Source organism: Lepidochelys olivacea, assembly GCF_965140295.1.
Source record: "Lepidochelys olivacea isolate rLepOli2 genome assembly, chromosome: 8".
Classification (NCBI taxonomy): Eukaryota; Metazoa; Chordata; order Testudines; family Cheloniidae; genus Lepidochelys; species Lepidochelys olivacea.
This window is the reverse complement of record NC_140418.1, coordinates 66,799,831-67,376,546: the sequence shown is the minus strand read 5'-3', so window position 1 is coordinate 67,376,546 and position 576,716 is coordinate 66,799,831. Positions and strand designations below refer to the sequence as shown.

Here is a 576,716-nt window from a genome sequence, read left to right as displayed (position 1 = left end):
ACCAATATAAACTCAGTGAGCTAAATTCAGAGGGAATATGTAAGAAGGCAGTGTCAGTTACAGGATACATTGATAAGTGACTGTGAGTCTAAGTAAATGGGGCCTAAAGGGAACCTTAAATTGATGTAACACACACATTGGGGTAGGCGAGGGCAAAAAATGGTATAAACTATACCAGCTTAGATTTCCTCAACATATTGTCTTCACTTACCTCTGAATTTGGTTCATTGTTTGCAACTGGGAATGGATTCCTTTGTTTATTTCTTTCCAGCAGACATCACTGTTTGGTTAACTGTGCAAATTACCTTAACGCAAGTGCAAAGTGAATGTAAAAACACTACCAAATCAGAATGGCAGCAGTTTACATCCGCTGTGCATTGGTATAAATGACTAAGGTTCAGGGCAGTGGAGAATCAGGAGCATTTTCATCAGAATTTGTATATGTGTTTGTGGAGGATTAGGGGAATAGTTGATGGAGACTTCCAGTCAAACTATTAGAAGGTGACCTTTGTTTGAAGCAGCTCTGTAAATCAAATACAGAAAGAACTATTTTAAAAGATAGCATTTGCCGGCAGTTACCATCATTCTTTTTTGAGAAAAGAGTAGGATGCTGTAAATATACCACTGCAATTATACTAGTTCATAGCCTACCGAATCAAGAAAAGTTAAGTCAGCTCCTCAGGTTCATGGTTTCACCCTTCATATCCCTTGATCTAGCTCCACCTGCTATGCACTTCTGAGAACAGCTTGTCACTCTCAGTAATGTCTCTGTCTGAATTGTCTTATGGATTCTTAAACTTGTCCTACTATTTATAAGGTGATTTACAACCAATATTTCATTGGCCTCAATTCAGGAAAGTACTTAAGCATGTGCTGAACGAGACCCTTGTTCAGGAAAACAATTCAACATGTGCTATTGATTTCAATGGGACATAAGCATGTGCTTAAGTGTCTTCCTGAATAGGGATGCTTTCATGAGTTAGGGCCTGAGTGAAGGTTCATAACATATGTCTCTGCCAATCGTATGTCTCTAATGTGCTCATACTTCTCTATAGCTGAGGACAAACCTGACATTCATGCAGGGTACAGACCACTCAACTTGTGATCTCAAAGCAATTTTATTGAATTGAAAACACTTTCAACATCAAGCCCTCCTCCTAAGGTCACTGGGAAATGAGAAGGCACTCAAGGGATGGAGCAGTGCAGACCCTGTTATTTAAGGGCAGAGATTTTGTATTTTCACCATCTGTTTCCATGTTTCACTTTAACGTCAGTCAATAACACCCCTTTGAAATGACAAAAATCTTTACTTTGCTCTCTACTGCACTCTTCCTGATGGATAATAATTCTAAGAAATTAAAGTTATAAAAAAAATCTTTTCATCCATTTCAATAGCCTTTCCAAACTCCTATTGACTTTGATGGTGGTTCACTGCATGGAGAAAATGCAGAATCCAGCCCTAAACAGGTAGCCAGAATCATCTTAAAATTACAATTATTTTTCTCTGGGTTGTATAAAAATAAGACATAAGATAAGCTGTATCCATAGCCCTTATTGGAAAACAAAATCAATGCCTATCTAAAAATGTACAACATTATAGAAATTGCTAGAAGTGAACCAAAATCCAAATCCTAAACTACCTCTCCTTAATATACACTGTTCTGTAGATTCCCTGCCTGTCAAGTTGGGAAACATTTCAGATACGGATGCAGCCAGTGCATATGTTGGCTTTCTAAAGAAAGCCTGTCAGTCCCACATTTAAGGGTCTGTTTTCCAAGTCTACCTTCACAGACTAACCACTCTTTGCTCTCTGCAGTACAGTTAGCAACTGAGGTCCCAATATTCACCTGTAGCTGAAGAGTACACAGTGCAACTCAGGAGCGGGACACTGAAGGTAGTTTTAAGCCACTTTTGCACTATGCTGATCCTGAGCTGCCTAATACTGGGCAGTCCCTTGCTGTAAATTAGTTACCATGGGTGAAATCCTGACCTCATTGAAGTCAATGGAATATTTGCCACTGATTTTAGTAGGGCCAGGATTTTACCCCATAAATCTAGATACCCAAAACTGAATTTCATAATTGCCAATCTGAAAAGCCCAATTTAGATTCAGGGGCACTATCTAATGTATCAACATTCCGGTCTTGTGTAAATGACCTTATCATAGAAGTCTAAAGTTGCACCTCCACACGTGTTACCATATGTGGGCTAGGGCTACCTCCAGTGATGTTACAGGGCTCATATCCACATGCTTGGAGATAGAGAGAGAGATGGGGTGTATGTTCCTTGAATGACTAACATTAGGAGCTGAGGTGTAATCCTGGCTCCATTGAAGTGAATGGGTATTTTGCTGTTGACTTCAGTGAAGCCAGAATTTCACCCCACATCTTCAACTGGAGTAAAGCAGTATAGCTCCACTGACATTACTGGAAAGCTGCTGATTTATACCAGCTGATTTACACCAGCTCAGGATCTGGCCTAACCTTTCATCTTTGCCCTCATTTTTCTGGAGATGTGGGCATTACAAAAATATCTGTACTAATTACACTCTACTTTTGTCTTTATCATGCACTGTTGAGTTGTTGGTAACTCATGTGAGCTGATTACTGACACTGCCAACCCTTGGGTCCTGTAAAGGATCACACTTTTTTTTAATGAACATCTGTAGTCCTTTTTCTTGCAAAGATAGTCCTGGAAATGTAATCTGATTGCTAATAATAAAAGGAATAGGCAGCTGGGCTCCACGCTGCAGCAGAATACTTTATAAGTGTGTACACACAAATTATTTTGGATGAGTCTGTTAAGGGAGTTGCAGCGGGAGAAATGATCTCTCAGGTAACTAGAGGCATACGCATAGATGACTTAGAATATGAAAACAGAAATCTTGAATTGGAATTTGTCCAATGGGGAGCCAGTGCGGTGAGCAGAGCACAAGTGTGATGTGGTTGATGACAGTCTGTGTTACTAAGCAGGTAGGTGGTTGTATTTTGTAGCAGTTGGATCACTTTTAGGATGTTTTGGCTTGATTTCTAGATATGAATTGTAATAATCAAAGCTGGAAGTCTTGATTGTATGGATCACCATGGCTAGATCAGTTTTAAAAAAATGGGGCACAATCATCTGGTCAGTTGCAAATAAAAATGGCTGTGTTTTAAAAATAACAGGTGACAGGATATAGGTGTTGGATTATCCCCATCACACAAGATATGTGTCCTGATATATGGGAATAAGGCCCATACTCATCTGCAGGGGAACCAAAGAGTTAAATTACAATAGTCTCCTCTTAAATGAAATACTTTGTTAAAGGAATAAACCAGGAAAGAATCAATTTTTATTGCTTGATCATGCTTCTAAACTGATTGCTACTGTAATAAAATTAGGGATTCCATTTCATTTAAAGCAAGGATAGTAATTTTATTTACTTTTTTCAGTCACATCCCCACACAAGCGCGCACAGAGCAATCAGCTGCTGCACTTGTTAGTTTGCTGATTAAATACTTTGTCACTTAACTCTGAACTAATTAAAGAGAATTGAAGCTGCTGTGTGTCAGCCAACATGGTATTAACTTTAACCGTGATTCCCATGTGTTACTCTTCCACTGCCTGCAGATTTTTCTTTACTTTTTTTCAACTAAATATGTTTACTAACAAACACAGCCTAAGTTGGCTGGGTTGTGGTTTCTCTGGTTAGTAGTTTTGTTGGCTTTATTAAATAAGCAGGTTTCAGAGTAACGGCCGTGTAATTCCAGGTATGATCTAACACCTAGCTATGGTATTTCTAAGACATGCATCTCCTTTTGAGCTGGGTACCAAAGAGTCTAATGTACTAATATAATTACTGATTGCAAGGACTGATCCAACCAATGCCTGTGTTGTTTTAGAACTGGTCTCCCATCTCTTTTTGGATGAGTTTCCTCCTGGATATCTGGCACTTTGGATCCATTGATATAATAATTTATTATTTGTATTGCAATACCCTGCTAAAAGTTCCAATCAGGATCAGTGCCCCTTTGTGCTGTGGACTGCGCACACACAGAGCAAAAACAATGGGGCTTTGTTCCAAGTAGCTTACAAATTCTTTGTTTTAGGGGCTCTCCTTTCCTATGTATCACAGGCATGTGAAGAAATGAATATATTCTACATGCTGAATACACTGAATTGTTTCTGAAATTATTTCTCCTGTAGGCCTCAGTCCACACCAAATGTCATAGACAGTCAAGCATAAATTTGCTGCAAGAGTCTTATGAATGTATTCTGCTGGATCAGATAATTACACTTGGTTCATCTTCAGGTGATCTCCAAGGGTCTAAAGATTCATTCGTGCATCTGTTTTTATAGAATGTATGGTCCCAAGTAATTTTTAAAAACATCCTTCAGGTGATGTTCACATTATGAACAGCTAAAACTTCAGGAGACAATCCTTGCAGGGTGTGAACTTTTTCCCAAAATCTCAGTAATAGGCGTAATTACTAGTAAATAACAAAACACATTAAAAAAACAAGATAACCCTCATTATGAAATGATACTCAGTGTATCAAAGCCATAAAATACTGGTGGTGTATTAAAAAGCAGAGTATATTCCAGGCATTCATACTTATTTAATAAAAAGTTTTAGGGGAAGTGGGTGACTCTGGATATTGGTAATTGGATAGCCTCTAGCCATCCATTCAGATCTAGCCAAAGGCTTGTTTCCATTAAAGTCGATGCCAAAACTTTCATTGACTTCAGTGGCCTAAAAACACCCCCCAGGTTGATAGTGAAGGTCATTATCCTTTAATGGTCATGGTGAGAGAAATAAGTATGATGACAAATGAGTTGCCCAACACAACTCAGATTTGAATAGATCAGTGTCCCCATCATTAACATGCTAGCACAAATGGTAACAATTGACATCTTTGTAGGCAGTCTGAGCAGAGAGCTTGATGAGGAAGTTTTAAACACCCTCTCCTCCTAGAGCTGGACCCTAGGTAAGAGTGGAGGCAAATTTTAAATTCAGATATAATTAAATAGGTTTCAGTCCAGTCTGTAGTTTGACACCCACAACTAATCATATCCACAATTTTGTGCCCACAAAATGTATAGTGTTGTCAACTCACAACTTTATTGCAAGTCTTAGTTACATTTGGTGTTTCTGTTAAAGTCCCAGCTTCTGGAATCATGTGAATAAGTGAAAATCTTTTTTTTTTCTTACTAAGTTTCTTGTCTTGACTGTAAAGAAATGCTCAGAAATGTGAATCCCAAAAGCTCAAAAACTAGAAGGCAAGTAAAAAGAACTCAAAATCTATTACATTTAAAATATCCGGATTTTTAAGACAGACCCATGAATTTGGTGGCTTGAATTATGAACTTTGAATGTTTAGAGTTAGCAGTACTATTGCAAATGGAAAATTGTTGGCTGTTTGCTTTGTTTTTTTTAAAGTGGCCCAATAATACCAAATTTATGCTAAAAATATAGAGTTTTCCTTTGCCCAAACCAAATCAAATACAGTATATGCATAAAGGCAAAGTAGATTGTTTAGCGAAATAGGTATGTATCTGTGCAATTTAGGAGACTGATGTAGTGTGCTTACAGAGATGCTAATTTAGATTGATGTAATGAGTAGTATTCTCTGTACAAGTTTCACTGTCACATTTTTCAGAATGTGATCAAAAAGGTGATGCAGAACATTAGAACTCCTTTGCCATGTATTACTGAAAGAGTTAATGTGCTTTTTGTCATGTCACCTCTTGCAACACTATAATTAAGGCTCTGTCAGCCTTTCTACTATAAACTGTAATTTGCAGGCGTTTATGACTTGACCATAAAAATTCACTCTAGGCTGAAAATTGGCATATGAAGTCTGAGCACAAGAGCTCGATTTTTGTAGAAGAAAATAATTTCAGCTGTTTTTCAAGTTATCAAACTTGCTATTTTTAAGTTTTTCCTTTTGTGCGCATAACTCAAATCCAACCTGTTTTAGACAAGTAAATGTTGTTTTGTTCTTTACGTAGATTAATTACTTTGCATATTTTAATGCCAATCTTTTATTTTAAAGTTATGCCTGCAAGGCAATTTTTGATGACTGTACTTTTTGCATGTATTATAAGATTAAACAAGCCTACAAAAACTGGGAAGCTCAAAATTAAGGCTACCACTCATGCCATAGAGTTTATTCTGTAGCAAAACCTAGGAAACTCTCAAATAAGATACCCCAAAATTGATGCTCCCACAATCACTAGTCATTTTCAAAACTCTTGGTCCCTGTTTCTTAGAAAAATAATGAGAAGGGTGTAAATAGATTTTTTTTTTGAGACTTAGAATATAAGAAAAAACTACCTAAGACCAGTGTTAACACAGATGGGGTTAGGGTGGCACTACCTGGCCCCAATAGACAAGGAGTTAACTCCTGTTTCCCTTTCCTCTCTCCTTATGAAAGGTGTACAAGGGAGGGAGAATAAAAAGAGCTGCTGGATAGTCTTGGGGGAGAAAGTGGGATTCTTTAGCTGACTTGTAGGACTGAGTGGATCCCCAGACTGCAAAGTTTGTTGTTTCTTACTCTTTTTGCCAGTGTACCTTGTTTAGAATGTATAGGTTCTCTCTCCTGCTGAACAGACCTTGCTGCCTGTTTTTCATTTCTGCTCAGTCATCCCTCCAGCTTACAGAGCCATCTCTTGTTTTAGTTGGAGCCCTGTGCAAAATAATCAGTGCAGAGCCACATGTCACCCCCAATTTCCATGGCCTGTGCGCACTCACCTGTGTGCATGGCCTTCACCTCTTTTTGAAGCTCTGCAGGTTGGAAAGTGGATGAGAGGAGACAGACAGAACACAAAGAAATTTAATATTTCACAGAAGTTTTCTCTATCATTTTGTTCTTTGTTGTCTCTCCGGTTTCCATTCCCCTCATGATCTTTTATCATTTCTCCTTATGTTCTTTGTCTGAGACTGCAAGCTCCTTGGACTTGTCTGTAAAGTGCCATGGACATGTATATGAATAATGCACCATGCATGCTATATAAATGCAGTTTGGCAGAAAGGTATGCACACTGCATAAACTATGCAGGCTGTGTAATAATGCTGGGTGAGGTATATGTAAAATGACATTCCTAAGCTACTTCAGAGCATCAGTGCAGGACATTACACAGACCAGGACAGCCAATGCCAATACTATGCCATTGGGGCAGGGCAATATAACAAAATATTTTTAGGGAGAAAAATACAAGAGACACTCTCAACTACAGGAGGTACAAGAAAAGCTAAATTCATCATCTAATTTGAACTGAATTAACTGATGTGGGTAGCACAGGACCTGTGACTGGGTCCATCAGGACACAACTCAGCAAGGTGCTGTGGGCTGTAGCTGAATCGCTCTACTCTGTCTGGCTGAGACATTGACCATCTGCTTGTCCCTACCAGTAGCCATTTCACACACACACCTATCAGTAATACATGTTACACAAAAGCTTGTTGGGTGCACAAGCCAACTGGCTGGCAGGCAAAGATGGAAAAAAAGATGAGGGAGATGAAGGAGAAGGTGGCTTTGAGCTATCTTTCTGCCTCCCTCAATCCTAGGGTCCCAAGGGCCACATCACTAAATTAGGTAGCAGTGCACTAGCTCTGAATTGGCAGAGCTACAGGCTCTCCAGTCCATCCCCTCCTGTCCCCAGTGATGCTCCAAATGTGGAGTGTGAGGAGTAAATGGCATAGAGCTGGATGCACTGCCCTTACACTGTCTGCTGATCAGGTGCATAAATTGATCCTCAGTGACCCTTTTTAGGCCAGTGCTTTCAGTGTTCGACACTGGATAAAGGGCTGAGAATTGAGCCAACCATGTTTAACTAGGATGAAAGTTACTAAAACCAAATTCATGTGCAGAAGACTAGAGAATATGTCTGACATCTGTTGCAAAGCAGGATTAATTAGATATTACTTCAAATGATTATTCCTGGCCCATTCCCATGTGAGCAGTTGGTAAATGCACTGTTCTAATCAGGTTTTTTGGATCAAGATATGCAGTCTATTAAGACTTTTATTGGTTTAAGACTTTTATTAGTTACTTCAGACTATATTTGTTTCAGTTACAGACTGTATCACAACCTCCTAAATAGCACTTATATTCCATGCAGAAGAATGACATTTTAAAAAAATATTAAGACTGAAAAGTGAAGCATTTTAAAATTACAAAAAGACAGAATTAGTGCTGCCCTAATTTGGCCCCTTTGTGTGTATATGATGTTATGATGCAGTCTTAAATTACATAATCTCATGCTAATTTTTCCCCACTGGACCCCTGCCTCATTCAGTGCACAGTATGGCTGGTGCTCAGGGAATGGGACAGATGTTCAATATTTCTCTCTATCCTCATCAGTCAGTGTGTGGTCCCATACCTTATTAGTTGCACACATCCAAAACATGCACAGAATAAGGGATTTTTAATTCTTCTTGGGCTTTTCTATGGAGCTCTTTACTGAAGGACCCGAGTCCTTCTAACAGTAATGAACAAAGCTGCAGAGTACCTTTGAGATAGAAAGGTGTTATCATCCTCATTTCTCAGAAGGGTACTGAGACACAGGAAAACTAGAGACCAGCTTTGCAAAAGCATTCCCCTGACTTTTGGTGCTACAATAATTGGGTAGTGAATTGAAACACCTAATTTTTCAGAGGTGCTGAGCATCCATAGCTCGTATGGACTTCATTTGGAGTTGAGTGCTCAGTACTTCTGAAACTCAAACCCTCAGTGTCTCAAGCTGGGCATCCAGAAAATAAGACACATACAAGCAGAAGTTACAAACTTTAGCTGAAATGACTATGTGATGTTGGGCAACAAAGCCAGGAGAAGATCCTAGATCACATTTATCCTAGTCCTGAGCTGTATCCCTTTCTCTTTGTGTAGCTCCCACCTTATTCACCACACACCCATGCCTTATTCACCATTCATCCTCTGCACTGAGTAGCACAGGGGGTTCTCTGGAATAATATGTGAAAATGTAATTAAAGACTGTATTATAACACATGCACACACACAAGTAGACAGAATCAGAATCATTCCCCTGCCTTAATTTGGCATTTCCTAATTTCTGTAACCTTTATAATAATCTTTTTGTGTAATATTTTCGTATGGAAGTTTCAAGGATATATTTTTAAGAGAAAATGGAGAAAAGAGCCCAGTTACATCATATGACCATATATGCTAGGCATTGTCTTTTTGAGGCCACAACCATTCCTAACCACCGGCATCTCCTGTGGGGAAGAGATTTCCCCCTTTGCTTCTCCAAAAGTCAGTGGCAATGTTGAATTTTTAGGGTTCAGCTATAGACCCCTGTGCAGAGCCAGGAGCTATCTCACAGCCACACTGTCGCTGGCTGAGTCCCATTCTGGCTTCTCAGAAGGGACCCAGAGAGAGTAATACAGTTCTTCTAACTAGGATTTTGTGAATGGGCAAGTGCGGATCAGAGGACAGTGTGACAGAGAGCATTATCCATCTTGTTTCACGCTCCTCCGACTCCCAAACCATGCCCAAATCACTTGGAGTGGCAGCCATGTTAACCCCAATTGGAGAGGCTTCTGTATGAAGTGGGCACAATACTGCTGAAGTAGCACTCCCCTATTCTGCACAGAACAAAGAGATCCTCACATATAGGACTCTTTTGCATCATGGGTCTACCTGGGTTGCTCTCAGGCCAACATTAACAATTTAAGTCCATAGTCATTAAAAAGCAAATATATCCAGCTTCTGTGCTGTGTGAGCCCGTGCTACAGAAAATAGGACTTGAGGGCTGTGCTGTGGGCAATTCTGGTATTTTTTTCTCAATAAATGCAACCTATTTCCATGACATTATGGATAGCCAATGACTTGTACTGCTAAACTTTGGGCAAAATTCTGTCCTGATCTCCACATGAGTCCATGGGATCAGTGATGTAACTGATATCCAAGTGGTTGCCTGGGCATAACTGAAGGAAGAAATTGGCTCAGTGATTCTTAAATTATAACAAACTATGGGTAAAGTATTATTCTAGTTCTCAATAGTTCCTTACTTATCATATCATAGATCTGTACTCCAAATTACAGGATCAAGTCTTTTAGAGTTAATTGTTCTAAGTTGTTTCAGTCCTGCTCCAATAAAATCAGGGAAATTGTCATTTACACCAATGGCGGGTAAGATTTAGGCTTATATGTACTGCACTGTATAGTTACAGTTAAGGTAAACAGTATTTAGACTATGAGCTCTTTGGGGCAAAGAGAGTCTTTTTGTCCTGGATTTGTACAGTGCCTACTGCAGTGGGGCCCTGGTTCCTGACTGGGATTCTTAGACACTATTTCAGCACAAATAAATAATGAGGATGATGATACAATGATGCTCAAATATTTTCTATACCAAAAACATCATAGCTGATCAAAATGTATGTCCCTTTGGGCATCAGATATCAAACAAAGTGCCTTGAACATCAGTGATTTTTCTCTGCTAACTTCCTATAGTTATTTAATCCCTCTAAATCTTCCTGCCCTGGTATCTTTGGTATCGTCACTGCCACTGTGAAGATTTACTCTGACTACGTATTGCATGTCTCTTAGAAGAAATGATACCCTGAGCTACCCATTTTTTCAGGTGCTTAATATGCATGTCATCTAGCATTTTTTAAGACAGTTACTTTGACCATTTCAGTTTATTGTGTAAAATATGGGAAGTATCACTTATTTTAAAAGATTATATTTAACACAGAGAAATTGCATTCATATACAGTTAAGGTTGTGACAAGCCATGAAATGTGTAAAATTACAAATAGTGCAAAACTGACTTATTAGTCAATGGGGTAAATGTTTCAAAGTTCATGATACCTTTACTTCTCTCCCAGGTGACTTATCAGCTCTGAAATCAAAGTAGTCTAAACAGTTGGTATTTTGCCTTGCCATAGGTAAAAGATTTATTTCTTTTTACTCTTTATGGAAAATTATCTTCAACTGTATTGTAATGCTGTGCGAGTATCAAGTTTATTCTTAGCAGCAAGTCTCTCAAGTCATGTTGTGAAAGTAATTGTAACTAAGGGAGTATAAAATGTATTATTAGTAATAATAACGTCTTACATTTATACAGAGCCTTTCATCCAGAAGGATTCCAAACCTTTTTTGCAAACCATTGGCAACATTTTGCTCTTATATCCTTAAGGTAGCTCTCAGCTCCAGTATTCTGCTGTTACTGTATGTGCAGAGCTTGTGTTGAGAATAATGGGAGTTAAGTACATGCAGAGAAAGCAGAAAATTGAAAGTAAGATTCTTTGTGTGAATTGGAGATAAGATTTTTGACTACCTCTTCTCCACAGGAACTGCTTTACCCGGCATTATACAAATCTCCTGCAGGCTTTGGGGAGAATTTCTCAAGCCCTTAGAGCTGTGTCCAAAATCTTGTGACTGTTGGTGTTTCTGTGACTAGCATGTTGTGGATAGCATACAGTCTTGCTGTGGGTGGCTGTTGCAATCCTGAAGATGACATTAAAGTAGACTAGAGGAAAAAGAGAGCTGAGTCCTGTCCAGACAAGCCTAAAGAGGATAATTCCTACCATTGACTAGATTCCCTTAAAGGGGATATATTGTGTGGAGGGGGGTTAATTTTGAAAATAACCTGCTTTTGAGTCCATTATTTTTCCTGTGGCAGATAGAAATCTGGGCATAATAATGCAGGCAGCAATCCTGGTGGTAGGATCACTCAGAAGCAATATATCAGGCTTTCCAGTTTTCCATTGTACACAGGTATATCCAAACACAGGTATATCCAAGGTGGAATGTGGTGACTATATCTTGGCACAAAGCAATAGTACACGACCATTTAAGACAAAATATGAAAGTACTATATCCTATTAAAATTCCCCCAGTAGTTTCAGGCAGGGTTTTGTAATTATCTAAGTGGATTTTTCTGACGAAGCACCCCTACGTTAAAAAAGTGCTATGAAATCTTTATTAAACTATAATGGTCTATGACCTCAGTTTTATTTCTCTTCCAAAACATGGTACCTCCAGCAGCAGCACCAGATTGGGACATTGATTCAACATTGATTTAAAAGAGAGAGTGACACCTGCTGAATCAACAGTACCACTTTCTGCAGTACCTTCTGTTTTCCATAGGTCTTTCCCATCCGAGTCCTGACTAGGACTGACCCTACATAGCTTGGATAACATCTGATCAGATCACAGCCTGAGATGGTATGGCAGCAAGTAATGTCTTCAACATGAATTTTAGTTAAGAAAATGTTTTGTGTATTTCCAGTTGTGGTTTTTTATCAAATTCATTCAGCTCTTCAATGGACAGGTCTTATAAGTGTCATCCCTAAATAGGATTTCAGGTTTCAGTCCACTCCCCCGCACACAGCCAGGTGCTCCCTTAAGTCTGTGAAAGATTTTGAAAAAACATTTATAATAGCAGAGAACTGGGACATAAAAGTGTTAAATCTCTGGATGAAAGGGGACAGAAGAGGCCATCAGATCTAACTCAGTCAAATAAGTGTTCTGAGTAGGCTAAGAGGAGTCCCCTGGAGCAGAATAAAAAGGACAGAGAAAAAACACACTATTTGGTGGAGTGGGGGAGTGGAAGGGGAGAGAAATAAGATAATTTGGAACTGACAAATGACAATGAACAGCAAGGGAAATGTGCATGTGCGTTGTGACATTTCATCAGCAATACAGCTGACATTATCTTGAGGAAGTGGCTAGGCTTTTGTACTAGAAGATGCATATTTTCCGTACCTGTGGTTTTCACTCATTCATTCAGGTTTCTAGCTGAAAACAAATGATTTGACCACAATAGGTTTTCAAGAGAAAAAGTAACCTTCATTGTGAGGATGCAAATTTGTATGGACAACATCAAAGCAAGAGTTCCAGTAAAGACCATTTTGCTCAAAACCATTTGGTATATTTTCATTTATTTTTCTAGTTTAAAACATCACTAGTAAATTCATATAAAATCAGTACGTTGACTTTGGATCCAAAGTGAATGGCTTCATTTTAACCTAAGCCTTGCACCCCTGCTAAACACAACCTTATTAATACCTATTTTGACTAGAGATGAGACTTAACTACAAAACTAAAATTAATCTGCAGATTTAGAGGAACATTCAGATCTGGGACTTAAATCTCCTCTGCCTTACACCATTTTTAACACCAGTGTAACTTGAATTAAGTTATTTCTGATTTACCCTGGCACAACTAGTAGGAGAGTCAGGCTCTTGGCATTTGACTCAGATCCATTTATAAAACTTGGCCCAGACCACTAAGCTGGAGATCCCGCTCCCAATTCCCTGGTGTTTTGGCCCCACCATCTCCTTTTGTAATTTTGACTGAAGGAATGTCTACCAACAAATTAAATTAAATGTGCACATACTGTACTTACATTTATTGTACCACAACAGAGTATAGTATGCTGTGACAAAGCAAATATGTGTATTACTGGGGGTAACTAAAATGTAAGATGGTTTTCAGAGTCAGTAAGTTCTGAAGAAACATCTCCCATCTCATCCTATATTTATTCAGCAATGTTTCTTCCTAATATACAACACATCAATAAAACAATACAAAATATGTATATTCCTTAAAATCTGCACAAACTCTAACTGGGTGCAGTGCAAACAAAGTACAGTTTGGTGGTACAAAGTATTTCTTATGGGATCTGACTATATATACAATAACTTATTTTCTATAATTCGCTTTCCTTTTGAACAATTTATAGTGTATAAGGAGAAAAGTATACTCATTCCACATAAGGCTATAATTCCTTGTAGAGATTCTAGTAAGAGCACAAACAATGATAGTGAAGCTCAAGAGATTTGTTCATATCACCAGAATTTCAAGATGAAATTACACCCATAATATATGTGCATTTTGGGAGAAGATAAATTGTGGGTACATAGTTTAAAAACTATTCCTGTCCTTCACTAATTGGTCTCTTGTCCTCCTCTTCTCCCTATTTTGTAAACCCTAAACAATAAACTGTCACAATGAATCTATCTTTTTGCTAAATTAAAATTCTTTGGAATTTATAGCTTAGTGATCCCACATAGGGATTTGCCCTCACTTTGTCCCTTTATGCTCTGAGTGAGATTGTATCTCAAGGGAGTCTTACCACTTGCTAAAAAGCAATTCAGATTGTTTGCTAAAACTAACCTAGTCAAAGTGGAAAGCCAAAGTTTACCAGTAGTGGTAAATGCACAGTGTTCCTTTACTACTCCTCTTGCATTATTTTTTTTTCTTGCAACATTTTATTGGTAGGCTAGTAAAAATAAAAAAATATTTTTATAGAATTGCAGAAAAAAGTTGTGCAGATGGTTAAAGGTAGTTGATATGGGAAGGTCTAGGTTGCTCTTCACCAGCTTTTGAGGGATCTCCAAATCTGTGAGGGAAACCTAATCTTTAACTTGACCTGATTAACACATGCGGTGTCTTGGACAAACCGTACTCTTAGAACAGGCTTCGGAACACAATCTAAGGCTTTTTCAAGGCTAGGATTTAAAGGCATGTCCTAATATGTTCTAACAACACATATTTAAATCCTAGCCTAGTAAAGCCTTAGACAGTGTACTGAAAACATGAAGAATAAGGTGTGATGGGTTCCCCCCGGGGTGCTGCCTGGAACTGAGGTGCCTCTGAGCCACCAGCCTGGGCTCCCTCTCTCACTGTGCTGCAGTGACAATCTGCAGAGTTGCTCCTGATCCTACACTTCCACCAGCGTTCACACAGATAGGGACACATCCAGCTGCAGTTACATGCAGGCTCTCTGATCAGCCACTCTATGGACCAACAGTAGAAAGGCTAAATCAAAGGTAAGTCTCAGCTCCCCATGGGTGCACCCCTTCTAGAGCAAAATCCCAAAATTATTCCATCTTGCACTGCACAGGGAACTGTACAGTGTAAGCTTGTAGAGTTTGTCCCGCCCCCAATGTGGAGAAGAATATGCAACAGCCTTTGTCCTTTGAGCTACAATTTCCCATGCACTTCATTCCAACTCACTGGTTTAGATTCAAACATAAAATAAGTTTATTAATTACAAAAAGATAGATTTTAAGTGATTATAAGTGATAGCAAACAGATCAAAGTAGATTACCATAAGAAATAAAACAAATGCAAACTGAGCCTATGATACTAGATAGGACCTGAATTAGTAATCTTTCACCCTGACTGATGAAACAAGCAGGCTGGCAGATTCTTAAGGTGCTAACTGCACTTGCTTTACAGCTTGGAATCCCCAGGTTTTTCATTCACAGGCTAGAAATCCCTTTTGCCTGGGTCTAGCACTTCCCCCAGTTCAGTCTTTTGTTCCTTAGGTGTTTCCAGGAGTTTTCTTGTGTGGGGCATGAAGAACAACAGATTATGTCACTCCCTGCCTTATATAGCTTTAGCATATGGTGGGAACCCTTTGTCCCAAACTCAGATTGTGGAAAAATACTGGCATCCCAAGATGGAGTCCAGAGTCATGTGGCCTGATCACATGCCCTTGCACACCTTGCTGAGTCATAGTAGCCATTACTTACAGGCTGTCTGGAAAATTCACAGGAAAGTTAAGTTCTTCCAGGATCCATTGTCTTTGCTGATGGGCCATCAGCACTGACTGGCTTCTTCATTGTTGTACCAGAAAGGCTAGTTGTGGGTGTCACCCAGAGTAAGCACTATTTGAAATACAGATACATAGTCAATATTCCTAACTTTAGATACAAAAATGATACATGCATACAAATATGATAATCATATTCAGCAAATCATAACTTTTCCAGTGACACCTCACATGACCCGTCTTGTACAAAATACATCATATTTATGCCATAATGATATCATAATATCACTGTGAAGCATATGGGGTGCAGTGTCACAGAAGGATGTACACTTATTGTGAAAAAGCAGTGAGAAAGAGAACAATAAAGTATAGCCCTCGGTGTTTGTCTTCCACTTACTTACTTCCCACTTACAGTTAAAGGTGGACAAAAAATTTTGACTGAAAAATTTTCCTGTTGCAAATGTGTTTTTTGTCAAAATTTGACATTTTCTGCCGGAAAACCTCTTTTAAAATAAAAAAAAATAAAAAATTTCCAGTCGGGAGAATCAGAACAAAAAGCCTCATTTCAGATTGGTTTGTCTTGGAATGTCAGTCTTTTTTATTTTGAAATGTTAATTTGAACTGAAAATTTTGTTTTGATGTCAATTCAAAATGAAGATTTTATTTTATTTTGCTAAATTGTTTCATTGTGATTGAAAATATCAAAAATTTGTTTTTACATTTTGATTCAAAACTTTTTGGAATTTTTTATTTTCCAATAATGGTTGATATTTTGACTTTTCATTTTGTTTCAGAATGGAAGGGAATTTCAAAATGTCATAATTTCCCATGAAAGAAAAATTCCATTTTTCCAACAGCTCAAACTAATTTTTCTGTAAATTGCAGATGTCAGTGCACGCTCGCACTCTTGATCAGTTCTTCATTCCTTGCATTTTCCTGCTTATATATTCACCTGTGTTTTACCTGGAGGGCCTTAAATGTGAGCACATGGACTTTTTTTTTTTAAAAAAATTATCCATAGAATTCCTTATGCTGCTTTAGGCTTACACAATTATTTTTATTCATTGCACTTAAAAGCACAGGTTTACACAGTATATCTAATTTTGTACAGATATGGGAGGTAAATAAGGTGAGGGAGCTAATGGCATTCTAAAATCCCTGTGAGGGAAGGGGAACTATGCCCAGTTGCATCTGGCTACCTACCCTGTCAGATTCAATGCACATTTGAAAAAGAGGTATAGCAAGCTTTGCCAGCAATTCAAAACCTGGCAAGCAATTCCCTTAGCACTCCCCTGCTCACTGTGGTTCACAGACTCACAAGGCAGACGGGGGAGAGCATAAACATCTCCTGAAAACTGTGCCACTGAGCAACCAGGAAATTCAGCTTGTTCCAAGAACGGGAGCTGAAACCATAAGGTAACCTTGGAATGAGGCCACAGCATTACTATTTCATTGTGTATATATCTAGAGCATCACGAAGGCTGGGAAGGGGTAGGAACTTGGCAACAGAGGATCACTGTAAAGGTTTTCCCCTTTGAGGCTCAGAAAGGCAGAGAAGGAAGGAGGGGAGTGTGGATTAACCCTTCAAGGGGCTGCTTTTAAGTATATTTTCACCCCATGGAGAGTTCATGTTTAATTTTTATAAGAAATCAGACATGAGAAAATTCACCCACAGGTGTAAAGATTGCAGGAGCCCTCAAGCTGAGCAGTAACTGCTGCACGGGCAACTGTGGAGTGGGCATATAGGTGGACTCTGTGCATCCTAGATGCAAGGGAGCTGGGCTTTGAGTTTGGAGTCAAAGCCAGGTATAGTCTCTGGGTCAGCAGTTACACTGTGGGCTCTGGGCTCCAATTGTAATGAGTGACAGACCTCCCTGCTGGCTGGTTCACCAAGGGGTTTGAACCAGGAATCTTTAGTGCTCGGAGTATTAGTCTGTAGTCAGTGGCTGTTGTAGATTCTTACCTTCCTAAATGGCCTGACCATTACAGAGAGGCAATGATGAACACTGTGCTAATGTGTGTTAAATGATCTTATCTGATCTTTTGTGCTCAAGGTTTGGTTGGTGGTGATGTCAAATATCACAAGTAAAACTGTGTCAGGCTGGGCCAGTCCTGAGGTGGGAGACAGCCCCCAACCCTCAAGGAAAAAAGCAAAGATGCACTAGCAAGTAATGCTCCTTTAGAAGCAATACTAAATAGAAGACCCTGCCTGGTGCTGAGGGATACTGTGTTGCTAGAAGTGCCTCTTTAATAATAATAATAATAATTAATAATAATAAAGAGAAAAAAGAGGATAAAGAAACAAAGGTCCTGGATGTAGTGGTCATTAAAGAGCCCATGGCATTTTCTGCATGTGTGTGGGTGGGGTATTAAACACAATAGTATCTGGGAAATAATCAATTTGGATAAATTAAATTCTTTCTGAATCTTCAGTCAGATGCAGTATTATTTTTTGCTCACTATCCTAAATTGCTGTGCACTCTTATTGTGTGCTGCTAAAGGAGCTATCCTGTTTCATTCCAGAAGTAAGTGGTTATTCCTGCCTTTAGAATGAAAGGTGTTCTATTTATATAATGACTAGATATCATACCATGAACACTAATATTGTGAGTATATTTTATTCTTGTTTGTGCAAGTAGTCCAGGTAAATGTGTGTTGTGGTTGGTGAATACTTCTAACTAAGTCTCTCTGTAAGCTTAACATGGTATGTTAATAGAGCAATTTAGCTTTACCTATATTTTCTAGGACTTCCAGGCAGCAATTAAACTGAGTGTATGTATTCTGTCTTGTGGTGTACAATGTCCCTTGCCTATTCAGGTGATCAAATATAATTCAAATGGGAATCCTAAAAAGAGTGAGGTAATGGCAACTCCCATTACAATGGATTCCTTCCCCATAAGCGTAACACCAGCTTCTCAGTAGCATTAATGTTAAAATGTTCAGCTCTCTGGTGAATTATCCCGCAAAACTTTTCCTAGAGAACAAAATAAGTAGCATTGAGTTACTCCTACCTAAGAACATAAAATGAGGAGAGACACTGAGATAAGTACTACAAATAATACTTTTATTGAAATATGAATACTTTTTTTCAAAGGCAATTTATTTAATTATTTAAATATTAGTAAGTTATGATAAGGAGACTAAAAAGGTAAAATATATAATATGGTCTTTTCCCTCGATCTTACAGTTCAGATATAAAGAGGGAGCTGAATTTGGAACCATTTATTATAATCCAGTTTTGCTAAATTTTCCAGTGAAAAATATTTTTCTATAAATCAGAAATAGCTAATTCTTTAAAAAAAAATATAGCAGGCCATTATTATTAATCAGTCTTCATTAACCATATAATAATAATGTATAAACGATGGGTTGTGTATGTGAGAAAATTGCATTGATTTAACTTGGTTTTTAATTGAATATAGTAAATTTATGCAATAGGCTGCACAATTACCTGTATTTCAGTTTATCTTAAACCTATTCCTAATTGATTTGAGCTAAACAAAATGTGCCACTTTTAAACCAAAGTAAGTGTGTTCGCACAGCCTTTGGCACTGGTTTAACTGCATCTGTTTAAATTCACACCTTCAGTTAACCAAGGCAACTTTTTTGTGCAGGCAAATCTGTAGTTTCCAATTATTGTGATGTCACCATCCTAGTTCTCCAGACATTGTCAGAGTCCTTCTGGAAGGACCTGAATTTCAGGACCAAAAATTATTGGTGTTTATAATGTAAATAACAAGCAAGAAAAAAAAGATAAGAAAAGCTGACCTGTCTGTAATATATCCTCAAAGAACATCCCCTTCTTTTCCTTTTCAGACCACTGTTTACTTATTTATTTAGTGGTTTTTGTTATTTATCATGTTGGATATTGAATAAATGGATACTCCTGTGCTGAGGAACAGGGGGCTGTGTTAAAAACAGTTGCCTGAATTTGAGTTTCTGACTCTTTGTGATTTAAATCAACTGCGACAAGAGGAAATAATGTGCAGTGGCGAGAGCAAGAGACTGAGAGTTAGGGCTTCTGGGCTCTATTTCCAGATCTGCTATCATTTCTCAAGATGATCATGTGCAAGTCGCACAAGCTCTTTGTGCCTCAGTTTACCCATTTGTAAAATAGAATAATATAGGGGTTTGTGAGGCAAAATAAATGTTTGTAAGACGCTCAGGTGAAAGGTCCTATAAAAAAGCAAAATAAAATATCTAAATATTATTCTATGCAGGAATGCTAAATCTAAAAATACTTTACCCTGTATCATGAAATGCAAGGCAAAATGTGACTGGTTGAGTTGAACATCTATTACTGGCTTCTCTACCATTGGTTCCTTCCTCCATCTAGAAGACAATTAAGCTTTTTAATCTTAATCATCATACTACCTGCCAGTTTTGTGCTTCCTGAATTATGGTGTTCTCTTTGGAAAGAAGTAAAGTGTGTGTGTGTGTGTGTGTGTGTGTGTGTGTGTGTGTACATGTGTGTATATAAAAACATGGTGGGGGCAAAAGAGAAGTGTCTGGTGGGCAAGGAGGTTTTAGAGTCAGTGGTTGTGCCACATTTGTTTGTTAAAGCATCAAGAATCCACTATCACCTCAGGCATTATATACAAGACTTAATTAAAATGGTGTAGGGGCTAAAATAACCTAGATCATGTTGACTTACAGGGAAAGCGGGTCATGAAAGTGGGACTAAGTGTGAAGAGAATGAACGGGAATGTGAGCAAGAGTGTTGGTTGTAATAGTAACCACTGGAGACTGTGGATACTGACCTTTCTCATGAGGGGTTATTAATCTTTTGCAGCCTTGATACATCAGGTACAAAGTGCCAAGTAACAGCACTCTTAACCACACTCCCTTGTGACACACCTTTATTAGGCACAATTGGAGTTGCAGCTAGCGAGGGATGTGAAGGGTAAAAAGAAGGGTTTCTACAGGTATGTTAGCAACAAGAACAAGGTCAGGGTAAGTGGGGGACCCTTACTGAATGGGGGAGGCAACATAGTGACAGATGATGTGGAAAAAGCTGAAGTACTCTATGCTTTTTTTTTTCTGCCTCGGTCTTCACGGACAAGGGTAGCTCCCAGACTGCTGCACTGGGCAACACAGCATGAGGAGTAGGTGAGCAGACCTTAGTGGTGAAAGACCAGGTTAAGGACTATTTAGAAAAGCTGGACATGCACAAGTCCATGGGTCCAGATCTAATGCATCCAAGGGTGCTGAGGGAGTTGGCTGATGGGATTGCAGAGCCATTGGCCATTATCTTTGAAAATTTGTGGCAATCGGGGGAGGTCCCGGACGATTGGAAAAAGGCAAATAGAGTGCCCATATTTAAAAAAGGGAAAAAAGAGAACGCAGGGAACTCCTGACCAGTCAGCCTCACTTCAGTGCCCGGCAAAATCATGGGGCAGGTCCTCAAGGAATCCATTTTGAAGCACTTGGAGGAGAGGAAGGTGATCAGGAACAGTCAACATGGATTCACCAAGGGCAAGTCATGCCTGACCAACCTGATTGCCTTCTATGATGAGATCACTGGCTCTGTGGATATGGGGAAAGCAGTGGATGTGATATATCTTGACTTCAGCAAAGCTTTTGATATGGTCTCTCACAGTATTCTTGCCAGCAAGTAAAAAAGTATGGATTGGATGAATGGACTATAAGGTGGATAGAAAGCTGGCTAGATTGTCGGGCTCAATGGGTAGTGATCAACAGCTCGATGTGTAGTTGGCAGCTGGTATCAAGGAGAGTGCCCCAGGGCTTGGTTCTGGGGCTGGTTTTGTTCAACATCTTTATTAATGATCTGGATGATGGATTAATTGCACCCTCAGCAAGTTCGCAGATGACACTAAACTGGGGGGAGAGGTAGATACAATGGAGGGTAGGGATAGGGTTCAGCATGACTTAGACAAATTGGAGGATTGGGCCAAAAGAAATCTGATGAGATTCAACAAGGACAAGTGCAGAGTTCTGCATTTAGGAAAGAAGAATCCCATGTGCCACTACAGGCTGGGGACCGACTGGCTAAGCGGCAGTTCTGCAGAGAAGGACCTGGGGATTACAGTGGATGAAAAGCTGGATATGAGTCAGCAGTGTGCCCTTGTTGCCAAGAAGGCCAATGGCATATTGGACTGTATTAGTAGAAGCATTGCGGCAGATTGATGGAAGTGATTATTCCCCTCTATTTGGACCTGGTGAGGCCACACCTGGAGTATTGCATCCAGTTTTGGCCCCCACACTACAGAAGAGAAGTGGACAAATTGGAGAGAGTCCAGTGGAGGGCAACAAAAATTATTAGGGGGCTGGGGCACATGACTTACAAGGAGAGGCTGAGGGAACTGGGGTTATTTAGTCTGCAGAAGAGAAAAGTGAGGGGGGATTTGATAGCAGCTTTATATTACCTGAGGGGGGTTCCAAAGTGGATGGAGCTAGGCTGTTCTCAGTAGTGGCAGATGACAGAACAAAAAGCAATGTTTTCAAGTTGCAGTGAGGTTGAATATTAGGAAACACTATTTCACTAGAATGGTGGTGAAGCACTGGAATGGTTTACCTAGGGAGGTGGTGGAATCTCCATCCTTAGAGGTTTTTAAGGCCTGGCTTGACAAAGCCTTGGCTGGGATGATTTAGTTGGTGTTGGTCCTGCTCTGAGCAGGGGATTGGACTAGATGACCTCCTGAGGTCTCTTCCAACCCTAATATTCTATGATTCTATTACAGTGGCACAGACAGCTCTGGTTCCTGTCATTTCTGTCCCGGGTAATTGACTTTAATGTCCCTTGTTGACATGGAAGGTGAAGCAGGTCCAAGTCTTGTATCAGCATCAGAAAGCTGTCCAAGTAGCTAAGCCAAAAGCCATGGCTATTTTTAAAATCACTCAAAATTAGTTTACTTGCATCCACAGTCGGGTGACCAGATAGCAAGTGTGAAAAATCAGGACTGGGAGTGGGGTTAATAGGTGCCTATGTAAGACAAAGCCCTGAATAATGGGATTGTTCCTATAAAATTGGGATATCTGGTCATCCTAATCCATGGAAGATTATGTTCTTGCAGACATATGAGAGGGCACCTCTCCTCTGTTGAAAGCAGATATGCTGCTGCTTGAAGGGAAGAGCAGCAGAGAAATGAGGGCTTTGGAAATGGAATTGCTACTGCTCCCACAAGCAAAATCCAGTTGTTACGAAAAATGAATAGCAGTATGTCAATCTAAGGGAAAACCTGGGAAGAGGAAGCAACTGCAATTGATCATTGTCCTCTTCATAACAGCCTGTAATGTCATGCATTTGAAGACTGTTATCAGGTCCCCCTCTCAGTCATCTTTGTTCAAGACTAAATTTGCCCAGTTTATTAATCTTTCCTCATAGGTCATGTTTTCTAAACCTGTTGTTGCTCTCCTCCAGACTCTCTCTAATTTGTACGTCTTTCTTGAAGAGTGGATCCCAGAAACATCTGAAACTCATCAGTACTGAGTAGAGCAAGATAATTACCTCCATGTCTTACATACAACACTCCTATTAATACACCCCAGAATATTAGCCTTTTTCGCAGCTGCATCACATTGTTGGTTCATATTCAATTTGTGGTCCAATATGACACACACACACCCCGATCCTTTTCAGCAGTACTACGGCCTGCCAGTTGTTCCCCATTTCATATTTGTGCATTTTATTTTTCCTTTTTAAGTGTATACTTTGCACTTTTCTTCATTGAATTTCATCTTACTGACTTCAGACAAATTCTCCAATTCATCAGGGCCCTTTTGAGTTCTAATTGTGTCCTCCAAAATGCTTGCAACCCCTCCCAGGTTGGTGTCATCACTAATTTTATGAGCATACACTCCACTATCCAAGTCACTGCTGAAAATATTGAATAGTACTGGATCCAGGACAGACCCCTAGGTATATCCTCTCAGTTTGACAGCAACCTATGAATAGCTACTCTTTAAGTACTGTTTTTAAACTAGTTGTACACCAACCTTATAGTAATTTCATCTAGACCACATTTCCTTAGTTTGCTTATGAGAAGGTCATGTGGGGCTGTATCAGGAGCTTTACTAAAATCAAGATATAGCACGTCTACTGTTTTCCCCCCATCCGTTAGGCCAGTAACCCTGTCAAAGAAGGAAATGAAATTGGTTTGACATGAAAAATTGTTCTTGATGAATCCATGTTGGCTATCACTTATCACTCTATTATCCTCTAGGTGCTTATGAACTGATTATTAAATGATATGTTTCAGTATCATTCCATGTAGGGATATCTTTCCAAAATGGGAGGGGTTGATTGGAAAATTAGATGAAAATGGGCATGGGGCAATAGTTTTAGTTGAAATCTTCCATGGAATCTTCAGTGAAAAATTGAAAACCAAAGAATTTCAACTTGGAAAAGCCACAGTGGTGTCTCATAAAAGTTGTTGTTCTGGTGCCTCCATTCTCTCCTTTGGGTTGGGTTCTTTGGCCAGACTATGTCTCCCATGATGCCCCACAGTCTCTTCTCTTGCTGAGCCACAGTGATGCATCTTTGGAGTCTCTAGCCATGGTGCCTCATAGACATGTAATTTGGCTGGGGAAGCCTGGTCCACAGTGGAGAATGGGGGCACGAGGCATCAGAACTACAACTCCCATGAAGCACCGTGACGGCATTTCTAACTTAAATTTTTTTGTTTTGCAGTGTTTTTTTGACGAAAAGCTGAAATTTTCCATCCGTTCTACTCAATATTTTGTTGATGGTCACTTGCATTAACTGTCTCATCCACTAAAAAAACATCACTCTCTTGCACTGCTCTGGGCAGAACATGCTGTTCTTCTACTGGCCTTATAAGAGGGTGTTTATCTGCCAGTAGCTTAGCTACAAAGAGGCTGCATTTTTTGAGTTTGCAACTAGCAAGGACCCATGTGTATGGTTTGGGAACAATGAGAGGCCTTATTTAGAGGCTGGGAAAGAATCCCTTCATTCCTTGAATTCTTTCACAAGGCCTGTGAGTTACTGCAACCTGTGGAGGGGCTGGTAGAGACTCACTCTTCCTTCCCTAGCCCCCTGATTAGGATCAAGGAACAATGGAAGAGAGCCTGTCTGTTGGCATGTAGACAGGTGGCCTCCTCTTTAATTTCCAGATATCTGCATTGTCCCGAGGAAGCAATAAGATCCTTGAGGGGCAGATGAGCCCTTATTCTGAATGAACCCCAATATGAAGGGCTGAGGAGCTAAAACCTGGGGGACAGTCTTTCTTCCCTCCTGAATCCCCTGAAGAAGGCCAGGGAGCAAAGGGAGACTGGTAGGGGTGCAGCTCGGGGCAGACCCTTCTTTACTCCCTAGATTAGTGTATGGGGCCAGGGAACAATGGCAGTTAGGGAAATATGGCTACTTCCTTGCTCCCCAATACCCTCCAGTAAGTCCCTTGCAGGAGTTCTGATGATGGTATTTTCAGGCCCACTCTCTTTCCCCTGCCAAAAAGACCCTTATATAGAGCAATAGGGAAGCATTCATTTTAAATGGATGTTTTGTTTTTAATTTTGGGATGTACCACTTAAATGGTGTGCTATGCTAAACTCTATTTAAAAATATAGACAGTTTTTCAGTGTCCCTTGAGGAAATGGCCCCCCTTAAAACATTTGGTCAGCTGAGTTGACTTTCTGAAACAAAGTAAATAAATCATGTGGAAGATTACTTTCTACATATCCCAAAACACACGATAAAACTTAGTATCAGAATTGAAATGTGTTTGTCATAGAGGCATTGAGTGGATTTACTCATAGGTTGCCAGTTTTTGCGAAGAGAAACACCCTTTCCTTTTTTCCTCTTATTATAAAAAAACCTAGAGATAATGAGTGCAAATGATTTAAACTAAGTTGCAGTCTGTATTAAAGAAGTGAGGAGCAAGACCAGTAAAATCCCTAGGATGGTGTTTGGCATGAAATGTGATGGGGACAGTGGCCTAAGTGGGAACAAATGACTTCCTAAACAAATCAATTGCAGAATTTCAGCAGCTGAAGGTAATGCAAGTATAGTATGCTGCATAAGAGTGTAAGTTCTAGCTCCTGATACCACCAGGATCCAGTAGTTTTTAGAAGGACAAAGAACATGCTCAACCTTGTACCAGTCAGGTACCTTCTGCCAGATGGGAATTAGTAGCAATGTTACACTAGGGAGTTAAGCCCATGTTGCTGACTCAGTATTTGTTAGTGCCGTAGGTCATTCCGGCACAGAAGCCAGCAATGACCATGCTTTGCAGAATTGGAAGCAAGACAGAGGAAGAATGAGGGTCATTAAAACACTTGCAGCTGAAAAAATAATATTTTTCAGACTGGCAAGCGTTGAAACTACTGTAGTCAGTAGAAATTCATAAAATAAATCTTACCATAAAATGTATCTTCCAAGAGTTTCCTTTTTATAGCAGGCTTTATTTTTTTTAAAATTGATATTCAATTTTGGAAGATATTTACAGCTCTTAGGAGCACAGTGATTCCTGCCTTTCTTACTGTTTTGATGTTATAGCTTGAACACCGTTTGACATGCTGATCTTTATTATCAACCCAAGGTGGATTATAAAATCAAAGGAAAAAGACATTGGCTTGCCTGGTTCTTAGGGCCACTCATTATAAAATGTGCATAAGTGCTGAGCACCCAAATCTACAGATGCAGTAAATATGAAGCTGTGGGTGCTCAGCATCTCTGAAAATCAGGCTCCTAATATTTTGTATTAATTAATCACACCTGAGACATTGCTAGGGGTCTGTTCACAGAAATTTAACTCTGTACCCATGAAGCCTAGTCACAATTCAAGATATAACTAGCCACTATTTGTTGCATGCACTGCTCAAACCTTCCACAATAGGCATTGCCCTTATGAATCCTTTAAATCCTTCCCTCCAGAGCTAAAAATGGATGTTGGCTACATGAAGAGATGTTCTCCTGAGTAACTGACAGCGACTCTCATTGTGACCAAACAGCTTTGCTTATGGATGCTACAGAAATACCATAAATAGATCATTCTCAAATAGTCTGAAGTTTATCAAGGAAATTAGTTCTATAGTGACCTATCAGATTAGGGGAAATATTTTTCCATTTCCCCTTTCTCTTATCATGGCAGGAACCCAAAATTTACAAAATAAGATTGTTCCATTCTACTAATAACACTATTAAACCCAGGTATCTAGTGCAAGACGTTCTATGGAATTTAAGTTGCAAAGTGGAAATCTAAAAAGATAAGCCTGGGTTTTGGAGGAAAATATCTTAGTGTAACAGTACCGTTGGGGTATTAAATGAAATGCAAACTGGGACCATAACTATAGAAAGATTTAGACTAAGAAGACTTGCATGACTGATACCTAACAAATGAAAACTTATTTCTGTCTACCACAGGGAAGAAATTTCAATCAAAACAGATTGTATATAAAACATATTAAAATAAATGAAGTTTTTCTTAATAACAAAAAGAAGATTGGTGAAGGGACTATGGGAACCTAGCAAGCATGTATTATCATTCATTATATAATGTAGCACATCAGGAAAAATAAATCAAAGAATTGGGGTGAAGGCCAGAAACATTATTAGCACCCAAAACAACAGCTAATAAGGGTGAGCCATAGTACTCTGGGAAGGATGAAATCCAGGTGTTCAGCTTCTTAATTTTCATTATCTCACAACATGACCACATATTGATGTAAAAGAAGGGTCCACTTGCCGAGGCTGAGGAGACAGACTACAGATGGAAACATAACTGTGGAAGAAAATTAGAAAGGCAGATATAGTAGCAGCATCCTGCAGAGGCCAAAGACCACTGTTGCATCGGATTTCAACAGTTTTTCTGACCTGTAACAAAATTGCCACATGGAGAGGTTGGGGAAACAGAGTTGAAAAGTTATGCCCTTCCCAGTCACTGACAAATGTGAAATTTATCCAGTGATAGCTGAACTAATTCTCACCTGTCACTCTTATTAATGCAAGTGAAATGTAGTCAGGAACACAAGAAAAGAGACATGAATTTTGCTTATTCTGAATTAAGTGTAGTGGCACTCAGCCTGTCTTCCTTCCCTACCAAAGATTATCACGCTGTTACAGTCAGTGCCACTGACCATGTGTGTGAAATTCACAAGGCCATGAAATATAACAAGCTGAATGGATATTTTCTCCCTCTGCCCCCCAACTTTGTGATGCGAATCAGGGTCTCCCGGTTAAAAAACCCTTTTTAAGGTTTTATTTCTGCATCTGAGTGCAGTTGGTGCTGGTTTGAGAGCCTTGAAGACTGAAACTTTTTATATCCACAGAATGAAATTGTAGGGGCAGCAGCAATGCAAGCTTTCCTGCTTGACTCTGTCAGTGTACTTCAACCCAGACCTGAGGATGCAATGAGAGGATATTTCCTTTTGATTGCTTATTGTCCTTGTTTGTTTCCCTCAAGCTGTCAGCAAAGGGAGATAAAGGCTGCCAACTGTGCTTTGATGATGAATCATGCCCATTTAGGAAATTAACTGAAATCACATACTTACTACACATGTCACTGGACAGGGCGGGGGAGAGGGGGAACCCATTTGGTTTTGCTCATTGGCAATGCAGTAAAGTTGTTCCCAGGGGGCAGGAGGGGATTGATTTTTGTGTGTGTCTCTATGTCTTGTCATAAACTTGTCAAAAAGCAAATGTCACCAGCTATCTGGTGTACATGAACGTTCTGTTAGTGCCTATTCACTAGGGATAGAAAGCCTCGGCACTTCCCAAAACATATTTAACACGATGAGAGTTAAGCCATCTTGAAACCTTTTAAAAACATCACATGAAACTGACTCAAAGCTCCAAACCCAGAGCCTTGCTGAGGATAATGGGGAAGTTAAATCAACTTTACTCTGGGATTACCTTGCCCTTCCAGGTGTCCCCTTGGTCAGGAGTAATTTATTAGAAGATTACTTCTATTAAAAAGAACTCTCTATCCTCCTTGGAAGCATTTTCTTCCGAAGACTAAAGAGCTTATGTTAGTCTTTAAAAAGCTGGTTAATCAAAAGGACGTCTAAGTTAATTTCCCTTCCATTCTTTGAAAAGAGCTGGCATTGTAGGTGCGTGTCCAGCTAACCACTCCATCCATTCACCTCCATTTCTTTCCTAAACAAATATACAAATTCAGTCTGTTCAGAAGCTTTTTGCATGTTGTATTACATTTGTATAATTTCAGTCAAATTTGAGCGATGGGTCAGCTAACACCAGCCAATTTCAATTTGCATATTAAAGTTATTAATTGACAGTGCATTGGCTGAATTTCTCTTTTGCATGGCTGCATAGTAAATAATACAACACAGAAAGGTTTTAAGATATTCCCAAAGTATCCTAGCAGACAGGGACAATGGCATATTTATTAACTTAAAAAATAGATCAATCTATCCTTTTAGGAGCAGAATAAAAGGTGATTCTGTCAGTAAGAAAGTATTAAATCTCCACCTGTTAACTCAGAATACAGAGTAAGCAGAGGGAGTTTAAATATCAAATCACGTAAGCATTGATTTGTTGTTCACATCTGTTCCTCTGAAGTCTATATAACTATGTTCCTTAAATGGGTGAAGATACTTATATCTGTTTCTTAAGTAAGGACAATAAAATATTAAAATAATGTGAAGATCCTGGTTTGAGGGGAGAAAAAGCAACAAAAGGAAGAAAAAAATCTCACTTTCTTTATATATTAATAATAGTATTTAGCACTTATATAGAGCTTTTCATTAGTAAAACTCAAAGAACTTTGCAAAGCTTGGTAAGCATTATTGTCCTCACTGTGCAGAAGGGGAAACAGACACACTGAGATGTTCATGTGATTGACGCAGTCACAAAGTGGTCGAGTCGAGGAATGCATCCTAGGCATTCAAACTGAGGTCAAAAAGCTGTCAGGGTGTCAGTGGGAGTTTCAGATGCACAAGGAATCCTTGCACTATAACGTGCTCAAGTTATTGTTTTGCAAGTTTGGGTTCATAGTTTACTGCTTCACTTCCCAGGCTATAAGGGGCAACACAACCTGGTAAATACACAGAATTCAGGAAGAGTGGTCCACTGGATAGAGTATCACTTACCTAATACTCCCTGACAGCTTTTTGACTTCAGCAAGAATTTGAAGTGCATTAAGAACTCAGGATCAGTCCCTATAAAAATAAAGGATGACGGAGTAAAACAGTTAACTCAGTGTGTTTCTGGGCCTTTTCAGATGCATGATGTACCCTAAAAAATGTTTGGTAATTTAAAAAAAAAAAAAAGCATTTTTGTTCAAAAAGCGCTCCCTGCCACCAAGATATGCCTTCTACTTGCAGCTTGCAAATGCCAACTACATCTTATGGGGCCTATATATGCAATCCTCTTGCACAAAGAACTGTAGTTAATATCCAGAGGAGTTACTGGCTCACAGGGAGTCATTAATAATACTTGCATATGCTGAATATTCATATCCTTTTAGATTATGACAGCAACCCCAGTTTTGAGCCCTGTCATCACATCAAAAGGGTCTAAGTTTAAAATTATGCATTAGCGGTTTCTTAAAAGTTGCATGAAAAAGTACTAAACCATGTTACGTAGGCAGATATAAATATTGAAAGTATTAACTGTTATAATTTATCATTTTTATGTCCTTTGCATGAATGTCACAACCGATTTCTTTATGTATAGCATACTTTAAAGCAGGGCTGGGCAAACTTTTTGGCCCAAAGGCCACATCTGGATGTGGAAATTGTATGGCGGGACATGAATGGTCATGAAATTGGGAGTTGGGGTGTTGGAGGGGGTGAGAGCTCTGGGGTGTGGCCAGAAATTAGGAGTTCATGGTGTGGGAGGGGGCTCCGGACTGGGGCTGGGGGGGTGGGGTGCGGCGGAGGGGTGTGGGCTCTGGGGTGGGGCTGAGGATAAGGGGTTGGGGTGCAGGAGGGTGTTCTGGGCTGGGACCAAGGAGCTGAGAGGGCAGGAGGTGGATCAGGGCTAGGGCAGGGGGTTGGGGTGCAGGAGGGTGTCAGAGATGCACGCTCCAAGCGGCGCTTATCTGAAGCAGCTCCCAGAAGCAGGTTTCTGGCCAATGAGAACTGCGGGAGCAGCGCTGGGGTGGGGGCAGTGTGCGGAGCCCCCTGGCTGCCTCTACGTGCAGGAGCCAGAGAGGGGACATGCTGCTGCTTCCAGGAGCTGCACAGAGCCACGGAATGGAGCCAGGCAAGGCCCAGCCCACAGAATACAAAGTGTACAGTGCTCATTTTGTATTATTTTTTATTACAACTATTTGCACTGTAAAAATGATAAACAAAAGAAAGTGTTTTTCAATTCACCTCATACAAGTACCGCAATGCAATCTCTTTGTGAAAGTGCAATTTACAAATGTAGATTTTTTTTTGTTATATAACTTCACTCAAAAACAAAACAGTGTAAAACTTTAGAGCCCACAAGTCCACTCAGTCCTACTTCTTGTTCAATCAATCGCTAAGAGAAATAAGTTTGTTTACATTTACGGAAGATAATGCTGCCCACTTCTTAATTATAATGTCACCTGAAAGTGAGAACAGGAATTCGCATGGCACTGTTGTAGCTGGTGTTGCAAGATATTTACATGCCAGATGCTCAAAAGATTCATATGCCTCTTCATGCTTCAGCCATCCTTCCAGAGGACATGCTTCCATGATGAGGATACTTGTTAAAAATAATGCGTTAATTAAATTTATGACTGAACTTCTTGGGGGAGAATTGTCTGTCTCCTGCTGTTTTACCCACATTCTGCCATATATTTCATGTTATAGCAGTCTTGGATGATGACCCAGCACATGTTCTTTTTAAGAATACTTCCACTGCAAATCTGACAAAATGCAAAGATACCAATGTGAAATTTCTAAAGATAGCTATAGCACTCGACCCAAAATTTAAGAATCTGAAGTGTCTTCCAAAATCTGAGAGGGATGAGGTATGGAGCATACTTTTCAGAAGTCTTAAAAGAACAACACTCTGATGCAGAAACTACAGAACCTAAACCACCAGAAAAAGAAAATCAAGCTTCTGCTGGTGGCATCTGACTCAAATGATGAAAATGAACATGCGTTGGTCTGCACTGCTTTGGATCATTATCGAGCAGAACCCGTCATCAGCATGGACGCATGTCCTCTGGAATGGTGGTGGAAGCCTCAAGAGACACATGAATCTTCAGCGCATCTGGCATGTAAATATCTTGCAACACCAGCTACAACAGTGCCATGCACACTCCTGTTCTCACTTTCAAGTGACATTGTCAAGGTTCTTCCCCCACTCTGAACTCTAGGGTACAGATGTGGGGACCTGCATGAAAACCTCCTAAGCTTACTTTTACCAGCTTAGATTAAAACTTCCCCAAGGTACAAATTAATTTTATCCTTTGTCCTTGGAATAACCACTGCCACCACCAAACTCTAACTGGGTTTACTGGGAAACGTAGTTTGGACACGTCTTTCCCCCCAAAATCCTCCCAACCCTTGCACCCCACTTCCTGGGAAAGGTTCGGTAAAAATCCTCACCAATTTGCATAGGTGACCACAGACCCAAACCCTTGGATCTGAGAACAATGAAAAAGCATTCAGTTTTCTTACAAGAAGACTTTTAATAGAAATAGAAGTAAATAGGAGTAAAGGAATCACTCCTGTAAAATCAGGATGGTAGGTACCTTACAGGGTAATTAGATTCAAAACATAGAGAATCCCTCTAGGCAAAACCTTAAGTTACAAAAAAGACACACAGACAGAAATAGTCTATTCAGCACAATTCTTTTCTCAGCCATTTAAAGAAATCATAACCTAACGCATACCTAGCTAGATTACTTACTAAAAGTTCTAAGACTCCATTCCTGTTCTATCCCCGGCAAAGCAACATACCAACAGACACAGACCCTTTTGTTTCTCCCCCTCCTCCCAGCTTTTGAAAGTATCTTGTCTCCTCATTGGTCATTTTGGTCAGGTGCCAGCGAGGTTACCTTTAGCTTCTTAACCCTTTACAGGTGAGAGGATTTTTCCTCTGGCCAGGAGGGATTTTAAAGGGGTTTACCCTTCCCTTTACATTTATGACAGACATTGTAAACAAGAAAGCATTATCTTCTGCAACTGTAACCAAACTTCTTTGTCTGAGCAATTGGCTGAAGAAGAAGTAGGACTGATTGGACTTGTAGGCTCTAAAGTTTTACATTGTTTTATTTTTGAATGAAGGGATTTTTTGTACATAATTCTACATTTGTAAGTTCAACTTTCATGATAAAGAGATTGCACTACAGTACTTGTATTAGGTGAATTGAAAAATACTATTTCTTTTGTTTTCTACAGTGCAAATATTTGTAATAGAAATAATATAAAGTAAGCACTGTACACTTTGTATTCTGTGTTGTAATTGAAATCAATATATTTTAAAATGTAAAAAACATCCAAAAATATTTAAATAAATGGTATTCTATTATTTAACAGCGAGATTAATCGCGATTAATTTTTTTAATCTCTTGTCATCCCTAACAATAAGTATCATTATGTTATCATTAGGTTTTATCATTCACAGCTCTCAAAGTGAATTGCAAAGGAGGTTAGTATCATTATCCTTGTTTTACAGATGGGGAAACTGAGAAACAGAGAAGTGAAGTGACTTGCTAAAGGTCACCCTGCAGATCAGTAGCAGACTGGGAATAGAATACAGATCTCCTGATTCCTAGTCCAGTGCTCTAACCACTAGTCACAGTGCTCTAGTTCTGTCTCAGTTTAATCCCACCATACACACATCATTTAAAAAAGAAAATATGAAACTTATCTATACATATTTTATACTGTGCCTCACACTCTGTACACTTCAGTGCTCTTGCTAGTCATGTAAAATTGCCATTATAATAATGAACAATTTACTGTATATTTTAAGATACAGTGGACACTGTACAGCTATCACCTGTACAGAAACACTGGTTTTTTTCTCCTTTTTTGGGTAGAGAGAGCTTTTCAGTACGTTCAGTAGTATAATTGTAAACACCTTCCCTGGGTGTTTGTTCTCCTGTACTTTAAGCAACCTGATTTCTCTCCTTTTCGGGGGGGGAGGGGCGGTGAGAGGGAAGATGATGCAGCTCCTTTTCCAATCTTCTGGCAGTTGAACAGTTTCCCAAACTTTTAAGACAACTCTATGAAGCCAGTGAACTAACTCCAGATCTCCACTCTTTAGAAGTTCTGATGAAATACTGTCAAGACCAGGTGCTTTAATATTTCATAACTGTGTGTGACTGCAAGCATCACTTCCTCTAATGTCACCAGCTCGTTTTTCATGGGGTTCATTTTTTATTTCAGTTGTATTTTGCTTATATTTTGGTGGGAATCAATTTGTTCATTCACAAAAATGCTCATGCCAACACATAAATTGTGTATCAATATCCTGCAAGTATTTTCCATTTTAGTCCTCAACTGGTGAAAGCCATGAGAATGGATATCCAGTTAGTATCTTCAAAGTCTCACATATACATTTCTGGTCATGTCGTTCAGAGGCTTCCTCAATGCACTATGCCATACTCTTCCACCGTTGATTATGATCATTGTGACAGGCCCTCCTGACTGCTCGTTCAAGACATTTCTTTTGTTCTATAGCCCATTTCCTTCCCTCTTCACTCTCAACTCTGACCTTCCAGTGCATCCATTCTGCACAGTCATTTTTTCTCTCCCACAATTTGATGGTAGTATCTGTAATCCAGTGTTGCTTTTTCATTCTCCTCACCCCCATTTATTCTTCAGCAATGTCTGTGATAGAGCAAACAATAATAAAATCTGCTCTTCCTCTAACATGGCATAAAAAGCATCCTTTTCAGCATCCAGACTTGGATCATGTGGAGCATATGCACTGATAACTACTATGCATCCTACCTTCAAATTGAAAATGGTCGCTATCAGGCATGGAGAATAAGCCTGCCAAGTCTCTAGTGCAGATTTCCACCCCCCCCCCCGCCCCAGAGACAGAACCAGAATAACCCCAGTGTGCCCATCAGATTATAGCAGGCATGGAACACTTGAAAGATCTCCACAGAAGCCTTCAATTAAGGGGGCATACTAGAGAGAGGCAAAGATGGAGCAAGAGACCTGGCAGGAATGGGCCAAACCCCAGGGGTGAGATTCATAGATTCCAAGGCCAGAGGGACCATTGTGATCTAGTCTGACCTCTTGCATAATCCAAGCCATAAATTGTTCCTAGAGCAGATCTTTTAGAAAAACATCCGATCGTGATTTTAAAATTGCCAGTATTGAAGAATCCATCCTGACCCTTGCTAAGTTGTTCCCCTTGTTAGTTACTCTCACTGTGAAGAATTTACACCTTATTTCCAGTCTCTCTTTAGCTTCCAGTCATCAGATTGTATTATACATTTCTCTGCTAGATCGACTAGCCCATTATCACATATTTGTTCTTGTGACAGAGGGCTGGGCAATAGCAGCTAAGCCGACACTCTGATCATTGGAACTCCAATTAGTTGCCCTGGAGCATACCTGACTATGGGAATTCTGCCCACTTGATAGATTGGGATGGGCTGGAGAGAGTTAAAAAAAAAATTAACTCATTAGCCCAGAGGGTACAAAAGGCATAGAAAGGAAGTGAAAAAGGGGAAGATCAGAGTTGTGATGAGAGAGAGGAATGGGAGGGCGCAGGATGGCTGGTTTATTTGTAGCATCAGAGCCATGAGATCTCTCTCCCTTCCTTGCCTCAGGAGCTGAGAGCACCATGTTACTCTTGGTATGAGGCAGCATAGTCTGTACAGGTGGTGGAAAAGAACACTGTAAATAAACCACACAAGCTGTTTTACCCAAAGGTCTAAGGGGTTAGAAAGTAGGTAGGAGCAAGTCTGCCCTCCCACCGTTCCCATTTAGGTACTCACAGAATGTAATCAAGTCGCCCCTTAACATTCTCCAATTAAGCTAACTGGATTGAGTTTCTTGAGTCTAATGCTGTAAGGCAGGGTTTCTAATTCTTGAATCATTCTCCTGGCTCTTCTCTGAACCCTCTCCAATTTATCAGCGTGGCCAGGGCTGATCTGAGCCCCTCTGATTCTGTGCCCCTATAGCAGCCCCCATTGGTGAATCTATCACAGTGTCAGGTTAAAAATCATGTCAGCAGGAGAGAGAACAAATTTCTTTAACTGTGTTACAAACAACAACTTAGTTTCCTAACACTGAAAGAACATTTTACAAATCTATTTTACTCATTACCCATTAGCACTTTTGTTTGCTGCTTATGTCTTCTTGGAGAGCCCTTTGCTCACTTTAAAGCAATGGAAGATGCTGAGTACCCATGAGTAGGGACAGAAGGCTGCAATCTGATCTAAGTAGGTGGACCCCTGCACCTGCCTGAAGTCCCATTGACTTTAGTGTGATTCTTCACAGATGTAAGGACATGGCTCTGCTCATTAGCTTGTAGGAGAGGCCTTCAGCTTGGACAATGAAAATAGACAACTTGGTTTTATTTTTATTTATAGTCCATTTCAGATCCTGGTTTTTATGTACTAGTGCTGTGCTGCAATATTTGGGCTCCAAATATGGCAGAGGAATTGAATATTTAAAAAAATATTGTTTAAAAATTCATGAAACCCCTCTGTCTGAATATTAAGTTTTGTAAAAATTCTTTCCCTGAATAACTATATTTTGAGCTTGGACTGGTGGTACCCTTTTAAATCTCCTCATTTAATAGATCCCTGTAAGCTTATGATTCAAAATATACAGTATGTCAGGGTTTGTTTTGGTCAGCCATTCATCTAAGATTAGTATAAATGTATATTTTCCCCTTCATTATCAGTTTACTTTGTGCATTTGACAGCACTTTGTATATAATTGGTTCCATTATGATCAGTATCTCTTGTTGGAGGGCATACGAGCTTCCTTTCATATAACTTTGTTGAAAGAAAAACATTTAAAAATGTGAAAATGTGGTTGGAACACCGCCAGAAATTCTGAGGGGGACTTAAGAGGATGAATAGTATTTGAAAGTGTTTTAAGTTATTTTTTTAAAATGACTCCATTTTAAGTACAGAGTTCCCCTTTAAAAATATTTTGTTGAGATGCTCCAATGACTAAATTTGTCAAAAGTTTAAATTATTGTAAATAAATTGTCCTATCTAGATTTTAACACAAAATAATATGAAATAATTTGTTCTTAATGTGTTAGAGATGATCTCCATGATGCAAAATATAAATACAGAATTTACTTTATCTCCATAACCTTTACCACCCATTTTTATTCCTCTTTCCTGTACACACATCCAAATCAAAGTGACATTGCAGGGCTATGCAGAAGTTAGGAAATCTAGAAATCAAAGCCCCAGCAACTCGGGATCAGGCTTCAGAACTGCAGTGTAGTACCTCCTATGGTACTTGATCACTACAGCCTGTGCACTATACCAGTGGCCACTGCACTCAGTTTGGTGGCTCCCGACCACTGAATCCACATATGCATGGATCCAGCATCCCTTCCCAGTGCCCATCCTCAATACTCCCTTCCTGCCAGTCTGTTCACAGGTAGGTGAGGACATAAGAATATAGACAGAATAGAATGGAATGGGACCCACCTCTGCATCAATAACTTGAGTCTTATGCATGGCCTCTGCCAGGGGGTGAATTTCACCTTAAGTTAACAAAGTAGCAGTTCTAGTATTTATTAAGTGCCCTATTTAACACTTCATACACAGGCCAAACTCCTACCAGAAAGGAGTGTTGCTGAAAGCATTTTCCCTGTGTGAAAACTCCAACTTTGGATTTCTGTTCCCAAGGCCAGAAAATCTGTACATCCACTGGAAAACTAGAATTGGAAATTAGAGCTGGTGTAGAATTGGCTGCTCTCCCTCCTGTGCTGTGGGTAGCTATATAATAACATTTAATGAGGATTTTAGTCTACTATTTACTGTAGATTTCAATAAAAGCAATTGCTCTGGAGACCGTTGTGCTGGTTGATAAGTGTGTTACCAATACAATATGTACTGTAGCGCTTCTTTAAAAAAAAAAAAGGCCACACCAGACAGTGATGTGATGAAATATTGGATCAACAACTATTTTCGTACAATTATACATTTTATTTAGCAAGAGAAAACCTAGTGGATCAAATTCTGCTCACAGTTACAATGGTGCAATCCTACAGACCTCCTTGGGATTGTGTAGATGTAAATCAGAACAGGATTTGGCACAGTATCCTGTGGGGGAAAAAATCTCAACATGTATTGAAGAAGAAAGGAAATGATCCATGTTGTCATTCCATCACTAACCCATCAAGCAAAACAGATTCTTCAGATACTAGCGATGACAACATCTTTCATAGTTAGTCCCCAGGGTTAGGAAGCACTCCAGACACTTGCTTCCTTCCCACCTTTGTTCTGATGCCTCAAACACAGTAGTCTCTCTTCTCAGTTTTTAGGAGTCCTGATAATTCTGAGGAAGAAAATTACACACCACAAACATCTCAGTGTTTGGTAATTATCTTAAGAGCCAGGCTGGGAACATGGGGAATCACTATGAAACATTAGATCAGCACTGGGAATGTAATCCAGATGAGAAATGAAACTGCATGTGGTATATGTAAAATTATATACCTCAGGCAGAAAAGCAAACAATGCAAGAGCTAAGTGGAAAATGGCTGATCTTGAAAGCAGCAAATCTGATAGCAAATATGAGCACTTAGTGTTACATTGTTGCTAAATAAGTCGAAACCATTGCTAATTCTCAGATGTGTATGTTGTATGATGAGGAAAATCACACATATAAAATTAGGGAGGTTCTAGGACTACTCACATAGCATATTTTATTGCATCCCTTAGGCTTGGTTATCAAGACTTCCCTGGCATTATTCTAGGTTCAAATTCTAACAGGTTTGGTTCTGCCCTTCATCTTCCAAGGTAAATAATTCAAGTACCACGTAGTTTACCATGTGGGAGGCAGTTTGGGAATGATTTCTCAAAAATCAAAGTGCTGTCTGCTCTACATGGACATTAGCGGTTTCCTAGCATTTCCTAGCATTTCTCTTAAGAATATGGATTTACCATGGTGTCCTTGGCCAAAATTCTTTCTTCTCTAGTGTCACAAAATGTGGTGTTCACTGTTACTACTGCCACCTCCAGAGTGGAAGTATTGTGTGGAAATAGTTTGTGAAGCACTTGGGTTGAAACACACCATATCAGTACAGAGTATTAATATTACAGGAAAAGAATCTTGCTCATCCTGACAGGTTCGTCACAAAATGTAGTATTCTGATACCATCAGGTCTTGAACTATAGTAAAATTAATGCGCTGCAGTTATAACATTTCCAGATGCCTCTGTAATCAACATAGCAATGTGATTAGAATGGTAGAAATGAAAATCCTCTTAATGTTTACTGAAATATTGTTTTCATTTTTCCAAATATTTAGAAAATTGTTTTATACTGTAAATTATTATTCTTTGTGCTGTCATTTTTCTGAATTGTATACGGTCAGGGGAAGTCTGCATTTGTATAAGGCTTGGTCCCCTCTGTTCTCATTAGGGATATACAGTACAACTGCATTTATCCAAAATATTTTGGGGACAACAAACCTATTTGGATAACAGGATATATGATTGAGATGTAATATTACTTGGCACTTTACCGTTTCAAGGTGCTGTACAAACATTTAACTAATATATACATTTTCTAACTGGGGGTATAACCTAGATTTGCATAGGAGAAAGTTTTGAATTAAAGGGGTTTTGCTTAAACAGGCTTATTTTGTGCATATTATGCTTTCTTAAAAAAGCTTCCCTACAGAACAGAAAGGTGAACCTCTTATCAAGATTGTCCATTTCCAGAATTGGTGCATATGGTGTTTCTGAGTTTTAGTATAAGCATTTCCTTCTTAGTATGAGCTGTCTGCTAGTTTAGTCCTAATGTGAACTGATTGGAACCATAGCTATTTTAAACCAACATTATCACAACATATTTACAGGAACTACAAATGCTAAAAACAACTGGCAGTAAGATACATTGACAAATAGTTATTGACAGGCCTTATCCAGGCATGAATTTCTAAAAATGGCCAGTCCACTTTTAGAACAGGCATTCTATGTGGGGTGGGAGAGGAGAGAAAAAAAATGTGTAAATTATGGTGCATATACAGTCAAAGAAAAGTATGGATACTAAATTTGTAAAGTCTGTAGCAATTTTCACAGATAACCTCTGGAAAATGAGAGCTACATTTTAACAAAAAACTAGAGAAAGAGAGAGAATGAAACAATTCAAGCAAATGTACTGCACTGCTGGCTATAGTAGCTTTACAGCATTTTAAACAATTGCCCTTCTCATCTCTCACCCCATTTCCCAAATGCACACGGAGAGCAGGGACCACCTGCAGATCTGTGTTCAGTAGCATGAAAAGGGTGGAGTCTCCTGAACAGCCTCTCTGAATGTTGCACCCATGTTTCAGTGGAACTGCGTTGGTTCCATTGCATTTAGGTCTGTTCGCTCAATTGGGGATGAAAAAGGGTAGGATTTGTCCTTAGAAGTTTTAGATTCTGAAGAAGTTGCGTTGAAGCTGAAAGGAATCGGTCGCATAAAAAATAAAAAGCTTTTTGTAATGTTTGGATTTATATGGCAATCTGTAGGGGGAAAATGCAATGCTATAATCTCATATGGTGTCTATTTAAGTCAAGTGAAAGACTCAGTGGAAAGATTGCTGTTGACTGCAATGGGCATTGGATTGGGCCCTTACTTGCTGTATTGCAGAATCACTGACTATAAAATTAAAATACATGAAAAATTACAGTCATGCTCTACACATGAAAAGGCTAAATGCTGCCTCAAATGCTTGCAGTCAAAATCTCTATTACCTACATAAGTTCTGGTTTTTTTTAAGCTGAAGCCACACCAAAAAGAGGATTCAGACCATTGGTGCTTTTCATCAACCTAGGGACAACATTTGAGAACAAAATGTGGTGTCATTAGTGTTTACAAAGTACTCCCATGTGTTTGCCTTTTGAATATAAAAGGATCAGATCCTCAGCTGTTGTAAATTGATGGAGCTATGCTGACTTGGTCCAAACTTTTTGTTTAAGTTATATTCTCCTCTCAATACATAAGCATAGGCGTAAATTTGACTTCTGCATTTTGAGGGGGCAACTCTGGCCATACGGGGGTGGAGGGATGGAGAAGATGGGAGGCAAATTCCATTCCTGCCCAAGGCTTGCAATGTTATGGCCATTGTTCAAGAAAGTAATCACAGTAGAATGGTAACTGGAACAGGCATTTAAAATATAAAAAAAAATAATGAAGTTGCAGCCATTCAGAGAGGGGCTGGTTCAAAGCTCATTGAAGTTGATGAAGAGATTCTCGTCAATTTGAATGAGCTTTGGAGAAGGACTTTAAACTGTGACCAGGTGTGGAGTTTTTATTCACTGATGGCAACACCAATGAGCTTGTACATCTGAGTGGTGGGATTTTAAAAACACGCAGCATTGGCCCAATTCTGCTCCCATTGACGTCAATAGTAAAACTTTCATTGATTTCAAGGAGGGCAAGCTTCGGCCAGGGGATGAGCACTTTTGAAAATACCCCCCTCTGTCTTTTGTGTCATTCCGTTATGTCTCCCTTCACTCTATAACACAGTGAGCTAACAATGAAGCAGTAGTCTCCTCAATATCACTGGCTTCTTTTGGTGTTTGTTAATCACATTCAATGGGAGTTGGGCACCTAACATTCCTTTTTGCCTTTGAAAATCTCCCCAATTAGAAATGTTTAATCATATTCGACCAAATCCATCCATGGTGTCACCCTATTGCCTCCAAAGTGCTCAGATATGATGGTGATGGGCACAATATAAGAACCTGGATTGAGAACTAAGATAAAAGGGATGCATTTTGGCCCTGTCTTGTTTTTGTATTTAGTAAATGTATTTTGCCCAGACTCTTAAGTGGCTCTGAGTAGAAAAAAGTAAATCCTGAAATCATCTGTCCTTTATGAGTTTATATTCTGACTATGTAAAAAAGAGTGTGAAACTTTCATCTGAAAAAGGAGTATCTCTACATCTTATTCTTCTCTCATTGGTATATAGTAATTGAGCCTTTATAACAACAATACAATTGGGAAATAAAGATAATTAAGAAACATAAAATATGTCACTCTTCTTGAACCCAGTTGGAATCTAAGTTGTGTGTGTATGTCTGCAATTGAAAACATGAGCTTTAGTTTTGTCTGTATTCTCATAATTTTACATAATTGACCATTTGCAATCCTCCATAATCTAAAATTTCTAATAACTATGCTCAGAAAGTGAGCCCTTTCCATAATATTTATAAATATTTCATATGAGCTGGAGCTAATACAATTTATTTATCATGCATGGGAGCCTGCAATGGGTTTATAAAAAATAATGGGTGCTAACATGCAGTAGTGATTTAATAATCAGAGTGATTTCAGAAAATTAATTAATAAATAATGGTGATTAGATGGCTCAGGTTAGGGGATAATAGGATGTACAGGTTCGGCTCTGGAGAGATGTCTGAGGTTTACTTGGCACAGCAATGGCTTAGAGTCACAAATGCACACCCCCAACATCCTGAAGCCATCTGAGTGTTAGCTCAGTACTCAGTGAAAATTAAAGTAACTGCCACAAAAGCCATTCTGCTGGCCAGGGATCACTAGGATACACGGTCACCCATGTATGCTGCCCTTTTCCTGACCATATCCCCTCTTCCAGAATATTGGAGGTGAGGATGATGGCATTGGGATTGCTATCGTGGTGCTTTACCACCTGAGGGTTCCCTGTGTGCTGGGCCAAGTCCCTTCTGTCATGGAAATACTAAAGAGCTATCCTGCTACATGTGGTTTTGTACCTCTGTTGACTAATTCACAAATATGAGGGAAAGTTCTTTCCGATCCACTGTGAGGATCTTTCTCGCGCTCCCCACTGCAGGTGGGAGAGGAGAATCTGGCCTGCAAAATCCTACCGATGGGGATATCAGATGGATTATGATTTAAGATTTGGGATCCATAAATCAATAAATGGATTCCAGTACTGCATAAATTATGACTATTTGTATTGTTATAGCACAATGAGGGCCCAGTTGCTAGGCACTGTATAAACACACAACACAGACAGTCCTTGCCCCAAAGATCTTACTTATTATTTTCATCAGTTAGAGGTATCTGGATCTCCCTATAATATTAAGTTCAAGACCTTGTGTGCATGAGAATGCACAATAGAAATGGCTTATACTGTGCAGGTATTCATTCCGGCACCATTGTTTTGGATATTAACTGTCATAATTACCATATGAGATCACACTTTCTGGTCATATATATGCTTAGATCATACAGTTTCAGCTACAGATTGTTTATTATTCATTACCAGACTCTAATCACAATTTCAAAGATGGTCCAGTGATGAAATGACACTTACTTGCATTTTCTCACAATTTCTGCACTGCTCAGCACAAATAAGCTGTGAAATGTATTGGGAAACAACGTTTTTAATGACTTTATTTTAAAACACATTTCAGGTTATTCATGCTGAGAAATGCTTATCTTTTGAACTCTCAGACTGCTGGGCTGAGCAAAATGGGGCCAGTTTTCTTTTAACTATTTCAGATCCCAAAGCTTCAATGGAAATTTCTTATACAAAATGGGAGAGGGATAGGCAGCCATTTCAGAGTATGTGGGTCAAGTTTCTCAAAAGTAAAAGGAACCTTAGATGTTGATTTGTGATATGACTAGACTCGAAAAGCTGCAATTCCTATTGCCAAAGGTCTGATGTTAAGTATCTTGTACGTTCAATTCCATTTAAATATGATTATAAAAACCACTAACATTAATTTACTGTAATAAGTTACCCACAAGCATAAGTGCTTTCAGGATCATGGCTACAATATATACTATGCCACCCAAACAATCCCTTAAGCTTATTCTGGGTAGTCTCTTCTCCTGCCCTCTATTTTCTCCTTCCCCCCTTCACTCCCACCACAATTACCTGTTATTTCCCATAGTGTCTTGTCTTGATGTGATCCCCTTTAGATTCTAAACAGGTCAGGAACTGTGTATCTACTGGATATGTAAAGCACCATTCGCATCCATGGTGCTAAATAGATACAAATGTTTAATAAAAAAGTATATTTATGGTGCTGTATACATAATGCATAGAATAATGTTATATATATAAGTCAACCACATGGTATTACTGTTCTGGATGCAATTTGTGGTTTGAATAATAAGATACAGACTATGAAAAATGGGGAACAATATTTTAGTTAATGTTCCCACATATGTTGGCTAAGCTCTTTGGACTCTGCAGTTTCAGCTAGCAACTGTTTGTTCCTCACATAATTTAATCACTATTGTTATTTTTGAGGGGGGGGGTTGACTAAGACGGTCATTATGGACTGGACAACCAGAAAGATACACATGATCAACACTAAAAAATTACTGCGAACACTCATGTGTTGAATCTGGTATGAATTGACCATTTTTGTAACAAAGGAGATATGGAAACTAAAGGCCATATTCTCACTTGGTGTAAATGGTATTAATGTAAATACCATTGTCCAGTTTACACTAGGTGAAGATCTGGCCCCAGATCTGAAAACAAAGCTTCAAATATTAAATAAAATGTGACAGGAGATCCACTGAAATGTGGAAGTTGGGTCTCAAAAGAGACAAATACGGGGTCTGCATGTATTGAAATTATTGGTAGTTTTGGCATTGACTTCAATGAATGCTGGATGTAGCCCTGCCCTTGGCATTTAGTTCTTTGTCTTATTTCCCAAAAATCCTGTTTCAAAACCTTTCTCTTTAAATGTTTATGTATAATGCACGATTCTAAGGAAAATTAAATTCTGATTAGTCATTTCTCTTCTACAGGTCCTTTCACTTTTCTCTTTTATTAATTACGGCTAACCCATAAACCTCTACAGTTAATGATGCCTTTGTTATAACCTGGCCCAATACCCCCCTGTACAATCAGTGGTCTGCTACAAGTGGACCCAGTCACTGGCCCCATATGCTTCCATACCAATTATGCCTAGATGGAATTGAGTCACATTTCTAGTTCTGGGTTTACATGGCACACTCTAGGGCTCAGGCTTCCTGTCTGACATTCCTCTTTGGAAGGTGGGGTGCTGCCACCAAGCCATCCTAGGCCCTGAAATTGGTGTCTGAGGCCTCCCAAGCCCCCTGGTTGCTTACACACACTTCCTCAGAGCTGTGGGCAATCTGAGCTTCAAGTTTAACCCTTGTGGTGACATTGTGGCAGGAAAGCAAAGAACTCAGGCTTGGCAAAGTAATTCCTCAACCACAGAAACTACTCTTGAAAGCACTTGAGAGTTGCATATCTTAGAAACAACAAAGAGTCCTGAGAGCTCCGTTTTCTAGTCTGTCACAGTCCTGGCAAAGAAGATAGCAATTTTAAATTCTAGTCTCTTGGGACCCAATCCATCACTCATGGACAGTGGAAGTGAAACCAAGCCCTTAGAAAGCAGAAAGTTCCCTAGGAGATTTGAACAATTTGGGTAATGGGAGTTCAGATTGCCTTTTCAGCTATGTATTCAGGTAGTGTACCACACTGTTAATGTAATGGAAATAAATAATAATGATATAACATAACAATAATAGATCTCTGCATATTACTGATCAAACTTCAGGCTAATATCTTTCCTGTGAGAGTATAAATATGAAACTTAAATACCAGTCTGGACCTTCAGTTCAGTTCCATTTATTGTCTCTGTTGGTTTACTCGTTCTAGAATTTTTGACATGTTCTCTCTGGCTTGGGAATCTGAAAATTTGTGGGAATCTGAAAATCCGTCAGTGGGTCAGAAAATGTTACCATTTTAATTTAATATCAGAAGTCTTGGGGAAATTCTATAGGAACTTCTTTTAAACCTTCCAAAGAACTACTACCCCTTTACATCCTCCAAGGATGAGTTTCATGATCTAATATGTGTTAAGAACTGAACTGTAGTTTAGAATGTAAATGAAGTTTGAACACATGATTAAATTCAAATAATTTGTTGCAAGAAGAACGTTTACCATGGTTCACATTTGAAACTGAGCACTTTGCTCTCTTTGTAACTGACTGTGGCACTAGCATGGAATTGACACGGTCACTGAAGGCCCTTCACACCATTAAAACTATGTAGTACTCTCGCATTAGGTGAGAGGGACTGGCAAAGAAGCAACATGCAGGTCCTTCCAAGCCATCTGTACCCTCTTATGGGGGTGATCACTCTTGCACTAAGACAGTGATCAGGGATTCCTGTGGAGGGATTATGTTGGGGAAACTCCTAGGCTGGAACAGAACCCAACATGAGGCTGGAGTGAAATCCCATAGTTTATCCATGCTTTTTGGGAGTTGATGCTTCCCCATTTTAATCCTCACTATATTTCCCTTTTTAATATGGCTTTATATGGAGAGGGATACATTTCACCCTTTAAAGCAAACTTCTCCTCTCCTCCATACTGCATGGCAGATTTCTGTTGTAGGTTTTGCTGGTATTCTGTATAGAGAAGATGCCTGCAGACTTGAGAGAAAAGTTTCACGTGAGCCACTTAGGAAAGATTTTTTTTTATACAGTGATCTGAAAATTTCTAGTATCATTCAAATGAGTGAATACTGTAATGAGGCAGTCTGCTGGTTGCACTTCCTTGCCATTTCTGCCTGAGAAAAATCTAACCTCTGTTAGTGTCATTCCAGGTGTCCATTCATCGCTCCACTATTGACAGATTATACACAACTCATTAAATATTTTTATTACAACATCATTTTAGCTTCTTTTTTAATAACTTTTATTCCCAGCGGTTTGTTATATTGAATTTACAAACTAAAGCAAGCTAGAAATCCTGATGTTTTTGGCTAGTAAATGCACAGCCCTGTGTGTATTTTTTTTTTTTAAAAACGGGGGGGAGGAAAGAAAATAATAAAGGGCCAGATCAACCATTCTCATGGGAAAACCCAAATCAGCACCATTCCTCTCAGCTTGTCCCATAATCTTCTTCTGGGGTGGGGGATTGGCTTTCCATATAAATTAAGGTGAGGAGGGGCCTGCCTACAGACCTTGTGGATCTTCCCTCCCCCGACCCCCCATGGTGTAGAGTTCATGTGCCTGAGCCACTTTTTGGGACTCTGCTCATACTCCAAGACTGAGGAATGCAACTCCATTAGACCCATACTGCCAGGCATACTCCACTGGCAGCTGCCCCTACAGCCTCATGTTAAGGCTATATAACTTTAATATGGATTTTCCAGGGACTCGGCTGGGTTAATGCATTTCCCTCTGACCTGTGCTCCCTGGATCCACAGTTTCTTCCTGGAAATCCAGGTGCCCTTTACCTACCTGGCCAGTGGCAGATCTGTTTGTGGAGGGTCACCTTAGCTGCAGATTCAGGGGCTATAATCTGATTTTAGGTCTTCCTAGAAGGAAATGCCAATAAAGAATCAGAAAAAAACTACTACAGAAATACCACTGAAAATACTAAATTGGGCAAATCAGTTGAGAAATATTGCTGCAAAAAGTTGTAAGTACAAATTTACTGCATGATGTGAACTCGCTTTTAATTTAAATGTTTTAGACATAAAAGGTAAGAAAAAATAAGCTTTTATTCACCAAGTATCAAAAGTTCCTACTGACTTCAGTGGGAGAGTGGGTATGCAGTGAATGCTGTAATTCTTGTGTTCACAACAGACATAATAATAATAATTACTCATAAGTCTGTTATATGCCAGAACTTCTGAGGTTAAAGTAGAACGTTTTGGATTAATAGGCAATGGCTTGACTTGTGGTTGGGCTTTACACTAATCTTTATCATGTGTCTAAAATGCTAATCTGTGGCGTGTCATCCAAAGGTTTAGTAGAAATTATTTGAGTCAGAACTGGCTGTGGGGTTCTGAGGTGCTGTATCTTTTACTCTCCATATTTGGAGACAATGCTGACTCTGTGGTTCTACCTCAGAATGGTTGGGTTTCCTAAAGCTACAAAGGACAACATGAAAAGAGAAAGTAAGAATGAAAGCATGTGAGTGTTTAGTATACATGAACAGAACCACAATAACTTTTTGTTCTTCAGCTCTAATAACATTTTTTTCCAGTGATAGAATAAAATATTGTTGGTTGTAAAAAAAACTGTGCTACAATGTAATATTACTGAAAGCAGTTTGAAAGTAGATAGCAGCCATAGACTTGATCACTTCTTCTTAGCTTTTTTTCCTGCCAAGTGTAATACACTATCAATCTAATATCTGATGTGTCTTTTATATGGGGACTATCCCATATATGCACTTAAGGCTCTAATAGGACTTCTATATCTCAACATTTTACACTCATGACAAATCTTTCAATTGGTACGTTTTTGATTTTTAGAATGGTACATATTTATTATTTTTACAATTAAATAGGTACAGCTAATTATGAAGAACCTAAAATTACAAACAAAACAAAACAACCCTCCTTGTGTTAGAACCAAGGGCCTCTTTTCTTATATGCCTGTGTTAAAAGAATTTATTAAATTTACATGGAAGAAGAGCCACTTTTTGTCTTCCAAAAGATATTTCTTATCACAATTCTGTATATTTAATTCATTATTCCCTCTCGGAGACCGGGGTAAAGAAAACAGCATTTTAAAAAAGTTCATGCCAATTCATTACATCATTTACAAACATGAATAAAATATGGAAGGACTAATGAAAATTCCTTACAATGTAATTCATGTTCGAGAGTGCACATGTGTATTCTACAGTATATGCAATGTCTAGTTCGTACAAGTCATGTTATTTCTAAAAAAAAAAAAAGCTATTTGAAGTTAGACTCAAAGACAATTACACTAATCTAATTTACCAGTTTATTTGCAAATAAAGATTACCAGCAACATTTCAAACACATTTAGTCTTCAGATGTTTCAGATTATGAGTTACTGTCCTATCTAATGACGGGTTTCAGAGTAGCAGCCGTGTTAGCTGTAGCTCACGAAAGCTTATGCTCAAATAAATTTGTTAGTCTCTAAGGTACCACAAGTACTCCTTTTCTTTTTGTCCTATCTAAACCATTGTACAGTTTTACTATGTAGATTTTCTGGCATAATCTAATAAAGCAATTAAAGTGACCGCTCTGTCTTAATAAGAGAGCTTCAACTCCTCACTAACTGAAATGCCCTTAACAAAAGTTAATTATAACTAAACTGCTCATTTGTAGCCTTAGTTTTTCTGTTTAAAGATTATGGAAGACTCTTAAAATCGATATTCAGCACTAAGATGGCAAGACACTAAATTAATTGTAAATCCAGTCAAACTATAGATGTATACATTGTTTAAAACTTGAAAACAATCATTTTTTTTTTTTTTTAGTGACTTAAAACAGTTGGTTAGTGCTGCCCTTTACTGGTTTGTAATGGTATATCACAAATAAAAAATAATGGTTAATTGACAAAATATTATGCAGACCTACAAAAGCTAAATGAGTATTATGTATTTCTGTCTAATACAATTCCATAACCCCTCTCAGAAATTAACAAAACCTCTCTTCTTAATCCAGCCTCTCCACTACTAAATTTTATTTATTTATTGAGTAAAACTGTTTCAAATAGTGGCTTCCACTGATTCTTCTGATGTTCTTATCCTACCCTACCACGGTGTTATAACCCACTGGTGACACTGAGTTTTTTTTAATGAAAGAAAAACAATTTATCACAAATAGAACAACAAAAAACGTTTTTTTAAATTTTATGTTAAAAGTATGATCTGATTCAAATAAAGATCTGTTACTATCAAGTTATGTCCATGTCCTGTGCATGTGTAAATACCTAACACTACTAGGTCCACTTCTGCTTTTAATTCTTTCCATACATAACATAAATGTTTTTAAAGAATTCTTAAAAAGAAATGAGAAATGCAAACCTTATTATATTCTAATATTACTGAGTTTGACTTGGCAGTTAAATTCTTGGTTTTTAGCTAGCTATCAGTATGATAAAGTAAGTTTAGGACATTTTAACTGAAAAGTGCTAATTAGAATAAGGAAAGATGCTGTGGATGCCATTTACACTCAAAAGACACCAGGTGACAGAGGGACCTGTTCAATTACTATTACTTATTATGTATATTACAGTAGCACTTAGATGCTCCAATTTAGATCAGAATCTCATTGTACTAGGCAGTGTACAAACACATAATAAGAGACAATCCGCACCCTAACAAACTTGCAGTTAGAGCTGGTTGAAAAACAATTTCACAAAATATTTCAAAAGATTGAAACTTTCTTTTGCAGGGTTCAAAACTGATCCATTTTCTGGTTTTTGGGAAAAAAATCACAATACTTTTAGTCAAAATATTTATCAATATGTTGTTGAATTTTTATCAAAATCATTATTGAAAACTTGATTAGAAAAACACATTTTTTCTGAAAATTGTTTTTTCAGTAAATGAAAAATTTAAATAATGTTAAAAAAAGATTTTGGTTATGTTGATAAAATGTTGAATAGGAAAGTCTATGGAAAATGTCACAAAAACAGAATTTCACTAAAGATGACAATTATTCACAAAAAATTTGTTTTTTAAAAAGGCCATTTTAAAAAACAACAACAACAACTTTTTGTGTGAAAAATGTGGATAATCTCTATGACAATGTGAGGTCCCAAATCTGTACTGCACTGCTCTTGGAGCCCCATTAACTTCAGTGAGGTGCCACACAGGTACAGAGGTCTGATAGCGTGAAGCTCAGTGCAAAATTAGTGGCTAAATAGACAAGACACACAAGATTAGAGAACAGAAATATTGTCCCCTCTATTTTGCAACTGGTGAATTGGGGCACAAGGAGACTAATAAGGAGATTTTCAAAAGAGGCACTTAAGGTCTTTCACAATCTTCCCTCATGTGACTTGGCCAAGGTCAGACAGCATGCCTGTGACTGTAAGCAATGGGTGAATCAAGATCTCTTGATGATCAGTCCAGTGCCTTAACCACAAGACCATCCTTGCTGTCAAACCATGTTTTCTCTCAATTAACAGGTTTTCGTCCACGTGCATCGCTTAAATATAGCATGGAAAATTGGGCCAGTGCGCTTTTAGAATGCATAAAGAAGGCTAGGAAAGGTTTTGTTTTTAGTGGGGTTTTACCTTAGGAATGTCAAGCCTTTCCTAGTTTTGTTGGGGAACTGTATGGGGTTCTCAGAGCATTTCTTAGCACTTATATCTTAATTGAAAGGGATAAGGAAGTGGAATCTTTAACAAAGACATCCTTTATCCAAAACATTCATTTCTGTTAAATAGATAGTAATTAAAACTGGTTTTTGCTTGATTTTTTTTTAACAGTTAAAAATCCCTTTCTCTTTCAGTAGTTCAGGTTTCATGTCTCTTGTAATGTCACTATTTCACTAGTTTTTCAGTAGTCATAGGCTTGGTCTACACTAGAAAGATGATCCACTGGCAACAACAGATTTCAGTGATTTGTGCAGCTGAACTGGGGCTGAGCATAGTTTAGCTGCAGATGTAGGCAGAAAAAAACTGCAGTCCGCTCTGTTTCAGAAACTGAGGTTAAACAATGGTCCAGCCACGGCTGGTAAGGAAAAGGTACATCCCAGATGCTAGGGCAAACACCCGGCCAAATGTCAAAGGATGCTCCAAAGCATGGAAGTGCTAGTTTCTTGACCGTACAGTTGTAAGAATTTTTTAACATGGGAAAACAATGTATTTTCCCCTAACCTTGTTCTAAGAAATGGCTGAACCATTTTTGCTAAAAGTAAAAAAAAATTAGGCCAAGATGAGTGCTTCTATCAGTATCGCCAGTGTAGTTTGGGGAAGTGGTGCTACTGCGCCAATAGAAAAATGCCTTCTGTCAGCATAAGCTGCATCTACATTGGTGGGCTTTGCTGGTATAGGTATTCCCAAAGAACTAGACCAGTAAAATATTTTTAGTGTAGACGAGGCCATAGAGTGTTTCTGTCCCATCATGCACAAGCATGTTGAAATGGAGTTAAATCATTGGATATCTTTAGCAGGGTTATTTTCCTTTATTCTTGTGTTGCCTTTCATATTAGGGTTAAAAATAATGTGTGTACGTGTATATAATTATATAAATAATTACTAAAATAGAGCAATAAATAGTATTAGAAATGTAGACTCAGAAGAAAGCCACCTGGGTGAAAGATCGAAGTTTCATCAACTAAGAACTTTTTTCACTTTCAAAATAATAAGGTAGACTGTGGTTTGGCACAAGCTCCGTATATGAGGCAGCACAGAATTGCATTTACCTAGCAGCAGACTGGGAAGCAGATTGTCTGTCTGCTTCCTGATTGCCCCTAATTCCAGAGAAGGGAAGGATAAGCCCTGCATATAGCATAATACCATTCATCCCTGGTACAGTTGGGCCTGCGCATGGGAAGGATGGAGCCACTACTTGTCCACTTCCCACCAACCTGTCCAGGAGATGAGGTGAGGCTCTGTGAAGGCTGTTTCTTCCCCACCTAGCAGATACGTGGCCCAGTAGACAAAGGATTGTCTTATATCTCTTTACTCCTCTATGCAGGTGCACAGTATGGGCTACAATCCCTCAATTTATATCCTGTTTTTAGTTACAAAGATTGTGTTCCAAGCATGATCTGTATTTTTTTTTTTTTAAAAAAAGATGGTTGACTGTTTTTGGGTTTTTTTTTTTAAAGATGAATTGAAGAGTGAATTCTCTCTTTTAAAAGAAAAACAGTCAGATTAATGGAATATTTGTTGAGACACCTTCTTCTTAGTATATGCGCAACTTGCGTCAGGTGGCACCAGGATTCATCACAGAATCTGGTCTGCTGGTTGGATCATTAGCTTCCCCGGCTTTGGTCGGGTACTGATGGGGAGTGTGATGTGAACACTGATCCATCCTCCCCATTGAATGTGGCATTCCTATACTACACATGAGTTAAACAAAGTGGTCGCATGTATTCTGTTTTCTATCTGTGGTGAGATGAGACACCAAACCACCCCAGATAGAAAATAGAATACACACTACCACTTTGCTTAGGTCAAGTATAGTACAGGAATGCCACTTTAGAAGACACATGTATGTATATTTGGGATTTGATTTTGCAATTATAGGCATGTGGCATTTTATTAATTGTTGCAATACATACAGAAAATGTTAACATTCACTGGAAAACAAACTGCTAAAGCAAAATCTGAAAAATTGTCAAGTCTTTGTACATAGTGTCATGTGTTTGTAACTGGACACTGCAGGGTTCCAGTGTTTATTATTAGAATAAGACACTTTTTCATTGATATTCTGGGAGTAGAAACCAAATCTTTGTGTGTCTTTTTGGATCAAAAATTTGATACTTAATATTAACCCTTTGTACACTGAGCTTGATTTCTCCATTTCTCTAAAAGTTTAATTTATGGAATTCCTTGGACCTTATTCTCCAGTGAACTGCATAAGAATAAAAATCATTCCTTCCAATAGGTCTGAAATAGTTCATTTTCTATCCAAACCCTAGAAATCAATAATAATGTTCCATGCTGTCCCAATGAGAAACAATGGGACTGGAATGAAAAATAAGGTTTATTAGACAGCCTTTCTTGGGGTTTGTACGTACCCAGTGTAGAGATCTCACCCCAAGATGTCCTGCACACAGAAACTCTCATCCCTGAAACAAGATTGGGAAAGATCTCCTTCCCCTCTAAGGGGAAATAGTCATTATCAAACTGCATGAAAATACAGGAAGGAGTAAAATGTCAGATTCGCATACTTCTTTATGTATTGTGCATCAGTGCAATACCATACTCCCAGCTGGTCAGATAGATTAAGCTACACATTGGCTAGAAGGCTTTCAATATCACTCTGTGCCTTTTCCACTAAAATTTCCCAGCATTGTTAACATTGGTCAGCTCTGGCAATGGTAGCAAAGATGGGAGCACTATTCCATAGAAGGCACCTCCAGCATTTGTCATTCTGTCATCTATCCTTTCTCAGAGCAAACTTTTTATAAAGCATACCCATATGATGGAGGTTTCCACAGGCAGAGGTGAAGTATCTCTTTCCGTCTCCTGCCCCTGTGGTGGCAGTGGGGTGGTAAATGTCTTTTTGAGTGTTGTCTGTTCTGCTGTTTCACTGAACAGTTTTAGGGGTTTGTGCCTTTCCTACTGAATGCAGTAACCTCTTGATTTTGCTCACGTATCTCCAGTGCAATTTTTCAAACATTCCTCTTCCACTGGGAGTTAAAAATGAAGCAGCTGGAGGTAGTAAAGGTGCAAGTCCAGATCAACATTCAAATCATCACTGATCGATTGACTGTATTGGAGGTTAAACTACTGTGGGCAAAGCAATGAGAAAGCAGACGGGCCAGCTCTGCCCTTGGGGAAATCTGCTCCTGTTTGGAGATTTGCACCCTTTGCCTCAACTATAGCTGGGTGGTTGTGGGGGGGGAGGGTTAGCAACCATCCTCCTGCTCTCTCGCACGCAGTCTGTCTGCTACTTCATTCAAAAAAGTCTATTTCAGCTGCCAGTCGGAGAGTTAGCAGCGTGTGCTCAATGCAGTGGAATAGCGTGTGCAAAGCAGGGTGTGGAGTAGAAAGTTGCACTGCACAAAGGACCCTAGGACCTGAGCCATTCTTCCAACAAAGGGCTTGCCCCTCTAAGCTGCTCACACCTCCTATAAAGTGCTGAGTGCTCTCAATTCTCATTGATTTCTGTGGATGTTGAGGTTGCACAGTGTGGGGGAGGGGCGGATCAAGCCCAAAATGTATGCAACAGTTGCCATCATGCAGTGGGCCAGTTGGGCATCATCCCTCCTCCAGTGTGAAGGAGGACAGGCACACTGGCACACCAGGTCTAATTCTTTCATGGAGCTTTGGGCTTCAAATACTGATAGACTAAAATGCTATTTTTCAGACAACAAAATTCCCAGTGTCCCTAAATACTTTCAGGCACAGTAACTCTCTTGGCTCCACTGGGAGAGTTGTAGGTAACTGGACACGGGGAATACCACAAATACAATGCCTTTACAGTTTCCTTCGTGACAAAGACACAGGATAGCTCAGTTAATGGGAGATTCATAATGGATGACATTTAGAGATGTGTGCAATGGCCACAACACAGCCTGAAATCATGCAAAACTTGATTAGGGTTTTGTTACAAATTCCAAACTCGGCCTAGTTTCCCTGAAAGGTTTGCAAACTGGGATAGTGCTTCTATAATCAAGGTTTGTGTTGTTGCAGTTAGGTCATTGCCGTGGATAAATACCCTACTAAAAGGTCTACCATACTAGACTACCTACCATACTAGGTCAGGCCAGTGGTCTAATTAGTTCAGTACAGTAAAACCTAAGAGTTATGAACACCTCGGGAATGGAGGTTGTAGCTTTGGAATGTTCGTAACTCTGAACAGAACATTATGGTTGTTCTTTCAAAAGTTTACAACTGAACATTGGTTTAATATAGCTTTGAAACTTGACTCTGCAGAAGGAAAATTCTGCTTTCCCTTTATTTTTAGTAGTTTATGTTAACAGTAGTGTATTTGCTTTTTTGTTGTTGTTGTCTCTGCTGCAGTCTGATTGTGTACTTCCAGTTCCAAACGTGGTGTGTAATTGACTGGTCAGTTTGTAACTCTGGTGTTTATAACTCTGAGGTTCTACTGTATCCTGTCTGACAGTAGCCAGTACCAAAGGCTTCAGACCAAGGTGTAAGAAACCCTACTGTGGGCAATTATGAGATAACCTATCTGCAGGGAAGTTTCATCCTATCCCCCCATAATTAGAAGTTGGTTTAAGCCCTAAAGTTTGCACATTTCTATACACCCAAAGCTTTTAGGGGGGTTAGGTTTTCCCCCCATATTTTTTGTTAGAACTCTGGGTATTTTCTTGCTATCCATATATAAACGTCTCATCTTCTTTTGAATCCTGCTAAACTCTGGTGTTGATGTCTTGTGGCAATGAGTTCCACAGTCTCAGTAGATATGGTCATTGTGTTAGGCACTATTCACAATGGAGCTGTGTGAAACTCAGCAGTTTTGTTTCACTGTTGTTTATGTAAACATTTTCTTTTTGATTGTGGGTCTTCAGTCACATTTAGTTTGAGCTTCTAGTTCTAACAAATATAAAAACTCAAAGGGAAAATGAGTCCAAACTTCTGGATTTCACCTGCTGTCCTATCGCAATCACAACTTGCATGCGATTTTGACAAAGAACTATACTTTAAAAGAAAAAGAGTACTTGTGGCACCTTAGAGACTAACCAATTTATTTGAGCGTGAGCTGTAGCTCACGAAAGCTTATGCTCAAATAAATTGGTTAGTCTCTAAGGTGCCACAAGTACTCCTTTTCTTTTTGCGAATACAGACTAACACGGCTGTTACTCTGAAACTATACTTTATGCAGCCTCAGGTTTGTCTTCAGCCGATGCTTTAAATAAGGAAAAATGCAATCATTCTAGCTGCAGTAGGGCTCTTCCTGACTCCTTCACAAAAAGTCTTGAAGCCCTGCTGGGTCCTTGCCCAAACAGAGAATGTTTAGCTGCTCCTGTTATGTCAGAAAAAGTCCAATTCTTGAGAGTTCCATATGCAACAGACCTCCAATCTGGCTCTTGGATTCAGCCAGATTCATTGCCAGATGTAGGGATGGGTGTGGGTTGGGAGCTGGATTATTTTGATAGATTAGGAGAAGCTGCAAATGACCTAAATGTAGGTGGTAAAACTGGAGAGTATGCAGACCCAGTAAAAGGTGATGGGTGCCAAATTATAGTTTTTCTGTCTGTCTTGTACCAGGATGTTTTGTGGTCCTTCAATGTCTTGTTTTATGACCAAATTTTGCCAGGATCCAGATGCTGAACCTGAGTTTTGTGGTACTGTTGTACTGGTGAGCTTCAGGGTCTGTGTTTTTAAGGTGCACTAATAACAGCTAAACATGTTTTTTGTTCAGGCATGAAACTTAGGTAGATGGGGTTAAAAACTGCCAGGATCCAGCAGGACCCACCTGATGGATCCAGAGTTTGGCAATGCAACTGAGGTGGGATGTCTCAGGGTCTGGGGTATTTGTTGCAATTGGAACAGCTAGGCTTGTTCTCCATTTAAGGGGTGGAATTTGGAAGGCTGGGCCAAAAATTGGCAAGATCCAACTTGTACCCTGACCCTTCAGTCCATTTCTAATTGAAGGCTGAGGCTCTGGTGTCATTTAAGCCCAAGACCTTAAAGGCTTTTTCAAAGGAACAAAAAGGGAGGTGCAAGGGGGGAATGCAGCAGGAGAGATAATCGGTGTCATGAGTTAATAAGGGACTTGTGCAAGTGGCAAGTGTGGAGATGCGAGAGAGAGATGGAGATCTAAACGGCTTTAGGACCGCTCGGCGCGCTCAGGTCTGGAGGTGGTATAAGGTTTGCAATCCCTCTACTTGCTGGCAGTTGCAGGAGAAGATTGCTTTTAAGTGAAACGTCCCTGCCACCTCTCTGAGGTTTCATTCCCCTTAATAGTGTCCTGCCCTTAAGTTTGAGAGCTCCTTTTGCAATGCAGGGTCAGCACGAGCGCTGAGGGGGGGGGGGGCACGGGAGATTTCCAATCCAGAAGAATCGCTGGCATGTATATTTCATCGGATGGACTTTCCATGTGTCTCATCTCCCTGCCATCAACGCTGTATGCAGTGATACTTCTGACTTGAGCAGAGGAATGCGCGGAGGAAGCTTCGGCGAAACTGGTAGGAGAGGATCTTCTCGGCGCCAGTGCTAATTGTCGTGATTTATGTCCCCTCCAAGTACCTTCCACGGCTTCATCTAAAATAAAACGAAAGCTGGGGCCAGCCAGGAGCGCAGCCTTCGCAGCGCGTCTTGTCGCGGAGAACCAGGGAACGTCCTGCAGCTTCCCGGAGCCCCAGTAAAAGTTTAAGGCAAAGAAGTGGCTCGGGCAGACGGGAGATCCGGCGGTGCAGCGGGGCTGGCAGGCAACCCTGAGCGGCTGCTGCTGACTTGTTCCAGGGGGAGCGTCGGTCTTGGCTCCCCTTCTCTGATCTGCCGGTCGCCGAGCTTTGCAGTGGAGCCGGAGGAGTTCCTCCCCCTTCGCCCCGGAGCGAGCTCCGCGGGGCAGCTCCAGGGCAGTCTACAGGTCCCGGGGCAGGGGCTGAGAAGGGGGCTCCGACCTGCGGCTGGCGGGGGCTGCTCTTCTCCAGCCCTTGAACTCTTCGGCGTCACCAGGAACTTTTGTTGGGCGTGCGGCACACGCCTGCCAGGCTCCCCACGGCCGGGGGACGGGGCACAGCGGGCGGAGCAGCCTCCCACCCGTGCGCCCCTGGCTCCCATGCTCCCGCTGCCGGAGAGGGATGAGGCTGGGAAGGTCCCAGGCAGCGCGGTGTCCGCTCTCCTCCCCACTCTAATGAGAGGGATTGCTCCACATGGTGAGTACAGCTCCTTCTTCCCTGCCTCGCTAGCGAACCGCTGCTGCCTGCCAGCCCGGTGAAACCGGCGGGCAGGAGCCATGGCTGCGGGCGGGAGAGGAACTCTGCCCAGCCCCTCGGGAGCGTTTGGCGTGGCTGGCTAGGGGGAAGAGTTGGGGCTGGGCAAGCTGGACTTGGCTTTGAAAAACTTGGCTGCTGGCACGGTGGCTGCACACGCTGGGTCTTGGAAGCTGGGCTGTGGGAATCCCCGCGCGGTGCGCTGGGCAGAGGGCTGGTACTGGCCGGGGGATGGTGGAGTGGTATGTGTCCCTGGGTTTGCTCCTAGCGGATGGGAGATGGATGGGTATGTAGGGAGAATTGCATGTAGTGGTAATTCTGCCTCTCTGGGGGTTTAGTTTGAATACCGCTATGGGTCTCCCCGTCGGTACAGATCTACATGGATCAGGTGGAGCTATTGCCTTTTATTGGACCCCACGTAGCCAATTAAGAGATTTAGCAGGAGGGTGGGGGGTGGAATTTCTATACAAATAGAAACTGCGCCCTCTGCTGTTGCTGTGAGCTCCTCGCTGGGGAGCAAATTTCTGTGTCGGGTTTCCAAGCACCTTTCCCTTGTGCTTTGCACAGGGAGGAAAATTACTAGCGCGTATTTCAAAGGCATTTTCGTTAAAAGAGCAGGCGATTGCTCTGTTTGTTTTTGCATCCTGAATGGGCACCTATAGACACAGGTATTGGTCCCGCCCCTTCCCCCAACCTACAAGTCGATTAATCTATTTCTGATACATAGTCACGCCATTGAAACTCCTCTGTGGATTGTTTTCCAAATGGGCTACCCTCCTACCTCAAACATCGAATTACATTTTGGTTCACAAACCTGCAATCTGTTCTCATGAGTTTCCCGGCATGGAAATCAGCTGTGCACTTAAAAAAAAAGATAAAGGGCATTAACTTCCAACAGGGAAGCAAAAAAAACCCAAAACCCTGAATCACATCAGGATTTTACAGAACTGTGGAAATGATTGGTTATAACTTCCTATTTTTTAAAATGAAAAGAGTATTAAATAAGAGCCAACAAACTGGCAATGAAGGGAATGAAAGAGTTTTTGAAGTGAATTCAGAAGGATTCTGCCAAAAGGGGGTCATTTGCTTCAAACAGTTTGCAGTCTATGAATAAAGATTTTTCTGCAGAAAAATATTATCAGAAATCCAATAAAAAAGGGTGGAATTGATGGTTTGTAGAATAACCCCAATCCCCATGGAACTGACAGTTCACTTATTCAACTAGGAATAATCCCCTGCTTCGTATCAGAAATTACAAGCAGTTTACATAATCATTCAAAAAATAAATGAAGAATTATTCAGACAAAAACCAAATGATTTACTACCTGCTGAATAGCTGAGACCAATAAAATGAATGGTCCTGTATTCTCTCCTAAAGTTTGTATGTTTGTTGGCTTTAATGAGCACATTTATATTGCTGTGCATTAGGCTTTTCAATATTTTGTGCACTAAGATTCAGCCTAATTTTTGCAAAGATGTGAAAAGAGGAAGTGAATTAAATAATTGGTACAGATGCTTTTAAAGAGGGAGCAATTTACAGTTTTGCCTCAAGCATAATGCAGCCCAACCTTTAGACACTGTGGCCTAGGTAAGACTTCACATTTTTTTAGTCTACATGGAAAAAAATCAAAGATGACTGTTGGTGCTTTAAAGGATGTTTCCCTGACATTTTTCACCAATTAATGGCAGTAGCCTGATCTTTCCTGTTCCTTGTCATCTGCCATGCACCACGGTGGCATTGCTAAGGAGTGGAACCAACTTTCTGATTAGAGGTACAGAATTTGGCAACAGCACAAAACAAAATCCGGGTCCTTTTAGTTTTATTTTGTTTTTTCCAATGTTAAGTCCTTAATATAATTTTAGCAGCTTCAGAAAATTATATTGAGTTCACGCCACAATCTGAAGACTTTACTATCACTACACAATAGATGATCTGTGAGTAGTTTTTGACAAGAGCCTGTTACTTTTTCTGTTAGGAATCTTATTTCTTTAAACCATTTTGATCATCTTAAGTGCATAAAAATTGCAAAACAATGCAATTTGTGCTTCAAAGTTGACTTAACCAATAAGAGACGGTTAAAAAATTACAAAGGTTTTATATTAAAAACTTACAGCAGTTAAAAATGAAGCCTTTTAAATGAAAGTTTCTGAAGTATTTTCATTCCATGCTGAATGTTGGTGATACAGTGTAAGTGGTAATGTTCATGTGCTATTTTACAGGACAAAGAAAGATTTTGGGCAACCTAAAATTTTGTAGGGTATTTCAGAATCCCTAGTTTTATTTGTAGAACTTCATATTCTGTTGTCTTCTGTTAATAGATCTCAGAAGTCTTATTACTCCTTTCTCCTAAAAGAGAGAAGAAAATCTTTCCATTTTCATCAAATTTATTTAACTATTTAATAGAAAAAGAATGTGAAGTTCTTCTAGTATTAGTACTGATTTTGAAATATCCTAAGAATTTTTCAGAAGGTACTACATTTAATCAAAGATAGGATGTAATATAATTAAACACATGAACATATTTAATTTGCATGGATGAATAACTGCATTTATGAAATGCTCAGATTTAATATATCACAGTATGTCAGTATATCACTGTATGCCAAGTTTCATAAGTGGTAACAGTGAAAATATATATCAGTTACCAGTTGTATCTTGTGGTATACACCATATTTTATTCATCTTGAAAAAAGTAATTTAGAAATTATAACCAAAGCAGCCAAAAATCACCTTTACTTGTATTTTTTAGGAAATATTAATGTACTCTGATTGTAGATGCAAAATTACAATAGATTTCACTTTAAAATATTTATATATTCCTACTATTATACACATCTGCCATTGACTAAGGTTTTTTTTATACATCTAAATGTTATTTCTTACACCAGCAGATACTGGAATATGTTATCAGATAACTGATTATTCACCTTTCTTTCTAATTCATGTGCTGCAAAAATGTGTATGTTTATCAAATTCATGGTCTGTACAAGAAATGATCACTAGTTGCCATTTTATGAAATCCACTGCATAACTGAGTTTTTGGAAAAAATCTATAATGTAAGTACAGCAAGTTCTCACCAAGAGACTTCTGTAACACTGTGAATGCTAAGCTGCTAGTGACAATTTTTATAATGAGAAAATTATCATAGTGTGTGTGGGAGGAGGGAAATATTCACAGTGACCAAAACAGTTACAAGGAGCTGTGTTTACTACCATATCCTAATAAGAATTGACAGCTTCTTTTACCGTAATTAATTATTGCTGGAATATACTTTTTGGCTGGAGTTGGGGTGGGGAGCGGGGTGGGGAGGGTAACTGAGCAGACTACATAATTAAAATGCTGTGTGAGGCTGAACTGATTCAAGTGTAGCCACCTGGAAACAAATTCATGTGTGTAAGGCCACTTTTACAGACAATTTTAGTCTTGGTCAACTAATGCTCTTCATGTAGAATTGCTGATACAGAGGTATACATGTATTTATTATATGTGGTATATATCCACTTCTTTACATACAGAGGAATGGTTTGGAAGAAAGCAGAGACATTAGGGACTTAAGCATTGTTGTTCCACAGTTGCCCAGGGAATGCCTGCTGTTTTTCAGATGGCAGGAGTTAAGGCACATGTGAAAATTCAAGGGCCTAAATATTCTACAATTAATACAGTTATTGCCAAGAAAGATTAGCTCCAGTATACCATGTGCCACCATTTTACTGAATACAGCTAGCATAATCAATTTTTCCAGTAGTTTGTAGTCGCCTTTCCTTCAGTCAGTGAAGATGTCAGTCTCTGTATGTCAGACCTTATGGATTGTTTCAGTTTAACACAGCAGAATGCGTGGTCAGTTGCTGAAGAGAGAACTACAGAGTACAGAGGCTTTGGGCACAAGAAATGCGTCAGTTATTGTGTTTGGTGCATTTTACTCCATAGGGCCAAGTGTAAGTGTATTCACGAAAACAAATTTGGTTTATATTACCCACAGTTTGCCGTGTGGTTTAGAGCTACAACTGGTATTGTTTTAAAGTTCGGAAATGTAATTTTAAAATAATTTTTGCAAGATAATTTTTTTAAAAATTAGATATGTTTGGGAATAGACAACCAGGAACTAGAATGCACATAATGAATGACTCTGCAGGCATAAATATAATAAAGACAAACCGTGTAGCTCTATTATAAAAGCCTCAGTGACCCATAGCATATGATATTTAATGTGCTTTGGTCAATATCTTTCTCTATGTCAATGGGAGCTCATTAAAAGAAGATACTGCAGAGTAAGTGAACCATGCCATATTAGTTCTTGCCAAAGCCTGACATTTTTAATACATTAATAATATATCTGTAATATAATGGAAGACTATTAATCACAACTGGTTATGTGCCAGAAATTTAAGCTGTAATTGGCCGCTTCTTGTCAGGAATGTCCGTCACTCAGTCCTATATCTTCCCAATTCTAACATATGTTGCACTCCTCTGCACTTTTTCCTTGTCAGTGCGCTAAATTTGATCAATGTTATAGTCTATAATTCTGTGTAATGACCATCATTATGAGGCTGACTTTCTTTAATGAGAATTGGTTATATGGTGAGCATTGTAGCACAGTGGGTGTTGAGATAATGGCTATCTTCACCTTCATTCTCAATAGCTATATTCTCAATTCCAGTTAATACATCTGTTTACAGCCCTATCTAGTCCCACTTATTTGTAGATTGACAGTGATAGCAGGTTATAGAGGAAAAGAAAAACTACCAAAGAAAGCATTAAAAAAAGAGTATATTTCTGACTAAATGAAAAAGGCTAAATTGTAAGGCTATTTAAACATAGTAAATTGTTATTTCTATACAGTAACATAACATTCACTCACTAGTTATACCAGCTTTGCCCAAGCTCAAAATAGTTTTTCTCATCCTTCAGTGCTGAATATGCACTGATTTGTCATGATCATTTAAGACACTTTGTAAGTTTTTATTTAGAAACAGAGAACGTTTTTTTCAGGTCAATTCCTTACTTATAGATGTTGACCTTTGTATTTGAGCTGTGGTTTTCTTCTGTAATTAATTCCAAAATAACAAGTTAAGTATTGCCAATGAAAACAGGAATAATGGACGGTTGTTAAAAAAGCCGTGGTAATGGTTAATGATCTGAGTTAAAATGTATTTAATTTTTGTAAAGTATCTGAAGTTTCTGGTTTTGTAGCAAATTCAGACTTGAAGTTTACATGTATTTAGTCAAATAGCTAATTATTGTTACATAAAAATTCAGATATTCAACACACTTTCCAATAGAATACATCACAAATCACTGCTCTATGATAACATTTTATGAAATGAATATAATGAAAAATTGCACTTGCGTGCATAAGGCAATTATTGTAAATTACTTTGCTATGGAAACACACTTCAGCCATCTGTTGGCATTTCATAGTGTGTGTGGCTTATTTCAGTTTAAGATGGTGAAGTATTTAAATATAGTGAACCCGTTTGTGAAATTGCTTTGAAGACAACTTTTGCTCTTTCTTGAAAATGTGTATTCTAAAACAAGGTGTATGTGATGGAACCTTTCATATTTTTATGGCATAGGAAGATTCATCATACTAACTAGAATATTAGACTACAGACATTAATTAAGTTAAGCAACATTATGATTTATAGTTGTCTGTAAACATGAAATTTAAGAGGTTGTTTAGATTGTAAGAGTCAGCTAAAGAGTTGAAAAGTACAGTAGTAGTTAAATGCATCCTTCTTTTCACAAAGGGGCTAATCCTATTCCCATTGCAGTCAGTGGCCAAACTTCCAATATCTTCAATTGAAACTGGATTGACTGCAAAGTTAGAGAAAACTACATTGACCTATATAAATGACTTTTGAATTTGTATCATGTTGTTTTTAGGGTTTATGACCTTATGTCCTGGTATTTTACATCTTACAACAACATACAGAACTGTTTGGAGGGTATTTCTGTTACAGAAATAAACAAGAGGTAGATATGTTAAAATAATTAAGAAAACATGGGACCAATGTTGAAAAGGGAAATTGTTAATATAATAAGCTACAGGTGAGCCAGTTGTTATCTTTATCATTAACTGCAATTTTAAAAAAAGGAGCAAAGCTTTTCCAGTACTAATGAGAAAATCCAAACAGACAGATGTGTGCTCCTAATAACTCTCTTATTAAGCTAACAAAAGCATAGAAGCATATGGGGCATTTTGAGCTCTCTGAGGTCCTCGTTCCAAGAGATAAAAAGCACACAACGGTAGTTGTCATCTTTGTCACTGTAATAAAAGATCCGCTTTGCTGATCTCCTTGGTGGTTTAGGTTTCCCCCACCTCATTGGTTATAAAATATGAGAAATGTTTAAGTTCTGTTGTTTGCCTTTCAGGTTTTGCCAAGATGGAAATGTCATTTTTAAAGCAAAAACCTGTAGCTCACCTGAAATGTTATAAATCTGTCTTTGTTAAAGAAGAGTTAAATCCTTCAAGTTGAAATACTTTTCACTGTGAATGATTTTGGTAGTTTGTTCATTCTAGCAAAGCACACACTGTAAAGGTTATCTATATTACATCAATTTGCTTTATATTGCATCAGACCTCCAAAATGTCAACATATCATATATTTTATAATGCATTGATTCTTGGACAATAACTCTTACTCTTATTGTTTCTAAAAGGGTGTTGGTGCCAGAAGAAAAGAATGATTGATGGGAAACAGACACCAGGCTGTAGACACTCATCCTTTTGCTTCAGATGCTGATTTATCAGTGCGTCTGGGTATCTCTTGTGAGCTTTGAACACGGAGGATCACTCGGGGTTATCGACAGTACAAGTGAAGACCTACAACTTTGCTAAATTATTATCTGCTCTCAGACATCTTTTACAAAAAGCCCTGATAGACGCATTATAAGACCAAGGACAAGCTTCAGATTTCGGTGAAAAGCTGCTGTTTTGAATATGTTAGGCTTCTACCAAAGTCTTCAACTTAGTAAAGCAAGTACCATATTCTAACGTTTCACGTTCAGTTGTGCAACCTTTATAAGATACATACATAAATATACATGTACATATATTTATAATCTATAGACTGTCCTTAAATCAATACTGGTTATAATTATCAAGGCAATTTCAAAGGATTTAGAGATGTATTTGTCAAGATTCCTGTCACTTCATGCCCTTTGGGTTACTGTATCTTCAGTGATGCAGCATTATCCTTCAGTGTGGGGACATTATGACGTGTGTAAGACTCAGATTTACACTGAAGAAGGCAAAATTTGGGATTACATGGCCTGTCAGCCAGAATCCAGAGACATGATCAAATATGTGAAAGTGACCCTGGATCCCCCTGATATAACATGTGGAGATCCTCCCGAGACCTTCTGTGCAATGGTAAGGCAAACTTTTCAATGCTCCTTTACTATATAGTTTCAGGATGTGTTTCTGTAATAGTCAGATGCAAAGTGGAAATCCCCAGTTCAGTGAAGATCCAGGCAAAGCCACATAATATTATGAAAAAAGAAAAGGAGTACTTGTGGCACCTTAGAGACTAACCAATTTATTTGAGCATGAGCTTTCGTGAGCTACAGCTCACTTCATGCTCAAATAAATTGGTTAGTCTCTAAGGTGCCACAAGTACTCCTTTTCTTTTTGCGAATACATACTAACACGGCTGTTACTCTGAAACCTGTCATAATATTATGAGTTCGTAAATGTGAAAGGCTTCTGAGAAACAAAGCAAGAAGAAATAGGCAATCTTCATTAAAACACATTAAGCTGTAGGATAAGTGGTTCATTTAGTTAGAACCCAATGCTGTTTCACTTGAAATCAATGGCAATGCTTACAGTGGACTTAAATGAAAGCAGTATCAAGCTTCTAGTGCACTAACTTTTCAACTGGGTGTGTTTGCATGGGTTATTTGTGAAAAAGAGTTTGGTGGCTTGATTTTAGTGTGTTCACATCATGAAACCATCATAATGTGGTGTAATTAGGCATCCTTGCCCAGTAGAAGTCTACAATTAGAATACTTAAACAATTGCAGGTTTAAGGTGGGGGAAGGTGCATTGACAGTGTTTTCAGGGAAGTATGCACAGCTCTAAGCATTGCTACTTAATGCTTCGTTATCATGAGCCATAAATGTTCACAGCTGTATTTATGGGCAACATTAAAAGAAACACCATTAGCTAGGGTCTGATTTTTCAGAGGTGTTGAGAATCTGCATTTTCCTGTGACTTTAATTAGATTTGCGGGTGCCCAGCACTTCTAAAAATCATGCCCAAGGGTCTTAAGTCAGGCTTTCTGCATCTGGTCTTCCTAAAATTAGAGGCCAATTGTGAAAATGTTGCACTTAGTAAATAGTTGTGCCAGCTGTGAAGAACTAGGCACTATGTATGTGTCAAAACATTACACCTGAGTAAAGCTGTATGCATAAAGGTTTGCCAGATCAGATCCTAGGAGATTCTTAATGTTGGAAGAAATTTTCAGCTTGTAGAGGACTTTTTTCTTACATTTATATATAAAATAAATTTTCTTTCAGTAGAATGTTAATTTCTGTTGAAAACTATTATTCCTTGATAGGAAAATGTAGTTTTGAAGTATAAATCATATATATGGTGTTATTCATGGTTCATTTTATTATGATGATATCAGTAAAGCAATAGAAATTTGTATAATTCTAGCTAATAATTTAGCTCTGGGAAATTAAGGAGTTCTTAGAAATAAGTTTACTGTAAATTGATATAACCTACTAAATATATTTGTTTGCCTGTATATTATCTGTATGGAGATCACTATTACTCTGTGCCAAACAGGTCTATTCTGGGAAAATTAACTTTTGAATGGCTTATGGCATCCGTTTCAACCCCCAGTACTCTTGAAAGTGTTCAGGTGCAAGCACACGCAGAGTTGGGATGTTGTATGCATAGACACAAGCACTCACCACATACGCTGCGCTGATATCATACATGAAGCAATTACATTGGTTTTGTACCTTTTGATTGCACCACTTGCACTCTGCTCACTAATCTATCCTCACTAACACTGCTTCAAACAGACCCCATTTTAATTTTAATAAACATAATTTGCCAGTGTAATATTTCCTTCTCTCTTCCTACTCAGCTATCAGCTTGAGCAGCACAGCTACATACCACCCTTTCCTGAGAGGTGATTGATGTGCTCGAATCTAACCCTTATTAATATAACTTTTAATTCCATTACTAATCCCTGGTTCGAAAAGAAACCCCTCTCAGATACTTACCTAGGAAACCCCTAGTGGCTGCTGCTGTAGTTTGCATACAGAGCTGAGATTGTTATGAACATGCGTATAAAGCTGAAGTGACAACATAAAAATATGATTTGCTCTTTGTGTCTAGACAAATTTGGCTGTCACACCCCAATGCAACACCCCAGTGGCTTAAAAATGGTAAAATTATCTGCAATTATCTGCAGCCTGCAGCTAATTTTCTGGATAGGTTAAACAGAAGCTTTGAAAAGAAGCCTACAGACGGAAGAAGTCATCTGCGTTTGTACAATTTATGGAGCAGAAGTGCTGATGACAGTAGAAATTCGAGCCCTAGAGTACTCCTCTGGATTTCATAGTCAATCAAAACTAAATTAAGAAACAAAGATTATTAAAAAGTCTTCTGTGCATGTAATTCTGGCATAATATTATGAGGTGGACATTAAATGTTCCCCTCTGAGACTTTCAGCACCATTAATGCAGCATGCCTTTAATTACAAGTAGGCTCATATTACTAAAAAATTGGGAAAATAAAGTACTTTGTGGTGTAGTTAGCAATGCCATTATTATGTTTACTGAAATAATTAAAAGAAGGGATATCATTCTTCTAAGTAACTTATAAGTCAAAATATGCAATGAAAATGGATTTTCTTTGGGAAACACTCTTATGTATGCAGCATAACTAGTATAACAATTTAATGCAGTGGTATAGAAGCATTATTAAGTATAATTCTGCCTAGCAGAATTCCTAGCAGATGTGTTGTTGTGAAAAGGCTTTTTTCTTTTTTCTTTTTCCTGATTGTAAATATTAAGGTACAAATTCTACTCTGTTACATCTGTGCTATTATGTTAATAAGCATGAGATTGTATGGGTTTATTTGGCTAAAGTTGAGGCTGTAGTGGATTGCTTAATGTGAATCTTCATACATGTACATTTGAAGAGACTATATAAATGTGAAAGATATTGCAGTCTTTACCTACATTACCTGAATTAATCCATCTATTTTTCATACCTTTTTAATGCTTAGGTTTAATTTACAGTAATTAAAGTTAGCAGTGTTTGTAAGGGTACTTTAAGTTCAGATAACAAAGTTTTTTGCCTTGGAATTTCCTATTATTTTAAGAAATATTTTATTATATAGTATAATAAGATCAGGAAATACACTATGTGCACCATGCAATTGTAGGGAGCCTTTGCCAACCCCTGTCCCATCTTTCACCTCCATGTGGAGACCAATCACAATATCTCTTCTTGCATTCACTTGAGCATGAGGACTGTGTCCGAGTAGAGTGGCTAGCCACTTTGGATTGGGTGAGAAGAACGTGACCTTACACTTGTCCAACAGCCACGTCTTGAGTTGGCCAGCCAGTACAGGGACTACACATTGTAGCCTCATCAGGGATGACACAACAATGGCACTCCTACACATGCAAAGGAACTCCAGGTGGTAGTGTGCCTCTCTCTCAGCTCCCAATATGGGAGTGCCACTTTAGTCTTATAAAAGAAAAAAAAGTAAATGTATGTAATGACAGTAGAAACAAAAGATGGCTTGGTGGAACCTGCAGGATGCTTGTTTCCTGTGCAATCTAAAGGCAGCAGAAAAAAATACCGTCATAAATCAAAATCTAAGACTCGGGTTATGGGGAAATCAGATTTATTTATTTCATTTATTAACCCATTTCAAGGCTCACTTGTGGATTATTGACAGGAACCTGTCGAATTGAATTTAGTTCCAAATTTACATTTTGTAAAAACAAGTTTTTAGAAACAAGTTTTTACAAAACCTAAGCTAAGCAGAAATGTGCCAATGGAATTTTCAATTTGTTAAACTCTCTTTCAGTGGAAACAGAGTTTTCTGAATCAAACCTACCCTTGCAGTGTTTGCACTCTCCTGCAATGTTTGCAATGCAGCCGCTGCAACAATGTGCCAAGTGCATAAACATGTACTGGACAGCGTGTTTTAATGTTGTTTGTTTATGCCTATTTTTTTTTGTTTTTCTTCAGTATGTCAAATTAACTTTGAATATTAGAATGTAGCTAACAACTCCCTTCAGTGTCAGTAGATGGTTACCACAATAACTGTAGATCTGAGCAAGACAAGGAATTGTAGTGTCCCCATGTAGACATTCAGAAGTAATAAGAAAAAATTAGCAGAAAATTAAGTTTGTGCTCTTACCACCTGGAAACAACTGTGTAATGTAACAAGTTTACTAGAGAGAGAACGGTAGACATGTAGATTTTCTTTGGTAGACTTAATTGGATGAGCAACATAATTCTTACTCAGATTGTCTTAAATACCTATAGGGAGCTAGTTTCTATAACTAGAGTTTGGCTCTGTCCATAAACAAGCTTTCAATCATCTTTGTAACTGCTTATGAGCATGGTTGGTTCCAAACATAGGGTATGTCTACACTGCAGTCAGATGTTTGAGTGTAGCCCCTGTAGACATAGCTGAGCTAGCTTTAATCGAGTTAGCATGAGTACCAATAGCCGGGAAACCGTGGCAGCACAGGCTTCAGCATGGGTTAGGGTGACCAGATAGCAAGTGTGAAAAATCAGGGCAGGGGGTGGGAGGTAATAGGTGCCTATGTAAGAAAAAGCCACCAAAATCGGGACTGTCCCTAGAAAATCGGGACCTCTAGTCTCCCTACCATGGGCTACCTGCCCAAATAAGTACCTAGGGTCCTGGATGGGCTTGTACAACACATGCTGCCACAGCTTCACTGTGGTTGGTACTCACACTAGCTACATTAAATCTGTCTTGCATATCTCTACACATGCTGCAGTCACACCTCCAAATGCAGTGTAGACATACCCATAGTTTGCATCCACACACAATGTGTTTAGAACTCAGTTATTAGGTGTGGCTGCTAACAGCATTTCAACCTTGTCATGTGGCACAGAGTTGTCTTCCTGTAACCAGCATACTATTATTCTCTTTGCTGTGTGGACAGGACCCCACCCCCCACCCCTCGATCCCCCCCCACACACACACCCAATATGTTGGCTGGTTTTCATTCTTCCCAGTTTTCTGCACACAGGACATCCCAGTACGCATGGTCCCACATGTTGCTGGTGCAGCTCTGAATGCACTCTCTTACCTTCTGGGGCATTATGTATCATGGTGAGTATGGATGTGCAAACACAACATCAGTTTTAAAATAAATAACATGTATTCCCAGTAAAATAGTAATTTTAAAAAAATTCTTAACAGATTCAGTGGCATTCACAGTTGAATTATAGTAGCTCACTGTCAATATAACTGTGTCAGGAATGTACCCTGAAATCTTAATGTCACTTACTAAAAAAAATTTATATAAATAAACCTATTACTAGTAATGTACTGCAACCTGCACAGCTACTGCTAAGGTACAGTTGATCACAAGGCAATGGCTCGTGGATTCCAAGCTTTAGGGAGCCCCTCAGAACAGGATTTGCTGTAATAGAGTAGTATAATCTATATAGTAGTGTCCCAACAAACACTCACTGTCTGAGGCTATGTTATTATGGCGTAACATCACTATATGACGACATTGTGTCCTGATGATGTATCATTAGGAACCTCTACTGTTTGCAGGTGCCCTAGAACACAGCAAACTGTAGACTTTATTTTTGCAAGGAGTGGGTGAACCCAAACTGCATCCCAATACAATACTTGCTTTCTGACATTATTCCACTGCCAGCCTAGAAGAGCTTGTGCTATAAAAGCCCATTCCTGGATTACAATACCTACTGAACTCATCCGGCATCTGTGAGTTCTTCAAGTCCTGTACAAAGTCAAAAGAACTGTTACTGTTACACTGAACCATAGGAGGATATTCATATGGGTTCACTTTTAAGATGACATAAGACAGTTTCCAAATATTAACATTTATTAACACTTTGTTTTTATTTTTTTTTCTTTTTAATCATAAAGTGACCAGTCCAATGCATAGACCAAGGTTCCATGCATTCACTCCTGAAAACACGTAACCATGTACATATCTTGGTTATGTACATACATGTACAGCGTTAAATGGGGCTGTTCATGTGAGAAGTTATACGTGTGCATAAGTATTTCTAGGATCAGAGCCTAAGAGCCATCTCATTCCCTTTGCTTCATGGAACAGAGCAGAGAGGATGAAATGCATGGAAGCACTAGCATCCCCTGCTGGCAGTTTAAAGGTTGTGTTTGAAACCATTTAAGTGAGTTATCCCTTACTCCATATGGAGAAAAAAATCCATTATATGGTCTTGCTTAAGGGGACTAGGAAATAGTGAGACTGTAGGTGCTGTTAAATTTTCCTCCGAGTTAGTGCCACTACACCTTTATTGTTTCTATTGTGATTCAAGGTAGAAACTGTTTTATGGAGACTGAAATGTCCTGTATGTGGAAATAAATGTGTGTATTTCCAGATGTCTTACAAGTAGCCAAAAGTAGTCTCCACATATTGAAATTATTAATCCAGACATTTCCTCTATCAGTGCAGAGGCCATAATATTCTACCCTGAAAAACTGATAATAGCCCTCGATGCTGCTATGTTCTTCGACTGATGAGGCAAAGGGGCCTCTGTACTTAAAAATTTAGTCTCAATAGACTGAGAAGTGCAACACAATCCTCTGAGCTAATTTACCTGAAGAGGCAATGTCCACAGATCTATATTTATGCACAGTTTGATTTTGTATAAATTTTTCCTCTGCAGTTTAATATATCCACAACAGTCGCATGCAGTGACACCATTTGGATATGTAAGTGTGAGTGTGGTTATGGATAGTAGACTATGAGTGTATTTTAATAATATTTTTGACCTGTGAAGCCAATGATTTCATGATTTTTGTTTTATTTTTATATTGCTCCTCTCCCTCGTCCAGTCCAGTTTCTTCACAGTGAACACTCTATTGCATGGATATTGGAAAGGCCTTGCATTTTCACCATGCAAATTCTTATGCAAGTAGTTCCACTGAGTTCAGCAGGTCTACCCATGTGTAAGTGTTTGGAAGATCAGTGCTGTGGTGTTTTCCATGTTCTATTTTCCATAGAATGTTTCTGTTTCTCATAATTTAATTCTTTAGACAGTTTTTTCTACATGGAATTTATAAATAAAAAGAGAAATTAGCTGAAGTGAATTTTAATTGCTTACTCCAAGTAAAAAACAGTTCCCTAGTTGAGACATTTTGTCAAGTTCCAGACCAGAGAGAATTTTTACTGCCAAGTAGTTGTAAGGCCTTTAAAAGGGGACAGTGTTATGATAAGAAGAGCATTTTCTTATGTGTAAATACAGTGTCTTTCCAGTGCTTTACATTTTTATCTGTAAAACTGTCAAGAGTCATCACTGTAACTCATCAATTTGATTTTTGCCATCTATACCTGCTCATAAGGCAATCTCCTCCAGTGAAAACTAAAAACAGAGCCGATTATGGATGACATTTGCAAATGACTGCAAAAAAACCCAACTAAATAGCAAACAACTTTTTTTTAAGACCTCTTTTAAAAAGCACCCTGTGTATAATCAAAAAGTACAGAATGTGATTCTTGTAACTACTAAACAGTTCTTACTATATGTTCCATTTTCTACCTCTATTTTTATCTGAGCCCTCCACAGTCTGGTAGATCCCTCGGCTTTGTTGCCCAGATGGATCTAGCAAGGAGAAACAATACTGTAGGGATAGCCTGAAGAAATATCCTGGAGAAACTCTAACAAGGTGCCTCATATGCAGGAATATGTTCAAATTTCCAGTGCCATTAAACAAAATTTAAACAGTACACTCCACTTTCCCTGTCTAAAAATCTGAGAAGCTCATTATTCACTAGAAAGGCCAATTTTTTCCTCATTTAGATGATGATGAAATAAAAGTAGCTCTTGAAAATAATAGGGGCTATGTACAAGCTTTGTGCCCACACCCGTTCATTCTTCAGTTTGGACATCTCACATTTTATATTTTCAAGAAACCAGGATGAAAATGTTGTGCTTTTGTTGATATCCATATTCACTACGATCAGCAAGAATAAGGTCTGGAAGTACATAGGAATACTTGTCATTTGAAGCTGGGACAAAAGCTTGGGTTTTGGGGAAGATGATTTAGAAGCTTAGAACTTTATTGGTGACGCATTGATTTTGATTTTTGTAAAAATGGTCGGTCTCATTTTTTCCAATGGGAAAAGATGTTTAAGAGTAAAGCATGATCTATACTTTACCTTTAAAAGTAAGTGGTTGGGATTTTGTATGTGGTCTGTAGAGGACTCTGGCACACACTAGCTTAGTCTCGTGAGGCTGTAATACTCTAGTTTAATTCATGTTACCTGAGTCAATGCAGGGGTAATTGGGTGTTTAGTGGACTGTGATGAGCAGATCAGACTGGAAAATGGAGGTTCCCTCTGTCTTTAAACTCTATGACTGCATAATTCTAGAGGGAGATTTTCAAAGCCACAAATAGCTGTTAGCATTGAAAATCTCCTCCTTGGAAACATATCCTTCATTAAAATTAATTTGCATCATTTAAGGACCTGAACCAACATTGACTGAAGTAAATGGAAAGACTCCCATTGATGGCCTGATCCAAAAATCTACTGGCATATGTCAGTTGTGTAATGAAGATATGTGTCTAAATCCCCTAGATCGCTTTGGAAATCTCAATCAATGACTTCTAATCTATTTTAGGTAAAAGCACGATTAGGAATAAGCTTTCTGTGTATTTACATTCTGTGTCATGGTACTTTCATTAAAAAGCATTTTTTCCAGTATATTAAACCTGTTTGTTTGTTGTATAAATGTTTGTTTTCGGATTTCCTCACCTGCAGAACCCTTGAAAGCAAGGGTCAAAGTCTCCAGTGGCTGGACAAGATTTTATTACTGGGATACATTTTGTTCTTTGATACATTTACTGCACTTCTAGGGCAAGTAAGAATGCTCAGATAGCATATTTTAACAATTTTTAACTGGAAAGTGCCATGTCACACAGCTGAGAAAGACAAGGTGGGTTAGGCCCAGACCTGAAGAAGAGCTCTCTGAAGTTCAAAAGCTGGTCTCTTCCACCATTGGTCCAGTAAAATATATAACCTCACCCACCGTGTCTCTCTCTTATCCCGGGATCAACACCGCTACAACAACACTGTAAACAAATGTGTCACACATATCACAGTCTGGATATTAAAATATATTGCTTTACTTTTATGAGTTCCACAGCTTGTTTATAACTAACTAACAAGAACAGAAAAACCTATTAATGAATACTCTCCCAATTTTTCTCTCTAATTATGCCATCATTAATTGTGGCACTGTTTAATAGTTAAGTGTCTCTGAGCTCATCCTTTATCAGCCCCAATTTTCGTGGGTTTAGAAATAGGTCTCTAAACAGGAGTAAATCAGACTACTTTTTTAAAATTAAAAAACAGTTGCATTTTCAGCATAATTTTGTTGACTATTAATAATGTAAACAGTGTCCTTTTTAACATTAGAATAATGGCCAAGTTACTGATGTGTGAAAATGCTCAGTATTTTTCATATCCAAATTTTTTAACCATCCACACATTTCCTTTTCTCTCTTGCACTGTTTCAGGGAACTGAACAAAGTCCCCCTTTGGCAAAAGGCAGAGCATGAAAACTTGTAAGTTTGGAGTGAGATCATTCCCATATGCTTTGGTTTTGGTGCCAGCAAAGGACTCAGACCTTTGCTGTCTGAACTGGTACCAGTTTTGCTGAGCTGCACCATAGGAACATAGCCAGCTAGCTCTCGCAAATATGCTACCGTTTGGTTGGTTCTCTGTGTAGTGTTCTCAGACACTGTGGGCCAGATTCTCAGCTGGTGTAAATTGGCATAGCTCCATTGACTTGAATGGAGCTGTGCTAACTTACATCAGCAAAGTGTCTGTCCCTGTACATCTGCTGCTTCTGTTGAGATTCAAGCCCGATACAATCTGTCTCTGCATTCTTCCCTGGGTACCAGCCCTTCACGAGTTCTTCCTTTGGCCTCACTAAAATAGTATGCTCTTCAAAGTGATGAAGATTGAAGAAAACTGTCCTTTCAGAGAACACAAAAGACAGAAAGCTGGAGATGCTTCAAAGAATGCAGTGATATTACCTGTGACCTCCTGACTGTACATTGTGGATTCTAGATCTGTGATTTTTTCTGTTACACTTTAGTTTGAGAAGAAGCCACAACCAAAGGATTTCTCCCTACTTATCCTTTCCCCTCTCTCTATTGGACAACATAATTGTCCACCAGATGGAAAGGCTTCCATCTACTCCCTCAGAAGTCTATGTCCCTGCAGACCCAGGTTGTCGACCAGTGGCAGGTACTTAAATCTTAAGGTCAAACACTTTAGTGGCAATATGATAGAAGTGTGCACTGAAATGTGACTTGTATTATGAGATCTCTCTCAGAATGCCATCTGTGAAGCAGCCACCTTCCCTGTACACATACTCAGAGGAAGTAAACATGCTGTGCACTAAAAGTACATGGAAAGGCCCACAAAGTTTAGGGTTTTAAATCGGCAATATTTGACTCTTCTAATCAACACTAATCTGACGAAGAATTTGGAGCAAATATCATACTCGTGGTTTTATCTTGGCAAGTGCCAAGTAGTGCTAAAAGGTGAATTTGGGATGATAAAATTAATGCATAATATCAGACATACATCAGTGAACAGTAAGGCAACACTGAGTCCAACAGAAAACTCTGACATTTTTGTTCCTTTTTCTCAATCCCACTTTCAGAGTAATACAACGTAGGTAGAGTATGCTAATACAATTTTTCAGAATCTTGTTCTTCCCCTAGGGCACTTCCTTCTGAAACCTCATTTAAAGCAGAGATTCTCACCCTTTTTCTTTCTGAGGTCCCCCCAACGTGCTATAAAAACTCCACGGCCCATCTGTGCCACAATAACTGGTTTTCTGCATATAAAAGCCAGAGTCAGTGTTAGTGGGTAGCAAGTAGGGCAATTGCCTGGGGACTCATGCCACAGGGCTCCCATGAAGCTACATTGTTCAGGCTTCAGCTCCAGGTGGCAGGGCTCAGGACCTGGACTTCAGCCCCATGTGGTGGGGCTTCAGCTTTCTGGTCTGGGCCCCAACGAGTCTAATGCTGTCCCTACTTGGAGACTCCCTATGGGGCCTCAGACCCCTGGTTGAGAACTACTGATTTAAAGGAACTCATCAAGTAGATTACTAGTTTGGGTTCTGCCCAAAAGAGTAGTAACAAAAATTTCGTAGCCTACTTGAAATCAGGTTTGATGTTTTTAGACCAGGTCCTAGTGACCATATCATATAAACCACCATCACAGTTGTCACTAATTGGTGCCCTTGCTGGCCATCTTAGCAGAAGCCCCAAAGACTGAATACATGTGAGGGAGTCTTCACCCCATATGGGTTTCCCCCACAGGTTAGAATTGAAATACTGCATGGGCAGGGTTGGGAAAACTTTTGGTATTGCTAATTTTACTTTGGATCAACTTTGGGCTTAGGTTATTAATGCCATACGTATGAAACCTTTCATAAGCACTAAAACGTATTTTTAGAAAAAGATAAAACAACAACCTAGATGTTTAGCAGCATCTTATAAATCTGCAGACTACTTTGCTGTGAAGATGTTCAGGTCTACAGTAAATTGCTGAGAAAGTTTAGTTGCCAGTTTTTTGCTTTGGGAGTTGAGTACTAGATAGCTCTCTTCCTAGGCAGATAGCCTTAGAGGATTTTGGTCTCCATCTCCTGTCAGGAGTGGTAAAGCACCGATACAGGGGAGCTTGGTGATAAGTTAGCCTGTATGCCCAAACCTCATGATAGCAGTGCACAGATTAATGTTGATCCTTCTGCCATAGCCTGTTCCCCGCATTCTATTCCTACTGCAGGGATACAGGGCGCAAGTACAGGTAGGGGATCCAATGGGAACACAGCTCCTAAGCAAGCTGTACTGCTGGAGGGTGGGTGCCATCAGTGTGTATGTTATAGCCTTCAGAACAGTGGGATTGAGAGCTACACTTTTCACTACAGATCTCAAAGAGTTTGTAGGCATGCTCTCTCATCTCCATGGGAAGTCAAATCCCCCCACTTGTCTTATGTGCAGGATACCTCATAAATTCTGCCAGTTCTGTCTCATGGAAACTCAGCTGGAGGACACAATCCAGCTCATAAATACTTAATAGCAAAGAAATTCATAGTTAAGCCTGAAATACCTTCTTGACTTATAGTATTCACCAATGCCTAAATACTGTATTTCAGAGGTCTCCAAACGGTGGTCTTATACTGTTGTTGCTATTATTTATTCCTTTATAGAGTCTTCTTCCCCTTGGTTCAGAATGCTTTTCACAGAAAAAGTAGTGCTGTAAATAAAGACACATAACACAACCCAGAATATCAGAAACCACTTTACAAATAATGTGCAGGGACTGTAGGTGAACAAAAAATTAGAGTCCTTTCCTACAGTGTCTCCTGGCTCTGGAATTCCCATGGGCAGCTGCCGCCATAGAACAGAGCCCTTTGTCAGAATAGCGTTTTTTAAAATTATTTTTAAGAAATCATTTTAAAATTTACTCTTCTCGGTTTGAGTCAGGCTGCAGTATATTTGTAAATTTTGTGTATCTGTAAGCGTGTTTGTGTATGTATGAATGTGATATAACATGACAACTGAAATTGTAAGGAAATCTAATTTTAACTTGCAGTTGATTTATGAAATGATGCTGAATTCTTTGAGTTTGTGAAAATAACATATGATACTAATAATCCTTTAGAACTGATTTAGCACCAAATCTTGTTGGAGTGCCAGTAGGAAGCCAAGGACTTGTAACAAATCAATCACTTGTAGTGACATTTTTATTACTCTTTCAGAAATGCCATGCTTTAATTGTCTCCCCACTTCAAATCAACTGCTTAGTCTGGTTTAGCAAAAGCTTTCTTCCCATATAGCCTGTTAGTTGTGACTGTCCTAGCTTTTGGAAACCTAAGCTCTGTATACATTCCTGGCATGATTACTGCTGGCAGGAGCAGAACCTGTGAGGCAAGTCTGAGTGTGCACATAATTTAGGAGAGTGACAATGCCATATTGATTATTAGTCACATTTTCACTAATGTTTTTAAGTTACTGGGCCAAATTATCTGACTTCATGCATCCCCTTCTGACTTCAATGGGATTGAAACGGGTGTAAATCAGCTCAGAATTTGACCTTTTTATTTTAAACTATGTGAAATTTTCAGCAGTGGTGTACAATAAAAATGGCTTTGTTTTTATAACAAAAGGAACACTAAAAGAAAATAATTTTAAAAATCATAATAATTTAGTAATACTTCAAATGTTTTTGCATCCTTTCTAGCACAAATCCAAAAGATGAACTGAAGTGCAACTATAAATAGAAAATAAGCTTTAAGACACTGTTTCAGCAATGATGTCTTTGCCAGCTTGTAATAAAGGGGTTTCTTTTTCTCAGACCCATAAAGGACTCACGTTAAAATATTTCTAATCTCATTTTTTTTTGTTCCTTATATAGATTAACCTTATTATGGTTTACTGAAGCCAAAATACTGATTTGTCTCCAATTAGTTTGCAAACTTGTAAGCAGAACAAAAGTAAAATGCACCAAGGTCATGTCATGTAAGTGATAAACCTCATCAACTCTGGCACTCCAGAGGTCAGTGGTTTAGTTAACTCTGTGTTCTTGGCCTTGTGATTCTGGACTTAGTGGTATTATTATCTTTTCAAATGAGCAGATGGATTTGTTTTCTGTGTGTTTTTGCAGCCATTGAAATGCTGGCAATCAGCAATACTGAAAGAAAAGCATTTCCTGTGTCTTCTGCCTGTGATATTATTGAAAGTCCACACAACATCAGCCCAGTGATGGTAGGTCAGACACATTCACAGTTTGACACCAAAAAACACATTGGCAATTTGCCAAGAGCTGCATGTTAAATAAAATGGGACAAATTGCAACCAACCTTATATTTAATATATCAGTGCAGACACAAAGAGTCCGTGCATGCAATATTCCATCTCTACACAAGCAGAAAGCTATTCAAATTAATATGGACTATGGCATGCAGGACCCTGTAGACTCTGCATATCCCATTCCTCTCTTTAAGATGAGGACAGGGAACAGCTGCACTGTAGAACTCCAAGGCATTGTGGCTCCCTCCGCCCCAGAGAGGCCCTCCATCCACCAGAGTGGGCGGAGTCAGGAAGCTCTGAGCCGGTCAGGAGGCAACCCAGAAGTGGAAAGGCACAACCTGGAAGTATAAAGGCTGGCCCTCAGAGCTCACTAGCGGACCAGCCGTCGGGGAGGCCAGACATAGCCAGCCTAGCCTGCGACTGGGAAAACCCCACGGCCCCAGGTCCACACCAAGTCTGGCCGGACCTGCCCTGCGCCAGCTATCCAGGGGAGTTGCCAGACCTGCCCTGCGCCAGCTATCCAGGGGAGTTACCAAGCCGGCTGCTGCCCACTGCCCCGAGGAACCCATGGTGCTGGACCCCCCGGAGAACACTGCCTGGACCCAGGTACCAGAAGGAGGGGAATTAGGAAGTAGCCCAGGGACAGTTGACCCTAGTCTGGCTGTAACTCTACCAGAACCCATGTCAGTGTGTTGCGGTCAGGATCCCCACTGACGGAGCAGCGGGTCATTTGTCACTGCTAGGGCCCTGGGACGCAGTGGAGTGGGAGGGCCTGCGTCCCCCCTGCCACCCAACTCATGGGTGGCAGTCTCCCCCTCTTCCAGGTCCTTGGAGACCTGGGCTAATTCACTCATGTTGTGTTGCTCAGCCCCTGAGCTACTGACTGTTTGTTCCCCCGCCCTGACCCAGGGCCTGAGCCTGTTAACACTGGACTGTTTGCTCAGCCCCTGCCTGAGGGCCTGAGCTACTGACTCTTGGGTGCCATGCCTTGACCCAGGGCCTGGCTTGCTAACATCGGGCAATTTGCTCAGCCCCTGCCTGAGGGTCTGAGCTACTGACTACTTGGTGCCCCATCCTGACTCAGGGCCTGGACCTACGGTGCTCAGTCCAGTTACCGCAAGGGCTGCCGAGGGAGAGACTGGTGGCCGGACAAATTCCCCAAAGTTAGCTGTGTGTAGCGAGCCAGTGTGGTTCCCTGCCGCCCCGGAGAGGGTCGAGCCCCGGCTTAGCCCCTTTACACATACATTCCACGTTTGGGCTGCACTTTTTCCACCCTGTCCTAGATGGCTGGGTAATTATTCTGGAAGTGAATGACTCCATTATGTCAAATCTACCTTTATTGTACTTTGGTAGGACCTTCAGTTTGTGCCATCTTAGAGGACGCTCTCTGACTAAAGTAAGATTTGCAGATTCCCAGTCTTGGCATCTGATTCAAGGACAAAAAGCTGGCGAGCAAAATAATGTGTACCATGAAAGATGTGATTACTCCATGTAAGAAATTGTCTGTGCAGGTCCAGGACTGCTTTCTGATGAGAGTAATGAAGTTTGTGCTGAATACTTCATTCAGGGAAAATAACTTATGATTGTATAAAGAGTGAGTTTTTTAAGGACTGTATGCCTGTAGGGTTGTTGACACGAGTTTATTTTTGGAAGTTAATGTTTGATGCTAAAACAAAGTTATGGCAAAATTTGTGACAAATGGATACATGAAATGTGCTGTATGGTGCTGCTGAAAAAATGCTGATGCAGTTGACTTGAATCAGAGAGGTAAAATAGCACTAGTGGGTTGTTTGAGGGGGTGGGAGGGGGAGAAAAGGTTTTATAAAGTTTTTGAGTTCCCATCTTGGACGTGTTGTGGAGGATGCTTCTAAGTAATAGCTGCACAAATAATCGCAGATTACAATGTCATACAACTCCATTAACTAGGTGAAGAAAATATAGCAACATTTTCATTTTAATGAGATGTCAGGTCTCTCCCTCGCTGTACCATGCATCTTAATGTACCTTGCTGTCTGTACTGACTTGAGGCTCCAAGGCTTTGTCATTACTTGGCAATTCCTTTCTCTAATTTCTTGTGACACATGGTGCTTAAATCCACAAGAAATGTGAGGTAAGGCAGGATTCCTGCAGACTGACTCACCTTAAAAAGAGCCTTTGTTTGCATTATTCATTAGATAAAGGCACTGATTTGCATCTCATTTTGGTTGTTTCAATTTCCAGGCAGAGGATGTAGGAGAATTCTCAAGATTGCTAATTTTTTATTATATTAACAGCATTCATATGGGAATAAAAGTCTCCATTGTTTGCTGCTCTATATTTTGTCTTACACTTACCTTAAATGCCTCCAAAAATGATGTGCCATTGGTCCTTCAATAGTAAAATATAGATCTCTGCTCTTCAATGAAAGGTATTAAATTGCTTATTGCAATTTTAAAAGTTTATTTATTTGAAGCATAATTACATATGTAGTCAATACTTGTAATTAGAGTGCAATTATTATCTGGTTTCTATTTATATAAGGTTATAAAGTTCAGATGCAGAGACCTGTACAGCTGTAATGGTTGTGTATAATTTGATAGTCTCTGCAGGTTTTTTCGCCATTCAGTAATCTGAAGCAGTAGCATGTTAAGAATGTTATTCATTCTATTAAATAACACAGCTGTTAAGAAACACAGTAGCCCAGATAACTTTCATAGTGCTTTCTTCTCTCCTTCTAAATCTTGCTAACTAATTTGCCTTATACTTAGCTTTCTCTCTCAATGTTCCATTCAGAAAGCTGGTTTTCAAAAAGGAGGAGCTAACAGGTTTCACTGTTCTGTCTGCAGTATGTTGTGCGTTTTCATTAATGGCAGCATTATATGAGCTCTGTCATCCTAAGGTATTAAACACAGAAAATGATCTTTTGTGAGTCATATGTCTCTAGTGAACCGAAGCAGGTTTAGTTATTTGGTATATGTTCTTTAAGAAAGTACACAAAATACAATTAACCAGGAAAGGCTATTAATATCCCATGCCATTCCTTTTTACACCTCCATCAGGAGCTAATGACTGAGTCATGTGTAGGCCTACCCAAGCTAGCTTTAATCAAACTAGTGTGCCAAAAATAGCAGTGAAGCTGCTACAGCCACACAGGCAGTGGCACAGACTAGCCATCCGAGTATGTTCCCAAGGTCCCATGTGGGGCTGTACTCAGGTGGCTACCCTGTGCTGCCACCCAGGCTGCTGGAATGATGTCACTGCTATTTTAACGAGCTAGCTAAACCAAAGCTAGCCCAGGTATGCCTACACACGCTGCAATCACACCTCCTGATTATAGTGTAGACCAGGAGTTCTTAAACTTCACTGCACCATGATCCCCTTCTGACAACAAAAATTACTACAGGACCCCAGGAGCCTGCCAGGGCCAGGGAGGGGAGCAAAGTCCAAGGACTTCAGCCCTGGGTGGCAGGACTCAGGTTATAGCCCCCCACTGCCTGGGGCTGAAGTCCTTGGCTTGGGTTTCGGCCCCAGGTAGTGGGATCAGGCTTCAGCCCCAGACCCTAACAAGTCTAACTCCAGCCCTGGTGACCCCATTAAAATGATGTTGTGACCCACTTTGGGGTCCCAACCCACAGTTTAAGAACCGCTGGTGTAGACATACCTTTAATAACCTACTTTCACCTCCTCAGATAGTGGCTCACGTGGCTAAAATAAATGATTTATTAGTCGTAGTAGTTTCAGTATTGCCACTGAAGACCTCGGTTGGGTTTGGGACTCCATTGCGTTAGGCTCTGTACAAAAACACAGGAAGACACTATCCTTGCCTCTCAGAGCTTACAGTCTAATTTGAAACAAGCTGCAGCACGAATGTAACAAGCAAAAGGAGGGAAGGAGCAGCAGGATGAGAGCAAGACTCATAAGATCTTGCAGTTACATAGACTATTTATGTGCACAGTATGATAGTTCCACATTATTTACAAGATTTTAAAAGTAAATAATATGTATTCATGACTGTCACTCAACCTCTCGGTCATCAGATGGTTGATTTCTTGGAGGTGTCATTTCAGAAGTGAATCTGGAGGAAGAATTTGAAAGAGGAGAGGGTAGTACCTTTGTACATTAGTTCAAGGAGGGAATTTCAAGCATAAGGGACAGTGTGGTAGAAAGCACAGTGCAAATACATTTCAGTGATACAATCCCAAAATGAGACAGGTTTACTTTAAAGTCTTGTCTACATTGTATCTTTTAATTGAATTTGCCTCTAGTTACTAACTTGGCTGAATCTAAATATAGTTTATATCCACGCACAGTATAGTTAATACATGGTTAGTAACCGCATCAGTTCTTGTAAATGACCAAAGCTGGCACATGACTCTCTTTCTGTAACTAGGGCAAAACTCTGTTGTTTTGCTGTGTAAAAGGAACTCCTAACTGTGCCTATCTATCCAGGCTGGCCAGTCTGTCTTTCTCCCAATTCTCTTCGCTATAGGAAATCCCTCTGTGTACTAGTGTGTCCTTAATTCCATGTTCATGTCCTCTGGGTGTGCCAAGTATACTGGGGCACTATGGGATAGCTCTCCAGATTGGTCCAGAATGTACAGATACAAACAGGGTTAGGCCTTGTGGTAGGTGTGGACATGCAACTGTTTGCCAACTGTATTTGTATTATATAGACCTAATTGAACAATGTTTTTGTTGCGAGTAGGTAGGATTGCCAGGTGTCTGGTTTTCGACTGGAATGCCCGGTCGAAAAGGGACCCTGGCAGCTCTGGTCGGCACCACTGACTAGAATGTTAAAAGTCCGGTCAGTGGCGCAGCAAAGGCCCAGGGTGAAGGCAGGTTCCCTGCATGTCCCAGAAGCGGTGGCCAGGTCCCTGCGGCCCCTAGGTGCATGGGTGGCCAGGAAGGCTCTGTGCGCTGTCCCTATCCCCAGTGCCGACTCCGCAGTTCCCATTGGTCAGGAACTGTGACCAATGGGAGCTGTGGGGTAGCGCCTCTGGGCATGAGGGAAATGTGCAGAGCCTCCCTGGCCGCCCATGCACCTAGGGGCCTCAGGGACCTGGCAGCCACATCCTGGGAGCCACAGTAAGCGCTGCCAGGACCCTGCACCTCAAACCCCCTCCCACACTCCAACCCTCTCCCCCCGCCATGAGCCCCCTCCTTTACCCCAAACCCCTTGAGCCCCCACCCCCAGCTGGAGGCCTCACCTCCCTGCACCTCAACTCCCTGCCCCAGCCCAGAGCCCCCTCCTGCACCCCAAACTGCTCATTCCAGACCCTGCACCCCCAGCTGGAGCCAGAGCCCTCAACTCCCCTCCTCCCCCACACACACCCCAACCTCCTGCCCCAGCCTGGTGAAAGTGAGTGAGGGTGGGAAAGAGTGAGCAATGGGGGTGTGGAGGGATGGAATGAGTGGGGGTGGGCCTCAGGAAGGGGGCAGGGGTGTTCAGTTTTGTGCGATTAGAAAGTTGGCAACTGTATGAGTGGGTCTTCTGATGAAGTCACGGTTGTATTGGGCCTGAGAAAGAAAAAGGATGGTATAGCAAGACTTCTGAATTCTAGGCTAGGGCAGTATGCTATGAGGCAGCAAATAGGCTTGATTCTGTGCCCAGTTAAGACAATGGCAAAGTTCTCATTGTTGCAAGATCAGGTCCATAGAGCACATGGCTGAGCTTGCTGAAGCCAACCAGGGGAAAGGGTGAGGGAATACCATTAATTGCAATGAGAGTGTGTTGTGAAATCTCCTAGTTTGTTTGAAAATCTCAATACCTGTGTACGGGCTTTTTTATACTGCCTCTGGTAACACAGAATACCAGCTTTGGCCAAGAAGTGATCTAAACCATTTATTATTCACTTGTGTTAACATTCTCAGAATGTTCTTCCCTAACTGCTGTTTGTACTGTCTGGATTCTGTGATTAATACTGTAATGCAAAGTAGATACTTCTCTTCTTTATAGCAGAGTCTGGCACCAGTGCTATATTTAAGGGTCTTCTGACATTTCCATTATAAACTCTGTGTTTGAGGCTGTCCTAGTTTGTATCAGGCTGAAGGTTGGCAAACAAATCGTGGAGGAGATTGGATTGTATTTTTTGTAAATAATAGCAGCTTAAGCCAGGTCATCGAAAATACAGGGTTTTATCAGTTCAAGATTCTTATTTTTGTCATGGTTTTTTTCTTTAGAAAAGTCTAAGTTTTAAATAATTAAACCTGTCAGGTTCTTAGGGCTAGATGCTGACCTTCACAAGGAAAAAAGTGCTTAAACTGAAGTTCTGATGACCTACGTGCTATACAAGCAATAACATTTCTTCCACAATTAGAATATACCGTTTCTCGAATACGGATCCCCCTGATCAGGCTGCCAGATAGTGCTTGCAGAGCTACACTTGTGAAGCACATAGTCAGTATTCAGCCAATAGCTAGCTCCATATCCATAGCTAACAATTTATTGAGGTTCCTAGTTCGGGTTTCAAAATGTAGAATGGGGTTCCAAGCAGTTTTTTTAACTGATGGGACTCTGTAAAGACTATTTCTAACTAAGAATAATTTTCTGAAGCATATTTTGAAGTCAACATATTCTCCAAAGGCTTTTCCACAATGAATTATTCCAAACAATATTTATCAAAAACAAAATGTCCTATCACCATTTGGCCAGTGCAGAGTGAACAAAGCAGCTGTTCAATATTTATTTTTATCTTTGTTTTTCAATTAACGTTGGATCTCTGCCTCATCGAAAGCCCATTTCTTGACCTTTACTTCATTTACTGAATAGCCCTGCATCATTCTCTACAAACCTGTCCACTATGGTTTATCTGTGCTCTCAGCTACACCTGTGTAAACTGGGAGTAAGTCCGTTGAAGTCACTGGGTTCAGTCCATAGTCCCTAATCTAGCTGCTCTGTGCTGTCTTAGCAGCATGAAGTAGCTGGAAAGCAGCCTTAAAAAGGCAGCAAAGATTTCTTCCTGTCACAGGGGGATTCCTCAGGTGGCATAGAGCTAGCAAAGCCACTTCTCTGCCATCTGTTCGCCTGGTTTCTCTCCACCTAGGAAGCATGCCAGAGTGGGAAGATGTGGGGCAGAGCACATGGCTTCCTGCCAGATTGTACCCAATGTGAGAATCCCACAGGGTTGCTTCAAGTTACGCCAGGGGCAGTTTCACACCCTTGCCAGTCTTATCCAACCTGTACGCTGAATGAGGCAGAGAGAGTTGTATGTGATCATGCAGTTAATGACTGTATTGTAAAGGATACTGTGATGGGGTGTATACCCCCGCCGGATTAGCAGAGGAGTTAACATGAGTCAGAGAGCTCAGTTAGCCCATCTGGTTGCACCTGGATGGTGAGCCATGCATAATTAATGATGAAACCCAGCTGGGGAGGGGCTGGGTGGTGGTGTTAACAGAGGAAGCTTGGAGCAGAAGGGATCTCCAAGGAGAGAGGGAGGAACTCTGCAGTCACTCTCCCTATAGTAGGGCAAAGGGACCTGTTAGGATTAGGAAGGCTCCAGCAGGGCAAGGAGAAAGCCCGGAGAAAATCTTGGCAGGAAGAAGTTCAGGAACGTGGCAGCAAGGAATCAAATGACGTGCACCTTGACTGCCTGTCCTAGAGTCCTTGGACTGGAACCCAGTGTAGGGGGTGGGCCTGGGTTCCTCTACCAGCCACTGGTAAGGTGGTATGAAGCCCCTCAGAAGGGGATGTGGACTGTAGGAAGCCCTGAGGAAAAGGTACAACCTCTGAGACCAGAATTGTAGGTGGAAGTGCACATGAAGTGGTTGGACATTCCATGAGTGGGGTTTGGGTTTGGGTTTTGGGTCAAACTAAACTACTTGTGATGACAAAACCCCTGTATATGTGGAAGACATGATCATTTGGATATGCACACCTTTTTGGGCCAGTCGATATTGGTGTAACTGATAAATGCATAAATAAAGCCAAAGGACAAAGGCAGGGAATTTGGATCTAAAAGTAGCAGCTGATCACACTATAAGTCCTTGCCATGAGCCAAAGCCTCTCATGTTTTTAAAAAAGCATAAAGCTGCTACTTTTGAAGAGCAGCTACAGTGTTCACACAATTTCTATGTTTCCTAATGACTTTTATTACCCTTATAATTCATGTAATGGATTGTGTGTGTGATATAAAACTCCATCACTTTCATGGTACTTTTTGTAATGTGATTTACATTGTCATAATTCCATTCACATCATATTTGTCTGATGTAAATAGACATATCTTGCAAATTCACAGTATTCTCAGTATGCAGCATATTGTGACTGAAAGGCCAATTCCTACATCCTCTCTCATGCAAACTACTATTGAAATCACTGGCATCTTTGCTTTATTAAAGAGTTCAGAAGCAGGCCTACAATATGCAAAACCCTAATGAATGCTGTGATTAGGGTCTCCATGAAGGAAAATTAATATAAAAGTAAGATGGCAGACTGTAGTTCAGCTCCCCTACTGACTCATTGTTCACTTCCAATTCCTTTACAAAACTAAATATATGTTAAAAAAAATTAAGGAATATTCTCTAAATTCTGAAGCAACTGTTGCACAGAAGCTCCTGACTCATTATGTGATGCTTCTAGCTCACAACCCCTTCAGCAATTCTCAAAGAGTACCTTTATTTAATTACCATGTAAGGAATCAAAGTTAAAAGAATATTAAGATTTTTAAGTCAACCCAAAATCAGGCAATGCTAAAGTTAAAAGGATTGATTTACAAGCTATTATGGCGGTCCTCATGGCTTGCTTCTTTCTCCTTTCTGAAGGAGATACAGAATATGGTCGAAGATCTCCCTTTCAATGGAGACAAGCTCTTCGTTGCTACAACCAATGAGGTCCTTCACTCTATGAAGGACTCCCGTGTCACTCTCTGATCCTTAGGCATCCAAACACCTGCCTCAAAGAAGAGACAATATAGATATCAGCCATACCAACGACCGCATTACCATGCCTTTGTACAACATCCACCTTTCAAGCAATATGATACACAACAACGACACAGGCCCAGAAACTAACGATGTCGCCCTCCGCATACAATGGTGACGCACCCTCCTAACCCAAGTAAACAAATTTTGAAGTCTTGGTCGATGGGTATAGAAAGCATCGCACCCTCTCTAGTGCCAACTCCAACCAACCATTTTTTGGACACCCTTTGCTTCTGTTCCTGGCCAATTGGCCATCCATCACTACACACAGAGGGGTACCCCTCTCATGAACAATTGCTCTGTCAGGAGGTACAACATCTCATACATCTTGGAGCAGTAGAGGAGGTACCCCCTCAACACAAAGGGAAAGGGTTTTACTCCCACTGCTACTTGACAGAAAAGAAAAGTGGCCGTTGGCGCACTATCATCGATCTTCGACGTTTGAACAAGTTTGTCAAGAAACAGAAATTCCGGGTGGTTATTCTCCCAATGATAATTCCGACACTGGAGCAAGGAGATTGGTTTTCAACTCTTGACCTCCAAGATGTATATTTCCATGTCTCTATCCACTCTGCACATCGAAGTTTCCTCAGGTGTGCTGTGGGAGTTCAACACTACCAGTACAGGGTCCTCCCTTTTGGTATTTCCACTGCATCACGTGTCTTCTCCAAGGTGCTAGCAGTTGTAATAGCACATCTCAGAAAAAAGGAATCCTCATATTTCCTTACCTGGATGATTGTCTCCTCAAGTCTCCCATGCAGTTAGACACGAACCATGCAACTCTTGCAATGCTTCACTGCTTCCCCACCTTGGGCCTGCAAATAAACAAAAACAAATCTACCTTACAACATACCCAACAAATCGACTTCATCATCACCCACCTCGATTCCACCACCAGTCTTGCATCTCTCCCCCAGGACAGATTCCACACAATGGGCATCCTTATTACCCAGATACGTGCCAGCCCACAGACTACAGTCTGAGACTCCCTACAGCTCTTAGGACATATGGTCGCTTCCACATTTGTGGTCGCAAATGCTCGCCTGCACATGCAATGCCTCCAGGGCTGGCTAGCCACGGTATACAAACCAAACAAGCACAAGCTAAATAAGTTACTAACTATGCCCCAGAAAGTCAAGGACTCACTCCTCTGGTGGACCTCTCCCATCAACCTCTGCACTGGGATTCCCTTCCGACACGATCCCCCTTCAATTACCATCACCACAGATGCATCCCTCGCCACTCAGGGTCTCTGGACAACTTCAGAAACCAGGCTTCACGTAAATTTGATAGAGCTCCAGGCCGTACGCAATGCTTGCCTCCATTTCCTTCCCATCATCCAAAACCGCCAAATTCGAATCATGACCGACAATATCGCGTGCATGTTTTATGTCAACAGACGGGGGAGCCCGATCACACTCCCTTTGCACAGAGGTGGTAAAAGTTTGGAACTGGTGCCTTCAACACAATATCCATATCTCCGCCTCATACCTGCCAGGTTCTCAGAGTACCACCACAGATGAGCTCAGCCAGTCGCTCCCCTTACAGCACGAGTGGGAACTCAACGACACCATCCTTTCCAACATTTTCCAGACCTGAGGTTATTCCCAACTGGATCTATTCACCACAGCAACAAACAAAAAATACCCGACATTCAGCTCCAGAGCAGGCCTGGGGAAACGCACACCTGGGGGATGCCTTTATGCTCCCTTGGACCGGGACTCTCACGTACACGTTCCCACCACTGCCTCTATTGCACAGAGTAATTCAGAAGATACGAACAGACAGAGCCAACATCATTCTCATAGCCCCAGCATGGGCCAGACAACCGTGGTACCCCTTTCTCATGCGCATGTTGGTCAAGCCACCCACTCCCCTTCCACCACTCAGCAACCTGCTATCACAATGCTGGGGACAACTATTTCACCCTGACATACAACATCTCCACCTGAGGGCCTGGCTGATCAATAGCTCTCTAATGTGGAGTTAACATGTTCGGACCAAGTACGTACTGTCTTGCTATACAGCAGAACATACAACACGCGCACTACCTACCTGCATAAACGGAAACGGTTCACATCTTGGTGCGCTGCCAAACAGACCTCTCCAGTTTCTGCTTCACTCCCACTGATACTGGATTACCTATTACACCTTAAAACATCTGGCCTCTCTACGAGCTCACTCAAAGTCCACCTCATGGCAATCACCCCCTTCCACCATAAGGTTGACAACATAACGGTTTTTGCCCATCCAATCACCAAAAGGTTCTTGAAGGGCTTCCAGATGTTATACCCAGATGTGAAACTGCCTGCTGCACCCTGGGATTTACACTTAGTCCTCAAAGCCCTGATGGATACACCCTTTGAACTGATGGCTACCCGCTCCCTTCTCCACCTATCCATGAAGACTGCCTTCCTCAGAGAAATCACGTCTGCCAGACAAGTGGGAGAAACGGGGGCACTTATGGCAGACCCTCTGTATACCATGTTCTTCCGCGATAAGGTCACACTACTCACGCATCCAAGGTTCTTCCCTAAGGTACATTCTTCCCTAAGGTACACTCTTCCTTTCACCTCAATGAACCTATACACCTTCCAACATTTTTCCCAAAACCTCATGCTAACGCCTTTGAAACGATAATGCACGCACTTGATGTTCGCAGAGCATTATCCTGTTACCTGGATAGAACAAAACAGTTTAGGAAAACCCCCAGACTTTTTCTCTCTACTACTTAGCGCTCACAAGGAAATATTATCTCTACACAGAGACTTTCCAAATGGATTGCTGACTGCATACATCTTTGTTACCAACTCAGGCAAATACAATCTCCTGTGTCAATTAGAACACTCTACCAGAGCTGTCTCCTCCTCTATGGCCTTTCTCTGCAGTGTCCCACTGTCTGATATATGCAAGGCTGCTACCTGGGCATTGAACCTTACCTTCACCAATCACTATGCTCTCATCCACACTGCAGCGTCTGATACCAGATTGGATAGAGCTGTCTTGTCAACAGCCTTCTTGTCTAATCCAAAGTCCCAACCATCCTAAGGGATACTGCTTTTCAGTCACCTGAAGTGGAGCGCCCACAGAGACATCTCTCTCGAAGAGGAGGTTACTCACTCTGTGCAGTAACTGACATTCTTCAAGATGAGTGTCCCTGTGGGTGCTCCACTACCCGCCCTCCTCCCCTCTACTTCGGAATTTGTAGCACACTCCGTTGTAGAGAAGGAACTGAGGAGCCCGGGCTGTGTGCGGACTATTAGAATACTGACTGTTTGAGAGGCAGGCACAGGGCGTGCACAGCCCGTAGGGGTACCGCTGTAGAAATCTCCAATCGAAGGCGCTGGGATTCACCTTGACCTGAAGTGGCGCACCCACAGGGACACTCAACTTGAACGTCAGTTACTGCACAGGGTGAGTAACCTCCTAATCTAAACTCTGAATACTCTCAGTTTTGTGTCTGTTCTGTAATATAATAGTCACTTCACCAGGCACTACTGAAATGCAGCCAGTGCTGGGGTAAAATAGGACAGCTGTTTAAAAGTGTACAGCAACATTGCACAGTAGTTTAGGACAGGAAGTGCATAAATTGTAGAAAGGTCAAATGCAATGTTCTGTAAGTAAATGGTCCCCTGATATTACAGTAGCATGTTAGATTGCTGTGTGGAAGATTCAGATTTACCAGGATTAACTATCGAGGTCTTCATTTTTACTTGCTTTGGGCCAGAGTGTGCCTGACTCCTGCATGGGTCCACATAGAAATGGGAGTGGAGGATGCATGGAACCTTTTTCCTCTTTCCACATGATCACAGAAACTAGGCACAAGTTCAGGCCCTGCACTTAGGCAGTGCAGAATCTACTCTCTGATGACACTCCCTTGGACACAAGTTACCCTAGAAGAAGCCAGGATGAAAGAGGACTATGGTCTCTCCCTCCTCCTTCAATGCCCAGCAGAGCTGGCCTGAGGTGATATGGGGAGCATGCTGCACAATTGTAATGGACAGTGCAGCATGCCTACCCATCCAGGTGCTCCAGGAATTACTCTTTAAGGCACATTTCTTCCAGGAGCTTCTCTGGGATGGGACGGCTCTGTATCACCCTTTACTTTGGGCAGTGTCTTAATAGCACAGTTGAGAGACCTGTTTTTGCAATCAAATTTTAGGCAGGTTTATTTTCAATGTGATAATGTGAAGGAGCTGAGTCTTCAATTCTAGATGAGTCCTGGGACTAAAAGGTCAAGATATTAGTTTATGCTGTTAGTTTTGGAAAATACAAGAAAGTGATTTTTACTACAAATCTACTTGGTGTGCCTGGGAAACAAAACTGTTTTGTTATCTTTTTAAATTGAAAACTAACACTATGAAAAGGCAGTGTTGTAAGACTTGAGATTAGGGAGTTTGCATCATGGTTTGAGTTACAGACCTATAATTGTAATTATATTTTTCCAAATATACCCTTTTTCTCTAATTAAACTCATGGAAATGCTTCATTTTCTGGTTATTGCCAAAATGAATATGAGTCCTATAGAAGTGCTTGATTGTACTTTCATTAGGATTTTGTTTCTTCAGGCCATACAGGTGCAATGAAAGAAATAAAATTAATTAAAACTGTCGACATGTTTATCCCCTCCAGGTGTCATAAATGTACTAGCTGAGACATTTTTCAAGTAATTAAGTAGACAGTTCTGTGTTTTCTAATGAGGTATTGCCCTTCCTTCTTCAATCTGTGTAACAGATTTAATCATCTAGCTATTGTCAGATGATGGAATAATGCCTATTATTCTTTAGATCAGCCTTCCACTTTCACCACAGTGTGTTAATCGAAATCAGAGCATTGCTGCAAAGAGGTAGTGACATGCAGGCGGCACATTTCCAAACCCAAGCTTCATATGCCAAGATCTCTCCATAATGCAGGCTAAAAAGTGGATAACACCATTTCAGTTTAATCATATGTGGTTTAAATAGATTGAGCTTTTATTCAAGGCACCGTAGAGCTTCTGCATATGCAGTTCCCTCCCCTGCAATGAAAGCAGTGGATCAGCAGAATTTTACATATTGCTCTGTTTACAGGTTTTTCTATATTGTTTTTATATTAGTATTTATGATTTCCTATTTAGTCAGAATAATCTCTCATTTACCAGGGGACATTTTGGATCAGATTGTCACACATTTGCATCATGGGGGAGAGTTCAAGTTATATGTACAACCTTAATAGTGATATTTTCTGGCTGTTGAATGTTGTGAGGGTCGGCTTGTGGCACATTCTGTTTGTCCACCCTGGGGTTTGTCCCTAAACTTCCTGGTGCCTGCTCTCCATACCATAGGAGGCTGTACAGAGTGGCGGAGAGCATAGCTTCCATGAGAAGGTTATTCCCACATCCCCAACCTGGCAGGAGCATGGGCTCAGTTTTCCCCACATACATACCTGCAGACCACGAGATGTATACTGTACCAGGTATGCAGCTAACACAGGTTAAGTCTGTATTGGGGGGGAGGGGGAGAATGGGGCAGGAGGGGATGGTAAGGCAGCTTTGTGACTCTTGAGTAACAGCCTGCTTCCTATTCTGTTCCTGGGGCAGAGCAATGACACACTGCCCCTAACACAGGACTTGTGGTGAACCCACATTAAGCCCTTAATCTTCTCTTATGGTAAATCCTGATTTTCAGAGGTGCTGAACACCCTCAACTCTGAAGTTATTGGGACATGAGGTTGTTTAGGACTTCTAAAGATCAGGCCATTTTTAGTTAGGTGCCTACACATTGCTTTAGGTAGGGTGACCAGACAGCAAGTGTGAAAAATCAGGACGCTTTTTGGGGATGGTGGGGGTATAGTTGCCTACATAAGACAAAGCCCTTAATAGCGGGACGTCTAATCACCCTAGCTTTAGGTGCCCCAATTTAGGCACCTCTTTTGTATGGAATTTATTTTCCCTTTTTGCAGTTTATCTTAAAAATAATGGGCTGGATTCTCAACTGCATTTCACCTTATATAGTAATTTACACCTATGCAAAGTGGGTGTCAATGGTGCTGTTCTGATCTGGGAGAGTTTATACTCCTTTTGCACTCAGGTTGCATAAACAACTCATGGTGCGAGGCAATGGAGAATCAGATCCAATATATTTGTATAGTTAGAAGTAATTAATCAAGTTTAATTTTCTTTCTCCCCTGGATACTTTGATTTTGTAATCACTATTGATTGCATGCTTCCTGGTCTAAATCAATATGAGTAAATGTAAAATTTCTGTCTTATATTTTATTCACTATACAAAATGCCGCACTCTAATGGTATTCAGCTACATAGACATCATCTGATCGTGCAAAAAATAAATTTAGAAAGTTCATGTCTGAAACAAAATTGTTAAGTGCGTAGTTCCATTTAGAATTAGTATTATTCTATCCCATCTCTCTGGCATCCTAACATTGTGTTTGCCCTTTTGACCTCTGCTGCACATTAAGCAAAGGTTTTCATTGTATCTGATATTGCTCTACGTGGGGGTTTTATTAATGTCTGTGCACTTGAGTTTACCCTGGAAAGTATTCCCAAAACAGTTTAATAGTATCTAAAGTTTTGGGAGTTTAAGTAAGAGTATTTGGTAATACATAATAAATAGTGTGGACACTTTCAAAGTCCATCAAGGAAGGAGTTTTTCTGAGAAAACCAGTTTTAACAATTGATATATATTAATCCCTTATTGGAAGAGAAATATGCTTGTTGCATCCTGGAAAACATCCAGTGTGGTAGTCAAGTTCTTTTAGACACTCACTGACAAGTACAATCTCTTACTGTTTTTTAAACTCACACATAGAACCCCTTTCTGTAGGCAAGCTTCAAGTACAAGGGGCACCCTTGTTAGGGATCAAGTTTACTAAGGAATAAGGGCTTGTCTACATGAGGAAATTGCCTGAAATAAAAATTGAAGAGTAAAGTATTCCGCTGTTCTGGAATAGCTTCCCACGTGGATATTCTATTCCAGCATAAAAGTCACGCTGTTCCGGTAGAATTAGTGTTTCTCCAAGCAGGCTAATTATTCTAGAAGAAAATCATTTTTATTCTAGAAGAAAATGTGTACATGGTGAGCTATTCCAAAGTAGCTATTGTAGAATAGCCTATCCGTTTTGCTGTATAAACTAAGAACTTGCAAGATAATTAGTAATTAGAGATGGTAGGGAATAAAAATTTCCTGGGAAAATTGCAACTTTTTGGTGAAAAATCAAAAACTGAAATATTTTGACTGTAAACAAAAATATTTTGCTTTGGAAATGCAACTGCAGTGCCTTATGTAGTTTAGGTTCCTCATGTTCCCATTCTTCTCTACAGCCCATGCTTCCTGTTCAGAACACAGTTCTCATTGTGCACTATCATCTTCCCTCTTGATGAGGGGAGGCAGTGCATCATGGGAGTCCCTAGCTCTGGTGTATCATGGGAGTTGTAGTCTGTCCACAGAGCCCTATCCATAAGGAGAATGTGGGCATGAGGCAACCAAAGTACAATTCCTGTGATGTACCCTGACAGCATACCAGAATGGAATTTTTCAGGTTTGGGGTGCTTGTTTTTTCAATAAATAATCAATATTGCCTTCAGAAAGTGGACATTTTTTCTCAAATTTTAGTTTTGTCAAAAACCCAATTTTCAATTAAATCTGCTTTGATAGAAAATTTTTGACCAGCCCTATTAATATAATAGGAAATGTAATTTTTCTTCAATCTTTATGTGCATAAGTAAGCCTGCACATTCTGTTGCAGTTCATGAGACCATTTGCACTGTGGGATATACCCACCTCCGTACTGCCCCTTTTCATTATGTGATGTTAGCACTACCGTTTCAGGGACAGTATCATGGTACTGTGCATCACAGGAGGCATTCTGGGAATCCCCTTGCTGCACGCTTCTGGAACTGTACATTCCCTTCACACATTTGGCAATGGCAGCTCCCACTCCCTTCTCCCAAAATGTGTGGACGATGCGGAACAAGTCCAAGAAGCTGTGGTTCTGCTGCTCGTGGGACAAACATTCATGCAGTGCATTCCCAGATACAAGAGGGAACTGGTCCAGAAATATTTGAGATGCTGACGACAGCTGGCCAAGAGAGTGAATGAAAATCCAGTGGGATTTCATGGAACAGATGTCTTCAATGCCAGGATTGCAATGATATACCTGTGGATGGACTGATGCTTCTGGTTCTGGAAAAGCAGCATGGTGTGGTGGGACCACATCATCTTGGAAACCTAGGATGATAACCAATGGCTGCAGAACTTCAGACTGAGGAAGCACACCTTCATGTAGTTTTGTGAGCAGCTTGCACCAAACTTTCCAGTGCCTCACCACTCATTTTTGGAAACCCATACCAGTGCAGACACTGGTGGCTATTGTCCTTTGGAAGCTGGCAAAACCTGACAGCTGCCAGTCAGTTGCAAACCAGTATAGGATTGGGAAGTCCCAGTCAAGATTGTACCACGGGGGGAAGAAGGGACTTGATTCTCCAAAAACAACATGATTCTGTATATGTTTCTGTCCCCACAGTTATTTTGTGGGACCCCACATAGCCATTCTTAACTAGCTCACGAAGTCTTATCCTGACATTACCAACTCAAGAAAAATGGAGTTCTCCAGGCTAAGTAGTTGCAGAATGATGGTTGAGTGAGCTTTTGGGCAGCTGAAAGTACATTGCCGATGTCTGTGGACCCATCTCGATGCCAACACAGTTTGCATAATCGTGGCTTGTTGTGCCTTGCACAACATATGTAAAATAAAAGTGAACCTGAAAGTTGTATTTTAAGGAGAAAGACAAAAAAGACTTGATACGGTAATACACTGGCCTAGGCATATGATTATCTTCCTATTGCCTGGCTCCGTGCTACTGTCTCTCAGCTAATGGAATTACTTATTTACCTTAAGTGGCAGGGGCTTGTGCTTCTGGTGCTGAAAATCCTGGGTGCGATCCCCATGATGATCTTAGGATGCATATGTGCATGTAAGTACAGTTCACTATGCTAATCTTAAATTGTGCATTTTTCAAATTGGATTGTGCAACACAAACACTTTCTTTCCTCATCTCACTAGTTTTATCCACAATGGCATTTTGCAGTAAAGTTTTTCTGCCGTACAGCATTGTTGATAAAGCTATTTTATCATTTCCTTTTCACATATTTCAGAAATTATGATTTTCATTTGGGAGCATTTGTTGAAGTTTGATAGTCACTGGGCTGGGAGCCTGACCTCAGAGTTTTATATTTTCAAGTTTTCTAAAGGCATCAGCATTTCGGCAACCAAGGATTACTGTGAATGACAGTTCAAAAATACAATGATCTGTTGTGTCTAGCCTATGTCATTCTGGGAATATTTAAATCAATAATAATGCTATCGGAACTGGAAATCAAATGCAAAATAATTCCCCTGGCTTCCTGTGTATAATGACATTTGCTCTTTTGATGAATTGCTAATGTGTTTTTGGACAGAAGAACTGGCAGAACAGCAAAGTCTAGGATATAAATGGTAGGGCTGGGATAGTGGTGCTGTTGTTGCATTTACCACTATTTACTCCTAGCAAATAATAGGGCATTCTACACATGCCATGTCTCTATTATGAAAAATTCCATTTCTAAAAAGTCTAAATAAAATGTAAAGCTACTCCTTTAATCTTACAGAAATTGTTTTGTTAAAGTAAACGTTAGCCTTTTTTTGGTTTAAATCAACTTGAAATTAAAATTAAAAATTAGTTTGTTACACTTGTTGATGTTCTGACAGTTTTTGTGAGTTTCCAATCACATTTCCCTATTTTATTACATTTGTTTCTTTTCCCTGTCGACGTGTGAGGGACCCACACTAACAACAAGGGAAAACTGCCTGACTGTAGTTTGGAAACAATGAGACCTACTATATCCAAAGTATTATCAAATGCACTACATAACAAACTTGGGGGGGGGGGGAAATCTCTAATCTCTTTCATTTATACTGATAGTAATTTTTGCTGTTGCTTCTAACAGTGGTAGGTATAAAAACAAACTCTGACAGAAATGTGATCCTGTATTTTTTTATGTTAACACTGTCCCTTTAAGAGATAATAAAATTCTGCAAAATGTGCATAGTTTTTGGTAAATTGTATCATTCTAGTAATTCTGTTGTAAAACATAAATCATAGGTGTTAGCTATACTACAAAACCACAATAAGTGATGTCAGCATTTGAAACACTAGTTCTGAGATTTTTCTAAAAGGAATGTTGTAGTGTGATTTCTTTCTAAACTGGAAACAATTTTAAAAAGCATAAATGATTTGTGGCTCCCCAGTGAGTCCAGGTCTGCTAAACATGTTAGAAGGTTGTAGTGAGGGTTCTCCTGCCCTCCCCCCCGCCGCAGTGTGGCATTCTAATAAATATTTGGCAGAGTGCATTCTTTGATCTTGCGGTAGGAAAGGCTTGTCACGCTGAGTTCATTCTTCACCTAATTGATTGTGTAGTTCCTTAATTAAACTAGATTTGTTAGGACTATAATATAGTCACATCTAATAGGTTTGGTTTAGAAGGACTGAAAACCCCCTAAACCTTTTTCCAGAGCAAATTTTACTTGATTGAAATGTTTTCTACTGTGTATATAAAGTATACTGAAGTTTTCAGTAGTGGGAAATAAATTACACTTTCCTCTTTACACACATTTACTCCTTCATTTTCCTTGACTTTCAGTTTAGACACTAAGTTTATACATTAAGTTTTTGCTATGTATTAGAGTGATGTTCACGCTGCAACGTCTCAGATAGAAAATTTAAAATAGATGCATTTCAAAATTAAAATAGCAGATCAGCAATATTTTGTTTTGTTTTAGTGCATTTTCAAATGCATATGTGAGAGGGGACACTTTTTCACGCAGAAGGGTTAAATGCATCTGGGATATAAAATGAGTAGAAACATTATGTGAGGGGAAATAACCCCTTACAGTGAGAGGTTATTATACATCAATGCATTATATACAGGCATAGCAAGATTTTGATTACCTAGAGGGCTGCCAGAGGGCTTCTGATTTGAATTTCTAAAGCTTGATCACAGCATCATGGGGATTGTTGGAAATTCCGTTTTCCCCTTACTCCTGCTATCTTGTGATCTCTAGTTCTGGTGCTTTAGAAAAATTACACAGTATTTTCCCCCTTTCCACTTATCCATGCATGTAGATGGATTTCTCACTGTTGCTTTACAGCTGTTTTTGCAATGCCGGCCCTTTTTAGAATATCATTTTGACTGAGTGGAGTTGTACAGTGGGGCCCCACTCTCAGTTGGGGCAGCTATACCAATAATTAATAATAATAGTTACATGACTGGAAGCCTCATCCATTTGGTAAAAAGAATTTATGATGAAATTCTGGCTCCAATGAAGTTGATAGCAAAACTCCCATTAACTTCAGTGAGCTCAGGATTTCCCCCTTAGTGTGATGCTGAAAATTTGAAAATTCCCAGTTACATTCAGTCCCCAGTACCCAAGGCATAGCACAAAAGGCTCCCTGTAACTCCACCCCACCATTTGGAGGATGGCTTCCAGCTCAAGGAGCTAGAGATAGTGGCATGACAGGTATAGTAGCAGGGACTCCTTCTCCCACCCCAGGAGGGGAGGGGTTGGCACTTATATTGCTTTATCAGATGTGTGGGCTGGCCCCTGGGCACTTTTCTACTTTGCTGGAATGGTGTTGGTGTGAGGAGGGTGCAGAGCAATGAGTTTTGGAACTAACGCCGCACTGAGATGCATGGGACAGATTTGTTGTTTCATGCACTCTGCAGAGTTAGGCAGATACTCTGTCTCTGTGTTGGTTTCACTTGTCTGTCTTCACTAGCAACAATAAAGCACTGCCGCTTTTTTCACACCTCTGAATGAGAAAGTTGCAGCGCTGTAAAGTGGCTGTGTGGACACGGCCTATTCTCAAGCATTTCTTTGCATCCATCAGGGCTAACAGCTTAATTTTTTGTAAAGGAAAGCTGAGATGCTGATGTAATCACAAGACTTCAGCAGCTGAGGCCCTAAACACTGCAGTGCCTATGCCATAATCCAGTGCTTATTACAGCCATTTAACTGTAGGAGTTTCCATTAACACCTTCTTAATTCCCTAAACTTGTGCTAAAAAACCACCAACTCTTATGTACAGGACCAAAACCAGCTCCAACCTGCAAACTGAGAGTCAGAACATACCAGAGAAACAAGGTTGTTTTTTTAATGACTGTCAGAATTGCTAACTTGACACACAAATGTGAAAGCAATATAGTAGTGACTCTAATATCAGGGATCAGAGTAGCCACTGTGTTAGTCTGTATCCACAAAAAGAAAAGGAGGACTTGTGGCACCTTAGAGACTAACAAATTTGTTTGAGCATAAGTTGATGCATCCGATGAAGTGAGCTGTAGCTCACGAAAGCTTATGCTCAAATAGATTTGTTAGTCTCTAAGGTGCCACAAATACTCCTTTTCATATCAAGGATGAATTCCATCCTGTGTGCAATAATGGTCTGATCCTGAGAGGTAGTGTCCTATGAATCCCAGTACCTCAGAATCAATCCCCAAATTCTCACATTAGACAGCTTAGAAAACTCCATTTTTAATTCAAAGGGAACCATCTTGGAGGGAGCTGTTACATATTATATTTCACTGCACTAAAGATCTACTGGATATACCAATCCACTTGAGGAAGCATATACGTTCCTGAACTGAGTATAGTTTGCATATTTAGAGACAGAGACTTCAGTAGATGAGCAGACAGGCAAAGAGTGAACTTGCATTCTGTACCTCTGTGTTGTTAAAGTGCTAACACTGAGCAATTAGTAAACAAGAAAAATGTTTTAAACGTGGTGCATTCATTTTACCCCCATTAATTTGTAATATAGTAGTTCCATCATTTTCTCTTTCATTTGGCAAAACAAGGGAGTGGTGACTGCTTGATTTATTTCTTTGCTTACATTTTTTCAATGGTCTTGAATTTCTTCATGTAAAGGACCAGATCCTCAGCTGGTATAAGTTGGCATAGCTCAAATGTCTTGAATCTTTTATCCACATCAGAGACTACAATACAAACTTGATGTTGCTTTCTTACCACAGAAAGACACCCCCTTAGTCTCTAGTACAAGTGCAGACTTTACCAGTGTGATTATGTAAGAGGATTTTCACTTAAAAATTCTGTTTCAGTTTTCTCCTCCAATTCATTGTTTTGAAGGATCCTTTCTCTCTCTCTCTAATTTTCTGTGCCATCCCGCAAAAGGTTCTATTGTTTTTTTGGAACGTTTTGAGGAAGAAATCTGTGGCTCCCCCTGCCCCCCCCCCCCCCCCGAATCAAAAAAATATTTCCACAGCTGTTGCAGGAAAGGTTAAGCCTGTACCAGCATCTAAAACAGTTAGTACAGGGTACTTTGTTTGATGGTTCCTAAAGAGCTAGTATGCAGTACTGAGATTTTAAAGTTTTCATTTTGGATTCTGGCAAAAATTATGTATACTGTGCCAAAGAAAAAGTACTTGGTATCAAAGCAGTTTTGCTAGTAAAGTCCTACCTTCTTTTTCCCGCCACTCCTCCGATATTGATAAAGCTTTATCAACACAAATAGTAAATAAAAGATTTATTGCGTATTGACTACATTAACTGCCATTACATATACAAGGAAATACCCACCACCTCCTGGTATTTTTAATAATCAACTATTGGCCACAAGGAATTTCTTTAATTTACAAGCTTTGTAAATCTTCATTTCAGATACTGCACATTTTGTGAACAATTTATTAGATTTAAATAGATTGCTGCACATTTGAGGGTTTTAATTATCAGCTGCGCCTGTAATATGCACCTGCATCTAATGCATCAAGAACCAACCTGAAGCAAACCGTATGCAATACTTTGTCTAGATTGAGTATACATAATTTACCATTTCAATTCACACAAAAAGCATATTTTCTTCATTCAAGCAAATATACAGCCCATCTTTGTTGGGGAAAAATAAGTGATTTTTTTACTTTAAAATTAAAGGGATACTGTCAATGTCATATTAATATATTTTTAAAATTCTTTACATGTGTCATCACAGATTAATGAAAAAAATTTTAATCTAATTTACTTTTCACTATGATTTATGTTTCTGTTTTCCTTTTCATTCAATGTGGGTAATAAAAATAGACTGCTTAATTTGAAATAATTTCAAGTTAGTTTCATTTTCTAATTCTAAAGCAGTAGTAAAATGTTGATATCCTAGTAAAACAAATCAATGCAACAATGTTGGATTTACAGAATTACTCAGAAATCTTGAAATTAAAAAATTATTTTAATTGAAAAAGATTTTTCTTCAATTTATTAAAATATATTTACTCATACTGTAACAGATTTTCAAAAGTTGAAATCTGGCAAAAATAGGCTGGCTGGCCTCTTGGAGGAGCTGCACCATCCTAATAATGGTGCCTCGAAGTGCTTACGTTCCTATGGGACTTTGGTCTGGTCTACATTACAGAGTTTGGAAAGAGAAAATAGTTAAGGACATAGAGGTGAATGGTAATAGGCATAAAATACAAGATGGTTTTACAAAGGTAGATTGTGCCAGACCAATCTGATCATCTTTGAGAAGATAACTGATTTTTAGACAAAGGAAATGCAGTAGATCTAATCTGCCCAGATTTGAGTAAGACGTTTGATACAGTTCCACATGGGAAATTATTAGTTACATTGGAGAAGGTTGGGATTAATATGAGAATTAAAAAGTGGATAAGGAACTGGTTAAAGGGTCAACTACAGAGGGTTATACTGTCAGGCCGAAAGGAGGTTACTAGTGGAGTTCGTCAGGGATCGGTTTTGGAACCAATCTTATTTAACATTTTTATTATTGACCTTGGCACAAAAAGTGAGTGTGCGCTAATAACATTTGCAAATGACACAAAGTGGGGGTGGGAGGGGTATAGCCAATGTGGAGGAGGACCAGAATATCATACAAGAAGATCTGGATACCTTGTACACTGGAGTAATAGAAATGGAATGAAAAGTTCAAGGTCACGCATTTAGCAACTAACAACAAGATTTTTTTGCATTAAACTGGGGAATTATCAGTTGTAAGCAACAGAGGAAGAGAAAGGCCTGGGTCACAACATGACTATGAGCCGTCAGTGTGATGCAGCCGTGAAAAAGGCTAAAGCAGTCCTAGGATGCATCAGGCAAGGTATTCTACAAGGCACAGGTGAGACCTCATCTGGAATACTGTGTGCAATTCTGGTCTCCCATGTTTAAGAAAGATGAATTCAAACTGGAACGGGTGCAGAGAAAGGCAACAAGAATGAGTCTGTTCTCATAAGCTAGGTTTTCTATTCCTCTAATCAAAGAGCTTAGCTTGTTTAGCCTAACCAAAAGAAGGCTGAGGGGAGATATGATTGCTCTCTATGAATACATCAGAGGGATAAATACCCTGGAGGGAAAGGAGTTATTTAAGTTAAGCAGCAGTGTGTACACAAGAACAGATGACTATAAACTGGCCATCAATAAGCTTAGGCTCGAAATTAGACAGAGGTTTCTAACCAGCAGAGGAGTGAAGTTCTGGAACAGCCTTCCAAGGAGTACAGTGGGATCAAAAAACTTATCAAACTCAATCTTGAAGTCAGTAAAGTTTACAGAGGGGATGGTATAATATGACTGCCTACAATGGCATGTGGCCTATCAGCAACTGCCAGTAGCAGAAATCCCCAGCTGCTGGAGACAGGACATTAGATGAGGAGGGCTCAGAGTTACTACAAAGAATTATTTCCCAGGTATCTGCCTGGTGGGTCTTGCCCACATACTCAGGGTCTAACTGATCCTCATATTTGGTGACAGGAAGGAATTTACCCTGGGTCAGGTTGGCCGAGACTCTGGGATTTTTTCCTCCTTCCTTTCCAGCATGGGCCTAGGTCACTTGAAGGTTTAAACTAGTACAAATGGTGAATTCTCTGTAGTTGAAGTCTTTAAACCATGATATGAGGACTTCAGTAACTCAGCCAGAGGTTAAGGGTCTATTACAGGAGTGAGTGGGTGAGGTTCTGTGGCCTGCGATGTGAAGGAGGTCAGACTAGATAATCATGATGGTCTCTCCTGACCTTAAAGTCTATGAGGTCTGCCAGTACTTCCCTCATCTCAGGAGCCATGGCCCTGCCCAAATACAACTCCAGTGGGGCCACTGAAACAAGTGGCACAGTCCCAGCTCATCCAGTGCTACCCTGGACTCTCAGCCTGTCATAAAAAAAAAAAGGAAGGGTAACCACCTTTCTGTATACAGTGCTATAAAATCCCTCCTGGCCAGAGGCAAAACCCTTTCACCTGTAAAGGGTTAAGATAACCTCGCTGGCACCTGACCCAAAATGACCAGTGAGGGGACAAGATACTTTCAAATCTGGAGGCAGGGGGTAACAAAGGGTTTGTTTGTCCGTGTGATGCTTTTGCCAGGAACAGATCAGGAATGCAGACTTACAACTCCTGTTAAGTTAGTAAGTAATCTAGCTAGAAATGCATTAGATTTCCTTTTGTTTAATGGCTGGTAAAATAAGCTGTGCTGGATGGAATGTATATTCCTGTTTTTGTGTCTTTTTGTAACTTAAGGCTCTGCCAAGAGGGATTCTCTGTGTTTTGAATCTGATTACCCTATAAGGTATTTACCATCCTGATTTTACAGAGGTGATTCTTTTACCTTTTCTTTAATTAAAATTCTTCTTTTAAGAACCTGATTGATTTTTCATTGTTCTTAAGATCCAAGGGTTTGGGTCTGTGTTCACCTGTACAAATTGGTTGGAATTCTTATCAAGCCTTCCCCAGGAAAGAGGGTATAGGGCTTGGGTGGGGGGGGGATATTTTGGGGGAAGACGTCTCCAAGTGGGCTCTTCCCCGTTCTTTGTTTAAAACGCTTGGTGGTGGCAGCATACTGTTCAAGGACAAGGCAAAGTTTGTACCTTGGGGAAGTTTTTAACCTAAGCTGGTAAGAATAAGCTTAGGGGGTCTTTCATGCAGGTCCCCATATCTGTACCCTAGAGTTTAGAGCGGGGAAGGAACCTTGACATGGTGGTAGAGGGTGGGATCATTTTGAACCAGAAGCACAGCAGGGTTTTAAAAGGTTTTGTAAAAGGTGATTGCAGCTGCAGATTCTGTCTCTCTGCCTGGGGGACAGAGCAGCAGGCATAACAAAAGGATTTTTCTGTAGGCTGAGAACAGCTATCAGAGAAAATAGGTATCCGGTTACAGCACAGCAAAATTTTACAAGCCAGGGTTTTTTTTTTTTTTTCCCTTTCTAACTCTCGGGTATAGCTAGGTTAAAAACAGAGAGGTTAGAATGACAGAAAGCAATACCCAACAGAAACTGGAATTAGCCATATTTGAGGCTGAGGAAAGACAAAAGGAACAGGAAAGACTGGTAGAACTCCAACAGATGGAGACTGAGGCACAAGTGGCCAAAGAAAAAGAAATGGAGGAGAGGGAAAAAGAGAGGATGCGTGAACTGGAGATGGAGAAGGCCAGGGCTGAGCAGAATCTACTGGATAATCCTAACAATCCTTCCCCAACAATCCACAAATGGGAGCGACTGTGTCCACAGTTTGATGAATCCAGTGATATTGCTGAATATTTTCTCACCTTTGAGAGACTGTGCACTCTCCAAAAAATTCCTGAAGCTCACAAGATGACCGCATTGGTCGCAAAATTGACTGGAAGAGCTCTGGACATATTCAATAAGATGCCTATTGATGAGGCTTCTGACTATAATAAATTCAAGGATTTGGTTTTAAAGCAATTTCAAGTTACACCTGAAATTTACAAAGTACAATTTCGAACCCTTAAGAGAGGGCCTGGACCTAGTCATGTGGTTTATGTAAACCAGATGACAGATCTGTTTGATAAATGGCTCAACGGACAGGCTGTAACTAACTTTGGAGGAATGCGGGATATGATGATACAGGAGCAATTCCTGAATATGTCCAAGGATGATATAAAACAGTGTTTATGGGATAAGAAAATGGACTCAGCAGGAAATCTTACTTCTTATGCTGATCAATACGAGCAGTTCCAGACCGCCAGAGAGGCGGGGCAAACTGGAACAAAACGGGTGGAGGGAGGAGAGAGAAACAACCCTGGTCGCAGTTGGAGCGGATACCAGAAGGGGCACCCTCAGACCCCACCCTACTACCGAAGGCCCCGATTACACCCCAAGGAGCACTCCAGACACCTTATCGTCCCACCTCACCATTCTCCAGCAACCCACCTCGCCCCAGTGACCCGTCAGCTGGGCAATGTTTTAAATGTAATGAGCTGGGGCATGTAAAGGTCAACTGCCTCAAGAACCCCAACAGACTACAGATCATTGCACCAGAATCACACCAGAGGTCCTCAGGCCCAGATGCCTTCCAGAAACACTCAGAGCAGGGGGAAACTGTGAGTGTGGGTGGGAAGAAGGTCACTGCGTGGAGGGACACCGGAGCACAAGTGTCAGCTATCCATGCTTCCTTAGTGGACCCCAATTTAATCGACCCAGAGGTCCAAGTTACGATTCAACCCTTCAAATCAAACTCTTTTGACTTGCCTACAGCCAAGTTGCCAGTCCAGTACAATGCTGGTCAGGAACGTGGACTTTTGCAGTCTATGATGATTATCCCATCCCCATGCTGTTGGGGGAAGACTTGGCCAATCGTGTGAAGCTAGCCAAGGGGGTGGGAATGGTCACCCGCAGCCAGGCTAAGCAAGCTGTCACACCTAGCTCTGTTCTGGAAACTTCTACCAGGACCCGGTCAGAGGTGATGGAACCAGACCCCATGCCAACATCTGCAACAGCAATAGTGGATCCAGTCACAGAGACCCAGACAGAGCCAGTCCCAGATCCATTGCCAGCACTGAATCCAGTGCTTGCAACCCCAACATCAAAGGGCCCCACCAAACCTGCACTGGCAGCAGCAGATAACCCTACACAAGAGGCTCAGCCGGAGCCTGAACCCCAACATAGTGCACCAGCGGAGTCCACAGAAACAGCCCCATCACCTGCATTGCTTCCAGAGGGACCAAGCCCAGGTCCACAATCCAATGAGGAATTGATGTCTCCAGCATCAAGGGAACAGTTCCAGACTGAACAGGAAGCAGATGAAAACCTCCAGAGAGCATGGATGGTGGCACGGAGCAACCCACTGCCTTTCAGCTCTTCTAATCGATCCAGGTTTGTTGTAGAAAGAGGACTTTTATACAAGGAAACTCTTTCTGGTGGACACCAGGAAGACTGGCATCCTTGGAGACAGTTGGTAGTTCCAACTAAATACCGGGTAAAACTCTTAAGCTTAGCCCACGATCACCCTAGTGGCCATGCTGGGGTGAACAGAACCAAAGACTATTTGGGAAAGTTGCTTCACTGGGAGGGAATGGGCAAGGATGTTTCTACCTATGTCTGGTCCTGTGAGGTGTGCCAAAGAGTGGGAAAACCCCAAGACCAGGTCAAAGTCGCTCTCCAGCCACACCCCGTCATTGAGGTTCCATTTCAGTGAGTAGCTGTGGATATTCTGGGGCCTTTTCTGAAAAAGACACCCAGAGGAAAACAGTACATACATTCATGGATTTTGCCATCCGATGGCCAGAAGCAATAGCTCTAAGCAACACTAGGGCTAAAAGTGTGTGCCAGGCACTAACAGACATTTTTGCCAGGGTAGGTTGGACCTCCGACATCCTTACAGATGCAGGAACAAATTTCCTGGCAGGAACTATGGAAAGGCTTTGGGAAGCTCATGGGGTGAATCACTTGGTTGCCACCCCTTACCATCATCAAACAAATGGCCTGGTGGAGAAATTTAATGGAACTTTGGGGGCCATGATATGTAAATTTGTAAATGAGCACTCCAATGATTGGGACCTAGTGTTGCAGCAGTTGCTCTTTGCCTACAGAGCTGTACCCCATCCCAGTTTAGGGTTTTCACCATTTGAACTTGTATATGGCTGTGAGGTTATGGGGCCATTACAGTTGGTGAAGCAGCAATGGGAGGGGTTTACACCTTCTCCGGGAACTAACATTCTGGACTTCGAAACCAACCTACAGAAAACCATCCAAACCTCCTTAGCCCTTGCTAAAGAAAACCTAAAGGATGCTCAAAAAGAGCAAAAAGCCTGGTATGATAAACATGACAGAGAGTGTTCCTTCAAAGTAGGGGACCAGGTCACGGTCTTAAAGGCACTCCAGGCTCATAAAATGGAAGCGTCGTGGGAAGGGCCATTCACGGTCCAAGAGCGCCTGGGAGCTGTTAATTATCTCATAGTATTCCCCACCTCAAACTGAAAGCCTAAGGTGTACCATATTAATTCTCTAAAGCCCTATTATTCCAGAGAATTAAAGGTTTGTCAGTTTACAACCCAGGGAGGAGATGACGCTGAGTGGCCTGAAGGTGTCTACTACGAAGGGAAAAGTGCTGGTGGTGTGGAAGAGGTGACCCTCTCCATAACCCTTGGGCGTATGCAGTGACAGCAGATTAAGGAGCTGTGCACTAGCTACGCACCGATGTTCTCAGCCACCCCAGAACTGACTGAACAGGCATACCACTCTATTGACACAGGTAATGCTCACCCAATTAGAGCCCAACCTTACCGGGTGTCTCCTCAAGCTAAAACTGCTACAGAATGGGAGATCCAGGATATGCTACAGATGGGTGTAATCCGCCCCTCTGGCAGTGCATGGGCATCTCCAGTGGTTCGAGTTCCCAAACCAGATGGGGAGATACGTTTTTGCGTAGACTACCGTAAGCTAAATGCTGTAACTCGCCCAGACAACTATCCAATGCCACGTACAGATGAACTATTGGAGAAACTGGAATAGGCCCAGTTCATCTCTACCTTGGACTTAACCAAGGGGTACTGGCAGGTACCGCTAGATGAATCCGCCAAGGAAAGGTCAGCCTTCATCACACATGTCGGGCTGCATGAATTTAACCTGCTCCCTTTCGGGCTGCGGAATGCACCTGCCACCTTCCAAAAACTTGTAGATGGTCTCCTAACAGGATTAGGAGAATATGCAGTTGCCTACCTTGATGATGTGGCCATATTTTTGGATTCCTGGGCAGAACACCTGGAACATCTACAAAAAGTCTTTGAGCACATAAGGGAGGCAGGACTAACTGTTAAGGCTAAGAAGTGTCAAATAGGCCTAAACAGAGTGACTTACCTTGGACACCAGGTGGGTCAAGGAACTATCAACCCCCTACAGGCCAAAGTGGATGCTATCCAAAAGTGGCCTGTCCCAAAGTCAAAGAAACAGGTCCAATCCTTCTTAGGCTTGGCCGGTTATTACAGGCGATTTGTACCGCAATACAGCCAAATCACCAACCTACTGACAGACCTAACCAAAAAGAAACAGCCAAATGCAGTTCAGTGGATTGAAGAGTGTCAGAAGGCCTTTAACCAGCTTAAAGCGACACTCATGTCTGACCCTCTGCTAAGGGCCCCAGACTTTGACAAACCGTTCCTAGTAACCACAGATGCGTCCGAGCGTGGTGTGGGAGCAGTCTTAATGCAGGAAGGACCGAATCAAGAGTTCCATCCTGTCGTATTTCTGAGCAAGAAGCTGTCTGAGAGGGAAAGCCACTGGTCAATCAGTGAAAAGGAATGTTACGCCATTGTCTACTCTCTGGAAAAGCTATGCCCTTACCTTTGGGGATGGCTTTTCCACCTGCAAACCAACCATGCTGCGCTACAGTGGCTTCATAACACCATGGGAAATAACAAAAAACTTCTTCGGTGGAGTTTAGCTCTCCAAGATTTTGATTTTGACATACAACACATTTCAGGAGCTTCTAACAAAGTGGCTGATGCACTCTCCCATGAAAGTTTCCTGGAATCAACTGGTTAAAATTATCCTTGAGATGTGGAAAATATTGCTAGTCTTTATACAGTTAGTAGTATATTTAGAGGTGCATGTGTCTTATTAACTCTGTTTTCTCCTAGAGCTCCAGGAAGAAATCACAGCCAGCGTTTCACCCTATCTGTGATTTGGGGGGCGTGTCATAAAAATAAAGGGAAGGGTAACCACCTTTCTGTGCTATAAAATCCCTCCTGGCCAGAGGCAAAACCCTTTCACCTGTAAAGGGTTAAGAAGTTAAGATAACCTTGCTGGCACCTGACCCAAAATGACCAATGAGGGGACAAGATACTTTCACATCTGGGGGGGGGGGGCAAAGGGTTTGTCTGTCTATGTGATGCTTTTGCTGCGAACAGATCAGGAATGCAGACTTACAACTCCTGTTAAGTTAGTAAATAATCTAGCTAGAAATGCATTAGATTTCCTTTTGTTTAATGGCTGGTAAAATAAGCTGTGCTGGATGGAATGTATATTCCTGTTTTTGTGTCTTTTTGTAACTTAAGGCTCTGCCAAGAGGGATTCTCTGTGTTTTGAATCTGATTACCCTGTAAGGTATTTACCATCCTGATTTTACAGAGGTGATTCTTTTACCTTTTTCTTTAATTAAAATTCTTCTTTTAAGAACCTGATTGATTTTTCATTGTTCTTAAGATCCAAGGGTTTGGGTCTGTGTTCACCTGTACAAATTGGTGAGGATTCTCTCAAGCCTTCCCCAGGAAAGGGGGTGTAGGGCTGGGGGGGGGGGATATTTTGGGGGAAGACGTCTTCAAGTGGGCTCTTCCCCTGTTCTTTGTTTAAAAAGCTTGGTGGTGGCAGCACACTGTTTCAGGGCAAGGCAAAGTTTGTACCTTGGAGAAGTTTTTAACCTAAGCTGGTAAGAATAAGCTTAGGGGGTCTTTCATGCAGGTCCCCATATCTGTACCCTAGAGTTCAGAGTGGGGAAGGAACTTTGACACAGCCAAATTATGGGTCATTGGCATATATGCAGGTCCCCATATCTGTACCCTAGAGTTCAGAGTGGGGAAGGAACTTTGACACAGCCAAATTATGGGTCATTGGCATATAAACTCCCTGTGCCTCCTGCTCTCCATCCCCATTAGGTTATCTTTAATTTGGCCCATAAAGCATAAGCAAATGATGCAGTCACTCCTGAATAGCTCATGCACAGCTCTACCCTCTAGATCCTGTTTCGATGAGGGGGAGGGATGTTGGGCAGGATACAAGGGTTGTTGCATACTCTTCCATATTGTCATAGGAGTTTTTTTTTTCCTGAGCTGTCACTAGAGTTGGACATGAAACCTCCCTTTCACATCTCAGCAGAAGGAAAGTACCTCATTTCAGCACCTCCTCCCTGACCTGTAGTGCCATTCTCCATAACAGTGTTTTTACTGCGTGCAAACCTAACATCTTCTGGGCCAGAAATGAAGGAGCTTCCACCTATTCCATTTCCAGAGCTGTAGACATCAGGCAGGTTTATGCAGCCTCTCCAGATACTTCTATAAGCATGTGCTTATAAAATCTAAACAATCCTATTATAACGTAAATTATAATTTCAGCTTTTGTTCATACATGTTGTTAATTGATACCTGAAATCTTTACAACACATACTTCATTAATTCCTCACAATTGTAACTATGTTTGAAATATAGATGTTCCTTGGAACAGGAGAAATGAATTAAGGAACTGTTATAATTATTAATTTTATCCTTTATGACATGAAACTACCTTTTGGATCAGTAACTATTACTTTCTAGTGATTCAGGTTCACATTCTGTTCTCATTTCCTCTCATAATATAAATCTAGAACTCCACTGACTAAGTAAAGTTACTCCAGATTTACACTTGTTACCATTATTATTATTAATTAATACTTTATTATTGCAGTAATAATAAAAGTAAAAAACACTAAGGGCCCCAGTTGAGGATCCAGGTCCCACTGTGCTAAGTGTGTGTGTAAACACATTATTACAATGATAGTCCTTGCCCCAAAGAGTTTACGATCTTGGTCGCAACATAATTTAACAGGTGGATGAGACTAACACAAAGGGAGCGTGGGAGGGACTCTTGCTATAGCTGAGAAGTAGGAGGGAGGGAAATTAGTCTGTCATGCCATGTGGAGAAGAGGAAAACCGAAATTTTTTTGAGGCTGAATGAAAGAGAAGGAAGGGGGAGCGCTCTGAAACTGTGGAGAAGAGTGGAGTGGGATTTGAGAGTGAGGAAAGAGAAGCTTTGAGTGTAGAAAGAACAGAGAGAGGCTCTGAGATAGAAGAAAAAATAATTGTCGTAATGAAAAATACCTAAGGTGATGTGTGGGCTTTATTATTTTGTATGTGCTGGAGGGCTGTTACAGAGATTTTTTGAGCTACAAATGTCCTTCTCTGTTCCTCTTCCAGTCTCCAGATGTTCTCTCCTCTAGTCACCATACAATTTCTGCTTTTTTCTTTTCTTTGTAAGTGATTGGGGTTGTTGTTAATAATTGATTTTTCCCTTGAAATGTGACTCCTCAAGGTGTACCCATCAGATTTCTTGGCCCTTAGGGCAGGCCTGGCCCATCATGTACAGTATCAAACTGGTATAATATGCTCCAGGTGAACTTGGATTTAAACCATGGTTTTAATGGACCACATGACATGAATTTTCATTGTAAGTTGAGAAGACTATCATGAAGAACATTTATCCAGATTCTCCTCGGTAGTGTCTGCCCACTGCCAACTATTACCAGCTTTCGGGAAGGAAAAGGCAAGGGGTTCTTTTTTTATTTTTACCTTCAAATATAGAGGCAAGTTAAAGAAACAAGCACAGTGAAGTAAATCCCATTCTAGAATGCATCCAACATTGGAAGGCAGTGAGAGTTGCCTAAACTCATGGAAGGAGGAACTTTGCTCTGGCAACATATTGTTTTGTTTTGTTTTGTTTTGTTTTTAAAGGTTGCTGTCGGGTTGATTTCATGCCAGTATTTAGATTTTCTGAAAACAAAGGTTTTACAAAAGTTAAGATCAATAGAAACAACATGTTTCCATGGGTTGTTGTTCCTATTTTTAATACTCATGGAGACTGCATTTTTGTTCGTATTTAAGGAATCCTCTACGTTTCAGGAAAACATACAAACACTACTGTGCCCTGCTAATGCAGGAGAACAAAAAAATGAAACTGCTTTTATTGTTCAATCGTAATGAAAAGTAAGCTAGACTTTTGAAATTGCTCACTTTTAAAAATCCAAGGTATTACTAAATCATTCAAAACAGGACATTTGCAGTCTCTTTTTCAAAAACTATGCAGCTGATCCTCAGCTGGTATAACTCCATTGAAATGAACAGAGCTAGGCTGATTTGTCAGCTGAAGAGCTGATCTAGGATTCTTAAAATGACAGGGTCCCTTTAATTAAAAAGGGGAAAAAATGTGCATCTGCTGCTGTTGAGACTATGGCTAAGCAAAAGCTTTCCCCACCAGTAATCTCCCATTTTGTGTTCACAGACCACAATGGTTTGTCTGATGTTTTGTGGTTAGAACTCTAGTTTCAGAGTACTTGTCCTTTTTGTTCTGCTTTGACATTGACGTTGTGTTTTGCTTTAGTCTGAACACAAAGAAACAAATAACCTGCTCTGCATAAACATTTGTGTCACCTTTTCCTCCTAAAATTAGTATTCTTTAGAACGGGCCAGCATATTTATGCTGCATATGACATCCTAACTATGACAATTCAGAAACAAAGTAATGTACAGTAAGCATGCCAGTTGAAGCTGATTATATTAATTGCTATTCAGGTCAGCGCTTAGATTAATTATTTTGTTTATGTAGTATGTTCGTTAAGTGGTTGCCTGATTGCTGTTCAGTAGATTGATTACTTGTTACATTTACCTTGTGGTTTCTGCGGGGAAAACATCATTTAGATTTCATCATTTCCAAACATACTGGGGGCAGGGAGGGAAAAGGAAGATGCGGGTGTTCATTTCTTAACATACAACTGCATTAATATCAAACTGGAAAATGGGCCTCATGAAGCACACATTTTTAACCGTGCCCAAGCTTAGAGGTAATAATGTACCCTTTAGACTCTGCAGCACCTAGAGCAATTATTGGGAAAGAAGAGAAATTAAAAACCATGCCACTAAAATACAAACAGTGAATGGGCAAGGTCAACATTGTGTCAACTGAGGATGGGCAAAGTGGTTTGGTTCATGTAAGAACCACTGCCATGTCCTTTGCACAGACCAAAACCCAAACCTCTGACCCTTTAGTCTCACCTTTTGATGGTTGCTATTGAGGGCAAACTCAGAGAAATTTAACTCTGTTTTCCTGGAATTCTTCTATGAGGATTGAACCCCCTATAGAATAAGCAAGGGGTTCCCATGTAACAAAGCTTTTGCAGGCAGCAAGAGACATTCAGAAGTTGTGATAACTTCAAGGGGATTCCAGTAAACCCAGAGTAGGGAAAGCCCCAGGATATGGTGAACCTGGGTAGCAAGCGATCTGCATGGATGCCCTTTATCACCTGTGGAGACTGAAATCTGTGGCTTAAGGGGATAGAACCCATAGCAACCCCATCTCCTTGACATTTTTTTGTTTTTTGTTTTTTCATATAACAGATATTTGATCATGAAAGCACTTACCACAGTGGAAATAAGAAGAGCTCAATGGAAGGCAGGAAGGAGAAAAGGAAACAATAAATAAATAAATACAGAAAAGGAGCCCCCTACATGATCTAAATGTCCTTGGGAACAAGCTTTTTTCAAGGACTGTCTATTGTCATTTCAGGAGATAAGACTAACTTGTAAGAAACCAGGGATAACTGTGAACTTTCATTTTGTATTTATGTATGTTTGTTTATTCCCTTTCCTACTTTTCATTCACCTTTCTTTGTTTCCAATGTAACTGGAGTTTGATCAAATCTCTTGTATTTGAAAGAATAAAATAAAAAGTTATTTTTAAAAATTTATCCAATTGAAAGCTCTTAGCAAGCATTCAGCACACCAGAGACCCTGTCTTAGGCCTTGGTCATACAGACCCGTACCAGTGGAGTGAGTAGAAGTTCCAGTCACAAAGGGTTTACAGAATCAGGCCCTAATATATATACACACCCCCTGACAGGCACTCACCGGCAACGGCAGGAAGCAGAGCAACACAGTCCCATCCCACTCCACTTCGCCAGCGCCCAGCTGCGGTGCTCCGCTTCCCACCGCCAGTGAGTGCGGGGAGGTTGGGGAAAGGATGCCCCCCGTACTCACCTGCAGCGGGAAGCGGAGAGCTGCGGCTGGGAGCTGGCAGATTGGAGCAGGCTGGGGCTGGGCTGCTCCACTTCCACCGCTGCCAGTGAGTGTGGGGGGATCCCTTCCCCCCACTGTTCTTATTAACAGCTTGATGAGCTGGATTGTTACATTTTAGTCCTTCATAAATTAAATATAGCAGCCTTATTTGACAGATGTCACCAGAATGGAGATGTCCAGATGCTGTGGTGATGGGCATGCTATAGCTGTCTAAAATAGATAGATAACATTGACTTGTTTTGACCATAGATATTAAATCCCTTCATACTGCAAATCAATGTCATGGAGTGACAGCCCCGCTGTTCTGGAAGTTGTAGATGCCTAGTGTTTCCTCACTGACACTTGTCCATCTGAATGAATTGGGATTAACTGTTGATGCCTTTTTCTATGCTGAAAATTTTATATAACAGGAGCTCAGTTTTGCCGGTTTGTCAGACTCCTTAAGAACACCCCTGCTGTACGCTGGAGTTGTCTCAGACTGGAAAAACATTGTGTCAGTGACTGTAACTGCCAGGCCACTGGTTCTTGTTTCAGTGGAAACACATAAATCTTCTTAACCATGTTTACTGTATCTCTCGCTCTTCTTTCTCCATGCTATTAGTTTTGGGCTTACTGTGGGGATCTTAATCTACAATGCAAGACTTCAGAAAATAATGTGTGCTCAGGGTCCCTTAGGATCCTTTCCCATAGATGCTTCAGACATACACACTATATAAAGGCGTATCTAGTCTTTTGAGGGTGGGGGTATGAGTGGAAGAAAGAGCCTTTGGATAAGGGCTGTGCTCCTGGCAACTGTGTGAGAAATCCTCTTCTTTAGTGTGTGCTACATCCACTTAGCATAATGTCTTACAGGATGAGGAAAAGAGAAAATATCGGTGAAGGGGAAATGGGGGAAATAACTTAATGGTAATTCTCTCGTGAAGTCTTCTTTTCCCATCCTAGTTCATCCAACCACTCTAAGGTGTTTTTTTTAGGTTGTGAGCCCTTTATTTTCTTAATCCTTTTTTTTTAAAACTAGAAATTTCTTGTTTGAAGTAGAAGTGGGAAGGCTGGTGTTTTTTTCTGGACTTGACTGGCAGCACTTTTGCATCATAGTGTTATGGTGGAGGTTGGGTAAAACCTCACTGAAGCTGGTGGGCCTAACAGCTGCCCCTCATTCAGGATGAAATGTAACAAATAGTTAAACTTCTTTTTGGAGTAAGATAGCTAAAACATTAGGAACCACCATCCAAAAGACAAGTCACATGCTAAACAGGTCAGAAACTGAGCTATGCAGAAGGAAGAGGTTTTTTGGATATTGTTTGATGGACATGTTTGTGTCTGAGAGCAGAAACAGCCAGACAACAAGCAGAGAGAAAAAGCCAATCAGACAGCTAGTGGAAATGTGACCTTGAGATAAGTGAAGAGAGAGCTTTTTGAGCAGAGTACTAGCTGGAAAGAGGCTTTGAACTGTGAGCAAAGAAACTGCCTGCTGTTGTTTGTTTAATGCTGTGTTCTGGGGAACAGACTTTGCACACGTTCTTTGTAAGTAAACCAGATTGCAACAAAGAAATACCTGACTCCATCATCAATTTCTCCTCCTCATGGAAACATCAGACAGAACATAGAATACTTGGTTCAGGTCAAAAGGGATAACAATAGCTTAGCAGTAGATAAAACTATAATATTGAGACCATTGGCTTGTAAGTTTATAGGATGAAGGAAAAAAACAAAGACAAGAAGAATTGCCATTGTCATTTTCCCTTTTTTGAAAAACTTCTGTCCTTTTTTGCCCTTTTCTCAGCCCCTCAATTCTTCACATCTTCCCTTTTCAGCTTCATACCATTATCACCTCTCTATTTTAGTCTTAGCCAAAGGTTACAATTATCACTATTCTGTTTCAGAACCTCATTCTGCTCTTTCCCAATAACTTTCTTTCAGGCTAAACCTTCAAAAAAGGGCACAAGGAGTGCAACTGTAAATCCATGAGCACAGTCTGTGCTGGCTAAAACCAGCAATGCAATGAGCAAATGTGAATACTAAGCTCAGACAACTGAGCGCGTACTGGATTTGTGAATAGTGTCACCACCTGTTCACACTGGTTGCTCACAGGAGTAGCTCCATTGATTTCAACGAGGCTACTCCTGTGAGTAAATGCTCACCATTGTGAACATGGGATTCACAATTTGAGCGATAGTTTTTTGGAGACACGAGAGTTGCTGCAGCATTTTTCAACAGGAACCTCCTATTTATTGTCATTGAAAATGTCTCCTTTTGAGTTCTGATCCACTGTCCGTGAAGTTTTACACTTTTAGGAACCTATTCTATAGTCTTTCCACAAACAGAAATCCAAATGATGTTAGTAATAATGTTGATAGTTCACTGGTATCAGTAGAAGTTCTGAGTGCAAACGGACAGTGTAAACTGTATACCAAATTGTGTTCTTGTTTGCACCTGGGTCAGTGTGAAGTAGAGATTGTTGAAATTTTCTGAATTTTTGACTAATTTTTTCATTGGAAATCTTATTTTCCAAGGAAACGCTCCCTCCCAAAATCTTCAATTATGAACATTCCTGGGAATTTTTAACTATTTTACCAGCTCTACGGAACTCGTTCATTGAAGTAAAAAAATTGTCAGATTTACACCAATGTATCCAATAGTATTTAACTAAAAATGAATGCAGGAAAAACAATCCAGATTTCCTCAACACTTGGGGATGTTCAGATCCAGAGGTTTCATTCAGCTATTATAGAGACAGGAGCCAGCTGTAAACTTTCAGTCCAGATTTGGATTCAGATCTGAACTTCCCCACAGTTTGGAGACGGTAATATCTGGTGTTTTGGTTCATACCCATTTCTACATATAATTTCTACTATATTCTGTCACGTGACAATGGTAAAGTGTCACTTTCATTTAAAACTTAACAAGGAACTTTATCAGTATAAGGAAAACAGTATTATCTCTAAAGCTATTCGGCCTTGCTGCTTCATTGCAGAGCTGCTGTCTGTAATCTTCCCCAGCCCCCTTCCTTGTCTGGCCTTCTGCTACAGTTTTAAAAAAACAGTGCGCATTCCTCTCCCCCTTTTACATTTTCTCCTGTACTGGGTCCACACTACTATTTTAAAAAGTGCTAAGCTCCCAAACAGATATAAGGAAGCATTTGAAGCTATTATTAGCTTATTATAAATTTTTTACAAGGACACTTTTTTTATGTTGGATGATTATTTTTCACTATTTCACAAGGTCAAAAAGTTTCATATCCAAAATATGCTAATGATGAATCTGAGCCATCTATTTTACTAACATTTGCATCCAGCAGACTGACAGAATACTAGTTATATTTGCAGAACATTTTGTCTGTTCATATTTTAATTAAACACATTTTGCTGAATTATTTTAAATTTCATCCATCATTTGTGGATTTTAAAAAAATGCAAATAGAATAATGACTACTTAATTTTATGTAAAGTCAAGTACATTCTAATCAATAAAAGGCAGTGGCATAGATGTCTTCATTTACAATGAATTAAGGGACACATCACCTTTTATCAGTATATCATTCTTTTAACCTTTAGGGTTATGTACCACTAAAGGATTGATATTCAGTAGAAATATCAATATCTCTGGTCTCCTCCCCACTCCTACTTAACACAAGCACTGTATTCTCCCTCCTAGCACTAGTTGCCTCCGTTATCCAAAAGATTTCCCACCTACCAAGAATCCTACCATTATGTATGCACCTTGCAGCACTGGGGCCCAATTCAACTCCCATTTAAGTCAATGGAAAGCCTCCCACTGACTTCAGTAGAAGTTGGGTAAGACCTTAGAATAAGGTATCTGACTGTCCAGTAGTAGAGAAACCATACCAAATGTGTACAGGCTCAGACTCCCTCCTACTCCTCTCTGTGCATATGCTTTCTTGTTGCTTCTGCCTCTTGAATTTTAATTTCACTTCCAACTCTGTTGCTGGGTCACTGCTAAACACCCTTTTGCAGGGCCTGGGAAAGTGCATGCTCATGGACTCTTCAAAGAGAGGCACATGAGAGTGATGTCATCATGGTAGTATATGAGACAGGAAGACTGCTTTCTGTATAGACAGTGAAACTCTGTCTGCCTGAGTTGACAGGATAACACAGGCATTGGCAGGATAATACAGGTGAACATTCAGTATGATAATCCACTTAATATTTGACCTACAGTTTGACCTAGGCTTCAATTTCTAGGGCTTTTCCTAGATAATTTTTAATGAACTAAAAAAATCACAATAACAGAGATTAAATAGTCTGAAAATAATTTTATTTTTTGTTTCTTTTGTAAACTAAAGAAAAAAAGGGGTGGAATAACTTGGGGCTGAGTGTACTGTGGAAGGGAGTGTGGGGAAGAAGGTGTTTAGCATATTTCCCCAGCTAAAGATTATGGTAATCCCAAACTTCCTGTGAGTAGTCCTGTGAGACCATTGATATCAATGGATTTTTGCTTGAGTAAGCAATTAATTAAATCTCAATATGGACTTCGGGATAAAATAACAAGAACATAAAGCCATAATAAAAGTATTTTCTAGCATGCTACCATTTAACAATATGATAGATATTCAAATATTTATCATATTGTTAAATGGTAGCAGTCTTGCTGGGATTTCTAGTGGATAGGGAGAAGATGGGAATTAATACAAGAGCAGAGATGAAGCTTCTTTGCAGAACCTTTATTCTGAATTTCCTGGCTTTCAAATGTTTGTCTCCAAAATACCCTGACTGATTAATCTCAATATCTGAGGTGAGAGGGGTGTGGTCTCTAGAGAACCTGCATGAGAAAGTTCATGTAGAAAGTTGAGAGTGGAAGAATTGGTTTAATGATAGAAAGCTAGTTACAATGTTAACCTCAACATCTATATCTCTACAGTATATAGATAAATATAAATAAGAATAGATATATGTTGATGGAGACACAAAAGTTTTTTTGAGGAGGTAAGACTGAAATAACAGATTTTTTTTAAATAGTTTCTATAACAGACAAGTTTTTTTTCAGCTTTGATTGTAAAGTTACATCGCTGTGTTATTTAAAATCACCTTAATAAATTGATATCAGTTATAGCAGTTGCAGATAATTAAAGACTTTTTATCTTTTGTTGTAAATTTTTAATGGTTTATCAAGCCTTTACAGTTCACAATGTTCCCATAGAATAAGTATTTATTACTTATTATTATTTATTGAAATATCATATTTTCAGATGACATGGAATAAAATTCACAGAAGGAATTTTAAATCTGTTTGAGATGACTTGGGGTTTTGTGCTGATTTCAGCCATCAACTAGATTTAACGTTATATTTTTACATTGATTTCTGTGAGGCACATATAGTAGATGCCCTATCAAAAATGAGCAGCAATTAAGACCATAAATCTTTTGAAGTTTGCTGCCTTAACAGATCACAGATGGCCACATTCAATAGGATTATTTTGTATGCTATGTAAAGATTCTGCATTGTTATAAACATAAAGTAAATTTACACATCTTCTTACCTTTAAAACAGCTTTATTAGGGTTGCAATGTATTAGTTCTTAGAGGTTAAATACAAGTATCTCTGTATAAAGAAAACTGATAAACCTTTAATGCGGCATATCTTCCAAGAAAGACACACAAGGTTTTGGTTTACAGTATAGTATAGGCCTAATTTATGGGTCCGAAGACAGGCTTGCTTATCTTTCCCTACTGCTTTTATTTTTGCACCCTTATAAATAAAACAACCCCTTTTCCAGACAGCCAACTTTCAATCTAATAAATACAGTGCAATACAAATGTATTTGGTGTAGCGCCTTTCATACTCAAACTAAAACACTTAACAGAGATAAATGTTATATAACAGTATATTGGTTTAAATTACTGAGTAGTGGTAGAAAGACATTGACCTAGAACTTCCAGTGTGTTACAGCAATTTTTGTACCATTCTGGTATCAGAAAGCTGCCTTATCCAGCCAGAAGGGGACATTGTCCCATCGACATAGCTTCCGCCTGTTGGGGAGGTGGAGTACAGATGTTGACGGGAGAACCCTCTGCCATCGACGTAGTGTGTCTTCACCAGACCTGCCAAATTGACACTGCTGCATCGATCACAGTGGTGCCTATTTAACCAGTAATGTAGACATGGCCTATGAGATGGTGACTAAGGGGCATAACCATCATTGGAGACAGCATGGAACTGACCGCATGTAGTGCCCTGTTTTTCTGGTCACATTCACACCTCCTCCTGCTACTCCTACCTTATCCCTCCAGAGTGGCTAGTGCCCTAGAGTACAAGTAGGGACTTAGAAACACCTGGACTGCAAATATGCCTGGTTTCTGAATGGAAGCATAAGAAGGGAGGTTCTTTCTCATTCTGTTTCCCAGGTAGCAGCTGAGCACCATCAGGCCCATGGGAATTTTCACGATTGCATGTGTTTTAAATGTTAGTCAATTATTCATAGGCTTGATATTGATAATATAAACAAAAAAAACCCCAGGAATATAAAATTTATACCAATATTCCAAAATACAACCATATCACTAGTGCAAGCTGTTTTGTTTTAGGTCCTTACTATATAATATTATAGTAATTTTTCAAGGGTGTGCAATTATTATTTTTATTACATTTCTATGTGAATGTACACGTAATTATATGCGCCTCAAAGGCTCTTGGAAAGTTACTAGTGTGTTCCTGGGTGCCACAAAGTTTGGTCATCCAAGGATATTGAATTGCTTTTCTTTCACTAAAATTAGTCACATTTCTGCAGTAATCTAATGTGGATTTGATGAGTGCCTTTGTTCCTTTTGAAAACTGTGTATTCTATAATCCAAACATATAGAGATGGCAAACTATTCTTTGTGCATGCTAATAAGAGATCATTTGTCTGTGTGATGGGATACAATTTTTACAAAAAAAATTATGGAAATCCCAGATTTTATAGGTGTTCATTGTGATTCATTAAAACAATATTTATTTTATCCTCAAGACAAACACAAATGAAGGCAAAATAATCTACCTCACCTTTTAAGAGAAGTGAAAAGGAAATTGGATTTCATTTACAGTTGTCACTTTTATTTATGTTACCTTTTCTTCTCCCTTTAAATGGTTCATATACACACAAGAATCCTCTGAGTATGGAAATTTTGCAACAAAAATGATCTAATACAACAGAAACAAGTGCTGAATTCTGTGGCAATAAGACGACAGAGTTTTTTATATTAAAAAACTGTGTTTCTGCATAACATCAGCAATTCTAATGGTGGGGCTTACATTCAGTGCTTAATCCACTGGCTCTAAAGTTTATTAAAAATGACACATTGGTAGCATAGGAGCAGGTCAGAAATTGTCAAGAACAATACTAACATTAAGAATCTGAGATAAAATAATGGCTGCTGTAGAAATATGATTTTACATTTAATCCACAGACACAGAATCAATAATATACCAGAATAGAATGAATAGTGCCTACAGATGCAGACAGCTCCAGCAGCACAGCTGAGAGATCCCCAACAAGAAAAGAACTTCTTTGGTCTTTTTAGCATCTTTCATTTCTTGGCTGGCTCTGCAGTTTCTTTTCCCTGTGGAATCAGCAATAGAATTAACAACAAAGAATAAATACCAGTTTTTGCTCCTAAAAGAAACAGCCCTTGGAATCGGAGTCTGGAGATCTGGATTCCATTCATGGCTCAGCCACTGATTATCTCTGTGCAAACTACATCACCATTCCATGCCTCAGTTTCCCTATCCCTACATCTAGGGCAATGATATTTACCTCCTTGTAAAACATTTTGAGAGCTACAGATTAAAAGTTATATAAGTGAATGTTTTAATATTCTCTCTAAAATAAATGGACTGGAAAGGGTTTCCAGTGATTTATAATGACCCAACATTGCCACTCTTATTCACCCATACTACACAAGCAGGAGTCCTCTTGAAATCAATAGGACTATGTGTGTAATAAGGTACTATTCAGTGTGAGGAAGGGTGGCCCAATTTGACCCAGTATATGTTTGTGAGTAATCCACTTTCAGTAATCCCAAAGGAACTTTATGATTTGGGGAACTGTTTATTTTTTATCTTGAGTATTCAGGAATGTCTTTGTGCAGTTTAGTAAAATATTCGTTCATTATTAATTCAGTAGTGCTCTTATGAACTGAATGTCCTCTATTGAGTACAGTCTGCTGAGGGTATTAGATTGGGTCATTTATTTTGAGGTGACACTTTTCTTTTAATATAAATAATTAAAGTAAGATTAGAGGGCCACTTCTAAGATTTTTTAAGTCTCTCTGTCAGTTTTGCATCAGATTTGACAAATAAGTCATCTCACTGTTGCCACCACTCATGAGTCCTCCCCAGCAGTCTTAAAAACCTCCCACTGAGAAAGCAGGAACCATCCCAAGAAAAATTAGTAAATTAAGGCTGACACTGGCTTGTCACAAGCAGCCATTAATGAATACCATGGAGGATTGCATGCCTTTCTGTTCATTGTCTTTCTGTAATTTATATCCAATATCCCACGGATTATGCAGAGTAGATGTATGAATACTTGTAGCCACACATTTAAGCAAGCAAATAGGATTTTATGAATTGGTGGAAGTAAAAAGTGAAAAATAAATTGCAATGTCTGCTTCCTGAGGGTGAATATTTAAACAAAGTATGTGTCTTCGAAAAGGCTGGAGGTTTTATCAATGTTGGTATTGTTTGGTTTCATTGCATGCAAAGGGGGGTTCAAGATAAACATTTAGTGCAGTTTAGGTTGGTATGATGATTGTGACACATCATAATTTTTGTCATGATAATTCACAGATATTTCACTGAGCAAAATGTAAAACCCAGAATTACATTTATGTAAAATAACATAATGTAACTGCCAGCAAAAGAGATGTACTTTCAAGCTGCAGTGTATTCTGCATCTCCAAATTTCTTTCATTTTAAGAGAGAAAAATTTTCATAGGTAGCAAAAAGAAAAAAGTTGAACACACAATACAGAGGGAGAAAATTAGAATATACAGAGAAGAAAATTAGGATTCTTTACAGCTGAATTCAGTTTGCATGGATATTACTGGGTTTCTTCCCCTAGCAGTGCATATATAAATTCTGCTGGTGCTTGTAGGAGTTATGTTTGCATATGTAAGGAAGAATAGATCCCAATGTTGTCGGGTCAAATCCTACAGTCCTCAGTAAGGTCAAAATCCCAGTGACGCATCCAAGGGACGTTTGCAGTGAAAATGATTGTTTTGGGAGCACAGATCCATGGTTTATGGTCACAATTATTATTTCTATCTTTGAAAATACAAAGGTTTTCTAACCTAGGAACTCAAATCCTGCAGATCTCACTCGGTCCTTACAAAAACACTCTTCCCACTGATGTCTGTGAGTCCATTATATAATGCATTTGTGCCCCCTAGAACAGTCTTTTACACAATAAATGGCACTTTAGCACACAGTTAACCATTTTTATGTACAGATGTTCATATTGCAGGAAAAAAGGTTAGATGTGTTTTGTATGTGTAGCCACTTTCAATATGTGCTTTCAAAATCTATTTGCAATATACATACAATTAATCTTAATTTAATATGAGTGTGGTAAACTCTGTATTACTGTTCTGTATAAATATATTTAGGCTTCATTAAATGTGTAAAATAATTACATTATAAAAATACTAATTGCACAGAGTATTAGCTGCTGCACTGTCACATACCTGATCTGTGAGCCAAAAACAATGCAAATCCAGTGCTGACACCTGTGCCAGGTACTGTAAATTAGTTTTTAAATGGTGATATTTAGTGGGACATTAGCACTTCAGAGGAACATTACCACGTTCCAAAGCGGCACAGAAGCCAGCGGCATAAAGGTTAAATGGGTATCTTTTGAAAAAACATTTTTTTCTACTTCATATTATTTCAGTCTGTTAACACAGGCTTGTCTTTAGTGCGAGTGTTTGTTTGTGTCATTCCAACTCGCCCCCACCAGCAGCGATTCGGTCTCTTGCCAGTCTCATATTCTGCCTCCTGAAACCTAGAGGTCCCTCATTCCTGTGGTCTTGCTCTGCTTGTCCTGTAGCACCCTGTAACTTCTGAACTGCTGCTGAAACAGCGTTTGTTGTAACAGCACACACAACATCAATTAATTCTTGTCCTACCTCCCCAATCTTTAATGCTCATTGTGCTGCACAGGGAGTGTTTGTCCCCTGACAACCTCTGCTACTCACATATGGAAAGTCTTATGGTCTCTTGTCTCCAGATGGGTTCATCTCCCGTTCATTCCCCGTGCTGCCCACAGGGGCCCCCCAGTCAACCCCACATGCTTGTGGGGGGATGACTTCTTCCCCTTCTCGCTCAGGTCTCGTGCTGGGAGAGGGAGCCGCTCTCTCCTGTTTCTCGATCAGGCTCCACCTGCTGGGAGAGGGGGGTTGCTTTTCCCCCTTTCTGGTCTCACCACTCGGTTACAAAAAGCAAGCCTCTGGCATTGCCGGCAGGCTGCTTATACATGTAGATGCTGCTAATGCTGGAAGCCTGCAATCCATGCTACTGCTTCTACTTCATGGCTGCATGGGCTATAAATACCTCCCCCATACACACTCTTCCAATCAGCAGGAAGGGCAATGCAGTGACCTTGCCCTGACCTGTTCCAATTGCTTCCCCTCGATCCCGGTAAACTTTCTCCCTTTGTTCCCAACTACTGTGAGGGAGCCCTTTAAGGGGCGATGACTCTTTTCTTCCAGCTAGCAGCACAATCACCTACTCAAATAAAGGTTGTGGTGGGCACATTATACCTTTCAAATGGAAACAAATGTTTAAAGTGCCCTCACTTTACTGTAATCATCCTTCAGATCAGAGGTAAAATATAGGCCCTGGCCACTTCATAAGAGTTTGGCTGTTAACCATCGCATGCCATCCTAGTTGCTACATATATATATATATATATATATATATATATATGTCTCTACTTTGTATCTCTTCAGCAATACAGGTTACTCTGACCACATCAATCCTGTCCTCTGCTCACTGCACAGGCTTCCCATAGAATACTGAGTGAACTTCAAGATCTCGGTCCTTATTTTCAAGGTGTTCAATGGCCTGGACCTAGGGTGACCAGACAACAAGTGTGAAAAATCGGGATGGGGTGGGGGTAATGGGAACCTATATAAAAAATAGACCCAAAAATCAGGACTGTCCCTATAAAATCGGGACATCTGGTCATTCTACCTGGACCCAGGACATCTAAATGATCGTGTAAACCTCTGACAGGCATGATCAACTCTGCTCCTATGGCACAATGGAACTTTGTATCATAAGAGTAGATCTCGTCTATTTGGAAGACAGCTTTCTCAGGAGCTGGTCCAAGATTGTGGAATGAACTCTTCCAGGAACTAAGGACCATCACAAACCTCAGCATGCTCTGCTCAGAAAACAAGGGGCATTTATTCAACCCGTCTCCTCTTTCTACAATAACATATAGCAGCACATACATTAAAATAATAATAAAGAACTCTACCAAGCCAAAACACTCCATTCCCCATACATTTTTTTCCCTGAGGAGAGGATAAGCAACAGAATGAACCATATGACAGATATTAGTCAAATTACTAAATGTACCACTTTGAGTTGTTCAGTCATTGGTAAGAATCTATACAAAATAGAATAGAACAGAACTGGATAATCTACACTAAGGCCATCCCTTTATCTAGAATGATTGCTGGCAAACTGTCTCATTCATTCTCCACTCTCTATTTATGTTCTCTTCCTACTTTTTTTCTTCATTGACTATGCTATGAGGTACATTACTATTCTGAACCCCTCTGCTGTTTCCTAAATCTAGTTATTAACACTTCCATTTCTGTTACTTTCATCTCCTATTCATTCCCCATTCCCCAAAAGATTCCCCTTGCTTTTTTCTCATCCTCAGACCTCTATTGTTTATCAAGTAATCTGAATCAAATACACAGAGAATTTCAAGAATTCACCAAGACCTCCCTCATCTCCTCCTTGCCAGAATTCCCACAGAATGGCTGAGAGAGCTATTCAGACATACATTTTAAAGAAAAGTGCATAACAGTAGAGATCAATATCCACTGCTGTTTGGTTTAATAAACGCACCAGTAGAAGGATTGGCTTCCCCATCATATATGCTAATGTACAGACGAACAATAATGTGTCTCATATGAGCAAAAACAGGGATAATCTGCTCAACATCTTAGATGTCTATACACAAATGCAAGGAGTATGTGGAATAAACAGGAAGAACTGAAAGTATTAGTACATAAGATAAATTGTGACTTAATTGGCATCACAGAGAGCTGGTGGGATAAGTCTCATGACTAGAATATTGGTATAGAGGGCTATAACTTGTTCAGGAAGGGTAGGCAGGGTAAAAAGTGAGGTGTTACATTATACATCAAGAATATATGCATATGTTCTGAAGTTCAGATGGAGGTGGGAGGCAAATTAGTTGACAGTCTCTGGGTAAAGATAAAAGGGGTAAAAATAGGGGTGATGTGTTGGGAGGGATCTACTATAGACTACCAAATCAGGAAGAGGAGGTGGATGAGGCATTTCTAAAATAAATAGAAATATTCCAAAAACAAGATCTGGTAATAGTGGGGTACTTTAACTATCCAGATATCTGTTGGAAAAATAATACGGCAAAACACAAAATTTCCAGTAGGTTCTTAGAATGTATTGGGAACAATATTTTGATCCAAAAAGTGGAAGAAGTAATTGGGGTGATAGCCATTTTAGATTTGATTCTGCCCCATGGGGAAAAATTGGCAGCAAATCTGAAGGTGGAAGGCAATTTGGGTGAAAGTGAACATGAAAAGATAGATTTCATGATTCTAAGGAAAGGAAGGAGAGAGAGCAACAAAATAGCACAATGGACTTTAAAAAAGCAGACTTTAAACAAACTCAGAGAACTGATAGGTACAGTCCCATGGGAAAAAAATCTAAGGGAAAAAGAAGTTCAGGAGAGCTGGCAGTTTCTCAAGGAGACAGTATTAAAGGAACTGCAAACTATCCCGATGTAAAGGGAAGATAAGAAGAATAGTAAGATGCCAATAGGCTCCATCTTTAATGACCTGAAAATCAAAATGAAATCCTACAAAAATTGGAAGCATGGACAAATTGCTAAGTAGGAGTACAAAAGCAGAAAGGCTAAGGCACGAAATGAGTTACACCGAGCAAGGGACATAAAAGGCAATAAGAAGAGGTTCTTTTAATACATTAAGAGCAAGAGAAAGATGAAGGAAAGTGTAGGTCCTCTACTTAGAGTGGACTCGGAGTGAGAGCTAATAACAGGTGACATGAAGAAAGCTGAGGTGTTTAATGCATATTTTACTTCAGCCTTTACTAGGATGGTCAACACAATATCTACAACAAGGGAGAAGGAATGCAACCCAAAATAAGGAAGGAACAGGTTAGAGAATATTTAGATGTATTTAAATCAGCAGGGCCTGATGAAATCCTTTCTAGGGTAGTTAAGAAACTAGCTGAAGCAATCTTGGAACTATTAGCAATTATCTTTGAGAACTGCTGGAGGACAGGTGAGATCCCAGAAGAATGGAGAAGGGCAAACATAATACCTATCTTTAAAAAGGGGAACAGAGGATCCGGGAAATTATAGACCAGTCAGCCTAACTTAGATACCTGGAAAGATACTGGAATAAATTATTAAACAATTTGTAAGCCCCAGGGGGATAATTGGACTACAAGGAATAGCCAGCATGGATTTGTCAAGAAGAAAATCTGCCAGACCAAGATAATTTTCCTTCTTTGACAGGGTTACTGACCTAGTGGATAGGGAGGAAGCAGTAGGTATGAGATATCTTGATTTTAGTAAAGATTTTGACAGTCGCACATTACATCTCAAAAGCCAAGATGAAATTACTATAAGGTGTGTGTACAACTGGTTGAAAGACTGTACTCAAAGAGTAGTTATCAGTTATCAGTCAGGCTCAGGTCCCACAGGAGTCAGTCCTGGGACCGGTACTATTCAAGGTTTTCATTAATGATTTAGATAATGGTGTGGAGAATATGTTTATAAAATTTGCCAATGACATCAGGCTGGGAAGCGTTGCAAGCTCTTGGGAGGACAGGATTAGCATTCAAAACAACCTTGACAAATGGGAGAATTCATCTGTCTTCAACCAGATGAAATTTAATAAAGACAAATGCAAGGTACTTCACTCAGGAAGGAAAAGTCAAATACACAGATATAAAATGGGGAATATCTGGCTAGGTAGTCCCACTGAAGAGAATCTGGGGGTTGGGTATAGTGGATCACAGATTGAATATGAATCAACAATCTGATGCAGTGAAGAAAAAGCTAATATCATTGATGTATTATACTGTAACAGCCTTGTCTTATGTGAGACATGGGAGGTAATTGTCCTGCTATGATTGGCACTGGTGAGGCTTTAGCTGGAGTAGTGTCCATTTTGGGGCACTACACTTTAGGAAAGATGAGAATAAATTGGAGAGAGTCCAGAGGAGAGCAACAAAAATGAGGAAAGGTTAAAAAAACTGGCATATTTAGTCTTGAAAAAAAGAAGATTGAGAGGGTACCTGATAACAGTCTTCAAATATGTTAAGGGATGCTATAAAGAGGACTGTGATCAATTGTTCTCTGTGTCCACTGAAGGTAGGCCAAGAAGATATGGGCTTAATCTGCATCAAGGGAGATTTAGGCTACATATTAGGAAAAGCTTTCTGGCTATAAAGGTAATTAAGTCCAGAATAGGCTGCCAAAGGAGCTGATAGAATCCCCACCATTGGAGGTTTTTAAAAACAGCTTGGACAAACGCTTGTCAGGAATGGTCTAGGTTTACTTGGTCCTGACATAGTGCAGGAGTCTGGACTTTATGATTGCTCATGTTCCCCTTTAGCCCTACATTTCTATGATTCTATTACTTTGGTTACTCAAACTTAAACAAACACTAGACAGAGGAACCAGAGAAATCATAGACGATTTCCTTGATATAGTTCAGACAGCACCTACCAATAGGATCCCAGTCTTACTGGCCTCTAGGCATTACCCCAATATAAAAGTTGTTAATAATTGTCTCAGATACCTGCTGATACAAAAGGAAAATGCAAGTATTTCATTCTTCAAGGAACAGAAAAGGGCACAGCAGAATCTATATTAGTGCCAGTAGATTTGTTAAAAGGCACCCGTAAGTCCAAAATCCCCAAGTGGCAAATCATGGCTGCAATGGCATCAGCAAGGTTGCCAAGTAAAAGTTAGCACTGCCACACATAGTACAATCCACTCGGAATGAGTAGGCTGTGTCTGAGAAAGCAGCTAGAGACTTGGGCGTGAAGTAGTCTCTTTGTCTAAGCAAGTGACTTGAAAAGTGAGTCAAAATCTATTATCCATGGGTTTTTTTAAAGATAGAAGTGCAATTAAAGTAGCAAAAAAGAGAGAATGTACAGACAGGCATCAAGTGGCTATGCTAGTGTGATGATGTATATTAATGACACCTTGTATTAGTGACACTGCTAATCTGTATTAAATCTCTGAGTATGCCTGGTGTGAACTAGAAGTTTTCAGAAGCTTAAACAGACTCAGAGTGAGCAAGATACTCACTCAATTAATATTAACATAGGCACAATGAGAGGGAAATATATTTAATCTTCTTAAATGGAAACGCAAACGTTAAAGGTTGCTGCTATATTTGTGACCCATAATATTCAAGAGAGGCATGGTCTAGTAGCCAGTGGAGCCAGGAATGCTTCAAACTGAATGGTATTGGCAAATCATTAGGATCTAATCTGGAAAGATGCAGATGTGAACCTGCAAGGTGATGCGCACTCCTTAGTTTCCATTGACTTTAATCTCTTTACTTCTTTCTTCTTCCTATGTAAATTTGGCATAAGACATATTTGCCTGTGTCACACAATAACATTTACCTCACAGAGGTCAGGGGTGTTCTGGGCATTAATTAATTAAGTATTGCAGGATGTAGGGCCCAAGGACCAGATCTTTAGGCACCTAAATATGTTTAATATCTGGCCTGCCGGGTCTACCCACATGGATTCTACTGTAAGATTAGAGCCTTAGTTTGTAATACAGTTTGAAGATAAAAAGTGCATGGAGGTGATAAGTATTACTATTAATATTTAGCAAACCAGTCTTCCCTAGTTTAATCTTTTAAAATCTCCGTAGAAGCTATTGATGTAGAAACTTTCTTTTCCCCTGGTTTTGAAGAATTCATGTGGCTCAGCTTGTGGCTCAAAGTTCAAAGTGCTTGTCTGACCCTCCAAATACTTCTCACTTGGGAGCTCTGTGAAACAGCATCAATCCTCCATTGAGATTCTAATACTTAAATCACTTTAACTTAAAATGCTCGCAGCCAGTGCAGTGTTTAAAATGTTATTGATGCTGAAGTGTTCTTATCTATAATCATCCCTGTTCTCATAATATCAACAAAAAGAAAACGAGTACTTGTGGCACCTTAGAGACTAACCAATTTATTTGAGCATGAGCTTTCGTGAGCTACAGCTCACTTCATCGGATGCATACCATGGAAACTGCAGCAGACTTTATATACACACAGAGAATATGAAACAATACCTCCACCCACCCCACTGTCCTGCTGGTAATAGCTTATCTAAAGTGATCATCAAGTTGGGCCATTTCCAGCACAAATCCAGGTTTTCTCACCCTCCACCCCCCCACACACAAATTCACTCTCCTGCTGGTAATAGCCCATCCAAAGTGACAACTCTCTACACAATGTGCATGATAATCAAGTTGGGCCATTTCCTGCACAAATCCAGGTTCTCTCACCCCCTCACCCCCCTCCAAAACACACACACACAAACTCACTCTATGCACTATAAGGTGGGTAGAAAGCTGGCTAGATTGTCGGGCTCAACGGGTAGTGATCAATGGCTCTATGTCTAGTTGGCAGCCGGTATCAAGTGGAGTGCCCCAAGGGTCGGTCCTGGGCCCGGTTTTGTTCAATATCTTCATAAATGATCTGGAGGATGGTGTGGATTGCACTCTCAGCAAATTTGCGGATGATACTAAACTGGGAGGAGTGGTAGATATGCTGGAGGGGAGGGATAGGATACAGAAGGACCTAGACAAATTGGAGGATTGGGCCAAAAGAAATCTGATGAGGTTCAATAAGGATAAGTGCAGGGTCCTGCACTTAGGATGGAAGAATCCAATGCACCGCTACAGACTAGGGACCGAATGGCTAGGCAGCAGTTCTGCGGAAAAGGACCTAGGGGTGACAGTGGACGAGAAGCTGGATATGAGTCAGCAGTGTGCCCTTGTTGCCAAGAAGGCCAATGGCATTTTGGGATGTATAAGTAGGGGCATAGCGAGCAGATCGAGGGACGTGATCGTTCCCCTCTATTCGACATTGGTGAGGCCTCATCTGGAGTACTGTGTCCAGTTTTGGGCCCCACACTACAAGAAGGATGTGGATAAATTGGAGAGAGTCCAGCGAAGGGCAACAAAAATGATTAGGGGTCTGGAACACATGACTTATGAGGAGAGGCTGAGGGAGCTGGGATTGTTTAGCCTGCAGAAGAGAAGAATGAGGGGGGATTTGATAGCTGCTTTCAACTACCTGAAAGGGGGTTCCAAAGAGGATGGCTCTAGACTGTTCTCAATGGTAGCAGATGACAGAACAAGGAGTAATGGTCTCAAGTTGCAGTGGGGGAGGTTTAGATTGGATATTAGGAAAAACTTTTTCACTAAGAGGGTGGTGAAACACTGGAATGCGTTACCTAGGGAGGTGGTAGAATCTCCTTCCTTAGAGGTTTTTAAGGTCAGGCTTGACAAAGCCCTGGCTGGGATGATTTAACTGGGAATTGGTCCTGCTTTGAGCAGGGGGTTGGACTAGATGACCTTCAGGGGTCCCTTCCAACCCTGATATTCTATGATTCTATGATTCACTATCCTGCTGGTAATAGCTCATCCAAAGTGTCGAGAGTGGTCACTTTGGATGAGCTATTACCAGCAGGATAGTGAGTTTGTGTGTGTGTTTTCTGGAGGGGGGTGAGGGGGTGAGAGAACCTGGATTTGTGCAAGAAATGGCCCAACTTGATTATCATGCACATTGTGTAGAGAGTTGTCACTTTGGATGGGCTATTACCAGCAGGAGAGTGAATTTGTGTGTGGGGGGGTGGAGGGTGAGAAAACCTGGATTTGTGCTGGAAATGGCCCAACTTGATGATCACTTTAGATAAGCTATTACCAGCAGGACAGTGGGGTGGGAGGAGGTATTGTTTCATATTCTCTGTGTGTATATAAAGTCTGCTGCAGTTTCCACGGTATGCATCCGATGAAGTGAGCTGTAGCTCACGAAAGCTCATGCTCAAATAAATTGGTTAGTCTCTAAGGTGCCACAAGTACTCCTTTTCTTTTTGCGAATACAGACTAACACGGCTGTTACTCTGAAACCTGTCATAATATCAACAATAATTCTTAGCACTTAAATAGCACTTTTCCTCGTGAAAGCTCATGATACACATTCACTAGTGTACTATCAACTAGCTAATGTTTGCAAGGTGCTTTGAAAATGTATACCATGATGTCACAGATTCTGATCCCCTTACTCACATTGAGTACTACCTCATTCTGTTAACAGTCCCACTGATTTCAATTGGACTGTTCATGGAGTAATATACTATGCAGCCTGAGTGAGGGTATCATATTCTAGCTCTATAAAACTAAAAACATTATCTATGTTTATAGTCACTTTGAAGATGTAAAGTGCTGCATAAGTGCAATTGTTGCTAATAATTAAGTAATTAATCATCCACAAGGTACAGCATGGTACTTAATGTCTTTCTCTTGTGATGACCTTTTGGGAAAGTAATAAATAATGACTGTCCTATTATTTTCCTATTATTTATTTTAATGCAATATTTTACTACAGGACCTGACTTTAAGTCTTGCTTGATTCAGTCTATATTTATTCCTTGTCTAGTATATCTGAGCTAACTACTTGGAGACAGCAGTATAAAAATCGGCTTCTGTGACTGGCTTCTTGAGAATTTATTTTGCTCTTTCCTAAAATGTCGGCCTGCTTGACCTCTGCGGCCTTCACCAGTTTGAAAATCCAAGCCATAATCCTCTGTAGGGATTTAGCCAGGTGTCTATTACAGCATGTAATCTGTGATACAGCTTCCAATATTCACGCAGCAGAAAGGTTAAGCTCCCCATCTTTGTTCCCGAGTAAAAAAGTCCACAAGGTGTTAGTGTGTACAGGGAGCAGATTGAAACAAGCAACAGCTTCAATCAAGTCCTAAGCCTGTGTATATGCCACAGAAGAATCTTTGTGATGAGAGGAGGGAGGCCCCTCAGCTGAGAAGGAGCAATCGGATTTTAACCCTTGAGAAGCAACTGCAAAACCCCTTTTCACGAGTACCTCCATTATAGCTCAACTACTGAATTGCTGTAGATCTTTGCCTTTAACATGAATATTTATCCTATTATCCCATTTGTTGCCACGTTCTCTAGTGTTACCAATGGCAAGCCGTGGAAGTTTTCTAACAAGGAGAAGAATAAAATGTCAGCTGTAGTTCAGCTCTCAATGCTCCTTTCTGTGAACGACAGTCTGTGCAGCCAAGCAGAGCAACCTGAGGGTTTTTTTTTTTCAGCCTTGTCTACTTCACAAAATGTTATTGTGTTCAAACACCATTGTGAAGATTCAAGTTCTCTGACACAATACAGACCAAAACTAACCCATCAGTGTAGACCAGAACAAACTGTACTCAGCTAATCATGATGAAACCCTGCTGGGACCAGTAAGACCTGGACAGCATTGTGTCAGCTAACCCAGCTCTTCTCAGGCATGTCTGAACATGATCATATTTTGTAAGAGAGACAAGCCCCATAGAATGCTGCTGCTGCAGTATAGAACAAGTCCAGTGCTCTTTTAAAACTTTTCCAGTGTGTCAGAATGTTTCACTAACATCCTGATGTCCCAAAGTGTCAGGAGGCAAAATAGTAACAGCATAGTGCGACTGGCTTTCAGGTGCTAATTAATAACAACCTCAGAGAGGTACTGTAAAATAAGACACTTCCTTTAGAAGGTGATAATGTAGGGAAAACCTTCATCATCCTTCTATTTTTATTGTCAGGAAGTATTTAGAGGCATTAGCTGTTCAATTATTTAGAAAATTCTAATGGTTTAAATATTGTTTTAAAAAGTTGTGAGTATTTTCCACCTTGTCCAGCTGAAGAGCTGTTGCATGGAGCACTTACACTAAAATTTACTTAATGCTGCCTGTTGGTCACAAAATAATTACTCAATGCTGTAGTCTGTTAGATGTTGGTAACAAAGAATTTTCTTAGTTTTGACAAATAAGAGAAAGTTCCTCTTTGATGTATCCGTTTTCTTGTTAGTGCTGTTAAGGAGGATTATCACCTAGATGAAGCTATTAAACTTTGACAGGTTTCAGAGTAACAGCTGTGTTAGTCTGTATTCGCAAAAAAAAAAAAGGAGTACTTGTGGCACCTTAGAGACTAACCAATTTATTTGAGCATGAGCTTTCGTGAGCTACAGCTCAGTTTCCACGGTATGCATCCGATGAAGTGAGCTGTAGCTCACGAAAGCTTATGCTCAAATCAATTGGTTAGTCTCTAAGGTGCCACAAGTACTCCTTTTCTATTAAACTTTGTAATTCATCTTTTTAATGGTGATTGTTTTCATACTAACTTATTCTAAGGACCTGATTCTCATTTACGCTAGGACCCCTTTATTCCATTCTGGCAGTGTAAAGGGGACTTAAAGTGAGGGAGTAGAATGGTCCCACCCCCAGTCTGACAGCCTCTGTGCTGTTGAGGAGGATGAAAATCTCAGGGAAGGAGAACATCAAACTGGAGCAGAGGGAAACAATCCCATACTTGGGACTCTCCTTCCAGATGATGTTGTGGTATCCTCTCGCACTGAGGATACCTCACCGGGGGAGGGAACTCCAGATATTAGGAAGACACAGGTAATAGTTATGGGGGATTCGATCATTAGAAACATAGATAGCAGGGTTTGTGATGACCAGGATAACTGCATGGTGACCTGCCTGCCTGGTGCGAAGGTTGAAGATCTCTTGAGACATCTAGATAGACTTATGTGTAGTGTAGGGGAGGAGCCGGTGGTCGTGGTACATGTAGGTACCAATGACATAGGGAAGGATAGGAGAGAGGTCCTGGAGGCCAAATTTAGGCTGCTAGATAAGAGATTGAAGTCCAGGATCTCCATGAGTAGCATTCTCTGAAATGCTTCCAGTTCCATGCACAGGGCCAGTTAGACAGGCAGAACTGCAAGGTCTCAATGTGCGGGTGAGACGATGGTGTAGGGAGGAGGGGTTTAGATTAATTAGGAACTGGAGAAACTTTTGGGAAAGGGGGAGCCTATATAGAGAGGATGGGCTCCTCCTAAACCAAAATGGAACCAGATTGCTGGCATTTAAAATTAAAAAGGTCATAAAGCAGTTTTTAAACTAAGGGCAGAGGAAAGCCAACAGGTGCAGAGAAGTACATGGTTCAGACAGAGATATCCCTTAGGGGAGGATCTATTAAAGGAGACTCTGTATGTTCTAGTAAGGAGGAGGGGATGGAAGATGATAAAATACAGGTAGGATCTGATGAGAAACAGTCAGATGAAAGAGAGTCCCATTCAATTACATCATGTAATGGCAGACATCTAAAAAGTGACAAGTTTTTAAAGTGCTTATACACAAATGCTAAAAGTCTAAATAATAAAATGGGTGAACTAGAGAGCCTTGTTCAATATTAAATGAGGATATTGATACAATAGGCATCACAGAAACTTGGTGGAATGAGGATAGTCAATGGGACACAGTAATATTAGGGTACAAAATATATCAGAAGGACAGAACAGGTTGTGCTGGTGGGGGAGTGACACTATGTGTGAAAAAAAGCGTAACCAAACTGTTCCATAGAATCTCTATGGATAGTAATTCCACGCTCTAGTAATAAGAATATAGCAGTAGGGATGACCAGGATGGTGATAGTGACTGTGAAATGCTCAGGGAGATTAGTGAGGCTATAAAAATTTAAAAAAACAATAATAATGGGGGATTTCAACTATCCCCATATTGACTGGGTACATGCCATCTCAGGACAGGATCCAGAGATGAAGTTTCTTGACACCTTAAATGATTGCTTCTTGGAGCAGCTAGTCCCAGAACCCACAAGAGGAGAGCCAGTTCTTGATTTAGTCCTAAGTGGAGCACACGATCTGGTCCAAGAGGTGAATTGGACCACTTGGTAATAGTCACCATACGATAATTAAATTTAACATCCTGGTGGTGAGGAAAACACCACAGCAGCCCAATACTGTAGCCAGGGCCGTCCCTAGATATTTTGGTGCCCTATGCAGCCCCCTCCCCTGCAGGGGGGGTGGCGGCCCCAGGCCTCTGCGAGGGGAGAGGTTGGGGGCAGGGGAAACGACCCCCCAGCATGAGCCGGCAGAGTGGAGCGGGTTGGGGCCAGGTCACTCCACTTCCTGCCACCTGGTGAGTGCAGGGCAGGCCAACCCTGTACTCACGGGGCAGCAGGAAGTGGAGTGACCAGGCCCCAGCCCACTCCATCCTCTCCCCTGGCTCCCAGACTTGGGGGGTAGGGGGAACTGCCTCCCAGCACTCACCGGCGGCACGGCTGGGAGCCAGCGGAGCAGAGCAGGCTGGGGCCAGGTAGCTCCACTTCCTGCCACCCAGTGAGTGCAGGGTACACCCGACCCCTGCTGCAGTCCCCCAGGACATTGCTCAGGGGAAGGGGTGGAGTGGGGGCAGGACTGGGGTGGAGCAGGGGCGGGGACCATGGGGAAGAGGTGGGGTGGGGGCATCTTTCTTGGCCAGGTCAGCCAGCCAGGGGATTGGGCTGGCTGCTGGAGCAGCACGCAGCTGCGTAGGGCACCAGAAAATTTGGGGCAATTTGGTGCCCCACATTTCCTGGTGCCCTACGCAGCTGTGTAGTTGCCATATGCGTAAGGACAGCCCTGACTGTAGCGTTTAATTTCAGAAAGGGGAACTACACAAAAATGAGGAAGTTAATTAAACAGAAATTAAAAGGTACAGTGACAAAAGTGAAATCCCTGCAAACTGCATGGAAACTTTATAAAGACACCATAATAGATGCTCAACTTAAATGTATACCCCAAATTAAAAAACATAGTAAGAGAACCAAAAAAGTGCCACCATGGCTAAACAACAAAGTAAAAGAAGCAGTGAGAGACAAAAATGCATTTAGAAAGTGGAAGTTAAATCTTAGTGAGGAAAATAGAAAGGAGCATAAACTCTGGCAAATGAAGTGTAAAAATATAATTAGGAAGGCCAAAAAAGAATTTGAAGAACAGCTAGCCAAAGACTCAAAAAGTAATAGCAAAACCCTTTTAAAATTACATCATAAGTAGGAAGCCTACTAAACAATCAGTGGGGCCGCTGGACAATCAAGATGATAAAGGAGCACACAAGGACAATAAGGCCATTGCGGAGAAACTAAATGAATTCTTTGCATTGGTCTTCACAGCTGAGGATGTGAGGGAGATTCCCAAACCTGAGCCATTCTTTTTAGGTGACAAATCTGAGGAATCTGTCCCAGATTGAGGTGTCATTAGAAGAGGTTTTGGAACAAATTGATAAACTAAACAGTAATAAGTCACCAGGACCAGATGGTAGTCACCCAAGAGTTCTGAAGGAATTCAAATGTGAAATTGCAGGACTACTAACTGCAGTCTGTAACCTATCATTTAAATCAGCTTCTGTACCAAATGACTGGAGGATAGCTAATGTGATGCCAATTTTTAAAAAGGACTCCAGGGGTTATCCCAGCAATTACAGCCGGTAAACCTGATTTCAGTACTGGGCAAACTGGTTGAAACTATAGTAAAGAACAAAATTATCCCAGACATAGATGAATATAATTTGTTGGGGAAGAGTCAACATGTTTTTTGTAAAGGGAAATCATTACCTCACTAATCTACTAGAATTCTTTCAGGGGGTCAACAAGCATGTGAAAGAGGGGGATCCAATGGATATAGTGTACTTAGATTTTCAGAAAGTCTTTGACAGGGTCCCTCACCAAAGGCTCTTAAGCAAAGTAAGCTATCATGAGATAAGAGGGAAGGTCCTTTCATGGTTTGGTAACTGGCTAAAAGATAGGAAACAAAGGGTAGGAATAAACAGTCAGTTTTCAGAATGGAGAGAGGTAAATAGTGCTGTCCCCTAGGGGTCTGTACTGGGACCAGTCCTATTTAACATATTCATAAATGATCTGGAGAAAGGGGTAAACAGTAAGGTGGCAAAATTTGTAGATGATACAAAACTACTCAAGATAGTTAAGTCCCAGGCAGACTGTGAAGAGCTACAAAAGGATCTCACAAAACTGGGCGACTGGGATACAAAATGGCAGATGAAATTCAGTGTTGATAAATGCAAAGTAATGCACATTGGAAAACATAATTCCAACTATACATATAAAATGATGGGGTCTAAATTAGCTGTTACCACTCAAGAAAGAGATCTTGGAGTCATTGTGGATAGTTCTCTAAAAACATCCACTCAATGTGCAGCAGCAGTCAAAAAAGTTAACAGAATGTTGTGAATCATTAAGAAAGGGATAGATAATAGGACAGAAAATATCATGTTGCCTCTATATAGATCCATGGTATACCCACATTTTGAATACTGTGTGCAGATGTGGTCGCTGCAACGCAAAAAAGATATATTGGAATTGGAAAAGGTTCAGAAAAGGGCAACAAAAATTATTAGGGATATGGAATGGCTACAATCTGAGGAGAGATTAATAAAACTGGGACTTTTCAGCTTGGAAAAGAAACAACTAAGGAAGGATATTATACAGGTCTATAAAAACATGATTGGCGTGGAGAAAGTAAATAAGGAAGTGTTATTTACTCCTCATAACACAAGAACTAGGAGTCACCAAATGAAATTAATAGGCAGCAGGTTTAAAACAAACAAAAAGAAGTATTTCTTCACACAACGCATAGTCAACCTGTGGAATTCCTTGCCAGAGGATGTTGTGAAGGCCAAGATTATAACAGCACTGAGAATAAATTAGAAAAAGATCTATTTCATTGTAATCTAATCAGACACCATGAATTTTAACATTATCTTAAAAACATAGGGACAGGAAGACAAATCACAAACAGAGGCAATTTCCCCAATGTCTGTACAGAAGTGAGGAAAAATGGATATTCATATTTCATGAAACTGTAGCTAACCAGACTTAGTCTGATTCTCATTTACACTAGTGCCCCTTTAAACCACTGCTCTGGCTGTGTAAAGGGGCCTTAAAATGGATATTAATATAACTAGGGCCCTACCAAATTCAGGGTCCATTTTGGTCAATTTCACAGTCCTAGGATTTTAAAATTGTAAATTTCATGATTGCAGCTATGTAAGATCATAAGAGCAGCCATACTGGATCAGAGCAAAGGTCCATCTAGCCCTAGTATAGTCAATAGCTATTTGCCAGGATGGGCAGTGATGGTGTCCCTATCCTCTGTTTACCAGAAGCTGGGAATGGGTGACAGGGGATGGATCACTTGATGATTACCTGTTCTGTTCATTCCCTCTTGGGCACCTGGCATTGGTCACTGTCAGAAGACAGGATACTGGACTAGATGGACCTTTGGTCTGACCCAGTGTGGTCATTCTTATGTTCTTAAATAGCTGCAATTATGTAGTAATTTTTGTTGTCAGAAGGGGATCGCGGTGCAATGAAGTTTGAGAATTGCTGATTTAGATATTTCATTGTTGCTAGCTTCATGATTTTATTCCAAGTCCTATGGTATTTAGTGTTTCCTCCAAGTCCCAACTCCTGGAGTCTTGTGAAAATATGAGGCTCTCAGCCTTCATTTAAAAAAGAATAAACTCCTATCCCTGATAGTTGTTGAGAAAAACTTGAAAATATGAGCCAAGTGCACCCTAAAGACTCAAAAACCAAAAGGCAAATAAAAAGAATCCAAAGGATGGATGGATGGATGGATATTTTAAGTCAATCTTATGTTTTCTTCAGGCCATGATTTTTGAACACTTGGAGTTGGCAGTACTGACAGTGATAACGATTACTCTTTGTTTTCAGTGAAAAAATTCAGAGAGGGTAAAATCTACCCCGTCCATTGGACCAGGCTTGCCTGAAAATAGGTTTTAATGAATATGAAGTGGTCCATAGGATTTGTGCTGACCCTCAGCTCAGGATGAATTTCATCCCCAATGAATTGAGTTCTCATTTGCACTCTTCACAGAATCAATATCTGTTTGGTATAAACCGAAAAGATTCAATATTTAATATCTAGTGGATTTTTATAAGGTCAGTAATAACTTGAATTTATACATCTTCCATCCCAAAGCACAATATAAACAGATAGGAATTAAAATGCAGCCATCTCTCTTGTGAAGAATAGCAGCACTGGTGACATAGAGAGTTCCATTAATTATGGAATATTTAATTTGCATTGTGCATGGAAGCCTGGAGAGAGCAATAATACAACAATCAGAGATCTCACAAACAGGATTAGGGTGGCTTGGCAGCAGTCAGACTATGTCTACCTAGCAGCACTTTACTTGTATGGGAATATCAATATACTGTACCGGCAAAGTGTTCCTAGTACGGATGCAGCAATACCAGCAGCTGCGCTTTGTACCAGTATAGTAAGGTACAGTTTTGCTGATATTACTGCATCTATACTATGGGCTTCTGCCAACACAGCTGTGTTCATTAGGGAACCACACCTCTTCACAGATATCGCTGTGCCAGCAGAAGTCTGTAGCATAGACCTGGCCTCAGCAGCACATTACCGTATTTGCCAACAAACGAGATCAGCCTTTAATCTTTTGGGGGATTAGACTATGCTGACCTCTAAAATGTAGAGATGGGAGAGTTTGTTCCAGTAAAGTTTGTCTGACTACCTTGAAGTTACCTGTTTTGATTGTCCCTAAGGCAAGCCCTGTCCCTGGAAGGAGGGTGCATTCACTGATTACATCTGCTACATACATCATTAGCAATCATAGTTTTGTGAAGCCTCTTCACCTGCCCAAAGATCAATCTGAAAACAACAAGCAAAGTTCAATCTTTTCCCACCCAATCATCTAATTAATTTCATTGTACAGTTACTGTCTGCTCCGGTTACTGTAAGGTAAATAGCCTTCCTTTATCCGTTCTGGTTCATGAAACATTGTCTCTGCTGATATCCTGGGACCAGTGGATAGTTTTTAACATAAAAATGACAACAGACCCACATGTGTGCTTGCCGACTGTGCTGTAGAAGACCAAAGCCATTTTTCTGTTCTGCTTAATATAAATGTCTGTGCCTTGCTATCCAGTAGCTTTGATTTTCTCTGTTTGATATTCCTGAACTCTAGATGAAGTAGCTTTTGCCAGAAAGGAGATTGTAGCGTGCATGTTCATGGCTCTACTGATAGCTTAATGTGGACAGACTCTGAAGTGACCATATTGTTCAAGTAAATTTCCAGTGATAATGCTGACCTCTTTCTGTAAAATATAACTCCTAACAGATTCCACAGTATTTATAGGCTCCCTGAAAAAAGCCCAAGCAAGGTTGCAGATCTTTGCATTTGTGTCCCTGGGTATGTTTTTAAACTGAGTTTAATTAATAAAAAACTTAGTGGTTTATCCATCCTGCTTAGAAAGTATTGTTATTTTTCCCTCTTTGCTTTATTTGGTCCCTTCTAACCTATGATTCTATGATGCATAGAAATAGTGATCCTGAGCTTGAAAGCAGGAAAACTGTAACAAGGATCTTCTCAAATTACAGCTGCGTGTTTAGAGTCTGTCAATCTAATAAGCAGCGTTCTGTTTTTCAAATAACCCATTTTCTTCTTTTGCATTATATTTGAGTCTCTATGAATTATTGTCGGTTATGATATTCAGCTACATTAATGGGAAAGAGTGAGAGTATTTCTCTGAGTAGGTAGGAGAAAGTTGCCTCTAGGGAGGTCAGAGCAAGTGCTTAAGACCCTTTTCTTGCCTTCAACTTGAGTATGTCAGGGACTGTGGCAGTGACCAAGGTGGAAACTCATTATTTGAGACCCAGCTCATTCAGTGGGTGTGATTGCAAAGCTTCAGATCCCTAAGGTCTTGAGATGGAAAGAAACATAATTGCAACGATAAGGGAAAAAAGGAAAATTAATTACATAAGGGTCTATTCTCCCATCAATATGTGAGTCGAACTCCTGTTAATGTGAGGAAGAGGAACCTTTATGCATAGATGGGACCATATAGACCTCCAGCTGCTGCAATTTAACTCTAAAAAATACAGAGCAGTAATTGTTTTCTGAAACAAATAAGAAATTATTAAGTAGCCAAATATTAATGTACTGATGAAAGCTTCTAGATTAGGTAGACATGATACAGTACAGCTTAAAGTAGCCAATAGCTTGCAATGGTTTATCAAGTTATCCCCAGCCTCCAGATGAAGTAGCTTTTGTGAGGAGGAAGACGATTGTAGTGTGCAAGTTAATGCATCAAAAGGCCCAGAGCAGAATAATTCACTTTCACCTTGTTATAGAGGACAAGTAGTAGTAAAAGTTACACATTATTGGTAAGTTTATGTGGTGTTGTTTTTTTTTAAACTCAACACACAGTTCAAACCTCCAGCCACCTAAGCAGCCTTCCAGCTGGACCTGCTGACTCTCCTACCTAATCAAGTGGTGGATTATTTTATCCTGATAAATTGGAGCCCATGTCTGGTAAAAAGTCTTTCCTGAAGTACTTCACTAGCCTATAGCTAATAGGGTGGTAGGTGTCTGGACCAAAACCCAGAGTGCACTGTGTTTCTAATGATTTGTAGTGAACAGTGTAAACATTTTAAGGGAAGACATTACTAAACAGGAACACAGTTAAGTATGACAAATTTGAGGCCAGGGGAAAAGGAAGCATGAAAGCTGTAGTGGGTATGGTTTCATATTGCACACATAGAGAACGTATTGCTGATTCTAAAGCACTTCTCCTAAAAGTGGCTTTTTTATGAACTGTGCCCTTGAGGAATGTACTTGTGTTAAAAAGAAATTCTCCTTGCTTCGCTGCTACATCTTTGAAGAATCAGAGTTATTGAGCCTTTAGACATTTGCTCATTGTTCTTGTGCTTTTGTGACTAGATTACTGGCCCAACACATGCGTAATTTAATAAATAAAGCAATGAGGAGAAATCTAGTTAAGATAAACAAAGATATTTTTACAAACATTTATTTTCTTTCTTAGACAATAGAAACAATAGAAAGGCAATTCTAATTTGTCAAGCAAAGAATGTCTTTATGTACTGTATGCATTCATATAATACTGCTTGTAAAACTGTTTTGTTCTTCTTTCATAGGGGAATCCCTACATGTGCAATAATGAATGTGATGCAAGTACCAATGAACTGGCACATCCACCTGAACTGATGTTTGATCTTGAAGGAAGACATCCCTCCACATTTTGGCAGTCTACAACGTGGAAAGATTATCCAAAACCTCTCCAGGTTAACATTACCCTCTCCTGGAACAAAACCATTGAACTAACAGATAACATAGTTATCACCTTTGAATCTGGCCGTCCAGACCAAATGATCCTGGAGAAATCACTTGACTATGGGCGAACATGGCAGCCATACCAGTATTATGCCACAGACTGCTTAGACGCTTTCCATATGGATCCAAAATCAGTGAAGGATTTATCACAGCACACAGTCCTAGAAATCATTTGCACAGAAGAATACTCCACTGGGTACATGACAAATAGTAAAATCATCCACTTCGAGATCAAAGATCGATTTGCATTTTTTGCTGGACCTCGGCTTCATAATATGGCTTCCCTGTATGGCCAGCTTGACACAACCAAGAAGCTGAGAGATTTCTTTACCATCACAGACCTGAGGATAAGATTGCTCAGACCAGCAACTGGGGAAATATATGTAGATGAGCAGCACTTGGCACGCTACTTTTATGCAATCTCAGACATAAGGGTATATGGAAGGTAAGAGAATATGAGTCTTTAAGAATGAGTAAATATGTCTGTCCTTAAAGGATGCCCACAAAATGTCCCCCCTCAAAATGTCAGCAATTTCTACTGAAATGTTTTCCCAGAAATGTAGCTCAATAAAAAAACAGTTTCTTAAAGTATTAGATGCTTTTTTGAGTCAGCAGTACTAAGTCATCAAAGTCCTACTGTCACTAAACTTGACAACTCTCTGTACATCTTAAGAGTGGAATACTTTTAACAGCTTCTTACACTAGGTCTGGGATGTCCAAGCTTTTATGTCTGAGGGTGAAATTCATCCCAGCTGAAGGGACACTCCACAGGGCTCTCCAGGCCAGGCTACCTTTACGCCTTTATGGCCTAAAGCCATTGAATTCACTGGGCTTTAATACAAGCCCTTACTGTAAGGTGTAATTGGTCTGAAGGGCCTTGGATGAGACCTCTGCAGTGGGGTGAATTTCACCCTTTCTGCAGGGTATAGTTCTGTTTAAGTGTAAAAAATAAACCAATGGTTTGAATAACACTAGGCTAATTTGGATAGGAACATAGACATTGCTTTAGACCAGGGGGTCATTTTAATGGAGTCGCCAAGGCTCGTGTTAGACTTGCTGGGGTCCAGGGCCCAAGCCCAAGCCCCACTGCCTGGGGCTGAAGCCAAAGCCTGAATCCCACAGCCCAGGGCTAAGGTTATATTCTCCCTGCCCAGGGCAGAAACTCTTGGGCTTCAGCTTTGGCTCCTCCCCAACCTACCTGGGGTAGCAGAGCTTGGGCTTTGGTCATCTTCTCCCCCCCTTCTCCATTCCCCCCCGGGGTCATATAGTAATTTTTGTTGTCAGAAGGGGGTCACGGTGCAATGAAGTTTGAGAACTGCTGCTTTAGACAGGTGGCCATCCTGTGTCTAGCAATGGCTAGTACCAGGTATAAATGTCTCATAATAGACATTTGTGCAAAACATGCCTACGCAGAAAGTGTCTTCCTAATACCAGGAAGCTAGTGATTAGTTTATTACCTGAAGCATGAGGACTGATATCCTCTGAAAACGTTAATCATTGCTACAGGACAGTAGTTGTTGGAGATACCTTTTTTCCCCCATGACTGTCTAAACTTTTTTCTGAATCCCACTAAGTTCTTGACCTTATTATATTTTGTGGTAGCGAGTTTCACAGATTTATTTCCCGTTGTGTAAAAAGAGTATTTCCTTTTAGCAATTTTGTGTGTGTTTAAATATGTTAAATATTTTAAATATGTTAAATATGTTTAAATATGTTAGCTGTCCCTTTGTACTTGTATTATCAGATGAGGTAAATGGGACCTCTTCCATATATTTTATTATTTTACTTACCTCTTTCATGCACCTTGTACCTCTTATCCATATCCTCTTTAAACTAAAGAGTCCCAAACATCTTTTTTAAACAACTTTATTTTCAAATTTTATTGAGGACTGATGCAATATCAATAATATTTGATTGCATACAAACAAAAATCCACTTAACTTACTGGAAGGATAAAGAATAGCATGTACATTCTGTAGTAAGCAAAAGATAATTGACATTAATGCAGTAGACAAGGAGATTATATAGCATGTTATTGATTGTGTGCTTGTTACTGCTGTTTAGTGGATTACTTAAGTGGGTATTTTTAGTCTCTTTTATATGGAAGACATTGCATGTCTCTAAGCATTTTCATACATGCAAGGAAATCAATGTTATATGTTGCAAAAAATTCCTGGCAGAATTAAATGAATACAAATTAGTATTAATTTTTGCTTATATTTTTAATAGTCAGTTAAATATATAAGGCAGAAAATCAGTGCTGTTTACATGGCTCTGGATTTATCAGTGCATTTTCTCAATGAAAATATATTTTTAATGAGCACGAACAATGCAAATCTAAATGAGTTTCATTGCACAGTTCATTTGCTACAGTTACAATTATTTGTGCCCCATGCAAAATACACATACAGGATGATTAATTAAAAATACAAAAACATTGGATCATTGCTTTTGCATTAAGAATTTTAATGTAATACATATATGTAATATTGCTTATAGACTAATATTGTTCATGTAATAAGCTTAGTGGAACATGGGAAGCTTATAATAGTGGTTTGGATAACCACTGTAGTAATCAATTTATCAGAATTACAGCATATAGTTCAGTTCTCCTGTATCCTTTCTTCTGTCATTTCCTCACGCTCAAGTAGACTAGATGTAGAGATGGACCAGAACAAAACCCAGGGTTCAAAAAACACCATACTTCGAGAAGGTGCAGGTCCACATTGGAAAACCCCTGAACTTTGGCAAGCAGTCTGTCTCTAATTAGACTATCAGTGTCACATCGCATAAACAATCTGAAGGAGAAAGAGAGTGTTTTAAGGGAATCACAGACACCTTCCAAAACTGAGCTAAAGGAAACAGTAATCCCATAGCAAATTGTCTATAAAAATTAAGTGTGACTGTACAGAGAACTTATCTGATGGTGATGCTTGTTGGCTAAACTACAATAATCAGACACAGGGGTTATCTGCTATGTAATCCTATCCTAGTAGATTAAATTCATTTGAGTGCCTTTATCATTCTGCTGATGATGAAAAAAACACCTCTTGCTGCGCTATTTTTTCCCCAAAGTATGTTCATAAATAAATTAATAAATAAAAAAATTAGGGCTTGATCCATCCCCATGCACATGTCAGGGTGCTCTCAGTACCCTGTGAACCTTTGGCCACTCCAAGGAAGAACAGACTGTAGTGTAGGGTTGCCAACTTTGCTTGGATGTATTCCTGGAGGTTTCATCATGACATAATCTTTAATTAAAGATTAATCTTTAATTCCTGGAGACTCCAGGACAGTGGTGGGCAACCTGCAGGCCTCATGCACCCCGCAAGACAGTTTGTTTACATTGACCATCCGCAGGCATGGCTGCCCGCAGCTCCCAGTGGCCATGGTTCGCTGTTCCCAGCCAATGGGAGCTGCGGGAAGCAGCGCAGGCTGCAGAGACGTACTGGCTGCTGTTCCCACAGCTCCCATTGGCCGAGAACAGCGAACCACAGCCACAGGAAGCTGCAGTCAGGTGGCCGTGCCTGCAGATGGTCAATGTAAACAAACGGTCTAATGGCCCACCAGCAGATTACCCTGACAGGCCCCAGGTTGCCCACGACTGCTCTAGAAGTATTTTGGAGGGTTGGCAACCCTACTGTAGTATCACTGCCATCCTCCATCAGGGAAAGACAGCTTTAAACATCACCGGTGCTCTGCAGGAGACCACTGACAGAGGCTGCCCTGAAGATTCTGTGACTCAGCAGTACTCCCAGTTGCCTTGTCTCTTACCTGACCACTGGCCTTACTGGGCAACTCGGGACCCCAAGCGTTACTCCACTATGTATCCAATCCAGGTGGATTGTCCACCAATAGTAGCTGAACCCAAGAAGTCAATTGACCTTAAAGTTTAGCCATGATGTTTGATATTCTGGGCTTAGAATTTTTTCTGGATATTGAAGAGCTCGTCTGGACTATTCCATGAAGATAACATGCAAAGAGAGGTTACTGAGTAACTTGACATGCTGTGGATGAGTGATGCTAATAGACTCTTTTTAATGCTGTAGCTTATGCTGTAACATTCATCTCTAGGTTGAGGATGGTTAAAATAACCAGTCATCTTAACAGCATATTTTTAAAGGAAGCTGATTTTCTATGTAAGTTGTTTCCTGTTGAATTTTACGGATCAATGTCTGTGAAAAGTATTTGTCTGAAAGCTGCTGTATTAAATATGCAGCTTTTTAATACCTCACAATATATTCAAGCTAGGAAATGTGCCCATTTAATATATAATTTGTTTTCTCATTCCGTTGCATTTTGTTGTGAAATGAGCTTGATGTTTATTGTATTAGAGATGATAAACCCTTTAGTTTTTCTATTACCACTTGTTTATTCAGCTTTCATTGTGTGTTTGTTAAGATAATGAAAAAAGAGGAAACATGGCTGTTAGCAATTTCAGCAACCCCATTGCATGCACATTATTCAAGAAACCTAATAATCCTCATGAACTAATTCTGACTTATGGATGGTCTGCTTCACTAAATCAGGGTGATTTTCTCTGGTGAATAATGGACGAGTGTAGTGTGCCAGTACCTTAATTAAAGAAAGCCTCTCATAGTCTTGATCTCATTTTAATTTACAGGGTAATACTACAATAATATCACTAATGGAAGGTACATTAAAGGGCATCAAGTAGCATTAACTGTATTAAATTATGGCACTTGTGTTAATTAACTGCTGAAGCAGGATGGTCCTAATGGCTAGAAAGGTCGACTAATGAATAAATAAAGCCTGTCAGGATGGGAAAGTAAGTGATGGTAGACATTTGCTCTGTTCATCTCTTTTTGAGCAGAAAGAATCAAAGGCTGGTCCATGAGACTAAACTCTAATTTTTTTCTTATTACGCTGCTTGAAGAGGAGGATTTTATAGCTCTGAATATCTTTGATTAATTGAAAAGTTATGTCCTGGCTGTCACTTGTGAGTAACAGTAACTTGTGCTTTCTGTAGGAAATGTTCATTAAGAGTCTAATACAAAGTCTTTGAAGCCCAGGGAAAGGCTCCTATTGACTGAAAGGGGCTTTGGATCAGGATCCAGAAGGTTAACCATGTTAATTCTTAAATAGGGTAAAAATAAATAACTGTTCAGTTTTACCGTTATACTCTCAATGGTTTGTATGTTATATGCTGTATGTTGACTGTAGTTCAGGTTAATAATAGTGGAAAATTATTGACCCCATGGTTTGAAAAATGATTGGCAGGTTAAGGTGAAGGACACTGTTGCTCATTGGTGGTTAGTTTTTCAATCTAAGAGCCAATACTTTCCTCTAAAAGCTAAAATATCCAGACTCTATACAATATGTATTTTGCCCTTTGGAATCTATTTTTAAATTCTTCCTCTGCTTGAGGCTTCTGTATTTGAAGCTTGAGGTTATCTGACCCTGTCTCAGCTCCAGTTTCAGCAGTAATAGCAACCTCTACCTTACATGACATAAGTGAAAATTTTCCTCAGTTTTAACAATTTCTCTCCCCTACATTGTCTGTGCTAAATGTAATCCACACAAGATTCTGAATAAATTACACTTGGGGAAAGCATAGTTCATGTTCTATATCGTTTCTTCAGTCAGTATGCCCCAAAATCTGCTATGGTTCTAAAGTGTCCATTTTTTATAAGACCTCATTTTGGAAGTGGATGACAGGGCCTAAACAGCCACTTGAAAAGAGCAGAATCTACTATCCATGGTCTGGGACCTGATGTACAATTTGCAGTGGATGTTCACAAAGAAATGGCTGAGGTTATAATGCTTGTATTTTCTGGTTTATGCATATGTGCCCTATGCTTCAGAATTTGTCCCCAAGTGGATTAAATCCTGCTCTCAGTTAGGTTATTGTAAATCTGGATAACACTGTTTACTTTAATGGCATTACTCTGTATTTTACCCAAAAGCAGACTTTGGGCCCCACAGAACTTTTAAATTTTAGATGTGCTTTAATTAACAGGAAATTTTCTCATTAAGCTTCAATTCAAGCCTCAAACCCTCAAAATAAAGATATGCTAACAACAAGCTTTTAAGTGGACAATTGAATGCCATTCTTTTTTGGAGTACTGTATATATTTACTGTACTTGAGGATTTCTTGATTTACAAAGAGAATACTTGTATGGGCAACTTGTTTTCCTTTGAGGTTTTCACCAGTGATTGGAGTGCATATATCAAATAATTCCTGCAATTAAATTATGAACTTCATTAGAGGACAGGAAAAAACAGCTTATATACTTATGTACTTGTCGGTTTATCCTTAACTCCCAAGTGCCAATAGACAATGATTTTTGTATATCTACTGTAAAATGTATTAGAGAAAAGTAACCTTCCTTTTCTGTAAACACTTAGAGGTTTTTTAAGCAAAACATCATGAATTGAAGTAATGAAATGATTTCAATATTTATTCACCCAGATAAACAATCTTTCCAAAGGTACATCAATATATTGTGTACTACCCTCATGTTCTCAAATAGTTTTTGTTCTCAACTTCCATGCTGGTATTTAAGTACTATTAATCAGACAGGACCCAATGTTCCAATGACTACAAAGGGAATCTATGAAACGGAGGGTACAATTGGGACCTTAACTCCTAGTGCATGATTTAAGTGCAGGTGTATTTAAAACTTCAATCTCCATTAACCACCTTTGATCATCTTCTTTGGCCCGATTTGTGAGAAGTCAAGAGTTTCCATAAAAACTACTGACCTCCCTCAGCTCCCTCTTGAGGGCTCTCAGTGTCCTATAAGATCGATGTTTTTGTGAGGAGTGGAACCAGTCACTTTTGTCGTATAATTCATTTTGTCATTCAACATTAAAGAGACATAGGGGAAAATCCTAATTAAATGAAATAGAAGTATCCCTACTGTGTTACTTTGGAGTCGAATTCATGGTCCAAAACATTCAAAGAGCCTTTGTGAATAACTTCAGGGATTCCAACACAAATCATTTCAGGCAGGAACTTTCTTTTCTTCAAGCTTTTTATTTCAAAGACTTTAGGCAAACATAAACACTTAAATAACCTTACAAATCTATTCGCCCATGTATCTGAAAGGTTCAAGGCACTTAAGTGTTCTTCAAAGTTGAGGTTATAGCTACAGCAGAATAGTTCATTCCTGTGTTAAAAGTTTAAAATCTCTGAACTATTTTACAGGTAGCAACAGCAATGATACCTTCTGTGCTGAAGCAAAGCTTAGTGTTTTTCATACTCAAACTACTGTCTTTTTTCAGCACTTTAAATGTCATGGTAACCAATTCTAAACTTAACACACTGATCCAGAAATAAAGAGACTGATTCTCTGTTCCACTAAGACTCCTTTAGACCATGCTAGTGGCACAGCAGGATCTTAAATGAGACAGGAATGGTCCCTGGAAACACGCCCTGCACTGGTGTAAAGCTGCCAGAACAGCCCTATAACTGCTCTGAGTATGTGTGTTGTCATTATACCATCACCCCTGGAGGGAGGGGCTGTCTGATAATTAGCACTCTAGTTCTCTTCCCAGCTGCTAATCTGTGATCCCAGTCACCACTGATAGTGTACATGCAGTTATTTTTGTGTACTTCATTAGGGAAAGAATTACACATGTGCAGGGGTCGATTTTTCCTGATACTGATCAGTGCAAGAAGTGCATCAGTGGTTGAGCCCAGAATGTTCACTTGTTTTTCATGACACAGATGATTATTATCTCTCTTTGTTTGTTAGTTGTAACAAATGAGGTATCATTCTGCCACTGTGATTCGTGGAAATATTGAAGGGACTTTAAAAAAATCAATCTAATGAAAAAAGTCTAATTTATCTGAGTTCATCTTTAAGTGTACCTACATTATTCAAATAGTTAAAAGAAAAAGTTACTCCAGTTGTTAATATTCTGGAAAAATTAACTTTTCTTCATTTCCTGATGCCACTTTTGTACATCTGTTACTGTGCTGTGGTAAAAGTTGTGCATCATTTCCTACAAATTATATGAAATTAAGGATTGAAATAAGAGAGAATGATCTCAGTTAATCTCCATGTAAATCAGAGTTACTGACTGAAGTTGATGCACTGCCACAAAACGGATCAGAATTACGCAGGAATATTTTTAGTCAAAATGTTATAAATAAATCCAGATGGAACAATCTAATGCTGTTTCTATTTCAAATAAACAAAAACAAAGCTTCTAACCTTCCTATACTTTATGATCCCCAGATAATAGCCCAGATCCTAAGATACTGTAAATTGGCAAGGAGTCCGGTGGCACCTTAAAGACTAACAGATTTATTTGAGCATAAGCTTTCGTGGTAAAAACCTCACTTCTTCATATGCATGGAGTGAAAGTTACAGATGCAGACATAAATATACTGACACATGAAGAGAAGGGAGTTACCTCACAAGTGGAGAACCAGTGTTGACAGGGCCAGTTTGATCAGGGTGGATGTAGTCCACTCCCAACAATAGATGAGGAGGTGTCAATTCCAGGAGAGGCAAAGCTGCTTCTGTAATGAGTGAGGTTTTTACCCACGAAAGCTTATGCTCAAATAAATCTGTTAGTCTTTAAGGTGCTTCCGGACTCCTTGTTGTTTTTGTGGATACAGACTAACATGGCTACCCCCTGATACTTGTAAATTGGCTTCATTCCATTGACTTAAGTGGAGCTGTGCTGACTTACACTAGCTGAGGGTATAATCATATAGGAGCAAATTAGAGTCATGCACTTCAGAAGGCAGTAAAGTTAATCAAAAATGGCCAAATTCTATTTGCCTCACTCACCAAAGTCATCACATCTGTGGCCCATGGTAGCTCTTCCTAGCCTTCACTCCTTCTGACTGCAATCCAGGGATTTATGAGCCCTCTGTTGGACATCTCTCAGTGCTATGAATTTGGGTTAGAGTCTGTTTTTTGCAAGTAGAGACATGCTAGGAGAAAGGGAGAAGAGGGGCTACCCTTCAGCCAGATTTCTTCCCCTGGTATTTTAGCAAGCAAGATTGGTATATTGTAGAAAAATAAAACTCCCAGTGGCATTATTTGGATCTAAAAATATTGGCACACAGAAAATCACATAGGAATTGCATTACAGATGTATTTCATTGACTTATTGCAGACATTTTTGTGACAGTCCTTACCATTGCAACATAAACCTAAAACCAAGAACATTCAAACATGAGGCTGATAATCAAGAGTAGCTGTAGTGGGGCCTACTGTAGATAATGCAACACATATGGTATATAGTTACGATATGTTTGAAATAATAATGGGCAATCTTACAAAGTTTGCTTCTGTATATGACTCTATCCTGACTGATGCTGATTCAGTTGCCCACAGCTGACTGTTCCTTCCCTGCAAACTTCTAGTAAGACCTTGGTTCCCCTCTCAAAGTGTCCACCTCCTCCCGTCCACATCCCTAGACTCATTTCAAACTTCCAAGAGGTATCCTGGGCCATAGTCCCTCTCTGCTACCAAGTAATATTCCCAGCCCCACTCTACTCTCAAGCAGCCTCCCAGCTCATAAACTTGAGCTAGGCTCTGAGATATCAGAGTACTTACAAAGTACAAAGTACTTTGAGATCCTCTGAAGAAAGGTCCTATATAAAAGTGCAAAGAATTGTTATAACCTTCTCTCCCCACCCATCCCCCAAAATACAGGCTTTTAATGGGAACGCTGGTGCAGATGTAATTATAGTAGCACTATCATAGTGACAGAGGGATGTCATGGTTCAGGTTTAATTGCTGTCAGTATTTCTGTTACACTGCACATTAAACCTGTAAACTATCAAAAAATTAAAATTTGGTTACAACAAGGATATGTACATTGAGATATGTGTCTTCACACTCAACTAATTAGTTGCCACTGACTGTTTTTTCTTTGCTCAGTGACATGTGGTACATAAATCATTACAATATGTTAAATGCAAATGGTTGGTAATAGGGTAACCATCTGCTCACTGCTGGAAAGTTTGCAGAATAATATAGTAAGCCTTAATTCTAATAATGATGCAAAACTCATGTCCCCAAAATATCAAATATCTAAAAGCGGTTGCCTGTAGTAATGCCAACATTACTAATACATCTCTAACCCTTTTCATTTTCACAAGCAAACTATGTATTGTAAAAGATAATTTTGTACTTCAGCTTGAACTTGACTTCAAGGCCAGATCCTTTGTTACAGCCATCTGAGCCACCATCTCTCAGAGCCTAATTTTTCCCTCAAGTTGCACTGAGCGCTTCTGAACAGCCACTACATAATACACTCTCCTCAGGACATTGTTTCTTCCACAAATATAATTGAACCCCCTTGCTCCCCTACACCTTCTGCTTGGCCCTTTTCCATGGATTACATTATTTTGTAAGTGACAGATCATCAGTATATTGCTGACTGATAATGTATTGCACTAGACACCATCTAAGTGCACCTTCCATCTAATAATCTACCATACAGTATTAGTATTAAACAGCACCACTGCAAGAGGGGCTTGATTATTTTAAGATAGACATATATTATTGGAGGCTGTCACTTGCCTTCCTAATGAACACCTCTGGGGATACAAGTGACAAAGTAATGCATGGGGAAATTAGTAGTGGGACAAAAGTGAGGGACTCTACCTGCCTAGGCTAATGTTGCACCTTCAAGCTAAAGGAACAGCTCCTTTATTCTTGCCTTTCCAATCATTTCCTGGTCAGGGTCACTATCATGATGCTTAAGTGCATGCTGCCACATTAGTGATCCATTGCATTAATACCTTATCGGAGGAATGGGTCTGTTCAAATGATTAATACTGAACTCAAAATGTGGCCTTGACCATAAAAGAAGCTCAGAAATTAATTCAATTCACATTGACAGAATAAAATCAGAAGGCACATGATTTCACTGAACTCAGATACTAGCGCGACTGTGCCTTTCTTGATCCTGGTTGTTGTTGGTTTCTGTTTGGAAGGCTGTGTGTGTGTTACAGTATTTGAGTTAAGACTGTGCTTCTAGGGAATCACCTGCAGAAGAAGAGGCTGCAGGAGAGCTCATTAGCCCAGCAGATTCTCTGTCCCTGGATGAATTACACAATACAAAGCTTGCTCCTCAGGATCCCTGGGAACCTGGAGCTTTGTGTAGGTGTGAAGTCCTGCAAAGCAATACAAGCTTTTTTAAAATAACTATATTTGTTAATAGGAGAGATTTTTGTACTAAACACATTTTCCTTTGTTGGCTCACGTGAAAAGAAAAGCTGTCTGAAGGCTGCTCACATCTAGCAACTCCATTTTGACTCAAAATGAACACTTGTCGGTTTCAAAATGGGGTGGCTGCACTTTAAAGTTACACAGAAACATTCAGAGACAGAGTTCCTGCAATAAGTAGCACTTCAATACCTTAAAGGCATAATGCCACAGTCAGGAATTTGATAAGCTGGGGTATTGAATTGGATTCCAACAATGGTCATGAGTCTTAGGAAGTTCTCATTTTAAACTGCAAGCAAGGGAAAAAACAGGCTTTCTACCCTTTTAATTGCATTAGTTTTACTGAACTGTGGCACTGCTTCAGTTTCCAGAACACTGTATATATATTTTAATGCAAGTTACCAGGGATAGATCAGCAACAGGAATATTTATTATTTCTGACTCATTTTTGATAATGCTGATTTTATTTATTTCCCCTTCTAACTATCTTGTGCATTAGGAATCTGTGGGCTTTCAGGAGCGTGTTTACTGAAGTTAATACAGGCATATTAATTTGAACCTCCTTGATCTGGTGTGACTGCGTTAGTGCTTTTGCTTAGGCCAATCCAGAGAAGGCAGAGAGAACTGGAAACCAAACAAACAGGAATTGCAGAGAGTTGCAATCCATCAACATGTGTTGAGTCTTTTGTACAGCAGAGTACATTAAAGTCCTTGCCTCTGAAAAGGATTCTTTAGGGAGTCTGCTGGTGCTCACTGTGGTACATGCACCCTGGTAGTGTGGGCAACCAGATGCTTTCCAACTGTTGTTTTTGGGGGTTACGTTTTTAACTTCTATCTGCCGTGGCTTTGTTTCTATAGCGTTGTCGTGCTGTTATGAGCTCTAGATTCTCTCACTGTGTTTATGAAACTGTGGGCCAGTCCATCTCTCTAACTTAGCATCTGTGATGCCTAAACGCCCCCTCCAGACCGTAGCATGACCCAGAAACACCCCTTCTAATTGGAGGAGACTGGAGCTAGACAGCATAAAGCTGGCTATGAGAACTTTAAAACGTCTTGGGATGCCCCTATGCAACTGGAATGGCCAGTTTCCCTGTGAGGACAACTCTTTCCCCTTTGTATCACAGGAAGAGAGCTGCTGGTCTGAGCTGGGACCAGGGCTCTCTTCCTGGAACTATTTGTTAAAATGAATAGGTAGACACGGGACAGTATAAGAAAGTCACTTCCAACATTCTACGAGTGAAAAGTCTTGTCCTGCATATGAACCCACCCCACACTGTGATTGTCAAAGCTGTGTTATTTTTCTCCCCTGTTTTGTATTTGCCTGTTTGCTGTAGTGGTGAATGGTGACTAGAGCAGGGGTTCTCAAACTGGGGGGCGGGATCCCTCAGGGGGTTGCAAGGTTATTATATGGGAGGTCACGAGCTGTCAGTCTCCACCCCAAACCCTGTTTTGCCTCCAGCATTTATAATGGTGTTAAATATATTTAAAAGTGTTTTTAATTTTAAGGGGGGTCACACTCAGAGTCTTGCTATGTGAAAGGGGTCACCAGTAAAAAAGTTTGAGAACCGCTGGACTAGAGGACTATAGTAAAAGAGAAACAGCTGCATGGGATGGAGAAAGGCAAAAAAAAATTACTTTCTATTCTAAAAGTGTTTTGTCTGCATGGAGGCACCTAAGGCTATTTAATAACCCTGTGAGGGGACATGGAGCCATAAAGTGAAAAAATCCTCATCTAACCAATTGGAAGATGTTTGTTATGGCAGTGTACTCCCCTTCCCTGAAAGAGAACACTGCAGATTTTGAAGGTTTGTTTGCACAGGGTTAACTTCACCTCAGTTAGTAAATGAACTGCCTACAGCATTTATACTCAAGTAGGAAAGTCTTTCTCAGAGATTCGTTTTTCAATTAATCCCCCTATGTAAACCACATTGGATGTCCTAGTTCTCTAAATTTATAAACATTTCACGCTCCAGATTTGGTCTCCTAAAACATTTGCCTGGGTGTTTCAGTTCTCCTGCTGTTCTTTCAATTTTTACAGACCTGGGATCCAGTAGTTTTGGAGATGGAATGGGTATTATCCATTGACTTCAGCGGTTACTATTAGAGAATACCTTATACTTAAGCCGCTGTGGACTACATTGTTGTTTTGCTTTATTTTTTGTTTTGTTTTGTTGTTTTTTTGTTGTTGTTATTGCTGCATAAAAATCTCTAGGATTTGTATAGTAGAGATGGTTTTTCTAACTACCCTGAATTACCACTAAAGTGTCCATAGGTTTTCCATTAACTTCTTGACCCCAAAAAGTAGATCAGGTGTTCCAGGCCCTAAACCTAGTTTGGTACCTGGTGCAGTGTGTTTGCTTTCCCCATGTTTGGACTTGGCTGGGAGCTGGCTGAAGCATAATCTGGGTAAAACTGAGGTGCTGCTAGGGGGCTGGGAGAAGATCTGGAACAGCATCTGGAGCCTTGCTGTGGTTACAGATTGTATATTGGTCATGAAGTACTTAGAGATGTTTTTGTTTGTTGTATGCTTGTCTATGCTTGTGCTTTGTTATGGCAATGTTTTGGGGACATCCCTTCCAGATTCCTGACTAGGTCCTTAGAACATCCAAAGAAGAGACTGTTCCCCATCAGTCCATTCCAGGGTGTACACTGACACCAATTCATTATTTTTTCAGTGCTGTGTGAATGAATATGCATGTAGTGTAAACATGATCGCTAGTTAAATCCCAGTGCTTTGCATTAAGGAGCTTTCCAGTAGCCTGGGGCATAACACGTAAAAATATGTATTTTCTTTATATATTTAAAAGAAAATGGATTTCAGAGATACAACAGATATACTTCTAACACATCAAGAGGCCCTAAGAGAAATAGGTGAGGCTTGAAGCTCAGAGACTTGGAGACAGCAGCCAAGGGCACTTGTCGGCCCAAGAAGCCACTTGAGCAGGTGACAGTGTGAAAGTGAGAGGCATGATGACTGTTTTGTCAAGAGTGTTATCACAGTTCTCTACCCAGAGTACATTTGTTTCCACGGGAATCTGTGCATCTGCTTCTTTAAAAGAATACTTCTTTTAAAGCAAACTCTTTATCTTTAGAGACACAGTAGAACCTCAGAGTTACAAACACCAGAATTATGAACTGACCAGTCAACCCCACACCTCATTTGGAACCAGAAGTATGCAATAAGACAGCAGCAGAGACCAAAAAAAAAAAAAAAAGCAAATAGAGTACAGTGTTAAATGTAAACTACTAAAAAACCAAGGGGAAAGCAGCATTTTTCTTCTCCATAGTAAAGTTTCAATTTTTGTAATGTATTAAATCAATTTTCAGTTGCAGACTTTTGAAAGAACAACCATAATGTTTTGTTCAGAGTTACGAACATTTCAGAGTTACAGACAACCTCCATTCCCGAGGTATTCGTAACTCTGAGGTTCTACTGTAGTTGGGCAGGTGAAGACACAGAGACAACCATGTAATAAGGGGTAAAATTGACCTGAGGCTTTGAGGTTATATGGCAAAGATAGAATAAAAGCCATGAGTATGCAGAGAAAGATGAAGAGACACAGTAAGAGTCTTCTGCTAACTGGTTGGCCAAACCATAGCAGCTTGTTCCCCATGTGTGAAGTGATTATGTGGCCACACAAATCATCCCAAACTTTCTTTTGGTCAATTTGCTTCATATAATGATAAATCTTCGTAATCATGAAATCCACTAAAAGCTGTCATTTTCTGCTCTTGAGGTGCTCTACCCCCTTAAGAGGTGTAGAAAGAGCCTTGGGGTTGGGGTTTAGGAAGTCCAGAAAGCATATACCTCACCTATGGAGCTTTCCAGTAGGGAACACTCTGGCTTGCTATAGGTGTGGGTAAATCGGGCCAGTCTGCTATAGATGAAGTCTGTAGTCCTTGGAGAACATGGCTGCCACATGGAGCTCGTAAATCCTGTCAGAGATGCTTGCCTGCTGACTATGGAAAATTTGCTGGAGGCCTCCCCAATCACCCCCCATTTGCTCTCCATTATGAGGCAGATCTGTGACAGTCTTCAGGTCAACACATCCTCTTTTCTTTTCTCTGGCTGCAAAGCTCAGCCAGAGAGTGCCTGCTTTGGGCTGCAGTCTCCTTAAATTTCATCCCTGGCTGAAAGAATTCCATGACATAGGGACACAAGGTGGGTGAGGTAATATCTTTTATTGGACTAACTTCTGTGGGTGAGAGAGACAAGCTTTTGAGCCACACAGAGCTCTTCTTCTTGTCTCTGTGACCAAAAAAACTTGGTCTAATAGAAGTGATTACCGCGCCCACTTTGTCCTTCTAATATCCTCGAACCGACAACTACAACTATGCTACATATGGCATAGGGAAGCATGTATTTCCTCTCTAAATGTGCATGGCCTCAGGGCAGTGAGTTCAGTAACAGTGGGGGTAAAACAGTTACAGGGTTCATTTTACGTTTATACTATGTATAATATTTTGAATGGTTGGAGTTTTCAGCTTTTTTCCCCTTCAGGTTACCTCAAATGTTCTTTGAGAACAGACACGGCCTTTACATTTTTTATTGGAGAGTATGATTGAGGGAAGCCTGAATGACATTTAAAAAGGGAGAAGAGGCTAAAGGATTTTAAAAGCTAAGTTAGACAAGATGGAGATAGAAAGGTTTATTCCTTAAAATAAACATACATACATTGTTTTGTCAGCAGTATTTTACAATTTGTTTTCCCCTATGACTGGAATAAATTATTCATAACAGGCAATCTATTCCTAAAATTTTCAGTTAGCCATAGTTATGCTGCTAGGGCAACATAAAATGAAGGGAGATATTGATTTGAAACTTTTTAAATATAAATGAAGTTGTTTGATTCTTCTAGTAGTGGAATATTAAAGCAACTGGATCAGATTCAACCTCCCAGCATGTCTGTTTTCAGAGACAAGAACATGCTTATAACACCTTAGTGGGCAGTGCAGTTCAGCTCTAGTTGTGACTGCTTCAAAACATTCTTTGATTTTCTCATGACTTATTAAAAATGAAACATGAACATCACTGTAACGAAATAATAAATACCAAATCTGTTTCTGGATATTAAGACCAAAAGGGATCATTATGATCCTCCTGTCTCCCATCAGAACAGAACCCTGAACCTTCAGCTCCAAATTATAGGCCTCTATCACTTGAGCTAAAGGAGTAATAGCAAGAGAATATTATCATCCCCATTTTGCAGAGAGGGCGCTGAGGCACAGAGATACTCGTATGATATTGCACAGGAAGTCTGTGGCAGAAGCAGGAATTCTGTAGCCACAAGACCATCCTTCCTCAAATACAAAGACTACAGACCATCTCTTAGCTATCATGTACAAAGCCAGATTTATCCATAGAGTAATGCCATTAAATTTGATCCATAATAATTTAGGCACCAATCCTGCTAACACTCAATATTTGTAACTTTACTCCACTGACTTCAACAGGATTACTCTGATGAGAAAGATTGCATTTGGGCTTAAGTGTTTGTAGGTTCAAGGCTTCCATACCTTACTGTAGGGAGCAATAAATTATGTCTAAAATTAAGCAATAATACATGTATTTTTGGAAAAAGAAACAAAATGGGCTTTCAGCTATGGGGACAAAACTGGTCATGGAAAAAGAGTGAATGAAAGAAGGATTGGTTCCCCAAATTACAAAAAAGACATAGTGGAACCCTCCCTTCCTATATGCTTTAAAAGTAGACCAAACAAATTACTTGAATGTGCTGTATTTCTGCAGTAGCGGGGCTAGGAAACAAAACAACCTGATAAGTCTTTTCTGTATCTAACGTCTATGATTCTATGATGCTAGGTTTATTTTACTGTACTGTGCATAGTAAAGCCATTTTGGTTTTGTCTAATTCTTAATTTTTCAGTAGCAAATAATTCTTATCACAGTTATTTCAGAAGGAATTATACTGTAAAAAGAAGCTTAAGCGCTTTGGAGTTTACAAATTAAAAACTGAAGGTGGCTAGTTTAGCAGGATAGGCAGTCAGAAATGTTATTTAAATTTCTTTTTATGTTTTTGTTTGTTTATTTGTATATTTGTTTTGATTTAAAAATAAAGAAGGTAAGGCTCAAATATTCAAAAGTGCCTGGATTATCAGAGGAAAGAGCACCGAGAGCTCCCATTAATTTTAAATAGAGTTAAAGGTTCTCAGCATTTCTGAAACCAGGCCCAAGGTAACTCAAGATAGGCACTACAAATGAGAACCCACTTTTGAAATTTATCTAAGTTCTCATGCTGGCAACACCTATATAGGGCTCTGTTGTGCCCTTTTGTTCTTGAGCATCTTCCCATTGACTATTTGAATTGATGCTAATTTGAAGGGTATTTCATCAGTCATCTAAATTGTGTAACATTGATGAGAGGACTGTCCCTTACTGTGTATGTGTACCATGTTTAGCAGAATTTTTATTTATGTATTTACCGTATTTATTTTAAGATTAAAAATGATATCAAGGATGCCAGTCCAAGACTGTGGGCACCTTTTGACACCATTAATAGTAAAATCCCAGCAGCACTAAAGTAATAATTTCAACAGGAACTCAGGTGCCTACAATGACACTCTTCCATCCTTGCAGTATTATGGGAAGCAAATCCTCAGCCCTGTCTGACAACCTAGTCAAACAGGTGTATTTTGTAACTTGCCCAGAAAGTCACCAAATTTGGGCTATTTCAGACTGGGGCCCAGGAGGTGGAGCAAGTCTTGGAGCCCTCAGAGAATGCCCTGTCAGCCACCCCCTCATTTTTGTAATGAGGGGGATCCAGCTCGGATGCCCGTGCTAACTGCAACTGTGGCATTATGGCATGGGGAGAGAAGCAAAGATGTCCCTGATCTCAGGGCCTTTTGGTGCTACTGTAATACAAATAGTGATTACTGGGATAGCAAAACATTGTGGGGAGCAGGAACAGGACATTTACTATTATTATTAATAATTATTACTTGTATTGCAGTAGCAAATGGGAACCCTAGTCATAAACCAGGACCGCATTATGATATGTGCTGTACAAACACAGATGAAACAAATGGTCTCTACCCAAAGAGGCTTACAGTCAAAATACCTTCAGCCTCTCCCTTCATTATGATTGTACCATCATTTCTTGCGTACTGATAGTAGTACAAACATATAACCAGCAGGACTGGAAGAGGGGACTGTGACATTATAAGATAGCTGTTACAGTTAGAACTAATAAGGAGATTATACATTTATTTGAGTACAATTCATATAAAACTAGTTAAATACACAAACGAAAAAAAATCAACAGTCCAAGTCACTTAGGAGGCACGCGTGTCATTAGCTGTCTTGTCTGAATTAAAACGCTCAAAGCCTCCACCACGCCACACTCTGCCCGAGTATTTTGTCAGCATCTAGACCTTTCACGCTGGTATTCATTGAAAATTAGACTGTGATTTTACCATTTGAATTTTCCCAAAAGAAATAAAAAAGTCCATTTTCTTTCTGGGAGAGTTCCAATCCTAGGCTTTTCAGGAACATTGCCTGGATACAGATCATATATGACTATATTTACTGCAGAGTATTAATTGGTGCCAGGACTCAGCCTTGGTACTTGAGTGGTATTTTGTTGCTGGCTGTGTGTATTGTTGGTACACCTGGAGAAGAAGCTGGAAAGCATATGTAGGATGAGGAGAAAAATCAGATATATTCCGTTTTTCTTTTCTCTTTTTTCTGGCTACCTTCCAGGAAAGGAAGGCAGGGACGTTTCTGACCAACTGCTTGCAGCTTTCGTGCTGTCCCCCAACACCAGCTCTGCCTGCATTTTCCTGGCATTTCCCATATTTTTATCCACCTGTTAAGATATGAGGCCTGCTCAGTTTGGCCTGCCAGATATTTTCCTAAGATCCACTGTGAATAAACTGCTCAGCATTTGAATTTTTCTTTCTCTGACAGGATTAGTCAACTTGAGTAAATAGTTCTGTTTTGCATTTTCTTTTCTCAGACCCATGACTCATTATCTCTTTAGAAACAAGTCACTTCCTAGCTGCTGTGTATTTGGTTAAATGGAAGGTAGAAGTCTCCTTGTTAGGGTATAAAGTAAAAATAAGGGTGAAAAGGGAAGAACACAAATGGTAGCATTAGTGCTAGACACCCCAGGGGGGCAGTGACGTGAAGGTGGGACATTCTGTGCCACTCCCGGAAGGGTTTCTTCAGAGCACCAAAGGTGTTGTTTCTCCTTTGGAGGCTGATCGTCAGTCATTGTAGCTAGCAAAGTGCCTCTCTACACACCCTTACTGCAGCAGTTGCTATTAAGGCGCAACCTAATCTTTAATATCAGTCCTTAGGGGGGCTCTTACACAGAAATGCTTTAAAATCTATTGAAAACAGCAACAGACGTACTGCTTCACTAAGCTAGTTTCCCTAGTGTGGGAACACACCACTGATATTCTCCAACACAGCTTTTTCCTTTTGTATCCTTCAGGAAATTATATAAACCAGTATGAAATTAACCTTGCTTGTTTCTGTGGTAGCAGGAATACAGTTCACATGACAATGATTTTCATTTCTGTTCACAAATGTACTGTATTCCCTATTGTGACACAGTAGTTGCTACTGCATGGCTCTTCTCTAAGCAGAAGACAGATAAAGCTATTGCCACTTCAGTCAGATCTGTCCAATAATTATGGTTGACACAGATATATAACAACTCACTTGGGTCTCTCTGCCAGAAAATTAAAATCTAATGTTCACTTTTGGTCCTTCCTTTCCAAAGCAAAAACAGTGACACTTAAGGATTTTATAAAGCTGTGATTTAAGGGTCACAGTTTAATAAATCTCTAATACAACTTAATACAACACCTTTCATAAGAGGATCTCAAGTCACATTTGCAAACAGTTTGGCCAGATTGCAATACATACTTCATTGGTACTGTAGTCCATAACCGTTAGAACACAATGGTATCTGAGATACTACAGTTATGCCTTATGCTTAAAATAGGACCTAAATACATGATAACTATTGGCAAACACTAACTTTTTAATGGTGACCTCCATATTATCCCTATTCTATACATGGGCAAACTGAGGCACAGACAGATTAGGCGATTTGCCTAGATTGCTTTAGTCAGCTATGACAATTGCCACCACCTTTTGCAATCAGAAGTTTCACTGGATTATGGCAAAACAACAACAAACAACCCTAGTATCACAAATGGAGAACCTCATGATAATGGATAGAGAGTAAATCTCAATTCCCATGCAACTTTGACCTTTCTGTAGCATCAAACAGTTGATTTCAGGCTTCTACCGACCTGTTTACATGATATAGCTGTGTAGACAGCACAACATTACGGTTCCAATAGTCATTCCTCTCAAACAGGACCCACAGAACGGTAATGGGTACTCTCCAAGAGTCCTTACTTGTAAAGTTTAACAAGGTTCTTTTCTGTCCCCTTCCTCTTTGATACCTATATGAAACCTCCGAGAACAGTTAGACACCAGAAGCTGTGCTGTTAGCAATATGTTGATGACATCAGCCTTTATATTTCCTTTGCAATAGATGCAGCCATTGCTGTGGATGAGGACCAGTAAATTATACTGAGTTGGATAGGATCAAAGTGGTTCTAGTGAGAAGGAGAAATGTTCTGAGGAACTACAGTAACTCCTCACTTAAAGTTGTCCCGTTAACGTTGTTTCATTGTTACATTGCTGATCAATTAGAGAACATGCTTGTTTAAAGTTGTGCAATGCTCCCCTATAATGTTGCTTGGCAGTTGTCTGCTTTGTCCACTGCTTGCAGAAAGAGCAGTCTGTTGGAGCTAGCTGGTGGGGGATTGGAACCAGGGTGGACCGGCAGCCTCCCCTCAGCTCCCCACTCCCCTAAGTTCCCTGTGCAGCAGCTGCCCAGCAGGCTATCAATTGCAGGGCAGTTCAGCGGTCCCTCCCCCGCACTGCTATGTGCTGCTCCTGCCCTCTGCCTTGGAGCTGCTCCCGGAAGCCTCCTGCTTGCTGTTCGGGCAGGAGCGGGGGAAGAGGGGTGCTAATGTCAGGGTGTAGGGTGTCCCCTCCCCCCGCTCCTGTACCTCATGTCCACAGAGCAGGTGGAGGACACCACAGGTCTCAGGACAGAGGGAGCTTGCCGGCAGCAGCTGCTGTCTCAACTTTCTGATCTACTTAAAAAGGCAGTGTACTTAGAGTGGTGTCAGCGTACTTAAAGGGGCAATGCACATCCCTCTTTCTCGCACAGGGTGTGTGTCTCTGTCCCTCTCTGCCATGCTGTCTCCCCTCCCTTCATTCCTGCTGCCTTGTAGAGTGTGAGGCTATATTAACAACAATGTGTTAACCCTTGAGGACTCAGCCCAGTGCTAGTTCATCATTTAGCAGTAAGGCATTAATGGGAAATATCCCACCCTCTTCCACCCTCTGACTTCACCACCTCAACCAAGCTTCACAATCGTCATTGTTGTGTACGGTATTAAACTGTCTCTTTAAAACTTATACTGTGTATATATATATATGATGTCTTTTGTCTGGCGAAAAAAATTTCCCTGGAATCTAAACCCCGCTATTTACATCAGTTCTTATTGGGAAATTGGATTCGTTTAACATCATTTCGCTTAAAGTAGCATTTTTCAGGACCATAACTACAACGTTAAGTGAGGAGTTACTGTAGCTGAGAAACTGACCTACTGAAGGCATATATATCTATCTACTGCCCTTATACTGAGGGCATATATCCTATGTTTGGTAAATGATATAAAGTCTGATTTGCCCAGTTGATCATTAACCTTGAATGACTAGTTAGCTACAGTGGCAAGAAATGTTTTTATCCATTCGCAGTTTATTAAGAGATTTGCCTCTTCTCAGAAGGAAATATGACCACACAGGTCCACAAATATGGCACCTCCAGACTAGGTTATTGTAATTCCCTGGGATTAAAGTTTGGAGCAACAAGGAGGCTCTAAATACTGCAGAACACAGTAGCCCACCTTCTCCCAGAAGCACATCACTCTTGGATTTCACACTCTTCACTGGCTCCCAGTTCACATCCGAGGTCAGTTCAAGATCTTGGTCCTGACCTTCAGAGCCATCAAAGAATAATCGGAGATCATCTTTCCGTCCATGGCCCACTAAGAAAAATGTTCTCCACTGGGACAATGCAACCACCAAAGCCCAGGATGAAAATGCATGGAGTCTGGAGATACATTCATTACACTCTCTCCTTTGAATTAATTCCATTGAGCCACACTGATTTAGACCAGCTGAGAATCTGGCCCAAAGTGTTCTCAGTTAGTTGTTTGTGGAAAAAGCTGCCAGCAAAGACAGACTGATTTTTAGAGTGTGCTGCTTTTCCATCAGAACTGAAATCTTTAAGGAAAAACAAAAAATAATACCCAGTAGAGCTTCGTAGATCCTTGGAAAGCCAAAGAGCAGAATTCTCTACAAGATCCACAATGGATACTTCCATGCTGATCTATTTTACCAGCTGAGCACTTAGATACTGTAATGCAGTGGTTTTCAAACTTTCTTTCTGGTGACCCAGTTGAAGAAAATTTTTGATGACCACGACCTAGTGGAGCTGGGGATGAGGGGTTTGGGGTATGGGGGGGCTCAGTGCTGGGGCAGAGGGCTGGGGTGAGGGCTGTGGGGTGGGGCAGGGAATGAGGGGTTCAGGGTGTGGGAGCGGGCTCCGGGGTGGGGCAGGGGGTTGGGGTGCAGGAGGGGGGAAGGGCTCTGGGCTGGGAGTGCAGGCTCTGGGATGGAGCCGGGGATGAGGGGTTTATGGTGCAGGAGGGGGCTCTGTGTTGGGGTGGGGCTCAGGGCTGGGGCAGGGGATTGGGGCATGGGGTTGGGGTGTGGGTTTACCTGGGGTGGCTCCTGATCAGTGGCGCAGCAGGGGTGCTAAGGCGGGCTTCCTGCCTGTCCTGGCACTGCGGAGTGCACTGGGCCCCAGAAGCAGCCAGCAGCAGGTCCGCACATAGGTGGGGGGACCACAGGACTCTGCGCACTTCCCCCACCCCGACCTGCTGGCCACTTCTGGGGGGCAGCGCGGTGTCAGAACAGGTAGACACTAGCCTGACTTAGCCGGGCAGCACTGCTGACAGGACTTTTAATGGCCCGGTCGATGGTGCTGACGAGAGACACCATGACCAAGTGCCTTCCATTCCGCGACCCAGCTCGAAAACCACTGCTGTGGTTTATAAAAAACCATTATAAAAAAACTGGCATTATAAAAAAACACAGAGAGGAGTCACTAACAGAAATTGGAATAGAACCCAGGAACCATGATTCCTGTCCATTAGAGACACTCCTTCGCTTGCCCAAATCAGGAAAGTACTTAAGCGCTGCAATGGGCCTACAGCAGCACTTTTTCAAACTGTGGATCACGACCCAGTCCTGGGTTGCGGAATGTAAGGCGCTGGGCCGCGGCGGCTCTGATCAGTACCACCAACCGGGCCGTTAAAAGTCCCATCAGCGGTGCTGCCCGGCTAAGGCAGGCTAGTGTCTACCTGTTCTGACACTGCGCTGCCCCCCAGAAGTGGCCAGCAGCAGGTCCGGCTCCTAGGCAGGGGGGCCACAGGGCTCTGCGTGCTGCCCCGCCCCAAGCACTAGCTCTTCACCAGAAGGCCTGCCTTAGCACCCCTGTTGCACCGCTGACCGGGAACTGCCCAAGGTAAGCCCGTGCCCCAACCCAGTGCCCCAACCCTGAGCCCCCCTAAACCTGGAGCCCCCTTCTGCACCCCAACCCCCTCATCCCCAGTCCAAAGCCCTGACCCCTGCTCCATCCCAACGCCCCCTCCCACACCCTGAACCCCTCATTCCTGGCCCCACCCCGCAGCCCTCACTCCCTCACCCCAACCCTCTGCCCCAGCCCTGAGCCTCTCCCACAGCCCAAACCCCTCATCCCCAGCTCCAGGCATCAACATTTTTCTTCAACTGAGTCACCAGAAAAAAAGTTTGAAAACCACTGGCCTACAGTCTAAATGGGAATTATGAATGTACTTAACTTAAGCACACATTTATGTTCTTTAATAAATAGGCTTGGGGAACTAATAGGAAAGAGAAACTAAAAGGAAAAGTTGAAAAGTCATTGGGTCCAATCCGCTCTGTTAAATAAGTCAGTATTTAATGTGAAAATACATATTTTCTACATAGTAGACCTGAAATGGCTCTGAACTAGCTTGTCTGGTCTAGTGCGTACATGGACAGGTTTTTTTTTTAAAATGCGCTTTACCTACCTAAGAGACTGGGTTTGCTCTGAAGCTGTTCTTTTTGATTGGTAAAATGCGTATTTCTAATTTTTTAAAATGCTTTTTATCTAGTCAATAAATCAGAGTACCTTCAAATGCTTAAGTATGTAGACACTTGGAAGATTACCTAACATGCTACTGTGACGTGCAGTAGTTCTACACATGCTGGCTCTAAACACTTCCACTATCAAACATTTTCAATTGTTCCTTTTAAAAAAAAAAGATGTCTCACTTGAATGTCACATTTTGAAACAGGAAAGCTAAAAATTCATATGAGGATTAGTAACTCTATATGTACTGTAGCATTCTTCTAAGTATGGGCCACATCATGTCACTCATATGTAAGTAGAAATCCCTATTGATCTCTGGGGAGGGGTCCTTAACAATTGATGGCACAATATGAAACAAAATGTGTGCCATTTATTTATTTATTTATTCATTCATTCATTCCTTTTGTTTCACTTCTGAATAGCATGAGCTAATGCTCTGCTGTTTTGTGCCTTGTGTAATCTTTTACGTCTGTGCACCGTGTACGTACAACGCTACTGCATTAGAATTCTCTGGTCCCTAATACCAGCAGGAGCTTTTTACATCCACTTTGCAGAAGTGTAAATGTCTATTCAAGGTGAAATGCAGGGGAGAATTAGGCCTGATGTCGCAGTCCTTATACAGCCAAATATGCCATTAATTTTAAAGGGAGTGTTACCTGCATAGAGACTAAGGAATTGGCTCCCCTAAGATCCTATTATGTATTGCTTACTTGCCAAATAGCTTTTTTGGAAGAAAGCTAACATTTGAGTTGTCCAAGTGCTGAAAATCATCTTAAACAGCAGATTTCATGGTTTTTTTACACTTGTGCATGGTAACTCAGATTCTTCCAAACTGAGTTCTCTTGAAATGTTATAAGAAAAAAAAATCTATTTCAGCCCAACACCATGTACACTGAATTTTATGCTAGGTATAAACCTGTAGAAGCAGGGAAATAAAAGGAAATGCTGGCGCTCAACCTATTTCTATAATGACAAAAACTTCCAGCAAATAAAACAGATTTCTTAGGCACCCTTTTCACTCAGATCCCTCTCTCTCTCACACACACTGCTATTTAAAATCAGTTAGTTTACCCATGTCTTAAGTATAACACTAATTGTATAGCGAACTGGGAAATCCTCATTTTCATTCCTGGTATATATTATTCAGTGACACATCAATTTGGCTTTTACTATATGTTCTTCAGTCCTATAAGTGAGCTAATAGACCTTTACTTTTGTAACTTGTGACTTAAAAGGTACCATTGTGCAACACATCTGCTATTTAAAGTACCATTGAAGTGGCAATTCTAATTTTGTGTTGTTCCAAGATCACTTTGGAGACTAAAAATCAATAGTAAGCTTCAAGGATTATAGCACAAGCATTTACACACATGGCTCTAATAAGAATACTTCGTTTTTTCATCCATAGACCTCAAAGCATTTTACAAACTAAGGTATGTATCTTTATCCCTATTTTACAGATGACGAAACTGAGGCTAGGAGAAGTGAAATGATTTGCCCAAGTCAATGGCATATAAAGAACAGAACCCTGGTCTCTTGGTGGCCTGTCCTGTGCTCTCTCCAAAGATTATGGCAGCATGAGGCAGAGCAACTCCGCTGTAGCTTGACTGCTGGGATGGAGAGAGGGATTGCACCACACCCAGTCACTTGGACTTGCGTGTGGGGAGGAGGTTAGAGGAGTTGGCCTTTCCTTCTAGAGGCTGAAGTTGTGGAGTTTCAGGACTTTGTGCTACAGCCTTAGCTGGAAAAGTCAATGGAACTATGCCAATTTACAGCACAGGATCTGGCTGATTTCAGGGTGACTACCAGATGTCATCATTTTGTTTAGTGAATTGTGTACTTCAAAGGCTGGACGTGTAAGTTCAGGATGCCTACTTAGCCAAAGCTTATCTGAACCTCTTGGGTCTGCTGTAACAAGTTTTCTTTCAAGTTCTAGGTAGTTCCCATTTTCAGTTGAGCCAGTAATATTATGAGAATGGCCTTTGGCATTTTGGCACTTTCAATTCTGGTCCTAGCTAAAACCCAAAAGTGCAAAAAAGTTCACAACAGGGGAGAATAATGGGCATAACATACATGGGTCTTTAAGGGGAATGAGCGGGCATCAGCTGATTCAGCTGGGAACTGTAGAAATGGATTGTGCTATTCCTTATGGTCCTTTTTGTCTGTTTGGTCAGGCCAGCTGCCATGCCCACAGAATTCTCGGTTGTATTAGGTGGAGTAGGATCTGTTCTGGCAGCCCCCTATAAAGAGACTATGAAAGGAAGCAGCCTGCAGAAGCTGAGGGAGGGTGGTTTGGAGACTGGTGGGCCCACATTCCAGAAACCACTGCCAGATGTAGTGAAGGGGTGAGGAGCAGCACCCTAACTTCTGCTTTTGAACCCCAAAAGCAGAGATTTCTTCTTTAAGGTTTTGCATCTGGTTGGATGATTCAGGGTTCTAGTGCTACCCATCTCTATAGTTACTTGAGGTGCAAACTAGAAATATCCTAGTTTGACTTTAAGTCAGACTCTAAGTTTACAGGGTTGGCTGATAGAAGAAGCTTTTATTTTACTTGTTCACTGAGCTAATTTGATTTGGGACCACTGAGAAAGAACAGTGGTGAACCCACCATGCCCTTTTTACAGAATAACTTTTCAGGGCAGAACAACAGTTCAGAATCTATTGGTTCTTTTTTCCCCTCTCTCTCTCTCTCTCTCCTGTATGTTCCAGTAAACACTTTTATTGCTTGATCTGAGATAAATTGACTCTCACTGTTACAGTATATAGAAGAGGAATCATTGGCTGGCATTTTAAAACAGAATATTATTTCTATCCACTTGAAGGAAGACAGGAAAGGAGGCACTCTCTCTACTAGTCAGTTGCATGAAGAATACTGCAATCTGTAATATGGAGCAGTGTCAAAGAAGGATTAGTAGGTATCATTTGATCTCAGAAGGGTAAAATAGCCTGCACACACCAGTCATCGCTATACACATGCAGATATAGGGGGCACAATTGTTCAGCCCGTGACAGATATGACACTATCCTGCAATATCCTGGGCAAACCTTATGGAATTAAATTAAACCTTATTGCATTACTTTTAATACCTTTTGGGTCCATTGTATTGAAAATGCAAGTGTTTGTGTACTGTTGTAGGATTGTATGGAACTTCTTTACTGGGGACAAGGATTAATACACTCTCTGGGAGACAATCTGAACTGCAAAAGACTAAGTTGAATAACACAGCAGATACGATTAATCTTTTGGGACAATATGTGTAAAGTGGAATTTGTAGGATGTTTAGGGGAGGAGGGAATGGCAAACCCCCACCTAGGAACTCAGCCTTGGAAGCTTTGCACTGACGGGGGACCTTTTATCTATTGAGCACCTGTTATATGAGAACAGTTTAAAGATCCAATCTGGATTCACCAGGGACCACAGACAAAGAAAGGACTTTTGAATAAATGGCCTGATCTTAAACTGACTCAGAACCTTCGTTCTAATCCCGCAAACAGACAAGACCTCCGGTCCTAAAGTGCTCCAGTCATTAGGGAAAGGTTGGGCGGACTGACACTCGCCAGAGATCATGTAGAATGGGTTGGGGGTGATCCTGAGAATGCATTTAGGTTCTTTTATTGTTTTTAATATGTTTTCTTTGTAGTGCTTTTATCATAGGGTTAAAATAGGCTTTCTTAAAAAGAACTGTGTGGTGACTTATAACTGTAGCAATTACACTGTGTACTGTCTCTGAGGAAAGAGGTGAAGCAGGTTTGCTTAGGCAGACTGTCTTGTGCTGGAAATAACACAGTGAAGGCAGGGAACTGTTCAGCCTGGAAATATCCCACTCAGGAGGGAGAGAGAGGCACAAGTCTCCATCAAAGAAAGGTGACAGCTAGAGAGCTGGAGGCCTGAGGGTGGATGCCTTTGCTGAACTGCAAAGGGGAAACAGGTGCAGTTGCCCTGAGCTGTGACTGAGCCCTTATTCACATTGGTAAGCACTGAACTCAGGAAAGTAACTCTGTTTCTATAAGCAGAACTCTTGTAAGTGTTCACAATGTGGCCAGCACCACAGAGAGATATTATTTGTATTTAAATTCAGCATTGTACAGCCATGTTATTGTGCTGGTTGGATCTGAATCAGGTGCAGCAACTCAGTTTCCATTAAGTTTTATTTCAGAATCACCTTTTTAGCTATAGGAGGCCCAGGAGTAGTTTTACTCATGAAGTAAAGTGGATCGTGCTTGCCCTTTGGGATTTTATTTGTAAAATTTCGAGCTCTCCAAACTAGTTAAAAGTAGGCCACCAAGAAAGGGAAGTACGCTCCCTTTGCCTGGGAAGTACGTTCCCTGCTAGATATATTAAACTCCACCGAGGGGAAATCAGGAAAAAGCTATTTTCCCCAATTTTCCATACTGCCTGTGGAAATTTAATTCAATTTTCACCCAAATTTAGCAGTGAAAACTAAGCAGTAAAGAATAAGATTGAAGAGGCTTCTGTAAATCACTGGATACTAAGGTGCAGTAGGATTATTGAGCACAGGTTAAACTTCTTTTTCAGCCACAAAGCTACTTACAGATTTAAGAAGCTTAAAAAGCTGATCCAACATTAGTCCTTGCTTTGCAAATGAAAGAATAATATATCTCTATATATAAAGTTATATTTATTATTAGTGAAACAATTTTTTCTTTAGTTGTGGATGCAGACCCTTTCTACCAAGAACTTCACTTTTAAGGGGAGAGATTCTAATACTTTAAGTGCATTCAGGCAAGGGGACATGGAAGAGCTTATATATATATAAAGACCCACTTTTCCAAATCTATTTATAAAAATAGCCTGCATTTATTACAGATCTTTAAATATGGCTATTTTTAAACAATGGGTTATATGACCACAAAGGTCAAGTTCAGAACTGCTGAACTTGTTGGAACTTAAGTTCCATTGACTTAATAGAAGTTGCACCTCTTACACCAGGTCTGAATTTGCCCCTGAGACATTCCTTTGGTTCTGAAAATAGTGAATAGCCCAAATTGGCTTTTTAACTCAAATGATTTGGAGTACAGTAGTTCACAAGACTTGTCCTTACAGCAGACGACCACCAGGGTCATTTGCTGATTGCCAATTGTCCGTAGTTGTTTTGAGCCTTTGAGCTCAGAACGTCCTCAGATTGACTGGTCCTGAAGTGAGCAGCGGCAGTGTAGATTGCAGGAATTATCTTGTTGCCTCTTTTATCTCTGTGTTCCCATTGTCTTACCCAGTTTCTCTCCAAAAGTTATGTGTAAATTGGTCAAAGATGATTTTATTTCTTCACAGTTGTTACACAGTGCTGCGGGCGAGCACTTGAGCCGGCACTCTGGTCACTATTAGTACTAATTAGGTTCCTCTGGAAAAGGCCTAAGTGGACAGAGGTGTACCAGGACAGATTGAGGCTAGTGAGTCAATGAGCCAATTAGCCCATTAACAGGGAAGCTTTATAAAAGGGCACAGGAAGGTGGGCTTGGGGGGAAGAGAAGGAGAGAAATAGAGAGACAAAAGGCTAGGAGAGCCTGACAAAGAGAGTCCTCTGAGTAGAGGTACCTTACTTCCCCTCCCCTTTTGGAGAAGGGGTTAGAACATTGAGATACCGTGTAAAAGTGTGGAGGCACTGCTATATATTAGTAGAGGGATTAAAACACTGTAAATAAACTACACAATGGTGTTTACAAGCAAGAATGTCTCAGAGCAGCCAGTAGTCATGGAAAATATGAGCCTGCGACATGCTGCCCCCATCACAACAGTAATATGCTCTATACTTTCATCCCTACAAAATCTACTTTTAATAGCAAAGCGATGTAGACAGTGAGTAAACTTTGGAAATTAGGATGAGCTGTTTTTTACATGACATGGGAAATCTTATGGTTTAACGTATAATATTATTCAGTAGGCTTGTGGAGTTTCTGTGTATACATGAACCACTGTCTGAAAATGTTTTACTTGCTGGGAAGGAATAAGTGGAAGAATAATTTTCTGTGGTTGTTTGGGTTGTGTATCTTGTGCACTGGACAGTGTTTATATATAGCCAGTTTTACTATTTCCCTCTATAGTCAATTTTTTAAAGTGATGTCCCTATGTATATTCCATTCTAGGTGTGCAGGCTCTCCATGCATCTGACACCAAAAGATTCTCACTAGCAGCATCCTTTCATCCATGTCTGTGCACCGAATAGAGGGCATAAGGAGCAATGCAGACCAACCACCTTTTCAGTTCCTTTCTACTGCCTGTGGTCTGAGACCAAACCTCTTCAGTGACCGCAGCATTTGCTAGCTGCTTCTGCATCTATCTGTAAATAGTTGTAAATAACTTTTAGGTAATTTTAGATAGTTATTAGATAATTAGGTACGTGAGGTTTTAGTAATTAGGGCCTTGGGTGGGTCTGCCACTCTCTAAACCCCTCCAACCTGTACGGGGTGACTAGCATGCCCAAGATCCCGGGATTCAAGAACTACGTTTTCTGCCCCCAGGCTTTCCCGATCAGTGATGACCACCTCAAGTGCCTCTACTACTTTGGAGTAGCTCATGTCCCCTCGAAGTGCACTATTTGCCAATCCTTCCCAAGCTGATCCTGTCAAGCCCATCAGTCTAAACTTCAGAGACACTTGATAAATCAACCAATGAGGCCCCAGTCTGACCATGCCCCATGAGCACCCCAACTCTCCCATACAACAGGCAGAGGTGTTTTTGAGCACAGTAATCTCCAGTTCTGGGGCTGATAAGAGCAGAGCTAAGGAGCTCTCCAAACAGGGACATGAGGAAAATAGGAGACACTCTCACAAGAAGCAAGAGAAATCCCCTTCCATGTCCTCCTCCAAGAAGAGGATCTCTTCTGCGATAACTTCCAAGTTGAGTGAGACTCCACACTCAAGTTATGGGAGTATCAGGAGCTCAGAAGAACATGGTGCTGATTTCCCAGGTCTAACAAGTAAAAGCACCCTGAAACCGTCATTAACCACAGGAGCAGGACCATCCCAGTACTAGTGAGAAAGAAATGGAAACACACGCCTCCTTCATTGACGATACCTTCACATCATGTTAAGGAGTTGTGAGACCATCTTTACCACTTGATGACTATAGGCAATTTCAGGACCTGCTAAGGAGGATCACAGATCCTCCAAATCTCTCTGGAGGAAGTGCAGGACACTCCTCAAACTCCTGTACATTCTCTAAAGTGCCAGATCCAGCAAAGTGGCATTTTCTATTAATCAGGCCATCTTAGAACTGGCCAAGAAGGTCTGGCACAGCCATGTGCCCCCCTACTCTGAAAAGAATGGATAAATACTTTGTACCAGCGAAAGGAGTAAAATTTTTATTTACACACACTGCTCCAGATTCATTAGTAATTCAGTCATTGAAAGAGGCAGACAATATCAGCCTATATCCACCCTCGTACAATAAGGAAGCTAAATGCTTAGATCTTTTCTGGATAAAGATTTTTATTTCAACCAGCTTACAGTTCTGCATAGCAAACTATCAGGCAGTAATGTCGAAGAATGCTTTTATTAATTATAGTAAATTGGCAGAACTCACAGGAGGATAGCCTGCATTTCAAAGTACTCATTGAGGAGGGTAAATTGCTTGCTAGATCGTCCATCCAGGCCTCAGTACATGCAGTAGATACAGCCTCCTGCTTGATGGTGACATCTATAGTCATGCATCAGGTATCATGGTTTCAATCCTCCGGAGTTCCCAAAGAAGTCCAATCCATGGTAAAGGATCTGCCCTTTGAGGGAAACAGGCTGTTCAGTGAAAAGTCAGATGAGTCATTATATTTGCTAAAGAACTCAAGGGCAACCCTTTGCTCAATGGATATTTACACTCCAGTGCCACTGAGGAAATACCACAGATCTCAACCCAACAAGCGGCAACCAGCCCTTCAAACTTTTTATCATCAAAAGGGTTATGAGCCACCCAGGAAACTACAGAGGGTGCAACATGACAAGCAGGATGTCTCCCTTCGCCCTCCTTCCAATCCCAGATTTCCATTAGAAAACACTGTTAATGGGACCTTCAGGAGCTGCAAATATATCCCCCTACCACATCCCTCTGTTCAGAAATCCAGTACCTAATTTGGTGGCTGCCTAGCTCATTTATCCCAAACTTGGCATCTCATATCAACCATGAGGTTGTGGAGATCACTTATACTAGCTGCACCACAGAATTTCTCTCTTTCCCCTCCCAACCCGTCTTTCTCTTGAAAGACCTCTCTGATGAGAGGAGGTTCCATCAAGAAGTAGTCTCCCTGTTCCATATGGGAGTGATAGAACCGATATTCCTCAACACAGGGAGAAAGAATTTTACTTGAAATACTTTCTCATCCCCCAAAAGAATGGAGGATGAAGACCTATTTTACATCTCAGGCCACTGAATGTTTTATCTGATGATTAAAATTCAAGAGGTCACCCTGACCTCAATAATTCCCTCATTGAACAAGAGTGATTGGTTCACAGTTATCAATCTGAAGAATGCCTATTCCACATGGGCATCCATCGTGCACACAGAATATTCCTGAGATTCACTGACAGTCAGGACCACTATGGATACAGCAGCACCAAGGTTTTTCATAAAGGTGTTACCAACTATGGCAGCCCACTTCCACCGCCAGGACACATCAGTTTTCCCCTTCCATCATGACTGGTTACTGACTGGAAAATCTCATCAGGAGGTGTAGACATCAACTCTATCACTGCTCAATCTTCTATGCTCATTGGGACTCTGCCTGTACAGTGTATCGGGGAACCCTGGACACTACCAAGGCCAAGGCATACCTTCCTTAGGACAGGTTCCAATCCATGAAGGAGCTCGCTACTCAGAGCTGGGTAAGCCCACAGATCTCGGTCCACTCATGTCTGATCTTTTTGGGTCACATGGCTTCCTGTACCTATGTGACACTCTTTGCAATACTTTGCCTTCATTGTCTATAGGCTTAGCTATGGAGAGTATATATGCCTAGCAGACAGAGTGCAGATATACTAGTCTTGCTCCCTCACAGAATGCAAGGTTTCCTCTTATGGTGGGAGAACAGGGAAAAGAGGTGCAAGTTGGGGGTCCCCTTTGTTCCTTCACTACCCAAGAAGAGACTGATAACTGACACTTCCTTGCTAAGGTGGAGCACCCATCAAGATGAGCATGTAGCAAAGCAGACATGGACTTCTCAAGATTCTTGGATCTACCTAAAATTCCTGGAACTGCAAGCAGTCCATAAGGCCAGCTAATGATTCCCACCATTCATTCAAATCCTGCAGGTCCAAGTCAAGTCAGACAATGGTGTTCTACATCAAAAAACAAAGGGGAGCAAGATCCACCCCTTTTTGTATAGAAGCGGTCAATCTTTGGATACATCCATCCAAGCATCTGTATGCAACTCTTCTTGGACCTACTGACCCAGGACAAAGGAAAAATCAGGCATCCCAATCTGGCATCCCTCTACCTAACAGCCTGGTATTTGAAAGGGTGATGAATCTATGAAGGACATGCTCAGGAGCAGTTCAATTAATCCTTAATAACAGTAAGAAAGCATCCACAAGAAAGTACTGCAGTAAAGTGGAAAAAATTTTCTATCTGATGTCAACATTGTTGGATAATACCAGAGGATTCCAACATTCCTGTCATCTTGAAATATCTCCTCTCCTTAAAGATTTCAGGTTTATCTTAGTTCTATATGGGTGCATTTAATAGCTATCGGTGCCAGTCACCCTGTTGACAACCATTCTATCTTCACCCATCCTGTGACAGTCCATTTTCTAAAGAGTATCATTAGAACTCTTTCCCCAGTACTGAAACTTACCCTGACTTTGGACCACAGTCTAGTCCTATCAGCGTTAATGAAGACTCTGCTTGCACCTTAGCCATACATTCTTTAGCCAACCTATTGATGATAATTCCCTTTCTGGTGACCAGCACGTTAGCCGGAAGAGTAGGTGGGCTGGGAGTTCTTATAGCTGGTCCACCTTACATAGTCTTCCATAGAGACAAAGTCTCCCTGAGATTACACCCAAAATTCACCCCGCAGTGTGATCTTGGGACTCCATGTAAATCAGACTATTCACTTGTCTGTCATCTTCCCAAAACTACAGGTCTATACTGAGAATAAGAAGCTTCATTCTCCAGATGTCCTTCAAGAATTGGCATTCCACCTACAGAGACTACATCTTTTAGGAAATCACCTAGATTATATGTATCCTTCGCAGAGCAGGGATGAAGCAATCTCATCCCAAAGACTGTTTAAATGGATTTCAGGTTGCATCCTGCTCTATTACGAGTTAACAGCAACCCCTCCCCCAGAAGGGCTGAGGGCCCATTCATCTAGATCCCACTCTGCATCAGTAGCCTCCCTTTAAGAAATCCCTTTCCTGGAAACTCTTTAACACAGGGCTCTGTTCACACTTTCATGAGACATTATGCCCTGGTGCGAGCTTTTACACCTGCTGCAGCCTTTGGCAGAGCAGTCCTCCATTCAGTGGTACAGCAGGGGTCTTTGCACCCTCTTCCTCAATAAATACTGCTTGTGAGTCACCCACAGTGAGACTCATAAGGGCCATCACTCAAAGAAGAAATCAGGGTTACTAACCTTACAGTAATTAGAGTTCTTCAGGACATGTGGTGCCTATCTGTATTCTGCTACCCGCCCTCTAACTCCTCTGCTGCAGTTTCATTCTAGGTTAATTCGCAGTAGAATGACACTGGAGAGGTGATTGATCCATGTTGTCCCTTATGACCTAGCTAGTAGGAGAGAGGCGCAGGCACAGATCAACAAATGCTGCTAGCAAGAATCTTACAGTCTCAGGTGCATGGAACATATGCATACCTACAATGGAATGCAGATAGGGACCACACGTCTCAAAGAACTCCAATTACTGTAAAGTAAGTAACCATTCCTTTCCATTGTTGTTAGCCTGAGTTTTCCACACAACACAACAGAGGAGAAGAAAATATAAAACAAAATTTTTAAAAAACTGTAATTGTAAAATAGCAGAGAGTTCAGGTGCAGGTGTTTATCTGAAACTACTTGGAGCTTTTTTTAAAAAAATATATTGACAGTGTTCCTCTAAAATGATAGCCCATCTACACTCCATCTTCATCCATGACAGGGGGAAACTTGTTACATCATTACAACATGAATTTCCAGTCCCATCTACGTTAGAGATTGTTGTACAGAAACAAAAAGCCCAGTGTTGCTAACACTGTTGAAATTGCCCCATTGTTTGCAACCTTGGCAGCATTCTTATAAATGGCTCTCAGACTCTGGCAGCCATCTTCAGCATGGTGTCGGTTCACCCTTTTCAGAGCAAGTGTAACCAACAAGGTGCTGTAAATGACTGCTGGAGCTGGAGAGTTGCCTACATGACGACTTACACTGCTGCTAACCAGTCATTTTGGTAAAAAATCCCTAATGTAGACAATGCTTTCAAAGCTTTAGCATTGTAGGATACTGTTTATATCCTGTCTATACTACATAAAGGAATTGTGTGGAAACTGGGTAAAGGAGTGTCTCTGTCATGGTTGGAGTTGTAGCATTAGAAGGGCTCTATACAGAATCCTGTTCAAGTTCAAGGTTGGGTGACAGAATACATGGGGTGAAGAACTGGCTGATGCAGATCCATTTTATGCATGCTTCATTTTGCATAGCAAGTTGTTTTTAAGTTGATTTGTTAAACTTTGGCAATGACATAGAAGGATCCAAAAATGTGTTTAAGTGAGGAACATATGGCTTGTCATTAAAAATGTATCAAAGAGCCTCTCTCTCTTTTGTTGACATGAATGATCCCCTCATGTGACCTCCAGTCTGCTGGTTGGCACTTACATGCAAGTGAATCAGCATGCTGTTAGCAATTACCTCAGTGATATTTACAGCATTTTAATGTCAGTTGTCTATATGTAAATAGAATTTGTGAGAAATTCAGGATGCCAAGGCTTCGTTCTCCCACTAAAGCAGTGCTATTCCTTGAACGCACCAGAATGCTTCCTACACCTTATATAACTGCCAAAAATATCATTTGTTTGAAATTGCTTTATGACAAAATAATGAGTCTGTCAAAGATGAGTGGTCAGAAAAACGAATTTGTTCTCCTACACAATTAGAGTGGAGTTTATAGTGTTGGACAGTGATATCAATCTCTGGCTATTCAGAATTAAATCTGCACATTGAAAAGAATTGTATTCTTGTGTATGCCCTAAAACGACATTTAGGCAGTAAACATTCTCACAGGTTGGTCTGGAAAGATGAAAATCAGCTGAGCTGTAGAAACATCAGGATGTAAGTTTCCAAATATAGACAAACGTTGTGGAGAGTTGGTATTCACTTTCACAGGCTCAGCTCTGACAAGGTGGCTGCCATAATGACCGATAAAGAGAGAGCATGGAAAACTGCTTTGTCATCAGATGTAACAGACAGATGAAACCACTCCCTTTGGGCAGACAGCCAGCGTGGGGCTTCTCTCTCCCCCTTTTTCTTCCAATTGCTGGTGGAGCGGTGAATAGCTTATTGAAGGGTTATGAAGATGTGGGAAAGCATTAAACCGTGCCATAACCTCTTATTTTAAATATATGCAGTATGAGATTTATGTTTTGCCTTTAACATCTGCTTTATTCTTACATGGTGTACAGTGTACTGACAAGGTTACTGGATATATCCTCTTCCATTTGCAGCATTTTACCTACATTCTGATAGCTCCTCTGTTTGTTCGCTCTGCCCCTCTCCCCAACACACCCAAACACATTATTGCATGGTGTGCCAGAGGTAGATGGATTTTTGTATATAAAAAGTTATGTGAATATACAAAAGTTTGTGAAGCACTTTGGATTTCTTTGGACTTAAAAAAACTCTAGATGTAAAATTTTATTATAATCATCTAACACTTGCTTTGTAAACAGGATGGGAAAAGACTTTCCAGTTTCTATTACATGTCTTCACACATTCTGTCAACTGTATCTGTACAAATAATCATGAAGAATGTAGGCCTGAGAAACACTTTCACCCTCCCTTCTCTCCTTCCAGCACTCTAGTCTTTCCTATTGCTCTTCTGTGAATTCCCGGCAGTTTATCAATGCATGCATTATGAAATGCCCAGAACTAACTGCAAGATTCCAAGTGCAGTCTCACTAGAGCAATATAGAAAGAGAATATACAGCACTTCTCCAGAATGTGATGTTTCTCTGTGTACAGCACACAACTTTACTGGCTTTTTTTTTTTTTTTTTTTTTTGGTAAGCATAATATATTGAAAACTCATGTCTAATGTGCTGCCCACTATTACATTTTGGTCTCTTTTAGTATTATTGCTATCTAGGTTTCACCGTCTCACTGAGTAGGGGCTTGTTTCTCACATTAGTTGTTAACCAGGAGTAACTCCACTGAAATCAATGGAGTGACACTGGCATAAATCAGAATTTATGTTTTTCAGATTATCTGAATCACAATTTATTATTTTTCTTCCAGTGTTTCTACTCTCTGGGCCAGGTTGTATGATTTCATTGATATTCACTACTCCCAAATTAGTATCCTCTTCAGATTTCATTAGCACACAGTTTTGTCCCATTTCTAGATCATTAACAATGGTGTTTCAGAAGATCAGACTCAACACTGACATTATCCCTGCAATAGTACTTCATTAAAGATCCTTCCGCAGAGCAATACAATGCCATTAGTCTTTGGGTTTGTCTACGTGGCCCAACAGCATGGACTACAGGGCTGTGACCTGCAGTGCAGCACAAAAACGTTGTGTTGTAAAGTCCTGTGTAGATCCTGTTAGCACAAACTCAAAGATACCTAATTTGTGATAACATAGTCCAGTTTCAAACAGGACTACATTAATGCAAACAACATACCCTGTAGTTCTTGCTAGCAGAGTCTACACAGGGCAGTTATAGCGCAAAAGTTTAGTGCAGCCGCAGTTCACACCCCAGTAGTTCACAATGTGGGGCTGGGTCGACAAGCCCTTTATCTTTTGTTTCTGGTACAGTTTTTCAGCTAGTTTTCCAATCACGTGAAAGTGTACCAGAAAGTATTTTCTACAATCCAAATATGCTATGCTTGCTGCATCCCCTTCATATTTATGGTATCTTTTTGTCAGGAAAAGCAGTCAGTTTTTTCTGACAAGATTTATCCTTTATAAACATATTGCTGCTTATTGCAGTCATGATTCCTTTATTCTCTAGATGAGGTGGTGATCTTTTTCATGTGATAGTTGTTCCTGTATTTCACTTGGGCTATCCTCTGAGCACTAACTCATCTCTCTCTTTTTTTTTTTAATTCTTTTTTTTTTTTTGCAGCCTTTCTCCTTTTCCTGCAAGCCTTAACTGTTTCTAAGTATTCATCTTTTTGACTCTTGCTTTTATAATACCAGTTGTTGTTGTTTTTATCTCTGATCTTTAAGTAATCCTTCATGAAGTCACATTAGCCACTTCTTGTTCCTTACAGTCTTCTTCAAGGGAACTGTAGACAGTTATGTCTGAATAACTGTGGTTTTCAGGATTCCTCAGCATTGCCTACGCTTTATGTTTAATTATCAATGTTATCTGAATCACAGGTCTTTATGTCTGTCTCAGCTCTGCCCCCATATATTCACTCAGCCCCCTCAGCACTCTTGAGACAGTTTTCATTTCCAGTCATTCAACATTCAAATTTGTTGCTGCTTCTGTAATCCAGTTAGAATTACTGATCCTAGAATTTTACTCTCTCTCTTCCTATTTTCTATTCTTCTCTCTTCCTTTTCCTCTAATCATTTGGTGCTTGTCTGAGATTTTCTTTCATATGTAGGTGCTACATTATTATATTGTTATTTTGTGGGTGATTATACCACCAGGGTTTCAAACACATGCATTGGACAGATTCTCAGCTGGTGTAAATCTGCATAGTTCCATTGACAATTTGTATCTGGCACCTATATATGGCAGAGATTGTAATATCACGTAGAGTTAAGGTTGTCCAACACTGTGCATGAGGGAGTTGGTAAGAGCTGGAGGCTTGTCAGAAAAAGAGGTGGTGGGCTGGAGTTGTAAGATGTGCAATGAAAGAGGTAGGGCAGTGTTTCTCAAACTTGGGACGCCGCTTGTTCAGGGAAAGCCCCTGGCGGGCTGAGCCAGTTTGTTTACCTGCCGCTTCCGCAGGTTCAGCCGATCGCGGCTCCCACTGCAGATGCAGCAGGTAAACAAACCAGCCCGGCCCGGTAGGGGCTTGCCCGAACAAGCTGCGTCCCAAGTTTGGGAAACACTGCGGTAGGGAATTGCAGGAAGAGAAAAGATGGTCTTATGGTTAGGGCAGTTGAATGCCGCACTATCCTTGCCTTTGCCAGAGTTCCTGTGTGTGCTGGGCTAGTCACTTAAATTAAAATATTCAAAGTTGCCCCATACTTGTGTGTTCCTTATTGCCTGGGAACCCAGTGTGAGATACCTAAGGCCAGATTTGCAGAAGTGCTGAGCACTCACAACTGTAACTAAAGTCAGTTGGAGCTGTGCCATGAACATGTAAGTGCTATAAAAATGCTAAGTACTCTAAAAAATCAGTTCATAGGTAGGCTCAGATTGGCCACCCAACAATTAGTGGACACTTTTGACAATTTTGGCCTTAATATTTCTGTACTTCAGTTCCCCATCTGTGAAATGGGGATGATAATAATACTTCTTTATTTCAGAGGAATGTCATGAAGGTAAATTCATTAGTGTCTGTGAAGCACTCAGTTACTATGGAAAGAGCACCACAGAATTGTCCATGAGGAAATGCATAATTTTGTATTCACTACAGGGGCTGGATGGTGTGCATTAAATAAGCCCTGGGGCCATACACTGAATGAGATGAATAAAAAATATTTAATAACTGCTCATTCACTGAAAGAGGCAGGAATTTTGTGGAGTAACAGTATGTCATTAAAGACTCTATCGTAATGCTTATACGCAAAGGGCCAAATTAAGGCTACACAGCATTTCCTATCTCTTGAATGCTTGACTTTGTAACCTAAACATTCCTTTAACATAGCAATTTTGGATGTAGTACATATATAGAGCACACCATCAAAGAAAGGTGCTAATGGTGTATGAAAAATGGTCCTTTAAGCAAATTAGCACTACAAGTAATTCACTGCAGTATGTATATGCAGGACACAGCTCATACCTAATTAAATACTGTTTGCTTAACAGAGTTTCTCTTTTTTTTTTCAGTCGTTTAAAAAAAGATTTTTTTGCAAATTTTAATTTAAAAGGTGTTGATTATATTTCCAGCTAGAGTGAGCATTGTTTAAATAACAAGCAATTCATGTCTCCTTTCTAATAGTGAGTAGAATGCATACAGCATCTTCTGTATTGCAAATTCTAGTGGCTTTTCTCCAGCTGCCACTTAAGGCAACTGCAAGTTTGTTTTACCCTGGGGATATGTGTGTGTATGGCCACTTGCTTCAGGTCATATTCCTTTTAAATGGAAGTTAGCTTGGCAGCTGTTCATTTGCACTTGCTAAAAATCTTGGCTATTCCATGTGCTGCTTTGCTCTAATTACTGGGCACTGTATGGAACAGGTAACAAATGCCCACATGAGAACCTTTTAAATCACTGGATTTATAATCATTAGGAAAACAAAGAACCAGAGTTGCTAAATACTAGTTTCCTTTCCAGGACCAATAACAAGGATATTTTACCCATTTCTGACAACTACTGGAAAGAAATAACGATGCCTTAGTGTCTCTGAACCTAGCTTTTTCCATTCCTGAAAATACTCCAACTATTTTAAAAACAATGTACATTCAAATTCTGATTCATGTAATGGTTTTGATAAGAATTGCGGTTATTTTATTTCCCATTTTGAAAAAAAAATACTTTTACCAAATTATTTTTTCTTCCCTTCAGGTGCTATAATTTTGTCAAATTAAGGTGTCAGATTAATTGTCCTTTCTGAGCAATAGGGCAGTGCTTGGTACAATACAAAGTAATAACCTGCCTCTTCAGCAAATAAGTTGGCTTCTGCAATTTTACATTCAAATATGATGTGGGTAACATATTTTTGTGGATATTGCATATCTGTTGGTACCTACTATATATCTCTATCTTATCCACAGCCAAAAAAGCAGGACCTTAGCAAAAGTTTTCCAAATGTATGTAATGCAGTACTTCTTGTTTTGTGTAAACATTTTCTTTCAGAGTAATTGGGCTTATTTCCTGGAGACCTTCTAATTACTAATTTATCATCCTCTGAATCTGTGTTTCAGAACCTAGGCAAGGAATTCACCCTAGCTTTCTGAGAACAGTTTTTCTGGCATCTCTGGTACCTTTAAAGCACTATTTTATTGGTTGTATGTATAATAAAATACACCTAAAAAGTGTGTGCATTTACTGTATAACTGTTCCTTGTTAAGAAAGAGTGGGGTGTCGTCGAGTACATTTAACGGGAAACCTGAGCTTGGGATGTGACGTTGATCTCACTTTGGGCCAGACCCTGCCAAGATGGAAGCACATGACTAATTTTATCCCTGTGACTAGTCCCACTGAACTCTTTGCAGGGTGACAGATCAGTGAAAATTAGAAGTAACTCCATTGATTTCAGTGGAACTACACCAGTGTAAAACTGGTGTAAATAAGAGGAGATCAGCTCCTTGGAGTTCAGGTGAAGCTGTCAAAATGCTGCCGAACAGCAGGATACCACAATGTGGCATTTATGCATGAAACCAATTTAAGCTGGATAGATTTCTTTGGAGACATGTTAAAACAATAACACCGCAAAGTTAGAGAGAAATATATTGGTTGCCATAAGCCAACCTGTGGCTCCGGAGGCACATGCGGCTTTTCAGAAGTGAATATGCGGCTCCTTGTCTAGGCACCGACTCCGGGACTGGAGCTACAGGAGCCAGCTTTCCAATGTGCCGGGGGTGCTCACTGCTCAACCCCTAGCTCTGCCACAGGCCCTGCCCCCACTCCACCCCTTCTAGCCCCCTCCCCTCAGCCTGCCGTGCCCTCGCTCCTCCTCGCTCCCCCACAGAGCCTCCTGCATGTCACGAAACAGTTGATCGGGAGGTGCGGGGAGGGAGGGGGGAGGTGCTGATCTGTGGGGCTGCTGACGTATTACTGTGGCTCTTTGGCAATGTACATTGATAAATACTGGCTCCTTCTCAGGCTCAGGTTGGCCACCCCTGCCATAAGGAGTATTTTAGTAGGATCTCAGTAGTCTGACATAACACCCTACCTTTTCTCTGATAGGTGCAAGTGTAACCTTCATGCCATTGGCTGTAAAGAAGAAAACAAAAAATTGTTTTGTGAATGTGAGCACAATACTACAGGCCCAGACTGCGGGAAATGCAAGAAGAATTATCAGGGTCGACCTTGGAGTCCTGGCTCATATCTGCCTATTCCTAAGGGCACAGCAAATATCTGTGAGTAGTTTTGTACAACAAGGCTCTATACATCATCATAATTATAATTCTGGTCCATATATTTGAGGGGGAAAAAATAGTGCTAGCCAAAGTTTGTCATTCATTTGGGACCCAAATGTGAAACAAATCTATGTCTATAATTTGATGGAAAGATAAAAACATTTAATCGCAAGTATGGGTTAAACTCTGCCCTTATATGCACATAAATGACTCAGCATGAGAATGGTGTGTTTACATTCCAGGGCAGAACTTGGCCCCCTACAATAAAATTAAGTGCTATCAAGTGTGGCGGAAGCACCCTAAAAATGGGGGGGAACTGGCGCCCAAACTGTGGCCCCATCTTTGTTGTATGTTCTCCACTCTATTTCCATGCATGGGATTTCCATTAGAGATCATGTGAAGGGTAGGAGATCCACAGTGCAAACTGGAAAGAATTTTTCCCCAAATATGTAGAAAATAATTGAAATGACAGGGTTGGGGATTTTGGATTGTTGTTGTGTTGTGAATAGGGCAGATGTTTTCATAAAGCAATTTCTTCAAGAATTTTGATGTAGACACGGATACAATAAGAGAAGTATGCCATAGTATCATACAATTTGAAGATCACAACTTTATTGAAAACCCTTAACCAATGAGGAATCACTCCCCAAACTACCCAGCAGGACTGTATCAGTGCAGATTTCAGCTGGAAACCAATGTCCCCAGTACTACAAACCTGGAAGGCATGAGGGCAATAACGCTTTACATGAATCCCTGCCCAGGGATTCGGGCTGGAAGCCGAAGCCGCAAACTGTTCTCCTCCTTCACGTAGGAGGTAGGAGAGATGAGATAAGGGGAACTATACATCATGTGAGACATGATGGAAGCGTACCCACTCATGGTGCATCATTGTGCTCTTGGCCTATGGCAGCCAGTTTGGGTTATAGAGACCTCACATTGGACCCACTTCCTGCACCCAGCAGTGAGGTGGGGGGAGGGCTGGGTGTTCTCATTGCCTACAGATCCATACAAATACACCCTGGCTAGTGAGGTCAGCCTTTTTTTAAGGTTAAACTTCAGACCAAGTCTTTGTGAACTTGGTGGGTGTAATAATAGGTTTTAAGCACTGTGTAGGAAAATTTCAGATTTTGAGCTATGTTCTCTGCTTGAAATCCAGATTCCTTGATACTCATGCAACCACTTTGATTTGTGTGGGATTGCCAGGATATAGGCAGTGAAGGCAGAACATGAGCAGTTGTGTCTGTATATTTCTAGCTAACTCCTAGCTCAACACTGGCATAATTGCCCATGTAAGATGCTTAACCACCATTACAATACAACTTTATAGGCCATCTACTCCTATTTGCTTGATGTTACTGAGAGCCACGTGCACAGATTGTAGACAGGATATGGCCCCAAGGGTGCAATCCTGAGAAAAGGGCATGAAAACAAAAATACAGGTATCTATTCTGTTTATGCATGCTGGAAATAGACAGTAATTCAGATTCCTCTAATTCAAGTTATGCACCTAAATCCCTATGAGGAAAAGAAATAAACTGAAACAAAATCATCCAACCTTTTGGACCGCACTTACTAGCTGCTTTAGAAAAAAGGCTGGCATTTCGCCCTGATTAAAAGCAAAAAGCTGGTTTTTTAATATAACCATTCACTGAAAAATTATTTAGAAGAAACAGGGGTATGTACTGCAGTTGAATGAAAAGTTTAAAAACCAGCAGCAATGTGCAATGCTTCGAATGTTATCTAACACTTCAAAGCAGCAGTAGGGAGGAATAAAAACTCAAAAATGGGTATCACAGGAAGCAGGACCGTATCAAGTCCTGAGAGTAATAGACCATGAAGTTTGGGGGCATGAAATTATGAAAAAATTCTTACCAGGTAGAAAAAATGAACCTTCAAAAAGAAAAGGGGAGGGGTACTTTGTAAGAGTATTCTCTTTTTTTCCATGTTGTAGAAAAAGTGACGGTCTAACTATGTCCGGCAAAAATTCTGAGACCACAGTTTCTGATCACAGACTCTCTACTGGCTTCATTCAGCATCCCAACTCCATACAAAACTTGCTGTGCTTGAGGTCTAGGGGTAAAATACATCAGAGTGTGAAATCAATGTTCCCTCTACCTCCATATTTCCTGTACCATTTATGTAATCGTACATCAAGTGCCTGCAAAACAATGGCATTGGCACTTGGTATCGACTGCTGACTAGCACTGGTTGGAGAAACTTTGATGGAATCATATTCCATCAGAATGGGTGGTTACATCAAAATGTTTCTTGAAATTGGGTCAATTTCACCAGAATTGTATTTGGAAAAAAAAGTCCCAAAAATTCCAACAGAAAAGTTCCAACGGTATCAAAAAATCTTGTGCTGATATTTTCAGACCAAAACATTTGCATCTTTTGTTTTGATTTTTTTAAATTTTGAATTATTAGTATATAATACAAAATTTAAAAGTTAAAATTGAAATGAAATGTTTTGAAGGGCTAGAAATGAAAAAAATGGAATTTTCCTTTGAAGAGAATTTAATTTTTTTAAAATGTTTGCTCCAATTTGGAACAAATGCAAAGTTGAAAATCCCTAAACCCATCATGAAACAAAACTGCTGTCTTTCTCTTACTTAGCTCTACTGCTGAAACCATCACAGCCAGCTTTTGTTCATGAAACTTAATTGATCAGTCTACACCAGCCATAGTCAGAACTTTGGGATAATCCTGTTTCCTATGTTCTTATTATCATCAATTGGGTTTTTTTCATGATTGAGCAAAATATTTCCCCTCTTTGCTTTTGTTCCTTGTGAAAGGGCATTGGATAGTCCAGGGGTCCAAACTCAAATGACCACAAGGGCCCCATGAGGACTAGTACATTGGCTCGAGGGCCGTATCACTGACCCCCCCTCCCCTGCCCCCACTTCACCCCTTCCATGAGGCCCTGCCCCTGCCCCACCTCTTCCCTGTCCCCATTCCAACCCCTTCCCTGATATCCCCACCCCAACTCTGCCCCCTCCCTGTCCCCAGGGGGTGCAGGAGGGGTGCAGGGTGCGGCAGGGGGCTCAGGGCAGGGGGTCCGAGTGCAGGTGGAGTGCGGCAGGGGGTCGGGGTGCAGCAGGGGGCTCAGGGCAGGGGGTCAGGGTGCAGTAGGGGTGTGGGGTGCGGCAGGGGGTTGGGGTACAGAAGGAGTTCGGGGGGCAGGCTACAGCCTGGTGCGCACTGGGGGACCTGGAGGAGCGGCCAGGGCTACACACAGTCCCCTGTGCCCCCCCCACCAAGTCCCAGCCGCTTCCCGGAGCAGCACGGGGGCAGTGCAGGCAGGCGGGCAGGGAGCCTGCCCTTGCCCCCGGTGCGCACCGGGCTGGCCGGAGCTGCTCTAGGTAAATGCTGGGGGTGGGGGGGCACAGGGAGCTGGCGGGCTGCAGGAAATAACTCATGGGCCACGTGTTTGAGACCCCTGGGATAGTCCATCACTTACTGGAATGACGGATAACTCTGTATTTGACTGCTGCTTAACATTTCAAGTTCCATCTTGTTGACTCTTTTGTGATTAAATGTGTCTCCTGATGCTGTCACATGCCATAGGCAGTTTTGTTATGTAACAGGTTTTGACACTCCAAGTGATCTTACTGGATTTCCCACATGCCTGCTATAGAATAGCTTTTCTAGTCATCAGCCACAAATGTCTGACAGCCATTGGTCTTTTCTTTCTCCAGTTGTTTAGGTTTTCTTTCACATTCAGGTGTTACCACTATTCAACTGAGCAAAGTAGGTATCTAAGACTATTTTGGGCTCCCATTCACCAAAATTTATCCCATCAGCGAATAAACTGCACCAAACAGTCCAGACACATCTCCCAACTTCTGCCAGTCCTTCTCCCAGGTCATACCATGACATGAAATGAGGGATTGATCAGGACAACATGGACCTAGGTTCCTTCCCAGGCAACAGCCATCCAGCCAGCCATAAGCAGCTTGCTAAATTATATCTGCATTGGGACTCTCTCTGACAATAGGACCTGGATCTCAGCAATACTTCCTTAATCCTACTCTGCCTCATAACTCTTTTTACTTGTAATGTGGCACAGCTGTCACACAGAGGGGTTTTGGCAGGAGATATGACACTTGAGATATTATGCTGATTTGCCATCCAGACTCATCTGTTTGGCACCCATTCTTATTAAAATATGATGACATAGTGCCATTTTAAAGGAGTGATATGAGTGAAGGGGGCCAAGAGTTTGTATATTAGCCGGATTCCTAGTCATGTCCCTAAATAGCTACCCATCTTGCTCATGCATGCCCGCAATTAGAGAGAGATCCTATCCCTATTCCTTGTCAAAGCTAAATTAGCTTCACTGAAGTTAGTATGTGAGGTTGGCTCAAGTGACTGGAAGTAGCTTTCTAAAGAGATGCTACTTCCATCTGTAGGTTGGAAGAAGCCTCTGTGGTATGATACTGATATGAAGTATGGGACCACTCCTGCTTGAAGGGCAGTGTTGTACAATGATGATAGATCCATGATAGGCAGGAAAGATGAGGTAAGTGGGGTAAAATGTTACAAAATAGCAGTGCTTCCTGTTGTTCTCACTATGTACAACTTACTGAACTTGGCTAGCTCATGAGGACTTAGAGCAGGTAGTAAGCCACAGACTGACGCTGGGAGACCTGATGAAGGGAAAAGAAAATAAATGGCAGTGTATTTGAGCTCAGGCATTCAGGGAAAGAGAAATGTCAGGATAACCTGCAGCTGATTAACTGCCTTCCCTCATATTAGACATCAACTTTAGTGGTTAATAAAAGGTTCCAGATTCACACTTGAAAAACGATACACTGTAAGTAACATTTGCTATATTTTTAAGAAGTGTGACTTGCAAAATTATTCTAATGCACTATTCCCTGTCCACTAACCCTTTGCAGTTGTTTTTGATAGTTATAGTGACACCTACTGTTGGGAGATGGAATACTTCAGTTTCACTGACTGACTTGAAACAAATCTGTTTAAAATAAACTGCAGCAACGAAACTACTTTGGCACAGTCACTAAATTCTAGCATAAGAAAGCAAGGTGACTGTTGCACAAATTATTAAGAGTCCTAGGATGGGTTGTGTTTTCTTTGTGGCTCCCAAAAGTTCTTAATGCATTGTGCTTTCTTAGAAATAAAGTATGCCCAGGCATGCCTCTACACACCCAAAACTCCCATTAACCTCAGTAGGAGCTTCCTACATATAGAGACTGAAAGACTGGGCCTGAGAGACTGAACTACCAAGGGAAAAGGGCCTATGTTTTAAAACATTGATCAACTATTTTCTCATGCCTGTTCAAATGAAAGAGAGCCACATTTCTAGTGATATTGCTTGGAGGAGCATAGACACAGAATAAGTGATAATCCTCACATACACCATTCCCTTGCAGTGAATTAAAAAATTGTGACTTTCTAAAGCAAACAAATGCAATTTTTACAGAAGCAGGAGTTCTAGGGCTGTTACAGGGAAATGGATAAGCCAGGTTTCCTGAGAAATTTGCTGTGTGTAGTCCTCTGGGTCAACAGACATTTGAAAACACATGATCATAACTAATCAGTCCCCTTGGAGGATTAGAAGAGGCTAGTTTCTTACAGCATCTCAGGATTTTCAATCACTAGGAAATTTGTAGTTTCTAAAATTGATGCTGAAGTTATGATGCTGTAATCATACCTCAGCAGGGCACTTGAAAAAGGAAAAAAGACTCACTGCCAGGTCATGCTGCAGTACAGATATTCTAGCAAAGCATCAGATGTGGAATTTAACATCTCTGAACTGACTCCTTGGTCCAGGATCCAAATTTAGTTCACCTCCAGGTGTTAAAACATACAGTGTGGAATGCTCCAATTAAAGGAAAGCATCCTTTTCAAGAAAGATTCTGATATAGTTAATAATCAGCAATTACTATCAATCCATCTTTGAAGTCAATTGTTTATTGGCTGTTATATACTTTATATAAACCTGCAAAAGAATTCTAAAACTCATTTTCTCTGTGAGGATCTGATTTTATTAAATAATGTCATTTTCTTTACTGTGTAGTTAAGAAAGGTTAAGTATAATTTTTCTTCAATAGGTAATAGAGAAAAATTTGAGATTATTTCATAAAAATCAGATGAGTGATAATTGGAGAAATCCAAGTTATAAGCCTTTAAAAAGACAACTCCAGATATTTTCTATCAAATATTGTGGCTATATGTATATATATTTACAGTGAATTTGCTTATAACACAAGTCAAATCTAAAAATATAGCTATTACTAGAGAGCTATCTGTGGAAGTACATGGTTCTGAGCTTTACTTATGGAGGTTGCTAATTTCCCTGTGATCAGATTAACTGACAGAGAGAATCTCTCTCTCATTGATTTCAGAGGGGAAAGCATTCAGATATATTTCAGAGTAACAGCCGTGTTAGTCTGTATTCGCAAAAAGAAAAGGAGTACTTGTGGCACCTTAGCGACTAACCAATTTATTTGAGCATGAGCTTTCGTGAGCTACAGCTCGCTTCATCGGATGCATACCGTGGAAACTGCAGCAGACATTATATACACACAGAGATCATGAAACAATACCTCCTCCCACCCCACTGTCCTGCTGGTAATAGCCTATCTAAAGTGATCATCAAGTTGGGCCATTTCCAGCACAAATCCAGGTTTTCTCACCCTCCACCCCCCTACACACAAACGGTAATAGCCCATCCAAAGTGACAACTCTCTACACAATGTGCATGATAATCAAGGTGGGCCATTTCCTGCACAAATCCAGGTTCTCTCACCCCCTCACCCCCCTCCAAAAACCACACACACAAACTCACTCTCCTGCTGGTAAAAGCTCATCCAAAGTGACCACTTTCCCTACAATGTGCATGATAATCAAGGTGGGCCATTTCCAGCACAAATCCAGGTTTTCTCACCCCCCCACCCACATACACACACAAACTCACTCTCCTGCTGGTAATAGCTCATCCAAAGTGACCACTCTCCCTACAGTGTGCATGGTAATCAAGGTGGGCCATGTCCAGCACAAATCCAGGCTCTCTCACCAGAGTGAGTTTGTGTGTGTGTCTGTGCGTGTCCCCGGGGATGGGGGGGGGGGGACAGTGGGGTGGGAGGAGGTATTGTTTCATGATCTCTGTGTGTATATAATATCTGCTGCAGTTTCCACGGTATGCATCCGATGAAGTGAGCTGTAGCTCACGAAAGCTCACGCATTCAGATATGAACACTGTATTTAGTTGTATTTAAATGTGTTTTAAAGTGGTGTGTAGGAAAATGCAGTTTTGTTATAAATTAACTTGGTATTGTTTACTTTTTATATTTAGATGAGGAGTGGGAGTTCTATATCAAGATAGATAATGGGTCTGATTCTCCATCACTCTGCAGCCTATTTGAACCATTCCACTAGTGTAAAGGGGCCAGAATCCCGGTGAATCAGACCAACTGAAAATTCCCTCAGTGACATAGAAGCCTTAGGCCAGACTCTCCCCAAAAGCCTTGCCATGGGAATGTGGTTGTCTCTCCACTCCAACTATTCTTGAATGCCAGAATGGTCCATTAGTGCCACAGACAGTCAGGTGCATAGTAGAGCAGCCATAAGGTGCAAACTCTCACATGACCCCAGGATCAGCGAAAAAGAAAGGTACCTTAAACTTTCCTTTTGCTCATCACCTTAAGTGCTTGCACCAAGCACAGCTCAACCAGAGAATCAAGTTTAATATGTGCCTCCAGAACTCCAGACAATTGATGTTACTATAAAGCAGGGGTTCTCAAACTTCATTGCACTACGACCCTCTTCTGAAAACAAAAATTACTACAGGACCCCAGTGCGCTGTGTTACTCTGGAACAGTTAATATTTTAAATTAAAAAAGTATTAAAGACCATATCTAGAAAAAAGTAGCCACTAAATATTTAAATTCACAAGACAATCTTTATATCCAGCAGTAAAAAATAAATATGTACCTTATGGGAGGGGTATGCTTGTACAGTAACTCCTCACTTAAGGTTGGAGTTATATTCCTGAAAAATGTGACTTTAAGCGAAACGATGTTAAACGAATCCAATTTCCCCATAAGAATTAATGTAAATCGGGGGCTTAGGTTCCAGGGAATTTTTTTTTTGCCAGACAAAAGACTATATTTTATATATATAAAACTTATATTGTGTGCATTTATAAACAATTTAATACTGTACACAGCAATGATGATTGTGAAGCTTGGTTGAGGTGCTTAAGTCAGAGGGTGGAATGTTTCCCAGTGAATGCCTTACTGCTAACTGATGAACTAGCAATTGGCTGAGCCCTCAAGGGTTAACTTATTGTTAATGTAGCCTCACACTCTACAAGGCAGCAGGAATAGAGGGAGGGGAGACAGCATGGCAGACAGAGACACACACCGTATGTGTGTGTGTTGTGCATTTCCCCTTTAAGTATGCTGATCCACTCTGACTTAACAAGGCAGTGTATTTAAATCAGCAAGCTGAGACCACAACTGCTGCCAGGAAGCTCCCTCCGTCCTGAGCCCTGTCCTGTGTCTTCCTGTTCTATGGGGATGGGGTAAGCGGGGTGCAGAAGCAAGGGAGAGGGGGACACCCTGACATTAGCGCCCTTCTTCCCCCATCCAGTCCCCCCGCAGGCAACTGATAGCCTGCTGCACAGGGAACTTAGGGGAGCAGGGAGCTGATGGGGAGGCTGCCGGTCCATCCTGGTTCAAAGCCCCCCACCAGCTCGCTGCAACGGGATGCTCTTCCTGCAAGCAGTGGACAAAGCAGTCGGCTGCCAAAGGACGTTATCAGGGAGCATTGCGCAACTTTAAACAAGCATGTTCCCTAATTGATCAGCAGTGTAACAACGAATCAGCGTTAACCTGGATGACTTTAAGGGCATGGCTAAACTTCCAGATGTAGAGCGCTTTGAGTTAAACCAGCCTTCGGAGAGCACAGTAGGGAAAGTGCTGCAGTCTGTCCACAATGACAGCTTCAAGTGCACTGGCGTGACCACATTTGCAGCGGCATTGGGAGCGGTGTATTATGGGCAACTATCCCAGCATGCAAGTGACTGCAACGTGCTTTTCAAATGGGGGCGGGGGATGGAGTGTGACAGGAAGTGTATTGTGTGTATGTGGGAGTGGGTTTTGGGGGTCCTGAGAGCATATCAGCATGCTGTCTTGTAAATTCAGACCGGAGCAGACCACCTCTCCCCCGCTTCCCTCTCTCATACACAGCATTCCACACTAATGGTTGCTTTGTCTCAGAGCAGATAAGCAGCTGGCTGTCAGAAATGGCGCTTACAAAGGGCATATCTGCATTCCTGCAGCAATTCAAAAACAATGACAAGAGTGGCCACTTGACTTAAGGGGATTATGGGACGTTTCTGGAGGCTGATCAGAGCACAGTAATGCAACATCTCGTTCACACTGATTCCTGGGCATTTCAGCCAAGACGCAGCAAGCGTTAATCTTCTCACCGAGGTGGAGTACCAGGAGCACTCTAGCCATGGAGTCAGAGCGCTCTAAGTGCCTTGCCAGTGTGGACAGATAGTGAGCTATAGCACCCAGGGCTGCTTTAATGCTCTCTAACTCGCAAGTGTAACCAAGCCCTAAGTTAGAGTTACTGTATTGATTAACACAAATCCTCGAAGTGGGGCTCTGTGTGGCTGAGATAAAGACAGAGGTCATCTTCAACAGTGAGATGGGCCCTGTATTTGTTTTTCAGTAAGGTCAGTGCTGAAAAACCAGCTACACACAGGAAGGTGGACAAAAATGGCCTGAGCACTTTCAGTGCTGTAGATGACAGCTCTGGATATTCTTCTCACACAGAAATCCAGAAGTTAGCAAGAGGTTGTTCAGAAAATCTCATCATCAATGTCTCATGACAGGAAAGGTCCATTAATGTTTCTTTGACTATAAGTAACATAACAGCACTTCTGCATTAAAGCGATTTCTAATCCACACCTCTGTTTTCTGATCATTTTCAGGGAAGTACTCCCTAAACTGCAGTTTAAGGCTTTCCAGGTGGCTGCATAATGGGTTGCAAGTCATGCTTTGGCAAGGCATTTTCATCCAAAAAGTCATCCAGTATAAAACCCCTTCAAAACTGCCAGTTTCCACATGCACATACCATAAGGAAAGTTTCTTGATTCAGCTTTCAATTTTGTCAGTGAGAGAAGTGAGGTATTTAACTCATTTAGGCATTCAAAAATGTCTTCCAGGTAAGCTAGCAAAGTAAGCCACTTGGTACCTGCAAACTTTTCGGCCAGCAGGGAATCTTCATCTGAGCTCAAACAAATAATTGAGAACCTTTCCGTGAGACAGCCACCAAACTTTTGTGTGATGAAGTAACTGATGGTGCTCAGCTCCCATCTCACCACACAAACAGATGTACACTTGTTGAGCTGCTCTCGACTGTGTGAACAGCTTCATTATGAACTTGTTTTAGAACGGGTGGCTTTTTGTTGTTGTTGCAACTAGGGCTTGCCTGTGTATAAAACAGTGCATCCAAACTGCTTGCGGTGCAACAGCCTGCACTCAGGTGACTGGCCCACTGTTTTTTCCAGTTATTGCACAAATGCTGTCACTGCAAATTCCTACACAGCACTGCCATTCCAAGTCAGAATCAGAGACAAAAGCACTGAAAAGTGCAAAAAGCTATTCCCATGTAGCATGCTGTAGTAATGGCTGGCAGAACAGAAATTCCTCTTGGAGTTTTTCATCGTTCTCAAATTTTACATATGTCAACATCTGGACAGTCCCCGGCACATCTGTTGTTTTCGCCAAGTTGAATGGGGGAAAAAAGAACTTTGCTTGATTTTGGCGATCACTTGTTCAGTCACATCATTTACCATACTGTGAATACACCTGGCAATAATGTCATTAGACAGGGGAATTGAATCAAATTGAGTCACTGCACCTTGCCCCAATATAATCAAATCATTCCTTGGCACATGGCAGAAAAGAAGTTTCTCCAATAGAGTGTGGTTCCCTTTTTTTACATATCCAGTATGACACAGCAGAAGATGCCTCAAGGGCGCTCTCATTTGTTGTAGCTGCCAATCTGAGAACTCTCTTCTGGCCCTGTAGCTCTCTCAGCTTTTGCTGGAAAAAAAAATCAAGTGGTTTTGTTTGAATAGAACTGCACCATGTTTCCAAGTGGGTGCCACATTTTAGACGGTTTTAAGCTCTCCTTTGCTGGAATTTTGCCACACACTGTGGCCATGGATCCCCCTCAAAACCAGCCCAGTAAATCCCTATTCCAAATATTTCAGATTGTATTTTCAGTTTCTTAGTTTTTTACTGCTGCTTAGATCCTTGTTGTGAGCTCTTCTTTTGCTGCAAGTGGCAACCGATTCCCATTCATTACCCCCCTTTCCTCCACCTTTTTTCAGAAAACAGTCCCTTGCTAAAATTATTTCTACAGCAACTTTTCAAACTGGCTTTATCTACAAGACGCACTGATTCCTTTCTAGGTGCTGAGTAGAGGAAGTGATGTACAGAGCTGGGGTTAAGAGGTGGGAACCAGGGCAACTGCCTGTGGCCCCATGCCACAGGGTGCGCAAAGCTAAGTTGCTCAGGCTGGAAGTCCTGCTGTGGATGAGCTTGGGCTCTGGCTGTCAGCCCTATGCCACCGCAAGGCTTCCACTATCAGCACAGGGCTGACAACCCAAGCCCTGCCATGTGCAGAGCTGAAATTTGTGGTATGAAACTCAGGGCGGGCAGGTGCCCCACCAGCCTCCCTAAATGGCCCCCCGTGGCTTCAGTCTGAGCCCCATGATTGCAGGACTCAGGGTGGGGCTTTCTGCCCAGGCTCCCTGCCAGTCTAACTCTGGCCCTGATGACCCCATTAAAACAGGGTAGCAACCCACTTTGGGGTTGCAGCCCACACTTTGAGAACCATTGTTATAAAGCATTTCCCTGTTATGTGCAAAATTTATTTTTCTGTCTTTTTCCAGGGCCAAAAATATTTTAGGAGACAGAGAGAAGTTCACTGCCACTCAGAGCTTCTCTTTCCTTTTTGAGAAATCTGTATGGAAATAGCAAAAGAAGCTTCTCAAATAGGGAATGTGAAAACAAGCTAACAATATTAATGCAAAGTCCTTCAGGCAAGCAGTTACCTTGTTTTCATTACTCCTTATTGCTAAGGAAATGTTCGTCATTATTTTTCACTGAGACTTTTGAGATACAGTAAAGGAAGAGGAGTACAAATTAATAAGAAAACCTCTCCCTACCTTGCAACTTGCCTTGGAGAGGAAGAGAAGGTGTGGGGGGTATGTGTGTATATTTTTGTTTGTGTGTGTGTGTGTGTACACATAAAAGGGAATATTTAATACCATTTCACAGGGGAGCTGTGAGAATATTACCTGCCTTTTTATCTGTACAAGTCCCATCTGTGTATAAAGAAAATAAAACATATTCAAAACATGACTAAACTGCCACATATAAATGGTAATATATGTTACTAAAGCTCATCTAAAAATAGTATTCCAAGTTGAGTTCCTTTTCTATTTAAAACAATGGGGAAGAGATTCTATCATTGTTACCCTGTTTCCAAGAAAATATGGCAGCAGTGGAATGAGAGGTTTTTTATTTCTATAAATACAATTTTAATGTTCTCTATTTAAAAATATCAGTGTTGTAGTCTGTGATACTAATTACATGATTCTGAAATTTTGAAACATTGATGGAGTTTCCATTTAAATATCAGTTTATTCTCAGCAGGAGTCAAATACATTGTTTTATAAATAGTGTTTGCATATGGAGCCCGGTCCTGAAAATTGCTGAGAGTCTTCTGTAAGGTGATGCTCTGCACCTTGCAGGACTGAGCACATAGGGTTTCCAAACAGAATATAAAACTTTTGGGACACGATTCTCACAAGTACCCAAAAAGTACCTATCTGTAATTGAGGCGGGGAGTCACAAAGGAGCCATTTATGATTCCCCGACCCTGGACCTAGTAGTGCTACATGGCCCCAAGCAAGAAATAATTTAGAGCTGCCTCAGTATGTACAGCTTTTCCTCCCAGCCACGCTCCTAAACCGGATTGCAGTGGGGACTGTACGGGCAGGCCTCGACTTTATGACGTCCCTCTTAAGACAAACAGTACTTACCACGTTTCTGAATTGGCACCCTGATTCGACTTACGGCCACTGGTTTCGACTTTACGATGCTCGGTCCTGCAACAGAGTGTATTGCCGTTCTGATTTACAACGTTTCGACTTACTACGCAATTTTCAGGAACCAACTGTGTCGTAAATCCAAGTACTGCCTGTATTCGGTTGTGTATTCTACACCCCCCAGTGATGGTTCCACCTTGGCAGAATCCTCAGCAGACTTGAGAAGCCCAAGGCTCTACTGGTGTAAACAATCTGATAGAGCCTAGGATATAGCCATAATGCACAGTAGGTTACTACCTAATATATGATAATGAAAATAATTATAATCAAATAAGCCTGATTCTGCAGCCCTAGTCTACACTGAGTAATGCATACTCCTGCAAGTCATTCCCTTGAGTAAACGTCGCAGAATCCATCCCACGGTTTCTCTGCATTAAGAATTTCAGGAAGAAATTTAAAAGGATAGTAGATGCTAATGGAGAAATAGATTTCTACACTATAATATGCCATCAAAACTCAATAAAACGTATAAAAGGCAAACAATTTAACTGAGATGATGCAAGAAGCACGGATTTAAATACTGATCTGCAGTTTGTGGCTTTAACTTGTGGGCCTGTAAATAGTCTCATAGGCATGTTTCACTTTAGCTAAGGAGAACTATATTGCAAGGAATATTGCATGTCCACATTTTCTACCAAGTCCAGTCACACTCTAAAGTGGTTCTCCCACATTAATTCAACTTGAGAATTGAAGTGAGAGAAGAAAAATCAATGAGGGGCATGATCAATATGAGTGACCTAATGTGTTGTATTATTTTGCTCAATTAAATTTCTATTACATAGCTTAATCCAGACAACTGACAGGTAAAAGAGGAACAAAAAATGATAGCTAGATAAAGTTAATCTAATAAAAAACCAAATGAATTTCAGCAGCCGACTGAAGCAGCTAATAATGGATCTATCCCTGTAGAGACACCGCCCTACTTATGCAATCATTCCGTTCCGGAAAGCCTTGCGTAACTCGAATTTTGTGTAAGTCAGAAACATATACCTGTACATTATGCAAAAATTTCCGCAACTCGAAAATCCTATTTCTGGCTTATGGAACTTTTTCCATAAGTGCGAATTTGCGTAAGTTGGGGTTTTGCGTAACCCGGGGAGCCTCTGTATTAAAACAGTTTCCTAGATATACCTGATACATCATGACCTGTATTTATTGTCCAGACCAGAAACCTAATAACTGTTTAGTATGAATACAGAACTGTTCTGAACAACTGCATGAAGTTATGAGAGCAGAAAAATGCTGCATGTCTCAGAAATACTCCAAATGTCATTTTTGAACACAACAAATACCTTCCAAAAATTCCCTGCAATCTCATATTAAAGAATCCAAAGCCTCTACAATTAAAAATAGAAGGCTTGGATGATGTATGTGCAAGTGCTTGGTTCTAGCTGTTAATTGATACAGTATTCTGAAGTTTATGAGAGTATGAGAAAATAAGTTCCAAATATTTGATGCAATGCCACAGCCTTTTAGACACTTACAGTAAACTGCTAACTATGCCCTTTTTACTCTCTTTTTCTACAGGTATTCCCAGTATTTCCAGTATTGGTAGTAAGTAATAAAAAGCAAATCTAGAATAGCTTTGCTATGTTATTCAGCTTCTTAGCTCTATTTTCCCAACATCCATTTCTGTTGTAGATAATGTTTCACTGAAATGTGCTTTACGGTAAGGGGACTGTATTATTGACTTTGCCATGCTGCATTTACATGTAACTGCATTATGTGATCAAAGAGAATATGTTATGTAGCTCATGAAAGTACATCTGTCTGAAAACACAGCTTCTTGATCAACAAATAAAAGAGTTAGCAATACAAATTGGAACATCAGGATGGCATTGGGTAGAAAAATATTACCAAGTACGTTTTCCAAAACACCAAACTTTATTAATACCTAAGAAGAGTAGAGCCCTTAAAGCTGCATATATGAATAGATAAATATAAGGGGAAATGGAAGAATGCACTAACATGCATTTGTTAATGTTAGTGAATGTAGAGCATCCATCAGAGTCTTTCCATTGATTCATAGATTCCAAAGCCGGACAGGGACAGTGGTGATCAGGCCATAGAGCTAAACTAGAGAATATCTTTTCAATTGACATCAGTGGACTCTAGGTCAGGCCTTGAACAGAATAAACAGGTTCTTTGTTGAGATTCATTTTATTGTATAAAATTAAAATATTTAAAACAACTAATAACATATGAAATTGCCTTTTTTTAAAATCAACTATTATAAATAAAAACAATGCAAAAAAATAAGAAGATGGTATTTGAGTCAAACCATCCTACGTGTAAGCGGGTATGGTCATGGAATGACAGCTAATTAGAAATAAAGCACTGAAGCAGAAAAGGTATCATTCAAGTAGCTGTGTGAAAGAATGGTCCTGCACAGCCTCTGCTTTGCATAGGCGTTAGGCACAGATTTTGTACTATGCAGGTCTATCACAGTTTAAGCAGTGTCAAAAGATTTTTTTTTGTTTGCAATACCTGATATCTGGCTGAAAAGCAATATTCTGATCATTTGGATAAAGCAGCTGCCTTGCTTCTTATAAATGCGTGGTCAGGTCTTTCAATAAATCAGTTCAGTTTACTTAAGCGCATGAACAGGCTTAGGCACTGACTTGTTAAGCACTAGACAGCATGTTAAATGCCATCAAAACTAGCCTCTTTGTAAATGAGAGTAGTGTTTCATGTCCATTTAGATGCCAGCTTAATCCTATGGCATCCAGTTTGCAACCTTAAATAGCAAAGCAGCATGAAAGACGACAACTTGCCAATGAAAGTCTTCAGTTTTGAGAGTCTAAGTTTTCTGCTTTAGTGTCTCCCTCAACATTTGCCTCACTGCAAATGCACAATGATGTGCTACTTTCACAATCTTGACAATTGCATTTGCACATGTATTTTGTATCCAAAAAGGGAACTAAATAAAAGGCAGTAAAAAGAGATTATGAAACTATTATTCTCTGGAATCCTACGATCATAAGTAACAGAAATGGATAAATGGCAAAATAGCTTTTTGGAGCTCAGTTGTGCTACTGTTTGTCAATACTGTGTTGCATGGACTACATTGTTGTGATTTTCACTTTACACTCCATACAGCCTTCTTCATCACATTCACCATCTCTGAGCATCAGCAGATGTTGGCCTTTGAATACTTAATAGGGAAACTCAAATATTTTTTAATCAATGGTGACCTGAAAGGATGCATTGTTGACCTCTTTGAATTCTATGAACTTTTACAGTGGGGTGATTAGTGTCATTTACTTATTAAAATGAACAAGATTCTGTTTAACATCCCTTAGGAAAAGCACATCTATGCCTTATCTTAAATATATCCGGTATGGATGTCCTTTGAATAGATGAGGCAGGGTTCAACAAATTTCCCTGCCCATGTGGAATGCATGAAGCATGAGCACCAATTTATGAGTACACAAAGAGATGACTACAGTGTTTGGCTCCTACCCACTAGATTCCTCCTCCCCCACAGGAGTATTGAGTAGCTTGGGGAAAAAAGTGGCTGTTCATGGCACAATTTTCTAACAGCCTTTCCTATAGGATAGAAATAACAGAATTGTCATTAAACAATGGAGAGCCCCTTGACTTCTTGGTCCTACTCCACTATGTAACTATGTTTTAACAGAATTACAATCAGTACTTAAAAAACAAACATGATTAATTACTTGAGGCTGCTTTAATGGATTCTGCATGATTTCTTCTTTTTTTTTTCTTGTCTATGCTAATACACTATATGTGTTCATAATAGTAGATTTCTGTCCTCGGCTGGGGACAGGAAATTATTCTCAGATGACACCGTTTTTTTGCCTCTATGAAACAATAAACTGGTGTATTGGCTTTTGTATGCTTCAAGCTTTTCACAGTTTAATACGGAAAAAATGAACACAAAACTGCCAACATACAAAGAAAATGTCACTGCAACAGATGTTCATGTAACACCCATAAGACTTTTATGATCAAAGCATGCCCAAAGAAAAATCAACAATGTATATATTTATCTATGCGTACATATATGTATAATACTGCGTTCTCTTTGATCTCAAAGCATCTCATATTAAAACAGCACATCATTAAAGTTTAAACACAAAGAAAGAGTGGTCATTAAGTAAACATCCTTTCTGATCATCTACAACAAAAAAAATTAAACCAGAGCTTTCCCATTAAGGTCATTTGTACCTGCTGTTGTCTTATCAATTGAGTAATAGGTTCTTTGATCATTTCCAGCATACTTGATTCCAGTGCTGGTCTTTACAGCATTTTTCAGGCATGACTGGAAAAATATTGGTGAGATTGTTAGCAATTTATGAATCCCAAAACCATTTCATAATTATGTAAGCTTTTATGATCAGTGATGCCTTCATCCAATTTATAAAATTATACAAAAAGTTACTCAGACTTACTTTAAATAATAATTGTATGTAGGCAAATATATCAAAATGTATTTTATTGTGAACAAATAGCAAAGTGATTAGCTTGTACCTAAATGCCTGACCTTAAAAAAGTTTAATCTTCTATCGGAAAGCTTCTATCCTTATTCCTGTGGAGCATAATTTCACTAATTATGCTAAACAGTTTGTTATAAAGAATATAATTAGACATGGATAGGATTGACATGATATGCAAATAGCTTTGTGTGGGTGATTATCACCTCTGAAGCTTGCTGGTGGCAGATGAGTCAGAGTTTAGCGACAGACCATATATTGAAATGCAAGATGCAATCAAGACAATCAAATGGTAAATGGTAAATCAAAATTTATGTTTTGTTTTTTGTTTTTCTAATTGCCAATTTCAAATAAACAGAAATCTCTCTTGGAAGGATAACCAATTCAAGACACAAAAGTCTAAAGATTGTACAGCATGACTTTCATGCATTGCTTTCATAATCTTAAAATATCAGCTGGGTATTTTTCAGGTTTGGCAAGTGTCAGGATGAACACTTCTTTCAGTGGTCTCAGATATGCTTATATGAATTTGCACGTTACCCAAGGTTTTTGCTAACAAACACTTGAGTTCCAGTTCTCCCATTATTTTCATCACTGTAAATATTACCGTCCTGATATCATGCATCACTGAAGTCAGTAGGAGTTTTTGTCATTAACTTTAGTGGTTGCAGGATTGAGCCCTTTCTGTAGAGCCAAGTTCTGGTCCTGAATGCAATTCCCATTCACTTAAGCAGGAGATTCAACGTGCATAATGAAGTGCAGACTTTGGCCCTTGTTTATTAATCTTTCCCTATTATTATTTGAGTTGATATATTAGTACATAAAGAAAAAGTTTCCTCTCCTGTCAAGAGACAGGAAAAAGTTTCCTCTCCTGTCAAGAGACCTCTCAGATGTTTTTCTCCTTGAAGACATTTTAAACTGGCTTGATATTATATAGATGTTGGTTTTGACACAGCAACAACATATTCTGATTTGGGTTTTGTTTGATACAAGTGTGAATTGTGAATAAAATAACAAGGTTAATCATCTTCTTAGCCAAGCATTGTTATTAATCATCATAGTCATAACATCAAGGAAGCTACAGTATTTGTCCCCACGCTCCCTCTGCCTTAATACTTCTAAATCCCAAAAATAAAAGTTTAATTTGAATTGCTCTTTAACTAATTAGATTTTCTATAATATAAAAAATTCATTGTGCAAGTAGAGCATAATACATTAATTTGAACTCCAGATCTGGAAGAAAACCTTAATGTCCCATGTGATAAGAATTTGGGAATCTTTTATACTATTTCTTCAGTAAGTCTCATCACAAATCTATTTCACATTTGTACAATTTGTACAATTTACAGCACTTCCTGAAACTGAATGAGCAAAGGAACTTAACTACCACTTCACCCTGGAAGAGAAAATTCCCATGTGGGGTGACAGTAGCTTAGGAGAATCTATATGCTACAACACTGTGAAAGGTAAACTACAGAAGTTTACATTGGGGGCAAAAAAAAAAAAAAAAACTATTTTCACCAGGTCCACCAACATAACACATCTGAATAGCCTGGCTTTAGCCACCAGTAGACACAGCCAATGGCACTTCAATATTTTTCATATTCACTATTTTTGAAGGTGCACTCTTTATCACTTCCAGCTAATTTCAAAGTTAGTTTGTCACAGTTACCTTAACTGACTACACTATGTGGAGGAATTGCACTGCTGTCTTCAGTTTAATTGTTAATGAGGTAAAAGCAATCAAATGATGAGACACTGGAGAAAGTCAGCAAGCATTTAATCTCTGCCATGACAGCTGTGCAGTGCTGGCTGTTCTTACTACAAAGCCACAGAAAAATGTATAGTTAAAATGACTAAAAAAATATGAAATTTTTCTCCACCTCTCTTTCCCCATGTCCACCTCTGCCCTCCTCCTTCCTAACAATATTCAGTGAATTCCATAGAGTATAGAAGACTGAACTCTCCAAATCAGCTCTCTGACTTTTAAATCAGATCCTGATTACAGAGAGAGAGAGAGAGAGAGAGAGAGATCTTCTGCACCACAGTCTGATATACCAAGTCTTCAACATTAACAGCCAATTTCACCAGTTCTGTAGTAGACCAAAATAACTCTACTCCATAGGAAAAGATTTAGAGCTCTCCTCCTCCATGAACTATTTAGATCTACTATGTATTCTTATTACTACTTTCCTTTAGGTAACCAGAAAATGTCATCAAGCCTGTTGAGTTTGAAGAGACCCAGATAGCCTGCTTGTTAGAAACAGTGGATTTTTTCTGATTTATGAAAACTTTCCACCACAGGATCATCGGGGCCCATTGAAACCATTTCTGCAGAAGCGTGCTCTCTTTCTGTGAGAGAATAGCTGGACACCCAAGCCACTAATTCAATTCAAATTCTTCCAACAGTTGTAAAAGCTGTTATGGCTGAGGAGCTTCCACGCCAAATAAAACAACTCCATCTCCACTTTAATGCAGTATTTTCATCCGTCTAAGGAAGAGGTATGAAATGTCTTACATTGCCCAAAAAAATAGTCTAGCTAGCACTGGTTAACATTTTTTTAATTTTAAATTTTTGAATTTCTAAAACGAGGGAGATTTAGACTAAATTTTGAAACATTTCTTTTTTGCTCAGTTTTATTCTATAGTATTCTATTAACCTGTGAGAAAAAGTTGATTTCATCCCTAAGGTAAGCTTCTTGCATGAGGTAGGCATCACCCTGATTTGAAATAAGAAATACAATGAGTGTGAAATACTGTCCTTGTCATAGTTTACTCCCCGAGAGTGGTGATAAAATATCACCTGATCTAATTATACCCATTTATGCCAGGAATTCATATACAAATCTTCCACTGATTTAAATAGGAGTGGCATATACTTTCATTTATTAATTATTTGTATTACAGTAGCACTCAGAGGCTCCAAATGAGAACAGGGCCCCTTTGTGCGAGGCACTCTACATATGCACTACAAGAGACATGCCTTTAACTGAACTTACAGTCTAAGAAGACAGTGGCAGGGCCAAGCCTAAATGATCAGGTGCTTTACTTCAGCTTGGAATGATTTAAATGAAATTGGATTGTGATTTTTTTAGCCTTCATGCTTTTCTTACTTTTTAAATAAAAATGGTTTAAAAGTAAAGACTTTTAAACAAATTTTCCCCAATCACAAAATTCTCAATTTCTCGGACAGTTGTGTCATTGCTATTATGTACCAGTCAAATGATCACTTGGTCATTCAAGTGGCCCCTGTCAATCTTCAGAGTGAACTAAACTCAAGACTGCTTTTTATTAATTATTTTATTAATAATTGTAAGCAAATGCAATCTTTGTGTAATACTGTTAGCTTAGGAGACAAATACTCTGACTAGGCAAAGAACATGCATAGCACATGGAGCAGTAATATCCTCTTTCACACACTCCATTAACAACGTTCCTCAGTGTTGCTCTGGAAGGATAGCACCTTGGATTGAGAGCACAGTTTAATTACCTTGTCAACTCAGTGTTTGGCCACTTGAAACAGCCAATAAGGATGATGCTTAATTTCTGCTGACTGTGGCAGTGGTTTTTGTGTTCCAATCCATCCAGTTGGAATTGGGCTGAAACTACCAACTTATTTCACATAAACCTCCCAAATTAAGACCATACTGTGCCAGTTGGTCCAAATTTTGATTTCCAGTGGTCATTTGATACATATTCCCTCCCTTCCTTTAGCACTACAGATTGTTCTAACATTGTTATAAAAGAATCCAGTGAAAAGAAAAGCAATAGCGAAAATTTCTATTGGCCTTTAAGTCTATGAGTAAGTGATTATAAACTTGTTAAGCATCATACAATAATTTTCTCCTTACTACCTGGGCAAGATGTTGCAGGATGGATTAACCAGCAGTACAGAATTTTTTTCCAAGTAATGTTTAAAATAGATTGTCTGCTAAGCTACATGTCTCACATCCCTCTACACTTAAATGTGCCTAAAGTACCTACATTTTTTAAAAGATGTATTCAAAATGTACTTTCAGAGATCACAATTCCATAGCTTTCCTTTTAAGCTAAACTTTGCTCCTCCTGTGTTCTCAGAACTATTACTGTTAGGTCTTGTCTATGCAGGAAAATTGACAGAGGGATAGCTATTGTAGAGTGAACTATTCTGAAATAGCCCCTATGTGGACACACTATTCTGAAATAAAAGTCACCGTATTCTGGATAAATTATTCAACCACAAAGTAATTCTTTTGTAACAATGTGATTTTTATTCCAGATTTAAAGTGCCCACATGGAGAGCTATACTGGAATATATCTCTTCCAGTCAATTGCCCAATGTAGAAAAGGCCTGCCTATTAGTAACTCAGGAAAAAAAAAAAGATTTTCACAAATTGCTGTAAATGAATGACTGGCTATTAAATAACCTATTAAAGGAGTCTGACTGGTGGCTGTTCAGAGGCTGACTAATCTGTTCCAGTATCTGGCTTTTACAGTATGCATGCAGTGGGCTCCTTTGATGACTCAAAAACTCTTCTACAATTGAGGTAAGAGAGAACCTAACTACACAGGAAAATATGCAATTACAGGAATGTGCTCCTACTGCATAAAGCCACAGACACAATAAAATACATAATAGAAGGATCCTGTTGGCTTAAAAGCTTAATTTCTAGAATTAACATCTACATTTTTAAACATACATAAAATAATATAACTTTCACATCCTGGAATAAGGCCCTAACACACTCAAGCCCAATCAAAACAAACCTTTAACCTGTGGATGTTAAGGGTCTATACCAGATAATGAGGACAGTCTATATTCTTTGTGAGGCAAGTCTCACAAGGAAGTTTTGATAGAGCAATAAAAATATTATCCAGAAAATAAAACCTTGGGTTTCAAAGATAAGAACAAAGACTCTTCTTGAGAAATTGAAAATCTTGGTGATGACAAGTTCCACCAATAGACAGGGAGGTAACAAAATAAACCTACTCATCATAGAGTAGTCAAAGAAGACCTTCCTAGAAGAGAAGGAAAAATTTCTAAGTAGGAAAATTAAACCAGTCAGTGCATTAGCTACATTACCAAGGTCCAGAAAGTTTATATTTACTTGTATACATCAGATGTATCTGCCTGAACACTGAGTAACCTCCAGGCACAAAAACGTTCAAAATTACTTCAATCAGTTATAATACAAATACATATGTATCACTTTCTTGGGTGTACCCTTGGCAAACTCATCTTACTGTAAATAAATTTGGAAGGTCCTTAGAGTTGTATTTTCTAACCTGGTTCATCCCCTATATAGGGTCCGTAGCTTAAATAGGTTTTCTTGAAACAAGCTTTCATAATCTACTTGAGCATGAACATCCTGTACTGCTATCAGCAATATTGCCGAGAGAACTGTAAATTGGTTGATATCTCTAGTTACGTGATTAGTAGTCTCATTCAGACAAGAGACTGAAAATATGTGTCTCCAAGTAAGAATTGCTCTGATTAGGCATATCATAAAATATCAGGGTTGGAAGGGACCTCAGGAGGTCATCTAGTCCAACCCCCAAAGCAGGGCCAATCCCCAAGTTTTGCCCCGGATCCCAAATGGCCCCCTCAAGGATTGAACTCACAACCCTGGGTTTAGCAGGCCAATGCTCAAACCACTGAGCTATCTCTCCCCTGCCTCCCCAGTATATTTTAGTCAGTGGCAGATACTCCATAGGGCTGGTCTTAAATGTATTACAGAGCTTTAGGGAAACAAGGTGTGTGAAGTAATATCTTTCATTAGACCAACTTCTGTTGGGGACAGAGGCTTTTGAGCTTACGCAGAGCTCTTCTTCAGGTCTGGGAAAGGTACTCATGTCACAGCTAAAAACAAGGTGGAACAGATTGTTTAGCATACTTAACATATATTTCAAGGGGCCATTTAAGATAAAGTAGCCCTTTCATAGAATCATAGAATCATAGAATATCAGGGTTGGAAGGGACCCCTGAAGGTCATCTAGTCCAACCCCCTGCTCGAAGCAGGACCAATTCCCAGTTAAATCATCCCAGCCAGGGCTTTGTCAAGCCTGACCTTAAAAACCTCTAAGGAAGGAGATTCTACCACCTCCCTAGGTAACGCATTCCAGTGTTTCACCACCCTCTTAGTGAAAAAGTTTTTCCTAATATCCAATCTAAACCTCCCCCACTGCAACTTGAGACCATTACTCCTCGTTCTGTCATCTGCTACCATTGAGAACAGTCTAGAGCCATCCTCTTTGGAACCCCCTTTCAGGTAGTTGAAAGCAGCTATCAAATCCCCCCTCATTCTTCTCTTCTGCAGGCTAAACAATCCCAGCTCCCTCAGCCTCTCCTCATAAGTCATGTGTTCTAGACCCCTAATCATTTTTGTTGCCCTTTAACACTCCTCCAGTCATAGGGAGGAAAGGAAGGGGGGAAAGCAGCTGGAAGGGGGGTTGTTAGCAGGATAGAGTTGTAGTGGGATAGTTGTAGTAACCCATAAATCCAGTGTGTCTATTCAGTCCATGATTTTTAGTATCTAGCAAAGTTATGAATTTAAGCTCCTAAGTTCATCTTTTGAAAGTGTTGTGCAGATTTCCTTTGAGCTTTGACATAGTATGATGTTATTACTGGTAATGCCTAGGCCATTTCAGCTGATGGCCACCTTACTATTCTGTATTTTTGGAGGGCAAGTGCCAAGAAGAGAGCCATTCTGCCAGTAGCACTTCGTATCTGTAATGTAACTTTAGTCTGTCTCAAAGATTTTTGATGTATTATTACACAGTGGCTAGGAGAGTAAAAGGATAAGGTCCAATCAAGGCAACAGGTAAGACAGCTAGGAGATTCCTATTCTCTTTATCCAGACCTCACTCTTATTTTTATTTGTTTTTATCACATACAGAGACTATTTTCACAGTCCCTTAACACGTGAGATCAATACTCAATTATTCAAACACAAGACCAAATAAAGTAATTTATAAAAGCCATAAAAGTCAGTACTCTAGAAAAGGGGAAGTTATCTCACAGGTGCATACAATTCTAGCCACTCTTTCATCAAGTGCTATGGTGATCTTTCTACCTCTACAAATACAGGTTTTTGATACCTTTCACTTGTGTGTGCTCCCTTTCCGATTGGCTGCTGCAATGCACTTCCAATATGTGTAAACTGATGCATCTGACGAAGAAAAGGGGGATTCACCTTTTACTGGGAAATCTGTGGTTTGGGAATCTACCCAACTAATTCAGAAATCTTTTGCTTTATCTAATGTTTTTAAGAAAAATTTAATTTCCTTATTTATTTAAAAGAAATTAAGCTATATAAGATATTGATGGGGCAATGGGAAAGAGATACAATACACAAAAGTGAGAACAAATAACCCATTCCCCTAGTAAATATAACTTGCTGATAGTAGAAGCTTCTTTTTATGTAAGTATTTGTAGATTTAAAGTCCTTAAAATGAGATGTTATAGTAAGAAATTACTGTATTTGTATGATATTGTCATTTTATCTCTGGACGCTAGGTTTAAAATAATAGCATAAACAGAAAGGTTCCTGGTTTGTGATTAGTGTTAAAAATATATATATCTTTCCAGTATATATTCTTAACACTGAAGTTAATATCTAAAATCCTGAAAGATAAATTGCTATATACAGTATTTAATGTCCATTCAATGTTTTGGGAATCATCAATTGCTTGTTCTTGTTCAATGTGGGAGTCACGTATTGTTCAAGTGCATCATAGACAAGTCCAGTAGCAGATGTTTGTGGTTTATGTCTTTGTCCATACACTTCTCTGTTTAGAACAATATCACGTATGTAAATAACAAATCCTGATTTTTCCTGATGCATGCAGATCCACCAAAGTTTGATAGGATATGGCCGAATATTTCTTCCCTTGAGGTTTCTAAACCAAATCAAGGTAGGATTCTGTAAAATTCCTACTGGTCGAAAGTTACTTAAATTGCTTTAATAAAATCCCACAAGTTTGCAAAAAATAATAATAATCCAGCTCCTTTTTCTGTTGGTACTAAGTAATGGTATTGTCAAAACCAATCTAATGAGAATTAGCATAAACAAAATTTTACATGAAAAAGGCTTCTTCTAATATACAGATTCTGGACTAGAAACACTACTGCAAAAAGTATGGAAAAGCAGGCACCAAAGTTGTAAGCAATTTCATAGATTAAATTTAAAGTGAATCTCTGGAGAAGCCTGGAATTGTATAGACATCGCAGTTTGCTTTATGAGACAGTTTCAAGACTTTTGAGTGCCAAAGATTTCCATGGTCTACATCAAACCCATTTCTTAATGTCTCTCTTTCACTTTGTTTTCTTAAGTGAAATGAATGTTATTCCCATTTGTATTCAGAGCTCAGCTGCATAGTCGAAGACAGTTGGACCATAGTCTCCTGGAATTTATTTTAACAATCTTATATACAATATTTTCAGAATTTGGGTTTTCCTCCATTTTTTTTTTTAAGCAGGTCAGGTCACAGAAGAGATGTTTCTAAGTATTTTTCTTTGTGGTCTAAAAGTTACATCTCCTCTAGCATTGACAGCAATCTCTCTGAAATCCCTAGTGCAATACTTCTGCATCTGAATTCCAATGACACACAAAAAATTACAGTGACAGACTGTGGCATGATGATTACTGCAGAAAGGGATAGAGTGATTTTAAGAGTAATAAAATATAAAGTAAAATGCTTTTCCATTTGAATTTGTGTTCATACTAGCTTGCATGCTACAAATTTGACAATCAGATGTAAACCCGTTCATTATTTAACATGAAATCCCCTTGCTCTCCCCAATCTCCCTTGCACCCTTCCCCCAGAATTGCAGAACTCTGGCCTGCAGCTTGCCATGGTTATGCACAGGATGTTCTTTTTAAACTCTAATGAATACAGATGGAGGAGGAGGAAATGAGCAAGAGGAAGATCCAGGAAATAGCTGTTAAGCTAAACAAAATACATTAGCAATTTGCTGGGGAGTTATATTGTACGGACTGCAGTATTAGTCCTTGATCATGGTGATGAAACTGAGGCTGCCCTAGATACACATAGGTTACTAACAAATAGAATAATCTTAATCAGCTAGTCCATGTTATATTTTCCAAGTTTCTGCATGTGTTCCTTAAAGAAGAGAAACAAATTTATCTCTGCTCTTCTGCTTTCTTTAAGGATTAGCAGCAAAGTTCAGTTTGTTATTCATATGAATTATCAATCAAAACATCCTCAACAAAATGACACTTAGCATTTCTAAAGCATTTCATAGTTTAACAAATTATACTGCAAGTGATTAACATCACTTCACAATGCATCTTGAGCAGTACAAGATTATGCATTGTTCCCACACACATGAAAATTTTATTTAGCTTTTACATGTTAGGAGAGAACACAAAGCACAAAAAACTTCAAATATTTTGTGGTTAGATTACTTGTTTGGAGCATATTGTTAAGAGTTTAACGTTTATCAGAATTAAGATCCTTGAGTCCAGTATTTGAAGTATAATATATGTACATCCTGATTACAGAATGATGCCCATACCTGCACATTATTTATTATGCTTTTCTTTATAGTACAATTAGAACAACATCTGTACATAAATTTGATAAAAACTATACAGACCATGAGGTGTATTGTATAGTCAGTAATTATGGACTTGGGAAGAAACTCCCTAGGTCATGTATAACATCTGAGCCAAAGCCAAATAAAAATGCAGATATTAAAACGGTCTCTCCTTCTTGTTTTTAAAACCCTTCAAATTATTATCATTTCCAATACCTTAATCATTGATAGTGTTTCACTCATTTTCACCTCAATATCAACCTTCCTTTTCAGAACAGCAAACAATAGTTAAAAAATACTCACTTATGTTGAATTTTTTAAAGCTAATTAAAAATGTAGTGACTAAGGTAATTCATTTTTAAGCTTTTTTATTTGTTCCTATATGATACCTTTCTAATTTATTGTTCATGTTTTTAAACCTATCCAGTTGCTCCCAAATTATCTTTGTCAACTGTTTCTTCTGTTCAAGTTGCAAACCACAAGAGAGGTAGGAATTCTTGGATTCATACAGTGATTTCCTAGTGTTTTGTGTTGTGAGAACATTGCACTGTATGAATCTGGAATATCTGTGAAGTGTACCTATCAGTTTATTGGTGAAGCATGTTTATTGACAGCAATTGAAGCATTAAGTATCACAAACAACATAAGCCATAGTGAAGAACAGAATAAATATGCCTCATAGACAATCTCTGCTTGGATATAAAATAGTGGAGCATTTGTTTTTTGAAAGAATTAAATGTGAGTTAGAATGTGGCAGTCCAGGTTATTGTTTAGAAAACTAACATGTTAGCCTAACTATTATCTTTGTCACTAATTTACATAGACTGTAAATGAGGAAATGTAAACGGATTAGTTGAGGGCAGGCAATATGTAAACCATCTCTTGTTCATATTCTCTAGAATAAAACATAAATGCCATCTGGTGTAATGATACGATTTTCAAAAAAGTGTCTTATTGCACTGGTAGTATACCATACATCTCCATTGTGTGTTAATATAGTACAAACTTCATTTATAGGCATGCATTGCATTACATATCAACAGATATGATTTTAATATAAACATAGTGAAATTTTATTGGCATTTTGAAAGGATAGCAGTATTGTCTTGATGACTTAAAGTCAAGCTGTTGCAGCTAAATATCTGTCATTCACAGTCTGAAATCCATCTGAGAACTTTTTCCCCCGTTGATTTTCCTCATCATTTGATCTGTCTGGTGTATGTATAAAAGGTGTTTTGTTTTTTCTCATTTATTCTTATCAACACCTCATTATTCATGAAACATGAGTTACTAAGGCATAGGTTTATTTAACAAAAATCTGAATTAAGTTTGACCCAGTTAATGAAACTGATAATGAGCCATACTGTTTGTTATGAAACTGAAGCAGCTTATTTCGAAAGTTATAATGAAAAGCTAATTTGTTTGTCTTTTGCTAGTGTGTAGTGGAGGAAGAGGGAGAGAGATTTGTCAGGCAATGAAAAAATGAGACTTTTCAAAAAAATTCTCTCTTCTTGAAAGAGTCTTGTATTCTGCTAATTAAAATATGGAAACAACAGGTGTCTCACGCATCACCTAAGGAATGTCTTTTTTCAGAAATTATGATTCTCTTGCATATACCTCTACAACTGTTCATGTGACAGTTTCAGTGGGAATGGTTCAAGCCTGAGCTGGAGCTAGCCTCCATAGTACAGGCCTGTATCATTTCACACATGTAAATGCATAGCTGCATTTCCTCATAAAGGAATGAGAGGTATTAAAACTAGAAGTGGAGAAGAATAAAATGATTGATGGTTGATATTATTTTATGCATCTCCTTTAAAGTGCAATTGTATCTTGATTTTACAATATTGTTTTACAATATTGGGATTGTTTTTATAGAAAAGCACCTCTAATGTGTCATCTCGTTCATCCCTTTGCATCTTGATAAGGGACATAATTCCTGATTCATCCAGAGAGAGATGGTTATCAAATCTGGTCTTGACGATCTCTGCACTCCTTTTCTTTGCATTAAATATACCTACCTATCTTAACCTTTCCTCTGAGATTTTATTTTCCAAACCATTTACCATTTATTGTTACTCAGCTTTAAACTCTCTCTAATTTGTCTGTCTTTTCTGACATGTGGTGCTCAAAACTGAAAGCAGCATATGTCAACATTTTAAGCACTTCTCATATTTTTTTCGTTAGTGCTTTAGCACCCTAGCTTTTACCACCTTTTCCCCCTTCTATATCAGTGATTGAATGGCTTTGCCTATGATGGAATTCTGCCTTGGCTGCCAGACAGAGCTGTGTGTCTAAGAAACTAAAGTTGTATTTCAGCCTATACTGATCAGAAGGTGATAATGTCATACTCTGGCCTTTCTGTGTAAGGGTTAGTATGACTCACTTGTTCCTATGCCAGAAAGGTGAGAAAGCCACAACAGCAGCGATATGCATTATCTTTAGACTTGGACAGATTAAATTTTTATTGGCACATGTCAATAAACTTCAATGTCACTGTACACACACAGACAAAAAAATCCATCAACAAAAATGGAAATATACAGATAAGCAAAGTAAGAAAAATGCTGCTTAAGAACTTATTAAAGTTTGATATAACGATATTTACTGTGTATATTTTGACATGATTTTGACAATTTGTGTTTTAATGCATATAAAGTTTTAACTTTTGGAATCTCAGTGTCTACTACCATTAAACAGATATTGTCTGACCCTCCCATTGTCTGATACTCATCCCCATAATTTCCAGCTGTGAACATTTAAATTGATAAAAACATGAACAATGCTTTAAAATGAACATTGATATTATCCACCAAAAATATCAAAAACAAAAATTGAATTCTGCCAACCTTTGTTTTATCGTCCCAGCTTGTATGATGTAGCATGCAATTCTAGGTACTATGTTCCTGTGATAACTGGCCTAATGTTACCAGTGGAGAAATTACCTGATTCTCATTTACATGAAGACCCCATTACACCATTTTCACAATATAAGCCCATTTTAGGGCACCAGAGCAGTGTGAAAGGGAATTAATGTAAATAAAAATCAAGCCCAATGGCTACAGGCCAAGGCAGCACGCTCATTATTGTATTAGCAATTATCTTATTTAATGATAAAGAGGCAGGGGTTGTTTCTTTCATTTTCCACCTTAATCAGACAGTAGATTGTCTCTGGGGTTAATTTATATCAAGTAACACTATCAGTCTAATGGCCAAGGTTCCCAAATCTTCACCTAACCTTAATGTAGTAAACTATCAGGGCTTGGCTACATATACAGCACTGGAACACTTAGTGAAGATGCTATCTACACCATCGGGAGAACTTCTTCCATTGATGTAGGTATTCCACCTCCCCGAGAGGTGGTAGCTGGGTTGACAGGAGACCCCTTAACTCACAAAGCTATTTCTCTCATGTAATAAAAGCATCAGTGTCCATATTAGTGTAGTTAAGTACAAGACACAGTTTCATTTTTTTCTTTAGTACTAATGAAACAAGAACAAGTGCACGGAATCAGCTACTATGATATGTCTGTCTGTCTGAGAGTGTGTGTGAGAGCGGGAGAGAGAACTGAGTCAGCCATAACTACAGGATGTGCTTCTTTAGTCCAAACTATATTTAGGACAAAGTTCTGTTACAACAATTTAATGAATTTTTATGCAGCTTTGTTTTTCTTGGCTTTGTAAGGAGTTATGATATTATTGTATTGAAAGGTTACAGACTGTTCTCAGTGGTACCAGATGACAGAACAAGGAGTAATGGTCTCGAGTTGCAGTGGGGGAGGTTTAGGTTGGATGTTAGGAAAAACTTTTTCACTAGGAGGGTGGTGAAGCACTGGAATGGGTTACCTAAGGAGGTGGTGGAATCTCCTTCCTTAGAGGTTTTTAAGGTCAGGCTTGACAAAGCCCTGGCTGGGATGATTTAGTTGGGGATTGGTCCTGCTTTGAGCAGGGGGTTGGACTAGATGACGTCCTGAGGTCCCTTCCAACCCTAATATTCTCTGATTCTATGATCGCAGGGCCATGTGGGTGAGTTCTGCAGTCATTCATAGCACATTCTTTAGCTTCCTCTCTGCTCACTAATAGATGTTAGCAAGCATACAGTCAGATTCCCTACCTCCCCTTTATAATGAACACACTTTTATTACCTAATGATCTGATATTATACAACTGCTGGTTGGAAGTTGGCAAAGCAAGGTAAATTATTTCTTCCGAATCCACCTACAATATGACTTCATTGATTGGCCAGCTGGCTTGATTGTAGGCTCAGTATGTTTGGTGTCCTCATCCCGGAAACTAATTATGCCATGATAGCAGACCACAGAGTCTCTGTTAGACCAGAGAGAAGGGTCAGGACTGCTTCGAAATCTTGTGTTGCTATCAGGTCATTACAAAAGCTAAGGACAAGCTGAACAGACATCTTAGCCTTATGTGTCATGCTTACTTAGAACAACAACAAAAATTGCTAATAAAAGTTTAGGATGACTTTTTTGTGCCCAAGCCAGAAATTGGTTTTATAAAAGATGACAGAATTCCAATGCCTGTTATATTTTTTCGATACAATTATAGTTGCTAAAGTGGGCACTACACTTTAGATGGCTATGGTAAGCATTCTTCCTATTCTACACAAACCGAAGAATTTTCCATGATATTTTTCAAATGCTAAAAGTGTTGTCATTGGTATAAAGATAGGTTGGGTATTGACTCAGGATGGCAGTTTAACAGGCATTTAAATGGCACTCATCTCTGTTCCTTTCTGTTCTTATAAGTTAATTGTTTTAGGAAAGCTGGCCAAAATTATCAAATTTGGGACCATTATGCGCCTCAGTGAAATAGCCTGATTTTCATAGGTATTCAACATCCACAACTTTTATTTACTTAAGCACAAGTTATGCTTATTCAGCATCTCTAAGAATCACACTGGTTTATTTTGGTGCTTAACTGTGGATTTAAATGCCTGACTTTGGGCACCCAAGTTTGACAATTTTGTCCTACGTATTTAACATTTCGTAATTTTTTTAAGTGTAGGAAAGTTTTGCACGTGTTTTTGATTATTTCCATCTCAAATGTGCAAAAGATATGCATTTGTAAACTGAGCCTACAAAACCCTTGAAAGGTTTACAACTGCAAATGCTTCATTTCCATCAGATCTACTGAGGAGAAGCAATCTTCAGAGTCATGAATGTCTGATCATTTTAACCTGCCTGAAACAGATGTCATGTTCATGCCAATCAGACATCTGTTGTTGTCAATGTGTTACACTGACTAACATGTATGTGCTACCATTCATCTTCTATGCATAGTTCATTTTAACCAAGCATGTAATGTGCTATTACTCTGCTACTGTATACATTTTGTATACATTTCTGTTCTTCCTTGCAAGACTGTGAATGCTTCGGCCACTCCAACCGGTGCAGTTACATCGAGCTGATAAATACAGTCATTTGCGTGAGCTGTAAACACAACACTAGAGGGCAGCACTGTGAGTTATGCAGGCTGGGCTACTTCAGAAATGCTTCTGCAGAGCTGGACGATGAAAATGTATGCATAGGTCAGTTTCATTATAATTCTGGCTTTTGTTCTTTGCCTTTTCAGCTATTGGGAGCTACTAGTGAGTTGGCTAGCAATTTACACCACCGCTATATATTTGCCAGCTGAACCAGAATGAGCTTTTTCAATGGATAAGAGCATCTCCTGTGTAGACATTCAATGCATTTGTCCCGGTTTTAATTGTGGCCTCGGGGCTGTATTTTGAATGTCTTTAAGAACAGTATAAAGCAGCAAAATCATTGCTAAAGATTTTTGGAAGCTCTTCACAGGAGCTCTGGGATAAACTGATTGTGCAGTGCTTCCACTCAGAAGAAATCACATGGGAGTTGCAAAACATAAGGACTGAGCCTTAAGTTATAAGCTCAGATCTTGGAGTTGGCCTAATGCGTGCAGACCCTTGCACCTGCAGGGAGACCCATAAGAGTTAATCCAATGGCAAGACTAGTGCCTATATTTGTAACAACATTTTTATGCATCCAGATTTCAAAAACAAACATACTGTGCCCAATTGTCGGATAAAAGGGTATAAATTCAGAGTTAACTCCTTTCACTTTTAATGTATGCCCTTGTAGCTGAGAGCATATTTTTTTTTCAAATCAGTTATATCCAACAAAATAAGTCGGACACCAAAACTCACAAAAAAAGTCTATGAGCCATAGCTGATACCAGTTTTGAAGCAAACTCCTCAGGGTCTATGATGCTTCAAACATATATATACTATAATCCCATGAAAACTTCCAAACAGCTAAAACCAGGAGAATGCCAGAATGGAATACCAGTAATAAGAATGACATACAGAAGAGAATATAAGACATTTGTGACACTGAAGCAATACACAGCATCCTTACATTATCTCAAATACTGTTTAGTGAGAAAGAGGTTGGACTATCTGGATGAAAAATTAACATATAGTATGTTGACAGTACAGGTTCATTCCATGGCTATTAGTTAACAAATGGCCTTAAAAGCTTGTTCCAATTATAAACAGAGCTAGTGTGTGTTTTACAATATTGCTTGTAACTATGAGTCAGTCATGGATTTCAGCTATATCCATTCACCACATCTGCAAAGCAGGATGCTTTCTGTCATTAAGCAGAGAGTAACCAAAGAGTTAATATAGGATTGAAAAGGTAATATTTTTGTGCAATTCAAAAACAGATTGTGGACAAATTTTCATAGTAAGTCACATTTCATGTGACTTTTTTTTATCTTCGTTGGAAAGATTCAGCCGAAACCTAATTTAGATTATCATTTGTTCCAATCTGCAATTTATCGATATATTTTTTATTCAATGAAAAATAAGACACATGCACACTGTATTTCATGTGTCCTTTTTAACATTGGTTGATACCATGTGAAATGATGTGCATTATTCCCTTTGACATTAATTAAGCTGAGGTAATATGAACTTCAGTATGACAACTAGAAAGTCAGGCACTCACATTATCCTGTTAAATAAAATAAACATAGGCCATATATAGTACTGTTGAACAGAACTATCCCTTCCTAGTAATTGTTTGCTGTGGACAAGGGACATTGTCTTTATGACAACAGGGCTATGTACTTTAAACTGGCTAAAGAAGCTATGAGATCTGGAAAGGTACCTAATAACTTTTCCTTTTTTTCACATTCACTAGATTTTCATTGAATATACATTGAAATGCTGGGAGACAGGGGGATCAATAGTTATTGCAGTATGGGCAACAAGGAGGGGTTAATAAAGCAGGAACCAAAAATAATGACTTTTTAAAATAATTTGCAAGCAATACATTTAGAATTAGTTCACAAAATGAACAACTGAGCAGATTTCAGCATTCCTGACTCAGCAGAAATAAAATTTTAAAAAGTTTAATCAGGAAGATTCTTCAGAAAATAAAAATATACAGACCATTTCCAGACCTTCACACCCTAATGTAAATAAAATTCTCATGGGCTCCTATAGGCATTGTACCATGTGGGATGACTGCAGAAAGGTCAAAATAGTACCTATCAGACGATGTCATTTTAAATCAAAAATATAAATCAAATATAGAACAGTTCCTCAGGTTTGCAGTTGATCATACTGCATACAAAATCTGCAAATGCTGACTGATGCCCTGACTCCAGAAAACTTCCTTAAAGTCAGTGGGACTAAGGCCAGATCTATACTACAGACCTATAGCAGTATAACTACGTCACTCAGAGGTGTGGAATACTCACTCCCCGCCAAATGTAGACAGCACTATGTCAGCGGGAGAGCTTCTCCCTCCGACATAATTTACCTCTGCTAAAGCGGGTAGCTAACTACACCGACAGGAGAAGCTTTCCCACCAGTGTAGGAGCATCTTACTAAAGCTGCACCTGTGCCACTCTAGTACTGTACGTGAAGATAAGCCCTTAGGCGCACACTGAAATACTTTCCTAAAAAGGGGTGGACGCAAGCATGTGCTTGAGTGCTTTCCTGTGTTGGGACTCTAGTGACTTGATCCTGCAAGCCGCTGTGCACTCTCAACTCCCCTCGATTTCAGTGAGCGTTAAAGATACTCAACACTTCTGAGACTCAAGCCTGCAATGTGTCTCACTCTATTGGAAATGCTCATTTGATTACCCAGAGCCTGACAGCCAATCAGTGTTGTGGGTTTTAATTACACATTTAGTAGATCAGTGGACAAGCTAATAAGGAGATTTGCATTGATATTTACATATGAATATCTTATTTTTCCAGTGCAGTTGTTTTCCCCATTTCCAGACAGTGTGTTTAGGAAAATTAAAAATGTTTGGCTAAGCTAGCTTTATCAAGGGAAATATGTATTGGCACTATTCAAACCAAGTAAAAAATATACATGGTAAGTGTATGGATAAAAAAAATGACAGCTACATAATATACAATAGTCAAGATTAGACCAAATGGAGGAAACATATGATGTGGTGCTTTTAGAAATGACAGAGATACAAATAACTGAGATACTGAGAATGCTTTTAGCTATGAACGCAAATAAGAACATGTCATACAGCTTACATCTGATTGAACAAGCTCTTACACTGAAGGAACAGTAACAGTATTTGAAGAATTACACTTAAATATAATTTGTACAAGGTCCCAAAATCCAGATAATGCTTTATTTTGCAGAGCCATTGGCTATTGCATGTACATGGTGATTAGTTGTTTTGTAATTACTGATGAAGCACTTGGCTTTTCTATATAAACTTCAAATACAAGTACCAGGTCTTTGAATTATTATGCAGTTACTCTATGGTGTGATACCATAATTACATGAAGGTAACACATTTAGTGTCATGTGAATGAATCTTTTTAAGCAAGAATCTGCGAGCGACATAAAACATGCAGTTCCATGCATAGTACCATGGAGCATACATAACCATATGAATACAGTGTAGTTACAGATGAGACACCAAGTATAGCCATTTATTTTGCCTCAGAAAGAAATACTGAAATGATGATTTTTTAAACTTTCTCAAATAGGTGCTAATCCTGCAGACATTAGGCACATGCTTAACATTACACGTGGGCGTAATCTTACAACCTCCATGCCTAAGCACATGCCTAAGTGTTTTTGCAAGATTGGGATAATAATTTGTTAAGCTGCACTTTAATTTTTTTTTTTTTTTTTGGTAATACCCCTTTAACTTATTTTACCACTTTTTAAAAGAGGCTTGTCAGAACAGCACATTTATAAAGATGTTTGTCATAACAGTTTTTTTAATCCAGTATATGTTGTCCCCTTTAGTCGCAAGATATAAGCCTGATACTCTTTACTTATTGATATGATTCAAGGCAGTGAGAGTTTTTCATTGACCTTTAGATCAGGCTTTCTATTTTGTGGGACAATATATTATATATAGATCATATATTCCATGCTTGATTCTTCTCCCACTTTTACATCAGTGTAATTCCACTGTGTTCAGGAGTTACTTTCAGTTTAATGAGAGGAGAATCAGGCCATTTCCTTATAATATACAGTGCTGTTAGCTTTTGACTTACACTTCTTTAAATAAATTTGACTGACTGCATTTAGTACCTCAACTGTATGCCTATTTACATAAAGGTTTCAAATGTCTGATTAACATAAGAAGTTCTAGTTTTTTATATGGTCCCCCCACTGAGGAATAACTGTGCTCAATGTTTCACAATGGGCTGTTTTTTGTTGTTGTTTTTTTATATGTCAGCATTCAACTTCATTAATTAATGTTGTTAGCTAATTGACTGGATTATTATTGTGGAACTGTGTTTGCCAGAGGTAACTATTCTTCTCCAGCATGCCAAATGTTTGAAACGTCCTCTCTCATTTAAAGTTAATAAGCAGTAAGGCAACAAGTGACAAATTTGTTTCTGGTAGTATTCATTTCCCCATAAAAAAATTCCATTGGATTTTGAAATATTCTGTTGCTTTTTCCTCTTCTGTCATTTGTAATATTGCTGCAATTTAATGTAATCCTAGCAAACAGTAACAGCAAGGTAACTTGATTAAAAGAAAAAAAATAAACAATGCATCCAGCAAGGTTGCCAATGGATTTGTATCTCTTGACTTTGATAGCAGCACAAATCAGGTGTGCGGACAAAATTATTTTTAGAGGTAGGGTGTGGCCTCAGTTACAACAGTGAAGTTACTGTAGGTTTATGTTGGTGCAAACAAGATCAGAATTTGGCCCTTAGGCTTAGAGAAAATAGACAGCTGATCCATAGCAGTAGCAGAAAACTCAACACTGCTGTCAACGATCTTCCTTCTTTGAAGGGATCTCACCTGCCCTGGAGCCCAGAGCTGAGCACTGAATTTGTGATGGTGTTAAAGAGAGAGATTTGTGGTTCAAGAGAAGAAGACATACTTCCCTAGACTAAAGGTTGTGGAAGATAAAGGGGTCAACTCAAACCACCAACATTTACTACCGTCTTTGGTCAGGGTCAGGCATTTGGGTGCTGGAGTGCATCGGGATCTTCCATTCTCACATCCACCTCCCCATGGGAGTGGAAGAAAAGAGGTGAAATGAAAAGGACAGCTTAAAGTCAGTACTGACCAAGTCTTGGAGTATTTTGCTCCCCACCTCAGGGTTGTTTTGGAATATGTGAAAGGTGCATTGTAAATTCTCATCACTACAATGGCAAGTACCTACATAATTAACATAGTACTCCTAAACATAGAGGGAAGACTATCTTGGAAATAAGTAAAGTGCATTATGTAGCACTTTTAAAATGTTCAGCAGAACTCAAAGTATTGAGTGATACAGCTACACCTATTTTAATCATTTAAAACAGATTTCATCCTGATGGCATATTGATTTATCCTTGCTATACAAATCTTTCATTATGTTCGTTCAACTATCCAAAACCTCCTTACTAAAATGGAATCTCCATTATGATCAGTTATCTTTTTACTCTACATCTTTTCTGTTTATTTTTCCCCTCACATAATCAGACAGAGGTCTGCTCTTAAAGCGACCAAACAAATGAAAAGTGGACCTGTGGTAATTATTCTCTCTCCTCCACATGTCACTAATAGACAGTCTTCCTTTACTTTTAAACACTAGAATTGCTTCCTTTATTGCTATTGTTTGAATTATGGCCAGCGTATGTGTGTTGTCTTGTTTCTGCAGACTGTAATTGTAACCCTTTTGGCTCTGTCCGTGACCGCTGTAATGACACAGGATTCTGTGAGTGTAAGGAGGGAACATCAGGGCGTAAATGTGATAAGTGTCTGCTGGGATATATCTGGCACAGCCTAGGCTGTCAACGTAAGTAACTGAGAGCTGCCCTTTTCCTGCACCTTTGCTGCCTGTGCTTCTGTATCCCAGCATGTGCAGTTACTTAGAGTTGAAAAAGAGCAAAACTTTTACAAGCTTTAAAAATGCCTCACTCCCTGAACCTTTATGGATACTCCCAAATGAGGGCAGTAAATTGACTGTGCAGTCCATTTATTTCATTATGCTTTTAGTGCCCTCTCCCCTTTTCTCTGCTAATGCCTGGAGGAGCTTGTACTGAAATATGCAGATCTGTGTGTCTTGCCCGCTATCAATTAATTTGTGTGAGCTAAACCACAAGTGCAACTTTCCAAACTTAAAAATTCTGACTGAAAGACAAAAGGTGATATCTAAGTGTATTAACATATTTCTATGACTGAACTTCAGCCTTTTTGAGTAACTTAAAAATGTGAGTTCATAAATTAAATTACATCCATATAGTATATATATAGAACAGCGTACTAACTCATTACTTAGTAAACGAAAAATACAGTCTAAACCAGAGTTAATAAATCTAAAGATTTTAATTTCATTTAAAATGGGACAAAAACAGCATTTAATATTAACTTTTAGTAGCAGATTATGATCAATATTTAGCTGTACACCAAGTTTCTTTTCTAGATAACACAAGAAAATGCCACACCATTACATATTGGGCTAGCGTGCTGTTGCTGGATTCTTTGTATCAGATCCTTAATATTCTAATCTCTATAACTACTACTTTTGAGGATTTAATTCTACAAACCCTTGAACATCCTTTTATTTGTTTCTTTCACCTTCTCTCCCTGATTCTCAGCACTTGTGTCCTAATCACACACACATACAAGAGACAGTTTCTGCAAGAAACAGTTGCTCCTGGTTAGTAAGATCTGAAACTCGTGAAAGATGAAAAGAAGAAGAATTACTGGCATAGTGTTTTAGCTACAGATTCTAAAATACTCTAAAACCAAATACAAATGATATATCCTAAGATTACTTCACTGCCTCCTAAAATACAACTAGCGGGGGAGGGGAGCGCTGAGGAGAGGGAGAGAGACCTTGGCCTTCAAATAAGCAGACAACAGTTCCAAAGCAAGGAACTTGAAAAACTATCAGGAATTGCAGGTAGGAAAACTATAATTCCTGAAATAGAACGTTTCAGCTACTGAAGGTTTGCCACAGGCAGTCTCTAGAGATGAATGACCTATTCACAGTAAACATTTTATTCAATTAATTTGGCCTGTTTCTACATCTGTGAATTATACACACACAGATTTGATTTTAACATGTTTATTATTCAATAACTGGTTTATGCAAACATATTTGACAGAAACTTTCAAAGTTTTGAAATTTGGTTTCCTTCCTCACTGGCACTAAAACAAAATTTTTCAAATGCTTTTAAGGAAATCAGAATTGTGTTGAATTGTCCATTTTGAGACTGAAACCTGAGGTTTTTGATTTGGGAAGCAGTGTGTGTCCCCATGCCCTGGTTCAAGTCCCTGCTCTGCCTGATTCAGAGTGGTCCGTGAGGGAAAAAATGCCTGCAGAGAATCAATCAGAGTAGGGACTTGAACCTGCGTCTCCTGCATCCTCACCCAGTTCCCTAACTATCAGGCTATGAACTATGTAAGAGCTCAATTGCCTCATCCCTCTAGTGCTGGTTCACATAGATTATGACAACCTCCTACTGCTTTCAATTACTCCTTTAGCTCAAGTGCCAGAGGTCTGTGCAGTGAATCGAAAGGTACAAACCTGCTTGATGAATCATCTGAGTGTCAATATTGTGCCACATGATGGAATTTCTATTTTCTCAGTTTGCTTTTTTTGAAAACCTAGGAAATTAGGCCCAATAAACTACATTAAAGGAAAACTGAGGCTGCACAGTCAAGCACTCAAAAACTTAATTTGCCCCCCTTCTGCATACACATTATCATACAGACTTTAATTATGTGATCACATACTATTTTTCCACAGGATCCCTGCCTTACTCAGTGCACAGGATGGACTTGCTCCAGAAATGATACAGGAGGGAAGGAAAGGAGGCTGTTCAACCCATGCTTAATTTGTTGCAGACATTAGAAGGTGTATAGTGAATGAGCCAGGGGGGACTTCAATAAGAGAAAAAATGATCTCATGATTAAAGCAGTTGACAGCTGCCCTGGTGAAATGAATTATCTCCCTGCCTCTGCTGGAATGCTTATGTGATTTTAGTCAAGTCATTCATATCAAACTTTTCTCAGATGGTCCGTAATTGTGTATACCTTATTTCCTGAGTGCTTGTCCTGAGACCCTGGGGCCTGATTTGCAGAAGTGTGAGCACTCACAGCTACAGCTGAAGTCAGTGGGGAGTTGTGCTTTGAACACATAAAGAGCTATATAATGAAAAAGAAGGTTCTAGGCATCTCAAATTGGGCACCCAAAATTAGCGGATATTTCTGACCTTAGTCTTTCTGTGGCTCTGTTTCACATCTGTAAAACAGGGATAATACAATTCCGTTATCTCACAGGGCTGCCATGAAAATAAATTCAATAATATTTGTGAAGCTTTGAAGAGAGACTTCAAAAGACTGGGACTGTTCGGTGTGGAAGAGAGGATAGGACAGAGGTCTATAAAATCATGAATGGTGTGGAGAAAGTAAATAGGGAAGTGTTATTTACTGCTTTAAATAACACAAGAAATCAGGAAATTAGTCATAATAAACAAAAGGAAGTACTTCTTCACACAAGTCAACCTGTGGAACTCATTTGTAGGGAATGCTGTGAAGGCCAAAACTATTACTGGGTTCAAAAAAAGAATTAGATAAGGTCATTGTGGACAGGCACATCAATGGCTATTTGCTAAGATGGTCAGGGATGCAATCCCATGCTCTGGGTGTCCCTGAGCCTCTGACTGCCGGATGCTGGGAGTGGGTGGATCACTTGATAATTGCCCCATTCTGTTCATTCCCTTTGAAGCACCTGGCATTGGCCACTATTGGAAGACAGGATACTGGGCTAGATGGACCATTGGTTTCACCCAGTAAGGCCTTTATTATGTTCTGTGTTCAGAACAGGATTGGAATAGTTAATGCAGCAAATAAAGCATGAGGCCAAATGCTGAACAACAAGGAGAAAACAAAACTATTGAATTGATGTTCTACACTAAAAGAAAAGGAGTACTTGTAGCACCTTAGAGACTAACAAATTTATTTGAGCATAAGCTTTCGTGAGCTACAGCTCACTTCATCATGCATCCGATGAAGTGAGCTGTAGCTCACGAAAGCTTATGCGCAAATAAATTGGTTAGTCTCTAAGGTGCCACAAGTACTCCTTTTCTTTTTGCGGATACAGACTAACACAGCTGCCTCTCTGAAACCTGTTCTACACAAAAAACTTACATTGGCATAGCTGTCTCTCTCAGGGATGTGAAAAATCCACACCTCTGAGAGACGTAGGTATTCTGACCTAACCCTCGATATAGACAGTACTACTGCCTCTTGGGCAGCTGGATTAACTACAGCGACGGCAGAACCCCTCCCTTCGGTAAAGGCAGTGTCTACAGTGAAGTGCTATAGCAATGCAACTGCTGCTGCAGCATTTCAAGTGTAGACAAGCCCTAAATGAGCAGTGCCCGTCCTGTGGAAAAAAACATTATGTGATCATGTAATTAAAGATGTATCATAATGCACATGCCCAAGAGGCAGTATTAGGATTAAACAGGCAACCTTAATTCTGGCATTTCCTACCCTCTGAGTGCCTGAGTTTGCAACCTCAATTTTCTTTTAACATAGTGTTGGCATTTCCGCCAATACCTTAACCTCCAGCAACTCAGCTCGACTCTGAACTAGTCATTTAGGTTTCTTTACTGTCATATAGTAAAACTACACTGAGTTGATCAGACTCTACTAGCACAGGGGTTGCCACAAATCCAAAGTACATAATCATTAATCTAATTATATACACATTCCCAAAAGAGAATGCCGTATGCCCATTTTACTTTACATCATGTCATGCACTCTGTGATTGGTTCATTAATTTCTGGGCACCATACTCCATACAAATCATGAACTGATCACGTGCCACACATCTGCCATCCGTTACACATTAATCACTACTCTACTGTTCCCTTATCTACTAGTTACACATTTATATGTACTGTGAATACTGCTGTCAATTCATGCTTTGTTCACTGTCTCATGGCCTTGGTCAGAATAGACTTCTTCATAGTGTTTTTTGTGTGTAATATGTAGTTAAACTACATTTTGTTGAATCAAAGTTCTTGCAAATATTTTGCAGGATATCTAGTTAAAACACTAGAAGACTGATATATTCAGAAAGTTAAAACACAGCAAGGGATATTTAATAAGTTTCTTTACTTGACACAAAGGAAACAAATAGCACTGCTAATCTATTCAAAAATCAGAAGAAACTTGTTTCTGAATGCAGTTGTCAGGGTTATAGGCTGGATTAAAATCCGCTGTCTGATATTTCAATGTGCAGCAGAGGAGTCCATGATCTAGTTGCTTTTGCAATTGGTCCATTTTTTTTCCAATTAATTTCTGTCTGGAAGATTTTGTTTACCATTTTCTTCTAGAAAATTACATGAAAACCAAAATCGCTGCACTGCATTATCAAGAGTCTGGAGGGATTATTTGCCTGAGCACACCAAGGGTGGTGTTTATCTAATTCCCTGTAACAGCTTTCTCCGAGCCATGATGCTACAGAAATATATAATGGGACTTTTTCCTTTTTTAAAAAAATATGGCTTATTTACAAAATTAGGCATATTTATGTTTAGGGAGCTTTCCCAGTGTGTAGTATTGACCCACTGGAACCAGAAATTTGACATGCTATCACACAAATCCATATTCTATGTCATGTCAGTTCATAGTGTAGATTTAAATTATGCAGATAGATTTTAAGTATTAAAAAACATTATTATACATTCCAAGTGGATAATGTTCCAGAGTTGTTAATCCACTACATTAAAATATTATATGCAAAGACCTATTCTGTTTTATGGACCAAGGTGCTGCAATATTTTTTATACATTAAGGCCCAAATTGTTCTTAGTACTGCATGGACACAAGTCAGAAGAAGGCAGAAAGACACGTAGCTCACCCCTTGCATCCCTGTTAATAGAGGGGCCAGGTAAAATCTTGGTCCTTGCCTTCCAGATCATAAGTACTAACATTAGCAGCAGTAACCTCAGAGTTCAGGGCTTCCACCACACAGACATAACATCTAACTGAGGTGTGCTGGTGCAGGGAGAATGCTTACTGTACTGAATAAACAGGGTGCAGCTGATGTGACCGCTATGTGCCAATCACCCATTTCTATCTCAGGCATGCGCGCACACACACAAATGCACAACCTCCCCTCTTTCTCTCACTCTTCTCCCCCAAAGTCTAGGAAATGGATGAAAAACAATCTAGCCCTTAAGCTTGTTTAGAGTTTGAGAAAGTGACCCAGATTATCAGAGATCCTTTTTTTTATTTTGCAATTTTAGGAATTAAATAAATAAATGAATACATAAATAAATAAAAAGCAAGAAGACCAACCACATCTTTGCACATTAGGGACCAGTCCAGAGTGGGTTCTTAATGACATGTGATAAGAGGAGCCTGAATCAGAGTGGGGACACATCTACATCTAGACAAAAGCAATGTCAGTTTTAAAATTAAAGCTGAGTGACTAATAAAGAGTATTTTCCACATTAAGTTTCTACATATATTTCTTTTGCCATATTCTCACCTCTTTTGTGTTCCATTACCATAACATTTCAAGAGATTTTACTTGATATATGCAGGAATATTTACAGAAACCAGTTCTTAATTTTCCTAATGCAAGGAGTTATGCTGGAAATGTTTGCAATCAGGTAACAGAAAGAATACTTTGGTAGTGATTCTTTCCACCAGGGACAGCTTATTAACACAGTTTGATCAACTCGCGGAGTTACAAAAAAAGAGTTTGAAAAAGTCAGATAAAAATCAAACAATGGATACAGTTTAAAAAAATCCCAGCAATCTGCTCGCAGATATTCTGTAAGCAGGTAAAGCAGCTACTGCAATGAGATCCTGGCAAGCAGATCCTTGACTCGTCACTGAGCCCAAGGGGGGTTTTGGGGAGGTGTAGAGGTCCCCCTCTGTAGATCTGATTACAGACTGAGAACCTAAGTTCATTGAACACATTACTGTTGTGAAGTATTGGATCAGCTCTGTTTTATCATCTGTTGATTTAACAGTACAAATCTTAAACAATTAGCAAGCATAACATTCCTTTCAGACGTGTGAGTTTTCAGTCAGATATCTAATGTTAAACTCTAATTCTTCTTCGAGTAGATGTATTCGAGTAGAATACAGACGTGTATTCCGGGTAGGTGTGTGTGCCTCTGGATCCGGAGATTTTGCCTAGCAGTACCTGTAGAGGGGTGCCTTGTGTCTATAGCCCTTCCCCTGACTATATGAGGCAGGGCTGCCCTAACCCCTCTCAGTTCCTTCTCAGCACCCATCAGCTGGAGTCAGAGCTCAGTGTGGTTGTTCTCTCACAACCTCTCATTCATCCTTCTTAGCCTAGTTCATTGTACATAGTTAATAGTAATTAGTGTTAGTTTAAAAAGAGAGAGAGAGAGTAGTGTTAGCGGGAGTGATGCCCTCACCGGGGTCCAAGCATTGCCCTTCCTGTGGAGTGGCAATTCCCAACTCCTACACAAGATGCTTGCTCTGCCTTGGTAAAGCTTACCTTAAAGAGTGTTGTTTGATCTGTCTATCATTCAAAAAGAGGTCTCAGGGGGCGCGGGACCTTCACCTCAAGCGGCATCTGCTTGAACAGGCCACAGATCGCCCACAGAATGGCTCCTGAAGGAGGATTGTTTTTGCAGCATGGGACATTCCCGCGATTGGGGTATTTGCGACCAGGGAAAACAAGAAGTGTTGCCTATTCTGCTTTAATGGGAATGCTCAGCCTGGGCTCCATCTCCAAATGCTTTCCACTGCAGCTGGCAGTCAACGCTGCTGTACACCTCCCCTCCTATCCCAATCATTCTCCAGGTCATCACCAAGTTCAAGGTGGATCGCCCCGATGTGGCATGATAGCTGGTTCTGGGGCCTCCTTGCCCTGTCAATTCATCCTTCCATACTGCTTCCTCTTCTTCCTGACCTCCTCACACAGGATTACAGCCACACCCTGAATCTGGTGATCAGCTCCCTGCACTTTATGGAGTGGCTACTGCATGGCTGAATGAAGAAGGGCATTGCTTGGAGGCAGATGAACTGTTCCTACTTAACAGTAGGAAGCCTTCCAATAGGATGGCCTACTTGAGTAAGTGGAAGAGGTTCTCAGTGTGGTCCTTGGCCCACGGGGCCTATCTGGCTGGAACTTCAATCCAGGACATCTTGGAGTACCTAATATACCTTCAGAAATCGGGGTTGGCAGCAGTATCAGCATTTCATCCTCCTATCCAAAGAAATCAGTTTTTTCCAATGCCACAGTGACAAGATTTCTGAAAGGACTTCTTTGCTTGCATCCTTTGGTCCAAGAGCCAGTCCTTTTGTGAGACCTGAACACGGTTTTCACAGCTCTAATGGGGCCTCCATTCGAGCCCCTTGTATCCTGTCCACTGGCCCTCCTGTCTCAAAAAACTACAATCTTCATAGGCATTGCTTCTGCTAGGAGGGTGGGTGAGTTGCAGGCACTTGAAGGAAGGGCCTCCTTACATGCTCTCCAAGGACAAGGTAACATTCCAGTTACAGCCCAAGTTCTTATCCAAGATGGTCTCTCAGTTTCATTTGAACCAAGCGGTGTATTTCCCTAAGCTGCATTCCTCTCCAAAGAAGCAACGTTAGATGCTTCCTAGCCTTTTATCTGAACAGGACTGAACAGTTGCGAACAGGCAAGGCAAAGCACGAATCACATGCGGACCACATGAAAGGACAAACAGTCTCTGCGCAGACCATCTCTAGATGAATAACGTCTTAAATCAAGACGGTGTATGAGATAGTGTCAGCTATGCCTCCTCAGAAGATACTAGCTCATTTCAATGAGAGCACAGGCTACATTGGTAACATTCCTCAATGACACTTCCATATTGGACATTTGCAGGGCTACCACATGGTTGTCCATAGAAAGGTTTACGCAATCATTGCTTCTTCCAGAACGGACACTAATGTTAGAGAAGTGGTCCTGCGATCCCTACTCACATAGACTCCGAGTCCCACTCCAACAGAGGGTACTGCTAGTGAGTCACCTACCTGGAATACACATCTGCATCTACTTGAAGAAGAAGAAACAGTTACTCACTGTAACTGTGGTTCTTTGAAATGTGATGCATGACCTGCCCTTCACCCCTCTGCATCGGAGCCTTCCCCTGGATGTTCAATGTGAAGGAACTGAGGGGGGGTGGGGAGGGAGGAAGGCAGTGCTGCCTCATATAGTCAAGAAAGAGGCGATACACACAAGATGTGAAGGCTACCCATCTACGGATACTGCTAGGCAAAAGTCTCGGGCTCTGGTGTGCGGGACACACACATACCTAACTGGAATACATATCTGCATCACACCTTGAAGAACCACAATTACAGTAAGTAGCCATTTCATATATTCTTTGATTTTTTTCCCCTTTTCCATTCTTTAATAATTTTCATTAAAGCAGGCAGAGGATTACAATTAAATTCTCATCTCTGAACTTTTCAAACTGCTTGCATCTGTTTTGTGGATTGAACTTATATCATTCCATAGAATGCTAGGTTGTTCTGCCTTCTATATATTACCTGATTATTTAAATGTAAATAAGCTTCTTTTATTGTCTGAATTTTCCCATGAGTTACAAATGTTAGCAGCTAAAGCATTTTATGAAAATCATCATGCAGGATGAATTTCCAGAGAAAATCAAACATGAAATCATGAGCCAATGAATTATATAAACATTGCTTGTAGGAAGTTAACATTTGCAATTCAACAAAAAATCTTTTGCTACTGAGAACTTCCAAAAATGTCATTCTTAAAAGACATATTACAGCCTTCTGTTCTTTCTAAATAGTTAAAATAAATAAATGCAGTTATCCTGTAGAAATCTTGCCTGCAGGGATACTTAACATAGATTATATGTGTAGGAAGATGCACATTGTACATCACCCTAAATACATACACATGAATCTTATACATATGAGGAAGTGTACTCAAGAGGAAGCAACACAGAATTCAGAATCAGGAAGCCTTAATTTCTAATGCAGTTCTGGCATAGTCTTGCTGTGTACCTTGGGCAAGTCACTTACCCACCCTCCCTACTTCAGTTTCTCCATCTATTCTGATGGAGATAATATTTACTAACCTACCTCACAAGGCTGTTGTGGTGGTTAATTAGGTAGTGCTTTGAATATGCCAGACCAAATTGCACCAGTGTAAATTCAGAGTAACTTGACTGAAATCAATCCAGAATCACACTGATGTCCTATAAAGGGCAATAGGAATATTGTTATTGAAACATGTAAGGATGTGCAATCCAAGAACAAACAAAATTATAAATCCCCACAGAGTTATTGGGTCAGATTCTCATCTGGTATAAATCAATGTAGTTCTATTGACTTCAGTGGAGGTATATCAGTTTACCAGCAGAAAATATGCCTCATAATTCCATATAGCCTCCTATCATTGTGGATCTTTAAAGTCAGAAAAGACAAGATCCATACCTTGATGAGTACATTGGTTCAGGCAAATATGATATGTGGGATAACCATACAGTTGCAACAAAATATAAGAGACAAAAACACTCAGGTCAAAGCATGGTTTCATAACAAAAGTAGGTTTTAGTGTGGGATTTGATTTGACGAGGGAAAGGGCGTGTGGTTAGCATGAAGAAGGTGAGAGGATGCTCCAAATGTTGAGATTGCAGCATAGAATGTAATGAAGTCAATGGATAGATATTGATAGCATTAGTAGTGCTGGCATAGGCTAAGGAGTGATGCCGAAACAGCATTTTCCACTCTACAGTGAGTTAGTTAGCAATCTTCTCTGACCTACAGAGAAAGTGGCATTGATGGGCACTGGGGGGAATTGTGTCTGCGCCTCTCCATGGAGGAAAGGTTTCCATAACAGCGCATGACCAAGACATTGGTTGTAAACACAATGGTCATCAGCTAGTGACATCTACGGGCATTTCGAAGAAAGTCCCAGGAAGATGACAGCCCACAAACAACTGGAGAGGGAATAGAGTAAAGAGTTAGCATCACACTACTAGGCCACTGGGTTCTAGTGGGCAATAACTCTCCTTTTAAAAAGAAAAGGAGTACTTGTGGCACCTTAGAGACTAACCAATTTATTTGAGCATAAGCTTTCGTGAGCTACAGCTCACTTCATCGGATGCATACTGTGGAAAGTATAGAAGATCTTTTTATACACATAAAGCATGAAGAAATGGGTGTTTACCACTACAAAAGGTTTTCTCTCCCCCCGCCCCATTTTTTCATGCTTTGTGTGTATAAAAAGATCTTCTATACTTTCCACAGTATGCATCCGATGAAGTGAGCTGTAGCTCACGAAAGCTTATGCTCAAATAAATTGGTTAGTCTCTAAGGTGCCACAAGTACTCCTTTTCTTTTTGCGAATACAGACTAACACAGCTGTTACTCTGAAACCTCTCCTTTTAAAAGGGCTAGTGTGATCACCTGGTGTGTTTTCCCCCAAAATCAGAGCATATTATACATGAACAGCATTTATAAAACCACAGCACCAATCTGGCCATTTAAGAAAGGAAAGAAGCTCCCCTACCATCATGGTATTATGTTTTTTTCTACTGCAATTGCCTTCACAAAGGTGTCCACTTTCAGGCCTTTCAGCCTTTTTAGGATAGCAACTATTTTTTCCAGATTCCACCATATGGTTATCAATATTGGCAGCTGCCAAGCTAGCTATTGGAATTTTGAGCAAACTAACTCCATCTGTTTTAAGTGGTAGAGAAGCAAAATGCGAAAAATAGGGAGGCTCACAAAGACCTAACCACTGAAAAAAGATAAAATACTAATTTAATAAAAATAGGCAGTGCTGCAGGAAATATATTGTACAGATGGGAAGTTATTAACCTTTTATCGAATACATACATAGCATTGCAGTAGAACTTCAGAGTTACAAACACCAGAGTTACAAACTGAGCAGTCAACCACACTCCTCATTTGGAACTGGAAGTACACAATCAGGCAGCCACAGCAGCAGACAAAAAAAAGGGGGGGGAAAATACAGTACAGTATTATGTTAAACATAAACTACTAAAAAATAAAGGGAAAGCAGCATTTTTGTTCTGCATAGTAAAAGCGTAGTAAGTCAGTGTTCAGCTGTAAACTTTTGAAAGAACCACCATAGCGTTTTGTTCAGAAATATGAACATTTCAGAGTTACGAACAACCTCCATTCCCAGAGTGTTCGTAACTGAGTTTCTACTGTATCTGTAAAGAGCCAAAATAAATAATGCTGAGGGATATAATAGCAATGCATTTCAAAGCAGCACTCTTTAAAGAGTGTGCATACAATTTTTTGGTTCATCAGTTTTTGTTGGCAGTGTATTATGGAAGTTTTCTGTACATCTAAATATTAAGAAATTCATAAAAAAGTTAAAGTATCCTATTTGTTTTCTTTAGTCGGTATAATTTTTAAACGGTTAATATTTGATAGATTAATAATAAATATTTTAATATAGTATATTGCATTCAGGAGTAGATCAAAAGGAGATACAAATTAAGCTCCAAAAGATAAACTTTTATTAGGCACATGAAATAGAACATAAAGCAATTACCATTTAATCTATTCGTGTTTGGAAACATATTGAAGAGGAAGCATATAACTCAGTTAATTGTTATGAATTATTAATTGATCATTTCAACTGTGATGAGCAGGATTGCTCTTACTGCGAAAAGCTGTCATGCTTCTCTTTTAAATCTACTCAGTGGCCTTAACCTTTGTGTAATTTGCTTGCTACCATTTCATGAGAACAAAAAGAAAAGATCCATTCAACCAGTACTGAGGGTTTGATCACATGGGTCTAAAGGGGACAATTTAGGTTGAAATAAAGCAATCATCATGTTTAATCAGAGACAAAAGAAGATTATTGACGTGAGTTAATCAAAAGGTACTTCACATTTCCTTGCCATCCATGTTATTGATGCAATACTGACACAGGGACACATTAACATGCACAAATATTTCCATCAGAGCCTAGCGTCGCCAACAAGATTTTCCTGTTCATGATAACACTTATGTGAGAACCAAAGGTTAATTTAAAGGGAGCTGATTAGGTTCCCAGCTGATTCTGAAAGGTTCTGGGCCATATTTCTTATTGAGGAAATATGACATTTTATGAATGTTAATAAATAAAATTTAAAATATCACTATAAGTAAACTGTTAACACTCCTAAACTTAGAATTAATCAATACAGTCATCAAGTCACAATTAAGGTAAAATCGGATTAGATTGGATTAGAGTAAGATTGGATTAGAATTAAATCATCAGTTTAGTCAAATCATCAAATTAATACAGCATATAATCAATCCTTATAAGTCCCAAAACCAAATTAGAGAACTTTCCCCATGGCACTACTATCAAAAACTAACTGGTTTTATATTTATTATTAAAACCAAATTGTAATTGAATGTCTTAAATCACAACCTCACAGCCAGTGAAAGCTTAAGTGGATTTTACTGCAATGTGATGGCTAACCCTTTTCATTCCCTCCAATACTGACAATGGAAGCCTTAATAGGACCCTTTGATGAACAGAAGTTTAACAAATCTTATTTAACAGTTTACAACTGACAATTTAAAAGGTTTTTTGGATGCTTGCACAGACTGAAGAACACTTGTAGCAAGTATTTTTATGAAGTCTGTTTATTCCTGGGAAACTTTCTTACTGGTGCCTTTCCTGTGTGGACTTTACTAGTGCTCATACACATATGCATGCAGACAACCACCTTTCCAAGTCCTAAATTAATAAAAGGTTGGGATGTGTCTACATTAATAAAATGAAGGACAAAAATAGCAAAAAGGATAAATAATATACTTAAAATAATAAGGGTTCTCTCTTCAGCTATTGATTCACATGGTGTAGGAGCTGGATCTGGAGTGACGATCAAGAAACCATATGGTGGTGGCGCTCTAACAGTGCTTCATGTTAGTGGGGCCTTTCAGGTGGTGGGAGACTTGTCAGAGACTGGCATAACTTGTTCATTGTTGCTTTCCCTTTCCCCTCAGGAGGCTGGCCTCAGGAATCAGAAGCATCGGTCTCCCTCAAGTCCCACTTAAGGAAGCATTTTTTAAAAATACTCATTGTTACACACCATATGCACTGTGGGCTTGTGACCCCAACATAAAAAAAGGCACAAGCCTGGTTTTGAGGTAGTTGCCATAGCCCCCATTCCTTTTAGGGTGACACTAACATCTGCCCCTAGGGGGAAACTTGTAGGGGAAAGAGCCCTAAACGTCCTATAAAAATAATGAGTTGCAGAAGACCCTCAGAGAAACACCAACCACTCAACATGCATCCATCAGCAATACTAAAAATTAATATGGACATCTCATGACAGATGTCGCCATCTTCCCTTGCAAACAAAACAATGTGGCAATTATCATCTTGTAAAACTGTGTCAAAGGTTACACAGCTTGTGTCTGGAATTCCCACTGTAGAGCAGCAAGTTACTTTAAAGCTTATCAAAATAATCCATTTAAAATAGAAATAATTAAAGTTTGTACAAGGTATGTATTCTCATATATGATATTTCTCTTACACGTAAGTGTTTGAGCATAGAAGGTGCTGAGGGCCTCCTGAGATGAACTGAGCTCCCTTCAATTCTTGCTGAAGCCAGTGTTTTTACACTGCTTATTAATATTATACTTTTTACATTCCTGCAGCCTCCAAAAGACATTATCTGGACTAGTTCACCTGAAAACTGAATGGTTTGCAATTGGCTTTTTAAGTTCTTTTAACTTCAGGAGGCATAACTAATGTTCCGGTGCATTGACTACTGACCTGGAATTGAACATACTAAAAGGATGTTGTCCTTAAGTATCCAGCAATTCCTTCCCCAGGCCAATTCTCTATAGATTTATACTGGGCCCAATGCTGCAGTACCTGAACAGTTGATGAACCATATTACTTCCATTTTGGGCATTTTCTGAGAGACTTCTAACTTTTTCACCCATGTACAATATTTGTTATGAATACCAAAAATCTTCTCAAACTGAATACCTATTTTATTAAATCTGAGCTAAAGGATTTATTGCTTGGTGTCTGTAGATTAACTACTTTATATATAAATGATCTCCTGAAAATAAATGAATAAAATAAATAAAATAAATTATTTTCTTCTTTTATGGAATACAAGAGATTAACTTTCACATATCCTTATCTGATTCCCACCTCAATATATTTTCCCCAGAATCCCTATCTATCTAACCCAAACTACTTTAAAGACCTGATTCTGAAAACTTTTACTCATACAAGAAGTCTGTCTATCTTCAAACTCATTTGGCCCCCAATACCTGTAGCACCTTTAATTAATGCATCGTCACAACACTGCGCTGAATTAGGCACATTAGTAGTCTCATTATCTTCAAGCTTTGCTGAAAGTTAAGCATGTGAGTGTTTTCGGGATCAAGGCCCAAGTGACTTGGCAAAGTCACACAGAAATTCAACCACAGAGCTGAGAATCAAAGGCATATCTCTTGAGTGCCAGTCCAGCATCTTTACCAAAAGTCTCGTAGATTTATAGATTTTTAAGGTCAGAAGGGACTCTCCTCTCTCCCTGGTATTTATCCCTCTGATGTATTTATAGAGAACAATCATATCTCCCCTCAGCCTTCTTTTGGTTAGGCTAAACAAGCCAAGCTCTTTGAGTCTCCTCTCATAAGGTAGGTTTTCCATTCCTCTGATCATCATCATAGCCCTTCTTTGCACCTGTTCTAGTTTGAATTCATCTTTCTTAAACATGGGAGACCAGAACTGCACACAGTATTCCATATGAGGTCTCACCAGTGCCTTGTATAATGGTACTAACACTTCCCTATCTCTTCTGGAAATACTTCGTCTGGTGCATCCTAAGACTGCATTAGCCTTTTTCATAGCTGCATCACATTAACAGCTCATAGTCTTTTTATTGGTTGACGACAGGATGACTATCATTCCTCCCATGATTTCAGTGGAATTCCTCATCTAAGTAAGGACTACTCACATGAATAAAGATTTGCAGGCATCCATACAGCACATACAGGTGTTAAAATGTTCTGCAAGATATTAATAGTATTACCTCTTTTCATTTTCTTTCATCAATATGATTTCAAGATACACATCTGTTGATTACCAGTTATTGTTTTCTTACATTGGACCAAAGTTAGTGGCAGAATAACTAGAAGAGACTTCACTGGAAGCCAGATCCACGTTCATTACCATTATCTTCTCTTATAAAGAAAATAACTAAATCAAAAATAAAACCTTAACCTATGATCATGAGTGAGAAGGGGAAGATGAGATAGTGCCAGAAGTTACAGGATCTCTACAGAGAAAGGGAAGGAGATTGATTGATATGAACCTATCTATCAGTTACTGGAAATTGCTACTTTCTGAAGATCACTGAGGACACGTCTACACTAGTGACTTATTTTGGTATAACTACATCACTCAGGGATGTGAAAAATCCACACCCCTGAGCAATATAGTTACACCCCACTGTAGACAGTGCTACTTCGGTGGGAAAGTTTCTCCCATCAACATATCTACCACCTCTCACAGAGGTGGATTAACTACAATGGTAGGAGAAGCTCTCCCATCGGCATCGGATCATCTTCACTAAAGTGCTACAGAGGCTGTGTCAATGCAGCATTTTAAGTGTCTGGAGCCCAGTAAAGGGTCTGCAGTGTTTAAAACATTGTGTCCAAAGCCATTTCTTGCTGTTTGATTACACATTGGACAGGTACATGTTTACAGATGCTATTCTTTCTTTCCAATGATTATCTGTGCTCTCTTGGTGGACCGAACTGCAGATGGTATTTCAGAGCAGCATGTTAACATTCACACAAATGCCTACCCACTGAACCTGGAAAAAGTGTTTAGATATATATTTCTATTATTTTAATGATCATCCATTGGGTCATTTTGACAGTACCAGTTCTTTCCCACTTTTCAGACAAATATAAAACCCAACAGATTTTTCTGGTCTCCAAAGAACAGAAGCGTGAAAGCCACATCTTAATACTCATTTATGAGTGAATAAACTAAAATATTGATCTGCTCTGGGGTGCTTGAATGTAAACTGCAAACGTTGAGCTGGTGTTTCAAAGCTACAGAACATATAGCCTGAAGCTGCAGCTAAGCTGAACTTCAGTACAGGGGACACAAAGGTGGTTTTAAGCCACATTTACTTTCCATTAGTTGGCCATCCTGTTCTTGGTCTGGTCCCTGCTTAAATTAGAGCAACTTTAAGACTTCTTTAATGGACCCACAGAGTCATTCCAGCAGTAGGGAATTGCCAGGCTATAAGGGAGACTCACCCAACCACACCTCCCTTTATGTAGTCAGTCCCTTCACTGACTAGTTATGCTGGCTTTAGGGCAGCTTTGGAAAGCAGTGCTGAGCAGCCCTAAGGGAAGCACTAGACCTATAATCTAAAGAGCTACCAGGCTCCCTGACATATGCTTACCGTTTTCAGTTTCATTTGCATTGACAGGCAACAACAAATATAAACAGCATCCTCATTAAAAGAAAACAAAAAAGCATCCACAGCAGGGTGTACTGTTAACAAGACGCTGCCTCATAGTGTTCTCTGAATATTATACATGTTTTAAGAAGAATATGAATTTCCCTTTTAACCCAAAAGATCCTTGAAATGAGACTCTTACTTTGAAAAGTTTAGTTTTATTTCCAAGGGATGAAAAGAGCTTCATCACATGTTTCTTTCAAGAACTAACACTGAATTTGGATAATGAGGCAATAGACATTGAATACTACAGTGAGGACAGATTCATATCACAGGGTCCCAAACTGCTTCCACTGGCTAACCTCCTACTGATTTCAAGCAGAATAGGATTGTGCTCACAATAGGATGTCAGCCGGAGTCACTAGTGCAAGGAAATTCTTAAAGCACTAAAAATCAGTCCCACTGCATCAGTGCTATGCAACACACTGCAGTTCTGTGCCATCAGGCTTCAGTTCACAGAAACACATTCCCTCCCTGAGAGCTTCTTTACCAATAGATTGTAATGCTGCACCACATACAGTTGCTGTACATAATGGCTCAGATATTTCAAAATGCATCTGCCCAAGTTACACGTGCACAAACTCCCATTGGGTGCACAACCTTTTTCTGCATCCCTATATGCTTATGGAAAACAAGGGCAGCATGTGTGCAGCAGAATTTGTGTATGTGCAAAGTTTGGAAAATATGGCCCGATATTTGCAGAAATATCACAGAAATAGGGCCACATATTGTGTGCAGACTGGTTACCATGTACTGGATCAGAACAGCCTCAGAGTCACTCTTACTCATGCAGGACTGCACTGGGGTGAAAACACAGCTAAGGATAAGTTAGGGCACCTCATTCTTTCCATGCCCCCTGTTCGGCAGCATGAGATATGCCTCCAATGCAGTGGGAGGTACAATTCCCAGCCTGGGTAGACAAACTCACACTAGCTCTGCTCAAGATAGCGTGCTAGAAAACAGTGTGAATGTTGCCGCTGGGTGGTGGCTCAATCTAGTCACATAAATCCAAGCCTGCCCAAGCCCCTCAGAGTGCAAGTTCACACTGAACTGCTGCCCCTACTCACACACTGCTATTTTTAGCACACTGGCTTGAGCAGAGCTAGTGGGAGTCTGTCTACCTGTGCTTGGAATCACACCTTTCAGCTCCAGCATAGAGACACCCATGGAGACTCAGTAGTGTAAGGACCCATTGTCAACTCTACACCACTGGAGGATCATGATTGTGTTGTAGATACGAAACTTTACCACTGAACAGTATGTATGTTATCCCAATGTGCCAGCCAAGATATGTGACACACTTTTCCTACCTCCCCATTTTCCCCCGGCCCCTCTGGCTCCGGTTTAAATTCCTTCATTCCAATTTCAGATCTATCCCCCCTTCCTCTCTCTCTCTCTCTCTCTCTCTCCAACAGGCTGCTGCTAGGCTGTATGTTCTTCAGCAAGCCACCATCCCAGTCAAATCTACCACATTCCCACATTGGATCTTGGGGTATGATTTTGATAAGGAACAGACTTTGAGGCTCAGCTTAGGCATTGCTATTGAACCCACTGGAGGGAGGTCACACACTGGAGCAGGTGGTGGTGCTACTTCCTTGAGAGAGGGTAAACAGGGAGGCTGGCTGTACGAGTGGAAAAGGAACGTCGCTGGCTGGCTGGCTGAGGAGGAAGCATGATCCAAATATTAACAATTTTATTTCCAACTATTGTATGTGAGAGAGAGGAAGCTACAAAGATGTGGCCATTTATTTTTATTTATTTATTTTTCAGAGAGAGTATTTTTGGGACAAGTACAACATTCTTGTAGCAATGCTCAGATGTGAATCTTCCTTACCTAAGTTAAGATAAAGTAGACATAGGAGTTTGTAGTGTTACTACGTGTATCCCTCCTGAAATGTGAGGAAGCTATTAACCTAATACTTTGCCACAATATGGAAAGAAGACAAGGCATTAATGTTGTATCTATGGTATTACAAGTAGTTTAGGGAGAAAATATTATGAGTATTTTAGTTCTCATTTAAAGCTCTTTAGTTGGAGGTATAAGAAAAAATCCTCAATATCACACATTTAGAAGGTGGGAGTGGGAGACATTTCCAATACAACAATTCGTCATTTTCATCATAACATCTAGGGTATTGGTGCAGTGTTTTAAACATTAAATCATTCATCTTTTTTCCTTCAACATATATCGAATAGCAGTTGAAAATATTCTTATTTTTGTCTGTTAACTAGATTAATGGGGATGATATAATTGTCTCACTGTTCTCCAACTCTTTGACACCCAATGACAATCGTCTAAAATTAGGAACTGCCAGGCTAGGAAAAAAATAATGAAAATAAAATGTACATTTCTAACAGTGAGGATAATTAACCATTGGAACAATTTACCAAGGGTCATGGTGGATTTTCCATAACTGACCATTTTAAAATCAAGACTAGATGATTTTCTAAAAGATATGCTCTAGGAATTATTTTGGGGAAGTTCTGTGGTCTGTTCTTTTACAAGAGGGCAGATCACAGTAGTCTTTTCTGGCTTTGAAATCTATCAAAAGCACCAATAATTGGTAACATTTTAAATGGAGCTCCTCAAAGCTTTCCCAAATTGCAGCACAGCAAAAACTGACCTGTCAGTGTTCTGTCAGCAAATCTGTAAACTAAGAGCACTAGTGAAACTGACAAGAACCAGGTCAACATAGCCCTTCTGCTGTATTAGCAGCTTGTGTATAGCATCCTACATAATGATATTGTATCAAAATACACTTCGCTTATATATCTACCTATTTGTATGTATGCAGCAACTTATAAATTTAACTGTGATCCCATCTGTAAATTGCTTTGAAAATACAAATAAATAGTATTTTTGAAGAAAGGGATAAAGTAGACTAGATATAAGTTAATAAAGTTGTTATACAAGGTCTGTACTTTGATATAGACTTCTTTTACATATTTATGCTGAATAATACTCAGATTATGAGAAAGTAGAAAATATTGGGCTAAGACATTGACTATCATGATCTCATTTGGGACATCTTCACACCATACTGGAAAAGAGAGGTTAGTATGACCACAGAGGATCATGTTGGAATGCATCCAACATATCTTTTGCCTCTAGTGACTTCTCCTAGTGAGGCTAAGCACAGAAAGCTCCCTAGAGCAATCTTGCATGTAACAACAAATGCTGCTGATAAAAAGTTATCCCAAAGTGGCTAATAGCTTTAATTATTTGATGCATTACTTCATTGTTTCTCATTTTTTTCATTGAATGTTAAACTACAGATGGTTAAGATATCCTGTCACTATTCTGGTAAAAGACAGTATGGAATAATACATCCACCCAAATTAGACTCTATTTACAGTATATTGTGTCAGCATCCAGAAGAAGCTGTTCACAGCAGAAGTGGTACAATTAAACTAAAAACCACCCTTCAACTTTCCTTTTCCTTAAAAATCTGTTTATAGGTAAATTTAATGGGCTAGATCCTCAACTAATTTAGATCAGTGTACATCACTCATGTACCAGCTCATGAGCTTGCCCAATAGATTTAGCAAAGAAAGTGGTTTCCTTTATTTTGAGGGAGAGACTACAGTATAATTAATTCTCATTCTTAATGCTCTGTTTCACTGTAATATTACAAAAAGAAAGGTTAGGTAATATTTTAACACAGAGAAGGCTAAAATGCAGCCCAAGGTCAAAAACAGACAGTGGAAGTTGTATAGTGTCCTTGTTATGTTAAATATGGAGAGGCTGAAGCTCTGATTGCCCATGTCAAGCAAAAACATTGCATGCTAGATCCTGTAGTTGCAAAAACCTGTAACCATTTGCAAATGCTTTAAATGGGCAAGAAATTGAGGCTCAGGTGATCTTTAGTGGGATTCTGCCTGTTCCTAGAGAAGGGCAACAAAGGTGTGACAAGATTATGACTATCAATAGATGGCTTAGGCAGTGGTGCTATAAGGAGGGCTTTGGGATGTATGGCCATTGGGAGGCATTCATGGATAGAGGACAGTTCTCTCGGGATGGACTTCATCTGAGTAGGGAAGGAAATAGACTTCTAGGATGGAGGCTGGCACAACTGATTAAGAGAGCTTTAAACTAGGAATTTGGGGGAGATGGTTGGGAGATGTCCAGGTAATCTCCACGCCAGACTTTAGCATAGAGTGGAAAGAAAATGAAGTAAGAGTGGATACAGCTGTAGGTAGGAGGAAGGGCAGTGTAGATACAAGTCTAATAGGTTATACTGGTAGTAAAATAACCGTGCCTAATAGGGTACAGAATGTGAGTGAGGCCAAACAGCAAAAATTAAGATGTTTGTACACTAATGCAAGGAGCCTAGGTAACAAAATGGAGGAACTAGAGTTACTGGTGCAGGAAGTGAAACCAGATATTATAGGTATAACAGAGACCTGGTGGAATAGTAGTCATGACTGGGCTACAGGTATTGAAGGGTATGTGCTGTTTAGGAAAGACCGAAAAAAAGGTAAAGGTGGTGGAGTAGCACTGTATATCAATGATGAGATAGAATGTAAAGAAATAAGAAGCGATGAAATGGATATGACTGAGTCTGTCTGGGCAATAATTAAATTGGGGAAGAAAACTATTAGAGCCTCCCCTGGGATAGTGCTTGGGGTGTGCTATAGACCGCCGGGATCTAATTTGGATATGGATAGAGCCCTTTTTAATGTTTTTAATAAAGTAAATACTAATGGAAACTGTGTGATCATGGGAGACTTTAACTTCCCAGATATAGACTGGAGGAGGAGTGCTAGTAATAATAATAGGGCTCAGATTTTCCTAGATGCGATAGCTGATGGATTCCTTCAACAAGTAGTTGCTGAACAGACTAGAGGGGATGCCATTTTAGATTTGGTCTTGGCGAGTAATGAGGATCTCATAGAGGAAATGGTTGTAGGGGATAATCTTGGCTCAAGTGATCATGAGCTAATTCAGTTCAAACTGAATGGAAGGATTAACAAAAATAAATCTGCAACTAGGGTTTTTGATTTCAAAAGGGCTGACTTTCAAAAATTAAGGAAATTAGTTAGGGAAGTGGATTGGACTGAAGAATTTATGGGTTTAAAGGTAGAGGAGGCCTGGGATTATTTTAAATTAAAGCTGCAGAAGCTATCGGAAGCCTGCATCCCAAGAAAGGGGAAAAAATTCATAGGCAGGAGTTGTAGACCAAGCTGGATGAGCAAGCATCTTAGAGAGGTAATTAAGAAAAAGCAGAAAGCATATAGGGAGTGGAAGAAGGGAGGGATCAGTAAGGAAAGCTACCTTATTGAGGTCAGAATATGTAGGGATAAAGTGAGACAGGCTAAAAGTCAAGTAGAGTTGGACCTTGCAAAGGGAATTAAAACCAATAGTAAAAGGTTCTATAGTCATATAAATAGGAAGAAAACAAAGAAAGAAGAAGTGGGACCGCTAAAAACTGAGGATGGAGTGGAGGTCAAGGATAATCTAGGCATGGCCCAATATCTAAACAAATACTTTGCCTCAGTCTTTAATAAGACTAAAGAGGATCTTAGGGATAATGGTAGCATGATAAATGGGAATGAGGATATGGAGGTAGACATCACCATATCTGAGGTAGAAGCGAAACTCAAACAGCTTAATGGGGCTAAATCGGGGGGCCCAGATAATCTTCATCCAAGAATATTAAAAGAATTGGCACAAGAAATTGCAAGCCCATTAGCAAGAATTTTTAATGAATCTGTAAATTCAGGGGTTGTACCATATGATTGGAGAATTGCTAACATAGTTCCTATTTTTAAGAAAGGGAAAAAAAGTGATCCAAGTAATTATAGGCCTGTTAGTTTGACATCTGTAGTATGCAAGGTCTTGGAAAAAATTTTGAAGGAGAAGGTAGTTAAGGACATTGAAGTCAATGGTAAATGGGACAAAATACAACATGGTTTTACAAAAGGTAGATCGTGCCAAACCAACCTGATTTCCTTCTTTGAGAGAGTAACAGATTTTTTAGATAAAGGAAACGCAGTGGATCTAATTTATTTAGATTTTAGTAAGGCGTTTGATACTGTGCCACATGGGGAATTATTAGTTAAATTGGATAAGATGGGCATCAATAGGAAAATTGAAAGGTGGATAGGGAATTGGTTAAAGGGGAGACTACAACGGGTCCTACTGAAAGGTGAACTGTCAAGTTGGAGGGAGGTTACCAGTGGAGTTCCTCAAGGATCAGTTTTGGGACCAATCTTATTTAATCTTTTTATTACTGACCTGGGCACAAAAAGTGGGAGTGTGCTAATAAAGTTTGCAGATGATACAAAGCTGGGAGGTATTGCTAATTTAGAGAAGGACAGGGATACCCTACAGGAGGATCTGGATGACCTTGTAAACTGGAGTAATAGGAATAGGATGAAATTTAATAGTGAGAAGTGTAAGGTCATGCATTTAGGGATTAATAACAAGAATTTTAGTTATAAGCTAGGGACGCATCAACTAGAAGTAACGGAGGAGGAAAAGGACCTTGGAGTATTGGTTGATCATAGGTTGACTATGAGCTGCCAATGTGATATGGCTGTGAAAAAAGCTAATGTCGTCTTGGGATGCATCAGGAGAGGTATTTCCAGTAGGGATAAGGAGGTTTTAGTACCGTTATATAAGGCACTGGTGAGACCTCACCTGGAATACTGTGTGCAGTTCTGGTCTCCCATGTTTAAGAAGGATGAATTCAAACTGGAACAGGTACAGAGAAGGGCTACTAGGATGATCCGAGGAATGGAAAACTTGTCTTATGAAAGGAGACTCAGGGAGCTTGGCTTGTTTAGCCTAAGTAAAAGAAGGTTGAGGGGAGATATGATTGCTCTCTATAAATATATCAGAGGGATAAATACCAGAGAGGGAGAGGAATTATTTAAACTCAATACCAATGTGGACACAAGAACAAATGGATATAAACTGGCCACTAGGAAATTTAGATTAGAAATTAGACGAAGGTTTCTAACCATCAGAGGAGTGAAGTTTTGGAATAGCCTTCCGAGGGAAGTAGTGGGGGCAAAAGATCTATCTTGCTTTAAGATTAAACTCGATAAGTTTATGGAGGAGATGGTATGATGGGATAACATGGTTTTGGTAATTAAATATTCATGGTAAATAGGCCCAATGGCCTGTGATGGGTTTTTAGATGGGGTAAGATCCAAGTTACCGGGAAAGAATTTTCTGTAGTATCTGGCTGATGAATCTTGCCCATATGCTCAGGGTTTAGCTGATCGCCATATTTGGGGTCGGGAAGGAATTTTCCTCCAGGGCAGATTGGAAGGCCCTGGAGGTTTTTCGCCTTCCTCTGTAGCATGGGGCACGGGTCACTTGCTGGAGGATTCTCTGCTCCTTGAGGTCTTCAAACTACAATTTGAGGACTTCAATAGCACAGATATAGGTGTGAGGTCTTTTTTAGGAGTGGTGGGTGAAATTCTGTGGCCTGCATTGTGCAGGAGGTCAGACTAGATGATCATAATGGTCCCTTCTGACCTAAATATCTATGAATCTATGAATCTATTTGGATACTCCTCTTTTCACATTGTACTTTACACTTATGTGGCATTTGTCATCTGAGAATCTCAAAATTACTTTGCAAAGATTAATTAAGCCTTCCAACACACCTGTCTGTTAGGCAGTGTGATCCAGTGAAGAAGACAACAGACCGCAAGTCTCAAGACTGGGTTCTTTACCTTGTTTTCCTACTGACGTTAGGAAAGTAATGTAACTTTCCTCTGTCTCAGCTTCCCCACTGGTTAAGTGAGGATAATAATTCCTATTCACCTTTGAAAAGGATTTTCAGACCTGCTGGAGAAGTATTATCATCCCTGTTCTACCAGTGGTTAAACGGAAGCACTGAGAAGAGTCTTATCCAAGATCACACCATGAATCAATGATAGAACCAGGAATAGAATGTCTGAGTCCTGGTATCTTTGCTCTAACCAAGAGATTGCTCTTCCTTCCATTTCAGCATATTCCTGTTTTACAGGGAACAAATACAATGTAATTACTAATGTAAAACGTGTAACTATTAATGATCTGGCAATGGGATTTTGGTCTTCTGTACCAGAACATTATCTTCACACTTCTGACACAGACAGGCAATCAACAGAAACATGTCATTAGCCATGTATCTGGTCATTATAATGTAGCAGATTATGATTCACCCCTGTAAAATATAGTGATAAATGTTTAAAATAATTGAAAACCTGTTTCCTTTCATTAGGTTATACGGCCCTTTCCCATTATAACAGCTTAGCTGTTCATGAGCCTGTAGCTAAAGATCTATGGATGTTTCCATTATACACCCTTATTATATGTGATTTATAATTTGACCATAAAGACTTATTTCCAGCTCAGAATTTTTTTGCTACTAATTTTCAAAACAATTAGTTCAGTTGCTTTTAAGCTAAAGAAACATTAAAAAGTGAAAGTTTGCCAACAACAGATGATTTTTTGCTCACGTATAACTAAAGAATGCCAATGATTAAAATTTTAGATGGGCATGAAAAATCCCAGAAAAAAAATGTAAATCCAAGGGATTTTGGCTTTAAAAACTGGCTAGTGAAATGTGCAATCATTATTTTCAAAGAAATTTCATAAGCATTTTTGCTATGCACAGCATGTGTCCTCAACAAAAATTTACGTAACAGACCTGACTTTTTCCTTTGGAGGCATTCTAAGCACTTATTAAAATGTGTCTTTTTCTTAACAAAAAATGCATACATAGTTAAACCAGAACTATTCTAGCCTCTCAGGCAACAATACAGGTTTAAAATGTGTATTAGTTTGATAGACATTCTTCATGTTTATTAAATACATAATAAGCATGCTTAACATTACCTGAATACATGTGTCTCAAACCAGAAGGGGGCAGAAAAAGCCCACTGCTGTTAAATAGCATTAAGAGGTGGGCCTGATCCTACACTTCTCTCTGCACAAATCTCATTGAAGTTATCTCTAGTCTATACTAGAGACCTTATAGTAGCACAGCTGTACCGATGCAACTGCACCGCTATAAGATCTCCCAGGTAGCCACTCTATGCTGATCGGAGAGAGCTCTCCCGTCCACATAATTAAATCACTCCTAACGAGCAGTAGTAATTGCGTCAGCGGGAGAAGCTCTCCCGCCAACATAGCACCGAGTACACCACCACTCACGCTGGTGGAACGTATGTTGCTCGGGGGGGGTGCTTTTTTCACCCCTGTGAGCAACATTAGTTTTGCCGACATAAATGGCAATTTAGACATGCCCTTAGTTGAAGTTTTATCTACAAAGCACTGTAGGTTGAGGCCCATGAATGTTTTAAAGTAAACTAGAAGAATGCCAAGGCATGCAAAAGCAGGGCCCAGATTCTACCTTCAAACTGACATTTCGTAACTTTTTATTGGCAAATGCATTCTGGACCAGGGCCGTCCTTAGGCATACAAAGAGAAGAGCTCTCCCCTATCCCCCAGATCCTCCCGCTCACTGGCGGCCCTGCTGGTCAACTCCTCCCCTTCCCTCCCAGTGCCTCCTGCACAGCATGCAGGAGCCGCTGGCAGGGAGGGGGAGAAGCAGGGATAGGACGTGCTTGGGGGAGGGGGTGGGAAGAGGTAGGGCAGGTACAGGAAGAGGCAAGGTGTGGGTGTGGCCTTGGGGGAAGGGTTGAAGTGGGAGCGGGGAGTGGGGCAGAGCAGGGGCAGGAAGAGGCAGGGCAGGGTGGGGGCTTGGAGGAAGGGGTGGAGTGGTAGCAGTCCTGGGGCAGAGGGGGAGGGTCGAGCACTCCCCCAGGTAGAGAGGAAGTCAGCACCTATGCCTCCAGCCACAAAGTAGTTCAATGGCATGGGTAGTCTAGCAGGCTAAGCTCAGGAACGACATCAAGGAGATTCTGAGGAACGTTCTAAACCTGGCACTGACACAAACGCGGTGAGGTATAGAGAGAAAAGTTAAATGACTTTCCCAATGTCAGTAGCAAAGCAAGGTGAAGAACCCAGCTCTTGAGACTATAGTCTTAAAGTCAATTCAACCTTTCAGTCTTTTTACTCCCTTGCCCAAACCACAACTATGTCTGTTTTAAGAGTGCTCGTGGCAGTGGAAGAGAGTCTCACCTTTCCCTACTCTTCAGTCAGTCTCCTGTCTCATGCCCTCCTCCATCCTCACCTGTCAAAGATATAGCTGTATGTAAGAAACTGAGAATGCGACCCAGCCATGCTGCTAGTGCTCGGCCCATATCCACACGAGTGTACTGCACCTGTGCAGCTAGGCCTTTTGGTGTTTGTTTCATCTTCTATGTCTGTGTTCAGTTGCCCTACATACTAGCTGCCACGGCTGATAGTTCCTTCAGATTTTACCAATGGCAGCAAAACTAAAAAACTGCAGAGTTAATTGTTTCATTCTTTGTCAAGGAAGGAAACAACAGATCCTTTAGGGCAGTGATTCTCAACCTTTTTGGGCTCAGGACCCATTTGTAAATGGGTATGGCCTGTCATGACCCAGTAAATAGTCTGAGGATGGAGGCCATTGGGTGGTTTTGGTTGAGTCCTGCCCAGCACTTACTCCACCGTGGCAGCTCCTGAGCTGTGGGGCTGGCTGGGCTTGGCTCTCAGCTCTGGGTGTTGCAACCTCCAGGACTACAGCACCACTCAGATTTGTCCCACCCCGTGACTGGACCAAATTTGTGTGAGTGGAGTCATGATCTGGCTCATGGGGTTGCAATGCCACTCACTCAGATTTGGCCTAATGAACTCCCATCATCATCATGGCTGGACCTAATCTCAGTGGTGCTGGGACCCCTGGACCAAGGAGGTGAGCCCAGGCAGCCGTGTGCAACAGGACTTGCCACGCAACCCTTTGAAACATTTTGCTGACTCAATTTTGAGTCCCAACCATGGGTTGAGAAACTCTGCTTTAGGGAGTACTTGTGGCACCTTAGAGACTAACCAATTTATTAGAGCATAAGCTTTCGTGAGCCACAGCTCACTTCATCAGATGCATATCGTGGAAAATTGTTTTTTCCTACCCCCCCCAGATGTTCTGGTTTAACTTGGATTTAAACGTGAAGAGTGGTCAGTTTGGATGAGCTATTACCAGCAGGAGAGTGAGTTTGTGTGTGTATGGGGGTGGGGGGGATGTGAGAAAACCTGGATTTGTGCAGGAAATAGCCCAACTTGATTGTCATGCACATTGTGTAAAGAGTTGTCACTTTGGATGGGCTATCACCAGCAGGAGAGTGAATTTGTGTGGGGGGGTGGAGGGTGAGAAAACCTGGATTTGTGCTGGAAATGGCCCACCTGATGATCACTTTAGATAAGCTATTACCAGCAGGACAGTGGGGTGGGAGGAGGTATTGGTTCATATTCTCTGTGTATATATAAAGTCTGCTGCAGTTTCCACGATATGCATCTGATGAAGTGAGCTGTAGCTCACGAAAGCTTATGCTCTAATAAATTGGTTAGTCTCTAAGGTGCCACAAGTACTCCTTTTCTTTTTGCGAATACAGACTAACACGGCTGTTACTCTGAAATCTGCTTTAGGGGAGGCTCTTCTTACCCTCTGACTTTCATGCTTCCTACATAATACAAATCTTTCTCCTTCAAGAAGATGGAAATAATGACACTGCTACCACATACAACTGTAATTGCTAAGTTGCCGCTAAAAAGAGGAAAACACCACAGAATCCTGGCCTAGCAACATTACAGTGTTTCTAGGAGCTGAATATCTTTTAACTGTATTCCCATGCTTTATTTGTAATAAAGTGGTGCCGGGGCTTAAGCAACTTCTTTATGTTCATAACTTATGTGACAAGCCCAGAGGTGCCAGGGCTATAAACTGCCAAACCTAGAGGTGCTGGGGCTCAGCCCTTGCACAAATTAAGCACTGCTGTATTTAGATATTATTTAAGGGTGGGATTTTCAAGAGCACTTAATTGACTCATAAGCACAAGTTTCACTGACTTTCAGTAAGACTTATGCCCTAAGTCACTTGGTGCTTTTGAAAATTCCACTCAAAAAAACAGAAAGGTGATATTAAACATTTATAAACTGATATAAACTATTTACACCTTGTAATCTTCGGGGAAATAAGAGATTCCTTCTTACAAAAGGTGGTACAGAAAGATACTGTAAGCCATGGCTATTAAAGCTAAGAAATACTATTCTTCATACATATATGTATCATCAGTAACCAGGAGCAGTACAAGCGTGACCATTTCAGTAAGGTATTTAAGCACATACCTAACTTTAAGCATATAAGGAGCCCCACTGATTCCCAGAGGAACTATTCATGTGCTTGAAGTTAGGCACGGGCTTCAGTACTTTGCTAAATCAGAGCCCAGATGAGCCCTTCCATGTGTCTATCAATGACCTAAACCCAGTAAAGTAATATTTTTGGAAGTGTTAGCAACTAATAATGAAGAAACAGAATCTGAAGAGTTTGTAATACAAACTAAACTTATTTTCCAGAGACTGTTTGGAGACTGGAGACTTGTGACAGACCAAAGAGAATAAAAAAGTACATAGAAGATATAACATCTAACAAAAATTAACAAGCTTTGCACATTCAAAATATATTAATTGCATGCCTGGGGCAAAACAAAGATTGAAACAACTTTGTTTTCATGATAGGGTCAAAACAATAGCTGGTGTCACTCAGACTTCACAGACTTATACCTAAGCCCTGATACAGCCTCTTTGTGCTCCAGATAAACAGCCATATGGGATTCCCAGTTTAGAGGGAATCTCTGAGTGGCTTAAAGCTGGCACACCCACTCCTTTCCCAGTCTTCATCGTCATGGGTGAGATAGGAGAAAGAAGGGACATGACCACAATACTGCACTCTGGTATGTCCTGGTTATCCATTTGTCCCGTTTGAGCTGCGGCATTGTTTAGAGCAGTCCTGAAGATGCTTTAAATTACACTATGGGCCACATTGGCTGTTTGTGGTTCTTCCACCTGTGTTGCACTCATATTGGACTCATTGAATGGTGAATCCAAATGCATAATTGGATTTTTGTTGAAGCAAAGCTATCTACCTCTTCCACAGACTTACAGCTGTAGGAATGGTCATCGACCTCCACATAAATCCAGACGGATACAACTATGGCTTTGATTCTTATTTTTCAAAATAACGTATTGACCAAAGCAAAATATTTTTTCCTTTCAATGAGGCATGTAAATGTGTCTGTTTTAGAGCTCTGAAAGAGCAGTACACAGGTTATTATAGCAGCTTTAAGAACTTTATTACAAAATGACAGGGATCCACATATAATCAAAACAATAAATAGCATGGATGCAGCTGAGGGTTTTTCCTCCCCTTGGGAACCTTCTAGCTGAAAATACTTGATCAGAGCCAACTCAGAGAATCATACAGCTCCGTTACCCATTTCCTTAAACCAAAAGAGATAGGAGGGCTCTGTCCTCCCCTGAACAACAGTAATTCTTAGATGAGTAATCTTGGATTTATTTTCAATGTCATCCATTTTGGAAAGCAATCTCTTGTTATTTCCTACCAGGCCTGTTACAACATCTCTATCATGTGGAACTGTAGATTCCAGAATTTCAGTTAACTGTTCCACTCAGTGAAGAGGAAGTCCAGAAAATCCTTGCACTGTAGTTTTGATAGATTGTATGGATCTTTTCTAATTGTCCAACCAGGGGTTTTAGAGAGAATGGAGACACAGACAGTACTCATGGAAAAGAATAAGCCATCATCTTTGCTGACCCTACACCACAATTAGAAAAAAAATCCACCTTTTCTCTCCAGAGGATTTTGTTCTTACAGGAATGGGACATAATGTGTCAAATTTACCCACATGGATGCCAGGGAGTGCAATTTACACCTGTGCTGAGGGGCAGGTAGGTAATCACCCAGTGCACCATCATCCTGGGACCACGGGAGAAAGGGTAACTTTGAAAAGTAGCTGTGGGTGTACAGGTGCTCCACTGGCTAGGCTAAGAAGCTATGAATGCTAGCTGTATGTGCCTGTTTTTGAAACTGTGCTGGCTGGCTCCAGTCCCCTCCTCTCTGTAATGCTGCCTCCCTTCTTCTGTCTAACTTGCAGCCAAGAGCTTGCCTGAAGCCTGGTCAAAGACGGTGTGACTAGGGAGTGAATAGGGTCCAGTGACATCGAAAGTTGTGCTAGGGAATAATCTATAAACCTATTTCCAGAGATCAGTGGCGCTACAATAGAACAGCAATAAACAAACAATAAAAACAGCCTACGCTGCAGGCCACACTTTCATGTACCCTGGCAATGTTCTTAAATCGGTAAATAAGACAGCTTCAACTCAATGGAGCGTCCAGCAGGAATATCTAAGACAGGTGCTATCAGTTTTCACATGCCACTCTCATCTGCTTAGTATTCATTTTCTTAGATTTGTTTCTAATGCAATGTAATTAGTCAGGATATTGTTTCATATTTGCACCAGAGACCATCTTCTACAGTTCGTCATCTTATGGCCATTATCTTGATGTTGTAAGATTGTCTCCATAGGCTTCCACTTATGAACACTGATTATTTCTGTCTTGACTTTGGAATGTTGCCTCGGTGGATTTGCACAGAAATGGTTTTGTTTTCATGTTATCAAATCACCTACCTTGACTTGATTTGACGTGGTCATAAGGGAGTTTTAGTGATATTATGGCCACTGCAGCAAACGGTGAATTAGCGTCACTAAAAATATATATAATTATGAATAGTTACTGTTGTGCAAGAGCAGTAGCTATTTTTCGTATTTTATCTCTGCTTAAACCCCCTAAGAAAGCCTAATCAACATTTAGAATTACTATGCTCAATATATATATATATATATGGCATCAGAAAAATTAAAACATAAAAAAACACTTAATCCAAAACTAGATCCAAGTTACATCTTTGGTTTTTTCCTATTTTGTAAAAATCCTTAAAGTCAAGAACCCTAAATCGGTTTTCTGCCTTAAATAATTTTAGATAGGTCAGATATTAAACCCTCAAAATTCCAAGTTTATCAAATTAGCTGTAGCTAAAGCAACATTAAGCGGAGTCGTGACTAAGGACTATCATGGTAACTTCGGAAGTGATAAACACAACAATGGTCACTCTCAAAAACTAGGCAAGTTTATCCTAGTTATGATGGCCCGGGTTTTCAAAGGATTCCCTGTACTTTCCTATGGCCTGAATCCTGCAATTGACTCCATTCAGGCAGAGTCTTGTTTAAATCAATGGCACTCTGCATAGGCAGAGGGGTCAAACTACACACAACACATTGTAGGACTGGGTCTATACTTGTTATACAGAACACCTAGGAAATATTACAGATACCAAGGTAATCATACTAAGTTATATACAATAATTTGGTAAGTTTTTAAATGTAGGTCTTAATATGTGATTTGCTGGGAAAAAATTAAAACCTTTTAGCTAAATCTGTATAGGTATTTCTCATGGCCCTCTTAAACTAGTATCATTCAAAATTCTGCTTCTGCCCCATGCCTGCAGAGGCTCACTTGGAAGATGAGAGAGAGAGAGTTTATAATATAGAGACACAGAGTTTCTTTTTGGTTGATTTCTCCTTTCTCCATGTTCCCAAACCACCAATTTATTGACTTAAGTGAACACATTTTTATAGAAGAATGCTTGTAACAGAGTCTTTACAGTAACTCTAGTTTCTCACTGATCTGCATTTGGCAGTAAAGTTAAACCTCTTATATTGAGCTTTGATACAGTGACCTTGTTATGCCAAAGGGAAATAAATGTCCCTAATTTTTTCACTGCATGTAAATGTGCTATTTGCAGTTCCACACAAGAGCCAATCGCTCTTTCTATATGTGGACAAACACACACACACACACATTCTGAAGCTGTCTGTGAACACCTTTACTTAAATCTGGGTTCCATTGTACCTGTTCCTCTTCTACTTGGTATGGTTTAACGGAACAATCAGTCTGGATGTATCAGCATACTGAAAACATATCTTAAACTAAACTATTAAATTTCTGCAGAGATGATGTTAAATATCATTCTCAACCAATGAACATGGAACAAATGTGAACAACCTTGCAAGTGGGACTCATATTTCCCAGCCCAGTGGACATGCATGCTGTCAAAGTATGCACCAGGCATGAAATCCTAGGCCAACTGAAGTCAGTTGCAACCTTCCAGTGGATCCAGGATTTCACTCTTGGACTGTTGGGGAATGGTGTAGCTAACTCACCATACATAGGGCCTGATCCATAGCCTATTGAAGTAAAAACCATTAAAACTGACTAAGATATGTCCTACAGTGTAGTCAGGGCTGTCAATCCATCCACTCTTGAAAGGTGATACTCATATATTTACTCTGCCATGCTTTTAACCTCTACAACTCACTCATCACATGCATTTAGAGCAGTGTTTCCCAAACTTGGGACGCCGCTTGTTCAGGGAAAGCCCCTGGTGGGCCGGGCCGGTTTGTTTACCTGCTGCATCTGCAAGTTCAGCTGATCACGGCTCCTACTGGCCACGGTTTGCCGCTCCAGGCCAATGGGGACTGTGGGAAGCGGCGTGGGCCGAGGGACGTATCAGCCGCCGCTTCCCGCAGCCCTCATTCGCCGGGCACAGAGAACCGCAGCCAGTGGGAGTTGCGATCAGCCGAACCTCCGGACGCGGCAGGTAAACAAACTGGCCCAGCCCACCAGGGGCTTTCCCTGAACAAGCGGCATCCCAAGTTTGGGAAATGCTGATTTAAAGGATTAACAATACCTGTACTCCAGCTCCCAAGAAAACTGTCAGGGGAGCATGGAAAAGTGGAGAAATAATTTAGGGAGGTAGAAGTAGGAAGGGATTGTGGAAGGAATGCTGTAATAGAGAGGGGACAGAGTGAGAGAAGATACTGAAAAAAATACAAATACGCAAGAGACAGCTCAAAAAAGAAAAATATCTTGTAAGGAAGAGAGGGGGCTGAAGAGAAAATGTGAACTGAAAAATTTCAAAAGGATGAAAAAATCTAAAAAAATAAGGAAAAACTGCAGAGCCCTAAAGATGAATCAGGATATAGAAGGAACAAAGGGAAGAGAAAAAGAAAAAAATGAGACATATAACTAGCTCTATGTTATCAAAAGTTTGCTTTCCATAACCTTTTTACTTTGTCATTTAATGGTCCTTTTAATGTTTCTAGTGCACACACACAAAAAATGTGAAGATTGTCCTAATTTTGGATGAGGAGAGGCAACTCCCCCTTTTCCGGACTCAAACCTTGTTATCACCTTCATTTTCCTTTTGAAAAACTGACAGTTCTCTCTCATATCTACGTTTCTGACCCACCTGCCTATCCTTTTTGGCATTATGATGCTATTTTAAGTAAGCTGTATATAGCAAAAGTAGAAGAAAGTGTCCCAGAAAAAGGAGGGGAACCCATTTACTTCCCTGAACTGACCTTCAAACAGAATGTAAGGGTACAAAGAGCTCATAATTGGATCCTGCGGTCCCCATTTGAAAGAAACAATAATTTTGTATATAATTTTCCTCTAAGTTGTAGTCACATCATCTATATAGTTGCTTCATAACTAACAGCAGTCCTGATCAAATCTATTTGTTTTTTTTTAAATTGCAAATGCCTGAAAGTTAAGCTTTAAACAAACTGAGAAATTCCTCCATGCATTATTCATACGTGAATATTTAAGAATACAGTATGAATTCAATAAAACTTATCAATTATCCTCTCCTGATAATTAACAATAATGCAAAATCAATATGTTTGATTAGGTGTCCAACTAAACTGTATGAAACATTATTGTACCATCTGCCATTTGAACTGCCTGACCTGGTTGGAAGAACAGGGCTGGCTTTAAAAAAAAAAATGCAATTTTAATTACACCGGAATTACAAAACAAATGATTTCTTGTGAATATTTTGTGACTTACAGCAAAGCATCTTTTCAGTATTTATGGAGGTCATAACCTACAAAAGTTTTCAGTATTTTATTAATAATCACTTTGGAAAAGTTGCCTAGTTTTAACTAAGAGAATAATTCACTGAGTTAACTGCAGTGTCTTTTCCCTAGGTAGGCAAATCTTGAAAACTTTGTCCAATTTTGCAGGTGGCCTTCATCCATCTAGTGCAGTGATCTGAGAATAGCATAATCAGAAGACTGTAGTCTACATACTAATTGCTGAGACCAGATGGGTGAATGTATTGGGCCAATTGCTGTTGGTGAAAGAGAAAAGCTTTTTGAGCTCCACAGAGCTTTTCTTCAGATCTCACCCACTGTGTCTCTCTAATATCTTGGGACCAACATGGCTACAACACCACAGCAAAATACTAATTTCTGAGTCACCAAAAGCAGCTTTAAATATGCAGGTCATTTCCTCAGAAGGCAGAAACCATGGAGACCCTGCTGAGAGGGAGTAATCAATACCCCTGAATGCTGCAGAGATCTCCTGCATAGATCTTCACAGCGCGGATGTGAAGGGTTATTATTTATTTGTATTACAGTAGGGGTTACAGGCACCAATTGAGATTGGTGCCTCATTTTGCTAGGTGCTATATATACACATAAGGTAAGAATCCCTGACCTGAAGAATTTACCATGTAAATAGACAAAGCAGACCAAAAAAAAGAAAAAGAAAAAAAAAAGAGTATTATCCCCATTGTATAGATGAGGAACTAATATGCATAAATATTGAGTGACTTGTCCAAGATCATACAGGGCATCTGAAGTTGAGTCAGAAATTATACCCATATCTCCAAAGGGTCATCCCAGGGTTTTAACCACAAAACTTCCCTTCCTCCCCAATTCAGGATGGGATAGGGATTTGACAAGTGGACTTCTGTATTGTGTGGATTCACTGGGCAAAAAATCCCATGTAAGATGAGCAAAAGCACACCACATAACCAATACCCCTCCCCGTAGAATCCATGCTGCTCAGGCCATCTCATTCCTTGTTACATATTAGACTAGACACTTGTGCCTTAAGATGGATATACTAGCAGTATATGATACCATAAATAGTCCTGCAGAGAAAAAAGTCCCTTTTCTTCTCTTACATCTTGAGAGCATTTGCTCTGTGTTGGGAAACAAGCTTGCTTTTTGGGGGGGAGGGAGGAGGGAGATGTAGGGAGACAGAGAAAAAAGAAACCTTTTTGCCTTTTGGAGGTTGTTTTCTGAATGTGATTAATCATGAGTTCCACATGAAAATCTCTTGGCTCACTGTGTTCTTTAGAAACCAAACATTTGCAAGTTTTAGAAGTTATATTGAGATATTTCAGGATCATCACGTTTTGAGCTTTAGATGTCAAGTATAAATCACATTTTGAAAAGTCATCTGTGAATGCTTAGTGTATACAGTAGAACCTCAGAGATATGAACACCAGAGATACAGACTGACTGTCAACTGGACACAATGGGGAACTGGAAGAAAGTGACCAGACAGCAGCGGAGACAAAAAAAACCCGAACACTGTACTGTACTGTGCCTGTACTGCATCTTAAAGATAGGCACAACTGGACTGCCTGTTCCCACACCCACCTCTACTCGCCACAGCAGGGGGCAGTCACAGGTAGGAGGTATCAGAGTAACAGCCGTGTTAGTCTGTATTCGCAAAAAGAAAAGGAGGACTTGTGGCACCTTAGAGACTAACCAATTTATTTGAGCATGAGCGTTCGTGAGGTAGGAGGTAGTGAATGCCGTTTTCCCCTCTCTCTCCCCCGGGTGCGAGGGGGACAAGCTGGGAAATAAATTTCCTGAGCTGCTGCTGAAACCTGGCCTGGAGTTTAAGCTGCTGAAGCCCAAGCTGCTGGAGCCTGTGCTCCTGCCTGCACACTGCGCTCTGGAGAAGCAGCTCAGTTTTAAAGGGCCACAGCCTGCACCACGCAGCCACTGACACTGCAGTGCCCCCAGGGTGCCACACTCACCCCCCTTGCAGCCAGGGGGCTAGAACGAGCTGCCTGTCCCCACCTCCACTCGCCAGGCAGCCAATGCAGAGCTGCGAGCCCTGCTCTGAGTAGTCCGCCCAGTCCCATAAAGCATGTTCAGAGTTACGAACAACCTCCATTTCCCCAGGTGTCCGTAACTCTGAGGTTCTACTGTATCGAAGCTGCCTAAAATGACTCATTTTAATTTTTTTTTACACACTGCACCACGCCTCCAACACTAAAAGCAAATAACTAATCTTTTAAGGGCAATGGAGTTGTGTCTGATTACTCCAGCAGTGAATTTGTTCCCTGATTTACAGTTCTGGGTAAGCATATAAGCTTGGTGGGATCATCTTCGTCCTATGTGGGAGCACTAGCAAAAAATCCACCACAGTTTGACAGAATCGGCAGCCCAGCAGATATCTGCCAGGTTATTACTGAGGTACCTTTGTTTTGATACTTGGAAGAAAAAATAAAAAGGAAAATCCATTGCTCAGGCAAAGCTTTGACTCTGGACTCTGAAAGCCATACATAGTTATATTCAAGACATTCCATATAGTCCTTTTCTCACCACAGGAGTGACTGCAGACCTCTTACTAAGGCGTGGCTTATCTGAATGATGTCAATAAATAGAAGCAAAAGATGGTACCACAAACTCTGAAAATAACCACCACCAATTTAAAGTAGCTGGATGGGTACTTTGTGGATCTTATTCCTAGCCTAATACATACAATTGTTTCCACCTTGACATTTCTTTAATAGAAACAAGAACAAATAGAGCCTTGTTCATTTCACAATGTTGGGAGGGGGATGTTAAATTTTTATTATTGTTTATCATTGGGTTTGTTTGATAGAGAGCAAGTACATAATAATACAAGTGTCAGGGTAGACTCTCCTGGCAAAATATTGCATTTAACATTTAAAACATAGTAGACTGGAAAATCTCTTAATTTTTTTCCTAACTATAACTAACGTATCTGCCCTTCTCTTGGTTTTTGCATCATGCTGACTAGGCTTAGTTAAATGAGCAACTTTGGTCACAATTCAAGTACAGATCCATAGCTTTGTGCAATTTATGTGCTGGAAACATTATCAGAAGTTAATGCAGGTCCTAAGTCAACAAAATAGTAGCAACATATATAACAGTCATTGGAATGTAGATGCGGCTTGTCATTTTCAAAGCCATTTGCAAACAATGCATCTTTCCTTCCAACACCGCTGTGATGTAGGTTACGGTATTAGAGGTGACTGGAAAATTAAAACAAATATAAAATTAACAGAAACCAGCATGAAAACTTTCACAACTGTTTGCCCCCATCCTCCAAAGCAACCCTAATTATTATCTATGTATTACAGATGAGAAAATTAAGAAAAATGAAATAACTTGCCAAGTTCATAAGAGAAGTCACGGACATTACAAGAATTAGAAACTCAGAATTACTAACTCCTAGTACTTTGCTCAGGTCATTAGACTATGCCTTTGTCTACCTTCATTAGCCTTTTTATGTGGTCTTTGTGAGTACACAAAAAAGCATTGACATTGAAACTTTTTATGCAGCACTTTGTTTGATGACTTAAGGCAACATTAGATATAATGAGAGATATTGGGCCTAATTGTGAAAAGCATCCTATGTGATGTTGCATCCGCAATTTTGTAAGTGCAAATTATTGTGGGGATATTTTAAAGCAGTTAGATTTCTAAGTGCTTCATTGTGTCTGTAGATCAGATAGAGTTAGCAGTGAATGTACTGTGGAATGCTACCACAATAATTCATACCCAGAAAACTAGGGGCAAAAGATCAGAGACTATCTTAAAAATCAGAGTGTCTGTCAAAAAAAAACTTTTTTAATAGAAAATGTAGGCAAATAAACTTGTTTAATTGGCTACTTGGAAAAGGGAAAGGTGTTGGTATATACCTAATTTGGATTCAAAACCAAACATTAAGAAAAAAAGATCTCATCTTCTATGTAAAAAGGGTATTTAATTAACTATTGATTTCTACTCAATTATTCTAAGGCCAACAATGATTAATATTGATGGAATAGATATTTCCCCATCACTGTTGCCCAAATCAAAGGAAATGTTAGAGGCTTGTTACATTAGAATAAGCAAAGGCCAGCAGCTTTATCTTTAAATAAGACAGTACTTTTTATTTGATCTTTGCTATTGCTATAATTGTTAACACTACATAAATTGTATGATTATATATAAACATTTTTGGTTTTCATTATAACAGACATAACCAAATATTCAATTTTATTTTGAATGTTGAAAAATTTAGTTTACCATTCTGGATTTGGTACCATTGTATGCAGTATTTATTTTGTTGTTTATTATTCCTGTTAGTTTATATTCATCATGTAAAAATAGCCCAATGTACTATACTAAAGAATACTGAAATGCAGACATACAGTCTTCCTCTTCATGATATCTTGAATATTCTGCATTAGTTGAACTTTAATAATCAGTTGAGACACTTACTGAACAGAAATTGTAGATGCTTTGCAATGTTATATCAATTGGTTGAAAAGAAAGAATAATTGAGAAAGGTGTCAAGTGAGAAACACTTGGGTAGATGTTGCCTTTTGGTTATTTTCATATTATTACATGCTGGATAGGAAGCGCACCAACATCAGCATTTGACTCCTTTGTATGCACCGAATTAGAAAGTGATTATATGTGAGAAAGGACATTTAAGGGTGAAAACAACTCTTGGTGTTTGGGATGGTTGGACTTTTTTGTTGTTGTTTTGGTTCAAGGGGATGTGTTAAGAGGGGAGTAGATAAAAAATAACTTGTTTTTTGACAAATCAAAATCATTTTTAGAAACACTTTGGGCCAGACCTGTGTAAAGTTGATGTAAATCACCACATAGCCTTGGTAAACCTATGACAGAGAGCTTTACCAAATAACATTTGAGAATCTGGGCCACCTGTTTGGATTTCAGCTATCATGGTATTTTTACATTTAAAAAAGTGAACCATTTATAAATCTATGAATGTAAAGAACAATTAGCATATCTCACAGCGGAAAGACTGAGAATAATTTGTTTTTCTACCTTGCCTCCTTTAGTGTGTTCCCTGGATATTACATGCTTAAGCAATATATAACATTGTTCCAAATCCTGGAGGCCTTACCCTAGATCCAATCATGCTTTCCTTTACTCAGGGCAAATTCCTAATGATTGCATGGGAATTCTGCCCAAATTAGAAGTGCAGGATCAGTCCCTTTGTCCTCTTTAATGTAAAACTAAAATAAACCAATATCTGCTCTAGGAATTATTTGGAGGAAGCTCTATGGTCTGTATTATATAGGAGGTCAGACTTAGTGATCACAATGGTCCCTTCTGGCTTTTGAATCTGAAAATATTCTATTAAAATGGGAATATAATCTATAGCATATTCTATTCTATAATATAATCTAGAATTTACAGTGAGACAATAGCACGGTATGCCTGTACACACCCTTATAGGGGAATGTTTCAATCCAGTTTTGTTTAATTAATGGAAAGAAAAAGCCTAGTGACCGTTCCTCGCTATCTTCAGTAGATATCTTAGGTATTTCTAAAGTGTCTATCACCCTGGTACCTAAGCACCATACACAATTAAGAAGAAATATGTAGGTCTGTAATGAAAATGGTGCTCTTTCTCTCTCTTCTCACATTGACATGGTGTGTGAATTTAAACTAACATCATTTAACACCCATAGAGCATGCTGACTTTCCCATGCCATATCCCCTACTGCTTTTTGTTGAGCTTCCAGAACATTAATACATAAAAGTCACTCAGTATTATGGGCAGTTCTGTTTCTCATACAGTTCTATTCATTTCACCTCATCGTGTTGCATTTTTAATTAATGTTTTTCAAGAGCTCTGGGATGTTAGCATACACATTGGCCTTTCAAATATGGCACTTCACAAAGCATTCCAGTTCAATAAATAATAATAAAGGCACTAACAAACAGCTGGTAGTAAGTAACTTCGTATTCAGTTGTCTGAAATGGAAGATAATATTCTCTCAGATTACAGCAAAAAAATTATGGGAAAATAGCTAAATGAGAAAAAATAGTAAACTGCATTTGTTTGGAAACTGGAATCACATCTATTTACATCTCTAAGGCGAGAAAAAAAATTAAGTTCAAAGCTTTCTGTAACAAATGAACTTAAGCTTATTCTGCTCTTCTATTTTTCCCCTTGTCCTGCAGCAAATGTATGTGACAAAGAACTACTGCAATGCCAGAATGGAGGAACATGCCTCAAAAACATGCGATGCCAGTGCCCTCCAGCCTACACTGGCATTTTGTGTGAGAAGTTGAAGTGTGAAAGGGATCCAGGAGGCTGCAGCCAAAACTCCGGCAATGTGGCAGTATCACATGGCCCTCTATTACCGCTGACTGCTCTACTAGGAGTAACTGGGCTTTTCATATTCTAGGCTCCGTCTGGTTGATGGCATCGCGTTCAGACTGCTTCAGAAGGAATGTGCCACAAAAAGCAAAACAAAACCCAAGCATTTGCTACTAAAATTTAAAAAAGAAAAAGAATAAAACCACATATAAACTAAGAAGGCCCAACTGAACTAAGCCATATTAATCAATTGTGGACTGCACTCTGAGTCAAAAGACTGTTAATTTCTGACTCAAGACAAGTTGGCAGCTGCCAAGTCTATTACTACAAACAACGCCAGCTGCGAAGAGTACAAAGGGTTGAAAAGGCTTTGACAAGTCCCCAAAATGGAAAATAAAAAACATTTGCCACTTTGATATGGTGCACTACTGTACCTCTGCCCAGTGTGTGGACCAACCAAATAGGCATTCTTTGCTGTCAGTGCATTGTGGGTATAAGGAAATCTGTTAAAGCTGCCATATTGGCCTGCTTCAGTCCCTAAATCCCTTCCAACCTGTGCTTTAGTGAACATTGCTCTGTAACCCTTGTTGGTTGAAAGGTTTCTTTGTCTGATGTTAGTGATGCACATGTGTAACAGCCCCCCTCAATAAAACTCAAAGACAGTCATATCCTTGTATATTTTAGCAGCACCGCATCAGTAAGATGCTGTGTTCATCTACTGTACAAGAGTGGCTATAGGACAAAAAGTGTATTTATCCTTTTGTATTCAAATGAAGTTATTTTTCTTGAAATAATGTACAATGTAGATTTTTTGTATTATTGACAATTTGTGTTACCAGACAATTTATTAATGTATTTAATTGTAATCAGATAAGAAAATTACTACTTTTTATTTAATCTTTCTTTTTTTTTCTTTTCTCCTTTCATTTAATTGTGCAGAGATTTCTCTGTATGGGCAACGTGCTGGCATCAAAGAATATCAGTTTACATATATAACAAGTGTAATAAGATTCCACCAAAGGACATTCTAAATGTTTTCTTGTTGCTTTAACACTGGAAGATAAAAAAAATAAATAAAAATTCCTGCATAAACAATTTCAGGAATTTGTATTGCAATTTCTTAAGACAATTTTTAAAAATTATCTCCTTGATCATTTTACGGTCTGCTATATGGATGAAATACAAATTCAACGTCAGAATTTAGTTCCCAATGAAGTCTGACTAACTAACATGTTTTCTTCTCTATCAAACCACTCTGAATAAAAAGATACCTTTTGTTAGAGGAAAAGGTTATAAAAACCCTAAATCTGTATTCACTCTAGTCATTGCCAGAATTATTCCAAGGCTAATTTACAAAAGTATTACAGAATATTTTCTTTAAATCATGCAACTTTTGTGGATTGACAGTAATGAAGTCGATATAGCCTCTGCTTAAATGCGTCTCCTAAAGCTTCATTAAAATGAAATGTTTATTTATATAGAAATATTAGTCTGCCTCAAAAAAAGCAATGACAACCCCGTACACACAGAAAAAAGAAGTGCAGTGATTCAACTTTTAATAAAGTCAGATTTAGTATTTAGAGGGAGTGTCAAAATATACAGCAGCAAACAGATAAAAAGTGCTGTTCCAGCAAATAAAAGTTTGTTTTAAGTATTGCTCAAGGTATAATAAATCCTTGTTTCTACCTTTTATTAGCCCAATTACGGAGTGTGACAGCAAGGGATAGAGAGAAAAGTAAGAGTAAACCAAAACCATGGTAATGTTTCAGAGACAAGGAAAATCAAAAGGCAGCAACACTGTGTGGATTCATTTCCTAGCAGATTTTCATCATACATAATGTAAATATTTTACCAATATGATAGTCTAGAATGGAAAACAATTAATCAGCACAGGCAAAAATCCTAAGGGCAATAGATTCTACTTGGCTACTTACTCCCCTGTGATGAATAGACTGTGAATTTGGGAATTACCTTCTTTGATAGCCTCTCCACCTCCAGGGGGAAAAAGTGCACTGCTGGCAGATACCTCGTAGGAATATTACATGAGGGAACAGCATATCTTAACAGTTTTTGTTTCTAGAAAAACCCATCTGGAGATTACTACCTGTTTACCTGTATTGTCATTTGTTCAAGCTACCACCTCAGCCCTGCTTATGGAATGTTTGCTAATCACACCAGCAGTCTCTTTTAGTTTACAAAACAAGGGTGAGATAAATTAAAGGCTTGGCTGTGTGCCAGCACGGCCTACGTGAAATTGTAGAGTTATATTAGGTGCATACTCAAGACAATAAACAGAAAATTATATTGCAGAGACACTGAGGAATATAAATGCAAATATAGGTGACATACAGATCTGAAGATTACTTATAATTAAATGGATTTCTAATATTAAAATGTGGAATTTAAGTTGTCCTGAAGTTTATTAGCCCAGACCGAATGCAGACCATGTAATTATTGGAAAAGATGCACTTTAACTGTCATTATACAGTCAAGGCTTTGTGAAAGTGCTCAGGAAGCATGTTGTGCATGTCTGATTATACAGAACTCTGCCAGACAATACTAAAGTATAATGAATATCAGATCTTAATCAGCTCATCTGCATTTCAATTTCATGTAGGTACGATCATCTAAAACTATGTGGAATACACAGCTTTCCATATATTTATATAGCATTTTCTGCATTTCACCACATAGGTCAGCCCACTTTTAATAAAACGCCAATTTTAGGTACATATCCAATAGAAAGTGAATGTTCTTTTCAATCACCATTTTCATCAAACCTCATTATTTTTGCCATTGTACACACTGTAAAGGAACTGCAGTACCTGAAGATTTTTGAACGTGAGTTCTGCTATAATATTCAGAGTATATTAATAATTATATCATGCGCATACACACAATGAGATTTCCACACTGCTCTGTATTGGTGTAACTCAGTTTCCATTGAAGTCAATGAGGAATTTAGGGAGCCAGAGTGTATTTCCCATATTGAAAATTGGTCAGAACAACAGACTCATCTTGTTGAAATTGCTATGGGATCTTTCAATGACCGCAAGTGGTCACTGTGACACAGATGGCAACTTCCTGCAATATCTTTGGGACATCTTGCTCTATTAAGAAATATCATTGTGGGCCAGGGATTCTGCATAATTCCATGGGATAGGGGGACCACAGCTCCTCCATAAACTAACAACAGTGTGGGGGGAGGGAGAGGGGAAAGGATGATTGTGCAAATTCACTCAGGTTGTAACACCTCCAGAGAATTACCGCCACCTGTCGAGGTTCACGTATACTAGTTCAGAGTGGATCCTCCAGAAACCAACAAACAAAGAAAGGACTTTTGGGTAAAGAGTCTGAGTTTACACTGACTCAGGCCTTCTTTCTGATCTAGCAATTGGACCAAAGGAGACCCCAATCACTAAGGCCACATAAGACTAATGGGTGACATCAAATAAGCTTTTAGCATGTGTATAGGAACTTTAATTATTTTATATGTTTTCTCTGTAATGCTTTCACCATCAGAATAAATGTGCTTGCTTATAAAGGGCTGTGTGGTAACTCATAACTTGAGCAATTACATTATTGTAAGACTTCGCAGAGAAAGCAAAGCACAAATGTTGGACTGTTTAGCCAGTCTCGGTTGGTGGGAATATCACAGGAAACTATGCAGCCTGGAAAAACCCTGGATGCAGGTCTCTACCTAAAAGAGGTGATGGCTAAGGAGCCTAGAGTTGGCACCCTCGAGGAACCATAAAGGGGAGAATATAGGTGCCACTGCCCTGAACTGTGACATATAGGGTTTCAGCATGTGTGGGATCTATGACTGGGTGAATTATCATAAGTCTCAACAGCAGTGAAAGCAAGTACCATGGAAGGGAAAAGCACAGAGAAAAGTCTCAGTCTTTTAGGGAAAGAAAGAGAGAAAAGAGAGAGACAGGGAGAATGAATTATGAACAGTTGAAGATGCTTGAGCTATGCAAAGAAAGGCAGCTCAGCAGTAAGGATCAGACAACAGTACAGCTCGTGAACTTGCAGCATGCTGATGACCGGGGGGCGGGGAATGATGGTTTGCAGGACACATCCAGCCCACCAGGGGAAATCTTGGATCCGACTCCCGGGAAGAAGGCCGGAGAGAAGCTGACAGAGGCAGCAACCACATTCTGTCCAGCCCTAATGCGTCACTGCCACAGATGATCCAGGTGCCTGCAGACCAGGATGAAATGTGAAATTATGAAAGGTAATGGCAGAAACACCATCCACAGAAATAAACCTGTCCAGGAAATAAGTCAATGGGTTTCCGTAGGATGTCGGTCATCCAGTTCTTTAAGGGGAAGATGTGGCAATCTCCGGCAATATATCTGGGAAAACCTACTGTATGAAGTTTATGTATCATTGTGTGCCAGGGATTCTACATAATTCCATGTGAGAGGGTGACCACAGCTCCTCCAGGAACTAAGAACAGTAGGGGGTGATTAGGCAAATGTACTCAGGTACACCTCCAGAGAAGTACCACCACCTGGACAGACTCACATATACTATTTCAAACTGGATTCTCCAGAGACCAGCAGACAAAAAGGACTTTTGAATAAAGAATCTAAGTCTATTCTGACTCAGGGCCTTCTTTCTCATCCAGGAAACAGACAGGACCTTCTGTCCAAAGGAGGCCCCAATTCTTCCTGGGAAGGGTTGGAAGGACTTTGATCTATTGAGTCCCATAAACTGAAGGTTACCTCTGATAAGCTTTTAGCATGCATATAGGAACTTTTATTTTTTAATATGTTCTCTCGGTATTGTCTAAAAGCTGTAGTCAATTGTTTGATTATACTCACGGCTTGTTCTTACAAATGTTCAAGAAACCAAATAACTGAATTTAGCCACATTTATTGCCTAAAGACAAAGCAATACAATACTAAAAGGAGGCATACATACCCTCCCTCTGGGAAGCAAGTTCTCACCGTGTGTTTACCTTACATAGGTGTGCTTCAAAGAAATGAGTTTCAGCTAGTAGTATTTATAGCATGATTTTACAAGTTACAACACTCTTATATGTCACTAAAATCCAACCCACCAGTTTGCACTAATTCCTTAACTTCTTGTTCTGTACCTTTCTTATCTTTATTTTGGAAACAAGCATTCCAGGTACTGGTCTGCGAAGGTACCTCCCTAAAATTTCGAGCTCTTATTTTGAATACTACAGTCAAAGTGTTGATGAGCCATAAAAGTACTCCTTAATTATACTTGGTACAAAGTATTCATGAATCTTTGCTTTCACAAGTTTCTTATTTTCTAATTCCAAAGCTGACTTCAGTTTTGCAGAGTGTTGTGGGATACTTGACATGAGTGAACAGAATGGTGAGAAGAGAATAATACATTCAGTTAGATTAACTTCACAACACTTATGAATATTAAATTAATATCATGCACATAACACCTATTAACATGGTGTATACTACACCTAATATATACATTGGCGAACTTCTTGACTGCTTTCACCTTAAAAATAAATGTGCTTGCTTATAAAGGGCTATGTGGTAACTTAGAACTGCTGGCAATTATATTGTTCATAAGCCTTGGAAGAGAAAGCAAAGCACAGATGCTGTCCTGTTTAGGCAGTTTGGCTTGCTGGGAATGTCACAGTGTAAGCAGGGAACTGAGCAGCCTGGAAAAACGTTGGTCGGAAGGGAGACACACACAGGTCTCAATCCAAGACAGGTGATGGCTCAGGAGCCACAAGCCGAGAGTTGGTGCCCTAAGGGACCACAGAGGGGAAATACAGGCGCAGTTGTCCAGAACTGTCATGACCGCTGTTTTATATCTTATCTGAAAAAGCACACCTTCCAGTTTCCTGGCACAGGAACCTTGCACCCCTTCTTTTTACTAAAAATGAAACCTCTTTAGTGCTACCTAAATAGTAATAATAATACCACCAGTGTTCCCTCTACTTTTTCCCACATGGGTGCAGAAAAATTTGTGTTTTGTGCACCAATATGGAGGTGATGTGTGACATATCACCTCCATATTGGTGCACATAACAAAATTCATGAGGCGGGGGTGGCGCTGGGGGGTTAGGAGTGTGAGAAGGGGCTCAGGGCTGGGGCAGAGGGTTGGGTTGCAGGAGGGGGTGAGGGCTCTGGCTGGGAGTGAGGGGTTTAGGGTTCAGGCTGCCCAGGGGCTATGGTGGGGAGAGAGGACTCCCCCCAGCTCTCTCCTGCTGCAGCAGCACCTTTCACATTTCATCCTGGTCTGCAGTCACCTGGACCATCTGTGGCAGTGAAGCATTAGGGCTGGACAGAATGTGGTTGCTGCCTCTGTCAGCTTCTCTCCGGCCTTCTTCCCGGAAGTCAGATCCAAGATTTCTCCTGGTCTGGTGCCTCTCCCTGCTGCAGCAGCCCCGGGGCTGGGGCCACTGGATAGATGCCTCTCCTCGGGCCGCGTCTGGTCCGGGGGGGGTGGGGGGGGCTGGGTTGGGACACCTCTTCCCCGTCCTTGGCAGGTCCAGGGGGGCTGGGCTCGGGTGCCTCTCCCCTGTCCACGTCAGGTCTGGGGGGACTGGGCTGGGGCCGGGGCGCCTCTCCCCAGGCCGCAGCAAGTCCGTCTGCAGTCCGGGGCGCCAGTGATGGTCCACCCCTTCAGGCTCCGGACCCCGGGGGAGCTCAAAGCAGCAGACGGTCCTCACTGGCAGCCCAGAGTAGCAACTGCAGATGTGGGCTCCTTTCTGTCCCCACCCTCTGCCCTGTGCGCAACTGGCCAGCGGCTGCTGCCTGCCAGTTACGGAGGCAGAGAGAGGAGGCCTCAGCCAGCTGGCTAAGAAGCGCGTGGGGAAGGGTCCAGAGAGGAGCCAGTGCTGTGGCCACTGGGCCAGGCTGGGTCAGTGCCTGGGGAGGGGTGCCACAGCAGATCCAGGGCTGGGGGAGAATTCATCTCTCCCCACCGCAGCCCTGAGCACTTGCACGGCGCTTAATAGGCTGCTGCGCGACCACACAGCTTAGAGAGAACTTAGAATACCACCATACTGAGGCCATCGTTGTACACTAGATCAGAGAGTATAGTGCCTGCTGCTGAATTACCATTATTATTTTCTGAATCTAATAGGCATTCCTTGAAGTTTTCCCATCCAAGTGCTGACCAGGCTTGGCCTTGCTTAGCTTGTATGATTACAGTTTGAGGTAATGTGACTCTAAATCCAAAATTAATGCACAGGTATGTTATTTGGCAAAACAATCGAAACTTAGTTATTTCTGAACAATTTCCAGGTTTCCTTTCTACTAACTATGGGCTCAGTTCTGATCTCAGACTCAGAGACAGGCAGGAAATAATAATAAAAATAATGAACAACTTATACATCTGAGAGGCTGACAACAGTTTCAGCTCAAAACTACCATTTTCCTAAAGGTGCATCAAGAAAGATATGTATGTCTAACATATCTCCGTGCTGTAAAAATCAAAAAAAGGTCAGTTTGACCTACGCAAACTAAAGCCTTCACACACCAGTTATCTCAATCTTGTTATGGGTTTTGTAGCTCTTTGCCATCGGCCTGGGCCTTAGCTATCTTGAGTAGTTTTGTATCATCTGCAAATTTTACCACCTCACTGTTTACCCCTTTCTCCAGATCATTTATGAATATGTTGAATAGGACTGGGCACAATACAGACCCCTGGGGGACACCATTATTTATCTCTCTCCATTCTGAAAACTGACCGTTTATTCCAACTCTTTGTTTCCTATCTTTTAACCAACCAGTTACCAATCCATGAGAGAACCTTCCCTCTTATCACATGACTGCTTACTGTGCTTAAGAGACTTTGGTGAGGGACCTTGTCAAAGACTTTCTGAAAATCTTAAGTACACTATATCCACATGCTTACTGACCCCCTCAAAGAATTCTAGTAGATCAGTGAAGCATGATTTTCCTTTACAAAAACCATGCTTGACTCTTCCCAAACAAATTATGTTCATCTATGTGTATGACAATTTTGTTCTTTACAATAGTTTCAACCAGTTTACCCGGTACTGAAATCAGGCTTACCGGCTGTAGTTAATCCCAGGATAATCCCTGGAGCCCTTTTTAAAAAAATGGCGTCACATTAGCTATCCTCCAGTCATTTGGTACAGAAGCTGATTTAAATGATAGGTTACAGACTGCAATTCTGTAGTCCTGCAATTTCACAATTGAGTTCCTTCAGAACTTCCTTCAGAATACCATCTGGTCCTGGTGACTTATTACTGTTTAGTTTATCAATTTGTTCCAAAACCTCCTCTAATGACACCTCAATCTGGGACAGTTCCATAGATTTGTCACCTAAAACGAATGGCTCCGGTTTGGGAATCTCCCTCATACTCTCAGCTGTGAAGACTGATGTAAAGAATTCATTTAGTTTCTCCGCAATGGCCTTATTGTCCTTGAGTGCTCCTTTATCCTCTTGATTGTGCAGTGGTCCCACTGGTTGTTTAGCAGGCTTCCTGCTTATGATAGGGGTTTGCTATTACTTTTTGAGTCTTTGGCTAGCTGTTCTTCAGATTCTTTTTTGGCCTTCCTAATTATATTTTTACACTGCATTTGCCAGAGTTTATGTTCCTTTCTATTTTTCTCATTAGGATTTAATTTCCACATTTTAAAGGATGCCTTTTTGCCTCTCACTGCTTCTTTTACTGCTTGTCTAGCCATGGTGGCTCTTTTTTGATTCTCTTACTACGTTTTTTAATTTGGGGTATATATTTAAGTTGAGCCTTTATTATTATGTCTTTATAAAGTTTCCATGCAGCTTGGAGGGATTTTACTTTTGGTGCTGTACCTTTTAATTTCTGTTTAACTAACCTCCTCATTTTTGTGTAGTTCCCCTTTCTGAAATTAAATGATACAGTGTTGGGCTGCTGTGGTGTTTTCCCTGCCATAGGGATGTTAAATTTAATATTATGGTCACTATTACCAAGGGGTCCAGCTATATTCACCTCTTGGACATGCTCCATTTATAACTAAGTCAAGAATTGCCTCACCTCTTGTGGGTTCCAGGGCAAGCTGCTCCAAGCAGCAGTCATTTAAGAGGTCAAGAAACTTTTATCTCTGCATCCCTTCCTGAGGAGATATGTACCCAGTCAATATGAGGATAGTTGAAATCCCTCATTATTTTAATCTCCCTGAGCATTTCACAGTCACTATCACCATCCTGGTTGGGTGGTCAGTAGTATATCCCCACTGCTATATTCTTATTATTCAAGCATGGAATTACTAGCCATAAAGGCTCCATGGTACAGTTTGGTTCATTTAAGATTTTTACTTCATTTGATCTACGCTTTCTTTCACATATAGTGCCACTCCCCCACCAGCATGACCCGTTCTGTCCTTTCAATATACTTTGTACACTGGTATGACTGTGTCCCATTGATTATCCTCATTCCACCACATTTTTGTGATGCCTATTGTATCAATATCCTCATTTAATACGAGGCACTCTAGTTCACCCATCTTATTATTTAGACTTCTATCACTGGTATATAAGCACTTTAAAAACTTGTCACTTTTTAGCTGTCTGCCATTACATGATGTACTTGAATGGGACTTTTTTCTTTTGACTGTTTCTCATCAAATCCTACCTGTATTTTATCATCTTCCATCATCTCCTCCTTATTAGGACATAGGGAATCTGCATTAATAGGTCCTCCCCCAAGGGGTGTCTCCATCTGAACCACGTGCTCCTCTGCACTTGTCGGCTTTCCCCCAGCCCTTAGTTTAAAAACTGCTCTACAACCTTTTTAATTTTAAGCGCCAGCAATCTGGTTCCCTTGTGGTTTACATGGAACCCATCCTTCCTGTATAGGCTCCCCCTTTCCCAAAAGTTTCTCCAGTTCCTAATAAGTCTAACCCTCTCCTCCCTATACCATCGTCTCATCCACTCATTGAAACCCTACAGTACTGCCTGTATAACTGGCCCTGCGCGTGGAACTGGAAGCATTTCAGAGAATTCTACCATGGAGGTTTTGGACTTCAATCTCTTGTCTAGCAGCCTAAATTTGGCCTCCAGGACCTCTCGCCTATCCTTCCCTATCTCATTGGTACCTACATGTTGCACGACAACTAGCTCCTTCCCAGCACTACGCATAAGTCTATCTAGCTGTCTCAAGAGATCTTCAACCTTCACACCAGGCAGGCAGGCGATCATGTGGTTCTCCTGGTCATCACAAACCCAGCTATCTATGTTTCTAATGATCAAATCCCCCATAACTAATACCCGTGTCTTAATAATATCTGGGAGTTCCCTCCACCAGAGAGGTATCCTCAGTGCGAGAGGATACCACATCATCATCTGGAAGGAGGGCCCCAACTCTGGGATCATTTTCCTCTGGCTCCAGTTGGATGTTCTCCTTCCCCGAGGCTTTCATCCTCCTCAATCACACAGAGGTTGTCAGACCAGGGGTGGGACCATTCTACTGTGTCCTGGAATGTCTCATCTATGTACCTCTCTGTCTCCCTTAGCCCCCGCAGCTCTGCGCCCTGGTCTCCAAAGCCTGTACACAGTCTCTGAGGGCCAGGAGCTCCTTCCACCAAATGCACACTTATGCCCATAGGACAGGTAATCATACATGCTGCATTGGGTGCAATAAACTGGGTAGCCCCCACTCTGTTGCTGGACTTCTGCCTGCATTCTCTTTTTACTTCTGCGGCTGGTTCCTTTGTTGTTTTGTTTTTAATCAGGGGATTTTTTTAGCTTAAGTTTAAAGAATGTTAAGTGTATGTAGTCATCCCCTCCCTCCCCCAGACACCCCCTGTAAACTCCTTTGCAAAACTCCCTTGTTAGTCGCTCCTCTGGTTGCTTAGGCTTCACCACTGAGTCTGTGTCCTGGGGGCGGGGTGGGGATAGGAGCACTGCAAGGTGATCTCCCACCTTTGTACAGCCAGTGCTCCCCACTGCCATGCTGGAGCCTCTGCATTCTGGGGCAGGTCCAGGCCTTGCGCTGTGTAAGAAACACACTGGGGCCCTGCCCCTCTGCACCACGTGGGGCAGGCAGGCAGGCTCAACCAGACAGGATCCAAGTGTGGAGGGGCTCAGTGTGGGGATCCAGGTAAGGGGTGAGAGGATTCTGTGTGAGACAATCTGGGTGCAGGCAGCTCAGTGGGGAGTTTAGGTGTGGGGGGATCTGGATGCACAGAGGCTTGTTGTGAGGTTCCAGGTTCAGGGGAAATTGGACTCAGGGGAGGGGGGGCTTCCAGGTGAAGGCAGTTGGGGTTTAGGGGTGGGTGGGGTGCAGGGGGTCTGGGTGCTGGAGAAGTAGGGTTTCACGGGGTGGAAGTCTGGGTACAGCTAGCCTGGGGGTCTGGATGTGGGGACTCAGGGTGGTGTAGGGAGTGGGGCATCAGGGTGTGGGGGGGTTGAGTGCAGGGAGCTCAAGGGGAAGTGGTCAGCATGAAGAGGTGGTGGTCTGGAAGCAAGGAGTCTGGGTGCAGGGGGGTTCTAGCTACAGGGGTTGAAGCTCGGGAGGGGAGGGAGTGCGGTTCACCTATGGAGGGCTAGGGGAGTTGTGGATGTACTGGGCAAGGCTCAGCAGGGGTGTCAGAGTATGGGAGGTCCGGATGCATGGGGATTGGTGAGCAGCTCCCTGTACAGTGACCCCTCCCACAACAGCTGAAGAACGATGGGGGCAGGAAGCCGGGGAAGATGCTGACTTCGTGGAGCTGGGGGAGGTTTCTGGGGGTGGGTCTGACAAAGCCCCAGTCACTCTTTGCAAGGGAAGAGGAAGTCCCGTCCTCTCCTGCCTCTAGCCCAGACAAGACTAGCAGCTGATCCCAGCTCAGGGTAGGAGCTACTGGCTGAGGTGGCCCCAGCTCTGCGGTGATTTACCTCTCCACTGACTGCTCCAGGTGCCTGAAACGATATACCTGCACTGTTAGAGAGTGGTGCATGACTGCTCTTACAGATTCCCTTTGCTTCCCCGTCAGAAAGTCATTTTTCTGCAGGGAAGCAAAGAAAGCTGTGGAGGACATGAATTATGCACAGAATTCCCCCAGGAATAAGCCACACGGATTTGTTATAGCCTCTTTGGGATTGTAGGTTTATTAAACACTGAATTAACAAGACTCATCAGTGCCTAGAGTTTATGCACCTGTGAGAGATAATTTGAGTCATATTTTTCAGGGAATAAGTGACACTAGACTTTCAGCCCAGGCTTTGTGTTTTCTCTTGCAAACAGGTAGTCAGAGATCTAACTACTAATATTTGGTACAGCAATTTATTTTAGGTGCACACTTATGAGTGCAATTATTTATGAATGACAAAAGGCATCACAACACAGTCTAGTGATTAAAATCTGTCTTATTATCTAGATTCTAAATATAGATTAGAAATTAGGGCTGTCAATCACAGTTAACTCACTTGATTAACTAAAAAAATTAATTGCGATAAAAAACATTAATGACGATTAATAGCACTGTTAAACAATAGAATACCACTTGCAATTTATTAAATATTTTGGATGCTTTTCTACATTTTCAAATATATTGATTTCAATTACAACAGAATACAAAGTGTACAGTGATCACTTTATATTATTTTTATTACAAATATTTGCACTGTAAAAGTGATAAAATAGTATTTTTCAATTCTCCTCCTACAAGTACAGTAGTGCAATCTCTTTTATCATGAAAGTGCAACTTACAAATGTAGACTTATAACTTACAAAAACAAAACAATGTAAAACTTTAGAACCTACAAGTCCACTCAGTCCTACTTCTTGTGCAGCCAATCTCTAAGAGAAACAAGTTTGTTTACATTTACGGGAGAGAATGCTGCCCACTTCTTAATTACAATGTCACCTGAAAATGAGAACAGACTTTCGCATGGCACTGTTTTAAGCTGGTGTCGCAAGATATTTACGTGCCAGATGCGCTAAAGATATTTACGTGTCATATGCTTCTTCATGCTTTACCATTGTTCCAGAGGACATGCTTCCATGCTGATGACTCTCATTAAAAAACTAATGCATTAAATTTGTGACTGAACTCCTTGGGGGAGAACTGTATGTCTCCCGCTCTGTTTTACCTGCATTCTGCCATATATTTCATGTTATAGCAGTCTCAGATAATGACCCAGCACATGTTAGTTTTAAGTACACTTTCACTGCAAATTTGACAAAATGCAAAGATGACACAAAGTGATATTTCTAAAGATAGCTACAGTACTCAACCCAAAATTTAAGAATCGAAGTGCCTTCCAAAATCTGAAAGTGATGAGGTGTGGAGCATGCTTTCAGAAGTCTTAAAAGAGCAACACTCCGATGCAAAAACTACAGAACCCAAACCAACAAAAAAGAAAACCAACCTTCTGCTGGTGGCATCGGATGATGAAAATGAACATGCATCAGTCCGCACTGCTTTGGATCGTTATCAAGCAGAACCCATCATCAGCATGGATGCATATCCTTTGGAATTGTGGTTGAAGCATGAAGGGGCATATGAATTTTTAGTGCATCTGCCACGTAAATATCTTGCGATGCCGGCTACAACAGTGCCATATGAATGCCTGTTCTCACTTTCAGATGACATTGTAAACAAGAAGCAGGAGCATTATCTTCTGCAAATGTAAACAAACTTGTTTGTCCTAGTGATTAGCTGAACAAAATGTAGGACTGTTTGGACTTGTAGGCTCTAAAGTTTTACACTGTTTTGTTTTTGAATGCAGGGGTTTTTTGTACATAATTCTATATTTGTAAGTTCAACTTTCATGATAAAGAGATTGCACTACAATACTTGTACCAGGTGAAGTGAAAATACTATTTCTTTTGTTTTTTACAGTGCTAATATTTGTAATAAAAAATATAAAGTAAGCACTGTACACTTTGTATTCTGTGTTGTAATTGAAATCAATATATTTGAAAATGTAGAAAACATCCAAAAATATTTAAATAAATGGTATTCTATTTTTTTAATCATGCAATTTTTTAAATCGCTTGACAGCCCTATTAGAAATATAAATCAGTTTCTCTCTCTCTTTCACAATGCTACGTACTAGAAAGCACAAAAGAATGGAAATTACTGTGCAAAACATGAGCAAGTACTGCAGCATTTTGTAGCAGTGGCATCTCCCTGAATGAAATGGAAGGCCTACTGCTTGTGTTATGGTATGCCAGAGACAAAATCCCAACTTGTGTTAAACCTATCACTTCACTATTATTGGGATTGCTGTTTATTATGTATATAGAACCAAATGTGCATTAGGCTCTTAAGATAAATCTGACAAAGTCACTGATTCAAAAGTTTTACAATCTAAAGGAACAATATAGAAGACTGATACGATGCAATAAATAGAAACAAGCAAGGGTTAGTGTTAGGATATAGATATTCAGGCCTGTCTGTAAAGGCCTATACTCTAAGAATTTAGGTGTATTCTTATCACTTAGCTAGTTCTAGAGGTATAAAAGAAAGAATCAAAATTACTGTCTGCCGGTGTAAGGGCCTTTTCTTACTGTGACAGTCTGAGGCCCTCCCTGTTCTTAGGTTAAGGCCTTTGGCTAAGCAACAGAGGCTAAGCTGGGAAGCAACTGATCACATCCTCACATTCCAAACTAGTCACATTGAAATAAGGTGCTATTGGGCTGTTAGGAATACAGTCCTGTCCTGAAAATGCCTATTGCCTCCAGAGAAAGGGAAGTGCCTAGAAGATGTAAAAGGAAACTTAGTTTGATAGCATCCTGTCTGGTAAGAACTCACTTATCAATAGCTGGGATGTGAAATCCTCACTTCTGTATTGTTTTGTCATTATAGTTCCCACTTTGCTATTGTTTGTCTGTCTAATCTCTGTCTGGTTCTGGGATTGGTCCTGTCTGCTGTATAATTAATTTTGCTGGTGTAAACTAATTAAGGTGGTGGGATATAATTGGTTAAATAATCATGTTACACTATGTTAGGATTGGTTAGTTAAATTTCAGTAAAAGGATTGGTTAAGGTATAGCTAAGCAGAACTCAAGTTTTACTATATAGTCTGCAGTCAATCAGGAAGGAAGTGACTGAGTGGGGGAAATGGGAACAGGGAATAGGGGTGGGGAAATTGGAATCATGTTTGGCTAAGCACAGGAATGGGAACAGGGACACAGGTGTAAGGTGCTGTGGTGTCAGAGCTGGGAAGGGGGACACTAAGGAAGAAAACTGGAATCATGCTTGCTGGAAGTTCACCCCAATAAACATTGAATTGTTTGCACCTTTGGACTTCAGGTATTGTTGCTCTCTGTTCATGCGAGAAGGACCAGGAAAGTAAGTGGGTAAAGGAATAAGCCCCCTAACAGTTAGCATTGTGCCTTGTAGGTGCCTCTGCATTTGTTTTCTGCTTACCTAATACACGCTTCGAAAGAACTAGGATACAGTCCCCTCAAGGAAGAAAGGCATTTGAAGAAAGGACTCATGAACATGCATTGTGCTCCACGTCATGAAAGGCCATATGGAAGAAGGCACAGAGTTGGACATGAAGTGAGTGCTTAATTGTGTGTCTTGGTCAGAACAAAAGTGCTAGGTGGATTAGATTAACTAAAATATTTACTACATGTTCCAAAATGCTCCATCAGCAAATGTTTGCAATATATTGATAAAAGTATGTTATCAGCCGTGGAAACATGCCATTTGTAATTAAAAAGTGAGCAGTAACTATGGAATGGTGGCAATGATTCTGAATTGTAGGTTCTTTTCATATATTTGTTGAATGATCAGTTTAGACTCTACAGTTTCACTCAAATATATTTTTATTTCTCATTTAATGTAATTCTCACGCCCTACACAGACCTTTATGATGTCTAGTAAAGAAATGATTAGGAAATTCATTCTGGATTATACAACCCTGAACGATCAGATCAGGAAAAATATTTGCAAGTAAAGATGCCTATAAGGGCAATGGGGTGGATGGAATATTGACAGCCAAATTCAAGTACTCCTGTAGCACCTTACTCAAAAAGAAATCCCACTGAAACCAAACTGCTATTCACTGTGAATAAAAGTATCAGAATCTGGCCTGTAGGTATAAAGAATCCTTCATTAACAGAGAAGTGAGCTAGATGAGCTAATATATTTTTCATCTGTAGATTGTATAATCCATATTTGGTAGAGGCATAATATGGAAAAAGGGGATATTGGAATCCCTTTACAGAGATGTACTACATTGGAAAAAATATACTCATACTAAGACCAAAACCTTCCAAACATGGATGCTGAAAGATGAATACCTAAATCCCTACTGAGGCACCTAAATAAAAAGTAGGCGGATTTTTAGAAATGCCCAGCACCGACAATTCCCAGTGGCTTCAAAGACAGCTTGTGGATACTCGATACTTCTGAAAATCAGGTCACTGATTTAGATGCCTATATATTAGAGTTGGGCAGAAATTTTCTGACAAAATGTTTGACACAAAAAGCAGTTTCCACAAATTTAAAATTTTCCAAAGAAAAATTTGTATTTTTCAGAATTTTTTTGATGTCCTGTTAGGAAAATTGAAATGAAATAGTCTGCTTTGGGTCAGGTTAACTCACATCAGAACATCTGAGTTTGACATTAATCTGAAAAAGAAAAGGAGTACTTGTGGCACCTTAGAAACTAACCAATTTATTTGAGCATAAGCTTTCGTGAGCTACAGCTCACTTCATCAGATGCATACTGTGGAAAATACAGAAGATGTTTATATACATACAAACCATGAAAAAATGGGTGTTTACCACTACAAAAGGTTTTCTGTCCCCCTTCCCCACTCTCCTGCTGGTAATAGCCTATCTAAAGTGATCACTCTTCTTACAATGTGTATGATAATCAAGGTGGGCCATTTTCAGCACAAACAAATCCAGGGTTTAACAAGAACGTCTGAGGAACGGAGGGGGGGGGGGGAAACAAGGGGAAATAGGTTACCTTGCATAATGACTTAGCCACTCCCAGTCTCTATTCAAGCCTAAGTTAATTGTATCCAATTTGCAAATGAATTCCAATTCAACAGTCTCTCGCTGGAGTCTGGATTTGAAGTTTTTCTGTTGTAATATCGCAACTTTCATGTCTGGAATCGCGTGACCAGAGAGATTGAAGTGTTCTCCGACTGGTTTATGAATGTTATAATTCTTGACATCTGATTTGTATCCATTTATTCTTTTACGTAGAGACTGTCCAGTTTGACCAATGTACATGTCAGAGGGGCATTGCTGGCACATATCACATTGGTAGATGTGCAGGTGAACGAGCCTCTGATAGTGTGGCTGATGTTATTAGGCCCTGTGATGGTGTCCCCTGAATAGATATGTGGGCACAGTTGGCAACGGGCTTTGTTGCAAGGATGGGGGGGGGGGGGAGAAAACCTGGATTTGTGCTGGAAATGGCCCACCTTGATTATCATACACATTGTAAGGAGAGTGATCACTTTAGATAAGCTATTACCAGCAGGAGAGTGGGGTGGGGGAAGAGAAAACCTTTTGTAGTGGTAAACACCCATTTTTTCATGGTTCGTATGTATATAAACATCTTCTGTATTTTCCACTGAATGCATCCGATGAAGTGAGCTGTAGCTCACGAAAGCTTATGCTCAAATAAATTGGTTAGTCTCTAAGGTGCCACAAGTACTCCTTTTCTTTTTGAGAATACAGACTAACACGGCTGTTACTCTGAAACCTGACATTAATCTGAGTCCGCCTGAGCTGCCATTGTGCCTCATGGGAGCTGCTGTTCAGGTAACTCAGGCCCCATGGGCAAGGCTTCCTGATTAGACTACATGGTACACTGCAGTCTCCCCTCTGGGTGAATTGCAGTAATGCTTATTGGGAGTCACATGGCCACAGCACATTATGGGAAATCTTCCCACATTATGGGAAATCTGGCCAAAGAACTCAGCCTATACTGGAGAATGGGAGCGCGAGTCACCGTGACAGCTCAGGGGACACAGATTAATGTTGAAACAAGCCAAAACAAAACCTTTCAAATTTTTTCAGGACTCTCCCTTCCTTGATAATTTTCAATATTTTGTTTTGTCCTGATTCAGGAAGAAAAATTTTGAAATATCTGAATTTCCCACATGGGTCCAAAAATTTTTCTACCAGCTCTACTAAATATGGATTTAGGTACCTTTCTTTAGGCACCCAGCTTTGAAAACATTGACTTTTGTGTGCCAAAAGATATATCTGCAACTTGCATTATTTTGGTACCCAAATCAGAATAAAGTCCTATTATAATTTATAAAGTGCAACAAAAGCCACAATGAGTCTGGCTGTCATACTCTTAGGTATCTTCACTCAAGAGCCACACAAGCCTATTAGTTACAAAAATGCTATACCATTCCTAATTATAGGGAGGTGTATGCACAGGATAAAAGTCACATTAACATACAATAGGATGTTATGAGGGGCAGGAAATGTCATTTACTGTATGTTTGTACAGGGCCCCATGGAGGTCTCCAGGCACTACTACAAGGTGAGTTTCTAATAAATACTAATAAATCATATAAACATGAAAGAGAATTTGGATTGCATATTAAAGCCCCAATTCAGCAAATCAGTGGGACTATTCACATGCTTAAATTTAAGCATGTGCTTAAGCACTTTGCACACCCACAGCCTGATCCTGCATACCCAATGCATTTAAAACTCACTGAAGGCAACTAGGAGTTTTGGGCATGAAAGGAATGCAAGATTAACTCCATAGATGAAGTGTTTCTGTATTGTGGGATGCATATACCAGACCTACAATTCTTTCAAATAGTAATGCTTTACTATTAGTGGAGACCCTCTTTTAAATAATTTAATATAATTGTTTCCATTCTAACATGGCATAACAATGACTCTGGGCTACATTTTAAAAAGTAGGTCCCTCAGTGGGAAAAGAAGCAAGACTTCCTCCATTTCTTTGGGCACGATTTAGACATAAATAGTCCAGTATATAATTAATACATTAATTCCCTCTTTGCTTTTTCCCATCACCTAAAAACCAGTTGTAATAGAATGGTAAATTGAACGAGGGGCAATATTTAAGATTAGGAGATAATTTTATTAGCTTTCAATAATTGCTGGCGAAATAGGCCATTATTTTGCGATACCTAATTATGCTAATACTAAAGATTCACCAGACCTGCTGAAGAAACTTGGAGAGACTTGGAAGTAAAAAATAACATTCATTTTGTTACCCAAGTCCCAGAATTTTCCTTGAATGTCACTTTTAGTATTGTTTAATTAGTGAGCTATGAATTGTGTGTGTTGGGGGCGGGGGGAAGGAGAATGCTGACACTGGAAAATGGAAGAAAAAATTCTGCCTTTGGCTGTATCATCCTCTAGATTTTTATACTGCAAGATCTCTTTCCGTTCAAATTCTCCCTCCCCTCCAAGGGGACAGAGGGAAAAAGAAAGCCTGCTCCTTCTAGGCTCTCCCTCCAGGCAGGGAAAAAGGGAGACCCTGCCCCAGTTTCTATTTCCCTAGCCTGATTCTGGGGGAAACTGTTCAGTCTCCTCATACCCCATAGTGAGAATTGTTGGAAACACAAGGGCTGTCCCTAAATAGCTACAAATGCTGCATGAATATATGCTGTCAAGGCTGTTTCCCCACTCTGGTGCTTCGAGTGCAGAGGTGGGGACCCGCAAGGACTCTAAAAATACTTGCCACTCCAGGCTTGTATTAAACTCACAAGGTTACAGCTTCTCTCTGACCTTGTATTGGTAGATGCTGCCACCACCCAAATGCAAGCTAAACTCCTTTGAGAACCCAGGAAGGCACACTTGGGAATTCCTTCCTTTGGGGTACCCTCAAGTCCTCTTCTCCCTTCCCCCCCACACACACACCCAGGGAAGAGCTGAGAAAGAAAAAAAAGGAAATCAGCTGTTGCCACCAGCTAATTAAACAACATGTGCACAAACCTCTTGGACCCAAACATTCAATTCTGTTCTTAAGAAAAGGTAAATTTTATTAAAAATACAAAAGGAAGAAAATACTTCTGGGAACTTAGGCTATTGCTAGATTTAAAAAGAGCAACTACAATGGTTAAGCATCAAGAATAGTTTCTTGAGGTCCAATTTAAAGGTCACAAGCAAAACAAAAGCACCTGGGACTAGCACAGAGTCCACAAGCTATAAAGAAATAAAAAGAGATAAACCGAATCGCGTCTTCCTAGACATTCCCTGATCTACTTACATATCTAGGGTTTCAAATGAGGAGTTTTTAGGTATGATACCGATGATTTTTCATACCTGAATCCAAGCTTCTTACTTGGATTCAGTTGCATAGTTGCAGCCCTGTCTGCCTCTCCCTGGAGAACAGACAGACAGACAAAAGGGGAGTCTTGTTTCAATTTTAAAAAGTTCTAGCCTTCCCACTGGCTCTTTTGGCCAGGTGCCCACTCACTTCCTTTTACCTAGGCATCACAGTGACTTTTTAAAGCCTTTACAGGTAGGGCAATTAGAGAACAGCTACTAAGAGGGATTTTATAGCTACTGGCTGGCTGGGCGTCCATAAAAGGGAGCTACCCCCCCAATCCCCCTTCATTTATCACATATGCACATGAACATGTATGTATTTGGACTGGCTGTGGACATGCTTGGGGACATGTACTCTTTTCAGATACATTTATTCCCTTGTCCCTATTGTGTGATTGGACATGACATGAGGAAGACAAGATAACGTGATGTCTCTTCACTACATGATAAACCTAGCACCACAAGCACTGAAACTGGTAATTCCTCGGACCCTTTAGGCCATTCTGTATTGATGGTTGCTTTTTCCTACCACACACTTCACAGAAGAGCACCCCTTTTTTTTCCCCTCCCCTTTTTTCTTTCCAATATCTGAGTCTCGGAGTTCCCTACAATAGTCTAGTTTTCTTATCTATGCTTACGGCTGCTTGAATTCTTTCCCTTTGGATTTGATTAAAGCCTTTAAATGTTGGACTCCTGATTGGACCTGGGCCAGTTTTTGATCTTTAACCAGTAGATGGAAGCTGATTATTATTCTGGGGGTTCATTTTCTTTTATTGGCCTTCAGTTTCCTTCTCAGTAAGATCAGCTTCGGAAGCCTGGATTTCAATTTGCATTTCTACATTTGACCTTCTAAATTCCTCCTCCCTGAAGTCCAAGAGTTGTTTTAATAATTTCTGTGTCTGATTCCCATTTCTTGTGAATTCTTTCCAGTTCTCTGATCTTATTACTATCGTCCTGCAAACTTTGCTTTGGGGGCTTTATGATTTGCACCAACTTTTGGGTTACATTTTCTTGACCTTGTAAATCTAGTTTTAACTGACTATTTGAGTCCTTCTTTGCAGATTCTAGGGAGAATTTAATAGAATCACTATTCTTAAGCTCAATTGTACTAGCAAATGGTAAATAAGCAATTAAATTCATTTTAACTGGAGAGGTCTAAATATACTGTCAGTCATAAACTCATGATATATTCCTAGCATCAAACACACTATCTTATTGTGCTCAGGAAATCCATTAAAGCTTATGCTGAAATTTATAAATATGATTCCTAACTCTGCTCTATAATTCTCTATGCTGTTAACATTTCAAATACATGCATATATCTTAAGCATAATGAATGTCAATAGTTAATCAAGAAAAATTGATCACTGTACTCCTGTGACTTCTGTTATCACCACCAGTGGAATGAAAATTGATCAATACAGATGTGACAAATTTGGGGATTTTCTGTAGTATTTTTATGAACTATCTGTATGACTGTATCTATTCACTTTGCATTAATACACACTGGGGGGGGGGGGTAATTAATTTTCTCCCTGGGAGATTTAGAGGTCAGGGCTAGCATTTGAGACATATACCTACTAGGTCTGTCTGGGCTGGAATCAGCACATTTGAATGGAAGACATTACAGAGTCAATGGAAGCCTCAATAAGCACACATTCACTCCCAGAACAAGTTACTTCCCCCCTGACCTCTCTGCAGGGAAGCAGAGCACTAGCTGGAGAAAAAAGGCATCATGTGACTGAGTGTTAAGATTGGTGGCGCAGACAGAGCAAGGACAGAGGGATTAGGAAAGCCAACTGGGATCTGAGAACACCACAGATCTTGTGCCAGGGCCTCCACCAGTATGGACTCTGTCTTAAGTTTACCTTTCCCATTCTAACCTAAGGACTCTGCAATGCTGAATTCCAGGTCAATAAGAAAAGTGACCTTGTTTTGAAAAGGCTGCCTTGCATCACTGCAGATACTCACGGTCTGCATTGCTCCTTAAGAAGGAAAAGCCTGTCTCAGGAGTCTGATCTTCGTTGGACTCCTGTTGTGAGCCACTGTGTGAAATAAGGAGTGCTAGAGTGTGACAGCCCAGGGTATAACCCAGATCTGTAAATCCACACAGCCTCTTTGTAGGGTGGGGCAGGGGAAATCTTACGGACACATTCATTTTTATGTCCTGCTGTTGTCTTAGTAAAGGCGGCATATTTCTCTTGGAACCTCATGCTGGCTTGTGTGAAAGATGTGAGTGTGAATGACGGTGCATGTTAGGGTTTCATATCTTATCATAGCTATAACCAATATAGTATAAATTGTAACGGAAAAATGTCGCTATTAGTGACAAAGAATTTTTGCAGCAATTTTTAAGGTTTCAGTATCACACCCTATATTCAAGCACTTAGAGGAGAGGAAAGTGATCAGGAACAGTCAGCATGGATTCACCAAGGGCAAGTCGTGCCTGACTAATCTAATTGCCTTCTATGACGAGATAACTGGCTCTGTGGATGATGGGAAAGCGGTGGACGTGTTGTTCCTTGACTTTAGCAAAGCTTTTGACACGGTCTCCCATAGTATTGTTACCAGTAAGTTAAAGAAGTATGGGCTGGATGGACTATAAGGTGGACAGAAAGTTGGCTAGATTGTTGGGCTCAACGGGTAGTGATCAATGGCTCCAGGTCTAGTTGGCATCCAGTATCAAGTGGAGTGCCCGAAGGGTCAGTCCTCGGGCCGGTTTTGTTCAATATCTTCATAAATGATCTGGAAGATGGCATGGACTGCACCCTCAGCAAGTTTTCAGATGACACTAAACTGGGAGGAGAGGTAGATACGCTGGAGGGTAGGGATAGGATACAGAGGGACCTAGAAAAATTAGAGGATTGGGCCAAAAGAAATCTGATGAGGTTCAACAAGGACAAGTGCAGAGTCCTGCACTTAGGACGGAAGAACCCCATGCACCGCTACAGACTAGGGACCGAATGGCTAGGCAGCAGTTCTGCAGAAAAGAACCTAGGGGTTACAGTGGACGAGAAGCTGGATATGAGTCAACAGTGTGCCCTTGTTGCCAAGAAGGCCAATAGCATTTTGGGATGTATACGTAGGGGCACTGCCAGCAGATCGAGGGACGTGATCGTTCCCCTCTATTCGACATTGGTGAGGCCTCATCTGGAGTACTGTGTCCAGTTTTGAGCCCCACACTACAAGAAGGATCTGGAAAAATTGGAAAACGTCCAGCGGAGGGCAACAAAAATGATTAGGGGACTGGAACACATGACTTATGAGGAGAGGCTGAGGGAACTGGGATTGTTTAGTCTGCGGAAGAGAAGAATGAGGGGGGTTTGATAGCTGCTTTCAACTACCTGAAAGGGGGTTCCAAAGAAGATGGATGTAGACTGTTCTCAGTGGTAGCTGATGACAGAACAAGGAATAATGGTCTCAAGTTGCAGTGGGGGAGGTTTAGGTTGGATATTAGGAAAAACTTTTTCACTAGGAGGGCAGTGAAACACTGGAATGCATTACCTAGGGAGGTGGTGGAATCTCCTTCCTTAGATATTTTTAAGGTCAGGCTTGACAAAGCCCTGGCTGGGATGATTTAGTTGGGGATTGGTCCTGCTTTGAGCAGGGGGTTGGACTAGATGACCTCCTGAGGTTCCTTCCAACCCTGATATTCTATGATTCTCTAACTGCTGTTCAGGGATACCCACAATGATGGCAAAGCCTCATTTGACTCTGTAGCTGTTGTGGGATGCTTGGAAACTAACAGTGAAATCCTTGTTCATTAAAGTCAATGGCAGTTTTTCCACTGACTTCAGGGGGGCAGGGATTTCACCCTGAATGTATTCTAGTATCATGTGTGTGGAGTGAATAAAGAGATTCTGATCCTCCACAGTTACCAGAGAAGAGAAGGATGTGTTGCAGCAGGGAGTTTAACAAATAGTTTAACAAATAGAGAACTCCATAACCAGGAAGTTCCTCTAATTACTGCTTAAAGCATGGCTCTCTGTGTTTGCATCCCCACATTACATGATATCAGAAGTGGTGTGAATCCTGCTCTCTAAACAAGGAGTAAAGGAAAGAAAAGAACTCCCCAACCAGGCAGTTCCCAACAAAATCCAAAAAAGTATGTTCATATTCTTGTGCAGAATTTGAAATGGGAGAAATTAGGATTATTTACTAAATGTCCATTTTCTCCCTTAAAAGATTTGCAATAATGTTTCCATTATTAGCATTATTGTCCTCCAGATGTATCCCTCTGCACTACATTAACGGTGTCTAGAAGAGCAGCTATGAACCATTTTTATGAATATCATCATTCATATTTGACTTTCATGGATTGTCAAGTGACTGTAGGTAAAGTGGTTCATCGTATCACTAATAGGTAAATGTCCCTCTATCTCTTACCTGTTAGATATTTTCTAGGATAACTTGAATTAAATAGGTTTAATGGGAATTATATTAGGTAATGCAAGTGTCATGAGCCATAGCTAGATCTACAATAGAAACAAATTGGTCTACAGACAGGTTTCATTCATGCACTTAGTTTTGGAAACTTGGTGTTCTGAAGAGAGAAATATAAATATTCCCCTGCACTTTACCATTCTGTAATTGTTTTAAAGTTATCTCCATCTACTCTTGTGGATGTTCACCTCCTCTCACATGGCTGACAAGCTTTCCTTGATGGGCACCAAATTCTAGCATGGGAAAATACTGAAGCGGCTATGGTATAAATGAGAGATCCATGCATTAGTATTCAATTTTTTAATGAAAAGTGAGATTATGAAACAGAATGAGTGCGCTCTGGAATTTCAGATAAACCACTGCATGGCAGCTAACTTTCCCGTTACATAATTTGAGTTTTAAGAGATTTATGTGCACAACATGTCAAAAACTGGAGTTTGTCTGTACATTTCACAGAAACATATAGACTTGATTTAGCACTACATTTCTAAGGATCCAAAAAGAGCTAAAAAAATGTTTTGCACATCTATAGCATTTTCCATCCAAGGATAAATTAAAAATACAGTTGCAATGAGCAAGCTCTTATCCCAAGAGATAGTGTTCATAACAAGAAAGTAAAATAAGATACAGAAGCAAAAAAGTCAACATAAAATGTCCTAATTTGAGGTTCGTTCATCAGGGGCTAGAAAGTACTTTGGAACCTCTCAAAAACTTCAAACATTAATGACTAAAATTGCCCAACACCAATGTGTGGCACTATATAAAGGTAACGATTATTAATCCCCATTTTATAGTTTGCAAAAACTGTGGTACAGAGAGGCTAAGTTGCCCAAAGTCCGAGGCAGAACTATTTATAGAATTTAGATCTCCTGACACCTGGTTCTGTGATTGTCTTCTTCATAACTACAGTTTAGAAATATGAACCAGTTAACAATTTGAAGGTGTGTTGTTTTGTTTTTAAACTCAAAACAAAATTGGGGTGGGCAAGTTCTTTGAGATTTTGCAGAAAAACAAAAATATCTTCTTAACTGACAACTGAGTACAAAGAGAAAGATCATCCTAAACGATTGTTCTCATTAGATGAGTCAGGATTACATTAGGCTGGTATAGATCCAGGTTTATTTCATGAGCAGCTTTTAAAATAAGCAAGGAAGAAAGCATAAAAACATTAAAACAGCCATAAAAATACAAGATCAGAGCAGCAGCAGCCAGAAATATAGATAGGGCTGCACAGCATAACATTTATATTCACAAATACCAGTAACTACTGTCAGTTTGTGTGTTTGTAAGCCACGCCCAGGGTGACATCCTGGCCCTATTGAAGTCAATGGAAGCCAGTGAAAAGAGGTAAAAGCAGGATGAGCTCTGGGATAGGAGAGACCTTCAAGCCTAGGGAAAGGAGAGGAGGGAAACTCACACTCTTTTAGCAAAGGAGTAGGAACTGTGCTGCCAACATGTTACCCTGACCTTGACCCTGCTTAGCACCTGTAGTTTGCTGGTCAGATGTGAAGATAGACTCTGTGATGTGACTGACCCAGCACCTCTAGCGTGTTTCAGTTGTTTGAGCCAGGGCTCTTCACAGATTGGCTCAATGCTCTAAACTGCAGAGAAGATTTCAAGGCAGAGATTTCCACGTGGATTCATAGTGCAGAACTTGTGAGATAGCTACCTGGTCAGTTATTTGCACCCTCACATTTGGCAATACCAATTAGACCGGTCTTTGTCTGCTGCAATTTATTGGCCAGTAGCTGCAGCAAGCACCACTGAATAGTTAGCTTGACTCCTTTGTTTCATTTCTTGAAACATCTGCTGTCTCTGATTGCTGTTGCTTAGTAGAATGGGAGAAGAGGGATGTACAACAGAAAATATGCATGGGTAATTATATTTGTTCTTAAAAAGAAAAGGAGTACTTGTGGCACCTTAGAGACTAACCAATTTATTTGAGCATGAGCTTTCGTGAGCTACAGCTCACTTCATCGGATGTATATCGTGGAAACTGCAGAAGACATTATATACACAGAGACCATGAAACAATACCTCCTCCCACCCCACTGTCCTGCTGGTAATAGCTTATCTAAAGTGATCATCAATGTGGGCCATTTCCAGCACAAGTCCAGGTTTTCTCACCCTCTGCCCCCCCACACACAAACTCACTCTCCTGCTGGTAATAGCCCATCCAAAGTGACCACTCTCTTCACAATGTGTATGATAATCAAGGTGGGCCATTTCCTGCACAAATGCAGGTTCTCTCACCCCCTCACCCCCCTCCAAAAACCACACACACAAACTCACTCTCCTGCTGGTAATAGCTTATCCAAAATGACCACTCTCCCTACAATGTGCATGGTAATCAAGGTGGGCCATTTCCAGCACAAATCCAGGTTCTCACCCCCCCCCCCCAGTCTCTATTTAAGCCTAAATTAATAGTATCCAATTTGCAAATGAATTCCAATTCAGCAGTTTCTCGCTGGAGTCTGGATTTGAAGTTTTTTTGTTGTAAGATAGCGACCTTCATGTCTGTGATTGCGTGACCAGAGAGATTGAAGTGTTTACATTGTTCAAACTGGACAGTCTCTACGTAAAAGAATAAATGGACACAAATCAGATGTCAAGAATTATAACATTCATAAACCAGTCGGAGAACACTTCAATCTCTCTGGTCACGCAATCACAGACATGAAGGTCGCTATCTTACAACAAAAAAACTTCAAATCCAGACTCCAGCGAGAAACTGCTGAATTGGAATTCATTTGCAAATTGGATACTATTAATTTAGGCTTAAATAGAGACTGGGAGTGGCTAAGTCATTATGCAAGGTAGCCTATTTCCCCTTGTTTCTTCCTACCCCCCCCCCCAGATGTTCTGGTTAAACTTGGATTTAAACTTGGAGAGTGGTCAGTTTGGATGAGCTATTGCCAGCAGGAGAGTGAGTGTGTGTGTGTGTGTGTGTGTGTGTGTGTGTGTGTGTGTGTTCCCGGGGTGGGGAGGGGTGAGAAAGCCTGGATTTGTGCTGGAAATGGCCCACCTTGATTATCATACACATTGTGAAGAGAGTGGTCACTTTGGATGGGCTATTACCAGCAGGAGAGTGAGTTTGTGTAGGGGGGAGGGTGAAGGGTGAGAAAACCTGGATTTGTGCTGGAAATGGCCCAACTTGATGATCACTTTAGATAAGCTATTACCAGCAGGACAGTGGGGTGGGAGAAGGTATTGTTTCGTGGTCTCTGTGTGTATATAATGTCTTCTGCAGTTTCCACGGTATGCATCCGATGAAGTGAGCTGTAGCTCATGAAAGCTCATGCTCAAATAAATTGGTTAGTCTCTAAGGTGCCACAAGTACTCCTTTTCTTTTTGCGAATACAGACTAACACGGCTGTTACTCTGAAACCTATATTTGTTCTTGTCCTCTCTAATCCCATCCTGTATCCCTCTTGCCTCCCTCTGAATATTTTCTGTGCCCTCCTTATTTTATTATTTTGCTCTAGAAGTCTTCAACTGGAAAAGAAGTGGGTGGATCAGTGTTTATGTACTCGCCTTGACAGAGATCTTCTTTGCCTCCCTGCTTCTGGTAGGCAGAGCCATAACACTCTCTGCAATTGTTGGGTAGGGTATGATAAAGTGGTGACTAAACCAGGAAAATTTACTGGTGAATAATTTTCCACAGGGTTAATAGTCATCTGAACACCTCACAAACATTACTGATTGTTGTCAGTTTACAGATGGGGAAAGTGAAACAATGAGAGGTTAAGTGACTTACCCACTTAGTGAGTCAGGGAGGGAATCAGCAATAGAACATACGAGTCTTGACACCCAATCCCTTCCCCTAACTACTGGGCTTCCTGCTTCACCAAATTCTTGTAAGTCCAAAATCAAACATCTACAAGCATTTTCCAACCAAAAACTTCTTCAAATAAGCTTACTCCAAATCCATTTTACATTACACTTTCCATAATGTCATTTTTGCCTGTAATGCTTAGAGTCTCATGATACATATCACAAGAAGCTCTGAGTATATCATACAAGTGATTCTATTCTTCTTTTGCTGCTTCCCATCCTACTCCTGAATCTAAGGCTGGGGGTAATCCACTGTTACAGCATCCACTCAGAAATGAGGAAAGAGCCAAAGTAATGCAGATTGTTTTTGTACTTTAGAAAAATAATAGTAAATGCGCCAAATTTTTGCAAAAGAAAGAAAATGGCTATATATTTGCCACTTTGATTTTTTTTGTTGGATTGATTAGTGCTCATATAATCATTTCTATAAGAAGCCTCTAAATTAATATACAATGTCTTTTGCAGCTGTAGAATTAAATTTATTCCCAAATGCCTTGGTTTCTGACACAATTAGGTTTTGATGCATGGATATTTCTGCTTACTGGAAACTTGGTAGTGAAGGACTCTACATTTTGAATGGCCTCATAAATATATATTGAATTTAATTTTCTAACACACAAAGACCATTTTCCTTGTTTGGGTGGTTTGGGGGCTGGTTGAGAGAAACATTTTCTATAAATATTTTTGTTGTGTACAACTAATTAGTTCATAAATCAATATGTCCCAGTATGGTGCAGATTATCCAAAAGCCAGCAAAAATGGTTGAACATAACTGTATTCTTCAGACTTACTTATCTCTAGTGCATACTTCTTACCAGACTATTAACTTTTCTGTAGCTATTTAGCCGGTCAGTAAGCATTTGATAGTGCCTCCGCATTTTCTCATTCTACTTCCTAAAATTATTCCTATTTTTTTTCCTTCCATTTCATTCTTTATCCTAATACATGCATCACTCCAAGCAATTTTAAATCATCATTATTAAACATGCTCCAAGTATTCTCCATATTCTGTGCTATCCTGATGTGAAACCATTAAGCAATAATCAATAGTAAGAATCATAAAATGAGCATTCTGAGTCTGTAGTGAAAACTCCCATAGTTTTCCATCTTCAGCTCTCTAGCAAAAGCATCTCTCGGTAAGCAGGTGAAAGGAGATATGAAAGCTACAGGTACCCCTATTCAGGAAGGGCACGTAAGCACATGCTCATATCCCACTGAAGTCAATTTTTGTTTGAATTAGGTTTTGTTTTCTTTCTAAATCTATTAAAAAAACTTCCTTTATTGTTGCAAGTGGGATGTTAACAGTTTAAGAAGCAGTAATTCCTGTCCTGATGAAACATCAGTTGTAAAGCTACACATCTTCAAGTGCCCATCCTGTTCACCATTATATTAAGAAATATTTCAAAAGGACATGACATAGCCCAGATCTATGATGACAGAAATTCCTGACTGCCAACTCATGGCAGGTAAGCCTCAAAACAGCCACCAATCTCAATCCAGTTACTGAGGGACATGTCCACATCAGAAATGGAGAGAGTGTGAGAGAGCGCACGCACATGCTGATCTCTCCTTCCTTAACACTCGTCCCTCCTAAGCACAGATGAAGCACATTGCTCCATCAATGTTGGGAAATTTAATCCCATTGTCCCTGTTGTTTCAATTCTGTGGAAGAACGACCCTTCATTCTCCGAAGGTTGGCTAATCTGCATTCACCAATGATCTGATCCAAAGTCCATTGAACCCAATAGAAAGCCTTCCATTGACTACAATGGGTTTTGAATCAGGCCTTAAATTAACTTGAACAACAACTTCAAGAATAGATAAAACCGCCACCACAGAATCATTATCCCACTTATGCTATTTTATTCACAACATTTGTACAGGTCCATTTATTGTGCATTATCCTACTCCAACATGGAAATTGTCTTCATCTGAATGTTTTCACAGCCACAGCACTATTGGTGACAAACATCTTCATTTTAAAATCACACCTATGTGGCAGGCACCATTTCTATGTAGCTGACAAAAGGAACTCCCTAGCTGAGCTGTTTTCACCTACTGTTTGTTTGCCAGTAGCACGTTTTTCTGTTTAATCTGTGTTAACATTTTGTTCAGTTATCCTAACTGACATGTATTTTATCTGATAAACATCCCCTTCTTTTCTGTACAGAAACATTATTTATGACATTATTGTTACAGACAACTATACAGCCAAGAGGGAAACGCATTTGCTTTCCTGCATGTGCCAGCACATGCTTTTAAACCTAAATTCAGTCTTCTTACAGAAATATATAAAACTTAGTAAAAAGACTTCATGGTGTATCTTTGGACTTCAGTGGGAACAGGGAGCAGGGGCAGACAGAGAAGTAGTAAGTGTTCAGAACAACAGGAAAAACAATGTCATTTCAGGCTTTTTAGCTAACACATTAGTCAACTTTCTCCTTTTCAGGCCCAATTCGTCATGTCTCAACAGCTAAATGAACTAAACATTTATTTCATAATATGAATCAAGTGTATAGCTGAAAGTATGAGACACTGAAGTCCAATTTGTTTAACTTAGCCACATACTTAAGACTGCATTTGTGTGAAGGTGACAGGGGGGGGAGAGATATTTTTCTTTAGATTTGTCATGGTTTTCAATTTCATTTGAATGGTTTCTGCTGGAAAGCCTCACTCATTTCATCTCACCTGATCTGCCTGGTGTTCATGAACTCCACCTCATGGTCATTCCCTTCATCCAATCAGGGACTGTTTTACAGTGGGGGACAGTACTATTAACATCGTTCTTTCTGCCTGGTCTCAGTCTCAGCAACATCCATCAATGACTGGATGCCTAGGAGTCTAATGGACATATCTGGACTCCCTAAGTCCCAGTAGCATACTGTGAAGTAGATATCTGTCTCTAAAGGAAAACATCTAACCAAATGTAGAGACTGAATCCAAACACACGCTCATATGTGCACTGCACTGTATAGATGGCCAGTTTTCTTTCCTCTGTGAAAGCCACACTTGCCAAGGAACTAAAAGATCACCAAACAGTCTTTTTTTTTAGTAAGTGTTTTACATACTAAAGCACTTAAGTCCTTCTGCAGCCTATACACTTTGCAGCTCTTCATGGTTAAGATGTACACAAATTGAGGATAAATCAAACTCTGGATTCACATGATCGCGTATCATGTCACCCAGTTGGAGGCTGGAATTTATTTCCTGTTTTACCTTTTCTAAGTGATATATTGCTTGTGGAAGGTCCCATAAACAGCCTTGGAGATGAACTTTTCCTATATGTCCCTAGAATGAGTAACTCATGTTTTAGCAAAGCAAACTCCTCCCTACCCCGAGCACCACCACTGCTTTACCAAGGTGTTTAAGCCCAGAGTGGTGAAAGGAAAGCCACTGTACAGAACTGATAGTTCTCTCTGCATTTCCATTCAAGTTCTTAATATCTCTGCTGACACTACAAACATGGGAGCCAATTTCCACGTCAACAGGAAGTCTGGCTCACAGCAGATCCATGATGAGGTAACAACAGGCACAGCATTACAAGGTGGTGGTGACTGCCTGGCCAGTTAATGGCTACCCAGAATGGACTGGCTGTACTCTCACAGAACTAGAGAAAAGAGACATACAGGAAGATTATAGAAATGTCAGGATCTAGGAGACAAACACCCCAAACAGACTGTCACCAAGTCAATTAGTACCAAATGTTGTTGCTTTTTGACATGAACACTTGCCACTGGGAAATGGACTCTGAGCACTAAATTAATTTCATGCATGCCACCAGACAGCACCAAGTTTCAGTCACTACTACCTTGCACTGGATTTGATTTGGTGACCTATCAAATGCTCTGGATCCCATTACCAATCCACTCCTATTCAGGGTCTATGCTAGTGTGAACATATAAAAAAAACAACTTAATGTGTTACCTTCCTATGGGTCTCCCACTGTGTGTTTGTCAGATCTTTGTCTGAAACTATAAGCTCCTGTGGGTAGGGAATCTCTTCAGTCCATCTTGTACAGCTCTGAGCTCAACATTTGTGCTTAATAATTATTAGTTATTATGGTGTGTATGAAAGTGCTCACAATATGCTAGGAATTTTCCAGACATATAGGAAGGAGTGGTTTCAGCACACAGACTCAGGACAGAGAGGCAAGTGGACAAAAGTTATGGTAAGAGGCATAGTAAACAACAATATTTTAATACCAGTTAATTAGATTCACTATTGACAGCAGGGCAGAAATGGCCTTTTAAGAAGAATAAAACGAGGACAGAGTAAAGACCTTCATAAATAATACATATTATGTGTGCATGTTTATACACCCACCAACACATTGGACTGCTGTGTCTGCCATCTGAAGATCTTGAAGTGACTTACAAAAATTCACACCTCCATGAAGTAATATTTATATGTATTACACAAACACAGAGAATAACTGAATCTCTCTCCAGCCACTCATTTGCAAGGTATTTTTGCTAGCACATCGCTTTTTAACATAAAAAGCCTTCTCTTTTGTGCACTTTTCTTGTCTAAAGAACTTTTTCACCCCAACAACTGCTCCTTACCATGGAGCACCAGAAGGTCTTCCAAGAGCCCTTTGTTAACAGAATCAGCCTTTTATCTGCAGTCTCTCTTGCAATGAAATAGAGACAGGACTCAGGTGTAGTAAACACAACAGTGATGCTGTACTAAGGAACATTGGACAGTACTCCGCATCCTAGCTCTGTAACTCAGACAGAGGAGCACAGTTTGTGCTATATAGCTTAGCCACTCAACCACTAGAACAGGCTGAATCCACACCTGCCTAATCGCCCAACAACAGGAGTCTGCAGGACAACTTGCTTCCAACCACAGCAGCCAGAAGGCACAGGACAACTCACCCATCTACATGCCTGCTCAGGAGGGAAATGCATTGCGAATCAACAGATGCTGGGACAGGAGTAGGTGGAAGGATCAGTGAATCTGGATAAGAGAAGAACATGGAATTGATGAGTGTGTGCAGGGTGGAGAGGGAGAGGAGTGTGTTTTACCCAGAAAATGTCACAAGTATCACTGAGTGATGTGGAAAAATTTTGGAGGAGCCCCTTGTTAAAATTTAGCAGCACATCACGGCTTCTTAGATCAGCTAAGGTAGCTGATATGTTAATAAATCTTCCTGCTTACAGAACTCTGGAGCAGCTCTCAGAAGTTAGGGTAACCAGACCAGCAAGTGTGAAAAATTAGGGCATTTCTTTTTTTCCGGTGGGGGGTATAGTTGTCTATACAAGACAAATCCCCTAATATTGGATGTCTGGTCACCCTAACATAAGTAAAACGTAAAACAGCATTTCTGGTTGATGAAGGTAATATATAATCAGAGCAATGTAGAATGACTTCAGTAAAGTTGTGAACAGGTATGTGTAATAGTGTTGTTTACAGTTTAAAATATCTTCTGGGCAACATATAGCATGTATGGGTGAGATTTGCAAAAATCACTCAATGCTGGCCTAATTCTGCCCCCAATGTGACCATTTGAAAATCCCAACCTGTCTCTGCCTATGGCTAGTACATGTAACTTATCTTTATACTTTACTTTTAACCCTGCTACACAGGGTTTTTCTGCATAATAGTTTCAACGGCCATAAGAAGTAGGATTTTCAAAGCATCTTAACTGAGTTAGGTGCCCAAATCCTATTGAACTTCATGGGAGTTGGGAACCTAACTCCTTTGGTTTATTTGAAAATCCCAGGTCTAGTTATTCAATTGTCACAATTTAATAAACATTCCTAAATTCTATAAGTAAAACACTCTCCCACACTCAGATTAGCCTGACATCTTGTGGCCACAAAACATAACATTCTGCAAACCAAGCATCTGTACATTGATGCACAGAAGCATGCTAATGACTGCATTATAATTTACACAAAAACAAAATAGCTCTGGAGCAATGCAAGGTGCAATTATTTCATCTAATTAGATGTGGAGTGGGTCTCAGTGTTGTGTGTTAATGGGACAAATTGATACATAATTTTAAAGACAGAATGCAGTTACAAATAATCTAGAGTCCTGGTTAACTAAACTATTTTGGTATGCAGTGTTGTTGTAACTACGTCAGTCCAAGGTTATAAGAGAGAAGAAGATGGATGAGGGATTGGATCTTTTATTGGTGAGAAAGCTTGTTTCTGATATTACCCCATTCTCCTTGTCTCTCAAATATTTCAAGTAATATTTTGAAATCCTAAACATTGATCACATACATTCAAAACTATTATTTATCTAATGTGAGATGTAAATGGCCAAGGCATCTGAAAGTTTCCCTCTGAAGTTGTGGCTTTTAATATTGCCTTGATTTTTGCCATAGGGACTGAACTGCTCTCTGCAACAGGAATAGAACACGCAGTGCTTTAGTGCAGTGCAGTTAAAAAAAAATCCCTCTCAGACAGGATGATAAATGGCTAATAAAAAATAGTTTTCTTGACTACAAACGTAGGAACAGTTGGGGGTAGGGGGAACCCAGTGATGAGTAGCTTGTGTTGCTTTTCCCAAAGACAGGACTATTGATTCAATTTAAAGAAAAATACACTTAATCTTGTGGGGGGTGCAGGGCAGAGAGGGGCTCAGACTGGGAAGATTTGGAGCACTGCCTGAAGAGGTTTGATGCTGACTGTGACCTCTCCTTTTTGGCACAGCAAAGAACAATTAAGCAATAACACACTAAAAATAATTTATGCGGTTTGATTTCTTTCCATACCAGATGTTCCCACATTTATTCAGATCTCCCCAAGTCTTTTTCTCCAGCCAAGAGAGTGAGCAGCTGTTACTTCTGAAGTCAACACCAAAGCTGGTTAATGGATCTGCTAGCTAGAGATTGCTACATGACAGACCCAAGTACACTTCTCCCCGGGGCCTGCTCCTGTTCCCATTGAAGTTAACAGCAAAACACTGTCTTTAGAGAGAGCAGGATAAAGTTGCTGGAAAGCAAGGGCATCATTTAGCTAATGCACCTGTTCTTCCACCAAGCCCCAGCCAATGATTTGAGGTTCACTTGCATTCCCTTGGCATTCCAGCTGGCACCATAAGGCTTTGCAACTCAGCAACTGGCCAGCTCCCCTTTTCATTTTTTTTTTTTAAATTAGGCCCACATGGAAAAGATTTTTTTTTTAAATAATTGCAACATTCCAATTAGAACCACAGGTGGGTTTATTGGTGTTACAGTAGTAATGAACATAAAGTTCAAGAAATGGCAACTACAAAGCTGCATCTCATTAGTATCCTGAATAACCAGAAATATTACTAACTAGACACAATACTTGGGGCCTGAGCCTGAGCTAGCATAAACTGGAAAATCTCTGTTTTTGATTTCTGTGAAACTACACCAGTGTGTACACCAACTGAGAATCAGGCCCTTGGCCTTTAAAGGGACAGTGCCAACTAATTTAATTCTCCAAGTTAGCTCTAGTTCATCATTTTAAAATAAAGAAAAAAAGTCTTCATAAAAGTGTTATCATGACTTTGTATTTGTACTAAAAGCATTTTTTAAATGTATGTTTTGCTTGGATTTAAGTGTTCAGTGGCCAGCTGCTGATGACAGAGACTACAAGGCCCAAGAGTGGCTGAAGGGAAGATTTGTCCCTACCGATGGCCCCTGATCTCTCCTTGTAGTTCTGGGAAGAAGGGGCATGTAACTGTTATGCACCTTTATATTTGTAGGAGCGATGCATTTCTGTAGAAACAACAGCCATTTAATTCTCAGAGTTGTTGCAACCTATTACATGTCTTTTTCATGAAGAATTTACTTTAGTTCTTTCTTGGTTTCCTTTATCCAAAATAAAACTATTTATAGGCTAGTGTGTTTTTGTGTATAGAAGCATAACAGGTAGAGCTGGAAGGAACTCAGATTGGACAGTGTTACCTGAGATGCCCCCTCCATCACAGGAACATGCCCCACAGGTCCCCAGCCTCAGCTCCCCTTTGTCAAAAGTCCCTCAGACCAACGGTTCTCAACCAGGGGCCTGGGAGCCCCAGAGCAGGTTTCAGGGAGTCTGCCAAAATAAACCAGAGAGCAGGGCCAGTGTCAGACTTGCTAGGGCCCAGGACAGAAGGCTGAAGCCTGAGCCCCACTGCCTGGGGCTGAAGCCAAAGCCTGAGCAACTTTGCTTTGTAGGACCCCATGTGGCATGCCCTGCTTGCTACCCCCTAACACAGGCCCTGGTTTTTATTCTATTGGATCTACAGAAAAACAGTTGTTGTGGCACTGCTGGGCCACAGAGTTTTTATAGCATATTGCAGGAGGGGGCTCAGAAAGAAAGGTTGAGAACCCCTCTGTCAGACCAATACTCTATAGGCTAAAACTACCCTTTCTTGCAGGCTTATTTGTTAACACAGAGGCGTCAAAATAACCTAAAATAAAGTCCAATATCATAACTCAAAAGTTCTTACTTGGTTCTGTCATTTTTTGCCAATCCAAGCTCTTCTTCTAGCCCACTCATCCTTCAGAGTGGAGGGCCCCTGGGTTTCCCGCAGTGACCCTTAGTAGAACTCAAGGCCCCAAACAAAGGAGTCAGACAAACAGTTCCCACCTATCCTGGGGTAATATTAAAGTCCCATGCAACCAGAGTCCACTCCCCTGGGCTTATCCTCCTACTCCATCCTGGATTCTTCCCCAATACTCTGCTCCTGAGCTTTGCTGCTCCCAGAGCTCTTTTCCCCAGCAGGTTTCCACAGCTTCCCTCACCAGGGCACTCTGGCAGGCCACACCCTCCCCATCAACTGAGACCCCTCCTGCAGCTCATTATAAGGAACACCTGTTTTCTTCTCAGCTACATCTGATTAGTAAACAGGGCTGGCTGGCTGCCTCAGCCCTCTGGCCCTTAAAGGGACAGACCACCCGTTACAGACAGCAGTACTCAGCCAGAGCTCTTGCTGCCCTCTCAGGGGGTCTGCCAAAAAACAAACAACCAAAAAAACCCATCAAACACAAGCAGGAGAGATGGCCTAGGCTGCTAGACAGTAGTAACCACAGTGAAGGGCAAAGTTTAAATGCCCAGGGGCCACCTTAGCTATATTATTACATAAGGTTTGACAGACAAACCAGGGGCATGATTCCCATCACCAACCAGCAATAACAATAGTAGAGTGGTTTTGGTGGGATGGGTAAGGTGATAGAGCAACAAAATTACAGAAACAATGTGGGTTTGGCAGCTGGTGGAGTGGGTCACCAGGGAGAATAGCTGAAGGGAAGCCCCCTAGCCTAGAGAAAGGTAGTCAGTCTTACTGGACAGTGCCACTAGTACTGTGGTAAGGCCTGAGGGGGTTGTGAGAGAGAGGCTGGCCTACCTAGTCCCAGTATCATGGCTAACTTGCCATACTGAGGGGCAGGGGAGGATAGAAAAGAGCAGCACAAGTGGGGTAAAGGGAACAGGGAGAGCATGGTTTGCATCTGAGCATACTGCCAGTGGCCAGCGAGGGATCCCCACTGGTGAATAGGCGCAGGAACTAAGGGTGCAGGGGGTGCTGCAGCACCCCCAGGCTTTGCGTGGGGTCCTGGCCGCTAGCCCCCCACCCAGGGTCTAGGCTACCACTCCCACACTCAGGAGCTCTGCCTCCGGCCCCAGGTCCCAGCTGCTGACCCCATGCCTGGGGTCCTGGTTGCTGGCCCCACACCCCGGGGCTCCACACTCCCCCATCTGTGGCACCAGTCTTGACGCCCTGGCCGCAGCTCTGGGGCACGGACGGGGTAAGGGGGACACAGCTCAGCACCTCCAGTCTAAAAACTGTTCCAGCGTCACTGCACTGGTGACACAGATGGAGCTGTTGCCGTGCATAGCATGCAGGGAGACTCATGCCAGGATGCTTACGTGCACACCTGAGGCTGGAAAGGAGTGACATGGGAGGCTGCTTCTGTTTACCACTGCTTCTTATCATTGTTCAGCCACCACCAAGTCAATCCCATCACTCGAGAGAGGCACTCCATCTGGTGAATGGTGGCTTTGCTTACAAGGAGGGCGGTGCTATTAGTTGAGGAGCACCCCGTGAGAATCTCCTGAGGAAGGGGAAGTTGTTCTCAGGATCTGCCCAAGCAATCTGGTACAACAGTGGTGCCATTTAACAGAAATGCTTTCATGGGCGTGGTATGTCACTAAATTTTAGAGGTTAAACATTCTCCTGGGGTGTTTGCAGCCCAAGCAATGTAGCATTGTACAGGTGCATGAGAGCCAGAGCGACAGTGAAACAGACCAGAAAGAATAAGAAAACTGACCTGTTGTTTTCTTTGTCTAGGTTCAATGAAGTGAAAGAGGGCAAACGGTGCAAAAGATAACAGGTAAGTGACAGGATAACATTCATTCATTTTCAATAATTAAATGTAAATTAAACTCCAATTGTGCATGCCTATTAAGTAAAAAATTCTGGTCTTACTAAAGGCAACTGGAGTTTTGCAACTGACTTCAGTGCAGCCAGAATTTCACCCTAAGTGTACTGAGCTAGATTCTAACCTGGTGTAAATAAATGGAGCTATGCCAATTTACACTCTATGAGGATCTGGGTCTAGGTTTTTAACCTTTAACTATGCTGTGAAACTTGTTTGTATTCATGGGAAAAAATATTTTGCCATGTTTTTGCTCTGCTTACATCATACAGTTTTGGGGCCAAATTCTTCTGTTACACTGCTACAAGCTCCCACTGGAGTCACTGTGAATGAGAGAAGGATTTGTCCTGTTTTGCTTATACTCCTAGGGTCAGAATTTGAAAGGTATTTAGACATCTAAAAATGCAGATAGGCACCAAGTGGGATTTTTTCAGAAGCATCTAAATACCTTTAGAAATGTGGCCTTTCATCCACTAGTGATGAAACAAGACACAAGATGTCTTGTGGTGTTGAACAGCCATAAACCATCTTTGTTATTTTATGTCTTTGAGAGGTGATAAGTGGAAGTGAATATTACATCAAACACATTAGGAGGATGCAGTAAACTGTAGCATATAGGAAATCTTATACTACCCAATCCAATGCAAATCTCCCCCCTCCCACAAAAAAACCCACTTTGCTCCACTTCTCTCAATGAGAAAACCCCCCAAACAAACGGAAACCTTCCTCATCACCAATGCCTACTTAGAATACACGGCAATCAAATGGCTTTCTTCACCCCAACTGCAGCAAGCTCATTTTGGTTAAAATTATAAACACAAACACAAAAACAGGTATCTCCTGTGAATCTGGGAGAGAGCAGATGTTAATTGCAATGAAATGGTGGAAAGGCCAAACCTGAATTTGTTTTGTTTTGGTTTTGCATTAGTGCAGCAGCTCTCTTAAACAGCACGAACTGCAGTGTATGCAAATCTTGATAGCTTGACAAAGATATATGTAGCCTTGCCCATTCTATGTAGCCAAATGTCACTTACGTAGTTATTAGCAATCGCCCTTAAGCTAATGCATCATATGTCTTTTTGACAAGAAGAATGGCTGGGTTCTGACAAAGAATAATTTTGATTTCAACACCAAAATGTTAAAATGTAACACTTATCCAGCTAAGTAAAATATAGAAATCAAACATGAAATTATTTGTGAGAAATGTAAGCAGAAGAACAGGACTTCTATAATCTTATTAGAATGCTATGGTTTTGGACGGCCCCTATGTGATAGGAGCACTCACTCTTGAGGGCCCCCTAGTGGCTGAGTGTGGTACTACAGTCCTTTTCTCATCCCTGGCACCCCCTGCAGGCTGCCAGATGACCTTAGTGGGTCTTAGTGGGACTGAGTGACAAGTCCAAATAACTAAACTATCTATTTGCCCTTACTAAGGCCTTCAAACCTGGCTCTGAGTCCCTTTAAATACAGTCCTTTTTGGGGGCTCCCGGCTCAATCCTTTCTCCTTCGTGGGGTTCATGCCCCATTTACTTGTTGCTGGTAGGGGAACCTGGGCCTGTCCACTACTCCAAGTTCCAACCCAGGGACCCTATACAGAGTAGCCACATACTGCTTACCTCAGTCCTTCACTGTACTTTCCCTCAGCCTCTTCCTGCCGGCCCTTTTAGCTCCAGCCCTATATCAGGGCCAATGTCCTCAGGCTCTTCTCTTTCAGCAATCCCAATGATGTAAATTCAACCAGCGATATCCTCTGACTGGTTGTTGAGCTCCTTTGGCCAGAGAGTACACTTCTGGTTTCCAGCCTGGAAGTGACCTGCTAAGGCCCATGACAGGCTTGGAAGATGCACCTTCACTGCTCCTTTCTAGGGGAGGGGTGTAGTATAACCATGTGGCCTCCAGTAGGGAGCTGCCAAGGCCAGGCACACCCTGTCATGCTGTAATATAGTTTTAAACAGCATACCATAAAGTACATGATACAAAAAATGGAAGCTATAGTATTTTGAGACTATACAATCATTGATGCCCCAAGGAACTACAGCTCTCTCCCTCAGACTTATGTCAACACTTACTAACCAGCCATCTACAGCACTCTCTGATCACAAGCAGTTTTGCATAGAGAAAGTAGTCTGCCCTTCTACAATGTGCTTGACTATGACCAGGAAAGAAAACACTCGTCAAAGCAACTGGGGTCAATCTACATAACAGCCAATATATTGAACAATTCACTTGTCATTTGGACAGGATCTTAGCAGAAAATATTGTAGACAAGTCAATTAGAGCTCAGTCCTGGAAAGTGGGGAGCATCCTCAGCTCCCATTGAAGTCAGTGGGAGTTGGGGGCACTCAGCAAGCTGTTGGTTTGGGCCTTTAACCTCTACCTCAGTTTCCCTATTTGTAAAATAAGGCTGCTAATACTCACCTACCTGTGCACTGGAGATCAGTTCACTTCAGATCAATCTAGAGTTTATTCTTCTTCTGGACAATGATTTTATCTGGGCAATCAGAGATCTAAGACTTCAGCCAAGCTATGTTCTCAAGCATATACACAGCAAGAAACAGTTACCCAATGGGGAGAAAAAAATATATATACTAGCATCAGCACCTACTCTGTAATAAGTAACCAGAGTAGTAATAAGCACAGCAATTACTATTAGTGGCTACAAATAAGCCCATGCATCACAGTTTAAGGTGACAAATTGACCCAAAATTCCAGATTGCCAGTCAAGATAACAAATTCTGGTTTTTGAACCCAATTTCCTTTTGTAGAGAGATAGGCAGAGGTCTAGTGGCACAGGGCAGCCTAGACATAGCTATATTGTAGAATAACTGGTGCTTGAATGGGAAACAGTCACATTCTGTTATGTCACAGGTTAATCATTGTCATTTTACGCAGCAGCCACATCACACAGTCTATTAATTATTACTTAATGTCACTTCTCCACTAAATGTTTTGATGAATTCTACTGGTAATTAAAACTGTTCTTCTAGTGACATTCAAATAAAGCTTCTTGATGTTCACAGTGTAACCCTGATGAAGAGGCAGAAAGAGAAAATATCTAGTTTTATTAGTGTCAGACTGACTGGATGCATGTTATTTGTAGTACAGCTGTTTTCTGTACTTATTGATTCATTTCACTGATAACTACAATATATTCATGACAAGTCCAAAAAATCAAGAAAAAATTCATCTGTGTCTGCTAGATAAACCATTGTAGTTATGTATACACATTCAGAATGCAAAAAAGACGATCCCATAAGCTTGAATATTAATTTACGTTAATAATTCTAGGGATAGTTAGATAATAGGAAGATCTACTTTCATATCTCATACAGAATTAACCATAGCTTTTTACTTGTTTAAATATTTATGGTAAAGTATTTTATGATGATACTCAATATAGGCCAGATTCTGATCTCAGATATGCCATGGATAAACTCTTGAGTCCATGGATTTACTCCAGATTAACACCAGTGTGAGATCAGAATCTGACCCAATAGGTACATATGGGTAACATTTGTCAGTGATTCTCTTTTTATCTTATCATTCCTTTCTTCACCTAGTCTCACTATACTTCTGATTTAATTTAATTTTAGTAATACTTACAGTTGTGTTACATTGCAAACAATAAAGATGAAAATTCCATCATCTTCCTAGAATTGTCCTTGGACGTCTACTTAGTGTGCTGGTTTATAACAAAGGTTCTCCCCAACAATAAGTATGAACATTACTAGTAAAGGATTGAAGTGCAATTGCCTCTTACAATCTATGTGCCCTTTTTCCAGAGCCAACCTGGGTGAGCCAATACAATTTCGGAGTTGGGCCTACTCAGCTGGGTTTTATTACCTTCACCCTGAGAGGTATTACCACTCCTCTCCTAAATACAGTACAGTTAGCATTCCCTCACACAGAACACTTCGGTTTTATCTAACTTGAATTGAACCCAAGAGATAGTCAGTGAGTGGAACACTACAAAAACCATACAATTTCAGAAAGTTTAATCCTTTAACTTGAGAGCCTTTCCTGGTCTAGTGAAGCTACAGCTTAATTACGGAAAGCAGTTATGTAAGGCATTCAGAAATCCATGAGTACAATTCTGAAACAGACTGCATGCCTGCACAGGGGAGTAAAAAACCCTTAACTCTCTTGTGCTTACTACCTGGAACTTAGGAGACAAAAGGAGATGCACACCCACTTACACTCCCACCTCCTGAAGAAGGCGGCTAAGGAATAGGTAGAGCGTCGTCTCTGGCCTTCCACCCCCAATTCCCATCGGATAGATGAGGGGCACATTACTACCTGCCTAGAGCAAAGTGATGGTGGGAAAGGATCATGGCTTCCTGGGTCAGTTTCTTCTCTGCACTGCTCCTGGGATAGCTCAGTTACATTCTGCTTGTTACTGTGAGCTGGGTGCCCTTGACACACGATCTAGCCTTATGTGTTACTCTTGTTAGAGTTGATGGTCACTGCTTGACCTGCAATACCAGATACTGTAGATCTCATGCCAGGCTCTCAGAGATCTAAAGATTCACTTAAAAATGTATTTATCCTTCTCTTACATTTAACAATAGTTCAACATTTCCTTCTTAGGAGAAATCTTTCCCTCTGGCCCTACAGTTTATCTTAAGTAATGGGGAGGAACAGAGCAACGGAGGTAGGAGAAAGAAAGGAGAGAGAAACAGGGAAGCAGGATGTAAGCTCCGTTGGCAAGAACTCTCTTTTATAAAGGGCTTATCTATACAAAGAGTTAGTGTGCAGCAAGATGGCGTGTAAATCTATAAGGCTGCCTTGTAAGACTTACACGCCATCTTGCTGCACACTAACTCTTTGAATAGATAAGCCTTTTGTGAGTAGCCTGCCATGCATTTACTGGCCATGTAGACCAGCTACGATGCATTAAAAGTTCCCTTCTGCTCCTTGACAGTAGTAGATCAAAATGCACGAGAGAACTTTTAGTGCGCAGTAGGAAGGGTCGCCAGAGCCAGTTAGTGCGTGGCAGGCTAGTGTATTATAGATTGACAGCCTAGCTTGCTGTGCACTAACTCTCCATTTAGATAAGCTCCAACTGTTTGTGTGGTACCCAGCTCATGACTGGGGTCTCTGCAATATAAATGTTACATACAACTAATGGAGGAAAGGGGAAATGGGCTAGAGAGGCAAAAGGGGAAGATTCACACATATAGCCAGGGAGGTAGAAGGTGGAAGACAGAAAAAGTCTGTGAAAGCAGGTAGGAGGAGGAAAGAGTTGTTTTTATACAGGACCTGGCACAATGGGGCTGGGGCTCTAGACACTAGCGCAATACAAATAATAATGACGGGCTACAGGCCAATCGCAGTTAAATGTTCAAGAATATTGTCAAGGCTGATTCCCCACTCTGGCACTTCGAGTGCAGAAGGTGGGGCCTGCAAGGATTTTAAAAATTAATACTTGCCACTCCAGGCTTGTATTAAACTCCAAAGGTTACAGCTTCTCTCTGACCTTGGCTTGGTAAACACTGCCATCACCCAAATGCAAAACCCCTTTTTTGAAACCCAGGAAGGTGCACTTGGGAATTCCTTCCTGTGGGGTACCCTGAAGCCCTACCCCCCTCCTTCAGGGAAGAGCTGAGAAAGAAAACAAAAGAAATTAGCTGTTGCCCCAGCTAATTAAACAACATTTGCATAAATCTCTTAGCCCTGGTCTATACTAGGACTTTAGGTCGAATTTAGCAGGGTTAAATCGATGTAAACCTGCACCCATCCACATGATGAAGCCCTTTATTTCAACTTAAAGGGCTCTTACTCCACCCCTGACAAGTGGATTGGTGCTTAAATCAGCCTTGCCAGGTCGAATTAGGGGTACTGTGGACACAATTCGACAGTATTGGCCTCTGGGAGCTATCCCAGAGTGCTCCATTGTGACTGCTCTGGACAGCACTCTCAACTCAGATGCACAATTGTCTGCTGTTGCTGACGCAGGGAGGGGCAACTGACGACACGGCTTACAGGGTTGGCTTACAGGGAGTTAAAATCAACATAGGGGGTGGCTTTACATCAAGGAATATTTCAGGCAGGACTTCACGGAGGGTTCCAATAAGAAATGGTGCACCTAAGTTATTGTTCTTATTGGAACAAGCAGGTTGGTCTGGCCTCTGATTGATACATGGCTAGATTTACCTCGCTGCACCTTCTCTGTGAGTGACTGCAGTGTGACCTAGAGGAATGAGTCCCCTAGACAGGGGGCTGGGAGGGTTGCAAATGAGTACAAAACAAATCTGGTCTATTTCTTGTTTTGATACACTCCATCTATCTTTTACATCTTTGGCTGGCAGCAGACGGTGCAGAAGGACTGCATGCCATCCACATCTCATGGCTGCTCGGCAGAAGATGGTACAATAGGACTGCTAGCCATCCTCATCTCTTGCCTGCCCGGCAGAAGATGATGCAATAGGACTGCTAGCAATCTGTATCACCTGCCTGCTCACCATAAGATGGTTCAATAGGACTGACTGCAGGACTAAAGAGAATGACCTGATCAAGTCACTCCAAATTTAGTCCCTGCGCCCATGTCTGCCCAGTTTTCAGAGTAACAGCCGTATTAGTCTGTATTCGCAAAAAGAAAAGGAGTACTTGTGGCACCTTAGAGACTAACCAATTTATTAGAGCATAAGCTTTCGTGAGCTACAGCTCACTTCATCAGATGCATATCGTGGAAACTGCAGCGGACCGCTGCAGTTTCCACGATATGCATCTGATGAAGTGAGCTGTAGCTCACGAAAGCTTATGCTCTAATAAATTGGTTAGTCTCTAAGGTGCCACATGTCTGCCCAGACACTCCTGATCAACCTCACAGAGGCGACCAGGAGCACCTCGGACATGACGATGACGGCTACCAGTCCTACTGTACCGTCTGCTGCCATAAGGCAATGGGTTGCTGCTGCTGTGTAGCAATGCAGTACCACGTCTGCCAGCACCCAGGAGACATATGGTGACGGTGAGCTGAGCGGGCTCCATGCTTGCCGTGGTATGGCGTCTGCATGGGTAACCCAGGAAAAAAGGCGTAAAACAATTGTCTGCACTTTCTTTCATGGAGGGAGGGAGGGAAGGGGGGCCTGACGACATGTACCCAGAACCACCCGCGACAATGTTTTAGCCCCATCAGGCACTGGGATCTCAACCCAGAATTCCAATGGACAGCGGAGATTGCGGGAACTGTGGGATAGCTACCCACAGTGCAACACTCCGGAAGTAGACGCTTGCCTCGGTACTGTGGAAGCACTCCGCCGAGTTAATGCACTTAATGCACTTAGAGCATTTTCTGTGGGGACACACACACTCGAATATATAAAACCGATTTCTAAAAAAACGACTTCTATAAATTCGACCTAATTTCATAGTGTAGACATACCCTTAGGACACCAAAAATCCAATCCTGTCCTTAAAAAAGGTAAATTTTATTGAAAACAAGAAAGAAAGAAAGAAAGAAAGAAAGAAAGAAAGAAAGAAAGAAAGAAAGAAAGAAAGAAAGAAAGAAAGAAAGAAAGAAAGAAAATACATCTGGAACTTAGGCTTTTGCTAGATTTTAAAAGAGCAATTCCAAAAATTAAGCACCCAAAATAGGTTCCTTGGGGGTTCAGCTTAAAGATTACAAGCAAACAAAAGCATCTAGGATTAGGCCCAGTATTCTCCAAAGGCAGTCAATTATAGTATCTACATTAGTGAAGGTTTCAGAGTGCTGAAGCATTCCAGTATATCTGGTTCAAAGCCAAAGCTAGCACTAGGCATCTGATATATTGGGCAATAGTTTAAAAAAAGTTATCTAGGGTAAGAAATGGTATTAACGTGAAACTTTACACATCAGACTGTAGGACTACAGCACACATGGCCTGCTATTAATTTTGGTCTTCTTGTTTCCTGGTCCCCTTTTTCTTTTCAGACAATTTCAGTCCTCTCTGGAGCTACATTTTGCCATAGCAATTTTAGCATAACCTGATTTCTGAAAGAAGCAAACAACCCTTTTAGCAAATAGCCACCTCCTAACCTGTCATTTGTTCTAAATACGAGTTTACTGAAGGTTAAACTGCAACATTTTAAAGTAACTACATATCTAGCTTCCAAAAGCACAAGATTAAAACTGTAGTCAAAGCAAGCAAAGGAAACAGATGTTTCAAACATTTCAGGAGGGTTCTTTTACTAAATAAAATCTAATATTATATTCAGAGTAAGCAACAGAGATCCTTATAATGAATGGGTGGCATACTGTACAGTGGATCAGGAATTAAAAAACTAAATTAAAAACCCAAATCTAATTTGCTATAAAAACAAATCGCTCTTAGCTCTTGAAAAGAAAGTTGATGAGATATGCAATGAATCAGTCTTCTGCATTTGGAATTTTGATGCTTAATTCTTTGTCTATTCTGTTGTTGAATTACAAATTTCAACATATTGTGAAAAATATATATTATTTATCATTAGCTTCATAAAGCTTTTGGCTGTGATTTTAAAGTGACCGTCCAGCCACCGATCACTAGTGGAAATTCAGATGTTAAAAATTCTGTGGCCCTTTTCAAGGAGTACTAGAGGACACATAAACATTTGTTCTTATAATAAAACAGATTCTAAGATTTGATACTGTACGCAGATGAAGCACTGGTGCATTTGCTTACCCAGTTTGCACTACCATTGTTTTTTAAAGTACTGTTGGGATACAATCAAAGAATCACAGAAATGTAGGGTTAGAGGTACCTCAAGAAGTCATCTAATCCACCCCTCATGCTAAAGTTATTTGCACACGATGTGCAGATAGCATCTTTCCAATAATCACCAAAAATACTGTTTTCTATTAGTAAGTATCCTTCAACAGGATCAGAATAAACTAGCTAAAAACAAATGTGTGCATGCACACATATGATACGGATCACTGCCTTCTAAAAGATAGAATTAGAACTACTTAGCTGTGTGTCAAAAGCCCTAGCCTGCTGTGACTCATCTTTAGCTCAAGTGGGAGGAGCCAGTGCTTTCAGGGCAGGAGAATTTAAATTCTATAGAATCATAGAATATCAGGGTTGGAAGGGACCTCAGGAGGTCATCTAGTCCAACCCCCTGCTCAAAGCAGGACCAATCCCCAATTAAATCATCCCAGCCAGGGCTTTGTCAAGCCTTACCTTAAAAATATCTGAGGAAGGAGATTCCACCACCTCCCTAGGTAACACATTCCAGTGTTTCACCACCCTCCTAGTGAAAAAGTTTTTCCTAATATCCAACCTAAACCTCCCCCACTGCAACTTGAAACCATTACTCCTTGTTCTGTCATCAGCTACCACTGAGAACAGTCTAGATCCATCCTCTTTGGAACACCCTTTCAGGTAGTTGAAAGCAGCTATCAGATCCCCCCTCATTGTTCTCTTCCGCAGACTAAACAATCCCAGTTCCCTCAGCCTCTCCTCGTAAGTCATGTGTTCCAGTCCCCTAATCATTTTTGTTGCCCTCCGCTGGACATTTTCCAATTTTTCCATATCCTTCTTGTAGTGTGAGGCCCAAAACTGGACACAGTACTCCAGATAAGGCCTCACCAATGTTGAATAGAGGGAAACGATCACGTCCCTCGATCTGCTGACAATGCCCCTACGTATACATCCCAAAATGCTATTGGCCTTCTTGGCAACAAGGGCACACTGTTGACTCATATCCAGCTTCCTGTCCACTGTAACCCCTAGGTCCTTTTCTGCAGAACTGCTGCCGAGCCGTTCGGTCCCTAGTCTGTAGCGGTGCATGGGGTTCTTCCGTCCTAAGTGCAGGACTCTGCACTTGTCCTTGTTGAACCTCATCAGATTTCTTTTGGCCCAATCCTCTAATTTGTCTAGGTCCCTCTGTATCCTATCCCTACCCTCCAGCGTATCTACCTCTCCTCCCAGTTTAGTGTCATCTGAAAACTTGCTGAGGGTGCAATCCAGACCAGATCATTTATGAAGATATTGAACAAAACCGGCCCAAGGACTGACCCTTGGGGCACTCCACTTGATACTGGATGCCAACTAGACCTGGAGCCATTGATCACTACTCGTTGAGCCCGACAATCTAGCCAACTTTCTATCCACCTTATAGTCCATTCATCCAGCCCATACTTCTTTAACTTGCTGGCAAGAATACTGTGGGAGACCGTGTCAAAAGCTTTGCTAAAGTCAAGGAACAACATGTCCACCGCTTTCCCATCATCCACAGAGCCAGTTATCTCTTCATAGAAGGCAATTAGATTAGTCAGGCATGACTTGCCCTTGGTGAATCCATGCTGACTGTTCCTGATCACTTTCCTCTCCTCTAAGTGCTTCAGAATGGATTCCTTGAGGACCTACTCCATGATTTTTCCAGGGACTGAGGTGAGGCTGACTGGCCTGTAGTTCCCAGGATCCTCCTTCTTCCCTTTTTTAAAGATGGGCACTACATTAGCCTTTTTCCAGTTGTCCGGGACTTCTCCGGATCACCATGAGTTTTCAAAGATAATGGCCAATGGCTCTGCAATCACATCCGCCAGCTCCTTTAGCACTCTCTGATGCAGCGCATCCGGCCCCATGGACTTGTACTCGTCCAGCTTTTCTAAATAGTCCCAAACCACTTCTTTCTCCACAGAGGGTTGGTCACCTCCTCCCCATGCTGTGCTGCCCAGTGCAGTAGTCTGGGAGCTGACCTTGTTCGTGAAGACAGAGGCAAAAAAAGCATTGAGTACATTAGCTTTTTCCACATCCTCTATCACTAGGTTGCCTCCCTCATTCAGTAAGGGGCCCACACTTTCCTTGACTTTCTTCTTGTTGCTAACATACCTGAAGAAACCCTTCTTGTTACTCTTAACATCTCTTGCTAGCTGCAACTCCAGGTGTGATTTGGCCTTCCTGATTTCACTCCTGCATCCCCGAGCAATATTTTTATACTCTTCCCTGGTCATTTGTCCAGCCTTCCACTTCTTGTAAGCTTCTTTTTTGTGTTCAAGATCAGCAAGGATTTCACTGTTAAGCCAAGCTGGTCGCCTGCCATATTTACTATTCTTTCTACACATCGGGATGGTTTGTCCCTGTAACCTCAATAAGGATTCTTTAAAATACAGCCAGCTCTCCTGGACTCCTTTCCCCTTCATGTTATTCTCCCAGGGGATCCTGCCCATCAGTTCCCTGAGGGAGTCAAAGTCTGCTTTTCTGAAGTCCAGGGTCCGGATTCTGTGCTCTCCTTTCTTCCCTTTTCAACATCAATGTGAATCTCTGAGTGGGCATAGTGTGCAGCAAAGCCACAACCATGAATGTACTGCAGTATTAATGTAACACATGAAACTAAGTGTGAAAGAGCCCTGGGTTAGTGCAGTGATTAAAACTGCAATTGCAACTTGACTGCAAAATCCATTGGTGACAATATCAATGGAAACCAGAGACATGCAAAACATTTGCACTGAATTTAAACCAAGCCTGGGTCTGAGGTTGCGTGTGTTCCACAAACATAGGCAGAGAATGTTTGCACAAAGAAAAAGTGCACAGTGTTAAGCCAGCAACCTCCCCTCCAAGTGGCATGCCTCTCTCCCACCCCCATATCCTGAACAAGCCCTGGGAACCCCACCTCACCTTACCTTTGGAGGAGAATTAGAGCTTGCTTTGGGGTATAGGAAGGAGTGATCTTAGTGGAGGTGATTTTCCATGTTGAGGAAGGAATTTGTCGAATTCAAACCTCCAAATCAACCTTCAGTGGCTGGTTCAGTTTTAATTCCTACAAATCAAACTGTGGCATTCAGAACCCCACCATGAACAGCCCCTACAGATCAATTACAACAGTTTCTCTTAATTTCTCACTCAACAGAGGGCATAACTTTCTTCTCTCTCATATAAGTGAAAGGGACCTGCATATATATACATATTTGTGTGTGTGTGTGTGAGAGAGTGAGAGATGTTAAGAACAGAATTTAATTGAAATGCATTCTGTGTCTTTCAAGTTAGGTGTGACTCTTAGATATATGATATGACAGGAAAATTATGCCTTCCATGTGTAGAGATGTGTAAATGCCTCATTAAGTTTAATGATTATCATAAAAGTGGCTCCACAAAGAAACGCTTTGTTACTGAAAAGCAGCAGTGACACGGTAAAGCCATGTTTGAATTGTGTTATCACTGAACTGACTAAATTAATAAATCGGCACAGAAATTATTCTGTTTGTAAATAAAGGGCTATATTTTCAAAACTTTATGTGAACAGGGTACATTATAAAAAGATAATTTAGCAGCCCAAGAAATTATGCACACAGCATATTTTCAGACTTGATCTCAAGTCAACTTGAATGAACGTGTGCGTGTGTGTCTAAGCACTGAGGGAATGCAGAACGAGGAGATGGGGACACATCTATACAACAAGATGGACAAGAGGAATCTCTCTTAAAAGGATATGTCAGGCAAGAAATAATAAGTGCAGGTTTTGATAGAGGAAAACATACAAATAAACAATTAACAACAATATATATAGCTGATTCTGAGTATCCATCCATCCATATACAAAGCTATTCCGGATATAGCACAAGGGACATTAGTCTAAGAACAAATCCTCAAAGGAAGGAAGGATATACTGACCTATATACAATGACAACACAATCTTACATATAAACAAGGTTTATACAAGTATGGATTTGATAAACAGACCATTAACAATTCCTGCTAGTAACAGCAGTTATTTAAAAAGCCACACAGGAGCCAGACCATGCCTTTACACTACCAAGTATGAATTCTGACACATGAATTTAAACAAGAAATTAACCAGTTTATTATATTCACATATGTACAACATATTACAAATTAAAGTACTGTACTAAGTCACTGCATGACAGCAAGGTCTCCATACAGGCAAAAGAAAGCACATTGAGAAGCAGTGGCTCTGGAATTGTTACATAAGTCTTTGGTATTAGAAATATAGTTTAAGATGCAGCGTTTAACTCATTCAGTACAGGGCATTAAACAGAGACAACCAAGATGTACAGTATGAATACTATGAAAAAGTGTTAAGATATTACTTTAATTCTTCTCCAAGGTAAATTGCTGGACCCCTGAGTTGTTAAAAAGCACACAATCAATTTAGGGTAACAAGGCGACTTATCAAATTAATGTTTAAAAAACCCTAGGTTACTGAACATAACAGATGTGTTTCTTAATTTGTATTGAATTAAACTGCTTCTCCTCATACAAGAACTATATGCTAATAGCTAAGCACAAAACATTTCACAGAGCTAGAGCCTATTCCTTTACCCCTAAAGCAGGCAAAGCTGCCAAAGAACCAGTGTGGTCCATTTAAGGAGAACAGGATCAGGCCCACAACACATAATACTATTGCATGGCAAAATATAACCAGACAACATACCAAAGTCTAAACTGCTGTACAGATCACTTTATAAAATATCTTTTACGAATCATTTACAAATGCTCTAAATCAGTTCCATCAAATAAATGTATTCAACTCAATCACAGTTACATAATTTTGAGGTAAACTCCCTGAAACTATGCTACTTTGGCAGAGATTCATCCCTAACCCTAAGGTTAAAATTCACCCATATGCAGAGAATTTCCGAGAGGCTCGCTGCACCACTTGGCCCTGCAAAGGGGCTGCCTACAGGATGCAGTGTGTGTGTGTGTGAGGAATGGCTGCAACCCCCCCCACCCCCATGTGAATGGGATGTCTGTGCTGGCCACAAATAGGCCAGCATAAAAGTGGGGATCACGGGGGCGGAGGAGAGCAGCCCAAGGGAGGGGAGTTGGGGTATGTGCTCATTCTGTGGAGGATCATTGGATATCATTCAGTCTATAGGATGGATAGCAGTTGCAAAGGGGCTGTATTGCTGGTCTGTGTGCACATTGTGGGAATGGATTCTCCTGTGTTTTGTACTGGAAGGAGGAGAGTGTCACACACAGGAAAAATACAGTTCAGAATTTTATGTATGTAGGAACATTTTGTTTAGCCCAAATTTTACAGGTAAGATATTAGCTAAATATTAACAATTGTATATTCACACCTGTACAACATCACCACTAACACTTGTTTCAACTTTTTCTTCTATGAACCAGGACTTTCAAACTTTATTAAAATTCTGGATCTCAAAAGACAGATATCACTTGCTCATACCTGACACCAAGGTTACAGGCTTTCATGCAAACTTGGGGGCTCTTTTTCTTAGGATAATCGACACTTATGCATTACATTGTGGAAGGAACAGTCCACACCACTGCATTGCCATAATTTCACTGCCACTCTGGGAGAGAAGTAACAATCAGGGTTAGATTCCAGAAAAACAGAAAGGCAGGCAACAGGAAAAAAAAAATCTGTAAGATGTTCGTTTACCATGCCCTGATGACCAAGAAGGTATACACTGGATGATACATGCTCCCATTTGCTAGCAAGGGAAAGAGAAAAAGCCCTTCATGGAGACCTGATGTAGAAAGCTTCCAAAAGCAAAATACAAAAGTGCCAGTAGTTTAAGATACAAAGAGCAGTACTACCCTTAAAAATGATACCTTCTTTCCCAGCAGATCTGTTCCTGTGTGTATTTAGGGTGAAATCTCCTTGCTTTGCTCCAAAAATACATTTTTATTACTATTTAATTCTTTCAGCCCTGCAGAGTCAATACACTTATGGGACAGTGAGCGGGATTCTTTTTGTGTTCACTCAGGAAAGGAATTGTTAACTAAATTCCTACTGCAAAGCCAAATCTGCCATATTCTAGGCAGAATATGACCTACAAAATGTTTAAACTATTGATGATACATGAGCTATAAAGAACACATTTTGTCCTTAAGATTCCTGGGTGTGTTTACATAGTTAGCTGCTTATTTGTAAACTGAGTAAAATTTGCTTTGAAGCGCATAACAAAACAAAAAGAGAACACCACAATCCCATTTGTAGTCGTTTTTTCTAGCAGAACCACACAAAGTAAACACTACCCTTTTTAAAACTCCTGTCTTAAAAACAAGTTGTTTGAAAATTTAGGCAGGACTTCAAGTCAGTTATAATCATCCCACACATGTACCTTGGAAGAAAAGGCTATAAATATTTACTACATTTCTATTTTTCTCAGAATGGTTTGATGAGTGCACAACTGTTTGTTATGTGATAAATAACATTGCTTGATGTTTCAAGACAGCTAATATTGACTGGCAGGACTGAACTTTCCTTTTTCTGTATACAGTGATAAGGAGTAATAAGCCTTCATCGCCTCCTTCTACCATCACAGATGTTAGCTACTAGAAAAAAAGATTTATTAAACATTTACCAATAGGTAGCATTCGCTGTGTACCACAGGGTGAAATGAAAGGCAGCATAAAGAAATCTGTTTTGCAAGGATCTTCTGGAAAGGTGAGGGTTGGGCTTTATACTGGTCCCTGATGATGGCAAACTGGCAGGTTGTTTCTTGCATAGCTCTGGGCAAACCATTAATCTGTCAGCACAAACTTCTGTAGAAATTCCAACAATAAGACTGGAGGGTTTGGACAGACAGAAAATGCTGCTTTTGAAATACTTAACAAGACTAATAATGCTTTGCAGATTGTTGTATTCCACAGTCCCTGAAATTTCTGGTCAACAGTGCAAAGTAAGTGTTCAATTCATTCATCTTCTTCAACATAGGTTGATGGAAACCAGCCCACCTAAAGAAGGCAAAAGCAGAATAAAAATAATACATAAGATGCTAATGACACAGGACAATTCTTTTACAGGCCTGCCTAGGCAAAAACTGTCATGGTTCTGTTTAGTAAACAAGGGGACACAAAATTATAAAGATAAACTTGATTGTGCCACCACAGCACTTAGTTAGAGTAACGCCTCTCAACCAAGTGATGCAAATTATTGATCCCATGATTTGGAGATTGCAGCACTGGACATTAAAACCTTTTTTTGGAAGACCAGAACTAAACCACTAGCTGTGACTGTGCCCCAAAGCACTAAAACATGGAAGAAGAAGAGTAAGAGCAGAAACAAGGAGTTTTACTAGAGCCAGGCAGCTGCTATTTCCCCATTTTGGAGGTGACGGACATCTAAGTATTCTTCAAAGCTACCATCAGGCTCGCAAGTCCCCATTACCATTATTCACATAAATTAAATAGGAACTGATTTTGTTGTGCTTACGTGCACTCAAGTCTCAATGTAGTCAGGAGTCGTTTTAAATGAGAAAGAATTGCAGGGCAGAGCCCGAAATTTTTCATTTATACTGCATTGTTACAAGTTATTGTATTGCTCATGAAAGAAACCACACCTATTAACTTTGGAGAGTGAAGTCCTATATCTATAACAGAGTGCAACACTTCATGCTGCCCTGCCAATGTACCCTGTTCTGGATGAACTATCTCTAGAGAAAGAAGAGAACTCAAGTCCAGAAGCCCATCTTGCTGAGACTGTCAAACAGAATGCCCATTCCTAATGTTTTTCTTTAGTATGCGCCTGTCTGTCCATTAACACCTGGAACGAGATCATCAATTTATTTCACACAGGGCCATAAAAAATTGTTTAGGTTTCTATATTGCTTCCAGTCTATATGATTATTTCTTTTTTAAAATGTGATTCTCTCATGCTCTAGCACATGTACAAAATAAAAACCCCTTCAAATAATGTAAAACACAAAACCCCAGACTTCTCCCCATCCTATTGCACAGGACTTTCACTCGCACCCACCATCCCAACCCACATCCACCCTCCCTTACCCAAAGCTGGAGAAACAGGCCCTTTACAGCAGGCCCTGGCGCTGCCACTAATCTCTTCCCACTTAAACCAGGACTTTCAGTGCCTCAATTTATCTCCACTGCGGAGGTATTACATGAGCAGGGTGGTAGCACCTAACGTAGCGATGGAAACCATTTAGGGCTTCTATGACAAAACTAGCACTTGGAATTGTACCTGGGAACTACCAGCAACCTGCACAAATCTCCGAGCACAGATGTAACATGCTCCCTGTAAAAATCACTGCTACATAAGCCTCTTGCCACATTTTGTACTAGCTGAAGTTTCTGAGTGCCCTTCAGGTGTAGCCTCATATAAATCCTGTTGCAGCAATCCAGTCTTATGCTGACAAAGGTATAGAAGGCAGTGGTGAAATGCACATCCAAAAGGAAAGATCATAAAATGCACTCCTGGCCTTTGCTGCTAGCTGGACACCAAGAAGCAACCAGGGATCCAACAAGACCCTGATGTTTTGCTGCTAAGGGTTATAACCTCTGCTATTTCCCCCACCAAACAGTCTTATCCCCGCTGGACATCAGCCAGTTAGTGCTCATCCACGACCCTAGTTCATTTAGACTCTGGGAAAGTTGATCAAGCATACTGTCTGGATCATCTGAAACAGAGCTGATGATGTGTCAGATATGCTGTGAGAGAAAATATGTGAAACAGGTTTATGATGTCTGAAGACTCCATTTAAAAGCCTTATCAGTGAGATAAGTATAAAATGATACCAAATAAAAGAAAAACCTACCCTTCCATTTACTTCACCTCTCCACCAGCCATTGGCACTCATCTTTGTGTAAATTTTCACCACATCACCTTTCAGTAAGGACAGTTCTCTCATGTCTCTTGCACAGAAGTCATACCGGGCAATGGCTATGCCTATTGCTTTTGGACTTAGCACTGAAATTGAACACAAGAAATCAATGTTGTTATGATCTGTTAATCGCAGACTAATCAATTAAGTCAATACTGTAAAATGTATAGCAATGATTCCATTACAAAATAAATTGGCAACAATTTTATGTAAATGTGAAAGTAACCACCCAAAGAGATCAAGAAGCCTTCTTTAAAGGTTAATTCAACACAAGGTTGGAGGATTTTATGTGCAGAGGACAGGGAGGGAAATAGAAAAAAACATTACATAAGCCTGAATGTAAATGCCACTAAGGCAAAATTTTTCTCAAGGATTCAAAAATACTGTAAAATTTATTACACTTTTGTAGTTTATAATAAAACTTGCTGCAAAGTACTTACATCAACATATTTTTCAGGTCACTAGTTTGTTTCCAAATAGATTATTAGCATTTATTGTTGATTTAACTTTAAACCCCTAATGAGGCAAAATACATAGATTATGGTGCTATTCCTTCAGAGAAGCAATCCAGGTTAAATACTATCCATATAAGTCTGTAGACTAACTCCTTCCAACTAACAGCAAAAAGGAAATGCATTTCTACAGTTTGGGCAAGTCTAAGCCAGCCCTGGTGACTCCATTAAAATGGGGTCATGACCCACTTTGGAGTCCTGATCCACAGTTTGAGAACCGCTGCTGTAGACCAACAGCAAAAAAGAAATACATTTCTACAGTTTGAGTTATCTGTTGTATGGCCACTGGATCATGTAAAGCACCATTTTTCTCGAGAGTACACTGAAAATCAAACATCAAAAATGATCAGTTGAACCTGGGTCACAAAATTTCACCACAAAGCGAAAATGCCCTGATCCAGCAAAGAACTTAAGTATTAGCATAAGTCTAAGCATGTGAGAGGTCCCAACAAAATCAACTCTTAAAGGTTTACAGTGATGCACCGACTTAAAATACCTTGCTGAACTGGGGCCTAAATCTTTTAAACAGATATAAAAATTACTTCAAATATTTCTGAATGATACAAGTGCAAAAGCTGCACGTCTCTAATATGTTCAATTCAAAAATGGCTTTAATTGTAGCAAACTAATAATCTTTTTATGAAGTCTTATAGAATCCAATCATGTAAGCTGCTGTGGACTGTCATTTCTCATTGGGAGGTAAAAGTTCTCAGCACCTTGCAGGGTGAGACCTATAATTAGGTATAATAGAAAAAATATACACTGGCTAATACATTAGATTCAGAGGTTAGACCAGCAACTGGCAAAGGTGGAAGCCTACGGTATGCAAAAAGGCATCCAAACAGTGTTTTTCAATAGAGGCAATCTCCCTTTACAACTGGTTCAATGAGTAAACAGCTGCTGTAGACAGAAATGGACTACCATTAGTTCTGACTAGGACCTTACATAGGGAGCTAGGGAGATGGACACACTAAAATCCCTATTGAAAAAATCCTGGGTGTATTTGGAGTATGGCCAACAACAGTGAGTTGGAGGAATCATCAAAACCATTCTCTTTGTCATAATTCAGAGAACAAGAGAGCAAGCACACTGTTACTAGAGTTTCCCAAAGAGTTTTAGGAATTGCTACTAACATTCTAGTTTTGAAAACGTAATCGAAATTTAACAGTAAAGAATCAGAGCAAGCTGCCTTCTTTGATTTAAAATCAGGGAAATACGAAACATGGCATATAAACTAGAAAATCTAAACAGCTAGGACAAAATCAACCACTTAAGTGATAGCCTTGCTGCATATACTTTTATTTGATATTTATTGTGACCTCATATGAACAGCAGCTTTTGCATAATAGATACCGTGCATTCAAATAATTAAAACTGGACACGCATCAATGATTAAAACTGAAATAGCTAAAGTTAAATCATATGTCTGAAAATGAATTATGACCATATTTTTCCACATCATCATAGTGCATGACAACTTTACACTCAGCGTTAGTATTTAGCATATGCCTATAGGATATAAATACGTTCTATAGAAGAGAATCAGCAGATTTATATATTGTTCATGTGCACAATATGAAGATGCTGAAGAATATAGACAATCATGCACAGTATATTGTCATAAAAAATACACTACTTACACTCTAGCAAGTCAAATACCATGACTATTTGCCTATTTACATCAATACTATGCCAAATACCATACTGGGCAGCAAGAATCAGTGGTGATGGGGCAGGAACTGATTTTGGGGAGAAGGGGTGCAGCAGAGGCAGTAATTGACATTTTGGGGGGGAAGAGGGCACTAGCAGCACTTATTGATTTGGGGCTCAGTATCTTGGTGGGTGACAATAGCAGTAACTATTGGGGGAAGGGGATAATTGATTTGGAGGTTATAAGGACCAGTAAATGGTTGTGGGGAGGGGAAGGGGAAGCAGAGAGCCGCTCTGGAATCTAGAAAGAGGATAAGAGGTCAAGGGAACAAGGTACCTGGGGAAGATGTGGGGGAGGAACAAAAGGAAGTAGGTAAGAAAGAAGAAAACAAGGGGAACTGAGCGAGGAAAAGAACTAAGGAGAGGAGAAATGCAGGGAATAGTGGGCAGTAAAATATTGGGGGAAATGGGAGGGAAAGGGGGCAGAATTGGAGTAAAGGAGGGGAATATTTCAAACCCCTTTCAAAGTGAGGAGCACGGGGAAAGTGAGAAAGAAGTAAGAGGAGAAGGAAAGAAAATGGAGATAGGGGAGAGAGGATCAGAGAAACAAGAAAAGAAAGAATTGAAACAAGCAGCAGGGGAGATTTTAAAGAAGGAGGCGGCTATGTCTACAGTGCACTTAAAAACTTGCAGCTGTCCCATACCAGCTGACTCAGACTCGCTGGGTTCGGGCTAAGGAGCTGTTTAGTTGCAGTGTAGACGTTGGGCTCAGGCTGGAGCCCGAGCTCTAGGACCCTGCAAGTTAGGAGGGTCCCAGAGCCTGCACTCCAGCCTAAGCTTGAATGTCTACAGCACAATTTTACAGCCTCGCAAGCTCTAGTCAGCTGACACAAGTCAGCCACGGGTATTTAGTTGCACTATAGACATACCCTGAGAGGACTCACTAATGCTTGTAGCCCCAGAGAACTAGACACTTTGGTCTGTGTCAGATTTCTGCCTTGCTTCTATTCGGGTCAATTTCTCATTAATGTAACCTGTAACCAGTTTGATCTCACACTATGTATTTCTCTTAACTTGTGGCTTTATCCCCAGAAGAGTCATTTTTGGCTAGTGGGTTCTGTGCGTCTTGAAGCAATGTGCGTTTGCTTAATTTTACAAAACTGTACATCAGTTCTTGCCAGTTTGCAAGCATGGAGAGGAATTTCAAAAAAGTGCTCACAAATTGCTGGCTTAATTCTTCTCCCACTGGCATCAATGAAAATTTTACCACTGACTTCCAGTGGGAGCAGAGATAGCCAACATTGAAGGTGCTTTTGGAAACCCCACCCATAATATTTAGTGATCATATTTTCCATTTATATTATCATTTAGTTGTGAATTTAATGAAGACTCTTTTGGTGTCTTAAAAAGAGATGATTTTATAAAGAACGCAAAAAGTCAAGCACAGTATCTGCCAGAATATGAAATGCCATCCAAGCAGACATGATTAAATTACCTATCACTACCTGACACCCCTTTACTGTTGTGTAATTGTTACAAAGACATGCTTTACATCAGATATTGTCAGGATTTCTTTTTGTGGAGGAGACAGAGTGTAGTTAATTCTTACTAATTACCAACATAAAGGGCTCTGTTGGGACTAGTGCTATGCACAAGGGTAGAAGAGGGTGCCAGGGGCCAACCTCAATTCCAAAACCTTGTGCTAGCTAGGCCAGATAATCCACCCTCTATAAGTGGAAGTGAACCAGCATAAGGAGAACAAATGCTGCACTCTTTTAGAGGGTGTAGCAGTTGCTGTTGTGTATGTGCCTTCAGGGTTCTCAGAGACTTTTTGCCTGCCACAGGCAAAATTACTGGGGCTACTGCCAAAGTGGTGCAGCTCCACCATAACTGTGGCTTAAAAGTCACAACAGCATCCTTACTTACTGGTGTTTATTAATGGAGTGCAAGTTTGCCATAATGTGATTGGAATTGAAATTAGCATGGCTGTAAATTTCAATCTTTTTATACTGTCTGTTAGTTCAAAATGTTTTTATATTTTCAAAGCAAGAGAAGGTTAAAAGAGAATAAAGAAAACGTGATTACATTTGAAAAGCGGATGAGTAAAATTAACTGAAACAATGGTAGTGCAAAATCTAACATTTGCTACAACAGAACTCTCTAGCAACGGCATTTTACGATGCTGCCACAGTATGGTTTGCTATAGAGATGGGACGAATACTTGATTCATTCATGAACAGTGCAATTTTCAGGTATGCATATTTGTATGAATACATCAATTAAAAATATAATACTTGCTATAGAATTCTGCTATTGAATGGTGAACTAGTGGCCATTTGAGATCTGCTGCGGCTATTCAAATTCTGCTTATAGGAATGTATACTTTTAAAAGTTGATTTTGCAAGAGTTTGATTTTATTGGACTGCAAGAATAAAAATTTTCTACCCTCCGATTACCTTGTCTTTATAGCTTATCATGTTAACGAGTTACTGAGATTTGGAGTCAGTCTTCAGTATATAGCATTAGCTGCTATTCTGCATTTAGTCAAGAAATGAAAAAGTAGATTCGTCCCTTCCCTAGTTGGCTGCACATAGAAAGAATCTGCAAACAGAAGCAAATTTAGAAGAAATATAAAAGCAGTAAGCAGTACCTGACCAGAAAGGAGTGGAGGAAGGGGGAACAAAGCTGTAGTCTGGAGGAGTTACAAAAGAAAACCCACAGAACAAAGAGGGGGCTTAGAGAAAGAAAGAGAAAAAGAGAGAAGCAAAAGAACGTTGAAATATCGGCAAAATATTTAAATATTAGTATTTCTATTATGTAAGTCATTGGTAATAAGGAAACTACAGTTCCTCACTGAGGAAGTCTGGAAGGAAATTGACTGTGAAAAGTGGAAAATGTAGATCTATGATTTAATTTTTCACAATTACATTTTTCAAAAACAAAAAATTTTAAAAAAATCCATTTTGGGTTTGGCAGAAAAGAATTTTAAACTGTTTTTTCTTACAAATAAAGTTGTTTCTTTTCTTAATACATTTTAAAATCCTTTTGGCCCTGACTCAACCAAGTTCTTAAACATGTGTCTAAATTCAAGTACATAAGTAGTGCCATTGGTATCCCCAGGACTAGTCCCATGCTTAACTTAGGCCTGTTCTTAAGTACAGTAACTCCTCACTTAAAGTCATCCCAGTTAACGTTGTTACGCTGCTAATCAATTAGAGAACATGCTCCTTTAAAGTTGCGCAATGCTCCCTTATAACATTGTTTGGCAGCTGCCTGCTCTGTCCACTGCTTGCAGGAAGAGCAGCCCGTTGCAGCTGGCTGGTGGGGGCTTGGAACCAGGGTGGACCAGCAGCCTCTCTATCAGCTCCATGCAGCTCACTGTGTGGCAGCTGCCCATCAGTTGCGGGCAGTTCAGCTGTCCCTCCCCCCACTGCCATGTGCTGCTCCTGCCCTCTGCCTTGGAGCTGCTTCCCGGGAGCCTCCTGCTTGCTGTGCGGGGGTGGGGTGGGGGGGAGAGGAGGAAAGGAAAAGAAGGGGGCTAATTTCAGGGTGTCCCCTTCCCCCTACTCCTGTCCCCCGCTTACCCCATCTCAATAGAGCGGGGTGGGACGGGACACGACAGGGCTCAGGACCGAGGAGCTTGCTGGCAGCAGCGGCTGTCTCAACTTGCTGATCTACTTAAAAAGGAAATGTACTTAGAGTGGGGTCACCGTAATTGAAGTGGCAATGGGTGTCTCTCTCTCTCTGCCATGCTGTCTCCCCTCCCTCCATTTGTGCTGTCTTGTAAAGTGTGAGGCTACATTAACAACCTGTTAACCCTTGAGGGTTCAGCAGTGAGTGCTAGTTCATCATTTAGCAGTAAGGCATTCCCTGGGAAATATCCCACTCTCTTCCACCCTCTAACTCCACCACCTCAACCAAGCTTCACAATCATCATTGATGTGTATAGTATTAACTTGTTTGTTTAAAACTTATACTGTGTGTGTGTGTGTGTCTGTGTGTGTGTTTGTCTGTGTGTGTATATATATATATATATATATATATATATATATAAATAAAATATAGTCTTTTATCTGGTGAAAAAAATTTCCCTGGAACCTAACCCCCCAAATTACATTAATTCTTATGGGGAAATTGGATTCGCTTAACAACATTTTGCTTAAAGTCGCATTTTTCAGGAACATAACTACAGTGTTAAGCGAGGAGTGACTGTACCTTGTTAAACTGGACCTCACACCATGCATGTAGGGATCACAGCATTCTACTCTGATAACTATTAACATCAACGGGAATTACGTGCACGTTTCATATCCTCTAAGGACTAAATGATGCTTTGGATCCATATATACTACACACATTCAGTTCAGTGGAAGTTCTGAGCACACACAAAATGCAGAATTTGGCTCAGGTACTTAAACTTGTGCAGCCACTATGCTAGCCCCCTCTTTGATAGATAAATGTAATGTATCCTCAGGTAAACGAAGGGTTAAAAACACACTAATTAAATCTCCAATATATTTATAGTAATCAGGTTGCTGGTCACCCATTTGCTCTCCTTTGGGTGATAGTATGTTTTCTACCCGCAAAAGAGTATGTGCCCATTTTTGTGGGTGCAACATTGTGCATACAGAAGCAGTCTGAAATGAAAATTGGGACCAAAGAACATGCCGTGGCACCAAAACCCATCTTTGTTTACATTCCTCTTAAGAAAAAAGTAAATTACATCTAGATGTCTTGACATATTTGATAGCTGATGAGGTATCCTCATGCCTACTGAAAGTGTGCAATGAACATCTAAAAAGAGTACACAAGTCCTGGGATGCTGGGAGATTAAAAAGAACAACTGGACAATTTTCTGAAGTAAGTGAAAAGTCAACTTAATTTTAGGTACAAAATGATAATTCAGGTCTAACAAGTAAGTATTGAGAGAACTGTGACACAAGTAGGCCAGCTTTCAAATCACCCTTTGTCTGACATTCTAAGAAATAATATGGAAATTGTATTGTAAGTCATATAAAAAAATTACAGGAAAACCTAGCAGCCATTTAATATTCAAAGGGAAAATAAATAAAACCATTAAAACCATTTTTCCTATCATCTTAGACAATTAGGTGATTTGAAGCTGCCTTTGGATTTCATATTAGCTCAAAACACTTGGCATTAGTACTTGATGGACTTTTGCAATGTCCGCAGTAGAGCTTCCTAAATTTCTAAAAAAATGCTCCAAGACAGAAATGCCTCTCTCTGCTTATGTTGTGAAGTTTTTCCTAATGTATACCAAATACTATGAAGGTATCAAAGGACAAAAAAAATGAGAATTGCATCATTAGGGAAGATGTATTTATTACCAAAAAAAAAAAATCCGAACAGGTATTCATATAAGCAGAGCAGTGAAAAATGTCCATCTCAAACCTCCAGTCAATCTCAGATTGAAGTTGGAAGCTTGACATATTTAATTGCCGCAGCCTGTACTTGTGAAAATCTGGTGACCATGGGCTCAGTTAATGCACCCAGCTGGAAAACTGGCAAATCTCCTTCCCCTCAGTTTGTCATTCAGGGTCCCTCTCAACAGCTATCCCTTCTTATATGAGATGCCTTCAAAGGAGAGCAGGAGGTGGTCAGAGAGGAACTGGCTGAGTGAAGATTCCCCTTGGGGAATGAAGTAAATTCAACTCAAATGTCCAACAAATCTGCAGCAGCTGGTTTGCTTCCAAGTTGTAACCCTTGCTAACAAAATTCCAAGATACAAATTCTCTAACTGCTTTGCAGATCAAAATTGCAGGGTTCAGATACCCTAACTATGAGGGTATTCTAATGCCAACTTGGTGAAAACTAACAGGGCAGCTGTAAAACTAAAAAGCATGAGCTGCAGATGATCTGCCAACAATATTTGAGAGGGGCAGAGAAACCCTTTTCCTCTGGTGGCCTTGTAATCAAGCAGTGGATCACCCGAGAAAGGGACTTGAAGCAGCTCCTAGTGATCACCTAATAAAGGGGACTGCAACTTCATAAAAAGGGCTCGATTCAGTAGAAAAGGAGAGAGCGACAGACAAGGCTGTGCAGGGGAGAACAGGGTGAGGAAAATACTGGACCCCTGAAAAGTCACTGACCAAATCCCAAAGGACTGTGGGAGTAGTGAGGAAAGTGAGGTAGGGTTTTGTGTGCAGGTTTTGTTGTTTTTCCATCAACTGTACCAGTTGTGCTGTCTAAGAATAAGGTATGTTCATTTAGAAATTCCTTTGCAGAGTCTGTGTGTTACTTGCTTACACTGTCACAAAGTCCCCAAAAAGGGAAACAGTAAATCAGCTTCAGTGGAACTCAGAGCATGCAACAGCTACTGGCGAGGCTTGGGACAGCTGGAGCTATTTTCAGGGCCTGCCAAGACGGGTATCAGACATGGTATCTGTACCTGGTGTGTGTGCCTAGAGGCCCAAAGTCAGAGACTATACCTAAATTCTGCTGAGCCTCAAGAGAACACCAGACTCACGATTTGGGTCCAGTACTAAAGTCTGGAGTGTCCAGAAGGAAAAGCTCATTCAGATTTATAAAAACCTTCAAATCCATTAACCAAAGTGTCATCCAGGGTCAAACAATCTGCATTTTGTTCTCAGAGTTGTGGCAAAATATTAGGTTTTACATGGGGAATCTGAGAATTGAGAGACTTTTCATCAATTTGGCCTCAGGGGGAAATTTTCCAGTTTCCACCAGCAAATATAGTGGGAAAATGTTTGAATTTCAACATAGCAGAAAGCCAAGCCTGCCAAACCTCTTAAGTGGAAAATGCCCCACATTCATTTCTTTTGTTCTTCCATATAATCACTTTTGAACTCCTGTAATGGAGATTTTTATTTCTGGAGTGGAGTGAAGGAAGTGGAATATGCACTATATAAAATCTTGTATCCTGCAGGAATTTGCAACAGTTGTGCTATTTCTCCTGTACGTTAGTACTCTTCTATGTGATACAGATGCCTGCTTCCGTGCCTTCCTCCTATCAGCTGGTCTAAGTAAGAAGAGGCAGTGCTTTCTTTCTGCTCCTCTCAGAGAATAACTAAAATAAACACAAAGGTAAGGCAGGCAGGGTACACTCCTCATGCCAGTCAATGCCCTGGCACTCCATGCCAAGTAGGGGTGGGGAGAAAAGAGGACAGAGATTGAGAGGGATGGTGAAAGGAAGGGAGATAGGATAATGGGGGAAAAAGATCATTCTCTGTTCATCTCTTTTCAAATAACTAGGAATAGACGTGAAGTCCTGAGAAAACATGGGATACAACAGGAGGGAGAAAACTCAAAAAACTCATAGGGTTTGTCTACACTACATTTAAACACCTGTGGCTGGCCCATATCAGCTGACTCAGGCTCACGGGGCTATAAAATTGCACTGTAGATGTTTGGGCTTGGGGAATTGGGAGGGCCCCAGAACTCAGGTTGCAGCCCAAGCCTGAACGTCTACACTGAAATTTTACAGCCCCATAGCCTGAGCCCAAGTCAGCTGACCCAGGCCAGCCATGCGTGTTTAATTGCATTGTATACACCCAGGGGAAACAATGAAAAAACAAGAGAAGAAAGAAAAGAGGAAACAGGATGATAGAAAGAAACACAAAGAAAAAACAATGAAAATGGATGAAAAATGATCTGAAAATAATGTGTCCTAAAATTCACCTAATGTTCCTGTTTTACCAAATAAAAATAAGAAATTCTCTTGGAAATTATATATGCATGTCCATGGAGTATAGATAAACAAGTGAAAATCCAAGAAGAAAACTAATAAGTGAAAATGATGAAATAGTCAAAATTATTTCCACAAGACACTGGGCTTGACTGTATCTTCATTCACAGCAGTCTTCATATTGTTGAAGTCATCATTAATTTTTATTTTCTTCTTCTTATCTGGTGCAGTGCAAAGATAAGGCCATTGCCTGAAACGCTGTGAAGTCTAATATTCTTGCAGGGAAAAATTAAATATTTTCAACAGACCACATAACAGTTGTTTTAAATAGCACTGAACTTCTAAAAAGACAACAACGCTTTTATAGACTTTCCCTTAAAATGGAAAGTTACATGTTCGTAAGAACAATATTACACATATTGTAGCTATTTACTCCAAAAATACATATAGTCTTTTAACAGGTATTTATATGGTATGTATTTTGAAAATTCTTTTAGAAGTGTTTTACAGGCTTGCAAATTATGGCCTTAAAAGAGAGGTGTAAAAAAACAAATGAGATGATTCAACAAATGACATATTACTTGAAAAACTGTGTGTCTCTTTGCTGAAACCCTAATTTAAAAAAATGCAGTTATATTAGATGACTGATCTATTTAAATCTCAATACTACATTAGAAATGGTTACTTATTTATGCATGTAACTGAAAACAGTGCCGCCTATGTAAACACCTGCAAAAACTAGGCAGACTCCAAATTAAATCTCCCACTTGCATTTCTAATAGATTTTTGAACACCAACCTGATTTTAAGTTTGGCAGCAAGGAAGTCTCACTAGACATGTTCATAAACCTGTTGGCAGATCTGATTATGCTTAGCTGTAGAAAAATCCTAGTTGAACGCATTACCATATTAATTGGTTACATGTCAAAAATGCAAAATGAAGATGTTTTAAATATCATTACGCTTTTAGTGTTTAAATGACAGCAAATAATATGTAAAATGATAATACTCACAGTTACTGCTTGCTTTATTACTCCTTTGTCCATCTGAATTTTCAGATGCCTTGTATGGAACCTGAAGAGTAGTATCCAAACTTCGGAAACCTTCTTTGAGAGAGTGGTGCTTGTAGTACTCTACAAGTTCCTTTGAGGAAGAGAGAGTAAAAAATGATTGGAAATTTAATTTGCATCCTTTTCAACAGTAAGATATACAGTTAATGATAGTTTGCTTAGATAGGTGATCTTATCATTAGACCTGAGCAAATAATTGATTTTTCAGTTTAGGGCCAAAAACAAAACAAAACAAAAAACACCCTGAAAATAAATGTATTTGGTTTCATCCAAGAAATGGAAAACCAAAAATATTTCACTTAGGTCAAACTGGCATTTTGTTTTCAAAATGTTGTTTTGACATTTTAAAAATCTTTTTTGCAGATGAAACTTTTTGCTGAATTTTACCTAGATTCATGAACAGTTTCGGTGCCCTGAAAAATGCAGTTTTGGTGAGTTTATTAGTTGCTGAAAAACTTTCACCCAGCTCTATTTATAATGGATAACTGCCCAGTAAATATACATAAAGCCATGTTACCTAAAATACCTACTCCCTGCATAGATGAGCTCAGCACCTTATCTGTATCACTACCTTCTATTTAGTAAGTTGTACTAGAGTTAGTAACGCTTTATAGGACAAAAAAAATCTTACTTCTCTATTTGAAAGGAGTATTTGCTCCTTTCAGTTAGGTTGATTAATTAATATTTGCCCTATGGAACAAAGGTAGAAGGGGAGGTCAGCTGCTTGCTAACTACTCACTGTACCTATCTTTACTTTCTCAGGTTTTTACTACAGTGATAAATAATGATCATCCACAAATCTTTTTCTGAAAACACAGACACCAGATAACAGTGCAAGCTTTATAATCAACAGGTGATTTCTTCTCAGGTATATGGACCATGTAAAGGTTTCAAGGTGATTTCATAAGACAACGTGCATTGTATCAGATGGCATCAGGAATAAACTCAAGAGTACACAGCGTTTCACATTCTCCATGGATCCAATCTGAGAATTTTCCATATATTTCATAAATGATTTGCCAAAATAGAATATGAAAGCAAAGGAGGTACAATACATGGAGGCCAGTGCATTCAGTTCTCATTGTAAATATGAAGGAACACCTCCAAACATTAAGAATTCATGATATTTCTATGCAGTATTCAACTCTAGTGTGCAACTCTTAAGGCTTGTCTACGTGGTGGGACAATGCGCACAACGGGTCTGTGATGTCTAAAGCACACTAACATACTGTGCATTAAGTAGTCCATGTAGACCCTATTGGTATGCATAAGATGTTCCTTACTGCACTTTAATGTATGTTTGTGAAAGTGCACTAGGGAACATTTAATGCACACCAGCAGGGTCTATGGAGACCAATAAATGAGCGACATGTTAGTGTGATTTAGAAATCATACCCCTGCGGTGCACATTACTGCATAGACAAGTCCTTAGATCAGTCTATGGATTGGGTCGACAGATTTATGTGAATAAGTTCAGCACAGAGTTTGTCTACAGAGTAAGGAATGAGGGTAAATGTTGAGTAGGAAAATCAAAGCAAACACACTTTAGTTAATTATTCTGTTCCTTCAAGCATAGCATTTCGTTTTTCAAAATCAAATACAGTAATTCATTTATTGTAAACACTTAACTCCCATCACCAATTCATTCAATAATCCCATTTTGTTCTGCCATGTTTAAGTTTCCAAAAACTAAATCAACCAGGCCAAGCTTCAGTCCAAATAAGGAAAAAGCAATAATTTCATTCTGATTTACAAACAAGCCCCCCCAAAACCAGCCTATGCTCTCCTACAAAAATCTAAAGTGGTCCATGCTATAAATTAATTCCAATGAACAAAATGACCCTTAAAATTATTCACCCAAGATCTAGTGCACTAAATGTAAGTTCATGAAAACAGTCTTAATGGTAAACTTCTGAACTGAATTTTGGAGCTCTTCAGTCCCATGTTGTACAGTGTTGTATGTCTCAGTAGCTAGCTCAAAGGTAGAGTCTAAACCAAAAGTAAAATCCACACCTGCTTTTAGTAATTCACAATCACAGACCTCCAGGCACTACATGTAAACAGAAAAGCTAGGAACAAAAAGAAATATTTGGGCTTCTGTTATCTTACATTAACACAGCTGGCCATTACTCCAGCTAAGAATTTCTTTAGTATGTCAGCACTCCAGTATGTCCATTCTCTGGATATGCCCCCTTTGCTACAGACAAGGAGTGACCAAACTGTGGCTCACGAGCCGCATGTGGCTCTTTTACAGTTAAAGTGCACAACCTCCTCCATTCTCTACCTGTCAGACTTGGGTGGAGAGGGAAGGGAAGAGCTTGGGACCTCTGCCTTGCAATGGGGTGGTGGGGTAGGGGCTTCTACCCAATGCGGAGAGGGGCCTTGGGTTTCAGCACTGTGGGGCATACCTGCTGGGTTTTGGCACTTCAGCCAGAGTGGGGCTGAAGCCCCGAGCCCTAGCAGGTCCTGCTGGGCCGAAGCCCCGAGCCCCGGCAGATGTGCCTTGGCTCTTGAACGTCTTAGCAGAGGGGGTGGAGGGGTCAGTAAGTTTGGCCATCCCTGCTATAGAGAGACACAACGCTGTTTATACAGTGTTGAGAGTGCCATGATAGATAAGACACAGCATTTATTCTATATACACCAGACATTATGAACAGGGTTAGACAGAGCTCGTCCCAACAGGGTTAGCCAACACAAAACTGACAATGCCAGAAACCACTTAGAGCAGGGGTCGGCAACCTGCGGCACGCATGCCAAAGGTGGCACAGAAGCTGATTTTTAGTGGCACTCTGCTGCCAGCTGGGGTCCCAGCCGCCAGCCCTGCTCAGTCCGCTGCCTGCCTGGATGAACGGAATCCCAGGCCAGCAGTAGGCTGAGCGCAGCTGGCAGCTGGGACCCGGGCTGGCAGGAGCCGGCAGATGGACCCCCGGCCCGCTGCTGGTCTGGGGTTCTGGCCGCCGGCCCCTTGCCAGCCAGGGTCCCAGCCGCCAGCCCCACTCAGCCTGCTGCCGGCTTGGATAGACGGAACCCCGGGCCGGCAGCGGGCTGGGCAGGGCTGGCAGCTGGGACCGCGGCTGGCAGGAGCCGGCGGATGGAACCCCGGACCAGCAGCAGGCTGAGCGACTCAGCGTGCTGCCCGTCTGGGGTTCCGTCTGCCGGCCCCTGTAAATGTAAAATGTATTACTGGCACGCGAAACCTTAAATTACAGTAAATAAATGAAGACTTGGCACACCACTTCTCAAAGGTTGCCAACCCCTGACCTAGAGTCTTATCAACACTATTACTTACATGGTAAGAGTAGAACCAGTGGTAGCAACAATAAGAAAAACCTCTTTGGGTAGAGACAACCTGAGCACCAGACTGTGCTTAACAGGCACTAGCCTTCACGGATGGGTGACAGAAAAACAAAATTTCTCTACCAGGGTAGCATAGTCCCTGTTAGCGCAGCCCAGGAAACAGGCTGGACAATGTCCCCTGACAGCTAAGGCTTCTTAGATGTGCGGGGGTCATTGTCCAGCCTATGCCCTATCCTTTTTGGGGTGGTTAGCATGAAGAGGAATACTACCAGGGAGTAATCTCTGCTCTCAGGAGAATGCAGAGACTTCACTAGTTGCTGACCAGGTACAGGTTTCTTCCTCTCTCAATCACGTCACTGCAGGGGCCCCAAGCTGGCTCTAACTTTACATATAAATATTTTTAAGCATACACCATCTTCATTGACATCTAAGACTGAACATCACAAATATATAAAGCAATGATGGACATGATTCTAACCTGAAAGTACTTCTGCATACCACATTTCTGCAAATCTAGAGAACCAGCATTTACTTTAACAGCAATAGTTACATGGGAATTGCACACTGAAAAAACCTAATCAATACTTACCATTAAACTTTTAAATTTTTTATTTTCTGCAATGTGAAAAAAGCCATCTCTTGTTAAAATCTTGATGTGTTTCACTTCGTTATTATACCTGTGGGCAATTAATAACTTATGAATATAAATGTGTTTTTAAACAGTGGCAATCAATAATTACCTGAGGGTATACCCCAAAACACTATATGAATAAATTCTTAAGACAAAATGTATATCCAGGCCAATACACAGTTGACATCTAATTAACCAAATATATTTATTAGTGTATGAATGAAGATGTAGCCTGTATTCAGAAAAAAAAAGTTACTTCTAATTAGGGGGTCCCATCTATTGCTTGCTTTCAAGTTCATACTGAGGATCGATGTGGAAACAAACAAGACTCTCTTTAGTAATTTATGCTGATAGAACACACTCTACTGAAATGTATTTGCTAACGCACTCTTTACTGCAATGTCCGAGAAGCTAAAGACTTGAACAGACTCACCTTAACATCAACAGGAGCTGAATCAGAAGTAAACAATTGCCCGTTAGTATGCAACAGGCCACTGTAAACTGGTATCTTTCCATTAACTTCAGTGGAGCTGTGCGGATTTACACTTTTTGTCCTATATGCCTGAAATACTTTTCTAGCAACTGATATTTTTATGTACTAAGTGACAGGATATTATATGATTATTTAAGAAGCAATGAGATTCATGATTTTCTGTATTATTGATTACAAACATCTGCCTATGCAATAAAGAAAACAGGAAGTCTATTTCTGTTAAAGTGCTTGTCCCACTTACTTAATGCTAATTGCGTATTCTCCTGACTCTTTGGTCCTGTGTCGCACCAGGTAAGTTCTATTTACCCTGTTAATAAGTTCACTTTCAGCTTGCAGCCTCTCCATTGCTCCTGCATACCTGTAAGGAAAGCAAATAAATACTAGCCATGCTCATCTTTGAAACTGTGCAGTAGGTCTTTCCAACATGCAGTTTAATGTTCCAATATTTTACATGATATGGTGAATGAAAGATACATCAAAAGCTCCTGGTAAATGAACTGGATTTCAAGGTTGTGCTGGAAAATAATAAAAAGCACAGAAATTTATAATTAATAGTAAAATGTGCAGTACACTCTCCCACTTTTGGGCACAAAGGACTATGGCTTCTATTCAGAAAAGCACTGAAGCACAAGATTAAGTTCATCCCTGTTTAGGAAAGCACTTATGCATGTGTTAACTTTTAGGCTAGGTCTACACTATGGACCTTACAGCAGCACAGCTGTACCACTGCAGGTGTGCCACTTTAAGGTCTCCCATGTAACCGCTCTTTGCCAGCAGGAGAGAGCTCTCCTGCTGGCATAATTAAACCACCCTCAATAAGCGGCATTACCTATGTTGGCACCAGCAATTTTGGCACCAGCAATGTCGGTCAGGGGTGTGTTTTACCGTCAAAAGTGGTAGTGTACTGTAGACAAAACCTTAAACACCCCACTGACTTCGAAAGCACTTAAGCACATACTGAAGTACTTTGCTGAACTGGGGCCTATACTGAAAATGTAATTAAAGGGTGGCCTGGATCAGGTGGTGGAATTTACTTATTTGAAATATTTTGTATCACAAACTTAAAAGCTTGGGCCTGATACAACACTATATTATACCAGTCTCGTACTAGTGAAACTTCACTGACTTCAGGTGAAGTTGGTATAACAGACTGGAGAATCAGGCAGCTGATGCACTAATTCTGTTCTTAAACAAACAAAAATAATTTCATTTGATTCATATTTATTTATTTTACTCTAAAGGTTAAAATTTAAATGTGCAGACTAAACCCTAACAGATTAGATTCAAAATCTACTTCAGCCCTAAACTATGGCCAGGTCTGAAACGACTGAGACAAAAGATTCCAGAAGGGTCTGCCTGCAGAGATCTGCTTGCAGAATTGGGGCCTAAATTTTTAACTGTGGAAAAAATGTGCATTTATTAAAATGAAATAATTGCTTATTTTTACTTTTTAAAACCAGAATAATTTCAGTCAATATTAGGAACCAGTACTGTGCACAATTTTTTAAAATGAATACATTTTACGTTAGCTATAAATCCATTCATATAACTATAATACAGTAAGTTTCTTAATCCAGTTGTATATATAGTTACACTACTTAATCCATCATTAAACAAAACTTTAAATATCACAAAAAACTTCAAACTTCTACTTTGGGGCGGCTTTTAGTTTTTAAAGGAAGTATCAGAGAGGATTTTCTTCAAATTATCACAAAATATGAGCTCCCACGCTGAGACTTTTTAAGGCAAGTTTCAGCCTAAGGCAATTTCCCACGTTCAAGTTACAAATGCTTAGAAAATTAAGTTTGATCCTGAAAAGGCACAAAGAACCTCAACTTTAGTATTGTGAACACAATGCTATTTTTGTCCTCTCTTCTGTCAAAACTATAAGGAGCAGAATCGAAGCTTGAATCAAATTAAAAACAGCAACTTTTCCCCTTTGGGATTTTATTCACTGGCTATGAAAGCTAAGTGTTTGTTTGGGTCAGTGGATCTGATTCTGATCTCACTTACTGCAACCCAGTAGAAATCAGGAATAAATTTGTAAAACCAGTGTGAAAACAGAATCAGTCACTGTGCATTTATAATCTTTTTAAGTCAAACTCACTCCAGAGCAGAGGGTTCACACTACACTATGATTCACTTTGACAGTGGTTGTGGAGTCGATACATTATCCATTTACATCACTTAATAGATTGCTTTTCTGTCAAACAAAATTTCAGCAGAATTATTCACAAAACAAAATGTCACTTTCTTCATTTTGTTTAGCCACTTAAAATGTAGGATCTTCTTGCATGATTCATGTTGTACTGACTTTTTGTTATACCACTTTAGAGACCTCTGGGATACAGACTGTGTATATATATAGACTTGTGAACAAAATGTCAAAATCATTAAGCACATTATTATATGAGAAATGCTTTTAGGCAGTGCATATTCAGTTTTGTTTTCCAAAACTGCTACACAATACCTTCTTCAGAAGCCAAGAAAGGTTAAAGCAATTTAAATTAGATTGTGATAAACACAGTTCTCTCTCTATGCCTGTCTATTTCAACATGATTTTTATAGGACTAGTCCAGGACTCACCATGGTTGGCAAGAGTAGTCTACTGGTTTAGGCACCTAGGGTATAAAAAGACATCATAGAATATAATTATTTAAAGAATATTTTTCGAATTGACTCGCAAATTAGGTAGCACTGATCTAATGACCAAATACCCTACATCACACTGGGGAGATAAGAATCATATTGATTACATTTCTTCATCTATTAGTCTACTTTATTCAGAATAAATTCATAAAGTGTGAATACCCTGTATAGGTCTGAAAACAGGACAGAATATTAAGCTTATGTATTTTATTGTTGTTGTTGGGAGAGTTTTTTTTAATTTTCGACAGATAAGTGCTACAAATCCCATATATATTTTAATCTATCTGAAATGGATTTTGGCAGTACTTCCACTCTCATTTCATCCATAAAATGTTCATCTAATAGGGTATATTGTTGCAATGCATCATTAAAGTGTGCAACTGAATGTACAATGATGCACACTAAATTCACTAAGTGCTTTTTGAATTAGATTGCCTTGAAAAGGCACTATTCTTAGTTGAAGTAAAAGCTTAGGTGGTATGTTATATAATCTCTTGAGATGATTAACTGAATAATCCATACATTTCTGAGGTATTGTATGAATTTATTAATACATTTGCATGAAACAAGTTTTACTCTTATACTTGGATTTAAATAGGAACACATTTTGAAAGGACAACTGCTTTATTTAATTTTCAAATAGTTTAAAATAAACTAAAATTAAACATACAAAAAAGGATAGTATATATATGCATATATAATATGGGAATTGAATGAATATTTCCACAGCTGACTTCCATGCTCCCCACCAACAGTTACTAAAATCCCTGAGACCCTCTTGGAGGGCACAAGTTTGGCTAGCTTGAACTTACCAACCTGCATAGTGTTGATTTGCTTCCAACCCTTGTGATCCAAACTGTAAGGTTCAGGTTCTGAGCTGACCTTTGCAGAGTTCACAGAGCCCGGCTTACTGCCCATCGCATATTGTGTGATTGCAATTTTTCCTCCTAAGTGTTTTTGCAAAAGGTATTTTGGACAGATAACCAGCCTAGTACTCTTATTTGAATGCATCTGAATCTATGATTTTAATGCTGACAATCTCTCTTACATCATCACCAAAAAGTGTATTTTCCCCAAAGCACAAAGGAGCCACTAGTGTGAATTTGTTGTCAATATGTTAAAGAGTTCTGCTCTAAGAATAGTGTGACCTATTTATTTGCATGATAATAAATCTCCCAACCAGGAAGCAATCAGACTAGACAGAGAGATTGGGGGAGAGAGGGAAAGAGTTAACCAGAACAATGGAAGGCTTCTGTAAAATGCAAAGAGATCAGGAATGGAATTATTGCTAGCCAAATGTCAGTATATGTTGTAAGAGAACAAGGAGGAGAGTGGCTGTGAATCTATAATGGATTCCAAAGCCATGACAGCCTAAACAAATTCAAAAAGTATACTGTCCATTTGTAACACCGTAGCATCAAAGCTTAGATACAACAGACCTGGGCTGGGATTTAGTTGGTGACACATTCTCTCATATCCCTACACGAACATCTGACAAGTATTAGGAAAATAAAGCAGCATTATATCAGAACGAAACCAGCTAGGCCGTTCCTACCAACGGCTTGTTGATAGAGCTCAGGCATCATTCCCACCTGGCTGAGAGACGGTCTAAACGTTAAAAATGCTAACAGCTAGCACTCCTACTTTCCTATCATTAGTGAAGCTGCTCCACTCAAAAAATGTAAGGATAAAAACCCACTGTATATAAAGCCAGTCTTTATATGTAAGATACTTCTGTAATTATGTTAGCCTACAGAATTTTACATTTTGAATGTTTTGTATTGTTAGAATAAAGTTTGGAAAGTAGTTCAAATTACTTGATGTGAGTATACCAGTGGCAGGACAGTAGTGGCAATTAGGAAGACCACTACCCTCCCTGTATATTGGCTTACAGTCCTATATTGGATGGAATCTGAAATTCTAAATTGGTTTGGCTCATCTATCAGAGCAGGTCATTTTGGTTGCAGACAGCTAGAACATCAGCAATCATTAATCCTTTTCAACCCTGAGTGTGTTGAGTTGTAAAATAAAGATTGCCCATTGCAGAGAAAAAAGAAAACAATCAAACATTGTACTAGAAGCTGTTGGCTTGCACTGTATTATACATCCAAATCAAAGCAACCGCAATGAGAAAACTGAACAAAAGACATCTGTAATTTTCACTCCATGCATCTGAAGAAGTGGTATTTTACCCACGAAAGCTTATGCCCAAATAAATCTGTTAGTCTTTAAGATGCCACCGGACTCCTTGTTGTTTTTATGATATAAAAATGTCTGCAGACAAATACTGCATATTGCAAGAAGAATAAAGCATTTATAGGTATAGCTTAGAAGGGACTGGAATTTCATATTCTCGAACTCAGCAGTTTTTCATGCAATATTCATTCCTAAAGCCTTTTGATATATGTATTTTATGCTGATTCTGGGCATTTTTATATTGGCCAGTTGTAAAGATGGTTACACTTAATAATAATAGTACAAGTTATAATACGTTAAAAATCTGATAGATGTTTTGGCATCTTTAAACTGCATCATTTGTCAGAATAAGATGTTTATATTTTGCCCTTCCAGTTTAGCAGTGGTGGAGAATCAATTCATCTTTTTCATCAGTTTATGCCTCTGGTTGCTAACATGTCATGAATAATATTTATTCATACTGTAAAATCACGCTATTTTCATTCAATCCTCCGCTTAATAGTATATTTCTAAATTTAGCAGAAAGCTATGTCACTAGACACTAAGTAATCTTCATGTTGCCTTGGTAGCTTTAACAGAAGAGTTTTTCCTTAACTATGTGAGTTTCCCACTTTAAACTACAGTAGTACTCTTTCAAAATGAGATGATTTTTCCCAATAAATAAATATGGTCTCTAAGGTGCCAAAAGTACTCCTTTTCTTTTTACAGTATTTACAGTAGACCCCTGTATTTATCTTAAGTGCTGCCCTAGAGTGGTGTTTCCAGATCCACAGGGCAGCTCCAGTGACTGACACTTGCTAAAGGCATGTGCTGACTGTGCCCAACAACATCCAGCATGACTGTGAGACACTAAACCGCCACAACCTTTATGCTTAATAAAATATGGTAATAGGGTTACAAAAAACGTTAAGCTTTATTACATAACATTTTTATGAGCAGTATATTCTCTTTAACAGGCATCTGCTTTGTCACTCTGTTTAACAGAACTAAGGCTATGTCTACACTGGCATCTGAACGACAAAACCTGATAAACAGTGGCTACGCTTTTCAGAGTAGCAGCCGTGTTAGTCTGTATCCGCAAAAAGAAAAGGAGGACTTGTGGCATTTGTTAGTCTCTAAGGTGCCACAAGTCCTCCTTTTCTTTTAGTGGCTACACTGCGCGCCTTTTAGCAGCACAGCTGTAGTGACACAGCTGTGTCGCTAAGAGCTGCGTAGTGTAGACATAGCCTTAAATTTAAAGTAACAATGGAATGATAAGTATCTCTGTGAATAGGATTGTGAGATGATAATTAGGGCTGTCAAGCGATTAAAAAAATGAATCGCGCGATTAATCGCACTGTTAAACAATCATGGAATATTATTTAAATATTTTTGGGTGTGTTCTACATTTTCAAATATATTGATTTCAATTACAACACAGAATACAAAGTGTACAGTGCTCGTTTTATTTTTTTATTACAAATATTTGCACTGTAAAAAACAAAAGAAATAATATATTTCAATTCACCTAATACAAGTACTGCAGCGCAATCTCTTTATAATGGAAGTTGAACTTACAAATGTAGAATTATGTACAAAAAATAACTGCATTCAAAAATAAAACAATGTAAAACTTTAGAACCTACAAGTCCACTCAGTGCTACTTCAGCCAATTGCTCAAACAAGTTTGGTTACAATTTGCAGGCGAGGCTGCTGCCTATGTCTTGTCTACAATGTCACCTGAAAGTGAGAACAGGCGTTCGCATGGCACTGTTGTAGCCGGCGTCGCAAGATATTTACATGCCAGATGTGCTAAAGATTCATATGCCTCTTCATGCTTCAACCACCATACCAGGGAACATGTGTCCATGCTGATGACGGGTAGTCGTAACCATAAGTGTATCCTAAAATTCCTCCTTACCTGTAAGGGGTTAAGAAGCTCAAATAACCTGACCAAAGGAACCAATGGGGACAAAACATACTTTCAAATCTGGGGTGAGGGAGAGGCTTTGTTTTGGGTTCTTTGTTTCTGTGTTCGTTCGCTCTTGGGACTAAGAGGGACCGGACACTAATCCATGTCCTCCGAACCATTCTGAACCAGTCTCTCATATTACAGAAATTGTAAGTACAGCCAGACAAGGCGTATTAGTTTATCTTTGTTTTCTCAACTTGTGAATTTTCCCTTTGCTGGAGGGAGGTTTATCCCTGTTTTGTTGTAACTTTGAAACTAAGGCTAGAGGGGGTTCCTCTGTGTTTTGTGCATCTTTTGTTACCCTATAAAGTTATCTTCCAACCTGATTTTACAGAGGGGATTTTTACCTTTTCTTTTCTTTTTTAAATAAAATTCTTCTTTTAAGAACTGATTGATTTTTTTTTTCAGCATCCAAAGATCCAGAGATTTGGGTCTGTGTTCACTTTGTAACCAATTGGTTAGGATACTATTCTCAAGCCTCCCCAGGAAAGGGGGTATAAGGGCTTTGGGGGATATTTTGGGAGAACAGGAACTCCAAGCAGTCCTTTCCCTGATTCTTTGTCTAAATCACTTGGTGGCAGCAGCATACTGTTCAAGGAGAAGGTGGAATTTGTGCCTTGGGAAAGTTTTTAACCTAAGCTAGTAAAAATAAGCTTAGGGGGTCTTGCATGCGGCTCCCCACATCTGTACCCCAGAGTTCTGAGTGGGGAAGGAACCCTGACATGGGTTCTGCTCAATAACAATCCAAAGCAGTGTGGACCGACGCATGTTCATTTTCCATCATCTGAGTCAGATGCCACCAGCAGAAGGTTCGTTTCCTTTTTTGGTGGTTCGGGTTCTGTCGTTTCCGCATCAGAGTGTTGCTCTTTTAAGACATCTGAAAGCATGCTCCACACCTTCTCCCTCTCAGATTTTGGAAGGCACTTCAGAGTCTTAAACTCTGGGATGAGTGCTGTATCTATCTTTAGAAATCCCACATTGGTACCTTTTGTGCATTTTGTCAAATCTGCTGTGAAAATGTTTTTAAAATGAACACATGCTGGGTCATCATCTGAGACTGCTGTAACATTAAATATATGGCAGAATTCAGGTAAAACAGAACAGGAGATATACAATTCTCCCCCAAGGTGTTCAGTCACAAATTTAATTAATGCATTATTTTTTTAACAAGCATCAGCAGCATGGAAGTATGTCCTCTGGAATGGTGGCCGAAGGGGCATATGAATGTTTAGCATATCTGGCATGTAAATACCTTGCAACACCCGCTACAAAAGTGCCATGTGAATGACGCTTCTCACTTTCAGGTGACATTGTAAATAAGAAGCAGTCAGCAGTATCTCCTGTAAATGTAAACAAACTTGTTTATCTTAGCAATTGGCTGAACAGGAGGACTGAGTGGACTTGTAGGCTCTAAAGTTTTACATTGTTTTGTTTTTGAGTGCAGTTATGTAACAAAAAAAAATCTACATGTGTAAGTTACACTTTTACAATAAATAGATTGCACTACAGTACTTGTATGAGGTGAATTGAAAAATACGGTTTCTTTTGTTTATCATTTTTACAGTGCAAATATCTGTAATCAAAAATAATAATATAAAGTGAGCACTGTGCACTTTGTATTCTGTGTTGTAATACAAATCAATATATGTGAAAATGTAGAAAAACATCCAAAAATATTTAATCAATTGGTATTCTATTGTTTAACAGCGCGATTAATCACGATTAATTTTTTTAATCACAGTTATTTTTTTTTAGTTAATTGTGGGAGTGAACTGCGATTAATCAACAGCCCTAACTATAAATGGTAAAAGATATGTTGATCTGCTGTTAAACAATATTATGATGTATTACTAATGTAGAGATTTATTTTGGAGCTAAGGTTTGATCTAAACCTTAAAGGCCTATCATAATGTGTCAAAACAGTTGTATCCATTAAAAGGTGACTCTACCTAATAACAATACCACCATGATGACATCTTGAATGTTGTAATCAAAGTAGATTTATTAATAGAGTTGAATTTAGTTGTGAACCAAGTTAAAGCACGTTTACAGCAAAACAAGGAAGCCTTTTAACCATTGTATTATTTTGGTTTAATACCAATGTAACTCCACTGATTTCAATGATTTCAATGCTATATTAAATCTGGAGTAACATGATCCAAAGTATTATGGAAAGACACAATGAAGGAGTGCATAATATATTAACATGCTCATACAAAATTATGAGTACGTACTGTAAATTAATTTTTCTTATTATCCTGCTGCAGTTCTTAGTATTTTGAGAGTATTTGTCTTCTTAACACAAAACACAGGCAGGTCAAAGCATATAGGGACGCAGAAGTATGTTGAAAGATCCGGTTGGAGGGTTTATTTATTCGTTTGTTCTTTATTCTATTTTTACTTTTAAAGGTTTTTTTTTAAAACTCACTATTTATGGTGTAATCTCTCTCTGTAACCCAGAGTGACTGGGAAACAGATTAAAACCACAGCATTTTCATCTCATTGTAAAAAAGCTAACAGCTTTACTGCACAATATATTTGTTCTGGAGTCTGATTGTATTTATCTGAAAACTCTTTAGACAATTTAATTTATTAAACTCCCAAAAGTTAAAATCTGTCTCTTGAGCATGTTTCCTTAACATTTATAGTTTAAATCCAATAACCAAACGCATTAGAATGTTATATTTTTAAACATTGAATGTAGCATACAAACACAAGGAAACTAAAATAATGCTTCCCACAAGGCAGGATTAACGAAACCCTGGTTCGAACCAGGCAACTTTTCCTATGAATGTTCCTCAGGAAACTATTATACTGACAAACACAATTAAACATTTGTACTTACGCATGGGCAAGGCTTTACGACATCACTTGGAAAGTAGCCAAGCTCCCCTGTGACTAGATTTCTACCCTAGAAATAGACAAAAAGTTCCCATTATGAGCAAATGACTGTGTAGATTGGAAGCAATCTCGTATGCACAGGGATTCATTTAAATAAACATACAGTAAAAGTTCTAAAATTCAATGCCAGTCTTACTCAAATTTTGTAAAGTAATAATTTCTTGACTTCTGTAACTAAGTAATAATTACAAATGGTTAAATCTGAGTGGTCTGGTAGATAGGTGAGAGGATTGGACTCAGGAGATCTGGGTTTTAGTCCCAATTCTGTCACTGACTCATGTGGTTAAATCTTCATTGCAGAGCTAATTCGAGTTAACTACTCTGAAGTGTGAGCAACCATGCTGCGAAGTAACTCTTGAGCTGCACAGTGTGATTGTATTAGGGCCTGTCTACAAGGGAAGGTTTCAGAGTAGCAGCCGTGTTAGTCTGTATTTGCAAAAAGAAACGGAGTACTTGTGGCACCTTAGAGACTAACTGCTGTAGCTCACGAAAGCTTATGCTCAAATAAATTTGTTAGTCTCTAAGGTGCCACAAGTACTCCGTTTCTTTCTACAAGGGAAGTTAGTGAGCAGCAAGCTGGTTAGCTTAGCACACTTCAAAGCATATTAACCTAAAGCACACAGAGGCACTTCTGATGCATGGTAAGATTGTCCACAGGCAGATAAATGCAGAGTTGCTAGTGCTCTAAATTAGACTAGGCCCAGCATTCTTAAACATGGGTGCCTAAAGTTAGGCTCTTAAATGCATATTTAGGCACTGAAGTCCAGATTGTTAAAGATATTTAGGCAATTTAAGATGCAGATAGGTGCCTAGTGGGATTTTTGAAAGTGCCTGGGTGCCTAACTCCCATTGAAATTAATGCACCATCATAAACCATCATTCATAAATTGAAAACAAGGGTGGAGCTGGATGTAAAAAGGAGCCGAATTAATGAGTATTCTTGAAAAATTGGAAGTTTTCTTGAGTTGAAGTGCCCTAAGCATATTCAAAGGGAACGTTATCTTCCTGGGAAGATTGCTATGCAATTTATCACACCCAGGTAATGATCACAGCAATTGTCACCTATTCCAAATAGACAGAAACTGTCTGATTATTTTGGTGTTATTCAGACTCTTTAGGCTTTTATGGAGGGGAGTCCTGTGCGACATGCAGTAATGGAAAAGATTTCACAAGTAGTAGGATCCCAGTGGAAGACTTTGAAGTCACTATCAAACACAAAATGGGCATACAGAGCAGAAGCAGTGGCTGCTGTAAAACAAAACTACTCCATCATTTTACAAGCTTTACAAGAGATTATCGAAACAACTCGCCTTGCTGATGCTAAAATAAAAGCCAGGGGACTTATCCATGAACTAAATTCATTCAGGTTCATCTTTGTCCTTCACATGATGCACCCTATTCTCCAGATGGTGGTAAAAGTGAATAAGGCTCTTCCAACTCCAGTTCTCAACTTACTTACTGCAATGACAGGGGTGAAAAGCTTGTGTAACTGTTTGGCTGCGATGAGAAGTGGCCCAGAATATTTTCAATCTATTTTCAATGACAGTGTGAAAATGTGTGTAGAGAATGATATATTGATTCCCCCAGTTAAGAAGAGAAAAACGTTCACTCGTTTTGATGACGCGTTTGAGTCCCAGCATTGCTTTGATACAAAAGAGACGCAGGAGAGAATAACTTCATTTTACCTACTCCTAGACTCAATGATTACCGGCATTGACCAGCAATTTGAACAGGAGACTTGTAAAATTGTGACTGCAATGGGAAAACTGCTGAGCTTAGACATTGGCAGGGACGATATGAGAATCATTGCCAACAAATTTAAAGTGTCCTTGGATGAGTTGGAAGCTGAAGTCGGATTGCTTCGGGGTTATGACGGATCTGTTCCTAAAGGTAGCACTACGAACACCACCAGAGTGTGGCTTGACTGGCTAAAGGAATTGGATCAGTCTTCCACGTTCCAGGCCTTTTATAAATCTATGCAATGCTTTGCAGTCTTATCTGTTACAAGCTGTTCATGTGAAAGAGTCTTTTCAAAACTAGCACATGTAAAAAACAAACTAAGAATGTCCCAACAGCACCTCGACTTACTCATGATTTTGTACATTGAACAAGAATTTGCTTCATCAGTTAATTACAATGATGTGATCGAGGAATTTAAGTCCCTAACACCTGGTGAGTGACGTCTCATTCTCTAGGACAGAAAGATGAAGAAACCTTAATCTGCTTTGGTCAATTTGGCTTAGTGCATTAACTGGTTAAAGATCATAAAAATTGACTGTATCTTTGTATACGCCTGGTTATCACTACAGGAAAAAATTGGTATTTTGTGTCTCATTTTTTAAGTTTGTATTTTTTAAGTAAAGTTTAGTTGTTAATTTTAAAAAAATAAGTTTAGTTAAGTTTTAGTTTCTTTAATTTGTTTGATGAATAAAAATAATGTCCTTTATGATTGAGTATTCAATAAATGTTCGCTTTAAAAAAAAAATTCCCTGGATGCACACCCGAATGAAATGTGCTGTGCACACCTATGACACTCATACATTCTTATGAAATGTAACAAGAGATCCCATTGTCAGTGGACATCCTTGCATGTGAATTAGTATACAAGAAGTCTTCCCACCAAATTCAAATTGCTGTGGGATGCATCCACAAGTGCCAGAGCAGCCCTGTGAGGTCACTAGTAAGAGCCATCCACTTCTCAAAACATAATCCTATGTGGCAGCTGTTAGAAAATACTGAATCTTTAATGCCAAACACCATACTTCTAACAAGGCGGCACATGATGTGACTTCAGGTACTGGTTGCACTGCCTAATGGTGAAAGCATAACATTGGAAGTCAAAAGTTCTGAACTGTTTTATGACTCTGAAGACAATATTTAACTTCTCTGTGCCTCAGTTTCCTTATCTGTAAAATGGAGATAACACATATTTAACTCAAAGAGAGTCATTAGCATTTGCTAAGCTCTATCAAATCCTTCCTTGGAAGATGTTAGATAAGTACAAAGCTCTAATATTGCTATTTCCTATAGTACTTCTAAAACTCATTTAAACAGGGGAAAATTCTGCACCACTGGCTAATTGACATCTGGCTCAAAATTCAGAAGGCACAATGGTAGCTTTGCTGTAAGTGAGATGAGTGAAGGGGGTGCCCTAGGGTTGCCAACTTTCCGAATGCAGAAAACTGAACACCCTTGCCCAGCTCTCTACCCCGCCCCACCCTACCCTGACCTTCTCTGAGGCCCCGACCCCACACTTACTTCATCCCTCCTCCTTCCAATGCTTGCTCTCCCCCACCCTCACTCACTTGCTCATTTTCACCGGGCTGGGGTACGGGAGGGGGTGAGGTCTCTGGCTGGGAGTATGAGCTCTGGGCTGGGGCCAGGAATGAGTGTTTCAGAGTGGGGGGGGGCTTCTGGGCTTGGGCAGGGAATTGGGAGGTGAGGGAGGGTAAGGGCTCCAGCTGGGGGTGTGGGATCTGGGGTGGGGCTGGGGATGCAGGCTCTGGGCTGGGACTGAGCTGTTTGGAGTTGGGGGGCGGGTGCAGGCTCTGGGAGAGAGTTTGGGTGCAGAAGGGGGCTCAGGGCTGGGGCAGGGGTTTGTGGTGCAGGAGAGGGTTCCAGGTGCGGGCTCCGGGTGGCGCTTACCTCAGGTGGCTCTCGGAAGCAGCAGGTATTTCCCTCCGGCTCCTAGGAGGAGGCGTGCCAACCAGCTCTACATGCTGCCCTTGTCCGCAGGCACCGCCTTCTGGCCGCAGAGCCAGCGCTCGAGGCGGGTGCAGCGGGCAGAACCCCCGTGGGGCTGCACCTCCACCTAGGAGCTGGAGGGAAATGCCGGCCATTTCCAGGAGCCTTGCAGAGCCAGGGCAGACAGGAAGCCTGCCTTAGCCCCGCTGCACTGCCAACTGGACTTTTAACGGCCCAGTCAGCAGCACTGACTGGAGCCAGGATCCCTTTTCGACTGGGCGTTCCGGTCGAAAACCAGACGCCTGGCAACCCTAGGTTGCCTAGAGAAGTACTCCATGTTCCCTTTGCAGTATGGAGCACTGCACCGTGGAAGTTCTCTCTCCAGCAACACAGAGCGATCATTTTCCTGGCCTGGGGCTGGGGGGGAAATGTTCAATGGCTTAGTGAACTATAGAAATCTATGTGAATGCAGGAGGACACCAGCTGACATGGGAGCAGCATCCCGTGATGAGTGGCACAGGCAGGGGCAGGCCCATGCAGGTGGGAGCAGGGATCTCCTGTAGTCTGGGGCTGCACCAGTGGCCACCTTAGTGCAGCTGCATGGTATTTCATGGGCTGTGGAGAAGCAGTCATCTTCCCACTAGGTCATCCATGCATGTGAGGAGGCTATCATTCTGATTACTTTTTCAAATCAGCTATCAACAAAGTTAGCCAACACAAGGTAGCTGTCTTACCTGTCAGAAAATTAACGTGATCATAGCACTGCACTGCCTCTAGGAATATCTGCACTTGTAAATAAAAAGCTTTGCCTGTTTCATATAATTGTGGGAGTTTTAAAATCCTCAAAAATGTAGCGTACAAAAGTTACAGTAGGCTGAAAGGAGCTTTTTGTTTTTAAAATTCTTTGCTAATTATAGGATTGATATGAATAATTTTATGTTCATTCCTAATTATGTTTAAAATACAAGATGATTGTTTACTTTTAGATAGCCTGCTAAATCCCTCAAGGCCCTTTGTATAAAAACCTGTGATGCATGCTGTCAGGTATATGACTGCGGATTTCTGTACTGAGCGCATATGCACTATCCATCGCAACTAGCAGTGGATTTGTCGCACCACTGCACCTCAAATTTGCTAACAATTTCTTTCAACTGCACGTCTCTTCCTTGTTAACTGTTTCTCATGTGATGAGTAAGTAGTCAATTTCCTTCTAACAAAAGCCTTAAAGGCCATCCCAAATGCACTAGTAAATGTCTGGGCTGACTTGCTAAAGAAATTATATTACAGAGTGCTTGCAGCATATAAAGTAGCAATGAACTCCTTCAGACTGCTACTTTAAATGACACTTGTCAGTGAGACTAGAGGATGATTCATTATTCTTGAATCTGTTTTAATGGGGAGGTTTCCTGGAACCATTTTGCACAGTCACCCTAAATTTCCAGAGTGCTACCTGAGGTTTAGATATGCAACTCCCATTAACTTCAATGGACTCATGCAGAGCTAGGACTGTGCGCAGCTGAAAAGTTAACCCTAGGTTGTACAGTATCCAGTTTCCATCTTATTTTTATCTCAATCCTTTGATTGAGAAATTACTAATCTTGCCACAGATTTAGGCAACAACAGTGAAAAGAAACCAGGTTTTATAACTAAAGCTGGTCAAAAAATGGAAAACATTTCTTGTAATCTGAACATTTCCAAGCAATTTTCAATTCTGCAAATTTAGAAGAGGAATAATTTTCAACATTTTTATTGAAAAGGCCTATTTAGTGTATGGATTTCCTTCGCCTTCTGCTTTTCTACATTCCCACCACAGCTTTTTTCTCTTCATTTTCCCCTTTTTTGTTTTTTTCACATTTAAATGAAACTGAAAACTGTAGTCATTATTTATCTAGTTTCTCATTCCCTCTTGCCCCCCCTTCTCATTTTCCCACTGAAAAGGTTGGGGGGGTGAGTGAGTAAGAAATGGAAAAATGATGAGCTGAACGAAAAAGTTACTTTTTATTTTTTTCAGGTTAGTAAAAAAATGAAAATATAAAAAAATCAATTTTTGTGAAAAGGGCAGGTTTTGTTTTTACAAAAAAATTGTTCATAAAGTTTTGGACTATGTTCAGATCTAGTTTATTTGTATCATGCCTGGCACAGTTATAAGTAGACACGTTACCAAAATTAAAATGAACAAATGCTGTTCACATTCAGCAAAAATCACATCCTATCTTTCTCTCTCTCCCCTTTCCCCCCTCTGGTGATGGGACCAAATTAAGGAAAGAACCAAACTGAACACATCTGCACCATGTCCTAAAAGTCACCTAAATGGCACTCCAACAGGAGGAGGAACCAAGGCTCCTTCCACTCCCTGGAGTTTGATTTTGCACAAAGAGCAAAAATGTTCATCTTGAATGCTACAAAAAAGCATATGGTAACAAATAAATACTGAGACAATCTGATCCAGTTCCATTCAGAGATATGCAGATAACACTGATTAGTACCTGGAATTTCATCTAGAGGTGTACTAAGAGCTAGTGCAGAGTACAGGACAGATGGTATATATTCATGTACTATACATTGTTCATGTAGTATTCATCCATCTCACCTATGAGGTCATCCCCACATTCTGTGCTGATGTTTCCAAATGGCCTTCAGAGGTAACATGGTGTAGAACATGTAACATGCAATATGTGATGTATAAGCAACATATAAAAAGGATAATAAATTTCATATAGTACAGATTTCAACTGAATGAAAATTAAGCTTCTTTTTAAACATTAAGACTGAGATTTTCATAACTGCCTACAGGATTTGGATAATTTTAATGGGATTTAGCTGTCCAGATCGCCTAGATAGATTTGAAAATCTCAGCCTAACAGCTCTGCCAACCTAATGCATTTTCAAAAAAGACTAACATGATTTGTTCCACACTTATGAACATCCTGCAAAGTTGCACCTTAAAATGTTTACCCATCCACTCTTCAGCAAGCACCAAAGAGGACTGCACTATTACTATAACTTACAGGAATTTACAGAGTCTCATAACTTCTGGCAACAAATGGGGCCAGAGCTTGGGAAAAATCACTGACACATCCCCTCATTGACACCACAACAGATGTCCTCAGATATATCTTGAATCAGCCCTAGGAATATATATCAAACAGATTGCAACCAAACTCATACTAGGACAAAAGCAGTTTGCAGACCAACTTTGGGCTCAGGTTCTCTACAAAATTTATTTCAATTCAATTTCAAGACAAAATAGAAACATTTAATGAGACCGTGCATACGATCCCCAGTTACTTTCTTCCAAAGGCAGGTCATTTACGGGGAAACTTACTGAATAGCCAATCATAGTAAATAGGTAACTAGTCCCTGGAGACTCCCACATGCAGATTTCCCCCTGTTAAGTATAGTATAAGTATTTTCATATATAATTCCCCAATACTGGAAGATTTTTTCCAGGCGAACAATGTTGTTATGCTTGATATTTTGTTACTATAGATTTGATGTAGACTGTTTTGTTACTATAGATTTCAAGCCAGCAAGTCTCTACCTATTCTCCATTCTTCTTGCAGTACTTTAGTCTCCGGTGAGTTCTATCTACTACTGAAACATAGAAAATTTCCCCCCAAAAGGTAAAGATTTAATTTTTCATCCAAGATCAAATGTTCACAGCACAGTTGCATTGAAAATGTAGAGGGACCATCAACAATAGTGGCATTAGCTTCGGTTATAGCAATGAATTGCTACAGGTTTAAGTCTGTATTAAAGAAGTGTTGTTTTTCACAGTGGAAGAAACTAGTACAGTGCACATTGTATGCTTTTGGCATACATGGAAAACATGATTGCCCTGAGGACAGTGTATAATTGCAATGGAAATCTGTAAAACCAGCATTACATCACACCTTATATGATACATCCTGTAACCCCTGAAAGCTTACCCTCAGGTTAAATAAGTACTTTGCTCTGAACAAACTCAAAAGAAGAGGAAAAAAAACACATCAATAATAAAAATCAGACTTTGCACTATTACAGTTGCACCAACAGCCAGTGTTCCAGATAAGAGTCTGAAATTTCCATTTAAAACACCAAATTTTCTCTCTTTCCCCCTCCCTTTCTTATTTAATTAACTCTGTGAGTAACTTTACTATGTGTAAAAGTGAAGCATCAGTAGTACCAGTTCAAGCCACACACAGGTAAGCACTGTGGCTATTCCACTCCTAGACCTTGAGCAAAGAAAGCCAGTCATGCTAACTGGTGTGTCTGGATACTACCATGAGACCACCTCACTCATTTTCATTTGTGACTGAACCCCGATCTTCAGCTGGAGGTAGTGGACTAACCACTGTGGCATCAATCTCCCTCACGCCCAGATCCCTCATTTTCAAGGTTTCATATTAAGGCAATTTATATTCCCTGGTTATATGGGAATTTGCTTTCGATGGTTCAGGTGAGAGAGTACAGGTGCTGGGTCCCTCCTTCTTACTCACTGAGACAGGCCAAACGATGACCTATAAACAATCCAGAATTTTGCCATCCTCTAGGACAATTCATGTTTATCCTGCTTGTGAGAGGGAGTAAAGAGAAGGAACCCAGGATGTATACAGTCTTGATTGAGCCACAGAACATGATGATAAAAGTTTGCGAAGGACTGAGACCAAGCATACAAATATGTCACTTGGGAAGATTTTCTTAACATTTATCAAAATGTATTTGGTTGGGTTTAAGTTATTAGAGAAGAGGAAACCAGAGTTTTTGTTTTTTGTTTTTTTCTAGGTTTTTTTCTGTAAAGAACAGAAAAATTGCACATAACTGTGCATACAAACATTTATTTATTACTAACATCTGAGCTTCTGGTCAGTTTATGAGTCTATCGTATCCACAGTGGTCTTTCAGGTCAGAAATAAACTATTCCAAAATGTCCCCTGAGTAAACATCAAGATTTTAAGAAAACCTTATGTTTTGCGGTGACTTCTTAATATGCATTACAAAGTGATCAAGACATCAGAGTACGTCTGTGACAACATAACCGAGAAAAAAGTCACCCAAAGATGCTAATGGGGATGGCACACTATTCTCAACATATTATTAATTAGGTTATTGCATTCTCAAAGAACAGTCTCAATAACAAAACACAGGAACAGCTATACCAGACACCTTTCAGATGCCCTTGCAGATATACCTTTTTCTTTACCATCAGCTTTTCCCAAATGTTATTAATTTGCAAATTGTCCATTTTGTGCGCACACACACACACCTCCCTCCATTGTGACAAATTAAAAACAAACAAGAAAATATAATTAGAAAAAATTAAAATTCTTATGCCTGTCTTTAGAGCAAAATGTGAAAGCTGACACAGTTTGAATCTCTATTTGGTATGAATGTTCAATAAAGAAAACAATCTCTAACAGAATTAGCAACTAGAATCATGTGATATTGAGTTTCCATGGAAGCAACTCTTTTATCCAATCAATATAGTATAGTTTTCCTATAAACACAAAACAGTCATTATTTGACTTAGGCTGCCCCCGAACAAATTAAAAGAATTCTGTCTCAATCTCTGATAACTATTTTATCCGTTCTTCTCATCCAAGTCAAATATTTTATCTGGTTAGCATGCTCCTTAGTTCTATTGTCTGAGAGGACTTGGAAATTCAAAGCACACAGGGTACTCTTGCTGCTTATGTGCCATGCACTTTCTTCATCTTAAATCATTTAAGTAAATGGGTCACACCAAGGGCCCCATCTTGCAAACTTACTCACTTAAATGCATAGAGTTGTAAGATCAATCCCTTAGATATAAAAAGCAGTGTGTAAGCACTGCTGGCATCCGAAAGGTGAAATTCTTACATTAGACATGTATTTTGGGTAAAATGCACAAAAACTAAAGATTTTGTTGTTGATGATGATGATGATGAACATAAAAATGAGTCAATAACAGTTTTCTCTCTCAAGCAATAGAATTGTAGCCATTGCTAGTCCCATACCTGCCAAAACCTGCTATGTGCATCTCCTTTGATGAGTTCAATAGTGTCCCCAGTCTGGATGTGTAACGGTGGGCCATCATGTGGTGCTGGCTGTGGTACCCCATTGTAGTTTCTAACGACTTGCATTTTTGGTAATCCTGCCAAAAATTGAATACAGGTTTTTGGTCAATGACATGGCAATCTAAGACATTCCAATGTGCATAAAATAATAAAATAAATATAATAAATAATAATAAAGATAATATATCAATGTTAGGAACTTAACTAGGAGCAGTCGGGGAAGGAAGTAAAAGCACATTCACCAGCTACTATATTTGAACAAGTAATGAAATGAGAAATTTCTCTCAGCTCCTCACTATATTTTTTTAGTTCAAGAAAAATATTTCTCTTTAGGCTACTGCTTACTTCAAAAAAAGCACAACACATACAGTTTAATGGAAAAGAATCATTTTTCCCCATCAACTCCATCCCTACCTCCTCCTACTTTCCTCTTGGGGCATTAGTTGATTTCATCACTAAGGAAACTCATCCTTTTCTGTGTATATATAACACTGGCCTTGTATAAGGTTCGTATCTTAAGGTTATCTTTGTAATCCAAAACAAAAATGTGATGGATGTGATGAAGTAATATTTAAGACATTGAAATGGAGAAACTCTCCAGGCTTGAATCAATGTTCCAAAAATGGTGCCATTAAAAGGAACATGTCTATGAAAATCAGAGTGACAAACGTTCCATGCTTCTGATGCAATCTGTTTTGTTTTTTTTTAAAAACCTCATTTTTCTTAAGTGTTATTGGATATACAGTTCAATACTTCATTTTAAAAAGCAGAACTCATGGTAGCATTCTGGCCTTATTGCACCAATATTGGCTGCATCTGAATTGGGATCTTTTTCAAAGGTGAGAATGCCATCTCCTGAAACATAAGCCACTTAAATTAGTCTAGCTTCAACTTTCAGGCATTGGATCGTGTTACATCTTTCTCTGTTAGATTGAAGAGCTCATTATTAAATATTTCTTTCCAATGTAGTACTTATAGACTGTAACCAATTCAACCCTTAACCTTCTCATTGTTAAGCTACACAGATTGAGCTCCTTGGATCTATCACTATAAGGGAAATTTTCCAATCCTTTAATCTTTCTCGTCACTCTTCTCTGAACGGTCTCCAATTTTTCCAACATCCTTCTTGAAGTGTGGACACCAAAACTGGACACAGTATTCCAGCAGTCATTGCAGCAGTGCCAAAACAGGGCTAATATAAACACACTTCTCCAACTGGAGAGTCCCCTGTTTATGCATCAAAGGATCAAATTAGCTCTTTTAGTAACAGTGCTGCACTGAGAGGTCACGGTTACAGAATTATCCACCATCACCCCCAAATCATTTTCAGAATCACTGTTTCCTGGGGTAGAGTCTCTCACTGTATAAATATGGCCTACATTCTTTGTTCCTAGATGTATAATTTACATTTAGCTGTATTAAAACATATATCGGGGTAGTTTATTTTTTGTCAAGGTCCAAATTTCTTGCTCAAGGTATAGAAAAGGTCCAGACTCTAGAGAAAATAATTAAGAAAACCTCAATAATGATAATAAGTAAATAAAAAGATGTCAGGGTCCATTTAAAAGCATCCGGCTGTCCAGATTTGGCCCACAGTCCGCCTATGGACTACCCCTAACATATATTATTTGTTTGCACACAGTTTACCAAGCGGTCCACATTGCTCTGTATTAATGACCTGTCCTCCTCATTATTTACCTTTTCCCAAAGTTCACAATGATGATTTTATGTTTTCTTCCATGTCATTGATAAAAATGTTGAATGGTGTAGGGCCAAGAACAGATCCCTGCAGGACCCCCTAGAAACACACCCACTCGATGATTATTCCCCATTTACAATTATATCTTGAGACCCATCAATTAATCCATGTAACGTGTGCTATGTTCATTTTATATCATTCTAGTTTTTTTAATCACAATGTCATGTGGTATACAGGCAAAAAAGACAGACATAAGTCAAGCATGAGACAAGATCAGTTCTTCCATCTGTCTTTGATACATACTTTAATCTAATTTGGTTGTTTATCACTACACATGGGATGTTACAGGTTCCTATAATTAATTGGATATACCATGCTGCTGTAATCATATGAACCATTTTAGGTCAAATGCTTTTAAGAACTAAGCAAACGTGGAAGAACACAGTTCACTTGTCTGGACTGATAGATATCAACTGTTTTGCTGCTGAGAAATATGAGATAAACCCGCTTTTGAGACAGGCCTAGAATTTGGCTTTCCATTTTTTGTTTAGAAAGTTCGTCATTATATTTCTATACACAGATAAATACACATACACATGAATTATATTATATAGTAGAACCTCAGAGTTACTAACACCTCAGGAATGGAGGTTGTTCGTAACTCTGAAATGTTCATAACTCTGAACAAAACGTTATGGTTGTTCTTTCAAAAGTTTACAGCTGAACACTGACTTAATACGGCTTTGAAACTTTACTATGCAAAAGAAAAATGCTGCTTTTAACCATCTTTATTTAAATGAAACTAGCACAGAAACAATTTCCTTACCGTGTCAAATATTTTTAAACCTTCTCTTTAATCTTTTAGTAGTTTACATTTAACACAGTACTGTACTGTATTTTCTGCCCCCCCCCCCCTTTTTTGGTCTCTGCTGCTTTCTGATTGCGTACTTCCGGTTTCAAAAGATATGTGTGGTTGACCGATCAGTTCATAACTCTGGTGTTCGTAACTCTAAGGTTTTACTGTATATATATTGAGCATGTACTTTATGGAGCAGTAAATAATCTAACAGTATTTTCAATGAGTAAGACTAAATTTCAAGCCAACAAAATATTAGGCAAAATATTAGGCAAAATAATACCAACTCTATATGATGTGACTTGGACTGAAGTAAAAGAATAACTATTCCATCAAATTGATTATATTATCTAATACATCTAAAATTAGACACCTAAACTTAAAAAAAATTTACTGCCTTCATCCCAGCTAGATGAAATACCAATTCTGGCTTCATTTAACAGTTTAATCAGGTTGCCACTCTGCAAAATACATATTGATCAATGCACTACACAACTGATTCAGCATCAACCATTTTTGCCTTCTGTGTATGGTGTTGCATATGAGTGAGAGAATGTTTGCAGCAGTATAGATTAGTACCTATTCACAAGGCTGATAACTTTGTCCTAATACAATAAAGTTTCCCTGTGGCAATATCTTAGAAGATAGCACTGCGTACTTGGTCAATGAGCTGTCAGCATGTCCTGGCCTCTCACTTTTGAGACCTAATTTCAAGACTAAGAAACTTACATTAAAAATTATGTTTTACAAAATGTCAAATCAAGTGATTTTAGCTTTTTTTCAATCAAATGTTTACAGTCTGCATATACAGCACTTCACTACCTCTTTGTGACAATCTCACTAGAAAGGCATTAAGGAGTACTTGACTATGTGTTTCACTGGGAATCCTACTTTATTAAAAATAAGAATTTCAACCATTAGAAAGGTCAGAACAATCATGGCACGCAGAATTAACAGATGCAGCCTGATTTTTAACTTTTATTTACGGAAGTGGGAGTTGTGGAATGCTCAGCAGGCCAACAGTGTTAAAGAAATTCCACGTTGTCTCAAACAGCAGAATTGTAAAAAAGATAGCACAGGATTAACAACATTAAAAGATATCACAGTATTATCAACATTAAAATATATCATGCCTGTGTGCCTTGCATAAAGTTTAAACATGCTTAATTCTGTTAAGACCAAATGCTACAGTAATTACAATGGCAAAAGGGAGTTGTTAACATGAGACTGCAGCACTTGGCCTCCAAGAGGCTGATCTAAAACCCATTGCAGTCACCAGAAAGAATACGATTGGCTTTCATGGGCTTTGTCTCAGGTTCTTATTCTTGAGTCATGTGATTTCATTTAATTATTATTGAAACAAAACTCTGTGTGATATTTTCAGTCTCATAAATTTTTGGTGCCAAAACTGAAGTTTCCTAAAAGAGCTGGCTAATGCGCTGGACCATGGATTAATGATCCCAAGCGACACAGGCACTGAGTACTCTCATTGCCCACTTGAAAACTTCAGTGGCAGCTATGGGAACTCAGCATATCACCTGACTACACGAGCCTACTTGTCATATTTGCTTATATAAATAATGAATATTTTTTGTTTTTACTTACATACACCTCATGTTAATTTAACTTCTGAAATTTGCTTTGCAGCTAAAGTAGAAGGATTTAAAACAAAATTTTCAGGTCTATGATTATTGGCATTTTAAAACAAAATATAAATTAAAAAAGAACCGTTTTCCTTACAGTAGGCTGAAATTGAAGGTTCAGTATAAACTAATGTGCTTTTACCTGTTCCTGTAATTTTTGAACATGTAATGTATTTAACACAAGACAGGCACAGAGGAGACATAAATTTAAAATTCGGCAAACTGAAAATACAATGACCAACTATTAAAGTTATTTTACCTGGCACATTGCATACCCGGAATCACAACAGGATGGAGAATGTAAAAATATCTACTCCACTAAGAGATGCTTTCACAAGGTCTATAAACTGATTTTCATATTCAAGAGGCAGACCTACCATAACAAGCTAATAAAGAACTTCAAAAGCAGGTCAAAGTCTCTCCTGTGTTAACCCTCCTCCAATAATGGGACTGTCTGAGTCACAGAGATTATGTTCTCTGGTTATCCCAGCAAATCCAGACATGGCACAGATAACTTGTATTGATTACACACGTAAAAGCAGTGAATCTGTAGGATGTATGCATCATTCATGATCTGAAAAGTTTCAGTGGAAGGAGCTATATCTGCACCATAATTTTAATATATAGAAAAAAGATTATACTTTTCCAGAGAATGAAGACTAACACGAATCATGGAAATTACTCCAAAATGTGCATATGCTTTCTTCCTTCTATAAAAGCTCGTACCACAGAACCTCAGCTGTATCTCAATTAGGCGTGGAGAGAATGATTGGGGTGCATGGAAGCATATAGCAATGAATGAGAGAAGGTAGTTAAGGAAGGAGAAAGTAGTTAAGGACATTGAAGTCAATGGTACATGGGACAAAATACAACATGGTTTTACAAAAGGTAGATCGTGACAAACCAACCTGATTTCCTTCTTTGAGAAAGTAACAGATTTTTTTAGACAAAGGAAACGCAGTGGATCTAATTTACCTGATTTTCGTAAGGCGTTTGATACCGTGCCACATGGGGAATTATTAGTTAAATTGGATATGATGGGGATCAATAGGAAAATTGAAAGGTGGATAAGGAATTGGTTAAAGGGGAGACTACAACGGGTGCTACTGAAAGGTGAACTGTCAGGCTGGAGGGAGGTTACCAGTGGAGTTTCTCAGGGATTGGTTTTGGAACCAATCTTTTTATTACTGACCTTGGCACAAAAAGTGGGAGTGTGCTAATAAAGTTTGCGGATGATACAAAGCTGGGAGGTATTGCCAATTTAGAGAAGGACAGGGATATCCTACAGGAGGATCTGGATGACCTTGTAAACTGGAGTAATAGTAATAGGATGAAATTTAATAGTGAAAAGTGTAAGGTCATGCATTTAGGGATTAATAACAAGAATTTTAGTTATAAGCTAAGGACACATCAATTAGAAGTAACGGAGGAGGAAAAGGACCTTGGAGTATTGGTTGATCATAGGATGACTATGAGCTGCCAATGTGATATGGCAGTGAAAAAAGCTAATGTGGTCTTGCGATGCATCAGGAGAGGTATTTCCAGTAGGGATAAGGAGGTTTTAGTACCGTTATACAAGGCACTGGTGAGACCTCACCTGGAATACTGTGTGCAGTTCTGGTCTCCCATGTTTAAGAAGGATGAATTCAAACTGGAACAGGTACAGAGAAGGGCTACTAGGATGATCCGAGGAATGGAAAACTTGTCTTATGAAAGGAGACTCAAGGAGCTTGGCTTGTTTAGCCTAACTAAAAGAAGGTGGAGGGGACATATGATTGCTCTCTATAAATATATCAGAGGGATAAATACTGGAGAGGGAGAGGAATTATTTAAGCTCAGTACCAATGTGGACACAAGAACAAATGGATATAAACTAGCCACCAGGAAATTTAGACTAGAAATTAGACGAAGGTTTCTAACCATCAGAGGAGGGAAGTTTTGGAATAGCCTTCCAAGGGAAGCAGTGGGGGCAAAAGATCTATCTGGCTTTAAGATTAAACTTGATAAGTTTATGGAGGAGATGGTATGATGGGATAACATGATTTTGGTAATTAAATATTCATGGTATATAGGCCCAATGGCCTGTGATGGGATATTAGAGGGGGTGGGATCCGAGTTACCCAGGAAAGAACTTTCTGTAGTATCTGGCTGATGAATCTTGCCCATATGCTCAGGGTTTAGCTGATCGCCATACAGGGTTTAGCTGATCGCCATATTTGGGGTCGGGAAGGAATTTTCCTCCAGAGCAGATTGGAAGAGGCCCTGGAGGTTTTTCGCCTTCCTCTGTAGCATGGGGCATGGGTCACTTGCTGGAGGATTATCTTTAAACTACGATTTGAGGACTTCAATAGCACAGATATAGGTGTGAGGTATTTTACAGGAGTGGTGGGTGAAATTCTGTGGCCTGCGTTGTGCAGGAGGTCAGACTAGATGATCATAATGGTCCCTTCTGACCTAAATATCTATGAATCTATGAATGGTGGCAAATGGATGGAGTGTGCAGAAAACTGTGCTTAGCTTTCTCTGTGCCAAATAATGCTGATTTGGTATAGTAACTTAGAAGCACTTCTAGCTGGCTAATACTGAAATGTGTTTACAGCTGTATTTCATAACTGGAATCTAGCTGTTTCCCCATTCTACCCTTCCTCTCCCCTTCTCCCCCATTGTCTTTGAAATAATTAAAAAATCAGCATTCTTTCAAAGGACACACTACAGGAGTAAAAACTGCACAAACAAGAGTTCATACAGAGAAGAAAGTCTATACCAAGCCCTGCTAAGGAAAGTCCAAAAAGGAAAATATAACCCAGTGGTGTGATACAGATCCCTTTCTGTGCCCACAGAAAATGAGAGTCAGGTATATGCCTTGCTAGAAAGCCTGGGCTTTTTAGCTCAAGCTGTAGTAGCTGCTTGGACATTAGGCTCTGGAGGTCTTGATGTATCAGCCAAGATGACAGCTATCACAAGAACACATATGTGGGTTTTGAGATAACAAACAAGGAGTTGAGACAGGCTTCACATTATAGCACTGAGTTGACAGGACCCAAAGCTCCACATTCATAAACAACTGAACATGGATTGCAATATTTTTCATATCACTAATGGAAATCTAAAAATTGGTATCCTTCCAAAGGAGTCCTAAACTATTTAATAACTTCTTAAACTTGATTAAAAATACATTATTAGAAAGGATAGATTTATCTGGAAAGTACAAGAGTAATTTTTTGTTGTTAAACACAAACTTCAAGAAACTTTTCATTTAAAAAAATAGCTAATCAACAAGAGTAAATAATGTGTATGGGTGGGAAATTTGTGATTTAGAATTATACTGTGGCAGAATATATTATAATGCAAGAAAAAAGTATGTGTTTCAAACATCTATAAATTCTACCATCAAAGCAAATATTTTTAAAAGCAGCTTGTTCTCAGTGACATTTGATTTCAGAACATTCAAAAATTCCCAACAATCGCCCCACAACGGGGAATCTATATTTCTCCTTAGGAATCTCAGGGAGAGTGCCGAGTAAATGGCATTTGAATGCCAATGACACAAGGAGACATCCAGAACATCTGGAAGGGAGGCTGTTTCCACCAACAACTGAATTTTATTTTCTAAAGTTATCTATACAACCCTATCACTAATTTTAAAAAAGTGTAGATTAGCAGGTATAAACAATTCAGTTGAGTTTCACGGTAGTACAGAGGCAAATTTCTATATACTCAAATTAAATGTTGGTAACCCCCATTATTTTCAGCAACATATTCTGAGGTACACCTCACTGAGTGGACTATGAAAGTACAAAACATCTTCAGTAGAAACAGAGACTAACAACTAAAACGGATTATGTAAAATATAGTTCCAGAGACATTACCGCTGTGGGGTATTACAGCTGCAGTACCAAAGAGGTCTGGCAGATTCACAGAAAACAGTCTGGGAGGTATATATCTGGTGCAAAGATAGGTGCTTGTGAATGTATCTAAATGCACATAGAACTACTGCAACAAAAGAACAGCAATAGGCTAAAATCATGGCCTACTGAAATCAATTGGAGTTTTGCCATTCACCTCAGTAGGGCCCAGGTTTTACCTTAGTGCTTACAAGTCTACACCAGTAAACTTCCCAATACGAACAAACAAAATCAGTGTGCCAACATCTGATCTTTAAAAAGAAACAGCTGCAATATCGGCCTTCATAACCCATCAAATGGCTGAAATCATGTCCCCTCTGGCTGCCAGACTAAACTCTGAGAACCTCCACGTGAATGCACCTTAGCAGCCAAGACCGGATCACACAAAAGACTGAGCTGAATCTCAGTTCATGAGAAATCAAGGGATAAACGCAGGTCTGTCATAGCCATGTTTTATAAAGTACCAATCTGGCTACAGTGCAGACTTTACCTTTATTTAAACTTGTATTACACATTTGAATATGTTCTCTGGTAATTACAGGACAAGGAAGAAGGCTCACGTATTCCTTACAGTTTTAGTTTTAAAATGAGTATTAACAGAGAATATATATTACATTAGGAATAAGCTACATATATGCATTAAAGCATCTCTGTATCTATGAACAGCACTGAAGGCCATCAGAGTCTGATACAAAGATTCCCAAGGAGGAATAAGACATGTAAATATTATTCTTGCGTACAACAGGAGTCATTCATGCCAGTGATAACCCTGTCAGAGCAGACCTCAGCATCTGTTATTCCTGAATAATCAAAAGTTTGGTTTAGGCTTTAGTCACAGATCATTTAATCATAGAGAATGATGGAACAAAAATATAGGAGAATGGGGCATACTGGTGAATTTATGCTTACAGTGTGTTTTACTTTCAGGGCTCATTGGGTGAGCTCTGTTTGCACTGAAAGTTCAGTGCAAGTTAATTTGAATCTTGAGGATCAGAAAGAGGATTGGTTTGACAGTGATTCTCTCATGATCCCTTCTTTATGGTTGGAGACTGTTTCATGAATTTTCTGGAATCATCCAAATATTTGGGGTTTGATCCAAAGGCCATTTAAGAAATAGAATGAATTCTATAGACTTCAATGCACTTTGGATCAAGTGCTTAATATTATACCATCAAGTGTATCTGAAAGAATGAGGTAAGACCACATTCTTTAAAAAAAATTAAATAAATAACTCAGCCAGAGCCCTAGCTCAGCAGCACCTGCCTCCCCTGGAGCTGAAGACAGGCTGCTTTGCCTCCCACCAGACCACTTTGTTTCAATCCTAGTCCCCCAGGTGGGTAACTCTCTCAAACCACATCCACCTACAAACCAACTAACTGGGGAGAGAAGCCCATTCCAATATTTTTAAGTATGTAACTATTCAGGTTAAGTGTCAGAAATGTGACTCAGAATATCACTCATCATGTAGAATGCATCCGATGAAGTGAGCTGTAGCTCACGAAAGCTTATGCTCAAATAAATTTGTTAGTCTCTAAGGTGCCACAAGTACTCCTTTTCTTTTTACTCATCATGTAGAAGACCCAACATAATGATATACTGGGAACCAAGCGCTAGAATTTAGCTAAATCTGTGAGTTTAAGCTTTTGATTTTCAAATCAGCACCACCACTTGAATTATAGGAGCTCCCAAAGACCCAATTGTGGTGGGGACTGTACAAGCACACACAAAATCATGGCCCCTCCCCTATAGGGCTCTCAATCTAATTTAAGATTTTTAAAAAGCAACAAGTGAGCATAACAACAACAATGGAGGGAAAGCAGATGGGATGATGAGGGTAACAAGAGAAGCATGGGAATACAGCAAACAGCTATGTTCTCAATTTCATGGCTCTGAGACACTTAAAAAAACAAAAAAGTCAATAATCTCTCTAAGGCCAACTACCCAGTCACTATTATTAAAGTGCAGTAATCCAATTTGAAAAGGATATTTAATGGCCAATTCTATTCTGAAAGGTGACTATGCAAAAACAGTACTTATTGTACTCCACAGATCTGATGATGACTCTTCAGAGTCATGGCTGCTGACTTCAGTGACAAAAATATATTCTTACTACATGTTACTTCTGTTTACACTGTACTGATTAAAGATGCTGAGCCAATAAAGATGGAACATCCTAACACCATCTTTTAAGGGTACTTTTCAGAACAGAATGGGGATTTAAGGAATATAATTAATGTTGGATAAAACTACCGATGACGTGGTTGTTCCTGCATCAGAAAGACAATGCATTAAGTGGATGTTTGGTTCTCTCGATTCCAAATGTCATTGTTTCTGCATATCTTGAAGAGTTTAAAAATGTGTAAGACACTTTTCAGAACCTCACAGTATGTCCAGGCAAGATGCCTTTTCAACAGAAATACTGACAATTCCTAAAGAATCAGTTTTGAATATACCTTTTTTTGTTCTGCTTCTGATTAGTTATCCTTCCACTGTATCATTTACTACATGTTCTCCTTCACTTGGCCCTACATTCATTATGGTTCCTTTTAATCTACAAATTTGCTACATCTGGCTTCTTGCATATTTAACATTCAGCTCCTGCTCTCCTCCATTAATTGTTTAAAGTTCCGCTCATGGAGGCATTTAGACAGAAGATTCCCTGGCAAGGTTCTCCTTGTACCACCGCATTGCTCTCTTGCCTGAGCACAGAATACTCTAGTGGGATATGGGGGAGGGGGAGCTGCACCATCCCATTCCCCCATCTCAGCTGACAAATTTACAACATAGCTCCAAAACCTAATTGAAAAATATTTACATTTCCCTTCCCTCCACTTCCACACAGATAAAAGCTTTTAAAGTTCCATCCCCCAGGACAGATAAATCTACTACAGAAATTCAAATTCTTTGCCATCCTAAATCTATTCCCAGTGACATTCTGATTCAACTTTAATTTACTCACTCCAGTTCTCCTTCAACACTTCCTAGTACAGTAGTGCTTTAAATTCCTCCCTGAAGCAGCACTCTAGGTCCCCCATCAATCTCTTCCTAGTTTATCCTCCCTAATTGTGGAACTTGGGACTTTTGTAATGACTGATTTTCTACTTGTTACCATTTACTGCATCAGCCATACTTTGGGTAGCAACTTCTGAAAAAATACATCAGCAAGCAACTAAAGCTCAAGCTGTGAGGGGAAAAATTCTCTACTAACACAAGTTGATTAGCATTCATGTCTTTATCAGAAATGGAAAACTTTTCAACCTCAAGAAGCCCTTTTGCTATCTTGTGTGTACAAACAAGTTTGCAGAGATTGTATCTTCGGTTTACAGAACTGAGTACAGTGCATACCCTTATCCTGATGAGCATATCTTGTCATAAGAATACACCCTATTTTTTAGCCAAAGTTAGAACACACATAGAAACTTTTGGGATTTCAAGCATTGATTTTAGCTTTTAGTCTGCATCAACACATTACTTTAGGATTTATAAAACATCAAGATAAGTCCCTTCCAAGGTGAAATTACCTAGATTAAAAAAGTCTCAGCACAGGTAAAGATTTTTTGGAGTTTTTTATTTATTTATTTTTAAGAGGGTGGGGGGAAATGAAGCAACCCCTATTGCATTTGCTGAAAACTTCTGTAGATCTGGCCAATAGGAATCTAACATTAGCCCACTTACTTTTGAGAATCTAGGTTGGACAGCCTAATCACTGACGACACAGATGGCTCATATGAATAAATGTGGAGTGTAGAGGAAGAAAGAGAAGTTAAAGCAATAGAAAACCCATGCAAAATTGCAACTTAGGTGGACAGTCTATATTCAACATTCAGACGTGTACTTGGAATCTTAATATTCCTCTTCTGTATTTTGACTTCCCAGTTAATCCTAATACAATACTGGTTGGCTTCAAGAGAAAGAGGAGAAAAACTAGGTAACATGCACGCCTTCGTACTGTGGTAATGAATTATCATTATGAATAATGCTCCTAGGCATTCAAATATTACAATGATGAGCATGGTATGAAAGGTGGAGACATTAGACAGTACATAGATTTTCTTCGCTGATTGGCTAGGACTTCTCTTTCATGGAATTTCCTCTTTCAATAGGCATGTATTAAGAATAATTTCATTGCACATATTTCATTTCAAACTCGCATTCAAACAACCATTTTTTACTTCAAGTGACTTGAATGAGTCTTAAGTAAGGGTTTTCAGGGTCATGTCTAAATGTTGAAGAATCTCAGTACTTTAAACTAACAGTGGAAATTACTAACTGTTGGGAGTTAACAAGAACACACAAATGAAAAAGAGAACAATACCACAAAACATGCACTTTGTTTATTTACTTTGACAACTGCAAAGAAACTTAAATAATTTATATTGTACTGATAAATGTACTATAGTATAGTTTTACAAATAATGATGTATTAGAAATATAAGCCTTCACTAAAAACTTCTGCTATTAAATCTTTGCTAAGAAACAGGAGACTCTTATTTGGTATGTGAACTAACAAATATGGTTTATTGAGATGCCATAGCTATAAAAGCACAAAATGGCATTTATCAGATGCTGAACAGAAGGTGTTATATTGACTGTTATTCCTTCTAATATACTGGCATGGGGTGCAGAACTTTACAAACGCTTTTGTTTAAGCAGGTACCTGCCCTGAGGAGCTCACAGCTTAAACTGGACAGACAAAATTCAAATAATTAAAGGATGAGTCATGAGGGCAAGAGCAGACAGAGTTGTGGATGATCGGTAACGCAAAACTTGGCAACAGAAGTGGGAATGAAGCGTGGATGAGTTACTAAGCAGATATTCCAGAGCACCTGCCTATATTTTGGGTAGTATATTTTGTGGGCTGTTCACTTACATGTACATTTTAAAGAAAAGTATGGTATATAATGAAAGGGGAAAGAAGCTTCGCTTTGGCAGACAGGATCTTGAGAACATGAATGGAAGACTTCACTGTGGAAAACAAGACATTGAATACCATGAGGTGTACAAGGCTGCAGGTCTTGTATATAGCCTAAACTTGTATACATTGTTGAGCGTAATGTCCTGGTACACTCAGGCAATGGATGCTTTCGGATGGAAGTTGATTATTTGCTTTGAGACAAGCATAATGATAATAAGGAGTGGCTTCCAAAATGTGTAACAACAAGAATATGACGGGCAGGGCTCATGTGCAGTGTGACTCAAAGTATATTAAAAGCATGACAATGGGAGAAGGCCCTGCTTTCCAATATGTCAGTTCAGCAAAACGGGTGGTTAATCATACTGTGGACAGCACTGCGCATATATTTAAATAGTACTCATGGAGGGGTGGGCTAAATAACTGTGCACAATGAAATCTTTGAAAATGCAGTTTTATGGCATTTGGGCTCTCTGACTAGTTTTGCTTTTAATTACAATTTATAACATTTACACAAATACACACACATATTACAGAAGATATATCCACTGATGGTTTATTTAGAACAAATTACAAAACTAAGTAGTGGAAGGAGTTTAAGTTCTTCTCTTTTGCACTCAGTGCTTAACAATAGCATCTGCCTTTCCGAATAAAAGATTTAATGGGCAATTGATGTAAATACATTCTCATAAGTAATATATTCTGTGTGTCCAGCAAGCTCCATTGAGAAAGGGTTGTAGCCGTAACATAGGAGAGAAAAAAGGTGGGAGAACCCTGACAAAGTGGACAGGATTCGAGCAAATATTTATAAAATCTAAGACATTCTAAATGACAGAACTGGTTTCATTTGTACACTGGACTTTTCAATAATGCTTCTGAATGCTTCAGTTATGAATTATATTATCATCTGCCTCTTCAACAACCTTTTACTGTGGCCTCCACCCTGACTTTGATATACATGCCCTTTACCACATACCTGATAGCTGTTATCTTACACACAATGGGACCCATTCTGATCTAGATGGATTTTGCCTTATGTACATGGCAGCAACTGTAACTGAATATTGCACACAATACACCAACAAAGTAATGTACATTAGATATTCTAGAACACAAGGAATGGAAGCAGACACTGGGAAATCAGATCTTCCCTTCATCCAAGTCTGAAATATGGTCTACTTTAAACTGTATCCGCTTCTAGTGAACTGTTTGCTAGACTGCTCAAGAGCAGACAGAGTCAAAGTCCAATTGCCCATAACATCAGATGATGAGACTGTGTGTCCTGATGAATGATCCTGACCTTCTGATGAGGTAGATCTGGGGACCAAAAAGGACACAAAGACTCCACCAGACATTTGAAGGAGATCAGTAAACAACGGTTGATGTAGCCAAGCCAGGGAAATGAGAATCATTCTTGCCCTATCATGACATATCTTTCTCACTACCTTCTGGATCAAGGGAAAAGGAGGGAAAGCATACATCAAGCTTTTCCCTCAGTACAGAAAGGAGGCAACTGAAAGGAATTGACTGTCCCTGCTTACTCTGCAATACAAAGGTGACACTTTTTGCTGAACCTTGTTGTGAACAAGTCTACATATGGTCAATCCTAGCTAGAGATAGTTTGAACCAACTGATCTTTTACGGACCATGCATGCATTTGGGAGCTCTCTTGGTTCAGATGATCCATGACTTCCTCGTTTTCCCCTGCTAGATATAGGGCCACAAGATAAACATCATGATGGATACACCAAACCCATAAACTTTGGATAGGGATATTCTACTTCTCGAAGCAGCACCAAGGATATCAAATCCTGGGTGAGAAGACTCTTCTACAGGCACTGCCGGAAGATTTAAAGAGGACACTATACAATCCACCTAACTGTGGAACTGTGGAACATCCTTGCAGGAAGAACCAGATCTTGGAGACTCTGTAGGGGTCCTAGAAGGAGGAAACAGGATACTCCGGAGTAAGTCCAGCAGCGTCTTCTAGTCTCTTCTTCCTAACGGGGAATGAGGAAGAAGATCTTGAAACTGGGGAAACATGTCTTCTTTTGGAAACCCTATGCTTCCCATTGAGAACTGACAACTCAATCAGAGCTGAAAGGTGAACCTGGGCTATTACGGTTTCAGAGCTCTCTGCAACTGCGGATGTAATTGGAACCGATCCAGTAATCAACAAAGGATCTGACAACATGGACAACCTCAGATCCGACATTAAACACGAATCCATCTCCCTTACTACTATAGATGAGTGGAACAGATCTCCACTTCAGAACCATAGCAGTCCTCTCCAAATCATGCAGATGCAACAGCTGTGATGCACAGGAACTGGCATTGCTAAGAGTGGCCGTTTTTTCTCTATACTTTTTTCTTCTTTGGCAGCTCAACAGACAGAATCGAAGGTGCTAGAATCATAGAATATCAGGTTTGGAAGGGACCTCAGGAGGTCATCTAGTCCAACCCCCTGCTCAAAGCAGGACCAATCCCCAACTAAAGCGCAGATTCTGACACAGTGATCAATTCCATCTTCCTCAATCTGCAAGTGGAAGTTGGGACCAGCCCTGGTCCTGCAGCAGCAGGGGTTCTGTCAGAGTTGGATCACTGGGGGCACTGGTAAGGGTAGCGAAACTGTCCCTTGACTTCTCTTCCAGAACCAGAGCAGATGGCCCTCAGTTCAGGCATCTGTAACCAGAGCAGATGGCCCTCAGTTCAGGCATCTGTAACCTCAGGGGCTTGACTGAGGGAGCTGTGGGAACGGAATTCAACCTTGACAGGGATTACGACTTCTGGGGACCCTGCAGTTCGTTGGCTCTGGTAGTCACTGGGGCAGAGACTGACGTCTTAGACCTAGGATCTGAGGACTGATTGGTCCAGAGGGTCTAGTCTCAAAGGCTTCCTTTAGAAGAAAAATCTGCAAACAAGTCTCCCTGTCCTTACAGGGTCTGGGAGTAAAGGTCTGGCAGATTGAACACCCAGAAAGCAACTGTCCTTCTCCCAGGCACTTGAGGCACCACACTAAGTCATCAGATGCCAGGCAGACAGCCAGACAAGAAGTGCATTTCTTGAATCCTGGCTTCCTCTGTTTCTTCAGTTCCACTGTAAACTGGAACTGTTAACTATTAGTTCACTAACTATAATAAATGGGCTAACACTAACTATTTCTAAGCAGAAAGAAACTCCAACTCCAAAGAGCAGTCACATCCATCCAACCATGGAAGAAACTGAGGTGGTGAGGGAGCTCTGCCCGCTTCATACCCTCGCCTTCAGCGTATCATGATGCTGAAGGGACACTGCTAGAAGTTCTACCATAAAGCATCACAATGTGGTCCAGTACTCATAAATGGGTATATGCAGAGCCATTCGAAGAACAGAAAATTAAGATAAAATACATAACAAATCAACAATAAGCAGTATAAAGGAATACCCTCGAACTGTACAGATGGAAATTTACAAGGTAAAGTCACCATCAACCACTCAAACCCTATGGAGAATAAAACAGAAACTATCAGTTTACCCTCTCTCAAGCAAACATTGGGTAAATCAGAGGGAACATCAACCATGCCTTGAAGGACAACATACTGACTCCAGCAGTCCAACAAGGGCAGTTATCTCCAGAGGTCTTTCCATCAAGTGGCCCTCCCCTCAAGTGGCCCTGAGTTCAAATCAAGGAATTTATCATTGGATGTCTCTTACTTTGCTTGATCTAGACCACATAGGGCTTTATGTATTAAAATCAACACCACTGGAAGTAGACAGTAGCATATGCAACATAGGTGCACAGAATCAGTGTTGGATTTAAATCTTTAGATTATGGGATCTTTTTCCTTTTCAGTCTTTCTACCTTCTCTTCATTTAACTCAATGTTCTGCTAAAGCAAAAGCCCAGAGTCCTACAGTGGACAAGAATTAAAGCTGTGGAAAGGAGATCGTATGGTGTGAATCCAAGGCGATTGCTGTGCTGTAATCATAAATCATACTGTAATGATCAGTAAATTTTCAAGCAAACCATCACTGGCCTAAGTCACATGTCATTCTGGAAGGAATGCTGTCATCTACCTATGAAGGCTTTGTTGATATATCATACTTCATACAATTTGCTGCCATCAAATTCAACTGGGGAAGCAATTCAAAAGCAGCTTTAGACTTTCAGGTTTACCACCTGAACTAACAGAGTGGCAACTCCAAATGCTTCCCTCCCCCACATGGGCTGGTTAAAGAATAACCCAAAAGATTAGTGAAAACAGGGTGGTGTTCTCAATGCTTCAGATAATGAAGTTACTATTTAATTCAGCGGTGTGTGTTAAAGATTAAGAAAAAGTTAAACACTTATGACAGAGCTGGAGAGCAAAGTCTGGCTACAGCTGTATTAGTTTCCCCACACCTCCCTGGAAATGTGCCCCAGCATTAACCTGAAGGTACCATCCTGAAGGGATAAAAGGGTTCATTAATCCATCCTCACGTACATTCAAATCAGTGACTCTACTTAAAGAAGAAACAGGTTGATTTCGCTCTACTCCTGCTTGGGAAAGCTCTGGAGCAGCAGTACGGGTAGACATTGAGGCTATTCACCGGGGAGAAGTCATCAAAACCTGAGGCCGGGAAAGGAGTGGAAAAGTGAATGCACTCCCACGGTTTCAGAAACGTATCTGAAGAGAGCAGGTGAAATATGGACATCCTTTGCAACAGCCATGAGGCTCCTCACAGGTCTTCAGACTTATCCAACCCTGCACTTATTGCCAGCTCTCATGCTTTTATTATGAAAGTCTGTATTTAGTGTTTTTCTTAAAGCTCCAGTTTTAAGAAAAAAAGACGGAGAAAGAATTCTAAGTACTAAGGAACTAGCCCTTACAGTTACAGAGACAAGCTTGAATATGTGAACCCAAAAGCTCAAAAACCAAAAGACAAATAAAAAACCAAAATGCATAATTTTTAAAATCTCATTATTTTTATTTCAATAGCATTTTGGGGGTGGGGGAGGGAAGAGGGCTGACTTGTAACTTTTGAATGCTTGTGCTTGGCAATACTGAGACAGCTACTACTCAATAGCTAGTCTGAAAGATGGATCCCCTTAAAAAGGCCCATTGACAGCATCCTAGTAGGAATCCCAGCAGCCAGAAGAGTGGATGTCAGAAGATTACAGATTTCTAACCTGGGCATTGCCCCTGGACATTAGAGCACCCACTACTTTCCATATCAACCTCTGGCTAACAGTCTTCTAGCTGTTAGGGGTATCTTGTACACTTTCCAACTAAGTAGTACATAAGTGGAGGTGTTTGAGAGTGTGTGTGATGGGTCTATATAGAAATTGAGACGTATGGTACTAAGAAAGAGTCAGTTTTACACAGATTATGGGGGAGAAAAGAAAGAAAAGAAGGAGAAACAAAAAGATAGGGGAGGAATAAAAGAATGTAAGGAAAGGAATGGACATAAGGGAGTGAAGGGAGAGAGACAGAAACCAAGCCAGAAAATGATGCATCCTAGTATACTATAGCAAAATAAGACAGAAAATATGGAGTGCAGCCAGGAAAGGAAAGGAGGTCCAAGGAAGGAAGAGAAAGACACGAGCTAAAAAGCATCAGGTACATTTTTCAGGCCTTGACTATTATGATGGTACTTCTTGTGACATGGATATTTATCCACCATGATCTGAACTGAAAGCACCAAGTTCCTTTTACACAGACCACAAAGTTAATACCCTCTGATAGTTGTTTTCAGTTTACATATTTAGCACCTGTACAGAAATTCGTTTCTTTCTTTTGGTAACAGATAATGTGCCTTGAAAGGGGAAATTAGTTACCAGTAATGCTGTTACATAGTCTACCATATTTCTATCACGCAACGGAAACTAGGCCTCACTTAACAGCATTATGGGTTCATCTACCAGAAGGAATAGCCATGTAAATGTAATGTGTCCTAATGTAAAGGTAATGAATCCCAAATATTTTTTTAAAATAAGTAAATTTGATTAACAACGTGAAAAGTAAAAACACTAAATAATAATGATCAGTTACACTACACTATTCATTTTAACAAATCAGTCTCCCCACTCAGAGGTAGATATATTAGAGGCCTTACCAAGTTATTTTCAGTTTTAGAGCAATTCCCTATAACTAAAATAAGGAATACTGGCAGAACTGGTAACTTCTCTAGAAACAAAATGATGTTGTAAAGACAGAAAAACTCCAAATTTACCAGAAAGGCAACTGGTGTTTCTACAACATGCCCCCTATTACCTATAAAAGCCTTTTTGGGCAAACACCAGTCAGCTAGGAATCCATGGATTTGTGGGACCTTTGGCATGCTTGACATAGGGGGTAACTATCTTGTATGGCATGCTTCCTTCAAAACCTACTAGCTTCGAAGGTAGACTCAGTGCAGGAGTATTAGAGCAACAAGCATGGGTAGCAGGAAGCCCAAAAAGATGTATAGATCAAGCTCTCTATTGAGAATCATCTCAATTTCTCAGCAGGTTCCCAGGTTTGAAGGCCATTTCCTTTCCCTGAGACATGGCCACAAAACCTTCCCCTGATGAGGGCAGGGTACAGCAGCAATTCTGCAAAATTCTCCTCAATGAGTTTTAGCAGTATTTCTTCTCCCACAGAAGGGGAACATTTAGCCCTTAGAAATTTTTACAATGTTTCCTAAATTCTTTGTGTAAGCATTACTCTCAGTAGTGATCAAATTAAATGAATGAATCACAAAAAATCCATACCCTTTTGAGTAATATTAAAATTCAGTGACTTTTTATGATTATTATAATTCATTCCCTTATTATCTCTGTTTTGCTTTCTGAGAATGATAGAACTCTGACAATTAAAAACAAACATGGAAATATACAGGTAAGGGCAACTCTGCCCTTGCAAATTAATGGGAGATTTACAAGTCCCTGTAAATAACAGTTTTGCTGACGTGCCATTCTCTTCTACTTGCCAGCTGACAACACTAATTAAATTCATATCTTAAATTCATGACATTGCTACCTACTAAAATCAAGGACTGAATAGAGACACTGGATTTATGCTTATTACAACCATCTATAACCCACTTAAAAACCCTCCCAAGCTCCCCTGACCACAGTGACTGGAGAGGTGTTAATAGACAACTACACCTTGATTGGTCCCTTGAAATATGTGTTAATGACTTTTGCTTGTATTTAGCTGTAACACTCCCAGTACATTTCTCAACGGTGAAGAAGAGCTCTGTGTAAGCTGGAAAGCTTGTCTCTTTCACCAACAGAAGTCGGTCCAGTAAAAGATATTACCTCACCCACCTTGTCTCTCTAATACTGAATAAAAGCAACTCTGGGCCATCTTTAATTTGTACACTTGCATTTTTATGTGTGTGTATTGTTTTTTGAAAAGCGGTATCCTATGGTTTTCATAGATTAGACTTGTATGTCCATTTGTGCCTGTTACACTTTAATCTCTTCCCCCCACTCCCTTCTGTGTGCCAACTCCCTTTTAGATATCACATTTTGCACTGAATAATCTATGTTAATATAGTGTGCTTATGGACCTAAAAGAAGGGTTTAGCAAAACTTTGACCTTGGCGTACATTAAAAATGCTGAACATGGAGTAAACACCGTATTCAGTGGGAGGAAACTAAAATCTGTTAGTCAACCAAAGCAAAGTAACAGCTCCAAGGAGTACATCTAAAAAGTTAGAGAAAATTAATTACCCACCTGCAGCCTAATCTTGCAATCTAACCACAGAAAAATGGAAGAGTTTGACTAAATAAATATGTTTCATCTTTTGGCATCTGGGTCTTCTGATGTTTAATTAAAAGAAAAGGATGAACCCTAGCCGCTATGTTCTGCTCTTAATGCTAGATCGCTGCTTAGATACTAAAGCAACAGGCACATTGAAAATGCCTATGACAGATACATAAATGTAAATGGGAGCTATGCAAATATATGAAATAAAATATATCCATTGTGCTCAGGTAAATGACATCCCACCCTACCACGAATTTCAAAACAATTTTTATTAAAAATACATTAACCCAAATAAAGGAAAAGAAACCCAGACTGAAACACTTCACATGGAGAAAAAACTTGTTTTTGCCTTTGGATATGAGTTACTGGAAAATATCTTGGCATTAGGCAAGTTGGTTCTTGTGCCATCATGCCATCATTATTCTGGGAAGAGGAAATATCTACACTTAGCATTAGTGCTACAGCAAAAGTAGCAGTGGTATTAAACCCTGAGATGAGAAATCACAATATAGGTTAACAGCCATCTAGCTCAATATTTAATTGGGTAGGACAGCATATACTTTTTGACCAGATGAGTTCAGCATGCTTAGGGGTGGTACACATCCTAACTCCTCCTTTGTTTGCAGTGTGTGAGAGACACCACTCTTACAGAATCGTTTGGGGGAATCTATTTATGCTACAGCATTCAATGAAATGGGGCTGTAACAATTCACTAAAACAGCTGTAGAGCCATTTTACCCCACCCACATTACACACAAATGTGTCAGAAGACAGCTGACCTTACAATGTTCTGGTAAAGTTACACCTGAATGGCCAGATCTAGGAGCACCAGAGCTCAGAGTTTAATGCCCTAGAGCAAAATAAGGAACAACAATAGACTAACACTGGGATTGACTTTTTCCCCTCAATAAAATTAGATATTTTGCAAACTTTTTCCTGTGTTACTTCCAGACAGCTTTTCAGGAAAATCACTGCCTAGAAAATTAAACCAACAATATAATTATGTTCCATATTACCTATGGAATACAAAAGCATTCAGTATTTCCTTATGTATAATTGCAACCTACTTGTGATGTTCTACCCATGCATACAAAACGTATTGTTAGATTTGTCAATAGAAATATTACAGTGAAGTTGAATAATGTTGTATATAGGATAAAGCATAAAAGTTAAACAAATTTCTTAAATGCGTGTCAAAGCCCTTTTCAGTTTTAATAGTTTACTCTATTACAATGAAACATTTTAGTGAAAACTTAGCAAGTCTAAAGCTACATAGTGTGAAAAAATATCTCCAGTAAAATATGCAAATGTATGTGTTCTGTTTTTATCATAGCTGCTAATTATTAGGCAGCCCACTCTTCCAAAAATAGTAGAAGTTTAAGAATACCTTCAAGTCTCTACAATGGCCTTGAGAATACTTTCAGCACTTTCTAAGGTCTTGTCTTCACAGTCCTGGCACAGTGCACTAAAGGTGTGCGCTACCATGTGGCAGTCTAACTGCTCAGCTCTAAAAGGTACCTCATTTGCATTAACGTAGTCCAAGTTTGGGACTACATTAAAGGGAACTAGGTAGCTTTTACAGCAGTGATACTAAGACCTCAGTGGTTCAGGAGCCAAATTAGCGATCAACATTACCCAAAACAGGCACAGTAGTATGAATTCGTTGTTTCTTTTACTATGGTACGATATATTCTTATTTAAACAGTAAATATATATTCTCACAGCAAAATGTCTAACCAAGTATTTTTATTTTATCAACTTCAACTGGTTAATAACATAGGAAAAGCATCCTGATTGGTTACTGCAAAGAGCTGCAGGAGACACATTGCAGGGCCACTGCGGCTCGCAAGCCTCAGTCTGAGTATCACTGTTTTTGAGAGCAGGGTCTACACGGGGCAGTTAGAGCATTTTACAGATCACACCCTTGTGATACATTTTGCCGCACCGTATAGCCCTAACTTTATTCTGTGTTTACCATGCTATAAATAAAGTAAAATGGTTGTTTTTAAGATGCCTGTTATTCTAGTCTCCCCTGTTTGGATTGGTAATATTTTGGCAGTAAGATTTTGTTTATTATCAGACCTACACAGTATGTTTGAACTACTAATCTCATTCAGCAATTTGCTTTAGCAGCACATCTAATTAGTAGCATAGTCTTTTAATATTATACTTCTGGTATGGCGCTTTGAAAATCCATATTATCTAATACAGCATTTCAACAACATTAAGAACATAAAATTCATTATTAAAAGGTCTATACATTTAAAAAGTAATATCCATATTCATGACCCAATCTAATTTGTTGAGAAAATTTAAAACATTAAAAAAATGCCTCAGATTTCTACACCAATTATTCTCACACTGCGATCCACAGAAATTCATTGTGGTGAAGAATCCATCAGTCTTCAGTAAGGATGCTGAGCCCAGCTATTACTCTTATGGCCAGTCTCTGATCACTGGTATAATGGCATATAGAAGGCTTTAGTTATGTTACTGTATAGTTATATCAGCGCAACAGAGATTGGAATCTGGCCCTTAGGCTTTCTTGAGGTTTAAATAATAAAACAAGATAAAACAAGCACCTATCTGCGTCTTGTGTGACTACTTCAGTTTTTGGGGGGCACACCCAAGGCTGTCAGAGGCATAATATATAGCCACCCTCTAACACACAATTTCCTTGCTGCTTTCCCTTTGCTTAGGGGAAGAGAGACTTGTAATTTATTGCTGGTTTATTGCAGCAGCAAATCACAACCCTACCACAACAGCTAACCTGGCCAGTGTTGGGAAGATGGAGCAAGCTAAGGTTCCACCAGATCCCTGCCCTTCCCCACCCATTTGTTCTGGACATGGGGAGTGCTGAGTGCATAGGGGAGTAAGATAGATGGTTTTATTCCCCATTGTGGCTTTGCAGGGCTTTGAATATCAGTACGGAGACCTTGAACTGGATTCTATATTCTGTGGCGAGCATGATGATAACATGTTCACAATGACCCAGGTTAATAACCAGACAGGTTTTGTACCAGTTAAAGCTTTTCCAGGGTATATGGCTTCATTTCTATCTGTAATGAGTTACAACAATCAAACCCAGAGGTCATAAATGTGTAGATCACTATGGATAAATCTGAGTCTGACAGGCTGGATCATAATCTTCTTGCCACCACAGACTGAAGTGGGTGTTTGTCTTCAGTTATGGCTATTTGCTATTGGATGCTATTTGCTAAGATCCTGTGCTTGGTGTCTGTGACAGCGGCTCTCAACCCTTCCAGACTACTGTACCCCTTTCAGGAGTCTGATTTGTTTTATGTACCCCCAAGTTTCACCTCACTTAAAAACTACTTGCTTACAAAATTGGACCTAAAAATACAAAAATGTCACAGCACACTATTCTGAAAAATTGCTTTCTCATTTTTACCATATAATTATAAAACAAATCAATTGGAATATAAATATTGTACTTACATTTCAGTGTATAGTATATAGACCAGTATAAACAAGTCAGTCTGTATGGAATTTTAGTTTGTACTGACTTCGCAAGTGGGTTTTTTGGTAGTGTGTTGTAAAACTAGGCAAATATCTAGATGAGTTGATGTACCCCCCTGGAAGACCTCTGCGTACCCCTGGTTCAGAACCACTGTCCTATGAGACCTCTTGATTGCAAATGATATTCTGTTTGAAATAAGCTAATTTCTTGTAATGGGATGTGTTGTGTTTGTAGGTAAATGGCAAAAGTCTGTATTCAGCAATCATCCAGAGCCTTCAAGAGCTTGCACATTTTTGCCTAGATAGGTCCCGCAGACAAGAGTATTAGATATGCAGAAATTTAGTATTTGTAATGAAAAGCGATAGTTAAATAGAATGCAGCTGTAGCTGCAATTCAATGCACGTAACAATTGTGTCAATGCTTAGCAAGAGGTTACAGTTAAGTCAGGACATCTAAACATTTGAATAAGACAGATTTTACTCTTAGATATACCATGCTGGGTGAGGCCCCCAATGAAATGAATCAAAGTCAGATATATATATCACAGGGCAAAATATGTCCCATTATGTTGAAACATGATACCAAACACTGTGGTATGCTTATGACATATACTTGGGAAGGGAAAACATCATTCAAAATATATTGCAATATTTCCTACTTTTCTAATATGAAAAATATACATTCACTATAATATATAAAAACAGATGAATATTTCTTTTCAATGATTATATTTAAATAACATAGGGAATTACAATACCAGACTTGGGTTATGAGATTTCACAGTCTAATGTGCATAGATACCATGAAGCATGCCCCAACCAACCTCCCGCTATATCTTATTATTTAAAAAAACATATCTTTGCTACTTTATTTCCCATTGCACAGTCCAAAATGTATGTTCTTCAAGCAATAACCTCACACTTTCCTTCAGTTCCTTTCCTTTATTAATGGTGTATAATCAGTATTAAAGACTAATTTTGCAAAGCATGTATAGACCAGACATTGACCAGATACATACACACATACACAATTTTGTAAAATATTTGGAAATCAGATGAAACGTTACAGTGAATTCTTTAGGTTTTCTTGCCATTAACATGAGATACAAATCTTCATTTTGCCCCCAATCCAAAACTAAGGTTGTTTTCCAAGATTTAATCCATGCTTACAAGAAAATCAGCTATTTTAAAAGTCAGAACATGTTTCCCGTAGCATTCTTTCACAGATCAGATTTCAAGTTTCTCTGAAACAAATCTGAAGTACAGGTTTCTAGTGTTCCCATTTTTGCCAAGTTTATCCTACTGACATGAAATATGTTTTTTACAGGTTTTGAAATTAAAGTCCCAATATTTTTATTAGCATAAAGGTTTAGGGTGAACCTAGTTTAAAAACACTCAACAGTGAATCCATTACCTTTTAGCTCTATTTATACCAGGAAATAAAAAGGGACAGCCAACAAACTTGCAATATACCAGTTCTATATCAAAGAGAATAACTGTGTTTTTACAAATATTGGGGGGGCAAGCTATTTATGACAATTTTTCCTTATTAACAAAAAGACATTATAGATGTTCAGCACAGTGCATGTTTTTAACAAAATAAGCCCTGAGCCATACAAATCCTCATCCGCATGCTCAACTTGAAGCATGTCAATAGTCCTACTGGCCATTAAGTCAGCTAATGCACATGCTTAAAGTAAAACATGTGCATAAGGGTTTGCAGGATCCCTCTTCAGAATGCAAAAAATTAGAGTTATTTCAGATTTCCCATTCCAGGCAAAGTTTCCTTCAAACCTAAATCACATCTTAAATCTCCTTTCCTACAAACTTTCATTTAATCTTTTGTATTATAAAGAAAATTCAAACATTGGACCCAAATTCTTACTTGCTTTATAGATATGCATAAATATGACAGTAACACATACACACAAGCACACCCATTTTGTTAACTGCAGTGTAATGTAGAGAATGCCAAGCCTGGCACCCATAAAAACCAGTGGATAGACCACTGTGAAGGCCATCCTCAACTGGACCCACATGGGGAAGCCACAAGGCATGGGGAAAGAATCAAATAGTAGACCATATGTTTTTGCTTTTCAGTTTGCTTTTCTTTTGCACAGGTCTAGGTACACTCCCTTTCTGCTGGCTCTTCTAGCCGCTACCAGCTTCTCCCCTTTCTTATCTGTTGCCCCTCTGGCCCCCTGTCTCTTATCCTTTCCTCTTATGCAGCAGAAAGAGTGACAAGTGAATATCTTTAACTCTAAAAGAAATCTGCCAAATGCAACCACAATCTCTGAAGAGAAAAACAGACACTATCCATTTATTGTTTATAGGGTAGGACAGCTGGGGGTAGGGATCTTTCTTCACCAAAGTAAGAGCTTTGCCAGAAAAAGAAGCAGAATTACTTTAAGCCAGGTGAAAATTCCAATACCTTCATACTTGTTGCTACTTCCTGGGGGCCATATACTGCCCAGAGTCTCCCCTCCAACCTTTTAATTGATTTAAATCCCTGTCACTGGGGATTGCATAGTGCAACCCGGATTAGAATGTGGTCCTTACACTCCAAAGACAACTCAGTTTTTATTAGGTTGGGACCTACCATAGACATCTGTTATTTTTAAAATAGCCAGACACAGAACAGAAGCAGGCTACAGCAGAGGATTTGCCTAAAAAGAGCGATGATTACATAGAGTACCTATTGCTGATATCAACTAATATTTGGACATTGCAAGGACATGCTACTGAAAAACAGCAAATATCATCTTTGTTAAAAATATGGCCCATGTTTCAGTATCACAACACTGTGGGGAGCAAAACACATCAGACCTCTCGAACACGTACTAGACTAGGCAATTTTTAAAGCCTGTGTATTAAAGTTTAATTGGTAACTTTAACCTTGACTATCACTTTCAACAGAAATATCACAGTAGTGCTAGGATTTTCAGAGATTTATGATCCTGTGTTCTTGAAAAGATACTAGCACCACTGTAGTAATGTATGTCTCAAATAATTGATCTGTCTCTTACAAGTGTTGTTCTCTTGATTGCACATTGCCTTGAGAGAGAGAAGCTGTTATCTGATGGAAACACCACCAGTCAACAGTACATTTACAAGGATACAAATAAGATAGGGATTGCCTTGCTATTATGACTTAATTTGAAAATTGCCACATTGCTTATACAGAAGAATGTGATCAATATGTAGTTTTCAGCTATGTTTTGTTAGCTCTTATTTCAAATATATGTAATAGCAGAATCAATTTTGCAGAAGTATGAAGATTCGACACCAATATTTTCAACCAGGAGACATAAATTTAGGTACCTAAAAATAGTAGAATGATTTTCAGAGGTCCTGAACTTCCACTGGCTTCCAAAAAACAATTGAGGACCAGAGTCCGCCATCAATACTAACGTTGACTGGACTTCAACAGAACTACCTGCAGAATAAGGTATTCAGAGAATCTCGGCCTTAATAACTTAGGATTCAGGAAAGCACTTAAGCATGTGCTTAAGTCCCACTGACTTCAGTGGCATTTAAACACCGGCTTAAGCCACCTTTCTGAATAAGGGACCTCAATAATTACTGACTTCAATGGGAGCTGAAAATACTCAAGTTACTTATATTTAAGTGCATACGCAGGGACTTGAGAGCCTAACAGTAGACAGCAAAGTTTAAACATTCGAGCCTAGATGAGAGCTCACACACACATGGACAATATGCCTAATACATCAGTTTGTATAACTGAATGAGTAAATAGACAATAGCCCCACTAGGCCAATGGCTTGTTACTCTTCATGCTGCCCCTTCTAATAGCAGTACATATTAAAAGTTAAACTTATTTTTAAATGGCTTCAGTTTCCTCGAGTAGAAAGGCATACAGACTGACCTATGTGCAGAGTGAAGCAAGTTTTGGCTAGAGGCAACAAAGCAACCGTAAACCTTCTAAAACATCTCATAATCTGACATGAGTAAGAAGGGTGTGGATTGTTTCAAGTAGTTACAACATTTAGAACCTGTGCAGCTGAACACTGGGAACGATGGCAGCCTAACCACCACACTTACTCCTCAGCAAACACACAGCTTTTACCAGGTTTTGAGATGGTGCAAGGCTGCTAGTCCATTTAGTGTTCTACTCAAACTGTACTCAGGTATCTACATTTAGAAACATTTAACAATAACTTAGTTTTATTCAGAATAACTATTACCATACACATAACAAATCTCCAGTAATTAAACTGTGAAAAGAAACATACAAACGACAAAAGCATAATTACTGTAAAAAAATTCAGTGTTAAACAGAAGAACTATTGACTAGTCTATTCAGAAAAATAATTGGTCTCCAGAGGAGATGCTCACCCAGTTAGTACATAGTTTGTAATTAAACCCTTAATTTTCTTAAGAGCCAGTGTTCGTGATTTTATAACAACATCAAACAAACTATAGTGAAAAATACAGCCTTTACGAAGGTGTATGTAAAATTACAGACTATTTATGCCTTTTTTTGGAGAGCAGCTAAAGTCCAGTCCAGCAAAGCACGGATAAATCCCAAGACAGGTTGAAAGCACCGAGAACTTTGTAGGATCAGAAACTAAGGTTTATACAGTAGCTGCCTGTTTTTAACAGCAAAGTACACAAGGGTGGAGAAACTGCTAACCAAAAGCCCAGAAGCTTTTCAATGTGCAAACAAAGCTGAACAAGCACTACTTATAAACATGCATGTAAAAAAGCCTGGAGTTCAGTCAGTCATATGACTATATCTTTGAAAATACAGCCAAGCCATCGATTTAGACATGCAAGACTTTAGGTTCCCAACAGAAAAATGTTCAATGTGTTCTCAACACAGCGTGCAGTGTAATGCTGATCATGATACAGCATGATGTTATAGCTTGAAGCTTTCTTTTGCCTTTTTAATTCAAAACGGTAATTAATAAAAGGTATAAAACAAACCTGAGTCCATGTGCCTGGAGTTTCTTCGAATTCCATTAGTTCGTTTCTGCATAGCAAAAATACAAGTCAAAAGCATGTATAAACCAGTTTTCATTTCTAAGTATAGTAGAACCTCAGAGTTAAAAACATCAGAATTACAAACTGATCAGTCAACCTCATACCTCATTTGGAACCAGAAATACACAAACAGGCAGCAGCAGAGGCCAAAAAAAAAAGGGGGGGGGGGCGCGTTCAATACAGTACTGTGTTAAATGTAACTACTAAAAAAAATAAAGGGAAAGCACATTTTTCTTCTGCATAGTACAGTTTCAAAGTTGCATTAAGTAAATGTTCAGTTGTAAACTTCTGAAAGAACCACCATAATATTTTGTTCAGAGTTACGAACAACTTCCATTCCCAAGGTGTTTGTAACTCTCAGCTAAACTAGTGTTTGTAGTCTACTAGGCAAAGCCAATTTTTAAAAAGTTCTCTTCCATCCTACAATGGGGTTAATGCAGAAATATCATGTGTTAATATTTTATTGTTGAGGTGCAAGTGACACAAAAGGTTCATGTGTTAGTCTGTCACCTCTTGACATCTGGGTTCAAACTCCACTGAGATCACATGTGAAAATGATTGTAATAACTCAGCCTATTTTATAGTGGAAAAATACACCACACAGTTTGCAATTGTCTGACTCAGGGAAGGTCCGGGACTAGAACAGCAGCAAGAATGAATGTGAATGAAGCTGCAGTTCCAATAGGATGGGACCTTTACACTGTTCTTGCTTTGTACTAAAGCTCCTTATAGTTAACAATGCCTGTCCCATCTCTCAAATGAGCATTTAATTTTTTTTTAAAACATGACGTAATAAACTTTTATTCTATTTGTTTAAGTTTAGTTTAGGCAAACTGGAGCCATATGAAATCCCAGGTACACTATACAAACATAATGGTTTATTATTTGGCAAGTGCTGATTTGTACCAGTTGCACAGATCTCTGCATTTAAATAGGCCCTGAGGAACTCCAGTGCATAATAAGGTATATTTGTACGTTAGTCATCTCCTCCTGCTACTTGTTTTAATTAGTAGCTTGCATGAGGGCTCATGCAAATTACAATGTTTTACTCAAGCCAAGCAGAGCAAAAACAAAGGGTGCAATCAGGTTTTTTAAAAATTGAGACTGTATTGTTTATTCACACTGACACAGAGAGGAGAGGAGCCATAAGCTTGGGGTGAGGGGAAAGTTGGGGGAAGTTATTGTGGTTGGTTGCAAACTGTTTCCATGGATTAACTGGAAAAAAAAACGTGATAACTTATCAATGTACAATAAAATTACATACACTAAAGGAAAGAAGAGGGCATAAAAATACCCAAGGAAGTAAATGTTGGGAGTGTGTGAAAATGTACTGAATACTTCATCTTATGTTGTTATTATCAGCAGATCTTCACATTTTCTGCAACATAAATCCATCTTTTCTTAAAAACCTGATTTTCATTTACACTATGTCCCCTTTACACCACTCTGACAGCATAAAGGAACCTTAAAGACATATTAAATACATTTAAGGCCCCTTCATACTACCAGAACCATGTAAAGGGGCCATGGCACAAACAAGAATAAGGCTCCAATTTTACATTCTACATAAAATCAAGGTACAGAAACCTCATCAGGAGAAGGAATTTTTTCTTACAAAAATCTCAAGAATCAAGTTGGAGGAAGAGGCATGGAAAGAGGAGGAATAAAACAGAATTAGGATAAATATTATCTCATCCAGTCACATATGTTCCTCATTGGTAGTTTTACTCACTTCTGGCAACCTTGTCCATAACATACCATAAGCAATCTGTTTATAGCTTCTTCAATACTGTATGCCATGTGTAATGATCAACAGACTTTTAAGCAAACAAACCAAGCTGTAGTTTTGGTATTTAAGAATGTTCATGTTTCACAGTTTAGAGAGAGATTAAAAATGTAAAAACAAACAAACAGCACATGGCAGAAGGTAAGGTAGCAAACTGCTGGTGGTGAGGATTCTATTAAAATGAGCACATGCAACAGACATTTTAAAGTGAGTTTATAGCACTGGCAACTGAGGTCTTCTACATAATCATAAAACATGTCTAAACACATGCCAACCACTCCTCCCTCCTCCCCTCAGAGTTCTGTCAATGGTTTTTTTATCCTTATAATGTGTGATCCCCTCAAGGAAAACCGAGTAGTTCTATACCCATTAAATCCTGCCCACTCCCATAAACCTATCAAAATAGGGCAAACTAATGTCAACTATAAGAATTATTTTATGATATGGACACCTGCCCAATAGGGGCTGAGCTGAACTGAACTCAACATCTCATCACACATAGGCCACTGAACAGTTATCAAAAGGTAATAGTTCATGGTCCATAATGACCTGTGCCAGATCTCAACATTTAATGGGGGTCACACAGGTGAGATTCCATATCTATTTAACAGTCACCACAACCATCCAGGGCCCATAACATTACACTTTAATTATCCAAAGCACTAGGTTTTCTAAGCTATAAGTGACAGAAATGTATATCCTCCATTAAATTCTCCACAAGTCAAGGGGGTAAAAAACCCTGTTACCTGCCCAGTATAGAGGGCTTATATTTTCAGTCCTAGATTTCCTTTTACAATTCATTTAGCCACTAGATCAAACAACATTAACATTACTAAAGATGACAGGCCTGTATATAACACTTCTGTGCAGGTAAGTGGTGTAAAACAAAACCAGTTGTCAGTAGGGTTCTATTAATTCCTCCAATAGGTTTTAAGGAAATTTAAACAGGTCTATTAACATAAGAACTTCCAAATAGCAATTAGACAGCAGAAACTAGCTAAAAATGTGCACTATCCTAGGAGCAGGCTGAGAATACAGTCTTAGTTATGTAACATTTATTAGCAGGCAGCATTAATCTGCCATTATATTATTATAACAGTAATACTTTTCTTTTGATTTGCATTGCCAACCTGAGTCATAGCAGGACAGCATGCAAGTAGAGACAATCACAAACCTGAATAGGTAAAATTATCATCCTACAAATTTATATGGTGCTCATAACCATAATGCCAGTTTACGGAATGAATTTACATCCACTGATCTAAAATGGATGCTGGAAACGCAACATAGTGTCCTGGGTTTAAAATATAGTCTGTATTTTGACAAAGTTAGTGGGAAGTAGGACTTTTACTTCTTTCTGTACCATAATGGAAAGACATCAGCAATATGCAGTGAGATACCTCACTGTTACTTGCAGTATTCTTAGAGCTTTGTCATGACATATCACGTGTACCGACTAACTTCTCTGGACATTAGTAGTTCATTTTGCTGTCCTGTCAGGATTAAACAAATTCCATGTTTGTTGAGTGACACTAAGAAAGACTACGGTTATGTAAAAAGTCAGCATTCCACTGCAAATTTTGCAGCTTACTGTAGGCTGAAGAATTGCAGATTTATTAGTCCGTAGTAATATAGTATTATTGCAGAATTTGCTGAAATTTACCTGAGGATAGTTTTATCTCTGTTGCCAAATTTGGCCTAGAACAGTTGGAGACCTGTGATCACTGATATTCTGAGTTAAATTAACATTGTTTTACTTTCCCCCTATAATTTAAGAAAACCTACATTCTTCCCACTATCCTAAACACTGAAAAATCTCAATGGAAATTAAGTTAATCCCCTGCAATTTAATATAGATATAGCTAATTGTTAGTGCATGTACATGGAGTCATTTCTACTGCTAGAGTTTGCATAACTCTAAATAAATGTAAGTTAGCTGCAGAAAAAATACATTATCTGTAGCACTGGCACAGCCGTACGAAGTAAATGAACAATTTGTAAGCCATCAACAAAATAAATATCGCATAAAAATTGAAAATAAATCCTTACCTCATGTTTCAGGATCCCATGTTCTGAAACAAAAGTAAAAACGGGCATTATCAGTGCCTGTCAATTTGCTCTTTTATATATATCTCTGTACTGTGCTGCCTGAGAACACACTACTGCTTTGTTTTGCTAACTGATACCTGTAATATGGTCCGACAGCCCTGGAGCTGAGCTAATTATTGTTTTGCAAACTGTGTTCTTAGAGCTGATTGGCTCTTGTCAGGTAACACTGAACCAACGCTATAAATGGCCTGTTTCTAAGTTCTGCTGAACTTTCCAACAGTTGTACGCCAAACAATCAAATAATTTAAATCTTTAGAAATGGTTATACTGAGTTTCAAAACACTATGTAACCGCATACACTTTGGGAAATTCTATAGTTAAGATTCCTGTTGCAACTGTAATTTAACCTTCCTCTAATCCCTTTGCATCTATATAATATTCTATATTGCTGTATAATCAGTTCAATGTTTTGCCTACTGGTTGTGGTGGGAACCTTAGCTTTGATGTTTCCTGAGATTCATGTACTTAAATTCTCAAGTAGCACTGCACTAACATACTGTAGGTTTTTTTGCAATGAGTTTCCTTGTTTTCTTTTAATGAAATAAGAAAAGCAGAATGAGAAAAGGATAAAGAAAGGTACTCTTGTGGGTTATCAGAATGGCTGCATCAGTGTATTAAAGCTGTGTGCATACAGAGCACCACATATTTCTATGAACCCAGCAAGGGTCTGGGGAACGGGGTGGATTTTGGAGTGTGTGATCTGATCAACATACTTTCTGATAAACACATCACTGCTCCTGGATTTTATTTTACTGCCTTATCACACAGCTGTGTTTATTTCTATGTGGCATTCTCCAGGCCCACTCCTGATATCTGGAAAGGAAAATTATGTACTGCACATGTCCAGTGTGTAGTTTACAACCACAGAAAATTTCCAAATTTTTTCAAACTTGGGTGTGAAAATCAGGGTCCAGAGCCCCAAAGAATAAGCAATTGAATCAACTGATTGTATACAATATTATTGTACTATAAAAGTATACTGAGTAAGATGTCATAAAAAATGGTGATATGTTGGTCGCAGATATTACTGCATGATGTATGTATGGGTTGTGTATAAAGAATTATGTATGTGTCCTGGCAATGTGTTCTTAAAATGTATTTTAGAAACAGTGCATAAACCAAGCCTGCCCTAGACAGACAAATGTGGATTTATCTGTCCTGCTGGCTTGATTACAGGCAGAGGATTATGAAAGTACATTTACATATAGGGTAAACAAAACAATCAAGCTAACTAGCAACAGAGGGGGAACAGAGTCAACACCCCACGAAGCCTTTTGGCTTTTGAGGCAAAGACACTGGACTTTGGGAAACAGAAGGGGAACAAAAAGACGTTCTAGTTGTCCCTCAGTTAGGGCAAAACATGCATTTCTTACCAAGGACAATATACTGAATGAGCCAAATATGAAGCTCTAAAACTAAACATTTTGATTTGCTAAAGCTAAAAAATGCATCCAAAATGGTTCTTACTATATGGAACAAACCTCTTGGTTACTAACATTTTATTTAAAGATAAACAGACTTGTTGACAATAAGAATATGAACCAAGAAATCTCAGCAGGAGACTGGAAGGACAGAATGCTAGCAAGTATGAGCAGTATAATTTTCCCCTCATGGATGGAATGCCAGGGGGAAATTTTTTTGTCACACTCAGAGAACTTTTTTTAAAAAGGGTTGTAAAGTTTTTTTTTCAGCTTTACCAAAAATATTCATTCACCTTTGTGTACTAAAAGAGCAGGGGGAGAGGGAGAAGCAAAGGAATAGTTTTGAGGAGATTATTAAGGCTGAGATTTTCAAAGGAGCCCATTAATATAACAGAGGGATAAATACCACAAAGGAAGAATTATTATTTAAGATCAGCACCAATGTGGACACAAGAACAAATGGATCTAAACTGGCCATCAGAAAGTTTAGACTTGAAATTAGACGAAGGTTTCTAACCATCAGAGGAGTGAAGTTCTGGAACAGCCTTCCAAGGGAAGCAGTGGGGGTAAAAGACATGTCTGGCTTAAAGACAAAGCTTGATAAGTTTATGGAGGAGATGATATGATGGGGTAGCCTAATTTTGGCAATTAATTGATCTTTGACTATTAGCGATAGATATGCCCAGTGGCCTGTGATGGGATGTTAGATGGGGTGGGATCTGAGTTACTACAGAGAATTCTTTCTTGGGTGTCTGGCTGGTGAGTCTTGCCCACATGTTCAGGGTTTAGCTGATCACCATATTTGGGGTCGGGAAGGAATTTTCCCCCAGCACAGATTGGCAGAGGCCCTGGGGGTTTTTCGCCTTCCTCTGCAGTGTGGGGCACGGATCACTTGCTGGAGGATTCTCTGCACTTTGAAGTCTTTAAACCATGATTTGAGGATTGCAGTAGCTCAGACATAAGTTAAGGGTTTGTTACAGGAGTTGGTGGGTGAGATTCCGTGGCCTGCGTTGTGCAGGAGGTCAGACTAGATGATCATAATGGTCCCTTCTGACCTTAAAGTCTATGATTCTATGATTCTATAAGTGTTCAAATCAGACTTGAAATTCAATAGGATTTAGGCACTTAACTCTCTTGGACTCCTTTGAAAAGGACAACCTAAGGTAAGGGCATGAAGGTAAGAATGAAATTACCTTTTGGCCTTTACTCCTATATAGTATCACTACCTTGGCATTATAAATTATTTCAAAACTGAACTAAGTACCATATGAGTACCATGAAAATGGAATAATTATAAAAGTTCATTCCCAATCGTAAGTTCTGTTAGTGTTTTATCTTCAGTCCCCATATGTCTCAAATATTAGAGTGCACTGGGTGCCTTTCTGTCCTGGTGTGGGAGAGTTTATCGGAGGAGACTTGGGCTTTTGAGTGAAGAAAGCACCTTGTCTTAATAGCTGACGTGGCTTATTGCTGCTTTTTTATGAATATCATAAACACTAATCTTGGAGTGAGTTTCAAAGTTCACTAGGATAAAGTGAGTTCAGTATCCCAATGTTGTGATTTGATGTAGAAAGAGAAGCTGAATGATTAACTTCTAATATTTGGGGCTCAGAGAGATGCAAAAAATCAGTAATATAGAAAAGCTATAAATATCCCTGATAGCTACATATGAGTTTTACTGAGAGAAGTATTTATGGTAATAGGTCACATTAATGATATTTAGTGTTCAAAGAAAATACTATACTACTCCATTACCCCAAGCCAGCAGAGATTCTGTTGTTAAAGACTGAGGGCCAAATTCAAACTTGGCATAAGCAAATGCAACTCCACTGAAGTTGACAGTATTTCATCTATTTACTCCATGTCTGAATTAGACCTTAAAACTTTGCCAAAGTGACATTTACTCAGGAAGACCCTTCAACATGTCTAAAGACCACAGTGAAACTAACCATCTGATATCAATATTGCCAAAAAAGACTTGTTTATCTACAGCATATATACACAAATTTCATTCATTATGGCAGGGGTTCTCAAACTGGGGGTCAGGGCCCCTTAGGGGGTCATAAGGTTTTTACATGGGGGGTTGCGAGCTGTCAGCCTCCACCCCAAACCCCGCTTTGCCTCAAGCATTTATAATGGTGTTAAATATATAAAAAGTGTTTTTAATTTATAAGGCGTGCTTATATGAAAGGGGTCACCAGTACAAAAGTTTGAGAACCACTGCATTATGGTGAGAAGAAAACTGCTAAAGCAAAATCTATAGTCTCCAACAAAGTGAAATCATTACTATTTTAAGCTAGTGCTTACATCTATTCAATTTCAGTCTCCATATATCCATGAAACTTTGCATCAGATCCTTATGTGAATCACTTCCCCATGAGTTTCTGATTAGGAGTTCAAGAGCAGATTCCTTGCTTCATCTGCACAGAATTATTCATACTTGTGTCCTAAAATGCCGTACCTATTAGGCAGAAGCTCTCTTTTTTCTGCCTCTAACATTTTCATTTCTATTCTTAGTATTTCCATAGTTTGTTATCTTAAACTCATGGTTGTCTTTCAGCTTTATTTTGGAAGTTCACAGTAATCAGACTATGAACCCATATTACAGTTTCAGGGAAAATGTCCAGGCTATAACGGACATCTTTTGACCAAGATCTTGACACGCTTCCACATTCTTTTTATCACATTTCTCCTGGATAATTGCAGTTCATAATTTGTGGATCTTCCTCTACTTCCCTTATGCACTCACAGTTTGCACAGAATTGTGCCTCTAGACTCCACAAAGGAACAATGATCACTAGACATTAGTCTAGTGCTGAGAAAACTATACCTGCCTTCAGTGAAGCAGCAGGCTAACTTTAAAATATTTTGTAATCTACACAGTAGCAGAACTCCTAACAAGCATGATTCTTCATATCAGGAAAAAGTATCGGTCCATATTATGGGACCCATAACCTCCACTCTCGTTCAGAAGGCCTTTGGAGAATTTCTAGAGCAAGGACTGTACCATTTGATTTTACAGAGATTTGGATTTCATTCTTCCTAACAAATTTGATTCTCTGACTTATTATTCAATTTCTAAAACATCTTTGAAGACTCATCTTTTTAGCACTGCATTTTCATAATCTCTACATATCACTATTTTTGTAAAGCATCCAAACTGGCATCAAAGCAAGACAAACTAGTTTCTACACTGCTGCTATAGAAAATAGGGTCACAATGTCCACCAGCAGAATTTTTACAAAAGAAAATTTTAATTTAAATATGGACTGGTTACAAACAGGACAGTGTAGCCATTGAGGGCATGTCCACACTGCAAAAAAAAGCCCCATGGAACATGTGCTACAAAGCTAAAAATAGCAGTGTAAACATTCCCGCTCAGGCTGAGAGCCCTCTCAGAACCTCCCCCTGGCTGGGTTTCAGAGCCCAGGCTTGAGCCCAAGCAGGACATCTACACTGTTATTTTTAGCCCCATTACGTGAGCCCAAGCCAGTCGACCCGGGCTCTGAGATCTACTGCCATGGGGTATGGTTTTTTTTATTGTTGTTGTTTTTGAGATCCTGAGGGATCTCAGTTTTGACAGCAAACTGCTTTTAATGGATCAGTTCAGCAAAATTTTTATGTTTTGTTTATAGACTGAAATCATGAGACTATTTGACCACATTCTCCCGATTACTACAACAGCAACATGAACAGCATCTAGTCCAGACAAGTGCGCGACTGAACAGATAAACAAGTTAGTTAAACTGGAGAAGACGAGGGTTAATGTGAGAATTGAAAGGTTGGAAAGGAACTGGTTAAAGAGTAGACTACAATGGGTCATACTGAAATGTGAACTATCAGGCTGGAGGGAGGTTACTGGTAGACTACTTCAGGTATTGGTCTTGGGACCAGTCTTAATTAATTAACATTTTCATTTATGACCCAAGCACAAAAAGTGAGAGTGTACTAATAAAACTTGCTGATGATACAAAGTTGGGAGGTATTACCAATATGGAGATGGACTGGAATTTCATACAAGATTCTGAAAAACTGGACAATAGAAATGGGATGAAATTTAATAGTGCAAATAAGAAGTTTTGCTATAAGTTCGGGACATAATCAGTTGGAAGTGACAGAGAAGGAGAAAGGCTTGGGTGTATTGGTTGATCACAGGATGACTAGGAGCTGCCAATGTGACGTGGCCATGAAAAAGGCTAATGCAATCCTAGGATGCATCAAGCCAAGTGTTTCCAATAGAGATAGGAAAAGTGTTATTACCATTATACAAAGCACTGGTGAGATCTTATCTGGAATATTGTGTGAAATTCTGGTCTCCTGTGTTTAAGAAAGATTAATTCCAACTGGAACAGGTGCAGAAAAGGACTACTAGGAGATTAGAGAACCTACCCTAGAAGAGGAGACTTAAGAAGCTTGGATTCATTTACCCTAAACAAATGAAAACTGGAGATACAACTGCTCTCTATAATACATTAGAAGGATAAACGCCAAGGAGGGAGAGGAGTTATTTACGTTAAGGACCAATGTTGGCACAAGAATACATGGATATAAACTGGCCATGAACAAGTTTAGGCTTGAAATTAGATGAAGGTTTCCAACCATCAGTGTAGTGAAGTTCTGGAATAGCCTGCCAAGGGAAGTAGTAGGGGCAAAAAACTTAATTTGTTTCAAAGACTGAGCTTGATCATTTTATGGAGGGAATGGTATGATGAGATTGGCTAGAATGGTATGTAGCACATTTGTGACTGCTAGTAGCAAATATTTCCAATTGCCAGAGATGGGACACTAGATGAGGAGGGCTCTGAGTTACTACCGTGAACTCTTTTCTGGGTGTTTGGCTGATGGTTTTCGCCAACATGCTCAACAGCTGACTGACTGCCATATTTGGGGTTTGGAAGTAATTTCCCCTCAGGTCAGCTTGGTGGAGACCTTGGGAGGTTTCCACTTTCCTCTGCAACATGGGAAATGGGACACTTGCTGGTTTAAATTAGAGTAAACGGTGGATTCTCTGTAACTTGGAGTCCTTAAATCATGATTTGAGGATTTCAGTAACTCTGCCCGAGATTACGGATCTATTACAGGAGTGGGTGGGTGAGATTATGTGGCCTGTGATGTGCAAGAGGTCAGACTAGATGATCACAATGGTCCCTCTTAACGTCTAAGAGTCTAAGTGGGAATAGCTTAATCTTCAGTTATATAGCAGAGCAACTGCTTACGTGCTAACTAAATGAACAGTGAAATATGGGGATATAATAGGGGAATACCAGTCTTCTTTTTAAAATATTTTAACTTTTATTTTTTAAATGTAGAAAATGTAAAGTAGACCACTTGAAAAGGAGGAATGAGGCTATCTGTTCCTTATGGCTCACAGTGAGGGCATATGGACTCTATGACCTTACATTGTATATAGTGAGGTGTTATGAGAGTATCACAAGCAGTTGCCCAGGACAGGACTTTGCCCCAAAGCACCCTGATCCCACAGTGATTGTTATTCAAGCTCAGTAAGGATGATTAGTTCAACAAAGGCTGAACAATATTATTTAAGTTAAATAAGAAACAGCAACTCTCCAATGAGCATTCTGGGACTTGAACATTTGTTGGTCAATGCTATGGTGGCTTTGGAAGACAGCCAGCAAATCTGTAGCTACTGAACAAGCCAGGGAAAGGTAAATAGGGAAAGCTGTTGGTTTTATATCACGTCAAAAACACATCTTGATTATGAATAGTCTCATATAAGGTAAAAATTACGTGCTGCAACATACGAAAATCTACACAAGGAGCACGTGTACTTTTCAACAAATATGTTATAATAAAAAAGTAGCTTCTTTCGTTTACAGTTCATACACTTCTGTAACATTTTTTAAACAAAAGGAGTACTTGTGCACCTTAGTACTCCTTTTCTTTTTGCAAAGACAGACTAACACGGCTGTTACTCTGAAACCATTTTTTAAACAAGTAATCACATACTATCCATGCATATGAAAGCTATATATCCTTTTCATCTCAGTCCATTTGGCTCTTTCTCAGGCAGAACTATCTGAAATAGTGGAATTTAAATGAAAAAGGAATCAAGCAGAGGCTAACTTGTTTTGTGGTTTTGTTTGGTCTGGTGGGGGAGCAAATGACAACAGATTTTTATCAAGTAATATACATTAAAATTGTGTTTTAATCAGAGCTCATGTGGAAGAGGAATTCTCCTGAAACCATTTGTTTGCTAAAAGATGACAGTGTGAAATGTTCCAGTTGTTCGAGTAGCAAATTTGGGGTGCTCAGATCTGCCTAGCTACAGCACAGTGTAAAAATGCCAGTTTTTTCCTATTTATCTATGTCTGAATATAAGATGATTCTAACATCCATTCTCTGGAGAACCTGGAGACATCTATAAACAAGAGGTTGTCATGGATTTTACTTTATTTATTAAATATTTCTAATATGCCTATGCTCAGGGATTTATCTCATTGAAAGATTATATTGTCTATGCAACCAGGAAACAATTGTCTGAGACACTCAATCCTATTTTAATGGGAAGGATATAGCAAAAGGGGTGGTCTGCTTGAAGTATGATAATGTAATAAAGTAGATTGGTATTTCCCCTGATTTAGATTATTAAAATGGAATCAAGCTCAGTTATTGGCATTCTAGGGTAGTCCTGAGAAGAACACTGGGATCAAGAAACTGTAAGGCCCACAGAGCTGACTCCTATTAGGTGTGCACAATGAAAGGGGGAACATGAGGTGGCACAGCTTTTCCCCATCTCTTCAAAAAGCACAGGGAGAATCCCTCCCTGCTCTCCTGCTCCCTGGCCCCAAGGAGTGCTGCTGCCCTAGATCCCGCTCTTCACTGCATCCATATAGCATCACTTTCCTCTGGTGATAGGAAGAGCCCACATTACCAGGCAGGAAATCAAGGTGAAATGGCCCTTCTATCCTCTGTTCTGAGCAGCACTGCATGCGTGACAGGGACAGGCTCAGGGACTGGAAGTGGAAAGATGTTTGGAGAGCTTAACTTCAGATGCTGGTGAAAAGGAGGACAGTAAAGGAGGGGAAGAAGGTAGAGGGGGAAGAAATACCAGCCTGTGATATAGTGATGGAGAGTTCAGGCTAGTGAGCACAAGCAGTGTGGACAATATATTTTGAGAAACCTAAGTTTTTGATTTGGACAAAGTTGGATGCATCTTCACAAAAGATGTAATGAAAATATATACATATTTGTTAAAATCTGTGCTTTGTTACAACTATTCAACGCCACTGAAGGAGTCTGTCAGAATATGAGCCGAAAGGGGAGGCAGGGATGAGGATTTGATCAGAGTTTTAACAGTAGAGAAGAGCTGGTGGGGATTGGAAGTGAATGACAGAAGAAATGAAGGATTGCTTGGGCATGAACAAAGCAGCACTGAAGGAAGAAAGGATAAGTGATAGCGGAGGAAGTGAACACAGCCACAGGACTTCTACAAGAGATGTTCAGTGAAGTAGGAGCAAGAACAAAAATAAGAAAAGCCAGGGCTGAATTTGGACATTTTATACCATTCAGCAATTTAACTGATTACCAGAGAACTTTTATCATTTCAAATATTGAATTGGCCTCCTTTGAAACAAGACATCTAAAGAACTGGCATATGTCTGTCTATAAGTCATTGCTTGACAAAGTAGTAATTTATTTTTAGATTTAGTCACATCTCCCTTATCAGTGTATCACCTAAATCTGACACTTATTAAATTTGTCATTCTTAAGGTTTCATCTGTCTCTAGAAGTCTGTGTTTTGAATTTTCAGTAACAGGCTTAGAATGCACTACAAAAGGCCCTAAACCACTCAGGTAAAGTTCTAGGCATCATTTCAGACAGCTCAGTGAAAACATCTGCTCAGTGGTCTAAAAGGAAACAAAATGTTAAACTATATTAAAAAGGAGAGAGAAAATACTGAAATATTAGAATGCCAGTACATAAATTAATGACACACCCTCACCTGGACTATTGTTTTGAATTCGTGTCACCCCATCCCAAAAAGGATATAGCAGAAATAGAAGACTGAAAAGAAGTCACAGCCTGCTCCTTAGTGATCAGTTTTAAAACACATTTTCTGATTAGTGTGGGAGGGGCACTTTTGTTTTAACAAGTTTGTAGATTCTACAGCAAATACAGAAACATGGGAGCCTTCATATAGGCAAGGAAAGGACAAATGAAAAAGAAAAGTGTACATGCACAGAAAAAAATTAAACGATCAGAATAAACCAAAATAAAGCAATATGCAATAATTACATCATCCAATTGCACTGAAGTGTGTTGAGCAACTACTGATTCATGCCAGAGTCATATGGTACTTCTATTTTTAAAAACTCAGGGTAAAACATTTTAAATAAAATCCAAAAGAACATACTGTATCTTTGGGTGTTGTAAAATGAAAATTTATTCAGTTCATTAATTCATGAAGTAGCATGTGTGTGATTATTTTGCCTCCAGCAACTGAACAGCATTACTTCAGTGTATATTCAGGAGAATTGAGGAGAAATCTGAGAACCTGAGTTAACTAAACATTTATGACTATTATTGTTGCTTTAGATTGCACCATGTATATATATAATACTTTCCAAACAAATTGAAACATGACGTCTCTCCCCTTACGGTGCTTGTAATCTAATTAAGATAAAAATATGAGCAAAATGATAACAGGTAAAGGTGGGAGTGGGGAAGAAAGTGGAAATAGAGGAAGCTGTTCCTAGGGAGTATAGATCTCTTATGGCAAACTGATTATATACATTGTTTATTTCAGTTTTTAGTTACGTTTGATTGTTTTAGTTAGCAGTAGGCCATCCAGGAGCAGATATCAGACAGATAAACAGAGATGCAATACTAAAGAGAGAGAGAAGAGGTCAGAGGAAGGGAGAGCTTGGGAGTTGTAGGAGAGAGGCAGTAGCTTAAGTCACAAGAGTGGATGAGGTACCAGGGATAAGATGAAAGTGGAAAGAGGAGGACGAAGCTCTGCAGGATCTGAACAGAGAGAGGAAGAAGGGAGAGCCTCAGACAGATACACTGAAAGAATGATTAGAGAGGTAGAAAGAGATTCAGAAAAGCCTAGAGTGGGGAGAAAACCAATGGGGAAGGAGTCACCAGGTGGAATGAGAACAGAAATGAGGTCCTTAGATGTGGACAGTAGTAAGCCATCAATTACATTTGTGAGAACATTTTGAGTGGAGTGTGTGGGAACCATGGAAACCAAAGAGATCGAAGAGAGAATTAACAGGGAGAGGAAGATGAGGCAGCACAAACAAATAGCTCAAGATGTTGAGAGCAAAAGAGGAAGATTGCAATGGAGACACTTGGGGGAGGGGCGTGTCAAATGATGGTTTTCTTTATAACAGATGTTCCTTATGAGCAGTTCATGATTAAAACCAGAACAATCTGTTAATGTACAGCAACACAGGCTAAGGAATCTGCTATGTCCTACAGCAATTCTCACTCCCTTCCTCTCTTACATTTCAGTTTAGCAAGAATAAAAGTCACTATGAATTTTAAATGCAATTCTAATTGTGCTTATAAATGGTAGTTTCAAAAGCATGCATGTTACAATAAACACAAATTAGAAGTAAATTAAACCTTAATTATATCCAGCAAGTTTTATGTTCTAATTAAAAACAGTATTCCAACAATAAAAATGACTTACCACCTGAATTAGCTCTGCCACAATTGTCTAATCTCCCTAAACATTCTTTGTGCGCTCCAGCGCCACACTTGGAACATAAATAGCCTTGATAAAATGTTCCTCTGTAAAGTAAAATTAGATAGTGATCTATTAAGTGATAAAAATCTGCATATGTGAAATAATTAGCATAAAGAAAAATTTTAAAAATACTGTAGATGGCATTAGAAGTCATTTGCTGTGCTGTACAATGATTGTGCCTAAAAGCTTGAGGAAGAGCAACAGATCATGGGTAACATGCAACTCCAGTCTCCTTTTCATAACTTCAAGCCATTTAGAGCCAGACAGTTCTCCTGGATTACTGGTAGAATAACATACTTCATTTCAATTGGGCACAAAACGGGGTTTGGCATGGTACATGCCAAAATTGTACCAAGTATAAATACTACAGTGCCCTATACTATCATTGAGCCACACTCCACTGGATTTCAATAGGAATGTATAATGAACATGCATAATAGGACAGGATTCATTTTGGGGGATTTATTTTTTCAGGAGAGAAGATTTTATTCCCTATATTATTGACTACAAATTGCTTCCATTAAAAAGAAAAGTATAAGGAAATACGTTGATTAATTTTAAGAGCTACTGAGCACACCTCACAGAGCCATGCACTCTCCCCTGGAGGAATGGTATGCCTACACTGATTTTAGGCACCCGCAGCTTGCCTGTGCCAGCTGACTTGGGCTCAGAGGGATTGGGCAAAGAGGGTGTTTAATTGCTCTGGAAGCCTCCCACCTTGCAGGGTCATAGAGCCTAGGCTCCAGCCCGAGCCTGAACATTTACACCACAATTAAACAGACTCTTAGCCCAAGCCCCACAAGCCCATGTCACCTGGCACAGGGCCAACCATGGGTTTTTAACTGCAGTATAGATAGAGTTGCCACCTTTCTAATTGCTAGTAACCTCTTTCCCCAAGGCCCTGCCCCCATCATTAATTCCTTCTCCACTCCCCCCTCCCCCCGGGCTCACTCTGCTCCAGGGCTGGGATGGGAGCTGCTGCAACCTGACAAGGAGGTTGTATGCAGGTAGGAGGAAAAACCTGGTGCTTCCCCCCACCCCACAGTAAGTGGACTTTTGGTGTCCAATCAGTACACTTGACGGACACGGCCAGGTCCCCTTTTCGACCAGACTTTCACATACCCTAACTCTCATAAATTATAAGCTCAACTTTGAACCCCTTTGAATTTCAAGTGGGGGTTTAGATTCAAGCCTACCCATGGCTTTTATTCCAAGTCTGACCCACTAGGGAAGTAAGGAGTTCATTGGTACATGCTTCGACCATCATTCCAGGAGGACATACTTCCATGCTGATGATGCTCATTAAAAAAAATAATGTATTAAATCAATTTGTGACTGAAGTCCTTGGGGAGAGAATTGTTTGTCTCCTGCTCTGTGTTTTACCTGCATTCTGCCATATATTTTGTGTTATAGCAGTCTTGGATGATGACCCACGATATGTTGTTCAATTTAAGAACACTCTCACTGCAGATTTGACAAAACAGAAAGAAGGTACCAATATGAAATTTCTAAAGATAGCTAACAGCGAAAGCACTCAACCTAAGGTTTAAGAATCTGAAGTGCCTTCCAAAATCTGAGATGGACGAGGTGTGGAACATGCTGTCACAAGTCGTAAAAGAGCAACACTCTGATGCATAAACTACAGAACCCAAACCACCAAAAGAGAAAATCAACCTTCTGTTGGTGGCATCTAACTCAGTTGATGAAAATGAATGTGTGTCTGTCCCACTGCTTTGGATCATTATCGAGCAGAACCAGTCATCAGCATGCAAAATCTCATTTTATATTGTTTTATTTCTATTATCTTTTTACAGTGTCTATATTTGTAATAAAAAATAATATAAAGTGAGCACTGTAAACTTTGTATTCTGTGTTGTAATTAAAATATATTTGAAAGTGTAGAAAACATCCAAAAAATATTGAAAGACATGGCATTCTATTATTGTTGAACAGTGCGATTAAAGCTGTGATTAATCGTGACTATTTTTTTAATCTTGCAATATATCGTGATTAATTTTTTAATCATTTGACAGCCCTATTTACAACCTATATAAAATTGAAGAGCTGGAAGCAGGAAATAGAAGGGGAGAGAGTGGTGCTAGGACGCTTGGTAGTGATGAGTCACAACGTTGCGGGCATGAGATTTTAAATAGGCTTTCTGCTCTCATTTTGAGGTCTGGTAAAAATTTTCAGCACCAAAACAAAAACACATAGGTTAGGTTTGTTTTACAGATAGTCTGTCTTGAACAGTTCTCTCACCCTGCATGTCATTTCCATACTCTTTTTTCCCAGCAAGGTACTTGAATTAAATTAAAGTCAATACTTTACACTATAAGACTTACCTCAGAAGCATTTGACAGACTTTGCAGGATGTGACACGAGTGAAGGTGTGCATTTTGAACTCATGAAAATTTGTATTTGCATTGTCCGGTCTTATGTTGGATCTAGAGAAAAGTAAATTACATTATTTGATAATATGCTTTTAATTAAAGAAATTTGGGAATACGGTGCACCAAATCTAAACAGGGAATCTGAATCCACAAACTGTGAGCCTATTTTTGCATTGATATTTCTCTAAGAGACACAGTCTGTGCCACACACCATGAAACAAAACATTTTATTATCCACGCCTGTTCCCAAAAGATGTATAGTATAAGCCATTTCTTAGAGACCACAGTAACTGGGAAAATAGCTGCACACATCAGGGAAGTTATTCCTTTCTATTCTGAGGACCACTTCATATGACAAGAATCATCTCATGGATCTGCCTCTCCTTCCAATTCTTCACTGCTTGAGTCTCAAAATGTTTCGTTCTGTGAATCATCAGCAAAGACCATATAGCACAGACTGAGAACCATCGCATTTGAAAATGCGAGCAGCGTATGCTGGACAGAGTTGAGTCACAGTTATCCAGCAACAAATTAGGTAACTTAAGCCATTTCAAAACTAATTATAGAATATTTACTGTTCTTTTAGCTAGTGTTCCTTGAATGAGTTTCCTAATGCCTACAGATGTCTCTGTACATTAATTTAGCCAATAAAATGGCAGGCCTCTAGTTATGCTACTAAAATATCAGCTTGCTTGTGGGAAACATGTACCTACAGAACTAATACATCTATAACATATGTGGACTATTTGTTATGATCATATACTAGTTTATCTTCCCCATTGTTTCTCTTTAAGCAGTACTAGCTGAGAAAAACTCCATTAATCATTTTGTTGCATTGTTACTTTGTTGAGGGTTTTTAAAAACACTATTTAGCATTTCATTCAGTTTTTCTTCTGTAACTCTTTCCATTTCAAGGAGTTTGTTTGGACTGTGTATTGTTCTCCATTACAGGGTTTTGTAGTTTTCGTTTTGTTTTTGTTGCTGCGCATTAGTATTCTTGTTCATTTTTATGTTCTATATAAAGCTCACAAGCATTTAAAAAAATTACATTTAGATTACTACAATGCTAAAAGAACAAGATCATTGATATGCTAAGAACATACTTTGTTTCTAGATAACTTTGTGTAAATCTGTACCAGTGGATAAGGGAAAATAAAATTAACCCTTAATAAAATGTTTTATTAACAAAACAAATTACTTATCACACTGAGGTCTTTAGGATTATGGATACTTCTGGTGCTTTGTTTGCTAAACTAACACAAGAATTAGAATGGGGGGGGGGAAATCGAGTAAAGGAAGGGGAGAAAATTTAAGAATTTGAAACACCTAAGGAAGTAGTACCCAAGGTGTTATCAGAGACATACAACTGGCTGGTAAAGCTGGAGATACTGATAAGATGAAATTTCACTTTTTCTATATTATAAGCAATTCCCAGAATAAGATATTTGATAGCGATGAACTGCAGTGATGTGTAACACAGGCAAAGATCAAAACATCAGTATCTTTACTACTGAGTGAACACCTATGAAAAATATTCAAAGCAGCTCTTGAGTAGTTAGTATTGATACAGTGGTGTCAGAAAGGTCAGTCTTTTAATGCATCTCCTGAATATGAGTGTGCTGAAAATGACACTGAATTTTAAAGGCAAATGAGACTTCTCTGTTTTTGTGCTTGTTAATGACCTTACTTTTAGCATTGTTTTCCACCATCTGACTAATATCTCTTGTTGTCTATGTGTACAAGATACAGTGATGCAATTGTCCTGTATACTAACCTCCTAGAGGAGGAAGATATAGATATTATATTATTTCATTTTGGAGATTATCATTATCCTATCAAAATCACCGTGGAGCAATGTGTTTTTAGATTGTAAACTCTTCATGGGAAAGGACTGTGTCTTAACGTGTATTGTATAAAGTCTAACACAATGAGGCACAGTTCTGACAGGGGTCTTTTAGGCCATGCAAATAATAATGTAAGAATTAAAAACTCTCAAGAATAACTTACAGTACACACTAAGCACCTAACAAAAGCTACTTCTTTCTTCAACATTTCGATTCAGAGAAGGATACAGTTTGTGAAGGTATTTCAAGAGTATCAGCCTCACACACTCAGGCCTTGTCTACACTATCGGGGTAAGTCGACCTAAGTTACGCTACTCCAGTTCTGCAGTTTCTCTTTGGAGTCTGTTTTTGAAGTTTTTTTTGTTGAATAATTGCAACTTTTAGGTCTGTAACTGAGTGTCCAGAGAGGTTGAAGTGTTCTCTGACTGGTTTTTGAATGTTATAATTCTTGACGTACGAGAAACTGCAGAACTGGAATTAATTTGCAAACTGGACACCATTAAATTAGGCTTGAATAAAGACTGGGAGTGGATGCGTCATTACACAAACTAAAAACTATTTCCCCATGCTAATTTTTCCCCTACTGTTCCTCACACCTTCTTGTCAACTGTTTGAAATGGGCCATCCTGATTATCACTACAAAAGTTTTTTTTCTACTGCTGATAATAGCCCACCTTAATCGATTAGTCTCTTTAGAGTTGGTATGGCAACCCCCATTTTTTCATATTCTCTGTATATATATATATATATATATATATATATATATCTTCCTACTGTATTTTCCACTGCACGCATTTGATGAAGTGGCCTATAGCCCATGAAAGCTTATGCTCAAGTAAATTTGTTAGTCTCTAAGGTGCCACACGTACTCCTCGTTCTTTTTACCTATTTTACAGTCCTCAGTAAGACAAAAAATGTTGCCTCTACTATCATGTTAGTAGAGAATGCAAAAATCTAATGTGTAAAAGTCAAGAATTTTACAAATTAAACATATTATTAGCATATTGGCAAATATTATCTCTCTCTTTTTTTTTTTTTTTAACTTCATACACCAGAAGCTCAAGCTTAAAACCCAAATACTTGTATCAAGGAAGAAAGATCAGCCCCAGAAAACCAAGTATTTTTTTTGAATTTCTTACAGGATGGACTAGACTTGGGCCATAGAAATCATAGAATCACAGAATATCAGGGTTGGAAGGGACCTCAGGAGGTCATCTAATCCAACCCCCTGCTCAAAGCAGGACCAATCCTCAACTAAATCATCCCAGCCAGGGCTTTGTCAAGCCTGACCTTAAAAACTTCAAAGGAAGGAGATTCCACCACCTCCCTAGGTAACGCATTCCAGTACTTCATCGCCCTCCTAGTAAAAAAGTTTTTCCTAATATCCAACCTAAACCTCCCCTATCGCAACTTGAAACCATTACTCCTCGTTCTGTCATCTGCTACCACTGAGAACAGTCTAGATCCAACCTCTTTGGAACCCTCTTTCAGGTAGTTGAAAGCAGCTATCTAATCCCCCCTCATTCTTCTTTTCCGCAGACTAAGCAGTTCCCAGTTCCCTCAACCTCTCCTCATAAGTCATGTGCTCCAACCCCTTAATCATTTTTGTTGCCCTCCGCTGGACCTTTTCCAATTTTTCCACATCCTTCTTGTAGTGTGGGGCCCAAAACTGGACACAGTACTCCAGATGAGGCCTCACCAATGTCGAATAGAGGGGAACGATCATGTCCCTCAATCTGCTGGCAATGCCCCTACTTATACAGCCCAAAATGCCATTGGCCTTCTTGGCAACAAGGGCACACTGCTGACTCATATCCAGCTTCTCGTCCACTGTAACCCCTAGGTCCTTTTCTGCAGAACTGTTGCCTAGCCATTCGGTCCCTAGTCTGTAGCGGTGCATGGGATTCTTCTGTCCTAAATGCAGGACTCTGCATTTCTCCTTGTTGAGCCTCATCAGATTTCTTTTGGCACAATCCTCTAATTTGTCTAAGGCCCTCTGTATCCTATCCCTATCCTCCAGCATATCTACCACTCCTCCCAGTTTAGTGTCAACTACAAACTTGCTGAGGGTGCAGCCCATGCCATCCTCCAGGTCATTAATGAAGATATTGAACAAATCGGGCCCCAGGACCAACCCTTGGAGCACTCTACTTGATACTGGCTGCCAACGAGACATGGAGCCATTGATCACTACCCGTTGAGCCTGATGATCTAGCCAGCTTTCTATCCACCTTATACTCCATTCATCCAGCCCATATTACTTTAGCAAAGCTTTAGACACAGTGTCCCACAGTATAGTTGCCAGCAAGTTAAAGTCAAGGAATAACACGTCCACTGCTTTCCCCTCATCCACAGAGCCAGTTATCTCATCATAGAAGGCAACTACATTAGTCAGGCATGACTTGCCCTTGGTGAATCCATGCTGACTGTTCCTGATCACTTTCCTCTAAGTGCTTCAGAATTGATTCCTTGAGGACCTGCTCCATGATTTTTCCAGGGACTGAGGTGAGGCTGACTGGCCTGTAGTTCCCCAGATTCTCCTTCTTCCCTTTTTTAAAGATCGGCACTACATTAGCCTTTTTCCAACTGTCCAGGACCTCCCCCGATCGCCATGAGTTTTCAAAGATAATGGCCAATGGCTCTGCAATAGCCAATGGCTCTGCAATCACATCCGCCAACTCCTTTAGCACTCTTGGATGCAGCGCATCCGGTCCCATGGACTTGTGCTCATCCAGCTTTTCTAAATAGTCCCAAACCACTTCTTTCTCCACAGAGGGCTGGTCACCTCCTCTCCATGCTGTGCTGCCCAGTGTAGTAGTCTGGGAGCTTATCTTGTTTGTGAAGACAGAAGCAAAAAAAGCATTGAGTACATTAGCTTTTTCCACATCCTCTGTCACGAGGTTGCCTCCCTCATTCAGTAAGGGGCCCACACTTTCCTTGACTTTCTTCTTGTTGCTAACATACCTGAAGAAACCCTTCTTGTTACTCTTAACATCTCTTGCTAGCTGCAATTCCAAGTGTGATTTGGCCTTCCTGATTTCACTCCTGCAAGCCTGAGTAATATTTTTATACTCTTCCCTGGTCATTTGTCCAGTCTTCCACTTCTTGTAAGCTTCTTTTTTGTGTTCAAGATCAGCAAGGATTTCACTGTTAAGCCAAGCTGGTCGCCTGCCATATTTACTATTCTTTCTACACATTGGGATGGTTTGTCCCTGTAACCTCAATAAGGATTCTTTAAAATACAGCCAGCTCTCCTGGACTCCTTTCCCCTTCATGTTATTCTCCCAGGGGATCCTACCCATCAGCTCCCTGAGGGAGTCAAAGTCTGCTTTTCTGAAGTCCAGGGTCCGTATTCTGCTGCTCTCCTTTCTTCTTTGTGTCAGGATTCTGAACTCAACCATCTCATGGTCACTGCCTCCCAGGTTCCCATCCACTTTTGCTTCCCCTACTAATTCTTCCTGGTTTGTGAGCAGCAGGTCAAGAAGAGCTCTGCCCCTAGTTGGTTCCTCCAGCATTTGCAGCAGGAAATTGTCCCCTACACTTTCCAAAAACTTCCTGGATTGTCTGTGCACTGCTGTATTGCTCTCCCAGCAGATATCAGGGTGATTGAAGTCTCCCATGAGAACCGGGGCCTGCAAACTAGTAACTTCCGTGAGTTGCCGGAAGAAAGCCTCGTCCACCTCATCCCCCTGGTCCAGTGGTCTATAGCAGACTCCCACCACGACATCACCCTTGTTGCTCACACTTCTAAACTTAATCCAGAGACTCTCAGGTTTTTCTACAGTTTCATACCTGGGCTCTGAGCAGTCATATTCCTTCCTTACATACTATGCAACTCCCCCACCTTTTCTGTCCTTCCTGAACAGTTTATATCCATCCATGACAGTACTCCAGTCATGTGAGTTATCCCACCACGTCTCTGTTATTCCAATCACAACATAATTCCTTGACTGTATCAGGACTTCCAGTTCTCCCTGCTTGTTTCCCAGGCTTCTTGCATTTGTGTATAGGCACTTGAGATAACTCACTGTTCGTCCCTCTTTCTCAGTATGAGGCAGGAGCCCTCCCCTCTCGAGCTCTCCTGCTCGTGCTTCCTCCTGGTATCCCACGTCCCCACTTACCTCAGGGCTTTGGTCTCCTTCCCCCAGTGAACCTAGTTTAAAGCCCTCCTCACTAGGTTAGCCAGCCTGCTTGCGAAGATGCTCCTTCCATTGCATATCATGTCTCAGCTTTAAACAACTTCATGAAAGTGAGTTCTTCAAGGTTTGTTTTTAACTCACATAATGGTCTAGATTAGAGGTTCTTTAGATCAACACTTCTGTCTAAATCAAGAATTAGGCCTATCTTCTCTACATCAGATCTGCCCACAGCAATACAAGCTCTCACAGTATTTCCTTTACATAAAAATATACCTCTGGGTTGCAACAACTTTGGCAAGAAGAGTCTCTGAAATCTTGGTTCTTGAAAGACAAAATGCTGTATGCGGCAAATTGCCAGCACTATGATGGGTCCCGCACTTTCTCTTCTTGTGGGGGGGTTCAGGGTGCCGTTTCTTGCCCCTGATCTGGGGTATTAACTGTCCCACTAGTATCCCAGAGAAGGATAGTGGAGATGGAGGGACCCAGGCCCGCCCTCTACTTCGGGTCCCAGCCCAGGGGTCCTAGGGATAGCGACAAACCACTTGAACTAGCAATTCCTTCCCCTGGGCTACTTCCCTCTCCGTCCCTTCAGCTTGTGGGGCTTCCTGCCCTCTCTCTGCTTGGGCCAGGTTTCTCCCAACCCCTTGTGTCTGTGGAGTCTCTCTGCTCTGCACAAGCCAGGTTTCCCTTTACCTAGGGTCCTGGTCTTCTGGTCCACCACAGCACTTCTCCAAACTCTCCTCTGCTTCCCTCCAAACTGTACTCCTTCAAACTGCTCTCTGCTCCAAAACCAAACCACTCTGCTTCAACTCCTCCAACTGTCTGATTGAAGCAGGGAGGTTTTTATCAGTTCACTGGCTTCAGGTGCTCTAATTAATCCATAGCAACCTCTCTTCCCTCTACAGGGAATAAGGCTCTCATCATCCTGGGGCTTACGTATCTCCCCTCTATCACCCTTCTGCTGCCCTCTGGCCATGATGTATCACGTGTCACTGAAGTATATCCAGCCACAGATTAAGTGATTCTAGAAGGGATCATAGGCCACTCAGCACATTGCACAGAGGCCTCCTGTGAGGAAAAAGGCATAAATGAAAAGAGAGGAATACTGTAAAGCTGGAACCTGGTCATCCGTTAATACTTTTTTCAGGCTTGACCTTCACTCCTCTACAAAAACATCCCATGAAGGAAGATACTTCCAAGCAGTAGTTCCAAAATAGATGAATACCAATATATTTTTGAAAAGCGGGATAATTTTTCTTCCGTTTTATCTCTCCCTCACTACTAATTTTTCCTTACTGTTCACGGCACCCTATTTGTCTCTCAATGGAAATGGGACAAGTTCTAGAGCTGGAATTTGTTATTTGGTAATTTCCTTCCTGTGACTGACATTTCCTCCAGTTTACCCACCTGAAATAAGTTCTCAAATGGTGAAATCATGACCCCATTTAAGTTTCAAAGGGGCCAGGATGTCACCCCAAGCAGCTACATGATTGATAGTCTCTTCAAGATTTATATACAGTTAAATTATCCACTACAAAAATTTAGTATTTCCATACAGCATTGGAAGGACTTATCTGGTGTGATGGCAGAAGGGGTATGGCCATGCCCTGAAGTGTCATGGTCAAATACTGCCTCCAATATTTGTAGGAAGAAAGACACAGCCCAACTGTCTCAGATTGGACAAGAGGTCATTTCCAGACAGGAAATCATCATGTAACAAAATTTCTAGTTTAGTTACTGATGCTTTATCAGATGCAATATAAGACAATTAACAATGTAATGGTAAAAATAACGTCGTTCATACCCTGATGACTTAAGGAGGTAAAGTGATCACAGTATGAAAAGCTAACTAAAGATACAGTAACAAATCAGGCAAAAACTGTGGCTAAATAAAAGTTATAAAAACCTGATATATATATTATCCATTGTGTTTTCTGATTTAACAAGGAAAAAACCCCAAAACATCCTTATCTAAACAAAATACAGTTCATCACTAGCTGTGGGTTTGAAAACTCTTTTCCACATATCAATATTCTGCCCAGTCATAACATATTATATTACAGTGAATTATGTAGTCACATGTCACATCAGATGAGACTGAGATAATGTGATATGAGGTACTACAACAGCATATGTCAAGTCACAAATTTCCAAAAGTCTCCTTTTCTAAACTGAAATTTGTTGAATTCTGTTTCTTGACTTCAATGTAGTTCTTTGCTAATGATTTTCAAAATATGTATTGTGTAGTTTTTCAGACATTTGGCATTTGACACGTACTATAATAGCTTAGAGCAGCTGTGGGCAACCTGCAGGCCACAGGCCACACACAGCCCATGGAGGTAATCCGCTGGCGGGCCACCAGACAATTTGTTTACATTTGCACAGCCGCCCACAGCTCCCAGTGGCCACAGTTCACTGTTCGCTGCCACTGGGAGGTGTGGGTGGCCATGCAAATGTAAACAAACTGTCGAGTGGCCTGCCAGTGGTTTAGAGGTTAGCTAGTGATCATGATACATAGTAAACACCCTAAGTATTCTGATTCTGGAACATTTTTTTTTCTCTCTTTCATTTTTGCCGACTATTCTTAAAACTGTACTTCTTTCTATTCCCTGCTATAACAATAAGGACCCATGGGTGCCAGGTTTGTATAATTATTGGTGGTGCCCAGAACGGTCCAAGCAGAGCCGTCCCGTCCATAGGACAGACTGGGTCAACCGCCCCGGGCCCTGCACTTTGGGGGGCCCCGCACTTCAGGGGACGCATGGTCCAGGGCAGCCTGGGGGATTAGCAGGGGGCCTGGCACTGGCAGCAGCAAGCGATCCAGCCCCAGCCCGCCCCTTCTCCGCCCGCATTTCACCCCTTCCCCCAAGCCCCCGCCCACCTCTTTCTGGCTTCTGCCCCCTCCCCCGAGCGATGCTGGGAGCCAGCAGGGCAGAGCGGGGCAGGCTGGGGCCAGGTTGCTCACTGCTGCCAGGCCCCCTGCTATCCACTCAGGCTGCCATGGACCCCACATTCCCCCTGAAGTGTGGGGGCCCCCCAAAGCACGGAAAGCCCAAACATTGGTGGAGCTGGGGCCACTTTCCTAAATATTGATGGAGCATGGGCACCATGGGCCCATATAACTCACCGCCTATGTAAGGATCTTAACTTTCTGGCATCATAAATCCAAATTTCCACATCCTTCCATTTCCAAGGCATCTCCATCAACCCTAAGCAGCAGGAAGGGGGGCAAAACCCTTAGAGGAGCTTTCACCTTTAAAGTAAATAATTAGTATTTTGCATTCTGGTGCTGTGGAACTGTCGAGGCTATACGCCTACCGCACACTTTGGCCCAAGCCTGCAAACATGTACTTATATAATGGGACTACTCACATAAGTAAAGTTGTTCATCGTTGTGTTTCTAGGATTGAGCCTATTTTACCTCAGGTATCCTTTTTAGCTCAGGATTTGAGCCCTTTCTTCAGCCCAGATATCCTTCTTTCTAAACAGATCTTCTCTGCGGCTTGAGACGTGAGCAGTAAGCACAAATTCTGCTCAGAGTACAAATGAATGTGCCAAGGTTGAGAACCTTAGTTTGAGTTGTATTTGTTATGGAGTATATTTTTAGCTGAGATTGGCCCAAATACCCCAATGCTCTAGGAAAGAGTAGAACCATCTCTAATACTTCTGATACATCTTCAATAAAATGGTTGATAAAAATACCAAGTGTTGAGTGCAGTGGATTTGGAATTTCAGTGACATAGATTGGGAAATTCTTATTTTTTTAACTTATTATACAGAGAAGCAGTGGTCGTAACATCATGTATGCTTTACAAGTATTTTTCACCAAGTAAAAACCTCTATCAACGGGCAGCGCTCAGGAACTATTTTAATGGTTTGAGAACAGACATCAGTGTTGATGCGGTAGCTTTTTGGTGCTTGAAAGGATTTTTCTTTTTCCCTTCTACTTCCCAGTCTAGAATAAGCTGATGGCTATGGTCTGTGGTAGTAACAATGATATCCCAGAACATGGGCAAGTGTGAATGTCATACTCAGTTTCTTAGAAGGATGATGTATTGATACAAACAGAAGAGCAAGAATCATAGCACATGAAAGAATACCCCTCAAAAATTCAGACTAATGGTGAAAACAATTATTTGTATGCATTGCTCTATGAGGGGGAGTGGGAGATAGAATCTGGGATTTATTACATATGCCCCCTCCACCAACAGCAAAGTAACTAGTCAATTCCTTTACAATTCCCTCTATTAGGGAAGAGTCCAGACTAACACAGGTGGAAAGTTCCTCCAGGATAACCTCAATGTTATGCTAAGGTAGGCCATCTCCCTTGACTTCAGGAAGACTTAGTATGAAACTGTTTAATAGGGTGTTAGAGCATCTCCACTGTGAGGTGTCCAACAGTAAGTCCCCCTGCTCTACGTCCTATATAGTATGTCATATGATTACAGAACATTTTACCAGTGACATGAGGTCAGTGTTTTTAAAAGGGGCTCTCACATTTCTCCCTTACTCTGTGAGCTCTATGTAGTAATAGTGCATGTTCTGACAAAGAGAAGTAATGAGCCATGTTTCTAATGTACTCATTTAGACAAGCATGCCCTCTAATAGCCACAACAAAAGAAAGAAGTAATATCAATTGATAAACATATTAAACTGCAGCCTCTCGGAATATTTTGTTCCTGAAGAATGTACCGAGTATATAGTATACAACAGAGTGATACTCTCTCTCCCTCTCTCACACACACACCCTTGTAGATTGGTGTGAAGATAATCCACCTTCAGAATATATTTAAAAATGTAACTGGCAATTTGGTGCACTCTAAAGGAAAAATATTACTCGTTTTTAGTCTTCTAAGAGTCCCAGGGATGCCTTCTCCTGCTGGGATGAATTAGCAACATACAGAAAGGGGATGAAACCATAAACAGAGAAATCATCCCAATTCTCATTTCAATCAGAAGCAGAAACCTTCCAAAGGACAACTATGAGTGCCCGAGAGCTCTCTTCAGCACATCGCTGCATTCTACTTCCCAACTTTACTCTTCCACCAGTCTTTGCTTTAATGGCCTTGGGCTGCCCCTCAGTCTTCTTGGTAAAGCCTTTTCTTTCCTAGTGACTTACTGAACATTAGCCTCACTGGGACTAATTCACTGCTACCTGATCAACCCAGGGGACCGTCACATACTTGTCTTGTTATCCTCCCTTGTCATTCAGATAATCTCCTCTCCATCAACCATACAAATAACTATTCCAGGATCAGAATCTCCATTATCTTCTCCAAAGCCTTAGTCTCTGAACAAATCCATTTCTCAGAGTTCTGTACTATCAGCTTCTCAGAAATCGCACATGACAAAACCCTCATACCACCAGAGCTTCATGTGTTAAGTCTTTTTGCCAACATCATATTGTGAAATACTGCCACTCTAGAATAATTGTAATTCCAGATAGTGAGTACTACCTGTGCTCCTTGAGCCTTACCTGTCAGGAGAGAAATCAAATGAATAGCCCATACTGTCCTTAACCACCCACATAAAACTCAGTCACTTTCCAAACCATGTTAGAAAGTGTTACATAGCATCAGCCCCCTCAAGCTTCAGCAACCTGAGTTTCTCCCAGCCATCACATTGCCCTAGATTAAGGGTGAGAGAGACTGGAGGTAATGCCATAGGTTATTTAAGCAGCTCAGCACTACTCTGTCAGAGGGACACACTCTAATTTTTCACATGCCTACACAGTATGGAATAAATTATCATCAATACCCACTTCAAAATATCCAGCCATCGCTGAAAGAGAAATTACACCAAATTGATTGATAAACAGGTCTAAAAATACAGTAGTCTAAACATGGTTATGAAAGAAAACTGAGTGAGACCGGAAAACATGCTAACACTTAACATTCAATGCCTAATATAATGTGTTTGTTCTTTTCAGCTATTCCAGTTCATAATCCTTTGTTTCAGTTTTTCATGCAACAAAGATCTCAGAATTATAGATATGTATGTATATATAAAATATAGCTGCTTGAAATACAAATGCAAATGTGAGTATGATGTATTCTTTTCCCAATGGCATGGCAAAGTGGGAGAGTGGGTCAAATACTGAGAATATTCTAATAACCTGGGAGTATGTACTCTGACACTCTAAGCAATTTCTTTAAAAATGCATGCCTAAATGAAAACATTGATACTCAAGTCAATATGAGTTGTTGATGTTCAGGAGCCCAGAAAAATCCAGCCACATATTTAGGTACCTAGCTTTAGGAACCCAAGTTTGAAAATTTCAGGTCCAACAACTTTTCCAAAATGTATGCCACAATGAAGGTGGTGCAAGAGCTATAACATATCAGCCATGTTATGACATTTCATGGCTTAAATAAGGCCATAATCTGAGATACTATGAACATAAGATGAGAACAGTGTTCTAATAGTGATGGAGTACAGTAGCATTTGGCTTCCATAGTGGCAATTTAAGTTTTTATTGTCACTTTTAGGTTTATGTTTATTTTCAACAAGAAAAAAATATCAAGTATCTTTCACAATGGGAGGTCAGACTAAACAGATGAATTGTTATTGAATAATTTCTCTAGTATGTTAGGCACAAACATGCTTTTCCTTACCATCAATTTAAACTTCCTCTGCACTAAATCTTATAAATAAATTGCACCAAGAATACTACTAAACTTGCAGCCTTAACACTCCATCTTATATATCTCCAGGATGCACTACCCTAAATATGTAATTCTTATTGATAGCATGACCCAACACGCTAGATAAGGAAAAGTCTGAAGCATATAGTATTCTGGCTTCCCCCACAATGTGAGAATAAGGGCATCAAAATCTCTGTCTTCATTGCTTCAAAAGGTCATGTATCTAAAAATATAAATGCTTATATCCCTATTGCAAAAGTTCTGAAATACTGAAAATGTCTCCAGTCATGTTATATTTCTAGTAGAGACTGCTGAGAAGGAATTTCAGTCTACAGATTTCAATATTAGCATTACAGACTTAAAGATATTTTGTTTGCTACATGTTTGAGATTTTTCTGGATGAGGCTATTAAAATAAGTATTTACAAAAAATAATACAAAGTTATAAAGAAAACTTGCTTCTTTAAGGACTAGACACTAAAGCCCTCATTACAAACAAAGAATATCAGCTGCCTACATATCTGCCATAAAAAGAAATATGGTAAGAAGTATGTAAAGCAACGTGATCTGTCCCTAATTAATCTTGTTAAATTCTTACAGATGTATGAAACAAAATTTCAAAAGGGGAATGACAGAAGTGACAATAACATGATATAATAGTGAAAGAAAGAAGTGAATGTCTTAGAATAGAAAGCACTGGAAGAAAGAAGCCTTTGAACTCTTGTTATAGGTCTGACAGGTTATTAACGACCAAAAGTTACTCTCATCCAACAATTCTCACAGTTTATGAGAAATTAATTGTGGTCCTCAGTCCAGTCTGTGGTGGATAAATGTCCACATCACAATTCATACCTCTGCAGGAGGGCAAAGGAGCAAGACCAGGTACTGAATGGGCATGAAGAAAGTATTATCTCTTATTTTACTTGGGGTTTCAAAACTTATTTACCATTACCATTAATGGTACCAGTTAATATTTTAGTTCAAAGAACTGCTACTCACTGACTGGTTCTCTACTTCTCACACATATTTAAGGGCCATTTCTTTTAACTGCTTCTCTAGCAGTTTTTCAATATTAGCTAGGTTTTGGCAATTAAAACCTGTACAGATTCTCACCTCTCTCAGTCAAGGCCACTGTGGAGGTTTTGCTTAAAACCAACACAAACATTTCAATTAATCTTGAAAAATTGCTTTTCTGGGGCACTTAATTAACAACTCAACTTTTCCCTCCAAGATTCCAAATAACTTCAATCTAATTTATTTTCTTCATAACACAAGGAAAAATTTATTGCAGAACAAAATGGAGAAAGAGGGTATGTCCTTTGGACATTTCTGTGTATCAGATTCCCATGAAGGGAGCAATCACGTCGTACTGCAGAGATCACAATAAATCTAGGTGACAAAACTAAACACAAATACTTCACAATTAAAATTAAATAAATGCAGAAGCAACCCAGAATGACCCAGCATGCATTCTAAGTAGCCACAAATGGAAATAGGATACCAACAAAAACAGCCACTGACCTAGAAATTGTGGAGCAAGTCATTCCTTCTGCTAAGTGGTACTGAGAGAATGAAAGCAGTGTAAACACTGGCCTAATCTAGCCACTACCCACATGGGAGAAAGAAGATGAACCTCAGAGACATCATCCATGCCCCCTCCTTTCTATATGGATAACATGAAGTTGGGACCACTCAAAGTTGTCTACCTCAGTGGGTAGCCTGCACTCATGGGAGACTCAGGGAACCATGCTACTATATGGATAGAAAGACCACAGAAGCTGCAGCATGCCCTCAAATATGGATGACCTACGGCTGGGGATTGGGTTCCCAATAGAACTTTGGGGGCATCTGTGTAATTGGAGGGCTAGGCTCCTGCCCCCCCCCCCATACTTGCCTGCAAAGCTCTCTCCTAGAAGGAGATGGTGTGGTGGGATTTTCTGAGGTTGTGTCGACTTTTTTTCCTAGTCAGATTTACAAAGGAGGGTATGATTTAGCTTTGTTTGTTTGTTTTTGTTTTGAAAAACACATATTCCACATCAGCTCCTCCAGTAAATCAGGCTAATTGTTTCAGCAGAAAATACTCTGAAACTAGGGATTGGATTTCAAGAAGTTAATAGATATTTGCATATCAATAAAATCATTGTCAAAAAATATTACATGTTGTTTTAAACTGTTATGCCACTTCACTTGATTAAATCTTGACTGAGGAGAATCATATTTAATACTTGCCAATCAGTGAGCCCTAGTGGCAGATCAAATAAGTATTTATATGAAGTATCAAGCAAGTAGTCTGTGGTGAATTAAAACTGTTTCATGTATTGAAGAAGAAATGCTACAGAGAGTTAAGAAGAACTCATTGCCTTGAACTCTGCTCTACCCCTCAACCTTGTGTCAGACCTTCTCAATTAAGAGCTCTGTTATTGTTCTGCAGTTAGTGTTTTGCTTATGAAAATTTAAAGCACTGTGAATGTTATTGGTGTGAATGATGAATACTGAGTTGGCACACTGAGCATAAACTGCTCAAGCTCAAACATGTGTTTGATATTTGAAGTTGGATATTATTATATCTATACATTTTAGTAGCATATAAAGATCATACAACCTGATATCCAAACACAACAAAACTTTCCATTCCGTTTGGTCTTACTTATTATCTTAATACTAGGTATCCCTGCAAGAAACAAGGCAATTTATCTAGATCTGCACTAGGTGTTTCCCAAGAGCCAAGATTTTCAGAAATGGCTGCCTTATGTTAGGTACCTCAATCATACTTTGGCACCTAAGTAAGTAAAAAGATCTCTTAGAAAATTGTCTAGATAAAGGAAAAAGTTAAAACTAACATTAAAGATGTTCTGAGAATTTCCCTCCACAAAGACAAAGCCATTAAAACCCTGCTGCATATTCATGCACTGAAGATCCTACCAAGACCAGTCCATGAAGTGTTGAGGCAATCACAGGTGACAGTGGCTGATATCTGAATCTAACCAAGCTGCTGAAAGAAGCGCACCTTCCACCTTTAGTAAGACTACAGAGAGAGAAGGGCATAAATCTCTTTGAATGGAGCCATCAGCACACAGTTCACTCAACACAGCTCTGCCTGTTCAAGCAGACATTTCTACAAGCAAGCAAGCAAGCAAACAGCATCAGCAACAAGACACCTCAGAAGAATAAAAGAAGCTACAATACAGCATTAAAAGAAGCAACCTTACAGCCCAGCGTGGTTTCTACAACATTATAACATCACTGAGACTTCATCACCGGTTAGACAGTGTTCGCAAAAACACTGCCAACAGAATAGATTTAATTTTTTCTTTTTATCATTGTACTGGAATATTGAAATACTATTGCAATTTAAGATATTTACAGATTCTCCAGATGGTTTAGATTACTGCTGAAGAGGAGACAACATTTAATCTTGTTAAACACAAAGAAATAGTGTAAGATTCTTCATATTAATTAATTTGCTCAAGCCTTCTCCTTGAAGGGCTTCTTTTAAATAACTGAGGTAAAACTTTATTTGCTTTCATAGGACTAGTTAAGATTACTAACCACTGCCCACTTATTAACTGTTTAAGTAATCCATATTAAACCAAACAGGATCCACCAACCCTTAAACAAAATTCCACTGCCCATCTATAAACCATCTCAGCTATCTATGTTACGCTGAGACAAGACTCACTATGGATTCTGGGAATAACATACTTTCATTTTAGTTTACCTAGAGAAGAGCATCCCCACCAGCACAGACACACTCTCAAAGGTAGGATTCCTGCTGAAAGCTCTCCACAGACAGACAGAATAGACTGTGATTGAAGTAACCATTGTTTATTATTTGTATCTGTTTTCAATTGTACTTATTTTTACTCCCACACCCCTTTCTTTAATAATCAAATAGTAATTGTGATTAATTTGCTGGTCTTTAACCCTGGTGTCCACTTAGGCATGGAAAGAACCCCATGTGACTAAAATAGTGAGAGTCAAATTCCCAGATTGCTTCAAGAGAGACAATTATTAAGATCTGGCCTCCCATTTCTTGTTTTTCTAGACCAGGGGTTCTCAACCTTTTTCCTTCTAAGTCTCCCCCCCCACCTCCCACCCCCACATGCTATCCACGGCCCACCTGTACCACAAGTGTTTTCCTGCATATCTAGTAGATTAAAAGCTGTATTAAATTGACAGTTATACAGTTAAACCCACACACCTATGTAATATAAAAAAGAAAAGGATAATATAGGTACAAAATAAAAGAAGTAAATATTATGGTCAAATATTAATATGTCTGAGCCCCGCCGCCCAGGACTGAAGCCAAAGCCAAAGCCCAAGCCCTAGCCCTGCCACCCGGATCCCCCTGTGGCATAGGGCAGCAGGCAATTGTCCTGCTTGTTACCCCCTAACTACACCAGCCCTGCTGAAGCCAATAGGTTTCAGCATATCATGCAGGAAAATTAACATGCTCTCCAATTCTAAAAAAAAAAAAAAAAAAAAGTGTCCAAATAGTGCAAGGTGAAACAGTTTTTATTTTTTCTATGCTGTCTGGTTTATTTTGGCAGACTCCCTGAAATCTTCTCAGGGTCCCCCGGAGGCCACTGACCCCCAGTTGAGAACCACAGCTCTAGACTACATTTTCAGTAATTTTGGGGATAAAATTACGTGCAACTCAACAACTTAAAACACCTCTTTCTTCCCCACAGTTTTCGTTAGTAAAACTTACATGTAGCTTGAGTTCAGGTAATTTAGGGTCATCTCCTGAATTTTTCATTTTGAAGAAATAACCCTGCCCCTTTTTACATTATTGGTGTGGGACCAGCAGAAACACTAGGTACACCAGGAACTTCCTGAAGACAAGAGGATGCAGATCCTTCCAAGAATCATCATCCTTAAGAAAACTTAGGGTGTGGGGAAGGAAGGCACACTATGTCCATTTACAACCCCTATTACCTTGCCCCAAAAATTCCAGGAGGCCATGCATCCACAAAACTGACAAACCTGGAAATGCCAGGCAAGCAGATGGTGCTATGGGGCACAGGAGGGAAGTACTGTTCAGGACTGGATAGCAGGCAGTGAAGCCAACATGAGCTCCTCCCTTTTTCCACAGCAGGTAGCTACAGCCTGGGCCACTTTAATCCCTCTATTCTGCCACTGGGAAGACTGTCTTTCTGTGGTCCCTCCTCTACCCCCATTGAGTCCTGTTTTTTCAAATAAAGTACCATTTGTGGTACATTAGCTGTAATGCATGATCCAGATTAATAACATTCCTACCTACAGAGGTAAATAACACAATTCCTTCTTCCTTTTCATACCACTTCAGGAAACAGGCAGGATATCAAGGAAATCCAGACAGGCATGTTTGTGTTTTGCTTTGGTAAACTAAGTGAACTTAGATCCAGATTGTTAAAAGTGAAATACTTCTCCAGACTGTTTGGAAAATGCAGTGTGTACTTAAAGCTTTTAAAATGCATTGATAGCAACAGCTTTAATTTAGTATGTCAGTGTTCAATATGTCACAGCTCAAATAGTCTCTCAGAAGGAGTTTTAATGCATATGCATTATTAATGCAGTATCTGAAGGAGCAGATCTATCTGAGTTGGCTTTGACCAATAAGTCATTAGTCACAGAGCATAAAGCAAATTTGGGAAATGGAGATATAATAATAGATAAGAGAACCATTTTCATTTACCCTGTCTCTAGAACTAGTTTAAAAAACTAACCATAAAAAAACCACTCTACGTAACCAATGGACTATATCCATGCATTATGGAGCTTTCTTAGTTTAAAATGTAGGTGTGTGCTTATGCAAGATGTGATGCACATATTTATCATGTTTGTGTGTCAATGAATCTCCGGATTGTTTTCTTCCATTCAGATGGACTGTTCTGGCTTTCTTGTGTTAGAGAACAACAGCTGGTGTCCAAATTAAAGAATGAGTTTTCAAAACCAGCAAACTAGATCATACCTCTGCTGCAGCACAAACTACTAAAGAACCTATTAACAACCCCAAAAACTGGATACAGCACTGTTAAAATTAAAAGCACAACATTCAGCAACTCTCTTTCATGAGAGACAGAGCTTTCAAATATTTAAAAATGCTGCCCAAAATGAGAGATTTAAGATAGCTCAATGAAATATTTGATTCTTCCTAGGACAAAAACAGTTTAACATCCAGTTTTAGGCTTATTTGGAACAAGATTCCATAGCCTTGTGAAACTGTTAATATACTAAGTGGGTCCTGAATAAAAACATAAACATACATTTATTTTGGACTCATACTAATACTACACATGGGGAAGACTGGCCCATCATATACCCTAATCACTACAAATGTTCAATACAGCACTTATAATTCAACACCTAAAGTTCCTCACCACAAAGAGCATTTGATGATCTTAGCATATAGGATTCCATGGATTTGGAGAATGTTAAAGAGAACAATGTTACATGAAGTACTGCAATATTCTTTGGCTCTATACATCTTGGAACCTGGGCAGCACTGTTTTATACAGCATATTTCTTAATGACTTGAAAGAAGGTTTGAATAGTGAAGCTGAAGTTTGCTGATGGCAAAATTTACAGTAGATTAGGTAGCGAGAAAGGCAATGAGAAACTACAAAAAGACCTAATGAAATTAGCAAACTAGACATCATGATGACAGATGAAATTCAGCACAGACGAGAGGCAAGATTTTGCATGTTGTAGTTACACTGATGGGTTCTGAGTTGCTAACTCAATGTGTAAATCTAGTATGCAGCTGTAGCCTTTCAAGGAAAATATCTAGATGTCACTGTGAACACTTCAATAAAGACATCTGCTTAGTGCACAGTGGGGGCAAAGAATGAAAATATGTTTTGCATTAAGAAGGGAACACTGAATAGCATAGAAAATGTAATGCCAATATATATCAATATTGCACATCCCTGCCTTGCTACCACTGTGTAGCTGATCCCTGTGGGTGGAGTAGGCCCATCACCCCTGGATCATATCAGGTGAGTCCAGTCCATTCAATTAACGGTCTCTGGGCTATAATTGGAATAGACTACCAACAGAGGTTGCAGAATACCAGCCCTTGGAGGACAGGTTAGACAAACACCTGTCAGGGATGGGCTAGGTTTATTTAATCTCACCTCAGTGTAGGGGATGGACTAGATGACCTCTCGAGGCCCCTTCCAACCCTACATGATTCAGCCTATGATTCTATGAATACAAGAGGATAACTTGATAAAATTATAAAGAAAAGCACCTTTAAGTCTGATAAAAAGGGGAAAACATTTTAAGTGAAGCACAGTTAACGTTTGGAATTCATTGCCACAGGATTTTGTGAAGAAATTAGCTTGTAAGAATAAGAAAGGCATCTGCAGTAGAATTAGCTAGAATAAAGCTGAAAGAGCCATCAACTCTCCTGCTTTGTAGCACAAACTTCATACTGATAGATAACAAGAAGGAATCTTAACTCTGAATGTTGTATTCTTTTGCATAATTATTATGTGCATCATGGGGAATTCAACATTTCCACTGAATCAACTAGCACTAGTCACTATTGGAGGAAGGATAATGAACTAGATGGGAAGTCGGTGTGTTCTAGAAAAATAATGCCCTCACACTTCTACAATTAGTTTTTTTAAAATAGCTTTATAAGCATAACAAGAAACAGTGGACCTGATCTCTAGGGTCAAAGCTCACAATTATTACTTTTACTATACTTACATTGTAGGTCATTAACTTAAGGTGGAGGAGTGTAATAATTTGGGTGAACACAGTATCAGCAGTTTCTCAGATATGTAATGCCTTTCCATTAACATCTACATTATTAGGCATGCTGAAGATTGCATATAGCCTACCACTTCCTGTATACTAAACACTTTTCATAGCACTTTTTCTTTTAAAAACAACAGTATACATTAAACTACATAGCTATAATCTAAACCAAAATTACTAATACAGCTTCAAAAACAAAACACCAACTGACCAGATTTATTACAACTGCTTTTAAGGAACACAACTTTGTTGAAACAACATTGACACTGCACCCCATACTCGTCATAGTAATATTAAAATATGATTATGGCATAATTATGATAATTTTGTACAAGATAAGTTATGTGAGGTGTCACTGGGAAAATTATGATTTTCTGAATAGGATTATCCTATTTGTATGTCTGTATCATTTTTGTATCTGAAGTTATGAATATTGATTAGGGATCTGTATTTCAAATGGGCTTACTCTGGAAAACACCCACAGCCAGCCTTTCAGGTACAACAATGAAGAAGCCAGACGGGGCTGATAGCCCATCAGCAAAGACAATGGACTATGGAATAGTTTAACATTCCTGTGGGCATTTTGGTCACCCTGTAAACAACGGCTGCTATAACACTGCAAGGGCATGGGACCAGACCACATGACTCTGGACTCCATCTTGGGACATCAGTATTTTTCTACAAACTGTTCTGGGAACCAAGTTTTGAAACAAAGGGGTCCCACCATATTCTAAAACTATATAAGGCAGGAACTGACATCATCTGTTTTTTTTCACTCCCCACACAAGACGACACCTGGAAACACCTGAGGAAAAAAGACTGAACTCTGGGAAGTGCTGGATACAGGCTAAAGGGATTTTTTCATGAAGACCTATGTATGAAGACCTGAGAAACCCAAGCTGTAAAGATAATGCAGCTTGTGCCTTAAGAATCTACAAATCTGCCAGTACCATCAGTTAGGGTGAGAATCTGCTAATTCATATCCAATCTATGTAGTATATTAAGCTTAGTTTGCATTTTTCTTTATTTGCTAGGTAATCTGCTTTGATCTGTTTGCTATCCGTTATAATCACTTAAAATCTATCTTTTGTAGTGAATACATTTATTTTATGTTTTAATCTAAACCAGTGAGTTTGGAGTGAAGTGTGTGGGAATCTTAGCTCAGAGAGGCTGTTGCACATTCCTCTCCACATGGGGCAGGGTGCAGGGAAGACTTTTTGAGTTTACGCTGTACTGTTCCCTGTGCACCACAAGATGGCATAATTTTGGGTTTATGCTCCGGGGCCTGGGGGAGGTGCCTGGGGAGCTGACACTTACCTGAGCTTTAGCCTTTCTATTGTTGGTTCATGCAGCGGCTAGTCAAAGAGCCTGCATGTAACTGCAGCTGGGTGTGTCCTTACCTGTGGTAATGTTGGAAGAAGTGTAAGACCGAGAGCATGTCTGCAGCTTGTCACAGCAGGATAGTGAGAGGGAGCCCAAGCTCGTGGGTCAGAGGGCTCAGTGGTACCCCAATTCCAGGTGGCACCCCGGGGAGAACTCATCACACAACATATGGTTTTGTTCTCCCCTTATGCATGCACAATTCCCATTAATATCAATGAGAGTTAAGCAGATATATAGAGAGAACCCATATCCCCTCAAAATGGACAAGCTACTGTTAAAAGCAGATCTGTCATAAATATAAAGGCAAGGGTAACCACCTTTCTGTCCACAGTGCTGTAAAATTCCTCCTGGCCAGAGGCAAAACCCTTTCACCTGTAAAGGGTTAAGAAGCTAAGATAACCTCACTGGCACCTGACCAAAATGACCAATGAGGAGACAAGATACTTTCAAAGCTGGAGGGGGGGGGGAGGGTCTGTCTGTCTGTGTGATGCTTTTGCCAGGAACAGATCAGGAATGCAGCTCAGAACTCCTGTAAAAAGTTAAAAGAAAAGGAGTACTTGTGGCACCTTAGAGACTAACAAATTTATTTGACATAAGCTTTCGTGAGCTACAGCTCACTTCATTGGAAGTAATCTAGCTAGAAATGTGTTAGATTTCTTTTGTTTAATGGCTGATAAAATAGCTGTGCTGAATGGAATATATATTCCTGTTTTTGTGTCTTTTTGTAACTTAAGGTTTTGCCTAGAGGGATTCTCTATGCTTTGAATCTGATTACCCTGTAAAGTATTTACCATCCTGATTTTTACAGAGGTGATTGTTTTACTTTTTCTTTAATTCAAATTCTTCTTTTAAGAACCTGATTGCTTTTTCATTGTTCTTAAGATCCAAGGGTTTGGGTCTGTGTTCACCTGGACAAACTGGTGAGGATTTTTAATCAAGCCTTCCCCAGGAAAGGGGGTGTAGGGCTTGGGGGGATATTTTGTGGGGAAGACATCTCCAAGTGGGCTCTTTCCCTGTTCTTTAACACGCTTGGTGGTGGCAGCATAGGGTTCAAGGACAAGGCAAAGTTTGTACCTCGAGGAAGTTTTTAATCTAAGCTGGTAAGAATAAGCTTAGGGGGTCTTTCATGCAGGTCCTCACATCTGTACCTTAGAGTTCAGAGTGGGGAAGGAACCTTGACAACATTGGACTACTCTTTGCCAGTTACATTTATTCATGTGGAACACACTCACAAACTCATCATGCATGTTAGTCTAACAAAAGTTCCAGCTTTAGGAGACCAATTGTGATTTTTAGTGTGTTGCCCTAGTTGCCCACTTCCTTCTAATGCTGCCAAGAAGATCCAGCACCCTGAACTAACTGACAATTTTGAAAGGTTGTACACAATACATTAGATTCAAGGCCAATTGAGTCAGCCTCAATTTTGGAGATTAGTGTGAATAGGTCAACAGCATCAAATTTAGTGCTGAGGTGTTGCAGTTTATCATGTCACTGAGGATGTACAGCATATGTACTAGCTCTCTTATGAAAAATCCTTAGGAAATTCTTAGTGGTAATAAAAGTTTAGGTGCACAGATTTTAGCCATTTTTCTAAGCAAAATAATAGTCTCAGATTAACAACAAATACAGACACAGTGACAGGAGAACTGCCACATAAATGGAAATAGTTAAAAATATCTTAAATGTATTTTGTATCTTCTTGTAGCAGTACCCATTGCTCTCAAGCTTCCCCCACCACAAGATGACCTGTCATATTACCGTAGATCAGGCCTAGAGTTTGGACTATCTTCATGGAGATAAAAAGTATTCCCAATTTTCTACGTAAAGAGCTGTTCTAATCTGAAAAGTGACCATGCGGGGTTTCATGTTTATTTTTTCCCAATCTTTTCCAGATCATCCGCTCATTTTCTTCCAGTCTTGCAAACTCAGCCTAGGTTTCTGAGAGACAAGTTGGGTTCTTTCCATTACATATTTCATGAGTAATGTCAGGCTCTGCACATCAAGGGCCAAATTCTGATCTCAGTTACACCAGTATAGATCAGGATTAATTCTACTGACACTTCATAAACTTTCTATTGACAAGCCCTAAGTATACTGAATGTGCTTATTCCAATATAGGTTATTCTGACTTGGGAAGCAAAATAAGGTATACCAATATAAGGGACCTTTTGTGTTAGTACCTCTGCCTCTATGCTAAAAATAAATATTTTAGGTTTTTTTTTTAAACCACACCCTGAATGGACAGTTATATCAGTAAAACTTTTCTAGCGTAGACTGGGCCCTATTCTTAATTTAAACTGATGTAAATGAGATCTGAATTTGCTCACAAATTAGGTTCTTTAGTAACACCTGGGCAGCCCTAGCTTCATTCAGGAAGCTTCTCAGACAGCAGTGGGTTTGCATAGATATAACTGAGTGGAACATAGTAAAATCCTATTTCTGATGCACAGGAAAGAATCCAGCTCATTCCTTTTCAGCTGTGTTGATTTTGCAGTCCTAACAAAAGTGCTAAATACGTAGTTATGTTTTGCCTGTTAAGTCAGCAATTACAATTCTGAATGTGCTGAAGAAACTGTCATTTTACCACAAAAAGAAAAGGAGTACTTGTGGCACCTTAGAGACTAACCAATTTATTTGAGCATGAGCTTTTGTGAGCTACAGCTCACTTCATCGGATTCATTTTACCACAGTAATTTTTCAGAACAGAATTATACTTTAATAGACACCTTATAGAGTAGGAAATACAACTGAAAAAACAGACTCACCATACAATATGGAAAAACAATGGGGTTAGTTTATTTCAGGGGTTTTCAAACTTTTGTACTTGTGACCCTTTCACACAGAAAGCCTCTGAGTGCGACCCCCTTATAAATTAAAAATGCGTTTTTATATATTTAACACCGTTATAAATGCTGGAGGTGAAGTGAGGCTTGGGGTGGAGGCTGACAGCTCGCGACCCCCCCCTCCATGTAATAACCTCATGACCCCTTGAGGGGTCAAAATCCCCAGTTTGAGAACCCCTGGTTTATTCCCAAAGGCAGACTCCATGCTTCAGCATTTATAATCTCATTAGCACACTACATGCTGAGGTAACTCATGGGAGCGGGAAATCAAGGGAGTGCCACTTTTGGGAGATATTCTATAAAGCCAAAACCCACAAATAACAAAAAAATAAAAAGGTATGAGATTTCAAAATTGATTAAATGCTGCAAGTTTTTAAATCTAGTGAGTTTTAGTGGTTATACAAATAAGGAAGCAATAATACTGGCTAGAGCAAAGAATGTCACTATGCAAGGTTACAATTCAGTTCTGCTAATACAACTCAGCCCTGACCTGCAGTAACCCTACTATTCCAGCCCTGTGTTGCTCTAGATTACGACTGCCAATCATGTTAAATTGTGTTGTGGGTTTATGAGGTGGACAAATATCCATAAGGGACCAGGCTGAGACCAACAAATCTCATTTTCACTGGTGACCTAGGCCAGAAGTGAACCCAGGTGAAAAATTATTGTATTAACTCATTGAACTTCCAAGCCCTGTGTTCTGATCATTTATGATAATCAGGAACAATAAATTACCTTTCCCAAAGCACTATTATGAGTAGCGCTATGCCTTAGCTGACACCTACCATTTTTATAAGTACGGTAAGTGTGATTGCATTAGCTCATCATACACAGAGAGAGAAACAGGATAATTTGAAGATATGAAAACACCAAAACTTTCATGCAAACACTGGCCAAAATTAAAGAAGTCCATGCACAGCATCAAATACACTGGCATTTAAAGTGCAGTCATTGTTATCTTTAGTTGAATCACAATATGAGGGTGCTGGAGATCAGGATTAACATGGCTGCAAAGAAATTTGGGAAGAGGTAAGGGAGAGAAAGGGAGCATAAAAAACACAGATTGGGGATGAAGGTCTGGGGATGGGATGGGAGGGAGGGTCACAGGAAAATGCGGCATGGAACCTGTTTCCCAGTATCAGCAGGAAAAACAACGGGGAGTCCTTGTGGCACCTTACAGACTAACAAAATTTATTTGGGCATAAGCTTAAGTGGGCTAAAACCCACTTCATCAGATGCATGGAGTGGAAGATACAGTAGAGAGGTATAAATACACAGCATATGAAAAGACTGGAGTTGCCTTACCAAGTGGGGGGTCAGTGCTAACGAGCCAATTCAATTAAGGCAGAAGTGGGCTAATTTCAACAGTTGACAAGAAGGGAGGAAAAATCACTTTTGTAGTGCTAATAAGTTCAATGTAACCAAGGTGGTCCATTTCAAACAGTTGACAAGAAGATACGAGTATCAGCAGGGGGAAAAATTAGTTTTTGTAGTGACCCATCCATTCCCAGTCTTTATTCAGGCCTAATTTGATGATATCCAGTTTTCAAATTAATTCCAGTTCTGCAGTTTCTCACTGGAGTCTGTTTTTGAAGTTTTTTCATTGAAGAATTGCCACTTTTAAGTCTGTTATTGAGTGTCCAGGGAGATTGAAGTGTTCTCCTACTGGTTTTTGAATGTTATAATTCTTGATGTTAGATTTGTGTCCATTTATTCTTTTGTGTAGAGACTGTCCGTTCTGGCCAATGTACATGGCAGAGGGGCATTTCTGGCACATGATGGCATATATCACACTGGTAGATGTGCAGATGAACGAGCCCCTGATGGTGTGGCTGATGTGGTTAGGTCCTATGATGGTGTCCCTTGAATAGATATGCGGACAGAGTTGGCACCAGGGTTTGTTGTAGGGTTTGGTTCCTGTGTTAGTGTTTTTGTTGTGTGGTGTGTGGTTGCTGGTGAGTATTTGCTTCAGGTTGGGGGGCTGGCTGTAAGCAAGGACCGGACTGTCTCCCAAGGTCTGTGAGAGTGAGGAATCGTCCTTCAGGATAGTTTGTAGATCCTTGAAGATGCGCTGGAGTCGTTTTAGTTGGGGGCTGTAGTTGATGGCTAGTGGCTTTCTGTTACTTTCTTAGTTGGGCCTGTCCTGTAGTAGATGACTTCTGGGTACCCTTCTGGCTCTGTCAATCTGTTTCTTCACTTCAGCAGGTGGGTATTGTAGTTTTAAGAACGCTTGATAGAGATCCTATAGGTGTTTGTCTCTGTCTGAGGGACTGAAACAAATGCGGTTGTATCTTAGAGCTTGGCTGTAGACAATGGATCATGTGATGTGGTCTGGATGAAAGCTGGAGGCATGTGGGTAAGTATAGCAGTCAGTGGGTTTCCGGTATAGGGTGGTGTTTATATGACCATCGCTTATTTGCACTGTAGTGTCTAGGAAGTGGATCTCTTGTGTGGACTGAGATTGATGGTCGGGTGGAAATTGTTGAAATCCTGGTGGAATTCCTCAAGGCCCTCCTTTCCATGGGTCCAGATGATGAAGATGTCATCAATGTAGCACAAGTAGAATAGGGGGCGTTAGAACAATGCCTCCTCGGGTCTCATCCCCTAAATCAGCCATAAAAATGTTGGCATACTGTGAGGCCATGCGGGTACCCACAGCAGGGTGCCTCTGTGGCAGGCAAAAGGAGGGACATATGGTTTTGGGGGAGGACACTGGTAGAAATAGGATGAAGAGGGTGCAGGGAATCCCAATAGCACAGAGAAAGGGAACAGGGAGAGGGGACAGGAAAAAGGCATGCAGGGAACCAGGAAAAGTTCTGGGACAAGGCTGTAGGTATGTTCCTCAGGATGGATGTGTGTGGGGGAGGCTGTTTTACTGCTTTGATTTATTAGCCGGCTGAGCTAACCATTATTTGTATAATTATGGCAGGGTGGGCATTATTTTCAATTATAAGTCTAATTAATTAGGATGTTGGGGGCTTTTAATAGGGATATTTCTTTATATTTAGATAACAATAAAAGTATCAACAATGACAGCATAGGAGGTATATGCAGGGAACCAGAGAGACATGGCCCCAGAGCTTAGTTTTCAATGTAGTTGGCCGATTAAAAGCCTCTCCGCTCCCCACCTATCACACCCAGGAACAACTCCCACTAGCAGATATACTCCTACGGATTTGATAATGTCAGCAGGAAGGGAAACCATATTTGGTGGGACTCAGAACATATGGCAGAGTAAGGCTCTCTTCCTGCATACCTTCTATGCTACCCCAATTTAAACTCTTGGCTCTCATTAAAAGAAAAAAGGGAAAATATTAAACAAAAAATATATTTAACAGGAATTAAGGTTGTAAGTGTGTTTCAATGGAGTGCAGCTAACGACATCCATTTCATTCAACCAAAAATTCATATAAGTGATAACCTGTCTTTAATTTCACCACTCTTAGATGGGAATATTCCTCTGCACCCTCCTCTTTTAAAAAAAAAAAAAAATAACGCAGTGACTGTCTCTTTTCCACCTGATTTATTTGTTCCTGTGTTTTAAATTTAATCAGAATACTTTCAGTATCAATACCCATGTTTGTTTTTCCAACAGAATCGGAAATAAAAATAAAGCTGAAAGCACATAACTATAATGTAATCTGCAGTGCTATATTCTGACATATTACTTTCTGAGAAGTCTAACACATTCATGCTATTTTTTTACATTAGAAAAAAACACACACACACACACACGATGTCAAGCAATGGAAATCAAACTTAATAAACCAAGCAACCTGATCCAAATGCTACATAATAAATTAGTTTAAAGCCACTAGGAAAAAAGCCAACATCCCCATATCTCTTAAAATGTATTTCAATGTACCAAGAAATAAAGATGGAAAAATCAGTCACCATTATGTTAAATATTTATTGCTAAAACAATTAATATTTTCCCTAGGTGTTTCAGACTGTATTAGTAAAACAATCTTACCAGCTATGCTGGAAAGCAACACATAGCTTAGAGTGCCCTCTATCTTTTCCTAGAAGTGTTTCAGAGGAATACTCTTACATTGTAGATGTCAGCTATGAGTTCTGTTTTCAAAAATGCAGATAAAAGAGTATCCTGGTGTGTGCAGAATTATTGTTATAATTTAAAATGCATATTAAAGCATTGGTTAAGGAAATGTTTACATAACAGAAAAATATATACTTACAATGCCATTTCAAACTGCTCAAGCCACTTTTTCTTCAAATCTTTAGTTTTGCAATAAAATTCCAAACCATTTTGTCCTTGTATGTGGATGAGGTAGAAGCCATAAGACCACTGTGTGAAAGGTATGGCAATTCACTGATTAACAATTTAATATTCAGACAGAAAGAAGACAATATTTTTATATTCATCGTATAACACCAACCCTGAGTTCGGAAAAATGGAAGTCATACCATTTTGCAGCTCTGTTCAGTTTAATAATGGCTCATTCATATCTCTTCATTACATCAGAAATTAACATAGTTGAAGCCCTTTAATAGTCATCTACTTTAAACCACAATGTCCAGTGTGTTTTTGATACTATATGGCTTTGACATTTAAAAAAAAATACACAAATCGCTGAAGTGTGGTTACAGAATATTTCATATACTCAAGGTCTATGGATCTCAAATATTTAATAGTGGCGTATATTTTGTATGTAGTAGTATTATAAACATTTACCTTTTTAGTTTCTTTATCAGTGGTGGGATTATTTGTGATTTTGTACTTTTGAAGATCTATTATTTCCTTCATTTCATAATTATCACCTCGCCGTTTGCACACAATTACAGCTAAATCAAATAAGAAGATATGCCTATGAAAACATAATATATAAAGGGTTAAAAAACTTGTCTGTATGCCAATTCACTAATCCTTTTAAAATAATACACTATTATATAAAAACATTGCACGGAGCACTTATGATTTTGAAACTTAGCAATTAAACTATTGGGTAACAAAACATGAACCACTTAAAGTACTTTTGCAAGAGGTGCATAGGGATTTAGATATTAATGTAATGGCTAACTTCTCTTGAACCACTTTGAAAATTTACTTCCTTGACATTAATATTAATAGGAGCTATGTGTGTACAATGAAAGGAGGATGTATGCAGAAGAATTCCTGAGCTGACACCAAATTTCACAGGCAGATGCCATGCTGTATTTTACAAGCATTTATCTAATACCAATTCTGACTTTAGCAACTCAAGTACTGTATCTATATTCTCACCTGTCTTGCCTTGCACGTTTGTCTAATGTAGTTATCCTTATTTCACCATCACCTTGTGGTCTTCCATACATTAAGAGAGAATGGTTCTAAAAACAAAAAAAGGAAATAAATTCATTATTTAACATATATGCCAGCAGAAGAGTTAAGATAATATCTGACATTCAAGTGTCAGTTGGTCATTATACTACAAAGCAAGATTCTCCAAGAGTCAAAAAGAACTTGGCACCTTTTGGTCCTACTAAGGATGATAAGGCATAAATAAACTCCTTTTATTCCACCCACCAAGGGAGCTGGGGCATCGTGCAACAAAACTGATTTAGCTGCATGCATCTAAGGCAGTGGTTCCCAAACTTGTTCCGCTGCTTGTGCAGGGAAAGGGAGTTGCTGGAAGCGGCATGGGTCAAGAGACATACTGGCCACTGCTTCCAGAAGCTCCCATTGGCCTGGAGCAGCGAACTGCGACCACAGGGAGCCGCGATCGGATGAACCTGTGGACGCGGTAGGTAAACAAACCAGCGTGGCCCGCCAGGGGCTTTCCCTGCACAAGCGGCAGAACAAGTTTGGGAACCACTGATCTAAGGAAATGGAGAGGAAGTCACTGTATACAGATATCATTCCAGGCCAGCCAAAAGAACACCACATACACATACCTGAATTTTACCCAGGTTTCTAGCATTATATAAGATGATAGGGAGCAGTAGATATCAGTAAAGTAGAACAATGGTGAAAAGCTGGAATAAACAAGGGTGTAAATATAGCCTATCACATACCAAATTCTCTATTGATAACTGAAACTGTTTAATTTCACGGAGGGATTCATTATCTCTCTTCACTTCATTTACATATTGAGCCAAGTCCTAAAGCATAAAAAAAAGGAGGGGGGAATATTTCAGTCAGAAAAATTCCAATACATTATTTTAAGCAACTGTATTTATCTTCCTTATTTTGCCTAATCTGCACAATAAGACTTTTTAAAAGTTATTTTAAGTGTTCAGAAGTTGCTGATATACACACCTAAGTATGCAAGCTTTAAAAAAACTGTCTATTAAAGCTGGGCAGAAAACGATATTCTCATCCTGTTAAAATTTTGAGAATTCAAAAAATATTCACATTCTGCGTAGAGGAAATCTAGATCTTTGAAATTTTTTGACAAAAGAAAAAAAAGACTCCCGGAATGGCCAACAGCCCAATGGTTCAGGAAACCACCTAGGTTATGGGAGACTCAGGTTCATGGCTGTGCTCCAGTAAATATTTAATTATTTATCCAAAGTGGAAGAGCTCCAATAGGAGAGACTGAGAGCGACCTACCCCAAATCAGCCAAGGACAAAGAAGCACTGGTATCAGCTGGGCTAAAAAAAAATTAATAGTGAAATCAGGAATGTCATCTCCACCTACAGGAACCAGCGTTTAAGTTAAAGGTGGTTTGCTCCAGCCTGGTGGAGTGCTTCTTTCAGTCAGGGAATGGGATATCTCCTTCAGTCTTGATATTTGCACATGATTTCAGAGATCTGAAGACAACAAGGCCTGCGTAAAAGATGTAACCAAGTCGAGGCTCTAATTGCTCCTATATGCAGTAATCCTGGATAGGTTTAGTAGGATGTCCAAATATCTACAACTTCAAGACCGAGGCATACAGTGAGAGGGCAGTAATGTCTGAATAGCAAAATAGAAGGTATATAATAGCATGCCAACAGCCAGCATAATTCTTAGGTCCCATGCACAATAATGGGCCTGACTGACTCTGGAAAATGAATCTTTTTCACATATAGTGTTGGGATCTGGAAAAAGTTTAGGTATGATCTTAAGCCGTGGACCAGTATATCTTCTATATTTGTGCATTGAATGTGCTGGTAAATTTGCCACTTATCTTTCTCTATTCAAATCAGGTGTTTATCCTCATTTGTATGTCCTCAGTGGTATATAATCTGTAATATCTAGGAGCAAACATTTTTTAGGAAATATGTGCTAAATGGAACAATTTTCTAACATATTAACCAGGAAAAGGATAGAGTGGGAAAATATAACGAAAACAATAACTGAACTCCGTGCACAGCATCAGAAAAAAAGGAAACTAAGAGTACTGCTAGTTGCAGAGGGAATTGCAGACTGCCGAGGGATACAGCACCAAACATGTAATGAGATACTGCTATTTTAAAAAGCACTTGCTTGTGTCATTTGCAGTAGCATGTGGAGTAACGGTCACTAGGAGAGATATTAATGCCTTCTAGCCTAAGGCAACAAAGACATTACTAGGACACAAGTTGTGAGGAAAGAGAACTGTGTTTACCTTATTGGGAAACTGTTAACCAAAATTTGAGGTGATCTGCAGTAATGGAAGTTTTACCCATTTTGTAAAGGACTAGTAAAACTGAGAAAGGCAAATTTTTTTCCAAATGGTTAGCAGGCTGAGAACTACGGGACAGAATGTAAAAATTAGGATATTACAGATAAATAGAAGCCAGTCAGCTCTACTCCATACCATATAAAACCTATTGGCTAAGTTACTAAAAAAGCCTGTAGCAATATCCTTGATCTAGCCTCCTTATACGAGAGTTTGTGGCTAGTTAACAAATATTTGCTAGATCTATTGTGAATTGCAGGACCTCCTTCAGCAGCAAATATACTGTAAACTTCACTTCTGCATGCCCGTGTGTTCTGAAAAAGGCCCCAACCATTTTAACTGGCAGTGAAGATGTAAACATCTCCCTGCCATGGCACACTTACCTTCATTGCATCAAGTGCCAACTTCAGATTTTCCTTCTCAGTTGGGTCAGTGGTGTGCTTCACCAGTTCCTATTTGGCAAAATGCAGGGATATTTCTTATAACAACTTTTCACTCAGCCAGGTGCCAATCAGTTTACACATTTATCACTGAAATAAAATGACTACTGTGCACTGGTCACTCTTAAAAACTTACCAATTTTGCCTTAAATAGATAACAGCCCTAGAATTTATTTTTTTTCCTCTATGATTCCCTATACATTGCAGGGGAGGGATAGCTCAGTGGTTTGAGCATTGGCCTGCTAAACCCAGGATTGTGAGTTCAATCCTTGAGGGGGCCATTTGGGATCTGGGGCAAAAATTGGGGATTGGTCCTGCTTTGAGCAGGGGGTTGGACTAGATGACCTCCTGAGGTCTCTTCCAACCCTGATATTCTATGATACATCTCATAGTGCACAACTAGGGATTACCACAAATAGTTAAGTGTTAAGTGTGAGTACTGTTATTTCTCAATACTAATAATATTTGACAATGAACAGTCAACAAAAGCTAATTCTATTCTGGTAACAATTAAAATTTACCAGTCAGATCCTTACTGTACATGTCTGTTACTTCTGGGGGGATTATGTGTGACTGCACACCCGCAGAAAACAGCCCTCCCGCAGAATTCCTGTGCTTCCATGCAGAAAATAGCAGACAAGCAAAGGGAAGCCACACTGGGGGGCGGAGAGTATGACCATGGACACAGGTTTTGGTGGGGGATTGCTCCCCACAAACAGAGGTGAGGCCTGGGGAGGCACACAGGGTAACTTACCACTGCTCCCTGTCCCCCCATCTCTGCAAGCGCAGAGCTGCCCAGCTGAAGGAAGCTATGTCTGGGCTCTGCTGAGTCTACAGCTGAACACTGCCCCCTGGGTCCTAGTGCCAGTCGTTCTCCCCTTCTGCGTGCTGGCAGCCTCTCTGTTTTCTGTGCAACAGTGAGTGCCAGTGGTGGGGCTGGAAAAGGGGGAGGTGGGGAAATGAGGGAAGAGGAGATGTGGGGGAAGAAGCGGTGGGAAAGGGAGCGGGGTGGAATAGGGCAGGGGGAGGGGAATGTGGGGGGGAGGGGAGAGGGGTGGAGAAGAAAAGGGGATAGGGGAATCGTAGGGGGAAGCAGGAGCCCGGCATGCAGCATCGCATCGGCAGCAGCGGGGGCTCCCCCATTAAGCAGGACCATTAAACCCTCACCCTGACAAGCCCTACCCCGTACACCTGCACTCCTCCAACGAGCCCCCCCCCCACTCAGACCCCCACCCCACTGATCCCTAATCAGCTGCACCTGGACCCTCACCCCATCAAGCCCTACTTCCCCAGCACCAGGACCCCCACACTGAGCTCCCACACCCAGACCCCCCCATAAAGCCCCATCTCCCACACCCAGAGCCTCCTTGCTGAGTCCCAACCATCTTCACCTGGATCCACTGCAGAATCCCATTGCCCCTGCACCCAGAACCCCCCAGCAAGTCCCTGTGCATCCAGATCTCCCACTGAGCTGCCCGTACCTAGATTGCCCTGCACAGAAACCTCTCACCCCACACCTGGTTCCCCCCACACTAAGCCCCTCCACACTTGGATCCTGCTGTGCTGAACCAGTCCACCCACACCTGGTGCACCTGGCACAGAGGGGCAGGGTCCCAGGGTGTTTCTGAGGCAGCCCCAGCCTTTGCAGTGTGTCAGGGTCGAGTGCAGCTTCACTACCAAGGCCCTGGACTGGGGGAGGTGGGGGCTTCAGGGTGATCTCTCACCTCAGTGCAGCCAGTGGCCTGTGCTCGCCACTGCCATGCTGGAGCCACATTTATTTATTGACAAATAAAATTTGCCGAATTTTGCAGAATTTTAAAATATTATACTCATACTATTTTTTAAAAAGTGGCACCGAATTTTAATTTTTTTGGTGCAGAATTCCCTGAGAAGTAGTCTGTGCTGAAAGCCCAGGCAAACAATATTAGATAATTTTCATGTTACTAGCAACAACATGAATAGTCAAAACCCCAAAATAAGAGTTTGTTTGCAAAGATGAAGTAGGAATATATGCTGACAAAATCTTTAACTAAAATATGTGACTAACCACAATGAGATAGTCACTACTCCAGTACAAGATTAGCTGCATTTATATAATATTTTATAGACATGAATGTGGATGACATATCTTGACAGTATATGAAAATATTTCAAGAATGTTAAGCTATTTGCTATATTTTAAAAGATACATAGCCCATCTAGAATCTAGAAAAATTAATGGGTTAGTTAAAAGCAAAAAAGAAAATCCAGAGAAAAATCAGTTATTTCTTCTTGAATGCATTTTAAGAAGAGGACTATATGTTGTTACCAAAAATAATATCTTGCTAAAATACTGGAAAATGGTGGGAATAGATGCTACTACTTAAAAGTGCAGTTTTTCTAGCAATTTTTGTGGATATTTTGCTTCTGAAAAGACTAATATATTTGGACACCCTGTTACATACCTGATTGTAGTTTTATGATGCCTCACACTTTAAAACACTATGAGTGACATAATCTTTCATATCATTTTTTCATAATATACAATTTGATTATATTGCCTTGGTTCATGTCTCAAATGTTTTAAGAAAGTGGTTCTGTCATCAGTTTTGGTTTGTTTTTTTTCATGATTTTCTGTTGATCAGAATATTGATGACTTGCATTTATATAGATATATTTCAAGAAAAGTAATAAGTTTGAATTACACAAAGCACCACAGAGTCAAAATTATGCTTCACATAAAGATAGCAGCTCTTTTTAAAATTACATTTTACAAACATCAGCAGGGTTGACAATCTAATACAGTAATATATTTCTTTGCTGCTGAACTAATGAGTCTCCTGGAACAGCTATCAAATTAAATTTATAAGACTCTCCACCCTCATTATAGGACTAACGGTGGAAGCCAAGAGCTTTGTGGGTTATAACAAGAAGCATTTCAAAATAAATATGGTTTTATTAGAATTTACTATAGCAGGGAAGTATCTTAAAGAATGGTATCATCTCGTTCAGCTTAGTCTTTGGGGGTAGTGGTCTACATTACAAAACCACTATTCTCATAGTTTGCCACCACTAACTTTTAAAGAAGCCATTAAATGAAAAGGCTCAAGTACCCGGGAAGTGATTGTTATTCTCAGATATGCTTCAGCTGTGTGGAATGCTCACCACAAAGAAGGCTGAACTGTACTGGATTCCACACAGATAATTCGCAATTCAACTCTATAAAAATGTTAATCACTGTCCTTTAATAAAGGTACTGAACCCTCATTATAACAATCCTCTGATGATAAACCTTCACAGCTTTGCGCTTAATCACTTTAAACTTCAAAAAAAAGTACCTGCAGCAGCAGATGATATTTCAGAACTCGCTGCATAGGAACCACTAGAAGATCCCGCAAAGTAAATTTCCCATTATTGGCCCTCTTGGAACATTCCTAGTTTTTAAAAATAAAATACAAGATTGAGCTGTGATTCCTGAAAAATAAAAAAAAATACAAAGTATACTCCTAATTTTTTTTTAAGTAGACATATAAGTTTGCCAGATCACCCAGATATTAGGATACTGGATAAATACCACCATAATGAGGAAAAAATCATCTCCGTAGTGATAAGCTGAACCAAAACCCTGGCTCAGAACACCACTGAATTTGGGGGTATTCAAGATCTGGATCCAGATCCAGATCCTATTCTTCAGGTGTTCAGACAGCAGAGTGATGACTGTGGTATAAACACTGTAATTAGAGATAAGAAACCACACAGAGTTTTGTTGATTTGAAGCTGTGAGTGTCTATAAGAGAAACAGAGATAGCAGTTGGAATCACTCTCGCTAGTGCCCAGCAGGTAGTTCAAGTGCAACACTGCAGGTAAACAGCAGACTCTTTGTCTTATTAGATGTAGGCATAAATAGCACAACAGGCATGACAACTGTGTGGATTGAAGGTGACTAGTAAACCAAAAAATAAGAAATCCTCTTTATCACAGGTGGGATCATCAAACTCCCACCCTGCACATTCACTTCCCCAGCAAAGCTGATGGGCAGTATGCTGTGTCCTATAAAGGGCTGTAGCTGATTATCCTCCAGACCAAAGAGGAACTGTGCTTCCCCTGAAAAAACACAGGAACAGATCTGTGCAGACACATGCCTAGAACCCTGACCAGTGGTATTCTATCTGCTTCCCAAGATCCATAAACTGGGAATCCTGGACGCCCCATCATCTCAGGCATTGGTACCCTGACAGCAGGATTGTGTGGCTATGTGGACTCTCTCTTCAGGCCCTATGCTACCAGCACTCCCAGCTATCTTCGAGACACCACTGACTTCCTGAGGAAACTACAATCCATCGGTGATCTTCCAGAAAACACCCTCCTGGCCACTATGGATGTAGAAACCCTCTACACCAACATTCCTCACAAAGATGGACTCACAACCCATCAGGAACAGTATCCCCAATAAAGTCACGGCAAACCTGGTGGCTGACCTTTTGTGACTTTGTCCTCACCCACAACTATTTCACATTTGGGGACAATGTATACCTTCAAGTCAGCGGCACTGCTATGGGTACCCGCATGGCCCCACAGTATGCTTACATTTTTATGGCTGTCTCTAACGTGCCACAAGTACTCGTGTTCTTTTTGTGCTTCCAAGGTTGTCTGAACATCTCGGGTGGTGCATCTTACACACAATCCCTTGTGCAGAGATGTGCCTATAGTCTTTAAATGTTATTCTAATTATACACCATATTTTATTCTCAGCTACCTTCACTCTCACCTAAAACACTATGAGAAAAAAGTGTTTTATTGACAAAACCACTTCTTGGGTAAATCCTGACCCCACTGAAGTCAATAGCAAGACTTCTTCTGACCAGGATTCAACCTCTTCTGTCTCTACCTGACAAGTTAATTTGATCAGTTAGTCCAGGTAAAAAGGAAAAGAAAAGAAACTCACAGAACCACATGTCAGAATGAACAGTTTTCTTTTTTGGGGGGATGGTGGATATATATTTGTATATAAAAAATAAATATCAGTACCTCTAGCTTCAATTTAACATCTTCTTTTGTCTTAGAGATGTTGTCCAAGCAGGATATGGCTGTCTCCACTTGACTGCAGTACTGCCCATAAATAACCATTCTAAAACAAAGCAAGAAAAAAAAACAAGCAGGATGGTGTGGGGTTTGTTTTTTTGTTTGTTTTTGTTTTGTTTTTTTAAAGAAACAGTCCTTTGTTCACATTTCACAAACAAATATATGGGTCACAATCTTCCCTTCAACTGGGAGCGGTACCTACATACCAAGGCATAATAACTTGGCCCTAAATGTGTATTACAAAGCTTCCCCAAGAATATAATCAGGTGCATGTTTGAAAAATACTAAAGATCATAATCAAAATGCTGTAAAATCATTTCAATTCACTTTAACACTGACATGCATACCCTGACACAATAAAGCACTTGTTTCAGGCTGTAAGACAATGTAACTGCTGCTTAACAGCACCAGAGTCATTAGTATTTACAGTATAAAGAGATAGATTTCAAAGGATGCAATGAATAAATTCTGTTACATAGGATTAGCCCAGGATTAATTACATCCACTCTTTTTACAGCAACGGTAGGTTTTGCAAACTGATTTGACAGTATCTGTTGAGTTTACATTCCATGAGGCTTTGGGTCAAGATAATAGCTAACATATGTAAAAGCAAGAAATTCTTAACAGCAGTCAGAAACCAGCATGGTACCCACTGGCTGATTTTTTGTAAAGCTATTGGAAAGAATCCAGGTTTGTACCGGGAACTTCCTGTTCCCTTCAGTAACAATTCATTCCACTCTTCTCAAACTGTTCTAAATTTTTAGAGGTGACTCCTTTTTAATCTGCAAGCTCCATCTTTGGGGATCTACAAGCCTCCGTTCTTGCCTTCTATTTTTAATCTTTTTCTCCCTCTTGATCATCTTCTGTTTAGCTTTAGCTTCCACTTCAAAAGTGATGATACTAACTGCACATCTTTTACCTTTAATTATTATTTTAAACCTATACTGCAGTACAAATAGAGCTAGACACAGTATCTGTCCTCCCTTGACAAAATAAACTTGTAGTTTCCTCTCAGCTTCCTTAAGTTACATTGCTTCTTTTGGAGAAAAGGAGCATCCTGAGACACAACTCCTGCTCCGTAGCTCCCCTCTACACTCAGACCTGCCATTTGCCTTCACTGCCTGTATCCTTTGTGACAGGGTCGGGCCGGATGGCTACAGGAGAGTAATTTTTTTTTTGAAGAAGAAGAAAATAATTTTATTTGTGTAACACTTACAAAGAATCACCAAAAAGGATAAAGCAAAACTATGCAACAAAATAAAAGCAAACACAAGGTATAACACAGCAGCCTTCAGGAGGGAGAAGTGTTCAGGCTAGCCTGGGCCCAGAGCTGGGGGGCTTCCTCAACATTCGTGGTCTTCCACCCTCCTGAGTCACCTGCTGGCCTAGAGCGGGGGGGCTTCCTCGACACTCATGGTCTTCCACCCCCTCAAGTTACCTAGTGCCACGCCCAGTGTCACCGATTATTCCTCTCCTGAGAGTGCCTGACAAGATGGGCACGGCTGCGGGGTTGGCGGTTTGGGGGTGGGGGGACGTACACCCACGTGTGATAGGACCCCTCCTAGGTGACAAAGATGATGGTATCCACAGCAGCAACGGCTGGGGCTGGGGTCTCTCGCTCTTCCCCTCAATCAAGTCCCCTCCCAGGACTAGGCACTCGTGAGAATCTATGGTGCCAAGGAAGTTGGACACCCGCTGATAGAATTGAGGCCGCTTCGGGCTCGTTGTCGGGGCATAGATGTTAACGAGGTTGACCACGAGCCCCTCCATATGACTCGGAGATGCAGCAAGAGGCCCAGCACGGCCTCAGTGACCCCTAGCACCTCGGGCCGTAGGTTGGGGGAGAAGAGGGTCGCCACTCCAGCTTGTCGAATCATGAAGTAGCTAAAGTAGACCCCATCCCCCCACTCCAGCCACCAGCTGTCCTCGGCGGTCAGATCCGTATGGGTCTCCTGCAGGAAAACCACAGAGTACCCCCCTTCCCGAAGGTAAGGGAGCACCTGGAACCTGTGGAGAGCCATCCTACATCCCCTGGTGTTCAAAGTTGCAATAATGAGAGACGTCATGCGGAGGGCTGGGGGGGTGGGGGTCCCTTCTTGGCGGGGGTGTTCACGGCCCCGGCGGGTCGCACAACAATCCGTGACCCATCCCGTCAGTGAGTAAATCATCACGGAAGCTGCGGGCCCGCCTGTAGGTCGTGGCATCGTGCCTTCCTTTCCCTCTAACCTCCTTTATAAGGGCCCTTGTGGCCTGGAGGAGTTGATCAAAGTCCCCCCACAGCTGGAGAGCTAGCTGTATCCTGTTGCGGGAGCCACGGATGTCTTCTAAAAACTCCCGCAACACTTTTCGCAGCTCATGGGGGCGTGGGGTTGCGATTTCCCAGTTTTCCCCTGGTGGGGCTCTTGGTGTCAACCTAGTGACAGAGGATATGGAAAAAGTTAATGTACTCAATGCTTTTTTTGCCTCTGTCTTCATGAACAAGGTCAGCTCCCAGACTACTGCACTGGGCAGCACAGCATGGGGAGGAGGTGACCAGCCCTCTGTGGAGAAAGAAGTGGTTTGGGACTATTTAGAAAAGCTGGAGGACCACAAGTCCATGGGGCCGGATGCGCTGCATCCAAGAGTGCTAAAGGAGTTGGCGGATGTGATTGCAGAGCCATTGGCCATTATCTTTAAAAACTCGTGGCGAACAGGGGAAGTCCTGGATGGCTGGAAAAAGGCTAATGTAGTGCCAATCTTTAAAAAAGGGAAGAAGGAGGATCCTGGGAACTACAGGCCAGTCAGCCTCACCTCAGTCCCTGGAAAAATCATGGAGCAGGTCCTCAAAGAATCAATCCTGAAGCACTTACATGAGAGGAAAGTGATCAGGAACAGTCAGCATGGATTCACCAAGGGAAGGTCATGCCTGACTAATCTAATCGCCTTCTATGATGAGATTACTGGTTCTGTGGATGAAGGGAAAGCAGTGGATGTATTATTTCTTGACTTTAGCAAAGCTTTTGACACGGTCTCCCACAGTATTCTTGTCAGCAAGTTAAAGAAGTATGGGCTGGATGAATGCACTATAAGGTGGGTAGAAAGTTGGCTAGATTGTCGGACTCAACGGGTAGTGATCAATGGCTCCAGGTCTAGTTGGCAGCCGGTATCAAGTGGAGTGCCCCAGGGGTCAGTCCTGGGGCCGGTTTTGTTCAATATCTTCATAAATGATCTGGAGGATGGTGTGGATTGCACTCTCAGCAAATTTGCGGATGATACTAAACTGGGAGGAGTGGTAGATACGCTGGAGGGCAGGGATAGGATACAGAGGGACCTAGACAAATTGGAGGATTGGGCCAAAAGAAATCTGATGAGGTTCAATAAGGATAAGTGCAGGGTCCTGCACTTAGGACGGAAGAACCCAATGCACAGCTACAGACTAGGGACCGAATGGCTAGGCAGCAGTTCTGCGGAAAAGGACCTAGGGGTGACAGTGGACGAGAAGCTGGATATGAGTCAACAGTGTGCCCTTGTTGCCAAGAAGGCCAATGGCATTTTGGGATGTATAAGTAGGGGCATAGCGAGCAGATCGAGGGACGTGATCGTCCCCCTCTATTCGACATTGGTGAGGCCTCATCTGGAGTACTGTGTCCAGTTTTGGGCCCCACACTACAAGAAGGATGTGAATAAATTGGAGAGAGTCCAGCGAAGGGCAACAAAAATGATTAGGGGTCTGGAACACATGACTTATGAGGAGAGGCTGAGGGAACTGGGATTGTTTAGTCTGCAGAAGAGAAGAATGAGGGGGGATTTGATAGCTGCTTTCAACTACCTGAGAGGTGGTTCCAGAGAGGATGGTTCTAGACTATTCTCAGTGGTAGAAGAGGACAGGACAAGGAGTAATGGTCTCAAGTTGTAGTGGGGGAGGTTTAGGTTGGATATTAGGAAAAACTTTTTCACTAGGAGGGTGGTGAAACACTGGAATGCGTTACCTAGGGAGGTGGTAGAATCTCCTTCCTTAGAAGTTTTTAAGGTCAGGCTTGACAAAGCCCTGGCTGGGACGATTTAATTGGGGATTGGTCCTGCTTTGAGCAGGGGGATGGACTAGATGACCTCCTGAGGTCCCTTCCAACCCTGATATTCTATGATTCTATGAGGCGGGCAGGAATGGTGCAGACCACCAACGGGCCGTCTGACAGGCTAAAGTTATTAGGTTCATCTCAAGCCTTGGGGTAGAAGGGGACGGCGGAGGGAAAACTGCAGCTCCTAATAGGTCGCGGCAGGAAAATGCAATCCTTGGGAGGGATCCGCAAAAAAAGGGAAAGAAATAACCCCAGGGGCGGCAATAGCATTGCAGGAGGAGGTGGATTGGGCAGGGACAGAGGCAAGACTCTGGTCTTCAGGAGGGAAGCAGCTAAGAGGTGGCGCCTCCCGAACAGATTAGAGGGTTAAGGAGGTGGGGAGGGGGCTCCCAGTCATGCTAGGCACAGGCTCTGTGGTGAATTTGGCAGCCACGGCATCAGGTGGTGGACTACCCTCTGTAGGGTGCCCGTCTGGGAAGGCGGTTAGGGGGAGCGAGCATGGGGAAAGGAGGACTGGGGTGAGGTTGCCCAGATTGAGGCCAGCCGGCAGTAGGTCATCCTCTCCCTGGGTGACCGGGGCCAAACCTAGGGCCTCGATCTCCTCATACATGGAGGAGAGATCGTCTTCTGCCACCCTGGGGGTCTCCCCTCTGGCGCCCGCTACGACGGTCGCTTCGGGATTCGCGGGGGGTTCTGGGGGGGTTCGGGCAGAAGGGCCTTCCTCAGGGATCTCGGAGGGTAGGGTCTCCCGTGGAGGGGAGATCCTACCTTCCAGTACTATTTTGTCTTCCCCTCCTGACACTGGCAGATGGATCTCACTCGTGGGCATAGCGGAAGGCTCAGTGTCAGTGCCTCCCTTCCTGGTCTTCCGGGGGGCCTCCGCATCGGATGGGTGCAGCGGAGCTCGAGCCTTCCGCTTGCCTCGCTTTCCCTGAACTAGGGTCCAGCCCTCCATAGCATCGTCTGAGGGCTGGTTAGCAGGGGTCATGTCGGGGGGCAGAGGTGATGGTTCAGGGGCTCGGGGAGGGGGGGTAACGGTGAGGCAGCATGGGGGGGGTCTCCTTGGGGCAGGCCCTCTCCTATGCCCGGTAATATCTTTCCTGCACCCTCCTCCATAGGCTCTGCTGGATTGTTAACAGCAAGAGCAGGGCTCCCTCGCTCATCTGGGCGCTGTAGGGGAGGTGTCTCTTGGGCCCAGGTAGGAGCAGCGGTGGATCAAGCAGGAGGAGAGGTGGTTTCAGGTCCCGGGAGGCCAGGGGCGTCGGCAACGACGGAGCCGATGTCCTGCCGGGTCTCGGCGGTCTCGGGTGCCCCTCCCCGCCGGGCCAAGGGGCAGTCTCTTCGGACATGCCCCACTGATCAGCAGAGGTAGCACCGGGCCTCTCCTGTGGAATAGTAGACCCGATAGCGGGCTCCCTGGTAGGGGATCAGGAAGGACCCCTCAAGCGCCTCTCCATCATGCGCCGCTGGCGGCGGTAGAAGCTGCACTTGCCGGCGGAACGAAAGGACGTGACGGAGGGTGAGGTCCTTGCAGCCCAATGGGAGAGGGCTGATGACAGAGACGGGTTTCCCCAGGGTGGAGAGAGCGGGTAACAGGGCGGCATTGGGTAGAAATGGAGGGATGGAGGGGTCAGGACTAGGCGGACGCCCAGGTCCTCTAGCGGTTCCAGGGGAACGAACACTCCCCCCACCGCCAGGCCCTTCTCCACCGCCTCCTGGGCGGCAGTCTCCGATGCTAAGAAAAAGACGACCTTCCCGTACATTTTGGAGGCTGCCACAATAGCCATGGGTCCTGCCACCCTCGCCAATGCCTGCACGTATGTCTCCATGTGGGGCGAGGCGGGCACCAGGAGGCAACGAACGCCGTGCTTCCTGGTCATTGTGGGAAAGGGGCCACGGCTGCTATTGATGGTAGCGGAGGTGGTGGGTGGGCGAGATGACGAGACGGCAGGCGGGGGGCGCTGCTACCGCCCGGGCATACACCCTGGGGGCCGGGGGAAGGACACTCGCAGAGCTGGTGGAGGGAACAGCGGGGAGGGACACCATGGTCGATGACAAGGCCACAGCGGTGGGGGCAGCCCCTGCCATGGAGGGCCTGGTGGTTGTAGTGGGGCCCTTTCCCTTCTTCACAGCCTGGCCTTTCCGGCCAACTGGGGGGCTCTCCTAGAATCTGGGGGGGCTGTGGGCATAGCAGCGGCAGTAGTCGCCCCGGTGCCTCCTGCTGCTGATGCCCCAGCAGGGGCGGTGGCAGGTGTTTTGGCAGCAGTGGGGGTGGGGGCTTGGGGGTTGGGCAGGGGGGTAGGTGGGTGAGGGGCAGCTGAGGTTGTTAGAGGGGCCTCACCCCTCTCATTCCCCGCCATTGTGAGCAGGGAGAGACGGGGAGACACCAAAAGGAGGAGGGGGAGGGGGAAACAGATTAACCACTTCTCCCTGCTGGGCTGCAGGCGGGGGGGAAGGGGGGGCAAATGGGTCAAACTGGGCGGGGGAGGAAACAGGAGTTGGGGTCAGGTAATAGGGGCAAACTGTGGGGTGAACAGTCGGGGGGGGGGGGGAGACACGTGGACCCAGACCCACGCATGTTTGTCCAAAGAGTCTCGCTTGGTCGGCTGTCGTTTCCGGTCCAGACAATGGAATCAGGGAAAGCAGCTGAATCCAGAGGCAGATGGCAAGTTGCCAGCAGGGACGGACGGCGGGGGGGCTGTGATGGTTGTAGTAGTGTTGGGGGAGGCACTGATGGATCGGGGGGGGCAGCTCCATGCCACACCCCCGTTTCCCTACAAATGCAGTTAAGACACAGTCGAACTCCCCCCACATGAGAGTACAGTTCAAAAGTTACTCAGTCTTACGGCCCCCTCCACGATGGTTCGTAGCTTCCCTGGGTGGTTTTTCTGTCTGCTGCCTTCTCTTCCGCTTTTGTAGCTTTGGACAGCAGGGCTTTCAGCAGGCCCAGAATGTCGCAGAGATAAGAAGATTCTTCTTGGCTCGGTACGGGACCATAAACAAACAGCAAAACGGTTGGGTCTGGGGGCTTCCACTCCCCTCCTCCGGGGAGCAGGTCGGCAGTCCTCCCCCCTCCTCTGGGGGTTTCAACTGGAGCAGTAGCAGCGTCCAAGGGCAGGCATGGGGGGGTTGGCAGCTAGCTGGCAGCCGACCAGCACTTGAGCAGCAGCAAAAAAAAAAAAAACGAAGAAAAAGCATCTGGCCCGGTTGGGGAGGATGGGGGGGGGGCTGAAGCAGGGTCAAAAAGTAAGAAAAGCCCAGGCCAGGGGGCTTTAGGAGAGAATAGAAAGCAGATAGATGAGCAGCAAGCGCAGGAGGTCTCTTTACCCTGGGTAAGGTAACAGAAAAGGTTCCAGAACAATCAGGAACCTTCTGGAGGCAATTAAGACAGACAGGCTGATTAGAACACCTGCAGCCAATCAAGAAGCTGCTAGAATCAATTAAGGCAGGCTAATCAGGACACCTGGGTTTAAAAAGGAGCTCACCTCGGTTTGTGGTGCGCATGTGAGGAGCTGGGAACAAGAGGCACTAGAAGCTGAGAGTGAGAACGCGGACTGTTGGAGGACTGAGGAGTATAAGCATTATCAGACACTAGGAGGAAGGTCCTATGGTGAGGATAAAGGAGGGGGAGGAAGCCATGGGAAAGTAGCCCAGGGAGTTGTAGCTGTCGCACAGCTGTTCCAGGAGGCACTCTAGACAGCTGCATTCCACAGGCCCCTGGGCTGGAACCCGGAATAGAGGGCAAGCCTGGGTTCCCCCCAAACCTCCCAACTCCTGGTCAGACATAGGAGGAGTTGACCTGGACTGTGGGTTCACAAAAACGGCCAAACTGAGGGCTGCCGTGAAGCTCTAAGGCGAGCAAATCTGCCAATAAGCGCAAGACCCACCAAGGTAGAGGAGGAACTTTGTCACACCTTCCAATAATCACCCTTTCCCTCAGTCTGTCAGCATCTACCCAAGCATACATACCACTGCCATAAGCTGCTCCTCTGCTGAAATCTTCATATATGGCTTCATTTGAAACCTTCATATATCACTTCAATGTGACTATGGCAACTTTCTTTCCCATCATCTCCCTAAAATCCAGCTTTCCAGTTTCAGACATTTTCTGTTAGCTTATACCTGCTTTCTCACAAGCATAGTGTGACTGCATTAACCTCTTCTCAAACAACTCAACTGGCTCCCCAGCTACTTCAATTTCCAGTTCAGAAGTGATTTCATGTACACCTTCCATGGAACCCCTCAGACTCTCCTCTCTTCTCCTCAGCCTGTTTCACCCTTCTTTCTGTCCTTCTTTCTGCCATCTGGAATGCCTCGCCTGTATCTTTCTGTCTTATTTTATTTGCTTCCCCATCTCTGATTATTTTATCTCTGTACCTATATTGTTTATCTCTATAAAGCATTCGAAGATAGTTTTCATGCCAGAAGCTGTGCAAAATAAATTTTATGATTTCATATAAAATATGGATGCTATTTTTAAATGAAAAAGCAATGACAAAAAACAGTTGGGGAAAATTGAACAATCCATTCTATAAAATAATAATAGCACTTCCTTGGTACTTTCCACATTCAAAGCCCATTATATATACTGATGCTGTTACCCATAGATATTCAGTTCAATTATATAAATGCTTATGGAGTACTTAATCATTGAGAAACACTTCCATGGACTGAGTATAGGTTATCACTAAAGTATATAAAAGTTGTTGAATAAATATTACCTTTCCTTGTAGTTAATAAAAATTTGATACAGGTTCTGGTCATTTTTGTTTACAATGGAGTCATAAATATCCTGCATTAGACTTCTGTGGGTTTTCACCAATTCCTTAAAAACAGTAATAGAAGGAAAAAAATTAAAATGCAAATAGAACCCCTAAAGCTTCCAGAATGAAGATTAGTGTCTCCATGGATATCTGTTAATTCCAAGAAACTAAGACACAGATAACTTATGAGTAGCTGCTACTTTCAATGTTTGCTTTGAAATGCCGGATCCTCCATACAATGTGACAAGGGAAACTAAACTCAGAGACCTATTAAAGGCTAATTTATTCCAACTTGAAATGTGCCCTGTTAGTTCAGCTTCATTTTATAATGATAATTTTAAAATTAAGCAAGTCAAGTCAATGTTTTAATGACAAGACAAAAGTAATGATTTGTTTCCCCGAGCTGTGAAAAACCAGTTTTGTACATTACATGGGTCAATTAGTGGCATCCTGGTGCTAAGTTAACTCCAATTAGAATAAGTTTCTTGATACAATGGTCCACTAATGGCACAGGAAAAAGACAAGGATGCTGCAGAAATATTTGAGCCAAGCTATATTGCAGCAGAAATTTTAAGATTCTCAATTCAAGACCAGGTAGGTAACTTCTGGGTACTCTTCTGGCTCTGTCAATCTATTTCTTCACTTCAGCAGGTGGGTATTGTAGCTATAAGAACGCTTAATAGAGATCTTGTAGGCGTTTGTCTGTCTGAGGGGTTGGAGCAAATGCAGTTGTATCGTAGAGCTTGGCTGTAGACAGTGGATCGTGTGGTGTGGTCTGGATGAAAGCTGGAAGCATGAAGTGAGCTATAGCTCACGAAAGCTTATGCTCAAATAAATCGGTTAGTCTCTAAGGTGCCACAAGTACTCCTTTTCTTTTTGCAGATCCAGACTTACACAGCTGCTATTCTGAAACCTGAAATTAGTACATCACTCACGTGCATACTTGGCTGCTCACATAAGTGCTGTACGTACTCACTAGGAGTGCTTGTGTCGATGTAAAGAGAGGTGCACCACAGGTAGGTATCCCAGCGTGCCACCATCCGGCACAATGCCTTTTGGGAAACATTCCCAATATGTTGTGGGAAGGAAATGACCTCTAGCTCCAGAGATCCCTGGGGAAGTCAAGTTCTCATGATGCAACTCTCTCCATTCAGCAATACTCCAAAATTTTTGTGCCTTTTAAAAAAATCCCCCAAACCTGTGCAGCACTTTTCAATGTCTGCCCTCTCTGACATAGCCCGCAGGGCTCTGCACTATTCTCATGAACACTGCAAATACAGGATGCATAATTCTCCTGTCTTTGCAGACCTGCAGGAAGTACCACAACAATGGGGCGACATGACGATTTCTTCAAGGGCAGTTCACTGAGGGGAATAATGAAAAACAATTCAAGGTTGTTGGTGGTATTCATGGAGCAGCTGCAGATGGTAAAGTGCCACCTCTGGGCCCAAGAAACAAGCACTGACTGGTGGGATGCAAAAGTCCACATCACTGGATCTGTGTGCTGAGCTCGCCCCTCAGTGGAGAATTGAGTTGTGATCACAATCTGGAAGCTTGTAATGCCGGACTGCTATCTGTCAGTGAAGAAATCATTTTGGAATTGGAAAATCCACAGTGAGGGGCTGTCATACAAGTCTGTAGGACCATTAATCATCTGCTATGCAGGACTGTGACTCTCAGCTACCTGTAGGAAATACTGGATGAATTTTCAGCAGTGGGGTTCCCGAACTGCGTTGGGGCAATAGACTGCATGCTTATCCCTATTTTGGCATGAGCTCACCTTGCTACAGAATACATCAACAGAAAGCGCTATTTTTCTCTGCTTATGCAAGCATTGGTGGATCACCAGTGGCACTTCACCCATATCAATGTGGGCTGGCCAAGGAAGGTGCACGATGCTCGCATCTTTAAGAACACAGGACTGTTCAGAGAGCTGCATGCAGGGACATTCTTTCCCTGCTGGCACATTACCATTGCCGAAGTTGAAATGCTGAAAATGGTTCTGGGGGACTCAGCCAACCCTTTGCACCTCTGGTTCATGAAGTCATACACTGTCCACCTCAATACCGCCAGGAAAGATTAACTGTTGGCTCAGCAGATGCAAAATGACAGTTGAACATGCTTTTGCTAGATTGAAGGGGCACTGGCAGTGTTTTACTCATTAGACTGGATCTCAGTAAGAAAAATATCCCAATGGTTATAGCTGCTTGCTGTGTCCTGCATAATATTTGTGAGGCAAAGCTGCCACCAGGGTAGAGGGCAGAAGTGGAGCATCTGCCTGCTGACTTTGAACCTTGTGTCTACAAGGATTATTACAAAAGCCCAACACATCTTAGTGAAAATTATTTTAGACTGTATTTTTTTATAGTTACTATGAGGGAGGTTTTGAAAGAGCATTTTAACAGTCAGCCACAGCAGTGTTCTCTAGGCCTGGAGCTTTAGTGCTGCTAAGAATTGTGTAGCACTTGCTGTACATTTATAAACACGTCTAGGTATTTTCCTGAAATTATGAATATTGTGATGTTAGATGTGCATTTACAATTACAGTTTGCTTTGAGTATCTCTATGCATTCTGCAATATTTGTTGTGAACTAAGACAGATAATTTCATTCTCCAAAAACTGAACTTGACTGAGTGGGGGGAAAACAGCACAGAAAATCTATGACATGCAGTTCCTGGTAGAAGCGGCAGGTCTGTGGCACAGCATCACATCTACTGTTGGCCTCCCTGGCTTTGTGGCCACCCTGGCAAAATTCCTTAAATTTCATGCAGCATTGCTGCAGGTCCCTGTCGTACCCCTTTGTCTGCATCCCTCATGCAATCTGCTTGTAGATGTCCACATTTCTGTGGCTGGTCACACAGGTAATCTCAACCCATATCAACTCAATAGGAAGTTTCTTAGAGACTACAGAATTTTTTTTTTCTTTACAACTTTCACTGTCAAATTCTGAGTATAAGGCTGTAAGCTATATTGATTTTTAAATGTCTTCAGTGACAACACATCGAGGGCAGATACCAATAAAAATCTGCAAGCTTGTTATAAAGTCTTTTCAGAAGCATTCCTGTAACTCAAAATACTGTGTAAACGTTCTCTACACTGATGCAACACTCAAGTGTAATAGGCTGATGATGGTCACGTGCTTTGTAAATTTCTGAAGAGATGTTTTCCATCTTATCTACACAAAATATGATCCATGTTCTCTATTACGCATAGAAGGATGTGAGGAAACTCAGACATGGTTAATGTCTAACTTAAATTAAATCAATAAAATACTTGCATATAACAGATCTTCTAAGAGTTACTGTGTTATAGTGCCAAATCCTCAGCTGGTATAAATCAAGAAATACACTCCAATGTATACCAGCAGAATATCTGGTCCATACTATTGCTGACAAACTGCTGTGGCTGTATGCAACATTTTTTTCCTCATAGTAACTATAAAAAAATACAGTCTAAAATCATTTTCACTAAGATGTACAGTAACCTACTGAATATTCAAAAAAGCTTTGAGGGCAATTTGCACATCACATTTCAAGTCATCACTTTGTTCAATAGCACGTGACCGCACAAAATGATAACCAGACACAAATTCTCTGCCTTTTTCTTTAAGTGTACAATTACTTACAGGAATGTTGATGAACACTATATCAAACTCTGATGCTGACAGAAACCTTTTCAATGGCACCATGAAAAACTGTTAAGAAAAGTGAACATTGACTGGATTAATATATTCTCTATTCCATTATACAATTATATTATTACTATATAAATAACTATTCTACAAGCATAAAGTTCAGTGGCTTACTTTCTCTATTGACTCCAAGGTCTCAGTGTATTTCTCTTCAGTCTGTTTTATTTCAGTAAGGCAACAGCTTCTTATGTCATTTTCAGTACACTTCTGCAATTAGAAGCAAGTTAAGTTTAATTAATTTGTGGACATCTTTTGTACAACAAACTCTTTTATTTGTTTACTGCTTAGCTATTAAGACACATTGCTTGTTGGAAAATTCTTAGTATTGCAGCTTCAAAAGATTGGAACAGCTACCAAGGGAATAGTTTTTAAAAGCGCAAATAGCTGGCAACTTCTAGAATTTTAGTAGGGTTGAATTTTGATAAAATTTGTCATTCAGTATGTTATATTTTAAGATAAACAATAACTTAATCCTTCTTATATACTTTTAAAAATAATATAATGAGATTAAGATAAAATATAGATCCATATTTATTTAATTTGGGCCTTTATTTACAACAGTGAGCAGCTACTCATCGTAGTTAAAATCAATGAGACTCTCATGCTGTGAGTAATGGACTCGCATCTAACTCTTTGTGTTTGTTTATAATTTTTCCTTTTACCTTTTCCCTGAAAGGAACTTGCATTTAGGTCCATAGTCCTATTCTGTTCCGAGTCAAGGACAGTAGCTGGATCTTAGGGCTCTATCCTGCAATCTTTGTATGTTTGTTTGTTCTTTACAGGACTCTGGGATTGCCTCACCCTAACAGGCCTGCTTCAGTTTCCTGCAGATGTGAGATCAGCAATATAGTGCATGTTGGGGCATATCACAGAGCAGAAGCTGATGTTAGATTTGAACATCATGGGCTCACTGCCACATTGGGCTTATTAAGGCTGAGCACAAAATTCCTGCACTGGAGTTCAGAATTCCAAGGTATCAGAGTTCTTTTTCCAGGATACAGACAAATATGAAAGAATGTGTTTAAAAAGATTCTTAAAAGAAACATTTGGGCAGGTGTTGGTTAGCTTGCGGATTGGACACAATTCCTGGATTACTCCTGCATGGACATTTATCGTTCATGTCATTGTCACGATTGGATTCTCCACACCCAAAAAAACCTCAGCAAATAATAAAACAATAATAATATAACTTGTCTCCCCTAAATTCTTTCCACCTGTTCCCTGTTTCCTTCCAAATTCTATCCAAGCTCCTCATTCACATTTCCAAGGATCTTCATGACTGTAGCCCTGTCTGTATCTCAGCTCATTGCCTACTGTAACGAATCCATGTGCAGCAGATAAAGACAATTACTAGATACATTTGTTTCACACAGAGGAAGTCAGAACCAGAATCCTGAGACTTTAGTTCCAAAAAACACCCTGGCCTCTAACCTTTGAGCTAAAGGAAGACTCCTGTAGCTGTTGATCATAGTAGAAAGTCTACATCCACTCCATAGTCTAGTTACTAAAGAGCAATGTCACTCACTCAGACACAAAAAGTCACACTACTATTCCCCAACCCCTTCATGTCATCTTTGTCTTTTTCCCCCTGCCTATCACTCCACACCTTCTTTCAAGTAGTTCCCTACATCTGCCTCCTCCCTTCCACACACTAAACCACGTCATTCTCTTCCTGCAGATCCCTCCGTCAAACCTATTTCTTTCAGCCTAGTGAGGAAGATTTAGATAGTATGGGGAAGATGCTGTGTGCAGTGCATTTCCTTATCAGTTTGAGGCAGAATGAAGTTCTCTCTGAGGATACAGAGTCTGTCACAGTCAGTGGAAACCTGGTGTGTGGACATTAAGTTATGATTAAGAGCTGTCCCAAAATGTGGTATTTCCTGGCTATCAAAGATTTGTATTGGAGGGAATGTCACACTTTACCCATGTCCGTTCCTTTTAAACAAGTTTTTGGGTTTCAAATTATTATTTTGATTGGAGTCTATTTTTAATCTCCTCTTTGTGAGCTATTTTGTAAATAAAATGTGCGTGTATTACATTTCCAAAAGTGGTTTGTATAGCTTGGGCCCAACTGTGCAACCCTTACTTATGTTGCTGAGCACTAATTCATGAGAGCAGCCCCCAAGAAGAGCCCAAGTCAACAGGACTGATCTTTTCTGTTAGTGCTCACACAACACAAATTAGGGTTGCATAAGCGGGTCCTTTTTGCGAGTGTTATTATTTAACACATCAATCTGCCATCTATAGCAGATGCTACAATATCTTGGAATTTGAATACAGGAAGTAATGACAATGGTCAAAGGGGCTAAAAAGAGTGAAAGAAAACAGTCTGCTCAGTACACTAAGAAAATTGTTCTGTGGCAGCAGTCTGCTGGCACAGGAAACTTTGGTACCTTAGTTTACGTTGTGAGGCAGTCACATCAAACAACAAAGAAAGGTGTAGTTTTAAACTGATACACGTATTCTTCTCTAGCTGCGTAAAACACCAAACACAGATTTCTAAAGCATTTTCATTCTTCTAAAATTGATTTGCAATTGCAAGTCACCTCTAAGCCCCCTATGCTAGTGAATTTAATGCAAAGGACTCAAATGAAAGAATTGTGCCAATGTGTAATGTTACTGTGCATCACATTTGCAAATCTAATAGTAAATTATTGTATACTAAGACAGCCATCAAATCCAACAAAGATATACAATGCCAATGAAACAAACATAATACATCCATTCTTACCATATCAGGTATAAAAATGTGTGGACATAATGCACCATGTTTTAATCTACTGTTCTTTTTAATTAGGAAATTAATATTAAACATTTTTAGATCTTTAGTATTATTTTTTCTTCCCACAAGCAAATTCAGACTACGGCTGCCATTCCCTCCTAAACTCACCCTGTTATGTCCATTGAAGCTACATACCTTACAGTGCTTCATTTGTAAAGGCAAGAAAGAAACAGAGTTTGCAAAGGGGAAAATATGTCAAGGTTCGTCAACTGCTAAGACTGGGAGAAATATCCATAATGATACCTGAATTTCACATGGTTTTGAGTTTCATTGCAAACAGAATACTCGAACTAGGATTATCGAAAGATCCACTATAGTTCACACCCATTTTAAGCAAACAACTGGGCCCAGTTGCAAGTGAACTTGATCTGATTTATGGTTATATATAGAACTCATGCAAAATTTGTACTTTTAACTGAGTTTTGGTAAAGGTTACCCCAAAACTCAAAAATTGATCAAATCCAAACAAAACATAAACCACTACAAACTGAAACTCCCAAGTTTCACAATATTTTACACATCACTTATTTTACTTAAAGATACTGTGATGCAGGTTGCTGAAAGTAAAATGTCCTTAGTATAAAAATGTCTTGGAAAAAGTGATGATACTCTTAAATTGTCATTAAGATGCATAGTAATTGGCAGAGTCTAGACTTACATGAATCATATTGACACAAGTCAAAAATCTTTCCAAGGAAATAGTCTTCTCACGACATAATGGTAAATTCTCAGAATCACAACAAAAACACATTGTATGAACTGCAGGAGATACCTACAACTTGCCGCTTTTATAGCAGGAGAACACAGGAAAACAACCTTCAGACCTTTTCATTTTCTCACTTCTACAAGTCACTATATCACTGGAATTCAATCTGGAAATGTAGATGGTGAGCTCCCACCTTAAAACACGCAACTTCCTTGAAAAAGTGTGCATCATCACAATAGCACACTAAAGATTTGCAGGTAAGCAAAATGAATGCTTGTAAAGAGATGGACAATAAGTTATTAGAACGGGTTTTGACATCACCTCGCTTCCAATTACCAGTCCATTAAAAATGGCTAGTGAGTAAATTTTGTGCATGGGCATGTAAATTTCATGGCACTTTTGTAAAGCTGACACACATGTATATCTATATGTACAATATACATGCTAGCTCTCTCTATTTAACTAGTTCATGACTAATGTTGCATAGTGGCCAAAATAATATGGGGAACACTTTTTTTTTTTTAAGTAGCATACTTTTGAGTAAACAGTAGCATTTATTTTTTCAAATGGTCTTAACTCAAGTAGCTAATAAATCTTAATATCCATACCTAACTGGATCTTAACTAAATAATGATTTATTTTCATGTTCTCTTTTTACTGTTGAAATAGTGTTGGTATTTCTTTCACAGAAAGAATTACCAGAGTGAATCTTTGACCCTTTCTCCATAAGAGAATGTTGGATTTCACAGCAGGATGATAATGTTATGATCCACTGCATATGTTACAAGGTCACTGTACACAAATGTGAACTCAACCATAACAACACAGCAGATCTGAAATATCTAAATTTAAAAAAATACATACAGTGTTAGTGAAAACAGCTAACAGTTATTTAATGAATGTTAGTAAAATTTAACTTTCACACTACCACTATTTCTTTATGAATATGTCTGTAGTCACCCAAAAAATAGAAATCATACAGGTTGATGTGCTGCTTCATCTTTCATTAAGTCTTCATATACTTCCCCACCTTCATCTTCTCCATAGACACAATCATATAACTCTTCATCCTCATCGCCGCCACTTTCACTAAAAGAAAAAAGGAAAAGCAACAACATAAAGGGTCAGTGTATTGAACAGGGATTACAGAGTCAACACTAGGAAACAGAATTTACCAAGTGTCTGGGTTTTTACAGTAAATCTAAAACAGATGAATGAAAAAGAACTCTCTAACTGAACTAAACCACAAAGGGACTATACAATCAATACGTTTTTTTGTTTTTTTTACCTCAACACATTTAACATCTGACTTTATAAAATTAACACAAGTTTGAAGAAACAGAATTAAGTTTCGAACCATGACAGGAATTGAAATAAGGTTTCTAAGGAGAAAATGGGGCACTGAGTTCTTGCTACCTAAGTTACAGATGGGCCTCAGCATCCGGGCAAATTAAAATCAATCCTAAAACGAGTGACTCCCCACGTACTAAATGGGACGGTGAGTTCCTCCGACACCATTTGGACCCAGAGAGAGATCATTAAGGTGGAATTATTCTTGTAAAATAAACTTCCCTGGTTAGGGGGAAAACCCCAGCTCTCTTGAACTATTTATATTTCTTAAGAAATACATACTTCTTCCAGTTGTTTCCTATCTATATTTTAGAGAGCATCTAACTATTACATTCCAGTGTATGGTACATGCTACCTGACATAATAACCAATCCAAAATAAATCCATCGTAAATTTTTACATGTGAATCCTATAACAGTGCATCAAAATAGAGGCTATTGCACCTAATATTGTAACAGATTTCTATTTTAGAAGCATATGTAGGAACCATGTTTTTAATGCTGATGCACATATTACAAAAAGACTATAAATCTTAAATGGGGTAACTTTTGTATGTAATACCAAACTTCTTGTTCTTGTTAAAATCACATTTCTATCCCTTTGTGTTAGGATTTTGTGTTTAATAATATTGCTATAAATAAAAATTTTGGCAGAGCTGTATGATTTTCTGTATTGTAAACTGTTAGATGCGGGGATTTGAACTGCTAAATTTATAAGTGTCACAACTGAAACATTAGGATTTTTCACAAAACTTTAGTCATTGTAAAGGGAGAGAATGTCAAGGTCTGTTATAGCCTGCTCTGCTACTCAAACAGAAGGAGGATGGCTAAACTATGAACCCTTTTTCTTTTGACTTTCCCTTGTACAGCAATGTATTCTGCCCAGAACAGCAAGCATCCTGCAACCCTTAACTACATGTGGAAATTAAGTCACGTGACGAGTTCCACTGGATTATGTGGGACTACTTACATGAATAAAAATACATATACGCATAATTGTCTGCAGGATCAGGGAAAAGCATTCATTGATTCTGTCATTTTACGTAAGCATTCTGATGATACAAACAAATAATTCTAGAGAGCGCACTGATACTTCAATTCATCACCAGACCCCATCATGAAATATCATCTGATTTTCATGTGTATGAAAATCAATCATTAAGCTAAGGTGCTTTTTTCTGGACAATTAATTCTTCCTTTCTAACCAATCCTTGGTCAATCAGATAAAATAACTTATTTTAGAACACTATTTCATCACATCATTTAAATAATAGCTACATAACAGAAAATTAAAAGCTTTCATTCTGCTTAAAAGATTTACGACATACTCTAGTAAATCAGGAAGGCCTTTGTAGATATCTTCATCATCAACACTTTCTTCTGTAGGGAATGGCCTAGAGAGACAAAAGACAACAGTATTAATCAAAGACTGTACCAGACTGGGTGTTCAGTTTGGGTGGTATGCTGCCAAAATTTCAATTTATATTAATATGTCTGTCAATCTGTTTGTGTGTCTCTCTCTCTTTGATATTGTGGTTTATATGATTGAACAATTTAAAAAAAATTGCCACATATGCATGATGGAACTGTTGCATGTAATCATGAATATAAATCAGAGATTTTAAAAGCAAGTATTAACTACTATGTATTTACAATTAAGTCGAAAATCCGTGATTTTCAAAGGATTTTTTCTTCATTTATGTTTTAAAGCCTTCACTTCTGATATTTTGGGTGAGTAAATGTGATGATCAAGAATTCAATCTGAAAAGCTTGAAAGTGACCAAGTCAAAGTGTGGTCTGCGTGGGAAGGTGAGAGAAGGTATAATTATGGTTCCTAGTTTGTCAAAGTGGGAGTATCTTACACTCAGACACAGGTTGTGATTAATCAGCTGCCTTCCAGCTGAGGCTGTAAGGTCAGGGTTCAGGTGATAACTTGGAAGATCACCTGGTCCTTGTAAAAGCCAGCAAGTAGTTCAGCTGAGAACTGCAGGAGTCCCTGAATCAAGGGAAAGAACCCAGTTTGATACGTATGACTCTGAGGAAGACAGCCTGCAGAGCATAAATCTATAGGGAGCAGGCTAAGATGGAGAAGGGAGTCAGGAGGCCCACCCAGACTCTAAGCAGATGGCCTGTGAAGTGCAATCCGACAGGGCGTAGATAGGCCTTTGTAGAAGACCCCATGGAAAGGACATGGTTGATTGTATAACACAAGTTCAACAATTTTGGTTTGAAGAAATAAAAGTGAAGCGCTGAAGAAAAAGGGAGAAAAAAATCCTCTGGTTGGAGAGTGTTCTGCAGTGCATGGGCCAGTGAGATCCCCCTGCCTCCACCTCAAACACTTACACAGAGTGTTAAGAGGAATCTGCACAACACTTCTGCTCCTGCTGCCTTTGCAGAGAATGAGGCAGGACAGCAGCAGTGGCTCTCACCTGTCTGTTTCCTGCGCTGTTGCTACAGGACTGAAACAATAGGCACTGGACTAATGGTTTTAAATGGTTTTAATGAAAGGCACACAGGAGGTTCATATCACTGACATCTGTGGGAGCCATCTCTGTGCATTATAAGGCAGTTTTTGACCCTTGCTATATAATTATTTCCCCACCGTAAACTGTGTTTCTGTCATTTTGGCCATTCACCAGTTCATCTTCTGCCTCAGCACTATGTGGGAGGCCTAGGGCTCCTCAGCAAATGTACCAAAAGGAGAGAAAGAAAATGCCCTAGTGGGCTCCACAAAGAGTTTAAGGTTCAGAGAGCCTTGGTTACTTGTCCAACGAGGGAACCCAAGTCATAATCAATGAGGTGCCCAATAATGTCTGAGTTAATGGAGGGAATTTCTTTCGCCTTAGAGGATCCCCTGTATTTCTTGCTTTCCCTTCTCTTTCTCTACACTCTTTCAGTTTTACAGGTGAGGTGGGTAGGGGAATGCACATTGGGAGAAGGCAAACTGTCCCAGTGTGTTGAATACAGGAGCAGATAAATGTTGAAAATTCACCAGACACCTATTTGCCGGCCTACTAACCAGACACAGAATCACAGAAGGGACCTTGAGAGGTCATCAAGCCCATCCCCCTGCACTGAGGCAGGACCAAGTGTTTGTCCCATTTGTTCTTAAAAACATACAAAGATGGGGAGTCCACAGCCTCCCTTAGAAGCCTATTCCAGAGCTTAACTATCCTGCAGTTAGAAAGTTTATAGTTAGAGTGTGAAAAAAAAGGATGTGAGGTGAGGGCCCCACCGGAAAGTGGCATTGAGATGGGAATGAGCTGGTGAGAATCACAGCCATGTTGTGCCTAATGCTAGGAAGAAGGATTCCTACCAGAATGTCATGTGTTTGAGGGCTCCATCCTTTGTATCAAGTTCTGACTCACAGGTATCAAATGAACACGAAACTCCATACCCTCTTTCTCGCCCCCTAAGGTGCTGGACAGGAAATAGAGATTTCTGTCTCTTTTCCCCATTCATTACTCCCCAACTATTGCGAGGGTGGAGGGGAGAAGGTCTCTTTCCCAGGCTCACCTTTTTCTGATCCTCCCCAGCCATTAAAAACTCTAGACTTGCCTTTGTTGCCATTTACAGCTTTCCCAAGCAGTAGCATGAAATTGATGTTCTTGATATTTTAACTACTGCCCATAGGGTTCCAAAGAGCAGCAATGAAAATTGAGCAGAACCTTGAAAATTTTGCTCTACTGCTGCTTGAGAAATCTGTCAGCTGCACCAGAGGCACTGAGAGCTGCCTACTGTCTCAGGAAAACATCTGAATTTGGTTTACATTCAGCTGACATTTGGAAAGTTATCTTCACAGCCATAATTCTTGTAAATATGTTTATTATTATTTGAAAGAGAGCTTTAATATTTCTTAAACCAATGAGGTAGGACACAAACACTGTAAGAGAAAGCCTCTCAGGAGCCACTGGTGAGTGCTGTTTTTGAGCCCTACGCAGGAGTATTAGTTCACAACATATGTAAATACCTTGTGAGGTGGTCTCATTATAACATACTTAAAACATACACAACAATTCCTTTATGCTGTATAACTGAGGACACACATACAGCAGGTTATCAATAGAAACCCAATACAATTTTTTAGAAAAAGTTATTTGTTACAAGTTAGATTGTTTAAAAAAATATATACTTTTGTCAAAATATTAAGAGCAATTGGACTATATATTATAGACAACCCATTCGATCAATTTCAAATTTTAAGTTGTTTACATGCAAAAAAAATAAATTTTAATAACTTATTTTGTTTTATCTACAACTATTTATAAAGAGCCAAATATATATTTCAAATATGGTTTAAAAAAAAACCTAAGAGTGAGATTTTCACTGCTATTTCCATTCCAAAATGAATTTGATCAGACAAATTATAAACTCTCGAAAGCAGGTGTTTTACCCAAAAATAGGCATTGGCCTTCAGATACAACAACAGCACAAATGGCTGTTCCTTAGCATAGCTGTTTACTTCTAACTATAGAAAATGCAGACAACCCCACGGAAGAGGTGAAAGCAAATTTCCAGTGGTGACAGGGGAAGGGAAGGAGGCATCTTCAGTTCTCAGTTCTGGAAAACGTAAAATCTCACTGCACACTAGCGTGAATTAGCACGCTGGAGATTCACCATGAAGGAGTTCTGCTTTGTGGGCTATGTGATATGGATTTCCTTTAAACATGTAGAGTTTTAAAGTCAGAACTACTGGTAGCGCTACTCTAGACAAGACCGGACCTCTATATACATTTAGAAGCGCAGAAAAAATAAGGCTAAAACAGTGCAGCTGAGATCATATTTCTTTTAATTGTATATCATGTTACTTGTTTTATAAATGATAAAATGGAAGTTTAGTAGCACTAATGTCGTACCTTATTCCTGTTGCTAATGCAATAGAAGTGCGAGAAAGTTTTGATAGTGTTTCTATGACCTACAGAAAAAGGGAACAGAAAATATTTGTTTAGTTGTGGAACAGAAACTATATCATACTTTGTACTCTATTTTTCAATTCTGTAATGAGATCCTGCTTAATTTGCATCATACACTACAAATAGTTGGCACTCTGGATCTGGCCCTGCAAAGTGCTGCATTGCCCTCAACTCCCAAGGTCACAGCAGCTCCCAAGATTAGGTCTTTAGCGCTTTTGGGGGATTGGGGGAGAGGGGAGAGATGGGCTCTTGATAAAGAGTTAAGTTTAAACAATTTAAATAGATTTCAGAGTGTAAATAAAATAATATTTTTAAATCCACAACAAGCAGGTTCAATGTGCATTTAGACATGAATGAAATGTTTACTGGATGTTATCCCGGAAACCGCCATGAGAAGGCTGTTTTTTAGCTACCAAGGAAGAAAAGAATATCCATTCCAGCTATTCCACCAACTGACCAGAAGAGGGACCCATAAGACAAATCATTCTTAACGTGTTTCTGCTTAAGAAGTTGGCAGCCTACAAGAAGCAAGTCCCAGCTCATCTCTAGAAAATGAAAAAATTCTTAGAGTTTCATTTTAAGGAGGGTGCTCAAGAACATATATCAAGAAAGAAGAATACGGGGAAAGAGGGAGAGTTAATTTGATAGTATGTGTGGAATTATTCTGCAGTCATCTGCAATATAAGGCCACCTTGTGGTCTGCCCACCAGTTAAGATTTGCTCTGTGTCACTCATAAGTTGTCCCACTTTGAGCACTGACTGTTGACTGTAAGGCTAGCAATTATTGTTGTCCAGAAAAATTGAGTCAAAGGAGACCCAATGTAAATGCCTGCAACTCCAGTGAAGCCATAAGAGCAGCACCCAGTTACACCAGGACTAAATTTGGCTGATTGTCTAGTCCATATTAAGCTAAGCCTTGCATATCAGAGGAAATATATTGAACATATTTCTAGGAATGCCACATTCTATAAATGTGGCGTTGGTTGGAAATAATCCTCCACAAACAATTAGTATAGCAGCCTGCTGATAAAACTGCAAATTAAGACCTTATCACCCTCAACAGAACAACAATGCAATATTTAGAGAGGAAAACAATGTGCTAAAAACACACAGTAGTTATCAACCCACTGCACACACTGCAGATAAAAAAAACTCCATAGCTAGTAAGTATGGCTGGTTGGGAAATGTTCAACAAAACTTCTTTCATCAGAAAATGATGATTCATTGACGCCAAACTTTTCATGGAAACATTGGCTTCAATTAAGCTTCAGTCAAGAAGGTTTCTCAGGTCAAAGGGAGACACCCACTCGAGAATAGCCAACTGTCAGTGGTTAGGGCACTCACCTGAGATGTGGGAGACCCAGGTTCCAATTCCTGCTCCAAAGCAGGTAGAGCTGTGAAAATCAGGCTAAAGAGTCAGTCTCTCTCTCTCTCAGACCCAACGAAGTAGAAGAGCTTCAACATGAAGCAGTGAGAGAGAAACAAAACACTAACTCTATAGCTCAGGGCACTTGCCTGGGATGTGGCTCCTATCAGAGCTTTGCTGAAATCATACCACCTCTGTGAAACATTTCACTTTAGACAAATCTGCAAATTCCAGTGAGAATTTTTTCATCAGAACGTCTCCAACTAGCTCGTTAGAAGTACTTGCTATACACACACAACATTTTCTGATTTTACAATATTTCATATGACAGTAGGTTATTCAATGTGCTGTGCGGGAAGCTGCAATACATCTTAGAAGAGACTCTGTACTCATGGATTATAATGTGCCCTCTCTTTAATGCCCATTACATTGTATTTCACACTTTTCATATTATCTCCGTCCTTCATTCTTATTTTTCAGAGGAACTGAATATTCTGTTTTTATTGGAATGAAGGAATCTTTTTGGGTTCCCAGCCTTCTTCTCCAGAAGGTGACTGTAATACTTCCTCCCAGCAAATCATACTCACAATAGGCTACATTGCACAACTGGATTTAGCTGGATTTTAGCTTTAGGTGCTAACTTAGACTGTAAGCTCTTCAGAGCAGGGACCATCTTTTTGTCCTGTGTGGGCACAATGCTCAACACAACAGGGCTCTGATCTAGGACTAGGGCTACAGCACTACCGCAACGCTAATGAACAACAACAGGAGTGCATGGGACTTTGCTCCCCTCAGAGACAGGTGCATGGAGAGTAGGCCAGGAGAAAGCAGAGTCATAACTCTGCGCTGGTTGACTGCGGGAGGTGCGGGGAAGAAGTAAGTTATACCCTTAAAAAGGCTATAACAAATTATTCATCCAGTGTAACTGGGGAGGCACAATGACGCATGGGACCCCTCTGGGGACAGTGCAGCTACAAACTGCCCCTTATTCAGGGTTGATTCACAAATGCACAATCTAGATCTGATTTTTTTAAACACTTCAATATTTGTGTATGAAAAGATTTAATTAGGCTCAGTTTACTACAGCTCACTACACAAGAGAAAAACCCCCCTCTGACACTTTTCTAGCAGAACATGGGAGCCTTCAGGGAGAGAGACAGTCAAACAAATGAAGAGGAAGTTCTTCTGGTATGCTATTTCTACATTTCCTTTACAGCAACTCTGAATGTTTGAGAATGAGGTTATGTACCTCTTCAGAAGCACATTGTCACATCAAAGCCAAACTCTCATTTCTAGAGCATAACACCCAAAACTGTTTTTCAGTGCATGAGTTTATGCAAAATAGGGCATGAAATTCAAACACAGGACACTCCAAAAGAAAGTGTATCCTGGACTGCTCCCCCGTGGGAGATGTCTTCCTGATTCATATATTTCAAGCATACTTGGCAGAGTGAATGGGTTTGAACGAAGCATTAACTTTTACTTCATGAAGTTCTCTAACAATAGGTTTTTTGGGAGTTAGTATTTATTATTGCTTCACCTGATTCACACCAAAAACTGCAACAACTTGGATACACGTGCTAAACAGTTGTGCATTAAGGGTTAAGAAGCCATTCATTTGTTAGCCGTTTGTGTATGCACATCTGTATCCTCTGTTGAAATGTTTATTTTGTAACTTCCTGCAGCAATATTCCTCAGTAAGTCACATTGACTATTCCTATGTGTAGTTATAGCAACAGTACTGTAGGGTGACTCTTTTTCATCTCTCTCCAGCCATGGAGATTTCTCCTAGTTTAACTGTGCTATGATACAGCAAATGTGGGTGTTGTTGTGTTGATGGTGGTGTATTTTTAACAACATAGTCAACCTACAAGTCCTGCACTTCAAGTCCTGCACTACAAGTCCTGTCTTCTTAAAAGCCTTTCCCATTGATATTTAAGAAGACAACTATAAAGATAAATCATATTGCAATGTAATACTGAATCTACATTCATCCTTTAAACAGGCAACAGTTTAAATACACTGAAGCACCTGGCCACACATGAAGAGTATATAACAATTAATCTGTGTTCATTTACTATTTACAGCATCTCAGCAATTAAATGCTTTTGTTGACTGTAACCTTTGGGCCCAATCCAGCAAACACTACAGATCTGTGTTTACTATGCTGATTAGGCCCACAGAGGTCAATATAACTAGACATGATAATAAGCACTATGCACTCAGGGTTGTTTTCTGGATTGGACCCATGTTTGTAATAAATACTGTATTTTCTCTATATAATAAATTAAATGTTTGTGGTAATTTCATAAACTGCAAGTTGTCTAATGCATTGACAGCTTAATAGCTTTAACTAAAAGTACAGTTATTCTGTAACAAGTGGGAACGAACAGTCTGGGTCAGATTTTCAAAGTAGCGTGGCTCCTATTTAGGCACTTAAATAAGCATGAGATTTTCACAAACACCCAGCACCCTGCAACAACCATTATGTAATTTATGGCCAGATTACAAGCTGAACTTTTTGAAGCCCTGACCCTTAATTCTTTCCCCTAAAATTAATTTAATCAGCAGAGGGAGGAAGGGAGGGAGAGAAGGAGATAGATAGATAGATCGATCGATCGATCGATCGATAGATAGATAGATAAGCCATTTCAGTAGTGACTGCTATAGTTAACATTGTAAAACATTTCCATTACAAACATATTTTTACTCTTTCTGAAACATCATAGTCTTTGCCCAAATTTTTGGGTTAGGTTTGTTTGGCTTTTAATTTTTTAAATTTTTGAGAAAAACCTCTTTAGCCATTGGATTCAGGAGAAGATAAAAGGTAAATATGCATGTTCCCCTATTTTATAAGTAATTTCACCGCTTCCATCACACATAAAACTTGAATAACTTGGGATTTGTGCAGTGAACTCCAAGGGCACTGGAAAGACACTCCTACTTGCCACAATCTTCAGACAGGCAGTAGGTGTGCAACACACCCCATCCACTGCCTCAATTCCTGTCTGAGATTGGAACAGTGATGCCAGCCTCTGATACATTCATCTCTTTTTGATACTTCCTCTTGTAGTGCCCTGTGGTTTTGGATGGGTTTTTGTTTTGTTTCCAGAGGTTAGTACTAGGTAACTGTCTGCCCTGGGTAACACTCTCACACAGACCTCTAGTCTGTCACCCTGCCCAGACCATTTATACAGTATTTGAAGATGTCACAGGGTATAGCAATGACTCCACTATGTAATTAAAACCCAGATCTACATCTCAGTTCCATCAGATCCAATCAATGCAGTTGAACGACTTATCCAGTGTCAGGCCAAGATCAGAGCATGGGTGAGAGTCATCAGGTTGGCCGTCAGACAACTAAAACCAAGGTAATAAATTATGCCTGCACCAGAAAAAAATGGCACAGATGCTATGTGCTCCTTCAACTGAGCAAGCATACCTGTTCTCTGTTACCCAGCCAGGAGCAAACTTTCCCCATCAGTGCTTGGCAAGGGTGTAGTGTTCTTTACTTACAAACCTCACAACAATTACCCATGCCTTAGTCATCTCATGCATGGATTCCTCATGGGACTATGCACTAAGACCATTCAAACTTCAGGTAGCAAACCCACCTGTTTAATATGCAATCAATGTTTTAGATAAGGAACGTATTATACTTCTGCTTGCTCTACAATCAACACTTTATAGGTAAAAAACATAACCGTGGTTCTAAATGATTTAGGTCCTGATTACCAAAACGACCACCTTTCTCTTCATGTAATTGAAATCAGATGAAGTACTTCAGGAAACAGCTTTCTGGTTTAAACCAGCAAAATGGTTTCACTGAACAGCCTTCAACTCTGGAAATTTTTCCTCTCCTTCAGCCCAAATGTGTTAATTTTTAGGGCACACATTACATTCTGTTTTCCTAGGCTTTTCCTGGGGGCGGGGGGAGTTTGAAAGGGAGCAAGTGTTGGATCATATTAAAGAAGTTCTGTATTAAAATCACAAATGAGTTTGATTCCCCAGAGTTTAAATTCCAGGCTATTACTAATTAAGAGGTCTCTTGGTTTTTGGTACTGTTTCTCTCCCTCTATGTTTGAAACTTGCAAGCTGCTAATTGTGTTAGTACATTCTAAGACAGAGTCTGTTCTCAAAGCAATTCACAAGAGAGAGAGACTCAAAGCAATACTCTAACAACAGAAACAGCACCCAGAGACTCCCCACCCTTTTGTTGTATTAACAATTATGATTAAAATAGAGATAGAGGATGGATGTGGATGGATGCTTGGTGTGGATAATAACTGAATGATCAGGGAGGTGCCAGCCTAAGAATCCAGTGTCCATCGGCTGAAGAAGGCGTCAAGTGGAAATAACCAGAGGACCCCCCGGAGGGCAGACTGGAATCCACCCAACAGCCTCAAGGATGGGAGAACCAAAGAACAAGATAACATCTTGGAGCCGTCAGGAATGTGCTATCTGCTGATTGATTCAGCAACAGCATGATGAAGCAATTCCCATAGACTGGCACAGGAAGAAATTCCTATAAAAATAGACTCTAAAAAGTGAGAACTTTGGGGTCTGATTCTGCAAACCAACTTCCAGGAGCATCAGATGAGCATCTGACAAGGCCCTGCTCCCTCCTCATGTCCAGGCCACCTGGCCAGTGGCTTGGCATGAGCAACTCTAAGGCTGGTAACTATGATAACAACCTTGCAGAACCTGTGTGTGTGGGTGTGTATGTGTGTGTGTTTGTATGAATGAATGTGTGAATAAATATGAGATTGAATGGAATGTTATAGCTATAACTAACTGCTTACTATGATTCTTTCTGTATTCACAATAAATGTGGTATTTTGCCTTTTTCCCTTTAATAAGATCCTGCTGGTATTTATTTTATTGGTACAACACAAGTGGGCTCAAGGTAGAGTTTGTTGCTTTTATATGGTGGGAGGGAGGTTCTTAGGGATGTTCAGTGGTTTGAGCAAAATAAGTGTTTGATGAGAGGAGATTATTTGGATGTATACTTTTATGTTTAGAGATTTAGTCAGAAGCCTGATACACTGGAATAACTAAAATAAAACGGAAAAATCAAATGTCTGTGAGGAAACAAAGATGTTTACATGCTATAGATCGAGCTACTTACGCAACTCTCATCCCCCCTAGTGTCTGAGGACCTCCTATGCACTTTATGCAGATAACATGCAAGCGACCACTCAATCTCACATCTCCATTCTGTCGTGTTCACTCACGTAAGGTGTTGGGGAAAAAAGTAAGAGAAATGTTCCCATTTTGCACATCTAAAGAGCATGCAGCTTTAAAAGATAATGCCAAATTGCACTACTTATACATTCTCAGTTGATTCATGCTGAGAAACAATTGTTATCTTTTCAAATTTATGACTGCTGCTCTGAGGAAGAAGGCTGGAGTTTCCTTTTACAAATCATGAACAATACTGGGTCAACATTTTATCTGACACAGAAGGGGAAAAAATATATGCATGTCTTATTGTACACCATTTGTTGACTTTTGGACCCATAGTTCTCTCCAGGAAGTGTTACTTTTACATTTGAATCTCTAATTCAGCTGACAGATGTGAAAAATGACATGTAGCCAAATAACTCCATAGTGACTACCCAGCTGCTGATGTGAAGAGCACATTATGTCAGCAAAGGCGGCTGTTAACTTATGCTGAAAACTTTTCTCTCCATCTGTCTTCCCTGATAATGTAAGACTTCGCATACTGTGCCAATTCAACCTACTTTCAATCCAACCAAACTCTTTAGGGAAGAGGAAAGGGACAAGGGCTCTTCGAAAAAACAAACACAGAAGATATGTGGATCTGGGTAAAAATCTTTTTAAAAAGAAAAAAATAGCAAGCATGATACCAGATCCTCACTTTGGTGCAAGGACAGCTCTTAAATACATAAATAAATGCAAATTGTGGAAGACCAACCATGCAAAACTAATAGTGTCAAATAACATGATTAATGGCACTTGAATTCTACATGGGTATACGAAGATGTACAGAGATTAAATCAGGAACCCCAGACAATAAGTTACTAGCAAATCTAGGAATAGACTCCAGCAGTCCTGATTCTCAGGCTCCGGCTCTTAACTACTAGAAATATTGCCTCATGTGGCACACGAACATTTTTTTAGCATTGTTTCAAACATACAACAGTTTCTAATACTGTCTGTACTTCCTTCATATCACTTCATTTGCTCCTCACCTTACAATCTCTTTTTGATTTCTCTAGTTTTGTTTTGTTCCTATTTACTCTTTAGTTAAAAAGACTAATGGAACATAAGTGGATTATGCACATTCCCTTCTTTATTAACTGCTTCCTTTAAAGAAATTCCAATCACTTTTGAACAAACTATTAAAGAAAAAAAGTTGTAATTAAAACTGTTTACAGATTCATGGTATGTTTTAACTCATTCAAATAAAAACAATACATGAGCACCAGGTGTTGAGCTCTGATAGCAACAAAATAGAGGAGGATTTTCATCTTAAACTTGTACACTTTCTCCATAAATGACCACCAATTCGTAGTGGGTTGCTAGCCATTTCATCAGGAACATATAGCTCTGCCTCATTTAGTACGGTTTTGAAGCCTCTGCTCCTTCACATACAGCCTCAGATCTCCACTCAACTATATCCATTCTCCCTCGCCTCACTGTCTTCTGCCTGAGACATACCTGGAGAACAATGGGCAGCCAACTTCTCTATGCATAAGACTGCTGGTAAGGAAAGAAAATAGTGTGGCCAGCCCACAGGGGCATGGCAGAAAAAATCATTAACTGAACACTGAGTCCTGGCTTCTGTGACTGAGAAAGACCTGCCCATGATATTAGATACAAGCCAGATGACCATGATATTAGATACAAGCCAGATGTCTAACGCCTTGACACAAATGGCGATGGCAGAGCTATGACTGAACAAGATTCTTGTGGTTCTTTCAAAAAATCTGACTCCAGCTTTAATTTGCAAGGATCCTTCAGAGAAACTGACACATCCATTGAGATAGAGGATTTCTCAAACTGAGCAATATTTCAGAATTAATACAGGGAAAGTTCTTCATTCTTCTAACACATGGTCCTTAATGTGTATATCTGATCTACACAGGATCTCTTGGACCTGAATCCAGCCTGTTCTTCTCTAAGCTTCTTCCACTGCCTCTTTCATCCTGTGTAGTATCACCACTTTCCCCTCAAAAGGCTTTCCCTACAAAGGGTACTCCCCTCCAGTTCTTTACAATCAGTGAGATCACCTCTCTTTTTTTTCCCCCCCGATAATGATTACATTATGATAGAAGGATTCCACCATAGAAAAATGTAGAGAATGGCACGCTCCCCTCTTCATCAATTTAACTGATTTTCAAAAGGCATTTGACAGCCTCCATAGATGTACGTTCTGGAATATTCTTCAGTCCTACAGATCCCAGATAAGTTATAAATATAACCACGGCCATGTACAGATATGCAAAGTGCTATATAAGTGTGGACAATCGGACAATAGAGTGATTCAGTGCGAACACTGGAATGAATTAGGGCTGCATTTTATCTCCACTATTTAGCTCTGCCATAGGCTGGATTACAAAAGTGTATTAGCAGCACAAACACCAGAGACAGCATGAGTAGATGGCAAATGCTTAGAAGATGTAGACTTTATTGATGATACTGCACTATTGAGCAACACCCCCGAAAAGTTACAAACAAAGACAGACAACCTGGCAAAAATAGCAGGCTAAGTAGGGCTCAAAATTAGCTATGCTAAAACAAACATCTCTGAAACCCAGATGTCAAGCAGTAACATCACGTTAGAAGGCAAAAATCTCTACGTAGAACAGTTCATCTACCTGGGCAGCACCATATTAACCTAACAGAGATCTCAAAAAGAAAGTGACATCAAGAATAGGAAAGGCACACTCAGCATTTACTAAACTCAGCAACGTAGGGAAATCAAAGACATACAACCCCGAAACAAAAAAGTGAGAATTTTCAATTCAAACACAATCTCAGTGCCAACATATGACTGCGAGAGCTGGACAGCGACTAAAACATCAAAACAGAAAACTAGACACCCTTGAAAATAAAGGCCTACAAAAGATTCTGGGTATTGGTTAGAAAGACTTCATTAACAATGAAGAGATCAGAGAAATCACTGACCAGCAGCTCGTTTCCACCATAATTAGACGAAGCTGTCAAGTGGAAACCAACTAGTATGAGGAAACGAGGGAGGCCAAGAGCAGCCTTAAGAACCGCCCTAACAGAGATGGCTGAATAGTCAATCCCAACAAACACCATACAGCAAATGACAGAGAGGAATGGAAGAGACTGGTTTTCACCCTGTACTCTAACATTGGGCCGGGAAGGATGTAAAAGAAAATAAAAAGGACTCTATGATTTATGACATCTTTTATTCAGCCTGGACAACATATGCATTGACTTGGAGAAGTCTTGTCTGGCATCTGTTTTCTCCAACAATCTCTTCAATGACATCTTGCATAGAGAAGCAGCATTTTTCTCCAAACTTAAACCTTTCACCCTGGAACTTAACATCCACTCTAGGGATATGTCTACACAGCATAAGCCCACCCCAAGATGGTAGTGAAGACAACACAGTATGAAATGCAGAATGAACTAGTGAGCGACATACATACCCAGGGTGCATTTTGGGCTTATACCATCCATGCTGAAGACTTGCACTGCAGTGTCTTTACTGTTATTGTTACCTGCACTAGCTGGATTCAAGCTATCTTGGGAAGGCTACAGTCACCATGAGAATTACGAAAAAGCTGAAAAATGCACAACACAGTATTCTGCTATAATTTTAACAGAACAGGACTAAATTAAACACACTATGAGTAAACCATTAATAAATCAGTATCCAGTTGTGAAAAATATATATATATTTTTACTCATTAACAAAGTTGTGCTTAACATCTATTTCCATTTTCAAGTGACAAGATTAAAATTGCAAGTTTTAAAGTACAAAAGCTTCCCTAGATACTTGTATGAGACTCAGATAATCCAAACTGCATGAAGCAGTATACCCTTGCTGATCTCTAGAGTTCTTTTTCTGTCCAAAAGGCTGAGACGTTTAAAAAAGAAAGCAGTGGGGGAGGGGAGTTTTTACAGCAGTTTCCTGTCTGCTTTTGTGGTTTTAACACTTATGCAGATCTTCTGAATCTTTACAATGCCCTAAGGTTGTTTAGATACTGTTTAAAAAAGGGCAATCTTACTTTAAGTACTGTTGTAATAAACACAGAGCACTGTACCGTCCATGAGCATATGGCTGGAAGCTGACGCTAGACAAATAAAGGGTAATTTCTTACCTTCAAAAGACAATGGCTGTGCGATCAGTATTTCAGCATCAGTATTTTGTTTTACACGGAGACATGCTGCATATGACATGAAAATTAAAGACAGACAATTCCCAGAAGAGTGTACAGTCCAATGACAACAACAACAACAACAAAGCAGGAGAGACCAGGAAATGCAGAGTAGTAGATTTTGAATTATTGCTGTTTTTAACTCACATCATCTGTTCTATACACCACTGTTTGGTTCTGTAAGACCACTGGACCAAACTCATTCCTAGTAATATTGAAACATGAAAGTGTTTTAATACAAGCAAAAGCCATACAGGCGCAAAAGAAAATCCTTCTCTCATTTTGATACCATTTTGAACTTAAACATTGGAATTTGTGCAGGTCATATTTTAAAACAAAATATACTAGAAATTGATCATGTGACATCTCTAGCTCTTTCTAGTGTGACTCATGTAGTGAAATTAGCGGAAGAACACAAGCACACTACCTGTGACTTGATACATAGATGCCATCCTCTCTGAATTCCTCCCCCTCTCACTCCCGCACTCCATTTATTTGATTATGGATTTTGGTTATCATCATTGGTGGGTTTTAGATTATTTTTTTCCAAAAACATTCTTCACATCCATTCTAGCACAATTTTTCCACCACTCTACACAGCGGCAACAAAATCCCCTGGCTTTATTCCCCCAGAAGTAAAAAAAAAAGAAAAAAAAACAAACCCTTACTTGGGATGTTAGTTTTGATGACATAAACAAGAAGGGTCTTTTATTGCAACAGTGTGCAAATAGTCCACCATGATAATAATCCTGGCAACTGGTGTGTCTGCTGTTATTTTAAGAACTGCAACAGCAGGTGAGAGTTAGGGCAGATCAAACTTACAAAGGCAATTTCTGAACACGGAAAAGTAAAGTAAGATAGAATTCTAATATTGCTACCCCATCCTTTACAAAATGTGCTTCAGATAGGAGACTATTCCAGTTGCGTTTTCATTTCAAGTGTAGATGGATATTTTGAATACCTAATGTAAATGTATATTTAAATAGTCATACTGTGGTAAATACAATATAAGCAAATCAAAATTACACACACACACACGTTATACATAAAAAATTTATTTGAGCATAAGCTTTCGTGAGCTACAGCTCACTTCATCGGATGCATCCAATGAAGTGAGCTGTAAATCACGAAAGCTTATGCTCAAATAAATTGGTTAGTCTCTAAGGTGCCACTAGTACTCCCTTTCTTTTTGCAAATACAGACTAACACGGCTGCTATTCTGAAACACGTTATACATAGTGACATTTTGTAGAAGACCATTTCTTAGCATAATATAAATTTTATGGGTAAGTGCAATAATTTTCTGTTTCTGTGAAATGCAAGACATGAGGGAGAGGATTGACTGTCTCAGGAGGTTGGACACAAAATCTTCATCTAAGGTTGCTGGCCCTGGCTCATGTTACCAGTGATTGAAAGTCATTACTAGTAGTTCAGTGAAATGCAGCTGGGTCTCAGTCCAGTACACTGCGTCCAAATAAGAAATAAATCCACCACAATCAGTATTAATTGGCCTCGCTGTTGGCAGTCTCAGCAGAGAGGCCTAACACTGAATTGACATGAAAACTTGACTCCAGGGCTTTGAGTTGAGGTTCATTGATAGGGTGGTGTAGAAAAGATTGGACTGCTGCTCTCTGTCCTATACATGGTCTGTGGATGAACAGAGGACTTCAAGCTGCATGGATTTCAGGCCACATCATCTTTCCCCAGGAGTCAATTTACACAAACATTTATCTTCGAGGTAGCACTGGGAAAATATACTGCTATCAAACTGCTAAATACATCATTCGCTCAAACGAAATATCAACTGTATGTGAAACCCTTTGGGGTACAATGTATTAAATATAGTTTGCAAAAGAGAACATTTTCTATTTCTATAAACTGTGCTAATAAGAATTATTTATGATGATGATAATGGTCTTATTTAACTAGGGAGCAATACCTAAATATGTGTCAGTCATTCAATTATACTTTTAACATGTGGTCAGGAAGTGTGGAAACAGTTTGAGGAGATTAGATTTTTATATTCATAACTGTTTTGGGGGGGAGGGAAGCATGTTAATAAGCAATTAAAACTTCCCAGATTCATGCTACTCATTGCTGCATATTTAATTTCAAACATAAAAAGCAATAGAAGTGTTAAAGAATAAAGCAGGTTTATGAATCAATGAATGCTAAATAATATCATTGAAACGGTCCTGTGCCAAGACTTCAAAGACACTGTCAACAACTGGTATGTATGTGTTTACTCTACACTGTTTGTAATATGCTTTTACAAGCTTGACCAAAAAATCCTTTAGTTAACAGATTTTCCCTTTTTATTTTAACAAATATTGATTTTTTTCCCCACTTCTGTTTCCATCAGAATTGAAATCTCTTGTATTGCACACATCCAACAATATTCACTTCAGGAACGGATTGATGCCAAAACCTGACTAAGGCACTAAGTCATCCCCAATGCTGAATTATATAAAAGCCTATTAGACACAGGAAGAAATATTCTGGTCTTTCTTACTGGGGTGAAGCGGAGGGAGCCAAGTGCAAGGGAGGAAGAGAGAGGAAACAAGGGAGAGAAGATTGATTGACCAGGATTGACGGGGAGTCTCCAGGAATTAAAGATTAATCTTTAATTAAAGATTATATCGTGTGATGAAATCTCCAGGAATACCTCCAACCAAAGTTGGCAACCCTAGATAAAAGGGAGAGAAAAAAGAAAAAAAAGCAAATGAGGAGGAGGAAGGGGAAAAGAGAAAGAAAACTGAAAAGGCAGAAACAGAGCTCTTTTGATTCAGTTTGTATTTCACTGGGTACTACATTATTACAACATAACTATGCTGTTCTAGATCTATTCCCGTTTACATTGAGATCAAGGCTCAGTCCTCAGCCCAGTGCTTTCTTGAATAAACATAATACAAAGAGCTGAGATTTTGTATGCATGGTGCACTATGATTTTTTGGTCTTTGCCCATTAAAATTACCTCAGTCATCCATCCTGCACGGCTATTAGAACAACACACTTGGTGATGTATATCACATGGGCCTACTGACATGAACACCATGAACAGGTTGAGCATGGATCTACAAAAACCTCCCACTTCCTATTAACAGTAGTAGAAGAGCAGGCAAGAAAAAGGATTCCAAATGAGATTCACTGGGTTGCTAGTGCACAGGGATCCTCAGGCCATGAGACGCTTCACACAGAAGAGGATTTTGCCCTGAGGATTTGTCTGCCCAATGTGTGATGAACTCACACCAATCAATGTAAAGCCATCAGATGGTTTGTGTCATTCTGTCAAATTGATTCTTTTGCACAAAGGCAAGGCAGGCTTCATGAAATTGGACACAGCTCATCGCACTTTTGAAAATGCCAACCTTGCTTTCAACATATTACTTAACATTACAAAATAGATTTACACCAGGATTTAGCTTTTTCCTCATTTCTAATTAAAAATATATATGAACCAAAAATTCATAGTTCATTCAAAAATAACCATTAATGATCAAGTCAAGAGATTCCCCTGACGTATTTGCTACACAGTTTGAAGAGTGGAGACATGAAGGAGTAGAAACAAAATATAAAATAAAAATATAATAGGCCCAATATAACTCTTACAATAAGCATAATTTGGTTTTGTGAACAGTTCCATTGAGTTCAGTGGGGTGACTCGTGACTAAATCATATTCAACATGAATAAGGATTGCAGAATCAGGTCCAATATTAATTATGTTCAAGTGGTGAGGCAGCCTCATATGCCATCTAACACCCAATATTAATTGGGGTTCTGTCTATTAGGAGATTGAAACATAGCTTAAAATCGTTTTCAACAACCGTTCCACTTGAACCACCATAGAAAACAGTTCAAGTGCTAATGTAGCCAAAATCATTTAAGAACACATAATTAAGACACGGTGGCAGCAAGTCTTTCTGAAATGGTATCGGAAATGGTTTTGTCTGGTTTCCACAACCACCAGAATCATTTTCCGTTCCAGTTCAGAAGGAATCATTTGGAAAACTATCATCAGTAACAACGATTTCCTAGCTTACATGAGCCTTAACCGATCAAAACATCTCCTATGCCTTTATCATCACAATTTATTGTAGATCCTCACTGCATAGGCCATTTTATTCTGTGTTTGTACAGTGCCTAGCACAATGGGCTCCTGGTCCATTACTAGGGCTCCTAGGCACTACAATAATACAAATAGTTATTGTTAATAATTAATAATAATGGATTCCCCCCTCTGCTCCCATTCTTCCTTTTTCTCCTCATACTTTTCCTTTCTGTGTCTTGCTATCTTCTTAATTTCTCCTCTTTCCTTCATTTTCATTTCATACAGACTAACAGGTTGTTAATCTTCAGAACCACTACGGAACCACTAGCAAAGCTGCAACCTAGAAAGGGAGAGAACAGTTTATATTCCACTCCCACCCTTTTGAACTCAACACTCTTATTACTAGGATATTGTTAATTTGGTACTGACAACACTGGTAAACTAACTACCTAGATTCAGGCAACTGTGCAAGGCACAGGTAGAATATTGTGACTCAGGAGAAATGAAGCGTTCCCACAAAGACCAAAACAATGAGAAGATCTAGACACCTGCTAACCTCAAATGAAGGACCTTCTGCAAAGTGCTGGATATCCTCAGCTCCCATTCAATTTTGTGCCCAGCCTTTTGCAGGAGGTGCGTTGTCCACTAAAAAGGTGTTTGCCCTAAATTTCTGCATTAACTCTAGGCTTCAAAATTGAATATGCAGTTAATCTAACCTCTTTGAAGTAGATGCGAAAACTGTTACTCTTATGTCGGAACGTTCTCTGGTTGTGGCTTTTGCCATTCCTGAATTACATTAATACTTACGTATGTGTGGAAGGTGGGATTAGCATAGATCTCCATAAAGAAACAGGAAATAAAGATGTCAACTGCTCCATACAATCCACATAACCAAGGGACATTTTACTATCAAGCGTCTAGTATTCCAGCTCTTTTCCATGCTTATGTCCTGTGTAACTCCCTTACAAACTTGTGATTAAATAATCTAACGTTTGCTGGATATGAATACCTCTTAAATTTTTTCAGGAAGCAGAAAACACCATTGCTGCATTTTAACAGACCTCTTACACAACAAATTTTATTTATCACTTTATTATTAAGAAATTTTTGTAGTCAGGGTGCGAAATTAGGGAAAGACACTTGATAACGGAACCAAAAAGAGTGAAACATCAAAAGTATGTATGTTTAGGGTAAATGGAATTAAACCAGTCACTGATATCTTGAGACTGAACCGTAAAGTCCAAAGACAAACGGAGCCCTTGGGGAGTTGCAAATTGTATGACTGCAACAAATTGAGCTGTGCAAGGATATAGTAATAATTACCATGGGTGGCCAGAATGCGCCTTTAGCTCTCCGAAAACACCTGCTACAGTACTCCACATGAACATAGCACAGCAACTCTCTCCCATGAGAGCCCTCTACATCAGGGGTCTCAAAGTCCCATCCCACAGGACATCTGCGGCCTGAGAACCTCCCCACTGCGGCCCGCTGCCCCCCACAGCTCCGACTGGCTGGGAGAGAGGGACAGAGATACCATCACTAGTCGCCAGGTGGGGTCAGCCATGGAGGCAGCATCACTAGTTGCTGGACAGAGTCAGCCATGGAGGCAGCGTCACTTTTCTCCACAATGAATATAAACAAGTCAAAATACCAAACACAACTATCTGACGCACACCTTGCTGCAATCCTGAAGGTTTCAACTGCTCAGTCACTGAGGCCAAACATCAACAAACTGACAGAAATTCTTCAACAAAAAAACTTCAAAAACTGACTCCAGCGAGAGACTGCTGAATTGGAATTAATTTGCAAACTGGATACAATTAACTTAGGCTTGAATAGAGACTGGGAGTGAATGGGTCATTACACAAAATAAAACTATTTCCCCATGTTTATTCCCGTCCCTCCCCCCCGTTCCTCAGACGTTCTTGTCAACTGCTGGAAATGGCCCACCTTGGTTATCACTACAAAAGATGTCCCCCCGCTCTCCTGCTGGTAATAGCTCACCTTACCTGATCACTCTCCTTACAGTGCGTATGGTAACACCCATTGTTTCATGTTCTCTATGTATATAAATCTCCCCACTGTATTTTCCACTGAATGCATCCGATGAAGTGAGCTGTAGGTCACGAAAGCTTATGCTCAAATAAATTTGTTAGTCTCTAAGGTGCCACAAGTACTCCTTTTCTTTTTGCAAATACAGACTAAAACAGCTGCTACTCTGAAACTAAAAACTCTCTGGCAAGCGAACGGGGAACTGTGGCCAACGGGAGCTTCGGGGGAGGTACCGGGAGGAGCAGCCAGGGCAACAGCCAGCCCACCCTCCCCCAGGTCCTGGCCACTTCCTAGAGTGGCGCGGGGGCAGGGCAGGCAGGCAGGGAGCCTGCCCTGCCCCCGGTGCGTGCCGGACCGGAGCCACTCTAGGTAAATGCTGGGGGTGAGGGGGGAGCGCTGGGAGCTGGCGGGCTGCAGAAAATAACCCCGCGGATCACATGTTTGAGACCCCTGTTATAGACATATGTTGGGCCAAATTAACTCCTTGGCAGCTGTTGGCATAACCAGGCTATAGAGCCCCCAAGGATGGAATATTAGCCTATCGGGAGGGCAGAGCAGCATAAAGTTGCCATAGCACGCATTCTATAGATGCACCTAAAGTGCTTTTATGGGATCCCATCCAGAACTTCAACCCTCCCTCCCTCCAATAGCAAACCTTCCAAAACAGGAAAGTGACAACACTGTCATCTGCCACCTCCCCAGGGCAATTGTCTCACTGGTGCAGATATCCTGCAAGCTTATGCATTGGTGAGTCAAGCCCATCACACACGTATGTAACTGAACTCTTCTTTGTAACATACCTTTGGTTACAATTAATTTAAAATATTCAGGTTGAATAAAATAAACTAAAATGGAAATCTTATAATAATCCCCAGAAGACAAAATAGCATCCAAGAAAACCAAAGATAATTTAGCTGCATTCCAACAAGAAGAAATCAGATTTTACTATATTTATTTTCTGCCTGCAAATCTGCATTTGAGAAGATAGATCTGAAAATATCAACCTTATTCTTCAAATAAAAATCTTGCTTTAACATTATGTAAGCGTGGGAATAGTCCCACTATTGTGGGAACTTTCCTGGCTTCTGCACTACCCCGGTGAAGTGGGCTAACGAAAGGATCTGAGTCCTCGCTCCCACTTCCTTTACCCAGTGGCCTCCCTGCCCTTGAGAATTCCCCTTCTACGCTCCTGTCTGGCAGAGTCCTCAGAACCCCAACAAGGCTGGGCCCAGGATTCCTGGGGGGGGGCTCGACCCCCAACCCTGCTCTGGTCACCTAGGATAGGGGCTAGGGTGTGGCCACTCCAGGGTACTCTCTCTGCGCTGGGCACTTCTGTGACCCACCGACCATTACATACAAGTTAAAGCAAATACAAGTTATTTAATCAACCATTAATTTTAAAAAGAATAAGGAAAAATGGGAAAGGTTTAAGGAAACACATCAACCCGCTCTGTGGTAGGAACTTCACAAACAGTGTCTCTGGAATGTCAGGGCAGTTCACAGTCTGTTCCTTGTAAGTCCCAGGCCTTCTTCTCAGGCCCTGGCTGTGCTGTAGGGATGCTCTGGGTTGGACACTTGCTCTGGTGGGGGCCACACACTCTCAGGCTCTAAGTGGTAGGACCCTTCTTCCCAGTGTCGCCCCCGCTCTGTCAGGGTTACGATCCAAGCCTGGCCTGCAGAGCCTCTTAGCTGAGGCGTCTCCCTGTGCTGGGCTCATTGCCCAGGGTCCCCCTCACTCTCTCCAGCTGCTCACCGCACCCAGCTCCGGACTGCTCCAGCCCCAGCTCCACCACTCTGTCTCAGCACTGCTGCTGCTGCTGCTCTGCCTCCAACTCCCTGGGCTGCTTCTTTGGCCCCTCTGCCTCTGGTTGCTACAGCTCTGCTCCCAGGACAGGTCTGCTCTGCAGGCTGCTTCTGTGACTCTGCTCCCAGCACTGACCTGCTTCCTGGGCTGCTTTTCTGGACCCTCTGGCTCTGGTTGCTGCAGCTTTCTTCCCAGGGCAAGTCTGCTCTCTCTGGGCTATGCCTCTAGCTTTGAGGCTGCAGCTCTGCTCCCAGGACAGGGTCTGCTCTCTCTGGATCTGGCACAGCTCTGCTCCCCAGCTCAGCTTGGGCCCCTGTTGTCTCCTTAGCTCGGCCCCACTCTGTCTGACTCAGGCAATTCCAGCTCACACAGAAGACGGGACCTCCCTGGCCTCCTGACTCCCTGATTAGCCTGCCCGCCCTGTCATTCAAGCTGACCTGGCGCATTGGCCTCTCCCCATTGTTCCTGGGGACTATCAGTCTCAGGGTCCTTATTTCCCATAGACCCTTCCCCTTTTAGTACTGGGAACTAGCCAACCAAAACACCCCCACTGACTGTTAGTAAGGGAGCAACAGTCCCCTTATATTTTCTTGGGTGCAACTATGAGCTCTTGATCAAAAATACAAAAGAATTTATCAGAAGCTACACAAACTGGGATGTCTAACCTAACTGCATCTTCACTAGTATTGATTAAGCTTTTTCTGTTTGTAAAGAAGGATCAAATTTCAACTAAAAAAATAGCTGCCAATAAATCCTTAACACCAGAAGCTGTATTGCCTGAATGCCAACTCAACACCCCAAATTCTCAAGTGTGTACTGCAACTGATTCTCCACATTATTCACTCTCATGGAGCAAAATTACTGTACGTAACCCCTTTAAAATCCCTCCTGGCCAGAGGAAAACTCCTCTCACCTGTAAAGGGTTAAGAAGCTAAAGGTAACCTCACTGGCACCTGACCAATGAGGAGACAAGATACTTGTCTTGGAGAGAAACAAAGGGTCTGTGTCTGTCTGTATGCATGCTGCTTTTGTCGGAGATAGACCAGGAATGGAGTCTTAGAACTTTTAGTAAGTAATCTAGCTAGGTATGTGTTAGATTATGATTTCTTTCAATGGCTGAGAAAAGAATTGTGCTGAATAGAATAACTATTTCTGTCTGTGTATCTTTTTTGTAACTTAAAGTTTTGCCTAGAGGGATTCTCTATGTTTTGAATCTAATTACCCTGTAAGGTATCTACCATCCTGATTTTACAGAGGGGATTTCTTTACTTCTATTTACTCCTATTTCTATTAAAAGTCTTCTTGTAAGAAAACTGAATGCTTTTTCATTGTTCTCAGATCCAAGGGTTTGGGTCTGTGGTCACCTATGCAAATTGGTGAGGCTTTTTATCCAACATTTCCCAGGAAAGAGGGGGTGCAAGTGTTGGGAGGATTGTTCATTGTTCTTAAGATCCAAGGGTCTGGGTCTGTAGTCACCTAGGCAAATTGGTGAGGCTTTTTACCAAACCTTGTCCAGGAAGTGGGGTGCAAGGTTTTGGGAAGTATTTGGGGGGAAAGACGGTTCCAAACAGCTCTTCCCCAGTAACCAGTATTTGTTTGGTGGTGGTAGCGGCCAATCCAAGGACAAAGGGTGGAATATTTTGTACCTTGGGGAAGTTTTGACCTAAGCTGGTAAAGAGAAGCTTAGGAGGTTTTCATGCAGGTCCCCACATCTGTACCCTAGCGTTCAGAATGGGGAAGGAACCTTGCCACCGCCCCGCCAATCCTCTTCCCCCAAGGGCCTGCCCCATTGCTCGCAAACCAATAAATAGCAGAATTAAAAATCTGTTCTCCTGGTTTTACCTAGTGCTAGAAAATAAACCTCCCCTAATTGCTTAGTAAACATTATCTATAATGAATATGTTTGTCCATAAGCTTTGGGCCTGTTTTGAAATTCTGAACAACAAACTACCAACACAAGAAACGGAATAGTGGATTTTTCTGAAGCAAATATTGGAAGTAAACTTTCTACATCCTTGTTTCACTGTGACCTACATTATACTTTTATTCCTCTCTCCCATATGAGCACTGTCAACCAATATTCCCTAAACTCATTTATACAGTTTGGTGAAAGCTGGATAACATCATGCACAGAATGTCTTTGCTAACATCAGTTTGCTACTGTAGGTAGCACACATCATTCACTCATACAACGCTGCTAATGTACTTTTGCTCAAGTCAGTTATATATTAGAAACACTTTAAACCTTTTAAGGTTTTAAATAACCCATGAAGTAGACTTTTGGAGGATTAATTATATATGCAAGAGGATTAGCTCTCAACTGTTTTCCTAAACAATTCTGTCAAATGTCACTTAAGTAGATGTACAGTAGAAAATGTTTTCTGCTACGCATATTCAACTTAAAGTATACCCATGTCCATGAATAAAACCTTATTTAACCCTATTTTTTAAAATATGTGTAATGCATAGCACCTTTGTACGAGCAGGATTTTATATTTGTACTATAAGAATTAAATGTGTGATTTGATCATCCTGCCAGCCACCCTTTCTGAATAGCACAAAGGAATGACCCTCTGGGACACTGGTAGAAACACATTTGACAGAATGCCAGTGTCTGTACTGATGTTAAGGCAGGGACAGACCAGAACAATCCTTATGACTGATTATGGTCACCCTTTTGTTTTAGGATAAGATTTCATTACAGTATTTGCTATGAGGTCTTGCTTCTTGTATGCATTGCAAACTAAGTTGTGTAAGGTTCTTTTGTAATTCCTTTAGTAACCATATAATCCTTTCCCAAATGTTATCCTGTCTGAAGGTCTCTGTAAAAGACTGTTTGTGTGAATGAGGAACGTACGCATCAAGAAAAGATAAGGTGTGAAGGCCACTGTTAAAGTCAGATGGTCAAGGAAGGAGGAATGAAGAAACTTAAGGATACCAGAGAACCATCAACGCACATCCATAAGTGAGGAAGGGCAGACTGACAACCCTGAGGTGGAGGCTGGCACCTCTAAAGACAAGACAATTGATTAAATCGAAACCAGGACAGGAGGACCCTCTTGGAGGTGTTTTGGAATGTTAACATCAAAAGGTAACACCAACTAAGGAGTAACAGGTCACAAACTGACACAGCAAAATCCAGACTTCAACAGAGGAAAAAAAGACTATAATAACAGGGTGCTTCGCCATGGGACTTTGGGTTCATCTTGCCACAACTCCAGGAGCATCGGATCGCGACCAACATAGCCTGGCTCCCCTATGACCAATCTGGCTGGCCACTAGATAGTCCAGACTCTGGACTGGTAACTATAAACATCGACTGGCAGGACTGTGTGTGAGAGAGACTGAAAAGCATATGCTAACTGCTGTATTCTCAATAAATGCGGTGTGTTGCCTTTTTCCCTGAAAAAGATCCCATGTGCTTCTAGAAACACTTTCTAGAAATGTAAAAATATTGTGCTCCAAGAAATAAATTTAGCTCTAAGTGCATCGCATACTACATATTTCAAGGAAACTGTGTTTGTGTCCTGAGACTTGTCTGAGTTTTCTCATTATATTTTTTGCAGTTTGTTTCCAAAAATAAAATACTAATGTGGCATGATAGAATTATCATTCTTGGAAAGACTGAATATTACATTAACCTAAAGTTTGAATCCTCTCCAACTTTGCTGAAATTTAAACAAGTTCACTACCCAGCTGTTGTCATTCTATGCAAAAAATTTATGCTGCTTACTAGTAACTGAAAGCCCATGCTGTCCCACAGCTGTGGCAGTAGGCCAAGTACTCCACCATCTATGCAGTCTCCCTCGTACAACCAATGATATTGTTGCGTACAAATTAGCTGCAGAGTAAGGGTGGTGATTGGTTATCTCTGATGACAATCTAGGACTCTTGGCATGGCATAGATAAATGCCTTACTATAGCTGTGCACTGCACAGGTGTAATTCATAAAGGCAAATGTCTGAGAACTTATTAAGATAGCAACAGAGCTTTGGCCTTTTTTTTTGGGGGGGGGGGGGGGGTAATCCAGCCCCAGTGCAAGAAGAATCATCCACAAGAATCTTCTGTTCTTCTTTCCTGCTGCCAGTGTAGCAAGGAAAAAGTCAGGGCCAGATCAAAGGTCCAACGGTGCCAAAACCCCCTACAACGTACAAATACCCAACTCTGGTTTTGGCCCCTTGGTGCCATTAGCAAATGGTGTTAGAGCAGTGAGGTGGGAAGGAGGAGAGAATTGCTGTAACTCAAAGCAGCGAGTCCTGGTCCTGCATGCTCTGTAAGTTTAGCAGCCTTTGCACCCCCTCTTTCAATACGCACTTTGTACTTCTCAGGCATAGCTAGGAATCTGGCCCCGGATGTCTGTTAGAGATTCAACACACACAACCCCTTTCAATTAAGATGCGAAAGTTCACAACATGCAAGATTTAGCCCCCAGAACGTCCTCAGAGAATCAGAGAAGACAAGACTTGAAATTTCTAAGGTAAAAGAGAAAGAAAAATTTTTAAAAAGTCATCCTGGCCCCCTTAATACATTAAAAAGAGCAAAAAAAAGCACAAGCCAAATTATTTTTAAAATGCTTTGCAGATCACCCGTATCAGATTAATTAAATTCTACACTTTAACAGCTGCAGAAAAAAGCATTTTGGTAGGCAATACTTAGACTCAGTTCTCCTAAATAACTAAATAATAATAGCAGGTAACCCGGGGGGGGGGGGGCGCACTGGGGAACCATTCCTCGCCCCATTTCACCTCCGCCACCCTTGGCCTGAGCGGGAAGCTGCCACCTGCTTCTCAGCCCTCCCAGGCTTCCCACCTAACAGCTGATTCGCGGGTTGCCTAGCTCTAGATATTGCCTAGCTTTTACTTTTTGCAAAAAGAAAATCTTAATCTTTGATTTATGTCTAGGCAGTGTTAGTTAAAATGAGAAATGTTTTTGTATGTTTTATTCCCCTTTTTAAGAGACAGCCACTTCACGGAGTGACGTGTGTCAGAGCATATGTTACTCATGCAGTAGATTACTCATAGAGGAAAGGCATTCCACATCAGATGAGACACAGCTAAGCAAGAGCTAACTTCTCCCTATACAGTACTTCAGTAAGTAAGTGTTGCATTCAAGACTGCCTGGTCATGTGCAATTGCATACTGTATTAGGATTAAACTCAGTCGTAAACTGGAGACGGTTCGCTAGAACCAGTTGTCAAATTTAGAAGCCCTTTTAGAACCGGTTGTTCTGCAAGAGACAACCGGTTCTAAAAGGACTTCTAAATTTAACTGGCCAAAAGTGGCACCTTAGGCACAGACTCCATGGGTGCTCCAGCCCTGGAGCACCCAAGGGGAAAATTTGGTGGGTGCAGAGCACCCACCGGCAACTCCCCGCCCCAGCCCCCGGCCCCAGCTCACCTCCGCTCCGCCTCCACCTCCTCCCCTGAACACGCCGCTCGGCCCTGCTTCTCCGCCCCCTCCCCCGGCTTCCCGCGAATCAGGTGTTCGCACGGGAAGCTGGGGCAGGCTGAGAAGCAGGCCGCGACTTCCCACTCAGGCCCAGGGAGGCGGAGGTGAGCTGAGGCAGGGGGGCACGAGGAGGGCCGCCCGCACAGCAGCAGGTAACCCGGGGGGGGGCCCACGCTGGGGAACCATTCCTCGCCCCATTTCACCTCCGCCACCCTCGGCCTGAGCGGGAAGCTGCCACCTGCTTCTTAGCTCTCCCAGGCTTCCCACCTAACAGCTGATTCGCGGGAAGCCGGGGGAGGGGGCAGAGAAGCAGAGCGGGGCAGCGCGTTCAGCAGAGGCGGCGGAGCGGAGGTAAGGTGATCTGGGGCCAGGCGCGGGGTGGGGAGCTGCTGGTGGGTGCTCTGCACCCACCAAATTTTCCCCGTCGGTGCTCGAGCACCTAGGGCATCGGCACCTAAGGCACTACTTTTGATGTGATCAGTGGCGGAGCGACCGCTCCCCCTACTCCCCCCCAGCTACGCTCCCCCGCCCCTAGGAGTGAGAGGGAACTGCTGGATGCTTCCTGGGAGCTGCCCCAGGTAAGCACCTCTGGGACTCCCCACCTCACCCCCCGGCAGGTGCCTCTGGCTCTTAGGGGTGGGCACCCACTACGGTGGCCCACAAGACCCTCCTGCCCGGTTCTGGGGGCAGTCAGGGGAGGGGGGTGGATGGGGCAGGGGTCTGGGGGGGGGGGTTGAATGGGGCAGGGGTTCTGGGGGGCAGGGGTGGGCAACGACCCCCTCGTGGGGTAAGGACAGAACCCGTTGTTAAGGTTTTGGCAGCTCATCACTGATTAAACTACTCTGCCTGGCACACCCAACACATTGTAGCAAAACTGGTGCCCGTTCTAAAGAGGGCACCAAATTTAATACTCTATTGGCTTTTACTCTTGGAATGAGTATCATAATACCTTACACCTAATGTCACTAAGGCTTGTTTAGAGAAGTTTTTTTTTTTCAAAATTGGCTTATTAATTCACCATTTCTCTATCACAAATTAAGCTTCAGCATTTACGTAAAACTGCGCTCTTAAATCCCAACTTCTGTGGGAGCAAGTCACAATTTCTCTCTGCCTCAGTTTTCCCATTTGTTCCTCTGTGAAATGGGGATAATACTACTTGCTTATGTATAGGAATGTTATGGAGATCAATGTCTGTAAAGCAACATAAATGCTAGGTATTACTATTAGCATAATAAAAAACTGAATGCTCTTTTTGTTTTATAATTTGTTTTACAGGAGAATTTGGCATGCAATTTTTTTTAAACAAATTGCTCTGACATTTCAGCATGCTTTACTGATTTCAAAGACAGAAGAAATCCAAAGATCTCTGCATTTGTGACATGGAGTGAACACCCACGTTAGACCTGTGAGGCTTACAAGTAGCAGACATCATGGGGTGTCAGGCATCAAGGATATTATCCACAAGAACAGCCCGTAAACACTGTAATGCCCATATCTCTGTAATACAGTCAGAGTCTCAGATCACTGGGGACATCAGCTCTGTACACTATTCACTGACTTCCGAGTCTGGAGAAATTATGTCCCCAAGTTAAACAGCTGCAAGCTGAAGGAAGTGGAACCAAAGCCCTGCTCTTGCAGAGTTCCTGAGCTCAGATCCTGAACAGATGGGAGGTGGGTCTCTGCAGCTGGGGCCAACTGAGAGATGATGGACAGCAGGAAGTCTCCCCAATAACTTTCTCATCAACACAGGAAAATAGCACCACAGAAGAGAATTTTGGATAGACTGTCAGATCCTCTTTTGCAACGTTTGCTAAAAAATTCTCAAACAGAGGAACAGACCGAAAACATTTCAAGTCAGTTGGTTCAATCTGAGTTAAGTTAGGGCAAAACCAGAAAGTACTTGTTCTGAAAAGCTAGTCCTAACCTTGCTTATGAAAAGAATACAGTCTCTCCATAATAAACTGCATTTGTACTCACTCCATGCTCTGTGAATTGACACGAGGAAGCAAAAGGGAATCTATTCCAAAAGAGAAGAGTCATTCTCTCAAATGTAGGATGTGGTACTGCATCGGTAGTAGAGATTCTGACATTTTAATCCATTGTGAAGTATATTCTAGTTATATAGGCCTAAAATGCAAAGATACTGAGCACTCATAACTTCCACTGACTTCCGTTGAACCCACAAGTGTTCAGTACCTCTGAAAATCATGTCCATAATGTAGCACTGAGAAGGGAATTGGCTTCTCACAGGCATTGGGAATCCCCATTTTTTCTGTCAGTCTTTGGAGCCGAGGGTTAGGCCCACTGACTATTCAAAATCTGGTAAAATCTTTAAGCCCTTCAGTGTTGGTTAGGGGGCATGCATGTTAATATATGTACATGCGGCGGGGGGGGGAGTGAAAAAGAAAAAGAAAGGAGGTAGACAGTACATTGAAGAGAAAGAAACAGATAAAGGATTGAGGGAGACAAGGACATAGTATAGAAAAGAGAAAAACTGAGCAAAGCCAGGAAGAGAAAGAAGGTCTAACAAAGGCAGAGCAAGATGGTAAGTCACATATTTTAAAATCATTAAAATTGTAACATTGACTGGACAATGTTGCAATGAAATATAGTACGCAGCAAGAAAAAGTTTTATTCCTTCAAACACACATTGCAGATATTTTTCACCCTGGCTTGTAGGCATCATTTTTCAAGTCCTTTACAAGCCCAATTATCCTCTATATTGAAGTGTGTTGATATCCAAGCACATCAGTCTGCTGCCCATTACTGCTTAAGCCTTGATCTACACTAGGAGTTGAGGTTGAATTTAGCAGCGTTAAAACGATTTAACCCTGCACCCATCCACATGACTGACGAAGCCCTTTTTTCGACTTAAAGGGCTCTTAAAATCAATTTCCTTACTCCACCCCCAACAAGGGGATTAGCGCTGAAATCGGCCTTGCTGGGTCGAATTTGGAGTACTGTGGACACAATTAGACGGTTTTGGCCTCCAGGAGCTACCCCAGAGTGCTCCATTGTAACCGCTCTGGACAGCACTCTCAACTCAGATGCACTGGCCAGGTAGACAGGAAAAGGCCCAAAAACTTTTGAATTTCAATTTCCTGTTTGGCCAGCGTGGCAAGCTGCAGGTGACCATGCAGAGCTCATCAGCAGAGGTGACCATGATGGAGTCCCAGAATTGCAAAAGAGCTCCAGCATGGACCGAATGGGAGGTACGGGATCTGATCGCTGTATGGGGAGAGGAATCCGTGCTATCAGTTTTCAAAATGCCAAAACATTTGTCAAAATCTCCTAGGGCATGGAGGACAGATGCCATAACAGGGACCCGAAGCAGTGCCACGTGAAACTTAAGGAGCTGAGGCAAGCCTATCAGAAAACCAGAGAGGCAAACGGCCAGTCCAGGTCAGAGCCCAAAACATACCGCTTCTATGATGAGCTGCATGCCATTTTAGGGGGTTCAGCCACCACTACCCCAGCCGTGTTTTTTGACTCCTTCAATGGAGATGGAGGCAACATGGAATCAGGTTTTGCGGACGAGGAAGATGATGATGATGAGGTTGTAGATACCTCACAGCAAGCAAGCAGAGAAACCAGTTTTCCTGACAGCCAGGAACTGTTTCTTACCCTGGACCTGGAGCCAGTACCCCCCGAACCCACCCAAGGCTGCCTCCCGGACCCGCCACGCAGAGAAGGAACCTCTGGTGAGTGTACCTTTTAAAATACTATACATGGTTTAAAAGCAAGCATGTTTAATGATTAATTTGCCCTGGCATTTGCGGCTCTCTTGGATATACTCCCAAAGCCTTTGCAAAAGGTTTCTGGTGAGGGCAGCCTTATTCCGTCCACCACGGTAGGACACTTTACCAGGCCAGTAGCACGTACTCGGGAATCATTGTAGAACAAAGCATTGCAGTGTATATTTGCTGGCATTCAAACAACATCCGTTCTTTATCTCTCTGTGTTATCCTCAGGAGAGTGATATCATTCATGGTCACTTGGTTGAAATAGGGTGCTTTTCTTAAGGGGATATTCAGAGGTGCCCATTCCTGCTGGGCTGTTTGCCTGTAGCTGAACAGAAATGTTCCCCGCTGTTAGCCACGGGGAGGGCGGAGGGATGAGGGGCTAGCCACACGGTGGGGGGAGGCAAAATGCGACCTTGGAACGAAAGCTATGTATGTACTGTTAACAGCAAGGTTTACCGTGAGTGTACCCGTTGTTCTATAAAATGTGTCTTTTTAAATACCACTGTCCCTTTTTTTCCCTCCACCACCTGCATGTGTTTCAAGGATCACAGGATCTTCTCCTTCCCAGAGGCTAGCGAAGATTAGAAGGCGGAAAAAACGCACTCGCAATGAAATGTTCTCTGAGCCCATGCTGTCCTCCCACACTGACAAGAGCACAGATGAATGCGTGGAGGCAGACAATGTCAGAGTGCAGGAAAGCACAAAATGATTGGGAGGAGAGGTAGTGGGCTGAAGAGAGTAAGTGGTCGGCTGAAGAGAGGGCTGAAGCTGAAAGATGGCAGCAGCGTGATGAGAGGAGGCAGGATTCAATGCTGAGGCTGCTGGAGAATCAAACTAATATGCTCCAGCGTATAGCTGAGCTGCAGAAAAGGCAGCTGGAGCACAGACCGCCGCTACAGCCCCTGTGTAACCAACCTCCCTCCTCCCCAAGTTCCATAGCCTCCTCACCCAGACGCCCAAGAACGCGGTGGGGGGGCCTCCAGCCACCCAGCCACTCCACCCCAGAGGATTGCCCAAGCAACAGAAGACTGGCATTCAATAAGTTTTAAACTTTTAAAGTGCTGTGTGGCCTTGTCCTTCCCTCCTCCACCACCCCTCCTGGGCTACCTTGGTAGTTATCCCCCTATTTGTGTGATGAATTAATAAAGAATGCATGAATTTGAAACAACAATGACTTTATTGCCTCTGCAAGCGGTGATCGAAGGGAAGAGGGGAGGGTGGTTAGCTTACAGGGAAGTAGAGTGAACCAAGGGGCAGGGGGTTTCATCAAGGAGAAACAAACAGAACTGTCACACCGTAGCCTGTCCAGTCATGAAACTGGTTTTCAAAGCTTCTCTGATGGGCACCGTGCCCTCCTGTGCTCTTCTAACCGCCCTGGTGTCTGGCTGTGCATAACCAGTGGCCAGGCGATTTGCCTCAACCTCCCACCCCACCATAAACGTCTCCCCCTTACTCTCACAGATATTGTGGAGCACACAGCAAGCACTAATAACAATGGGAATATTGGGTTCGCTGAGGTCTAAGCGAGTCAGTAAACTGCACCAGCGCGCTTTTAAACATCCAAATGCACATTCTACCACCATTCTGCATGTGCTCAGCCTGTAGTTGAACAGCTCCTGACTACTGTCCAGGCTGCCTGTGTATGGCTTCATGAGCCATGGCATTAAGGGGTAGGCTGGGTCCCCAAGGATATATATAGGCATTTCAACAATCCCAACTGTTATTTTCTGGTCTGGGAATAAAGTCCCTTCCCGCAGCTTTTGAAAAGAGACCAGAGTTCCTGAAGATGCGAGCGTCATGTACCTTTCCCGGACATCCCACATTGATGTTGGTGAAACGTCCCTTGTGATCCACCAGTGCTTGCAGCACTATTGCAAAGTACCCCTTGCGGTTTATGTACTCGCCGGCTCGGTGCTCCGGTGCCAAGATAGAGATATGGATTCCGTCTATGGCCCCACCACAGTTAGGGAATCCCATTGCAGCAAAGCCATCCACTATGACCTGCACATTTCCCAGGGTCACTACCCTTGATATCAGCAGATCTTTGATTGCACTGGCTACTTGTATCACAGTAGCCCCCCCAGTAGATTTGCCCACTCCAAATTGATTCTCGACTGACCAGTAGCTGTCTGGCGTTGCAAGCTTCCACAGGGCTATTGCCACTCGCTTCTCAACTGTGAGGGCTGCTCTCATCTTGGTATTCTTGTGCCTCAGGGCAGGGGAAAGCAAGTCACAAAGTTCCATGAAAGTGCTCTTACGCATGCGAAAGTTTCGCAGTCACTGGGAATCATCCCTGACCTGCAACACTACGTGGTCCCACCAGTCTCTGCTTGTTTCCTGAGCCCAGAATCGGCATTCCACCGCATGAACCTGCCCCATTAGCACCATCATGCCCACATTGCCAGGGCCCATGCTGTGAGAGAAGTCTGTGTCCATGTCCTCATCACTCTCGTCACCGTGCTGACGTCGCCTACTTGCCCGGTTTCGCTTTGCCAGGTTCTGGTGCTGCATATACTGCTGGATAATGCGTGTGGTGTTTAATGTGCTCCTAATTGCCAAAGTGATCTGAGCGGGCTCCATGCTTGCCGTGGTATGGCGTCTGCACAGCAAAAAGGCGCGGAACCATTGTCTGCCATTGCTCTGACGGAGGGAGGGGCGACTGACAACATGGCTTACAGGGTTGGCTTACAGGGAATTAAAATCAACAAAGAGGGTGGCTTTGCGAGAAACAGAATGGCCCCCTCAAGGATATAACTCAAAACTGGGTTTAGCAGGCCGTTGATTTCAAGGAGGGAGGAAGGAGAAAATGAATACAAAACAAATCTGGTCTATTTCTTGTTTTGATCCACTTCATCTATCTTTATACATCTTGCTGGCAGCAGACTGTGCAGTACAACCGCTAGCCATCGTATCTCCTGGATGCTCGGCAGAAGACGATGCAGTATGACTGCTGGCCATCGTCTTCTGCTGGCTGCACATTAAAAGACAGTGTACTGCCGGTAGGACTGAATCGTCATGAGACGAAACTTAAAAGGGAAATGACTTGGCTGAGTCACTCCCATGTTTGCCCAGGCACCCCGACCTCATTGAGGTCGGTTAAAAGAGCACCCTGGACTACGTCGATGACGGCTACCAGTCATACTGCACTGTCTGCTGCCAAAAGGCAATAAACTGCTGCTGTGTAGCAATGCAGTACCGTGTCTGCCAGCACCCAGGAGACATACGGTGACGGTTAGCTGAGCGGGCTCCATGCTTGCTGTGGTATGGCATCTGCACAAGTAACTCAAGAAAAAAGGCGCAAAATGATTGTCTGCCCTTGCTTTCACGGAGGCAGGGAGGGAAGGGGAGCCTGACGATACGTACCAGAACCGCGACAATGTTTTAGCCCCATCAGCCACTGGGATTTCTACCCAGAATTCAAATGGGCGGCAGAAACTGTGGGAACTGTGGGATAGCTACCCACAGTGCAACGCTCTGGGAGTTGATGGTTGCCTCGGTACTGTGGACACACTCCGCTGACTACATGCACTGAGAGCATTTGTGTGGGGACACACACAGTCAACTGTATAAAACGCTTTCTACAAAACTGACTTCTATAAATTCAACCTAATTTTGTAGAGTAGGCATACCCCAAGGAACATAAGATGTGGTATAATAGACAAAGGCACAGAGTATTGGTCTTGGCCTGCTTAAATTTATGCACCATGGCTGAACATTTTCTGGAGCCATGGTTTTGTCATCACAGTAGAATGTCTTGCTTCTGAGTGTGCAATACTAGCCTGGCACTCAAAAATCAACTGAAAAGTTTGAGTCCAGCTAGCTTAATGGAACATTAGATTTTAATATTCCTGATACTGAAAATGGAATCCAAACCATCCACACAATACCCTCATCATTGACACGAATATAAATTATGAACACAAAGAGATCCCTGAACCAATACATGACATTCCAGCAACGTGAGTAAATCTTCTCTCGTGAGTTATAAAAGATGTGCAGTCAACCCTATCAAAAGTCACCGCCATGGAAAATTGGTATCTAAATGAAAAAACACAAAAGATTTAGAACTGACAATAGAGGGCACCTCGGAGGAGTTCAGCCTGCCCCATCCCCCACCCCCGTCAAGCCCTAAAGCATGGTAATCTTCCTCACTGTACACTGTATGCTCTGCTTGGGTCACAAGCAACCGGGTGGGGGGGAGGGGACACTAGTTTTAGTGGCTATACCTCATCGTGGATGATGTGATCTTGTAGCAAAGTGACATTCTAGCATCTTTGTGCTATAGGACATGGCACAGGAGACACAACAGGGAGAACAGAACAAGCATATCAGAAGGGAGACAGTACCCCCTACGGCCAGTCACACACAAAGAGCATGGAGCTATATAGAGGGGCAACACTGCTCCCACAACCACAATCCAATATGGAGAGGAGTGGAGATGGAACTGACCAGGCTGTTCTGTTTCCCTGGATCCTGGATAGGGAAGAGTAAAAAGGTGTCCCTTTCTCCACTGAAATAGGGGCAAACTGAAGGCAACAAGCTTCACCTACTTCCACTCTCTGCCCCTTTGAGAGGAGTGGAAATTACCATGGAATATCTGTAAAAGAGAAAAGGCAAATCAGTGAATCACAGCTTGGACAGTTCTTCTTTCATTAAACAGATGCCGGTGCTACTGGCAGGTAGGCCTTGGAGCCCTACCAATTTCCCTGCTAGGCACCATTTCCTACTGATGCTACCTCTTGAAACTCCCCCACCTAAAGAGGCATAAGGAGAGAGAGATTTAAGGGAACTGAGCCTCCCCAAGCCCGGGGGAGTGAGGGGAAGGGAAGCCTCTGCACTCTCCAATGCTTCTCTGTATCTTAACCACTTTTCTGCATATTTAACTTGCAGGGTTAATGACAAGACACAGACATTTGTGAGCTTGATGGCTCTACACTTCTACTTTGCTGGTCTGATCTTAAGGACAGGCCACTATAAAGTCAGTGGCCAATCACCTCTAATTGTTGGGTAGATTTCAGGGCAAAGGCTTCTATGAGTTAGACCAACTATATAGCTTTCTGGTCTGATATCAAGGCACAGGTTGCTACGAGGTCACTAGCTCAGCAACTTTAGCTTTTTGGGCTAATGTCACAGGTATTTGTGAGGTTACTAGATCAACTATGGTGATGAGAGGTCCCCCCGCCTTACTGAGCTAGTCCCATGATACCCTATTAGTAGGGCCCTACCAAATTCACAGTCCATTTTGGTCATAGGATTTTAAAAATAGTAAATTTCATGATTTCAGCTGTTTAAATCTGAAACTCCATGGTGTTGTGATTGTAGGGGTCCTGACCCAAAAAGGAGTTGAGGGGAGGTTGCAAAGTTATTGTGGTCCTGCTACCCTTACTTCTGTGCTGCTGCTGGCAGAGGCACTGCCTTCAGAGCTGAGCAGCTGAAGAGCTGCGGCTGATGGCCAGGAGCCCCATTCTGAAGGCAGAGCCTCTACCAGCAGCAGTGCAGAAGCAAAGGTGGCATGGTTTGGTATTGCCATCCTTCTGCACTGCTGCCTGCAGATCTGGGCCCTCAGTCAGCAGCCTCTGGGCATCAGGTTCTGAAGGCAGCAGCACAGAAGGGTGGCATGGTATGATACTGCCACCCTTACTTCTGTGCTGCTGCTGGCGGGGCACCACCTTCAGAGCTGGGTATCCGGCTAACAACCACCACTCTCCAGCACCCCAACTCTGAAGGTAGCACAGAAGTAAAGGTGGCAATCCCACAACCCTAAATTTTGCCACCCCCATACAACCTCCTTTTGGGTCAGGACTCCTAATTTGAGAAATGCTGGTATCCCCTGTGAAATCTGGTCTTTTGTGTGCTTTTACCCTATACTATACAGATTTCACGGTGGAGACCAGATTTCACGCGGTCCGTGATGCGTTTTTTCATGGCCTTGAATTTGGTAGGGCCCTACCTATTAGGTTCTAGTGAAACCAGAAGTTTCTGCCAGTTTCATTGCAACCTCAGAACATATGGGAGGAAAGAGAAGGAGCTAGGGAGCCAGGGCAGCAGACGCAAGGAGATTCAAAGGCAGAGGAAAGGGGGAACTGGTTAGTTTGTTTTTACATCAACTGTTACTGTGACCAAAATACTGGGTGGGGAAAAAAGTTTGTTATCAGTCCCTGCTTCTGCCTGCTCAGCTCCACTGCCATGAAATTGTCATAGTTTTTCATCTTGGAAATCTCATCATCCTAGGCTCAGCATCCCTAACTTGCTGGGTTGATGTGAAAAAACAGGTCTTTGAACAGTTACTGGTTCAACAAAAGTCCAAAACCTGTAATATGAATTAGTATGAAACAAAAGTTTACATACATATTTGTGTTCCCCCATTACATAAAAATGAGGCTTCCCATTCCTCATAACAAATCGCTAAAAAAAAGAAAAAAAGATTTACTCGCATGTCACATATTGTAAACAAACATTTCTTGACTATTGTTTACAACATGTGATATTAATTTGGTATTTTCCCTTTGAAGTAGCTACTCAACCTTAAATTGTTAAAAACGAAATAATTTTGAAAATTTAGCATGCTCGTCAACCACAAATACCTTTTATTTATCTCTTTTCTGTTTGTTTACAATCAGTTTCACTTTCAATATCTTAGTGCTGCAATGCTTAGGTTTCAATACTACAGGAAATGAAAAACAAAATTTACTTTTTATTTTATTTTTTTAAATATTTCAATAGGTTTTATAAAGTTTGTTTTAACAACATTTTATGACAGACTTTAACAAGTATCCCCTTTAACCATTTTAAATCTATTCAAGACAAAAACAAAGACTTATTTTTCAATATTTCCCTCACCCCAAACAGAATTCCATAATGCTACCCTACCCCGGAGGATACCTGAGTCATAGCTGAATAACATTTTGGTAAGATCACTATAGCAACGGAGACACATGGGCAGGAAACGAGAGCTTGGAAGCTCAATTTTTCCATTAATCCAGGCTCCACAGACAGCAGGTCATGTTTACTGAGAAGAACCTAACTGAACAAAAGTCCACATTATGAAAGTCCTAAAGGGCTCCGATACTGACAAGAACATTTCACTGCCTGGATAAGAACTCTTCATTAGACCTCAGACACCTGTAGATTGCCTAATGATTTTATGATGTGGCAAGACAAATCAGTTTATCAGTGAGATGTGCTATCAAAATAAAATTCTGAGCCATAACTACATTTGAGAAGCCTAAATATTTAGGCATTTGACCAAAAAAAGACTAACTGTAAAAAACTGGATTTCTGAAGCAAACCACCAAGCCACTTTTCTAGATCCACTTCTAAAATAACTGGGATCTTGTTTTAGTGGAGATACAGAATATATATTTTGAATGACTCCATTATCTTTGTAAATTCACTCTCTCCAAACTATTTCCCCAAATTTCAGCACTTTCACCATAATAAAAAGTAATACTTGAACATTTTAAATTAATGGTTCCCAAAAGTGCTGCATTTCAGTATCTGATACTCAATAAAATCATTGGGGGCAGGGGTTATATCTACAATACAACATCATTAAGATGCCATAACTTTGGCTTTTAAAAAAAATAGTACACGAATCTCAAACTCTCATAACTTTCATTAGGATTTCATATATAGAGTCTCCTCTTTTACCCTTACATGAAGATAGCCACCAACCAGCATCTTGACTGACAGCCCCATGAAACAAGTTCATACTACAGTCAAATACTCTATGTTTGCATCTTCCTTCTACAAATACATAATACAAAGAATATCCTTTAGTATTTTGAACTCCAGTGACAACTTTTATTCACAGATGAAATTTTTAACCCAGTAAGAAACACAATACCTCTGCTATACACATTGGGAGGGAAAAAGGCAGAAAATGTAAAGATTGAGGGAAGGACTACGCTCCCACTTAAGTCGATCTAACTTATGTTGCTCCGAGGTGTGAAAAAGACACGCCCCTGAGCAACACAAATTACAGCGACCAGCTCTCCTGCCAACATAGCTTCTGCCTCTCACAGAGGTGGAGTAATTATGTGATGGGAGCGTTCTCTCCTGTCAGCACACAGCATCTTCACCAGACTTTACAGCGGTGCAGCTGCACAGATGTAATGCTTCTTGTGTAGACCTGCTCTAAAATACATGAGAAGCCTTTAAAATCATAGAATCATAGAATTGCAGGACTGGAAGGGATCTCAAGAGGTCATGTAGTCCAGTCCCTCTCTCTCACAGCAGTACTAAGTATTATCTAAACCATCCCTGACCGGTGTTTGTCTAACCTGCTCTTAAAAAATCTCCAATGATGGAGATTCCACAACCTCCCTAGGCAATTTATTCCAGTGCTTAACCACCTTGACAGTTAGGAAGTTTTTCCTAATGTCCAACCTAAAAAGCCCTTGCTGCAATTTAAGCCCATTGCTTCTTGTCTACCCTCAGAGGTTAAGGAGAACAATTTTTCTCCCTCCTCCTTGTAACAACCTTTTATGTACTTGAAAACTGTTATGTCCCCTCTTAGTTTTCTCTTTTCCAGACTAACAAACCCAATGTTTTCAATCTTCAATCATGGGTCATGTTTTCTAGATCTTGCATCATTTTTGTTGTTCTTCTCTGGACTTTCTCCAATTTGTCCACATCTTTCCTGAAATGTTGGTTTTATTCTAAGCTATTTGGGGACAATGGCCGGAGTGTCTTTACCCACAGCTGCAAATGTGTATTGCACTGGAGTGGCGAAAGACTAGATGCAGGTTCATGCAGTTTTCTCCACTCCCTTTCCTTTTCTCTTCTGCCTCACAACTCCAGTCCTGGGCACTCCACACAGTTTCCTTAACTTCAGAGGTCAATGCCCTACGTGCATCGTTCTCCTTCCACTTCTTAACAACCTAAACCTGTGAGGTGCTGGGCCTCGCCTAAGAAATGCCTTCAGTGAACTTCTATTACCTTCAATGGGAATTTAGGACACTCAGCACTTAGCGGGATCAGTCTCCAAAGGAGCAAAATTCTAAACAGTAGAATTATGTCTTCAGCAACATCAGATAGGCATTGTCTACTCCTAAAAGTTTTGCAGTTTTAACTACGCCGGCACAGTAAAAGTGGCAAAAAAAAAAAAAAAAAAAAACCTAATGTGGATGCAGTTATACTAGTATAGCTATTCCCATACAGGAAAGGCAGGGGTGAAAGTAAGGCACTACGGGTCGGTATCGGCCCGTACAGCTGACTTTGCCGTGGCAGCACTTTAAAGGACCCTGCTTAAAGCGCTGCCACAGCAGCGCTTTAACGTCATTGCCATGGCAGGGCTTTAATGTAGTTGCCCCTTTTACATGCCCCAACTCCCTCCGCCCCCGGCTGCCAACAGGAGGAAGGGCAAAAGGAGCAGCTGCCCCGAGCCCAGTGATTTAAAAAGGCCCGGGGCTCCAGCCGCCGCTGCTGCTACTGAGGCCCTGCCCCTTCCAGGAGGGAGGCAGAGCCAGCCCCATAATGGTAAGAGTTCAATTTTATTTTCACCCCTGAGGAAGGGGAATAAGTTACACCCATATAAGGTACCTTTATTTCTTGTATAGCAGCACCCACACTAGGGCTTCTACAGGTATAACCAGTGATCAGCTGCCAAAATCTTAACAACGGGTTCCCTCCTTACCCCACGAGGGGGTCGTTGCCCACCCCTGCCCCCCAGAACCCCTGCCCCATTCAACCCCCCCCAGACCCCTGCCCCATCCACCCCCCTCCCCTGACTGCCCCCAGAACTGGGCAGAAGGGTCTCGTGGGCCACCATAGTGGGTGCCCACCCCTAAGAGCCAGAGACACCTGCCGGGGGGCGAGGTGGGGAGTACCAGAGGTGCTTATCTGGGGCAGCTCCCAGGAAGCATCCGGCAGGTCCCTCTCACTCCTAGGGGCGGGGGAGCGTAGCTAGGGGGGGAGCAGGGGGAGCGGCCGCTCCCCCACTCATCACATCAAAGGTGGCGCCTTAGGCACAGACTCCCTAGGTGCTCCGGGGCTGGAGCACCCATGGGGAAAATTTGGTGGGTGCAGAGCACCCACCAGCAGCTCCCCACCCCGCACCTGGCCCCAGATCACCTCACCTCACCTCCGCCTCCTCCGCTGAACGCGCTGCCCCGCTCTGCTTCTCTGCCCCCTCCCCCGGCTTCCCGCGAATCAGCTGTTAGGTGGGAAGCCTGGGAGGGCTGAGAAGCAGGTGGCGGCTTCCCACTCAGGCCGAGGGTGGCGGAGGTGAGCTGGGGCGGGGAGCGGTCCCCCTGCGCCGCCCCCCCGCCCCCCCAGCCGGGTTACCTGCTGCGGCGCGGGCGGCCCTCCTCGCACCCCCCTGCCCTAGCTCACCTCTGCCTCCCTGGGCCTGAGCGGGAAGCTGCGGCCTGCTTCTCAGCCTGCCCCAGCTTCCCGCGCGAACAGTTGATTCGCGGGAAGCCAGGGGAGGGGGCAGAGAAGCAGGGCCGAGCGGCGTGTTCAGGGGAGGAGACGGAGTGGAGGTGAGCTGGGGCCGGGGGTGGGGCGGGGAGCTGCCGGTGGGCGCTGTGCACCCACCAATTTTTCCCCCTACGGTGCCACTTTTGGGCGGTTAAATTCAGAAGCCCTTTTAGAACCAGTTGTCCCTTGTGGAACAACCGGTTCTAAAAGGGCTTCTAAATTTAACAACCGGTTCTAGCAAACCGGTGCGAACCGGCTCCAGCTCACCACTGGGTATCACTGTATCAATAACTATTTCAGTGAGGGGGATGATTTTTTTTCATACTGATACAAAATCAGTGTGTAGACCAGGACTTACCAACTAGCATAATTAGGTATTATTAACTGTATTATCTGAACATTCACAAGGCATTACTAACAGGGAAGTGTATTTTCATTGTGTTTAAGTTTACACAGAAGGACCACATCCCACCAAGCTTCTTTTACAGTTCTGTCAAACTTCTGTGCTCCACCCCATTCTCTCTGATGCACTGACACATTCCCCACCCTACTCTCTCTCACACACACACAATTTATACATAAACCATTAAATAAAAATATAGAGCTACATATAAGACTGTCATCATAGCAAATCCTAAAGGGATGTAACCTCCTTGCAGATCGAGCACTACTCGGCTTGATCTCTGGCAAGGTACTACGGTGGTCTGGCTGTATATTTAGTTCGTGTTCATCACTGGCACTCTTGTCATGCTAACAAAGCTTTTGGTGCCCACGTGATCGTCAGCTGTGTAGCAGCATTCCTTGGTACACACACTTCAAAATTCATTTGTCTTCCATTCTAATATGTCCGTACCAACAAAGCTGCCTAAACTGAACAAGTGTTCAGGGAGGTGGTTACTGGGTTCGGTTTAGAATGTCCTCATTTTTGTTCTTTTCCTGCCGCTTGACCAAGATGATGAGAATTGAGAACATCAGTCCTGTGTTCTTCAGATTTCCTCAGCACCCATGTTTCACTTCCATTCAGTACAGTGGTATAACCATGGTTCTATAGATCTGGAGCTTTGTAGCAAGCCTGATGTCACAGTGTCCCCACACAGGCCACTGAAGGGCCTGAAACATGACAGTAGCTGCTTCTATACAAGTGTCCACATCTTTCAAGCACCCTTCAGCACAGTTTGTGATGCTGTCCAAATATTTGACATGTGCCTCCTAAGACCAAGACAGTGGTGGACCTGTCACATCACATCATTGTACTGTTGAACTGCACTTGATTTCTATGTATTGAGATTTAGTTCTTGTCTGAATTTCATTGTTTTTAGAACCATCAAGCTGCCATGTAGATTTTGGCATGTGAATACTCATATCTGTCTGGTTTCAGAGTAGCAGCCGTGTTAGTCTGTATCCGCAAAAAGAAAAGGAGTACTTGTGGTGTGGCACCTTAGAGACTAAAATTTATTTGAGCATAAGCTTTCGTGAGCTACAGCTGATGAAGTGATCTGTAGCTCACGAAAGCTTATGCTCAAATAAATTTGTTAGTCTCTAAGGTGCCACAAGTACTCCTTTTCTTTTCACATCTGTCTGCTCTTCCTGGAATCTTTTGAACACATACTTGGTAGAATTCCAGCACACTTGGAACGTGATACTTCCGCTGGTTCATGATGTTCTGCTGAATCAGTGTCAGGATTTCCTTAACAGTGACAGAGTAGATAAAATGACCATCTAGTACAAGACTCTTGCTTACACATTCAGTATTTTCAGAGCACTTTGCTGTGTACTTTGTGCAAGTGAGCCTTTTGAGTGTGATGGAGGATGTAGCCATGCTGGAAGTTGCACTATATGCTTTTTAATAAAACCTCGCTCATATATAGCATTTTGAATGATCAAATACTCGTTTACACCACTTTTGCTTAGTGAATCTAATGCCCTTTTGCTCTCTGATGTTATTCACAAATCTTGTATAATAGCATGTTATCAAATAAGTTCAAACTTATTAACTTTACAGATATGATTTAAACAAGGTAAGAAAACTAAGCTAAGCTTGAAGCAAGGAGTACATCTGTGATCAGCACTCTATTCCTTATACTTCCTAAGACCAGAGTAAAGATAGCTCCAGTCAACAGGACTCCTATTGACTTCAGCAGGCCTTTAGATGCCCATTTCCATCACAGAGCTATTCTTTATCAAAGGAGTCCTGTAGTAGGTTGAAATCACCTTTGAGAAGCTATAACAGCTGCAATTGCCGAGACACAAGACACACCAAAGACCGGGAAAGCTAGAGGACTATGTAATTCTGGCAGAATTGAAGGCACAAGTATCAAAATTATTTGTTGATTCTGGCACACAGGTATAGAGAGGAAGAACCCAACAGTCCTGGGTTGGCGAAAAATGAGATGGAATTTTTAATGAAAACACTGCCTGGCATCAGTTTGTGTGGGGGTGGAGGTTTTCATGCTACAACAGCAAGCTAAACACAGCACTGAAATCTACTAGAAGAATAGGCAGTTGTGACTAGAAGTGGATGAATCTCGTGGAGTTTGAGGCTTGGCAACTGTCTAAACTTATTTTTTTTCTGATTTTGTTGAACGAGTTCAAGAACCTTCTTTTTTTCCTGCAATTTAAAACCCTCCCCCCCCCCTGCCCCACCAAGGCAGACTCAGTTTAAAAAAAACGATAAAGGGAAATCAGTGCTATGTATTCGGAAAAGACGAACGCTTTCCTACTCCCCTCACCTTGATCCCAGTATTAAAGCTTGGGTCTTTGTTTTTCACTCTGTTCACTCTCCGCTTCATCCTCACCTAACTTTTTCCTTAGGAACTTTAATCTCCAATCCCATCACCACTCACACACTCTCTCTCTCTCGCTCTCTCTTTTACACACACACACACACACACACACAGTCGTTGCAAAGCAGAACATAAATTCAATAACATTACGGTTCAAGTCGAATTTCCAATCCCATTATGTCATAGTGGGTTCAAACTGGAAAAAAACAGTTCACTTGCTCCTACCTGTGTTAGTTTTACTGTTATACCTAACAGTTTGTAACAACTGTTCACCATAGTTAAAAAGCACCAAATAGTTTTTAAAAGTACTGTAGTTACAGCCTGGCATACTAAAGGATTGGATGCAGCCTGTCCCTGATAGCACTTCTGCTACTGGAGTTTATAGCTAGACAGGGAAGAAAACATGGAGGAAGTATCCAGCTACAGCTAGCACCTACCATCTGTGACTGCCACTGTCTAAACAAAGGAAAAGATTTGAAAACATACAAGAGGGAAAAGATCAAAACTATAAAACCATTTTTTCCATGGGAGGACAAAAAGGCAATACTAGACATACAAGTCATATCCCATCGCTTATTTTAAAAAATAAGATCTTAATAAAATAACTGCACAACTCTGGAATATTTCAAATGATAATCGCCAGGTCGCCTTTTCGTTTCTCCTCTTTTTATCCCTTTCTTTTCTTTAAAATCAGTTATTCATTTGCATCTGACATGTTCTTCCTAATTTGTTTGCTTAAATGGGTAACATGGAAACCTATAGTATAAAACTGACTACATATTTTCTATTACAATAAGTTTAAAAATTCAACAATTATGAAAATATAATTGCAGTACAAGCTACAAAAACTCAACACATCTGTGATTGTATGTGGTTTCAGAGGTGGTTCCTTAAATAAAAGGAGTTCATGAAAATCAAGACACGTTGGGTTTGTGGAGTTGCCCTCACTTACACGTCTGAATTTGGCCCCTTAAAAGCATTAAGCATTGGTCAGTATTGCACTACAGTTTCTTCAATCTCAAATATCTACTTTAAGATTTTAGTGCATTAGAATACCCTGGAAGTTGTGGAAATATATACACATCCACCTAATCCTCATTTGGCCAGCAGTCTGGAAAATGCCTGTGGTCCAAAAGATCCTCTTTAAACTAGAAATCTTCTTGAAACTAGAGTGATCACACCACACTACCAGCCTTCTCTCTGTGCACAAAACTCCTATTAACTATGTACATGTGCAGGGAGAAGGATTCAGAAAATGGTTCTTATAATGAAGAGAACATAATGGCATTTTTTAGTTGATGACTAACAGGAAAATCCAGTGGTGCTGATCTTGTCGCCCTTTGCACGTGCCTAACTCCTACTGAATTCACAAAGGGTTTTGTGGGAGTAAAGACTGTAGGGTTGGGAATGTATACAAACATTTTTTTCCATATAGAGAAATAATTAAAGAAAATTTGTTTGACCACAGAAAAATCAAAAGAATCAGAGGAAACCTTCCTTCTCATCACCACTGCTTCTAGTAAATAGAGACATTTCCAGACCAATACATCTTATTTTGTAGTCTTCTTAGCTCAACTCTCACACTATGTTATACTGTCCTACACGTTTTACAACCCTGAGACTACACTATACGTGATATTTTTCCAGTGCTCCACTCCTTTTTAATGGTTTCAAATTCACTATCTGCTCTAGAAAGTTGACTATGTCCCCAAGCATTTAAAGAGCCTAGTTAAACACAAGTCAATTTATCTACTGCTAGAGAGAGCACACAGCAACCTCCAGTCATGTGTGACAAGCTTTCATTCCTGCGTGCAGTGAAAACAGATGAACTGCAAACAGAGTAATGGTGAAGCTGAAAAGATGCCTGTCACACACAGCCACTGCAAGTATTGCGCTGTCTTCGCTGTTCGGTTTAGTGGCACCACTTTTGCTCAAACAGCTGTTATTATTCACTGGAGGCAAGTCTCATTAAATAACCCCTTGTGCCTTTGTCACTAGTCTCACCAAGACTATGGAAGCATGTTTGCATGCATGCACAGCAGGAATTGCTGACTTTTCAGACATTGTTAGGCCCCTGACACTGAGCAGCACAGACAATGAAATTGTCAAATATTGTAAAGACAGGAATTGTCCCTTCTTTCCTATATGTTGTACAGCACCTAGCACATGTTGTTCACTACAATGTATACATAAAAGAAATAATGTACTATTAAGGCTAATTTTGTGTCGGGAGAAGAAAAATGCAATAGTTAAAATCTTTCATGAAAGAGATAGTATCTCTGCAAATACCAACTTACATTATTCTACTTCAGTTTTACACAAGATAAAAGTTTATTTTGGAACACAACTTTACAAAGCACAAACCCAAAAAGCCATGTGTCAAATAGCCATCGATACATTGTGGGCTACATTTCTGAGACAGGCCTCAATCCAGCATGTTATTTCACAGGTACAATTTTGCACCAGTAACTAACTGAATCTGCAAAAATTTTCCTTCAAGACTAGTGGCTGTCTTAAAAATCAGGCCCTTTATGGTCTTATTAGAGTAACTATGTAAACCAGGATCTCTCTCAACAACTAACTAGAAACCAATAGTAAGTGATGCTACTCTATCATAAAGCACTTTTTAGCCTATTTAAAAAAGTAGCAAAGGCTTGACACAAACGTTTAGATAAGGACCCTAACATTATAGCAAGCAACTGGATACCTGGTAGAGCAGTAGCTGTTAAAAGACTTTTTGTTTTAATTCCTCTGCTGTTCACAGAACCAAGAAAAAAATCTTTGGCATTTTTGAATAGGCAATATAACAAGTTTAAAAACAAAAGACTAGAAGTACAATGCTATATCTTAACTATGCCTAGCATGGCAAAAAAAAAAAAAACGTACAGTAGCATAAAAGGACAGGTAGAATTTCTTGGTTTGCCAGTCTCTTTATATTGCACAAATGATCAAACAAAAGTATTTAGATATGCTCAGTGAGTCACTTCAATCACCAGTACCAAAAAGCAATACCATAGGCTTGATTCTTATTTACACTAAGGCAGCATAAAGGGGCCTTAGTGTAAATAAGAATCAGGCCTCATGTCTATTATAAAGTACAATGTATAAAAAGTAACGGAAATATTGTATCTTCAGATGTTAAAAAGGGGAAGTTATGTCTGTGATATTTGTTCTGATTTGGAATATTTTTAATATGGCATGGTCTTTAGATAATTATAGGCTCTTCTGTTAAACTAGGGGAGTGATCCACTGACTCAGAAGTAGAAATCTGTGCTGAATACATGCTGGCAACTGCAGAGAGCAGACAAGTATGTAGGAGGTTACAAACAATACACTAGAGAAAGCCAGCTTTTGCGCACAGAAAAACTAATCACAGGTTTACATACATAGCTCTTTATAATTCAGAGTAGCCCACAGTAACTAATCATCATTGTGTCTCAGTCTCACAGCAGTAAAAATGATACTTTGGAGCTTGGCACTTATTATACAAACAAGGAGGGTGAGGGGGTTAAATCTTAAAACTGTTTGAAAGAAAAAGATTCCAAAGTTGTCAAGCAGTTCCAGTCTGGAAGGGCCCATGGCTTGTGGCACCCCCACCACTATTTTAACTATGGGTATATCAACACTTGGAGCACCTCCCTCCATTCTGCTCAATCAGCCTAACTCCTTCGTAACCCCATATCCCTCACATTCTTCTTACCCATTACCTTCCCTCATCTATCCTCTTCCTTCTTAAGTCAAGCTTTCCTTTTCACAATTCCCAACCCTTTTTTCCCCCCTCTCTCATGCCCCTTCCTTTACTTCATTGACCCTCTATTCTCTGTCTCCCATTCACCCTCCCTTTCTCTCTTCCCCACCCTCCTCCTATACTAAATACATATCCCTTTGGTCATATCTGCTTTGCCTGTGCACAGAAGTCCTTCCATTCCCAAATAGCAAGGTAAATGTGCTATTATCTAGAAAGCAAACAAGAAGACTTCTTGTAAGGTTTGCTTTAGGGTGAAAAATGTAGAGAAAACATAAGAAATCCAGAGGTACATGAAAAGCCAACACAGTGGAACTATGTTATGTAGATCACTATTTGCAGTGATCATTTGGCTACATGAATCAAACCATACTTGCCAAAAGCCAGGTCCCATATATGGTGATAAATTGCTCCTCGTTTATACTGAACAATGAGCATTCGGTTGTAAGGACCAGACCGAAAAGTGTTTATTTGGTTTTTAAAAGGCAGAACACAAATTGCACCTTTGTGAGTGGCACTGGTAGAGAATGTAATAGCTTGTGGGAGTGCTAATTATAACCTAACTGACCTGTCTTGGCATTAAATTGCCTATTACAACATTGGCAATGACCTGCATTTAGCGTTCATACAGATGTGATCATCAAAAGAGGGATTTGCTCAAACAATTTCACCATACACAATCTTAATGTCTGTATTTCTTATTAAAATGAACCTGCTATTCATGGACACAGTTGGCAATTACATCCTTTCCCCAGACTTCAGAGATTGCCTGTCTTGCCATGCAATTGGGATATCCATTATGACACACTAACTGTACGTAAGAGATTTTTTCCCACAGACCGTAGTCATAGACACCAGGATATTTGCCTGCCACAGCATGTTCCTGCTGTCTGATAGTCTGGTTTGAAAATATTGGAGAAAAGAGATAGAGTGTCTGTATTAAACCTACATCGATTTCTGCCAGCCTAGACAATGAAAAAAATTATAGGTGCAAAGATGGTGATGCTGCGGGTTAGGGACATCCCACTTCCACTGTCACTTCATCTGACTACTGTTACCGCCTGTTGTTCATACAAAACCCTCACTTTTCTCTCCTTCCCCATGCTTAGCCACTCTTATCATCCTTTCCTTCTTCCCATTACTCTAAGTGCCAAGCCTTACAATTTGAAGGCCCACAGGCAACACAGCGGCTTCAAGCAATGACAAGGGGGGGGGGCACAGAATTCAAGTCTTGAGTTGCCTACCACTCCTCTCCCTTCGCCATAAGAGGGTGGGGATGAAGGGCTGAGAGTTACTGTTTCCCCCCTCCTAAGTCCCACTGCTGGAGAGGAAAATAGGGTTACTCCAAGGGAGTGAGAGTGTGCATGGTATAGGAGGCTCCCCGCAAAAGATATGGCGCGCCAAGTGACTGCTTGATTTACTTGACCTTACAGTCAGCCCAGACTCCTCTTCTCATCACCCACCACCGCTACTCCCTGCTCCTCCAGCCGTGCACATTTTTCCTTATGACACCGATCCACTGTATGGTCCTTCTCAGCCCCATAACATTGTTCCTTTTGTGCCTGTAACTTGCTCCCAACAGAACAGCCCTTGTGAGCAAGCCCAACCAAGGGAGGAATCAAGAGGTAAATCCGTCAGTAGAACATTAGGTGTTTGACCTCTTTGGCCTCTCCTACACTTTTCCCCTAAAGTCTTCCTCCAGCGCTAGCACTAGTGCATCACCAGTCGCGCCGATGATGGGACGTGCTAGTGTACATTGGCCACTGCAATTCTAGCCACTGGGTTGTCTGCCCTGAGTAGATCTAAAGGACACAATGGTCAACACACCCAGGCAGTTGGCCTCTGTCAGCTATGACTTAAAGAAAAGAAAAATGCAACACAAGTGTGAAAAGAACGAAACTAGACCAAACCTCTCTTTTGCATCAAGGTAGTTGCTATATAAAACCAATGGCAAGCATTACCCAATAACCACTTTATCCAGCCAGAAAAGAAGATATGAGTAAACAGGAAATTTTAAATTACCTTTCCAAAATCTCGCACATCAAACAAATCAAATGCTTCAAAAAGTTCACTTTTCTTCATCCCAAATATCTCACAACATGCTGAAAGGAATGTTCTTATATTCTTCAAGCAGAGAAACTAGAGAAAAAAACAAATATTGTTAGTGTACAGGCGTGTAATTACCAAATGCTTTGTGGTATATTTTGGAAGCTCATGATTATTTTTGCCATTATATATGTTTAGCAAAACCCACTGCAATATTACCATTTCTAAGGGTTAGCTAGCACCTCTATTAAACCATAATTTTCAGATGGTTTGTAATTCAGCCATTAAAATTCTCTTTAGACTGAAATAGTGTTATCCAAGGCCTAAAGAGAGGAATTTTGTTCAGCATAATTTGTTTAAGCTAATTTTATGTTGGCAAACAGAAAAGCTAAGAAGTTACCAGGTTTAAGTTAACTTTAAAATGGCTTCAGTTTTAAAAATTAAAATTTGTAAGCTATTAGTGTATAAGAGTGGACCAAACTCTTTAGGTGCTGAAAGAAAAATTACCACAGCACTGAACTTAGAAAAAGCAATCAATTTGCGATATACCAAGTATTTTCATTAAAAAGAATTAATTGGAAGTCTAGCTGCAGAGATTTACTGAAAATACATGCACTGCGTTTACAGATTCGAGACACCACAAACAATATTGTCAAAATGGACCATAATTACACATTGGGGGATTATACAATTATGATTTTATAGTAATTTTTGCACAATTAAGAACTAGTTCCCAATTTATCAAGTGGCAAATTAGCTTGATAGAACGATCCTGACTATTCAGATGGAATCGGAGATTCGATTTGCCTGAACACAGCTATGGCTACCAATGATTTGCACTTCTGAATCATACTCTGCTGAGGAATTGCACTTATGCCTGGGACTGGAGAAAGCTTTATCAAGTGAGCATTCTGCTTCCGACTCTACTACTCCCTATATACATCCTGGACTGTCTCCTCTTCAGGCCCTACTCCACATAGCCTCAACTCAGCTTCAGACTAGACTTCCAGGTGTGGGAGAGGACACTTCCTTTTAGCAACCCCAATAACCACTTCTCATTAATAACCCCCACTAATACACACACATGCACAAAACAGAAAATGAAAAGGCAATTGGGGGATTTTGTAGTCCAATGAACTATTATTGTCCACAGTTTAGCAACAAAACACAGCTGTCACCCCAGGAGTTCTGTTTTCAGGATGACAGGCCTCCTCTTTAAAATTATTCCTTGGATATTAATTTGGGAATAATTTTCCCCTTCCACACTCCCTCTGTAGAATACTCAGGGCATATGCACATTTAGCACAAATAGCAATTGATTTAGCCATGGGCTAGGACTCCTAACTGGAGAAGGGAGAGCAGTCACAAGCAATTAAAAAAAACCTACACTAGTGAGGGAGAAATAACCACTTGTGGGAAAAGCCTCAGTAGCTGCATAGCCCCATTTCTGTGTACAGCAGCACTGGACGTTGTTTTCTTCTAGATAAGGGACTGTAATTTGTTTTCACCATAGCCCAGACATGTTATCTTTTGAAACAGTAGTGAAAGTGACAACCATTGTCAATAATTTTGAAGCAACTTGAGAAAGACACATATCTAAAAATAAAATAGTGCAAGATGTACCGGTTCTTTTTATGAGACGATAAAACTCTACAAAGTCTATTTTTATTAAATCTTACAATGCAATGTACATAACAGTACAAAAAAATTGAATGTTTATGGGCAACAGTATTATTTCAATGAACACAGCAATCTGCTTGAAATTTTCTTTCAAATGTTCTTAGTCACACAACAAACCAGGATTAAACCCCAATTCTCTCAATGCCTGATCCATGAGAGTAAGGATTACAGGACTGAGCCCATGTTTTAAATTACTTTTGTTTATATATAACTAAAATGATACACTTATTTCTTCATAAAAAGAAATTGTGGCACTCATGCCAACATTCTCATATGCAGAAAAACAGCCAAATGGTTTATTGGCATGCATGCATTTCAGCATTTATTTGTGTAAATAAGGGAAGAAATAGTGAGGTGGAGACATAGTTTATTCATTTACTTTTATTCGTTTTACTGTGTGTTTACAGACTTGCCAGAGTTGGGCGAAATGACACTACCAGAGAAGCAAAAACATCCGCCATCTGCGGTGTGGCACTAAACATGCTCAGTAGTCCTTTTGAAGCTATACAGGAAACTTTCCTTGTGGGTAGACCACCTGGCATGACATACCATAGTCACCATCTGAAGGCTAAGACAACTGTACCTCAGTGAGAGTTTGGAGACAGCCGAACAGAACTCAGCAGCTGAACAAAAGAGGGATAAGATGTGTCCACTACAAGGTCCAGGTCTCCAATCTGTGGTAATCTATTTGGATCCAGATGGTGTACTCACTATCTCACTGAGAGCCAGCAAAAGAGACAGGAAATTAGCACTAGTTGCGAGAGTTTGAAAATGTTGGTGCTGAAGAGATGCAAAGGATTTGGGACAAGGGAGGAACTGCCTACCTGCTCTACCTGAAAGAAGCTCAAGAGACATACACACTCACGGTTTGAATTGCACACATTGCAAAGAAGACCAAGAACTCACCATGAATTAGAGGGAAGTGTATGTATATATGTGGGTACAAGGTATATGGTCCCTCAACATTTTGTAATAGCAACAAGTGTGGAAGTTTGAGTAAGAAATACCAAAGGGCTATCACATAACAATAGTTTATGAGAAACATTTATAGCCTGGGGAGGGGAGCGAACAAAAACAGATTCTAACAAGTCTGTACTCCTGTTGTAAAAGCACTCATTCAACATTAGCAATCTTAGGTATTAGAAGATATCTGGGATGGTCATGGAATGTCAGATAAAGTCAAGAGCTGACAAATTTCAATATAATGCACCATAAACCAAACCACAGCAGTCAAACCATAAACTAAAGGTTTCCGGTAGTTCTGTGTCAGATGTACAATTTATAGAATAAAGAACAGAATAAGAAGTTTTGAATCAGACACAAATGTGTGTCAGACTTACAGAAGAAGACAAGACATTTCATTGGATCTGCATTACAAACTTCTTCCCTGGTTTCAGGAACCTTATTTATGGTTTTCAAGCCAATACTGAAAAGAGGAGTGGAATACATGCCACTTTATCCTGCTCACTGAGGAGGCCAAACTCATGTACTCCTGCCCCCACCATACCACTACAGTGTGTCTGGAGGAAAGTGGTGTGGTGGAGTCTGTAACTTCCAAGAATTGAGTCACAAAATAACCCACAGAAATTAATCGGGGGCGGGGAAGGGGTTGCTACTTTTTAAAAGTTACAGCCACCAGGTTTGTTCAACAGAGTTTATATTACAGAGCCCGCATTGCATTTAATGGTGTCCTCACAATGAAATATATACAGCACACTTGTAATCACTGTCTGATGCTCTCCATGCTGGAAAGATCAGCGGGGAGGAGCACTTTGTACATTAATCAAAGACAAAATCTGCCAGTGTAAAGAAAAATTAAAACCTTGTGAAATAAATCACCTTTAAGGAACTGGAAGCTCAGCAGCAAATGACCTACCTGAAGGAACAGGAGTTGTAATGAGCCTAAAACTTCCCCCAGATTTGCAAAAAGGTTTGAGAACATTTTAGTAAAGAAGAAACAAGTTTCAGCCAAGACTGATGCCACCCACTTCCTCCCACATCCCTTGTCACAAGATCTTTCTGTAGATAGGGGTGGGGAGGAGGGGGTCTATCTTGCCAGCCCATATGAAGATGAGCCAGATAGCCACCCTAGAAGAATCTAAGATGGAAGGAGGGAACCAGCCATCACACAACCTTGACACTGAGGGGGATGGAGTTTAAGAAAGGTCAATAAACTATGTCCTCTAACCCCTGTGGCAAATTGCCGGTACGATTATGATGGGTCCTGCACTTCCTCTTTGGGGGGGGTGAGGGGGGGTGTTCAGGTCACAGTTTCCTGCCCTCTACTCCAGGTCCCAGCCTAGGGGCTTGGTCTTCTAGCCAGCCACAGCACTTCTCCAAACTCTCCTCGACTTCAACTCCTTCAGACTGCTCTCTGCTCCAACTCCTTCCCCTGGCTGATTGAAGCAGGGGGTTTTTATCAGGTGACTAGCTTCAGGTGCTCTAATTGGCTTCAGGTGCTTTTAATTAATCTATAGAAACCTTTCTTCCCTCTACAGGGAATAAGGCTTCTCCTCATCCTGGGACTTACATATCTCTCTTATATCACTCTCCTGCTGCCTTCTGGCCATGCTGTATCATACCCCCAAGGTCAGCAGGAAGCGTGTGGCCCAATGGTAGAGAAGAAGTCCTGGAGGAGGGGAAACAGAGTCTTGGCCTAAGTCCTCTTCTGGCCCCTCAAGAAATAAAAGGGTTTCTAGAGATCTTCTCCCCACCCAAGCTAGAGAAAATGATGGAGGGTTTAACAATTTTTCCTTGAAAACATGCAAAATTTAGCACTGTTTGCCATATTTTTCCCTGGGTGTTCCTGCTCATTCAAACCAGAAGCTCAAAAGCAAAAATACTGGTATTACAATAAAACAAGACATCTTTAAAAATCAATTGAACAAGGGCAGCAGAGTCCCCCATGAAACAAAGCAGTCAATTTTTGTCTCAATAAATGTAGTTGCAGTGGGAGAATATATTAGAACAAACAAGGAATGGAACAAAAAAGGGAAATTAGATATTTGAAAGCAAAACAAGGTTTTTATTTCACTGGGAATTTTGCATGAGTAAGGACTGCAAGGCTTGGCCCCACCATAGGGTACAGAGCAAGGAACATGATGGTATAAACACTGAGACAACCCCTCTACATACACTAGTTGTGAAGTCACTGGTCTTCTGTAGTCCCACTTTCAAAGGCATTTCTATGAAAATACATCTAAGCTCGTTCATGGAGATAAAATATCTATTTTATCCATCAATACATTACATATATCACATATACATCAGGACCCCTGCTACCATTCAATAAGGTTCCTCATCATGAAACTATTCCTACTAAACTAAAACAATTCCTACTAAAACTAAAAATAAAGGACTTCAGAATTATATTCCATGATAAAGAACCATCAGTTATGTCAAATCTGGAGATACCCTGTGATATCTGCATGTTATGCATTATATATAATAAGTCATAAAAGCAAATAAAACAGCATTAAACAATCATATCCACTTGGCTTTATATTTTGAAGGAAATTGTGTTAAGATAAATGAGTACCAATATTAGTGGAAATTAAATAAAATTCCTAAGACGATTCTAAATGAATGATTAACAGGATAAAACGATTTTTTAAGTACATGAAAATTACAAGAACATGTAAGTAGATTGGTAAGGGGTAAGTAATGGGCCCTGAGTTTGCCATAATTCTTACCTCTATTATCTAACATTCAGTAGATATTGTGTGGCCACACAACACTTCTATTATCTCTTTTGCATGAGCCTGCCTCCGGGACCACATCATTAGTTACACACAACATAATTTCTTTAAAATAACAGGCCCCCTGACAATATGATGAAATCACCCTGTTAGCTGAGAGCATACTTAGCAAGTTTGGTTTTAGACTTAACAGTTCAATAACTATCAATTCTATCGCTCAAATGGATTAAAAGGTTTATCATCTCTGAACAGTTAAACTAATCATAATAGCTTCCTGGATATAATTTGAAGGTTACTAAAACCAAAAAGATATGCATATTATTTTCACTTTTGTTTCAGTAAAAGTTATTTAAAATTATGTGGGAAAATCCTTTTCCAAAACAAATATATAAATAATTTTCAATGGACATTTTTCTCTATGAAAAATACATTATAAACAAAGATGGCCATCATCATGGTAGTTACAGCAAGGATCAATTGTTCGTATTTCTTGGGTTTCTCTTAACTGGGACTTGAAGTCTCTCACACACCTACAATCCAGAGGCTTCTGTAGATAACACTGGACCTTCCTTGCTGGTGCCTCCTCATCCTGGGTGTCAACCTCTGACTAAAAGAAAAGGAGTACTTGTGGCACCTTAGAGACTAACCAATTTATTTGAGCATAAGCTTTCGTGAGCTACACTTCATAGTTCACGAAAGCTTATGCTCAAATAAATTGGTTAGTCTCTAAGGTGCCACAAGTACTCCTTTTCTTTTTGCAAATACAGACTAACACGGCTGTTACTCTGAAACCTCTGACTAGTAGGTTTAGCCCTCTAGATATTAGGGGCCTTATGATGTTACTGTATTTCTTCCAAAAACACATTATACCTTGGTACACTATTGCGACACCTGTCACCTAACTCTCACAGAATTTCACTGACAGTGCAGCACCTACCACCCTTTGTATCTCTGAAAGTCTCCTCTAAAATAAATGCAGAATTCCAGCCCAAAGCTGGGTTTCTCTTCTTTTACAATGTTACATAATTTAAAAACGCTTAATAAAAGTTAAGGAGTACTTGTGGCACCTTAGAGACTAACCAATTTATTTGAGCATAAGTTTTCGTGAGCTACAGCTCACTTCATCGGATGCATACTGTGGAAAGTGTAGAATCTCTTTTTATATACACACAATGCATGAAAGAATACCTCCTCCCACCCCACTCTCCTGCTGGTAATAGTTTATCTAAAGTGATCACTCTCCTTACAATGTGTACGATAACCAAGTTGGGCCATTTCCAGCACAAATCCAGGTTTTCTCACACACACCCCCACCGCACACACAAACCCACTCTCCTGCTGGTAATAGCTTATCTAAAGTGACCACTCTCCTTACAATGCGTATGATAATCAAGGTGGGCCATTTCCAGCACAAATCTAGGGTTTAACAAGAACGTCGGGGGGGGGGGGGGGGATAGGAAAAAACAAGGGGAAATAGGTTACCTTGCATAATGACTTAGCCACTCCCAGTCTCTATTCAAGCCTAAGTTAATTGTATCAAATTTGCAAATGAATTCCAATTCAACAGTTTCTAGCTGGAGTCTGGATTTGAAGTTTTTTTGTTGTAATATCACAACTTTCATGTCTGTAATCGCGTGACCAGAGAGATTGAAGTGTTCTCCGACTGGTTTATGAATGTTATAATTCTTGACATCTGATTTGTGTCCATTTATTCTTTTACGTAGAGACTGTCCAGTTTGACTAATGTACATGGCAGTTACAAGTTGTTACCCTTTACAAATACACTACAGTGTTTGGACATCATGTTCCAGATCACTATACTAAGCTTCCTGGTCAATGTAGTGGTGAGTGGAATGAAGTTTTTACCATTAGACTGGAATGCTCTAGTGTGTTATTTTTAACGTTAGTAAAAAAAATACAGGTTTGTCTCCAACACTGCATTGCGTCATACCAAAGCTTAAATTTTTATAGAGTATTTCCCGGAGCTCCCCACACATGCTATAAAAACTCCAAGGGGGTTGAAATATTTACCAGAGCTTTGCTCTGGACAGCTCCAGCTGAATTTAAGCCCTGCCTCATATGGCAACTAAAATGGCCTAATTTTAAGAAGTTAAAGGCCAATTCCGCTTGCCTACTAGACAGTTGCTCAGTGGGGGAAGGGCAAAAGAGCATCATGAGGCACACAACCAGTACTCTCTAATCCTGGGGGGATACTCAGTGCCCTAAAAGGGTTAGGAGAAGACAGGACCATGGCTCTGCCATTGTCCCCACCCTACCCTATGTACCAGCTATATGGAGGATAGTAACCGGCAGAATGCCTCCCATTGTTCCCTCTGCAGCAGTGTGGCTTCACACCAGCCCTTGCAACGGACTGTGCCTACAAGGCATAATTGATCCCTAAGTATTACAGACCCTTCAGGCCTTTGTGTGGACTAGTATCTTGAAGCAGAAGGAAAGGTTATTCAACAAAACATTTTTAATTAACAAATTACCCACAATGAAATTCTATTCCAGTACATTACTTACTGTTCCATTGATAGCATTGCAGATACAAACGGTCTGCAAAAACTTGATAATATAAGCATCTCATTCAACTGCATTTACATTGTACTGACTCCGAAAGACCTAGCAATGGAGAGATCTCACACAATTCTTACAGTTCCAATGACATTTATCTTATCAAGTCTAAATTACTTGAGCTCAGTAGGATGTCAAAGCCAATCTCAGTCTAATATTAATAGAAGCTTTGTCAACTGAAGTATTCCATACAAGTTCTATTATCATACATATTGAATAAGTTCATGACCAAAAGGCAAGTATAATGGGAAAAAATTATATTTGTTTTTACATACAAGTTAATTGTGTTGAATTCTCAGTTGTTTTCAGTCTTAAAAGCTGTAGGTTTTAATATAATCATATCTGACATTTCTAGAGCACCTTTTCCTCTCTGGGGTTCCCAAATTCAGGGGCGCTGGAACAATCTTTACAGTGGGGGTGCTGAAAGCCATTGAACCAAACTGTAAACCCCATATATAATGGAAACCACTTCAAGTCAGGGGGTGTGGCAGCAACCACAGCACCTATGCCCAAATTATGTACATACACCAGTACTGATATGCAGACAAACAAAGCACACTGTACAGTACTGTCAAGGAAGGAGATTGGACTACTGGCTAGGACACTGTGGTAAACCCCTACTGAAAAGTATCACCAGGGTGTTACAAGCCCCTGTCTATTCTGTGAGAAACTTGATTTTAAGAGGTCTTAAAAGCTATCTATTTGAAAGAAAAATATCAGTTTGCACAATTACTTCTCCACTAGGAAAGCAGATGTAATTGGTGTAATTGTTAAGTGATGAGCAACACAGCATCAAAGAACTAAATGCAATGCTACAGACTGGAAGAGTGATCAGTATGGCTTATGATGTCCGTCTCCACAGGAAGAGTATGCCTTTTTCCACCTACAATGTTTGTTACCTGCCACAAAAAGAGCATTTCTTTAAGGCTTATTCAACATTGCATAAGCTGATGTCCAGTGATAAGGAAATGTAAAGAATTATTTTACAGTAAGTACAGAACAGAAACAGCTAATTGGGCACAAAAAGCATAGGCAGGAATCTGTAACGGCCGGCACAGAGAAAGGATTTCTCTGTGCCACATCTCTGATAAAATGATAAGTGAAAATGTAAAAGAAAGAACAACTTCCCATTTCCTCCATTTATATAAGGTTAAATTATATTTCTCAGGAAATATCCTTTAATGCTGAAGATCAAAGTACTTTAGTAAGAGTCACGTTTATTGTTCATAGACAATATTCTGTATCGGAAATATTTTATATTGGAAGAAAAATTTTAAAGAGGAATGAGACACCAGCATAACCAATTTTAGGGGCCAAACTCTGCCTTAGATATTCATGTTCAATGCCTATTGAAGTCAATGGCAAGAGGAGACTAAATGTCCACAGAAATGACTGATGTGAGGCATTAGGTACATACACCAGAACTTTTAAGAGTTCATTTTCTAAATTTTGTTGTTGGAAAGTGGAATGCAAGTTTTTTCCTACTCTCTTTTTATTACGATGAGACAGTCAGACAGCTTTGCTTCTTGCTTATACTTCCTTACATTTGCTTCTAGTTCACTGAATATTCACTCAGCATTTAGAACAGATTCTGCCCTTAAATATTGATACACAGCTCTCAATGAAGTCTGTGATTGTTTGAGGGCAATCTTAGCCCTCAATAGAGGATTAAAGAAGCAGATGCAAATGAGAGTAAATATAAGCAAGAAGCAATGCTTGTACTGTTAGATTACTGTGTCACCCTACTGAAAAAAGATAGGAAATTGACTATAATTTGTTCTCCTCCAGCATCAGAATTTAGAGCAGTCTTAAAAAAAAAAACCTCACATAATATATATTCGCAAAAAGAAAAGGAGTACTTGTGGCACCTTAGAGACTAACCAATTTATTTGAGCATGAGCTTTCGTGAGCTACCATGTCAAGGTTCCTCCCCCACTCTGAACTCTAGGGTACAGATGTGGGGACCTGCATGAAAAACCTCCTAAGCTTATCTTTACCAGCTTAGGTCAAAACTTCCCCAAGGTCCCCTTTGTCCTTGGATTGGCCGCTACCACCACCAAACTAATACTGGTTACTGGGGAAGAGCTGTTTGGAACCGTCTTTCCCCCCAAAATACTTCCCAAAACCTTGCACCCCACTTCCTGGACAAGGTATGGTAAAAAGCCTCACCAATTTGCCTAGGTGACTACAGACCCAGACCCTTAGATCTTAAGAACAATGAATAATCCTCCCAACACTTGCACCCCCCCTTTCCTGGGAAATGTTGGATAAAAAGCCTCACCAATTTGCATAGGTGACCACAGGCTATCTGAGAACAATGAAAAAGCATTCAGTTTTCTTACAAGAAGACTTTTAATAAAAATAGAAGTAAATAGAAATAAAGAAATCCCCCCTGTAAAATCAGGATGGTAGATACCTTACAGGGTAATTAGATTCAAAACATAGAGAACCCCTCTAGGCAAAACCTTAAGTTACAAAAAAGATACACAGACAGAAATAGTTATTCTATTCAGCACAGTTCTTTTCTCAGCCATTTAAAGAAATCATAATCTAACACCTACCTAGCTAGATTACTTACTAAAAGTTCTAAGACTCCATTCCTGGTCTATCCCCGGCCAAGACAGAATGTAGACAGACACACAGACCCTTTGTTTCTCTCCCTCCTCCCAGCTTTTGAAAGTATCTTGTCTCCTCATTGGTCATTTTGGTCAGGTGCCAGCGAGGTTACCTTTAGCTTCTTAACCCTTTACAGGTGAGAGGAGCTTTCCCCTGGCCAGGAGGGATTTCAAAGGGGTTTACCCTTCCCTTTATATTTATGACATGCCCCCCAAATCTCAGCTAGGGTGAAACACTGGCTGGGATTTCTTCCTGGAGCTCTAGGAAAAACAGAGTTAATAAGACACATGCATCTCTAAATATACTACCAAGTACATAAAGACTAACAATATTTTCTACATCTCAAGGACGATTTTAACCAGTTGATTCTGGGAAACTTTCACAGGAGAGTGCATCAGCCACTTTGTTAGAAGCTCCTGAGATGTGTCGGATGTCGAAATCAAAATCTGGAGAGCTAAACTCCACCGAAGAAGTTTTTTGTTAGTTTCTTTGACGGTGTGAAGCCACTTCAGTGCAGCATGGTCGGTTTTCAGGTGGAAACGCCGTCCCCAAACATATGGGCGTAGCTTTTCCAGAGCGTAGACAATGGCGTAACATTCTTTTTCAGTGACTGACCAGTTGCTTTCCCTCTCAGACAGTTTTTTGCTGAGAAACACTACAGGGTGGAATTCTTGATCAGGTCCTTTCTGCATTAAAACTGCTCCCACACCACGCTCGGACGCATCTGTGGTTACTAGGAACAGTTTGTCAAAGTCTGGGGCCCTTAGTACAGGGTCAGACATGAGTGTCGCTTTCAGCTTGTTAAAGGCCTTCTGACACGTTTTGGTCCACTGAACAGCATTTGGCTGTTTCTTTTTGGTTAGGTCTGTCAGTGAGGCGGCGATTTGGCTGTAGTGCGGTACAAATCGTCTGTAATAACCAGCCAAGCCTAAGAAGGATTGAACCTGTTTCTTTGACTTTGGGACAGGCTACTTTTGGATGGCATCCACTTTGGCCTGTAGGGGGCTGATAGTTCCTTGACCCACCTGGTGTCCAAGGTAAGTCACTCTGTTTAGGCCTATTTGACACTTCTTAGCCTTAACAGTTAGTCCTGCCTCCCTTATGCGCTCAAGGACTTTTTGTAGATGTCCCAGGTGGTCTGCCAAGGAATCCGAAAATATGGCCACATCGTCAAGGTAGGCGACCGCATATTCTCCTAATCCCGCTAGGAGACCATCTACAAGTCTTTGGAAGGAGGCGGGTGCATTTCGCAGCCCGAAAGGGAGTACATTAAATTCATACAGCCCGAGATGTGTGATGAAGGCTGACCCTTCCTTGGCAGATTCATCTAGCGGTACCTGCCAGTGCCCCTTGGTTAAGTCCAAGGTAGAGATGAACTGGGCCCGTCCGATGAAGTCCGATGAAGTGAGCTGTAGCTCACGAAAGCTCATGCTCAAATAAACTGGTTAGTCTCTAAGGTGCCACAAGTACTCCTTTTCTTTTTGCGAATACAGACTAACACGGCTGTTACTCTGAAACCTGTCATAATATATATTACCTCCCTAATGTCATGTAGCTCACTGAGATGATTTTTATTTGTTTTCTCATATTACAATGTATTTCCCCATCATTTACTGCACTTTAAAAAGTATTTTGTCAGTTTCAAACTATCACATGAAGAAGTTAACAGATTCCAAATGTATCACAACATTAGAACTCAGGTAGGTGATTCATAGTGACTAGTATCCAAAAGGGAGGATGTCAGAACCCATAAGGAGAGATTACTGCAGTACAAATAAAGAAATTACATTATTTAACTCTGTGCCCTCTAGATCCATGATTTTTTTTCTTTGAAGAAATGGGGCCTCATCAACTAAGGGAGAGTTCAGCATACCATCCCTTAATGACTTTCTAGATATCTACACTTACCCTTGCCTACAAGCTTTTTAGCTGTGGTTTAAAAAGTCTACAAGTGTACCCACACAACTGTGAGTTCTGATGTAAGAATCAGCATTTTAGATGAGAAAAACTGTAGACCAAAGACAAGAGATTCAAACAAACCGTACATGTGACAAAGTGATTGGATAAAAAAAACTGGCCGTTGTCAATGCGTCTTAGAAAGTCTGGTAATTTGTTTTTAAAAAAGTGATATCATGTACATATGATGAGAACCACTACTCAGATAAGCAAGACCAGTGAAGTGGCAGTTGGAGGAGAAAGTGATTCTCCTAACTGCACCTTTTTATAATTCTTGGGAAAGTAGAATTAAGCCAAAAGAGGAGAGAGGCACACTAGAGAGGAACTGATCATGGATAAGACGTCTTTCTACTTTCCAAGTTCTCAACTCTTGCTGCAGAACTTGGCAAGCTGCTTGATCCTCCCTAAGTAGGAAAAGTCCATTTCTGGCATGCTCCCAAAGAGATTAGGTAGAAAGACATCATTTTTACTCCCACTCTGCGGGACCAAGAAGGAACAAGGAAAGGGGCAGGTGTGCAATTGTATGTCTTAGGGAAGAGGAGGAACACAGAAATTGCCATACTGGATCAGGCCAGTGCCACATATATCCTGTCTGTATCCTGTCATCATGTCTGGCCAGTCTGTGCTGCTTCAGAGAAAGAAACCCTGTAACAGAATAACCTGATTTGAGGGAAAGTCTCCTCCTAAGAATCTGGTTTATTCCCTGAGACTTGAAGGTTTCTATCTCTCCTCTTGCTTGTTTCTTTTAATATTTGTTATAACAAGTCCAACTCTGAAGATTGTTGCTATGTATATAAATGTCTAATCCTTTTTTTAATCCTGCTAAATCTAAATCTTAGACTAGGGCCTGTAAGCCTCACATTTCGTTCTGTGGCAACAAAGCTGTCACCTTTTATACAAATATAATGAATATTCTGTGATGACCTGCACACAAAGAAAGTCCCAGTTTTTTAAGTGAAGCTGTTCCATGACAAGGTTAGGAAAGTTATAATGTGACTCTGTAAGGAAAAATAAAAGATATGTACAGGGGTGAAAGTAAGTCAGAGGACTTACTGGTACGCCGGAGTCCTGAGCGGGGGGGTGGCCTCAACTGGAAGAGGCGTGGCCTTAACCAGAAGAGGAGGGGCCTTAAATCGCCGGGGCCTTTAAATCTTGATTTAAAGGGCCAGGGCTCCAGCTGTTGTAGTGGCAACTGGGAGCCCGGGGCCCTTTAAATCACCCCCGAGCTACCAGCTGCAGAGGCAGCTGGGAACCCTGGGGCTCGGGGGCAATTTAAAGGGCCCAGGGCTCCAGCTGCCGCTACAGTAGCAGAGCCCCAGGCCCTTTAAATCACTGAGGAGCCCTGGGGGCTCCCGGCTGCCGCCACTACCCCAGGGCTTTAAATTGCCATCTGGGAAAGCCGGTCCCGGTACGGTGCACTGGGGCGTACCAGGGCGTACCGGCTTACTTTCACCTCTGGGTATGTACCATCTACTCATACCTTATACAACAATCAGTGAATGCTTGGGTCTGTCTATCATGAGTTAACATTTTCCACCCACACCCTCACCCCTGCCAAAAAGGAAGAAAGTCAGATCCTTACAGGATTCAAAGAGAGAATCCCCCCTAGATGTAGCTTCCCACACATGCAGTGCTTATCTTCTCTAAAATTATAATGGTTTGTTCCCTAACATGCATAATCGTCATTCAAACCCAGGGTTCCCAAAATACAATATGTTGCACTCTCACTACTGGATATGTTCTTTTTAAAAAATCTGCATATTCATTAGCATCAGGATATTTGCTATTTAGCAATAAGGGGATGACAACACACTCCGAAACTTACAGGATTGTATATTCAGGGTTAACAATTTTTCCCAGAAATCATTCTTGGCTCCTTCACAAATTTCAGCAGCCAAAACAGATTAAATTAGTTCTGCTCTGCCAACAGCTGTAATTGTCACTACATTCAATAAAGATAGCTGTAAGCATTCTAAATGAACCAAATAGGGACTTCTGATGAAGTCTTAATTCAGAATCTATTAATGCCTTTTCCTGAGCCAGCAAAAGGAAAAATCGCAACACTGAAGTGTCAAAAATGGGATTTTAGCAATTCTGTCACCAAATGAGGATCTCAAAATCTAGGTTTTTATTGGCGGGCGGGGGCAAGGAGAGAGCCAGGGGGAAATTAAAAGAGAACAAATAGTTTTCAGGAAGGTGTGAGTGTGTTTTTGGTGAGGGGAGTGAGCACGTATGACCATTTCCAAATATGTTGTTTCTGGATCACAGAGGCGCCACAATGCAACTTAACCTATGATCATTACTTGTTTTCCAACTTCAAATATAATTTATTGTTAATGCCTGGGAACATGCTGGCTTGGTAATCTAGTAAATGCACCATCCTGCGGATCCAACACTGCATTCCAAATTTGCTTCCTTGTTCCGTGAGATGGCTAGGGCTAGAAATGCTGTGGAAGCAGCATCCTCAGCCTCATTGACAAGTTATACAGCTCACACAGAATCCTTAAGCTTGCAGTTTCTACTGGACAAAAAATTAAACACACCCACCCCTGAAGGGGGATGTTTTGAATGTTTCCCTGTTGGCGTATCGGTCTTGTTATAGATATATGCACAGTTGGTTAATCATAGAATATCAAGGTTGGAAGGGACCTGAGGGGGTCATCTAGTCCAAACCCCTGCTCAAAGCAGGACCAGTCCCCAATTTTTGCCCCAGACCCTTAAATGGCCCCCTCAAGGATTGAACTCACAACCCTGGGTTTAGCAGGCCAATGCTCAAACCACTGAGCTATCCCTCCCCCCATAATGAGGGCTGGAAGGGTTAGAATCATTAGCAGCTAATCAGATGGTTGAAGACAGTATTTTTTTTACACCTTCCATAGCTGAAGACTCACGATGTGAAAAGGAATCATTTCATTTTCAAACAATAAAATGTACTACTAATAAAGTGCCAGTGCCGTAAAACACACAAAAACAAGTAGTCCCTGCCCCACAGAACATGCAATCCAAGAGGCAAATCCAGAGAGGATGTTATAGGCTGGGAAGTCCAGCAGAGGTAATAACTTGGGAGTTCTGTATTGTATTAACAACTTACCAGTTGTGAGCTCATATGTACAGCTGATGTTTGTAAAACATTATTTTATTTTAAAATCCATGAAAATATTGTTACTAGTACTACTAATAATAAATATTCCTGAAGTCTCACGCTCTCAGGGTATGTAGGAATTAAACACCCCAGGCAAAGACCTCCAGATGATTCATAATAAGCTAACAGTCAATTGTGTCTGGGACGCTATGAACAGAGCTTCGGGGAGATTCTTGTTTAAATGCCTTTGTTGTTCTCACTGCTCTGTTCCAGCACCAAGAAGATGAAAACTGATCATCTGTCATACTTCTTGCAGATGGACAAGAGGACATTAGTAGGGTACAGAGCTGTAGACAGCATTGATGGGAGAATACAGCAACATGGGTCAGAGAAAGCTAACAACTCCCTTTCCACTTCTGCAGGAGGCTCTCTCCTTCACTGCACTGATGCCAGGATGCTGGAAAAGCAAGGGGGGATTTGAAAGTCTCTCTGTCTCTTTGTTCCTATAGCCCAGTGGTTCTCAAACTGTGGGTCGGGACCCCATTTTAATGGGGTCACCAGGGCTAGAGTTAGACTTGCTGGGGCCCAGGGCTTCAGCCCTGGGTGGTGGGGCTCAGGTTACAGACTCCCCTGCCCAGGGCTGAAGCCCTTGGGCTTCGACTTTGCCGGCCCTCCCCCTTCACCCTGCCCCCCCGGGGCAGTGGAGTTTGGGTTTGGGGTTTGGCCCTCCGCCCAGGATGGTGGGATTCAGGCTTTGGTTTTGGCCACACCACCCAGGATGACAGGACTCAGGTGGACTCTGACTACAGTTTCCCCTGCCCCACCCCCCCCCAAGGTCGTATAGTAGTTTTTGATGTCAGAAGGGGGTCACAATGCAATGAAGTTTGAGAACCGCTGCTTTAGCCTCAAGCATGGCTAGAGGAACCAGTTTACCATCAGTCACAGAAACATTTGATGAAAAGCATCATCACACACACACACATCCCTTCATCCTTTCAGTCATGGAGTCATAGGCACCCCTGAAGCAGTAGGGAACCTTCTTTTCCAGAGAACTCACTGCAACTGGAGGAACAGGAGAGGCAGGCAGGGGGAGGGTGAGCAGTCACTGAGTGGATAGGGAGGTCCAGACCATAGTCTCCCTCATGAGAATTTGTTGTATTAAGGAAGTAATGGGCATGAAGGGAACTGGGTGGCGCTGAGGTTCTGGAGCATAACCTAGGACAAAGGAGAATTTTTGAGAGAGCCCTTTGTTAAAATGTTGGAAGAATATCACTGAACTGTGCTACCTCACATTATACAAGAGCATTATTAAACTGCATTATCTCACTGGAGCTGACCCAACAGCCAGTAAGTTTCACATACTGTATTTAGTTACCTTTTCTGATAATTAATAATCTATCTACAGCTTCATCCTGTATTTGCACTTCTAAAGCACCTTTCCTCTGAGGATCCCAAAGTGGTTCACAAACAGCTAAGAAAGGGGAAGAAAGACAAAGGGAAGGAAGAAAACAAGAAAAGGAAAGAATGGAAGCAGCTGGAAGACAGGGGAGGAAGAAGAAAGATAAAAGAAAACAAAGAAGAATCAGAAGTGAGAGAATGGGAAAGGAAAGGGAAGACAGACAATGAGAATCATGTCAGGAACAATGGTCTAGAGAAGAAATTAAAAATAGATGCAATGGAAAGTAGCAGCAGGAATAGAAGAGGCCTGAACCACTGAATCAATGTTAGGAAGATTACGAAGAAAAACTCAACAGGAAGAGGGGAAAAAAGGCCACATCTCTTTGGCATTAAGATGCTTCCAGGTAAAAGCATTTATAAAACAGCACTTTAAACCAACTTATTGATTACTGTCCACTGATCTTGTGTATTTACAGCTATGCTGTGCGGAATGCTTTTTTAAAAGGTGTATCTATAATATGCATTGATTTTCTGCTAGGATATATTTTTATTGATTCCAATACAGGGTTTCTAATCACTCACATTTCATTTCAGATGATGGACATTAGCACTAGCCTGAATATTGCTTACTTTCAAAGTACCCCTGTAATTCACCTGATTTAATCAGACTGTCAATGACTGGAATATCTTTAATAAATTAGCATTCAAGATGCTCTGATGACCAAAGGAAAGAAAAGTAAAAAAAGACAACAGCTGCAGTATGAAACACCTCTAAGTCTGTTGGTAAGGCATGCCACTTAAGGGCACTGCCACATTTATTTCAGTTGTTGTGACTGTTTCCTGGGGTACAAGAGTGCACTTACTGCTGGAGCATCCCCTCACAGCTTGGCGTGGTGTAGCATGCTCTCTTCATCTCGTGCCCCCAGCCAACAGCTGCTCTGGCCCTTCAGTGGTCTGCCTCATCTCGTGACTCAGCCCTCCAATGAGTCACATTTAGTCCCACTCCTTCCAAATTAACAGAAGGTGTAGCAAAAACAAATATCTGATCCCCCCATCTGGTCTCCCACCCTCAATTCTGGACCTAGTGGTCTATACACCTGTTTCTCAGGGATCTCAGAAGTCCTTATCGGCTTATGTCAGAGGCTTCACATCACCTTCCCTGATGGCTGGTAGGGGAATCCAGGCCTGCCCTGCCCTTCTCACTGGGTTCCATTCCAGGGACACTAGAACACACAGACAAAGTTCACTCCACCAGACTCCTTTCTGCCACATCTCTGGACTTCTTCCTACCAAGCATTTCCCTAGACTTTCTCCTCACCCTGACAGAGCCCTTCTGTTCCCTACAGGTCTCTTCATTCCCTACTATCAGGAGAGTGACTGCAGAGTTTCTCCCTGCAGCTTCCTTCTGCACTAAACTTCTTCTGTTAATCACATTCAGCCAGTCCCCAGCTGGGTCACATCATTAATTACACCTGGCCCACCCTTATCAACCCACATTAACCCTTTCATCATCGGCATGGGGTAGGCATCACACCCGGGCATGCTAGATTTCTGCTTATACGATATTTAGTTGGATTTTATTCATAACTCCATTTTGTTTTACAAGGCCCACATGTTGTTTTACTGGAATGTTGGCATGTGTAACATTTTCTAAATCCCCACATAACAGGCAACATTACCTGTTGATATTTCACTTTTAAATATCCAGGCTGCTCATTGGTACAAACCAGTAGATATCAGACATGAAGCTAAACCAAATATCTTCTGTGTTTTCATGTACCTGAACTGCATATTGTAGACATCTACATTCACGTAGATGGTTTCCGGTTTTGGGGGCAATGGGGAAGGAGGGGTAGGGATCTCATTTTTGACTGGGGGCTGGGGGTTAAAGATGATTACAGTTAGGAGTGAAGGTAGCTTCTTAAATCAAAGTTGTAAAATGTTATTTTTTTGCATCATATCAAGAATTGGTCTTTGCCCAAGACCTGTATTCATGGGATGAGCTCCCAGCAATCACAGAAGATTCCACAACTTTCCACAAACTAACAAAAGTGAAGATTTTTGGTATTTTCAATAGTTATTTTATAAAAACCTAATCTGTACTATAACCCAAAGGGAATTCCCATGTCTGAAAGACAAATACCATTAGAAGACTTGCAGCACAGTTGTAACTTAAAACCCACTGGCACTGGACATGCACTGTATACAGTATCTACATTTTCTACATCTCACAACATTCTCTGGGGTTTAGCCAACTATTTCATAGTACCTTGATCCTTGTCCCTGCCCCTGCACCAGCTGCCAATCTTTCTGGAACTGAATGTGGTAATACAAGTAAAACTGACTTGTTTCTTCTATCAGAGGAAGCTAATGAAACCCTAATAAAATTGCTTTTATCTTAATTGCTTAAACCTATACCTGTATCCCTAACTGGTCACCATCTCTGGGACCAGGAAGGAATTTTCCCTGGGGTCAGATTGGCAGAGACCCTGTGGGTTTTTTGCCTTCCTCTGCAGCATGGGGCACGGGTCACTTGCAGGTTTAAATTAGTGTAAATGGTGGATTCTCTGTAACTTGAAGTCTTTAAACCATGATTTGAGGACTTCAGTAAATCAGCCAGAGGTTAGGGGTCTATTACAGGACTGGGTGAGTTAGGTTCTTTGGCCTGCAGTGTGCAGGAGGTCAGAGTAGATGATCATGATGGTCCCTTCTGATCTTAAAGTCTATGAGTCTAGACAGACCTACCCTTTTCTTATCACATTGTGAAATCTGGGTACTTTAATGGCCTCCATTTCAATAGCACTATATGAGTGATTACTATTAATGCTGCACAATTAAAATAAAAGCAAAACACTGAGTTTCACCTTAATGTTTCCAAGCTATATGCAATAGTGCCAATCATCATATTCAAAAAATACATTCAGCTTTCTTTTTCCATTTGTTAAGAAACCAGATAGCCTTTGTCTGGATGATCTTTAGCATGCATTCACTGAGTATGAATGCTAACATGGGAAACTTGTAAGTTAGCTCTCTCTTCTCAAAGTAGGAGTATGAATTAAACACACCTAAAAAGGTATTTACCAGTTCTCGGCACAAATTGAAAAGTAATCTCAAATACTGCAACAGCAAAAAACTGAAGCGGTAAAAAGGCAGTAAGGAGCTATCTGACCCCTTCAATGCTATACTAAAATGTTATTAAAAGGCAATATGTATAACTAATTTGAAATTAGGTTTTGGCCCCCATTCCCTTACGACTGCTCCTCTGCCTCACTGCTTTAGGTTAGGGGAGGGAAAGCCCAGAAGTCCTCCCCTACTCTCCTAAGGGCAGGGAACCCAGGGATACTATTAAGAAAAACATACCAAAAGTTTATAAAACTCAAAGAAGAAATATTTTGAGGGGACTATAGAAAAAAAAAGAAAAGGAGTACTTGTGGCACCTTAGAGACTAACCAATTTATTTGAGCATGAGCTTTCGTGAGCTACAGCTCACTTCATTGGATGCATACCGTGGAAACTGCAGCAGACATTATATACACACAGAGATCATGAAACAATACCTCCTCCCACCCCACTGGAGGGCGGAGGGTGAGAAAACCTGGATTTGTGCTGGAAATGGCCCAACTTGATGATCACTTTAAATAAGCTATTACCAGCAGGACAGTGGGGTGGGAGGAGGTATTGTTTCATGATCTCTGTGTGTATATAATGTCTGCTGCAGTTTCCACGGTATGCATCCGATGAAGTGAGCTGTAGCTCACGAAAGCTCATGCTCAAATAAATTGGTCAGTTTCTAAGGTGCCACAAGTGCTCCTTTTCTTTTTGCGAATACAGACTAACACAGCTGTTACTCTGAAACCTATAGAAAAAAAGTTCTTGGTCCCAGATGCCATTAGTTCTTGCAAATTGTGCATGTATTCACTTGATTTGATTTCTGAAATGCATCTGTCCACATGCTCTTGGCACATGCTACAGCCTACAAGCAGTACATCATTCTTGTCTGGAATGAGCCTTAACCAAATTACACCCAATCAAACCTCAATCTCCAATAGGCACTGGGTAACTCATTCAACTGCACTGACTAAGTTAGATGAGGAAGATATAGAAAGCTTGGCTTTATAAGGATACCACAGACAACACAGCCCACATTTACTCAGCAATCCTCCTAACAGCTCTACAGACACATTGAACAGGATGGGGCCACAGAAGGGAACCCCGTAGAGCCACCACAGGTGAGCAATTCCTCAATATTACCCTCTGGAATCTCTCAGAAAGAGCAACCTCATCTATCCCTAATCGTGACCACATACAGATCTTTGGCTTAGTGCAATATACCACTGTCTTAGTAATTACCCACCCTAGAAATATTGTACTAGTATTTCCTCCTGAGGCAGTCAAAATGTGTATAATATGCACCCACTGAACATTACACAGAACAAATAAAAATAAACCGTATAAAACTAAAATCCGCCAGTTATGTCTCACAAATGGCAACAGATTGTATTTGTGTAACAAACCAAAAATAGCAAGCTCCAAGATAAAAGAGACAATTCCAAATACCCACCACCCACATCTTCAGAAATCATTGACTCTATAAATGAGATTGCAGGACCACTAATTTCCTATTATGGTGGGACGTCTGTTCCTGGAGCCTCAAGCAAAATAGCGCTGAGCACCCTTCTGCTAGGATTAATATAAGCCTCATAAGATTTTACTGCTCATATCAGGAAAGTGAGAAGTCCAAGGTGATAAAAAGCTAGAATCATTTCATGCAGTGAGATGAGACAACCCTAGTAAAACAGCACTAAAAATCTAACTGACGGCTTGTCTGCACTAAGCCAGCAGGAGATGCTCTCCCGCCAACATAACTTCCGCCTCTTGTTAAGGTGGAGTAATTACGTTGACGGGAGAGCGCTCTCAGGTCGACATAGTGTGTCTTCACCAGAAGTGCGACATTGCATTGACGCAGTGGTACCAGTGGTGCTGATGTAGCACAGCAGTGAAAACAAGCCCTGAGCCACAGAAAACTCAATTTCTTAACACACAAAAAATAATTTAAACGCAGCACTCATCATGCAGATCACTATCATGTATAATCACCACATGCCTCGCTTCTCAGTACACATTCTCCGAGTGAGCAGATGATGTCACCACAGGAGCTTCAGCATCCTCACTAACTGCAGATATATAAATGTTTCAAATAAAAAGTAAATAAACCAAAAAAAAAAAAAACATTTCAACTTAGAACCAGAAAAACAAAATATGTTCTATCATGTAAATTATTACAGTTTTCTAAAATGCCCATCACTTATAATATATACTATAGTAGCTCTTTCAGAGGAAAGATGTATTTGGGCCATTTTTAAAACTCCTACTTTGCATATGACAGATCAAAAGGTCTATTGTACAGTATTGTCTCAGAGTAGAGTTAAAAACACTTGCAATGTTAAGTGTGTTCCATAGGGTTAGATGCCTTATTTAAAAGCTACCATGCAAATACCAGAGAAAAAAACCTGAAGTTGCAAATTGTCCAACAAACCCACATGCCCTGAACCACTCTAATGTATATCGGAATATCGGAAAGGTGCTCAACAGATTCTGTCCATCTCCAGGTTCTCCCTGTAACTGGTTATGCCTTTGTCATATATTTATTTTCTCTATTCTATCTCATTTTTTTTGTATTCTTCCCTCTCTATCTGTATAATAGACACCACTCCACCCTCATTCTTTTCTTCTGCAATTATTCCACCTTAAGGCTCCTATTTCTGTATCTATCTCATTCCCTGCCCTCTATTTTGGATTACAATTTAAATGCTCTATTTTCAAGGCCTTCCTTTCTATTCTTATCAACACCACTTTGCCTGTCTCCAGGCTACCCTCCACCTTTGACTATCACCTTTGTTCTTAATCACCAACACTCTACTACTTCTCTCCAAAAGACTAGTTCTGCCCTTTTCTGTAGCGTGTGCTCTCTCTTTCTGTATTTTACTATTCCTTTTCCTACCTATAAATGTGAACATCCTGATCTACTTACAAGTATCACTAATACTTCCTCTCTCTTCCCTTTCATGCTATCTCCCTCTTCACTAATGCACAGCCCTAACACTTTTCTGACATATTATGAAGTTCTACATATTGGCGTTGATTATCAGTGTTTTATACCAGTAACTGTCATATCCACAAGGGTAGTTCTACACAATCTCTGCATCTCTCTCACACCACTTGGTTTATTCCTTTGTTCTTGTTCTCCTTCCTGAACACATACATTATGTACTGAAGAGTATATAATATAAATAAAACTACAGAACCACATAAGAACTGGGCATCTGGATAGAGAAATTTCAAAGTTTACCATAGACTTCAGCACTGATGATTAATTACTTTAGTTGGAGGGATGGGAAAGTCAGACTGCTGGAAGTAAGTGTCACTTCCCTAAGTCCCTGGGAGAGGAAAAGGAAACATTTTTATCTTCCTTCCATCTGCTTCGAGTTTGTTTGTTCCTTAAGCTTAACTTTCTTTTTACAATATCACTAACTACATACACAGGTGGTGTAGCCTCCTGATGTAAGCACCAGAGGAGGAACAAGGAACTCCTGAATGCCAGTTCCAGCTGACACATTCTCTTGTGGCCTTGGACATGTCACAATCTTTTTATGCCTCCATTTCCACAGGAATGTTTAATGAACATGGGGGCAGGGGGAGGGGGCCCAAGTGCTTTGAAGATGAAAAGCTCTAAAAGTGCATCATTTGTTATTATTAGGACAGCGAACCCTGTCTTAAGCAACTACCCAAGGATCTAGCAAAGATAGCTGTCTATTAGAGGTAACCTTTAAATAAGAGCCAAACAAAACTATCCTGATAACCTTGGGGGTATACTAAAGTGGTCACTTAAGAAGGGGGTTAGTCACAGGTCTTTGGTGCAGGCTTCACTGCATATTTACTACTTCCATTAGGAGTTTCACAAACTCATTCTAATTGTGCAATCTACCCCATTTCAGAAGATCTGACAGCTGGATGGCAGCCTTCAAAAAAATGTGCACAGATACTGACAGACAGGGGTACATTTTCAGGGCTGCATGTCCATATTGTTGATTATAAGCTAAAAGTCTACACAATATTTAAATGTCATAAAGTAAAAGGCATTGTATGGCATTATGACTCTAAGGTCTGGTTTGTCATTAGTGGCAGACTTCTACCATCAACTTCTTGGAAGAAGTAAAAAAAAAAAAAAAGATTAGACATTTACATGGATAAAAAGAACATTCAGAGTTAGAATAACAAATACTTTCAAAAACAAACAGGAGCTTTGTAAAGGATATAAACCCTCAAGCTTTGGGGCATAAAACAAATTCTTACTATTGAGGGTAACAGGAAACATTCCCTGAGGGCAAAGTTTTATATATATAAACATTTAAACACCCATGTCTCTTGCACCTGCTACAATTCTACTTGTACAGTAATTCTGTACCCAACTGAATCCCATCCAGTGCAGGAATTACTATGCAATTCTCAGAGCCCCCTATTTCTTCAGTGACATATAATCTCCCTAATTAAATAATTAAGTCAGAATGGAGTATCTATATAATTTGTAAGACAAGAATTTATAAGTTCTTAGTTTGAATTCCAATTTACGTCATCAAATTGTATTTTAAAATTTTCCTTTTTTTTTTCTTTTTTATTAAACCTATACACAGCAGTAGATTCCACATCTTGAGAATGATGATAAACACGGGGAATTCAGCACTTCCCACTTTGCTTCTACAACCCTGCTGAGACAATATGGGGAAAACAGATTGTCAGCAGGGGCTGGCCAGGTGTGTACCAAAACACTCTCCCAGGGATTCCCCAGGGGTAATACACCAGGTAGTACTGGCACAGATCAGGAGTGACCAAAAGTTGTTATTCTCTCACAGTTTTGTCTTTGTCAACATGAAATATGTCAGTGAAGCCAATCCAGGTCTTAAGCTATGTCTACACTTATGGCATCATATAGAGTAACATACACTGCATGCCCCCCTAGCAACAGACACAAATAGCCATTTAGACGGTGAAGCACTGCTAGGTCGAGTAGAGTAAAGACATGTTGGGACACTAGGGTATATACCCTACACAGCTCTCTATATATCTAAGCAGTGCCTCTCAAATCTATGTTGCTATTTTTAGCAGTGTAGTGTCCCGCTGCCTCCCCACTGCCAGAGCTTTTCCCTGCCATAGGGATAGGCTCCAGCAGAGGAGAGGCTGTGGGGAAAAGGCTCCAGTACCTTCCGACTACTAGAGCCTATCCCCACTGCAGTGAAAGAGTCCGGCAGTGAGGAAGGGCTCCGGCAGTAAGGAGCTACCAGAGCGTTTCCCCACTTTCTCTCCCCTGCCAGACCCTTTCACTTCTGCATATAGCTATATTCCGCAGTGTGGACAAAGCTTTTCAATGCGGCATGTAGCTACACGTACCCTATATGCTGACACAAAAGTGTAGACGAGGTCTAAGTGGGGATGTGCTAGAATCACATATTTCAGTTGGCATGAACTGATACCTGTGGCAGACTCTGCAGAGGCAAATGATTAAATGGTCCCGGAGACGAAATTATTGTCACCTCTACAGGTGGCCCTTTCCAGATCAAGGCTGGGCCACGTTAGCGCAGAGGGAGCACTTCTAGCTTGTCCTGCCTGCAATATAGCACTGTCTGACCCATGGACGAAAAGAGGACTTCCCTCTCAAGGGCTATCAATTCAGTAACTATCATTAACTTTAAAAAAAAAAAAAAAAAAGCTCAGGATGTGCAGGTGTCTTATCAGAAGGAAGGATATTTATGAAATAGAAAAATGTTTAAAGCCAAAATCCCATGATGTATAGCAGACTACACTGGAAAATCTAAAATGATTAATGAATGTTAAATAAACCTGAGAACACAAAGCCTTCTATTGAATGTTTTCAAATTATCTGGACTCAGAGCCTGTTGAACAATGTTCTGGAGGCCCATAGGTGAACATATAGCACAGAAGCCCCAGTTATAAAAAAAAAAAAATATCAGCATTTACCAACCGCACAGTGATAGTCCATTTATTCTCCATTCCAAGCTCAGGAAGAAAAACGGTCGATAACTCTTAAGACACTTTCACACCTATTGCATTACTTAAAACATTTCAGTATAATTACCACGATGATGACACATTTATAGTACAAAACATTACAATTTAAAAGATCCAGCCCTTCAAATCCTCTGTAGGTGAAGTCAATGGGAGATTTTTGCCTAGACAGCCTTCAATATTAAGTGCTAAATTTGGATTGGCTGCTTATATGGGTGCAATATGGGGCCCAAAAGATGGAAGGAAGAATTATTTTTCAATTTTGCTTTAGATAAACTGTTCCAAAATCCTGTGAAAATGAAATCCTTCAATGCATAGTGCAGCAGGCAACTGCCATCCCGTAGCTCATGGGTGGCCAACCTGCGCCTGAGAAGGAGCCAGAATTTACCTATGTACATTGCCAAAGAGCCACAGTAATACGTCAGCAGCCCCCCATCAGCTCCCCCCCCGCCCCCGCCTGCCAACAGCCCTGCTGATCAGCACCTCCCCGTCCTTCCCCATGCCTCCAGTGGCATGCAGGCGGCTCTGAGGGGAGGAGGAGGAGCGAGGGCATAGCAGCCTCAGGGAAGGGGGCAGGAAAGAGAGGGGCCTTGGGGGAAGGGGTGAAGTAGGGCCTGTGGCAGAGTCAGGGGCTGAGCAGTGAGCACCACTCCCCTCCCCCGGCACTTTGAAAAATTGGCGCCTGTAGCTCCAGCCCCAGAGTTGGTGCCTCTGCAAGGAGCCAGATATTAACTTCTGAAGAGCCACGTGCGGCTCTGGAGCCACAGGTTGGCCACCCCTGCTGTAGCTACTATTCTCAATTGAATACAATGCAGCAAATCCCTGTATATAATATACTCTTCTGATCCTATCAAATGAGGGCTAAAGTCTACTTACTTTACTCACACAAGTAATCCTACTAAACTTGTTTGTGTGAGTAAGGTAAGCAAAATCTGGTTTTTCATGTTTTAAGCAATAGTGTATGGTATATAATTCAAATTGTTTTTACATACATATACCTTTAAACTCCCTTGGTTACATAAAATTCAAGTTTTCAAACAAAAATATTAAAAATTGGTCTCATATATTGCCCATCAGTGTAAAATTTCCTAAAGAGTCTCTGATCATGCTTGATCTAGATAAGCAGCTCAGTAGTTTTTCTGCATGACTAGTAATCTATTAATATTTGTGGCTGCAAAACATACATAAAGGAAATTGCACCAGCCCAATGTGGAAGTAAGTAAAAGCACAAGCCTGCCTGCAAGTCAAAGACAAAGCACAATAAGCCAGGTTTTTACATAGTGTATATATATATATATATATATATATATATACACACACACACACACACACACACACACACACACAAAAAAACCCCGCACAAATAGTGGCTATAATTTATATTGCTTATATCGCCTATAAAAGAACCACTTTTAAAGGGAAACTATTAACATGGAAAAAAAATTACCCTGCTATTAGGGCTGTCAATTAATCGCAGTTAACTCATGCGATTAACTCAAAAATAATTAATCACACTGTTAAAACAATAGAATACCAATTTGAAATGTATTAAATATTTGTGGATGTTTTTCTACATTGTCAAATATAATCGATTTCAGTTACAACACAGAATACAAAGTGCATAGTGCTCACTTTGTATTACTTTTGATTATCATTTTACAGTGCAAATATTTGTAAACAAAAGAAATAGTATTTTTCAATTCACCTCATACAAGTACTGCAGCGCAATCTCTTTCTCATGAAAGTGCAACTTACAAATGTAGGTTTTTTTGTTTACGTAACTTCACTCAAAAACAAAACAATGTAAAACTTTACAGTCTACAAGTCCACTCAGTCCCACTTCTTGTTCAGCCAATCGCTAAGAGAAACAAATTTGGTTCCATTTATGGGAGATAATGCTGCTCACTTCTTAATTACAATGCACCGAAAGTGAGAACAGGCGTTTGCATGGCACTGTTGTAGCTGGTGTCACAAGATATTTACATGCGACATGCACTAAAGATTCACATGCCTCTTCACGCTTCGGTCATTGTTCCAGGGGACATGCTTCCATGCTGATGGCGCTCGTTAAAAAAATACTGCATTAATTAAATTTGTGACTGAACTCTTGGGGGAGAATTGTATGTCTCCTACTCTGTGTTATCCACATTCTACCATATATTTCCTGTTATAGCAGCCTTGAATGATGACCCAGCATGTTGTTCGTTTTAAGAACACTTTCACTGCAAATTTGACACAATGCAAAGAAGATACCAATGTGAAATTTCTAAAGATAGCTACAGCACTCGACCCAAGATTTAAGAATCTGAAGTGCCTTTCAAAATCTGAAAGGATGAGATGTGGAGCATGCTTTCAGAAGACTTAAAAGAGCAACACTCTGATGTGGAAACCACAGAACCCAAACCACCAAAAAATAAAATTAACCTTCTGCTGGTGGCATCTGAATCAGATGATGACAATGAACATGTGTTGGACTGCACAGTTGGACAGTTTTCGAGCAGAACCAGTCATCAGTGTGGACACATGTCCTCTGGAATGGCGGTTGAAGCATGAAGGGACATATGAATCTTTAGCGCATCTGGCACGTACATATCTTGCAATGCTGGCTACAATAGTGCCATGCAAACAACTGTTCTCACTTTCAGGTGACATTGTAAACAAGAAGCGGGCACCGTTATCTTCTGCAAATGTAAGCAAACTTGTTTGTCTGAGTGACTGGCTGAACAAGAAGTAGGACTGAGTGGACTTGTAGGCTCTAAAGTTTTACATTGTTTTATTTTTGAATGCAGGGGTTTTTTTGTACATAATTATTTATTTGTAAGTTCAACTTTCATTTTATAGAGATTGCACTACAGTACTTGCATTAGATTAATTGAAAAATACTATTTCTTTTGTTTTTACAGTGCAAATATTTGCAACAAAAAATAAATATAAAGTGAGCACTGTACACTTTGTATTCTGTGTTGTAATTGAAATCACTATATTTGAAAATGTAGAAAACATTGAAAAATATTTAAATAAATGGTGTTCTATTATTAACAGCGTGATTAATTGTGATTAATTTTTTTAATCGCTTGAGAGCCCTACCAGCTATCTCCTATTGTTACTAGTAACACCTAAAATTTCTAAACAATTTCAAGAGTGCTCTATCAAAAACCAAAATTCAAGTTAACAGTGTCCCTTTCATAAATTAAACTTAGTTGATCATACTATCAACATACTATCAACTTTCAACATCACTTGAATAATTGAAAAACTGCAAGTATATTAAAATTATAAGCTACATAATATTAACATTTTAATACAAATGATCTCTTAGGACCTTTGTAAAATGTATTGTGTGCTAAATTTGAAGCTAAGCTATAAAAATGTCTTAAATCGCCTTTGCCATTCTGACACTGATTATTATTAGAGAAAAAAGGGGGTGTGGTAATAATATTTTATTTGGACCAACTTCATAATAAACTTCATAACAGATATTACTTCACCCTCCTTTTCTCTCTAATATCCTGAGACCAACATAGCTATAATAACACTGCATCCATTGATTATTATTTAACATTACACTAGGTGCTATCCAAACATAGTACTTGATAGTCCCTCCCCAAAAAGCTTGCAATCTACAAAAGACAAGACAGAACAGGTGGATGAGACAAGTAAGCCAATTGGGGTGGGGGAAACAGGGTAACAAAAATAAGATGTGTGGAACTCTTAACCAGTGAGTAGTAGCAATCACAGCTTTTCCCCTGCCTATCCATTATCAGGTTTTAGCTTCCTGTATAGATTAAGGAAGAGTCGAGTTTTGAGGAGTGATGTGAAGGAGGACAAGCTTGTGGCTTTGCAGATTTTGCCTCATAGCTTTTCCCCCCACTCATAAAGGGCAGCATGGAAAAAAGCATGAATATGCATGTTGGAGAAGTGGATAACAGAGGCTGGCATCATTGGCAGCACAAAGGCATGAATCAACCTTGCAACAAGTTAACGGGTCAGACAGACAGGACTAAATTATTGAGGTTCTGTACACAAAAATGAGAGAAAGAATGCACTAGAAGAAAGGGAGCCAGTAGAGGGACTTAAAGTGGGAGATGCTGTAGTCAGAGCAACGAGACAAGAAGATGATTTTCGCAGCAAGATTTTGAATGGATTTGAGGGAGGACGAGGTTGCTAGAATCAAGGGAAGAGAGGAGATTACAACAGGCAAAGTGCAAAGTGATTAGAATATATATTTTTAGGGCTGTCAAGCGATTAAAAAAATTAATCACGATTAATCGCACTGTTAATAATAAAATACCATTTATTTAATATTTTGTATGTCTTGTACATTTTGAAATACATTGTATTCTGTGTTGTAATTGAAATCAAAGTGTACAGTGCTTATTTTATATTTATTTTTATTACAAATATTTGCACTGTAAAAAACAAATGAAATAGTATATTTCAATTCACCTAATAGAAGTACTGCAGTGCAATCTCTTTATCTTGAAAGTTGAACTTACAGATAAAGAATTATGTACAAAAAAACCCTGCATTCAAAAATAAAACAATGTAAAACTTTAGAGCCTACAAGTCCACTCAGTCCTACTTCAGTCAAACGCTCAGACAAACAAGTTTGTTTACATTTGAAGGAGATAATGCTGCCCACTTCTTGTTTACAACGTCATCTGAAAGTGAGAACAGGCACTGTTGGCACTGTTGTAGCCGGCATTGCAAGGTATTTACTTGCCAGATGCGCTAAAGATTCGTATGTCCCTTCATGTTTCAACCACCATTCCAGAGGACATGCATCCATGCTGATGACAGGTTCTGCTCGATAACGATCCAAAGCAGAGCAGACCGATACATGTTCATTTTCATCATCTGAGTCAGATGCCACCAGTAGAAGGTTGATTTTCTTTTTTGGTGGTTTGGGTTCTGTAGTTTCCGCATCAAAATGTTGCTCTTTTAAGACTTCTGAAAGCATGCTCCACACCTTGTTCGTCTCAGATTTTAGAAGGCACTTCAGATTCTTAAACCTTGGGGAGAGTGCTGAAGCTATTTTAGTACCTTCTTTGCGTTTTGTCAAATCTGCGGTGACAGTGTTCATAAATCAAACAACATGTGCTGGGTCATCCTCAAAGAGTGCTATAACATGAAATATATGGCAGAATGCAGGTAAAATAAAACAGAAGACATACAATTCTCCCCCAAGGAGGTCAGTCACAAATTTAACTCACTATATTTTAAAACCAACATCTTCAGCATGGAAGCATGTCCTCCGGAATGGTGGCAGAAGCATGAAGGGGCATAGGAATGGTTAGCATATCTGGAATGTAAATACCTTGCAGTGCTGGCTACAAAAGTGCCATGTGAATGCCTGTTCTCACTTTCAGGTGAAATTGTAAATAAGAAACAGACAGCAGTATCTCCTGTAAATGTAAACAAACTTGTTTATCTTAATGATTGGCTGAACAAGAAGTAGGACTGAGAGGGCTTGTGGGCTCTAAAGTTTTACATTGTTTTGTTTTTGAGTGCAGTTATGTAACAAAAAAAATCTACATTTGTAAGTTACACTTTCACAGTAGAGACTATACTACAGTACTTGGTATGAGGTGAACTGAAAACTACCATTTCTTTTATCATTTTTACAGTGCAAATATTTGTAATAAAAACTAATATAAAGTGAATACCGTATACTTTGTATTCTGTGTTGTAATAGAAATCAATATATTTGAAAATGCAGAAAAACATCCAAAAATACTGAATCTATTTCAATTGGTATTCTATTGTTTAACAGTGTGATTAATCGCGATTAATATTTTTAATCGCAGTTAAAAAATTGTAATTAATCGCATGAGTTAACTGCGATTAACTGACAGCCCTAATTTTTTTTCAAATTGTGTTGTAGCTACATGGTTGTGGTTCAGGAAACGTTTGGTCAGGCCATAAAATCTGTTTTTAAAAGCAAGCAGTTTTCTATTAGTGGCTTTAATATGCTACTTAATTAATTTAAGAAATTCACTAATACTATCCCCTTAACATTCACTAATTCTAACATTAACATTAGCATTTCTGAATCATTATTCCCTGATAGAGAGGGCACAGAAGGGTGTCTCTCTCTCACATTGCAGGTGTATTAATCCTTTCCCAACACACTAAACTGATGGATCCTGTAAATGTGACCGCCCAATATCTATGCTGATCTTTTCATGGGAACCCCTACACACCTTTACATGTTTCCTTGGCAAGCTCTTCCAGCAGCCATGCATGCTGCCAATGCCTCCCCACCTGTCAGTGCCCTCAAACCTCCCCTTTGAGAAGGAAACAACTCCTTCAGGTGGGGGGGAACCTGTGTATGTTAAATTCATACTGCCAGCAATAAATTATGCAAATCAGGATTTGCAGAAGCCAATCCCTACAGAGTACCTGTGGAAGGAGTTCCACAGGGACGGGGGAGTAGGGTGCACAGCAGAATGGGCAATCTCCACCTTTTATACTCCCTATCACTACCCACTGCTTCCCCACCACCACCATCCTCTCACTGCAGCAACCAGCGCTCATCAATATAACCACACATAACTTACTTTAAGAAAAACAATACTTGGATGTTATCGGATAACATCAGCTTGGATAAGCACTGGATGGTATCTGTAATGATGGATGACTTTACTTCCTTCCATTAGTCACTAAGTGTGGTCAGCTGGAAATATTTTTAACCTCCTGCCAGATTTGTAAAGCTTATAACTCTCTAGAGTACAATCAAATCATATTTATGCTGCGGTAACATGTGCTCACTCCTGAGGAGTTTACAACACTAGTACTGAGTTAATGTGTAATGAGTCAAATAACTTAATACTTTTATCTCAAGTAGTTCTGCTACTGTAATGAATCCTGGTTTGGCATCAGAAAAGTCCCTTCTAGATATTCTGCATCTAATGAAGCTCTAGAACCCAATTCAAGAAGAAATTCCCTCTGCGTAAGACAATTAAGCCCCGTAATTGGAGGACATTTCTGATTCTTTGACAGCGGTGCAGGCAGCGCTAATATAAATATTTCATTCTATCCCTGAACAACGAGTCTGAGATTCTGCCCAACCTGAAGAGGATAGGAAATATTACTGACCCTGCATAGGAAGTCCACTGATCTCCTAATGCAAAGACGTGCACTTTCCTGGCTATCATAAGGAACAGATGTCTCCTCCTTTAATCAACCAGTGATAATTTGAATACTTGAAGTTTGATGGATGATTGGCCATGGCCATTCCTGAAGTCAGCCTGAGAAAGGTGAAGGTACCAACCACAATCTCTCCACTCCTTTTCATTCTTGAAGGGTCTCATCCTCTCTCCAAATAAGGCCTTAAGTTATTCTAATGCACATTAGACTGTGGTGTCTTAGTGTTAATACCATATAGTCAGACATAAACCAAATATTTTTTTTCTTATGTTTGAAAAACAAGTATTTGGCCATTGCAGGTGTATTAATCCTTCCCCAGCACTTCCAGGGCTGTTTTGTCTTGTAATATTAAGGGACTTTCACTCAAATGAGTATTTTCAAAGAACATTTTAAGTGTAAAGTAAGGTGCAATTGCACACCTCAGTGAGCAAAAACATTTTCACAATGGCATATCCAAAACCTAGCCCATTTGTAAATAGAGTATCTACAGAATAGGAAAGCAATAGTAAGCTAGCCTAAGGCTACATGATATGTTGGAAAATGAGTGCAGCAGTCTCAGGGCATATGTATCACAGCATTAATCTATAAAAACTGAGTAAAAATAGCATGGCCATTCTTGACCTGTATTTACTTAGGGGTAAAAAATATATATAAATAATAATTACATAAGAACGGCCATACTGGGTCAGACCAAAGGTCATCTAGCCCAGTATCCTGTCTTCCGACTGTGGCCAATGCCAGGTACCCCAGAGGGAATGAACAGAACAGGTAATCAACAAGTGATCCATTCCATCACCCGTTAAATTAATTTAAAATGACAACAGCTAATATTAAGGATCTGACTAAAACTTTTGTAAATATTAATGTAAGGATTAAAGGATTAAAGCTGAAAGACAACCCTCACACTCTGGTCTTAGCACATCATGAGGTGTTAGCCTTATTTTTGTCAGCAGCCAAAAGGCTAAAAACAGTGGAGTCAGAAGAGATCTTGGTGACAGCAGCTTGAGGGGAGGGGAGAAGAGGGAAGGCCAGATTAGAGGGGATCCAGGATAGATTTGGAGGGTTGGAACTCAAGGCAATAGTAGTAGAGGATACTTTTAAATGAGTTTAGAGGTGAAAGTGGTAGTTAGAAAGGTAGAAGGAGACATGGGTGAACTTTTTAAGGATGAGAGACCACAACACCTTTGCACTGTGAGAGGAAGAAGCCTAAGCAGAGTGAGAGTTTAAGGAGGAAATTGAAGGAGTGGATAAGAGAAGTGATATCTGAGGTCAGGAGGTAATGGAGTTGATCAGTGGGATTTCCACATATGGAGACAGCTTCCAGGATTCACTGTAAATTGTTGTTTAACTTTAACCACTTGCAAACCAAGTAGTTGTAAATGGTCTGTCCTCAACACATGGGCTGAAGTTGCCTTCTGAGCCCTCCTTGAAACACCTGCCAGCAATAGCAAACCCACAGAGAGAGCCCTCCAGCTGGAGGAAACAGGCTTCAGAGAGCTGCTGTGCAAACTGAGAGAGTTTGTCTCCATGGTACTAATGGGTGGCTGACCAGCTCCTGACAAGGAACCAGAGGTGCAGCCAAGCCTTGCGAGAAAACTTGGACTGGTCTTTACATTGTCCTATTGTTGCTTGAAACAGTCAAAACTCTGGAAAGGGGGTGAGTTTTGACCCAGATAATGGATGTGGACTGAGGAGGTTAAAAAAAAAGCACACTGTCCCAGTTTTGAGTGGGAATTAGCAAGGTTCTGCTCTAGCAACAGTAACAGTTTAGAGAAATTTAGAGACACTATACCTAATATTCTCACTTTGAGACTTTAGAATTTTATGGTATGTGTTCTTATGACTGTGGTTTTGAAGGCCCAGGAACGCTACTTCACCCACATACAGTCACAGTACCACTCTCCACTGCCACAGGAAGCTATGGCTCCAGCAAGAATGAAAAAGAAGAACATTTTTAAGGGTGAAAGAAGGCAGGGAAGGTTCCTTTTTATATTGCAACAGTGGATTTATTTTTCATTTCTCAAGTCCAGCATATTGTTATCTTGCTGCCGTGGAGGCTGATACCTTTAGGCAGAAGGTAGCCAATAGCTACTTGAATGGTGGTAGAAATGGTCTCTAAAGATTCTGAAACAAAGGAGAATTTCTATTAGCTTTCCTAATGCTATCTGATTTTTTCCTCTCTTTGATTTACATTTGTCATTAGAAAATACTACCACTGCGCCAGTTCCAAGTTTTCTGGCACTGGAGTTATTTTGTTGTGGTTCTAGTCTGTATCCAGACTGAAAATTGTGTGTGTTATCTTATCACAGGCAGGGCTAACTTCATTTTCCGATGTGGGAAGGAAGGGAAATTCTACTCTGTTCTTCCTTTCCTTATCCCCAAATACATTTTCAAATGAGGGTGAGAGAAGCCAAACTTCAGGGCAAAGTTTTATTTCTAAGTATCTTTCTGCTACCAGTCTAACAAACTGTGAAAGATAAGTGGATCAACAGCCAGCAGAAACTACCAAATACAATTCCACACAAACTAAGCACTTTCCATTATTTACTGTTCTCTCTACCTCTTTCATCCCCTTCCCAGTGGCATTATTGTTTGGGTCCCCGACACAGTGCGATTTTTTTAACGTTCCTATTTAGAGCCATTCTCTGTAAGGACAGGAGCCAAACACATAGCAGTGATGCTTCTACATCATATCCTACTAATTATAATAAACATAGATTTAGATAGTTCTTTTCATTCTTAAGGATTTCAAAGTGCTTCACAAAACTATTTACACAAGAATCACTTCATTCACTGAAATGTGGCTACTTCTGGGGGGGACCTGATAGCTATTTAAGAGCACCTTAAACACAACTAAAGCAAGCTATTCCTTGGAACCCTGAGTTTCTACCCCATAGTCTGATGGAAGATACCAAGTCTGATCTCACCTCCCACAACAGGAGTGCAGGACTGTCATGTCTATAAGCACCACTCATGGCTGATGGGGCGTGTAAAGGAACCTTACTAAAAAGGAAGAGAAGCTGTCATACAAGTTCTGCTCACGCTCTGCATTGTCCCTTTAAATCTCATTGTTCAATGTTTCTATATACAGATCACCTAGTAGGTCCTTCCTGTCTAACATTCTCACCAATACAGAAAAACAGCTTTTAGAGGATTTGCAGAGACACATTCCCTATTGAGGCCAACAGGAACTGTAAAGAGGGAGACAACAGGGAAGGGAAAATAGCTGAAAACAAAGGAATAGCATCAGGGAAGAAAGGGAATGTAGAAAAGAGGAAATAGGTGTATTGAAGCGGGGGGGGTTGCAAATACCTGGTAGAGAGGGGTTTAAAGACGGTAAAAATAAAGTAGGAGGAAGAGACAGATAGCAGGACATACAGCTAACACAGAGATGAGTCAAAACCAAGAATGGAGAGATAGAGATAAGAAAACACCAACCAAAAAACCAAACCTTGTCAGAGCAGCACCTCCAATTAGTCACAGACCACAGATGCTACTATCAGAAAAGCCCATCTGGGCTTCTAGACACATCTAATAAGATAAAATAACCTGATCCAGATAAAAAAATGTAAACTATTTTAAAATAACAGGAAGAGGAAAGGTTAAGAAGCAGCCATGCTTCTATGTTACTATAGTGGTCAGAAAATGGAATTTCATCCTGCAAGAAAATAACATTTTGAAATTTGTTTTCATCCTGAATTAGGGCAAAAAGTCTAAATTTTAAAATTTTGCATATGACAGAAATTCAAAACAATTTCAGTTCAGAAACATCAAAGCTAACATCAAAATTCTGCATTTTGATAAACGCAAAACATGAATATAATGGAAGCCAAAATTTAACATGAAAGTCAAAATCAAATCCTGTATTTCAGTTTCAAATCAATTCAAAATTTTCTCTCAAAGATGTCACTGAAATAGAAGCAGTACCAATAGGGCTGTCAAATGATGAAAAAAATTAATCGCAATTACTCATGTGATTAATCGCACTGTTAAACAATAATAAAATACCATTCATTTAAATATTTTGGGATGTCTTCTACATTTATTTCAATTACAACACAGAATACATACTGTGCAGTGCTCACTTTATATTTATTTTTATTACAAGTATTTGCACTGTAAAAAAACAAGAAATAGTATTTTTCAATTAATTTAATACAAGTACTGTAGTGCAGTCTCTTTATCATGAAAGTTGAACTTACAAATATAGAATAATATACAAAAAAAACTGCATTCAAAAATAAAACAATGTAAAATTTTAGAGCCTGAAAGTCCACTCAGACCTACTTCTTGTTCAGCCAGTCACTCAAACAAACAAGTTTGTTTACATTCAAAGGAGATACCACTCCCTGCTTCTTGTTCACAATGTCACCTGAAAGTGAGAACAGGCATTCTCATGCCACTGTTGTAGCCAGCGTCGCAAGATATTTATGTGCCAGATGCACTAAAGATTCATATGTCCCTTCATGCTTCAATCACCATTCCGGGGCACATGGGTCCATGTTGATGATGGGTTCTGCTCCATAACAATCCAAAGCAGTGAGGACCAATGCATGTTCATTTTCATTTTCTGAGTCAGATGCCACCAGCAGAAGGTTGATTTTCTTTTTTGGTGATTCGGATTCTGTAGTTTCCACATTGGAATGTTGCTCTTTTAACACTTCTGAAAACATGCGCCACACCTCATCCCTCTCAGATTTTGGAAGGCACTTCAGATTCTTAAACCTTGGGTCGAGTGCCGAAGCTATCTTTAGAAATCTCAAATTGGTACCTTCTTTGCGTTTTGTCAAATCTGCAGTGAAAGCGTTCTTAAAATGAACAACATGCTGGGTCATCATCTGAAACTGCTAGAACATGAAATATATGGCAGAATGTATGTAAAACAGAGCAGGGGACATTGAACTCCTTGGGGGAGAATTGTGTCACAAATTTAATTAACGCATTATTTTTTTAACAAGCGTCATCAGAATGGAAGCATGTCCTCTGGAACAGTGGCCAGAGCATGAAGGAACATATGAATGTTTAGCATATCTGGCATGTAAATATCTTGCAATTCCAGCTACAAAAATGCCCTGCAAATAGCTGTTCTCACTTTCTGGTAACATTGTAACATAAGAAGAGGGCAGCATTATCTCCTGGAAATTGAACCAAACTTGTTTGTCTTTGCGATTGGCTGAACAAGAAGTAGCACTGAGCAGAATTGTAGACTCGGGAGTTTTACATTGTCCTGTTTTTGAGTGCAGTATGTAACAAAAAAAATATACATTTGTAAATTGCACTTTCATGATAAAGAGATTGCACTACAGTACTTGTATGAGATGAACTGGAAAACTCTTTTGATTCTCGTTTTTATAGTGAAAATATTTGTAATAAAAAATAATATACAGTTTAATTTCAATTACAACACAGAATACAATATATATGAAAATGTAGAAAAACTTTCAAAATATTTTGTAAATTTCAATTGGTATTCTATTGTTTAACAGTGTGATTAAAACAGCGATTAATCACGATTAATTTTTTTTAGTTAATTGCGTGAGTTAACTGCGATTAATCGACAGCTCTAATTCCCAGGAAACATTTCTATTTCAACAAAACAGCATTTTCCAACCAAACACTGTTCCATCGAAAAATTTTCAACCAACTCTAAATGTTATAACAGTTCTTCAAGGGAGCAGAACGGGGCTGTGACCATCAGGGTTATTGCACATCTCCAAACATAAAAGGAAGTTTTAAAATATAAACACACATCATAAAATAGAATATTCCAACATGCAGAACACTACACAGTGCAATGCATTTTCAAAATACCCTTTTAGATTCGGAGAAATACTCCACAAAACTGCAGTCCCATCTGTCCCGTGGAGCATTCTAGGATCAAGACAGATCCATCCTCTTTTAAAAAAAAAAAAAAAATTTACATGCTGACCCTAAATTGTTTGTAGGATTACATGGAGCACAGGATCAGTGAAAAACTCACAACTCAGCCATAAGGCCAGACTTGGCCCACAGCACGACAGTGTTAATCATGAGCCTCATACATTCACAGCTGTTACTGTATTACTGATGGAAGCAGAATCACCCGTTATACTTATTCTTGGCAATGTGTGCCAAAACCACCCCTGCCTATATCAGGAGATAACCAAATAATGAGGAACTGTGTTTTAATTTCACAGACACTTTCCTACTCTTCTTGTGTTAGCTGGGCAAATGATATATATACCTAAAATTCCTATAAAAACTATAAAACAACATTTGATTATTGCAACCGAGAACCCCCCCAAAGACAACAGACCATTTAAAGTCTTAGAGCACAGGATGTGTATCACATAAATGAAGTAGACTCCGAAGGGAACCATGAATGGCTTAGAACAGACAACAAACTTGAATTATGTTCCAGTTTGCTCCTTAAGAGCTGCACACATAGTATTAACAGCAGGCATTCTGTTCCCAACACCACTCATCTGTCCTTACATATGTGATCCTCTCTCGTCACCAAGACTACATTTTGATGCAAATCACACTGTTCCAGGCAGCAAAGGCTTTCATCGCAGCTAATCAATTTTCCAGAGTCTTCTGTAAAAAGGGAAAGCTGTAGGACCCTGCCTCAAATATAGGGATACTCCAACAGGATTACTGAATTCATCCGCTTAATGCTTCATAGAGCCTGTAACTGCACAGCACCATTAGTTACTAAAATTCTCTAAGGCACAATCCTCCAACCAACGGTCTCCTCAGCAACGTTGCTTTTATGTATTGTCTGAGAACAAGCCAGAAGTGAGGGGTTAAAACATCAACTTTCTTAACAAAGATCACCGTCTATTCAGTTTGGTCTTCTGTGAAGTACGTCAGTGGCATCAGTGCAAGCTCTTAGTGGACAGGAGCCCCCATCAGAGAAAACCACCAGATTTATCGCATCCACCATGCCAGCTCAAAGACAGAACAAACACAGACCCTGAGCTACCTCATGATTACTGGAGGTAGTCCCTCAAGGGCAGGCCGAGGCACACTGGTGGAACAGCATGTGGATAAACTCATGCTGCTCATGAACTACTGTTCTATGGATAGGACTGAAGATTTTTCACCTTTTGCAAAGGAACAGGAACTTGAAGGGGGTGTGGTAGGAATTCCAAAAAAAAATAGCTCTCTAGAAGCAGCAATGAGGACAAGCCCTAGGCATGGCTCACTACTTGTTAGAATTTCTCTTTCCTAATGGCCCTCCCACAACCTAAATACACAAACACCTTCCTGAGAAATGAATTTCAGGGGGCCAAACCCCTCCTAACTGCAACAAGCCTAACACCCACTGTTAGTTGATAAAATCCTTGTTTACCTCTTTCCCCTCCCACATTAAACAACACTAAATTGGGAGGAGAGATAGATACGCTGGAGGGAAGGGATAGGACACAGAGGGCCCCAGACAAATTAGAGGATTGGGCCAAAAGAAATCTGATGAGGTTCAACAAGGATAAGTGCAGAGTCCTGCACTTAGGAAGGAAGAATCCCATGCACCGCTACAGACTAGGGACCAAATGGCTCGGCAGCAGTTCTGCAGAAAAGGACCTAGGGGTTACAGTGGACGAGAAGCTGGATATGAGTCAACAGTGTACCCTTGTTGCCAAGAAGGCCAATAGCATTTTGGGATGTATAAGTAGGGGCATTGCCAGCAGATCGAGGGACGTGATCGTTCCCCTCTATTCGACATTGGTGAGGCCTCATCTGGAGTACCGTGTCCAGTTTTGGGGCCCACACTACAAGAAGGATGTGGAAAAATTGGAAAGAGTCCAGCGGAGGGCAACAAAAATGATTAGGGGACTGGAACACATGACTTATGAGGAGAGGCTGAGGGAACTGGGATTGTTTAGTCTGCGGAAGAGAAAAATGAGGGGGGATTTGATAGCTGCTTTCAACTACCCGAAAGGGGGTTCCAAAGAGGATGGATCTAGACTGTTCTCAGTGGTAGCTGATGACAGAACAAGGAGTAATGGTCTCAAGTTGCAGTGGGGGAGGTTTAGGTTGGATATTAGGAAAAGCTTTTTCACTAGGAGGGTGGTGAAACACTGGAATGCGTTACCCAGGGAGGTGGTGGAATCTCCTTCCTCAGATATTTTTAAGGTCAGGCTCGACAAAGCCCTGGCTGGGATGATTTAGTTGGGGACTGGTCCTGCTTTGAGCAGGGAGTTGGACTAGATGACCTCCTGAGGTCCCTTCCAACCCTGATATTCTGTGATTCTATGATTAAGGACATGTTCACTGACCTGCTTCCCCCACTTGCTACAATGCTCTAGTATCTTCTTAATGGCATGCAATCTTGACCTGACACAGCCCAGTTGCCAATGTGCTCTGTGGATGATAGGAACTGGCCCAAAGCTCATCAGCCGTTATTTTACTCAGGACCCCACAAAACCAAGTTGTAGTCCAAAAGAGTGTTAACATTTTAACTATTAAGAGAGGGAAGCTCGGTAAGAATTTTAGCTTTTTACTTAAAGATGTGTCATTACTGAATCAGACAGGATATAGGATTGAAGTGTAGGTTACTGCATTAACTTCACATCTTTGAAGACCAAAGTTCAAACCTGTTTCAAGTATCAAGTGAAAATTTATTCTCTAAACCCTAACATAATTTGGCATGATTTAGCAAAACTGCTGCTGCTCAGCAACTCAAGACTTGCAAAGCATGGTTATCACAAGTCAGAGCTACGGTATGTCAGAGAGTAGCATGAAGCAGCTTTCAAAACATCTGCCTAAGCAGTCTAGACAATTTGATCAGTCTGCCACTTTCAAAAACTCTACAGAAATATACCACATACTTAAAAGAAATTCAGAGAAAGGCTAGTCCAGAACTTCAGTTTATGTAAATCATTATGGTTCCTCTAACTTCAACAGAGCAACCCAAATTTACATCAGCTAATAATCTGGCCCCGAATACTACTTAAAGTATTAGGATATATTTTATAAATAAAAATCATGATCATTATCATGGGAGAGAAGGCAAGGAATCAGAAAGGGATGCAAGTTTTTTCTCCTACAGCACCGGGTGTGAGGAAGCTGTCATTAGGACATTATAATAAGAGTAAGATAATACTGGAATGTTATTCTCAGTGGTGCTAATGTGGAGCAATAGGTAGCAGCATGCTATATTTAAATAAGGATCATCAGAGAATTCCATTGTCATTAATAAACTGTAATAGCAAAAACACCAATCTGATGACAAGAACACAGGCACTGAAATATCCAGATGTGAAATCAAGATTAGTATTTAGCTGCAGAGAGAAATAGAAAAGCTATGATCAAATAAAAGTAATGTTTGCAGATAAAATCACAAGAGGAAGAAACCAAGTTTAAGTCATAATGCAGAACAATTGAAATTCACAGGTGCAAAAAAATCTATGGCTTAAGAATTTAAAATCTTTGTATTAATATCCTGTGTATTGTTTCAAATTGTATGCTCACACAGGGTATTTCAGTAGGACTCCTCATAGATGGACCACTTTGCAGGATCAGGGTCTAAGACTCCAACTTTTGAATATGCAAACAAACAATCAATTATTCTGTGACTATTCTTTTGACTATGCAAGGTTACCAAGATTGTTATTATTGTTCTTAATTAATGTGGTTTTTGACTGAATGCTTTTCTAAAATATTATTCCCACCAAACTACAAGTTGAGTCAGGCTCAACAGTGTTCAGTTACATAGGAGAGAATATCTTTTTCCTTAAAATAAAAAGACATATCCGTGCTATTAAGTTAACAGTTTAGAAACTATTATACATATTTCTAAGAAATCACAGGAGGTAAACAAAATAGTATTTCACAACTCTAAGTTTTGGCACTTGTCCTATCAAACTGAAGCAAAAAATGGGCAAAACAGTCAACTGCAGATGATACCTAACACAACCAGGATGTGTAGAAAATAGAGCCAATTTGCCACCAAAAGAAAAACCAAAGTATGCAGATATACAGTCATGTTTTCTTTAGGTCACCAAGTCTGGTAATGAATTGAAATGAATGTGAATAGGAGTGCTACAGAAACAAGCACTGTAATTAGGTTCCATAGAACAGACACAAGTAAGTTGTGTACGTTTAAGGTAATTCCTTACAGAATCTGTAATGCAATTTTAACACTGGAAATAAAGGTAGGACTTCAAAGTGAATTGACCGGTTGCTATTTTTTATCCTCACAGTGAACCAAAGATCTTAATAAGAGACAAGTGCTAGTGGTCCAATAAAATAACTATCTCAGTATTCAGAGTCATCTAAACAACATAGAACAAAAGAAAAACTTCTCTGCTCTTTCAAAGGGCGGCAGCGCACCACAACCCCCACCCCCACCCCAATCTCAAGCTGCCTCCCCATTTCCTGGCACATCACAGCAGAACAGATCAGAAAGTGTTCTAGGTGGCCTTTTCCACAGTATAAGATACCTGGCTGCCCTGAATTCCTTGGTGGTCCACAAAAACTTCAACATAAAAATGATACTGGCAGATAACATCATTATCTTTCTCTCTCACACACACACAAAATCTGTCACTCCCTAGCTAATTCCTCCCCTCCTCATTCCCTTGCCAGTCAAGCCTACTCTCAGCTATGAAGCTCTGTCGGTTGCCAGGAATTTAACTTATAATTACCAGGTCCCCTAATCATCTCCCAACATTACCACTCACTCTCACCCTACCGTCAACCTGGTGCTGACATCACCTGACAATGTTCCATATTCCATAAACGGCCCTCTTTTTCTCCTTCTTTCCCCTTCCAATACCCACATATTTCCTTCTCATCTACCAGTCACCTTACTGTCTTTACCTTCCCATTTGCTTCTTTACTCCCATAATTTCCTCTTTTACTGAAGGTCAAATTAAAAAACGGGCAAAGGAAAAGGTTGGAGCCAGAAAACCGAGATCCTTTATCCTCCTGATGTTTAAATCCACAGACAATATAGCTGTAGATTGTCAAATACTACTGCCTGGTAATTAACCTCCTAGAATACAGTCAGCAGGTTATAATCGGCATTCAGTGGCATGCCACCATTACTGCATTAAGAGTAACACAGGACATCCAAGACCTGGCTCTGTGGACTTTTCTTAGCATGAATCTTAAATGATTTTCCTTTTTTCTTTCCAATCTCTCACTTGTTCTCTGATGCCCCTTCTAATCTGTCTTCCTTCTTTTCCTGCCTATTCTCTCTCTAGTTCACATTCTTCTCTTCTGATTGCTTGCCTCCCACTTTTGCTACCTCTCTTCTCTGTCGTCCACCATCTTTTTTCACTCATTCCCTTTCACAAGGATTTGCTCAGCCTGCTGCCACCAGAGCACTCCCACCCCGTCAGCTCAAGAATAGGGGATAACTCAGTTTCTCCTGCATACCTAGCAGAAAACATCATAGGCTACCCCAGCTGAATGTTTCCTCAAGCCTATCTGGATGTTTAATTTAACTCTTTGCCGTTGATACGCACTATAGCTTCTGTGAGAGACCAGTGGCAGCATATTTACTGCTAATAGGCCATAGAACATGCAGCATTTTAAATATGGTGCATGGGGCAGTACCTGAGATGAGCTTTGCAACATGCCACTGCTACATTAAGTACTAATTAAGTGGTTAACATGTAAATATAATCCTAAAAAATATTACGAGTGCATGTTCCTTTTTCTCTCCAAGGGAATCAAGTAAAGAATATTTGGAAACTGATCTGATGACCATTTTTATTTCCTTCCCTTTCTTAGAATAAGTGCAGTTGGTAACTTTGTCAAAAAGTTTCATACCAAGAGCCAAGTTATTACTCTTCCTGTGTAATATTTTTTTTTTTTTAGCAAAATTGATCAGGTTACAGCTACATTTTCTTTACAAGGAAATCTCTTTCTTTTTTTAATCTACATTATTTATTTCATGAAGGCCCCAATTCTGCAAATACTTATGCATATATTTTACTTGGCCTCATGAGACTAAGCATGTAAATAAAGTTAAACAAGTGCATAAATATTTGCAGGATCAGGGGCTAAAACAAATCAAAATATTCACTTGTTTAATTGGGCATGTTTGATGAGACTGCCTGCTATTTGAATTACAAACACTTTATCTCTCAAATATTGTTGCTTATGCTCAACAACAGACATTACTAATTAATTAATTCATGTTGTTGTTTCTCCCTCATGTTATTCCCCCCATCCCATACCAAAGATTAAATCATTTCCCAACTTTAGCTAAACCAAATGTTTTTATAGTTAGAGAAAAAGCATCTTTAACACCTAAAAATAACCCTTTTAGCATTCTCATAACTCAATAAACCAAGTGCAAAAAGCAATAGAACCCCGATTTTATGAGCACCAATCTTATGAACAGCCAGTTATCTAAATCATTTTTCTGCTGCCAAAGTCATCTTTCTGCCACTGAATGTGACTTCAATCCTTCAGCCAATATTCAAGTAGCTGTTAAGGTTTGAAAAGACTGATCCATTTGGCAGCAGGGAAGAGAAGCAATTCTATCAAACAAAGAAACATCACTGTATACATTAGTTACCGTTACTTATGTGCATTGTCACTGGATGATTAATAAATTATTTTATGCACTATAAATATTGTAATTCTGATATGTTAAATTTTATGAACTTTTTGATTTTATAAATTCCTAAATCCCCAATTAGTTCATCAAATAGGATTTCTCCTGTTAAAAAAAAAATATAGTTTTCCTGAGCTGATAACTAGTATGCCATGTTCCAATCTTGTAAGACTCTCTGTCACAGCTCAAAATCCTTGAGAAATCAAATTTTAAAAGAGATTATAATAAAAATGATGAGACAATCATGGCTCCTGGGGACATTACCAAGGACTACTATAAATTATTTTATATTTTTTCAAAATTCAGATCCTTTGGTCCCCTCCTAAGATTTAAGGGATGTAGTCACATCTCTTTGCACAGGGAGTTTGGCAGATATATTGCCACCCAAGCATGAAGTAGTTTCTCATTAAATCTTAATTTCTATACCTAAAGATAACTCAGAGCCAGAATGGCAATAACGTACTTCCATATTTTTAGGTGATCATTTGAAAAAAACAAACTCCCTTCAAAATAAGGGGTAAAAATTTAGACAAAGTAAACCGTGATTTATTTTATTATTTTAAGAACGATTTCAGGAAACGGTTATTTTAAATAAATAATTTATATAAATATACCCTTTAGTGATCTCCAATGCTGGCAGCACATCACTTCCTGCTTTCCTGTTTAGCAATTTCTCACAAGTTAACAGAACTCATTGCAAAAACTATTTCAAAATGAAATTTACGAAGTGCCACAGATATAGAAGTTGAAAAAAGACAGTGTAATGCAGGTCAGCCCAGCTAATTTGTTTCTAATGACAATTTAACCAGTATCTGTTACAATTAAGATTAAACATTATGATTAGAACTTTCAGTTATGGGTCATTTCTATTTTTATTATTTACACCAGTGTAATCCAGCCCTGGGGAAGCAGTTTGTCATGAAATGGAATTACCACAGTTACAATGCAACACTCCAACATTACCTTGTGTTGTGCAATCCTCATGACTCAAGGTCATCGTGTATTGATGCGACATCTCACGAAAACTTTTCCAACAAAATGTTAAGGCACCATACAATGGTCTCTGTAATTAAACTAACACAGTCCTCTCCTATCCCCCTTTCTGGCTGCTAGGAAGGCTCAACACTGCTTTACAGTGAGGACCACGCTTGTAACGGGGCAGCTTTGTTTGTTCTGTGCAACACCAAAGTATGCACTATTACCAATATCAAAGTTCAAAATGCATGAGTCAAATCCAAAAACACATAAGGGCAAAAAAAAAAAGGAGTCTTTTTAAAGGTTAAACGTGTTTTTTGTCGTCTTCTGAACTCCCTCTCCCAGTACACGCATGACACTGATGTTGCCAGTTCTTGCAAACTTACAAAGTGATGTGATTTTGGCCCGTGCTACAGGATCCTCACCGGACACAGAGGTCCCATTGTCAATCTTTGTGCAAACACATAGCAGGGACAGTCCCTGCCCCAAAGAGGTTCTACTCTAGTGCAAAGCATAGTAGTGAATTTGTGACATGGGAACTGGAACGGGGACCTGTCAGACTCCTCTCACGTGAGCTATTAAATATCCATTGATGGGAACAACTTTTAATCCCTGCTGAGCTGGGCACAATTCACACTGGTGACCTACAGGCAAAAGGCTGTATAGCTCATTAGCAGTCCCTCATAAGCACTAACGTTAGTCCTTCAGAAATGAGGCTGACTTTCTGGAAAAGTAAGTTTACGAAATCAAGTTCTGGCCTTCTTAGAGCTTGAACACACTGGGTCTTCCACTCTCATGACACACACAAAATCTCCCGCACATTGCTGTCAGTCAGCCAAACACTATTCTTAAAAGGGACAACTGCCTGTAACCAAATACAAATAATAAAAATGCAACACTAAAACAAACATTTGCACAATAACCAAATTTGCTTCTAAATACAATGCTTTGCAGGGTCCTTACACTGACTTGTACACATGTGTGTGGGTTTTTTACCTCCACATATGTCATCAGCAGGGTTTGAATCCATAACCTTCAGATCCACAGCACAAACCACTTCCACTTTAGTTATAGGAGTAACTTGAGTAAGGGGGTGGGTGGGAGAGAACAACATGCTGTTATCTTCTATGTAGCCCAGCCCATACAGGGAGAGACCACACACATCTTGCCAGCGGGTCACACATGTGTTTGTGACTCAACAGTGGAATGCTTGGGCAGCAGGATGCTTGGTTCCTATTCCTAGCACTGACAGCGGATTATGGTCTAGTGGTTACAGACATCATAGCCAAATGTAACAACACTCCTACTTGAGTCATGTGTGGGGACTGAACCCAAGAGCTCTGGATGTAAAAACCAGAGTCTCTACCATTTTATCTAAAGAACTAGTTCTCTTACCATGGGAACAGAGTCATAAATCTCTATGTGGTCTAGCGGCTAAAAGGTGGCATAGAGCCACACTGTATTAATGTGGGATACAGAAAGATCTGATTTGCTGTGCTCCTTCTGAAAGCATTATGTGACAAAGTGGGGGACTTGGACTCTGTAACATTAGAGGCCTGAGGTCTATTCCCAGCTCTACCTGCAATGCAAGCTATCACTTATCTGCTCTCTGAAACTGGTTAATGATAGCTACCCCACAAGGCATGAAACTTTGGTTCACAACAAGTGATGTGAAGGACACAGAAATGTCAACAGCAGTCAGAGGAAAAGCTGGGAGTAGAACTCGTGCTGTCTGGGCATGCAGTTTAATGCACCTTTCACTAGACTACAGGACATTTTATGACAGGTTTCAGAGTAGCAGCCGTGTTAGTCTGTATTCGCAAAAACAAAAGGAGGACTTGTGGCACCTGAGAGACTAACAAATTTATTTGAGCATAAGCTTTCGTGAGCTACAGCTCACTTCATCGGATGCATTCAGTGGAAAATACAGTGGGGAGATTTATATACACAGAGAACATGAAACAATGGGTGTTACCATACACACTGTAACGAGAGTGATCACTTAAGGTGAGCTATTACCAGCAGGAGAGCAGGGGGGTGGGGGGGGACCTTTTGTAGTGATAATCAAGGTGGACCATTTCCAGCAGTTGACAAGAACGTCTGAGGAACAGTGCGGGGTGGCCAGTGTCTTGCTCTGTCTTTCGTTTCCCAAAAATTGTGTGACAACCAGAATTCTTCATGTCATCACAACTCTGCTTGTAGCAGGGACCAAATCCACGAGAGTTGACAAAACTGAACAGGAAAATACCAGTTTGACTCTACAAAAGACATATGCATAACCATAAAGAGCCACATGAGGGTCAAACAATACAGGCAAAATATTACCACAGGCATCTTGGCTTACAAAGCAATAAAGCACTAGTGGACTGTGAATGCATCTGGGAGCCAGGACCTCCCAAATTCTAATTCCAAGTCTACCATTGGCACTTTCCTTCTCTGTGCCTGTGGGGATAACATACTACTTGCTACATCACAGGAATAGGAGAATAAACTAGTGTTTACAAAGCACTGTGAGATCCTACGATGCAGATATAACATAATGCAGAGAATTTATTAGACTACTGACAAGTGTAACTATTTCTGAAAACATTGCAAATGTACAGCCCAATCATGAAAGATTTTCAGTATCTCCCCAAGCACCTTCAGTTCTCTTAAGCTACAATGGAAGTTGATGCTCAGTACCTTTTTAGAATGCTCAGCAACTCACAGGATTAAGCCCTTAATTTTCTATTTATGCACTGCCGACCTAAATACATTTTTAAATGTATCCAAGGTTATAATAATTTCTGAAATTTTCTGGGGATGATTCTCTAATGTGAAGAGTGCCTCCTGCAAAGGTCTAAGTGACTGCTCTCATGGAAATCAATGGGAGAAGAGGATTCTCTTCACTTTGCAAAGGCACTTAGCACCTAGCATAAATTAGCAAGATCTTTACTGAGATCACAATTTGGCCCTTATAGGTTTTGATCCACATAAACAAACCCCTGTACCTGAAAGAGTCAAGTTCAAGTCAGTGAAGTTTGAAGCAGTTGCAAGTGTCCATCTGCACAAAGCAGCTTGCCAGACCGCACATCATCAAGAATCTACAACCTATCCTGAAGGAGTATTTGTGGCACCTTAGAGACTAACCAATTTATTTGAGCATAAGCTTTCGTGAGCTACAGCTCACTTCATCGGATCCGATGAAGTGAGCTGTAGCTCACGAAAGCTTATGCTCAAATAAATTGGTTAGTCTCTAAGGTGCCACAAGTACTCCTTTTCTTTTTGCGAATACAGATTAACACGGCTGTTACTCTGAAACCTATCCTGAAGGACGATCCCTCAGTCTCACAGATCTTGGGAGACAGGCCAATCCTCGCTTATAGACAGCCCCCCAACCTGAAGCAAATACTCACCAGCAATGGTAGGAGGTTTAAAACAAATAAAAGGAAGTTCTTCTTCACCCAGCGCACAGTCAACCTGTGGAACTCCTTGCCTGAGGAGGTTGTGAAGGCTAGGAATATAACAGGGTTTAAAAGAGAACTGGATAAATTCATGGAGGTTAAGTCCATTAATGGCTATTAGACAGGATGGGTAAGGAATGGTGTCCCTAGCCTCTGTTTCTCAGAGGGTGGAGATGGATGGCAGGAGAGAGATCACTGGATCATTACTTGTTCAGTTCACTCCCTCTGGGGCACCTGGCATTGGCCACTGTCGGTAGACAGGATATTGGGCTGGACTGACCTTTGGGTTGACCCAGTATGGCCATTCTTATGTTCTTTATGTTCTTAACCACACATCACACCACAAAAACACCAACCCAGGAACCTATCCTTGCAACAAAGCCCATTGCCAACTCTGTCCACATATCTATTCAAGGGACACCATCATAGGACCTAATCACATCAGCCACACCATCAGAGGCTCATTCACCTGCACATCTACCAATGTGATATGTGCCATCATGTGCCAGCAATGCCCCTCTGCCATGTACATTGGCCAAACCAGACAGTCATTTTTTCATGTTCTCTGTGTATATCTATCTTCCTACTGTATTTTTCACTGCATGCATCCGATGAAGTGGGTTTTAGCCCACGAAAGCTTATGCCCAAATAAATTTGTTAGTCTCTAAGGTGCCACAAGTACTCCTCATTCTTTTTGCTGATTCAGACTAACACGGCTACCACTCTGAAAGAAAATATTGTGTTATTATGAAGAAACCTTTCTAGTTCATTAACCCAGTAGAATATATTTACATATTTTATTCATAATGAAATGTGAGTATTATATGAAGCTATATCCAACAGTTGATCTTGAAAGTATTTATAGTTTTGCAAGCTGTGGAAATAATAGCAACAGACCGTATGCATTAGAACACAAAACAGATTGCCTACAAGGATCAGCAAGGAATCATCCACACTCATTCCACATACAGGGATGCATAAATGGCTAAATATATGAGTTGGAGAACCGGGATTTGGAGGAAGAAGAATTCTTCCCTCCAAGACGGTCACTGCCAGAAGCTGAATGCCAGAGTAGATGAACTAGTGCTCTGTTCCAATCTAGCAAGGCCTACTTAGCTCATGCAGTTACTAAATATGTGCTATAATTTCATCTGAATTTCATCTGAATTTGCTCCAGTTAAAATTCATGTCCTCTACAATCTCTACGTCATTTAACAAAAGTTACAGAATACCACCTCTTCTATACAGTGTCATGTATACTACTCAAATTTTGAAGAATTAAGTATTTTAGAATGTCTGTCATAACATTTGCATCTAGTATGCTGCTGGTGTAGTTTTTATTTTGACTGGTTGCAATTTATTCTTGATATGTTTTTTTTATAATGCATTATTGGCTTTTACAGAATATTTTGCAGTAAATGCATTTGCCAAGATGAGAATGGTGTCATAAAAAGAAAGAATATAACTGACACCAATCAGTGATTGTGGACTAAATATGTCAAGCAAACATAGTCCAATTTACATTAATTGTACAAGCATCTATTTTTAAAAACACATGAAATAAGAGGAGGTTCCTAAGCCTGGGTACTAATATTGCCTTCCTATTAGTCTAAAATAGCTTCAATGAAAAAAGTAAAATGTTACAAATTATTAGGTCCTGGTATTCTGAAAGTGTTGCAAAATGTTAGCAAATGTTAAAGTCTATTCTTGCTTCAGCAGACATCTACTTAACTTCCGTATACGTCAGTGAAGTTACTGGTGCATATCAAGTGGGATTAGAAGCAGACCACTTGTACTCAGAATCTCTTCTCATAATATTTTAATATAATGTTAACATTTTACATCACCATATTAAAGACTGGCATTCTGGGGCAATGAAGATATATCCATTTACATATAATCCTCAACAAAATCTTTGTTTAAAAAGAGTGAAAAATTGAAACCATGTTTCACTGGAGTCCAATTAACTCCTAGTGTCTGTTTGTGTATATATTATGTATATAAGTCCCTAATTAATTCACAATACTGCAGCAATTGCGGATCCCGCAATATTAAGCTTCCACAGCAATTTTGTCAGCCAGGTGGTGCTGAGAGCGTGGGGCTGACAACGGGAGTCCTGGCCATCAGCCTTCTGGGGCTGATAGTGGGAGCCCAGGGTCCTGCTGTCAGCCCCACACATGGCGGGGCTCCCGCTGTCAGCCCAGGCAGCTGACAGCCAGAGTCCTGGACATTACTGACTGTAATATAGTTGCAGCAAAATGTCTGGTTATCAAAAAAAATTAGCAGGCATAATATAATACTTGAGTGTTTATATTGTTCCAGCAAATTTTTCTTAAACAAATAGGTCTTCTCTGGCTTTTCCAAATTAACACAATTAATAAAGGTCCATTATTACTTTTCCACAATTTTCCATGTCTTGTCCGCAACTCAGCTGCAATTATTTGACAATCATCTCGTGATTCAAGTATGGCCTAACATATATATTCATACAAAAAAATTGACCTCTCTTTAAAAAAAACAAAAACACAAGAATGTCTGGAAATGAACAGTGAAGAGACCCAACCAATTCGCCACAGACATATAATCCTTCATCACTCTTTATCAACCAACCTTAACTTGCCACCTTAAAATTTTCAAAAATATATGTAACGGCCAAAACAACAAGTTACAATTACACCCACCCACCCTCCCCGTCCCTTTAACCCTCTCATGCCTCCTCCAGTCCCCTGCACACATCCCACTGTGCTTCCCCTGTCCTTTGCAACTTCCATGCCCTTGAGGAGCCCTACTCTCTCCTGCGTACCACTCCATGCACTTGCATTCTCACCCCTACCCCTTCCATTCAAAAAACAGGAAGCATGGCAACTTGCTACCTCACCAGGTACCTCTCAGTCCTCAGACCTACTATCATCGTCTGTCTACTCTTCATGCTCTCTATATCTCTTCCCAAACTTCTAACTCACCACAATTCCCCCCCCACACACCATGCTCCCACTTCCAATCCATGCCCCCCATGTACCCGTTTGTCCAGGTCAATCCAGCAAAACCAGAAACAAAAAGTCAGTTAATTATGAATTGTTTATAGTAAATACATTTTTCATATTATTAGTTTTAACAGTGCTCTTTATCGCCCCCTATAAGACTAAGAGGAACTTGTCTTCAGCAAAGCCAATAAAATGCAACCCCAGTTCTGCATGAGTCTCCACAGGAGCACAGAGTCCACCCAAGCAGATTCATTTGCAGGTTCAGGCCCAATTTCAGAGATTCTAAGTTCTTTTGAGACAAGACACAAAAAATCATTAGGAAACTTTTCAAATCTGACGGACAGGTGTTTGCAGTTCAGAACACCATAACTTTATAACTGCTCAGTTTTTAATTTTTTTAAAATTAAAAAAACAATTTCTCAGATAAAATCTACCAGAGTTGATGTGCAGGATGTAAAGATTCAGGAAGATTAGAGGGAAAAGCAAAGTGTACTAAAAATCAGGCTTATATTGGGAAGGTAGCTTAACTATGGTTATTACCGCTCCATAAATAAGGATTAACACTATAATTTATACAACTCAAAAAGGTATACAAAACAAGGCCTTGATCCTGCAAAAACTTATCCATCTATTTAACCTTCTGCATATTTAACTCAATGTGACGACTCACATGATTAAATTTAAGCACGTGCTTTTTTGCAGGATCAGTGACTGGACCCCTGATCTTTGTAAATTATTCCATGAGAAAAGACACCTTTGCAAAACCCCAGTGACTTCAAAGGAGCTCCCCATCTGCATCATGTGCCATATAGGCTGGGGGCCTCTCAAAAATAAACGAAAAGAAAATTCACAAACACCACTGGGCAGGGGGGTGAAAAGAAGTAACATTAGGTACAATTTTATCTGACAAAAAGCATGAAATTTACAGTCGAAACTGAAATCATGTGCTTAGGGTATCACAACTTTGTGCATGGGTATCACAGCTTCTGAGGTCCAGAAGGAGCCCCTCTGTTCTGAGATCCCCAATAAATATGTAATCCAAGACCTAAGCACACAGGATTGACTGAGAGGGACCCTGAGCTTTAGCTTTGATCTCCATGAAGATCACACACCTAAAAATCTCACACACGGTTTTTGTTATATTTTTTGCCTGTCTTTTGAGGAATGGTTGGGGAAACACAAACAACACCAGCATGTGATTAGACCACATGCCCAGAAACCTTCAGAGGGCTGAAGCAAGATTTATGTCAAGTTAGTCTTCTTGGGATCTTTTTCCCCCTAGCTATTGTAATTATAGACAATGGTAATTCAGCTTCCTAGATTCCTCATTCTACATGACACCGTTCTTTTTAAAATTACTGACCTATTCATCGGGACAGAATTTGACAACAAAACAAAACCGAAATATGTTGGGGAGGGGTTGTATCTTGTATGGTTTTAAGAGGGTTACTTTTTGCTTTTTTTAAAAAAAGAGGCATTTCAATACCTCCTTACTTCACAATAACGACTGTAAACACAGAGTAGCTTGAGTACTTCTCATAAAGCGTGCAGTGACTACGGTAGGGGACACGGAGGGTGGACACGTGCCCCCCCCCCATACAATAGGGTTTAACTCCCTATAGCATCTTTCACCTCGCGTGCATCCTCCCCTCCAATACTTTGCAGAGTTAAATGCTACCGCGCAAGTGAAAGCAAAACACGAGCAGGATACTTAGCGCATCTCCGCATTTGCACAAAGAAATTAAGCAGCTGATTAATGGGGGATGCGAGGCGAGGGCGGCAGCAGAAGCCCTTGCGGAGCGGGGCCCTTACCTGGGACATCTGGGGCCTGAGGTTGATTTCCTTCAGGTTGATGGAGTGGCTGCGCAGGTTGTTGAGCAGCTGGCAGAGCAGGACCCCATCGCGGAGGGTCTGCGCCAGGTCGAACACCTGAGCCGTGGGCCAGGTCACTCGGTGGTTGTGCGGCAGCACCTTGCAGTGGATCAGCCACTGGGCGCACTGCTTCCAGGGCTCCATGCCGGGCACCAGGCGGGGAGGATGCTGCGGGCTGCAAGCGCCCGGTCCCCAAACCCAGAGAGGCAGGGAAGCCCTCGGGGCTCCGCGCCGCCGCAGTGCTCCGCTCCGGCTCTTCCGAGCGCCCCGGCCCTTTGCAGAGCGCGAGCGGCAGCAGCGGCCGGGCGGCGGCGGCTGGAGAGGCTGCGTGCGAGCTTCCCCCTCCCCCTCTGCGCAGACGAGAGGATGGGCTCGGGACAGGTGCGCGCGCATTGTCCCTGGGCCGGTGGTGCACGCTCTGCGGAGGGGCCGGTGCTGTGGCGCTGCCTGCAGGGCTGGTGGCCCCGGGGCCTCGCCTTCCTAGGCAGGGCCTTCTCCTGCAGCTAGAAGCCCCTGCCAGGCAAAAGGACAAACGCGCCTGCAGCCCCGTTTCAGAGCGGGGAGCTCGTTATGATCAGGTTGGGCTGATGTACCCACTTTCCTGTAACTTCTACAAGCCTGCACATTGAGCAGCAGTGGACAGCAGGGACCCAGCAGCCTTCTTCCCTCAGCCTTGGCTGAGGGGGGGCAGCACCAGGAATGTAGGCTCGGGCCCTGTGGGGCGGTACACCAGTAATGGAGGGTTGGTCCTCAAAATTACCGTGCACCTTTTAACTCCACAGAAATGTACTGAATCGGGCCCTGCTCCTGCAGTCCTGATTAAGGTCAGCAGTCTCCCTCTCGCAGGGGTGCTGGAACAATTTTAATAGTGGGGGTGCTGAGAGCCACTGAACCAAACTGTAAATCCTGTATATGATGGAAAGCACTTCAAGCCAGAGAGTGCGGCTGCACAGCTAGGGTTGCCAGGCATCCGGTTTTTGACTGGAACGCCCAGTGGAAAAGGGACCCTCGTGGCTCCGGTCAGTACTGCCAACCATGCATAGGCGCCGACTTACACTCACGCCGGTGGGTGCTCGACCCCTGCCTCTAGCCCCGACTCCGCCCCTGCCCCCATTCCAACCCCTTCCCCAAAGTCTCCACCCAACTCCACCCCCTCCCATTCCGACTCCTTCCCCAAATCCCCACCCCCGCCTCTTCCCCGTCTCCTCCCCGAGCAGGCTACATTCCTGCTCCTCCCTGCTCCCTCCCAGAGCTTGCTATGCAGCCAAACAGCTGTTTGGCAGCGGCAAGCACTAGGAGGTAGGCGGAGGAGCAGGGACACGGCATGCTCAGGGGAGGAGGTTAGATGAGGTGGGACAGGGAGGGGAGCTTGGCTGCTGCTGGATGCAGAGCACCCACTAATTTTTCCCCATGGCTGCTCCAGCCCCAGAGCACCCATGGAGTCGGCGCCTATGCGACCATGCTGTTAATAGTCCAGTCAGTGGCACAGCGGGGGCCCAGGGCTAAGGCAGGCTCCCTGCCTGCCCTATCTCTGCATGACTCCTGGAAGTAGATGCCCTGCAGCCCCTACACCAGGGGTGGGCAAACTTTTTGGCCCAAGGGCCACATTCGGGTGTGAAACTGTATGGAGGGCAGGTAGGGAAGGCTCTGCCCCCCCAAACAGCTTGTCCCCTGCCCCCTATTTGCCCCCTTCCACTTCCCGCCCCCTGACTGTACCCCTCAAAACCCCTGACTCATCCAACCCCCCCTGCTCCTTGTCCCCTGACTGCCCCCTCCTGAGACCCCCCTGCCCCAAACTGCCCCCCCTGGGATCCCAAACCCTATCCAACCCCCCTGCTCCCCATCCCCTGACTCCCTTGACCTATCCACACTCCCACCCTCTGACAGCCCCCCCCCCCGGGACTCCCACGCCCTATCCAACCCCCCCCGATCCCTGACCCCAGACGGCCCCAGAACCTCCACCCCATCCAATCGCCCTCTGCTGCCTGTCTGTGCCCCAGGACGTCCTACCCAATCCCCCCACTGCCCCACGCACCACCGCCGCTCCCTTACTAAGCCACTCAGAGTGTCAGGAGCTTGCAGGTGTGCTGCCCGCGCGGCAGCGTCACTGCGGAGGAGGGGAAAAAGCGGGGGAGGGGTCAGGGCGAGCCTCCTGGGCCAGGAGCTCAGGGGCCAGGCAGGACGGTCCCACGGGCTGGATGTGGCCTGTAGTTTGCCCACATCTGCCCTAGAAGCATGGACAGCAAGGGAGGCTTCATGTGCTGCCCCCACCCAGAGGCCTGGCTTTGCAGCTTCCATGGGCCGGGAACCATGATCAATGGGAGTTGTAGGAGTGGCACCTGCAGGCACGAGGGCAGCGTGCAGAGCCTTCCTGACCAGCCATGCATCTAGGGTCTGCAGGGACCTGGCGGCCACTTCCTGGGAGCCATGGTAAGTGCTGCCGGGACCCCGCACCCTAAACCCTCTCCTGCACCCCAGCCCGGAGCCCGCAGCCCTCATCTCCAGTCCCACCCCAGAGTCCGGAGCCGGCACCGCCTCCTGCACTCCAAACCCCTTGCCCCCAGCCCAGAGCCCCCCCTGTACCCCAAACCCCTCATCCATGGCCCCACCCCAGAGCCCACACCCCCAGCCAGAGTCCTCACCCCCCTGCATCCCAACCCCTGCCCCAGCCTGGAGCGCACTCTCCTACCCTGAACCCCTCATTTCTGGCTCCACCCAGAGCCCAAACCCCTAGCTCAAAGCCCAAACCCCCACACACACACCAATTCCTTGCCCCAGCCCTGTGAAAGTGAGTGAGGGTGGGGGAGAGCGACAAAGGGAGGGGGGTTGGAGTGAGCAGGGCCTCGGAGAAGGGGCAGGGCAGGGGTGTTCGTTTTTGTGCAATTAGAAAGTTGGCAACCTTAAGCACAGCACTCCTAGTTCCAGCACCTATGAGCTCACTGACAGGACTCAGTTCTGCTGTCAGTTATGCCAGCGTTAAGTCAGAATAACTATTGTTTTCATTTCTGTAATGCGATTGAAACCAGTGTAGTTTGAGAACAGAATTTAGCCCCAAAAGCTTAAAGGTGACCTACAAGGAAAATGAAGTGAGGTTTCTGCCTTTTGCTTCTATATAATGAATGAAGAATGCTAGAAGTTTGTTTATTGAGGCTTGCTTTTTTCCTCCCTGCTTCCCTGACATTAGAAATTCAGGTGTTCTCGACGCTGGAAGTCTCTGTTGCTGATTGAAGAACTAGTAAGATTAAAAGGACACAGAAACAAAGGGAATAATATCTAATTAAACTGAGAAGGGAAGTAATTTTTTATACAAAATATTTAAAACTTTTGGGGAGGAAAGCTCTCCTTTTTTAATTATTTTTAATTATTCAAACACTCTCCCCTCTAATTAAGGCCTTTCAGGGTTCTGAATTGATGAGTCCATCATGAAAAACAGACTCCTTATGTCCACAGAAATCAATGAGAGTTAGGTACCTTAATGTCGTTGAGGATCTGAACCAAAGTTGCTAATCCTGGTACTTCCATTTTAAAAATACAAGCAGAAAATATACTTTAGTATTAAGAGAGACACTAGTGAGAGAAATATTTCAGGCCTCCTTTTATACATCAAAAAGAACCTGAAAGGGATACAAACTCAATTTTTTCCTTTGCGTGTCACCATTAAACATTGTAGGCTGAATTCAGCCTTCGTTACACCTGTTCAACCCCATTGGCGTCATTGGGGTTGCACAGATATAACTCCGGGCATAATTTGGCCATATGTTTCTTATATCTGAGTCACTCATGAAATGCATTGGCCATGTGAAAAATTCTATAGAAAGCTTTAATAAATCCCATAGCATATTGTAACTTTCACTACTAAAGCCACATAGGGTGTTTGAATATGCTTAGTTTTAAGTATTGCTCATTTTAAAAAATTGAGGGTTTTTAAGATTAGAGACTGCACTATAAAAATTCAAAGAAGAAACAGAAATGATATAAATTGATAGCCATGTATTATTCTTACTCTACACTAAGAAAATATGTTATCCTCAACTTTAATATAAATTACCAGTTTATTCTGGAAGGCCATCCATAGCTGTCAATCATACACAGCAACTAAACCAGATTAGATCAATTTAAATGCTGTTGAAAAAATGAACATTAATGTAATACCTCCCAACCAACATACAGGTAATCTGAATATAAAACATTCAAATTAAACTGTTACAGTCAACCAAAATATTCTTATTTAACTATAAAACAAACAAGAATTATGACTAAGTTTTGATGGGAAACAGTACTAATATCCATCAGAGTTCACAGTACCCTCTAGGTCTACTTCTTAAAAGCCATCATTTCCTCTGGATTTCTGAGAAGGTACCTTTTATTTCCTCACAAAAGCAACAATCTAGATGACGCAAACAGTATGTTTCTGTTAATTAAAATGATATGCTTGTTTTGTAACTACAAAACTTTTTAAGAAGCACTAGTATAAAATGAAAAAAACATCTCTATCTTTTTCCTTCAATATCTAGGGGATCAGAAATTCTTCCAGCATCTTAATTTGGTTATAAACACCAGCAGGATTATATGAGATAACCCAATGCCACCTGCAATTTTCAAATGTCCTTTCTGGCACTCTTGACTCCTGTTGCTTCTTGAGGTCAGAATACTTCGCCCAACCTTTTTAATAAATTATAGACCAGTTAAAATAGGTTTTTTTCCTGACAATACAGTTTTTAAAAGCTGTAACTTAACAAGAGACTTCTTTATTTTGCTAATCGTAAAATTCTTTTCACATTTATATAAATATACAGTGCTTTTGGGAGTGGTGGTTACTTATGCAAGGAGTTACACTGGCATCATAGGAGTTACACGAATAAGTGCAGGTTTATCAGATGCGGTCTGGCCTGTAGCTACCTCACCATTTTGCATAACTGAGTGGGGCTGTATCTCCTACCAAAAACAAACGTAAATGTCCCTGAATGACTCAAAGCCCCAAGAGCAAGTAGGGTCAAACGCTAACTTTGCAATCACATTGAAGATAGTGAGATTGCACAGGTGTAATTAAGAACATATTTGATGAGAGTGGGGCGCTCAGCTGCACTTGACAGCAGCATTTGACTCTCAGTCATTATTACTGGTAATGATTTATTAACTCTACCACTATTTCCCAAGGCCGGATAAAAGGAGGATTCTGCAGCTGGATTTGCAACCCACTCAGGTACAATCTTATTGCAAGAGAAATAGTTCAGTTAAACCAAAACTTGAGGACAGTAGATATAGATGGAGCTCAAAACCCAAGTATGACAGATCTCAGTGAAAGAAAAAAGGAGACTGAGATTTTGAGACATCAAATCTTGATGATTAAATCTGTAATAAGAGTAGGCACATGGAATGCACATACTTTGTATAATAGGGGAAAGCTGGCACAGGTTACAAGAAAAAAATTTTAAAAATACCATCTGAACATACTTGATGTCAGTGAGACAAGATGAGCAGGGAGTGGCAAGATGGTGTCGGATGGTGGTACAGTCTTATAGTCACAAGGATGAATGCATGAAAGAGGTGTAGGAATTATGCTAGATAATACTATAGCAAAGACCTTGCTGTCTTGGAAGCCAGTGAACATCAGAATAATAGTAGCCAGGCCCAAACAAAATATGTCTAGTGTACAGTAATCCAAGTATATGCACCAACAAATGCAGCAGGTAACAGTGAAAAGGACACTTTCTATGTGCAGGTGCAGCAAGTACTGGATGACCTGCCTAAGCATGACATCAAGTTCATGGTAGGTGACTTCAATGCAGAAACCAGCAACAACTCTATTGGTTGGGAAGAATCATAGGAACAGCAGTGGATGGCATCTGAACTGATGATGGTGAACGGATTTTAAATTTCTGTAGCGCAAACATCTCAAATATAGGAGGCGGTCTCTTTTAGCACAAGAGGATTCACAAGCTTACAAGGAGATCACCAGACAATTTGACTGTCAACCAGAGAGATGTAGGTGTGTAGATGAGCATCATCTTTCAGTGATGTCAGAGTCAGAAGAGGAGCAATGTTGGCTCACATCACTATCTTTTAGTGGCCAAGTTTCAATGTAAACTCAAAATGATCATGAAGACAGACAAAAAGTGTGTTATAGCTATAGACAAGTTCAAGGACAAAGAAACGTATATCAGATTCCAGATTGTACTCAGCAACCATTCCATTGTTTTATGGGACCAGGCTCATGAACATCTAGAAGATAGATCATCAAACTGGAAGAAGATGGTAGTTGAGAAAGCAAAGGCAATAGTGGGCCTCCAAAGAGGATAGAAGAAAGATCCATGGGTTACATCTGGAATATGGGCTATGATTGATGAGCAGAAAGCTCTGAAGGCAAAAAAGGAACAGTGCAAGAGACAGATATAAGATTCAGATAATAAGACAAAAGAAATAAAGAAGAGATACAGGGAAGATAGAAATGCCTGGGTTCAGGAGAAGTCTGTAGAGGCAGAAGAAGCAGCACAAAGGGGAGACTTCAAGCAGCTCTACTGAATAGTGAAAGTCCTCTCAAGAAGAACCAGACCATCATAGGTGATGCCCATCAGGGACTGTCATGCATAGATGTTGAAAACAGATGAAGATCAAGCCAGACAATGAAAAAAAAATTCCATTCCCTATTAAGCTGACCAGAAATGCAAATGCTAAGTAGGAAAGAGAAGAGAAAGCAATATCATCTGATGAAACTAAAGCAGCCATCAAAAGCCTCAAACAGAGGAAAGCTCCTGGGGTTGACAGAATTCAAGCACTAAAGATGGAAAGTGAAATTCTAATTCAGCAGTTAACAAAACTGTGTAATGAACTATGAATGAAAGAACAAGGCCACAGAGCTGGAAAAATGGTATAATCAGGGAATTGCCAAGAAAAGGTGATGTTACTGCATGAGCTGTAGAGAGATTGTACCACTGTCACTCCCAGGCAAGGTATTGGCAACCTTTACACTGAATAGAATGAAGAAGGCAGTGGTATGGAATATTACGAGAACAGGCTGAGTTCTATCCAAGTAGATCATGTTGTGAACAGATATTCACTCTTCAATAGATCATTAGAAAAGCTACTGCTTGGCAAAAACTCATCTTAATCAACTTTATTGACTTTAAGACATAATACTGACATAATAAGGAGATCCATGGTAAGACTGGATATAGCCCTGAGCGAGTTGTTCAGTATTGCAACTGGAGGAAGACATGACTGTGTGTTATCACCATCCTCTATGCATTAGCAATAGGCTGTGTAATGAAGCAGGCAACAAAAGGTTAGTGGAAAAGAGTTACATGACCTTGACTTTGCTGATGATATTGCTTTACTATATATGATGTAGAATTAAATGATTGCCCTTAAATCAGAGGTAGAATAGGAAGCAGCAAACATTTGATAGAAAGTAAATGCAGAGAAAACCAAGACTGGGAAGGTAGGAACAGATGCAATAGTGTATGTGGATAGAAAAGAAATAAAAAAGGCAGAAGAGTTCTGGTGTCTAGGGAGCATGATGACCGTTGAAGGTGGCTGTGATAAAGATACTCATATGAGATTAGGAAAAACATTACTTTTAGAAGGATGAACAACATCTGGTCAAACAGGTCTTCACATTGAACTAAAAGGCAGATTATACCATGCGATTGTTCTGAGCACACTGCTGTACGGAGCAGAGACATGGCCAATCACAGTGGCTAACAAAAAGGAATTGGAGGCTGGCCATTACAGACAGTTGAGGAAGATATTACACATTTCATGGAAAACAAAATAACAAATGCAAGAGTAAGGGAGATGAAAGCAAGACATGTTAGAAAATATCAAAGTAAGAAGGCTCATGTGGTTGTGACATGTACACATATGGAATTGGCTACCCCGGGAGGAAAAAGAAAGTGAGGAAGAGCTGGAAGAAGACAGTGGCAGAGGATATTGTAAGTGCTAGTATCACATGGGAAGAAGTACCACAACTAGTGAGCAACCATATTCAGGGGAACTGGACTTCCCAATGTGTCAGTGCTACAGAAGGTACTAAGGTCTAATAATGCATGACCCAGAAAGAACCCAGCTTGACTTTGAGATCCCTGGTTGCGTAAGCAGGAACTAGCAGAAAGAAAAGACACATTTCCAACTTGTAAATGTAACATTTGATGTGGATTTGGTGAGTGTGGAATCTTATGAAGCCATTCTCACAGAGCAGCTTGTCAGAGTAGAAATACAATTTTACAATTTGTAAGTTTCAATTAGCAGTAAGTATTTTTGTTTGAAAAAATACAGAACATACTTTTTTAAGGATTTGTGACAGTGTGACTGTGCTATTATGTTTTTTCAAAATAATAATTGGTGGGGAAGGTGTAACTTCACTGGGAGTCTTGCTTGCAGTTCCAATTCTGCTATCCTTGTATTGAGTAGTACCTTATTACACAATGGGGTATTTGCATAGTTAAGTACTTCTCAGCATAGACTCAGACCCTTAGTTAGCATTTCAGGATTGGGCCAATGGGTCTGAGAGTAAATAACTGTACTGTAAAGTTATTTATTCAGTACAATGTATGAATTATTTTATTTTCTGAACAAATGACTAAAAAACTATGAGCTAGTAATATAATGTGCTAGCACAGAATCTGAATGCTTGCAACTATGTAAAATTATAGGAAACTTAATTCCTCCATTTAAAATGGAAAAGAGATGAAATTACCAAACTGCACTTTGATTACTTGGATGTTATCACCGATCAGAATGGGTGAAAATGGTTTGATCAGGAATACAGAAAAAACATGGTTTTATATTTAGATGTTTTTATCTGCTATCATTAAGTTAATATAAAATGGTATAAGAGAATGAGTTTCCGACTATACCCACAAGCTATTTCCTGTTAATGAATTGACAAGAATTGTACCAGTGATGCCAAAAAAATGAAAGGAGTCACACATCCCCATGTCACCTGCAGCCAGTTGGAATCAATGAGACATCACATATAATTGCAGTATAAATGTTGGGTTGCATTTACAAACAATATATGTGAATGAGTGTGTGTCATCTGATATTCTGATTTCTAAATGGCATAGCTAAAAAAGCTGCAAGCTAATTACTGGAATGGGTCAAATCCTTTTATGCGAAGGAACATTCTAGTGCTGTTTAATCAAGCCTTGCACTAGTAAACAAGTATTTTCTTTAAATGATACCTAAATCCCAAATATCTTAGAAATCCCTGTTGCAAATTCAGAATGTTTTACACAGTTAAAGGTTCTGACTTTACTCCATGAAGACTCCCATGTTGTCCAAAATGTGTTTTCTTTATTCCTATACTGTATCACTTCCTGCCTCTCAAATAACATTTTACACAAATACGCATACCTAAACAGATCCTGAGCAAATTAGCTTTGAAGAAGGAACTACATGGGCACCAAGGGGAATAGGATCCATGCCCCAATCTCTGTCCAAGCAGCCTGATCTGGAATTGGAGGCAGTTACCCCTGCACATCCCCTCGGGGGACGGGGAGGGCGGGGACGACGAGACAGAAGTGGGGCTGTGACTGCTAAGTATCATGAATCCGACGAAGTGGGTATTCAGCCACGAAAGCTTATGCTCCAATACGTCTGTTAGTCTATAAGGTGCCACAGGACTCTTTGCCGCTTTTACAGATCCAGAGTAACACAGCTACCCCTCTGATAAGTATCACTTTATAATTTATCAAAAAACACCATAATTGGGCAAGACTGGGCATTGTTAATTGGCCTTATTTGTTTTTCTTATAAGCGTATGTTATTTGCTGTTCATAGTTCCATTCCCCTCATTTTGTCTCAGTTGTGCCCTGCAATCTCACTAATGTTGAGGTTGCAGAGTATAAATGGAAACAGAATTTGGTCTTACAGATTTAGAGTTTCCAGTTACACCAGTGTAAATCCATTTACTTCAGTGGAACTACTCAGATTTACACCAATGTAATGAAAATAAGAATGGCTGTTGGTGCTTTTCCCCACATCATTATATGTTCCTTTATTTTACTAGAGAAAGGTTACAGAGACTGTCAGGATCATTCTTCTTTTCTTTTGTGCAGATTTGCACAACATTTACTTTCCTCCTATTTTCCAGTACTTTTCCAATTCTCCCTGACTTTGCAAATTGTCCACAACAGCTCATTTGTAGGTGTTCAAATTTTCCAATATTCCCAAATCTGCTCTATATCAAGAGCTATGTGAGAATATCTTCATTATGTCCTAACTGTTAAAAATATTTTATTTTTCTTGTTAAGCAACACATTTTTAAGTGAAGGACTCAAAAACTGAAGTCTGTAATTTGGTTCTCAAGTGAGCCAATTGCTGAAGACTTGTTTGGAGATTGAGTCTGGCTAACTCTATCCTTCAATGGAACATCCACCATCCTCTCCCTCTCCCATGCCCCAGAAATCCCTTCTCTCACCAAAGATGTCTTTATGGAGGGAGGTCTCAGATAATCTGAGGAGCAAGGCAGGCCACTTTCAAATCTTCTCAGTCCACATCCTCCACTCTTTCACAAGCACAGATTAAGGTTCACATACCTGAAACACGCCACTGTATAATGCTGGTTCTGGTGGACCCAACTGAAAGTGTCAGTTCAGGACAAATTGCTTAAAGCAGGGCAGTTACAGCCCAAGGCTGGGGTTTCTATGCACACCAAGGCAAACCAAACCAACCAGACAGAGAGG

General features: G+C 40.4%; 2 protein-coding genes across 6 annotated transcripts; one reads left to right on the top strand and one right to left on the bottom strand.

Moving 5' to 3' along the window:
* The first annotated feature begins 56,929 nt into the window (after positions 1-56,929).
* On the top strand, positions 56,930-267,550 carry NTNG1 (netrin G1). Of its 5 annotated transcripts, XM_084637070.1 has the most exons (10): positions 56,930-57,764; positions 64,484-65,195; positions 144,201-144,841; positions 187,018-187,190; positions 201,880-201,906; positions 212,637-212,702; positions 214,775-214,834; positions 219,728-219,895; positions 225,484-225,621; positions 266,361-267,550. In XM_084637070.1, the coding sequence occupies exons 2-10, from the start codon at positions 64,950-64,952 to the stop codon at positions 266,585-266,587; spliced, it is 1,746 nt and encodes a 581-aa protein (XP_084493196.1). In that variant the 5' UTR covers positions 56,930-57,764; positions 64,484-64,949; the 3' UTR covers positions 266,588-267,550. The 5 variants fall into 5 exon arrangements, with proteins under 5 accessions (XP_084493196.1, XP_084493193.1, XP_084493192.1 ...); XM_084637067.1 differs by lacking the exons at positions 219,728-219,895; positions 225,484-225,621; XM_084637066.1 differs by lacking the exons at positions 212,637-212,702; positions 214,775-214,834; positions 225,484-225,621.
* Positions 267,551-318,039: 50,489 nt separating this feature from the next.
* On the bottom strand, positions 318,040-566,342 carry VAV3 (vav guanine nucleotide exchange factor 3). Its single transcript, XM_084637324.1, has 27 exons — positions 565,972-566,342; positions 510,944-511,060; positions 464,074-464,132; positions 460,546-460,611; positions 458,849-458,957; positions 454,495-454,587; positions 454,315-454,383; positions 450,647-450,750; positions 441,814-441,913; positions 440,124-440,219; positions 436,750-436,818; positions 434,795-434,881; positions 434,025-434,110; positions 433,476-433,608; positions 432,979-433,088; positions 404,134-404,235; positions 401,735-401,835; positions 390,596-390,618; positions 386,704-386,749; positions 357,488-357,624; positions 347,773-347,838; positions 340,718-340,752; positions 338,373-338,489; positions 337,597-337,684; positions 333,654-333,783; positions 322,748-322,899; positions 318,040-320,930 (listed from the first exon to the last, which is right to left on the bottom strand). Exons 1-27 carry the CDS (start codon positions 566,173-566,175, stop codon positions 320,889-320,891), a joined length of 2,541 nt encoding a protein of 846 aa, XP_084493450.1. The 5' UTR covers positions 566,176-566,342; the 3' UTR covers positions 318,040-320,888.
* Positions 566,343-576,716: the final 10,374 nt, after the last annotated feature.

Excerpts from the sequence above, each read along its gene's own strand:
- NTNG1 (XM_084637070.1), top strand. The coding sequence starts at position 64,950 with ATGTATTTGTCAAGATTCCTGTCACTTCATGCCCTTTGGGTTACTGTA. Across the intron at positions 187,191-201,879 it reads TAAGGGCACAGCAAATATCT|GTATTCCCAGTATTTCCAGT; the intron begins GTGAGTAGTTTT and ends CTTTTTCTACAG. Across the intron at positions 212,703-214,774 it reads GGTTTCTAAACCAAATCAAG|TTGCTCCCAAATTATCTTTG; the intron begins GTAGGATTCTGT and ends AAACCTATCCAG.
- VAV3 (XM_084637324.1), bottom strand. The coding sequence starts at position 566,175 with ATGGAGCCCTGGAAGCAGTGCGCCCAGTGGCTGATCCACTGCAAGGTG. Across the intron at positions 436,819-440,123 it reads AATATCATCTGCTGCTGCAG|GAACTGGTGAAGCACACCAC; the intron begins GTACTTTTTTTT and ends TTTGCCAAATAG. Across the intron at positions 333,784-337,596 it reads AAAAATTTAAAAGTTTAATG|GAACTTGTAGAGTACTACAA; the intron begins GTAAGTATTGAT and ends TCTTCCTCAAAG.